This window comes from Odocoileus virginianus, chromosome 8 (assembly GCF_023699985.2).
Source record: "Odocoileus virginianus isolate 20LAN1187 ecotype Illinois chromosome 8, Ovbor_1.2, whole genome shotgun sequence".
NCBI lineage: Eukaryota > Metazoa > Chordata > Mammalia > Artiodactyla > Cervidae > Odocoileus > Odocoileus virginianus.
In genome coordinates, this window is record NC_069681.1 from 54,859,109 (window position 1) to 55,349,597 (window position 490,489).

The 490,489-nt window shown below is 38.1% G+C and overlaps 1 protein-coding gene, 4 long non-coding RNA genes and 1 pseudogene across 19 annotated transcripts; 3 read left to right on the forward strand and 3 right to left on the reverse strand.

Annotated features, from left to right (window-relative positions):
* Positions 1-15,735: 15,735 nt before the first annotated feature.
* Positions 15,736-162,528, reverse strand: LOC139036335 (uncharacterized). Of its 3 annotated transcripts, none has more exons than XR_011489067.1 (5): positions 162,314-162,528; positions 95,254-95,346; positions 61,825-62,010; positions 44,787-44,886; positions 15,736-16,632 (listed from the first exon to the last, which is right to left on the reverse strand). It is a non-coding gene; the product is annotated as an uncharacterized lncRNA (long non-coding RNA). The 3 variants fall into 3 exon arrangements; XR_011489069.1 differs by lacking the exon at positions 15,736-16,632 and adding an exon at positions 33,081-34,189; XR_011489068.1 differs by lacking the exon at positions 61,825-62,010.
* Positions 48,684-75,839, forward strand: LOC139036336 (uncharacterized). The gene is made up of 4 exons (XR_011489070.1): positions 48,684-48,827; positions 52,396-52,763; positions 53,497-53,583; positions 75,297-75,839. It is a non-coding gene; the product is annotated as an uncharacterized lncRNA (long non-coding RNA).
* On the forward strand, positions 63,935-70,390 carry LOC139036364 (uncharacterized; annotated as a pseudogene).
* Positions 154,155-155,720, reverse strand: LOC139036334 (uncharacterized). The gene is made up of 2 exons (XR_011489066.1): positions 155,458-155,720; positions 154,155-155,217 (listed from the first exon to the last, which is right to left on the reverse strand). It is a non-coding gene; the product is annotated as an uncharacterized lncRNA (long non-coding RNA).
* Positions 162,529-215,763: 53,235 nt separating the features above from the next.
* MYCBP2 (MYC binding protein 2) lies at positions 215,764-479,792 on the forward strand. Of its 13 annotated transcripts, none has more exons than XR_011489071.1 (85): positions 215,764-216,337; positions 249,634-249,709; positions 259,730-259,945; positions 266,346-266,499; positions 269,473-269,669; positions 276,046-276,288; positions 276,525-276,596; positions 278,021-278,117; positions 281,879-281,952; positions 282,092-282,230; positions 283,941-284,017; positions 285,208-285,412; positions 286,838-287,002; positions 290,035-290,193; positions 297,781-297,985; positions 302,916-303,061; positions 303,316-303,417; positions 310,941-311,048; positions 317,331-317,450; positions 318,522-318,603; positions 326,287-326,404; positions 331,631-331,835; positions 332,471-332,624; positions 337,087-337,259; positions 338,197-338,322; positions 338,411-338,538; positions 341,459-341,550; positions 346,035-346,169; positions 347,482-347,565; positions 348,730-348,826; positions 350,881-351,073; positions 351,564-351,838; positions 354,301-354,522; positions 357,746-357,937; positions 360,361-360,567; positions 361,427-361,558; positions 363,567-363,745; positions 366,078-366,220; positions 367,635-367,735; positions 368,453-368,671; positions 381,372-381,597; positions 383,081-383,199; positions 383,851-383,938; positions 385,178-385,227; positions 387,747-387,919; positions 389,579-389,723; positions 392,721-392,936; positions 396,538-396,593; positions 398,089-398,204; positions 400,470-400,567; positions 401,297-401,413; positions 402,132-402,272; positions 414,061-414,285; positions 415,105-415,237; positions 419,100-419,222; positions 422,029-422,208; positions 433,244-433,345; positions 436,398-438,041; positions 438,977-439,146; positions 440,216-440,460; positions 441,370-441,537; positions 442,687-442,844; positions 443,859-444,058; positions 445,076-445,225; positions 446,737-446,897; positions 447,913-448,069; positions 448,250-448,474; positions 450,536-450,601; positions 451,701-451,940; positions 452,261-452,359; positions 459,226-459,306; positions 460,325-460,591; positions 461,406-461,689; positions 463,293-463,389; positions 464,626-464,745; positions 467,326-467,427; positions 468,191-468,319; positions 468,696-468,828; positions 470,085-470,188; positions 471,093-471,281; positions 472,091-472,198; positions 473,313-473,522; positions 476,035-476,142; positions 476,419-476,648; positions 476,790-476,878. XR_011489071.1 is itself a non-coding variant. In XM_070471540.1 (85 exons), exons 1-85 carry the CDS (start codon positions 216,039-216,041, stop codon positions 479,069-479,071), a joined length of 14,316 nt encoding a protein of 4,771 aa, XP_070327641.1. In that variant the 5' UTR covers positions 215,765-216,038; the 3' UTR covers positions 479,072-479,792. The 13 variants fall into 13 exon arrangements, 12 of the variants coding, with proteins under 12 accessions (XP_070327641.1, XP_070327643.1, XP_070327642.1 ...); XM_070471540.1 differs by lacking the exon at positions 476,419-476,648 and adding an exon at positions 478,956-479,792 and having other exon boundaries at positions 215,765-216,337; positions 476,790-476,955; XM_070471542.1 differs by lacking the exon at positions 476,419-476,648 and adding an exon at positions 478,956-479,792 and having other exon boundaries at positions 215,765-216,337; positions 452,261-452,350; positions 476,790-476,955.
* On the reverse strand, positions 334,422-368,503 carry LOC110152936 (uncharacterized). Its single transcript, XR_002318523.2, has 2 exons — positions 368,422-368,503; positions 334,422-334,848 (listed from the first exon to the last, which is right to left on the reverse strand). It is a non-coding gene; the product is annotated as an uncharacterized lncRNA (long non-coding RNA).
* Positions 479,793-490,489: the final 10,697 nt, after the last annotated feature.

Below are 490,489 nucleotides of genomic sequence, written 5' to 3' on the forward strand. Positions count from 1 at the left end.
AAATCCCTTACAATTATACAGTGGAAGTGGGAGATAGATTTAAGGGTCTAGGTCTGATAGACAGAGTGCCTGATGAACTATGGATTGGATGTTTGTGACACTGTACAGGAGACAGGAATCAAGACCATCCCCAAGAAAAGAAATGCAAAAAAAGCAAAATGGCTGTCTGAGGAGGCCTTACAAATAGCTGTGAAAAGAAGAGAAGTGAAAAGCAAAGGAGAAAAGGAAAGATATACACATTTGAATGCAGAGTTCCAAAGAATAGCCAGGAGAGATCAGAAAGCCTTCCTCTGTGATCAATGCAAAGAAATAGAGGAAATAATAGAATAGGAAAGACTAGAGATCTCTTCAAGAAAATTAGAGATACCAAGGGACCATTTCATGCAAAGATGGGCACAGTAAAGGACAGAAATTGTATGGACCTAACAGAAGCAGAAGATATTAAGAAGTGGCAAGAATACACAGAAGATCTGTACAGAAAAGACCATCACAACCCAGATAATCATGATGGTGCGATCACTCACCTAGAGCCAGACATCCTGGAATACGAAGTCAAGTGGGCCTTAGGAAGCATCACTAGGAACAAAGCTAGTGGAGGTGATGGAATTCTAGTTGAGCTATTTCAAATCCTAAATGATGATGCTGTGAAAGTGCTGCACTCAATATGCCAGCAAATTTGGAAAACTCAGCAGTGGCCACAGGACTAGAAAAGGTCAGTTTTCATTCCAATCCCTAAGAAAGGCAATCTCAAAGAAGGCTCAAACTACCGCACAAATGCATTCATCTCACAGGCTAGTAAAGTAATGCTCAAAATTCTCCAAGCCAGGCTTCAGCAATACGTGAACCATGAACTTCCAGATGTTCAAGCTGGTTTTAGAAAAGGCAGAGGAACCAGAGATCAAATTGCCAACACCCGTTGGATCATTGAAAAAGCAAGAGAGTTCCAGAAAAACATCTATTTCTGCTTTATTGACTATGCCAAAGCCTTTGACTGTGTGGATCACAATAAACTGTGGAAAATTCTGAAAGAGATGGGCATACCAGACCACCTGACCTGCCTCTTGAGAGACCTGTATGCAGATCAGGAAGCAACACTTAGAACTGGACATGGAACAACAGACTGGTTCCAAATAGGAAAGGAATACATCAAGGCTGTATATTGTCACCCTGCTTATTTAACTTATATGCAGAGTACATCATGAGAAATGCTGGGCTGGATGAAGCACAAGCTGGAATCAAGACTGCTGGGAGAAATATCAATAACCTCAGATAGGCAGATGACATTACCCTTATGGCAGAAAGTGAAGAACTAAAGAGCCTCTTGATGAAAGTGAAAGAGGAGAGTGAAAAAGTTGGCTTAAAGCTCAATATTTGGAAAACTAAGATCATGGCATCTGGTCCCATTATTTCATGGCAAATAGATAACAGAAACAGTGGAAACAGTAGCTGACTTTATTTTTGGGGGCTCCAAAATCACTGCAGATGGTGATTGCAGCCATGAAATTAAAAGATGCTTGCTCCTTGAAAGAAAAGCTATGACCAACCTAGACAGCATATTAAAAAGCAGAGACATTACTTTGCCAACAAAGGTCCATCTAGTCAAGGCTATGGTTTTTCCAGTAGTCATGTATGGATGTGAGACTTGGAGTATAAATAAAGCTGAGTGCTGAAGAATTGATGCTTTTGAACTGTGGTGTTGAAGACTCTTGAGAGTCCCTTGGACTGCAAGGAGATCCAACCAGTCCATCCTAAAGGAGATCAGTCCTAGGTGTTCATTGGAAGGACTGATGTTGAAGCTGAAACTCCAATACTTCAGCCGCCTGATGGGAAGAGCTGACTCATTTGAAAAGACCCCAGTGCTGGGAAAGATTGAGGGCAGGAGGAGAAGGGGACGATGGAGGATGAGATGATTGGATGGCAACGCCATCTCATTGGACATGAGTTTGGGTATACTCTGGGAGTTGGTGATGGATAGGGAAGCTTGGCGTGCTGCAGGCCATGGGGTCACAAAGAGTTGGACACGACTGAGCAACTGAACTGAACTGAACTGAACTAGTGACTAAACTACTACCACCAATGGATTATAGCCTTTCTCTTCCCTCAGCCTATATTAGGACACTTGAGTTTTGCCCACTCAGCGGTACCCTACATGGCCCATGTTTTCTAGGTCAACCTTAAGGAGGAAAGTACTCATAGGACTGCAAGAGGAACAATATGGATGCCATACTTCCCATCAAAGCCTGTCCATCCAGGCTACTCCCCTCTTCCATTTAAAGCCAAGAGAAACTAAGAGCAGAGCCTAGCGGCAGCTAAACCATAAGGACACGCAGCCCTAGAGCACAGCTGTACTGAGTAAGTGGCACAAGAATTTTGCTGAGGACTTTAAAGAGCAAATGGGCTTTAACTGAATGTAGAGAATCAAGTTCACTGTCTGAAAGAAACAGAAAAAGATAATCCTTTGTCCTGATAGAAAACATGACCCAACTGTCAGAGCAACACAACCTTGCTCCCTGAGCCGTATTTCCTGTGTCTACAGACTGCAGTGTTCTTGCCTGGAGAATTCCAGGGACAGAGGAGCCTGGTGGGATACAGTTCTTGTGCAGCAAGCAGTCAGACATGACTGAGTGACTAATGCTCTCCTTCACTTTCGCAGAAGTCAGTAAGACTGTGTATATCTTCCAAAGACTCAGGCCCAGGAGCACGGTTGCTTTTCCAGTTAGAAAACCAGGAGGCTCAAGGAAGGAGCAGGCTCCATCATGACAGCACACTTTAGGAGTTGGCTGGGCAGAACTCAGATTCGGTGGGTTGGCTACTGAGAACAGTACAGAAAATCTTCTCAGCCGTGTAGCTGCCTGAAGGTGCCCAATGCAGAAGGAAACTAGGCAATTCCAATAGGGTCTGCTATAATACATCTATGAGAGTTTATTTTACAGATGACCCAATGATCATTCATTGAAAGTCAAAATAAAATATAATTTTCTACCTTTAAAAATCTCCAAATTTGTTATAATTCCTAAAAAACAAAAACAAATGATGAAAAACAACAACAACAAGAAACCTTTGGCAATATTTAGATCTTCTTGGATGATAAATTAATTGACTGGGCTGGGTGTGGTTTAAAGCTCACAATAGTCTAAGCTGTTTCTTTAGCTGAGTGTTTCTAGATTTGAAACTTGCAATTTTTTAAATGAACAGGATTTATTTTTTAGAGTGATTTTCATTTTACAGAAAAAATTAGGCAGAAAATACAAAGTTCTCATGTACCCCCTTTCCCACCCCTCAGCCCCGGTCCCTACTATCACTAATCTCTTGCATTAGTGTGGCACATTTGTTATGTGGATGAGCTGACATTGATTGTTATTAACTAAAGCCCACAGCTTACAGGACTACAGTCTGGGTTGGGCCACTTTATGGATGTAGACACATGCAGAATGTCTGTACCTACCATTACACATCAGAAAGAGCACTTTCACCGCCTTGAAAATCCCCTGGGCACTATCTACTTACTCTCCCTCTCCTGGCCAAACCCCTGGCAACCACTGATTTTTTTTTTTATTCCCTATAGTTTGCCTCTTTCAAAGTGGCATATAGTTGGAATCATAGTACATAGCCATTTTATTTATTTTATTTTTTTTATTTATTTTTTTATTAGTTGGAGGCTAATTACTTTACAATATTGCAGTGGTTTTTCTCATACATTGACATGAATCAGCCATGGATTTACATGTATTCCCCATCCCGATCCCCCCTCCCACCTCCCTCTCCGCCCGATCCCTCTGGGTCTTCCCAGTGCACGAGATCTGAGCACTTGTCTCATGCATCCAACCTGGGCTGGTGATCTGTTTCACCTTAGATAATATACATGTTTCAATGCTGTTCTCTTGCAACATCCCACCCTCACCTTCTCCCACAGAGTCCAAAAGTCTGTTCTATACATCTGTGTCTCTTTTTCTGTTTTGCATATAGAGTTATCGTTACCATTTTTCTAAATTCCATATATATATGTTAGTATACTGTAATGGTCTTTATCTTTCTGGCTTACTTCACTCTGTATAACGGGCTCCAGTTTCATCCATCTCATTAGAACTGATTCAAATGAATTCTTTTTAATGGCTGAGTAATATTCCATGGTGTATATGTACCACAGCTCCCTTATCCATTTGTGTGCTGATGGGCATCTGGGTTGCTTCCATGTCCTGGCTATGATAAACAGTGCTGCGATGAACATTGGGGTGCACGTGTCTCTTTCAGATCTGAGTACATAGTCATTTTAAACCAGCTTCTTTCACTTAGCAATAAGCATTTAAGGTACAACTGTGTATTTTTATTTACATGGTGGTGAAAAAATGAAAAGGATAAAGAGAGCACGGTCAGTTTTAAAAAGAAACACTCCTAGTGCTTTGGCAATAATTCTCTGTCTCTCCCCGCTCACTCTCTCACACACACACATACACACATTGGTCCTCAGTTTCAATGACTCTTCCTTTTATAGGCTCTGAATGCTGAGAGCTCCTTAATTTATTAAATGTTATAAAACAGTATTAGATATATCTCTGACTTCATTTAACCAATCAGTGACAAAGGAGGTTCAGAAGCAATTTCATTGGCACTCTTAATAATGACTATGCGAACAAGAAACAGGAAGCAAGGAATATTGAATTTCTGAGATTTCATCTTCTCGAGCATACAATGCACTATGGAACCCAACTGATCTTCAGAAAAGAGCAAAGAGCCACTAATTCAAAAAGAATTTTCATGCACAGAAAAAAAATTAAACCTTAACACTCATATAGTCACCAAATATATTTGAACTTTTACTATGTTTCAGGAAATTTGTTAGTCAAGAAAGGCAAAGTGGCATAAAAGGAAGAAAACTCTTAATTTCATAGAGTATTTAGCCTTAGAGAGTTCTCCTATCTAGTAAATGGTAGTGCTCAGTTTTAGCTTCAATCTGTTTACTCCCCAACCCCTGCACTTGACTGCTATATTTTTACATTAAGAATTAGTTCCTTGGGAGGGGCATTCAGGATGGAGAAGACACATATATGCCTATGGCCGATTCATGTTGATGTATGGCAATAAACATCACAATATTGTAAAGTAATTATCCTCCAATGACATAAATAAATTAAAAAAGAAAAAGAATTAGCTCCTCTTGAATACTTCCATCTTAGATTTTGGGTCTACAGTCCAAGTGATAGCTGAAGATTCTAAATTGTTGGCTTTCATACTTGTTCTTTCACATAAAAAGTGAAGCTGATGCTAATGGGTAAGAGAGTTGAAATATTTTTAAGTAAAATAAAATATCCATTGATATTTTATTTCTAAAGTTCACTTTGCTGAGTTCTGCACAAATGAGCTACCAAAATTTTTCACTGTTCAGACTGCCTTATGGTTGTCTCTACATAACAACCAGCATTTTGAACTGCAGAGCAATAATTTGGATATTGTTTTTCTAATTGATGCCAAAAATTCAAATGACCCAGTTTTCACCCTAAACTGAGTAGATAATTTGTCACTGTGAGCAGCCTCATCACAGCTATCAGAGATGATAGATTAAATATTACCCCAAATGAAAGGTGGGGCTCCAGGAGAAGTAGAACAAAAGCCATGCCAAAGCAGATAAACACACACCCTCCTGTAATTGCCAACTGTCTTTAAGATAAAGCCAGAGAAAATCTTCTCTTCCAGGTTTACTTCGTCTTAGTTTCCCCTGGCCTAATTCTAAATACCCTGGATGTTTTTACAGCACCACAGCTCCACCTTGACCTTTAAAAACCTACCAGCCGAGACAGGTGGCTGAAATCTGAAAGGTGCCATTTTATCGTTTCACCTGAGTGTATCATCTGCTGGAGGAGAGGCAAGGAGAATAAGTTGAGGTATCTGGTCATACATCATATATGTGAGACCTCAAAAGGTGAGTGTCAAGCTCGCAGAGCGTCTGCGTTTCCCTGCTGGCCTGTCCAGTATCTTCTTTCCTGAGAAAAGGACAAAACCAACTCAGGCTGGTCGCCACGCCTAGATTCTCTGATTAATGGACCTGTCATTGTGGGAAGTTGTCCAGTCTAAACTCTGAGATCACCAAACCCTAGAAAAACTACCAAAATATTCTCTGGCCTCCTGCCGAAAGGAATATTAAATAGCTCTGAATCACAGTTCTAGATTACAAGCCCAGAGTGATTAAAAAGCATATTCTTCCTCATTTAGAATACCAACAAGGTAGTAATTCTCATCCAAAGGACTAGCTCTTGCTATGGTAGCAAACTCTGATCATTTATTTTTCTCTTTTTTAAGACAGGGGAAAGTTAGACTTCTATTTCCTCAGATGCTCAAGAACGACTAGAAATATGACAAGGATAGTGTCTTTGGGTCAAAAATGGAGTGCCTGACCCCTGGAATCCAAATATTAATCCAATTCTCCTTTTGAAAAGCTGCAATAAAGGTAGGGCATTATAAAGTGAAAATTTTACTGTATTAAGCCTATAAAGTAGTTTATTTTTTTAACCTATAAGTAGATTTTTTTAACCTTTAAGATAAAAATTGTTCCAACTTGAGCCTAATGCCTGCACATCATTGTAATCTGTAGTGTCACTAAATTCAAACAAAACACCAAGACCAGGTCAATGATGTAAAAACAGACATACTTAAGTGTGATCCCTTGAAAGCTGAGTATGAGCAGGAATTGAGAAGTTCAGTAGCTAATAAGTTGGGGAGCTAAAGGAGATTCAGGACTATGGTGGACACATCATCTTAACAGGGACAATAGCACCCAGCTTCTAAAGAAAATGAGAGTCAATCTTCATTTTTTTTTAATTGGAGTATAGTTGCTTTACACTGCTGTGTCAGTTTCTTATGTACATAAAGTGAATCGGCTGTATATATATCCTCCTTTCTGGATTTCCTTCCCATGCAGGTCACACAGGGCTCTGAGTAAGTTCCCTGTGCTATACAGTACATTCTCATCGGTTATCTATTCTATACATAGTAGTGTATATATGCCAGTCCCAATTCACCCACCCCCCTTTGCCCCTTGGTATCCTACGTTTGTTCTCTATATCCGTGTCTCTCTTTCTGTTTTGCAAATAAGATCGTCTATACCATTTTTCCAGAGGAAGGGATGGCAACCCTCCTGCCTGGAGAATCCTAAGGACAGAGAAGCCTGGGATGCTACAGTCATGGGTTTGCGGAGCCGGACAGGACTGAAGCGACTGAGCATCGCCTACCATTTTTACAGATTCCACATGTACCCAATTCCTTTTTAATTGAACAATTTCATTAGGGCTGGATATCTCTCTAGGAAGTTCTCCATGCACTTTTCACTGTGAGCACTAGAGGGAGACAAAGTAAGAAAAACGATGATTAAAAGACCACGATTCTAATCGATTAAAAGAATACATTTGTTTCATTAAGGTGTTCTTTAGGAGAAGAATATTCTTTAGGAGAAGAATACCTTAATGAATTCTTCTTTAGGAGAGGAAAAAAAGTTTTCAAATAGTGGCCTGGTTTCAACATATGCTGTTTGGGGTTTTATTTCACAATATTTCAATCCTACTTCTCAGGAATAAATCTACAGCAGAACCTCAGAAGATCCATTAACTCCTGTGAAGACGGAAAAAAAAGTAAAACTGTAACTCAGGTTCAAGAAGAGTTTCGGTTACACCAGCTTATTATTAAAGCCCTATTTAATTTCTTTTCAGGAAACTGCTTTCCAAATTACATGTAGGAGCACATTTTCCACTGTTATTAAGAACTTACTAAGAACAGGGGACAACCATCCATTTCTGACTTTTGGGTTACTTTTTAAGTATATCAATAGGAAGGTCATGGCTGGAGAAAGAAGTATGACAATTTAGGGCATACATTTCAGCTTCAACTTCTCATAAGGGAAATGTGTCTGGGACTTCCATTGTTGATGATAACAAGTGTCATTATGCCCTTTTAGGAATTTCCAGGCCTGAACCCTTCCATCTGCTGTTCATCTCCACCTTCAATGGAGCAAAATTTCAGGTGAAGGAAGACTAATCTTCCAAGTGCTATCTCCGTGGTTTGTTATAATCATGTCTTATATATGGAACAATTTTAGATTTAGTTTGATATTGAGATATAATGATAATATTTGAATTTGTAACTGGCCTCATCCAATCAGGGATTGTTCATATTGAAGAGGAAAAAATAACATTGGGCCCCAGAAAATTTACTCAAAGTAATGGTGAAGCAGTACTTGGTAACAAGGGTCATTAAGCCCTTTTGGGAGTTCTGAGGCTTGAACCCTTTGTTCTGCTGTCCATCTCCATTACATGTAAAAATGCATACATGCAATATGTGTGTGTAATATCGTTAAGAGCTAGTTAGCCCTTGTTTGAATCAAAAAAAAAAAAGTGGTAAGTGCCAGTTTTAGGCATTTGAAATATTTTTTGTGGAAGCCAAACATAGGCATTCTAAGTGATGGTGCACATTTGGTTTATATTTTGCAAAGCTGAATGAGAATAAATGTAGTCAGTCTTTTCTAGGTCCTTAAAATCCAAGGGAGCATGATGTCAGTAGTATTGCATACCTCTAAATTGTTCCATATAGTAAGAGAATGACCTGGAAAAAGTAACATTACACTTGTGTTTTATTTTCTCCTGAGTTTCAAAACTTAACAGCTCTCAAAAACCCTATGGATGATGATGAGTGATAATAATGGATAATGGCACCATGTTTTGTTTTGTTTTGTTTTGTTTTTTGTCTTTTCATCTTCTAGTTCAGTATTTGTGATGCTCAAATAAAAGTTGTATAAATGCAGGGAGCTACACAATGTGGGAGACTTGGGTTTGACCCCTGAGTTGGGAAGATCCCCTGGAGGAGGGCATGGCAACCCACTCCAGTATTCTTGCCTGGAGAATCCCACGGACAGAGGAACCTGGTGGGCTACAGTCCACGGGGTCACATAGTCATACACAGCTGAGAGACTAAACACACACATGCCCTATAGGAGTTTACCTGAAACAAAAAGGGACAGTGAATGTTGCAACAAAGTCTTGCAAACACATTTACAATTTGCACAGCTGTTTCTAGACTATAAGGCCCATGAGAGTAGTGGCTGCCGTTGCCTTGCCCAGCGTGGCAGCCCCGTCACTAGGACAGAGCTGGGCACACGCAGGGCACTCAGTCCTGGCTGAACCAATATAACGGGCTTGAGCAATGAGAAATGAAATTTTGTTCTCATCTTAAAAATGGAAATCAACAGGGGAGTTTACATTGCATAAATTCTAAATATTCTGATGCAGGTATAGGCTAATCTGAGACAGTCTCTCAGGCTTCTTTAGGAAATGAAGCGATCCTACAGAGCCTTGCATCTGACCCCAAAGCTGTGACAGGCATTGATAGATAAAAAGGGGAAAGAACCATTTAGTATGCCCATACAGATAAGAACACTGATTTCCTCTGCTTTTCACAGAAGTAAGCAGCAGAGATGGAACTTGAACTCCATCTCTCTGAATGCAAAGTTTGTGGTGTGTGTGCTAAGTCGCTTCAGTCGTGTCCAACTCTTTGTGACACTATGGACTGTATCTCACTAAGCTCCTGTGTTCACAGGATTCTCCAGGTAAGAATACTGGAGTGGGTTGCCATGCCCTCCTCCAAGGGATTTTCCCGACCCAGGGATTGAACCCACATCTCTTGCATCTCCTGCATTGGCAGGCAGGTTCTTTACCAATAGCTCCCCCTGGGAAGCCCAAGGTTTGTAAGCGTTACCACTATACCAACTCAGGCAAAGAATGGGAGATAGTGATTTAAATAGTGATGTTACTTTCTCACTAAAGCTGAGACTAGAGGTCATGACTATTGAATAGGAGAGAAGGCGGAATTAGGGAAAATGAAATTTTTCACAAACTGATTGAAACAGATAGTGAGGTTCATCACTCTGTATAACTATTTCTAAAATGTAAATGAAGTACATGATATTAAATATTCTTCATCTTCGTGCTTCTGTGAGGATTTTGCAGTAACAAGAATGAACCTAGTGATTATCATACTAAGTGAAGTAAGAGAAAGACAAATATCATATGATATCATTTATGCATAGAATCTAAAAAATAATACAAATGAATCTATATACAAGACAGAAGCAGACTCACAAACATAGAAACAAAGTTATGATTACCAAAGGGGAAAGGGGCAGGAGAGATAGATTATGAGTAGGAGATTAATAGACACAAAATGATACACCTAAAGTAGGCAAGCAACCAATATTTACTGCATAGCACAGATATTATATTCAATATCTTGTAATAGCTTTTAATGGAAAATAATCCAAAATATGTGTGTGTGTGTGTGTGTGTGTGTGTGTATAAGGGAATGGCAACCCACTCTAGTATACTTGCCCAGAATATCCCCATGGACAGAGGAGCCTGGAGGGCTATAGGCCACGGGGTTGCAAAGTGTCAGACATGACTGATTAACTAACACACACACACACACACACACACACACACACATATATATATAACTGAATCATTTTGCTGTATACCAGAAATTAACAACATTATAAATCAACTATGCTTCAATCAAAACAAGAGAAAAAAGAGAAGATTCTAAGTCAGCTGGCTTGGAGTGGGGCCAAAGACTGCATTTCTAACACAGTCTTGGAGGATATAGATCTATGGAAACACAGACTGCTCTGTGCAAGGCGAAGCTTTACCTGATCACCTGTTTGAAATACCAGGTGAGAACTACATCTCTCTGCTTTGTCAAATGAAGCAAGACCTTTTCAGGTTTCACCTGCTTGAAACAGGTATGGTAATAGCCAGTCATCTCAGAAATCAAAGCAATCACAACAAGCTTAAAGCAAGATTTTAGAGATTAGAATTGGGGTTTAGGTGGAGTAATAATTATGCAAATATTCCAGAGCACCCCTCCCTGTTTACCTTTTTGAACCTTGAGTATTCCCTCAACTTCTCCCACTTATAAAACTACAATATAAACCCCACAGTATTCAGGATATTATAATGGCAGAACATGCTAAGAATCACATTTCCAAGAGACCAGACTTGTGGTTATCAGAGGCAGGGTTTCAGAAGAGAGGGAATTGAATGAAGGTAGTCACAATGTACAAACTTCTAGTTATAAGATAAATAAGTGCTAGGGGCGTCATGTATAATACGATGACTATAGTGGACATTGCTCAACATTTATACGTGAAAATAAAGAGAGTAGATCCTGAGTTCTCATCACACACAAAAATATCTTTTTCTTTCTTTTGTATCTATATGAGATGACGAATATTAACTAAATTTATTGTGGTGACCATTTCATGATATATGTAAGTCAAATTATTATGTGGTATACTTTAGACTTACACAGAGCTGTATGTCAAGTATATCTTGATAAAACTGAGGGAGGAGAGTTGTGATTTTCCAAGTCAACTTCGTTTGTGATGAAGAATCGCACTTTTTTTTTTTAATCTAATGCATGATTCCCCACCTGCTCATTTTAAAGACAGCAATGAAGTTGTAGTTACGGTAGTATCTTTCCTAGTTTTTAAGCTGATATTTATTAAGGGCATTCAAGCTTCCATGGTGGCTCAGATGGTAAAGAATCCACCCACAATGCAACAGACATAGGTTTGACCCCTAGGTCAGGAAGATCCCCTGGAGAAGGGCATGGCAACCCACTCCAATATTCTTGCCTGGAGAATCCCATGGACAGAGGAGCCTGGCAGGCTACAGTCCACAGGGTCACAAAGAGCCGGACACAACTGAAGCGACTTAGCAGGCATGCATTAAAAGCATACAATGCATAGATAGTATACTAAGTATTTAAGTGAATTATTTCCTTTCTATACCCAATAATTTTATAAGTACTACTAATATACCCATTTTAGAGATGAGAAAACTGAGGAGATAATGCAGGTTTCCCAAAGTAACATAGCTGATTAGTGAGAGAGTCAGGACTCACTGAGATCTGCCTGAATCCAAAGCCTGAACTCTTCTTCCCTATGCCCCAAGAGATGCTTTTCTGAAAGAAAGGAGTACATTTTCTTTTGAATATCTGTAAACAGCAAATTAGGGGATCCTTTTCATAAGCCATTGTCAGACTGAGAAGGCATTTCTGGCTTGCTGGGGAAGTGACTCTTCTCATCCTGATCTGGATCACTGATACTCTGAATTGTGTCTGGTTTTCGTTTCCAGAGTGGTGAATTCTGACAGCGCGCATGTTTGCTCCTGTGGGGAATCCTTTTACACTGTGTTATCTCTTGGCTCAAAATTTAATTTGTAGCTGCAGCCACCATAAGCAGTGTCCTCCCACTGTCAACTCGTCCATCTTGAGCGGTGTCTCTACAATGAATGGCGTGCGTGTGTGCTAAATTGCTTCAGTCGTGTCCAACTCTTTGCAACCCTGTGGACTGTAGCCTGCCAGGCTCCTCTGTCCATGGGATTCTCCAGGCAAGAATCCTGGAGTGGGTTGCCATGCCCTCCTCCAGGGGAGCTTCCTGACCCAGGGATCGAACCTGCATCTCTTATGTCTCCTGCACTGGCAGATGTCTTTATCACTGATGCCACCTGGGAAGCCCAAGACGTGAAAGTGGTAGCCGCTCAGTCGTGTCCAACTCTTTGCCGTCCCATAGACTGTAGCCTGCCAGGCTCCTCTGTCCAAGGGATTGTCCAGGCAAGAATACTGGAGTGGGTATCAGATTCCCTTCTCCAATCTTCCTAACCCAGGGGTCAAACCCAGGTCTCCTGCATTGCAGGCAGATTCTCGATCATCTGAATACCAGGGAAGCCTGGTGGCAAGCATATAAACATTGAGTTTTGTTTTGCTTTGACATCATGCAAGTAGGAACTCTGAGTGAGTCACGAAGCCTCTCATTTTTCATCTGAGTCGTTAGGCATACGAAGTCATCGGCTTCCTGGAAGAGGCTGGAAGAAGGAAGCAGAAAGCTATATGATTAAGACACACCAGTGGGACAAGCAGCCCAGAAAGCTCCATGCAGTGCCTAGAGGCCCAGAGTGGAACAATGGTTCAGCCCTGACTGTGTCAGCCCCAGGTACACGGTACTGGGAGGTCCAGTGAACACAGAGCTGGACGTGTGGGCGGCCACCAGGAACAGATGCTGACATGACCTCAGAGAGAGGTTTAGGGCAATTGCCCCCAGAGGAATGATGAGAACTTCGGCCCAGCAGGACCCATTGAGTGAAGTGCAAAGCAAGGGACTTGTGTGTTTTTGTTTCTGTTTTTTTCTAAGTCAAAGTTCAGAATCAAGTTATTACCCGCCTGCCAGTGCAGGAGATGCGGGTTCAATTCCCTGGATCAGGAAGATCCCTTGGAGAAGGGAATGGCAGCCCACTCCAGTGTTCTTTGCTGGACAATCCCATGGACAGAGGAGCCTGGAGGGCTACAGTCCATGCGGTCACAAGAGTCAGACACGACTTAGCCACAGAGAACACACACACAAAGTCAGTGAGGGGGACTAACAGCTTGTGACCTGACACCGAGTGTCCATGCCACAGAAATGGACTTCGTTTATTTCAGCTCAAAATGAAATTAACTCTCAGTCAGGCACTCACCTCATACCCTGTGCAGAATTTGCTATGGGAATTTAACAAATAGGGGTTTAGGAAGCCAAGCAGATCACTTAAATTACATCTTCTTGGCTTCAAATCCTAATTCATTGATTGAAATAAAAGAGCTTCTTTCACGATAATTAATTAAATACCATATTCTAAGAAACCGAGCAGTTGGCGATGTCCCTGAGATACTTAGATGAGCATTTAAGTGCGTGTTACATTGTTCTCTTTTTTTACAGGTTGACTCATAGTCAGCCTAGACCCAGGAGGCACAGGCTGCTATTTGTCCCGAAATAACTGGTCTCGCTTCTTCTGGGCACATCATTGTACAGAATAAAAAGTGTAGCTCTCAGTTTCCCTTGCAGATAAGCTTACCCTGTGACTAAGTCTGGCCAGTGGGAATGTGAGGCATCAAAAATGGTTTTTAAATGATGGGACCACACCCTTCTCTAATTCTTCATCACGACGTCTGGGCGGGCACACAGCGGCATGACCTGAGAAATGGGGACCCTGGATGGAGGAGCACTGAGATGGGAGTCTGGGTGCTTGAGCACTTTAAGAAGCAGAGAGCCGGCCATCTCCGCCAGGGGATGCCTATATACAGGCATTAGTGGGAGAGGAAAATGAACTTTCTTTACTAAAGCATTTTCGGTGGCATTTTATTGAAAGCAGAAACTATTAGTAAACTCAATTCTAAGTAATTCACTGTGCTGTCATCTTTGTAAAAGTCGTATCAAGAAAAAAAAGTATCAATTCTAAGTGGTTACGGGACTGTCAGTGTAGAATGTGGTAGAAATGAGGGTAAGTCTGTGGCAACTCAGTTCTCAGCTCATCCTTTTCAGCCATTTATGTTTTCTGTTTAATGCAACATACAAGCTGAGCAGTGAAATTAACATCTCCAGAATAAAGCATTTACTTCTGTCACTGTTTCTTTGAGAAACTTGTATGAGATTTTCCTACTTGGACATAAGAGAGACACTGAACAGCCTGCACACTCCTATAGCTTAATCCAAAAAGTTTCCTTAAATTAATGGAATTGGAAGAAGAGAAAATAACTAACTAGGGGGACAGAAAACTCCCCTACTGACAATCAAAAGGATTAGTGGACCATAAGATGAGAGAGAAGGTTTACCCTAATCCCTCTCTGGCAGCTAAAGTGGTAAAGGTACTTTAATCAGTGGCCGGATGACTCTGTGAAAATTTGTGAGAAGGAAGATTAATAAGCGACACCCATCGCTCTTCTGGGCTCTCTTCATATTATTTTCTAACACCTGCACTCTTTTCAGCCCCTATGTTCTCATGATGACTTTTGGCTGTCCCCTACACACCACACATGCACACACACACACACACCCTTACTAAGAAATGATTCCATTTCCAAACCTTTTCTCTCATTTAATTAACATGAGTTGATACTTATACAGTCTTCATATATATATGCTCATTCAAACCTATGAAGAACATGGTTACAAGGCATCCTGTTATCCCCATTTTAAAGATGAAAGTGTGAGTTGCTCCATGTGAATCTGTTCTCCAAATATAGTCTATTCTCTCAGGAATATTTATGAAATGAAAATTGTTGGCATTTCTCAGACAGTTACGTCTTCCACAAAACACAACTCCTAAGCCTACCTAGTGTGGGTCTTAAGGAAAATCAATAATACAAAACTGGTCGGTCTATTAGAAGAGTATTTCAGGAAAGGGGTTATCTGTATCACCCAAATGGTTAGGGTTAGGGCTAGGGTTTGGTCACTCAACCAGTTAGTACAAGCAGGGCTTCCATCAGAATCCTACGCGTGACTATACTTGAGCTACTAACACACAATGTGAACATGAGAAAGTAAGTTGATCCGGCAATTTTTAAAATGAGATTGGTAAGAGTGAGTGCTGCTCTACCTGAACCCAATAATATATTCAAAATTTTCAAAATTGTTTCCCTTTTTCTTTCATGAGGCCTAAGTTTTTGATCTAGGGAAACTGCTGGAATTTTATTATTTCTTGTTTAGTATTGACTGCTGTTCTTCCATATCATTTATGGTTCATTGTTATCTTCATTGTACCATTGATTTTTTTTTTTTTTTCTTCTGTGCTGCTGGCCTTTTGAATCTGCCAAATACAGACATTAAAAAAGACTTTTTATCTCTTGTGATCATGACATACTTTATATTTCTGAGGTCTGATGCTGAGTTTTTCAAGTAAAGATACCACCCACAGAAGCTACTCCTCATAGCGGTATATTTATAACAATAATTGATATTGAACATTCTGTGTGATGGATTTTTTGGTCCCTATTAGCAGATGAAGAAAGTGATGCTCAGGGAGATATCACGCATTGCCCAGGGCTAAGCAGTGGATGAGGCAGGAACCAGAATTCATCCCAATCTCCTGACTCCCAGCTTTGTGCTCCTTTTATAACACTGTGCAGTGTCATGTCTTTACCAGATTGAAAGGATCCATGTTTATTTTTTTCAGTTTTTTTATTAAATTCTTTTTTTTAACATCAAAAACATTTTGCATTGGGGTATAACCTATTAATGATGTTGTGATAGTTTTAGGTGAACAGGGAAGGGACTCAGCCATACATATACATGTGTCCAAACTCTCCCAAGAAAATGTTCATGTTAATAATGGTAAGAAGTCCATGAATTATATTTTTAAGATTATAAAGTCAATGAAAATCATGATTCAATTTATTAAAACTCACTAAAAAGCCAAGCAATATTTCCATAAACATATTTACTTACATCTTTAGCCAATGCTCATTTAAGGGTGTCCACTGCCCATCCTCTCTTCTGTCAGAAATTGGAAAATTGACTGACAACATTTGATGAGAGATAGCATGTGTGTTGTGTACATGGATTCCACCCCCACCTCCTAAACATGCCATTGGACTGTGGTCCAAGGCATTTCCTTAAAAGGCAGTCAGTCCACTGGCCTGCTAGGAACCAATGTTAATGTGACCCAGCTTAAAAAGATGAACTATGCCAAAGAGATTCCTTTGTTGAGGATGTGGGACTGAGTTAGCAACAGGGTCAGAGTTATCTTGTAGGAAGTATCAGGACACACATGCTGGTTCACCGGCAAGCTGAAACAATGAGGAAGTGAAAATCATATATAAGTCATAAGAATCACCATTGATATGGTACTTACGATTTGTTTCATGTAGTAGGTTTCTCAGTTTATTTATCCCCTGAAGTTTTTACTACAGTAAACAACTTCCCACAACCACCATTTTACTGATGAGAATACCAAGGCTCACAGGAATTAAGAAATTTGTCCAATGTCACACAGCTAGTGAGATCACTAGCTGGGAGAGCAAGACTGAAGCCCAGGCGATGTGGCTTTGCTGCAAAATTGGATTTCACAAGAATAGCAAGGAGAGATAAGAAAGCCTTCCTCAGCGATCAATGCAAAGAATAGAGGAAAACAATAGAATGGGAAAGACTAGAGATCTCTTCAAGAAAATTAGAGGGAAAAAAAAGAAAAAAAGAAAAAAAAATAAAATTAGAGACACCAAGGGAATATTTCATGCAAAGATGGGCACGGTAAAGGACAGAAATGGTATGGACCTAACAGAGCAGAAGATATTAAGAAGAGGTGGCAAGAATACACAGAAGAACTGTACAAAAAATATCTTTACCATCCAGATAATCACGATGATGTGATCACTCACCTAGAGCCAGACATCCTGGAATACGAAGTCAAGTGGACCTTAGGAAGCATATCTATGAACAAAGCTAGTGGAGGTGATGGAATTCCAATTGAGTTATTTCAAATCCTAAAAGATGATGCTGTGAAAGTGCTGCACTCAACATGCCAACAAATTTGTAAAATGCAGCAGTGGCCACGGGACTGGAAAAGGTCAGTTTTCATTCCATCCCAAGTGCCAAATAATGTTCAACCTACCACACAATTGCACTCATCTCACACGCTAGCAAAGTAATTGCTCAAAATTCTCCAAGCCAGGCTTCAAGAGTACATGAATAGTAAACTTCCAGATGTTCAAGCTGGATTGAGAAAAGGCAGAGGAACCAGAGATGAAATTACCAACATCCACTGGATCACTGAAAAAGCAAGAGAGTTCCAAAAAAACATCTATTTCTGCCTTATTGACATGCCAAAGCCTTTGACTGTGTGAATCACAACAAACTGTGGAAAATTCTCAAAGGGATTTTAAGAATTTAAAATTAAAGATGACCTGATCTGCCTCTTGAGAAATCTTCATGCAGATCAGGAAGCAACAGTTAGAACTGGACATGGAACAACAGACCAGTTCAAAATTGGGAAAGGAGTATGTCAAGGCTGTATATTGCCACTCTGCTTATTTAACTTATATGCAGAGTACATCATGAGAAACACTGGGCTGGATGAAGCACAATCTGGAATCAAGATTGCTGGGAGAAATATCAATAACCTCAGATATGCAGGTGACACCACCCTTACGGTAGAAAACAAAGAAGACCTAAAGAGCCTCTTGATGAAAATGAAAAAGGAGAGTGAAAAAGTTGGCTTAAAGCTCAACATTCAGAAAACAAAGATCAATCATGGCATCTGGTCCCATCATTTCATGGCAAATAGATGGGGAAACAGTGAAAACAGTGACAGATTTTATTTTGGGGAACTCCAAAATCACTGCAGATGGTGACTGCAGTCATGAAATTAAAAGATGTTTGCTCCTTGGAAGACAAGTTATGACCAAGTTAGACAGCATATTAAAAAGCAGAGACATTACTTTGCCAACAAAGGTCCATCTAGTCAAAGCTATGGTTTTTCCATTAGTCATGTATGGATGTGAGAGTTGGACTGTGAAGAAAGCTAAGTGCCAAAGAATTGATGCTTTTGAACTTTGGTGTTGGAGAAGACTCTTGAGAGTCCTTTGGACTGCAAGGAGATCCAACCAGTCCATCCTAAAGGAGATCAGTCCTCAATATTCTTTGGAATGACTGATGCTAAAGCTGAAGGTGGGAGGAGAAGTGGACAACAGAGGATGAGATGGTTGGATGGCATCACCGACTCGATGGACATGGGTTTGGGTGGACTCCGGGAGTTGGTGATGGACATGGAGGCCTGGCGTGCTGCAGTCCATGGGGTCACAAAGAGTCAGACACGACTGAGTGATTGAACTGAAGTGAACTGAAAGGCAGCTTAGTGTACAGACACAGAGAAGGTAATAAAAGGCGACACACACACGAAGAGAAGCAGAAAGTCACAAGAGAGAAGGACCTGGAAACGAGTAGGGAAGGGACTTCCCTTGTGGTCCAGTGGTTAAGAATCCACCTGCCAGTGCAGTGGACATGGGTTCGATCCCTGGCCTGGGAAGATCCCACATGCCACAGGGCAACTAATCCTGTGTACAAGACTACTAAGCCTGCACTCTAGAGGCTGGTGTTCTGCAATAAGAGAAGCCACCGCAATGAGAAGCCCACACACTGGAACTAGGGAGTAGCCCCAGCTCACCACAACTAGAGAAAACCCGAGAGCAGCAGTGAAGACCCAGAACAGCCAAAAAGAATAAATAAACAAATTAATGAATTAAATTTAAAAAGAAAGGCATAGGCAGGGGGAGAGAGCATATGATACACAAGAGGCACCCAGGTCCCAAGTATACTCTTCTTCTGAGAGTCCCATGAAATCCCTGATCACGTCCTTATGTAGCACAGCTTAATGCATCTGTGCCTTGTAAATGAGAGATCCCCTAAATAAAATAATACGACTCATTTTGGTGCTTTGTAAATATAGTACCAAAAGGTATAAAAGTTATATTGCTATGTATTTCATGTTAGAGGTAAAGAGTGGATCTCTTAAAGATTAATCAATCCAATACTAAAGAGAAGGTACAAAAATTCACACACAAAAGAAATACTTCTAATTTTAAGAGTATGAGAGTATGATGTAGATGGAGATAAAGGGAATAAACTCAAAATTTCTGATGATAAATCATGAAAAGTTTCTGAAGAAATAAAGGATAAGCAGGGACATAAAGATGGCTCATGTTTGTTTAATATACAGCTTGAATCAGGGTACACGGAATACCTTCTGCCTCAATACAGAGGAGGAAATAGCAGGAGGAAGGTTGGATCATAAAATGAGTATGTGTGTTATTGGAAAATAGAGGAAAGAGAAAGAATAAATAAATAAAAGAAAACAGATAAATAAATAGATAAAAGAAAACAGATAGAAAAATCAGAATGAAGTTAGGTGTTGTATGATGCACAAAAACCTAGGCTAAGGTAATGAATTTCTCTGGTTTTATAAAAGTTTTATATATTTTTGGCTGATGCTTAAAGCACTTAAACATAAATTTTTATTTTCATAAAACCATCACTAAATTCTCATTTTATGACATTTGACCGGATAATCAAGCATCCTGAAATCCATGCCTCCTTGCTCACTGTCTTCTAGCTGGAGTGCTTCCCTGCTGTCCTACACATTGCCACATACTAGGCCCTCCATTAGTACTTGTGGACTGAATAAATAAATGATCATGTTATATCCTCATTCAAACATGAGATCATATCGATAAAATGTAAAATCCCATACAAGTTTTTTAAAATGAATTTCCTATAGTCATGTCTTAGGAAACCAAAACGTTCTTTGCTGATGACCTGCTTTCTGCACTCCTTATTAAGTTTTCTGTGACTGCAAAAAGATCAGTTAAAACATGAATTTTTAGTTATTTAAGCAGATTATATTTTGCCCTAAAATAAAGTGTTGGCCATGCTTTGTTTGCAAACATAGTCCAAATGGCAGCCTGGTCCTCTCTAACCTAGAAAACACAAAGGGGGTGGATTCAAGGAACCATGGTGGTAAAAATACAAACTAAAGACACTACCAATATAAAGAGAAAAGGAAAGAATAATAATTCATAACAACCTACCCTGTAAGCAATTGCCATATAAAATACAATTGAGAATCTTCTTTGAGCTTCTCGGAGAACTGTACTAAAAAGCTGCAGAATAAAGCTCTTTTACTCTTTGTTAGAATGTATAATGTTTCCTAATCTATTCCAAATACAGAACAAAACATTCAGTTTGGACAGTTGTATGGACAAATGGAGATTTGTAAAATTATGGATTAACATCAGTACTTGCAACATTTTTATAGCATAAGTGAAATGGTAAGTAACTCTGGCAAGTTTTGATATTATCTCAAGATGAGGAAGCAGGTCAAAGAAAATTTTAAAAACAAAGATTTATGCTATAAGATGTTTCAATATTTAAAGCTATAATATTAGAAACAGTTACCTTGACTTAAAATATAATTATACATTTTTAATATTTATATATAAATAAATAGAATCTTGGTTTATTTAAAACAGTTTATAAAAATTTAAATATAAAAATTCTTGCAATATTTTGAGCTTTTTCATTATTATTATATTTGTATAGTGATCAGTGATCTTTGACATTACTATTGTAATTATTTGGGGGGGACTGCAAACTGCACCCATATAAGATGGTGTAGTTAATAAATACGTGTGTCTTCACTGCTCCATTGACCAGCCATTCCCCATCTCTCCCTCTCCTCAGGCCTCCCTCTTCCCCAAGACAAAACAACATTGAAATGAGACCAACTGACAACTCTACAGCGGCCTCCTGGAGGAGGAGGGCATGGCAACCCACTCCAGTATCCTTGCCTAGAGAATCCCCATGGACAGAGGAGCCTGGCAGGATATAGTCCATGGGGTCACAAAGAGTCGGACAGACTGAGCCGCTAACACACACACACACAGTGGCCTCTAACTGTTCAAGTGGAAAGAAGAGTTGCATGTCTCTCACTTTAAATAAAAAACTAGAAAGGATTAAGCTTAGTGAGGAAAGCATGTCAGAATCCAAACAGAATAAAAGTTACCTCATTTTGTGCCAGTTATCCAAATTGTGAATGCAAAGGAAAAGTTCTTGGAGGAAGTTGAAAGTGATACTCCAAAGAACACACAAATGATAAGAAACAGTCTTATTGCTGATACAGAGACTTTTAGTGGCCTGGATAGAATATCAAACCAGCCACAACATTCCCTTATACCAAAGCCTAATCCAGGGCAAGGCTCTGATCTGTGAAGACAGAGAGGTGAGGAAGCTGTAGGAGAAGAGTTTGAAGATAGAAGAGATAGGTTCATGAGGTTTAAGGAAAGATGCCATGCCCATAACATCAAATTGCAAGATGAAGTAGCAAGGACTGGTATAGAAGCTATAGCAAGTTATTCAGAAGAGCTGGCTAATGTAACTAATAAAGATAATTAAAGACAGATTTTCAATGTAGATGAAATAGCCTCCTTTCAGAAGATGAAGATGCCATCTAGGACTTTCATAGCTAGAGGGGAGAAGTCAATGCCTGGCTTCAAAACTTCAAAGGACAGGCGGACTCTTTTGTTTGGTGGCTGATGCAGCTGATGACTTGAAGTTGAAGCCAGTGCTCATTTCCCATTCCAAAAATCCTAGATCCTTTAGATTTATGCTAAATCTCCTCTGTTATTGCTCAATAAATGGAGCAATAAAGCCTGGATGACAGCACATCTGTTTGCAACATGATCTATTGAATATTTTAAGTCCATTGTTGAGGCCAGTTGCTCATTAAAAAAAAAAAAAAGATTCCATTCAAAACGTAACTGTTCATTGAAAAGGCACCTGGTTACCCAAGAGCTCTGATGGAGATGTACAATGAGATTAATGTCGTTTTCACATCTGCTAATACAACATCAATTCTGTAGTCCATTGATGAAGAAATAATTTTGATTTCCAAGTCTTATTATTTAAGATGTACATTTTATAAGGTTACAGCTGCCATATAATGACAAAATAAGTGGAAAGCCTCCTGGAAAGGATTCACCATGCTAGATGCCATTAAGAACATTTATGATTCATGGAAAGACATAAAAATGCCAACATTAACAGGAAAAAGTTATTCTAGTCCCCATGGATGACTTTGAGGGGTTCAAGACTTCAGTGGAGGAAGTAACTGCAGATGTGGTGGAAATATCAAGAGAACCAGAGGTAGAGACTGAAGACGTGGCTGAACTTCTGCCATCACTGATGAAACCTTAACAGATGAGGAAATGCTTCTTATGAATGAGCAAAGTAAGTGGTTTCTTGAAATGGAAACTACTCTTGATGAAGATACCATGTAGCTTGTTGAAATGGCAACAAATGATTTAGAATAATACATAAACTTAATTGATAAATCAGTGGCAGGGTTTGAGAGGACTGGTTCCAACTTGGAAAGAAGTTCTGTGGGTAGAAAACTATCAGACAGAGTTGTGTACAACAGAGAAATTGCTCATGAGAGTACATTGATGTGGCATACTTCATTTTAGCCTTATTTTTATAAATTGCTACAGCCACCCCAGGCTTGATCAGTCAGCAACCATTAATATGGAGTCAAGATCCTCTATTGTTAGCATTTTTAGCAACAAAATATTTTTTTTCCAGGGACTTCACTTATTTATTTTTTTTTTCATTTATTTTTATTAGTTGGAGGCTAATTACTTCACAACATTGCAGTGGGTTTTGTCATACATTGACATGAATCAGCCATGGAGAACAAAATATTTTTAAATTAAGATATGTATATGGATTTTTTCTCCAACATAATGCTATTATACACTTGAAAGACTTCAGTATAGCATAAACCAAACTTTTATATTTTCTGAGAAACCCCAAAATATATGTGATTTGGTTTATTGTGACACTCACTTTATTTTAAATAAATAAAACAATGATGGTTTGGAATCAAATCCACAATACTTCTGAGGTATGCTTCAGTTCAGTCGCTCAGTCATGTCCAACTCTTTGCGACCCCATGAACTGCAGTACACCAGGTTTCCCTGTCCATCACCAACTCCCAGAGTTTACCCAAACTCATGTCCATTGAATCGGTGATGCCATCCAACCATCTCATCCTCTGTTGTCCCCTTCTTCTCTGCCCTCAATCTTTCCCAGCATCAGGGTCTTTTCAAATGAGTCAGCCCTTCGCATCAGGTGGCCAAAGTATTGGAGATTAAGCTTCAGCATCTGGCCTTCCAATGAACACCCAGGACTGATCTCCTTTAGGATGGACTGGTTGGATCTCCTTGCAGTCCAAGGGACTCTCAAGAGTATTCTCCAACACTACAGTTCAAAAGCGTCAATTCTTCGGTGCTCAGCTTTCTTTATAGTCCAACTCTCACATCCATACATGACTACTAGAAAAACCATAGCTTTGACTAGATGGACCTTGGTTGGCAAAGTAACGTCTCTGCTTTTTAATATGCTATCTAGGTTGGTCATAACTTTCGTTCCAAAGAGTAAACGTCTTTTAATTTCATGGCTGCAGTCACCATCTGCAGTGATTTTGAAGCCCAAAAAATAAAGTCAGCCACTGTTTCCATTGTTTCCCCATCTATTTGCCATGAAGTGATGGGACCAGATGCCATGATCTTAGTTTTCTGAATGTTGAGCTTTAAGCCAACTTTTTCACTCTCCTCCTTCACTTTCATCAAGAGGCTCTTTAGCTCTTCTTCACTTTCTGCCATAAGGGTGGTGTCATCTACATATCTGACGTTATTGATATTTCTCCTGGCAATTTTGATTCCAGCTTGTGCTTCCTCCAGCCCAGCGTTTCTCATGATGTACTCTGCATAAAATTTAAATAAGCAGGGTGACAATATGCAGCCATGACGTACTCCTTTTCCTATTTGGAACCAATCTGTTGTTCCATGTCCAGTTCTAACTGTTGCTTCCTGACCTGCATACAGGTCTCTCAAGAGGGAGGTCAGGTGGTCTGGTATGCCCATCTCTTTCAGAATTTTCCACAGTTTATTGTGATCCACACAGTCAAAGGCTTTGGCATAGTCAATAAAGCAGAAATAGATGTTTTTCTGGAACTCTCTTTCTCTTTCGATGATCTGATGGGTGTTGGCAATTTGATCTCTAGTTCCCCTGCCTTTTCTCAATCTAGCTTGAACATCTGGAAGTTCACTGTTCACATATTGCTGAAGCCTGGCTTGGAGAATTTTGAGCATTACTTTACTAGCATGTGAGATGAGTGCAATTGTGCAGTAGTTTGAGCATTCTTTGGCATTTCCTTTCTTTGGGATGGAATGAAAACTGACCTTTTCCAGTCCTGTGGCCACTTCTGAGTTTTCCAAATTTGCTGGCATATTGAGTGCAGCACCTTCACAGCATCATATTTTAGGATTTGAAATAACTCAATTGGAGGAGGAGCCAAGATGGCGGAGGAATAGGACGGGGAGAACACTGTCTCCCCTACAAATTCATCGAAAGAACATTTGAACGCTGAGCAAATTTCACGAAACAACTTCTGATCGCTAGCAGAGGACATCAGGCGCCCAGAAAAGCAGCCCATTGTCGTCAAAGGGAGGTAGGAGAAAATATAAAAGATAAAAAGGGAGACAAAAGAGCTACGGACGGTGACCCGTCCCGGGAAGGGAGTCTTAATAGAGGAAGTTTCCAATCACCAGGAAACCCTCGCACTGGCGGGACTGGGGGAAGTTTTCGGCAATCTAACTAGGAGGAAAAATTAAATAAGGCCCACAGATTACGTGCCTAAAAGCAACTCCCAGCAGAAAAGTACCCCAGACGCCCGCACCCGCCAGCAACAAGCGGGGGCAGAACGGAGAGGAGCGGGCGGCATTGCTTAGGGTAAGGACCGGCCTGAAGACCCTGAGAGCAATCGGAGGGAGCTTTTTTTAAACAGTGGGACAAAATTAACCGGTCGGAACACACTGCCTGCAGTTCGCAAAACAAAGGGACTGAGAAAGTCCAGGAAAGAGCCGGCCTGTCCCCGCTGGAGGTAGGAGGCAGGGGGGAGGGGACAAGGGCAAACCCAGCCCCTGAGAAGCCACCCCCTCCCACACTGCAAACAGGCTCCTGGCTCCTATCTAAAGACTTCCCGAGACCCGACTGGCGGCGCGCGCTGAGGCCGCGGAGGGGAAAAGCGCGCCGAACCCGGAGAGAGGGCGCGCAAGCCCCTGGCTGCCTGGGCTGCTCGACACGGAGGGAAAAGGCGCGCTGCACCCTGGCTGCCCGAACCGCTCAGGCCGGGAAAGGCACAAAACGCAGGCGCAACCGAATCCGTGCTTCTGTGGAGTACCCGAAATCTGCAACCGCACTCAACGCAGGGCCCGCTCCATATAGAGCAGCCGGGAGCCTGAGCAGTGTAGACGGAGAAAGCACAGACACCCGTGAGTGGGGCAAACCCAGTGTGGCCGGAACACGGTGAGTGCTGTCCACACAGAGCTGTCTGCAGCGCCCCGCCCTCCCCGTAGCAGGACTGAACTGAACTAGAGAACCTAAATAAGAGATCACCTCTGCCCGCCTGTGTCAGGGCGGAAATTAGACACCTCAGAGAAGCCAAAATAAACAAAGGGAACCGCTTCAGAAAGGACCGGTGCAACAGATTAAAATCCCTGAAGGTAACATCGACTACACCGGAAGGAGCCTATAGATATCTAGAAGTGTAAGCTGGAAAGAGGAGCTATCTGAAATTGAACTGAACCTACACTGACCGCAACAACTCCAGAGGAATTCCTAGATATATATGTATTTTTTTTAATTTATTAAAAAAAAAAAAAGAAAAGAAAAAAATTTTTTTCTTTTTTTTTTTTTTTTTTTTTGTTTTATTTTTTCTCTTCTATTTTCTTTTAAAATTCCCTATTACCCCCCCATTACTCCTCAACTTTCATTTTCATGTGTTTATACGAGTTTTTTAATTAGGAAAGGAAAAAAAAAATTTTTTTTTTCTTTCCTTCTTCTTTTCTCTTTTATTTTTTCTCTTTTATTTTCTTCTAAAACACCCTATTACTCCCCCATTACTCCTCATCTTTCATTTTCATATATTTTTACGTTTTTTTTAAGTAGAAAAAAAAAAAAAAATTTTTTTTTATTTCCTTTTTTTTTTTTTTTTTAATTTTTATTTTTTATCTTTTATTTTGTTTTAAAATTACCTATTATCCCCCTTACCCCTATCTTTCTTTTTTCATATATTTTTAAATTTTTTTTTTAATTAGAAAAAAAATTTTTTTTTTTTCCCTTTTTTTTTTTTTTAAATTTTTTTTTTTTTTCTCTTTTATTTTCTTTTTAAAATTCCCTATTACCCCATTACTCCTCAACTTTCATTTTCATATATTTTTACGATTTTTTTAATTGGGGAAAAAAAAATTTTTTTTTTTCTTTTTCTTGTTTTTTTTTATTTTTTTTTTAAAGTCCTCAAAACACCCTTATTTTTCCCTTAAATTTTTATTTTCTTTTTCCCCTTAAAAAACCTTGCCAAAAAAAAGAGAGGAGAGAGAGGGGAAAAACCCCTTTTTTTAAAAAACCCAAAAATTATACACATTTTTAATTTTTTTTGGTTTTTTTTTTTTTTTTTTAGTTATTGTATTTAAATAAATTTAAATTTTACACTGATTTTTTAATTCTTTTTTTTTTAGTATGTGTTAACTTTTGGACTTTTAAAAGTAATTTTCCCTTTCCCCTTTTCTATTCAGGAGTGGGTGATTACCCCCATTTTTTAAACTTTTTTTTTCTACCTAAAAACCTTTTTTTCCCCTTTCCCCTTCTTTCCCCAAACCCAATTCTGGATCTTTGGGGGTTTGTTGGGCAACAGAGAAAAATTTGGGGGAAAAAGTAACTGTAGATCTGTCTTTTCTTTTTTGAGCCCCCTTTTTCTCCCCTGTTCTTTTTAAACTCTTCCCCCCTTTTCCTTTTTTAATGTAACTCTGGAATCTTTGGTTGTCTTCACAGTGGAGAATCTTTTCCCCTTTAATAAAAAGTTTTATTATAAAGTGCTGTAAAAGTTAAAGTCCTGGGGGATTATTGGAAGAAAAAAACTAAAAACCAGGGGCGGGTAGTTTAAAGCCCAAAATTTGGAAAAAAAAACAAGATAACCCCTGCCCTACAGGAACATTAAGGGTTTTAAGAGCCACCAAAAAGCCCCCATACCTACATAAAACAACAACCCCAAGAGCCAATAAGCTTAGTAAAGACTTTCCCACGAAATTTTTGAAAGCAGGAAACATAGACCTGGTTCAACACAAGGTGCCCAAAAGTCAACCAACCCAAAAGGGCCCAAGAAAAATCATTATGGACAATCATTTGACCCCAGAGAGAAAAACCCCTTTCCCAACCACCCAGAAGCTAAACCAAGTTTTTAACGGGAAACCCCCTTTGGCCAAAAAATTACCCAAACCCCACCCAGGGGGAAAAACCCTCCAAATAAAAAGGAACGAAGCCACAAAAATATAGAAAGCCCATCAGAACAGCATTAAAAAAAGTTTTAAAGGGGCCGGAAAAAATCCCCAAACGGTAAAGGAAAGGGAAAAAAGCCCCCCAAGTCAAAAAAAAGAGGAAGAAATAGGGAATCTACAGAAAAAAATTTTTAGAATAATGATAAAAAAAATGATCCAAAAATTTGGGAAAACAAAATGGAGTTACAAAAAATGGGCCTGGAGACAAAGATTGAGAAGATGCAAAAAAGGGGAAAAAAGGCCTAGAAGAAATAAAAAAAGGGTAAATTAAAAAAATTAAAATAAAATTTTAAATGAGATCAAAACTTGGGGGGGGAAACCAAAGTAGAATAAAGAGACGGGAAAAATTGGAAAAGTGATTTAGAAGATAAAATGGGGGAAATAAATAAAAGCAGGAGGAAAAAAGAAAAAAAAAAAAAAAAGGGAAAATAAAGGGACAACCTCAGGGCCCTTTGGGCCAATGGAAACGAAAAAATTTCGAATCATGGGGAGCCCCCGAAAGAAGCCAAAAAGAAAGGCATGAGGAACTTGGGATAATAGGGGAAAACCCCCTAAAAGGGGGGAAGGAAATACCCAAAAACCAAAGGTCCAAAAACCCCGGGGGTCCAAAAAGGATAAACCCAAGGCAAAAACCCCCCAAGCCAAATTTAATCAAATTAACCAAAGATAAAACAAAAAGGGAAAAATAAAAAAAGGGCAGCGGGGGGGAAAAACCAAAAAATTTAACACAAAAAAGGGTTTCCCCATAAGGATAAAGCTATCTTCAATAAAAACCTTCAGGCAAAAAGGGAAATTGGCAGGGACATACAAAAAGAAATTAAAAAGAGAATAACCTACAACTGATTACTCTACCCGCAAGGATTCATTCGTTATAAGGAAAACCCTAAAAAGGGTTTAAGAAAAACAAAAGCTGAGAAAATTCAGCACCCCAAACCAGTTTCTTAAAAATTAAAAGGGAAATTTTTTTAGACAGGAAACACAGAAAGGTGGTGTAAACGTGCCCCAAACAAAAAAAAAAAAGGAAAGGGGCCCCATACTTTTAATAATTTTTAAAATGAAAATTGGGTTGAATCCCCCAACCAAAAAGAAAAGGGGTTGGCTGAATGGATAAAAACAGAAAAGGCCCCCTTATTTTATGCTGTTCAAGAGACCCACCTAAAAGAAAGGGGAACATACATTTTTAAAAAGTAAAGGGGCGGGAAAAAAATTTTCCCAGCAAAGGGAAAACCCAAAAAGAAAGCAGGGTCGAATATCATTTTAGTTTAAAATAGACTTTAAATTAAGTCTGTAAAAAGGACAAGATGGAAAACATAATGATCAAAGGCTCAATCCAAAGAGAAGAATTAACAATTATAAATATATATGCCCCCAACATGGGAGAAATATGAAAGGGCAAAACACTAACGAGAATAAAAGGGGAAAAATTTAAATAGTAAAAAATTTTTAGTAGGAGATTTAATACCCACTCAACAATTGGGTAGTAAAAATAAAAAAATAAACAAGGAAAACAAAAATTTTAAAAGGGCCCCAAAAGGACCAGTTTGACCTTTTTGGGACATCTATAGGCGTTTCACCAAAACAATCAATTTTTCCCAACCTTTTTTTTTTCCAAGGGGGCCCCAGGGGAACCCTTCTCCTTTTTGATCCCCTTTTTTTAGGCCATAAATCTAGTTTGGGTTAAATTAAAAAAAGTTAAAACCCTTTTTCCAGTCATTTTTTTTGCCCAACAGTGCAGAAAGACGGAAATCTTTACGGGAAAAAAAAATTAAATTAAAAAAAATTCAAACATTGGAGGCTAAAAACAGGGTTCTGAAAAAAAAAACAAATAAAGAAGGAAATCAAAAAAGAAATCAAAAAAATCATAAAAATGAATGAAAAAATAAAACACAACCCCCCAAAAAACCTAGGGGGACATTTAAAAAAAGTGAAAGGGAAGATTCATAGCTTTAAACAGGCCTCCCTCAAAAAAACAAAAAAAAAGGGGTCAAATAAAAAACCCTAATTACCCCTAAAGAAAAAAAGGGGAAGGAAAAAATTGAAAAACCCCCAGGGAAATTTAAAAGGAAAAATCTTAAAAATTAGGGCAAAAATAATGCAAAAAAAAACCAAAGGCCCCATAGAAAAAATTCAAAAAAGAAAAAGGGGTTTTTTTGAAAAAAAAAACCCAAAATTGACAAACCAACCCAAGATCATTAAGAAAAACGGGAGAAAAACCCAAAAATTAACAAAAATTAAAAAACGAAAATGGGGTAAAAAGGGCCCACAGCAATACAAGGATCTTTAAGGGGAACTCCCTCCGAGCTCTTTGCAATAAATGGACAATTTTGGAAGAAAAAGGACAAGTTCTTAGAGATTTAAAAACTTTTCCCAAAAAAAACGGGAACCAGGAAAAAAATAAAAAAGCTTAAAAAACCCCATCAAAGGGCAAGGAAATCGAAACTGTAATCAAAAATCTTCCAGAAAAACAAAAGCCAGGACCAGAGGGCCCCCAGTGAATTTACCCAAAAATTTAGGGAAAAGGTAACATAAACTTACTAAAATTTCCAGAAAATTTTCCCGAAGAAGGTAAACTTCCCCCAAAACATTTATGAGGCCCACACCCTTTAAAATTTCCCAAAACCCCCACAAAAAAAGCCCCAAAAAAAAGAACTACAGGGCCCAATTTTCATGGGTGAATAGACGAAAAAAACCCTTTAAAAAAAATTTAGCAAAAAAGAAACCAAAACATATTTAAAAAAAAATACACCCCCGAAAAAAGTTTTGGGGTTTATCCCAAAGGGAAAGCAAAGGGTTCTTTAATATCCGAATCAATCATGTAATTTTCACACATTAACAAATTGAAAAATAAAAAACCAATTTTGATTTTTCTCAAAAGATGCAGAAAAAAACCCCCTTTAAAAAATTTAACATCCTTTTTGATTAAAACTTCCGAAAACAGGAATAGAAGGAAATACTCAAATAATTTAAAAACTTTTTATATGACAAACCCAAAAGCAAACATTTCCCCCCCCAAAGGTGAAAAATTGAAAACATTTTCCCGAAATTTAGGAAAAAAACAAGGGTGCCCCCCTTCCACTATATTCAAATAGTTTTTTGGAAAGTGTTGGCCACAGCAAAAGGGGAGAAAAAGAAGTAAAAGGAATCCCGATAGGAAAAAAGAAAGTGGGAAATCTCTTGTTTGCAGATGACTGATCCTCTACATAGAAAACCCCCAAAAACTTTACCAGAAATTTTCTAGGGGCTTTAAACAAAGAATACAGTAAAGTTGAAAGGGTTTAAAATTAAAAAACACAGAAATCTCTTGCATTCCCATACCCCTAACAATGAGAAAACCCGAAAGAGAAATTAAGGAAAAAGTACCTTTCCCCTTTTCAACAAAAAGAAAAATTACTTAGGGGTATTTTTCCCATAAAGAAAAAAAAGACTTAAAAAGAAAAAATATTAAAAAATGATGAAAGAAATCAAAGAGGGGCCCCAAAAAGGTGGGAAAATATACCGTGTTCATGGATTGGAAGAATCAATATTGTCAAAATGGCTATACTACCCAAAGCAATCTATAGATTCAATGCAATCCCTATCAAGCTACCAACGGTATTTTTCACAGAACTAGAACAAATAATCTCACAATTTGTATGGAAATACAAGAAACCTAGAATAGCCAAAGTAACCTTGAGAAAGAAGAATGGAACTGGAGGAATCAATCTGCCTGACTTCAGACTATACTACAAAGCCACAGTCATCAAGACAGTATGGTACTGGCACAAAGACAGAAGTATAGATCAATGGAACAGAATAGAAAGCCCAGAGATAAATCCACGAACCTATGGTCACCTTATCTTCGACAAAGGAGGCAAGGATATACAATGGAAAAAAGACAACCTCTTTAACAAGTGGTGCTGGGAAAACTGGTCAACCACCTGTAAAAGAATGAAACTAGAACACTTTCTAACACCATACACAAAAATAAACTCAAAATGGATTAAAGATCTAAATGTAAGACCAGAAACTATAAAACTCCTAGAGGAGAACATAGGCAAAACACTCTCCGACATAAATCACAGCAGGATCCTCTATGACCCACATCCCAGAATTTTAGAAACAAAAGCAAAAATAAACAAATGGGACCTAATGAAACTTAAAAGCTTTTGTACAACAAAGGAAACTATAAGCAAGGTGAAAAGACAGCCCTCAGATTGGGAGAAAATAATAGCAAATGAAGCAACAGACAAAGGATTAATTTCAAAAATATACAAGCAACTCCTCCAGCTCAATTCCAGAAAAATAAATGACCCAATCAAAAAATGGGCCAAAGAACTAAACAGACATTTCTCCAAGGAAGACATACGGATGGCTAAAAAACACATGAAAAGATGCTCAACATCACTCATTATCAGAGAAATGCAAATCAAAACCACAATGAGGTACCATTACACGCCAGTCAGGATGGCTGCTATCCAAAAGTCTACAAGCAATAAATGCTGGAGAGGGTGTGGAGAAAAGGGAACCCTCTTACACTGTTGGTGGGAATGCAAACTAGTACAGCCGCTATGGAAAACAGTGTGGAGATTTCTTAAAAAACTGGAAATAGAACTGCCATATGACCCAGCAATACCACTTCTAGGCATATACACCAAGGAAACCAGATCTGAAAGAGACACGTGCACCCCAATGTTTATCGCAGCACTGTTTATAATTGCCAGGACATGGAAGCAACCTAGATGCCCGTCAGCAGATGAATGGATGAGGAAGCTGTGGTACATATACACCATGGAATATTACTCAGCCATTAAAAAGAATTCATTTGAATCAGTTCTAATGAGATGGGTGAATCTGGAGCCCATTATACAGAGCGAAGTAAGCCAGAAAGATAAAGACCATTACAGTATACTAACACATATATATGGAATTTAGAAAGATGGTAACGATAACCCTATATGCAAAAAAAGAAAAAGAGACTCAGATGTATAGAACAGACTTGTGGACTCTATGGGAGAACCTGGGGGTGGGATGTTTCAAGAGAACAGCATCGAAACATGTATATCTAGGGTGAAACAGATCACCAGCCCAGGTTGGATGCATGAGACAGGTGCTCGGGCCTGGTGCACTGGGAGGACCCAGAGGGATGGGGTGGAGAGGGAGGTGGGAGGGGGGACCGGGATGGGGAATACATGTAAATCCATGGCTAATTCAATGTATGACAAAAACCACTGCAATGCTGTAAAGTAATTAGCCTCCAAGTAATAAAAATAAATGGAAAAAAAAATTAAAAAAAGGAAAAAAAAAGAAATAACTCAATTGGAATTCCATCACCTCCACTAGCTTTGTTCGTAGTGATGTTTCTTAAGGCCCACTTGACTTTACATTCCAGGATGTCTGGCTGTAGGTGAGTGATCCCATCATCGTATCTGGGTTGTGAAGATCTTTTTTGTACAGTTCTTCTGTGTGTTCTTGCCACCTCTTCTTAATATCTTCTGCTTCTGTTAGGTCCATACAATTTCTGTCCTTTACTGTGCCCATCTTGCATGAAATGGTCCCTTGGTATCTCTAATTTTCTTGAAGAGATCTCTAGTCTTTCCCATTCTATTATTTTCCTCTATTTCTTTGCATTGATCACTGAGGAAGGCTTTCTGATCTCTCCTTGCTATTCTTTAGAACTCTGCATTCAAATGTGTATATCTTTCATTTTCTCCTTTGCGTTTCACTTCTCTTCTTCTCACAGCTATTTGTAAGGCCTCCTCAGACAGCCATTTTGCTTTTTTGCATTTCTTTTTCTTGGGGATGGCCTTGCTCCCTGTCTCCTGTACAATGTTTTGAACCTCCATCCATAGTTCATCAGGCACTCTATCAGATCTAGTACCTTAAATCTATTTCTCACTTCTACTGTATAATCATAAGGGATTTGATTTAGGTCATACCTGAATGGTCTAGTGGTTATCCCTACTTTCTTCAATTTAAGTCTGAATTTGGCAGTAAGGAGTTCATGATCTGAGCCACAGTCAGCTCCCAGTCTTATTTTTGCTGACTGTATAGAGCTTCTCCATCTTTGGCTGCAAAGAATATAATCAATCTGATTTCGGTGTTGGCCATCTGGTGATGTCCATGTGTAGAGTCTTCTCTTGTGTTGTTGGAAGAGGGTGTTTGCTATGAGCAGTGCATTCTCTTGGCAAAAGTATTAGCCTTTGCCCTGCTTCATTGTGTACTCCAAGGCCAAAATTGCCTGTTACTCCAGGTGTTTCTTGACTTCCTGTTTTTGCATTCCAGTCCCCTATAATGAAAAGGACATCTTTTTGGGGTGTTAGTTCTAAAAGGTCTTGTACGTCTTCATAGAACCATTCAACTTCAGCTTCTTCAGCATTACTGGTTGGGTCAGAGACTTGCATTACCGTGATATTGAATGGCTTGCCTTGGAAACAAAGAGAGATCATTCTGTCATTTTTGAGAGTCCATCCAAGTACTGCATTTCAGACTCTTTTGTTGACTATGATGGCTACTCCATTTCTTCTAAGGGATTCCTGCCCACAGTATGCTTATACACACTTAAATTCACTAGGAAAAATCTTCTAAGAACCTAATAGTTTCATGGCAAAGAGATGACTAGTCCCTTCAAAAAACCTAACACTTGTTATCAACTATTTGGGAAAGTGATCAACCTCATAAGTTCAAACAATGCCAAAGGGAGTATGGTACCACTCCAGTTCATCCAAAAATTTACCTCCTAAACAGTGTTTAGGAAACTATATACAGCTATGGGGTTCAGTGCTATGAAACCAGTACTTTCCCACATCAGTCCCTTCCTGAGAGGACCACAACCTGTATAATTTTTTTAGAAGCAACTGGACAGCATGCCCTTCAGTGGATGTGCTAGACTGGTACTCACTCAACAGTCACTCCTATGTCCTTCTTCATTAAAATAGTTCCCTGACCTGCTAAACTGCCAAAGCCGGAAAACTGAAAATTCGTATTCCAGAATTTCTGGTAGCCGCGATTCTCGTATGATTTGAGTTGACATGGGCTTCCTAGGTGGCGCTAGTGTTAAGGAACCTGCTTGTCAGTGCAGGAGACATCAATTTCCCGCCTCTGGTGGGATTTGGAAAGCAGATGGGAAGCAGTGGCCATTCTTGGCCACGGTGGCTTATCTTCTGGCAAGAACAGATGTGGAGACATTTGGGTTTATAGTGACAGGGTAATAAGAATGGCCAATATTTCCCCACTTGCTTTATGGGTTTCAAATATGGGGCATTCATTTGCTAGCGTGGGCTTTAGCTGGCACAGGTGAGTTTGCACATGGCATCTGTGGTGGCCATGTTTTGACTCACCAGGTGGCTTTCTGACCATTCCTAGTAGAGGCATCAGTCCCCTTGCTGGCCCAGTTCTAAGTATGACATTGAGACTTATTCCTGGAAGCTCAACCTAGATTCTCTCTCCAAATTCTGTAAGCCTTTTAATGCCTTACTATAAATCTTTTCTACTATTTTCTATGGTTCTGTTCTCTAACTAAACCCTCATTGACACATGCATCAGAAGTGTTTAAAAGGGTCAAATTGTTGTCCCAGTCATTTCACTTCTAGACTCCAGTCTATTTAAATAATATCTAAGAAGTACAAGATTTATTAGTAAAAATATGCATAATTGTACAATAAAAATTTGAAACTAATCAACAGTGGGGACTATTTAAGGCAATTGTGGGACATTCATCCAGTATGGTGGAAACTGCTGCTAATAATAATAGTATGAGTCCTGCTCTCCTGTCTCTAGAACTTTGCTCACATGCTGTACTTTTCAGAAAACATGGGACTCCTACCCCTATGGTTTCCTCTCCTTTTGTCTAATTACTATGATTCTTACTTGTCCTTCAAATATTTATTGATTATATACTATATGCCAAATGACCATCTGGACATGGCATTAATAGCAGCAAAAAAATAAAAACAAAAATTCATGAACCATGAAACTCAGGCTCTAGATAAGGAAGTAGCTGACAAAAACATTTTAAGTAATATATATAGCATATCATATGCCATACATTTCTCCTTTAGGGAAACTCCTAGGAGTCCTCAAAACTGGGTTTGGTATCTCTTCCTCCTTTAGCAGTGTCAGTTCATATTATAAGTTGTATACATCATTGTTGTTGTTCAGTCAATTAGTCATGTTTGACTCTTTGCCATCCCCATGGACTGCAGCATGTCAGACTCCCCTATCCTTTACTACCTCCTGGAGTTTGCTCAAATTCATGAAATTGCATTTTTACTGGCAAGACACTTTTTGACAATAAGTTCTTTGAAGACAGGGCCTTATCTCTTTGCTTAGTCTATCCCGGTATATAGTCAACATTCAGTTAATACATTAATTCCATAAAGAGATGAATGAAGTTTTAATTATTTTTTAATAAATTGAGAAAATTGCTATAATGAGAATAATAATGAAAAAGAATTAAACTTCAAAATGTTATGCACTGCAAAATGATAATTGTTGAAGCTGAGTGAGGGGTTCATAGGAGTTTAGTTGTTTTTTACTTTTGCATAAAAGTTTAGGAAAATGTTACCCCAAATTTAATACCACTTATGTCAAGAACACACTATACAGAAAAAAAAGTGAAAGAAGTGCCTTAAAATATAGAGGCTGTCATTATAGACTGTTTGACTATTTTTGCTGTGGTTGGCAAAATTCGAGGTTGACCCATGTTTGTGTACAGTCCTCTCCCCTGAGTGTTAGCTGGACCTGTGAATATGATGAGATACCTTATCTATGGTTTAGTTACATTATATGGCAAAGATGAAGAGATTTTGCAGTGATAACCACAGCCCTTCATCAGCTGAGTTCATCAAAAGGGGGATGACCCTGGATGGGCCTGGTCTAATCAGGTGAGTCCTTTGAAAGCTGGCCCAGATCTTCCCTGAAAGGTGAAATGCCTGTGGCATGAAGAAGTTAGGCATCATAAGTTCCACAGCTGCAGGCAATGAGTTTTGCTAACAACCACTTAGACTTGGAGTCACCCCACAAACCTCAGATGAGACCAGTCCCGAGTGACACCATGAAGGCAGCCGCTGAGCAGAAGACCCGGCTGAGCTGTGCCCAGACTCCTGACTACAGAAACTGTGACATACTAAATGTATGTTGTTTCAAGCTACTGTGTATATGCTAAGTCACTTCAATCATGTCCAACTCTTTGCTACCCTATGGACTGTATGTAGCCCATCAGACTCCTCTGTCCGTGGGATTCTCTAGGCAAGAATACTGGCATGGAGAGCCACTCTCTTCTCTTCAGGGGATCTTCCCAGCCCAGGGATCAAACCTGCATCTCATTATGTCTCTTGCATTAGCAGGCAGGTTCTTCACCTCTAGCGCCACCTGGGAAGCCCCTTCAAGCTACTCAGCCTGTGGGAATTTGTCATGTGTTGATAGAAAGTGAATTCATTTCCTTCCCCCTTTTCTAAGTTTTCCAGATTTTCTTTAGTAAATATGCTTATTTTATAACAGAATAAAAAGCTTTTTACTAAAATAAAACTAGTGTAGATGATATGTCAGCCAAGTCATATCTTGCAGAAAAGTGAAATGACATTATTATTTTTTTAATGTTGTTAGCAAAGAACTACATTTAAACAGGAGGAAATCTTCTCTTTGTACTTTAATGTTTGGGATCAAATCCAAAGTTTCCTAGATCAAGGTCAAAAGCTTCACTCTATGTATCAAACTGCGCGGGCTCTGAAAATAAAAGTGCTGAAAGATAAACTTTTGCACAAATCATTCCTCTCTTATTGTACTAAGCTTCCTCAAAACCACCCTAACAAACAGATTTTAATCTCAATTTAACACCACCACCAAGCAGACTACCCCACTGATTAATGACAACAAAACAACGGAAAAGGAAGCCATTCATGAAACAAACAGTGTAACAATCAGTCAAGCTACGGAGAATAGCATTCAAACACTACCAAGTACTTGACTCTCATCATTCCATGGAGATAGCTGAACTGTTAAATCTTTTAATATCAAATGTATCAGTGCAAAAGATCAGTTTTAAATAGGTGGTGGTGGTTTAGTCCCTAAGTCCTGTTCAACTCTTGCAACCCCATGAACTGAAGCCTGCCAGGCTCCTCTTGTCCATGGGATTATCCAGGCAAGAATATTGGAGTGGGTTGCCATTTCCTTCTACAGGGGATCTTCCTGACCCAGGAATCAAACCCAGGTCTCCTGCATTGCACATAGATTCCTTATCAACTGAGCTATGAGGAAAGATGTATCAAGTAGGATGAGAACTCAAATATATAACGTGGTATTGACTGATCACCCACAATGAGATGGATTCGCAATGTGGCATGCTTAGCTTAAATCCTGATAGAGAAACACAAAAACTTTCTCTCCAACACCAATTTGCCACCTGCATCTGCCAGACAGACACATTTAACATGGAGATGGGATAGACAATTATCATCCTTGCATCTTTCAAGCCCCTTCTGGTGACTGTGATTCCTTCCACCATTTTGAAATTGGTTATTCATTTGCTTGTTTTGCATTTGGTATTATCTATTATTTCATTATTCCCTCAATCTGCCTTTACATTGGTCACATCAAGAGGTCTAGGACCCCCACAGCAGCCCCTAATTTCTCACTTCTCATCCCAGTTGTCTCTATGAGAAATGAAGCAATCCTTCCACTGCCACCCCAAACCTGACTTTTTTTTTCCACGGCAGGTCAAGAAGCAACAGCTAGAACTGGATATGGAACAACAGGTTGGTTCCAAATAGGAAAATGAGTGCGTCAAGGCTGTATATTGTCACCCTGCTTATTTAACTTCTATGCAGACTATATCATGAGAAATGCTGGGCTGGAAGAAGCACAAGCTGGAATCAAGATTGCCGGGAGAAATATCAATAACCTCAGATATGCAGATGACACCACCCTTATGGCAGAAAGTGAAGAAGAATTAAAGAGCCTCTTGATGAAAGTGAAAGAGGAGAGTGAAAAAGTTGGCTTAAAGCTCAACATTCAGAAAACTAAGATCATGGCATCCGGTCCCATCACTTCACGGCAAATAGATGGGGAAACAATGGAAACAGTGGCTGACTTTATTTTTGGGGGGCTCCAAAATCACTGCAGATGGTGACTGCAGCCATGAAATTAAAAGACACTTGCTCCTTAAAAGAAAAGCTATGACCAACCTAGACAGCATATTAAAAAGCAGAGACATTACTTTGCCAACAAAGGTCTGTCTAGTCAAGGCTATGGTTTTTCCAGTGGTCATGTATGGGTGTGAGAGTTGGACTATAAAGAAAGCTGAGCGCTGAAGAATTGATGCTTTTGAACTGTTGTGTTGGAGAAGACTCTTGAGTGTCCTTTGGACTGCAAAGAAATCCAACCAGTCCATCCTAAAGGAGATCAGTTCTGAATATTCATTGGAGGGCCTGATGCTGAAGCTGAAACTCCAATACTTTGGTCACCTGATGCGAAGAACTGACTCATTGGAAAAGACCCAGATGCTGAGAAAGACTGAAGGCAGGAGGAGAAGGGGACGACAGAGGATGAGATGGTCAGATGGCATCACTGGCGTGATGGACATGAGTTTGAGAAGGCTCTGGGTGTTGGTGATGGACAGGGAGGCCTGGCGTGCTGTAGTCCATGACGTTGCAAAGAGTCAGACACAACGGAGCGACTGAACTAAACTGAACCTGCCATACCATATATTTGACTTATTAATTTGTCTTGTTCCTCCAGGACTTTTGCTCCATCAAGGCAGATTTTCTTTGTTTTGTTCCCTCATAAATGACCACTGCCATAGTGTCTGACATAAAGCAGACGTTCAATAAAAATTGTTTAATGAGTGGATTAAGTATTTTTTGAAAACCATTAGGAAGAATTCCAGGGGCTTCCACTGGGCTCTTATCACAATAACCTTTGTTTCATGTGTCAGTGCCAATAAAGGGATTTTGCAGTTGCTGAGGGGTTTTAATTGTAAGCATAAAATCAGTAACAGAGGTGAGTCCAGGTTCAACTGATATAGATTCAACTCAAAACTCTACTTATCACCTAATCCCTGTAAGCCCTCATCCTGACTGACAGTCACAGTGGGGTTCTGGCCCCTCAGAAATTAGTGTTAACTCAGAGAACCTTGTGTACTATACCTGAAAAGTCTGGGCACTTCATTTTCCCAGTGTCCTGTCATCCCAATAGCTGAAGGTCCCTTTTCAGAAGAGGCTGGAAGAAATACACACTTAAAATAGTAGCATTGAATTCGTTTTCGAGGCAGTGTAACCTTCCTTTGGTTTACTGTTTAGTTGCTCAGTCATGTCCAACTCTTTGCAACCCCATGGACTGCAGCATGCCAGGCTTCCCTGTCCATCACCAACTCCCAGAGCTTGCTCAAACTCATGTCCATCAAGTCAGTGAAACCATCCATCCATCTCATCCTCTGTCGTCCCCTTCTCCTCCTGCCTTCAAGCTTTCCCAGCATCCGGGTCTTTCCCAATGAGTCAGTTCTTCGCATCACGTGGCTGAAGTGTTGGAGTTTCAGCTTCAGCATCAGGCCTTCCAATGAATATTCAGGACCGATCTCCTTTAGGATGGATTGGTTGGATCTCCTTGCAGTCCAAGGGACTCTCAAGAGTCTTCTCCAACACCACAGTTCAAAAGCATCAATTCTTCAGCACTCAGCTTCCTTTATAGTCCAACTCTTACATCCATACATGATTACCGGGAAAACCAGAGCTTTGACTAGATGGACTTTTGTTGGTAAAGTAATGTCTCTGCTTTTTAATATGCTGTCTAAATTTGTCATAGCTTTTCTTCCAAGGAGCAAAAATACTTTGAGTTTTTCATTTTCTGCTAGTAAACTGCCCATTGCTACACAACAATGTCCTTGAATTCTTCCCTTCAACTGTCTTCTTATAGTAATCATTGTCTCGCAAACCAGACTTCAGTGGAACTGTCACTCGAGGGGACAGCAGGTGATCTTTTGAATAACTGGGGTTTTGTTTGCCTGTTTGTTTGTTTTTCTCATAAATGTCAATGGCTGTTCAGGTCCAATTTCTTAACAGCAACTTGATTTCCATTTTCCCTTACCTACTCCCAGAACAGGTAATTAATTCCAGGCTTCCCTAGTGGCTCAGATGGTAAAGAATCTGCCCACAGTGCAGGAGAACCTGCAACGTGCAAGACCCAAGTCTGATCCCTGGGTCAGGAAGATCTCCTGGAGGAGGAAATGGCAATCCACTCCAGTATTCTTGCCTGGAGAATCCCATGGACAGAGGAGTCTGGCGGGTTACAGTCCATGGGTTCGCAAAAAGTCAGACACGACTGAGGGACTAATACTTCCCCTATTTTTCTGAAGGTCTATTCCCTACAACCTCTCCTGGCACAACTCTTAGTAACAGTCAGGCCTTTGGGATGCTAATGAAAGAAACCAACTCTGCCGAATTAAAGCAGGAGTGGAGATTGTTTAAAAGATGCTGGATAGTTCACATATTCTCTGAAAGGGCTAGAGCGGCACATTTAGGAATTTTACAGCCAGAAACAATTCTCAAAGGCAAACCACAGGACTTGTCAATTAAAGACATCCTGACACTTCTGCTGGGCATGGACTTCTCAGCACATTCAGGCAGCCTCAGTGCCCAGAATCTGGATTCTCTCCTGGGAGCCACTGTCCCTGTGGTCTTTGGCAATCAAATGTCGTTGTCGTTGCTGTCCCCAATCCCATGCATGCATGCTAAGTTGCTTCAGTCATGTCTGACTCTTTGGACACCATGGACCGTAGCCCATCAGGCTCCTCAATCCATGGAATTTCCCAGGCAAGAATACTGGAGTGGGTTGCCATTTCCTTCTCCAGGGGATCTTCCTGACCCAGGGATCAAACCTGCATCTCTTATGTCTCCTGGCATTAGCAGGTGGGCTCTTTACCACTAGCACCACCTGGGAAGGCCATATGTTGTCCAAATACATTCTGGGAGACCCCTACTTCTTGGTGTCACTGGTGACAGATTCACAGTCTGCAGATCAAGTGGATCTGATTGGCAGAGCCTAGGTCTGTGCCCTAACTGCAAGGAGCCTGGCAAGGCTCGAAGGAAGAACATTTCCCAGATGTAGAAAATCAGTCCTGATGCTGAGATGGACACCCTCAAATTGGTTAAATACCTACTATATTTAGCTTTATATTATTAAGCTTTATTTATATTAATAAGAACTGGCAGGGTCTATGGTTATAAACAGCCCAGGTTTGAATTTGTACACTTTCTGCACTTTCTATCTGATCTTAGACAAGTCAACCTCTCTGAAGTTTGTTTTCCTTCATGAGCAAAATGGATATGAAAACTTTCTTGCTGGAATAAGAAGTAAGGTGTGAGGTCAGATGTTTAAACAATGAAAGCTGTTACTTACAAACACTAATCAAAATAGACACTATTTTAAAAAGGTTTATTTTAGTATAAACATTTTATTTTTTATTGAATTTTTCATATATGTAGGCTTTTACTTCCCAATTATATTAGAGACCATGTGGGAATATTGCGGCCATTATTCCCACTGCTTTACGTACTTATACACTCAGTTAATAAATGAACTAAGGTCCCAGGCCTCATAAATCAAACAGCAATGTTTCATTCTAAAGCAGTGAGTCAAATAGTATGTAAGTATAGGGTACATCACACTCCAGCTTTGAAGTGGGTTCCTAGAGAGCCTCTGCTGATGACTGCAACTTGACAGATGTATTACTCCATATTACACAGGGTTCTAAATAAAACAGCACTGAGCATAATGACACCAAACGGGTCATCGCTATTTTAAGGAACTCAAACAAAAGTTTCAACCATTTGAACCAAGTCAATTCAAGGAGAAACATATGGCCAAATCTGGAAATAATATGATCATAGCAAAAAAGTAATATATTTCTTGTACACTCCCAAGACATGAATCATGCCAAAAGAATTGGCTTGTATTAATTTTTAAAAAGTGAAAAGTTTTTGATATAGTTTTCTAACACTTTCCTGTACTTAAAAATACTCCTGTCAGAATATCTTCCTAAAGTATAAATCTGATCATTTCATTGTCCTTCTCAAATTCCCCACTGATCCTCAAAATAGACCATACACCTCTTGGAATGGAGATTATTCATGAAGGACATGTAAATAAAATCTGATTTAAATTTAAAAAAATTTCTCCTCCACTTACCCAGTGCTAGAGAATAGATTTTTTTTTCAACTGTCTCTAAAAAATAGCAATGATTCTATAATGATTCAACTAGGAGAGGAAATACAACCACCTATTTCCGCTCCTATGGAATGGCTTGGCACATCATGTGACCTCTTTGAGTTCAGTTTGCACATTTACAAAATGAAGAAATTGAACAGTGCTTTCTGCATCCCTGGGGCTTCCCTGGTGGCTCAGATGGTGAAGAATCTGCAGCAATGCAGGAGAACCAGGTTTGATCCCTGGGTTGGGAAGATCCCCTGGAGAAGGGAATGGCTACCCACTCCAGTGTGTCTGCCTGGAGAATTCCACGGACAGAGGAGCCTGGAGGGCTACAGCCCATGGGGTCACAAAGAGCCACAACTGAGCAACTGACATTTTGGCTCTCACTTTGCAGCCCTAAAAGAGTGTCAGCTCTCCTTGAAAAAGTCTATTTGCCCATGCTCTGCTCCCACCTAAGTGGGCTCTATTTCCATTTGGCTTGATTGATCAAGGTAATTAGCCAAAGAAGACAAAACAAAATCGTAAAGTTACCAAGTCTAAGTCACATAAGGAAAAAACGGTCGTTCAGCACTTCTATAATGCTTTAAGATGTTTTCAAACAATGTTTGTCCATTAACACAGATTGTGGTTAAGAAGACCCAGAGATGAAATTGCCATTGACAAAATTGGTCCAGCAAGTCAAAAGCAGAGAAAATGACATTTCCAATAGGTGAATGATCCCATGAATGACTAGAGGAGCCAGACATATTTTGGGTATGAGTTTCACTTGGACAAGAACCACCACAATTGAGCCCTACTACATGGGTCCTCATCCCTTCTCGAGTCCACTCATCCTGGCTCACCTGGAGCTGGGATGATGACTCTCCCACCTGACACCAGGGACCACTATTTTGACACTTCCATACATCCCTCCTTGTTACAATTAGGTCATTCATCCAATCTTCCCCACACCTTTGTTAGACATGCCAGTGTTTCACACAACTCCCCAGATAAATTATCAAAATCCTTCTCCCTCACCCCCATTACCTTTCTGGATCCTGTTCTCTGCCTGGTTCTGCTCTGATCACACTGGGCTCTCTTCCTTCTCACACGTGGGGGATGCTTCTGAGAGTCTCCCCTTTCTCCCTGCTCCTCCCTGAATTTCTCCCACCCATCATGTGTCTGTCCAGCTCCATCTCTGGCTCTCCCTGCTCCCCTAGCCCTACTTCCCCTCCTCATGGCTCTCCAAACCTGGATCTTTATCTTCAAATGGGTGCTTTATTCTAAGTTTCAGCCTGGCGATCCCAGACACATCTCCCTCCCTCTTTTCAGATATCAACCAGATTAGAGGTGATGACATTGAACAGAGACTAAATCTTCACTTTGGGTCAGGAAATAACTTGTGAAATTTCAGAATAAAACTTTTAAATAGTAATAACCCATTGGAAATGGCATGTCTGAAAATTAATGAGGTTTTAGTTGAAAACATAATGGAATCATACTTTATTCAAAAAATATATTGAGCACCTAATATTCTAGAGATAAAAAGATATATTCTTGAACTTTAAAAGTGCACAGCCTACTGAGAGAGGTAGACATGCAAATAACTAGATCATAAGGGCAAAATTGCTGCAGTAGATATATGATTGGAAGGAAGAAAATGGAAAGTAAAATCTATCATGGTTTTTACTGGACTATATTAAACTTGTATGTTTATGCCTTTGCTTCTCTCTTTAGATTGTAGGCTGTTGAGTAATCAAACTGTGTCTCTGACATCTTTGATTTTTCTAGTATTTAGAAAAATACTACATCTTGCATACAGAAGTCACTCAATAAGTGCTGACCTGAATTATTAGTCCTACATAGGGCAAGAGGAAAATTCATGGATGGGTTTGCAGAGATGGTAGCATCTGAGCTGGATCTTGAAAGGTGAAGTGGAATTTCCTGTGAAGACAAAGGAATAGAATAGCATTTGAAAAAAATCATGGGAGACATAAAATAAAAATAGTAATAGTAACAGGTAACATATAATAGCCATGAACTCTGTTCAGCATATGCATTGTTATTATATACATTATCATTCTGTTTCACCTAAATGATGTTGGTACAATTTTTACCAATGAGGAAAGTGAGTACACAGTGATTAAAAACCATGTCCAAGGTCACCCAGTTAAGCTGAGGTTTGAATCTCAGGGACACCCATGATTCTCTGACTCCAAAGCCTGTGAGCTAGGAAACACCACTTGCTCTTCCAGAACTGAGCCAGCTCCAGAGTCCCAGCACCTATGGTCATCAGTTCTCTCCTGATACTTTCATGATACTTCTCTAAGCCCCACCGTCTCTTTGAGTCTTATCTCATCTTTATTTCTCTCTGCTATTGCTTCTCCCTTTCCACTGCTTTCTGTTTCTCTGTTATGTGTGTCCCCCATTCATGCTCTTCAGGAGAGCATCTCATTGTGCGGCAGAGAAGAACAAACCCGACTCCATATTGGTTTTATTCCTTTAGCTCCAACCTTTGTGCTCTGTCGCCTGTGCTTAGACACCTTTGTAAAACAATATTGCCTCTAGTCTGAAATAAACAGCATAGCCTATTCTCAGGGCTCTGACCCCTGAAGGTATAATACTTTCCCATTCATACAGAGAGAAAAAAAATTTGCAGAACAGACAATAACATTTGTCTTGTTAGAGGTTTATAGAAATACTATAAACATGTATGTGGACAGCTGCGAGAAGAAAGGATTCCATCATCAGGAAATTTGTAACAACCAGCCACACCTCTTCCCCTTTTCACATAAAAGAAACCTGAATTATAACGCACCTGAGATGATTCTTTGGGACACAAGGCTACCATCTTTTTAGTTGGCTGGATTCCCAAGTTAAGTCCTATTCCTTGCCCCAACAACTCATCTCTCAGTTTTTTGGCCCATCATGTGGCTAGCAGTACAAATTCAGACTCGGTACCAATTGTGTTAGAGAACCAACTAGAATCACCATCTGTTGGTTTGGGTTGTCCAGCACCCAACTCCTGGGAGCAATCCAATCCCCTTTCGGGGGAATCTCCTATTATGTGTAGCTGTAAGGACAGAACCCGCTTCCCACACAGTAGCCAGTGAGCCGATGCGCTCTCTTCCCCCCCAGCCCACTTACTGAGCAAGCCTGCCATTCAGCCTAAGCCAGTCAGACAAGTCAGCTGCAGACACAGCTGCAGACCACTGCCTCGGAGGAGGAGCAGAGGCAGCCAACAGAACATACGGCTCTTTCTGAGCTACGCTCACTGCGCTCTTCACAGCAGAGCTCTGCAGAGCTCCTTGGCTTTTGCCTCTTCTCTAAGTCAGGTCCTCCAGACCCCTATCGATGTGTGAACCACAGACATCCTTCCAGTGAATATCCTGCTGAGGTTAAATTAGGCAGGATCATTTTCTATTGCGTGCAAAGAGGAATTCAAACAGGACACAGACACCATGTAGTTTTGGCTCTCACATTTGAGCTGCCTTTGGTAACAGCCTTTTTTTTTTGAAAGTCGCTCAACAGTGTCCAACCCTCTGTGACCCCATGGACTGTAGCCCGCCAGACTCCTCTGTCCGTGGAATTCTCCAGGCAAGAATACTGGATTGGGGAGCTGCTCCCTTCTTCAGGGGATCTTCCCAACCCAGATATCAAACCCAGGTCTCGCACTTTGCAGGCGGATTCTTTACCATCTAAGCTGCCACGGAAGCCCACAGCCTTTACATCTGCCGCCTTGGACTACAGCGCCCATCATAATCCAGTTCCCTGAGGCCAGGGTGGTAGGGCCAGGGCACTGAAAACACGGCAGCTCCTGTCAGAGGAGTCACCTGTGGCCTCCGTGTTCAGGAGGAAGCTGGGAGCTGTGGCTTGGACTTTCATGGGCCCTAAGTCAATCCTCTGGGAGAGATGGTGTCAGGTGTATATGCTGAGGGAATGGAGTCGATGACGAGTAGGAGATTGTAGATGATCAAGAGAGAAGAGACAGGTTTGAGCAAGGGCGCCCTGAGGAAAGAGGATTGAGGGGGAGGGATGGGTCTTGGAAAATCAGCCTCCTTGCCCTCCTCCCCAACCCCACTCCAAGATGGCAGAGGATGGTGTGTCTGCTCACTGGAAGGAACTTGAAGGTAGCTCCTGTAAATAGAGTCTATTTGCTCTGTGAGGTAATGGCCAAGGTAATCTGCTGACAGTGAGTGTATGGAGTTCAGGGGAGGATTTGAAGACGGGAATGAAGACTTTGAAAAGCCACAGTAAGGAAGGGGTGGGGGCCTCCTGGGAACTGGAAAACCTGGGCTACACTGAGGCAACTGTTTCTATTTGCCTTTGCTAATAGCAATTACTCACGTCTTAGCTGTGTTTTCAGCAAGGACCCAGACAAAGGAAAACACAATTTTTCAACACAAAACCTGAAACTTGGCAAAATCCAGCACATTTCACAAAACAGACCTTTAACCTAGCTTCTCAGTTTTGCAATTTTGCAGCGTTGGGACTTTTCAGAGTGACCTCTTTTTCTGGCCCAGAAGACCAAAATTATTGGACTAAAAAAGAAAGTTTGAAACAAGAGAAATTTTTTTCTTAAGGAATCTAGATTCTGTCTGATTCAATTCTTTTTGAGATTAAGAAATGGGTCCATTTTATACATAAAAGTAGAAAAGAAAATTTAGACAAAAAGACTTTAAGGGTCTTTACAGAAACAGTAAGTAGTAGTGTTATTCACATGGACAAATTTATTCAAAATAATCTTTGTAATAACTAGTGAAAAATGTAACTAGCAAGATGATTCTCTCTGAAATTCAAACAGACAATGAAAAGCTAATCTTTAAAGTCTCTGAAGAATAACAGGGCTTGGGTGTGGTTATGTTTGATGATTCGGTACACTGAATTAAATCTTAAAATTCCCTGCGTGCTGGTTCTGGCAAGCAACTGAACTGATATATAAATTGTAGACTTTGAGGCAGATTGCTGGTTAGATTCATAACGTAAGTGCTTCCGACATGTCATAAGAAAATGAACAACTGCTCTGCATCAGTTGGCACATCCTAAAAGACGACAGCTTCTGGGTAAAATTCAACATGCAATTTTAGCTTTTGTCCCATTTTGAATAAAAATACTTGGCTGAAAAACTACCTATTTAAGTTATTGAAAGCCGGTGATTACAAATCAGCCTCCTGGCTGATAATTAGAGGGGCAGCAGAAATCGTGTAGAGTGTGAAGAGCTTGGATAGCATTCCAGAGGTGGTTTTCCCTTAAACTGAGCGGCGCAGACAAAAGCAGTTTGTTCCTCAAAGAATGAGTATTCTTAAACTATCGCCTTCGCTGACGGAGGCTGAACAGACACGGATTAATTTACTTAACACTTCAGTGGTTGAGTCTTTCAGACTGCAGCAAAGGTAATACAAAATAGAGATTAAAATCCATCCTTATTCTTTTTGTTCTTCTCAAAGAGGAACGCATAGCGTTCTTCGAGGACCACTCCCAGCACACCGGTTTTTCTGTGAGACACGGTAAAGAAACAAAAAGACAAATTCTCGTCTTGAAAGAGAATGTGATTCCTAACAGCCACTAGGGGGCAGTCAGAACACTGGCTAATGTAGCCGGGCAAGTCCCTGGATCAGAACCTTAAAATGAAAGCTGTTCTGCAGGATTTTAAAAGTGTTTGATTGTTTAGCTGCGGGCTGGGGCGGGGAGACAAAGTGTTTTCTTGATTCCATTAACATGCTATTAATGGGACACTAGGAGTCAGCAGTAAAAATATCACACAAGCCTGCAAGGATTTTCACTTGCACACATTTCCACGGCAGGGTGATGACAGTTCTCGGCCTGCCCCGTGCCTTCCGAAGGGGAGTTAGAGGACACTGAATCAGCACCTGTGATGTAATGAGGTCAGTCCCCCAATCCCCTCTGATTTCACACTGCTTCCCAAACAGCAAAGGATCAAGGATAACACACCAAAACACAAGTCACTGTCATTGGCTTTACAGAATATTCATAGGCAGCTGCGTTGGTGGATGGTTTGCTGTCTACGTGTGTGTTATTAATGTAAGCGATGTCGTTTTGGATTCCAAAATCAGAGTTATTACTCTAAAAAAAAAAAAAAATTCCCATAGTGCCATTTAACCCAGGCTATTTGTGGGAAGCGAGGAAAAAATGACTCACGAAATTGCTAAAATGTGTGTGAAAATGCAGATAAAATGGTGACAGACACTGAAGCACTCAGTTCTTAATTTTTTTTCTTTTTAAAAATTTATTTATTTTTAATTGAAGGATAATTACTTTACAGTGTCGTGTTGCTTTCTGCCACACATCACCATGAACCAGCCATAGGTATACGTATGTTCCCTCTTTCTTGAACTTCCCTCCCACCTCCCACCCCACCCTACCCCTCTAGGTTGTCACAGAGCACCAGGTTTGAGCTCCCTGCTATCTGTTTTACACTTGAGAATGAATATGTTTCAATGCTACTCTCTCCATTCATCCCACACCTCCCTTCCTGTGTCCACAAATCTGTTCTATGTCTGCTCCTCTATTGTTGCTCAGTCATGTCCAACTCTTTGCAACCCTGTAGACTGTAGCACCCCAGGCTTCCCTGTCCTTCACTATCTCCTGAAGTTTGCACAAATTCATGTCTATTGAGTTGGTGATGCTATCCAGCCATCTCATCCTCTGCCACCCTTTTCTCTTTTGCTTTCAATCTTTCCCAGCATCAGAGTCTTTTCCAGTGAGTCATCCCTTCTAATCAGGTGGCCAAAGCTTCAGCTTCAGTATCAGTCCTTCCAGTGAATATTCAGAGTTGAAATCCTTATCGCTACATTACAAATAGGTTCATCAGTACCATTCTAGAGTCCATATGTCTGCCTTAATATATGATATTTGTTTTTATCTTTCTGACTTACTTTACTCTGTATAACAAATGCTAGGTTCATCCACCTCACTCGATCAGTTCTTATTCCTTAAAAATCTTTCCAAAAGGAGAATAGGGCTAGGAGTGAGGAGGATGTGAACAGGAATTAATACTAAGCATAATTCTAAGCATAATGAACAGGAATTAATTCTAAGCATAATCCTAGACCTTACTGATAAGAAGTATTTCAAGGTTCTCAGCATAGGCTATTTCCCATTATTTTTAGTCTCTAATTTTTCTCTTAACCATTTTAAAGTGAAAACAAAAGTCTTTATACCGTGATATTACATCCAAAAGGCTTTTTCCATATCAGTGACTGTTCAACTGACAGTGAAACTGTGACGATACATGTAGTTTGCAAATGTTAAAAGTAACCAAAGAATCTCTAGGGATTCTAGGCATGAATGTAATGAATAAGGACAGAACACATTTGCTTTTCTGAAGCAGAAGTCAGCCAGCAGGTGTTGGGATTTCCCTGGACAGCACCCTGGCTCCTTGCAGGAAAAAGTTTTAGGCACTTAAAGTTGAGACAGTGGGAAATAACCACATCCTTGTTCCTTCAGAGAGAGATGACTAATCCTAACTTGCTGACAATAAAAAGGAATAAGTGTGATGCTTAGGTCCAAGACAATTTTTCTCACCATCTGTCCAAAACAGAGATGCAATATACTGAACATACTTACTTATATTTTTGTTAGGAAATATGTACTTTTCAGATGAATGGAAAACAATAGAAAAACAAATCATTTGGTCTAATGGAGACCATCTTACAATGGGTCTTCTGAGTATATTTTATTCTAAACTCCTCTCTAAATATCTAAGTGGAAAGAGATAACCTTTGTGACCTTGGGTTTGCCTTTCCTTTTCCTTCTACAGAGCAGGTTTGCAAGGCAGAAGTAGAATCAGGTGGGCTTTCCTGGTGGCTCAGTGGTAAAAGAATCCGCTTGCAATACAGGAGACGCAAGTTTGATCCCTGGGTCAGGAAGATCCCCAGAGGAGGGCATGGCAACCCACTGTAATATTCTTGCCTGGAGAATCACATGAACAGAGGAGCCTGGAAGGCTATAGTCCATGGGGTCACAAAGAGTCAGACACGACTGAAGCTACTTAGCACATACACAGCAGAATCAGGCAGGCCTTAAATATTTGGCCACTTGGAATTACTGGAGTTGTTCCACTTACTGTAAGAGGCAGGGGAATTTGGAGTAGTGATTCCTAAGATTCCTGAGGAGGTCTTCTTAAGCTACATAGGTTCTGAGCACCAAAGGGGTTCTGTATATCTGGTTACTACTGAAGGCAAAGAATCTAGCCTACACTGTGTAAATTTCAGGACAGATTGTAAACTCAATCTGTCACATGTAAGTTAAAAGTTCAGATGCTAAAGTACATGTACATTTGAGACTTGGGGCACCCAGTTAAAACATGCAATGAAATAGGTTCTAGAGATTCCTCTTTGAAGCTTCTCTAGTCTCACTAGGAGAGATATGCACCCCTGTAGCCTGTAACTGTATCTTCCAGATGGCCCTGTGCATCTTATATTATAGTTACTGTAAAGTCCTAAAACACTGGGTGGTGTCTCATGCACCATTCATTTCTTCTGGACCCCATGGACTATAACCTGCTAGGCTCCTCTATCCATGGCATTCTCCAGGCAAGAATACTGGAGTGGGTTGCTGTGCCCTCCTCCAGCCTGGACTGTCTTATACATTTGTAATTCAGTGAATGTTGACCCAGTAAACAAGATTGCAAAGACAGAAGGTAAGCCAGGGGTGGGACTCAGCCCACACACTTGCCTGAGCACTTGGAGGCGAGAAGACCCAGCACTTCCAAGGATGGTTTCCACCTTGTTCACAGGTGTTGGTGCTGCCTCTTTGTGCATTATTACTAGATGCACAAGCTAGTCAACTTCTGCAACAATGAAAGTAACCTCCAAGTTCTTGAGCTGTTGGACAATATTAATTTATTACTCCTCCATAGGCTGTATAGACTGGGTCATGTCTAGCACAGCCTCTCTCATATTGCAGGTATGTTCTATAAAAGGATGGAAGGAGAGAATGACTATATGGAAAGACATTAAGCTCTGGATTCTTGAATATAGACAGAATTTTCAAAACCAAATCTGCCCAATGGTTAGTGCAGGCCACTTGTTCTCTTTGGAAGCCCTTCCGGTCTCTTCTATCTTTACACTTAAAGATACCATTGGAATGGGCCATAGAGCTCCCACGATGAGGGTTTCATAAAGTTCTATGTTTTAGGAAAAAGTTGGCCTCTTTGATCTTTTATCTGGTTTAAGCTCTATTTGTAGCTGTGTTTCCACTTATTCTCTCCAGGCTCTGTTTGCTTCCCAAACCTCCTCCAGGTTATGGTATTTGTGAAACTGCTTACACTTTACTTTTCCTATGTACTCTGCCCAGAGGCTGATATATTCCTGTATTAGGAGTGAATGCTGATAGATGTAGGGATAATCTGATATAACTAGAAGAAAAGAAAGATCATTAAACCTGGTGCCAAAACAAACCCTGAAATAAAATTCTGCCTGTTTTTCACAGTTCAGAGGAAGATCTTAAAGTTTAATGGGATCCACTGTTCAACAAAACAGTGCAGAAAATGGTCATAAGTATGGAAGACTTCCCTCATGGTCCAGTGGTTAAGAATCTGCCTGCCAGTGAAGGGGACATGGGTTTGATCCCCTGTCCAGGAAGATTCCACATGCCTTGGGGCAACTGAATCCGTGTACCAGAACTACTGAAGCCCAAGAGCCCTACAGCCCATGCTCTGCAACAAGAGAAGCCCCCACCGCGATGAGAAGTCCCCACCGCGATGAGAAGCCCATGCGCTGCAACTAGGGAAGAGCCCGTGCACAGCAATGAAGCCCCAGTGCAGCCACAAATAAATAAATAAAACAAAGGACAAAAAGGTAAGTGTAGGGGTGTTTATATGCTACTTGGAATATAGGGAAAATTCTCCCTTCCTTCTTTCTCTCTCTCTCTCATTTGTTTATTTATTCTTTCATGATCGCACAAGTTAGCAAATAAATACAGGAGATTTTTTTCCTTTGAAAATATGAAAAATGGAGAAATGGGAAAGTGTCAAACATCCTGCAAAAATGACAAAACATGATCAAACTGTCTTCAATGTCCACTAAAACACTGATCATTATTTTGCCATGAGAAAAATGTACTATATTGGCAGAGTCACAATTCTGGTATATCAACCATGTATATTTTAACCTTCGTTAGACCTTAATATAGCATATTTCATTTTTATAACTTGATGTGTCAAACTGTAATGGTTTCCCACCTGAAGGGATCTTTGAGGACTTTGTATGTACCCTTTGAGACTGCAATATTTTTTCTTAGCTTTTAGTTAAAGCCATTTGTGATTAACAGAAACAAAGACTCATTCACTGCATCTATGCCAACAACTAGTCAGTTGTTCACCAAGTGAATTTTTCTTTCTCCCCAAGCACACTTCTGGGCAACATGTCACAGCTGGCTTTGCAGTTGAATAGAGCCCTGTGACTGGGTGTTGGTCAATAGAATATGACTGGAATGAACAGTATATGAATGGTAATAGTGTATGAATAGAAATGTATATGACTTTCAGGGCTCACATACACACTACTCTCTCTTTTCCCCCCTTGCACCTAGTGAAAGAGAAGTCTAAAAAGAAAGGAAAAGATCTAGTGCCTACATTGCGGCTTGGAGGAAACCTGCCCAGTAGACCCAGCCAACCAGGTAAAGGCTTTAATACATGTGACAGATAAACTTTATTTTGGATTTCTAATCCAAATTTTAAACTTTGAAACGTTAAAGTTCTGTATAATAGTAGTTTGCCTGTTCCAACTAATTCACCAGTCTGAGAAAATTAATGTTCTTCTATAGGTCTTCGCCAACCTATATGGGAATGGGAAACCAAGCTGCTGGGAACTGGTGTGAATATAGACACCTACTATTTTCTCCCATTTTCTGTCACTCATTCACAAAGGTCCAGACTAATATAATATAGCCCTGGCAAAGATACTATGAATATTCAATTCAAAAAAACATTTAGTAGGCAAAGCTGTGTGCCAGAAACCAGGAAGTCTTCCTTTGATTAATCACTAGATGGGATTGGTAAATACTTGTCAAGAAAAAGGGTGGGGACCCAGAAAATGCACAGCTTAATAAAATAATTAACTAAAAGCTTGGGTAGGCAGAAACAAACCTGGTATGAAGAAATTGGGGAGGAAGGAAGGAGGAATACCAGAAGAAGGAAGTTCAGAATAGGAATAGGAACTGGGTGGAGCTTGAACCGATTCCTGAAAGCACTTCAGAGAATTTTCAAAGGGACACTGAGGTCTTGCCCAGGGATAAGGAGAAAACAGGATCAAGCACCAATGTTGGATCTGATCCCTTCAGACTTATCATCATCATTCCCCTTCTTCTTCAATTTTCCTTCATAAATCTTATTTTCTAACCCTTTAATTGTCATTTTGTCCCCTTACAGTAGATACAGTGCTAAGTTGCTTCAGGCATGTCCAACTCTTTGCACCACTATGGACTGTAGGCCACCAGTCTCCTCTGTCCATGGGATTCTCCAGGCAAGAATACTGGAGAGGGTTGACATGCCCTGCTCCAGGGGATCTTCCTGACCCAGGGATCAATCCCAAGTCTCTTGAGTCTCCTGCATTGGCAGGTGGGTTCTTTACCACTAGCGCCACCAAGGAAGCCGTTAGCTCCCTTTTAAAGTAGATAGTCTATTTCCTGGTTTTGTATGGACGATTTTAATTGTAGTCCCTTAAACTAGATACAAGCTGGAAGACTAATGAGGAGAAGCACCTCCCCATGCTTTCCCAAGCCATGCTCCAGAGTCACCTGTCAAGGTACACCCCAGGTGTCTTGTCAGAGTCTTAAGGGAACTGTCACACGACAGCAATTTCTGGATCTTTTTCTACCACAGTGAAGCACAGACCATTGTGCAGAGCCTTGGATTTCTATGCAATCCTTTTGGTAAAATATGAAAGAAAAATCCTGTCCTAATTGTTGTGACTCTTTGGAATTGGCTGCCACCAAGCAAGGTTGAGCAATCTATTTCTCTGAAGGGAACGCCCATCTTTCTGGGAAAATTTAGGCACATTCCTTCCTAGAAAAGAAGGGAGGGGCTAGGTGAACTTTGGCAGATTTTTTAAACCCAACTATCTAAAAACGTTTTTCTTCAGGCTGTCTAATTAGCTGCATTGTACGTCAGCCATTGGAATAAGCCTGGATTGGATCTCAAATCCTGCATTAGCCCCACTTTACAACCTTTCAGATATTTTTCCACAAATGAGAGTGAAGTGTTTGTCACTCAGTCGTGTCCAACTCTTTTGAGACCCCGTGGACTGTAGCTGGCCAGGCTCCTCTGTCCATGGGATTTCCCAGGCAAGAGTACTGGAGTGGGTAGACATTCCCTTCTCTAGATCTTCCCAACCCGGGGATCAAACCTGAGTCCTGCACTGCAGGCAGATCCTTTGCCATCGGAGCCACCACAGAGGCCCGTTTTACAATTATGACATGGTATGGTTGTGAGAATCTTGATTTGATGTTGCCCATTGGTTTGATGTCTTCAAACCATTCACAGTGTCTTTATGAGTACATCTTTTAGCCCTGATACTTAGTTTGGTAGTAGCCTCACTTGCATAGCCAGATAGATCACTTTATCCAAGGCTTCCAAGACTTGGATACTCTGGGCCTAGAATTAGTGCTTTTGTTCAAAGAATAACTAGGCAGAGACTGGAATCTTGACCTTATCCCTTCTGAGTCAAACGTGTTTGAGCAGCCTAGGTAACTCTGCCCTCTGGATCTTTATTTCTGAAATGGGTACATTAACTAGACCAGGTTTCTTTCATCTTTACTCCTTTTGATAGAAATAGAGAAGGATAGTTACACAGGTAGTTTTAGAAGTCCCACTAGGGGATTGTAGATAGAGAAGGAAATTTAGGGAACTTTGGGAGACCACTGTAAGCTCAGAAAGCTATGTGAAGGAAGGAAGTAGACTTATTTAACTACAAAGTCATCAATAAAAGCATGAGACACATGCCAGGTTATTAAGTAAAAAAACAATGAGGCCTGCATCCTGCTGATGAAGTCTAGCAAGAAATTGATCCTTAGAACCAAGGACAAGAATATAAGGGAAAGGTGACTTTCCAAAGTAAGAGACCCTCATTATACTGAAACCTGAGAGTACTTAACATACTTTAGTCTGTGTTACCACCCTCCTACTGATTTGAATAAGCACAGAGACAGTCCTAGTTTGACTTCATAGGATCATATACTCCCCTGCCCAGTGCAAAAGAAGAGTTAGTGAGGTCAGCCTGATATCTACTGAAAGAATGAGGGAGAAGGTGGTCTTCCCCCTCCCCACTTCCTTTTCTTTAAGATTTCTTCATTTTTAAGTGAAGGATAATTGCTTTACAATATTGGGTTGGTTTCTGCCATACACCAACATGAGTCAGCCATAGGTTATTCATATGTCCCTTCCCCTTGAACCTCCCCCCAACCCTTTTGCATCCCTCGAGATTGTCACAGAGCCCTGACTTGAGTTCCCTGAGTCATATAGCAAATTCCCACTGGCTGTCTATTTTTACATATGGTAGTGTATGTTTCCATGCTACTCTCTCCATTCGTCCCACCCTCTCCTTCCATCTATCACCCTGTGTCCATAAGACTGTTCTCTATGTCTGCCTCTCCATTGCTGCTCTGCAAATAGCTTCATCACTACCACCTTTCTCGATTCCATGTATACACGTTAGTATACGATTATTTGTTTTCCTCTTTCTGACTTACTTCACTCTGGTATAACAGGCTCTAGGGTCATCTGCATCATTAGCACTGACTCCAATGTGTTCCTTTTGATGACTGAGTAACATTCCATTGTATATACATACCACATCCTTCTTTACCCTTTCATCTGTCGATGGACACCAAGGGAATAGTTATAATTAAGAGACTGTGGGTTCGAGTCCCACTCTGAGGTACAGCGTTTCACTCTGACCTCACCCCATCCAGTGGGGCAAGGTGGGCTCTCTTTGTGTGCATCCTCACCCTCAGGAGAGAGGGCATTTTTAAGCATAATATTGAGAACTTTCCGACCTTCCAATCTAAAGGAAACATTCAGTTCTCCATTACAATGCCCTGATTTATTTTCTTCATAGAATTTATCATCACCTGAAATTATCTTCTTTTAAAGAAAGTGTTGGTTCATTTGTCAGCCACTTGCACCCCCCTGTACATACACATATATTAAAACAATCTCCACATCTGCTTGTTCACCACTGTATAGTACAGTACCCAGGACACTGTGTGCATGCTTAGTCACTCAGTCATGTCTGACTCTTTGTGACCCCATGGACTGTAGCCGCCAGCCTCCTCTGTCCATGGGGATTCTCCAGGCAAGAATACTGGAGTTGCTTGCCATGCCCTCCTCCAGGGGATCTTTCCGACTGAGGGATCAAACCTGGGTCTCCTGCGCTGCAAGCAGATTCTTTACCATCTGAGCCACCAGGGAAGCCCACCTAGTACACAGTAGTCACTTCATAATTAAGTGAATAAATTCAAAATGCACCATGAGAAGTGATCAGTAGTAGATTTGTTGGTCTTATGGGTGCTTCTCAATAATGGGAAAACACAATATAAAGAGAATTTACTAAGATAGGTGAAGTAGTGTCGTGATATAAAGTCAGGACTGTGAGGCCAGGCAGAGGACCCAGTAGAAATGAGGATGAGACTCTGTGAGCCCATAAAGGACTGAGGCGCTGCCCCATCCCTGCCACTGTCTCTGCCTTTCATAGGAGGGGCCACAGAAGAGCTCACTTTCTCCACATGAAGAAGCACTTGACTTTCACTCAGGCTGACCCAAAATAGGGTCAAACCACTGACCAGGAAACACCTGACTCTCAGTGGACTCCAGTTACATAGACTTTTCACCATGAAATTTCACTCTTACTGAACCAACCACCTCCTGGGAGTACTTGAAACTCCTTTCTGCAATAGATTTGGGAGGGAAAAATAATTAAGGAATCTTTTCAAAGACACAGTCAGCACTGCCCAGGATGCATTTAACAATAAAAGTTCTACGTATACACATAACCACTCTTTTATTAGATTCTTTTCTCATATAGGCCATTATGGATTATTGAGTTGAGTTCCCTGAGCTGTACAGTAAGTCCATATTAGTTTTTTATTTTGTGTACAGTGGTGTATAAATGTCAATCCCATTCTTCCAATTTATCCCCCCTTACCTCCTGATAACCATAAGTTTATTTTCTACATCTGTAACTCTATTTTAATTTTATAGATAAGTTCATTTGTACCTTTAAGATTCCACATATAAATATTATATAATATTTATCTTTCTGTGTTTGACTTACTTCACTCAGTATGACAGTGTCTAGGTGTTGCTGCAAAGAGCATTATTCCAGTTTTTTTGTTTGTTTGTTTTTAATAGTTGCTGCTGCTGCTGCTGCTAAGTTGCTTCAGTCGTGTCTGACTCTGTGTGAACCCATAAATGGCAGCCCAGCAGGCTCCCCCATCCCTGGGGTTTTCCAGGCAAGAACACTGGAGTGGGTTGCCATTTCCTTCTCCAATGCATGAAAGTGAAAAGTGAAAGTGAAGTCGCTCAGTCATGTCTGACTCCTAGCGACCCCATGGACTGCAGCCCACCAGGCTCCTCCATCCATGGGATTTCCCAGGCAAGAGGACTGGAGTGGGGTGCCGTTGCCTTCTCTGTTTTAATGGCTGAGTAATGGCTCAAAAGTCCATGGGGTCACAAAGAGTCAGACACAACTGGGTGACTGAACAACAACAATGGCTATACACCAGAAACTAATGCAACATTGTAAACAACTATAGTCCAATAAAAATGTAAAATGACAAGTAAATAGAAATTTTAAAATAAATTTTAGAAAAGCAATAAAAGTTCTGTCTCACCCATCCTTGCCTTTGCCCTGTTTATGGCTTATTCCACTTTTGTGCTAATAGCTTTCCTGAAACTTCCAAGTGTGGTTGTGCTTGCATTATAACTGCTTTCACCTTTAAATTCAACACAATGCTACAAGTTATTGATTATTCTCTGTAATGATTGTTTTATTTTAAATTAGTTTATCTGTGAAAGAATTAATCATTTATGAAATTTTTCTGTCAAAACTTAACAAGAGACTCATAATAAAAGTGAACTAATTAAGAAGGAAAATTCTAGATGCTTTATATTCTGTCAAAATATGTCTAGGCTCTTGGAGTCATATTTTCTCACCTTTTACCACCATTCTGTGGGGAAAGACAACTCTTCTAAAATAAATCTCATGAAAGTTTTTGAATGGTAATTTGAATTTTGGAACACTGGATAAATTACTGTGACTCTACTTTAAAAAAATGGAAAAATCATTCTCACTAGAGTATTTCTGGCATAATCTTTGACACATAAAGATATTCACGATAGTTATTATCTTAGAAAGTAAACAGAAAAATAAACAACTTTTGAAGGCATTATTAACCTACTTTAAGTAAGTAGGCTACATTAGCCTACTAGCCTACTTTAAAAAGCCTTCTATTAGCCTACTTCAGAAAAATAAAAGAACAGTAAGATTCAAATATTCATAAGGGAACAAGAAATATATCATTGATTGGTGGGGTTCACCTTAGCAAAAGAAAATATTTCATAAATATCTTTAACTTGATGCCCAGTAGTACATTTTAAAATTCATTCCGTAATAAAAAAGACATGATAATATCACATCTTTAACATCATGTACACTATATCCAAAAAAGAAACTTCCTAAAATGATAACAGCATTTTTCTTATTTTTCCTTCCATATTTGTAATTGTAAAACAAATGCTAGATGCAACTTTATTTTATGAATTCGGAGCCACACAAATACGTCTGAGTTGATGGTCTACCAAGAGAAACATCTTAAAAGAAGCAAAAAAAAAAAAAAGCACTTTTGGTGACATTTTATTTGGCCTTAAAGCAGTAGGGGCACAGAATTTTAGAGAAGTGGAATATATCTCCTTCTTAAATTAGGAAAAGGGATGAAAATGAAGATGCAGCTAGAGTCTTTTTTAAAAAATAATGGTTTTGCCTGTGCTGGGTCTTCGTGGCTGCATGGGCTTTTCTCTTGGTGCAGAGCCTGGGCTCTAGGGTGCGAGGCTTCAGTAGTTGCAGCATGTGGGTTCAGTAATTGTGGCTCCCAGGCTCCAGAACACAGCCTATATAGTTGTGATGCATGGACTTAGATGCCCTGTGGCACGTGGAATCATCCTAGACCGGGGATTGAACCTGTGTCTCCTGCATTGGCAGGTGGATTCTTTACTACTAAGCCACCAAGGAGGCCTAGAGATTTTTACTTTTTCCCTTTTTAAATGTATTTTTTAAACTGTGATAAAATATATATATAACATAAATGTTGCCATTTTAACCATTTTTAAGTAATACTTCTGTGGCTTTAAAGTGAATGCACCATGTTGTTATGTAACCATTATATCTATCTATCTCTAGAACGTTTTAATCTTCCCAAACTTTAGCTCTGCCCCCTATTAAACACTAACTCTCCATCCCCTACTTCCCCAGCCCCCAGCAATCACTATCCTACTTTTCATCTCTGTGAATTGAACTATTCTAGGTACCTTACCAAAGTGGAACATACAATATTTGTCCTTTTGTGACTGGCTTATTTCGCATAGCATAATAGCCTCAACATGCATCTATGTTGTAGTATGCATCAGAATTTCATTCCTTTCTAAGTCTGAAAAATAGTCCACTGTCTGTAGTAGCCACCACATTTCCTTTGGTCATTTATCTGCCCATGGGTACCTGCTTTGCTTCCATCTCTTGGCTCTTGTGACTTATGCTGTTTCAGTTCAGTTCAATCGCTCAGTCATGTCCAACTCTTTGTGACCACATGGACCACAGCACACCAGCCCCCACATCCACCATCAACTCCCAGAGCGTGCTCAAACTCATGTCCATTGAGTTGGTGATGCCATCCAACCATCTCATCCTCTGTCGTCCCCTTCTCCTCCTGCTATTTAAATTCTTTTAAAAAAACATTTCTTGTAAAAGCAGAAGTTTCTTGTAAAATATTGGCTAAAAAAATTTCTCAGTAGGAGAAAACTGACACCTTTTGTTTCAGGTGGAAACCTATATGGTCAACGAAGAAACTGCATGTTATTCAGTAATCCTGTTAATACAATCACCTTCCTGCAAGTTAAGGGTCATTTCACTAGAGAAAAAATGTACTATCCTTTTAACCACCCTCCCTCCAGATCACCAAACAGTTTTAGAATTCATGTGATATAGAGATTGGATAACATCCTCCTTTGGTTACAAAATTTGAGCCACTGAAAGGTGACAACCATTTGCCAAATTCACCAAGAATAGTAACAAGAACAGAGAATGAATCCTTGTCTTCTAATTTTCCATGGAGTTGGGTTTACACCAATTCTGTGGATACATGTAAGCTTCAGAGTCATGATGGTCCAAATAGAGGGTAGATTTTAGGATGAATTCAGGCCTACCTTAAACTCCACACTGGGAGGTTGATTATTCAGATTTCATTTTATTATGATCCCTTGCAATCAAGTTTTAAATGATGGACTCCCAAAACGTTCACATGTGTTATGCAAGACACCATAAAGATTATCTTGGGTAATCTGTCAATTTACATCAGGCCAAGAAGGAGTATTTTCCCATCACATCATATAGCCAGTTGCCTTAAATCATTTTAGGAAGAACAATGGAGATGGGTTAATTAGTAACATCCTACATCTCATTTTATGTCTAAAAGGATGATTCTAGCATAATTTGATGGTTTTCAAGGCAGCACACTAGGAAGTTATCATTTCACATTTTCAGGCTGCAGAAGCTGAGTGCCATGAAGTTGAAAGAATCTGAACCTTTCATCTCAGGAACTGCTATTAAAATGGATGTGTTTATCAAAGGCCAGATCTTGTTGATAGCTCACCTGACTGAATGCTTCTTGGAGACGAGCTATCCATATGGGAGAACCATCACATTGCTCAGTAATACATTCAGTTCCCTTCTTGCAAGTCTAGGGCTGTTTCCTTAGATGAAAATTACGGTCCTACCTTCCTGTGAGCGCCTTTCCTTCCAATCACTGTCTTAATGTTGCCCCTCAGTGTGATTTCATCTGAAAGGCAAGGAGGAGTAACTTTCAGGTTTCATGCTATAAGGAAATCATAATGAAACCCTCCACCGTTGCTTCTAAATTTCTGCCACTCAAAGGTGACATCTTATCATCTGTTTAAAAATACTGTGCTCAGTCTCTCAAACAATGTCACATAAAAAGAGCAAGCAAAAGGAAAAGTCATTCACCTTTCTGTCTAATAAAGCATTCAACCTTTGCAGCAAATGCTGAGCAAAAAGGTATTTCTTGCTTTAAGTCATCGGGGTGTGTAGAAAGATTCCCTTCACAATTCCAAACTTGTAAAATCAATAAATTATGGAAATTATTATTTATATTGCACAGAAATTCTTATGTTTTTCATATAAGGGCTCACTAAGCCTTGATTCTGCCTTCAGAATCTTGGATGAGTTCATTTCATTGACATTACTTTCTTGTGTTTTGTTTTAATAATGTAGATTACAGCCACAATAACAAAAGCAAAGGAATCTGGAAAATAAGATTCTCAGGTTTCCAGCCCTCTGATGAAGGGAGAGTATGAAAGTACAGAAATAAATGCCAATTTTATATATACATATAAATTATATATATATTTACATATATAAATTATATATATATTTATATAGGCTTCCCTGGTGGCTCAGATGGTAAAGAAATTGCCTGTAATGCAGGAGACCCAGGTTCCATCCCTGGGGAAAGATCCCCTGGAGAAGAGAATGACTACACAATCCAGTATTCTTGCCTGGAGAATTCCATGGACAGAGGAGCCAGTCTACGGGACGGCAAAGAGTTGGTCATGACTGAGCGACTACCACTTTCACCTCTTGGGCTTCCCAGGTGGCACCAGTGATATATTGTTGTATATTTGGAGACAGTCATAATACAGAATATTTTCAATGTCATACACAGACATGCACATACATGCATCTGCCAAGTTGGGTAGAGGGTTTCCCTTTCTCACTTATCAGCTGTGCTAGCCTGAGGTCACATCATCCATACAGAAGGTTTCCTACATGGAACCATCTCTAGACTCTTTCACAGAGATGGTTGTAAACACCGCGTTGTGAACATCCACCCACTTATTTTATTCTTGTACCCTCTGGTTAATGTTATCACAGTTATGTAGCAATGAAGAGCTCACAAAAATTAAAAAAGAAAGCAAAACACACATAAAAAGCCAGTTAAGCTTGGCTATTCCATTTATGAATTAGATGAAGGAGGCTTTCTTCCTAAGACTGTCTAGAGCAGCCAGCTGGCTTGCATCTATAAGCCAGTTTCAGCATGTGCTCTTGTGTTTGCATCTGAGTAGTTTCTTATTTGGCAATATTTCTTGAACATCCACCCTAAAGCAAGACAAAGAGAAACCACAGACATTTCCCTGGATGAACATAGTTTTAGTTAGTTTCCTGAGCATATATTGAGCAGGAGGAACTTTACATACATTTATGTACATTGTTAAAATAAATCTTCAAGGCAAATATTATCCTCATTTTACAAAAAAAATTAAAAAATAGAAACTAAGTATCTTGCAAAACCCCGATTCCAGTCTAAGTACTGCTAACACAGAAACACATAAGAAAGTAGTATACCCACAAGCTCGTCCGAAGAGCAGAAAGAATGCAGAGCGAAGCAGAGCAGGAGATGGTTGAAGACGAGTACCCAGAAAACCACTGGTTACTGAAGCAAATCAATTACCCCAGATCCCTTTTAAAAAGCAGAAACATAACACTTATACAAAACTCTTGCACTAATGCCTTGTGACACTTAAAACAGTAATGTTTTAAATTTACCTAATTGCTAATTTAGCATTCACTTTTACTTTCTAACATGTCAATTTTCTCTTAACAATGGATCAGGCTGTGCTCGTGGTCTGGTCAGCCTTGGGAGTTGTTGGGGTCTGTGGGAACAGAACAGACTCTTGGCCAGTCTGATGGCTTCTCGGTGGCCTGCCGTGGGGGCTTCCCTGCGTCGGAGGTCTCTCCAGAACCAGGAGCGGTTGGAGGAGAGCGAGGCCCTGCAGCCTGTAGCCGGCCACCCAGACACCTCCAGCGGGGCCCTGGGCTCCCTGTGCAGACAGTTCTAGAGGCGGCTGCCCCTGAGAGCAGTCAGCCTCAACCTCGGGGTCAGGCCCTCCAGGAAACGCCTGGAAACCCCAGAGCCAGGGCAGCAGGGCCTCCAGGCTGCAGCTCGCTCAGCTAAGGGCACCTTGGGTGCCATGTCGCAGAGGATCCAGGAGTCCTGCCAAAGTGGCACCAGGTGGCTGGTGGAAACCCAGGTGAAAGCCAGGAGGAGGAAGAGAGGGACCCAGAAGGGCAGTAGCCCCCCAGCTCTCAGCCTGAGCTAGAGGAGCAGCCGGCTATCTGTGGCCGCCCCTGCCCACTCAACCCTGGAGCCCTGGGAGAAAGAGTACCACCGCTTGTCTGCCCAGATGGGCCCCCTTGGCAATGGTCCAGGAGGGAGGCTGCCTTCCGGAGCCCCTACTCCTCAGCAGAGTCTGACAGTGACCTGGAGTCCGTGGGGGCAGGAATCTGGCATCTCCAGAAAGTGTCCCAAGAGCTAGATGAGGCCATCGTAGCGGAGGACAGTGGCGACATGGCTGTTTCTCTCGTCCGAGACGGAGGACAGCACCCTTCAGCAGCCACACCTCCCGGGAGTTCCTGGAGGACCCAGGAGCTGGTGGTGCCTCTGAGCTGCCGCAAACAAGGACGTGACTCACAAGGCCCCAGGTGGGGGCTGCTTGGGGGCCTCTGCTCTCCTGTTTCAGCCACCTCCCGGCCCGCCAGGGGCCACCTGCCACAGCCTGCAAGCGACTCAGGGAGATCTCGGAGGGGTGGGGGGAACCATTCATTCGACTTCCGTTTGGGGCTTAGGAACTCAACGTATGAGCTTTACAGTTGCATTGTCTGTAACGTGAAGTGCAGATGGTAGGTAATATTTGAGAGCTTGAGCTATGTATCCAGGAGTGGGGTCTACAAAGAGTTAGACCATATTATCACCAGTGCAGGGGCTCTTGAGAACCCAGATTTAGCCCTACTTCCCACACAAGAACCCCGGAAGGAGGGACGGGAGAGGTTTCCAGGCCCCAAGATCCTGGGTCCACAGGGACCTATTCTCATTCTCAGCACAGGGCACTGTGAGCATAGAAGGCACACACTATTCAATAGTGATTTCTGCCCTTTGTAAATTATTTAAGAAATCTGCTTTGTCATTTTATTAAAAAGAAACCAGTGTATGACTTTACTGGATAACACTGCTTTTTCATAAAAAAGACTCTTTCTTTAAAAAACAACAACAACAACAACAATGGTTCATGTATTGGTGGATTTGTATTATGCACTAAATTTTGACACCATACACATAAAAGCATTAAGAATTAAGAATCTGTGACTGTTAGAGGGCTTCCACTGTGGCTCAGACGGTAAAGAATCTGCTTGCAATGCAGAACACCCAGGTTTGATCCCTAGGTCAAGCAGATTCCCTGGATAAGGGAATGACTACCCACTTCAGTATTCATGCCTGGAGAATTCCATGGACAGAGGAGCCCGAAGGGACACAGTCCATGGGTTTGCAAAGAGTCAGACATGACTGAGTGATTATTTCCAAGGAAAATTTGATGTTTAAGCTTGGACGTATTACGAAGGACAATGTGGTATGGCCAGAGTTCACAGGATTCAGCTACAGCAAAGATAAAGTTCACCTTGACTGGCATAGGTACTAACAGTCCCAAGCTCCTGCCATTCATTAAGTTTACAGACTGGCCTCTGTAAATCAGTTGTCAATTTTAGCCTCTCCAGTTCTGCCATCCTGGAGGCAGACCCAGTCAAAACATAGGGGACCATGAATAATAATCGAATAAATAAAACAGCTAATTTGGAAATCTTAGGTCAAAACCACTTTCTTGCAAGTAGGAGTTTTGTACTGCCTCAGGAAACTATTCTATGGTCTCTTCAGTTCATCACAAAAGTTATCATTTCCAAGATGAAAAGGTTGCCTTAAGTTTTCCTTAAAGTTCTTTTCAGCCCTTATTGTAGGTTAATTTTCAACATGGATTTGACTACAAAGACTTTATGTATCCAAAATAACAAATTCAGGCAATAGGTTTAGTTATTTTGGTGACATATAGATACAATTTTAAGAGCTAATTCACCATCTCCCAACAAGATTGGAATCACCATGACTGAATTTTATTGTCCACCTAAAATCACCAAGAAAACTTTCAAGTGGAGTAAAACATGACTTGGCTAAAAGCAGCAAGTGGATGCAGGTCTCATGACCCAAGGCAGTGGTTCTCAAACATCCTCATCCTAGCTCCAGTCATTATAATCTTATATAATGGGACCCCAACTCAACCTCAGTCACATACACACAAAGCAATTTTTATCCTTTGAGATGAAGAAATAGCAATTGTACATTGATCAAATGGTAAGATTTTTTTTCCCCATAGCTACATACAACCCACCTTGGGTTGGGTAGACAAAAATAAGAGATAATCACAAGGCCTCCTTGTCACAAATATAATCATGTCTTCTACTGAAGGACTATGCTAAAGCTACTTGAGTCAACTCTATCAAAAGGATTCATGATAACAATACATGTTTACAGGAGAATTTTTCTTAAAACAAATTTCTTCCAATCACTTAAGAAACACTATTAGTCTCTTACTCTTCCCTCTTACCCAATAACTAAATATGAATGTAATTAGCTCCATACAACTATAGGTAACTATGTTTCTCTGAAATGTAATCACTTACATTATTTTTGTACTATAATTGTTATGGATCTGCCTGTCATCTCTCTTCAACAAAAGATAGAAGTTTTTTCTTTTTCTTTCCCCACTGACCTATGTCCTCCACATTCTTTTAGGGTATAAATACTCAATGGTATCTCATAAACAAAAATCCCCCAAATCAAAAAAAGTATTTTAATTGCTTTCACTTCTTTTCCAATCTCTGAAATACCAGTTTTAATGTTCTATTCATTACTAACACCAATTTAATATGACATTAAGAAGAAATATGTAAGCAATTAAAATTTTTTCAAACTGGAAATTTTATTTTGACATGTGTTGTAATTGCCAACCTTCTTTGTTCCAATTATGAATTTAAGCAAGTGACATTTACCTCCAGCTCCTCAAGAAATATCTTTGCTTGCATGTTTAAAGTCTGAATGTCATCTACTAACAAAATTTGGATCACCATTATTTAATTTTCTGGTATGAGTCCTGACCCCATAGATTGCTAATTCTCTCTTCTGTATATGCTCTTTCTTATAAAGTAGGTTTCCTCAAGGACAGGAGTAACAGTTTGTTCCTATGAACACACAGGGACTGGCAGGCTCCATGATGTTCATTGATGACTTACTGTATCTTATAAACTATTCTGATCAAATATTCACATCAATGGGATAATGGTAGTTTACATCTTCTCAATGATTAAAGTCCCTATCTTCTATTCCAAAGAGAATACTATAAAAATTTCCTCTACTTTCCTTGGGAAAAAGAAAAAGAGGTACAAACACATAGGAGAAAAAGCTGGAAAATATTATAGCACACAGAATAGCATTCATAAACCATTACTAAAATCATGTAGTTGTATAAAACAAGTAGGAGAAGTGCCACAATATAAAGTGACATTTTGCAGAGTCAAGCTCATTTTTAGTAACCTAAAATATATGTTACACGTATTTGTTTTTTGCTCTTTAGTTGCTAAGTTGTGTCTGACTTTTTGCAACACCATGGATTGTAGCCCACCAGGCTCCTTTGTCTATGGGATTTTCCAAGCAAGAATACTGGAGTGAGTGGCCAGTTCCCTCTCTAGGGGATCTTCCCAACCCAAGGGTTTAAAGAGTATATTACATTATAGACCAGAATGAATTTGTTATGTGAGAACTACCTACATATATTCACACATAGGGAATTCATTCTGATCTATAATGTAACACTGTGTGTGTGCTCAGCCATGCCTGACTCTTTGCAACCCCATGGACTATGGCTCGTGAGGTTTCTTCTCTGTCCATGGAATTTTCCAGAAAAGAATACTGGAATAATGTAATATACTCTTCCATAAAAGTATTACATCAGGTGTTGTTCTACTGGACTCAAGGCAGAGAAGATATGCTAAGCACCTGGGTCAAGACTTAGAGAGAGAGAGAGAATCTGAATTAGAAGTAGCTACCCTTTCAATAAAAAAGGGATAAGGAATCTTATTTTTTAAGAGCCCATTAGATGTGTGATAAGCAGAAGAATGAGGATAAGATGGTTGGGTGGCATCACTGATACAATGGACATGAACTTGAGTGAACTCTGGGAGATGGTGGGGCACGTGGAGGCCTGGCGTGCTGCAGTCCATGGGGTCACGAAGAGTCAGACATGACTTAGCAACTGAACAACAAGAAGCAGAAGAATAACTCCTTAAAATATATTCATGTCTTTATCCTGGGGTCAGTGAATATATTGTCTCACGTGGCAAAAGAGATTTTAAAAATGTGATTAAATTAAGGATCTTGAGCTGGGGAGATAATTCTGTATTATCCAGGTGGGTCCTATGAAACCACAAATATGCTTACAAGTGAAAGATGGATGCAAGAATTTAAGAGTCAGAGAAGGAGATATGATGAGGGAAACTGAGTCAGAGTGATGAGCATGAGAAAGACCTGATTGGCTTTGAGGATGCAAACCACCGAAGGAATGCAGGCAGCCTCTAGAGTCAGGAAAAGGCCAAAGAAGAGTTCTTTCCTAGAGTTTCTAAAAGGAACACAGCCCCGATGACACTTTGATTTTAGCCCTGTGAGGCCCATTCCATACACTCACCTCCATACTGTTTCAAGTCACTAAATTTGTGGTCCTGTGTTAGAGCAGTAAGCGCCTACTACAAGAGAAGGAAAGTTACACAGCTCAAAATAGCCTGGAGTTAAAACTCCCCTCCAGGTCCTCCCCACCATTCTATGCAAAAGAAAGAGCTCTCTCACCGGAAATAAAAAATGGACATTAAGGTTGATTACACCCAGCTCCCAGCCAGTCCCAGCCTCTGGCTGATCTCTAGAATTCCTTGCCCCAGCCATTTAAAGAGGTAACTAATCCGAACCACCTTGGAGAAGAACAGGCCCCCTTAAGACAGTAGATTTCCACATATATGCTTATATATACTTACTCTTTTCTTGGGTTAGGGCAGCAGCTCACTAACCTGACTGCCGCCCCTTCTCACCTCATCAAAGGTGATCTGTTCCTGTAAAGTGCTGGCCTCGTTCTTTTTCCGAACCTCGCTTTCTCTAACTCCCTTTCCTTACATTTTTGGTGCCGAAACCTGGAAGGTTGGCGGTTCCTTCTCATTCTCCACCGCCAGCTCTTTGGAGCATGGAAACCTGCCAAGCTCACTTTTCCGCGCGGGCTTTCAAGACCTCCTCGAGAGGATGCCCTGTGCCTTCGTGAGCGGTACAAGTTCTGTGTAAGGGCTTTATTAGTCTTCCATGTACCCTGAGGAATACTGGTCTCTCTCTCTCTCTTTTCTCTACACTTTCTTTCCTGCGAGACCGACCAACTCCAGGAGAGAGGCCTTTTGCCATTCGACTCCCTCCATCCACCATGAATTCTCACCTGACCCAGCAGCCCAGGTAAGCTCGGACAGTACTCTAGGGCGCCATAGACTATCGTCCTTTCCGGGTTCCTAGGGAACCCTCCGGCTAAAAGGCCCTCTGGGGAGGTACTTGGGGGACAACCCTCCCTCCTTCAGAGTCTCTCTCTCTCTCTTTGCCCAGTCGAAAGATTAGGTGATGATCTTTTCTCTCAACCGGACAGTCGCTAGCCATTTGCTATGGGGTCAAGCCAATCCATCCCGCGGGGCTCTCCCTTGGCGTGCATAAAACAAAGCCTCAAACCTTTACTCTTGACTGATCTCAAGGTTCATAAACTCGAGTCACTTTGCACTCAAATTTGGCCTCGTTACAAGCTGGATAACCAAAACCGCTGGCCTGAGTTCGGGACTTTCAGTTTCAATGTTTTATCAGACCTCACTAACTTCCTCAAACGGAATGGCAAACGGTCGGAGGTCCCCTACATTCACGCCTTCTGGGGCCTTAGAAGCCGTCCTCCTCTCTGCAAGGACTGTTCTACCCATCCAATCCTCCTCTCCTCTCTCTCCCCCTCCATTACAAAAGAATCCAAATCTAAATCCCCTAAAAGGCCCCTAAACCCTCAACCCCCCATTTTAGCCTGGCGGATAAGCCTCCTCCCTACTGCCCTGGAGAGGAAACTTCCAGAGACGAGACCCCATCCTCTAGCCCTTCTTCCTCCAAAATAGGAAGCAATGACTCTGAAACCCCAAAAGAGATCTCCACCCCACCTCCATCGACCAGGACCCAAAGCAAACACATGTTTCCTCCAGAGAGGTAGCGGGACTGGAGGGTTCATGTGCCTTTCTCAATTTCTGATATGAGCCAAATTGAAGAAAAATTGGGATCTTTTTCAGAAAATCCTACTAGATACAGAAAAGAATTCCTCCGCCTTACACAAGCATATCATTTAACCTGGAATGATCTTTTTTACATCCTAACACTTTAACTCCTGATGAAAAGGAACAGATATGGCAGGCAGCCAGACTCATACTGATCAGCTCCATAACCAAGATAGGACTAATCCAGTCACTGATGATGCAGTCCCTTTAACTGAGCCACAGTGGACATATCAAGCAGGCAAGGCCGGCAGCTGGTACCTGCATCATATGATTACCTGTTTATTAGAAGGAATGCTAAAAAGCGCTCACATTCATGTTAACTACGATAAGATTAGGAAAGTGACTCAAGAAAAAGATGAAAATCCTGCCCTATTTCTTTCACGGCTTACTAAGGCAGTCCAGAAATACACTAATCTAGATATTTCCACCCCCACCAGATTTCTGTACCTACATGTCCAGTTCATAAGCCAGTCAGCCCCCGATACTCACCGAAAACTACATCAGTTAGAGAAGGGCCCTGAAACCCCTCAGCGAGATCTCCTAGAAATAGCCTTTAAAGTTTTCAACAATAGGGAGGAAGAAGCAAAAAAAGAAAAAGAAAAGGAAAGAAAGGCCAAATGTGCTTTATTCGCTGCAGCTATCCAAGAAAAAAATTCAACCCCTTTGGCCCATCGACCTCGGCCCACCTGTATGGGACCTAACCTCCAGGCCCCTGCTTCAGATGCAACCAAACGGGACACTGGGCTAAGTTCTGCCCAAACCCCCGGCCACCCACCAAACCCTGCCCCACCTGCAAACAATGGGGCCACTGGAAAATGGATTGTCCTCAGACACTATCCACCAAATCTCAGGGTCCACCCTAGACCCAACAACAATGGGCCAGGAACCAGACTGAGAGGGGCCCTGGCACCCCAGACCATGGTTCCTCAGATGAGATGAGAGATGATCCAATTGTGCCTGAATTATTCCAGTGATGGAGCCCAAGCTCCAGACCCCAAGTCCGCCCCATACAGATGGACCCAGAGTTTCAGGTAATTGGCACGGTGGCTGGACACAGAGTCTCGTTCCTAATAGACACTGGAGCGGCCTTTTCACTTTTAACCTCCTTTAAAGGCCCTCTCCAGCCTTCAGAAATGGCCATTGAAGGGGTCTCAGGTGTCCCTTTTTATCCCAAATAACCCCTCCTCTCCTTTGTTCCTTTGGTAAGGCAACACTAAAACATTCTTTTATAGTGGTTCCTCAATGTGCAATGGCATTGATGGGACATGATCTTCTGACTAAGCTACAAACTTCAATAAACCTCCCATTCTTAGATCCCATATCAATTCTTTGCATCCAAATGGCACCCGTTGGCCAGTCCTCACTCCTAAAACCTGCCCCCTGACCTTCCCCCAATAGATCCTCAGGTCTGGGACACTGAAGCCCCATCGGTAGCCTGACAGCACTCCCCTGTATAGGTTTGTCTTAAAAATCCCTCTCAGTTGATAATATACATGTTTCAGTGCTATTCTCTCAGATCATCCCACCCTTGCCTTCTCCCATAGAGTCCAAAAGTCTGTTCTATACATCTGTGTCTCTTTTTCTGTCCTGCATATAGCCTGCAAGAGTGCTAGAACCAATGCCCCACAGATACCAAAGACAACTGTGTACTTGAAATATTATTTCTTGGAGAAGAGTAACCAGGTTTTATTTAAAAATCTAATTTTCATACCAAAAAAAAAAAAAAAAACCCAAAAATCCCTCTCAGGTAATAACCCAAACTCAGTATACCCTGACCACAGAATCCCGACAAGGACTTAAACCAATACTCTCCCGACTGCTCAAAGCCAGCCTTTTGTGGCCTGTTTTCCTCATAATACTCCTATACCGGCAGTCAAAAAGGGACCCCACTCCTGGCGTCTAGTCCAAGATCTTCACAGGGTCAAAGAGGCCATAATACACCCTGTGGTCACTAACCCCTTTGCCCTTTTCTCGCATATCTCCCCTGATACACTCTACTTCACGGTATTGGACCTCAAAGATGCTTTCTTTACTATACCTCTACACCACTCTTGATAGCCTCTATTTGCCCTTCACCTGGACAGACCCAGACACGTATCAATCTCAACAATTAACTTGGACCATTTTACCACAAGGGTTTACAGATAGCCCTCATTTTTTCAGTCAAGCCCTTCAAAGGGACCTACCAACTTTAGACCTAGACTCTACTACCTCCAATATACAGATGATTTATTGTTATGTAATTCCTCTTGCCATAACTGCCTAGTCCACACTGCGACAGTATTAAATGCCCTTGGCAACGTAGGCTACAGAGTCTCGCTCTCCAAAGCACAAATTTCTTCCACCGTGGTCAATTACATGGGATTGCTTCTCACTCCCACATCCAAAATAATTCCAGCTCAGAGACTTCGAGCCTTGACACAGACCCCCAGGCCCCAAACCAAGAGGGAACTTCTTTCTCTATTAGGTCTATTAAACTTCTTCCGAATATGGGTCCCAAATTTTGCCCTCCACGCAAAACCTCTTTAGCAAGCTACTCGAGGAAACTTAGACGAACCCTTGTTGGCCTCCACCTCTCTCCACACCCCAATACAGACTCTTATCAAACATTTACTACAGGCCCCTTCTCTTTACTTACCTGATTATGCCAAGCCTTTTTTCCTTTTTGTACATTCTTGACAAGGACATGCCTTAGGGATCCTGTGCCCCAAAAGGGGCCTCTAGCTTGGTTATCTAAACAACTCGATCTCATCACGCTCAGATAGCCACCTTGTCTCCAGGCCTTAGCTGCGACTACCCTCTTAATACCTGAAGCCTCAAAACTAACCCAAAATGCTCCTCTAAATGTATGCTCACCTCGTTCCTTCAAAGATTTACTCTCTCATCGGGCTTTCCTTTCTCTGCCCCTTGCTTGACTACAGATCCTCCATGCACACCTCCTCAACTCATCCCTTTCTTTTATGCCTTGTAAACCTCTTAATCCTGCTAGATTACTCCCTACACCAGATCCAGAAGCAGGACACCTATCTCATGACTGTGTTCAGACTTAGATACGACACTTAATCCCTTTGAACATATAACCGATCAGTCCCTTACTGACCCCAAAGTCCCATCCTGGTTCATAGATGCCACTGCCCAGAAACAAGCCCCATTTGGGGCTGGATACGCTAGAGTCCAGGGACAGCCCGACAAAGCTATCCCCACTCACCTCATTAAGTCAGCCACACTCCCAGCTCACACATCCTCACAACAGGCTGAACTGATAGCTCTTACACAAGCTTTGACCCTAGCCAAAGGCCAAAAGATAAACATTTACACTGACTCCAAGTGTGTCTATATCATATTACATTCTAACATTATAATCTGGAGGGAGAGGGGATTCCTGACTCAGAAGGGCACACCTATTCTCAATGCTTCTTTTATTTCTGAACTCTTCCACGCAGCTCAGCCCCCAAACAAGCCACTGTAATACATTGCCAGGGACATCCGCAACGTGGTCCTATCTCCTTTTACAACAATATAGCAGATCACGAAGCAAAGTGGCCGGCTGCCTCTGTTAGTCCTGTCTTTACTGTAGCCCAAATTGATGAGCCTAACATCTGCACATTACTTTCACATTTACATTCCCTTTTCCACCCCTCTGCAAAAGTACTTAAGGCTTTCCTTCAGAACTTTATTGAGCTGACTAAGGCCGATGTGACTTATTTAAATAATCTGACCCAAACTTGTACCATTTGTCAGCAGACAAATCCCAATTCTAACATTCGCCCCCCTCCTTTCCCCACCCACCAGATGTGCAGACATCTTCCCTCACAAGACTGGCAGGTAGATTTCACCCACATGCCACCTGTAAAAAGGGTTAAATTTCTCCTAGTCTTCATAGATACATTTTCTGGATGGATGGAAGCTTTCCCAGCTACTAACACACGAGCCCCTACTGGGGCTCGACTTATTCTTACGGAAATCCTCCCCAGATTTGGAATGCCTTTCTCTCTGCAGTCTGACAACAGGCCCGAGTTCTCATCCCAAATGACACAAAATACTGCAAGAGCCCTTTCAGTTCCTTGGAGGTTTCACATTCCTTTCCTCATCATCCGCGGTCTTCCCGTAAGGTTGAGAGAGCCAACTCTGACCAAATTAACAACTGAACGTCATCAAGACTGGACTAAACTCCTCTGTTTAGCCCTCTTAAAGGTCCGGGCCTTACCAAAAAGGCCATGTATGGGAGATACCTTTAGGTCGTCCCCTCTCCCGGGACGGTCCCAAACTGTCACCCCACCTTCCTTGTCCTTTACTTGCCCAGATACAAGCTGCCCTTTGGCAACATATGCATGACTTACTCCCTCGACCACATTCCAATCTTCCATACCCATCCCTTTAAATAGGAGACAAAGTCTATATGACAATTCAGCCCCACTCAGATCTAACCCCAAAATGGCAAGGTCCCTACACGGTAACTCTGCTGACCCCTACAGCTGCAAAATTAAAAGAAATCACCACTTGGGTACACATCACTCGTCTAAAAAAGGCTATGCAGCCCAATGATGAAAATGTTTGCCAGACTAATACTTACCAAGTTTCTCACACAGGCCCTAGAACTCTAAAGTTCCACCAGCCCCAACTGGCGAAACAAGAGCCTGTCAGTTTCATGGCTGCAATTATTCCTGGAACAACTTCTGGCAGATATCTGGGTCTCGAGTCATCAAGGATCCACGTTTGAACACGTTGAAGATTACATCTCCACCCTGTGGCTACAGAGAACCTTTTATAACTTTTACCCCTTCTTGGACCATTCATTTTATCACCTACTCACCTTTGGGCCCTATTTGTTTAATTTTTTTCCAGGGATTCCTCCAAGACTGAATCCGAGCCCTTTCCCGAGACCAAGTCAAGACTGTTCTTCGGCTCAAGACACTGATGGCTAAAAGAGAAAATTAACACTACAGGCCTTAGACTTCCTTCCTCCCAGACCACACACCCCTGACCCTCATTTATCAGCATGAAGAAGCCCTGAACATTAACAACATCCACCTCTCTTTCTCTTTTTATATATATTCCTTAGGGTCTGGAATGAAGGAAAGTTACATGGCTCAAAATAGCCTGGAGTTAAAACTCCCCTCCAGGTCCTCCCCACCATTCTATGCAAAACAAAGAACTCTCTCACCTGAAGAAAAAAATGGACATTAAGGTTGATTACGCCCAGCTCCTAGCCAGTCCCAGCCTCTGGCCGATCTCCAGAATTCCTTGCCCCAGCCGTTTAAGAGATAGCTAATCCGAACCACCTTGGAGAAGAACAGGCCCCCTTAAGACAGTAGATTTCCACATATATGCCTATATATACTTACTCTTTTCTTGGGTTAGTGCAGCAGCTCACTAATCTGACTGCTGCCCCTTCTCGCCTCATTAAAGGTGACCTGTTCCTCTAAAGTGCCAGTCTCATTCTTTTTCCGAACCTTGCCTTCTCTAACTCCCTTACCCTACAACAAGGTCATTAAGCTTTCAAAACTCTGGTCCAAACTCTTGGGAATCACATTGTAATAAAAAATTTTGAAAGAATTAGTGCACGATTTATACGTAGAGAAAATCAATGTGGAAGGAAAGAAGGGAGGAAGAGAGGGAAGGAAGGAAAGACATAAATCTAATTTAGCAAGTTCACAAAAACACCAGGGTTGCTCAAAATTCAAAGCATTTTGAAGAAATGGGCTACTGAGAGGAGAAATGTCAGGAAGCCTTGTAAGTAATTAAAATTTTTTAACAGGAAAAAAAAAAGTTTAGAAAAATGTGTGGGATCCAAAAACTGAACTTATTTACAAAACAGAAATAGACCGACAGACTTCAAAAATAAATTTATGGTTACCAAAGAGAAAAGGTTGGGGGAGAGATAAAAGGAGTTTGGGATTAACATATACACACTATTATAAACAGAATAAAAAAATCAACAGGGACCTATTGTACAGCACAGGGAACTCTACTCAACGGTCTGTAATAAGCTACATGGGAAGAGAATCTGAAAAAGCATAACTGAATCACTTTGCCGTATACCTGAAACTAACACAATGTTGTAAATCAACTGCAATCCAGTATAAAATAAAACTTAATTAAAAATTTAATAGGAATGAGATGAAAAAGGGGTAAAGATAAACAGTATTGCTCAATAAGTCTAAGCATTAAAATAAATAAATAAATAAATCTAAGCATTGCAGTAGTGGGCTGAGGTCTCTTTGGGGGTGGGCCTCAAGTTTTATCCATTTTTTAATACTCTTAATCCACGATAATACCTAACATAAAGTTGGCAGTTAATAAATATTTGTTGCATAAATAAATATAGGCTCTAGAGAAGCAGGATCTAGAGAGAGCAACACAAATACAAAATAAAAATTCATTCATTCATTCAACAAAATTGTTCAGTGTTGATTTTATGCCAGGTGAGAAAGATTAGTAAGAAAAATACAGTCCCTGCTATCATGAAGCTTCAAAAATTCTTCCTCCTTCAAATAGCCTCCAGTCTTTAAGCATCTTTGCCATCAGTTTCCCAGGGAGATATAGCTTTAATTTCATAAATTACTATTTTGTTTTGTCAGGTTTTTATATACTCAAAAATCTGAATTGCTTGAGGCCACGATTTACTTACTTCCGATTCTGTGCCAATGTAGTCAAGTTATTTTAAAGAGCATTTTTCATATTCTGTTAAAAAGAAAAGCAAAAAAAAAGACCAAGCTCCACAGCCCATCAAGTCCTCAATGGAATCTCCTGCTTCTAGCTCTGGGACTTTCATCATCCCCTACTGACTGAAACAAGTTGAGAAAACCCAAGCAATACAGCGAGAGTGGATGGCAAACCACTCTAGTATTCTTGCCTGGAAAATCTCATGGACAGAAGAGCCTGGCAGGCTACAGACCATGGGGTCACAAAAGAGTCGGACACGACTCAGCAACTAAACAACAAAACATATATACTGGGAGCCTTAGAGAATTGTTGTTGTTGATTTGCTAAGTCTTGTCCGAATCTTCGTGACCCCATGGACTGCAGTACAACAGGCTGCCCTGTCCTTCACTATCTCCCAGAGTGTGTTCAAACTCAAGTCCATTGAGTCTATGATGCCATCCAACCATCTCATCCTCTGTCGCCCCCTTCTCCTCTGCCCTCAGTCTTTCTTAGCATCAGGATCTTTTCCAACATGTCAGCTCTTTGCATCAGGTGGCGAAAGTACTGGAGCTTCAGCTTCAGTATCAGTCCTTCTAATGAATATTCAGGGTTGATTTCCTTTAGGATTGACTGTCTTGGTCTCCTTGTTGTCCACGGGACTCTCAAGAGTCTTCTCCAACACCACAGTTCAAAAGCATCAATTCTTCGGTGCTCAGTCTTCACATCTGTATAGGACTCCTGGAAAAACCATAGCTTTGACTATACAGTCCTTTGTCAGCAAAGTGATATCGCTGCTTTTTAAAACACTGTTGAGGTTTGTCATAGTTTTTTTTCCAAGGATCAATCATCTTTTAGGAGGGTTCTAATCCATTTTCAGTTTGAATGCTGATGGAGAAGGCAAGCAGAGGTAAGCATTTAACAGTTTAATCATCCCTTCTTTAGTTTAATAACCTGCACCCTGGCAATCTTCACTCAGAGCCAACCCAGACTCAAAGCCTGGAAAGTCAGAGCTTCATGCCTGTGGCAAATTTAAGCAAGGAGACAGCAGAGTGTTGTAATGTTGTACAGATTTAGAAGAAAAGCAAATAGGAAACTGCTTCTTTAATTTTGTGAATTTGGCTAGGCAAGTACTTTTAAAAAAATTCATTAGAAACTGTTTTGAGTGCCAGCCCAATGAAGTTTTGTGCAGTAGACAAAACATTTTTGATCTTCTTAAGCCTCATCTTGGCTTCCTCCCCTGCCCTCTCACCTTGCTCAGCTCAGAGAGGCTCCCCCTGCACTGACTTCCAGTATCAAATCTGGCTGCTAAGGGCCTTCCCTCATTGGGAGTACTAGCTTCATTAATTCCCAGCTGACTACACAATACTTTGCTCCCAGACCCATCCCCAAAAGTGCTGTTAGCAGTCTACAGTATCCCTCCTAAGAAATCCTACCTTTTAACACAGAGGGTATGGAAACATTTTCTTGGCCTCAAGAAGTGCAAATTAGCACACATGCTATTCATCAAAAAAGCTCCTCAACCAGCTGAAGTCTTATTGTAAGTTTGATCATGGCCACCCCTCTGGAACTCCTGTCCAAGTGAATACAACATGTCAGGAGTCACACAAATAGCATCATAGCATGTAGAGATCAAACCCTGAGCTAGAAGGTTCTGCTGGCTTACAAATGAGGAAGATGACAGAGGAAGAGTGACCTTTACTACTAAGGTCACGTGCTGTTCTAGTGTGTTCCTGGAAATCAGGTTCAGTTTTGCAATAGCCAGCAAATGCATCCCAAAGGTGGGGCATGCTTCTGTAAAGTTCTTACTTTCCTGTTCCTATTTCAGTGTTCTTTTGTTTTTGGAAAGTAATCGCATAGAATTTCACTGTATTACGAATAGCTCTGCCAAGGATGTATTTTTAGTTTCCTTTAGTGATTTTAGTATATATCTATATCAATTCAGTTCAGTTCAGTCGTTCAGTCATGTCCGACTCTTTGCGACCGCATGAACCGCAGCACACCAGGCCTCCCTGTCCATCACCAACTGCCAGAGTCTACCCAAACCCATGTCCATTGAGTTGGTGATGCCATCCAACCATCTCATCCTCTGTCATCCCCTTCTCCTCCTGCCCCCAATCCCTCCCAGCATCAGGGTCTTTTCCAATGAGTCAGCTCTTCGCCTATCTATGTCAAAACCATCTAATTCTTAGATACACACAGTGTGTCTGCGTGCATTTAGGAAGTGATACTGTTTTCAAAAAGTTGTAAATGCTACTGCTATGCATAACATTATGCTGATCTAAGACATACTAGTTAAAATTTACTTTGGAATATAATTCAATAATATACACAATATCACCTTCCTTACAGCCATTTAGGGTAGCAACAGCACATGTGGCCTGAAGTTGGCTTCAAGCTCTGGGAAAAGGTTCATTAGTGCAATAGGGTTGTTTAGATGGGTGATTTGTCAATATGTCTAAAGTGGTGTATATAGTAATCGTTTTTATGACCACAAGCACTAGAGAGGCTATTTTAAAATTACAACTGGGGAAAGATAAAAACACAGACTCTAATCACTGTGGTTCTTGCCTGTCATTTTAGATCTATTTTTTTGTTGGTTGCCACTAGCAACAAGAAAATTAAGCTGAAGAAGTTTTAATCAAATAAACACTGCTCTTTATCTCCCTGATCATATACTATTAATATGTTGCACTGAAAAGTAAGCAAGTAAAAAACAGAAATCAATAATCTGAGATATGAATTCTTTGAATGGAACTTTAAAAAATCTTAAAAACAACAATCATCAATCAGAAAGATTACATTCCTGGAGTCATAAAAAATAACCTCCACTGAGTTCATGAGCATCTTTCTACTTGCAGTGTGTGGAACAATAAGATTTCTTCTCTAGCCCCCATAAACAGAGGCAGAGATCAAATTAAATATCCAGTATTTGAACCAGAAATTGCTCTGAGCTCTAGCATTGCTGATTGTAATCCTGAGGGCTTTGATCATTAAAATAGAATGTGTCTTTAAAAAAGAAATTAAAAAAGCGTAATAGCACAAAAATAATATATTCATAGCTGCAGCTACTCTTAAATGAGCATTTATTATGCCAGGCACTGTGCTAGATGTTTACATATCATAACTCACTTGATTTTCATGTGTCTGCAGACAGTCTTCTTTTTCTTTTATATATGTGGAAATAGAAACTCAAAGAAGTTGATTAATTTGCCTAAAGTCACCAGTGACCACGGAGTGACAAAGGAGAGTAAGGTTGGCTTTGTGCAACTTCAAAGGCTCCGTTCTTTTCACTTGGCCATGCTGGCTCTCCAAAAATGTAGAAATCTCTTAATTATTTGCATTATAGGTATATAGTGTTGTAGGTCAAGGAGGTAAGAAAACAGAGGATTCCCTGTGCTTCAGGACTTTTCACAGCATACTGCAACCCTGGAGGTAGGAAAACTGACATTCAACCCCATTAAGGGACAAGCTCCAGTACTTTGACCACCTGATGCGAAGAGCTGACTCATTGGAAAGGACGCTGATGCTGGGCAAGATTGAGGGCAGGAGGAGAAGTGGGCGACAGGATGAGCTGGTTGGATGGCATCACCGATGAACATGAGTTTGAGCAAACTCTGGGAGATAGCCTGGACAGGAAAGCCTGGTGTGCTGCAGTTCCTGGGTCACAAAGAGTCAGACACGACTTAGCAACTAAAAAACAACAACAAAGGGAAATAAGATTACAGAAATACTAGGTGCACAGCTAGTATTTGAAATCAGGTTTGTCTGACTCAGGTTCACATTCCTTCTGTTCTACCTTCCCCACCACCTACCAAGTAGAGTCTTTATAATGTTGATATGGATAGATTAAAAATCATCTTGATGAGAAATTTTTTTATTGAATAGAGTTATGTTTCAGAGGATAGTATTTGATCTATGGTGTGGCCCAATCTATATACATCACAAATTGATATATGACAAAGTTCTATATTTTCTATATTTTCATCAAATCTCGTTTAATATGTACACATATTTTTTCTTATTCCACTTGCACAGAGAGAAAAATGAAAGAAAAGTCACAATGGAGCTAAAGAATGTTATGGTCAAACAGCATAAGAATAAAATTCTATTGCTTATGTATGATGTATCTAAAGTTTTGCTGAGTTTTATAAATGTCACTTAAAGGCGGAAAAAAACAAAAAATTCCAACTCAAGTGGAAATTAAAAGCAAAAATTTATTGATCAGATGGTCATTTTCTACAGACTAAATTATAACTGACATTCTTACAAGTGTTCATGGCATTTGCAAATTTCAACATATTAAACTGAAGCGAGAATAGCGAGCCCTCTCTTCCAGAGATGGTTCTTCTGGAGACCTTGTATTAAGACCAAGCCCAGCCCTTCAGGTCCTGAATAAAATCTCCACAGGTTTGTACTATATATTGCTGCGAGCTAGCAAAGGCCACAGTGGCGAGAAATAGAGAAGAAGGTTTTAAGGGAGCTAAATAGCAGAAAGAGATAATGGAAGCATAGAAAAGTGACAGGCACAACATAAGATTATGCTAACATTTTAAAATTTCAAATGCTATTAAAATAATACCTACCTCCCAACACTGTTTCTATTGAGGCAAAATGACAGTGTCAACAGGACCCCCATGATGGATGTCTCTACACAGACCTGGGAACACTGACGGGCATTCAACCCCCTCAGACCTGTGGGCCTCACATTTGGCATCCCCAGACCACTCAGCCTCTTTCCCTCTGGACTTTGGCTTTGTTAAATTTCTATACTATTTTGTTTTTTTTCAATTTCACTGACTTCTGCTCTTATTTCTTTCCTTCTATGTAATTTCATTTTGCTTTGCTTTTCATTTCCAACCTTCTTAAGATGGAACTTCAGAACACTGATTTTAGACCTTTCTTCTTCCTTCAAATAAGCATTTTAAAACTTAAATTTCTCAAAAAGACCTAAACAGACATTTCTCCAAAGAAGACATACAGATGGCTAACACATGAAAAGTTGCTCAACACTGCTCATTATTAGAGAAATGCAAATCAAAACTACAATGAGATATCACCTTACACCAGTCAGAATGGCCATCATCAAAAAGTCTACAAACAATAAATGCTGGAGAGGGTGTGGAGAAAGGGGGACATTCCTGCACTGTTGGTGGGAATGTAAATTGATACAGCCACTTGGGAAGATGGTATGGAGATTCCTTAAAAAACTAGGAATAAAACCACCATATGAGCCAGCAATCCCACTCCTAGGCATATATGCAAAGGAAATAAAAATTGAGAGAGACACATGTATCCTATTGTTCATTGCAGCACTACTTACAATAGCTAGAACATGGAAGCAATCTAGATGTCCATCAACAAATGAATGGAGAAAAAGTTGTGGTACATACATTCAATGGAATATTATTCAGCCATAAAAAGGAACACATTTTGAGTCAGTTCTAAAGAGGTGGATGAACCTAGAACCTGTTATACAGGGTGAAGTAAGTCAGAAAGAGAAAGATAAATATCATATTCTAATCCATATATACGGAATCTAGAAAAATGGTCCTGAAGAGTTTATTTACAGGGCAGTAATGGAGAAACAGACATAGGGAAAAGATTTATGGACACGGGGAGAGGGGAGGAGAGGGTGAGATGTATGGAGAGAGTAACATGGAAACTTCCATCACCATATATAAAATAGATAGCCAACAGGAATTTGCTATATGGCTCAGGAAACTCAAACAGGGGCTCTGTATCAGCCTAGGGGTGGGATGGGGAGGGAGATGGGAGGGAGGTTCAAAAGGGAGGGGACATATGTATACCTATGGCTGATTCATGTTCAGGTGTGACAGAAAACAGCAAAATTCTGTAAAGCCATTATCCTTCAATAAAAAAATAGATTAATTTTAAAAAACTTACATTTCTCTAGAAGTGCTACTTTTGCTGCATTCTACACATTTTGATACATTGTCATTTTATCATTCAGTTTTAACTTTCCTAATTCTCTTATTACTTTTTAGATCTACAGTTCATTTATAAGTCCAAAATTCAAAAAAAAAATGAAATTTTCCTTGATATGTCATTGTTATTGATTCCTAATTTAATTGTAGTGGCTCAAAATCATATTTTATGATTTTGTGAAAATTAATAAGCATAATCTCAATTAAAATAGAGTCATGAGGCCAGAAGGGGGAGCCCTCACACCCTTCGATGACAATAAATGCCAACAGGAAGAAAGACAACTTCCTCTTCTTATCTACCAAGAACTCAGCCAATAAGAGATCGTCACAACTCACCAGTGAGAAGCCACTATACTTGAAGTCTCAGTTCCTCCAATGGACTCTTTATTTACTTTATAACTTCCTTTTCCCCTCATTAAAAGATGTCTCCTTCCCTTGCTGTTTGGCGAATTCCACAGTTGCTCACATGATTGCAGACCCTGAAATGCTTTTCTTTGCTGATCCCAAGCAAACCCATTTTTGCTGCAGAAATAACTGGCAGTCTACTTGGTTCAGGTCAATAATTTTAATTCTTTCAAATTTATGGAGGCTCGTTTTATTGCCCAGCATAGTGTAAGGATCCTGCCCATGTTTAAAGACTGTGTATTTTCCAGTTGTTTGGTGTAGCCTCCTATAAACATCACACAGATTATGATGGCTGATAGTGTTGCTCACTTCATCTATGTCCTTACTGATTTTTTTGTCTAGTCTATCAATGAGTGAGAGAGGAATGTTTAAATCTCCAAATATGACGGTGGAATTGCTTATTTCTCCCTTTAATTCTGTTAATTTTGCTTCATGTATTTGGAAGCACAGTTATTAGCCATTGTGATATAATGAAAAATAAGCACATGGTTTTCATCCCCGGTCCTGGTACAGGTACAGGGCTCCTAGAACCACTGGAATTTCTTGTCTTTTTATATACTAGTGAGATAACTCAGGGGAGGGCTCTACATAGCTTTAGGATGTGGGCTGGTCACCTTTCTGCATGCTAAGTCACTTCAGTCGTGTCCAGCTCTTTGCAACCGTATGGACTGTAGCCAACCAGGCTCCTCTGTCCATGGGATTCTCCAGGCAAGAATACTGGAGTGGATACCCATGCCTGTCTCCAGGGGATCTTCCTGACCTAGGGATCGAACCCACATCTCTTATGTTCCTGCATTAGCAGGCAGTTTTTTACCACTAGCACCACCTGGGAAGTCCAATAACAAGTAATTTAATGAATGGTATCTACATTATAAAACTTTCATTAAAAAAACCCTTAAAGACCAGGTTTGGGGAGCTCTTGGGCTGGTGGACACCCTAAGGTGCCAGGAAGGTGATGTGTCCAGAATGAACATGGATGCTGGCACCCCTTCCCCTTATACCTTGCATGATACATGTTTTCCATTTCTTGTTCTGAGTTGTATACTTTACAATAAACAGATAATTTTTTAAGCAAAGTACTTTCCTGAATTCTGTGATACATTTTGGGAAATTATTCTATCTGAGGTAGGGTTGAGAGAACCTCCAAACTTGTATTCTGTCTGGCAGAGGTGTAAGTCTCCTGGGGACCCCATTTCTGGTTGGTGTCTGAAGTGGGGGGCAGTCTTCTAGGATTCAGCCCTTAACTCTTGTGGTTATACCATGTCTGAATAGTTAGTATCAGAATTAAATCAATTGAATTGAATTGTAGAACCACAGCTGGTGTCAGAGAATTGGTTATGTCAAGAAAAAGAAAAAACACACAGGTATATAAACATTTATAATCGTTATGGTTTCCTGATGAATTGACTCTTTTATCATTATGAAATAAGCCCATTTACCTCTAATAATACTCTTTGTCTTGAAGAATGCTTTATCTGACATTTTTATGGTATATCTTTTTATATCTTTACATTTAGAGTGTATCTCTTGTAGACAATATGTAATTTTTTAAAGTTCATTTTGATCTTCTTGTTTCCAGCATCATCTAATAGAACTTTCTGGGATGATGGAAAGGCTCTACCCCTGGACTATATAATATGGTAGCCATTATCCACATGTAGTTATTGAGCACTTGAGATATGGCTAATACAGCTGAGAAACTGAATTTTTGATTGTATTTAATTTATTAATTTATAATTAAATAGCCACATATAGCAGTGTCAGCCATACTAAAAAGCACAGGTTTAGTTCATGAACATTTAAAGTAATTGCTGACATGGTTGGACATCGGTCTACATTTTGCTTCTTTTCTGTTTTGTCTCCCTCTTGGATAATTTCTATTGATCTGTTTCCAAGTTGTCTGACACTTTACTTCATCATATGAGGTTTAACTTCTCTGCACATTCTTTTCTTCTCCTCCATCATTTGGAAGCACACATTCACTGTTCAACACTCAGTTAAACGATTTTTAACTTTTTGAGGAATTTTCTGAATTCCCACAAGTCAGACCACCCCCCTCCTTTTTGCCCCTACTATATTGTACACGTTTCTCTCTGCTGGTACCTCTAATCTTCTTACTAGCTCTGTCTCTTCCTCCTAAGCTGTCCATGTCTTATTCGTCTTTGATGTGTCCTCCTAACACTGTGATCTGTTCTCCTAACAACATATTGATTCTTCTTTCTTTTACATCATTTTTTAAACCTTATGATAAGATCCACTAGAAGTAACACTATTTCCTACAATATAATTTTTATCTGCCATGGACTGGACAGATATGAATAACGTTGTTCTCAGATTCATCTGACTGAAAACGTTATGATGGAATTGCATCTCAGAAAAACCCCTAACAGCAGCACATCCTTTGTTAAGACGGGGTCTTGTTGCTATTAGACTGAATTGAAATCCACACCAATGGAAATAATTTAATCAGCTAAAGGGATTCTGGATTCTAGTAAAGAAGAGAATGTAGGATTCTGAATGTAAATTGTGAAATTGGCAGCAAAATATTTAGTATTCACTGAGGAGACAAAACCACCTGCTGATTATCGCTCCCTGTAAATGGAAGGACTCATTTCCTGGAACTTTTGGCATATTCTCTGAGCATAAAGCTGGTGCAGTAGAAAGACCAAAGACTAAAGAGCAAAACAAAGATGTGGTTTTGAATCCCAGGTCTTCTGTTTACTAGTGCAGCCTTTGACAGGTTCTGTAATCTCTCTGAGACTGATTTATCTACAAAATATAAAAAATGATACCTAATTTTGCCATTATTATAAGCACTTAAAATTGTGTATTTAAAGTCACTGGAAAATAAAGTTCACCTTGAACAAATAGAAATCTTTAATGTTATTATCTTTATAAGCTTTATCATTATTATTTTTATTTGTAGTATATATCTAACCAAGTTCATCAAAAACCATTTAATGCATATTAAGGCTAATTTGGTAGCTACTCTTGGCAATATACTTTGTACAAACTTAAAAGTCTCCAAAGTTTTGTTTCATTTTAGCTGTCCTGAGGACTTAACAATTCAACCCCAAGAAGGAAATTTCAGACCAAAAGAGATGCTCCAGGATCGTACATAAACGGCAGAGAAAAGCTGTCACTTACTGAGAACCAAGTGCCAGGTTATGTGCTAAATGCTTTACTTGCACTATCACTATCTAATTTAATCCTTTAAACAATCATTTAGAGTAGGGGCTGTTGTAAAAGATGAAAACAAAGCTTTTTAGAGATTAAACAATTTGCCCATACTCATGTGATAAGATACAAGCTGGCTTTCAAAGGCAAGTCTGTAAAACTCTTGCTCTTTAATTACCACTCAAAACTGTTTCCCAGCGGATCCAAACCCTCTGTTTGCCAGTCCTGCTGGTGCATGTAGAGACCAGTCCAGGGTGGGCACTTTCTTTACCATTTGAGCCACCAGGAAATCCTGTAGGGTGTGTGCTTTCTTGGTAAAGCCAATGGAAAAACCAACTTAAACCAGAAAAAGTGCTTTGACATCAGGAAACCACATCATTTTAAAGGTGCTACAAATTAATGTTTCTATTAAAGTGAGAAGGAAATGGCAACTGACTCCAGTATTCATGCCTGGAAAATCCCATGGATGGAGGAGTCTGGTGGGCTATAGTCTAAGGGGTCGCAAAGAGTCAGACACAACTGAATGACTTCACTTTATTTATTTAAGCAAGAAGCGACATAGCACTCATGGAACCAATATTGGAAGGCATTAGCAATCCTAACACCAGGATTAGCTTTTCTTCAAACGCTTAGGTAATGTTTTTCACTAATGCTCAAATGTTCTCCTGTCAGAGTTGTCTCTGCCCTGTTTACCAATGGGAAGAACAGAGCCCACTTCTATCTGGACACCACCCACACAACAGAGTGAATCACAGCTCAGAGCTAGTGAAGTTCTCTTCTTCATCACCATGATTTCCCCTACTTTGTTGCTTCAGCTTAATGAATGAGAAACTTAAAGGAGAAGATGAGGATTAAAGGGACGATACTAAAATGCATCCCCAGAGATTACTTTTCTAAATGGATTTGGAGACAGGAAATCAATAATCTAACTTGAGGACTGGAAAAGTGAATTGAAACATTGTCTTCCTCTAATAGTGTCTAAAATTAAAGAAAGATTCTGTAGTCCTTATTAAAAGTAAACACAAAATAAATGTTGGTTTTAATTCCTTAATATTTGAAATGTGTATATGTCTAAGTGAGATGAAATGGAGTTTTAAGATTTCAGCTTTAACAAATTCCTCTTGAAGAACTAACATTATGATGGTTACATGCAATTAATTGGAGCTGTTTAGACAGCCGCTAATTCCAACTGAATTTCTATGGTTGTCTTTTTTTTTTTCTACTGTGACTTAGGTTGCCCCTAAATTCTTACCTCACACAGAAAAGCTGTGTATGTGTCTGGAAGAGAAAAAAGGGACTTCAAGTCTTCTGACTGTGGCTTTGGCTAATTTTTTAAGCGCATTTTTCTTTTTTCTAGTGGCTATTCTAACACAAAATAAGAATGCACAAGAAAATAAGAAAATTCACTGAATGTTTCATTATTAAAATATCCAGGCTCAGAGCTCAATGTTTTTGGTTTTCAAAACCTCAAAAGGGCCTATTATTTATAGATTACAGTATTAGAAGGGAAGGAACTAATCTACCTAATGCATTTTCCTTGAAAAATAAAGCATGACATGGATGTTTAATAAGGTATAAATCATTAGAATGTAATCATTTTACATCTTTTCAAATTAGGCAGACTGGTACTTTCTTGATTGAGAAATACATAAGGATACTTGCCCTACCCTCCCCCCAAAATCAAGGAGAAAATGAAATAAACTAGACCATCCCATACAGTTATATATTGTGTGCACTGCTTAAATGCATATGATCAAGGTGGGTGCAAATGAGTTTGGAAATCTAAGCTTTATTTGCCTAGATGGACTCCATAGCTCTCCAGAGGAGGCTATCTTCTGGGGTGGGGAGAGGGTGATCAGAAAGTAAGTTAGAAAGAACACATCAAGTGGATGCCTTTTCCTAATTTATCCAACCAGAGGGATAACTCTTCTAATTTGTAAAAGGCCCTGTAGGGGTTGGTTGTGGCCTGGTGACCACATGACATATATTTTTTGTTTAATTCTTTGATAACATATTCTTCATGATTTGTATATTCTTTGTTTAACCTTAAATCCAAATTGCTTGTACTCAATTTCCTATATGGTTCATTCATTCGACAAGTATGTTTTGAGTTCCTTGGCTGAACCAGACAGTGATATACCAAGAACAAACCATACCACCTGACCACAAAGAGCTTTTAGTCTGGGTATTAATATGATTAATATTTTATTATTAATATTTATGATTAATTAATATGATCAATTTTATTTTATTAATATTAAGTGATATTTTATTGTAATTATTAAAATAATATTTTAAGTATTAATATTTTCATTAATATTAATATGATCAATATTTTAGTCTAGGTACTAAAATAGGTACCCAAAGATTACAATGCACAGTTACTTTTAGGCTTTCGTGGGATCATGTTCCTAAAATTACCATGATTGTCAAAATGGGAGCTGGCAAAATTAATATCTGGTAGAAAATAGGAGATATGGAAGGATCTCATTTCCACAGCAAACCAGATTGCCCATGATAAAAGCCTTGCTTCAACAGCAAACATTTCCCTTGACTAATTTCATCCAATTATTCAGAAAACATTGCTGCATCCTTGTGATCTGGGAAATTATAGAATTTTCTACCAGTTCCACAATTTGTGATCTCTCTAGATCTAATACAAACTCTACCCTTTATTAGTATATAAACTGGGCAGATTCTGTGCCTCAGTTTCTCACTTGTTAAATATGGATTAGAATGATACATTTACTTTATACAACTGTTAAGAAGACTAAATGAAATAAATTATATAAAGTGACAGGTACATAATACACAGTCTATATTTTATGTATTTATTTTAAATGTCGCTGGCAAGTTTGAATTTAATGGTGTTTTTGTTTTGATTTGGGGGCATTTTTTATATTTTCCTTTGGTTTTATATCTTCCTATTTTCACAATTTTCTATAAGAATTTTATTTTCTTCATGAGCATTTCCCAAGTATCTTGTAGTTGAGGACTGATGTTTTGAACTGGAAGAGCAGAGAATAACAGTAAAAATATTTGTTCTGAAGCCATACAGTCCTGAGTTCAAATTTGCCTCTGATGCTCCTCAATTCAAAACATCTAGCCTCCAACTAATAAAAATAAATGGAAAAAAATAAATAAATAAAATGAATAAATGTAAAAAAAAAAAAACCACACAAAAACATCTGACCTCAGGATCATCTCAGAACTGCTGTGTGTATATAAGGCCATTTTTCTTTCTCTCTCCCTGAAAAGCTATTGTTAAGCCAGTAGTGTTCTGGCTTTTATTTTGAAGCTTTGATGTTTGGTGCTTTCTTGGCCTTGCTTTGTCTTACAGTTTATAGTATGTTAACATTATGGCAAAAAACGAAGAGGAACTGGAGAGTCTCTTGATGTGAAAAAGGAGAGTGAAAAAACTGGCTTAAAATTCAACATTCAAAAAACAAAGATCATGCCATCCAGTCCCATCACTTCATGGTAAATAGATGGGGAAACAATGGAAACAGTGACAGACTTTCTTTTCTTGGGCTCCAAAATCACTGCAGATGGTGACTTCAGCCATGAAACTAAAACACACTTGCTCCTTGGAAGAAAAGCTACGACAAACCTAGAAAGCATATTAAAAAGCAGAGACATTACTTTGCTGACAAAGGTCCGTATAGTCAAAGCTATGGCTTTTCCAGTGGTCATGTATGGATGTGAGAGTTGGACCATAAAGAAAGCTGAGCAGTGAAAAATTGATACTTTTGAACTGTGGTGTTGGAAAAGACTCTTGAGAGTCCCTTGGACTGCAAGGAGATCAAACCAGTCAATCCTAAAGGAAATCAGTCCTGAATATTCATTGGAAGGACTGATGCTGAAGCTGAAGCTCCAATACTTTGGCCACCTGATGTGAAGAACTGACTCAGTGGAAAAGACCCTAATGCTGGGAAAGATTGAAGGCAGGAGGAGAAGGTGACAGAGGATGAGATGGTTGGATGGCATCACTGACTCAATAGACATGAGTTTGAGCAAGCTCCAGGAGTTGGTGATGGACAGGGAGGCCTGGCGTGCTGTAGTCCATGGGGTTGCAAAGAGTTGGACATGGCTGAGCAACTGAATTGAACTGAACTGAATTTGTCTAATGGTGAGCAGTTTATTTGAACTTCTGAAGTCACCGCTTCTCCATCTGTATGCCTGTTTTATTCATAAACCTGTTCCTTAAAGTGAATGTGAGGAGTAAACGAAATAATGCATATAGGGTGCCTGGCATAGTGCCTGGCATGTACTGAATGATTTATACATGTTAGCCATTAATAATTAGTATCCACCTTTTGCATTGAGAGGATAAAATATAAATAGATTCTCTTTCTCTAGAGTAAACAACAAGGTTGCTCCCAGAAGGATCTATCAGAAGAGTCATTGTCACTGACATTTTATCAAGGGAAACACCCCAGAAGGTTAGAGATCTCAAATGTTGCCATGTATGTGGGCGTTGCTGTACTGTTGTGGCTATTTTGATAGGGTGAGTAGAGTCCAGAGAAATTCACAGGTTAGCCCCCTGGAGATCACCTGTGGGAATAATCTGGGGGGAAGCGACCTCTAGCCAGAGGCCTGAAAGATGAGCAGGTGTTAGCCAGGTAAGCACAAGGGACAGAGATCTGCAGGTACAGGATGTGCCAAGTCCTGAAAAAAGAGGGTGTATTTGAGACGAATCAAGGCTATTAATAAAGCTTTACTGTATTTACAAAACACACTGCATATTTTGACCATAAGTAATGAATGCACTTTTTTCAGGATTGGGAGATCATTCTTAAATCATAAAGCCTTTCCATTCTGAGATAAAGAAAGCAAAGTTTAGAGATGAACGATAGAGAGCTGAGGAGACAGAAGGTAGGTAACATGATGGGTGTTTGTTGTGTATCAGACAAGTGACATTATGCATATATAATAGATGAGGAGACTGGGACACAAAGTTGTTAAGTAAGTCACTCGAGTAGGTGGCTCAGTCACTCAGTGAGTGTCCAACTCTTTGTGAAGTGTAGTGAAGTGAAAGTTGCTCAGTTGTGGCCAACTCTCTGCGACCCCATGGACTATAGAGTCAATGGAATTCTCCAGGCCAGAATCCTGGAGTTGGTAGCCTTTCCCTTCTCTAGAGGATCTTTACAACCCAGGGACTGAACCCAGGTCTCCCACATTGCAGGCGGATTCTTTATCAGATGAGCCACAAGGGAAGCCCAACTCTTTGTGACCCCTTGGACTGTAGCCTGCCAGGCACCTCTGTCCATGAGTATCTTGGCAAGAATGCTGGAGTGGGTGGCCATTTCCTCCACCAAAGGACTTTGCCAACCCAGGGATGGAACCCAAGTCTCCTGAGTTTTCTGCATTGCTGGCGGATTCTTTACCTGCAGAGCCATCATCAGGTAAGCCCAAGTCACCTGAAGCCATAGCTTTAACAAGAACAGAGCTGGAATTCAAATCCAGATCTACGTCCTCCAGATTATAGGATCATTTTCACTATACTCCCTAGAACTTGTGTGAGGTCATCCACATGTAAATTTACCTCCATAATTGCATTGTAATTGCATTGTAATTGTTTATTTGTGTGTTTATTTCTACACTAGTCTGTAAGCTCCTTGGGAGTCTTTTTGTGTTTGTAAGCACATTTACTGGAAGACTGATGAATCCAACAACCAAATAACTAGGTGGATGGATGGATGGTTGGTGGATGGATGGAGATGGATGGATGGATGGATGGACAGATAAAGGAGCATTTGACAGATAACTTGACTTGCATGGATTTTTCCAAAGGTCTATCCAATCACCTTTCAAGCAAATTGTAATACTCTCAAACATATTTTTGAATCTAATTAATCATATACATTTTTAAGTCAGTAAGAAATCTACCATAATTTTAAATTTAACAAATATAAAGTGAAAGTGAAAGTGTTAGTCACTCAGTCATGTCTGATTCTTTGTGACCCATGGACTGTACCCCACCAGGCTCCTCTGTCCATGGAATTTTCCAGGCAAGAATACTGGAGTGCCACACCCTTCACCAGGGGATCTTCCTGACCCAGGGGTTGAACTCAGGTCTCCTGAATTGCAGGCAGATTCTTTACTATTTGAGCTACCTGGGAATAAAGTACTGAATAAAGTAATAAATGGCAAATTCATGAATAGAAGCCCTACTCAGTGAGTTCCTTGCAGACAAAATTCATTGTGAATTTATCCTTTTGTCCCTAATACCTGGCATATTTGGCAAACATACACTAAAAGTCTAATCGGTCAACAGTTCTGATTAGAGTCATGCATGCCCGGCCTTTTAAGTAACAAAAACAGTCCAGTTTTTAAAATCACATTTTCTAGTGGACAAATACTTCTAGCTTATCCTTAAAGGAAGAGGAATGGTAACATTTCACCATACAAAATATCTACATTTACTATCTTCATAATGAGATTCCAATGATGTCATCAGATGTCAAATAAAATGCTGATTATGGGCAGGAATGACATGAACATATCTAACCACTGGTACATATATGAGCACAAACTAGTCAGAACAGATATCATGAGCCTGCCAAAGGAAGCCTCAATAGGTAAGAATATACCAGTATTAACTACCAGTCAAATGCATTGTTAGGGCGTGAGTAACAACGATGCTCATAGGTCCTCAGAGATGAAAAGCAGAGATGTGGTTGATGGGGAACAGAGAAAGATCAATAAGAGGACAGAGGACCACAGAACTAGGCTATGATGTGAGGACTTGTTTTGAGGAACAGGATTAAACACAGTTTGCTAACCACATAATTCATATCAGCCTTGAAGAAAGGCACACATGTTATTTAAAAAGCTGAGCACATATCAGATACTTGCATATTTGGTGCTGAGTAATCTAAGTATTGACCTAGAGATGCTCACAAAGGATGGGATTGGTCCAATGGTCTCTGGGGTTAAATAGAACCTGTGTAGGTGGAGATTACTTGGTTCAGTTGTGGGGAAAGGAGAAAACTACTCGAAGTTCAAAAAGATTATCATATGTGTTTGTAGGAACAGCATCCTTTCTTTCTTCCCCCTTTTGTTTCTTTTCTGTTTGAATTAGATAGCATCAGTTCCTATTGCTTGCAATGAAAGAAAAACTGCTACATAAAATACTTTGCTTATTCTTGATACAATATCCCTAGTAATTCCAAGTTCATTAGCTCTTTGAAGAACCAACTGCTTACTCATTAGGTATTGCCACAGATGTTCAAGTAATTTGGAGTTTATCTCTAAAATATTTTCATGAAAAATACTGGACAAGAACTACTTGAGTAAGATTTAGTCATAGAAGTAACAGAATTTTCTCTTATGATTTTATACCAAGGAAGGCATTATTGGTTATTGACCACTGCCAAGATCCAACACCCTCTCTCCATAGCCCTAATGCTTGGTTTATGCTGCTTTTTCTCCCAGAAATGCCCTTCCCACCATCTTCACCTATAGAAAACATATTTATCCTCAAATAACTGGTGTAAATATGAGCTCTGCAAAGCCTAACCAGCAACAACAATCTGCAAAGCCTTCCCTGTTTCCCAAGATAGAACTAATTGCTCCACATCTGTGATTCCTGACAATGTCACCTCTGTTGGAGAAATGCCTTCATGTGCCTTGAACTGCAGATAACTGGACTCCTCAAAGAATTCATCTTAGCTTACCCAGGACTATAACAAATGTTACAAGTTACATTTATGACTTACTGGTATAAAGATAAATATATAATATTGTACGTGTGTGTGCTCAGTAACTGAATCATGTCCTACTCTTTGCGACCCCCATGGATTGTAGACCACCAGGCTTCTCTGTTCCTGAGATTTCCCAGCCAAGAATACTAAAGTGGGTTGCCATGTCCTCTTCCAGGGGATCTTCCCAACCCAGGGACGGTACCCACGTTTCTTGAGTCTCCTGCATTGACAATCGGATTCTTTAATACTGCGCCACCTGGGAAACCCCATAATATTGTATACTACATTTTCTTTGACCTAAAGTTCATGTCTTTCTTCCAATTTCAAAAGAGAGTGAAACATTTTCATTGACCTCTAAGAGTAGAGTGGATCCTTGGCACTGTACCTACTCATGTAATGAATAAACTGCCCCTGTGTGTCTAGGCTTTCATTTAAACATTTTTCTCACTTACATAATCCACAGCCTAAAGGGACTTCTCTTAAGGAGAATAGGTTTGGTTTCAGAATAGAACCAACTTGGGAATAGACCCAAACTTGAGATAAGGGTAAAATGATTCAGCCTCAAGGAGGTTCTCTTAAAGGAGTCTTATATATTTTTTGTATTTGAAAGATTCAAGTACACAATAATTCTTTTAAGATTTTCAAACACATGGACAGTTGGCTAATTAAAAGTTTTCTCCAAAGGGGGAAAAAAATTAAGATAGAACTACAGGCATTAGCAGTCATTTGTTTTGTTTGGGGACATACCAATTTAGAGCAATATTTGAATTAATCTGAAATAAAATAATTAGCCTTTGCAATATGCTTTATGACTTACAAAGCAATCTCACAATTTAATTGGCACACCGATCTTGAAAGTTTGGTATCTTTCATTTTTCATTTGATAGGCAGGAAAACAAGCCTCAGATGGATTAAGTGACTTACCCAAGGTCACACAGCTGGTAGCACAGAGTCTGGGACTCATGCCCAGGTTTTCTAATTCCAGAATCTCATATTCTTTCCACTGCATCATGCTGCCTATAGAAAAAAGCATCTGTGTAAAAACAAGCTTAAAAATATGGATCTCACACTTCTAAGTAGATTGATGTTCCTTTAGAAAGCCTAATGTCATTTCTGGAGATGTAATTAGATGTAATTGTGTTGTGAGTTTGGTTCTAAAATATTTTAACAAGAAGATACTTGACAAAATTTATTTTAGATGAAAGTAAAAATTAACTGAACAATATTTTGAACTTGTGTGAAGTCTTATGGACAAAGAACTTTGGTCAAATTATTATTAAATATGTCAGAAATGTATAGATAGATTTATATTTTTATTTCAAATTCCACGTCTTTGTTCTTTAGGTTGTTAGATTTCATTTTGCTTCCTTTCTCTTCACAGTCATTTAAGCCTCCCCTTGGAAATAGACTCCTTTCATATCCTCTTTTGGTAAACAACCTAAAACAGACTTGACTGTGAGAGTTATCTTTTATCAACTCCTTTGCCCCTGAAATGGTAATTTCCTCACAAAGGAAACAAATGAAGGAAGGAAATGGCATTGAACAAGTCTGATCTTGAAAAAGGCAAAACTGCAAAGCATGAAGACTAACCTTATCTAGAAAAAAACAGGGGGAGCTGTTAAAATTAGTCAGCAATGCATTCTTCACAAGAAAACTGGGCAAAACAAAGAACGAGATTTCAGAAGGACATGTCGACCCAATGCCATACAATACACAAACTGACTCTTTCAAGTATAAATCCAGTGGTTTCACAGTTCTAGGAAGTAGTTTGGCTGAAAAGAAATTATATTAAGCCAAGTTTGCAAGGTCAAGCAGTGAATAATTGAATGATTGAATGTGAACATATCATTTTGATTACCCAGAAAAGAAGGGTCAGGAAATAGTGATTAAGATTTTTCTGGAATGCATTTCTGAAGTTTAAAAATATGTGCGTGCCAGTTTACTCAGCAATAAAAACCAAATTAATTTCACAAATGTCTTGATTTTACATGTGTTACTGTGTGCTAGTCTCTTCATTTGTGATATGAATACAATTAATTACACTGTAAACTTTCAAAATACACAAACTAATTTCATCTTACACTGTACACTTATCAACTTTTTGGTCTCTGGGACACAAAACAGAAGGTATACTTCAGATACAGCCTCACGAAACTAGTGCTACACTGATTGCTTTTTCTAGAGCAGACATCCTAACCAGAGAGTTAGCAACTCACCCATAATGCTTCATTCCAACCCAGCTCAACACAGCAATGAAGTCCCTGAAGCGATCTTTTGCAGTGTGCATTCCTTGTACCCAGGCAATTACTGCCATGGTTGTCAATGTCATTTGGAAATCAAAGAATAATATTTTCCCCCCAATATTTTACTGATTGGTACATGGAATGGTCCCCCAAATTTGAACAAACATTATTGGAACTAAGAGAAAATAATCAATATAGATGGAATACTTCACAGCACAGGTGGGTTTGGGGGAATACTTTCATGAACAATTTTATGGAAGGTCTGCTATGGGTCAGGCGTGTGTCCAACACTAGTGACACAGGATGAAAAAGACATAACCCCTGATCTTAAAGAGCTCAAAGGGACTACCTTTATCTTATCTCTAAAATGTAGCACAGTGATTGGCACATCCTAGGTGCTTAATAAATCTTGGGTAAATCCCTGGAAGGCCTGCTTAGTATTGCAAAAAACCTGCTACAAACCCAGATAAATACACACACGAGTTCCATGCCAGGTCAGAGGGAATAAGAGAAGGAATCATGCATGGAATGAAAGGTATAATAATAGATGCAGCTGTTATTAGACAATATAGAATAGAAATATGATGTGAAAAAAATCATTAATCATGAAGTGGAAGACATAAGTAAATTGTATCAGAGAGGACGAGGGAAGCTAATGACACTAGAAAAATAAAAATATGTACAATAAAAATTTATAGTAGAAAACCAAAATTTACTTTGAAACCAGAAAGAACTTCAATGATAAATATACAATTTTGTGTCACTTAAAGTATGAATTTAAAAACAAACTTTGGACTTTAATCATTTAAAAAATCACTGTTTTAAAGCTTCCTTTTTTTTTTCAACCATTTGATCTCCATTGTTAAACAATAATAGATTGTCAACCATTATTTTCCCATAGTTTTCCTTATGTTTTAATATCTGTTTTGAAATGTAGGGAAAGAATGTTGTACTATAGACACAGTAACAGAAATTGTCAAAGATAAAATTAGTAAAGAGCCACTTTAGGAAAAACTAGCACTCACATAACTTACTATTATCCCACAAAATTGATTTTTTTTCAACTTTACTTTCAATAAAATTATACAAAGCAATAACTGGTAATGATTTCCTAAGTCTAGTGAAGATAATTTTTTCATCATCACAGTAAAGTTTTCATCCATATAAATTAATGGGACTGGAATCAGAAATTTAAGGAATTAATCAACCTGATTTGTTGAAAGTTACCAAAGTTCAGGGAGCAATTGGCAAATCAGACAAAGCTGAGAGGGAAAGAATTTGATATTTCAGATTTCAGTGCCATTTTGGCTATAGAAGTTTTTTGAACTGGAAAACATGATAAATCTTGAAAGAACAACTTTTACCTAAGCTTTATGATGACAGGCATTGTTGACAAGTAAATGAATACATGATTCTCACAAAGATTTCTTCATTCTTATTGCTAAAATGCAGTGAACTCTCAGAGTTATCCGCTGCTAAGATAGCTCTTAATCTGTTAGTCCATGTTACTACTAACAGAGACTTTTCTATTCTCAAAGACCAACCATGTTCAAAACCTTTTCAAAGAACACCTGACTTCCCAAAAGATATATTTATGCTTTCTTCATGCAGTAAAATAACAGAGGCATGACATAACATTTTCCCAAAGACCTGCACAATACTAAATACATTTATTTAACTTTAAATTTTTTCACTAACCAAAAAATTCTGACTTACAAAAGACAAATTTGACCCACTCAGTGATATTCTTTAGTGATAAATGTTTAGATTTCATTTACTGTAATTTGGTCTTCCAACTGCTTAGCTACATAGATGATAGGTGAAATTTATACTGACTCAAGCATTTCACAGAAAAACCTACAAAGTTCTCAGATTATTGGAATAAAATATAGATCTGCTTTAAATCTATACCCTTTATTCTTGTAAAAGCTAGTGACAAAATACATATGTAAATAGTGTGGGGTTCCCTGGTGGCTCAGTTGGTAAAGGATCTGCCTGCAATGCGGGAGACCTGGATTTGATCCTTAGGTTGGGAAGATCCCCTGGGGAATGTATGGCAACCCACTCCAGTATTCTTGCTTGGAGAATTGCCATAGACAGAAGAGCCTGTGGGCTACAGTCCATAGGATCACAGACAATTGGGCACAACTGGAATATGACTAAGCATATTCCAATAGTGTGATATTGCAGCCAAACTGTTAAGAAAATCTGGCCAAGTTTGATTCTACTCAAGAACAAATTTTCATTTTCAAAAGATACAACAGTAACCATCAAAATTATTAAAATGTTCTATACATATAGGCCCTTTATAGCGAGTGGACGCCAGTGTACCTCAGGCCTTAATTAAGTTTTCATCTCAGTTCAGTTCAATCGCTCAGTCGTATCCGACTCTTTGCGACCCCATGAACCGCAGCACGCCAGGCCTCCCTGTCCATCACCAACTCCCAGAGTCCACCCAAACGCATGTCCATCGAGTCGGTGATGCCATCCAGCCATCTCATCCTCTGTCGTCCCCTTCTCCTCCTGCCCTCAATCTTTCTCAGCATCAGGTTCTTTTCCAATGAGTCAGCTCTTCGCATCAGGTGGCCAAAGTATTGGAGCCTCAGCTTCAACATCAGTCCTTCCAATGAACAACCAGGACTGATCTCCTTTAGGATGGACTGGTTGGATCTCCTTGCAGTCCAAGGGACTCTCAAGAGTCTTCTTTAACACCACAGCTCAAAAGCATCAATTCTTTGGCGCTCAGCTTTCTTTATTGTCCAACTCTCACATCCATATATGAGCACTGGAAAAACCATAGCCTTGACTAGATGGACCTTTGTTGGCAAAGTAATGTCTCTGCTTTCTGTCTAGGTTGGTCATAACTTTCCTTCCAAGGGGTAAGCGTCTTTTAATTTCATGGCTGCAATCACCATCTGCAGTGATTTTGGAGCCCAGAAAAATAAAGTCAGCCACTGTTTCCACTGTTTCCCCATCTATTTGCCATGAAGTGATGGGACCAGATGCCATGATCTTAGTTTTCTGAATGTTGAGCTTTAAGTCAACTTTTTGTCTCTCCTCTTTCACTTTCATCAAGAGGCTCTTTAGTTCTTTACTTTCTACCATAAGGGTGGTGTCATCTGCATATCTGAGGTTATTGATATTTCTCCCGGCAATCTTGATTCCAGCTTGTGCTCCATCCAGCCCAGCATTTCTCATGATGTACTCTGCAAATAAGTTAAATAAGCAGGGTGACAATATACAGCCTTGAGGTACTCCTTTTCCTATTTGGAACCAGTCTGTTGTTCCATGTCCAGTTCTAACTGTTGCTTCCTGACCTGCATACAGGTTTCTCAAGAGGCAGGTCAGGTGGTCTGGTATTCACTTTAACACAGTTCTCTTAGTTACTAATAGAATAACTGTGGAAAAACAGAGATAGAGAAGATTTCTATAACATCATTCACAAATTTGGGACTTCCCTGGTGGCTCAACAGTAAAGAATCTGTCTGCAATGCAGGAGACTTGGGAGACCCAGGTTCAATCCTTGGAGAAGGGAATGGCTACCCACTCCAGTATTCTTGCCTGGAGAATTCCATGGACAGATGAACCTGGTGAGCTACATACAGTTTATGGGGTCACAGAAAGTCGGACATGACTGAGCAACTAACACTTATATACACTGATGATTAATAAATTTGACATAATAGACATATTTAAAGCATTGTATAAATAAGAATATACATGCTTTCAAAGGGCATACGGAACATGCAAAATTGAAGCTATGCTGGGCCATGTAGTCAGCAATTGCTCTCTGACTACAGTGAAATTAAGCAAGAACTCAGTAAGAAAAAAATAAGTTTTAAACCCTAGTCTATTGTCTCCAAAACGTCTAAATAACTCATGAGTCAAAGAGAAAATCACAATAAATATCAGACAATTTTTAAACTAAGTGATAATTAAAATATATCAGAAATATGTGATGTGAGCTAAAGTAATTCTTAAGAGGAAATTTTATAGCCTTAAATACATATTTAGATAAAAAAGACTAAAGTCAATGATGTATATACCAATGTAATGAATTTAGAAAAATAGCAAAAATTAAACAAATAAAAAGGAAAAAATATTTTAAATAAAAACAGAGGCTAATAAAATTTTTTAAAAAGTCAAACAGTTCTTTGAAAAAAATAAAATGTGTGAATCTCTCGCACAGCCAATTAAGACATGAGAAAAAAGTCACAAATAATCACTACAGGGAGGAAAATGGGGACATCAGTACGAATGCTGGAGTCATTAATAAAATAAATAATCAGGAGATATTACTAACAACCTTTTGTCAATGAATTTGAAAATGTAGATGAAGTGCTCAAATCCTAGTAAAACACCATATGCCAAAACCAATTTAAGAATAAATACAATGAATAGTCTTATATGTATTAAAGAAATTCAATCCAAAATTTGGAACCCTCCCAAGAAAAACAAAAGACAAAATATACCTCCAGGTTCAAATTACCCAACAGGTGAAATTAAGAAAGAAACAGCACCAAGTTTATATAGACTCTTCCAGCGAATCAAAAACAGAGAGAACAAGTAGCAACTCAGTTATGAAGCCATCATAATTTTTAGACTAAAAGCTGACAACGAAGTTGTAAGAAAGAAAACTACAGGTGAGTCTCTGTCAAAAACACAGATGTAAAAGTTTAAACAAAGTATTGTCTTCTGCATCACAGGCAGGTTCTTTACCATCTGAGCCACCAGGGAAGCCCTATAAAATATTAATCAATATATAAAAAGTATTTGACCAAGATGGGGGTTTTGCTAGGAATTCAAAGGTGGTGTTGCATTTGAAAAATCAATAAATATAATTTATTATATTACAGAACAGAGTAGAAAAAGAATGTTATAGTAGATTCAAGAAAAATATTTGATCATTTTCAAAACCCATTTGGGATTTAAATAAATAGTCATTTAAAAAAAATTTAACAAGCCAAAACCAGAAGGCATTTCCTCACCTTGAATCTGGGCTGGTCTTTGTGACTTTCTTGACCAATAGAAGATGGTAGAAGTAACACTCTAGGACTTCTAGGCTTGAAACTTCCACCCAACGTTTCCTGAATGCTGCCATCTAATTTCAACTTTCCTGAGACCACTATGCTGGAGAGGACATATGTGTGTGCTGTGGTGAAGAGTCCCAAATGAGCCCAGCCTTCTAGCCATCCCCACCCAGAAGATACAGGTGAGAGAAACCATCTACCAGATGAATATCTCAAATTCAAATTGACCTTCATCAATATCATGTAAAACAAATGAATTTCTCAGGGTTATGGGCTTTCCTGGTGGCTCAGTCAGTAAACAATCCACCTGCAGTGTGGGAGACCTGGCTTGGATCCCTGGGTTGGGAAGATCCCCTGGAGGAGGACATGGCAACCCATTCCAGTATTCTGGCCTGGAGAATCCCCATGGACAGAGGAGCCTGGCAGGCTGCAGTCCATGGGGTTGCAAAGAGTCGGACATGAATGAGAGACTAAGCGTACACACACATGTTCACTAAAAGTATAGCAATGGAGGAAAAGTCAAGTGTATCTTGACAGGGTGATAAGCATTACCAATCATTCTCTGATTAGCTGTGGAAGATGAGATGTCGGAAATGGCTATAACTACACAGATCATCTATTTCCTTCACTAGAACAAAGTTAGAAAACATTTTGTACAAAATCTCAGATTGTAAATATTTTAGGCTTTGTGGGTCAAGAGGCCAAAGTGGATACTATATACAAATTATATATAAATGAGAAAACAAACTTATAAAAAATTTTTATTCAAAATATGGGAATTCCATGGTGGTCCAGTGGTTAGGACTCTGTGCTTCCATTGCCAAAGACCTGAGCTCAGTCCCTGGTCAGGGAACTAATATCCTATAAGCTGTGTGAAGCAGCAAAAAAATAAAAATATCATAATATTCAGTTCAGTTCAGTTCAGTCGCTCAGTCGTGTCTGACTTTGCGACCCCATAAATCGCAGCACGCCAGGCCTCCCTGTCCATCACCAGCTCCCAGAGTTTACTCAAACTCATGTCCATCGAGTCGGTAATGCCATCCAGCCATCTCATCCTCTGTCATCCCCTTCTCCTCCTGCCCCCAATCCTCCCAGCATCAGGGTCTTTCCCAATGAGTCAACTCTTCGAATGAGGTGGCCAATGAGTCAACCCTTCGCATGAGGAGTTTCAGATTCAACATCAGTCCTTCCAATGAACACCCAGGACTGATCTCCTTTAGGATGGACTGGTTGAATCTCCTTGCAGTCCAAGGGAGTATAATTTTTTGTAATACAGGTCTTCTAATGAGATTAATGGAATTCTCTTGCCAGTGATCGCTGAACTGGGGGTCAAAATTAGTGTGTCCTGTCATCAAATAAATTGCAAACATTCTTCTATAGAAAATACTCTTATTTCTCAGGCGATACAAAAACAGAGAGCAGGAAGATTTGGCTCACAGTCTGTAGTTTGCTGGGCTTCCCAGGTGGCACAATAGTAAAGAATCCACCTGCTAGTGTGGGAGATGCAGGAGACTATAGTTCAATCCCTGGGTTGGGAAGATCCCCTGAAGGAGGAAATGGCAACATGCTCCAGGATTCTTGCCTAGGAAATCCCATGAACAAAGGAGCCTGGTGGGCTACAGTCATGGTGTTGCAGAGTCGGACACGACTGAGCACGCACGTAGCTGCTGTAGTTTGCCAATGCCTGCACTTCAGTACAAAAGAGCTGAATACTTTCTTTGAAGCTTCTCTGCAATTAGGTGAAAGCACAGAGCCAGTTTGTTGCTGTTTTATATGCTCCTCTGTTGGTTTGGAGCAGAGCAGGGCAGATCTACAAAGATTGGTTGGGTAACTTTATGTGACTACTGAGATATATGGGTAAGGGAACAAGAAAATTTTCCTTTCAGGCTTTTCTTTACATTTTTCACATTTCTTGAAAGGTCTCTTTTAGAAATCCTCCCCATCTCTCAGGCACAGAATCTTAGAGTTGGCTCTATCCCCAATTTGGGGGATAATCTGTGCCTTAAGACTCAGGTGAGTCATAATCCAGCTATAAAAATCTCTCTGTAGCCAAGTTTAGGCATCTTTACTGTAAAAAATTTTTTTCTTCCAATCTCAATCATTTAAGTTGTGATTAAAATTGCTTTTAATTTAATTAAAATAGAGAACAGTTACTTCCGAGCAAGTATCCTCTCAATACCTTCAGGACAGGCCTAGATATCAATTTCCATCTCTTCCTCTACATGCGTGTCAATGCCTCCTTGACTACAGGAAGTGTATTGCTAAGAAGCACATTGTTGTACTGGATCTAAGACAAAACCAACACCATCAGTGAAAATAGTTATGTTGTATAGTTATTCCTACCTGCAATTAGCTAAGGGGTTTTTGTTAAAACCCAATAGATGCCATGTGGAGAACAATGTGATTTGAGATGAATCAACATCCTTAGAAAACTTCCAGTAACTCCTACTAAAAATTGTACACTATCATTAAACCAATTGGCATGGCCCCAGCAAACACTTCTTAGATAACCAAATCCAGTTACTTTACAACTGCAACAGAACCATGTTGGGGGGGGGGGGGGGGAAGCATTTTAACAGGCATTACTAAGCATCCTTCCATTCTCCCACTTTAGTTCTTTGCATTAAAAGATTCACTTTGCCCCACTAGTAGTGCTATTTGGGATTTGAGAACTAAATTATTTCAAAATTTTAGTAGCACAATTTTTCTAGAATGATACAGTGATGTATAAGATACAGAAATGTATAAGGTACAAAATTAGCAAATATTTATGCAATCAAATAAACTAAAAGTGGAATTTCTTCGTTTCTTTCTGTGCCTGGAAATTCAAAGTCGCTTATACCTATTTGTCCTTCAAACTCTTGATACAGTGTTTTGTCATGTATTAAGGCCTTCTAATGAGTAAGTTGGTGTTCCCAGGTGGTGCTATTGGTAAAGAACCTGCCTGCCAGTGCCGGAGATATAGGAGGCAAGGGTTTGATCATTGGGTTGGGAAGATACTGTGGAGGAGGACATGGCAACCCACTCCAGTACTCTTGCCTGGCCAATCCCATGGACAGAGGAGCCTCTAGGGCTACAGTCCACGGGGTCCCAAAGAGTTGGACATGACTGAAGCAATTAGCACTTATGAATGAGTGAGTTACCATGTGTATGTATCTTATCTCCCCTAGCAGGGACTGTCCAGGGCCCAGGTCCACATTTTTCCATCTGCAGCACTAGAATAATATGGGTCAAATTAGGTTGATTAAATCAGCAGCTCCAGTGAGTTCCCATCGTCCTGAGCATTCCCACTTTGCTGACAGAGCAATGAAAAGATTGTTCATACAGGATTACATCTTGGCTGCAGCTGACTTGGGGTGGGTCTTTTCTCTGGAACATATCAGTCAGGACTCTAAGGAACATAGCATGTTTTGCTTACCTTACATGTTAATAAGTCATCCTCTTCCTATTGAAACAGCTTCTCCTATGAGAACAATAAGTTTTTCAAAATGTTTTGCTGTGGGTTTTTTTTGTTTTTGCTTGTTTGTTGTCTTGTTTTTGCCTCCACAAAGATGCGTTCATATCTGTAAGCCTGACAGTTCCTAAGAGCACAAGAGAATCTGTTTACTTCTAAAGGGCCAATTCATCAGAAGGCTTGTTAGCTGCTGGCTTTATTTTTTACTTGGGAATGGAATTGAGAAACTGCACAATGATGACTGCTTTTCATAAAAGGACATAAGCATGCTCCATAATTTTATTTACCATTTCCACACTACTTCATCAGGATTGTTCCATTTGCCTCAGTGTGCTCTGGGAGGGATGGCCCAGCCTTAAAAGTAATCACATATGGCAAAAGAAGTTCTTTGTCAATCATTTTATTTTTAACTGAATTTTCTTTGCAATATCTGGAGTATCTCACTCTGCTCTGAATTTTCCCAAAGCAATTTATTTGCATCTTTTATGACCTTTACTGTGTGTTGTGGGCTGAGTTATGTTCTCTCAAAATTCATGTGTTGATACAGATGGCCAGCAGACACAGGGAAAATACTCAACATTGCTAATTATTAGAGAAATGCAAATCAAAAGTATAAGATATATCACCTCACACTGATCAGAATGGCTATCATCAAAAAGTCTACAAACAGGAAATGCTGCCGAGGGTATGGAAAAAAGGGAGCCTTCTTACACTGTTGGTGGGAATGCAAATCAGTGCAGCCATTATGGAGAAAAGTATGATGGTTTCTTAAAAACTAAAATCAGAGCTACCATATGTCCAGAAATTCCACTCCTGGGCATATATCTGGAGAAAACTTTAATTCAAAATGATATGTGCAAGTATATATCATATGTGCATATATAATTCATATATATATATGAATAATTGAATCACTTTGCTGTACACTTGAAACTAATACAACTTTGTAAACTATACTTCAATTAAAAAATTCATATGTTGAAGTCAAAGTCCAGTACCTCATTTATGGCTGTATTTGGAAATAGGGTCTTTAAAGAGGTAATTAAGGTAAAATGAAGTCATTAGGGTGGGCCTTAATTCAATGCACTCAGTCTCTCAGTTGCGTCCGACCCTTTGCAGCCCCATGGACTGTAGCCCTCCAGGCTTCTCTGTCCATGGAATTTTCCAAGCAAGAATACTGGAGTAGCGTCCTTATTAGAAGAGATTAGGATGCAGACATGCAGAAAAGGAAGGCCATGTGAAGGCACAGGTTGAAGACAGCCATTTGCAAGCCAAGGAGAGAAGTCTTAGGAAAAAAAAAACAGCTCTATCAACACCTTGATCTTGGACTTCCAGCCTCCAGAAATGTGAGAAAATGATGTCTGTTGTTTAAGCTCCCAGTCTGTGGTACATTCTTATGCAAGCTCTAGAAAACGAATATAGTATGCCACCTTGGGTAATAGTTATTTATGCATATAAAGTAGTTACTGGGCTTCCGAGGTGGCTCAGTGATAAAGAATCTGCCTGCCAATGCAGGAGACACAGGAGATGCTGGTTTGATCTTAGGTCAGGAAGATCCCCTGGAGGAGGAAATGGCAACCCATTCCAGTATTCTTGCCTGGAGAATCCCATGACAGAGGAGCCTGGTGGGCTACAGTCCATGGACTCACAAAAAGTCAGACACAACTGAGCAGGAACACATAAATGAACTCCTAGGGACTAACCTCAGAATCCTTTGGAAACAAGTCCATGTCATAAACATTTATGTCCTCTATGTTCCTTTGCAGACAGTACATATTTAATAAAAATAAGCTGAGTGAACATACTTGTTAATTACAAAATATAGAAATAGTACAAGATGTATCTAGAAAAATGTTTTGAAACAAGCTTAGAAATATACGTTTAAAAAGGACATTTACTATTTAAACACAGTACTAAGGGAAAGGGTTTAAATGTATTATTATCTTTTACAATGAATAATACCTTTTATCATGTTAAGACCTTGAGAGGGATTCAATATGTGCAATAATCATATTAGTTTCTAATAACAAATTAGTGGCTTAAAACAACATGAATTTATTCTCTTACAGTTCAGGCTTCCCTGGTGGCTCAGGCAGTAACGAATCTGCAGTGTAGGAGACTGGCATTCAATCCCTGGGTTGGGAAGGTCCCCAGGAGAAAGGAATGGCCACCCACTACAATAAATGCTCTTGCCTGGAGAACCCCATGGACAGAGGAGCCTGGCAGGCTACAGTCCACGGGGTCGCAAGAGTTGGACATGACTAAGCGACTTCCACTCAACTCCACAGTTCAAGAAGTCAGAAGTCTACAATCAAGATGTTGGAAGAACCAGTTCTTTACAGAGGCTTTAGGAGAGAGTCTGTTTACCTTCCTTTTCTAGCTACTAGAGGCTGCCTGCATTCTTAGGCTTCTGGCTCCTTACTCAATGTACAAAGGGTATCACTCTGACCTCTGGTTCTGTCGACACATCTTTTTTCTGATTTTGATCCTCCTGCCTCTCTCTTATAAAAATTCTTGTGATTGCTTTGGGCCCATCCAGATAATCCATTATTAACCTCTCCAGTTAAAAATCTTTAACTTACTCACACATCTGCTATGTTTCTTTAACCATGTAAGGTAACGACATACTCATAGGCCCTAGGAATTATACATGTACCTCTTTGGAGGTGGGTTCCCAGGTGACGCTAGAGGTAAAGAAACAGCCTGCCAGTGCAGGAGACGTAAGAGACAAGGGTTTGATCTCTGGGTCAGGAAGATCCCCTGGATGAGAGCATGGCAACCCATTCCAGTATTCTTGCCTGGAGAATCCCATGGACAGAGGAGCCAGGAGGACTACAGTCCATGGGGTCACAAAGAGTCGGACACGACTTGAAGCAGCTTAGCACGCACACGTCTTTGGAGGACGTGCCTGCTGCAAACTTGGGCAGGCTCTGGGTCTATAATGCTGTAATGGAGGCAAGTGAAGAAGCCAAGACAGTCTTGGGGGACTGCATAGAAAAGGAAAGGGAGAAGGGAACTGGCAATGAAGTGAATACCAAAAAAGGCAGCTGGACAGGCTGAGGGCTAGTGTGTTAAAAGACACAATACACTCTGGTGTGGTCTAACCATAGGGAAGCAAAGGTTACTCCCAGTTTCCACTAAGCTCTCGATCAACATAAGTTAACTTTCAGTTTGTTTAGTGGGATGGAGATGTGAAAAGTATGTACCTGCTAAATTTGAAAATCAATTCCATTCAGACCGCAACTTTGGGCTATCATTCCAGGTCAATGTCCTAGAAAGCATTTAACTGTACAGAGGTATCATTTTTAAAACACTATTTGATGTAGCTTAATTACTTTTAACAGAGCTGCTGAGAAAGTGACACCATTAAATTTCAGAGATCTGTATATAATAATTGTATCCAATGTAGGAAGCATGAATTTTAATAATTTTTTCAGAGACCACAATCAATTAGGTACCCTAGAGTGGATGTTATGCAAATACAAAACAAATAAAACTAGGTAAAAAACAGAGACATCACTTTGCTGACAAAGGTCCATATAGTGAAAGCTATGGTTTTTCCAGTAGTCATGTATGGATGTGAGAGTTGGACCATAAAGAAGGCTGAGCACCAAAGAATTAATGCTTTTGAACTGTGGTGTTGGAGAAGACTCTTGAGAGTCCCTTGGACTGCCAGGAGATCAAACCAGTCAATTCTAAAGGAAATCAACCCTGAATATTCATTGGAAGGACTGATGCTGAAGCTGAAGCTCCAATATTTTGGCCACACGATACCAAGAGCTGACTCATTGGAAAAGACCCTGATGTTGGGAAAGATTGAAGGCAGGAAGAGAAGGAGATGACAGAGGATGAGACAGTGGGATGGCATCACTGACTGGATGGAAATGAGTGTAAGCAAGTTCCAGGAGATGGTGAGGACAGGGAAGTCTGGAGTGCTGTATTCCATGGGGTTGCAAAGAGTCAGACACACCTGAGCCACTGAGCAACAACTAAGTAAAAACCAGAGCAGTATTGGTTTTGAAAATAGATGGTGAATTTGGCTTTTTGTTGCTGTTTTGTTTTGCCACAATTTCCCCAATTCATTCTCTTTCTAAATAAGTCCAACCTTATAGTCATAGGAGGTAAACATACTTTATGAATCTCTTAGATCTTTTTTCTCTAAAAAATGAAGGGATTGAATTAGGGATTGAATTGATTGCATCAATCACTCTGACTCTTGGGTTCTATGATTTTAAATCTGTGTGTCCTCATTACCCACATGGCAAAACCCCATTATGGTGAGTTTCATATAAGCTTTACAATTTTTAATCAAAATAAAATGTTGGATGGGAATTGAATACTAGAGTTCACATATTGTGCCTACAGAACTTCAAGGCAGAATAGCCAAAAGAGAAAGATTATTAAGGGAAAAGAAAATCTTGGAACTCTTTATTAAAAAGGAAGGAACATAAATTTCCTTCTACTCTAATCTATCTTCTTACAAGCACCTGGATGCTGCCTGTGTAGTGGGTGCTCGGGGAATTCAGGTGTATTTTTTCAGTAAGAGTTGAAATGTAAGTGAGGCAAGAAAGCAAAAATGGAAGAATGGTCGTTAGTTGATGTTTTTGACAAAAGAATTGGAGAACCACATACCTGAACTATTTGCACTAATTCTACATTACAAATAGCACACAAACAGGCTATTTTGACCATAGGTGACAAAGACCAAGAAAAGCATTTATAAAGCAGAGTACAGAGCCCACAGAAAAATGTGAGCCATTAGTGGAAGCAGAGAAATAACTTTGTTATGGCAAACTTTTTTGTAACTGTTTTCTTATAACCACACATTTAATTCTAAATGCTCTCTTATCTGGCTGAGACCTTGCCTGGCCACCTGCAGTGGGTACCCCTAGAACCCACTGGCTGGGTGTAGAAAAGACCAAAGCATGTTTTCAAAGAACAGATGGGTGCATGTGCCCGTAGGCAGTTCTGTCTTCCCAGAAGAACCAGCTTGTTCTGGCAGAAGGGTTTAGAAAATGAGCTGAAGGAATTACTTTGTTCAGACAAAGCAAAAACATCACCATTTCCTCTTTCATATGCATAAATGGAAGCTATAATCTTTTGTTCTCTGTATTACAAAAAGCCAGTAAACAAGTAGCATATCTACAGTTTTCTATTAATATAACTGAGAGTGACTTTCATTAGATTTCGTTGTAATGAACTGGGTGTCTTGGAATTAGATGGGGGCAGGCATCTTTATTTCACTCAAGAATGTCTAAAATAAAACAAATTTGGCCATGAATGCTACTAAAATCCCTTCAAAAACAAAATACCCCCTGACCATTAATCAAAGGTTGACCCATGATGAAGACAATGATTTTACAGACAAAACAAATGTAAAATTTAAATAATTACTTAATTATTTTTATCAAAGGCATCGTATTATGAGCCACTCAGATGACCAACGTTTGCTTTTCTCCTCTTTAAATCAGATACATAATGTGGAAAAAATCTAGGTAATTTCCCTTACCACATAGGCATTATCGACTCAAAGGACATGAGTTTGAGCAAACTCTGGGAGACAGTGAAGGACAGGGAAGCCTGGCATGCTGCCATTCACGGGGTCACAAAGAGTCAGACATGACTGAGCAACAAAGTAAGTCTGTAGTTTTTCAGGAAAAACTACATTCTCTAGTGAGATCCAAATTTTTTTAAAAAATTCATTCATTCATTCATTCATTCATTCATTCATTTTTCTGACTTGTTACTCATCACTTCATCACTGACCTCAGGGACAAGCTTGGCACCTTACTAACGGACCGGTATTCTTTCTCATACCAGGTATGCCAGTTACAAGGGAAGCTAGAGAAAACAAAACTAAAAGGACACAGGCAATCGATCCTGAACATAGCTGCTCAGAATCTGCTTAAGGCAGGCTGGGAGACACAGACATAGAAGGAAATACAAGTTGCTCAAACACTTTTGCAGCTTTGCAGTATCACAGCACTTTAGGTCTCAAAAAGGTAGACTGATATCCTAACACACAAGTGTGAACAAGGAGCAAGATCTAACTCTTTCATGGCCTGGCTTGACCTGGTGGAGAGATTTAAAGTGTCCAAGAAGAGAGATGAATGACATGTCCTGCAGGCAATTGCATACCTATGAATATCAGGTATTCATATATCTGTGGCTATGATTTCTTTAGAGAGTTTTAAATATTAGATATTCACATTATGAATTTTGTCCTTCTGAATGGAGTTTTTGAAAATGAATGAGAAGCAAGGTCTTCAAGTTTAAAAATTTAGAGTGGGAAACCTGAGTACAGCTAGGCTATATTTCTAACTAAAGGCAGATAAACAGGCTTTCAAATCAACTGAAACAAGTGATGATCTTCTATGAGTGCTGAAGAGCTGATCTAAAGCTCATGGCCATCAGAGATCTGCATGAAGGAACAATAAAGCACTGTCATTGTGGAGGTCACCCTTCAAGGTCGCCAGTTTAACTTCACTCTTGACATAGCACATTGCTGATACTTACACAGAAAAAGAGAGTTTTAATAATATTTTATAATTGCTTTTTATTTTTCTCTAAAATGGATTGAAATCTCCCTGTTATGTTATTTCAGTGTGTGTGTGTTTATTGGAAAAACTGAGCCCAGAAAGGTAACAGAGATTGAATAAGAAATAATTTCTTCATTCCCAAACTGTTCTCCATGATGCCTGAGCAACTTCCGTCAAAATCAGTGAGTGAGATCAGGAAGGGCAAACAACTGACCGAATTTTTCACTTTCATCCAGTCACATGCTTCTGCTTAAAAAAGCTACCAGTATATGTTATTTCGTGTGCAAAATGATACAAGCCTCAAGGTGTAATTTCAAAATTCCTTCTAAAGATAAGCCATTGGGCAACAAAATCTACAAATTATCTGCCGCTAAAACAAGGCAACAATTACATTTTCTTCCATGTGACATCAGACAGAAATCACTCAAATTCAAAGTAAGACATTAGCTCTGTGAAGTAACCTGATTATCTTAATTGTATAAGCCAAATGTTCATCTATTGCATTACAGAAGCAAAGCAGTAGGACTGTTGCTACAGGCTCATAGGTCAATGTGCCAGCTCCTTGGAGATGTTGATGTGGAAATGTAATAATTTCAAATCAGAAAGGCTGCCCAGCCTTTTACCGGAGAAGAAAAAAAGGGATAATGCTTTGTACATATTTTGTCTACCATATATGTTTAGCACTCAGATATACTTTAAATTTCATTCAAAATTTTCCATAAAATTTTATGTGTAGCACTCTATATATCCGTAGTTTAAAAAAAGTTTCAAGGTAATAATATACTAATGAGCTTTAAAGCTTCAAACAGCCAAAGGCATTTCCTATCACACACATGAATTTTTATCAACACTGTACTTGTTTTCATAGAAATGCTGGAAAAGCTGTTCTACTAAATTCTCCTTTTCAACATGCAATTTGCCTCTACTCATAACATGAGCTTCCCCCATTATGCTGCAAGAACCAAAGGTCCAATCTGGGAAAAGATTTCACAACATTTAAGCAGATGTTTAAACATCTGTTTCTGAGTAAACAAACAAAAAGTGAACAGGCTCATCAGGGAAATGCCCCATGTGAAAAATTAGTTTCCATCACATGACACTGCTTACTGTTTTGAGCAGTCTGTTATGCACATTGGAAGGTGTGCCCAGGAGCCTGAAATAACTCGAAGAAGATAAGACATGCCTTGGTCACAAACAGTGTTCATGATGACTGCAGGGCAGCTGAAAATGCTGGAAGTCAGAGCAGACTACAGGTGGCTTAACTGTTGTGTTTATGAGCATAACTTAGTAAAAAGGAACCAGAAGGTTTTAGTACAGGCTGATGGACAGGGAGGCCTGGCATGCTGCGGTCCATGGGGTCGCAAAGAGTTGGACACGACTGAGCGACTGAACTGAACTGACCTGAGCAGACTACATACAGCAAACGTCAGGATCAAGCAGAGTGAAGGAAGGCGAGCTGGCTTCCCTGGAGACAGCCTGAGAGCTGCTTGCCAGCCCCTGAGGAGGAGGCTGATGTAATGGTGCATAACCTTCAGGTCACCGAGCGGCAGAAAACAGCCCAAGGGGCCCTTGGCAAAGATGATGTTGCTTTCATCTGGTCTCAGGTGGAAACATGTAAGTGGGAAATCAGAACTGAGATGATTCCTCCTTAGGAACCAGACAACCTGGGTCTTGTTATCTGCTGTGAGTGTGCTCTGGGTGTGCCTGTGCCCAAACCCTGGTCCTTAGGGCCTCAGCATGTGGCCTGTATGATGGATCATGGGACCTTTCACGGCTCTGGGGAAGAGCTCTGGACTAGCAGTTAGGGATGTAACTCAGATTAGTGGTCACCCGTGAGCCAGATCCGACATCTCCACTCAAGTTCCATCTTTCAGAGTCTCACCTCAGCCCTTCATACTCAACCCCTTTGTCTCTGCATTGGGCCAGTGGCTCACGTCCTTCCCAAGGTCATTCAAGGTCTCCTAAATCATCTTCCTGCCTCCCATCTCTCATCTTTTCATTCCATCTTTCAAGAATTATCTTTTCAAGGTTACATTTGGCTTCTTAATACAAAAGTAACACAGGTAATACATGTTGATAACAGAAGAGATGCTAAATATAAAGAAAGAAAATCACTCATAATCCCACTTTTATTTTTTAATGAATATGAAGTAAGTGAAACGCCTTCTCTTCTCTCCTTTCTCTTTAGCATCCAGCTCTGTAGCCACCATCGAGAGATCATTTTACATTCTTCCAGATTTTATTCTATGCTTATAAGAATATATATTTTAAAAAAAGAATTATAAATGGCCAATAAACACATGAAAAAATTCACTCATAAAAAAAAAAGAATATATATTTTTGTTGGTTTCCCCCAAATTAAAATAAAATTGGGTTATTAATATGGTTTGGCAATATATTGTTTTTTACTGACAATGAACATTTTTCCAAGTCAGTACATATGAACCTTTTCAATACAACTTTCTTTTCAGTGTAACTTTCTTTTTAATTGCTATATGAATTTCCTGTAATGAATATTCTGTATTAATTTAACATTGTCTTATTAATTGAGAGTTCTCCACCAAGTTTTGACTAGTAAACAATGCAGTCAGCATCCATGGACATTTATTTTGTGTGTAATCAAGCTCGTATTTCTGTGGGATAGACCCCTAGAAGTGGAATTCCTAATGAAGTTTCTGGGTCAAAGGTCATGCATATTTTAATTTTGATAAATAACTTGTCTTACAAAAAGTTATACCCATATTCACTCCCATCAATACATTTATGAGAGTGCCCATTTTCCCTTACTAAAGGTGCATGTTATCAATCTGTTGAAATGTTGCCAATCAAGTGGGTGAATAAGGTATCTTGTTATTGTTTAATTTTCATTTGTTTAATAATTATTGAAATGGATCATTTTTCCCTAAGTTTATGGACATTTATACCCCTTCTTTCATTAACTTCCTGTTTTCAGTTCTTTGTCAATTTTCTATTTGACCGATTATCTTTTTTTAAATTTTTAGTATTGAATATTAGTAAGATATCTGGATAGTAATCTTTTGTCTTTACATATGTATGTTACATATATTTTTCTCTCAACCTCTCACTTATCTTTTACCCTTATTTTTCATCTTTTCAAATAAATCTTTAATATGTTGATTTTCTTTATGGTTTCTAGTTTTATTTCATACTGAGAAAGCCCTTCATCATCCCACAGTTATAAGCCTATGTTTCATTCATTTTCTTCTGGCATTCTTATAGTGTGGGTTTTTTGTTTTTTGTTTTTTTTGCTGCCTAGATCTTTAGTTATTTGGGATTATTTTTGTGAAAGGCATGGTGTAAAGATCTAACTACATTACCAAGTATCTTAGTATCATTTGGAAAAATTATTTTTCCTATTATTTCTTAAGTTCCACAGTTGCTACTACACTAAATTTCCAGATATGTTAGTGGCTAATAAAGACAAAGTACGTGTGTGTGTGTGAGTGTGTGTGTAGTTGCTACATATATACACATGTTTTAATATCTTGTAGGCAAGTTTCCTATATTATAGACTTCATCCTAAAGGCAGAAATAGTGTTTATGCCCTACAGGACATAATAAATGAATTTACAATTCACAATAAATGAAATTATGCTCAAGAAACTCTGGTGCACTTATCAAAAATGATGCTATTCAAAAGCACACACACAATACTTTTTAATTCATTCTTTTAAAAAGTTGCAAAATATGTCACTTAAATTAATGTATAAATAATATTGCAGAAAGCACTCCTTTATGAAACATTATCTCACAGTCTAGTTGGGGAAAGAAAGCTTTTAAAAAGAGCAGACAATTTTCTGTCATCTCTTTAAGCTGAGAGTAAATTATTGCTACCACGTTTTACAGTTCATGTCATGACATAGCTTCAATTAGGAAACCATTTATTCTGTCCAGTGAGACAGAAAAAATGGCTCGCAGTGGCAATCCATTTTGCTACTGCCAGGTCTCTAGTCCAACAGAAATAACATTTTTTCACAGATGGGTAGTTCGCAAGGGACCAAGACTCTGGAATCTTCCCTCAAAGTCGACGTTTTTGAAAGTCTTTGTTTCAACACAGAAAAAGACATTTTACACTTAAACCTTATTCTTACCAGCACCAAAGTATAGAAAAAACACTTAAAAAAAAGATTAATAACTTAGAGATCACATGCAGGGTATCATCAGTGAGGAGTTGCTGAAAGCATAAAGTACTAACAAACCCCACCACTTCCTAGCACCATTGGATTTTCAATGTTGCTGAAACCACGGACAATCTAAAAAGAGGGGTTGAGAGACACGCTCAGGGAGTGGGTGGCAAAAAGACACCACACGAACATGTCTCCAACCCAGGTGCTCAGTTGCTCAGTTGTGTCTGACTGTTTGCAACCCCATGGACTGTAGCTCGCCAGGCTCCTCTGTCCGTGGGATTTTCTGAGCAAGAATACTGGAGCGGGTTGCCATTTCCTACTCCAGAGGATCTTCCCAACTCAGAGATCAAACCCACATCTCTCACATCTCCTGTATGGGCAGGCAGATGATTTACCACTGCATCACCTATAATGGACATCAACTATATTCTTCCCAACTCCTCCATCCCTTCACCATTGCTTTGCAGTATAAACAGCTTGGCAAGGAGAATGAATGGAAATGTATACAAACCACTGAATTATTAATGTTCTTTGCACTGTGAAGCTGGGTGATAAAATGTTCCCTAAATTAGCTTAACACAAAGATGTGGATCTTGTCATCAGCTAGGCTGTCTTTGTGGCTGCTGAAGAACATTCAGGCAAAGGTCTTAGATACTGAAGTACAGTCCGAGAAAAGGTCTTCTGCCACCTTGTTCTTAGAGAATGTAACATCAGTTTAAATCAGTGAATATTCTCTCCAGCCCTCATAAAAAGACATAAATTAAGTGCTCCCAAGGAAGTATGGCATCTGGCTGCACACCTGAGTATCTGCTTCTTCAAACTGATAGAGATAATTAAGCCAGGAATAATTTGCCCCTTGAGTATATAATTATTCTTTACTTTAGCCAAGTATAAAAAAAACTGAGATCATACCATTTTCTTGTCCTTTAAAGATCATATTGGCTACCCTATTCTGTGCCCATGTCTATGTGCAGTTGTCTTTATCCTTTCACACTGGGGCAAGGACTATGCTTTACTAATTTTTATATTCCTTGCAGTGTTACCCAACTTTTTTGGCATGAGGGACAGTTTTCATGGAAGAAAATTTTTTCCACGAACTGGGGTGGGGGCGATGGTCTTGGCATGATTCAAGAGCATTACATTTATTGTGCACTTTATTTCTAGGGCTTCCACTAGTGGCTCAGATGGTTAAGAATCTGCCTACAATGCAGGAGACCCAGGTTAGATCCCTGGGTTGGGAAGATCCCCTAGATAAGGAAATGGCTACCCATTTCAGTATTCTTGCTGGGAGAATTCCATGGACAGAGGAGCCTGGCAGGCTATAAAACAATGGGGTGGCAAACAGTTGGACAAGACTGAGTGACTAATAATTACTTCTACTATTATTACATCAGCTCTGCCTCAGATGATCAGGCATTAGATACTAGAGTTTGGGAACAACTGCCTTATAGAATATTGCCTTGCACATGGTAGGTATTCAGTAAACTAAATAAGTGAATTACATGAAACATCTCAAATATTCTCTAGAATAGTATGATTTAGGTGGGCACCTGGTCCAATCCGACTTACATGAAAAGTCAGTACTTTTCTGAAAACATAATACTCACTGAAAAGTTTAAAGATATAGTTATCAGGTACTTAAAAACCACTTCACAGAAAGATATACAGTTTGCAGAAATAAATTGTGCATCAGTTAAGCCCCATATTCTTTCAGATTAATAACAGCTCTGGTGTCACAAACCGAAAGAAGGAAATGCACATCTAACTGCTTTAACTCCTTGCTTGCATATAAAAATGTAATAAATGTAAAAGATGTCATAAATCTACTACACTAGATGAGTTCTTATATGTATTTTTTCATATACCCCTCAGAATTAAACAGGAACTAACACTTTAAACGCCTCAAAGAAAGGAGACAGACTCCGGGTCAATCAATCTGATACGGATATTCAGGTGGCCCTCCTGAGAACCATAGCCATATGAGCTTTGATGTCCTGAACCAGTCTTTCACTCTTCTGAGGGCGCTAGCAAGAACTCCCAGGAAAGGGGTTGAGAAGGCTGAGGAAGAATATAGGGTTCCAGACAAAAGGTTGAGGTTAGAAGCATAATATCCATTCTGAAGGTGGTACAGATTACAGCAAAGGAGGTCATGGTAAAAATTTTGTCTTAGAACTGTGTCAGACACATTGTGGGGGAGACAGCTGATAGTTGAGGATGGTTCACAGATGGTTCATGGTACTCAATTTATCTTCACTCCAGAACCCATCTCCAGGCATCTGTGATTCAAGTGATATATTGTTGCGTTGGACAGGATGAGTTCAAAATCTGGGCAGGAGAGCAGTCTGGCATAGGGAAGATCCTCTGTATTGGTAGCTGAATGGGACTGGGACAGGTCAAAATGAACCAAAGCATTAGATTCACTAATGGACCAGTGTTCTCACCCCAGGGTCCCACTGATGGTCAAGTGACCATCTTCTCAGAACAATCTAGTGTTGTGTGAAGAAGTTCAAACACAGTTATGCTGCTTTTAAAATATTTATTTTGAATAATTAAAGTCAACAACATCATCATCTTTTGAAGATAGTAGAAGTTGATGAGGAGAATAGGTGGAAAGAGAAAAATGTTGAAAAACATTTGCAAAACTGGTTTTATGTTTTTTTGATTACTAGCATAATACAATGCGCACCAACTTTTTAAACACGAGTATGAATGGATATTAGTATTAACACTGCCCTTTGGGCCTATTTTATGAAATAAACTTTTTGTGAGATAATTTATTTAAACACATATATATCACTTCTTACATTTCATCCAGTAAAGTATCTGAGGATGAAGAGGATCCTTTTTTTTTAAACTAAATTTCCTTCCATTAATGATGGTAGCTGAACACCATGGATTGAGATCTGGAACGAAGACCTCAGAATTGGGAATCAAAAATTAGTATCATGGTATGGAAATATATATACTACATATATAAAATAGATATTCAGTGGGAATTTCCTGTATGACACAGGAAGTTGAAACAGGGGCTCTATGACAACCTAGAGGGGTGGGATGGGATGAGAGATGGGGAGGAGGTTCAAGAGGAAAGGGAAATATGTATCAGTTGAGTTCAGCTGCTCAGTCGTGTCTGATTCTTTGCGACCCCATGGACTGCAGCATGCCAGGCTTTCCTGTCCATCACAAACTCCCAGAGTTTACTCAAACTCATATCCATCAAGTCGGTGATATCACCCAACCATCTCATCCTTTGTCATCCCCTTCTCCTCCTGCCTTCAATCTTTCTCAGCATCAGGGTCTTTTCCAGTGAGTAAGTTCTTCACATCAGGTGGCCAAAGTTTTGGAGTTTCAGCTTCAACATCAGTCCTTCCAATGAATATTCAGGGTTGATTTCATTTAGGATGGACCAGTTGGATCACCTTGCAGTCCAAGGGACTCTCAAGAGTCTTCTCCAACACCACAGTTCAAAAGCATCATTTCTTCAGTGCTCAGCTTTCTTTGTAGTTCAGCTCTCACCTCCATAAATGACTACTGGAAAAACCATAGCTTTGACTAGACAGACCTTTGTTGGCAAAGTAATATCTCTGCTTTTTAATATGCTGTTTATCTTGGTCATAGTGTTTCTTCCAAGGAGCAGGGGTTTTTTTTTTTTTTTTTTTTTTAATTTCATGGCTGCAGTCACCAACTGCAGTGATTATGGAGCCCAAAAAATAAAGTCTCACTGTTTCCATTATTTCCCCATCTATTTGCCATGAAGCAATGAGACCAGATGCCATGATCTTAGTTTTCTGAAGGTTGAGTTTTAAGCCAGTTTTTTTACTCTCCTCTTTCAACTTTCACCAAGAGGTTCTTTAGTTCTTCTTCGCTTTCTTTCATAAGGGTGGTGTCATCTGCGTATCTGAGGTTATTGATATATACCCTGACAATCTTGATTCCAGCTTGTGCTTCATTCAGTTCAGCATTTTGCATGATGTACTCTGCAAATAAGTTAAATAATCAGGGTGACAATACACACCCTTAAGGTACTCCTTTCCCAATTTTGAACCAGTCTGTTGTTCCATGTCCAGTTCTAACTGCTGCTTCTTGAACTGCATACAGATTTCTCAGGAGGCAGGTCAAGTGGTCTGGTATTACCATCTCATGAAGAGTTTTCCACAGTTTGTTCTCATCCACACGGTCAAAGGCTTTGGCATAGGCAATAAAGCGGATGTAGATGTTTTTCTGGAACTCTCTTGCTTTTTCGATGATTCAATGGATGTTAGCAATTTGATCTCTGGTTCCTCTGCCTTTTCTAAATCCAGCTTGAACATCTGGAAGTTCATGGTTCATGTACTGCTGAAGCCTGGTTTGGAGAATTCTGAGCATTACTTTACTAGCATGTGAGATGAGTGCAATTGTGCGGTAGTTTGAGCATTCTTTGGGATTGTCTTTCTTAGGGATTGGAATGAAAACTGACCTTTTCCAGTCCTGTGGCCACTGCTAAGTTTTCCAAATTTGCTGGCATATTGAATGCAGCACTTTCACAGTATCATCATTTAGGATTTGAAGTAGTTCAACTGGAATTCCATCACCTCCACTACCTTTGTTCATAGTAATGTTTCCTAAGGCCCACTTGACTTTACATTCCAGGATGTCTGGCTCTAGGTGAGGGACCACACCATCGCAGTTATCTGGGTCATGAAGATCTTTTTTGTATAGTTCCTCTATGCATTCTTGCCACCTCTTCTTAATATCTTCTGCTTCTGTTAGGTCCATACCATTTCTGCATGAAATATTCCCTTGGTATCTCTAATTTTCTTGAAGAGATCTCTAGTCATTCCCATTCTATTGTTTTCCTCTATTTCTTTGCATTGATCACTGAGGAAGGCGTTCTTATCTCTCTTTGCTATTCTTTGGAACTCTGCATTCAAATAGGTATATCGTTCCTTTTTTCCTTTACCTTTTGCTTCTCTTCTTTTCTCAGCTATTTGTAAGGGCTCCTCAGACAACCATTTGCTTTTTCGAATTTCTTTTTCGTGGGGATGGTCTTGATCACCACATCCCATACAATGTCACAAACCTCCGTCCATAGTTCTTCAGGCACTCTGTCTATCAGATCGAATCCCTTGATCTATTTGTCATTTCCATTGTATAATCGTAAGGGATTTGATTTAGGTCATACCTGAATGGTCTAGTGGTTTTCCCTACTTTCTTCAATTTCAGTCTGAATTTGGCAATAAGGAGTTCGTGATCTGAGCCACAGTCAACTTCCAGTTTGTTTTTGCTGACTATATAGAGCTTTTCCATCTTTGGCTGCAAAGAATATAAGCAATCTGATTTCAGTATTGACCATCTGGTGATGTCCATGTGTAGAGTCTTCTCTTGTGTTGTTGGAAGAGGGTGTTTGCTATGACAAGTGAGTTCTCTTGGCAAAACTCTACTAGCCTTTGCCCTGATTCATTGTGTACTCCAAGGCCAAATTTGCCTGTTACTCCAGGTATCTCTTGACTTCCTACTTTTGCATTCCAGTCCCCTATAATGAAAAGGACATCTTTTTTGGGTGTTAGTTCTAGAAAGTCTTTTAGGTCTTCATAGAACTGTTCAACTTCAGCTTCTTCAGCATTACTGGTCGGGGCATAGACTCGGATTACTGTGATATTGAATGGTTTGCCTTGGAAATGAACAGAGATCATTCTGTCATTTTTGAGACTGCACCCAAGAAATCTCAAATACATAGGACACATGTATACTTATGGCTGATTCATGTTGATGTATGGCAGAAACCAACATAATATTGCAAAGCAATTATCCTCCAATTAAAACTAAACAAATTTCTAAGAAATTAGAATCACAGGAGAACACCCTAGGTTAAGGCCAATGACTTGAATCAGGATCTCCATCCAAGTGAAGTGAGTAATAGTGTGTGGAGAGCAAAACAGCTAGCAGTAAATAGCTAGGAGGTGCAAAAGTAGATTGAAAGAAAGTGAAAGTGAAGTCACTGAGTCGTGTTCGCGTGTTCGACTCTTTGCAATGCTCCTCTGTCCATGGGATTCTCCAGGCAAGAATACTGGAGTGAGTTGCCATTTCTTTCTCCAGGGGATCTTCCCAACCCCAGGATCAAACCCAGGTCTCCCACATTGCTGGCAGACTCCTTACCATCTGAGCCACCAGGGAAGCCCCTAAAAGCAGATTAAGAACCTCCAATGAAGTAAACATCCGAAGGATTCCATATCAGAGTGCCAGGACAAAAATGTCAGGGTTCAATTGAGATGGTCTTTGGGTTCTTATTCATTACAGAGGATTCTAAGGTTTTGGGTTAGTAAGCAAGACATGGCTGAGAAGCAGATGAAGGACAACGGATTACCATTCCCCTTACCAGACACAGGCTAGTTGGTCAGTCCCAAAGTAATCTAAATCACAAATAAACTAAAAAAAAAAAAAAAAAACTATATCCAAAGCATTTCATGAAATCATATTAGAAAAGCTTTCAATGAAACCTTATCTGTACTTAACAATCTTATCTGCCACCACTCTCCAGCATGAGCCCACAAAACGGATTACTCGTGTCTCCCAAACATGCCTTGTGCCTTCCTACCTATATATCTTTTGTAGCTATTCCCTCAATCAAACAAAAGCCTCTATCATACCCCCATTTACCCAAGCTGTCACCACCCAATAAGACCAATTCAAATCTCACATCTCTCATGCAGTCTTTTTCATGTATCCCACTATGAAATGATTTCCCACTACTCTGAACTCTTGGGTCATTCACTGGACCCTTCACATATATCATCCTGCATTATTCATTTTATTTTCCTGTCCCTATAATTAACTGCATTGCTAGTTCTTTGAGAAGGCAATGATTGTATCTTATCACCTCTGGATCCCTATTCTACATTAAAATATTAAATAAAGATTTATTGAGCTGAATTTGGAGTTAGAGGCCTTGACTTAAGAGTGTAGATCTTTCCAGTACCAGCAGCCCCAGCATATGCCATGCTATAAAGCTAAACAACTCAAAAATGTACCCAATACCAGCTCTGGTTGGTTAAAATAGAAATACATGCTTAATTTTCTGTTTCTCTCCCTTTCCCTTTCTCTTTTTGCCAGTACATTTCATCTTTCCTAAAGCAACATCATATTGCTAGAAACTGAAATCTCTCTACCAAATGGAATTAGACCAAAATTACAAAACTACAGAGGGCAAAATACAAATCACATTGCAGTGAATTATTTCCTTATTTCCCAAATCATATATAATTATTAAAGAAAAATTTGAAAATAGAGAAACACAAAAAGAAAAATAATTATTTTTCAAAACCTTTATAATTCTCCCACCCAGAGATAGGCACTATTAATTTTCTGGTGCCTAATCTTTCCTTAGTAAAATCACCTTATGCTGCATATCTGCCTAAATCAGTCTAAACAAAATTACCTTTCCCACATCCTCTGCCTTATGAAACTTACCACAGCAGCCCCTCACCCTAGCTGTTGGTAGATATCTCCCCAAAGGAACAGATTGTCCAGCGATAAATATAGACCAACAAAATAAGCCACACAACAGGCTCTATCTTGTGAATTTAAGTTGTGTACATGAGATATTAAATAGTCTTCTACAGTTTTAAAATTGCTATCCTTGGATAACAGTTAATCATTAAAAGTGTACCCACTGAAATGGTGGTTATGAAATGGACACAAAATAGATCCACTGAAATGATGATTTCTATACACTCACAAATTAAACAAATACTCACTAAGCTATGCCCAGACTCTTACAATTATATTATACAATTGCAGCATTTTTATTACTTGTGGAATGAGAGCAATTTATTTTCTCCTTCATAAGTAAATGACTGTAACACAACAAACCAAGTGATATGACTAACTGATTTTCTCATTAGGTTTAGATTTATCAAATAAAGTGGTCAGAGTATTATTTCTCTTGAGAAACTCTCTGTAGCTGTACTTAACCCAAAGTCTGTAACAGTTTGCTGCAGTCTTTTCCTCTTTATTGAAAGAGGAGATATTCCACTGAGATAAAATAATCACCTATGAAGACTTTGATATTTTTAGTATTCAGTTCAGTTCAGTTCAGTTGCTCAGTCGTGTCCGACTCTTTGCGACCCCATGAATCACAGCACGCCAGGCCTCCCTGTCCATCACCAACTCCTAGAGTTTACTCAAACTCATGTCCATCAAGTCAGTGATGCCATCCAGCCATCTCATCCTCTGTCATCCCCTTCTCCTCCTGTCCCCAACCCCTCCAAACATCAGGGTCTTTTCCAATGAGTCAACTCTTCACATGAGGTGACCAAAGTATTAGAGTTTCAGCTTCAGCACCAGTCCTTCCAATGAACACCCAGAACTGATCGCCTTTAGGATGGACTGGTTGGATCTCCTTGCAGTCCAAGGGACTCTCAAGAGTCTTCTCCAACATCACAGTTCAAAAGCATCAATTCTTCAGCGCTCAGCTTTCTTCACAGTCCAACTCTCACATCCATACATGACCACTGGAAAAACCATAGCCTTGACTAGACAGGCCTTTGTGGGCAAAGTAATGTCTCTGCTTTTTAATACGCTATCTAGTTTGGTCATAACTTTTCTTCCAAGGAGTAAGCGTCTTTTAATTTCATGGCTGCAATCACTATCTGCAGTGATTTTGGAGCCCCCCAAAATAAAGTCTGACACTGTTTCCATTGTTTCCCCATCTATTTTTAGTATAGTCTGAGTTTAAATCACCTTTAAAAAAAATGTTCATCAGTGCATTTATATATTAATAGCTCTGTGTATCATTTTTAACAATATTGACAATGACTTCTCTTGAAACTGAGTTACACTTCCTATTTAGTAAACAAACTATTTGATTACTTTCACTTTAAATGTTCTTGCATATTTTAATAAAGTGTGAGCCTCAGTTTCATTCTAGATTATCACAATAGCCAAAATGTATGTATTATCACTATATGTGATAATCTAATAGATACACTAATACATTGTAGATACACTAATCTATAATGTATATATTATCACTACAACCAAAAATGTATAACCAATTCACACAGAACATGGATATTTTTTCCTCTCTTGTAGCCCTTAGGGCAGTCTTGTTACAGTTTCCAGTTAAAAACACCATGGTGGACTTCCCTGGTGGTACAGTGGATAAGGCCACCTGCCAATGCAGGGGACATCGGTTCAATTCCTGGTCTGGGAGGATTTCACGTGCCAGTGGAGCAACTAAGTTGGTGAACCACAGCTACTGAACCCATGCACCCTAGAGCCTGTGCTCCGCAAAAAAGAGGAGCCCCGGCTGGCCACAACTAGAGAAAAGCCCATGGGCAGCAATGAAGGCCCCACATAGCAAAAAAAAAAAGTAGTTGAAATGTTTAATAATTAATGATTGTATACTGATCATAGGAAAGGAGGGGCCACATAACAATCACATTCTCTTTTCAAAATATAAAGAACCCAAGACCTCTTCCAAGATTTTCTAACAGACTTTGCAGAGATAGTTCTCTTTATATAATCCTGAGAAAAAAGGATGGTTTAAAAATATCAAGTTGCAAGAAAAGGTCAAATAGGTTTTCTATTCACACTGACCCCATAGTTCTAAAAGTGACAGAAAGAGAACTCCCAAAGTTATCTAATTTGAGTTACTTCTAACATAATTTAAGTTTGGATATAGTAGATCAGATTTATTTATGTTAACCACATGGAATGGAAAAAAAAACCAGGTTGCATAAATATCATTTTAGCTTTAAATAAACCAAGAAAAAGAATTTTAAAATAAACTAGCAGGAAAAAACACAGCAGAGGCTGGGTTTTGAAGAATCTCCAGTGGAACTCAATTAATTAGATAGGAGGAGTCCTGACAGTGGGGTGCTAGAGCTGGTTAAGGCTGGCTTGCAACAGCCAATTGTTCAATTTTCAGAAATTTTGCAAGCCAATTGCTAAAGATAGCTCTTATTAAAAATTACATAAACATAATTAAATATATTAAACTGAAAGGTAGTAGATATTCAAAACTCATCACTTCCTAATTATTTTACTAAATTTTAGTGTTATCCAGGCTCTGGAGATTATTTTTGCCTATTATACATGTGTGGAAGTACTATGCAAGTATGAACTACTGTACATCTCTTCCTAACTCCATGTTCAGCGATTATATTGGTAGTTTAAAATATCATGACAGGAATTTCTGCACTGTGAAAATCAGCAAGTGGTACAAATTAGGGCTTTTTTTACTTTGAAGACAACCAGTTGTTAGACATTTGTCAGCACCCTAGTGAGTACTGGTCTCAGTTTTGCTTTCAGAAAGACAAATTCTGACCAGTTTCTGGCTTTGCAAAAGAGCAGTGTTCTTTATAACCTTTTTGGAAGACAATTTTCCATAAGTCTCTCATGATTCTACAGCTCTTGTGAAGCAAGTCACTGTCATTTATTCTGAACTATCTTTTCAAGGATTTTGGCATGGAAAACAGCCTTGAAGGTTATAGGCATGCTTGTTGCCCATTATAAAAAATTAAAAAAGAAATTCAAGTTCCCTAAGCTTACGGTTCCTCTCCTATAACTCAAGCCACTTCCATGAAGGCATCCATCTGAGCCTGCCTGTACCACCTCTGTGGAGTTTGGAGGCAAGAGGAACCAAGACAAGTATTTGTGCCCATATATTTTTGTTACTCTCAGGCCCAGGACTGTCATGTCTTCCACCAGCCTCCATCAAACCATGGCCAGCTTATTTGTTAGCTGAAAGAAAGGGTGAAACCTTGGGCCCTTTGTAGTTCTTGAAAATTCTTTCTGAGAGAGTAATTTAATAGTTTAGGATTGCATATGATTAGGCTACAAAGGTCCAGAAAGGTTTTTTTTTTTCTTTTCTTCTTCTTCTTAATGTTTCAACACATTACTTTTCTTAGGTGCAGTTCCAAGGATTTTAGTTGCTAAATACTTTTCTAGACCCTCATATATTTGCCAGAATCTTCATATTATCTCAATTCCAGACTAGGTCCCTTCCATTTCTCTTCCATGACACAGCCAAAAAAAAAAAAAGCTTATGTTCTAGAGAATGCCAGAGAAAATAAGAGGAAAAATACCATTTACAGACCTGAGAGAGTTTCAGAATTAATTAGCACTTAGAAATCACAGCAAAGTTTTTATCATTTAAAAATAGTCAAGAATAGCAGGAAAATAATTATTGTGCCAAATCAGAGGCCTTTTTAATAACGAAATGTTGATTAGTAGTTGATTTTATCATCTTTTTTCTTTCACCTCATTAAACTGGACTGAAAATTAAAATAAAAGTATTTTAAATTAACTTAATCAAAATATGTTGCCCATATTTTATCAGAGAACACCTACCTACAGAACAGAATTAAGGTACACTAGAGGTGGAGGAGGGCATGGCAACCCACTCCAGTATTCTTGCCTAGAGAATACCATGGACAGAGTCTGGTGGGCTGCAGTCCATGGGGTCACAAAGAGTTGGACACGACCAAAGCAACTTAGCATACACACAGGCTACTAGTAACAACCCATATATCTTCTGATTTTATCCCCCAACCACAATTTTTGGACCTCCAAACTCATTCAAAATCCCTCTAGTTTTACCTGGTAATCCCTAGGAGCAGATCCATTCTGTGTCCACTAGCATGAAGACTTGGCATCGGCTAGAACAAGCAATCATGATGCTAAATCCTCATGTCACTAAATGTGGCAAGCTCTCTGGAAACTTACATGTGCCAAAGCCATGCTGTATTCCCTTCAGAAAAAGAAGAGTGAATCTTTCACTTTTTGACTTTGTGCCTAGAGACCAAAGTAGAGTGGTTAGTGTCCTCGTGTCTTAGAGAGAGGTGGTGGACACTTGTATCCTTAATTCTTATTTTCTATAAGACCTGTGTAGTGCTGGATCGGGGACATTGACTGAGAGTCTGACAAGGTGCTATATGTAAAAGCAAGGCTCCCTTTAATGCCTGGGGCATCTATTAAGCCAAGCCTTCTCAGCCTGACTTTTCCTTCTTAAGCTTGAGTTCTTTCCCAGGAAGCTTCATTTATTCATGCAAATAGATCTCTTGCAGGCCCACTCACCCAGCCAGCCAGACATGCTTGACTCCTAGCAGGAAATACAGCTTACACTCTAATGTTACCTCTAGTGTACTCAAAAACAACTGTAAAAGCTGGCAGTCATCCTTAATATAGCCAGTGTGAGATAAAAGGCTAACAATGGTCAGGTGTATCAAGAATGTAGAAGATAAAATGAGTTATTCACAACCATTTAGGAAAATCTCTTTGTTTCTATTATTTGGAACATAAGAGCAAAGGATATTTATCTATTTATAGATATGCTCTTAAAAGATAGACTCACAAGATGATTGTTATATAAAACACAAAACAAGCAAAAACCCTATAGCTAATATAATACTTAGTGATGAAAGACAGAATATCTTTTCCCAAAGATCATGATCAAGTCAAGGGTGTCCACTCTTCAGACTTCTATTCAACATTAAATAGGGGATTTTAGCCTGTGAAAAAGGGCAAGAGAAAGAAATGAACTCCTTCTTACTGGAAAAGAAAATCTGTCTTCATTCAGAGAAGACATAATTAATTATTTATGTAGAAAATCCTATGGAATCTACAGGAAAATGATACTAAAACAAATAGGCGAGTTTGGCAAAGTTGTGAGATAGCTTGACACAGGAATATCAATTTTATTTCTGTAAAGCAGCAATAATCAGAAATTAAAATTGGAACGAGCATACCATCCACAAGAACATAAATATATGAAAATACTTAGGGAGAATTCTGACAAAAATATGCATGATGTGTTGAAAACTACTGAATGTAGCTCAGAGAAATTAAGGAAAATCTAAATAAATGGAAAGATACACCAAGTTCATAGGCTGAAAACTTATGTTGTTAACATGTCTGTTTTCACAACAGAGTAAGAATACTGGAGCCTGAGAGAACAAGATGGCGGAGGAGTAGGTCAACTTGGAGTACATCTCTTTCCATGGATACATCGGAATACACCTTCAGACACAGAAGTGCATGCAGAACAGCAGCTGAGAGCAGAGGAAGTACCTGAAAAGAATATATAGAACCACACAAAACTCGGCAGGACGAAGGAACTAGGGGGAAAAACAGAGTGTTAATAGGACTGGACCTGCCCTCGGTGGGTAGGGGAACTGACGCGGGGGTCCAATCTCCACACCTGGGCAACTGTCTGGGTCAGAGGAGAAACATTCAAGGCGGAGAGTGAAACAGCTGATCTGTGGCAGCCTAAGTGGAATGAGAATCAGACATCCCTTGCCGCAGCCATACATACCTCAGACAGGAACACTGGTCCTCTGGAAGGCGCAGCGGCCGGGAGCTGGAGTTTAGGGATTATGGAGCAATTGCAGGACAAGGGCTGCTGTTGAGAGCAGAGAAGCGGATTGAGGGGATATGAGGGAGGAGATCGTGGTGGGAAATGCAGGTGAAGGAAAGCCGGGCAGTCATGCAAGCAAGGCGACACTGCTGAGTCACATGCATGGGGTGGAGCCATCACCATAGCCCTTTTCTCCCCACACGCCAGCATGGGCAGTTGAACAGCAGAGAGGCTGACCAAGCAAATGCCTGACGCGCTGCACTACAGAGTAGGACCCCCACCCAGAAGCTCCTTTAGGTGACTGATGCGCAGATCTACAGAGTAGGACCCCAGCCTGGGGGGCCCCTCTATATGCCTGACTCGGAGAACAACAGAGAAGGACCCCAGGCTAGGGAGCCCTCTAAGTGCCTGAACGGGCAGAGCTACGGAGAAAGACTGGCCAAACAGGCCTTCTGATTCCCAGTTACAGGAGGCTCTAAAAAGACTCTGATAGGGCCATAACTCCTGCGGCGGAGGTAGTCTGTGTCCCTGCACACTTGGCTCTGCCAGGGTCCCTGCAAGCCAAGCGGCGCGCCGCCTTCACACTCAGCTCTCACTGGGGCAGAGCTGTGCGGGCAGGGTCGCTTCGGTCATGTCCGACTCTTAGCAAACCTGTAGACTGTGGCCTGCCAGGCTTCTCTGTCAGGGAAAGGGGTTCTTTGGGCAAGAATACTGGAGTGTATTGTCCAATACCCTTCCAGAGCACTGTATTTCCTGCTGCTCTGGCCGCCAACCTCGCTGAGTACCTGGTGCTGCCAGAGCCCCTGCCACCCCAGCAGCTGCACCACCTCCACACCTGGCCCTCACAGGGGCAAACCCAAGGCCTCCAGGGCAGCCTCAGGAGCAAACCTCAGTGGACGACCCATGTGCAGAGGTGGAAATAAAACCACAATGGAAACCCAGGGGCAGTGTGACTAAGGAAGACCCAAAACCTTCCCACCACCTTTACAAGCTGCAGATTAAATCCACTTAATCAGCTAGGCAGACGCTGTGTCTACGGACTATATAAAAGGCCTGAGAGCTCCCACAGAAGAAAATGCACTAGTTCTGATAGCTGTGGACATTGGAGGCAAGAACACACAGGAGTAGGACCAGGTTAGAATCTGAGCTGCCCCCACAGCAGGTCCAGAGATCAGCACAGTGTTGGAGGACATCCCAGGGGGGTCAGGTGGACTGTGACTCCCAGCGAGGGAAAGGACTCTGAGAGCAGTGACTCAAGACAAACATTTATAATTCTTATGTTTGGACTTGATTCTTCTGGACTTCTTTTTCTTTTAGTTCCCCCTCTATTGTAGTTGTTGATTTTATTGGCACTAAGAAATCCAATTCCGCATTTGAGCTTTTTTTTATTTTTCCTCAGTCACATTTTACATTGTTGTTATAAACCTCTGCCTCTTTGCTGGGCTTTTGCAGTTCTGTTTTCCCTTTTTTTTTTTTTTTTCTCTCTCTCTCTTTTTAAATTTTATTTTTTATTTTTTTAAACCTATTATTATTTTTTCTACATTTATTCCTTTGTTTGCCTTTCCGACTGTTCTTTTCCCCTTGCAGTTAATCTTTAACGTATATAAATGTTATTTATCTACCTCTATTTAACTCTGCAAATCTATTCTTTTTTTCTTTTCTTTCTCTCCTTTCCTCTCAACATATTTGTTAGGTTTACTTTCATTGCTTTATTCCCCAATTGGCACCTTGCTTTAGTTTTGTTTTCCAATTTGTGCTTTAGTTAGTTTTGTCCTGGTAGATATAATTTTTAATCCCCCTTGTTCACCAGCCCAGTCTATTGTACTTTATTTTTGTTGGACTGTTTTGATTTTGCTTATGGGTGTATATGTATATGTGTATATTCAGCCACACTTTTTATTGTTGTTATAAACCTCTGCCTCTAATTGGGCTTTTGCAGTTCTGTGGAGTTTTCCTTTTTTTTTTTTTTTCTTTTTTCTTCCAATTTTTTTTCTTTTCTCTTTTTTATAATTTTAATTTTTAATTTTTTAAACCTATTATATTTTTTCTACATTTATTCCTTTGTTTGCCTTTCCTACTGTTCTTTCCCCCTTGCAGTTAATCTTTAATGTATATAAATCTTCTTCATCTACCTCTATTTAACTTTGCATATCTATTCTTTCTTTCTTTCCTTTCCTCTCAACATATTTGTTAGTTTTGTTTTCATTGCTTTATTCCCCACTTGGCACCTCGCTTTAGCTTTGTTTCCCAGTTTGTGCTTTAGTTAGTTTTGTTCCTAACTGGTAGGTATAATTTTTTATTTCCTTTGTTCACCAGGTCAATCTACTGTACTTAATTTCTGTTGGACTATTTTGACTTTGCTCATGGGTGTATATGTACATGTGTCTATTCCACTATTTTAATTACTATTTGCTTGATTTTGTAACTGCCATTTGTTTGGGGTTCATCTTTAGTTTCTCATTTATGGACATTTGTTATAATCTCACTTAATGCCATAACAAGCCACTTGTGTGGAATCTTTGTTCCTGACCAGAGATCAGGCCCTGAGCCTTTGGAGGGAGAGCACTGACTCCAAGACCCTAGACTACCAGAAAACTAACCCTAGGGAGTATCAAATAGTGAGAACTTACACAAAGGAAACCATATGAATACAAGACCCAGCATCACCCAACCACCAGTAGCACCCTGTGCAGGATGCCTCATCTAAACAGCAAACAAAACAAAAATACAAACCCAATCATCAGCAGACAGGAATACCACCTCACTCAGCCTTGCCTGTCAGAAGAAAAGCAAACGAACAAACAAAAACTCAGCATAAATCTCACCCTATAGGAAACTTACACAAACCTCTAGACCAACCTTAGGAGAGCAGAAACCAAAAGGAAGAAAGAATTCAACCTTCTTCAAGGAAAGAATTCAACTTTCCTTGAAACCTAGGAAAAGGAGACCTCAAACACAATAAGTTAAAAAGAAAATGATGAAAGCCAGAGAAATACTACACAAATGAAGGAACAAACTAGAAACACAGAAGTCCAAATAAATGAAGAGGAAATAGGCAAACTACCTGACAAAAAATAAGAATAAGGATAGTAAAAATGATCAAAAACCTTGAAAACAAAATGGAGAAAATGCAAGAATCAATTAACAAAGACCTAAAAGAATTAAAGAATAAACATACAGAGACAAACAACACAATTACTGAGACTAAAAATACTCTAGAAGGAATCAATAGCAGAATATCTGAAGCAGAAGAACAAATCAGTGAGCTGGAAGATAAAATGGTGGCAATAACCTCTGAAGAGCAGAATAAAGTACAAAGAATGAAAAGAACAGAGGACAGTCTCAGAGACCACAGGGACAGTACCAAACACAGCAACATTTGAATGATGGTAGTCCCAGAAGAAGAAGAGAAAAAGAAAGGGTATGAGAAAAATTTTGAAGAGATTATAGTTAAAAATTTCCTCAACATGGAGAAGGAAATAGTCAACCAAGTCCAAGAGGCACAAAGAGTCCCATACAGGATAAACCCAAGGATAAACAAGCCAAGACAGATACTAATCAAACTAACAAAGACTAAACACAAATAAAGAATATTAAAAGCAGCAAGGGAGACATAACAAATAACATACAAGGGAAACCCCACATGCTTAACAGCTGATCCTTCAGCAGAAACTCGGCAGGCCAGAAGGGAATGACAGGATATATTTAAAGTACTGAAAGGAAAAAATCTACAACCAAGATTACCGTATCTGGCAAGGATCTTATTCAGAATTGGTGGAGAAATAAAAAGCTTTTCAGACAAGCAAAAGTTAAGAGAATTCAGTACCACCAAACCAGCTTTACAACAAATGTTAAAGGGACTTATATAGTCAAGAAATACAAGAGAACAAAAAAAATCTACAAAATCAACTCCAAACAACTAAGAAAATGGCAATAGGAATATATATCAATAACTACTTTAAATGTAAATGGATTAAATGCTCCAACCAAAAGACACAGACTGGCTGAGTAGATACAAAAACAAGACCTATATATATATATATATATATATATATATGCTGTCTACAAGAAACCCACTTCAGACCTAAAGAAACATATAGACTGAAAGGATGGAAAAACATATTCCATGCTAATGGGAAGCAAAAGAAAGCTGGAGTAGCAGTCCTCATATCAGATAAAATAGACCTTAAAGAAGATGACAAGAGATAAGGAAGGACACTACATAATGATCAAGGGATCAATCCAAGAGGAAGACATAAAAATTGTAAATATCTATGCACCCAACATAGCAGCACCTCAATACATTAGACAAACACTAACAGACATAAAAGGAGAAATTGACAGTAACACAATAATAGTAAAAGACTTTAACACCCCACTCACACCAATGGACAGATCATCAAAACAGAAAATTAATAAGGAAACACAAATCTTAAATGATACATTGGATGAGATGGATCTCATTGATATCTTCTGGACATTCCATCCAAATGCAGAAGAATACACTGTCTTCTCAAGTGCACATGGAGCCTTCTCCAGGATAGACCACATCTTGGGTTACAAATCAAACCTCATAAATTTAAGAAAATTGAAATTGTATCAAGCATCTTCTCTGACCACAATGCTATGAGACTAGATATCAATTAAAAGAAAAAGCTGTAAGAAACACAAACACATTGAGATTAAACAACATGTTTCTAAATAACCAACATATTACTGTAGAAATCAAAAGGAAAATAAAAAAATTTCTAGAAACAAATGCCAATGAAAACATAAAAACTCAAAACCTGTGGGATGCAGCAAAAGCAGTCTTAAGAGGGAAGTTTATAGCAAAACAATCCTACCTCAAGAAACAAGAAAAACATCGAATAGACAACCTGACTTTACACCTAAAACAACTGGAAAAAGAACAAAAAAAAACCAAAATTAGTAGAAGGAAAGAAATCAGAAATATCGGAGCAGATAAATGAAAAGGAAATGAAAGAAACAATAGTAAAGATTAGTAAAACTAAAAGTTGATTTTTTGAAAAGATAAACAAAATTGACAAACCTTTAGCCAGACTCACCAGAAAAAAAGAAGAATCAAATCAACAAAATTAGAAATGAAAAAGGTTACAACAGACAATGCAGAAATACAAAGGATTATGAGACTATTATGAACAACTATATGGCAATAAAATAGATAACCTGGAAGAAATGGACAGATTCTTAGAAAAGTTCAATCTTCCAAGACTGAACCAGGGAGAAATGGAAATTATGAACAACCCAATTTCAAGCACTGAAACTAAAGCTGTGATCAAAAATCTCCCGAAAAACAAAAGCCTAGGTCCAGATGGTTTCACGGGAGAATTCTATCAAATATTTAGAGAAGAGCTAATGCCTATTCTTCTAAAACTCTTTCAAAAAACTGCAGAGGAAGGAACACTTCCAACCTCATTCTATGAGGCCACCATCACCCTGATACCAAAACCAGACAAAGACAACACACACACAAAAAAAAAACTACAGCACCATGAAATACTACTCAGCCATTAAAAAGAATTCATTTGAATCAGTTCTAATGAGATGGATGAAACTGGAGCCCATTATACAGAGCGAAGTAAGCCAGAAAGATAAAGACCATTACAGTATACTAACACATATATATGGACTTTAGAAAGATGGTAACGATAACCCTATATGCAAAACAGAAAAAGAGACTCAGATGTATGGAACAGACTTGTGGACTCTGGGAGAAGGAGAGGGTGGGATGTTTCAGGAGAACAGCATTGAAACATGTATATTATCTAGGGTGAAACGGACAACCAGCTCAGGTTGGGTACATGAGACAAGTGCTCGGGCCTGGTGCACTGGGAAGACCCAGAGGGATCGGGTGGAGAGGGAGGTGGGAGGGGGGACTGGGATGGGGAATACATGTAAATCCATGGCTAATTCATATCAATGTATAACAAAAACTACTGTAATGATGTAAAGTAATTAGCCTCCAACTAATAAAAATTTAAAAAAAAAAAAAGAAAGAAAAAAAAACTACAGGCCAATATTACTGATGAACATAGATGCAAAAATCCTCAACAAAATTTTAGCAAACAGAATTCAGCAACACATCAAAAACTCATACAACATGATCAAGTTGGGTTTATTCCAGGGATTCATGGATTCTTCAATATATACAAATCAATCAATGTGATACACCATATTAACAAATTGAAAGATAAAAACCATATGATAATCTCAATAGATGCAGAAAAAGCCTTTGATAAAATTCAGCACCCATTTATGATTAAAGCACTTCAAAAAATGGGCATAGAAGGAACCTACCTCAACACAGTAAAGGCCATATGTGATAAGCCTACAGCAAACATTATTCTCGATGGTGAAAAATTGAAAGCATTCCCCCTAAGATCAGGAACAAGACAAGGGTGTGTACTTTCACCACTATTATTCAACATAGTTCTGGAAGTCCTAGCTACAGCAATCAGAGAAGAAAAAGAAATAAAAGGAATCCATATCAGAAAAGAAGTAAAGCTCTCACTGTTTGCAGATGACACGATACTGTACATAGAAAACCCTAAAGATAGAATCAGAAAATTACTAGAGCTAATCAGTGAATTTAGCAAAGTTGCCGGATACCAAATCAATATACAGAAATCACTTACATTTCTATATACTAACAATGAAAAATCAGAAAGAGAAATTAAGGAATCATTCCCTTTCACCATTGCAACAAGAAGAATAAAATATCTAGGAATAAACTTACCTAAGGAGACAAAAGAACTGTACACAGAAAATTATAAGACACTGATGAAAGAAATTAAAGATGACATAAACAGATGGAGAGATATTCCACTGTTCCTGGGTAGGAAGAATCAATATTGTGAAAATGACTATATTACCAAATGTGATCTACAGATTAAATGTGATCCCTATTAAATTACCAATGGCATTGTTCACAGAACTGGAAAAAAATTCACAATTCCTATGGAAATGCTTTAAGACCCTGAATAGTCAAAGCAGTCTTGAGAAAGAAGACTGGAGTTGGAGGAATCAACCTTCCTGACTTCAGACTATACTACAAAGCTACAGTTATCAAGACAGTATGGTACTGGCACAAAAACAGAAATACAGACCAATGGAACAAGATAAAAATCCCAGAAATAAATGCATGCACCTATGGGTACCTTATTTTTGGCAAAGGAGGCAAGAATATACAGTGGGGCAAAGATAACATTTTCAATAAATGGTGCTGGGGAAACTGGACAGCTACATTGGAGCACTCCTTGATGCCATACACAAAGATAAACTCAAAATGGATTAAAGACCTAAATGTAAAACCAGAAACTGTAAAACTCTTAGAGGAAACATAGAACACTCAATGACATAAATCAAAACAAGATCCTCTATGACCCACCTCCTAGAGTAAAAGAAATAAAAGCAAAAGTAAACAAGTGGGACCTGATTAAACTTAAAAGCTTTTGTACTACAATGGAAAATATAAGCAAGGTGAAAAGACAACCCTCAGAATGGGAGCAAATAATAGCAAATGAAACAATTGACAAAGGATTAGTTTTCAAAATATACAAGCAGCTCATACAACTCAATAACAGAAAAACAAACAACCCAATCAAAAAGTGGGGAAAAGATCTAAACAGACATTTCTCCAAAGAAGACATACAGATGGCTAACACACATGAAAAGATGCTCAACATCACTCATTATTAGAGAAATGCAAATCAAAACTACAATGAGATATCACCTCATACCAGTCAGAATGGCCATCATCAAAAAGTCTGCAAACAATAAATGCTGGAGAGGGTGTGGAGAAAAGGGGACATTCCTGCACTGTTGGTGGGAATGTAAATTGATACAGCCACTATGGAAGATGGTATGGAGATTCCTTGAGAAACTAGGAATAAAACCACCATATGACCCAGCAATCCCACTCCTAGGCATATACCCTGAGGAAACCAAAATTGAAAGAGATACATGTATCCCAATGTTCATTGCAGCACTATTTACAATAGCTAGAACATGGAAGCAACCTAGATGTCCATCAACAGATGAATGGATAAAGAAGTTGTGGTACATATACATAATGGAATATTACTCAGCCATAAAAAGGCATGCACCTGAGTCAGTTCTAATGAGGTGGATGAACCTAAAACCTGTTATACAGAGTGAAGTAAGTCAGAAAGAGACAGATAAATATTGTATTCTAATGCATATATACAGAATCTAGAAAAATAGTACTGAAGAATTTATTTACAGGGCACCAATGAAAAAACAGACAAAGAGAACAGTCTTGTGGAAATGGGGAGAGGGGAGGAGAGGGTGAGATGTGTGGAAAGAGTAACATAGAAACTTACACTACCATATGTGAAATATATAGCCAATGGGAAATTGCTGTGTGGCTCAGGAAACTCAAACAGGGGTTCTGTATCATCCCAGAGGGGTGGGATGGGGAGGGAGATGGGAGGGAGGTTCAAAAGGGAGGGGATACATGTATACCTATGGCTGATTCATGTTCAGGTTTGACAGAAAACAGCAAAATTCTGTAAAGCAATTATCCTTCAATAAAAAATAAATTAACTTTTAAAAAATATGTCTGTTTTCCCAGTGGACCTATAGATGCACTACAATTCTAACCAAAAAAAAAAGGAGTTTTGTATAGAAATTGACAAGCTTCTAAAATTTATATGAACACAAAAGACAGAATGGTCAAAACAACTTTGAAAAACAAAAGCAAGTTTGAGGACTAATGCTACCTGATTTTTATAAATATAGCTACAATTCTTAAGAGTGATATTAATATAAGACAGACAGATTAATCAGGTAAAATAGAGGTTCTAAAAGTCCATGCTTAGGTGCAGTCGTGTAGCAATGACTGACTGTAGCCTGCCAAGCACCTCTACCCTTGAGATTTTCCAGGCAAGAATACTGGAGTGGGTTGTCATTTTCTTCTCCAGGAGATCTTCTGACGCAGAGACAGAAGCTGCAACTCTTGCATTAGCCGGAAGGTTGTTTTTTTTTACCACTGCACCACCTGGGAAGCCCTAACCACTAGAATAGCTAACACGGAAAGACTGATCACACCAATGTTGAGAGGACACCTATGACTCTCATTCAACTGTGAGCAGGAATGTAAAACAAATTGGAAAACAGCTTGGCAGTTTTTAAAAAGCTAAACAAGGACCTACCATGCCACTCCATATATTTACCTGGAGAAATGAAAGTATATGTCCATACAAAGATTTATATAAAAATGTTCATGGTGGCTTTGTTGTAATAGCCCAAACTAGAAATAACCCAAATGTCTATCAACAAGTTAATGGATAATGAAACTGTAGTGAATCAACATAATGGAATATTACTCAGTATAAAAATGAATGAACTATTGGTACACACAATATAGATGAGTCCAAAATAATTATGCTGAATGGAAGAAGACAAAGGAGTATATACTACACAAAATCTTTTGTATTAAATTCTAAAACATCCAAGCTAATCTAGAGTGAGAGAAAACAGATCAGTGCTTTCTTGAGGAAAAAGGAGAGAGAGGATGGGGATTATGAAGCAACACAAGGAAACTTCTGGGTGTGACACATGTCTTCACTATCAAGATTGTGGTGACATTTTCTGAGAAGAATAAATGAGCTAAAACATTACATTTTATTCTTTAAATATATGTATATTATTAGTGACAATTGTATCTCAATAATGCTCATAAAGAAAAACACATGAAAAATGCTTTCTACACATTACCCACTGGGAACTATCACTTGAAGCTTCAAACTTGGCACCAACATTAAAAATAATTAACATTCATGTCAACTTGTTGTTGTTCAGTTGTTAAGTCATGTCCAACTCTTTGTGACCTCATGGCCTGTAGCCTGCCAGACTCCCCTGTCCACAGGATTTCCCTGGCAAGAATACTGGAATGGGTTGCCATATGCTTCTGCTGGGGATCTTCCTGACCCAGGTATAATACCCACGTCCCCTGCTTGGAAGCCAGATTCTTTACCACCAAGCCACATGGAAAGCCCCTCATACCAACTTCCTACCTTCTAAACAGTCTGTAAATAAATGGATATTTAAAATTACAATACTTTGTCACTAATAGTCTTATTTTGCACCACAGTGAAACAGTAAAAAGTTAAAATACTACTTTTTTGAAACAGTGAAAATTTAAATTAATATCCTTTAAAGGGAAAGCCTTGAACTGATTTGAGAAGGATTATATGTAGGGATACTGCAGTAGGGGTTCACTCTCCCCAAAGTTTTAGCCTAAACACATAGAACGCAGTGCATTTCAGTGGGCTGTGCTAGTAACTCCAACCTCTGGAGGTATTAACTGGCATTAGGTACAGAGCATTTTAGCCATTCAGTGGGTAAAGACATCCATTGACTTAGTAAGATGATAGTACTTTTATCAAATCTATATTACATGTTGTTCACTGTATTATGTGCCAGGCCTGCAATGTATGCCGGGCATACGAGAGCAATTAAGGTCTTAAGGGACTCAGAGGTTAGTATTATCTTAGTATTGACAAGCATTATTACTGTGTCATGACTGTGATTTAGCAGCCATAGTATTGATAAAGAATAAAATGTAACTCTATAATTGCAAAAACAATAGCACTCAATTTATAGGGAATATGGCTTTATGCCCATGGAAGAATAAAGAGTACTGCATTATGGTTTTGATTTGTGAACACCCTGTGAATCAGACACTCTGACACAAAAGAGATCAAACACAGTGCTTGTCTGGGTACAAAGAAAGAAGGAAAATATAACACTGTGTAGCAAATTATCTGTTCACTAAGCCTAAATCATCTTTAGTTTGAATTTATCCTTGTCAAATATGAAGACTGCTGTTTCCTTATAGACTTTCTTTTGACATCCGTAGTATGTTTCCAGGTTGATTCATTACCTTGGTGATAGACTTCAAATTCTATTTTCAGACCTTTCTTTTGGCAAATTCTAGAACCAAGATTAACTGCTTGTGTGATCATTTCTCAAATAAGAAAGTGTTTTGCATCATTCACATAAATGTGTCCTAGATTGTGGTCAGCAAGTTTAAAAAAACAAAAGCAGCTAGTGGGTGTAGTAGAAGCATAATGACTGTAATTAGGTAGGCACTTCCTTATCATTAGTTTGTAACCTTTTACAATAACCCTCTCTCTTATTAATAAGTCATTATTTTGTAAGCACTTAACCCTGATTCTGAAAGTTGATTTAAATTCCAAATGCTCTGCCTATATCTACACAACACAGAGCAAAATGAAGATCTAAGGAAGTGAAGATGGATACAGTAGATCTGAATAACTCACATCTATATTGATAACCTATGAAAGCAAAATCACTACTTTTTAAAGGTATTTTATTTATTTGTATTTCTTTATTTTTGGTTGTGCTGGGTCTTCGTTGCTGCGCATTGGTTTTCTCTAGTTGCGGCAAGCAGGGGCTATTCTTCACTGTGCTTGGGCTTCTCACTGCAGGGGCCTTGTCTTGTCGCAGAGTGCAGGCTTCGGGGCACATGGGCTGCAGCAGTCGCCGCATGTGGCTCTAGAGTGCAGGCTCAGCTGTTGCGACCCATGGGCTCAGCTGCCCTACAGCATGCGAAATCTTCCCAGACCAGGGATTGAACCCATATTTCCTGCATTGGCAGGCAGATCCTTATCCACTGTACCACCAGGGAAGTCCCCAAATCACTATTTAGTTATGAAGTTGTCTCTTTCTCAAAGTAAACAATTTGATTCTGCTAATACAAACTAGAAAAAAAAATTATGTATTATTATATACTGTAGCTCTGGTTAACATGCCAAGCTTAATTAAAAGGGCTTTGGTAAAGTTCTTGAGGACTCTCAGCTCATTCTATAATTTTAAAATTTTTACAAAATAATATTAAAAGAAAGTACAATAGTAAAATCACATTCTGAGCTTAGCAATACAAAATAACCCATTATTTTGAGACTAATGTTGATTGGGCTAGCCTCAGTCCAGTTTAGTCACTCAGACATGTCCGACTCTTTGTGACCCCCATGGCTTGCAGCACACCAGGGTTCCCTATCCATCACCAAGTCCCAGAGGTTGCCCAAACTCAGGTCAAAATCAGGTCAGTGATGCCATCCAACCATCTCATCCTCTGTCATCCCCTTCTCCTCCTGCCTTCAATCTTTCCCAGCATCAGGGTCTTTCCTAATAAATCAGTTCTTTGCATCAGGTGGTCAAAGTATTGGAGATTCAGTTTTAGCATCAGTCCTTCCAATGTATATTCAGGACTAATTTCATTTAGGATTGACTGGTTTGATCTCCTTGCAGTCCAACGGACTCTCCTAGCCTAGGAAAGTCCTAGTCTGGGTTAGCCTAGATGATCATACTCTTTAAAAGTTCTTAAAGAATTCATTTCACTTCTCTCATCATCTGGAAACAAAGTTAATACAAGCTGCTTTAATTTTCTGGGGTATATTCTTAGTATAAACAGACATCAATTTAACTTCAGTTTTCCAGCTGTTTTCAACTTGTTAATGCATTGAATACATGGTATACTATTTTCAACTGGCTTATAAATTGAATGCATGGTGTTGTTCTATGAATTTTTATAATAGCATGGTTGTATTATAATTAAACCAATTTTATGATATTGAAGTAAGTGAATAACAGAGCATGAGCCTCCTCTGGTAAATTCTAGAAGGCATACTCTAACATCAACAAAAGACATGAAAATAGTTGTCATGATTCTGTTCTCTTTGTAGATATTCCTGGCTTCCCAGGTGGCGCTAGTGATAAAGAACCTTCTTGCCAATGCAGGAGATGTAAGAGATGCAGATTCCATCCTTGGGTGGGGAAGACCCCCTGGAGGAGGGCATGGCAACCCACTCCAGTGTTCTTGCCTGGAGAATCCCATGGACAGAGGAGCTTGGTGGGCTACAGTCTACAGAGTCGCAAAGAATCAGACACAACTAAAGCGACTTAGCATGCAAGGATACAGCTATATTACTTTTCCTATTTCCAAAATAAAGACTGAAATGTTCCAAACAGTACTGATCTGTGAAGGGTTGCATAGAGGGAACTACAAACAGTACATTTATGCCTCCTCCAGTGTTCTCTGCCCTCTTAATTACGTATTTCAATTGCATTAACATTGCTTCTCTTGGGAATTTTCCATTAAGTGATCAATCTGCCCATTAGGTTATTTTCCCTGATATAATATTGAGCTTCTGCTCTCATTTGCTATTTTCCCCCCATTAGTGCTAATTAGGTCCCCTTGGATCAGGGAGAATACAGTTCCATCTCAGCACACTCTCTCAAATGCTGTAGACAATGATGTACAGCTTTAGTTATTATGCACCAAATACTTGTAAATTGACCTGAATAATTCTGCCTGAGATTGTAATTACATTGACTTGCCTTCTTTGGAAATTCTTAAATTTTCTGGTCTTTTCCAAGGTAAATAAGTATTTAAAATTCACTAGAATATATTAAGGAAAATGTCAGCACCTACACCAATGATTTCTGACTATCTCCAGAGAAGAAAGAGACAAAGATGGGGGGGGGGGGGGCAGGTGGAGGAGAGACAGAAGAGAGGGAAGGATAGGGTGTGACTTAGCAAATAACACCAAAATGGAATTTAACACAAAATACATTTATGACCATTTTAACTATGAGATTGATTAACCCAATTTGTAATTTAAAACAAAACTGTCAGAACTTTAAAATTAGTCCAGTTTTTATGCTGAATGAACTTAAACATTTGATGACTTTGTCTTTTTTTTCCTTTTGTATTTCTCCTCTCTTCTACTGTTATTCTCTCGGAATAATACTGTTATTCTCTCTCTCTCTCTTTCGCTTGGACCATCTTAGACATTCAATAAATACTGTGAAGTACAGTATTGATGGATGATGGGAGAAAGAGATACAAATAGGATTAAAATGTCTTACTTCCATAGGATTTAATGTGTGACATGAACTACCACCTAATTTAGACAGCTGTAGGAATTACTGTTTGAATTCTTTGAGAAATACTATTAATAAATTACAAGTCAATGGTGTGAAAAAACTAAGTGAGGGGCAGTGTTCCAAGTCAAAAGAAAAAGTCAAAACAATGCAATAATTAAATATAATGTGAGAACTTAATTTGGATCCTGTTTGAAACAAACCAACTGTACAAGATATTTTTGAGACAATTGGAACAAATTGAATATGGCCTGGGTGTTACATGACACCAAGGAATTATTGTCAATTTATGAGGTATGATAATGGCACTGTGGTTGTGTAATAAAATTACTGTAATTCTTATTGACACATACTGAGTTAGTTAGGAATGAAATGGTATGCAGTCTGAGATTTGCTATAAGGCATGTTAGCAAAGAAAAAAGAGGTGGGGCATGTATACAGTAAGTCAAGTAAAACCCTGATAATTGTTGACTGTACTAAACGATACATTCATGGAGATTCATTGTCTTCTACTTTATGTGTATTTAAATCTTTTAAAATAAAAATATTTTAAATAAAACAAAAGTAACACATATTTAATATGGAAAAGTATGAACTTTAAAATATAAGACATGCATACATTAATGTCTTCCCTCACCACCACCCATAAATCCTATTTACAAAGGAAATCACTATGAACAATTTGGTGTATATATCAATATGGACATTTCTGTCTATGTGTACACCTATATGTACATATTTAATTTTTTTTTACCAAAGTGCTTTTAAACCTTTTCTTTATTAAAACTGTATCTTGGGGGCTTCCCTGATGGCTCAAGGGTAAAGAATCCACCTGCCAATGCAGGAGCCCCGGGTTTGATTCCTGATCCAGGAAGACACCACATGTTACAGAGCAACTAAGCCAGCGAACCACAACGATTGAGACTGTGCTCAAGACCCCGGGGACCGCAACTGCTGGGCCCACGCGGCGCAGCTACTGAAGCCTGTGCTCCTAGAGCCCATGCGCCACAGCAAGAGAAGCCCGCACACGGCAACTAGAGAAGAGCCCCAGCCCAGGCAGCAATGAAGACCCAGCACAGCCATAAATAAATAAATAAAGCTGCTTTAAAAAAACAAAAAAAAAAAAACCTGTATCTTGGACACTTTTCCATGCCAGTAACTTTAGATCTACCTTGTTCTTACTAACTGCTGCAGGGAATTCCATTGCTTGGATAGTTTGTGTGGATGCTTTCATTTTTATAATCCCATATGGTATTTCATTTGTTCCCAGTTTCTAACTATTACATGCAAAATTACAGGGAACCCTTTGTACATGTCTCTTTGTACATTAGTGTGACCATGTGAGTAGAATAAAGTTTTAGAAATAGGATTGAGAGGCAGTCTAAATTAGTGGGCAAGGAGGTACACACTGCAGTCACACTCCTTGGGAACTAATGTCAGTGCGGTTCACTGACAATCTGAGTGATCTTGGGCTCTCAGAATATCAGTTTTCTTCTGAAAATGGGATTAATAATAATCATACTCCCATGATAACATTGTTGTGAGAATAAACAATACATATAAAGTGTTTAGAAGAGCTGTGAAGTAAGAAGAGATATATATACATATAAAACTCTGTCCCTAGTTCCTGCCATTTATATACTTATATGTGGTGTTTGATCCCACTTCCTGACACAGCTCATGCAATCCTTGTAATTTCCTGAGTCATAGGAGCGTCTGACACAGAGCTCCTAAACCCTCTAGAATTTCCTGGGTAATAGAAGTAGTTTTCATTCTTGTGATTCTTGGTGGGCTCTTGGATTGGGGCCACGACTTGGATTAGAAGCTTGGAAGTTTCAGTCCTACTCTCCATTCCCTAGAGAGGAGAGAGAAGCTGGAAACTGAGTTTATTATCCATCATGCAGATATAATGTTGCTGTTGTTCAGTAGTTCAGTCCTGTCTGACTCTTTTTGACACCACAGATTGCAGCACGCCAGGCCTCCCTGTCCTTCACCATCTCCCAGAGCTTGCTCAAATTCATCTTCATTGAGTCGGTGATGCCATCCAAACATCTCATCCTCTGTCATCCCCTTCTCCTCCTGTCATCAATCTTTCCCAGCATCAGGGTCTTTTCTAACGAATCAACTCTTGGCATCAGGTGGTCAAAGTATTGGAGCTTCAACTTCAGCATCCGTCCTGCCAATGAATATACATGGAGGCGCAGCTATATCAGTCCTTCCAATGAACTGAATTGTAGGGCATTGAGTTTGTATCAGAGAATTCGTTGGTGTAAGAAAAACACACAGCTGGTCACAGAAGTGTTCTGTGAATGTAATGAGTAGGAAAAAATAGTTTTCCTTTAGCTGGTATAGAGAGTTTTTTTCTTCCTACAAAATAGCTCATGATACACATAGGAAGTTCTCAATAAATGTCAGTTATCATTACTGTTAATGTAGATAGGGTTGATTTACACTCCCACCAATAGCGAGAAAATTATTTTTAATTTGATAAAGCAAGGTCATCTCCTTATTTAAAAGTTTCCATTTTCCAAATATTTCTTGAGATCGTACATTTGTTTATAGGATTCCTAGCCACTTTTATATTATTCCTAAGGAATATTAACCAGTGTCCATTACCTATTTCCCCATTGATATAAAACTACTGATGGCACATTCCAGAGAAATGAACAACCACCTACAAATTCTGATCAGACCTGAATTTCCAACTAAGAGAAACTGCACACTCTAGCTTCAATCCGACTTAAAGGAAATCCACTCCTAACTATGTATCAGACCAACACTCTCACCAAGTACCTGGATCAAATCCTGTAGAAGAAATCAGTCATTTGAAGGCACACAAGAGCAAAAGTTAAAGGGGCAAGATCACAGAGAGAAGCACACAAATGTAAACTTAACATTCTCCTCCACTTTGCCTCTTGAGAAATTCGGCAAAACTTAAAAACAACTGGGCTTAGTGGCCAAGCAGAGCATGTAACTTTCAAGCTCAGAGCTTTCGGCACGCTCACAAGGATGAAAATAAAAATTGATGCTTAAGGACCATCAAGGTAAACACCTTTGCTTTGCATTAGATTCCACAATAGGCCCCACAGAGGCTATGTCTCAGGACTAAGGCAAATCAAAATATATCAGACTTTCAGTTCAGTTCAATCACTCAGTCGTGTCTGACTCTTTGCGACCCTATGGACTGTAGCCTACCAGGCTCCTCCATCCATGGGATTTTCCAAGCAATAGTACTGGAGTGGGTTTCCATTTCCTTCTCCAGGGGATCTTCCCGACCTAGGGATTGAACCTGGATCTCCCATATTGTAGACAGATGCTTTACCATCTGAGCCACCAGGGAAGTCCTGAATTTGAAATAGCTTAACTGGAATTCCATCACCTCCCTAGCTTTGTTCATAGTGATGCTTCCTAAGGCCCACTTGACTTTACATTCCAGGATGTCTGGCTCTAGGTGAGTGATCACACCATTGTGATTATCTGGGTCATGAAGATCTTTTTTGTATAGTTCTTCTGTGTATTCTTGCCACCTCTTCTTAATATCTTCTGCTTCTGTTAGGTCAATACTGTTTCTGTCCTTTATTGTGCCCATCTTTGCATGAAATGTTCCCTTGGTATCTCTAGTTTTCTTGAAGAGATCTCTAGTCTTTTCCATTCTATTATTTTCCTCTATTTCTTTGCATTGATCACTGAGGAAGGCTTTCTGATCTCTCCTTGCTATTCTTTGGAACTCAGCATTCCAATGAGTATATCTTTCCTTTTCTCCTTTGCTTTTCACTTCTCTTCTTTTCACAGCTATTTGTAAGGCCTCCTCAGACAGCCATTTTGCTTTTTGCATTTTTTTTCTTGGGGATGGTCTTGATCCCTGTCTCCTGTACAATGTCATGAACCTCCGTCCATAGTTCATCAGGCACTCTGTCTATCAGATCTAATCCCTTAAATCTCTCACTTCCACTGTATAATTGTAAGGGATTTGATTTAGGTCATACCTGAATAGTCTAGTGGTTTTCCCTACTTTCTTCAATTTCAGTCTGAATTTGGCAATAAGGAGTTCATGATCTGAGCCACAGTCAGTTCCCGGTCTTCTTTTCACTGTCTAGAGCTTCTCCACCTTTGGCTGCAAAGAATATAATCAATCTAATTTTGGTGTTGACCATCTGGTGATGTCCATGTGTAGAGTCTTCTCTTGTGTTGTTGGAAGAGGGTGTTTGCTATGACCAGTGTGTTCTCTTGACAAAACTCTATTAGCCTTTGCCCTGCTTCATTCTATACTCCAAGGCTGAATTTGCCTATTACTCCAGGTGTTTCTTGACTTTCTATTTTTGCATTTGAGTCCCCTATAATGAAAAGGACAACTTTTTTGGATGTTAGTTCTAGAAGGTCTTGTAGGTCTTCATAGAACCGTTCAATGTCAGCTTCTTCAGCATTACTGGTTGGGGCATAGACTTGGATTACCTTGATATTGAATGGTTTGCCTTGTAAACGAGCAGAGATCATTTTATCGTTTTTGAGATTGCATCCAAGTACTGAATTTCAGACTCTTTTGTTGACTATGATGGCTACTCCATTTCTTCTAAGGGATTTCTGCCCACAGTAGTAGATATAATGGTCATCTGAGTTAAATTCACCCATTCAAGTCCATTTTAGTTCACTGATTCCTGAAATGTCAATGTTCACACTTGCCATCTCCTGTTTGACCACTTCCAATTTGCCTTGATTCATGGACCTAACATTCCAGGTTCCTATGCAATATTGCTCTTTACAGCATCAGACCTTGCTTCTATCACCAGTCACATAATCAACTGGGTGTTGTTTTTGCCTTGGCTGCCTCTCTTCATTCTTTCTGGAATTATTTCTCCACTGATGTCCAGTAGCATATTGGGCACCTAGTGACCTGGGGAGTTCATCTTTCAGTGTCCTTTCTTTTTGCTTTTTCATACTATTCATGGGGTTCTCAAAGCAGGAATACTAAAGTGGTTTGCCATTGCCTTCTCCAGTGGACCACATTTTATCAGAACTCTCCACCATAACCTGTCCATCTTGGGTGGCCCCTATAGGGCATGGCTCATAGTTTCACTGGGTTCGACAAGACTGTGGTCCATGTGATTAGATTGGTTAGTTTTCTGTGATTGTGGTTTTCTCTCTGATGGAGAAGGATAAGAGGCTTATGCAAGCTTCCTGATGGGTAAGACTGACCAAGGGGGAAACTGGGTCTTGTTCTGATGGGTGGGGCAATGCTCAGTAAATCTTTAACCCAATTTTCTGTTGATGGGTGGAGCTGTGTCCCTCCCTGCTATTTACCTGGGGCCAGACTATGGTGGAGGTAATGAAGATAATGGCGACCTCCTTCAAAAGGTCCCATGCATGTACTGCTACACTCAGTGCCCCCAACCCTGCAGCAGGCCACCGCCGACCCACGCCTCTGCTGGAGACTCCTGGACACTCACAGGCAAGTCTGGGTCAGTCTCTTATGGGGTCACTGCTCCTTTCTCCTGTGTCCTGGTGCACACAAAGTTCTGCTTGTGCCCTCCAAGAATCTGTTTCCTAGTCCTGTGTAAGTTCTGGCAGCTCTATGGTGGGGTTAATGGTGACCTCCTCAAGAGGGCTTCTGCCATACCCAAGTCTGCTGCACTCAGAGCCCCTGTCCCTGCAGCAGTCCACTGCTGACCCGTTCCTCCACAGGAGATGCTCAAACACAGTTCTGTCTCAGTCTCTGTGGGGTCCCTGTGTCCTGCTGCACACAAGGCTTGTTTGAGCCCTCTGAGCATCTCTGGTGGGAATGGGGTTTGATTCTAAATGCAAATCCGCCCCTCTTACCATCTTGCTGGGGCTTCTCCTTTGCCCTTGGGCGTGCGGTATCTCCCCACAGTGGCTCCAGTGCCTACTGTCTTACTGGAGTTTCCCTGACCTTGGATGTGCGGTATCTTCTCACGGTCACTTGCTCCAGTGCCGCACAGCCACTGCTCACTCCAGCGCCATGCAAACTTTAGATGGATTGAAATTCTGTCGAAATCTTTTTTATTTTAATTTATTATTTAATTGAAGGATAATTGATTTACAGAATTTTGCTGTTTTCTGTCAAACCTGAACATGAATCAGCCATAGGTATACATATATCCCCACCCTTTTGAAACTCCCTGCCATCTGCCTCCCCATCCTGCTCCTCTAGGTTGATACAGAGCCCCTGTTTGGGTTTCCTGAACCATACAATAAATTCCCATTGGCTATCTATTTTACACATGGTAATGTAAGTTTCCGTGTTACTCTTTTCATGTCTCTTCCCATCTCCCCAAATCCACAGGTATGTTCTCTATGTCTGTTTCTCCATTGCTGCCCTGCAAACATTCTTCAGTATGTTTTTCTAGATACCATATATATGCGTTAGTATACAATATTTATCTTTCTCTTTCTGACTTACTTCACCCTGTATAATAGGCTCTGGGTTCATCCACCTCATTAGAACTGACTCAAATGTGTTCCGTTTTATGGCCGAGTAGAAGGAAATGGCAACCCACTCCAGTACCCTTGCCTGGAAAATCCCATGGATGAGGAGCCTGGTAGGCTACAGTCCATGGGGTTGCAAAGAGTCGGACACGATTGAGCAAATTTACTTACTTAATATTCTGTTGTGTATATTTACCACAACTTCTTTATCCATTCACCTGTTGATGGACATCTAGGTTGCTTCCATGTTCTAGCTATTATAAATAGTGCTGCAATGAACAATGGGATACATGTGTCTTTTTCAATTTTGATTTTCTCAGGGTATATGCCTAGGAGTGGGATTGCTGGGTCATGTAGTGGTTTTATTCCTGGGTTTTTTTTAAGGAATTGCCATACTATCTTCCATAGTGGCTGTATCAATTTACATTCCCACCAACAGTGCAAGAATGTCCCCTTTTCTCCACAGCCTTTCCAGCACTTATTGTTTGTAGACTTTTTGATGAGGGGCATTCTGACTGGTGTGAGGTGATATCTCAATGTAGTTTTGATTTGCATTTATCTAATAATGAGCGATGTTGAGCATCTTTTCATGAGTGTTAACCATCTGTATGTCTTCTTTGGAGAAATGTCTGTTTAGATCTTTTCCCCACTGTTTGACTGGGTTGTTTGTTTTTCTGTTATTGAGTTGTATGAGCTGCTTGTATATTTTGAAATTTAATCCTCTGTCAGTTTGCTATTTTTTCATTTGCTGTTATTTTCTCCCATCCTGAGGGTTGTCTTTTACCTTGCTTATAGTTCCCATTGATGTACAAAAGCTTTAAAGTTTAATCAGGTCCCACTTGTTTACTTTTGTTTTTATTTCCATTACTTTAGGAGATGGCTCATAGAGGATCTTGCTTTGATTTATGTTATCGAGTGTTCTACCTATGTTTTCCTTTAAGAGTTTTACACTTTCTGGTCTTACATTTAGGTCTTTAGTTCTTTGAGTTTATCTTTGTGTATGGTGTTAGGAAGTGTTCTAATTTCATTCTTTTACAGCTGTCCAGTTTCCCCAGCACCATTTATTGCAGAGGCTATCTTTGCCGCATTGTATATTCTTGTCTCCTTTGTCAAAAATAAGGTACCCAAAGGTGCATGGGTTTATTTCTGGGCTTTCTGTCTTGTTCCATTGGTCTATATTTTTGTTTTTACGCCAGTACCATATCATCTTGATGATTACAGCTTTGTAATATAATCTGAAGTCAGGAAGGTTGATTCCTCCAGCTCCATTCTTCTTTCTCAAGACTGCTTTGACTATTTGGGGTATTTTGTGTTTCCATAGGAATTGTGAAATTTTTTGTTCTAGTTCTGTGAAAAATGCCATTGGTAATTTGATAGGGATCACATTGAATCTGTAGATTGCATTTGGCAATATAGTCATTTTCACAATATTGATTCTTCCTACCCAGGAACATGTGATATCTCTCCATCTGTTCATGTTCTCTTTGATTTCTTTCATCAGTGTCTTATAATTTTCTGTGTAAAGTTCTTTTGTCTCCTTAGGTTAGTTTATTCCTAGATATTTTATTCCTGCTGTTGCACTGGTGAATGAGATTGATTCCTTAATATCTCTTTCTGATTTTTCATTGTTAAATAGCAAATCATCTTAATTTTGATTAAATCAAAGGCAACTGCCTAGCAACAGAAACAATATCTTCTCCAAAAGGAATATAAGATCATCTAAATGTCTATAACATTTATGCCTAATATCCAGCATTCAGTCAAAAATTAGTGTGCATGTCAGGAGACAAGGCCAAGTTATCAAAAACCAGAAGCCTAAACAACAACAGGAAAGTGGACAAGAGGAATGAATCTACAAATAATCAAATAATGTAATTATTATTTATGGCAAAGAAAACAAAAAATATTTCCTTCAAATAACCAACAATAATACTGACAGCTGTCTTACCATAAATGTTGAAAAAAAATAACTGTCAAGCTATAATTCCATAGCCCCAAAAACCAACCATCAAAACTGAAGTTTCAGTTTTACAAGATGAAAATTTCTAGAGAGTGATTGCATGACAATATGAATGTAAGTAACATTATTTAACTTATTCTTAAAATGGTTAACTATACACTTAATGGCTGATTTAATGATGAATTTTATGTTGTAATTTTACCACAATTTTTTAAAAACTAAAGGAAACAAGAAAAAATAAAGTGAAGAAGAAGGTGAATTTTGTGGTATGTAAAAAGCACATACCACAAAAATCAAGCTATTTCTAATTAAAAAATAGCTATTTTTAAAATGTGAAGAAATAAAAACAGTTAAAAACAAAAAAAGAGAATTCATCCTTAGCAGATCGGTAATAAAAGGAAAATTAAAACTCGTTCTACAGACAGAAGAAAAATAACCCCAAGTAGAAACACTTAAATGTAAGATAGAATGAAAAGCAATAGAAAGAAACTCTAAATAATTGCTATAGTAGAAAACAAAAATACTTCTCCTGAAAGGGGCTCACTACACTTCAACATGAAAATACAAGAAAAAAGGCAAGAATGTAGCATATGGAGTCAATGTTTGAATATCTTGGCACTTTTAGGAAGTGATAAAAGTACTAACGTGTAGATTCTATTGTCACAAATGCATGTTGTAATGTCTATGGTAACCACTGAAAAATATTATGAAACAACATATAATCAACAGTTCATGGAGGACAAAATAGATTTATAAAAATATTTTATCAATTTGAAGGAGGCAAGAAAGAGGAAGAAGAAAAAGTAACAAGTAGGAAACAACAAAAGGACAGATTTGAAAATAAAAATATCAGCAATTTGAATGAAATCAGACTGGATTAAAAATAAAACTCAATTACATATTCCTTAAAAGAGACACATCTTGAAACATAAGGACATGGAGGGGTTATAAGCAAAATATTGGAGAAATGTATACTATGCAATAACAAAAACTTTCTAGAGCTGTACTAATATTAGGGGGAAAAGGCTTTACTAGAGGTAGCAAATATATGGTCAATATAAAACGGTCAATTCACTAAGTTAACTTAATGATAATAAAAGTGTGTACTTTTAATAACATGGCCTCAAAAGAAGCAAAATTTGACAGAACCAAAGGAAAAATGGATGCATCAAGACTAGATTTAAAGATCTGGATGCATCACTCTCAGTAAAGAACAAGCAAAAAAGAAAATCTTAGGATATAGAAGATTTTTACAAATATGATTAATGAGCCTCATTTAATTGGTATGTGTAACATATGTATTTTTTTTCAAGTATATAAAAACCACTTACCAAAATTAACTGTGTTGGACCATAAATCAAGTCTCAACAAACTTCAAAGAATTTAAATCATTAATCTTATGAAATGAGATTGGAAATAAATTATTGAAAGTAACTATTAATAGAAGAGGCCCAAATGCTTGGGGAGGAAAGCTGTATATTTCTTTAAAAAAAAAAAAAAGAAACCCATTGGTCAAAGAATCACTCACAATAAAACTGAACCAAATTATTAACAAAACAGAAAATGTGAAATATCAAACGTGAAAGATGCAACTAAAACTGTGTTTAGGATGAAATTTAGAGCTTTAAATGCTCACATTAAGGAAACAGAGGGCTACAGTTCAATGATCTAAATATCCATCTCAAAAAATAAACATATACTTTTATAAAAATTATTTGGCTGTGCTGGGTCTTCATTCTGGAATGCAGGATCTTTAGTTGAGGCATGTGAACTCTTAGCTGTGGCATGTGGTTCCCTGACCAGGGATGGAACCCTGGCCCCCTGCACTAAGACTGCCAGGTTTTATCCACTAAACCACCAGGGAAGGCCCAAACAAAGAGGAACTTGATTTGAACAGTTTTCAAATGTTCTATGAATGTTCTACTTCAATTTCTTTTTTTTTTTTTTTTTATTTAATTTATACGTTCTGATTTATTAGATAAGTACTGATAAAATATTTAGAGAAATGTTCAGTAGATCAGTAAGATTAAGCATTAAAGTTTATAAAAAACAAAAATTGATGATAAACTGGCACCCCCATACCTCCCCTAGTTGAGAAACAGAGAATGACATGGGAAAAAGAGAACCCCTAGACCAGATATAAGGTCACAGAGACTTTCCTCATACAAACACTAGGTTCTTGCGCTCTCTTGGCTTAATGGTTAAACTAGGTTTATAAAATGAGAACTAACAATACATGGTAAATAACAGCCCCTTGGCTAAGACAAAACTTCAGAAAATAGTGGAAGCTTTCTAAATGTTCTACATTTTAGAACATTTATAATGTTCTAAATGTTTCTAAATTTCTAAATGTCAGTAGCAGTCTGAAATTATTTACTTTTATACCTTTAGTTTCTCTTAATAAGCATGGTTCCTGTACCACAAAAATATTTATCAGTCACATGAAAGCATTTCAGTACTCTTGCAACCTGAACAAGATGAAATATTTCTGCCTAATCAGTTTACTTTTTTGCTTTTAATTTTTGGCTGCGCTGTGTGGCATGTGGGTTCTTAGTTCCCTGACCAGTATTGAACCCATGCTTCCTGCAGTGGAAGCATGGAGTCTTTAACCATTGGACTCCCAGGAAAGTCCTATTAATTAGTTATTTTCAAAAGGATATTTACAGGTTAAAGTTCCCCTGTCTTCTCCCTTTAAAGGATTAACCTTTCTTCCAGCCATAGTTATTAAAAATATCTTTATTTAGTATATTCTCTTATTCAGAGAATAAATTTGATAAACATAAGTTGTAAAATATTGTAGCAGTAGTTTTTTTGATAGGTAATTTGATTATTAATAGTTATAAATACAAAAAGATTACCAGAAATAAGACATTGTTCCTAATAAAACTTCAGGAAAAACTTGATTATTAAAACCCTTGTATCTTACAAGTTTTGCATATAGAGTTTTAGCTCTTCTCAATAAGGCACCTGCAATAGTTAAAAAAAAAATTGCTACTGCAGCCTTGCGGAACACTTCTTAGTGTTGTGTTGTTTCTCTGGCAAAGTACAGTGTTAATCAAGAGTCATATATTTACATACATCCTAAATTCCAAGAATAAATACTTGGAGGGACTGGAATAAAATCATAAATCCTCAGATTAAAATAGTGGCCTCTCACGAATTACCTGAATTTCATAAAAACATGAAGTGTTAACACAGAGGTGGAATGGCAACTGATTTTATGAAAGCTCACACATTGAAACACATGAAATTTCAAGCTGTTGTGTAGAGCTATTCTGGTTCCAGGCAGCATCTCCTCACTGTATACATAGCAACTAGCTACTGTGTTTCTTAAAGCCAAAGTAGTGATGGTTTTGAAAATCAACATTGTCCTTTGCCCTATTCATGACTCAAAATGGAGGACACTTCCTGTCTCTTGGTTCCTTTTAGCTTATTTAAGATGAGCCCTGGAAAGGAAAACGATCACTGCATGAAATGTGACCTCCTGGAGTATCATCTTCTTACAGCAGATACCCTTGACAACAACAGGAGCCTTTCAGTCAGCCAGATTGCAACAGGTTCCAAGTCAGTATACTCTATAGTTCCCATGCTCCTGGAGGACATCATGCAAATTTCTTCTTGGTGGCTGTGAACCTCTCCATGTACTTATCATAGCCTTCCAGTTCTCGAAGTTTCTTAATTTCAAAAAGGTTGCCTTCCACAGCAAGCAGACAGATCTGTGAATCACTGAGGATGCTCTGTGGAAGCATACTGAGCTCAAGACAGTTCTCCTCCAGACGAAGAACTTTAAGACGAGGACAAGAAGATATCTTCACTGAGATCTGAGCTATACAACAATTGCATCCAGTGTCTCAACCAGCTTCATGGTATGTTGGGCTTTGAAATTAGTCCGGTCCATAGAATATATCTCTCTTTCAGCCTCTGATACCCCTCTCCATGAATATAGTGTAGAGTACAATTGGTTATTCAGAAGACTGCAAACCGACATAACACATTGTAGGAAAAAACCTGTTAGGCTCTAGACCTGGTTCTGGTTGAGGTTGAGTTCGATGACTTGCAGCTCCCCGACTATGTCAGGTATGCTCCGAATCTGGTTCTTGGAGAGATCCACTACATCCAGGTGCCGTAGGCTACACAGCTGCGGGGGCAGGGCTCTCAGCTGGTTCCCGGAGAGGCTCAGGGTCTTAAGGGCAGATAGTTGCCCAAAAGTAGACGGCAGCTCTCTCAACTGATTGTTGTTTAGGCTTAGTGTCTCCAGCTTCTTCAGATTGCATAACTCGTCAGGAAGAGCAGCAACATAGTCTTCAGAAGGTGAGGGTGCCATCAAAATGCAGGAAAACATTATGTGTATAATGGGCTCCTTTTGTGAAGAAGCCACTGCACAATCCCACAGCAGTTTTGTGGGACTCTCTACTTCAATTTCTAAAAGTTTAATTGAAATATTTTAAGAAAAAGAAACTTCATGCATGCTCAGTCGCTCAGTATTGTCCAACTCTTGAGACCCCATGGACCATAGCCTCCCAGGCTCCCCTGTCCATGGGATTTCTGAGGCAAAAATACTACAGTGGGTTGCCATTTCCTGCTCCAGGGGATCTTCTTGATCGAGGGAGCGAACCTATGTCTCCTGTACTGGCAGGCAGCCCATTTTCTGATTCTTGCTGTTCAGTCACTCAGTCATGTCCCATTCTTTGCAACCACATGGACAGCAGCATGCCAAGCTTCCCTATGCTTCACTATCTCCCGGAGCCTGCTCAAACTCATGTTCATTGAGTCGGTGATACCATTCAACCATCTCATCCTTTGTTGTCCCCTTCTCCTCCTGCCCTCAATCTTTCCCAGCATCAGGGTCTTTTCTAATGAGTCAGCTCTTTGCATCAGGTGGCCAAAGCATTGGCATTTCAGCTTCAGCATCAGTCCTTCCAATGAATATTCAGAGTTGATTTCCTCTAGGATTGACTAGTTTGATTTCCCTGCAGTCCAAGGGACTTGCAAGAGTCTTCTCCAGCACCACAGTTCAAAAACATCAGTTCTTCAGCACTCAGCCTTCTTTATGGTCCAACTCTCACATCTGTACATGACTACTGGAAAAACCACAGTTTTGACCATATGGACCTTTGCTGGCAAAGTGATGTCTCTGTTTTTTAATACACTGTCTAGTTTTTCTTCCAAGAAGCAAACGTCTTTTAATTTCCTGGCTGCAGGCACCGTCTGCATTGATTTTGGAGCCCGAGAAAATGAAATCTGACACTGTTTCCACTATTTGTCATGAAGTAATAGGACTATATGCCATGATCTTTGTTTTCTGAATGTTGAGTTTTAAGCCAGCTTTTTCACTCTCCTCTTTCACCTTCATCAAGAGGCTCTTTAGTTCCTCTTCACTTTCTGCCATTAAGGTGGTATCATCTGCATATCAGAGGATGTTGATATTTCTCCCAACAAGCTTGATTCCAGCTTGTGAGTCATCCAGCCCAGCATTTCATATGATGTACTCTGTATATAAGTTAAATAAGCAAGGTGACATACAGCCTTGATGTACTCTTTTCCCAAGTTGGAACCAGTCTGTTGTTCCATGTCCAGTTCCAACTGTTGCTTCTTGTCCTGCATACAGGTTTTTCAGGAGGCAGGTAACGTGGTCTGGTATTTCCATCTCTTTAAGAATATTCCAAATTTCGCTGTGATACACATAGTCAAAGGCTTTAGCACAGTCAATGAAGCAGAAGTAAATATTTTTTTGGAATTCCCTTGCTTTTTCTATGATCCAGCTTATGTTGGCAATTTGATCCCTGGTTCCTCTGCCTTTTCTAAATCCAGCTTGTACATCTGGAAGTTCTCAGTTCACATACTCTTGAAGCATAGCTTGAAGGATTTTGAGCACAATCTTGCTAGAATGTAAAGTGAGTGCTGCTGCTGCCGCCGCCAAGTCACTTCAGTCGTGTCCGACTCTGTGCGACCCCATAGACAGCAGCCCACCAGGCTCCCTCATCCCTGGGATTCTCCAGGCAAGAGCACTGGAGTGGGGTGCCATTGCCTTTTATACAGTAATTTGAACATTCTTCAGGATTGCCATTCTTTGGGACTGGAATGAAAACTAACCTTTTCCAGTCCTGAGGCCACTGCTGAGTTTTCCAAATTTGTTGGTATAATGAGTGCAACACTTTAACAGCATCATCTTTTAGGATTTGAAATAGCTCAGCTGGAATTCCATCACCTTCACTAGCTTTGTTCGTAGTAATACTTCCTAAGGCCCACTCCATCACCTTCACTAGCTTTGTTCGTAGTAATACTTCCTAAGGCCCACTTTACTTCACACTCCAGGATGTCTGGCTCTAGGTGAGTGACCACACCATCGTGGTTATCTGGGTCATTAAGAGCTTTTTTGTACTGATTCTACAGTTACTCAAATGATCTCAAAGTCTGTGAATGTGCTTCATAAACCAGTCAGCTCTAGCTCTTCCATACTTGGCATGTATTTAAAATCTTATGCATACTCTAATTTCTTGGCAGGTTTTTTGGTGAGGTTTTTTTTTTTTTTCTATTTGCATATACTCTTAAGCTCAGATTAGCCTCTTTAAAACCACTCTGCAGCAGAAAAGAATACCCAAACACTCTGTGGTTCAGACTCACCCTTCCAGAAACAGGCAGACACAAACCTCTGGGTGGACAGAAAAAGCCAGTCACTCTGCAAGATTTACCACACCCATTCAACAAGAAATATCTGTCCTGCGTGTGCGTTATTGCCCTAACCTCAAAACAGGATTTGCTAAGTACAAAATTACATAGGCAGCACTTTCAAAAAGTTTCTGACCTCTTTTCATAACATCAAAAAATCCAAAGTTAAAACTCATTCATTGTCCTCTCTATATGATTAAGCAGCAGATGTTTCATTACTATTGCTATTGACATGGTTCTTGTCCCTTATTCTTGAAAATATTGAGAAATTTTGAGAAAACAGTGAATTTAGTATTTTAGCTCTAGAACTTAATAACCAATGTACTGAAAAAGAATTTTCATAACCTACTTACGAATTTTCATTTGAAAGAGTATTTTGGGTGTGGGTATGTATTGTCAAGGGCTTCCCAGGTGGTGCTAGTGGTAAAGAACTCCCCCACCAATGCAGGAGACAGAAGAGACACAGGTTCGATCCCTGGGTCGAGAAGATCCCCTGGAGAAGGGCATTGGAACCCACTCCAGTATGCTTGCCTGGAGAACCCCACAGACAGAGAAGCCTGGTGGGCTACAGTCCATAGGGTCAAAAGAGACACGACTGAAGCGACTTAGCACACAATACCTGTTTTGTAAAGGTATTTAGATTTATTCCCCCATAAATAGAATTAGATGACTTGTGAGCACTAATTAGAAAGACTTCACTGAAAACGTCAGCTGAACATATCATCATATGACATAATTCCCAGCCACACTAAATACTCAAGGGCTTTAAAATTTCCTTGATTCCTTCTCAAGCACAAGTGGGACGGGACACTGGTCCATGTATATAGTTTTGATAAATAAAATGATTCATTTCATTTTGAGGTCTCCTACTGCATTGTGAGAAACGATACTCAATAAATCTGAGGTCAGTCCTCTTCACTGTGTGTAAGTAATGCATTTCTTTGAGCACAGAAGGAACCTCACCCAGCCCTGCACCTACTTCCTGTGGGAGCAGGTTGTCTCTGCGGCCGCCAAAAGGACTCCTTCTCTATCAGGGCAGGAAAATCAGAAAGAAAAAAAAAAGAATAAGTCTCTGCCACTTCTTCCTGGGAGGTTTCCAAGCCCCAAGTCAATGTCCACGGCCTTGCTAGTGGACTGTGAGAGGATACTGCTGCCCACAAAAACGCCCAGAGGATTTCCTCTGGAACTTCTGACAGGAGGGGTATGCCTCCTGGCAAGCAGGGAGCATGACTGGATAGGAGGAGCTTAGGGCAGATATTTCATCCTAGACAGTGATGGCTACAAAAGGGAAGATCTGGGCGCTTTTACCAATACTTATGTATACAGCACCACCCTTTATGGAAGGACAATGAGCCTCTTGCAGATCTTTCTCCACCTCCTTGCATTTCCTCATATCTCATTTCCCTGTGCACATTTAAACTATTAGAACACCATTCTGCTCACTCCGACTGATCTGGACTGCTTCCTCCCTGGACACACCCATCTTATGCACCCTTGGAAACCGCCAATACTTTTCTCTCAGTCAAAGCTAAACCTCTCTTTTAAAGCAATTGTCTTTCAAAAAACTGCCACCTATTTCATCGTTCCTACAGCAAAATATGCTGAATTATGGGATCAAATATCTGCCAGTTTGGAAGCAGAGCCCTAAATAAAGAATTAGAATAGAAAAAAGAACCCTAAATGTTCATCTCAATGCTTTGAGATGCTATTAAAAACCAGCTCTGTATAACTGATTCACTTTGCTCTATGGCAAAAAGTAACACAACACTGTAAATTGACTATACTCCAATAAAAATTAATTTTTAAAAAGTCCTAAATGACAACATTTTACCGGTTTTTAAAAATGTATTTGTCCATATATCATTAAAGTGTCTTTAATAATACCATGGTCATACATTTCTGGTTAAAAGATATTTCAAATCATATGGTTTTTATCTTTCAATTTTTTAATGTGGTGTATTACATTGATTGATTTGCAGATATTAAAGAATCCTTGCATTCCTGGCTGATTCATGTCAATGTATGACAAAAACCGCTACAATATTGTAAAGTAATTAGCCTCCAACTAATAAAAATAAATGAAAAAAAAAGACAATACTATAAATGAGAAATGAATGAAAGTAGCTTAATTTAACTACACTTTTCTCCTTTATAATTAAAAAAACAAAAAAAAAGATATTTCAAAAGAAAAAAAATAACCTTTGTTTAGAAAGTTAGAGAAGGAACAGTTCAATTAATAACATCTTATGCTTGTGTAGCATCCTAGTGATACTTTATTTTCACACACCTTCTGTAAATTAATCTTTCAAATAACCACATGGGGTGGGCAAGACTCATTACTTGCATTCTAGCATCGGAACCATTAGAATCTTGCAGCTCATACAGCATCCTAGTATTTTTCACTTTAACACACACACTCTTCCTCTTCAAGCATTCATAGCAACTCAAATATTCATAGCAACGATCTATCACCATAGATAATATCTAAACAAACATGATATTTTCATTTTCTGTCACATCTTTAAACCAGAAAGGAAAATGTTAAATATGAATTCATCGCAAGGACTGCAGGACCTAAGGGATATGACATGTCCTCCCAGGAAAAAAAGGCCCAAAGATTGTCATAAGCACATACCGCAGAGTCTGTTATTTATTTGGAATGGTGGGTATAAGTCCATACCCTTCTGCAAAAGGGAAGGCTTATGGGAAGCCCCAGTGGCATAGCAGTAAAGAATCTGCCTTCAGTGCAGAAGACCCAAGAGACATGGTTTGATCCCTGGGTCTGGAAGATCCCTTGGAGAAGAATATGGCAACCCACTCCAATATTCTTGCCTGGGAAGTCCCATGGACAGAGGAGCCTGGTGGGCTCCAGTCCATGGGGTCACAAAAGAGTCAGACACGAATTAGCAACTGAACAACAGCAAAGGAAAAAAGCACCGTGGTTTGGCCTGGATATGCTAGTTAATGACTCTGTTCCAAAGACTTGAGGGTGAAGAGTGCTAGAATCTCCTAAGAGCAACAAAGAGTTCATTTCTTCTCTCCCTGTCTACCCCCATCCCCAGCCTTTGAAGAGACAGTTTAGACTATTGTGTAAAGAGGGGGAATCCCAGCAAGGTTACATCTGCCTAGAGAAGGACCCAGAGATAATTAAGAGGACACTGTCATCTAAGATTGAAGCTGGTCTGAGAGATCTAAAAGTGAGTGTTAGAGTTCCTCCACTTCTGTAGAGAAATCATGACATTCAAGGTGCTGTTCATGTCTCTCCAACCTTAGCTACCCTGAAACCTTGAAGGTTCCAGAAGGCATTTTGTTCTGTCTCAATTTACAGGATTTGCACAAACCTCAGTTGAGACCAATCCTCACCATTACCTGCCTATAGTCTACTGACTCACCCTTTTTGGCACAGATCACTCATTGCCTCCTCCTGGAAGCCATCTTTCACAACCTGTACTTCTCACCAGGAGGGTATGGCCACCCACTCCAGAATTCTTGTCTGGAGAATCCCATGGACAGAGGAGCCTGGCGGGCTACAGTCCATGGGCTTGCAAAGAGTCAGACACAACTGAAGTGACTTAGTATGCACTCCTCACCACTGCCTTGTAAGTTCCTGCAGGGTCCTGTGCTTATCTTTATTTATGGCTATGACCGCACTTGATTGTAGTCAGTTTGTCTAGCTGACCTTTAAGACTCTAAATTATGTCTTATCATCTTTGTATTCCCCAAACCTAGCATAGCACCTGGTACATAATGTATACAAAATGAATGAAGGAAAGGAGGACTGCTTCTCCCTGACCCCATCCCAGAACTTCTGATACCTTCTGACCCATCAGACTGGTAATGTGGGCACATCTCCTCTCTGAGTGACTTTATTGACCTTAAGTTCTTCTCTTGCTCCTACCTACCCTGGATTTAATTGAGGCTCTTGATCTAAGCAAGCTTGGTAGCATTCTCCCAGTCACAGAAACTCTGTTCTTCAGTCTAAGGAGGAAGATACCAACAGACCCATTGCTATTCCAGTTGCTCTGAACCATTATCAGGTTAATAATGCTCCTAAGCCATTATCAGGCACAGTCCTACCTGAGCCCAGAACAACTGGATGATAGTTGTAGCAGGTTATTAGTAGCTCCCTTTCCACCTAGTTTGCTTGTTAAAATAGTCTGATCAGACATTCATTCTTTGGTGCTTTGTTTTACTGCAGTTATATGACCTACCTTGAGATGCTAATATGCTTGAATAATCTTTCTGCCCATAGTCATTTTTCCCAGTTTGCCTAGGAAAAGCTTCTTTTTCGCTCTCCTGCACTTCCAGTCAAGGGGTCTTCCCTCTTAAAAAGCTGTTCCTGAAATCCAGTGTGATCACCCAAAATTCTGGATACCATCACTTTCTACTAGCTTCTCTCAGATTGTCCTCCAACTCTGCCCTTCAATTTCCACACCTCCTTTTGAAAATGGTTCTGTTCTAGGACCTGTGTTTTGCTTGAGATTTTTTTCCACTTGTGTTTGCCTTTTTTATTCCAAATTCAACATCCAGACACATGTTCCCCACTGAAGATAAAAATAATCGAACTGAAGGGCAACACAGGACATTATGTTGTTTTTGTTCAGTCGCTTAGTCGTGTCCGACTCTTTGCAACCCCATGGACTGCAGTATGCCAGGCTTTCCTGTCCTTCACTATCTCCCAGAGTTTGCTCAAACTCATGTCCATTGAGTCAATGATAGACTTTGAAAATACTTAAATTTCTCCTGAATGTTTCCCTTAAAGATTAAAAAAATTTTTTTTTAGATCCTGCCGACATTGATAGAATAGCTGATCAACCATTAGAAGAGCGCTATACATTGGGGCAAAATGAATAAGAGTGTTAAAGTTTCATGTGATCACACCATGTCCTTTGCATTTTATGGCATAACCCTTTTTTGTAAGTCTTTTTCTGAGTACAAAGAGGCTTAGCCACCACTGCTCCAGCTTGCCAGCTTGGACTGACTGTTGCTATTTTAACCACATTCCCCTTTAGAAAGAATACGGCCAACAGTTCCAAATTCCTGAGGGAAACATAGCTGTTTATACTGAAAAAACAGAATGACGCATCACTTGGACATTTGTTACTATTTAAGCCACTATCAGCTTGGCTTTTGTTTGTTTTTGTTTGCCCAGAGTGATCTCTTATGGCCCCAAATGCCGCATTTCTACCCAGCAGGTTGGTCCCAGGAGTGGAAGACCATCCTGGAGAAGAACCTGGACAATGGACACCAGGAACCAACACATCTTTAGAAAGCAAAGTCTCAGGGCTCGGCTGATACCCTCCATCAAGCAAAGAGCATGGCTTTCTCTTAAACACGGACAGTGAAAATGATCAGGGCCTGCCCTGCCTGGGTCTAGAACTGTCCAAGGATTCAGCAACTTTAAGAAAACAAAACCTGACCGAAGGGCCCCTTTTGAAGGCGGGAAAACAAGCCAATCTGGATGAAAGGCATGTTCTAGAATGGAAAGGAATCAAAGGGTTTCTTTTTGCCAACCTGTTTCTGACTACCTTTGTCTGGGATATGTGCCTCCCTGAGGCACCCTGACCTCAGACAGCTCCCTGTTTCCTGGTCTGTCCGTTCATTCAGGTCCACTCTGAACTCAGCCTACGTTGCATGTCATAAATGATTACAGATCACCCCTGTTTGTGTGATGTTTGCCTCATCTTATAAAGCTTTTCCCTCCCAGTTCACTCTGCCACACTCTGACCATCCAGCAATGATCCACACTGGTGGTCCTGATTTAGGGCAAGCCTTGATAACACCCAGGTAGAAAACCTTCCAAACCCATGACCTGAAGAGGATACTTCTTCGCAAGTGTCAAGCACTGTTACATCTCTGAGATTTTACCAAGCTCTGCAGGCTGACAAGCTAGTCTGCCACAGTTCCTCGGATACTGGCTGAAGACGCAAGCCTCCAAGGTCAGAGACAAAGGATTTTATCACTCATGGCACAGGCAGCACCTTGAGCTTCTTGTTCACGTTGCTTCCCCTCGTCCCTCAAGCCCCGAGCGACCTGGGCAGATGCTGTTCACGCAGTGTGTTTGTAGTACAACTGAAGACCTCTGGGCTTAGGAAACTCCAATCTTTTATTATAAAAAATGGACAAGAAAACCTGTCTAGAGGTGCTTCAGAGGGAGATATTCTAGTTATTACACTGAACAGTAAAAGAACGAGCCCTCTGCTCCAGTGGGAGATATCATTTCTTTTCTTTTTTTTTAATATTTATTTATTTGGCTGCACTGGCTCTCAGTTGCTGCACCTTGGATCTTTTAGCTGTAGCACGTGGGATCTAGTTTCCTAACCAGGGATCGAACCTAGGCCCCTTGCATTAGGAGCATGGAGTCATAGCCTCTGGACCACCAGGGAGTTCCTGGGAAATATCATTTCTATCTTCTACTCCCTATCAAACACCGTTGCAAACAGGATCCAGAACAAAAGACTGTCTCAGTACCGTTGCTTACAAGATGTACAGGAACATGAGAAACACATAAAAAATCATCTCTTAAAAGTAATTATAAAAGTCAGTGAATAAATGAATAAATTTATGGACATCTTAGGGAAAGAGGCAAGGTAATGAGTACTAAGTACAAATCATTCATTCATTTTCTATTTCTATAAATAAACACACAAGCATATGTCAGCCCAAGTCATTTCTGCTCACCAAGGAAGACTCTCATTTTACTAATTTAAATGTATGTCACTCTTTCAAATAATTGGCACTCCTTTGAATAAATCCTACAAAACTTAATGAGTGATTCTTTTTAACTTACCAGATGTTATCATCTACTTTATTAAAAAAACAGCTTAAATATCACTCCATCACTTCACATGTAAGTTATTATACACATCTCTTGATTCTAAAGAATCTTTATCCTGAAGACAAAAGTGCAAATGACTAAATTTTGAGACTGAAATTAGTCAACATAAAGAAAACTATACATAAAGGCTGGCTTCTAACTTCATTATAGAGTTGATAAAAGGCCTTGAGGGGCAGAGCAACAAAGGTTTAAGTCACAGAAATAGTTCACCAGTCACCATTATCTTCTGTGGCTTCCTTCTTATTAGTGCTTTGGTATATCTTTTTGAGGATGGGGCTTTTTCTAAACAAACTGTTATTCAAGTCAGAAATGGCATGAGCAACATTCAAGGAATTCCGAGCAGTATGATGATTAAGCAGCATTTTGCAAACTGTATTCTGGGGAACACAAGTGTCTTTTATGATGTTAATAAATATTTTGCCACCAAAAAAAGTTACTTGGTCAAATAAGTTTGGTAAGCCATATACTGTAAAATTTTTCAGAGCCTCTAATTGGGCTAATGTAGATCTAATTGGACTAATGAGGTTCATTTATCATTGAATCTCCAGTATGTGGATGAGGAATATAGTAGAAAACATTTCCCACACTTTCTTCACCATGCAAAATGTTTAACATCAGATGTTTTGTATTAGAAATATTGGATGCTTAGAGAAAGTAGAGTTTCATAGAACGAAGTTAGAAAAACTCTGGGCCACAACCCAGGCTGGATGTGGGACAAGAACAATGAAGGTATTGAGATAGTTGGGAGTTAGTTTTGCAGAGGACCTTGAATTGTGTGCTGCTATTTGGACTTTATTATGTAAGCAGTGGAGAAATATCCTGTTGGCATTCTTTTTTATCTATTTGATATGTTTAGATACGGTCTTTTTTGTCAGAAACATATTAAAAAGAGCCCAGGGACTTTCCACTTTGTAATAAATTCCTCCAGAGAAGAAGAAAGCTACAGAAGAGAATAACCTCTGTAAATATCCAAGTTCAAAATTTAACAGCATTCACTCCTAAGAAATTCTTTTGTGTGTCTTAGAATTCTGTGTAGTACTTTAAGTTATTTTACTTTTCCCTCCATTTTTAAGGCCTTTATTAAATTTGTTACAAAATTGCTTCTGTTGTGTATGTTCTAGTTTGAGGGCAGTGAGGCATAGGGGATCTTAGCTCCTTCACCAGGCATAGAACCCACACCCCTGCACTGGAAGGAAAAGTCTTAAGCACTGGACTGCCAGGGGAGTCCCAGTTAATTTACTTTTTTTTTCTGTCTGTGTTCATTGTACTTCCTCTTCTCTTAAATTCTGGCAAGAGCTCAGCCTTGCAACAGAGAATGACAGATTCATTTACAGCTTGTCCCTATCTGAATACAATCATCCCTTAAGTTTCTATCATTGTGGCTTATTTTCCAACATTTCCATCATAGGACTATCTTGGATACTCTAACCAAGTTTTCTTTGTTCTGGCATTCAAGGAATATTTAATGAGCCCTGTTTGATGCAAGGCATTATAATAAGTGCTGAGAGATATAAAAGGAAGATGTAGATATATTTCCCTTCAGACTTGTGTACGCTTTTGAATATTTTGCTTTAAGATCAAATCAACAATTTCTTTCAAGCTTTGATTGATTTGTGCTGCTTGTAAAGGTCAAGTATATAAGGAACAACTCAGTCCATGAGTCAGTGAATATTTACTGAGCTTTTGTGTGCATGAATAGTTGCTCAGTAGTGTCCGACTCTTTGCAACCCCATGGATTATAGCACACCAGGCTCCTCTGTCCATGGGATTATCCAGGCAAAAATACTGGAATGGGTTGCCATTCCCTTCTCCAGGGGATCTTCCTGACCCAGGGATAGAACGAACGTCTCCTGCGCCTCCTGCATTGGAGACAAGGCAAGTGCATTCTTTACCCACTGAGCCATTCGGGAAGCCTTTATTGAGCTTTCACTATACGCCAAGCATCACTTTAGGTGCTGGGGATGTAGTATTGAGCAAGATAGGCCTAGTTCCTGCCCTCATAGAGCTTTTTTATATATCTAGTTGTAGCTAAAGACAATAGAATGAATGACTGTGAAATTTGTTATTACTTTTCAAAACTCTTTTCAAAATGTTATTAGTTACAAAGGTGGGGGATAAAACAGACATGGCAAAATGTCAACTAGTTAATCTAGGAGAAAATATATGTATACTCATTTAATTATTCTTTTGATATTTCTGTCAAGTTGAAATTTTTTGAAAGAAGGTCGAGGAAAGTTTAATAAGAACAAATCAGTAAAAATTTAAACACTTGAAATTATATTTGTTTCTTAATTTAATACTTTCTTTGCTCGCTTGTAAAATTTCAGTGCTCTATGACTTTTGATTCACTTATTTCCATATTAGAACTCCCAAGGCAGAAGCCAGAACATTACCCTAGGAATAAAAGCAAGACTTGGTTTGCATTTTCCCTACCACAGAATGTCCTGCCCACAGGGAATACTGTGGCTCTTGAATGTGACAAGCATTTCTGTTTAAACCCTCTATAAAATATGTCAGCATACTTAGTTTTTGGCTAAGCAAATAAGAATTACAATGTCTAGACTTGCTATTTATATCATTCATTTGGAATTTCTTAAGCAAAGCAGGAGACATGGGACATGCGAGTTCGATACCTAGGTAGGGAAGATTCCCTGGAGAAGAAAATGGCAATCCACTTCAATATTCTTGCCTGGAAAATCCCATGGGCATACGAGCCTGGCGGGCTACAGTCCATGGGTTCACAAAGAGTCAGACATGACTGAGCACATGGAACACATATGTCATTTTCTAAGGCATGTATATATATTTTAATTATTATAATATCTATGACAATTGATAAATTCCATGTATTTGCTGTATATATGCTAGGATACTCAAGAAAGAACCTCTTCATTCTAGTAGCAGTGGAACAGAACTGACATCGCCAAAAGTGGATCCAAGTAAACAATGGGTGTTAAGAGAAAGTAAGGGTGGACTTTTAACAATGTCTTCCTATGACTTTTCACTCCAGACTCACCAAATATTATCACTGTCTGCATTTTTATTTTCTCACCATTTCAAGTTGCCAGATACATCTTTGTCTCTGAGGCATGATGCATCTGTACTTTCAGCAAGGAATGCATATAGGAGCAAATCAGGGGCATAAAAGGTACAGCCAGTGATTAAAAGTGAAAAAGAGCATAAAAAATATTTATTTCAGAAATAATATGATATCCAAGACCTGCTACAGGTATTCCCAAAGAAAAGAAATATGGGTATCTCCCACTTTTCAGAAGTTCCCTTTATGTGTACTCAGCTTTTATGAAAGATTTAACATTGTAGCTGTTTTTTGATAACCAAAAGAGACCTGAAGAATATTTTTACTTTTATGGGAAAAGGCGAAAAGCAAAAATAGCATTCAGTGTTGCTGCTGCAGTGACCCAGTTATAGAGGCAGTGCGCACGGTGAGCAGGGAGAGTGGCACGGCCAACCTCCTTTCCCGGCAAGTCCACCCAGCATCTCAGCATCAAGACACCAGAGCTTTGAACTGTGTCTGTGAGGGTCTGCGTGTTATCTGGATTAACTTTGTGTATTTGTTAGCAAACTGTGTCCTAAAGTAATCGCTTCTTTGCTTTACCCCCATTTTGGCTTAGGAATTTTCAGACAGTGGGGAAAACCTGTACAGGTTAACTGGTAAGTGGCATTTCCCCTCCATTCATTCAAACAATGTGTTGCCTGCTATATTTAAAATGTATAAACCACAAGGGGGCTTCCCAGATGGCGCTAGTGGTAAAGAACTTGCCTGCCAATGTAGGAGATCTAAGAGATGCAGGTTTGAACCCTGGGTCAGGAAGATCCCCTAGAGGAGGGCAGGGAAACCCACGCCAGTATTCTTGTCTAGAGAAACTCACAGAGGATTCTGACAGGCTACAGTCCATGGGGCCACAGAGTCAGATATGACTGAAGCGACTTAGCACGCGGGCATGCGACCAACAAGGACCTGCCGAATAGCACAGGGGACTCTGCTCAATGTTATCTGGCAGCCTGGATGGGAGGGGAGTCTGGGGGAGAACAGATACATGGATATGTATGGCTGAGTCCCTTCACTGTCACCTGGAACTATCACAACATTGTTAATCGGTTATATTCCAATACAAAATAAAAAGTTAAGAGAAAATATGTTGCATGTCTGCTAGGTGCCAGATACTACACTAGTGGAGATAAAAGAATACAGCATAGTCTCTGCTTTCAAAAAACCAGACATGTATGGTGGAATGAGAGGTAATAGGTATAGTGGAAACAGCAATGTGGGCCTTGCATTCAAACTCATATTGTCTCTGTCATTTATTTATAAACTATAGGCATATCCCAGGGATATTGCAGGGTGGGTTCCAGCCACCACAATAAACTGAAAGTTGTAATAAAGTGAGCGAAACACATTTTTTGGCTTCTCAGTTCATATAAAAGTTATGTTATGTTATACTATAGTTTATTAAGTGTAGGATAGCATATCTACATCTATCTATCTATACTTCATTTAAAATATACCATATTGCTAAAAATGCTAACCATCACTGAGTCCTGAGTCTTCCTTCTGATACCAGTTCCTCCACCTGTACATTCATGCCTTTCACCTCTCTCTTAAACAACATCATTCAAACTTTTTCCTTTCTCTTCTGTATCTCAGTTTTTGCCTTTTCCTAGGCTTATGCCCATCAACATTAAACATGCAGTAATTTCTCCAGTCTTAAATATATACGTACTTAAGACTGTGTGTGTGTTAGTTGATCAGCTGTATTTGACTGCAACCCCATGAACTGCAGCCCACCAAGCTCCTCTGTCCATGGAATTCTCCAGGCAAGAACACTGGAGTGGGTTGCCATTCCCTTCTCCAGGGGATCTTCCCGACCCAGGGAACAAACCTGCGTCTCCTGCACTGCAGGCAGATTCTTTACCATCTGAGCCACCAGGGAAGCCCAAATCCATACATATTTACATCTAATCCTACAAGTCTTTCTGGCTCCTACATCCTTCTCCAGATACTACCTTGCTTCTCTTCTAGCTGTTATAGCAAAATTTCTCAAGAGCGCTGTTGACATTTACTGCTTTAATTGCTGTCTTTTCTTTCTCTCTGGAATCCTCTCCAATCAGATTTCTTCCCTATGGCTTCCCTATGGTTCTTCCCAAAGAACCCCTCCTGTCCAGGTTACTTGAACCACTCACCTCATATATGGCTAGCTGTTCAGGAAGTAGCTATTTCCTTCTATCAACTTCATTCCTCAACAAACAAACAAAAAAAAAAAACCACCCATATATCTTAGGATACCTGGACTTTTCTCTAGCTCGAGGGTTGGGAATCACAATCAGTCTCTAAGCCAGCCATCCTACCACCGTGGCCCTTACTGTTAGCCACCTTGGAAAGGACACACATGTGTCACAATTCAAGCCAATAAACCTGATGGAGCTTTTGCACCTGTAATAAAGTGAATGTACTAGCTTGTTTAACTACAGCCCTAATGGTGAACATTAAACTGATTGCAGTTTAGTCCTAACTATTAATCAGTTACAAACATCTTTTTGAATGAAGGGGTCCTGTTTCCTTCCACTATGTTGATTAGACAGAATTCTGGAGGTCATCGTTCCAGGAATGATTTTACACTCACATGTCTATTTCACTACTCTCTCATGTAATGATAAATTGCTTATCAATAAGCCCTCAACTCTGGATGGATATAGAGTCTGTCACACAGAGTGAGGTAAATCAGAAAGAGAAAAACAAATATTGTATACTAACGCATATATGTGGAATCTAGAAAATGGTGTAGATGATCTTATTGGCAAAGCAGAATCAGAGACACAGATATAGAGAACAAACGTGGACATCCAGGGGGGATATGGTGGGTGGGATGAATTTGGGAGATGGGGAATAACGTATATACACTGTGATGCGCGCGCGCACGTATGTGTGTGTGTGTGTGTGTGTGTGTGTGTGTGTTCAGTCACTAAATTGTGTCCGACTCTGCAACCCTATGAACTGTAGCCCAGCAGACCCCTCTGTCCACAGGATTTTAAGGGCAAGAATACTGGAGTGGGTTGCCATTTCCTCCTTCAAGGGGTCTTCCTGACCCAGGGATTGAACCCACATCTCCTGCATTGGCAGGCAGATTCTTTACTACTGCGTCTCCGGGGAAGCCCTGCACTATTGATTCTTTACTACTGTGCCTCCCGGGAAGGCCTACGCCATTGGTACTATGTATAAAACAGGTAACTAGTGAGAACCTACGGTGCAGCACAGAGAACTCCACTCAGTGCTCTGCAGGGATGGAGATGGGAAGGAAATCCAAAAGAGAGGGGATATGTGTCTACATGTGGCTGATTCACTTTGCTGTATAGTAGAAAATAACTGTAAAGCAACTATACTTCAATAAAAAGAAAAAAAAAAAAGCCCTCAACTTCATTCCCCACCTCCATCACCTACTCTAAATCAAGTTCTCTTGTTCTCTACTTCTTAGAAACACATTTCTGTCCTTTTGGATACTCATCTCTATAATAATACAACTGCCAGTATCGTTCCTGAAGATATCCTTTTCCCCATAAAATTGGAACTCCACAAGGGCAGAGACTGTTTTTCTTCTCGTTGAATAGTCCGCATTTGTCACAGTGTAGACAAATGGTAGGTATTTAATTATTATCAAGCATTTATAATTACTTAATTATTATTTGTTTACAGTGAGACAGGAGACAGAAAATCTTCTGCATACTACTATATGATAATGTTTCATGTGCAGAATTGCATTGCATTCAGACAGTTTATTCCTTGTAATGTGAATGAGCTCATCTCATTCAGATGGTACATGAGATAAATGGTTTTCATTCTAAGTAACAGAAACAAATTCAGGATAACTTAAACTTTAAAAATGGGGGAGGAGTGGTTTACTGGATGAAAACTAAGGCATTTCACAGGATCAGTGGGAGAGTGGTCAACCAAACCACTGAAAGGCAGGTGCAAAATTAACTAAGTGGGAAAGCTCAGGGAGAGAGTTCAGAGGCCTTATCTCTGGGCACAGCCATTACTAGAGCAGGCCTCCAATCAGACCAGTTTGTATTTCTCTCTTACGAGTTTCAAATTGTCATCAGAGAGGGTGTGATTGGCCCAGCCTCTGTCAGCTGTCCGCCTACACCTGGATCGACCAACTTTGACTGGAGTGTCAGTGTTCCATAGTACAGGCATGACCACTAGAGGCTTGTCCCAGTGTTTTGATCTATTCCCAGAGAAAAAGGAAACTACTGTGAGCCAAAGTGGCCACCCCAGATGACAACCCCTTTAGATCCACAGGGAGGACATTTATACTGTCCGAAAATCAAATTAGAGCAAGGCAAAGGGCAGTTTCAAGGTCAATTCTGTTAACAAAGAAATTTTTCATCTGGACTTTATATTTATTGTTTATTTGTATATTTCTTTATATTTATAGTTATATATAATCTATATTTACATTATCTATATTTATATAATTTAACTTTTATTATGTAAATTTTCAAACACATAAAAGTACAGATAATTACAATGACCCTTCAATGTACCCATCATCCAACTTTAATAATTACCAATTTTTTAATTATTCTTCTTGTACCTACTCTATATCATAAAACTTGTTTCCTATTTTTAAAATAATACCAAAAAAAAAATAAATAAATACCAGATATCCTATTTTGCCTCATAAATGTTTCATGGCATATCTGTATTAGGTGAGGAATTTTAAAACCATAATCATAATATCATTATCATACTGAAGAAAGTAACAATAATTCTAGATGCTATTGGTATATTTCCTGTTCTCTAGGACTTGCTCCCTGCTAGCAAAGAGTTTAAATCTAGAAGGAGTGTTAAGACCCTTACTTAAATAATCAAGAGAAACAAATGCTATAAGAAAAGTAGAGATGAAGTGCCATGTGATGATCAGAGAAAGGAGGTCATGGGCAGATGGAAGAAGTGGAATATATATTAGAATACAATCAGGAACCCAGAAGCAAGTGTGTGATGACCAAAATATCAAGGGGATAACTGGAAGCTGAGAAAGCGGAAGACTCAAAATTCAAATCGGCACCTGAGACTGAACGACCGACATACTTGAAAGAGCAGTGAAAAGTCTAAAGGCCTGGTACGGTCCATAACCACAGGACAGAGAACGCAGAGCAAGGAAGGGAGACCCAGCAGTCTTGATCTCAACTAAGAAGCAAGTGAAAACCCCCAGTGAATGGTCCAGAGGCCACAAACGATGAAACCAAGAAGAGTGAGGTCTTGGACTCACTCAGACAAGATGCATGGTGTAGAGAAATCTGTTGTTTACTGCTGATTGTATAAGACTGGGATGCATAAGTTGTTAAATAGCTGAACAGAACTCCTGACTACAAGGAATATTTCCGTGACATTGGCTTTTTACCTAGAGCATCCTGAGTGCCTAGTACAGTGCCTGAAACAGAGAAGGCACTCAAATATATTGCTAGAACAGATGAATGCATAAATTTTATATTGCTTCATTAAACTATTTTTAAAATGATACAGAAGAGTCTCCTTCCTTCATTTTACCTTACATTTTTATAGCTTGTGCTATGATAGCTTCCAGCCATGTTGAGAGATTTCTTCATTAACTCAGGTGTCAATTGGCTCCAAGACAAAAATGAGGAAAGAATATTCTATAGAAATTGCTTTTTGATACGCTTCAAAAAGTATACATTTCCTAGTACTAGTTACAGAGCAACCTTAAAAGAGAATTTAAGATTATTGCCAAAGTAACATTGCTATCAGCTAAATAGTTGTCTTATTTGCAGAAGCATGTGTGCAAAGTCATACATCATAATGTAAAATATCTGATGAATGAATGCCCTTAACTAAAAGAGAAACTTTGCCTTAAAAAGGAAAAACCTGGATAGTAGTAATATTTTAGAATTACCATATTATTCCATAAATCAAGAATTACCTAAATGTCAATATTTCTCATTTATAATATTATAGTACTGTGATCTTTCTTATTATTCTCTCATTTATCAGAGGGAAAAAGTAGTCAGTGTGACTATTTATTATTTATTATTCACACAATCATTTAATTCATCTACATAACTAGTCTAACAATCAAAGGGGTTCCTGAGCAAGTTTTATCTTGTATGGGAGAACTAAGTCAATTAAGCTCCTAAAACAATTTGTTAGAATGAACAAGGCTGGCTCATAACGGATCATTGAATCATTGTGCAGGAAACATCTTTATTACATAAACAAGTTTATGAAAGTACAGTGCTGAGTAAGAAATTTGGTTTGCTCCACAGTCACTGAAGGTCATAACTTGCAATTACATGCAGTCTCCTCAAACTTCCATCTCAGGAGGTTATATGTCTGGGTTTGGGGGCTTTTTTGTTTTTCTTTCTAAGAAATAAATATCCACATTGAATTAGAAAGCATTTCACTCTATAAAAACAAAAATAAAATGCAAATTGTGATTGTCACAGTGACTCAGAAAGCTATGCCACCATCTGTATCAGTTATAATCCCACCAGGATATAGATGACTAAGGAGAGAGTTTAATGGAGAGATCTTTAGAAGGGGCAAGCTCCAGGAGTTGGTGATGGACAGGGAAGCCTGGCATGCTACAGTACATGGGGTCGCAAAGAGTTGGACACAACAAAGCGACTGAACTGAACTGACTTAGAAGAGGGTGGTCAGGGTTAGGGAAATCAACAAGTGAAAGTGAAGCACCTCAAGGCTAAAATACCATGGAGTCTTGATGTCCCTAGATCTGAAGGAGCAGGCAACTACCGGAACCTGTGGAGGGTTGGAGCTGTGTGTGCAGGAGAAGGATGCTCAGAAGAAGCTGTAGAGTCAGGAGGAAAGCAGAGAGGATGCTGCTTTCATCCTGCAGAGGTCCTGCAGAGAGGGAGCTGTGTGAAGGAGCACCCTAACCTCACTCCTTCTGCCCTTCAGATTTCCTTCCAGTGACTCCCATTAGCTGAACCCAAGTGGAAACAAGAGGGCAAGGGAGCAAATTAACACAATCCATAAGGATCAGCCATAGTCGGTGGAGAGTAGGTCTAGAAGGGCATTGAGAAATGTCCAACACATATTCCCTTCCATCATTGTAATTCCAGTTTCACTAGCCTTCCATATTTTTCAGCAGTTTCTCTCACCCCCATGATTGGCAAATCAAGAGGCAATCTAATAGGTATTCAGTAAACTCAAATTATCTAGATAGCTCTATCTTGATTCTAGTAGTATAATAAAGTCATACAGAAAAATATAAAGAAGTTCAAGACATGGATTCTTTCCCTAAGATAAAAGACTGGAATAAATGGGAACAAGATAATACAGACAACAAGTTGCAGCTCATAGAAAAAAACTGAAGATTTGGCTTTAGGAAAGACCAGTTATCTCCTCTAAGGAAGTGTTCAGAAGGTTGTGTGTGAGAGTTGTTTTTTTTATAATTTTTACAGAAAATGCAGGAAAAGAGAGTAAAGATGTTTAGGGGAGTGACAGTAACCTAACATTCTTAGAAACACTAGTAGCAACCTGGAACTTTGCCCAGCCTATTTTGCTAGGTAGCCTGTTCCAGGAGAGAAAGGGAGGCTAAAAAAAAAGAAAATTGCCTATTCTTTTCATACTGTTAACATGTATATTTCTCTAAAGAGAAAAGACTGACGGTTCTCATAATAGGTGTTTTCAACATTTGTAGGGCTGTCACACAAAAGCCAAACCCAGCATCAACTGGCGAAGGCTGTTCCCTCTGCCTAGAATCCTTTCCCCACTTCTTCAATGTGCAAACTCGTACTAATTCCTCAAGACTCTACTCAAACATGAACTCTATTTCTTTTCTCAGTATTCCAGGCAAAGATCCTTCTCTGAGCTTTAACCTCTAAAATGATCAAAAAGAGTTTCTTGTCAATGGTATCCTGGTTCGTATAATTACTTTTCAAGAGGCTACCTAATATTTGTTTTTACTACTTCATTCCACTGTAAAAAAAAAAAAAAACTTCATAAAAAATACATATGACTAGCTTTGTTCAGGATCAAAAGCATTGCCCAGAGAGATCTTTTCATGGTTAATAAAATTTCTAGGAGAAAAGAACTTGCAATAACTATTGCACCTTCTGAGACAATAACTCAACCTGAATGTATGAAACTTTTAATATAGCATTGAAAGAAAAACCTTCTTTCCCCATTAAATATCTCATCCTCTGTTGAATAAAAAGCTGTTATACAACCAATCTCCATTTATATTTTAAGGATTTTTCATAGCAATAATTAAGACTTGTTTTGTTGTTGCTGTTGTTCTCTAGGCATACCTATAACCTAACAAGCCATCATTGAATCTGGTTAATTTTAAGAGAGAAAACAGAAGTACTTTTAGATGTTCAATAAATACCTTTTTATTTGAAAAATTGTTTGAAAACTAACTATGATGAAACCGAGGAAATTCATGGAACAAACTAATCTAAATGAAATGAGAAGCTAAAAAATGGGTATAAATATGAAGTCACAATATCTTTAACTTCAAATTTTTACTAAGAATTCTAAACCATATATCACTACTTGGAATCTAAAACAAGTTGGAGATGAAGGAGAAGGTGAAATGGCTGTAATCTCATCCAGCTTTCCATTTGAATTGGACATATATCTAATTCGAAAACAGAACTGTTCACTTAAAGCAGGCACAAAGCCACGACTCCCAAAAATTTGGAAAGAAATCAAAGCTATTCATTCATTCATCAAAGATTTATTGAATGCCTGCCTGATCTGGACCAGACACTGTGTTATGTCTGTCTGTCTGTCTCTCACTGCTAGTATAATATAATGGGCAATATAAACACATTAAAATTATACATGTTACATACTGAAAGGGGAAGTCAGGAGTTAACATTAATGGGCCAGGCACAATATATACAGAGTTTGATTTAATCTTCACAGTGATCTTATGAGCTTGGTAGTATTCATCCAGTTTTACAAATGGGAAACTTAAAGTCATTGAGACTCAGTGAGTCACCAAGTTTACCCTGCTAATGAGAGGTAGGGTTTAAAACTAAGATCTGTCTGACTCCAGGGTTTATTCTGTTTTCTCTCCACAATGAGAGTTGAATCTGGAGGCTCATGAGAATTTTGAGGCATTGCTGCCTGTACTTAGGCATACTTAGAGTGTGTGCAGTGCAGTGCAGAAGTTCCACTGTCAGACCCCACGCCTGGGGTTGGCAGTACAGTGTGGTGGGGACACAAGCTGGGAGTGATGAATTTTCCACAAAGAAAAACAGAAGTGGGAAGGTGAAGAAGAGGAAGAGAATTTTAGGGAAAGCAAGAAAAGTAGTACCCACTTTTTACAAATGTTACAAATGCTAAAGACCATAGCTAACTTGGGTATTGAGGAGAAGACCAATCTCTGGCCAGAGTATGGGGGGAAGTGGAAGCTGGTACAAATGGAAAGTGAAGTTGGGTCAAACTGTAAAAATTTAAGAGACATTTTCATAGCTAGGCTAGCAAAGAGCATGATGGTATATTATGTACTCAAATTCACATTTCAGAAAATAGTGGAAAGATTATAAAATATTAAGATAAAAATATTAATGTGTCCTACAAAGACCAAACTTTCCATTTAAAGAAAAACAAATACCAAGTTTCTCTAAGGCCAAGGAAGTTATTATTATGCAAATCACTGTTGTCTTTATGTTAATTGAGGTTTGCTGTCAGTGAAAGAGGAGAAAAGTTTCTATCATTAAAAATGGAAATTAAACCAATTTTAAACTATATAATGAAACTCAACAAAAGTGTAAAGTGTGTTTTTCTGTAATTAACACTTTTCAGTGACTCTATTTTCTATGTTGTAAGTATACAGTGTTCTCCAATTTGTATTGGAGTTTTTTTTGTCATTCAGTAATATTCAGTAATTTAGTTATTTTTGTCTTTCAGTAATAATAAATATCTCATCATTGGTTAAAATGTGTACAAAAAGAAAACAAAAGTCCACATGCAAGATGAATAAGCATTTAACAGTTTTGGAAATTCCTCCCAAGCTGAAATGTAAGGCTAGGATTAAAAAAAAAAATCCTAGCTGATTAGATCTAGAATTAGTTTGGGAAACTAAACCTGTATCAGGTTTAGGACAAACTTCGGGAATCTCTGACCCCTAAACTGAGATTTTAGGGATCAACTATACCACTCTAGTTTCTGTGGCTACTACTCAAAACAATTTTGCATTGGGAGTAACTTTATTCTTAGTTACTAACCACTAAAATTATGCCTTTTTCCCCCTGGCATATAATTTTTTAAATTAAAACACAATTCATATACCAACAAAATGAAGCATCTAAAAGTATTCAATTCATCGATTTTTAGTATATTTACAAGGTTTATAACCATCACCACTATTCCTGAGCAGTCACTCTCCAGTCCCTCTTCCTTTTAGCCTCTGGCACCTGCTAGTCTACTTTCTGTAGCTATGCATTTGCCCACTCTGGACATTTCACATAAATGGAATCATACAGTAGGAGACTTTGTGAGTCTAACTACTTTTACTTAGCTTAATGTTTTCAAGGTTCATCCATAATGTAGCATGAATCGGTACGTCATTCCTTTTTATGGCTAAATAATACTTCATTGTGTGGATGGACCACGTTGTTTTTATCCATTCATGAGCTAATAGACAGCTTGATTTTTGGAATTTCCACTTTTCAAAATTATGAACAATCTTGCTATGAACATCTGTGTATAAGCTTCCTTGTGAATATGTTTTCAATTCTCTTAGGTATATACCTAGGAATGGAACTGCTGGGTCATGTGGTAGCTCTATGCTTAACTTTCTGAGGTCTATTAAACTGTTTTCCAAATCATTTTACATTCCTACCAGCAACATAGGAGGGCCCAATTTCCTTACATTTTGACATTTATTACTTTTTCAAAATTATTATCAGTTATCCTAGTAGGTATAAAGTGGTTTCAATTTGTATTTTCTGATGACTAATGATGCCATTTAAAATAATAATAAAAACTAGGAAAGTAATATTTCTATGAAAAAATAGCAATAATAAATGTTTTATATAGTAACATATTTTCCAAAACTGAAACATAAGAAGAACAGTGTTATATTACATTTTGGCAAATCTGTCTGATATCTAGCTTAAAATAGAAAACAGTTGGATTCTCATGTTTGCATCCATGTATAATCTGTTGTGATATGTTGTGGCTGAAGTAAGTGAAGAAAATCCAGTCTCAGGTATGTGGTTGGGAAAAGGAGTATTTTTTAGTATTTTACATAGTATGTAATATTATATGTACATAATATAGTATATAATATGTAGTATTTTAATAGCCTTTCAGATGATAGATAGCCTTCAATCAATAACTAGGCAGTGGTCATTTCTAAGACATGAGATGCAATATGGAATTTAAAACCATACCAGTGAACTTTTCATTCTCTGTTACATTAAAATCTATTGGCTTATTTTGGAATAGATTTCTTGCCCAAGAATTTGTAACTGCCTATGTTGACCCTTTGGCACTTACCGGTTCACTGAGTTATACAGATCTTCCAAATGTTGACACAGTTCATTTCGAATAGTAAAAAAAAAAAAAAAAGAAAAGAAAAACAATCACATTCATTAACTTAACCAATAACCTCATTAGGAAAATCTTTTGGCATTAGGAAGCTGTCAAGGGGCAGATACAAGTTTTACAAAATACTAATTTTGTCATTGACAAAGTAAAAAAAAAAAAAAAAACTATTGTTTTCCTGAAATGACAGACTCATTTCATTCACTTTCAAGAAAATATTAGCCAAATAGCTAAGGCTCAAAAAATTAGTTTGTCAATTGTTCTTTCAAGTAAAAATGATGGCTTTAGGGTAGTGGGGATGGGGGGAGCTAGTCTAGCTTGTAATTAAAACAATCATATCAGTGTTTTCCCTGAAGAACTAGACATTTTGATATGTAGCAATGTCTAATAGGTACTTCCCATTTCATCACACTAATTGTTAAACAGTGTACTCACACTGCCAAATTTAAAGTGGATAACCAATGAAGACCTATTGTATAGCACACGGAACTCTGCTCAGTGTTTTGTGGCAGCCTGGATGGGAGGAGAATTTGAGGGAAAATGGATACATGTACACGTAGGCCGTGTCCTTTGCCATGAGGAAAGATATACCTGTTTGAATGCAGAGTTCCAAAGAAGAGCAAGGAGAGATCAGAAAGCCTTCCTCAGTGATCAGTGCAAAAAAAAAAATAGAGGAAAACAATGAATGGGAAAGACTAGAGATCTCTTCAAGAAAATTAGAGATACCAAGAGAACATTTCATGCAAGGATGGGCACAATAAAAGACAGAAATGGTATGGACCTAACAGAAGCAGAAGATATTAAGAAGAGGTGGAAAGAATACACAGAAGAACTATACAAAAAAAAGATCTTCACAAACCAGATAATCACAATAGTGCAATCACTCACCTAGAGCCAGACATCCTGAAATGTGAAGTCAAAGTGGGCAATAGGAAGCATCACTACAAACAAAGCTAGTGGAGGTGATGGAATTCTAGTTGAGCTATTTCCAGTCCTAAAAGATGATGCTGTGAAAGTGCTGCACTCAATATGCCAGCAAATTTGGAAAACTCAGCAGTGGCCACAGGACTGGAAAAGGTGAGTTTTCATTCCAATCCCAAAGAAAGGCAATGCCAAAGAACGCTCAAACTACTGCACAATTGCACTCATCTCACACACTAGTAAAGGAATGCTCAAAGTTCTCCAAGTCAGGTTTCAACAATACGTGAACCGTGAACTTCCAGATGTTCAAGCTGTATTTAGAAAAGGCAGAGGAACCAGAGATCAAATTGCCAACATCGATTGGATCATTGAAAAAGCAAGAGAGTTCCAGAAAGACATCTACTTCTGCTTTATTGACTATGCCAAAGCCTTTGACTGTGTGGATCACAACAAACTGTGGAAAATTCTTAGAGAGATGTGAATTTCAGACCATCTGACCTGCTTCTTGAGAAACCTGTATGCAGGTCAGGAAGCCACAGTTAGAACTGGACATGGAACAACAGACTGGTTCCAAATAGGAAAAGAATTACGTCAAGGCTGTATATTGTCACCCTGCTTATTTAACTTATATGCAGAGTACATCATGAGAAATGCTGGGCTGGATGAAGCACAAGCTGGAATCAAGATTGCCGGGAGGAATATCAAAGCCTCAGATATGCAGATGACACCACCTATATGGCAGAAAGCAAAGAACTAAAGAGCCTCTTGATGAAAGTGAAAAAGGGGAGTGAAAAATTTGGCTTAAAGCTCAACATTCAGAAAACAAAGATCATGGCATCTGGTCCCATTCTTTCACGACAAATAGATGGGGAAACAGTGGAAACTGTGACAGATTTTATTTTGGGGGGCTCCAAAATCACTGGCGATGGTGACTGCAGCCATGAAATTAAAAGACACTTGCTCCTTGGAAGAAAAGTTATGACCAAGCTAGACAGCATATTAAAAAGCAGAGATATTATTTTGCCAAGAAAGGTCCATCTAGTCAAAGCTATGTTTTTTCCCATAGTCATGTATGTGATGAGTTAGACTACATGTGATGTGAGAGTTAGACTACAAAGAAAGCTGAGTGCAAAAGAATTGATGCTTTTGAACTATGGTGTTGGAGAAGACTCTTAAGAGTCCTCTGGACTGCAAGGAGATCCAACCAGTCCATCCTAAAGGAGATCAGTCCTGGGTGTTCACTCGAAGGACTGATGCTGAAGCTGAAACTCCAATACTTTGGCCAACTGATGCGAAGAACTGACTCGTTTGAAAAGACCCTGATGCTAGAAAAGATTGAAGGCAGGAAACGAAGGGGGTAACAGAGGATGAGACAGTTGGATGGCATCACCAACTCGATGGACATTAGTGTGAGTAAATTCTGGGAGTTGGTGATGGACAGGGAGGCCTGGTGTACTGCAGTCTATGGGGTCGCAAAGAGTCAGACATGACTGAGGGACTGAATTGAACTGAGTCTTTTGTTGTTCACCTGAAACTATCCCAACATTGTCTGTTAATCGGCTATATCCCAATACAGTTTTTTTTTTTTTAATTTGTGTTCAGTTGTGTTCAGTCGCTCAGTTGTGTCCATTTTCTTGTGCCCCCATGGACTGCAGCACGCCAGGCTTCCCTGTCCATCACAAACTCTCAGAGCTTGCTCAAACTCATGTCCACCAAGTTGGTGATGCCATCCAACCATCTCATCCTCTGTCATCCCCTTCTCCTGCCTTCAATCTTTCCTGGCATCAGGGTCTTTCCCAAGGAGTCAGTTCCTCACGTCAGGTGGCCAATGTATTGGAGTTTCAGCTTCAGCATCAGTCCTTCCAATGAATATTCAGGACTGATTTCCTTTAGGATGAACTGGTTGGATCTCCTTGTAGTCCAAGGGACTCTCTAGAGTCTTCTCCAACACCATAGTTCAAAAGCATCAATTCTTCAGTGCTCAGATTTCTTTATGGTCCAATTCTTACATCCATATATGACTACCAGAACCATAGCTTTGATTAGATGGGCCTTTCTTGGCAAAGTAACGTCTCTGCTTTTTAATATGCTGTCTAGACTGGTCATAGTTTTTCTTCCGAGGAGCAAGCGTCTTTTAATTTCATGACTGCAGTCACCTCTGCAGTGATTTTTGGAGCCCAAAATAATAAAGTCTGTCACTGTTTCTATTTTCCCCCATCTATTTGCCATAAAGTGATGGGACCCGATGCCACAATCTTCGTTTTTTGAATGTTGAGTTTTAAGCCAGCTTTTTACTCTCCTCTTTCACTTTCATCAAGAGGCTCTTTAGCTCCTCTTCACTTTCTGCCATAAGGGTGGTGGCATCTGCCTACCTAAGGTTAATGATATTTCTCTCAGCAATCTTGATTCCAGCTTGTGCTTCATCTAGTCTGGCATTTTGCATGATGTATTCTGCATATAAGTTAAATAAGCAGGGTGACAATAAACAGCCTTAATGTACTCCTTTCCCAATTTGGAACCAGTCCATTGTTCCATGTTGGGTTCTAACTCTTGCTTCTTGACCTGCATACAGATTTCTCAGGAGGCAGGTAAGGTGGTCTGGTATTCCCATATCTTTAAGAATTTTCCAGTTTGTTGTGATCCATACAATCAAAGGCTTCAGCGTAGTCAATAAAGCAGAAGTAGATGTTTTTCTGGAACTCTCATGTTTAGGCACCAGAGCAAAAAAAAGTTGTGTACTTAAGTATAAAGATTTAATAAAATTAATACCTTTTACTGCATCATCAAAGATATTCTTAAGTAAGAATGAGTGTTTTTTTTTTCCCTGCTACAAATGTACAGGTGAAGAATACAATGTTGACTGCACACTACTGATACAGTTCAATGCAACTGCCTCGATTCCTGCTAAGGGGTTGTTTTAGCCTCTACTGCTTGTATACCATCAGTGCAAATGTTACCATAGTGAAAACGGCAAATAACATCTTAGTATTACTATGAAGAGCATTTTAAGTTTCCAGAACAAGGCTCACAGGAACCCCAGCTGTCCAGACTCCGAGGATTATTGTCCTAGGCAAATCACTTAGTTCACTTCAGAAAAGAATACTTCGGAATGAGAAGTTGTTACATATACTAGAAAGAACATTGGGAAGAAGAGGGTCTGTTAGGGAGCTCTAGAATTTGATCTCTACAATCCTCTCACCTATTCTTTTACCTCCATTGCTACAGACTATACCCAAGTTCAGGCATCTATCACTTTATATCACTTTATTGGGCTTCCTAGGTGGCGCTAGTGGTAAAGAATCTGCCTGCTAGGGGAGGAGATGCAAGAGACCTGGGTTTGATCCCTGGGTTGGGAAGATCCCCTGGAGAAGGAAATGGCAACCTACTCCAGTATTCTTGCCTGAGAAATCCCATGGACAGAGGATACGACTGAATGACTAAGAAGCAGCAACTCCCTGGACTGCTCATTTGTTTCTGTCTCCAAAATGTCCTCTCTCCAAATATTCCTCTATGCTAACTGCAGCAGATTAATATTCCTAAAGCCCACTTTGATACCTTTTTTCAGGTATTCCTAGTGACTTTTTCTGCCTAACGAAGTCTAAATACTTTCATTTGATTTCTGGAGTTTCCCTAATTCTGGGTCCAACTTCTGGTGTTTTTCTCCCACTTTTTCTCTGTGCTTTCCAGCTGAGAAGATATCTAGCATTTCTCAACTTGTAGTATATTTGTATGAACCCCATTTTCATGTTCAGGGCACTTCCCCACCTTTTGAATCTTCACAGATGGCAGAGTCTACCTCTCGTTGCTGTTTAGTCGCCAAGTCATGTCCAACACTTTGCAACCCCATGCACTGCAGCAGGCCAGGCTTCCCTGTCCTTCATTATCTCCAGGAACTTGTTCAAACTCATGTCCATTGAGTTGGTGATGCCATCGAACCATCTCATCTTCTGTTGCCCCCTTCTCCTCCTGCCCTCCATCTTTCCAACCTCTCATTAAAGAGGCGAAAAAGGATGGGTCCTTGTTTCCCAGGAAGTGTTGTAGTTAGAACCTGTCACATGAGCAAGACTCAGCTGATTTTCAGGATCAGACTCTTTAGGATTTTGAATCTGGAACTAGTGACTAAAGATCCAGGGAGGTGGTGGATCCATTTGGCAGTGGCAGGGGCAGCGCAGAGAGCTACACGGGGGAGCCAGGGTGGCAGCCGGTATCCAGGGCCACTGTGATGTCAATGGTGGCAGCACCTGGGAGTACCTGGTTGGTCCAGCAGCATTAGGTGCTGCAAGTTGTGGAGTCCAGCTCTTCACATACCCTGGATGAATCTGGCTACAGGTGGCTGGTCATGCCGAAGAGGAAACAAGTTTGCTGCTGCACAGAAAAGTCAAGTGACAAAGTCCACACACTCTAAATAAATTTTTATTACCTTTTGCCATGTTGGAGAAGATCTTGAGAGTCCCTTGGACTGCAAGGAGATCAAACCAGTCAATCCTAAAGCAAATCAGTCCTAAATAATCATTGGAAGGACTGATGCTGAAGTTGAAACTCCAATACTTTGGCCACCTGATGCGAAGAACTGACTCATAAGGAAAGACCCTGATGCTGGAAAGGATTGAAGGCAGGAGGAGAAGGGGACAACAGAGGATGAGATGGTTGATAGACATGATAGACATGAGTTTGAGTAAGCTCCGGGAGTTAGTGATGGACAGTGAAGCCTGGCATGCTGCCATCGGTGAGGTCGCAAAGAGTCGGGCATGACTGAGCGACTGAGCTGACTGATTGATTGACTTGCCATGTAAGAGAAACAATATAGGAAGATCATACAGCAGACGTTTCCCAGTCAGTTATTTTGAGGTAGGAGAGCTTGAACTAATAAAACCATGGTCACTCTTTCACAGGCCAGAAAAAGGTAAATCAGCTGTTCTGTGCTGTTTGGTCTCACACCACTGGTGAGAGGATGGAGGGGGAAAGTGATCACACTATGATCCCAGAAAATGAAAATATTTGTGTCAGTGTCAATATTAAGATCATACTCTAAATGTACAGTCTGGTGGATCAGTTTCAGTGTCTTCATACACATGAACTGGAGTCTACTGACTAATTTTGTCCCTCAAACCTGATCTGGAAGAAAATTCATTTCATGAAATTTGAACTGGCTTTTACCTAGCTACTTAATATCTGCACGCTAGGGAAGCGAAATGTTTCCCTCTATTAGGCTCACAGGATGAATAATAAAAAAAGAGACCTCCTTTAACAAAACTCCTGGTACTTTTCTTTTTTTTCCCCAGAGAGCTGATGGGGTGGTTAGCTGTTCCTTACTAAATTTCTTTCATATCTTAAGTTTAAGATATCTTTCATATCTTAAGTCAAGATTCCCTTGACCTCTGGATCCCACAAGCATACAAATGATTTAATTATGCAAACAACGATGTTCAACATAGGGCTTCCCTGATAGCTCAGTTGGTAAAGAATCCACCTATAATGCAGGAGACGCCGGTTCGATTCCTGGGTCAGGAAGGTCTGCTGGAGAAGGGACAGGCTACCCACTCCAATATTCTTGGGCTTCCCTTGTGGCTTAGCTGGTAAAGAATCTGCCCACAATGCGGGAGACCTGGGTTCAATCCCTGGGTTGGGAAGATCCCCCGAAGAAGGGAAAGGCTACCCACTCCAGTATTCTGGCCTGGAGAATTTCATGGACTGTATAGCCATGGGGTCGCAAAGAGTCAGACATGACTGAGTGACTTTCACTGTGTGCAACATAGTGCAAACAACTATGTATTAGTCAGAGTTTTGGTAAAGCTATTTATGGCAATTTCGAGAAAGTCAGCTACAAAGGACAGATAAAATTCTAAGTTGAGTAGTAAGGAGTTTGAGTAAAAAAGCTGAATTTATATAACCTGAAGTTTAGAAGGTTTAAGAGAGGCTGACACTAGTTTTTGAGTATGAAAAGAGTTCCTATATAAAAGAAAACAATTATTCTCAGTCCTGTGTGATAGATGGAAAATACAGTAGGAAGAATTTGAACTAGACATTAGAAGTACTCTGAGGATGACAGAGGACGAGATGGCTGGATGGCATCATAGACTCAATGGACATGAATTTGAGCAAACTCCAGGAGATAGTAAAGGACAGAGAAGCCTGGCCTGCTGGAGTCCATGGGGTCGCAAAGAGCAGGACACAACTTAGCAACTGAACAACAACAAAAAGGATTGCGAAATGTGGATATATATTGTCAGAGGATTATAGTTTTTTAAAAAATAGGGTAGAGTTGAATCTTTTGATACTTATTTCCAAATAATTTTTCACAGAAACTAAAAACAGGATTCCTCAATTTCTTAAAACCAAAATTCACATGAAGACTCATTGCAGGGATGGGGTGATGCAGGAAGACACATCTCTGCCATCTGAGAGTTACAATATTGAAAGGAGGGTGAGCAGATTTAGCCAAATATAAAAATAACCACAAAATAAAGCAAAGTATAACTGATAAATACAAGAACAAAATCCTATACTTCTGTGGAGTGTATCACTGTAAGGACAACTTATCAGATATATCACTGGTGACAAGAACTAAGATTCAGATGTCTCAGTCCATAAACCATGTTTGCTCCTCAAAGTGGAGCTAAGCCATTGGTTGAATAGCCATAAGATGCACTCATTCTAGAAAATAAAAAGAAGTTGCCATTTGGTTATGCTATTTAGCAATATCATTCAACAGAATTTGGTAAACTGGGTTGAACATTACTTGTTTTCTCATCCTTGATTAAGTGTATAAGGTTTAAGTTAGGAAAATTTGCAGGAGGAAGAAAATTTGTTTAAGGAAGAATCTTTACATTTCAAATATTTCAATTTCAAAACAAAAGGCCTAGAGTATTTATAATTTTAAAGTTTCTACAGCATGTCCATATATATACTCTGGTAGTTGAAAGCATGTCCATATAAAAAAATACCATAAGAAATTTTCTACAGGATTATCAAGTAGCAGTGAAAAAAGTTTTAAAAGTTGCTTCATGTTCAGTGCTATGCTGTGGTCACTTGGTAAGTACAGTCATATTTATTTCTGAAATACTTATTAAAGTCAAATATCACTTATAAATGGCATCGAGTTTTAAACCACTTAGCCTGCCTGATTCTCATATATATGTGCTAGAAATAAGCTTTCTGGAAATAAGATGCTGAGAAACACTGCTTTCACATTTCCCAGTGTCCCACTAATGCTAGTAGGACCATGATATCTCTAATAGAAGAGCCTTCTTTAAAGTTTAGTCAAGTTTAGTCAAGTTTAGTCACTCAGTCGTATTCGGCCCTTTGTGACCCTATGGACTTTAGCCCACCAGGCTCCTCTGTCCATGGGATTTCCCAGGCAAGAGTACTGGAGTGGGTTGCTATTTTCTTCTCCAGAGGATCTTCCTGACCCAGGGATCGAACCCAGGTCTCCCACATTGTAGGCAGATGCTTTACCATTTGTGTAAAAAATAATTTGCTGTAAAATATAACCTGATTTATGGTCACTCAATATTCATCAAGAAAATGCTGAAACTGGCATGATGAAAACAATTTATAAAAATGGGTTTAATTAAAATGAAAAAATATAATCAAAGAAATACAAATAAAATATTTTCCTATAATATTCAGCAATGAGTTTTAGTTATAACAATCAGCATTGAGGAGTGTGATATTTAAGTGAACACCCACAAACACAGCTTGTGTAAATTGAATTTGGTACAATCTTTAAGGAAAGCTAACCAGCAATTCAGATCATAAACCTTAAGAAGTTTTATAATTTTTACCAAGTTTTTCTACTTTAAAGAATTTATCCTAATGGTGTAGGTGCTACAGAAAACAGAATAGAGGTTCCTCAGAAAATTAAAAATGGGACTACCATACGATCCAGCATAGGATCCTACTTTGGGGTGTATCTTCAAAAGAAATGAAAACAGGATTTCAAAGAGACATCTGCACTCCATGTTCATTACAGTATTATTCATAATACCTAAGATACGGGAACAATCTAAGTATCCATCAATGGATAAAGGGACAAAGAAAAAGTAATATAAACATACAATGGAATGTTATTCAGTCATGGGAAAGACAGACATGTTGCTGTTTGTGATAACATGGATAGACCTTGAAGGCATTATGCTAAGTGAAATAAGGCAGACAGAGAAAGACAAATACTACATGATGTCACTTCTATGTGGAATCTAGAAAAGCCAAACTCATAGAAACTGAGTCTAGTTACCAGGGGCTGTGGGTGGGTAAAGGAGAGATATTGGTCAAAGAGTACAACATTCCAGTTAAAGATGACTAAGTTCTGGGAATCTAAGATACAACATAGTGATTGTGGTTACTAATACTGCATTACATACTTGAAAATTGCTAAGAGACTAGATTTTAAATGTTCTCACCATAAAAAAAAAGGTAATTATGCGATATGTTGAAAGTATTAACTAGTGCTATGGTTATAATTGCTTTGCAATGCATAAGTGTATTAAATAAACTAGCTGAATACCTTAAACTTACACAATGTTGTATGTCAGTTATATCCCAATAAAGGTTGGGGATGGGCAGGGGGTAGAGAATTTACCTGAAGGAGAAAGATCTAAATTGAGCAATATTCACTGTTTATAATAGTGAAAAGTTGGCCTCACTAGTCTGTGGGGAAGGCAACCATGAAAATCCTTTGCTAGGATCACCTCTGTCTGCACTGTAGTGAGTACACAGAAATAGCAATAAGTATGCTACTCAACGTTTTTCAGCTTATGTAATTTACAGCAGAAAGTCATACTTCTTAAGAAATGTCCAGCATTAAGTGAGAAGTTTGGTAGGAGTTAGGGTGGAAAAAAGGGTTCTACAATACTGAGAAAACTATGAATTAGTTTTCTAAGCTGCCATAGCAAAATGTCAGTGACTGGACTTGATGGCTTAAACAACAGAAATTTATTTTCTTACAATCTGGAAGCTGGACATCTGAGACTAGGGTACCAGTATGGTCAGCGTCTTGCGAAGGTCCTCTTCCTGGCTTTCAGATGACTATCTATCCCCTGAGCCCTCGACGTGATGGGGAAAGAGAGAGACAGCTCCCTGATTTCTCTTCTTAGAAGAGCATTAAACCCAAATTGAGGTCCCCACCTTTATGACCTCGTCTAAACCTAATTATCTCCAAATAGCATCACATTTGGGAGTTAAGGCTTCAATATAAGAATTTTGGGGTGACACAATTCAGTCCATAACATTATATTAAAGAATAGTCTATCAAAGTCAATTTAACTGTAGAATGGCTCTAGTAAATTATAATTATCTTATTTTTAGTCCATTTAAAGATCTGGCACTCTGATGAAATTCTTGAAAAAAAAAAAGCAGTACTGAAAAAGTTATTGTTAGTATGATAGTATTAGAAAATCAAACTCCTGAAATTCTAGAAAATGACTGCTAAACCACTGAGTAGAAGGCTGCGGGAGAATAGGATAACCCCACAGTGCCCAAGAATCATCTTTCAGATCACTTATTAATTCCAAAGGGTAAGATGGGCCTTTGTAACAGAGATTTGGCAGTTACAATCTGAATTTAATGTCCCACACTAGTGGTGGGACAACCTGACATTATATGTCTTCAGGTTAGATGTGAAGTCACAACATTATCTGTATTGTCAATGAAGCATTCTTTACAAATAGGCTTAATTTGACTTTAATGAAATCCAGATCTAAATCTTATTCTACATAAAATAAAGTGAATTTTGGAATAGGTTAAATAGCACCATGAGAAACAATCAGGATATAGAATAAACTATATAGGACAACTGGCCTGGACTCTTCAAAAAGTCAATGTCATGGGAAAAAAATGGGTCAAAATTGTTCTGATTTAAAAAAGACAAAGATCAAGTTCAATATGTCAAATTTAATATATTCAAATATACATATCTATAAAAGGCATTTGGAAACAATTGGAAGACTTTTAATATGGAGTGGATATCAAATAATGTGAAATTATTAAAAATTTTCTTGAATACAATAATGGCATTAGGTTTATGTAGAATATTCTAATACTTAGGAGTTGTATGATGAAATATAGTAAGGAGGGAAGTTTCATATATCTGCAAATGACTTGAATATTTCAGCAAGAAAACAAATTTATACATGTATATAGGCAAATATTTTAAAATTTGATAGCTTGTTAAAATTGTTGGATTTACTGAGGGTATATGAATGCTTTTTTGCATTATCCTTTCAACTTTTCTGTATATCTGACATTTTAAAATAACAACTTGTTAGGCAAATTAAAACTTTTTCATTGGAAAATAAGTAATACAAAATAATTCTGTAGTAAAGATGTAGGTTATAAAACATAACATAATAAATACCCATAAATATGCCATCCAAAATCTAAAACACTAGCAACATCAATAAATCTACATATATACTCTTCTTCAGCCTATCCTCCAAACTCCTCTCCAACTATCTTGATATTTTTTAAGATTCATTATGGAAATATTCAAGTATACACAAAAGCGCTAGTCCCAGATTTGCAGTTCTGCTTTTGTTTTTTAGTGGTGTATTCTTAGAGAATTCTCCTACCATTTGCAAAGCCAGTTATATCTCCAAGATGTATACTGTCCAGGAGTTTAAATTTCTGTCAAGGAAAATATTTTCAGGGATATTAAACCAGCACAGTATCAGAAAGAGAAAGTCTTAATGTAATTTTTAATATTTTTGAGGATATACTCTTATTTCAGTTGGGATCAGTCCTAAAAACCAGTACTTTTTTGGATATGATACTTCTTTCTATAGAAAATTGATTTTTTGAATTTATTTTTAATTGGGGGAAAATGGCTTTACAATGTGTTGGTTTCTGCTGCGGGGGTGTGCTAAGTCACTTCAGTCATGTCTGATTCTTCGCGACCCTAGGGACTGCAGCCCACCAGGCTCCTCTGTCCATGGGATTTTCTTTTTTAAATTTCTATTTAACTTTTATTTATTCATTTTTGGCTGTGCTGGGTCTTCGTTACTGTGCAGACTTTGTTCTAGTTGTGGCGAGCTGGGGCTGCTCCAATTTCGGTGCTCGGGCTTCCCATTGCAGTGGCTTCTCTTGTTGCGGAGCGTGGCTCTAGGGCACACAGGCTTTGGGAGTTGCGGCTCCCAGCTCTGAGCACAGGCTCAGTAATTGTGGCACACAGGCTTAGCTGCTCTAGGACATGTGGGATCTTCCCGGATCAGGGATTGAACCCATGTCTCCTGCATTAGCAGGGAGATTCTTTACCACTGATCCACCAGGGAAGACTGTCTATAGGATTCTCCAGGTAAAGACACTGGGGTGGATTGCTATGCCCTCCTCCAGGGGATCTTCCCAACCCAGGGATTATGGTGTCTCCTGCGACTCCTGCATTGTAGGCAGATTCTTTACCGCTGAGCCACTGGGGACCCCAGTTTCTGCCATAAAATGATGCAAATCAGCCACAATTATATATATATCACCTCCCTCTTGAGCCTTCCTCCCTTCCCCCCATCCCACTCCTCTAGGTCAAATAGATTTTTAATATGAAATGCAAAATATATTTTATAACAAGCATGACATTGAAGAATCTGCTCGTACTTCATTCAGTTTAATTCATTGCTATTGTGAAATGAGCTTGTAACACAGAAATGAAACTTACTTCTCTGTCCTGAGGACTAGTCGAATGGAAAGCAAGTACCAATCAGAAGACTGATGGTTCTTGAGTTTGATAAAGTAGCTAACACTACTCAAGGATGAAGGAAGAATTTCAGTTACTAAATAGAAGGAATCTAGCAGAACTTTGAGTGATTAAGATCAAGAAACACTTAACAAAACAAGAAACATAAGAAAAGAAACGTAAAGAAAGACTTGAGTCCAACTTTACAGTTCTGTTAAAGAGGAAATAAGAAAAGGAAGTGGTTTATAAGCAAGGGTTTTTATATATTAACTTGAAATTTTACCTCTAATGACAGGAAATATGAGCCACCATTAAAAAAAAAAAAACAGAAAAGCCAATATGTTATGGGGTGAAACTGTATAAAAACTGTGTAAAGTATAAAGTAATTACACTTTCCCATTAATCAGTTTTCCACTGTATATGTAGATGCTCTCTCATGGTTTGATTTTAGAGGATGATATCATGTTGTACACCTACTAAGTGCTGGGTTTTCTCCTGTATCTTTGAATTCTCATAATAACCTCAAAAGACTAGAATTATCCTTTCTATTTTATAACTGAGTTAACTGAGGCTCAGAGAAGGTAAGTATAGATCCTGATCACAGAACTAGTAAATAATAAAAATAAATTTGACTTGGGTTTCTCTGGCTCCAACACAATGCTTTTTATTTGCTAGTCTAAACTACTTTGATAGCCTAAAAAGGTGTTCCTAAATCTACCTTTATAAGACATGGGATTTCTGAACTGTTAAAAGGTGTTAAGATAAGACAATTTGATTACTATTTAATCAAATCTGAAAACTGGAATTTAATAGAATAAACTTTTATAAATTGCTAGTGGTGGTTAGAAAAAGAAAGAACAAAAAAATTATATATATACACATATGTACACATACATTTAAAATGTATATGGATATATATACACACACATTTTTAAAATCAGCACTCTAGTAAGCAAAAAAATAACAAATAAAAACAATCATACATGCATTTTGCCTATCACCTTGGTAACTGTTTTAATATTAGCAAGAGTACTATGACACAGGTCTAATGCAATTGTTATTAGAGTTAAAATTGACATCATCTTTCTTTTGAAAGTGATGTACAAAAAAAAAAAGAAAGTGGTGTACAGTATGTACAAGTTTTAAAAAGAAAATCTGTTCATCTGGCATGTCGTCTTCTAAGAACCTAGTCCAACAGAAAAAAATGGCGATAATTTCAAACTTTTATAAAGAATTATGTACAACTCAACATTATTTATAAGGGTGGAAGAACAGAAACAACTGAATAACAGAAGGGGTATTGTTGAATAATTCATGGTACTTTCATATGTTGCTTAGTATATATATAGTTATCAAAATGAATTTTTCAATTATTATACAAAAATTACTATAACATAATTTTGAGTAGAAAGGTATTATACAATGCTGGATATATATAGTATAATCTTAAGATAGCTTTAGAAGTATATGCTTACATAGAGAAGAAATACTAAATAAAACTATACCAAAATACTAACAGGTCCTATTTTCAGGTTGTATGATTATGGGTGAGTTTTTTCTTTTTCTTTTGACTGCACCGTGCAACTTGCAGGATCTCAGTTCCCCAACCATGGACTGAACCCCGGTGCTCTCGCTTCTTTCTTTGGTTAGTGTAGCTAAGTGTTTGTCAACTTTATCTTTTCAAAGAACCAACTTCTAATTTGCTTAATCTTCTTATCATTTTTCTGCTCTTTATTTCTGCTCTAACCTTTATTATTTTCTTCCTTCTGCTAACTTTGGGCTTAGTCTTTTCTTCTTTTTTCCAGTTCCTTAAGGTGTAGAGTTAGGTTGTTTATTTGGGATCTTGCCTCTTAATGTAGTGTTGGCTTCCCTGATAGCTCAGTTGGTAAAGAATCCGCCTGCAATGCAGAAGACCCTGGTTTGATTCCTGGGTCGGAAAGATCCGCTGGAGAAGGGAAAGGCTACCCACTCCAGTATTCTGGCCTGGAGAATTCCACGGACTGTATAGTTCTCGGGGTCGCTAAGAGTCGGACATGAATGAGTGATTTTCACTTTCACTTTCAGTGTAGTGTTTATTGCTATAAATTTCCCTGTTAGAACTACATTTGCTGTCTCTCCTAAGTTCTGATATGTTGTGCTCCCATTTTTATTTGTCTCATAAACCTTTAAAATTTCCCCTTTAATTATTCCTTTGATCCACTTGTTTCTAGGAGTTCCAGTTCTTTACTCTCCTTGCTTCCTTGCCCTTTAAGAATAATTAAAGATTACTCTGCAGATTCTTTCACTGAAGACAGAGAGTCTACTTTTTATTCCTTGGATCTTGACTTGCCTTGGGACTTCTTGTCTCAAAATTATTTTATTTAATAAACGTTGTTTCTGGGTTGTTCTTTGGTCAGTGGGTAGTTAGCAAACATAGTACAAGGAGGAACTTGAAAAGTATTGATACAGGTGAGTTTTCCATGTTCTTGCTTGTGGCCTTCACCATGTTTGTGTCAACCAACTAATCCCAGGATCAGAAATGCCAAAGCTATCTAGCTGATTCAAAACACTAACATTCAAAAGACTAAGATCATGACATCCAATCCCATTACTTCATGGCAAATAGATGGAGAAACAATGGCAACAGTGACAGACTTTATTTTGGGGGGCTCCAAAATCACTGCAGACGGTGACTGAAGCCTTGAAATTAAAAGACGCTTACTCCTTGAATGCAAAACTATGTGACCAACCTAGACAGCATATTAAAAAGCAGAGACTTTGCCAACAAAGGTTCATCTAGTTAAAGCTATGGTTTTTTCAGTAGTCATGTATGGATGTGAGAGTTGGACTATATAGAAAGCTGAGCGCCAAAGCATTGATGCTTTTGAACTGTAGTGTTGGAGAAGACTCTTGAGAGTCCCTTGGACTGTAAGGAGATCCAACCAGGAAATCAGTCCTGAATATTCATTGGAAAGACTGATGTTGAAGCTGAAACTCCAATACTTTGGCCATCTGATGCAAAGAACAGACTCATTGGAAAAGACCCTGATGCTGGGAAAGATTGAGAGCAAAAGGAGGGTACACCAGAGGATAACATGGTTGGATGGCATCACTGACTGGATGGACATGAGTTTGAGCAAGCTGGTGTTGGTGATGGACAGGGAAACCTGGTGTGCTGCTGTCCATGTGGGTGCAAAGAATCGGACACGACTGAATGACTGAACTGAAGTGATCCTAGCTGAAGCCATTTTAGTTTATTCAAGAACCATCAACCCCCAGAAAATGAGTGAACTCAGCCCAAATCAGCCAATCGTCTAGACTTTTGAGTGAAATAAATATTTGTTATTGTCACCAATGAAATTTCATTGGTTTTTTTTTTTTTGTATGACATTATTGTGGCAGTAGATAACTTGTGTACTCCATTCAATGATGATTATGCCAAAGCTGGTTTATTAGATTTCCTTCTTCTGTCTTGTTATCTTTCTCTGACTCCCTTTTCCTATGCTCAAATAAGCACAAGGGAAGAGCAACACACATCCACTGCCTAAGCAGATTGTTACAAACTGTGAGGAGTGTGAGACTTTACCTTACTTGCAAGCCAACATCTTAGCCTGCCAGTCTCATGGATTCTGGTAGAAAACACAAGACTCTTGCACCAAAGAAGAGTAGCTTATTATTCACAGCAAGAGCATCATAAATTTTGTGCTGTTTCCCCAGGCCCCAGTTCTCACAGGGAGTTTTGAAGAGGGCCAGATGACACCTGCATATGAAGTAGGTTGTATTTCAGGAGAGAAATCTCGAGTTTAAGGAACTAAACTCTTAAGACAGTTGTAGAGCCTCACATTTGCTCCAGAAAGAGATGTCTTCATTATATTAGACAGGAAGCATTCTTGCCCTTTGCTCTCAAGGGAAACACTATCCCTAACTTCTAAGACTATTTGCTAGGCAAATATTCGTGAAAATGTAGCCCAGAACAAAGTGTAGTTCATGCTTCACTTGTGAGACAAGCAGATGTGTGAGAGGCTCATGAGGTATGGGAAGAATTTCTTCTAACTGAGACAGATGTCTACCAGGAAACAATGGCAGTCTCTTCTTCTGGCCAGTTATTCCCCATTTGGGGAAGAGACTCTCTTGGTCCCTGTCTTCCCCTCCACCTCCACCAAGCTGACAATCCCCTGCTGTTTTTCAGTATCTTGACTCAGACTTAGGTAGATTGAGAAAGGGTGGTGGGCACTGGTTATTTCAGAGCCCCTCTGTGGTCCATGAGCAATTTTGAGCCTCATTCTCAGGCAACAGGAAAAGTCCCCATTCTGTTACAGATGGACCATATTGTTCAGTGTGTGGATGCTTGGTTGAGCTGTATGGTCAACCAGTATCTCCTAGGAAATAATGTAGGCTGGCAGCAGAGATCTGATAACATTTCATAGTCACACAAATTTCTGGGAGGACACTGAGGGATAGAGAGAGATTAAGTACTGTGCCCAAGCTGTTTAAAAAGAATTCACTAAAGTTCAGTTAAAAAGGCTGTATGCTTACAGGGTTTACAGACTCTATTCTAAATGCCATTTTAAAAATATGATGTACTCTGACACATTTTAATTGTGTGATCTTGGGCACAATTTTTAACCTTTCTAGACTCAGTTTACTCAGCTGAAGACAGCACTTTATTATGTATGGTACTTAGTACCATGATATTATGGTTCTTTATTATTTAAATTATATTTTGGAAATTATTTTTAATAAAATAGATACTAATATTCACTCATGTGCTACAAAAGTGGAATTAAAAAAATAGGATAGCTAGAACCACTTCAATATTGTAGAGTAATTAGCCTCCAATTAAAGTTAAAAAAATAGGATAGCCAAAAAGCACAATTTAGAAAATCTGGAGACAAGCAATAAATGAAGTCAATTACCAACTTAAGCTTTATTATTTTCATTCTTCCTATGCTATATATTTATGCATGCATGCATTCATGATGTATGTATACATGAAGATTTGTAAGTAAATACACATTTCACCAGAGCTGGTTATAAGAGTTTAAACGTCACAGACTTCCAAGTTCACTCTCTTGGGAAGGGAACAGTAACAATGAATCAGCTTATTGAGGTTATTTTTGACATATAATTTATCATACTCATAAAGGACAGGATGCCATAGCTATGATTCTTGTGTAGAATGGAGTAAGAAGAACAAGAATGGAATGTTCTCATTGACTCTGCAAAATTCTGCTAAACATCTAGTTACCTTTATGCCCCATCCTCTCACATTTTATCTTTCCAATCCCATTATTTTCCTTAAGGAACTAGTGCTGTTTTCCTTATGAATGTTAGCCACATTAAAGTAGTCAAATAATAAACAGTACAATGGCCCCAGAAGTATTCCGGCTTTTAAAATATATTAATAGGCTTACACTATGATCTCATGTGGTATATTCATTTCATATAAGACAAACCATTACTATGATATTCTACAACTGCTTTTGTCTTATCACTGAGTATATAAAGTATGGAATCATAGCAGTGGGATTTACAGAGTTTACAAGAGTTTATTCAACAGTTATCAGATTCATGCAACTCTGAATAAGCAGTAACTCTGATAAGTGAAAAACTCAGAAAATAAGCCTGTTTACTTTGAATACTGCAATTATAATATTCCTACTACTAACTAATGTGTTTATTATTTTTAATTGTGTCTTATTGTACACTTTTCATTAGGGTGTGCATTTTTCTTGGGCAGGATAGGAAGTTGGTCTTTCCTTCATACTATTTAATGTTTCGATGTCAGAGTAAAGAAAGAAATTTAGAGCCTGTGCTCAGTTCCATGCTGGTGGCTAGAAAATGAATTCATGGGCCAAGATACTTGGCACACACACACACACACACACACACACACACACAATGGAGGCAATGCTGAAGAACTCTGAGTCAACGCTTCTGTTTCTCAACAGAATTAACTTTCTCTTGAGTCCTGTAAAAGTCCTTAGAACAGGCCAATGTTCACTTTTAGAGCCTTGTATTGCTTTGAAATAAGAGTAAGTTATAAAACCACCATATGACCCTGCAATCCCACTCCTAGCATATACCCCAAGGAAACCAAAATTGAAAAAGACACATGTACCCCAATGTTCATTGCAGCAGTATTTACAATAGCTAGAACACGGAAGAACCTAAATGTCCATTGACAGATGAATGGATGAAGAAGTTGTGGTACATATATGCAATGGAATCTCACTCAGCCATAAAAAAGAATGCATTTGAGTCAGTTCTAATGAGGTGGACCAACCTAGAGCCTATTATACAGAATGTAGTAAGTCAGAAAGAAAAATATAAATATTGTATACTGACACATACATATGGAATCTAAAGAGATGGCACTGATGAATTTATTTTCAGGGCAGCAATGGAAAAAGAGACATAGAGAACAGACCTATGGACATGGTGGGAGGAAAGGAGGAGAGGGGGAGAGGTATGGAGAGAGTGACATGGAAATTGACAATACCATATGTAAAACAGATAGCCAATGGGAATTTGCTGTGTGACTCAGGGAATTCAAACATGGGCTCTGTGACAGGCTGAAGGGTGTGATGGGGAGGGAAATGGGAGGGAGGTTCCGGAGGGAGAGAACATGGGTGTACCTATGGCTGATTCTTGTTGATGTATGACAGAAAACTGCAAAATTCTGTAAAGCAATTATCCTTCAATCAAAAATTTTTAAAAAAGAGTAAGCAAAAGAATGTAAGTGAATGATATTAACTCTAATTGACCATGCACCTGTATTATAAGGGCTGACTTCTAAAATCTACTATTATGTAATATTCTTGCTATACTTTCCTTGGGGCAAAAATTAAGTAAAGTTTTTACCCACTGAAGAAACACTATGATTTGTGCTGGAAGAAAACAGGATGACATGAAAATAAATACATCAAAAAATTATCTGTAATACCTTTTAATACTGTATGTTGCCAGTTTTTCAAAAATCAACTGTTAAATCAGTCACAGTTTGCACTTACAAGTTAGATTCATTTTTCTCTTGCCATGTTAGAATGGAGGCTGACCTAGTTCCCCAAATTAAAACTGAAGTAGACACAGTGGTTGGCCTTGAGCGGGGATTTTCTCTCTGTGGTCTAATATTCATGGGGCTCCCACATGAGTCTTTAAATTTATAAATCATGTTGATAAAGCCTGATGTGAAATTAGATTTCTCTCACCCCTCTTTAAAACAGTTAGACAAGGAAAATATTAATGTTTACCTGAACCTATTGTAGCAACAGTGGTTAAGTAATTATGTCTCTTACATCCTTTCCGTGATATACTTCTCGAGGGCCATTCACCCTTTCTGCGGTAGTAGTGAACAGAGAATCACTATTTCCTGAGCAGAGGCTGAGTGATGATATATAGGACTGTTTTGAGACCTTGCTTCTCTACTATCTTTCTAGACCAGAAGCACAACATCTGTCAACTAGACCAGGAAAACAGCATCTGTCTATTTAACAAGAAATAGCACGTGTTGACCAGGCCAGGAGGGGATAATCTGCCGACTGGTCCAGGAGAGTAGCATCTACCAGACTGGAAGAGTTTGACCTGCCTTCTAGACCAGGACAGTGGTATCTGTTTACCAGAACTAGAGGTTTTGCCTATCCAACAGCCAGGAGGGTAGCCTTGGCCAACCAGATCAGGAGAGTGGCATTTTTCAGACCCCACAGCAAAAAATTAAAGTGAATTTATTTGGTCTTTATATTTGTCTACTTGCTTTAAAAATCATATTATTGGAAATGCTGATAATCAAAGACCCACTTATGTATTTTGGTATAAAAGTAAAAATATTAGAAAACAAACCCTGCAGAGTAAGGAATTACACTTGTAAGAGCAGGAAGAGGTCACAGGAACAAACGATCAGTACTCACAGCTCTACAGAATTTAGTTTCAGACGGTGAATACATCCTAAATACAGTATTTTAAGGAAAGCTAAGGGATAAATGAGGGCTTCCCTGGTGGCTCAGATGGCAAAGAATCCGCCTGCAATGGAGGAGCCCGGGTTCAGTCCCTGGGTTGGGAAGATCCCATGGAGACAGGAATGACTACCCACTCCAGTATTCTTGCCTGGAGAAGGGATAAATACATTTGTGCATAGACTGACTTCACTAAAAAGTCTAATAATTTTTTTTCTTGAGAGCATAATATGAGGTGAAGCACTCTGAAATGTCAAATTTAAAATAGGTAAAATTTCAGTTTTATCCCCCAAACAATATAGTAGATAAATTTTAAATTTTTTCATAGTAAGTTACATCAATAAAATACAAGAGTGTTACTAAAACACATATCTAGACATTCTTACTAACCTGGTTCAAACTAGAAAATAACAGAACTATTTCTGTTGGAGAAAAATCATTTTTAAAGATAAATGCTATATATTTTATAAGAATCATACACTTTAATAATTGGGAAAAAAACACAGAATTTGCTATTTAGTCATTCATTTATTTATATTTCCTGTTATTGCTCAGAGATTTGAGTTGGTATGAGTCTAGAATACATATTTTGAGCTAACAAAATTTAAATGAAAGTAGAAAAGGAGAAGATAAATTTGGAAACCAAAAGGAAATGCCAGAGTATCGGTTCAGTTTACAGAGACCTGTGATATTTTTCAACTCAATTACCACACCTCTTCCTCATATAATAGTAAATATTGTGTAACAACTGCTTTACTCTCCTGGTATTAAGTAATAAAAACCTTACCTTCATATGTACAAAAAAATGACCTTATATAAAAGAAAACTAAAATGAAAATTTATATTTATATATCCTATCAATATTTGGGTGTTTTATATATATTTAATAAAGTGCACACATAAATATGTTTATATGTCATTTTCTAAATACTTTATAATTATTTTAATATACTAGAATATATAAATATGCTTAAACTAAAATACATTTCCTTATGTTTACATATATGTAGTATGTGTATAACATATATATATCATACTACATATTTATAAACACTTTGGTAAGATTTCACTAGAAGATATAAAGAAGTAATCAGATATGTGAATCTAAATGTTGACTTACCGTGAATATGACAACTACAAAGACAGACTGATGTGGATGTATTTTATTGATAACTCAAATATAATGAATAAAATTTCAAAAGAAACAGTTCAAATGTCCCTTGATTTATTCTTTTGCAATATATCTGGAAAATTGTTAAACTAGACAAAGATCACTTAGTGCCTGAGGTAGCTACTCTCTGAAGATGGATGACCCTCAATGTTCTTCTCCCTGTATGGGCGAGCTGCTTTGTCCTCATTTTAAGTCTGGACTGGACCTTACCAATAGGAAGCAGCCCAAGCGCTGTTCTGGGACTTCTAAGCCCTAGTCTGAAGAGCTCTGGCAGCTTCCACTTGCTGCCTTTTGGAACCCAGCTACCATGAGAGACCGAGCCATGTGAAGGCGCCACATGAAGGAGGTCCGAGGTGCTCCACTTGACAGCGCCAGATCAACTCCTATTCAAGCGTTGGATTTGCCAAAAAGTTCATTTGGGCTTTTCCTTAAGATGGATGGAAAACCTGAGTGAAGTTTTGGACCAACCCAGTTCCAGCATTGGGAGTGAGCCATCTTGGATTTACAAGCCCAGTCAACAGTCAAGGTCACCCAGAATAGAATGGCCCAGTTCAGTCAGTCATCCCGTAGGATCTTAGGAAATAATACATTTCTATTGTCTTAAGCCTCTAAGTTCTGGGTTGTTTACAGTACAGCAGTAGATAATTAAAACAACATTTATAAGTAAAACTGAATTAGGTTCTAGGGGCAGGTTGCTATAAATAGACATTTCATTTATTTGAAAATCTACTGGGATGTTTGAAAGTGTTGAAGGAAAGAGAATAGTTCTTTATTATGAGGGACTGTCCTATATAATGCAGGATGTTTATTATCTTTAGCTGCTGCCCTAAATGTAAGTAGTGTTTTGTGGTTATTATCACAACCAAAAACATTTCTACAAATTTTTGAAATGCTCTCTAGGTACTGACTCTGCTAAGAACAACTAACTAAAATAATTATTTGCATAGTGACTACATGATAGATACTGGAAAAGGTAGAGATGAAATATAATCCATGCCTTTAAGAGACTCACAGTCTAATTGGCAAGAAATGAATGAAATAACACAAAATCATAAACATTATGATGGAGATTCTTTCCTGGCCCTGTAGTAGTACAGAGATCCGGTAGTTAAACCAGCCTTAGGAAGGGTCAGGGTAAGTTTCCTGGGGGAGTTAATTATTAAGCCACGTTTTGAAGTTATGCCAGGTAGAGAAGAGGGAGAATAGAAACTCAAGCAGAGGAGACAGCCTGAGCAAAGGCACAGCAGGGGCCCTAGCAGCCATAAGGAGAGTAAGGTGGGCTGGGGCCAGATGCTGCTGTATTTTTTATGCCCTGCTAAAGAGTCCACTTAAACCTGAAGGCAATTTTGTAATACTCGCTAGAGAAAATATCTTACATTCACCTTACCACTCTCCCAGCCTCTCTTGCACCTAGTTTGTGGCCCTGTGACTTGTCCTCAGCACTGAATGGGGGTGAGAGGGATGTAAACCACCTCCAGGCCTGGCCCTTGATGGCATCCCTTGTTGTTGTTGTTGTTCAGTTGCTAAGTCGTGTCTGACTCTTTGTGACCCTATGGACTGTAGCACACCAGGCTTCCCTGTCCATCACTATCTCCCAGAGTTTGCACAAACTCATGTCCATCGAGTCGGTGATCCCATCCAACCATCTCATCCTCTGGTGCCCTCCTCTCCTCCTGCCCTCAATCTTTCCCAGCATCAGGGTCTTTTCCAATGAGTCAGCTCTTCGAATCTAATGGCCAACATACTGTAGTTTCAGCTTCAGCATCAGTCCTTCCATTGAATATTCAGGGTTGATTTCCTTTAGAATTTACTGGTTTGATCTCCTTGATGTCCAAGGGACTCTTAAGAGTCTTCTCCAGCACAACAATTCGAGAGCATCAATTCTTCAGCGCTCAGCCTTCTTTATAGTCCAACTCTCACATCCATACATGACCACTGGAAAAACCATAGCTTTGACTATACAGACCCTTGCAATCTTCCAATTCACTATTTTTTCTGCTTTGTGTTGAAGGCCACATGGTCCAGATGGCAAAGCTCCAAGATGAAAGGGAGTTAATCTGCCTTGTGTCAAATATGTGAGGAGTAAGCTTTTATTGTCCTAATTCATCAAGGTTTCAGGAGTACCAATCAGAATTCTGTCAGAAAACACATCATCCCAGATGGTTCAAATGAAGAGGCTTCAATGAAGGAAATCTTTTCGGAGGAGTGGGTAGGGTAAGGGAAGAGACATGGGAGGCAGGAAGTTGTTTCATTCGTGGAACTGAGGGGCAAAGAGAGGAAAAGAGTTATCAGAGCCCCGGCCGCTGGTGCCGAGGAGGAGCTGCCCAGCAGGAACTCCACTCGTGAGTCGACACAGCCGCTGTCAGAAGAAGAGGGAGAGCTGGGAAAAAATATCCTGGACCACCTCTTCCGCTGTGCTGCAGTCTCCTGAGAAGGCATCCCCCATTGGCCAAACCCAATCAGAATGCAGCCTCCAGGGAGCCCAGCTGATGCGGTGCACAGGACCCAGACTCCAGGGGCACGAAGCAGCAGTCTCTCTCCACCCCTGACTTCTCCAACCACTGGCAACCACCAGTCCACTTTCTATTTCAATGGATTTGCATATTCTGGATGTTACATATAACTGGAACCACACAATATGTGGCCTTTTTTGTCTGGCTTCTTAGCATGATATTTTTAAGGTCATCCATGTGGTAGCATATATTCCTTTTAATTGCTGGAAAATATTTTATTGCCTATGATATAATTTTTAAAGATGATGGCTGTGTAGGGAAAAGGTTTTGTTGTTATTTAGTGGCTAGGTCATGTCTGACTCTTCGTGACCCTATGGATTGTAGCCCACCAGGCTCCTCTGTACATGGGATTTTCCAAGCAAGAATCCTGGAGTGGGTTTGCGAAGTGAAAGTTGCTCAGTCGTGTCTGACCCTTTGGGACCCCATGGACTATACAGTCTATGGAATTCTCCAGGCCAGAACACTGGAGTGGGTAGCCTTTCCTGTCTACAGGGGATCTTCCCAACCCAGGGATCTAACCCAGGTCTGCCGCAATGCAGGTGGATTCCTTACCAGATGAGCCACGAGGAAGCCCGGAGTGGGTCTGGAGTGAGCCATAAACTAATGGCAAAGGGATGTGTGTAAGGGGAGTGATTACATTCTCTAAAAACATACTCCCAAGTTACTTTTAGAGCAAGCAAGAGAGAAGATAAACAGCACTGTTCATCTTCCATCCTGAAACAGCCTTTGTTCCCTGGATTCAATAACACCACGGTCCACCCAGAGACTGGGAATGACATGAGGATCCTCCATTTCCCTCACCCTTCACGTGAGATCACTTTTTCCCGTGTGTCTTACCTCTTAAGTGGTTCTTGCCCCTCCATGACGACTACCTTAGTTGAGACACTCAGTGGGCATGCTAAACTACAACATTAACTGCCTAACTAATCTCCTTTGTTCCTGGTGCCCAGCTACATCCATCACTAGGCGGAGCAGCCATGACAGAAGATGGATGAGCGGGGGAGGGGCATTGCCTATCTCACTGCTGAGTCAGGAAGCAGAATTGCATAGGTGTTTATAGCCTCGCCCTGTCCTCGTCCTCCTTTCATCCAGCTGGGAGTTAGGTGCCTTCAGCGAGCGTGCCAACTCTTCCCCACAGTCTAATGAGGACTGCCCTGCCAGTTTTCAAGCAAGTGTTTGGCTAAAACTGCTAACATCTGGGGTTCAGAGAACACAGCTTCTTTGGCTTTACATTAAACTGTCCTCTCACTTAGCCATTATTATAATAAAGGGGAATTTAAGTCACTTGATGCAAACTGCACCTCAGGGAGGGGACATAACCACGGTCCACACAGCAACCTTCCACTGACTTCTGAGCCCAAGGCTCAGAGAGGGCTCAGCTGTGAGTTGTCAGCAGACAACACTTGTGACTGCTGGAAAATAAGATACTCAGTTCCGAAGGGGCATCAGTCTGGGCAAGAACCCTATAATATCCAAGACAGTCCACCTCGAGCATTGGCAAACTGCTCCAGTGTTCTTGCCTGGAGAATCCCATGGACAGAGGAGACTGGTGGGCTACAGTCCATCGGGTTGCAAAGAGTCAGACATGACTGAGCATCTGAGCCAATGGATATTTTATTGGCTTCCTTTCGTTGCTGTCACAAACTTACTGGATTAAAACAGACCAAATTTATCTTACATTTTCAGAGGGTCAGAAGCCATAAAAACCAAGGTGTCAGCAGGGCTATACTCCTCCTGGAGGCTCCAGGGAAGGATTAATTTCCTCTGCTTTTCCAGCCTCCAGAGGTCATATACATTTCCTGGCTCACAGCCCTCGTTCCACCACCAAAGCCAGCAGCAGAGCATCTTCAAATTTCTTTTTTTCTCTTTTCTGCTTCTGCCATCATCTCTCATCTGGCCCTGCTTCCATAGACATAGTACCTCCTCTCACTCTGAGCCTCTTGCCTCCCCCTTATAAGCACTCTTGTGATTCTATTGGTTCCACCTGGATAATCCAGAGTGCTCTTCTCATCTGAGGATCTTTAATTCAATTACATCTGCAACACCCCTTCTGCCTGGTGTGCATGTGTGCATACTAAGTCACTTCAGTTGAGTCTGACTCTTTGTGACTCCATGGACTTCAGCCCGCCAAACTCCTCTGTCCATGGGATTTTCCTCCAGAATACCGGAGTGGGTTGCCACACCCTCCACCAGGGGATCTTCCTGACCCAGGGATCAAACCCTCATCTCCTGTGTCTCCTGCATTGGCAGACGGGTTCTTTACCACTACCGTCAGGTGGGAAGCCTTTTGCCAGGTAAGGTAACAGGTAAGGTAGCATTCACAGACTTTGAGGATTATAATGTGGAAAATTTTTTGGGGGGGTCATTATTCAGTCTAACACAGACATATACTATAAACTGGACACTCTGGGCTGAGATAATGCTTTTCAGGATCTCATAGCTGTGAAATAGAACTCCCTAAGCCTTCAGATGAGGATGTTGGCCAATGTGGGTGGGGAATGCAATGTTTGTGTAGTTGCTCAGTCGTGTCTGACACTTTTGAGACCCATGGGTGGTAGTCCATCAGGCTCCTTTGTCCATGGGATTTTCCCAGTAAACGTACTGGAGTAGGTTGCCATTTCCTTCTCCAGGAGATCCTCCCTACCCAGGGATTAAACCCAAGTCTCCTGCATTGCAGGTGGATTCTTTACCACTGAGTCACCAGGGAAGCCCCAGGGAATGCAAGTTAGTATCAGAACATGCATCAGTCCCAGGTGAATCACTCACCCTTCCAGGGTGGAATGTGATCAGATATCCAGCAAGTGGCTGGTTCATTTCCTTGAGGAACCTTGCTTCGTTTTGCTGGCAGATTGCACATTCTGCAGTAGCAGTAGCTAGATCAGCATTGTTAAGGGAAAGCCCTCCCTGTAAGGTCCATGCATAACCTCCATCCTTGCTACCCACACATAGCCTCCATCTCTGCACCATGGCTATCCTCTCCATGTGCCCTCTGTGTGCCCCTACTGGGTGGACAAAAATAGAAGCTGATACCAACTGGAGGAGTCATTCTATCTCCAAGGTCATGGTGGGACATTCTCTGATGGGCATCACCATGTGATTCAAAGAAAGTCACACTTTGTGCTCACTCCCACAGATCCGTTCATATGCCTCTTCCATAGATCTTCTTCTGCCCAATATTCCAATCTTTCTTCTTCCAGGCCCTTATCAAATGGCCAAGCCACCTGCTACAACCCATGGATCTTACATATTCTTACTTCAGGCCACTTACATGCAAAATGGATGACTATGCTCAATGCATGAAGTTTGAATCACTGAGAGGATTTTGCCTCATCATTATCTATCAGATCATAGACAAGCAGCAGTTCCTGTCAACTTGCACCTACTTACCAAGTCATCTACGCTGGCACCAAGCTCAGCCTTTTTCCTCTTCTACATCAGTCATAAGGGGCCTTCGAAACCCATGCAGCCATATGTGAGCTTAGACGCAGGTACCAGTGCAAGAAGGATTGATGACATCTAGCCACACAATCATGCAGCTTACTTGCTCTCTGGCCCTGTTCACACCCAATTCTCAGTATGTTACCTCCATCTTACCAGAGGTCTGTGTTGGGCCCCCTGGATCTTGTAAGTTGGTGGATTCAGCAAAACCTAGCTCCTGCTGGGCACTTCTAGCCTTCTGACATCCATGATGAGGCGTTCTTCCCATTTTCCTGGCCCACACAGTGTGCAGGAGATATTTTCAATAGTTTATGATTTTTATTCTAAAGGTCATGTGGCCATGCTCTTCTTTGTTATTCTCCCATTGAAACTTTCCATTCATTGCATTGCATCTTTCCCCACCACTAATACATTAATACCATACAAGCTGTCATGCTGTATAGTCCAAGAAGCAGAAGTCCTTGCCCCACACTTCAAGAGATGGTGCAGAGCACTTTCCTGCTCTGGGCACCACTTAAATCTGGCAGCCATCTGTGTCATTCACGAAATGTGTCAGAGCAATATTCTCAATCAAATACACCTGCAGAACTCAGAGAAGCCTAGCAGATCTTGTCCCTCCTTTGTGGTAGCAAGTGTAAAATGTGAAAGCCCACCCTACATTTTGTAGCAGGCATCTGGCATGCCCCAGACCACTGGACCCCTAACTCAGCATTTCATTGTCCTTCTACAGTGCAATGTTATCACATACTTACTGGCTTAAAATGACACATATTATCATGTCTTGGCTCTGTCCTCTGAAATCAAGGTGTCCGCTGGGGCTATAGTCCCATCTGAGACTCAGCACTCTTACACTCATACATTTTTTTTTTGGCAGAATTAGGTTTCTTGCAGGCTGCCGGACTGAAGAACTGTCTTTGTTGGCTGTTGATCAGAACATGCCATCAGCTTCCTGTGATGTGGTCCTCTCCATACAGAGGTTCACAATATGGTAGCTAGCTGCTTCAAAGTCAGCAAAAAAAGAGAGGGTCCCAGCAAGATGGGAATTGTGATATGATGTAGCCTAGTCACACACATCTACACCCTGTCATTGTGCCGTATCCTATTGGTTAGAAAGAATTTGCAGGTCCAAACATAAGTGGAGAGGTTCATACAAGGGCAGGGGTATTAGGAGACAGAGATCATGGTGTCACTTTAGAAACCATCCACCACAGATGGGGTCCTCATTGTCATCTAACCAGTGGGTGATCCAGCTCCAAAATCCCATTTTAGAGTCTGCATCTTCAGCCCACTATCCATACTAACCGATAAGTCAGGCTCCCTAAGAAACAGACTCAGAGAAGGAGACTTGCATGTAGAAAGTTTATCATGAAGTCCTTTCAACAATACTGCTTGTGAATGAGTGAGAAAAGCAGGTGAGAAAGAGAAATTGATGCAGGGCAGTTGGAACAAAGGCCTTAGGTAATGGAGAGATGTGAGCTAGAGTGGCTCTTCAAAGTCATCCTGAAGTATGGACAGAGGGCCAGGGCTTTGCATACCTCGCTGAGCAGTGAACTGATGGGGGCTCCCCCTGCGGAGGAGCTGGAACTGTAGAATCCTGGACAACTCTCTAAGACCAAGGGCAACTTACAGAAGGGGCTTAGCTGTGAGCAGCTAGTGGGCAATACTCCCAGCAGCTGGGGGAATAAGTGCCTCAGATCTGGAGGATATCTGGGAGCCACAGCACTGCAGAAATCGTTAATAAACCTGAAGGCATGACATAAAACACTGCAGTGAACTTTTTGATATTTGACTTGCATAAAGCAAGAAAGGTTTTTTTTTTTAATCATAAAAATAAGTTTGAAACTTTGTTCAGTGGCTCCACATATCAAGGATGATGTCAGTGATGCCCTTGGCATTTATCTCATACGTCTTCGCTCACGGCTACAAACATCAACCATCCTGACTATCTTTGAGGTGGAAAGAGAGAGACCACAGAGCAGCACCAGCAGATTCTCCTTCATCCTGCCAGCCTGAATTGTGCCCCAAAGCCAACCTTAGATGTAGGAGAGTCTCCCAAGGAGAATACTTCTTTTTTTTTCCTGTCTCTAGAGGAGAGGCAGGAATGGAAGAAGGGGATTTGGAAAGGGTGCAGTGAGTCAATCAATTTTGTTCTCAAAGTAGGTTCCTGTTTTGCTAATTGAGGTCAGATCTACAAGCTTTAAAGACCAGATGAAAGAGGATGACATGCCCTCATTTGGCTGAGGAGCCAATTCAGGTCTTTTATGTAGATGGGAGACTATCTGCCTCACTTGGAGTCCAATCAGGAAAACAAACAAGTGCATGCCAGGTCTTTCAGAGAAGGGACTGAATATGGAGAACTAATTGCAACGGTCCTGAAGGAGCTGAAAAGCCAAAGGAGGGATAGAGACATCTCAAGGAGTAATACCAGCAGGAAACTACTATAATCCCTGGTGATGGAGATCCCACAGGAGGAGAAACTGTTACCAGATTCCAGGAGCCAGGGCTGCCCAATGAGAACTGGTTGTACAACAGAGGGTATCTGGCTGGAGCTGGATCATGGAAGGAGAAGCAGTCCAGGAGAAGCTGGAACCACAGGGGTGCTATTGCTCCAAAATTGAAAAAGCAGTGAGGTGGGGCGGGGGATGGGAAAGGCACAGTTTCTCCTCCTTCCCACTTTCCAATCACCCATCTCACCCCACAGGCTTAACCTAATTTGAAGCTAGCTGACAACAGAGCCTGGAAAATGAAGTTTGCAGGAATAAACTAGAGAGCAAACAAGAAAATTACTGGTAACCCATCCCACCTGAGCGGTGACATGGATGTTAGGACTACCTGCAAGGAAGCCACATCTTTTCTCGGGATCTTTGCTCCACCACATAAATAAATAATCTAGTTCTCAACATTTGACATTATACAGATACGATTATTTTGTCTGAACTAAGAAAACAGTGTTACTTACCACAAATTAATTTAGGAAAAGCAGAACTATTTTTCATGAAATATATGTTCTAAAACTTTTTAAACTTCGTCTTGCCCAGTTGGAAGACAAATCTGACATGATAAAGAAGAAGCAAAATATTTTTAAGAGAATTATTTATGAAGAGCTAGTAAATCAACTCCTTTTTACTTTCAAAATATAAAAGTCAAAACTATTGATCAAAACAGGAAGTTGAACTGGGTGGGGCTAAGATTTTGATGTTAATTACAGATAAATTAACAAGACAATGTGAGCCATGGATGATTTATAATTTTTGACTCTGGAAGTGCCACCAGCCACTTGAGAAGGAACTATAATCTTTTGATTATTAGATGTCAAAAATATAGCCATCAGTTAAAATTCCAAAAACTCAATTAATGAAAATAAGCAATATATTTTGTGAAGTAATAAATCATCCAAGAACAGAGGATTTTAGGGAAATGAATAGTCTTTAGATTCAATTCTTCTTGTCATGTCAAGATATAGTAAATCTGTATTTGTGGATAGGACTCTGTGAGGAAACAACTCAAACTGTGTAACTGCTTTATCATTTCCTCTAGCACAAGATCGGGATACACCTCAAATAGAGCACCACACATAATAATAATAGTTATTGCCTGCCAGATAATGTGCTTAGCAAGTCCTTCATACATGTTTTTTAAATTAATCCTCAAAGAATCTAATGAACTAGGTGTTATTATTACTCTCATTTTACTGATGAGAAAACTTAGCCTTAGGGAGGTTAAATGTCTTTAAAATAAGAGCGTAGTATAATCAGTTTAGAGTCATTTAGATATATCCTGATATCTGGATTAGGCAAGAACCCTATTAAAAATAATATAGTTCAAAGAAACTTTGACATTGTAAAATTGCTATTCTATAGAAAAAATTTCAATAGTCCTTTAGGGTTTGAGGAATATGATTTAATATTAAACTATTTAACCTTACTAATAAAGATCAACCTAATAATTTATAAACTATATTGAAGTTTTCAAGATTAAAATTCAATGGTTTTGACATTTCTCTCAGTTATACTTTATATGAATTTCTGTATCAGTTGTGAAAGCTTCCCCTGGGCTAAAACAAATCACAAGGAGATTTTTTTAAAACTGTGATATGCATTCAAATATGTATTAGTGAATTTACATACTTCAAAGAATATTCTCACTAATCAATATTTTAGAAACATTTTTCAGGGATGAAAATTTAACTCAGGGCCCCTAGAATCTACATTTTTTTATTTGCAGGGAAATTTGGACATAAAATTCATATCTTTTAAAACTAATATGAATCAAAAGGTAAAAGCATTAACTCTTCATGACTACAAATTACTGATCCTTCTTCCAAGACTCTAAAAATAGTTGTTTAAAGGAATAAGTCAGTGTATCTAGGGGATCTAATATGTGATTTTTGTTTAAAAGAATTCCAATCACCATGCTGACTTCTATTCAGTTTACAGTATTAAATGATATGAAATATATTTCATTTTAAAGTGCAATATGGTCATATATGTCAAGAATGCAGAAATCTGGGGTCTTTAGAAAGGGGCTACTGAACAGTGAAGAATTTCTGGCGTATTTTTTCCTTCCAAATTGTTCTCAGCTACCAAGCTTGTTTTAAGATGCTCTGAGCCACCAATCTTGGTTTTTACATGCATTATCACACAAATCCAGGAAACAAACTCAGACTCTTGACATTGACCACAACATTTCCAGCAGTCTTGATGTTTCTGATTATATACATGCTTCCTGTGTTTGAAATCTTGTGTAGCATTAATACAATATTAACCTTTTAAATGAAACTAACAGTATCAGTGTCCTCTCACATACATTTTATGGTTTATGCTTGTATTTTAGTACATCGGGGTTTATGGCTTCCTTTAAAAGATCTGCTTAAAGATAGAGTACAAAAGATGCAAATCCGGTAAGAGTTCAGAAAATTGTAGTCCCAGGTTTGGAATGTCAAGTGGAAAAGAGCGACAAACTCTGTCACAGGAATAAAAGATGAAGTCATGGTCTTCTACGATCATAGACAGGAGAGACGTTTTCGAGAAATGAGCATGATATATACCACAAAGACTATAAAAAAATACTATGCATGTATTTCACTAATAAAATGGGCCACATCAGGATTCGCCTTAGTGCAATGTTCTCTGAGGGTGGCTGTGCCCTGAACTCCTGCCTGGCCAATTCTGACACCCAGCCCGCCCAATGCTCCCTCCACGCCTCTACCCTTCCTCCTAGCACGATTGCACACACACGCCCAGCCCGGCCAGAAGATAAAGCTAAGATGGCAGACGGAAAGTACTAGAGCCCTGCTCAATGGGGCTGGAAAAGCAATAGCGAAGCCCTCTACATGTTTTTTCATTCTGCATATTTTCTTGAATAGTGAGAGCACCTCCCCCCCACCACGTCTCCCTTCCCAACACGGGGCTTTCGATAGTAGTGCGAACAGTAACTGGCGGGAGGGGACACTTGCTTTTGCACATTTCGAGAAATCCACTTCTGTCGTTTGCAGCGGTGCTTCAGGTGACCCTCGAGACTTGCCTTGGGTGGGGTGGGGGGCACCCTCCCCTACAGGTCCCCTGGACAGTGGGCTCAAGGGTGAGTCCAAATGCCCCTTCCCTCCCGGCTGGCGCCCTATTCCCCGCCAACCCCAGGGGAGCCTTCCAAGCTGCCCAGCTGCCAAGGCAAAGGAGTAGCAAGTTGCAGTGACCCCCGGGAGCGCACAGTGCGGAATCAGGAAGAAGAGAAAAAACGCTGCACTGGCTATCAATTCAGGGTAGAGCGGCCGCTACCGCTGCCGTGGAAGGAAACGCTGCCAACCGCAACAGAAACGCCACCCTCGGATACCTAAGTGAGCATGTGTGCGACTCTGCGCACGCCTAGTGGCGCCGCTCAGTGACAACGGGATTCTTTAAGAAGTATCCAGCTACCGGGTTTTGTGTGTACCCAGAAGGCTCGGGAAGGGGCCTGTCTGGGACCGAAGGGTTCTGTAAGGACCCAAGGGAAATTAAGGAACGGGTAAGGGGGAACTCGGAGACAGATGCTCCAGGTCAGTCTCCACTAGAAGCTCTAAATGGACAGCGAGTGCACAGGCCACCACCTGAGCCCCAGCTGCAAATATTTCTCTCTGCCAGCAACATTTTTTCATTCACATATTCATTCATTCAACTAATGTCTATTTCCCTGCTGCTTAGGGTTAGCGTCTGTGCTAGGAGGTGGGGATGCACGGGGCGGGGGCGGGGGCGGGGGTGGGGTGGGGGACAGACACAAGCATCATTCCAGTCCTTATGGAAAAGTCTAGTGTGTTCTGTTTTGTGTGTAATCATTTGTAAAAAGCCACCTGACAAGGTGAAGTCCTCCCACAATCTCCTGCAGTATTATTCTGACCCTGTTTCAAGGGATGCAAGTGAAAGTCACTCAGTCCTGTCTGACTCTTTGTGACCCCATGGACTATACAGTGGGTAGCCATTCCCTTTTCCAGAGGATCTTCCCAACCCAGGGATCCAACCCAGGTCTCCCACATTGCAGGGGGATTCTTTATAAGCTGAGCCACAAGGGAAGCCCAAGAATACTAGAGTGGGTAGCCTATCCCTTCTCCAGGGAATCTTCCCAACCCAGGGATCGAACCAGGGTCTCCTGCATTGCAAGCATATTTTTTAACAGCTGAGCTACCAGGGAGGCCGGGTCAGAGGATGAAACTTGCCCAAAGACATACAAATAGCAGAGTCAGAACCCAAACCCTCCCGTGCCAGAGCCTTTTGGCTCTCTCTGGCTCTTGCAACAGTATTAACCCTCAGAGGGGCTAGGAGTTTGGCCTTTAACTCCAGGAGCATTTAGCTGCCTCTATACCTCTGTCTCGGCTCTCATCCCAGGGTTGGTAGGGGGGTGGGGGAGTGGGAGTGGGGAGCGGGGAGAGCGGGTGGGGCCGTTTCTGTTCCACACAGGTGGGTAGCTGTGGTGGAGCATCAGCACAGGGAATTTCGCCCAGCAAATAACTGCTGGATATCTACCATAGGCAAGGTTCTAGACCAGGTGCTGAGGAAGACATCAAGATAGAGAAAAAGCTCTGAAGGAGCTTATAGCTGAGGCAACAAGACAAATATAAAATCTGTACAACAGAGCCACTCACATGACGAAAATACTATGATTTCTCATGCCTGTCCTTTGTTCCATGGCTTTATTATCCCACTTCTATGTATCTTTTTAAAATCAAAATGACATCTATTTATTATTCAAAGCCCCAGATAAAAAGGAATCTTTCAGCACTGTCTCCCCATAAAAACCAGAATTATTTTAATTTCTCCACTGCTTGTTTGTACTTCTCTAAACAGTAAACAGGGCTTGATTTCTCCCCCCCCACCCCCACCCCCCAAAGAAGAACATTCAGAGGCTCAAGTAAGTACATAAAGGATATGTGTGCTTATGTATTCAGTCATATCCGACTCTTTGGGACCAGGCTGCTCTGTCCATGGGATTTCTATGGAGTGGGTTGCCATTTCCTTCTCCAGGGGGTCTTCGGGTTCCAGGGATTGACCCTGTGTCTCCTGTTGAGCCACTGGGGAAGTCAAAAGCACTGGGATATAAGACTTAAAAATGATTTCGTCCGGACCATGCAGTTAAGCAAACTCTTCAAACTGAGAATCAAAAGGATAAAATTTAATAGGAATCAGGGTGCTTTGGCACATATATTTCTAGAGCATTTACTTTGAAGAAGTTAGTAGAATAACTGGGAAGAGGGGACTCAGCAAATATTACATTTATAGATAACACTGATAAGATCTTTGGTAGATATGACATTTGCTTATGTTACACAATCTGTCACAATTGTAGTTTCAGGTCATATTCAAGAATTATCTTTAGTAATGTAAGTATGGGCTGAGAAAGATAAGCCATGAAGTGACCACTGTCAAGAGATAAGAGTGCCCCCCTCTTAGGGTGAATGTGGCGTTAAAGAAAGAATATTTGAGAAAAGCACTACTGTATTAAGACTTAGCTCCGATATAAATGCTAAGAACAAGAACTTGGGAAATACTTCGGCTTGTGGATACTCTCCTACCTGGGAGTTATAATTTCACAGAATAAAAAAAAGAAAAAGAGGGTGCACCAAATTACTATCTGTCTTTGGTAAGTAAAAGCTATTTTTAACAGACTTACATCCTAATAACCAAAACCCCCAAACTAAGACCACCAAAGGTACTTCTAATTCGGCTGGCCTCCTTTGCCTTGAATTCTGAGTTCAACCAGCACCATTCATAGTATATCTTCCCATTGGCAGCGCACGCCTTGGGGAAACGTAACAGGTATACAGAACGATCATCCTCTGGCGGCGGGCACCGGGTCTCTCTTTCAGATCCCAGTTCTCCCACCTGGATGGAACCCAGTACCTGAAGCCGACTGCCTGGAGCTGACAACCTCCTCAGCACTTTCCCGACTCTTCCTCAAGCTGCTAGTAAAACCCGGAGAAGTGGACTTCTTCCCGATCCCGCACGCCTCCCCGGCCCCACACCCAAAGCCCGGAGGCGGAGGCAGTGGCGGCGGAGAGGGGGTGGGGCGGGAACGGGGGGCCGGAGGGACTGAGCGTGCGCGAGGAGTGGCGCATGCCCAGTGCGGCCGGCCGCTTCCCACTGCGGGTGGCTCCGGCGGTGGCAGCGGAGGCGGCGGCGGGTGCAGCGGCGGCACCGCCTCCTCCTCACACTCTCGGGGTGGCGGGGTTAGATGAGCGGCCCCAGTAGTGGCGAGGGCGGCGCGGGGGGGAGGAGGAGAAGAAGGAGGAGAAGGAGGAGGTCGCTGTCTTTGTAGTCTCAGCTGCTGCGGGAGCCAGAGGCCGCCGCCGGAGCCGTCGTCGTTGGAAAAGGGCTGTGTGTGCGCGCGCGTGTCTGCCTGCCCGGCCCGCGGGGACGAGGCGGCGGCAGCGAGGAGGATGATGTGCGCAGCTACCGCCTCTCCTGCCGCCGCCTCCTCGGGGCCCGGCGGAGAGGGATTCTTCCCGGCCGCTACCATCTCTTCCTCCCCGGCGCCGGGGGCGCTGTTCATGCCCCTTCCCGAGGGCTCCTTGGCGGCCGCGGGGCTGGGGCTGGGGCTGCCGGCCCCGGACTCCCGGGGTCACTACCAGCTGCTCCTGTCAGGCCGGGCCCTGGCCGACCGCTACCGGAGGATTTACACAGCTGCGCTCAGTGACAGGGACCAGGGGGGCAGCAGCGCTGGACACCCGGCCTCCAGGTGCGTCTCCGGGTGCCCTTCTTTGCGCCACATGCTGCATGTGCGTCCGTGTGTGTGTCAGTGTACGCCTGTGTGTCTGTCTGCATACGTGTTTATCGAGCTGTCTTTCAGCCAGCACTGGATGCTAGATGGTAGAAGCACTCACTGAGAAAGGAGGGTGCGGTGGCAGCAGTTTCTGCTCTTTTAAGTGTGTGTGACTGTCTTTGTGGGGGGCGAGGGAGGGTGGAAGCGGGGAGCGTGCGATGCTAGAAAAGGTGATGGTGCGGGTCGGTTAGGACACGTGTCTGTGTATTGTTGAAGCAGGAGGAGGGCTGAGCGGAGGGTCAAGCACGAAGAGAATTTGCAGGAGCGATGAGGGAACTGGCGTGTCCAGTGTCTTTGCCGCAATGGTATTTGCACGTATTTCTCACCCCTCCCCCTCCCCCCATTCCCTCAGGACCTTCCATCCTCACCTTTCCGCCTCCCTTAAAAAAAAAATCTGCCTTTCACTAAGGGAAGCAATGGTATCGGTTAAGGATAATGTCATATATATATGATGAGTTTAGGTTAAGACAGGAGATTTCAGTTTACGAGATATATGCGAAAGGGATACAGATGGAGGTTTTCCCTGGCTGTGAACGGTGTCTGATAAAGATTTCTAGAGCTGTACTTTGATAACTAGACCTTTGGGTCCTCGGGAGACGTGGTTACAGCAGCTCTCGTGTTCTGTTGTCCCATCGGCCATTTCCCTTCACCTTCTGTTCTATTTCCTCAGTTACTTTTTGGCCTTAGACTAGAGGGGGTTTTGTGGGGGAAAAGGGGAAACCTGAAAAACTTCAAAAGGTGACAGCTGGTGTAGTGATCAACTGCCACCAACTAGAACATTTGAGGAGCTCCTACAATCTCTTTCAAGACTTGGTGCACCTACAGCTCCCTTGGTGGAGGAGATGTGAAATCACTTTCATTTTCTTTTTCTTAAAATGTAGGTGTCTTTTTGCTTAAGGCTCTCCTATTGTCTTCCTGTCCATGCCTTTACATGCCACATACCTTGAAGCATGGTGACTGACTTGTTTCACCAGCTAGGATTTGGCAGTGGTAATTGCGAGTTGTCTTCATCTTTTTTCCCCCCTCACACCTTCTTGCAGTACATAGGGAAAGCATAGGAGGATTTTTGTCGAACAAGTTGCAGAGTTCACTGTAGTTTTTGAATGTGTAGTTTGTTCGGTAATAACCAGATGCCATTTTCTCTCATATGAGAGGGGCTAGGCTGTGAGTCAGGTATTTGTGGTTGACCAGTGTGTGCTGTGGCCCCTGTCCACTGCAGAGAGGTGTAAAGATAGAGCTTCACTTTTTCTGGCTGAACATTTCTTCTGGTCTGTTTGATTGTTTACAGGATTGGGACTTGAATAGTTTTATCATACCGATATAAATGTGTATAACTAACTACCCTTTGCTATCTAAATTGAAGGCCACAATGTCACAAGTCTGTTTCTTGCTAATGTTTTTGAAAATAGCTCAAAACCTCAGTGGACAGTTTGCTCTAATAATTAGGTGTAATTTTGAGCTGTGAGTCTTTTAATTACGGCACTGTAGGTGCATCTTTACAAACCCCTTTTAAAGAATTTGAGTTTATTTCATATGTTGTTTCCAGACTTACGCAATAAGTTGTGACCGGCATGTTCCCTGTTTTAGCTTTCTGCTACTGTATTTGTGCAGTAAAACCGTTTCTGTGTATTTAGAACTGTATAAACAGTTTTAGGCAAAATTAATATAGATTAACCACATATATAAAGTGTATGAATGATTTTTAGTCTTTGGTTTATTTTTATACAGGCTATCAATTAAAATTAGTGAAGAATTAGTTCACATACCATATTTCAAGAAGTACTTACGAAACAAGCCTTAAGTTGTATGATATTGCCTTCCAGTGCTTGTTCAGAACATTATTTTAGTTCACATTTTTTCTAAGTTGTGGCTGACAACTATTCTTTATTGAGGATTTGCTTAAGAATTCAGTCACATTTCATATTAAATATTAATGGGGAAAGTGGAGCTGGAATTTAGGTTCTGAGTGAATGATGTAATTATTGGTACAGGGGCACGAGTTGAGATAGAGGAAAAGATGAATGTTTCAGAGACAGAGAACAGAGCAAGAACAGAGGATGAAGTTCTAGTGAAAATCAAGTTTAAAGGTGTGAGAGAAAGGAGACAGTGAAGTGAGACAAAAAAAGATGTAAAAAAATTAAGAGAACTGTGGCATAGTAGCACCTCTGGTTGGATTGAAAGTCCTCAGCAGGGTTAAATGTTGAAGAAAGTAAGAACACTTTCCAGGTCACTGGTGACTTTTGAGGATGTGGTCAAGATGTGTTTGAAAGAGAGGTGTGGTTAAGGAGTCCATGGGATATTTTGGGGTAATAGGGAGATGTAGGGCTGACGGAAGGTTATTTGAGTGTGGGAGGGTGGGTGGGAAACATTCAGTAAGTGGAGAAGGAGAAATGAAAGAAGTGAGAGAGGGGATAATCCTTGGGGGAAAGTCTCAGGGAGATCTCGGGGACAGATTTAACATGACAGATGAAGAGGTTAGCCACTCAAAATGTTAGGAGCTAGTCATCCTTTAATATAAAATTGGAGGAGGTATGTATTTATAAATCTAAAGACCAGGAGTTTATTAAGAACTGTATCTTTTTTATTTTGGTAATCCTAATGTGTAGTAGAAGTTTTGGCGTCTGTTCTGTAAATATCCAGTGCCTGCTTTGTTCCAGGCATTGCTTGAGGTGCTGAAGATGTAGCAGTGAGCAAGATAGACAAGGTCTCTATCCTCTTTGGAATTTTCACTCTAGGAGGGAGAAATAAGCAGCTGATGATTTTAGGTAGTGATAAATAGCCGTGGAGGAAATAAAACCGATTTCGTGTGGCAGACAGTTTGTAGTTGAGGGTGATATATTAGGTAGGGTGATCAGGACGGGTCAGGGTTAGTTGACATTTAAGTTGAGTCATGATGATTGGAAGGCAGACCTAGAGGAATAATGTTTTAGGAAAGTACAAAGTGTCTGGTGCAGAAACAAGGTTGTATTCAAGGAACAAAACAAGGTAAGTGTGTTATCAGTCAGTGTTGAATAAATTAGTTACTGAGGATTATGTTTTAGGTGTCGATAGAGAAGTTGAGGGACGGAAGCCTAATGGCATCAGTGACTTCAATGGCATTCTAATGAATGCTTGGATTCTGAATCTAGACTGGTTTTAGATCCTGGCTTTGCAACTCTTTAGCTGTGTGACCTTGGGCATATTACATAACTTCTGCGCCTCTGTTTTTTTTACTTAGAAAATATTTTTGAGATATAATTGGCATATAACATTGTGTTGTAGGCGTACAACATAATCATTCCATATTTTGAGGAATGACTACGACATAGAGTCAACATAGCATCTATCACCGCACATAGTTGAAATTTTTTCTTCTTGAAGTGAAAACTTTTCTAAGATTTACTCCCTTAGCAACTTTGAAATATACATTCCAGTGTTAACTGTAGTTACCTCCCTGTACTTTTGTTGTGCCTTTCAACTTCCCTTGCCCATTGTGCCTATCTCCTTACGCGTGCCTCTGGCAACCATGAGTCGGTCCTCTGTATCTAAGAGTTTGGGTTTTGTTTCTGTGTTTTGTTTTGGTATATTTGTCTTTCTCTGTCTGACTTATTTCACTTAGCATAATGCCCTCAAGATCCATTCCTGGTGTCTCAAGATTTCCCTCCTTTTTGTGCCCGAATAATATCCCATTTTAAGTATATATCTTCTTTATTCATCCGTCAGTGGACATTCACATTGCTTCTCAGCTCTTGTAGATAATTCTGCAGTGAGTGTAGGGATGCAGCTATCTTTTCAAGTTAGTGTTTCCTTTTCCTTTGAGTACATTCTCAGCAGTGAAATTGCAGGATCTTATGGTAGTTTTTCTTTTGAATTTGTTGAGGAATCTCCATATTGTTTTCCATGGTGGCTGTGTCAATTTGCATTCCTACCAACAGTACACAAGGATTCCCTTTTTTCCATATCTTTGCCAGTACTTTTTATTTCTTGTCTTTTTGACTGTAGTCATTCTAACGGAGTGAAATGATATACTTCATTGTAGCTTTGATTTGCATTTTCCTGGTGATTGGTGATGCTGAGCATCTTTTATGTACCTGTTGGCTATTCGTATATCTTTTTTGGAAAAATGTTTATTCAGAGCCTCTTTCCATTTTTAAAGCTGGATTGTTTGTGGGTTTTTGTTTGTTCCTTTTAATTTTTTGATATTGAGGTCTATGAATTCTTTATAATATATATAATATTATATAGTAACCCTTTATCAGTATATGGTTTGCAAGTATTTTCTCCCATTTGGTAGATTGCCTTTCCATTTTTGTTGGTTTCCTTTGCTGTGCAGAAGCTTCTTAATTTGATGTAGTCACACTTGTTTATTTTTGCCTTTATTTTTTTCTGTGTAGAATGGGAATAATAATAATGAGGACTGTATCATAGGTTACATGATTCTGCACATGTAAAGTGCTTGGCACATTAAGTGCTAATAAATATTAGTTAATGATTTCTGCTGAGAGTGAAGGGGCAGATGGAGTTTGGGGACTTAAATAGAAGGCAAAGATCATGTCTTCCTCTTCTGTGTTGGTCTCAGTGACCAACATCACTATTTCATTTGTTCAGCGACTGAATAAATATATTTTTCTATGAATGAATCAGTGAAAGTTGGAACATTTGCTTGAAGAAAAAGATTGTAAGGAAATGAATAAAAGAATGTTTGATCAGTTCTGAATGTGAATGGCAGTACAACTTTGATTGCTTTTGGAAAGAACTATAGTGCAGTGACTAATCTGCCCTGCAGTCAAACTGCCATAGTTCAAATTTCAGTTCTGCTTTTTGGTCTCTTAAAATGGGCAAGTTAATTAGCATTTCCATGTCTGTTTCTTTACTTATAACCTTATAGGGTTATTGAAAGAGCATTGTGCCTGAAGATGGTAAATGCTCATTAAATGTTAGCTGCCATTGGTGGTGGTCATGGTGTTACTATTACTGTTATTATTAAAGTCACATATTTAAAATTCCAATCAGCATGATGTTTTAAGCTTTTCCACTCAAAAGAGAACTGAAAACAATAGCTGATTCAAGGTTGAAGTGTCTGTGGAGATGAAAGAATAAAGAAAGTGAAGGTTTTTGGTGACAAAGATTGACCATGTGGTAAAAAGAAAAGTGATGCCAGGAGGGAACTGATAGACTGAGAGATAAAGACGGTCAGGGTATCAGGGTTGAAGTGGTAGAAGAACAGTGTTAGTGGAAACAATAGAGAAGATTATATTTAAAGTGGGTAATTGTTTTTCTTCTCTAAGCTAAAACCCATATACTTCCTTCAACTTTATCTCTCTTTATTGTTAGAAATTTGAGCCCATCCTTCAAATGCATGGGATTTTGCTTATAAGAGGTTAATCCAACACAGATTCTGATATTAACATTTGGTGCTAACCATTGGCCCTATAAAAATTTGTAGGACAGTTTCTACCTGAGTTTATTTTCTGGATGGGGGTGAAAGGTACAAAGGCAGGTAGTTATAAAAGTGTTAAATGACTAAGAAAGCACAGCCTGTTATGACAAAGGGACGGTTTACTGAGCTGGTGCAGAAACATGAGCAAGAAGGTGAGAAAGCAGTTTGTGTGTAAGTAATGTTAAGAATTCTGTTAGAGCTACAAGGTGGATGTTTTTTATGAGGGAGAGGGTTGGGAATTCATTCTGGAAATGGAGGCTTTGGCCAGAGGGTAAGGCAGCTTGAAATACCAGGTAAGAGTTCAGTTTTATTCAGTAGACACTGATAGTTTTGAGCTGTGAAGAAACATTATTGTTACTATTAGTGTTCTTGGAAGTGATACAGGGTTGAGTCAGTGTATTTGTGGATATGTAGTAATTTGCTTCATGTAGCTGTTGTATCTGTGGAATCCTATACAAACACGTGTTAAGGCAAAAGTTGCTCTATTGGCATATAAGTAGGTAGAAGTATGAAATGAATTCATTTCTAAGCTCACTAGAAAATCTTGCCTTTGGGCTTAAAAAGAAAATAAAATGTTCATTTAAAACTAGTTTTGCATTTTAAGATACTTATATTTTAAAAATCAACAGAATAGTTAGAATAGTCTCACTTTTTTTTTTTTCTTTCAAGAATAGATTAAATGCTCAGGTTTTGGGAGGAGGGGTCAGATTAATGGAGATTTAATTTACATATAATAAAATTTACCCTTTTGTACATGTCCATATGAAGAGTCTTAGAACCATCACAGTCAAGTATAGAAAATGTGCATCACTCTAAAAAGTTTCTTTAGTTTAACTCCCTTTCCTCCCTCTAGCTACTGGCCACTACGGACGAGTTTTCCGTCACTAGTATTTCACCTTTTTTAACATGTCTTATAAATCTCACTCCTAAGGACAGGATTGCATATATAGTTCCTCTCTCTGTCATCTGTCCTTGTATTTCCTATAAGTGGAAATTAGGCTTTAAAGCTTCAGTAGGTTTTGGTGAGACATTTTGGGGGCAAGAATATTTTGAATATAGTTCTGAGTACTGCACATTGTGTCCCGTCCAGCGGTTTTTCGGGTCTCATTGTTTAGTGATGCTCAGTCTGGCTGCTTGAATTACTTGGGTTCCCACTGGATCTCTCTTTCTGTATATGCATGCTGCTTCCATTTGCAGTAAGCAGTAAATCGTGGGTAATAACGTTGACACACTGCGGATACCTTCCACCTGATGGTTTTAGCATCCTGTGATAACCCTTGACTGAGTCAGTTTTATTAGGGGCTTCAAAATGATGGTTTTTGTAATTCTTTTAAAGTAGAATTTGGTAGCTGATGTTCTTCTGCAAAGAATGTTCCCTTATCAACTAACTGGTGGTAAGCTTACTTCCTCCTAGGAAAGCAGGGTAGATGATTGATTTTCTCCCCTCATTAGCCAAATGGTGATAGTAGTCTAGCAGTGGAGAGGTGGGTGCTGCAGTTCATCACCCAGGTATCTCGGTTCAGGCACAGGCTCCCCCAGCCATTGAGAATAGTGGCTACTAAAATCTACTGCAACTGAGTCTCCAGATTGCTCTGAGCCAACAGAGCTGCTTCCCTCAAAGTCACTTTTCTTCTTCGGGGCCAGCCTGCATCCAATGCCTGTTCTCTGTTGGGCTGTAAATGCCTGGCCCTTCAGGTAGGACAACTTTCACGATCCATCCCAACTCCAGAGCTCCCCATGGATTGGTTCATGCTTTCCTATGACAGCATTTCAGTTCACCTCCTTCCTCTGTTTAGTCTCATTTCCTCTACTCTCCCACAGTTGTTGATGTGCAGGGCATTTTTCAATACTTCGGGTGTGTAAATCTCCATTTCAGAGTCTTTTTCTTTGGCATCCTTACCCAAGACAGCTTTGACAGCAGTGGTCTGAGGAAGTAGTTTCTTTTTTTTTTTTCCATTTATTTTTATTAGTTGGAGGCTAATTACTTTACAGTATTTTAGTGGTTTTTGCCATACATTGACATGAATCAGCCATGGATTTACATGTGTTCCCCTTCCCTATCTCCCCTCCTGCCTCCCTCCCCATCCCATCCCTCTGGGTCTTCCCAGTGCACCAGCCCTGAGCACTTGTCTCATGCATCCAGCCTGGGCTGGTGATCTGTTTCACCCTTGATAGTATACTTGTTTCAGTGCTATTCTCTCAGAACTTCTCACCCTTGCCTTCTCCCACAGAGTCCAAAAGTCTGTTCTGTACATCTGTGTCTCTTTTTCTGTTTTGCATATAGGGTTATCGTTACCATCTTTTTAAATTCCATATATATGTGTTAGTATACTGTAATGGTCTTTATCTTTCTGGCTTACTTCACTCTGTATAATGGGCTCCAGTTTCATCCATCTCATTAGAACTGATTCAAATGAATTCTTTTTAATGGCTGAGTAATATTCCATAGTGTATATGTACCATAGCTTCCTTATCCATTCGTCTGCTGATGGGCATCTAGGTTGCTTCCATGTCCTGGCTGTTATAAACAGTGCTGTGATGAACATTGGGGTGCACGTGTCTCTTTCAGATCTGGTTTTGAGAAAGTAGTTTCTAAAATGGGATTTTGGAGCTAGACTTATCTGCTGGCTAGCTGGCAGTGAAGACCCCACGGCTGGTTGCAGATGAAGCCTGGTACTGGTAACCCTTGGCTTGTGCTGTAACTGTGCCCCTGCTGAAACTCTCACTGGTGGTAAGACGGAGTGGGACTCCTGTAGAAGAGACTGTATTGGTGGGTACAGCATCTTAGGCTTGTGAGACGTTTAAGGAAGTTCTTAATTATAAGGATGGTGGTGTCACAGGACTGGTGAGTGACTCTGAGAAAGACCATGAAAGACTGAAGGTAACTAGGAGCAGAATGAGAAAGTTAGGTGATTACTTTCTTTGGCATCATGTAAAGAAACTCATCTTCTGCAGTAGGAGGAAAGAAAAAGCTAAAGATTAGACCCAAGATTTAATTGCAAAGGTAGCAGAACTCCAGGGTGGGTTGCTTTCTCAGAAAGTCTGCTAGGCCAACATCTGTGCTTTGGTTAGGAAGAAATGGGACCCTGGCTTTTAAGATGGGTCATCTGAGTTGATGCACTGGACAGCCAGTTGAAACCCCCAATTCCTCTGAACCCTCTAAGCCTAGAGAAGTGGTCTTCTTTTCTCAGGTGTAGGGTAGTTGTTTGGAGATTATGCTGCCCCCTACTACTCACCTCCTCTCCTCTCTCTTGCTGCTTATCACCAAACCAGTAACTAGAGTTAAGTCAGAGCAAAACCTCCTGGGAGATGCTGGGCCTGCTGAGGAGGAGAGGGACTAAGGTGCACATGTGTACACGCACACACACACAAGAGTTCTTCCCAGGTTGCGCAGAGGCGCCCCCAAACTCCACCAGATACACAAGAATACCACAGGCTATTTCAGAATTTTAAAGGAAACACAGAAATGTCTGTCACAAACTACTCCCTTGAGGTAGTTCATGGTTTTGACATTAGATCCTGTTGCTCTCATTTCCATGATGTCTTACCTTTTTTGAAGTTGACTTTTGGGTATTTGCTGTGATACAAAAAAGGTGCTTCCCAGGTGGCTCAGTGGTAAAGAATCTGCCTGCAGTGCTGGAGCCACAGGAAATGTGGGTTCAGTCCCTGGGTCAGGAAGATCCCTTGGAGGAGGAAATGGCAACCCACTCCTGTATACTTGCCAGGATAATCCCATGGATGGAGGATCCTGGCAGGCTATAGTCTGTGAGGTTACAGAAGTTGGATACAACTGAATATGCATGCACACATGTGATACATGTAAATTTCTATACAAAAATCGGTGTTGAACAGAAAAAGAGGGTGGCCTGTTTAATCTGCACAAGTTTGAGAAGTTGTACGGGACCCAGCCAGTGCATTGTGCAATTACTGAGTGATTGTGGCTATTTAAGATTGAAATATACTTATTTTTCTTTTAAGTTTGTGTGTATTATTTTTTCATATGGCTACTAAGTTGTTAGACTATAACTTCTTACTATTTGGTTTTCATTAATAATAATTAGGTATTCCTTTTGGTCTACAAAGTGTTGTGGAAAAATTACTGTTGATGACTGTGCAAGGGCCCAATAATGGACTTATACTTGTCACTGTTGATCTAACAGCTGAGCTGATGAATGTCCAGCCCAGCAGTAACAGAGAGTAACCTTCCTTCAAGGAATGCAGCCAGTCCTTGTGCCTTGGAAGGGTCTGTGATTCATTTTGACTGAATTTGATGCATATTCTGAGTATATTTCCCTTGCCAGCTTGCAGGGACTCAACTAGTGCTGCTGTTTGAGGGCCTGCAGAGTGACCCATCAGCACAAGGTGCCACATAACATTGTTTCAAAGTGAAGGACCTGCTTTTAGCACACGATCCCACAGATCCATTTGTCCCATTATGCCTGTAACTACTCAGAAGGTGCTGACCCATAGAGTAGTAAGACGGTCAGGGTGGCACAACTGAGGGTGACATGAGTCCTCCAGAGTTCCCAGTAGGAAGAGCACATGGAAAGTGGGATACCTCTGCTTAGTATCCGTGATCCCCTGGGGAATTTATGCTTCCCATCTCTGTAGCTCTGAACACTGGTCAGAAGGGAAATATTTTCAGCAGAGTCACTGTAAGGGTCCTTATACTAAGGCACAGCTGCTGGTGGGACTTGGTGCTCCTTCTCTGCAATAAGGAGTCACCATTTGGACAGGGTTAATGTGCGTGATTATCCGGAGGAGGCAGGGCTGTGGTTTTGCAGTGGAACGTGGAGTTTGGCACTCTGCTGTGTCACACTCTAAGTGTCCTACTGGCTGTCTGCTGGTGCTTCCTTTTCCAACTTTTGTGGAATGTGGACATGAGAAAGGGCCGATGGCCGCCTCACAGGATCAGTCAGAATTTCTGGTCCAGCAGAAATTCTACCCAAAGACGAAGGGAATCCAGGATGACTTACAAAGAAGAGGTCTTGACTATAAGTTTTGGCCTTGAAACCATCTGAAACCAGTGGTGGAGGCTCCAGTTTGTCCTACAATACTTTACTTCCGCTGGAAAGTTTCTCCAGGAAATGAAACTAAGCAGAATTCTGCAGCAGCGTTATCCAGAATTTATTTAAAGCAAGTGAATGGTAGTAGTATAGTAGGTGAGCTGTAGGGAATGCTGTGGATTAAATTTTATTTGTAGATTCTGTGGGATGTTCTGTATAATCATATCATCATTCTTTCTGATCTCTAGGTAACCTTTATTCCCAATGACAAGAACCTTTCTACTTCTGTTAAGTGCTGAATACAAATGATACTTGCATCCTTCCTTGTTCCTAATCTAAGGGAGAAACAGTGACAAATCAGTCTTTTGGTCTTTCACTGTTAAGTGTAATATTAGCTGTAGATGTTTTGATAGCCTTTGCCAATTTGAGGAAGTACTTTACTATTCCTATTTTGCTTATAGTTTTTATCGTAAATGTGTATTGGATTTTGTCAAATATTTTTATGTATTTATTGATATGATCCTATAGGAAAGGAATTTATGATCATATAATAAAAGGAAAAAGTAAATTAATACATTTTTGAATATTAAGTCAACCTTGCATTCCTGGGATGAAACTTTGTACGTGATGTATTGCTGAATTTGATTTGTTTCTTTGTTAAGAATTTTGGGGTTTGTATTCATGAAGGATATTGTTTTATAATCCTTTTCTTTGGTAATACCTTTGTCAGGTTTTTGTATTATAGTTATCCTTGTCTTGTAAAACGAATTGATTAGTAATCACGTCTGTATTTTTTAAAAGGTTGCATGGGATTGAATATTTGATATAATTCACTTGGAGTACCATCTGGTCTTGGAATTCTCTTTGGGGGAAGCTTTTACAGATTGATTTTTAAAAATAGACACAGGGATATTCAGTTTTGGGTTTTTTTTTGCTATTTCTCATAAATTTTGGTAATTATTTTTCTTGAGAGAGTTGTCCTTTCATCTGAATTCTTGAAATTTTTGGCATAAAGTTGTTAATAGCATTCTTATTGTCCTCTAAGGTCTGTGGGGTCTGTGGTAATAATCCCTTTATCATTCCTCATGTTTATCATTTCTCTTTTTCCCTTGATTAGCTAGAAGTTTGTTATTTCTAAGTTCAAAGAATCAACTTTTGACTTTGTTAATTTTCTCTACTACTGGTTGATTTTCTATTTCATTGACTTTCCTCTTACTGTAATTTACTTCCTTTTTACTTTTGTCTTTTTCTTTTTTTTTTTTAGTTTGTTAAGATGGAATCTTAGGTCATTGATTTTAGATTTTTCTCTTCTAATATGAGTATTTAAAGTGATGAATTTTTATCTAAGCACATCTAGCTGCATCCCACAAACTTTGATATTCAGTATATTCTTTGTCATTTAGTTTAAAAAAGCTTCTCATTTTCTTTGTAATTTCATCTTTGATTCATGCACTGTGTGTGTGCGCTAAGTTGCTTCATTCATGTCAGATTCTATGCGACACTATGGGCTGTAGCCCCCCCAGTCTCCTCTGTCCATGGGGATTCTCTAGGCAAGAATACTGGAGTGGGTTGCCATTTCCTCCTCCAGGGTATCTTCCCCTCCAGCATAGGCAGTTGGGTTCTTTACCACTAGTATCACCTGGGAAGCCTAATTCATGCATTACTTAGAATTATTTTATGTAACCCTCAGATGTTTGATATTTATATATATATATATGATTGTTACTACTTTCCAGTGGACCTTTTATATAATTTCAGTCTTTTAAAATTTATTAAGATGTGCATTATCTCCCAGATATGGTCTTCCTTTGTGATAAGACCATATGCACTTGAAAAGAGTATGTGTTCTGCCATTTTTGCATGTAGATTTCTATTAATGTCATATAGTAGCTGTTGGTTGATAGTGTTGTTTGGCTCTTTTATGTCTTTACTCATTTTTTGCCTAGTTCTATCAGTTGCTGAAAAGGAGCATTAAAGTATTAAAAATACTTGTCTCTGTTCCTCTAATTTCGTCAGTTTTAACTTCATATATTTAGTCCTCTGCTATTATGTACATGTATGTTTATAATTGTTAAAACCTCCTGATGAGTTATTCTTTTATTTCATTGTGATAACATGTTTCTTTATCTCCAGTAATGCTCCTTGTCTTGAATTTGCTTTTTCTGATATTAAAATAACTTGTTCAGACTTACTCAGGTCAGTTCAGTCACTCAGTCGTGTCCGACTCTTTGTGACCCCATGGACTGCAGCATGCCAGGCTTCCCTATCCATCACCAACTCCTGGAGCTTGCTCAAACTCATGTCCATTGAGTCAGTGATGCCATCCAACCATCTCCTCCTCTGTCGTCCCCTTCTCCTCCTGCCTTCAGTCTTTCCCAGCATCAGGGTCTTTTCCAGTGAGTCAGTTCTTTGTATCAGGTGGCTAGATTATTGGAGTTTAAGCTTCAACATCAGTCCTTTGATTGAATATTTGGGACTGATTTCCTTTAGGACTGACTGGTTTGATTTCCTTGTAGTCCAAGGGACTCTCAAGAGTCTTCTTTTCAGACTTATTAGGCTTACTATTTTCATGGTAAATTTTTTTTCTGTCGATTTTTTTTTAGAGTTTTATTTATTAATTTTTTTGGCTGGGGGGTCTTCATTGCTGCCCAGGCTTTTCTCTGGTTGCTGTGCAGGCTTTTTTCTAGCTGTGTTAGATGGGGGCTAGCTCTGTAGTTGCGATGTGTGGGCTTCTTGTTGTGGTGGCTTCTCTTGTTGCAGAGCACAGGCTCCAGGCATGCAGGCCTCACTAGTTGTGGCACAGGGGCTGAGCAGTTGGGGCTCCCAGACTCTAGATCACAGGTTCAGTAGCTATGGCACACGGACCTAACTGCTCTACCACATGTGGGATCTTCCAGATCAGGGATAGAACCTATGTCTTCTGCCTTGCCTGGCAGATTCTTTACCTCTGATCCCTCAGGGAAACTCTGTCCATTTACTTTTTGAGCTGTCTCTATTTTTATATTTAAAGTTTCTCTCCTTTGGGCAGTACATGTAGGATTTCGCTTTTTTTTTTAAAAAAAAATCTGTCAATCTTTGCCTTTTATTTGGAGAGTTTAAACCATTAATATTTAATGTAATTAATAATTGGTATGGTTGACTTTAGGTCTGCCATTTTATTGTCTTCTGTTCACCTCTGGTTTTCATTCCTTTATTGTCCCTTTTCTATCTTCTTTTGGATTATTCTTTAGTATCTATTTTAATGTATCCATTGGACTTTGAGGCTGTATCTTTTGGTATTAATTTTTAATGCCCTAGGGATTACAAGGTTAGATACCTAACCTTTCACAGCCTACTGAGAGTTACTGTTGTACTGCTTTACTTAAAATACAGACATCTTACAGCCATACAGAAGCTTTTTTTTAACACCCTCTGTTATACCCCACTCCCTCCTTTATATTAATGTTGTTATATGTATTGTGACTGCATACTTTGAAAACCTCACCATACAATATTATAATTTTTGTTGTTAATAGTCATATATATTTTAAAGAACTTAAAGGAAAAAAGGTACTTTATGTCTGCCTATATATTTATTATTCCTGTTATCCTTCCGTCATTCCTGAAGAAGCTGTGTTTCCTTTCAGCTTAAGGTACTTACTTTATTGTTTCTTGTAGAGTAGTCTCCTGGGGATAAATTCTCTTTGTTTTTCTCATCTGAGAATGTCTTTATTTTGCTTTGATTTCTAAAGTATATTTTCAGTGAACATAGAATTGAGTAAAAGCTTGTTTCCTTTTAGCATTTTCATGATGATGTTCCACCATCTTTTTACCATTATGATTTCTGAACTAGTAGCCTTTAGTAGTTCAAAATTTTTTTTCCGTTTTATGTAGTATGTCATTTTTCTTTATCTGCTTTCAAGAATTTCTCCTTTGTTTTTGGTTTTCAGCAGTTTGATTTGATGTATCTAGTGATTATTTTCTTTGAATTTCTCCTTTACAGCTTCTTGAATCTGTAAATTTGTTTTTTTTTTTTTTTAAATGAACAACAGACATTACTTCTTATAGTTCTGGAGGCTAGAAGTCCAAAATCAAGGCAGCAGCATGTCTACCTTCTGACCTGAACCTTCTTTCTGGTTTATAGCCAGTGCCTTCTGGCTTTGTCCTCACTTGTGAGAGTAGAGACCTCTCTGGTGCCGCTTTTATAAGGACACTAATCCTATTCTTTTTTTTTTTCCACCTGCAGAGTAGCAACACAACTATTGTAGCCATCAAACACAGGACCCGCAACCACAGTGCTCACACATATGCATGTTAATCACAGGTTTCAGTCCACAAAGGTAGACGTGCGAACAGTGTAACTTGCTCCCTCCCCTCCAGCCCTGCCAAATAACTAAGCTTAGAACTGCAGGAGTCCCAGCTGTGCTTAGAGGAATCCTGTTTTCAGTCCATTCAGATCATCTCAGTTACTCCAAGGTGTCTTTGTCTCATCTCTGGCTCCCCACCAGGAACCAGAAGCCTTGGAGCTGAGGGGAACTTTAGCCCACAGTCGTCATCCTGCTCATGCTCTGCAGAAACCTCCAGATTCCTCTTTGGTCTTCCAGCATTATCCATCTAGATCATGCTGCAGCCGCCTTGCCTGCCGACTTGGGCCCTGTCACAGTTGTGCTCTTTCCAACAGCAAAGGGAAGCACTCATCAGTGGGGCCGCAGCCTCTTCTCCACTGTGCTGTGAGGGAGGGCCTCTGAGCCTGCAGCCGTCGCCACCTGCGGCTGCCACACCTCATCAGGCACAGAGCAGTGCAGGGAATCTTGCTGCCCTCTGCCCTGCCTCCAGGCTCCCCGTGGGGCAGGAAGCTCAGGCTGTTTCCGCTCACTCTGGGATGCCCACATCTCCCCTTCCCTCTACCCTGTGATACAGGTCAGGGGTCTTAAGGTCATAGCCACGTCCTCCTGCTCTGCTTTCCTTACCCTCTCCTCCCTTCCCTTGGAGAAGGAAATGGCCATCCACTCCAGCGTTCTTGCCTGGAGAAGGCCTTGGACAGAGGAACCTGGCAGGCTACAGTCTATGGGGTCGCAAGAGTTGGACACGACTTGGTGACTAAACCACTTGATGTAAGGTCATGATTTTAATTTTTTTAGTTACTGTATGATGCTTCATTCAGTGGTGTCCCTAATTATATATCAGTGTGAATCACTTAACCTTGGGGAAATAGTTTTTAGTTTTAAAACTAAAATTTGTACTTTTTTTCTTTTAAAATATATATTTTTTTTCTTCTCCTTCTCTCATTCTTAGGCTACCAACTCTCCCTAAAGAGACCACCTGTTTCAGTCTGCCCCATCCTAATTGGCAGATTCTAGCCTGCTATGAAAATTAGAAAGCGAGCCATCATCTGTGTTACTGGAATCGTGTCTGAGACCAAGTGGGCCCCTCGTTAGGATCTGATTGTAGGGACTTGGTGGTGCCTCTTGTGGTCACTCACGGGCATTCATTTGGATTTACTTGTTTGTTTGGTCTTGTTTTTTTTTTAATCTAGGAGATGTTGTATTTCCCAGGTACTGGACCTCCCTCTCTCAACTTCCTTTGTCTTCTGCTAAAATGCTTCCACTTACCTCCTTGCCTCTCATTGGACACAGAGACCCAGGCTGCCCCACACGTCGTCTCCTCCTCTAGCTTCCTTCACCCCCAACAGCTCGCCCCGTCTTCAGCTGCTTGGGATGGCTGTTGTCACCCGGATTTCTCATTCTCACTGTGTACATCCTGATTAGAAGGGGTGCTGCCCGCCGCACGTGGTCAGGAGGATCAGGAGTCCAAGAACTTGGCGTCTTTCCCTCTGCCTCTGGATCAGGTGTCATCTGCAGATCTGAAAGGAATCTTGTTCTTGTATCTTTATTAAGTGTGTTCGGTATTTGAAACCCTTTAAAGAAACTTCTTAATATTTAGACACATTGAAGGTTTTTTTGTTTCTGCCATTACATGTTTCACTCCTCTGTTCTTTTTTTCTTATGTTTTTATTGAGATTACTTGATTGGATGCATGATTGTATCAGGTATATGGCATAATGATTTGGCTTATTACATACATCAAATGAAATAATTACCACAGTAAATTTAGTGAACATCCATCATCTTATAGGTACAAAAGTTAAAAAAAAAAATTCTCCTTTGATGAAAACTTGTAGGATTTACTCTTCTGTTGTTCTTCACAGAGGATCATGCTGATCAGTGTCCGTTCCTGCTCGTGTGCAGTCCTGTCTGACTCTTTGTGACCCCATGGACTGCAGCCCACCAGGCTGCTCTGTCCATGGGATTGTCCAGGCAAGAATATTGGAGCAGATTGCCATTTCCTCTTCCAGGGCCTATTCTTTTTTTTTTTTTTTAATTGATGTATAACAATGCTGTGTTTATTTCTGCTGTATTGCAAAGTGGTTCAGTTATACATGTATATAGATTATTTTTTAAATATTTTCCATTTGGTTTGTCACAGGATACTGAATATAGTTCTCTGTGCCATATCGTATGACCTTGTTGTTTATCCATTACATAATATAATAGCTTACATCTGCTGACCTCAAACTCCCACTGCTTCCCCCCCACCCCCTCCCCCTTGTCAGCCACAAATCTGTTCTCTATGTCCATGAATCTGTGTTGCAGATAGGTTCATTTGTGTCATATTTTAGATTCCACATGCAAGTGATATCACACAGTATTTGTCTTTCTCTTTCTGACTGGCTTCATTCAGAAGTCCAAGATAATATGTACTTGCATAGGGCACTGATCCTATTTTTTAAATTAATTTTTATTGGAATATAGTTGTTTACAATGTTGTGATAGTTTCTGCAAAGTGAATCAGCTATATATACACATATATCCTCTCTTTATTGGATTTGCTTCCCATTTAGGTCACCACGGAGCCTTGAGTAGAGTTCCCTGTGCTATGTAGCAGGTTCTCATTAGTTACTAGTTTTATGCTTAGTAGTTTATATATGTCAGTGTCAGTCTCCCAATCCCCCACAACCCATCTTCCCCTCTAGTATCCATAAGTCCTTTCTCTACTTCTGTGTATCTATTTCTGCTTTTCTGCTATTGTTTCTTAAAATATTCTACTCTAGTTTCTTTTTTTTTTTCTTCTAATATTCCAGTGACAATTATGATAAGACTTTTGAGATTTTCCCACAGATCTCTGACTATTTACTTTTTCTGTTGTCAACTTTCTTCCTCTTTGTTCTTCAGATTAGGTAATTTTTATTGATATTTCACATACTGCATTGTTCAGTTTTAAAATTTACATTTGGCTCATTTAAAAAAATAAAAAATTCTCTTTGTCTTCTGAGAACATTTTCCTGCTCAGTTCAAGTGTGTTTGCCTTTACTTGATGGAGCATATTTATAATAGTTGCTTTCAAGGTATTGTCGAATAATTATAACATGGGTCATCTCAGGGTTGGCACCCGTTAGTTATTTCTTCCCTTGAAATTTATAACATTTTCTTTTAAAACAAAAAAAATTATTTTGGTTGTGCCGGTTCCTCATTGCTGTGTTTGGGCTTTGCCTGGTTGCAGTGAATGGGCACTACCCTTTGTCGTGGTGCTTGGGCTTCTCATTGCAGTGGCTTCTCTTGTTGTGGAGCACAGACTAGGCAGGTGGGCTTCAGTAGTTGCAGCATGTTAGCTGAGTAGTTGCGGCCTGTGGGCTCCAGAGCTTGAGCGCAGTAGTTGTGGTGCATGGGGCTTTAGTTGCTCCGTGGCATGTGGAATCATTCCCAATCAGGATCGAACCCTCATCCCCCACTTTGGCAGGCAGACTCTTATCCACTGTACTACCAGGGAAGTCCCTATCGCATTTTATTTTTGCATTGTGAGAATTTTGGATTGTATCTTGGACGTTGTGAATGTTTGTTTTGAAAACTCCGGAGCTTACTATAATTCTCTGGAGAATGTTGATTTTTGTTGCTGTTTCTTTTAGCAGTCTGTCATTCCCTGGTGTCTCAGATGGTAAAGAATGCCTACAATGCAGGAGACCTGTGTTCAGTCCCTGGGTCAGAAAGATCCTCTGGAGTAGGAAATGGCAGTCCACTCCAGAATTCTTGCCTGGGAAATCCCATGGACAGAGAAGCCTGGCAGGCTACAGTCCACAGAATTGCAAAGAGTTGGACACAACTGAGCAACGAACACTTTCACTTTTAACCCATTTAGCTCGAGATGGCAGATTTGATCTTGCCTTTTGTGGGTGATGGTTTTCAGCTCTCAGAGCCTTTGCTGTGTTCGTTGGGGTCTATCTTAACACCGTGCGACTCCAGAGCAAGCCCAAGATTGTGTTGACTTTGTAGACAGGATTAGAGAATCCCTTTCTCCCTCCTTCGCCCTTCCAGGATTTTCTCCACATTCTCCAGCATGCAGCAGCTCCTTTCCCCAGTTCCTGTGGCCAGAAATGTAGGGTTTCTCTTGGAGGTTTAACTTCTGTGTTGTTGCTCTCTGTATGCAGTGGTTGCTTCCTGGTCTTAGAGCAAAGCTGTTAGAGAAAAGAGGAACAGGTAGCCAGGCTGTGAAGCTCACTGTCCTCTGGGTCACTTTTCCAAATTTGACTACCTCCCACAGTCTTTTGTTTCCTTTTCAGAGTCCTCAAGTAAGTTTTTTTTTCTTTTTCTGTCTTGTCTTTTGCCCAAAGTTTATAGTTGTAAGCAGCATGAAAGACAGGCTGTGTTTGGTTTATGCCACTGTACTGGCATCAGGATTCCTTCTCTGGGTGCTTTTAAGACTTTTCTCCTCTGTACATCTGTGTCTCTTTTTCTGTTTTGCATATCGGATTATCGTTAACATCTTTTTAAATTCCATATATATGCATTAGTGTCCTGTATTGGTGTTTATCTTTCTGGCTTACTTCACTCTGTATAATGGGCTCCAGTTTCATCCATCTCATTAGAACTGATTCAAATGAATTCTTTTTAATGGCTGAGTAATATTCCATTGTGTATATGTACCATAGCTTTCTTATCCATTCGTCTGCTGATTGGGAGGGGGGATCAGGATGGGGAACACATGTAAATCCATGGCTGATTCATGTCAATGTATGGCAAAAACCACTACAATATTGTAAAGTAATTAGCCTCCAACTAATAAAAATAAATGAAAAAAAAAAAAGACTTTTCTCCTTATTTTTTATTTTTAGCAATTTGACCATGCTCTTCCTAAATATGTTTTTTCTTAGTGTGTGTTTTTCATGTGTTTGGTGTTTATTGAACTTCTTAGATCTGTACAATATAATTTTTGTTTAATTTGACACATTGTGGCCTTTATTTCCTCTAGTATTATTATTTCAAACCTAGTCTCTCGCGCGCGCTCTCTCTCTCTCTCTCTCTCTCTCTCATTTCCTTCTGGGAATTCACTTAAACACACATGAGGCTGCTTGATATTGTCTTATGGGTGAAGGACCAGCAGACTTCTTCTGTAACAGGCCATTTACTAATACTTGAGGCTTTTCAGGCTGTCCAATCTCCCTTGCAATTGTTGCAACTGTGTTGTTACAGCTTGAAAGCAGCCATGGACAGTTTTTAAACAAGGAAGCATGACTGTGTTCCAGTATAATTGTATTTACAAAAATAGGTAGCAGGTTAGATTTGGGCTGCAGGCTGTAGTTTGCTGACTCCTGAGGTGTAGACAGTTATAGTTGCTGCAGTTACATTGTGAATATAGAGGTAAAATCAAAGAAGTGTAAAATACAGATATTGGCAATAACAGAAGTGTGGGGGAACTGGGTGAGTGAGAATAAGGGTAGAGTGTAAGGGAAGAGACTGAAAGATATGTTAGGACTGGGCTTCAGTGTATTGTGTATTCTCGGTACTGTGTATTCTGTCTTCTGTGTATTGCCTTATTTGGACAGTAGTGATAGAGTTAAACTTCCAATTGTTAAGAATATCTCTAGTAGCACTGTAAATGGAGAGAAAAGATAGGTCCCCAAAGCAGGGCTAGCTGCCTTTAAAAAAGTGACTGCAGTCATTCTGACGAGTGATGATGAAACCTGAGAGAAGGCAGTGGGAATAGATGGAATAGAACAGTTTTGAGAGACATTTTGGTGTTAGATGGATGGTGAAAGAATGATAGGTATAGCCTGTGACTAGACATCAAATACAGAAATAATGATGCCTTCTAGGTAGTAAGGGAGGAAGGAAGAGCTAGTTTCTTAAAAGGCCATTTTTGATACCCTTCGCTCTAAATTTTCTTTGTTGGTTGTTTCAGCCAGTCCTGTGATTTCAATAATTACCTAATCATTTTGGGCTTCCTGGTCTGTAGTTTGTAGCTGAAACCTTTCTCTTGGTTTCTAGACCTATACTTTGAAAAGTCTTCTGTTAGGAGTGTCTCAGTCCTGTCTCAAATACATTAAGTGCAATATATTCAAAGGTTCCTGATGAGCATGCGTGATGCCCGAGACATTATCCTGAAGTTGACATTAAGAGATCATAATTAAGATCATAATCATTAAGAGATCAAACCCATTCACCTCCTTTTTCCAGAAGGCTGAGAAAAGTAGGAAAGTGGTTGAGGTTAGGTGGAAAAGGAAGCACAGCATTTAGAAATGAGCGTTTAAAGGGAAAAAAAGAAGATGGTAACTTGAGGAAGAGGACAAAGAATTAATCTGTCTTTTGGATAACAGACACTGTAGCAGATGTTCTTAGTGTCCTAGTCGTATGTCTGGCTTTCATCTCTATCCTGTCTGCTGCATGTATGAATTTCTACCTGAGAACTTTCGTAATTACTGGCCATAGAGACATACTTGGACTGTGTGCAGGGCAAGTCAGAAATGCCAGGGAGTTAGCACCATCAGAAAGACTTTAGGTCAGTGATGGATAGGGATGTGGTGGGTAAATACCTCACTTTCACATCTCTCCATTGGGTTAACTGAGCCATGTTCTATGCCATCTAGTTGAGTTCTCCAGTAAGGTCACATTCTAGTGCTCATCAAGGTAACTGGCTTAATAATGCACTCTTTCTTGACTGCCTTCCCTTCCCTATCTCACTTCTGATTTCCCCTGTCAGTGTTTTCCCCCCGATCACCTCTCAAACAGCCACTTGTACTTGAATCCTTGAATCATGTCTGCTTTTGGAGAAACCCAAACCAAGGTAGATACTTCAGCATGGTGAACAAAAAGAAATAATATTTGTTTGGCACTTACTAATAGGAAAAGGAGTACATCAAGGCTGTATATTGTCACCCTGCTTATTTAACTTATATGCAGAGTACATCATGAGAAACGCTGGTCTGGAAGAAGCACAGGCTGGAATCAAGATTGCCGGGAGAAATATCAATAACCTCAGATATGCAGATGACACTACCCTTATGGCAGAAAGTGAAGAGGAACTAAAGAGCCTCTTTATGAAAGTGAAAGAGGAGAGTGAAAAAGTTGGCTTAAAGCTTAACATTCAGAAAACTAAGATCATGGCATCTGGTCCCATCACCTCATGGGAAATAGATGGGGAGACAGTGGAAACAGTGTCAGACTTTATTTTTGGGGGCTCCAAAATCACTGCAGATGGTGACGACTGCAGCCATGAAATTAAAAGATGCTTACTCCTTGGAAGGAAAGTTATGACCAAGCTAGATAGCATATTAAAAAGCAGAGACATTACTTTGCCAACAAAGGGCCATCTAGTCAAGGCTACAGTTTTTCCAGTGGTCATGTATGGATGTGAGAGTTGGACTGTGAAGAAAGCTGAGCGCTGAAGAATTGATGCTTTTGAACTATGGTGTTGGAGAAGACTCGTGAGAGTCCCTTGGACTGCAAGGAGATCCAACCAGTCCATCTTAAAGGAGATAAGTCCTGGGTGTTCATTGGAAGGACTGATGTTGAAGCTGAAACTCCAGTACTTTGGCCACCTCATGTGAAGAGTTGACTCATGGGAAAAGACCCTGATTCTGGGACGGATTGGGGGCAGGAGGAGAAGGGAATGACAGAGGATGAGATGGCTGGATGGCATCACTGACTCGATGGGCATGAGTTTGAGTAGACTCTGGGAGTTTGTGATGGACAGAGAGGCCTGGAATGCTGTGATTCATGGGGTCGCAAAGAGTCAGACACGACTGAGCAACTGAACTGAACTGAACTGAATATTAAGCATAACTTTAAGTGCTTTATAATCTAATGAGATAAGTACTATTTTCATCCTATTTTTCAGATGAGACAGGTGAGACCCAGAGAACTTAGTTAACTTTCCCAAGATCACAGAGCTAATAGATGACAGAGCTTGCATTGAACCTATGCCATATGTGTCTGAATTCTGTCCTCTTAACCTGGTAGACTAAGGGAGAATGGCAAGAATGATGAGCAAAAAAGAGAAAATGAAGGCATTAATGGAGTAAGGCCCTCATAGATGTTATTTTAAGGTGGAAAGTAAAGGGAGTAGTATCCATACATTCCAAATGGTGTGTCTTTTAGCAATTAACAAGTAAAGAGTTAGATTATGTGCTCCGAGCTAAATAGGTAGTGATGGGATTTTGAAGTGGCCCACCACATCAGGGTGAAAAGTGGTAGGTTTTCTGATGGATGTTTATTTTCAGAGAAAGTTACTGGCTCTAGACCGCCATTCTGATGATGTGTGTGACCTCTCAGTAGCTATTATTAATGTTGTTATAGCTTATTGAAAACAATGTGAGTTACCAGTACAGAAATACATATAGATTAGAATGGATAACTCATGAGAAGTAATATATATGCTAAAGATTTAAGGGACAGGAAAAGGAAGAAAAAGGAGCTAATACTGAAGGAGAAACAACTATCATCAAGGGAAGATAGAACACTAAAATAGAGGTTCTCCAAGAAGCTGAGGGTAGGGGAGTGTTTAAAGAAGTAGACTGTTTGACAGTACTCATACATAGAATATAAAGGATGAAGACTGAAGATAAGAAATGCAGTAGGCAACAAGAAAGTTTGTGATGTTGGTAAGTCTCATACAGGTGTAGGAGCTTGATCGCAAGAGACTGTGAGACAGTTGTTCTCAAGAAATGTGGTGATGGAGAGGGAAGCGGGTAGAGAACCATTTGAAACTTTTTTTATTTTTAAACTGGAGGAGGTGAATAGGTTAGAAGCCGTAGAAGTGAGAGATTAAAGAATGAACAAAGGAAAGGTGTAAGTGGTTGAGCAAAATCCCACAGAGTGTATGAGATGAGGTCCAGAGCATGGGAAGAAGGGTGTCCTTATGGCAAGTGCTGTCTCTCGGGATGAACGGGCTTGAAAAAGATTTCAGTTTTGGAAGAGGTCTCAGGGACATATTTTCACCCCTTTTTATCTTTCTGTCTGAATTGTAATTTTTTCTGATCTCTTCAAATTCTATCTTTATCATGTCTCATATGCTGTCACTCACTGCTTTCGCTGCAGTTTTTTTTCATGTCTGGGAGTTGAATTTGATTATTTTTCAAGTGTACTACGGTTTCCATACCCTGTAGATATTTTTAAGCTAGTTTTTTATTTAAGCTTGGTAAGCATAGTTGTGTCTCAGAATTTCTTCTGAAGTTTGTCTTTCTGTTGTCTTTTTTTGCTAATTCCCTCTAATGATACCGTGTATCTTTGTGTGCCTGACTGCGTGATTGCTGACTCTCGTGACCCTTCTGTGGCTCTCTTAGTCCTAGGATGAATGAATTGTCTTCAGAAAGTTTTGGAGTTGCTTCATGGCTGAAGCTGTGCTCGCCCACCTGGGCTCCATTTGCCTGGATTATAAGTTTTCATGAGGCCTGTTCTAGTAAAGTCTTAGTGTTTCAGTCTTTTCCTGCCTCACTCTACTCCCAGCCTCTCCTTTTCTTATGCTGCTCTGCTCACTGCCTAGCCTTACCCCTCCCCACCCTTCCCTCCCACTCCTGCATGCTAAGTCTCTTCCAATTTTCTGACCCTATGGGCTGTAGCCCACCAGGGTCTTCTGTCCGTGAGATTATCCAGGCAAGAATACTGGAGTGGGTTGCCATGCCCTCCTGCAGGGATCTTTCAGACCCAGGGCTTAAACCTGCGTCTTGTCTTTTACATCTTCTGCATTGGCAGGCGTGTTCTTTACCACTAATGCCACCTGGGAAGCCCTACCTCCAACCTAAAGACCTCCCAACCTAAAGACTCCTATCCCGATCTAAAGACTTGGAGATAAAAATCAAGAGACTGAAGCTGTGTAGGAAGTCTGTTTGCATTTCTCTCCTAGACCAACTTTAACTATTAAAATCTCTGTTCTTATTACTAATTATCAGCCTAAGTTAAGTAAATAAAAGTTTTCTACTTAGTAATCAGATTACTATCCTGCCCTAATTTATTCAGCGATGCATGAACACAATGAGAATGTCATTACATTAATTACACAGAAGAAATAAGTATGGCTTCTATAGAGAAGCTTCAATTTACATATGGTGTTTTATAAATTAGTTGATTTTTAAAAATTGGTCTTGTATTTACTGACCGTGATAGTTCATTTATTAAATCTTTATTTGTGGATTATTTTACATTTTCTATAAATATGGTTATGTTATTTACAAATAATAATGCTTTGCTCTTTCCTTTTCAACCATTATGACTTTTATTTCTTTTGCTTGACTTACTGACTTCCAATACAGTATTAAATAGAAGTGGTAATAGTGTAAATTCTTATTTTTTCCCCTGTACTTTGTGAAAGTATTTAAGTTTTCATTATTGAGTATAATGAAGTATAATGTTAGCGGTAGGTTTTTTGTTGATAATCTTAATCAGATTAGTAACATCTCTTCTTTTCTTAGTTTACTGAAGCATTTCATCACAAATAGTTATTGAGTTTCATAAAATAATGCTTCTGTTGAAATGATCATATTTCTCCCTTATTTCCCTTATTCAGCATAAGGAGAAACTTTAAAAAATAAATTTGGCATTTTATTTATTATCCTTTTTATATGTTGATGGACACTGAAATTATTTTTAGGTCAGTGGCGTTTTTTCCTCATATTTTTCTATTGAGATATGTAGTTTACATGCCATAAAATGGAACTTTTTAAGGTATTTAATTCAGTTATTTTTAGTATATTCACAACATTGTGCAACTGGAACATTTTTATTCACCCTGCAAGTAAATCCTGTATCCTTTAGTTGTCATTCCCTGTCACCTTTCCATCAGCCCCTAGCAACCTGAGTAAGCAACTTACTGTTTCTATGGATCTGGACATTCATCTGAATGGGATCATACTGTTTGTAATCTTTTGTGGCCCTTGCTTCTTTTCATTTAGCATAATGTTTTCAGGGTTTATCCAGATTGTAGCATGTGTCTACTGCATTCTTTTTTATGGCTGAATAATATTCTGTTATATGCATGTGCCACATTTTGTTTAATCTGTTTATCAGCTGATAAACATTTGGGTTGTTTCCACTTTTTTGCTATGTAGTATTTTTGCTTTTATGTTCATGGGAGACACTGGCCTGATATTTTCTTATTTCAAAGTGTCTTTTTCAGACTTTGGTATCAGAATTATGCTAGCCTCGTAAGATGAGCTGGGAAATGTTTTTTTTCTTTCTATAATCTCTGGAAGAATTAGTCTAAGACTGATATTTGAAAGATTGTACCAGCGAATTCTGTGTTTGGAGGAATTCACTGCTGAAGCCATTTGAGTGTAGTTTTCTTTGTGGGAAGGTTTTGACTAGGGATTTAGTTTCTTTAACAGACACAAGACCACTCAGACATTGTGTTTTTTCCTTGTGTAGTGTTGAGAAGTTATTTTGTCCTTTTACCTAAGTTGTGAAATTTAGGGGCAGTGTCTGTAGTAATGTCCCCTTCCTTATTTATTTCTCACATGGGTAATGTGTGGTTTTATTTTTTCCTGACCAATCTTGCTAGAAATTTATTAGATTTATTAATCTATTCAGAGAACCAGTTTTGACTCCTTGATTTCCTGTTTCACTGATCCTTGCTCTTATTTTAATTTCTCTCCTTCTACATTCTTTACAGTAAATTGGCTCTCTTCTTTCTAGTTTCTCAAGTTGTAAGCCTACATCATTTACTTTCAGTTTCTTTTTTCATCGAATGCATTTGTATGCAAAAAACTATGTGTTTTCTCAAAGTACTGCATTAGTGACATTCCCCAAGTTTTGATATATCATGTTTACTTTTTATTCCATTGAAGATATTTTCTAATTTCCATTGTAAGGTCTCCATTATAGCTCTTTGATCCGTAGGTTATTTAGAAATCTGTTTTTTAAGATTTCCAAATATTTGAGAATTTCATAGTTTTTTTTTTCTGTTGTTGGTTTATAGTTTAATTTTTTTGTGATTATTGTCCTTAAAAATTTGTTGAGGCTTGGTCTGTGGCCCAGCATATCATCTATTTTGGAAAATAGGCTATTGTCCTTAAAAAAGAATACACATTCTGCAGTTGTTGGATGTGATTTTCTATGTCTGTTAATTAGGTCAAGTTGATTAATCATGGTTTTACATCTTCCTATGTGCATACTGTTTTGTCCTCTATTTGTTCTATCAGTTAGATAGAGAGATGTTAAATTCTGATCTTGTGACTGTGGATTTGTATTTTCTTCTTTCTCTCAGTTTTTCTTTCATGTGTTGAAGCTGTGCTGTTGCTGTTATACGCATTCACATTTAGGATTTTTGTGTCTTCTACTGCATGGACTTTACAGAATTGTGAAATGTTCTGCTCATCTCTGACAGCACTTTTTCTTTTTTTTTCTGACAACACTTTTAGCCTTAAAAATTACTTCATCAAGTATATTGCCACACTAGGTTTTTTGGAGAGGCCAGTGAGTGTGTGCAGGATATATCTTCTGCAATCCTTTTACTTTTAGTCTGTGTCCTTTTATTTAAAATTTTGATGTTGCAGTTTTTAAAGGGAGTCTTTTCTTTCGTACTTCTTATAGTATTGGTGTATTGATGGGAAATTATGTCCGCTTCTGTGGATCTGAAATCATCTCTATTTTTTCTTCATTATAAAAAATATTTATTTATTGGCTGTGCCGGGTCTTCATTGCTGTCTTTTCTCTAAATGCAGCAAACAGGAGAGCTGTTCTCTAGTTGCTGTGCAAGAGCTTCTCATCGTGGTGACTTCTCTTGTCTGGCGCCCAGGCTCCAGGGCATACGGGCTTCAGTAGCTGCCACACGAGGGCTCAGGAAATGCGGTTCTTGGGGCTCGAGAGCCGTGGTTAGTATTTGTGGTGCTCAGATTCAGTTGCTTCACAGCATGTGGGATTTTCCAGGACCAGGGATCAAACCGGTGTGCCCTGCATTGCAAAGTGGATTCTTAACCCCTGGACCACTAGAGATAAGCCCTATTTTTGTGTTCATTTTTAAAGGATATGTTTGATAGATACATAATTCTAGGTTGCTAACCCTCCCATCTTTCCCCCACCCCCAGCACTTTTAAGTGCACCAAAATCAGAAGCTGTCAGTCTTCAAATGTTTTGTTTTCCCCCCCTCTGGCTACTTTTAAAACTTTCTCTATCTCCTTTATCTCAGCAGTTTGACTGTGTCAAACAGTATGTCTAGATGTGGTTTTCTTTTGTGTTTTCCTTCTTAGAATTCCCCAAATTTCTTGAATCTCTAGGTTGATTTCTTCCCTTACTTTTGTAAAAGTATCATCAGTTGTTTCCTCACATATTGGTTTTGTTCCATTCTTTATTTTCTCTCTTTTTCTGAGATTGCAGTTACATGAATATGAGACAGTTTGGCTATGTCTCACATGTTTCATACTCCTTTGTTCATCACATTCTTTTCTCTGTGCTTGAGTTTGGATGATATTTTTTCTTGGCTTGGCTGCGAGTCAGTGAATTCTGTCTTCCTCTGCTCTGTTCTGCTCTTAGAGTCTTCTGACAAGTTCTTAATTTCAGGTATTGATTTTTCTGTTCCAGGAAGTCCACTTGGCTTTTTCTTTAAATGTTGAAAATTGCATCATTTCATCCATTTTGTTCATCTCTGCATCTAGGTCAAGTCCTTGCCTCACAGTGTCTGGGTAATCTTGAGTCTACCTGACTGTCTTTCTCTTGACTGTCACATTATTTTGCTTCTTTGGATGTTTCTTCATATGTTTATTTTATATCTCACATTTTATGTAAAAGAACAGTGCATTTATTTCAGATGATAAGGATTGTTTTTTATTGTGTAAGACAGATAGGGTGAGGTATTGGCTGCCTCAGTTCAAATCAGAGATTGAATAGATTCCTCCAGCTGCTGAGAGCGGTGGGACATTGACCCTACCCTCAGCCCCTTCATTTCTTTCTGGAGTGCCCTGTCACTAAGCAGATGTACTCTCAGATGTCCTGGATATGTATTTGGAGCTTTTCTAGATGCCAGTCTGTCATCCCAGCCCCTGCAGACATCTAAGGCACCATAGTTTTGGTTTCCTTTAGTGAATTCAGTCCTCACTTATACCCACAGTCTGCAAATGCCCTCATGCAGGAAGATGCCAGTGATCTCAGCTCTTCTGGGAAGTGCTCGTCCGTATCTGGATTCATCGAGTCCCCCTGTTGCTTCCAGACCTTTCTTGTGTTAGTCCAGTTTTTGAAGGAAAAGCAATGACTTGCTCCTATCTGGTATCTTTCTTTAGTAAAATAGAAGTGAAAGTCAGGAGTTTATCTTTGCAAAAAGAAAAGGCAGATAATTTTCAAAGTGCTTATTTGTATAAGCATAGTGATGTTTTGAATAGTTTTATCTGTGTTGCATACTAATAGTTATATTTTTTCTTCTGATAAGAGTCTGTTTATCAAAATATACTCTAGGCCAGGGTCAACAAACTGTGGGCCACAGATCAAATGCAGCTCAGTTCCTTTTCTGTACGCCTTGTGAGCTAAGACTGGTTTTTACATTTTTAAAATGAACAGATACACATCAGTCAGTCAGTCAAAGGAGAAAAATGTCTTGTGGCCCATGAAAATTGTATGAGATCCAAATTTCAGTATTCAGAAATCTCAGTTAGATTGTTAGACACTCAGTCGCTAAGTCAGGTCACTCTTTGTGACCCCATGAACTGTAGCCCACCAGGCTCCTCTGTCCATGGGATTTCCCAGGAAAGAATACTGGAGTGGGTTGCCATTTTCTCCTCCAGGGGATCTTCCTGACCCAGGGATCGAACCCGTGTCTCTTGCGTCTCCTGCACTGACAGGCAGGTTCTTTACCACTAGCACCACGACCACCTAATCCATTACTGTGTTGTCTGTGACTGCTTTCATGTTAGCAGATGATGAGCAGTTGTAACAGAGATCTTACGGCCCACAAAACATAAAATATTTGCCATCTGGCCCTTTTTAAAAAAAAATTTTTTTTTGCTTATTCATGTCTCAGACCATATAGACTCAGGAATTTTTCACTTCTCATTTCTAAGGGAAATTGAACAAATGATTGAAACCCTCCTATTCCATATGTTCTTTGAATTTTGACTTATTTAAATAGTAGCATTTTAGAGTTAGAAGGAACTTCAGAGATAATCTCCTTCAACCTTTTATTTTGCAAACAGAGAAACAGATTTAGAGTTAGTGAAGTTATATAAAATTATGGCTGATTTTTGTTTTGTTAGAAAATAGACTTAGTATTAAATGGATATAGAAACTAATGATATGTAACGTGGAACAACTTGCAAAATTTCTTTGTTCTTGTTGCAGAAGTATTTGGTTTTATTGAACTGGTAGCTATTAAGAGAATTTTTTCTTTGGAATCTTTAAAGTAAATATTTTAAAATAAATATTTAAAGCATGTTAATAACCTTTGCCTTTCATTACCACCCATAATTCTTCCAAATCTCATGGGTATGAGGTTCTTTTTGTAAGAAGACTAAAAATCTTACAGTACCAATTCCAGACATTCTTCATTAAGCTCCTATTGATTTAAGATTTAAAGTCCTAAATCATCAAAAATTCCATGGTGAAATGTTAATGTGTAAGGCTTTTTTTCTAGAGTTTTTCTTTTGTCTATCCATCCTTAGATACCATGAAAAGTTTAAACTTAGTTCTGAAATGCAGTCATATAGTAGGATGTTGTATTACTAATAAATAGCATTTTTATTTTCTAAGTTGAACACAGATTTCCTATCTATAATTTTTGGCTTTTTAATAGGTTTTTTGGACAACCGTCTACTTCTAAAACAAGCCACATCAACAAAAAACACAATAAAATCAATTTGTGGGGATTTGGGGAAAGCATCAGATGATGTGTATATTCAGAATTGATGGGTCCAGATTTATTAAAATTGTTATAACTAATTAGATGCTAAGTGCATAAAAATATTTTAGGAATACATATAAAGTCATTTGAACTTTAAGGAAGTCCATTATACAAAACAGACAAAAGTGTTGGTGTATGCTTTGGAAAATTTAAGTCCGTGATAAATAGGCTTCAGGAAATCCATCTTAATTTGGAGATATATATATGTAGACACACACACACACATATATATGTATATATATATATTCTGTTTCTCTGATGATTGGTTTTTGAATGAGCCTTGATGCTTTTCTAAATTGTATATAAGGGGTTAATCTTTTAATATTTACTTATTTCTTTTGATCAAATAACTGATTCCACTTACATAAACTTGAATATAAAGGAAAGTTGATTTTCTAAACCACACATGAGAAATACTCACTACTTTTCATCACCTTGTTTATTCGTTTAGTATTTCTTGAACATCCGTGATGTGTCAGAGACTGATGTAGGTGCTAAGAGGGGAAATGTTGAAATAGATGGTTTTTGCCCACAGTCAAGTAGATTGTGTGAGCAGGTCTGTCTATCCACGGGTAGAGCTTGATACTGTTACTCTCTTTCTCTTGTTTTTTGTAGCATTCTGTGGTGGGGAAATCCCATGTGCGTACGTGATTTCCATTGCACGAAAATTGGAGGAAAATAATTGCATGGATAATTCCTTAAAGGGCATTTCTGGCTAGATATCCTTTAAATGTACTGGCATATCGATGAGTCCATCCTTGACACTCCCCTTATTTTATTCCAAGACTGGTTGATAGCTGTAGCTCTGAAATTCTTTTCTCCCTGGCCTCTCCTTCCTCCCATTTTCTCTTAAAGTAGTTTGAGTACTTTATCTCAGACACTTTTCCGAGCAAAGATGTCGAAGTAGTGAGCAAGAACGGTGTGGCCTCTGAACTCTTGAAGCTGACTTCTTGGTGCAAGTGCAGCACTAAATAGATAACTCTAACATAATTGCAGTTGTAGGTTACGTGATGAGACACAAGTGTAAGATGAAATGAAAGTCCATATTAGGGAAACTAGCCCCGTCTGGGACCTTTCTGAGTGAGTGACACTTACACTGGGGCCTCAGAGATGAGTAAGAGTTAGCTAGCAAGAGATGTGGGATAAAATTCCAGGAAGACTTCATGAGAGCCCTAAGGAGCCTAGCAGATTCAAACAGCTGAAAGAATAGTCCTTGTGGCTGGAATGTGATGAACAAGTTGGAAAAGGATGCAAAATGAGGCAAGTCAGATCTTGGTAGAGAATCTTTTAAACCGGGTCAGTGCTTTTGGTCTTTATGGAAAAGAACTGAGAACATATTGATAGAGTTTGTAGTGGGAGAATTATCTATTCATTTTTTTTTTTTAAGTTGACCGAGTTCTTATATGAGACATGGATTTGCATGAAGTTTTAGGCAAGTTTTTTTTGATTTTATGACGTTTTTACACTGGTCCAGGCAGGAAGTAGTGGTAACTTAGATTATTAGCTTATCATCAGTAGAGCTGATGTAGACAGATTTAAGAACTATTTATGATATCTAATAAGATTTTGTGGTTAGTTTAAAGTATGAAGCTGAAGCGTGAAGTCTTCATATGTTTGTTCATGTGTATTTTGTTGACATTTTAGTATCTTGAATTCAAACATTTCAAAATCAAACTTACTTTTTCCTTTTGCGAACTAATTCTTCCCTTTGATTTCTCTGTTTTGTGAATGACATTCCTGGCTCCAAGTGACCTAGCCTTACAGTCTTTGTTTTGGTCGCACTGCGTTAGTTACCAGATGTTAAGGACCTGACCTGTGCGGCACCTAGGGTCTCCTCCTCCTCCTTCCCATCGCCTCTTCCTCTTCGTCGTTTGTCTTTGTTATAGCAGTAGCATCCTGTTGGGTCTTTCAGCTGTGATTTCCATTCAGTCTCAGAGTTCCTTGAGGACAAGAACTGTCTTTTTCATCTTGTTTTTAGTACCTGGCAGTATGCACTTCAACAAGGTAGACATGAAAAATATTAAATGAGGTGAAAATAAAACATGCTCCTTGATTCTTATTTCTTCCACTATAATTCTTATTCTTTGCCACATTTTTTCCCTCAAAGTCACTAAGGGACTTTCTTTTGCTTAAAGGGTGATTTGATCTTAGGGCTGCGAGGTGATGAAATCCTGGGTGCCGTGTATGAGGGGTGTGTGAGTTGGGGTTTTCTTAGAGTGAGTTAGTAAAAATGGACTTCTGAGCTGTATTGCATGGTAGTCCCTACTACTACAAAGAGTTGGGGTTTTCTTAGAGTGAGTTAGTAAAAATGGACTCCTGAGCTGTATTGCATGGTAGTCCCCACTACTACTACTAAATTTTCTGGGAAGGAAACATAACATATTTATTAGCTGCCCTGCTGTGGAATAAAGTGTTAACAATTTCATTTAATGCCTTTTTACATTTTTTAATTTTAGAAAATATTTTCAAAGTATAACATATATTTCTTAGCTATCCAGTATTGTGCTGTCTTGTCAATAGCTCTGTTGTATGTTAGTATCTTGTATGTACACCTAGAGTATATGTCGTTTTATAATTCTGGGCGTACCTGTTTTTAATAGCTTTATATATTCTAAACATGAACTTCCATCATTCTTATATTCCATTTTTTTTAAAATTTTTAGGAATAAGAAAATTTTAAATAAGAAGAAGTTGAAAAGAAAACAGAAGAGCAAATCAAAAGTGAAGACTAGAAGCAAGGTAAAACTGTTAGTAATTTATAAGGAATAAGGACTTTTTCATACAATAATTTGAATAAAAATACAAAAGCTAGAAAGGTAAAAGGTACAAACTACTATGTATAAAATAGATAAGCTATAAGGATATATAATACAACACAGGGAATACAGCCAATATTTTATAACTGTAAATGGAATATAATGTTTAAAAATTGTGAATCACTATGTTGTTCACCTGAAACTTATATAATGTTGTACATCAACTACTTCAATAAAAGCAATAAGATATGAGTATAATCATTTCTGTGCACTAAAGTAATATTTAAAGCCCCTTATCATTTGATCACACTGTTTAATTGTATCTTTTTGGCGTTTTTGACCGGAGACCTGCAAGTTATTATTTGGAAACTGAAAATTGTTTACTATTTATTCCTGTTATCTTTGGTCAGTCCTTTGGGGGAGAATATCTGTTTCTCTTCTGTTTTTCATTCTGACTGCATGTACTAGAAACCGACTGAAATTGGCTTGTGAGTTGGGACTTGGTTTCAAGTTTGTCGTATACGTATGCATACATTATGAATTAGAGAGTATATTGGTGCGTGTGTATTGTTCTGAACTTCTTTTGACTGTTGGTGGCTGTACAAAAGCAAAGGTAATAGAGAATATTTGAACTTGGTGGTACCTTAAGAGATCAAGGATCCGTTTTCCTACTTAATGCAGATTTCTTCTTTATAAAATCCACCTAGTTTTTTCTTAAACATTTCACTTTCTATAAAAGAGTCTCTTTTCTAATGGACAGGAGGAAGAGAGAAATCCTAACTATGATTTCTGAGGAGCTCTACTTTTGGTTATAGAAACAGTTACTTAGCTTGGGTTGTATTGCATATTTAAGTTCTATAGACAGTTGTTTCCTGCCCTTTTTAATGAGTGTTCTTGCTCCTGTAGCTGAAAGAAATCTGCTTTGAAGTAGTAAACCAAAAATAAAAGAATAGGGGATGGAATTGATCCTTTGGACCCAGGGATTATAATAATATCATCGAATCTTCTTGCTTCTGTTTTGCTCTGAGTGTGGGTTTATTGCCTGTGGCTAAGGACTAAGGCTGCTGGCCGCTCCAACTTTATTTCCTTTAGGCAAAAGGCAATTTCTTCTATTAGTTGTGGCAGAAAATCTCGGATAGGGTTTTTAATTGACCTGCATTATTCACTTTGATCTTGAAAATGGGATACTTTGGTTAGATTCTGAGTTACTTTTGTAACCTTGTAATGGATGGTGGGTGAGCACCCTGATGAACAGCCTATGTAGAATGTGGTTGTCCTAAGGAAACTGTTACTGTGTGCGCAGATAAATAATATATGTTCAAGGTATCACATCTTACTACTTGTGTTTTGGGAACAGAAGAGGGAAGTGAAAGTGAAGTCGCTCAGTCGTGTCCAACTCTTTGCGACCTCATGGACTGTAGCCCACCAGGCTTCTCCATCCATGGGGTTTTCCAGCTGGAGTGCATTGCCATTTCCTCAAGTGGAGAGTATTCTTACTATCTTGATTTATGGAAACCTTTAACGAATATTTATACATAGTCATTCAGATTTACAATCTCTACCCCTTTTCCACTTTTTGGTGCTATGTGCAGAGTCTGAATATGGGAATATTGAAAATCTTTTAAAGTCCTTTTTAAGGTTTCATTTGTTGATTTTCCTAAAAGTGGTGGCATGTGATATCTAGGAAGAGATAAAAGTCAAAGTCTTTCTTCTCTTTCAATTCTGTCTCTAACTAGCTTTGTTTCCTTAATAATTTATCTTTTTTCTGTTGGCCTTTAGGTTTTCTATCTACTTTTTAGGAGCAGCTTGTGATAAGAATGATATTAAAAAAAACTTCATTCAGTTACTCCTTAACTTTAATTACTGACTCTCTGCAGACCTTGTGCTGGGTATTTGGGATGCAAAGATGAGTAGGAAGCATTTCCTGTTAATGATGAGTGTATAAAGTGGTGGTGGTAGTCTCTGTCCTTTGTTACTATTTCTCAACTATTTTTTCATCCACCTTCTTTCTGTAAAAATTACTTTTTAAGTGCTATTTAGCTATACTACTTCATCTTCTTTATTGCTCTCATTGGCCCCTCCATTTCTCCATTAGCTATCTCCTTCATTTACTTTCCTTCTTATCTGGTATAGATACCATAGTATTTTTAGAAAAACTCTTGCTTAATCTACTGTATTCTTTATAGGTGCTATAACAAACTTTATATTTTATATTTGGTTTAAAACAGCACAAATTATCTTACAGTTCTGGAAGTCTAAAGTCTCAAGTGGATGGTCTCACTAGGCTACCATCAAAGTGTCAGCAAGACTGTGCTCTTCCTGGAGGCTCTAGGAGAGAATTCCTTCCCTTGCCTTTTCCAGCTTCTAGAGCCTGCATTCCTTGGGTTCTGCTTCCTTCCATCTTCACAGCCAGTAGTTGTTGGTTGAGTCTCTCATGCTACACTACTCTTACCCTTTCTTGTGGTTATATTTCTTTCTCCAAATGTCTTGCCACCCTCTCCCATTTATATAAACTGTTGGGATTATATTGGCTTCCCTGTGGCTCAACTGGTAAAGAATATGCCTGCGATGTGGGAAACCTGGGTTTGATCCTTGGGTTGGGAAGATCCCCTGGAGAAGGGAAAGGTTACCCACTCCAGTATTCTGGCCTGGAGAATTCCATGGACTCTATGGTCCATGGGGTTGCAGAGAGTCGGACACAACTGAGCAACTTTCACTTGGGATTACATTGGGCCTACCTCAATAATCCATAATAACTCCCCCCATCTCAGAATTCTTAAACACATCTGCAGGCTCCCTTTTACCATCTAAGGTGATGTACTCACAGGATCTGGGGATTAGTGGGGAGATGTTTTTGGAGGCCATTATTCTGACTGCCACATCTTCCTTTTCCTCATTTGTACATTTGTTGGATTTGTCTGACAAAACTCAGTCCTGGAGCTTCCCTCGTGCTCAGTGGTAAAGCATCTGCCTGCCAGTGCAGGAGACACGGGTTTAATGCCTGGTCCAGGGAGACCTCTCCTGCTGGGGAGCGGCTAAAGCCGTGTGCCGTAACTACTGAGCCCGTGCTCTCCAGTCGGGGGGCTTCAGCTACGGAGCCCACGGGCCACACCGCTAAAGCCATGTGCCTCGAGCCCACGCTCTGCAGCCGGAGAAACCTCCGCAGTGAGAAGCCCGTGCGCCACGGCTGGAGTAGGCCCCGCTCACCACGGCAAAGACCCCGCGCACGGCCCCCGAGAAAGCTCGGGCCTGCGCATGTGCAGCCGTCTTTCCCTGCGGGTGAGCGCCTCCTGCTCGAGGGAGCTGAACGAGAGTTTATTGACAGCAGTACCCTCATGATTGCCAGCATCAAGTGAGCAGTCCACAGCCAGGTTATTTTCTTATATTTTCTGGTCAAATAGTTCTTCCATTTTTCCTGTATCTTTTTCAGTCCTTTGCCATTCGCCTCCAACTTGTGATAAATTCTGCTCTCCAGCAAATGACTTCACTTTCTTATAAAAGAAGTCAAATCCATGACACAGGAAACTTCCTCAAATTCCTGCTATCAAATATATTTATCTTAGATCAGGTTCCTTAATGGCAGAACCTGAAACTGTGAGTTTTGAAAAATACAATCACGGTTTAGAAACTTTCCATTATCCCTAAGGCTTTCCTTTTCCTCTGCTGCGTTCCATACCCCCCACTCGCCCCCGCAACCCCCAGTTACAGCCGTGAATCTATGCAACTGCAGATACACTTTCTGTCATTGTAGATTAGTTTTCATTTTTTAGAATTTCATGTAAATGTGGTCATACTGGGTACACTCTTGTATCTGGCTTCTTTCGTTGTGTTGATGTTTTTGTATATATTAATAGTCTTTCCTTTTTTCTTTTTTTTCTGATTAGTATCCCATTGTTTGTATATATCCCGATTTGTTAATTCACTCACTTGTTGATGGGCATTTTGGTGTTGTTTCCAGTTTCCAACCACTGCAAATAAAACCACTATGAGCATTTGTGTACTTTTGTGTGGGTACACGTTTTTGTTTTGGGGGGGAGGGTAAATACTTAGGTTTGAGATGATTAAGGTAATGATTACTTTGATTTCGAGAGGACTCATAAGACTCAGAAGCAGTTTACAAGATTTATTACAGCAAGGAGTACAGAGTAAGCAGGAGGAAAAATAAATGTATTGGTGGTTAGGGAGTAACGACGTAGGCCTCCTGATCTTTCCTTGTTGAGCACACAGGCCATGCTTTTTCTCTGGCAGTTAAACACAGCAGTATATGTGGAATGTTTCTGTCCAGGGAAGCTCACTTGAGTCTTAGGATCTGAGACTTTTGTGGGGGTCTGGTCACATAGGTATATCCTGATATGCAGCCAGCTGCAGCAGGTGAGACAGGTTCACATTGTCAGTCCTGATATTTCTGCAAAGCGGTTGGACCAGCTAGTGGGTAAGGTCTGTTGTTGTAGGAGTATGTAACAGAATCATCAATACCTAACATAAAGAAAGCTCTCTAAAGACTCCATTCCCAGGTGTTGGCCATGGGACAGTGATGATTCCCTTGGAGAAATATAGAGAATAAACAGTGTTAACTCAGTGTTAACACTTCCTCACAGGTGGCTTAATAGGTGGGTGTTTAGCTTTTTGAGAAACTGAAAACTGTTTTCCAAAGTGACTATTCCATTTTCTGTTCCACCAATAGTGTGTGAGAAGTTTAATGGCTTTATATATTGGCAAACACATGATCTTGTTAGTCTTTAAAATTTGTCATTGTTTTCTTTAATACATTGATTTTATTCTTTTTTGTAAAAGAAAGGGGCATTTGGAATCATAGCTGAAAAGAATGATTTTAAATCTGTTAAAATGATTTCCTATGAAATAATTATGGTCAAAGTTTATATGCTAGGGGAAAAAATGCTCCTGAAAAGATACCACTGTCTTTCACCCTTTAAGAGTTCCACAAAATTTTAGTCATTCTGATATAGGGGTATCTCACTGGTGTTTTACCTTGCTTTTCTCTCATGACTAATGATGTGTGAACATTATCATCATCATCATATGATAAGCCTTTCACCAGTTATGTCTTTTTATTGTGAAATGTCTATTCAACTCTTGCCTTCCCTTTTTATAATTGTCTTCTTCTTATTGAATTCTCAGGGTACTTTATATATTTTAGATCAGAGTCCTTTGTCAACTGTGTTGCAAATAATTTCTCCTGTTCTGTGGTTTGCCTTTTTTGTTTTTGTAGAGTACTTTATAAGAGCAAAAGTTTTATAAATTTAAAGAATTGATTTTTCTTTTATGATTCGTGTGTTTTGTGTTCTAGGTCTTTGTCTGTAGATTTTCTTCTAGAGATTGTATAGTTTTAACTATTGCATGTAGGTCTGTGATCCATTTCTAGTTAATTTTTGTATACAGTGTGAGATGAAAGCTGATGTTCATTTTTTCACATGTTGGTATTCAGTTGATCCAGCATCACTTCTTGAAAAGAATCCTTTTTCCTTTGAATTATCCTGGCATCTTTGTAAAAAATCAGATGACTATGTTTGTGTAAGCCTACTTCTGGAATTTATTTTGTTTAATTGATCTATATTTATACTAATACCATATGTCTTCAATACAGTAGTTTTGAAATAGATCAGATGTTTTAACTGTGGTCTTTTTTAAAAAATTGCTTTAGTTAATTTAGGTTCTTTATATTTCTATGTAAATTTTAGAATCAGCTTGTCAATTTCCATTCTTAAAAAGCCTCTGGAATTCTTGTTGGAATTGCATTGAATCTGTAGGTTTGAGGGCAAGAATTGCCATTTTAATGATAATGGAATCTTCTCATTGATAAATACAGTTTCTCTTACCACTTAAGTTTTTAATTTCTCTCAGTGATGTTATTTTGGTTTTCAGTGGCCAGGACTTTTGCATACTTTAATTATTTTGTATCTTTGATGTTATTGTAAATGCTGTTATTTACAAATGTGTTTTTTAAAAATTTGAGATGATTACGATATGAATGCAATTGTTAGGAAATAGTACAGAGATCCTATGTACCCTTTACCCATTTTATCCCATTGGTAAGGTGTTGCATAACTCTAGTATTATAAATATCACTACCAGGAAATTAATATTGATACAACCTATGGATCTTATTTAGATTTCACCAGTTTTATATGCACTCATTTGTTTGTGTGTATTTAGTTTTATCAGTTTTATCATATGTGGGTCTTTGTGACCATTACAGTGAAGATGTAGAACAGTTCAATTGTAAGGATCTATTGTGCTACTTTTATGTAAACAAATACATTTCCAAATTTCACCCTCTCCCTAGCCTCTGCAAACCACAAGTCTGTTCTCCATTTCTATAATTTGTCATTTCAAAAATGTTACATAAATCTATTCATGCAGTATGTAACCTTTGGAATTGGCTTTTTTTCCACTGAGCATAATTTTCTTGAGCTTCATCCAAGTTGTTGGTATATATCAGTAATAGTTTGCACCTTTTTATTGCTGAGTAAGTGTTCCATGGCATGAATATACTGCATTTTGTTTAACCCTTCACTCATTAAAGGACATCTGAGTTGTTTCCAGTTTTGTCTTGAATAAAGCTTCTATGAACGTTCATGTGCTGGTGTTTGTATGAACATAAGTTTTCATTTCTCTGGTATAAATGCCTAAGAGTGCAATTGCTGGATAATAATGTAAGTACATGTTTAATTTTCTAAAAAACTGTACTTTTTTCCTAGTCTCTGTGTCATTTTATACTATCAGCAATGCATGAGCAATCTAGATTTTCCACCTCTTCACCTGTTTGTGTTAATGTCACTATTTTTTATTCCAGCCTTTCTGATAGGTGTGTACTACTTCTCATTTTATTTTTTTAATTTGTATTTCCCTAATGGCTCATGATATTGAACTTCTTTTCTTGTGCTTCTTTGCCTCTGTATATCTTCTTCCATGACGTGTCTGTTCATGTATTTTGCCCATTTTCTAGTTGGGTTGCTTGCTTGCTTGTTTTTCACTTGTTGAATTTTGAGAATTCTTTATGTATGCTGGATGCTAGTCATTTGGGCTTCCCTGGTGGCTCAGATGGTAAAGAATCTGCCTGGAGACCTGACTTTGATCCCTGGGTTGGGAAGATCCCCTGGAGGGAGGGCGTGGCAACCCACTCCAGTATTCTTGCCTGGAGAATCCCCATGGACTGAGGAGCGTGGCGGGCTACAGTCTGTGGGGTCACAAAGAGTCAGACATGACTGAGTGACTAAGCACCGCACAGCACAGTCATTTGTCAGATATGTGGTTTGCAAAATATTTTCTCCCAGTCTTTAACTTTACTGATACTATTTTTTAAATGACATATTTTAACTGTTTACTCCTAGGATATAGATACATTACTCATTTTTATATATTTAGACTTTGCTAAATCCACACATTATTGCAAATGACTGTTTTTTTCTTTTCTGCACACTTAAGATTCTTTTTTATGTCTCTTACAAATAAAAGCATTTGATTTCTGGGAGATAATTTTCTTTGTAACTATACCTTTTATTTCTTTTTTTTTTTTTTTTTGACGGATTGCAGAGGATAGCAGATCTAGCACAATGTTGGGTATAATTGCTGAGAGTCGGTATCTTGGCCTTGCTTACAGCCTTAGGGTGAAGGCATTCAGTCTTTTACTATGTTAGCTGTGGGTATTTCATAGGTACCTTCAACTCGAGTTTTGGAATTCTCTTCTGTCCTTAATATACTTAGGCTTTTTGTCATGAATGGGTATTTGATTTTTGTCAAATGTGTTTTCCATGTTTATTTATAGGGTGTTATTTTTTTTCCTCTTATTTTTTTTGTCAGTGTGGATTTTGGATTGCTTTTCCAATGTTGTACATCCTTGTTTTTGAGTTGAATGTGATATATTATCTTTTTAAGAGTATATTGTTGGATTTGAATTGCTAATATTCATTTGTTTTTAATATCTGTGAAAGACATAGTTACATGTTATGTATCAGTTAACTTTAGTACACTTATTTAACAAGGAGTACTCAGTTTTTTCCAAATTATAATACTTATGGAAGAAAAGTAGTATTTTGAGACTCAGGTGTTCTTGGTACTAAAAATGTCTCATTTTATTTTCCTTGGATACTTCCTAGCCATACTCTAATTGTCCAAATTTTCCTTTGTATACTATCTTAAGCTAGTTCTGTATATTTATAATGTAAATATTGATCTCAAAAATGTGGTTGGAGTCTGATGAATAAAATGCGGGGCCAAAATAGACCTGGGATATTTAGTTTTAACAATTGAATTACCAAGGATGTGATTTGCAGTACTTGTTAAGACAGATATTAGATTGGTGCAAAAGTAATTTCAGTTTTGGACCCTGGATTTTAAATCATAACTAGGCTCAAACACATCTTTTTAATCTAAGTAGGAACACATTTTTGCCAATGAGAAACAAGTTTGTATATTCCTGTAGCATACAAATCTGTGTTTGGGATTCAGTGAACTCTTGTAAAGCATTTTCTGTGTACTGCTGGTTATGGAAGCATTTTCCCTGAGAAAAATTGTTGAGATGCTTGAAAAAGTGGTAGTCAGTTGGTGAAAGTTCAGATGAATATGACAACTGAGGCGAAACTTCATAGCCCAGTTCGTTCAACTTTTGAAGCATTGGTTGTGTGATATCCAGTCAAGTGTTGTCACGAAGAGTTAGCCCCTTTCTGTTCACCAGTGCTGGCTGCAGGCATTGCAGTTTTCGGTGCATCTCATCAGTTTGCTGGGCATATTTCTTAGATGTAGTGGCTTTGCTGGGATTCAGAGAGCTGTAGTGAATCAGGCGGGCAGCAGACCACCAGACAGTGACCATGAATTTTTTTGGTGCAGGTTTGGCTTTGGCAAGTGTTTTGGAGCTTCTTCGTGGTCCAGGCACTGAGCTGGTTGTCACATAAAATCTGCTGTTCAGTGCATTTTGATCAAGAAATGGTTCATGTTGTGTAGAATGAGAGAAGATGACACTTCAAAATGACGATTTTTTTTTTATTTGCGGTCAGCTCACGAGGCTCCCACTTATTGAGCTTTGTCACCTTTCCGGTTTGCTTCAAATGCAGAATGGACCATAGAATAGTCAACGTTGAGTTCTTGGGCAACTTTTTGTGTAGTTAGTTGTAAGAAGATCAGCTTCTGTAATCCTCTCAGTTGGTCATGGTCAGCTTTTGATGGCCAGTCACTGGGCTTCTCATCTTCAAGGCTCTAGTCTCCTTTGCAAAACTTCTTGACCCACCACTGTGCTGCAGTTCATTCATTAGCAGCTTCTGGGCCAGATATGTTGTTGATGTTGCAAATTGTCTCTGCTGCTTTATGACCCATTTGGAACTCAAATAAGAATATCACTTGAATTCGCTTTTTGTGTAACATCATCTCCATAGTCTAAAATACATAAAATAAGCAGCAAGTGTGACAAAGTTCAACAATGCAAAACCAAAATTACTTTTGCACCAACCTTGTAGCTAAGAGAGAGAGCTTTCAGGAAGCATGTGCCCATAATCCATAGTTTTCTCAGCATCACCATTATCTGAATGAGAATGAAATTGGAATCAACTAAAACTAAGGGTTTTTTTTTTAAGTTCTAATTTCTGTTTAAAGCCCTTTACCTACTTTTGAAAGAAATCAAAATGTAATTCAACATATGTAGTAGGTCATTGAGACTCTGCAGTATATATGGGGCCCCTTAGAAAAGCAACAAATGGAGTATCCTTTGAAACTTTGGCAGTTAAGCTTTGTGGGCTCAAAGGGTATTCCTGATAAGTTCTTTACTGGCTCCTTTCTGTCCCTTGCCAGATTGGTTATTGATTTGTTACTTAGAAAGTAGTGAAGTGTAGTAAAAAGTGCTATAAGCTTAGTGAGTAGATTTAGATTATCTTTGTCACCTGTGTGACTTTTGTACATCATCTAGCCTAATGTTTAATTTTTCATTTAAAAAATGAGTAGTGATGATGATGGAAAGGAATATGGAATTGAAATATTATGTCCTGTATTTCAGTCGGAGAACTTGGAGAATACGGTAATCATACCAGATATCAAACTACATAGCAATCCTTCTGCATTTAATATTTATTGCAATGTACGCCATTGCGTTCTGGAATGGCAGAAAAAGGAAACATCGTTGGCAGCGGCTTCTAAGAACTCTGTGCAGAGCGGAGAATCAGATAGTGATGAAGAGGAGGAATCCAAAGAGCCCCCTATCAAGCTTCCAAAGGTAAGGCACTTAGGCTCCACTTAGATGAATAAACCTACAGGAGTTGGGCTATAATACATATGTTTGCATTGCTAAAACACCTTGCTTTTAATAAAATTTCACACTGAAAATAACAGGGTAAAAATAGGTTTAGGCTGGATCAGGAAAACCTTAGGCAACCTTTTCATTGGAGAGCTAACCAAGTCAATCATTGATGCCTCAGTGGGGAGTCCTCAGAAAGCCAAGCGGGGAGCTGGGTGGCTTGGAGTTTGTTACGGGGGCTGTTAAACATGTACAGAGGCAAGAGGGGCAGTGGCGGCCTTCAGGCGCTGAGCCAGGGGCTGCTGTTAAGGTGGGCACAGGGGAAGTGCGGATCGCCACAAGCTAAGAGCCGTGGAGGGCTCGGGGCCCAGCCCTCCCTCTGGGCACAGGTATACACTTTAGTTATTCTTGACACAGAGCTGGAGGAGCTGAGCTGAGAGCTTTCGCGTTTTCTGTCTAAGGTTATAAGTGTAGTCTTGCTATCCTGGCTACCTTTGACTAGGGGAAAAATACATATGAATCGAGCTGCATTGTTCTGATATCACTCCCATATTTACCAGAGGCATATAATCCAGTTGGTGTCATAGCAACATGTATTGTAGTGGAACAAACTGTTCTTAAGGTATTCTGTTCTATTTAAGCATTGAGTTTGTTTTAAGATTGTAATGTTATTTTATGTATATATAAATTTTTTTCTGTATTGTATGTGTAGTGAATATTTCTAACAAAGAACGGATGAAAATATAGGCATATTTTAAAATGGTACCTTTATCATAAATTATTTATGCATATTGCTCTTTTCTAAGTATAGACATTTAAAAATGATTTCCTTTATCATAAATGATTCATGTATATTTTCTTTTTACTAAATGGATACCTTAAGACTGTGCCTTAAAGACTTGTTCATATGCCTAGAAAAGATACCATGTAAATACTTTTTTTTTATATTACTCAGACATAGAAGCCAGATAGAGGCCATGTTCCTGATCTATTTTCATTTTCCTTGGTGGCTCTTTGCAAGTTCACCCCCATCCTTAATCATTACCGCCAGGTTCTTCTCCCCTTATTGTCAGCAGTTGACTTGCCTCCTATTTCATAGGGTAGTAGAAATTTTGTGAAGTCCCTTAACATCTTAATCAGTCACCTTCAAGTGTCCTTGTTTGCTCTTGGGGTCCTTTTCCCCTTAGTCCTTTTCTCTCCAGTGTCCTTAACTGTACCTTCTCTACTGCCTGTCTTCAGCTTAAAACAGACTCATCTTTTCCGTGTAAGTTTCTCCAGGTAGACAGCATAGTCCATAATACTGGTTTCTTATGCTTAATTAGGGGAGGCTGAGGAAAGCTACATTGTTAAGTCAGGATATGGGCTTGTACTTTTGGTATAAGATTTCCACTCTGTGTGTGGGTGAGTCTCACTGTACTGTAACAGTCATTCAGCTTAGGTTCAACGTTCAGTTCAATTCAGTTCAGTTGCTCAGTCGTATCCGACTCTTTGTGACCTATGAACTGCAGCACGCCAGGCCTCCCTGTCCATCACCAACTCCCAGAGTCCACCCAAACCCATGTCCATTGAGTCGGTGATGCCATCCAACCATCTCATCCTCTGTCGTCCCTTTCTCCTCCCGCCTTCAATCTTTCCCAGCATCAGGGTCTTTTCAAAAGAGTCAGCTCTTCACATCAGGTGGCCAAAGTATTGGAGTTTCAGCTTCAGCATCAGTCCTTCCAGTGAACACCCAGGGCTGATCTCCTTTAGGATCTCCTTTGGACTGGTTGGATCTCCTTGCAGTCCAAGGGACTCTCAAGAGTCTTCTCCAACACCACAGTTCAAAAGCATCAATTCTTCGGCGCTCAGCTTTCTTTATAGACCAACTCTTATATCCATACATGGCCACTGGAAAAACATAGCCTTGACAGGTTCAACACTGAGGAGGAGAATAAAGACCCAGAGAAGCCTTTCACACAGGTGTGTAAACATCAGATAATAAACTGTATTTAACTTAAAAGATACTGCACAATCAAGAACTGCTGATTCTTAGGCTATTTTAAAATTTTATGATGAATCAGTATTAAGGAAATAAAATATCAGGCATTCTTAAGACAGTGTCTTTTTTTTTAGCATGATTAACAGAGTCAAAAAATGCAGAATCTAAAAGAGAGCTTCCAATGAAAAGAAGAAAAGCAAATAACCCAAGTGATTAGTCCTGAGTTTTCCATCAAGTTCTGGCCTGTCAGGAAATGAGGTATAATGATGAACATGGGCAGTAGAGTCAAACTTCTTGAGTTCAAACACTTGCCATTACAAATGCTGGCTGTGTGATGCAAGTTATTTAACCTCTCTGTGGCTCAGTTTTGTCATCTCTGAAATGGGGATAATGTCTTCCTCATAGGGTAGTAGTAAGAATTCAAAGAGTTAGTAAATGCACGCATGTTCAATAAATGCTAGCTGTTGTTATAAAGTGCAAACAGGAAAATGTGTAGGTCCAAATAAATTTCAGTTAGTTTTCAGGGAACTCTTCAGTTACTAAGAAATACTTTATGTCCATGGAAATGAGACAGTCAGATCAGAGAGGAAGGAGCAGTAGAATGCTTTTGTTGCAGAGTTAGTGTTGTGGGTGGGGGCAGGACTGGCAATGAAGCTTTTCAGGTCTTTGGCAGCAGTTTGCAGGACACAGAAGAGATGAGGCTTTGGGGTTTGAGATGATGGGAGCGTGAGGGCAGGTGTGAAATGTTGACTTTTTCTATTCCTTTTGACCATTTCTGTGCCTCTTTTCCAGACACTCTTTCATGTCACTTCTTTCCTTTCCTTTGTTGTTCCTCTCTTGCTTCTCCGAAATGTGTGGTTGTCATTTTCCTTTTTCTTGCTGGAGTTCTACTTCTCTCTTGCTCCTTTTTTCTCTTACATAATGAAGACAGTTTTTTATTTGTTGTTGAGGTTATCATTTTGATACAATTCTGTTTTCCCTCCTTGACTTTTAAAAGTTAGTTAAATTGATTTTGATTTCTTTTTGAGCTTTTTCAAATGTTTTCTGTAAGTCTTAGAATTGACTCTAGGACTTTTTAATAGAAGATAGAATTTCTAATGGCAAAGAATTTATTAGTATTAAATCTAAATGTGATATATCTAAACATTCATGTTATTGGTAGTGAAATAATAATGCCACCTTTGGAAATACATGATTTGAGGAGAGCAAAATTAAAACCTCAAAAGACTTTTTTTTGGCCAAATATATTTTTTGCCTCACTTTTCTCAACAGTGACATTGACTTGGCTATACTAGTTAATTATTTGGGTTTTGTGTTCCTTCAAGTATAGTAGAGAGCTTTCAGGATTTAATTGTTTGAAAGCAACAGTAATGATAACATTCAGTAAATTTACAAAAGACTATTTTCTGCAGAGGAGTTGGAAGACCGTGTGTTTGGTGGTTAGTTATGATTTGTCATAGAAAGTACTGAAAGCTTAGTGTGTTATCTTATTACAATGAACTGTTTAGCAGTCAAGCTTATTAATAATCTATTTTTCTGTTTATAAAGGCAGTGTGTAATCAGTGTAGATAATTTGAAAAAGATGGGGAACATATTTATAAAGAGGAAGAGAACGTTTTAAAGGCTGGAAGTTATTTCTAAAATCCTTATAACTAAAATATACCCATTATAAACATTTTTAGATATACACATTAAAATATATTTATTTCTGTACAAGTGAAATCATCTTGTATTTGCAGTACTATATTTTTTCTCCCTATACTCTTCTTCCTGTTACTGAGGGAGGAGGATATACAGTGTGTTATCAGTGACTGTAAGACAGACTTCAAAGTAACAGAGTGCAGTTTCAGAGTTCGTACGTGAAGTAAAATGCTCTCAGCCAAACCTCAGCAAAAAGTCTTAATTTACAACATATTTTGTTCCTCTGCTCAATGATTCAAAGTTAAATATGATTGGAAAACTTGAGTTTGATTTTTTATTTTGTTATATATTGAATGTATATCACAGTTCTGGAAATGAATTAGTTTTCTTCCTTGTTAAAAAAAATTATACATTGAACTAAGATATAGGTGATAAGTGAGAATTTACAGTGGTTCATCTGGACAGATGGATAATTCCTTGTTCTGATCATTGACTAAGGTTTGAGGAGTATTTTTCTCTAAACCCATCTCGTGCGCTGTTCCTAGGCCCCCCCCCAAGTTACTTGTTGTCATGCATTTGTTATTACACCTTAACCTTATCAGAGAGACAACTCGGGAAGCTGTTCAGTAAGGAGCCTTACTATTTTTGGCAAGGTTCAATACTTTCTCTGTTACTACAGGAATCTACTTATTCAAAGAAACCCTAGCCAAGAATGTCATCCGTGCAGAATTCTTTGAATTATGAAAATTTGTGATTGGTAGTAGTAAGCAGTCTTAAAGACCGACAGGATAGTCTCCTACTGGACTGAGAATAGAGCCCTAGTTTGTGTCCTTGGGCTTCCCTGGTAGCTCAGCTGGTAAAGAATCCGCCCGCAATTCAGGAGATCCTGGTTCCATTCCTTGATTGGGAGGATCCGCTGGAGAAGGGATCGCCACCTGCTCCAGTATTCTTGGGCTTCACTGGTGGCTCAGCTGGTAAAGCATCTGCCTGCAATGTGGGAGACTTGGGTTCGATCCCTGTGTTGGGAAGATCCCTTGGAGAAGGGAACAGCTACCTACTCCAGTATTCTTGCCTGGAGAATTCCATGAACTGTATATAGTCCATGGGGTTGCAAAGAGCTGGACAGACTGAGCAACTTTCACTTTTACTTTTGTATACTTAGGAGATCTTTGACTTCAGATTTGCTTCCTGTAAACAGAAATCTTGGATAGTTTGTTTTTATTTTCCAGACTATTTCCAGAAGGTAAACTATATGAAATGGAATGTTTTCATTTCCATTTAATCAGTTGAAACTCTGTACAGGCAGTTCCATAATCTCAACTATGATTAAGTATTCCAGGATTTTAGACAACTGCAGCTGACTTGCCTGCAACTGACTTAACCCTTGCCTGGACAATACATTTATGAGTTGCAGTGGTTTTTAGTGCACAACTGAGAGAGTAAATAGCTGAGATAAATATTTGTTGTCTGCTTATCTTGTGCAGGCACTGGGCTAATCATGGGAGAAGTTAGTTAAGATATACTCTGTGTCTACAAAGAGATTGAAGTTTTAGTTTGGAAAATGGAAAAAAAATAGTCAATTATAACATAATAAATGCTCTAATAGAGGTTGGGCTGGATAAACAATATATATAAAATGCATTTACCCTGTTAGACTATAAACTTTTATTAGAGAATAGGGTCTAATATATCTCATATCTCATGTCTCCTGTAATGAGTTGCATGAAATAAGTACTTAAAATTATTTATGTCATATATGAATTAATGTATAAATCTCAGCAGAGAGTATCTTTTATGTTTCATTCAGTGGAATTAATTCTTTGATGCATTTCTACTAATTAATCTAGTTTTAACTTTTTCTGTTACTTACTTATTTCTCCAAATAATTTAACACTTCCTGAGAAGATCTTACACATCTTCTTCTCAAAATGTTGGCATTGACTGAGAAATTGAATTCATTGTCTATTGTTCTGTCAGCCTTCTGAGGTTATCTCTTTATACCAGTTCATCATATTTGCTCTCTTTTGTTGCAAATTTATCTTATGCTAGATCCTGAGTTACAAATATATTTTTAATTTTTATTTATTTTAAAAATTTATTTACTTTTAATTGGAAGATGAGTTACATTTTTCTTGGTCCTCATGAGGAATGATAAGATAATTAAAAGTAAAAATAGCCATGATATTTTAGATAGGTAGTTTTTGATTCTTTTGTGGTAAATCCTATAAGAATAAGGGACACCATCTACAAATAAGAATTGGCTGATTTTACCATTATAGGAAATCCTAAGAAACTTTGGTTCCTTTTTTTTAATATTTTCACAGTATAGTGCTATATTGACTTTTTTTTTTTCTGGCCATAAGTAAAATTAACATAACATAAAATAGAATGCCAATTTTTACTTGAGTACAGCCAAATGAACTTTGCTTATTATTAGTTAATTTTTTCCTGAGTGAATGCAATCTAGTAAACTGGTTTACTGTTAAACCATTTTCATGATGTTTTATTATGGCTTCATTATACTAAAACTACTTTTTAAGTAGAGCCACTATTTTTTAACCTTCTGTGTAACCAGATAATTTTCTAAATCTTGAAATTAAACACAATGGGTTTTATTCTTTTTTTATGTGAATATTTTGTCTTGCCTTTAAAATATTATACCATTAATAATTTGAAAGTAAACTGTACTGATTATACTGCCTGAGAAGTGTTATTAGCTCACATGTTATAAAGTATAATTTTTTTTTTTATCTTAACTAGATCATTGAGGTTGGACTTTGTGAAGTTTTTGAGTTGATCAAGGAGACACGATTTTCTCATCCATCCTTGTGCCTCAGGAGTCTCCAAGCCCTGCTTAACGTGCTCCAGGGTCAGCAACCGGAAGGCCTTCAGTCGGAGCCACCGGAGGTCCTAGGTAAGAGCTTAGGCACGTTGAGTGAAGCCTTTAGGTGTAAAGAGCTTCTCTTAGGAAGCATATACCGACCACGACCTGTAATTCAGTCTCTGTTGATGGTGCTGAAACAGCAAGGGTATAAATTTTAAGTTACTTTGCTGTGTTCCACTGGAGTTATAGTTCATGCACGGACATTTCCTGATTATTATGGTGATGGGAAATAGAAATTCTTAGAACCCAGAAATAATCCTCAAACCTTATTGTCACCATGAACTTAAATCATTCTTACTAAATCTTTGGGCAAAATAGCTGACGTTGATTTCATCTAACTTTACGTGTTATTTTGGAGAGTCAAAGGAGTAGGAAAAGAGGAAACAAATAGCAACACAGCACAGTTAGTTTCTAAACAAAAATAGATTTGTATTTATTATGTTGAAGGTAAAGCTTTTAAATTAGTAGCAACATCCATTAAGTAAAAATATTTGCTTTTTGTAAAGTTCATTTAAGTTTTATGAATGCCTGCATTTCATTTGCCAGTGACCTAGACTCAAAAATACTCTTGTAAGCAAGGCGGGGACTTTTTAAGGAAGAGGAAGAGATGGAAGCTTAATTCTGAAGGCTAATTGCTTTCCTAACTCTGGGCCTTCAAAGAGTCTTAGGTCAGTTCTGCTCAGTTGCATCCAACTCTTTGCAACCCGATGGACTTAAGCATGCCAGGCTTCCTTGTCCATCACCAACTTCCAGAGCCTACTCAAACTCATGTCCATCCTTTCGGTGATGCCATCCAACCATCTCATTCTCTGTCATCCCCTTCTCCCACCTTCAGTCTTTCCCAGCATCAGGTCTGATTATGATTTGTTTTCATTTTCCTACTAACAGTTTTAAATGCTGCTGTATCGTCTTTGGTCTCTCTTCTATCCTTCCAATGCTTATTTCTGATCTCTTCACTGCTTTGACTTATTTTTCTATTCAGGCCTTTACCATCACTTCATGTTTTTTATTTTGTTTAATTAGCTCCAAAGTGTGAGTAGTAATTTGGTTCTTTAAAGTAAAATTTGTATAGAAATCTCTCTCTGTTTTTTCTTTTGATTTAATATTCTAATCACATTAGTTACACTTTTTCCATAGTGGTCTTTTTCATGTTGCTCATGAAAATATATGTATATATGCATCTCTCGTATTGTTAGGATAGCTTGATGATTATTATATGTCAGACTTCCCTTTGCAGATGGATTTGATTTACAAATTGTTCAGTTTTTAAAAAATCCTTCCCTTATATCAATCTTTCTGTTCAATTTAAGATTAGACTATATGTTCTCAATTATTCACTTAAATGTAATAGCCTCTTCTATGTTCTGTGCTAAGAGCATATAATATAGGGGCCATCAATATAAACATTGTTGCTGTTATTATGGAATTTAGCCTCAGACAGTTGGACACATGTAAGCAGGAATTCTGAGAATTGATAACAGACTTCGCAGAAGATGTGACATTTGAGCTTTGAAGGGTGAGTGAGAAAGAGTTAACTAAGTTTCTCGGCAGGTAGGGGACCGTGTGGTAAGGTTTTGAGGTAGGAAGGGGAATGGCTGGAAAAAGACTGTGAGCAGAGAGTGGAGAGTGAGAGGATAGGGAGGCGGGGAGTAGGCCATGTGGAGTTTGATAGGCTGTGTCCAAGGAGGACGGTTCTATTTCTAGGAGGAATTGAACATCCCTGTCAACTTACGTTTGAAAAATTCTTTATAGTCTTACATTTTTTTCTTCAACTTGATCTAACTGTTTTTTGTTGCCAGGGATGTTCTTTGTCTTTGTCAATGCCTAGAATAGTTCCTGATGTACAGGGAGAACGCAGGAAATATTGGCTGAATAATTGTTAAGATAAATGGGCAGAAGGATAATGAGGGAGGGATGCACAAAGGAAAAAGGTAGATGAAAGGATAGAGGAAAAGAAGGACAATTGGAGAGAGAGACAGAGTGAAGGGTAGATGAAAGAAGGGAAAAGACTGAAGGATATAGAAGAGAAGTAGGGAGTGAGAAAGGAAAGAAGAGGAGAAATTAACAAAGGAGAGAATAGATTTGAAAGAAAAAACAGATTTTTTTGGTTTAGAATTTCTCTTAGAATATCAGGGTTCAAAAGTAAATGATAGGAGCTAATTTATGAATACTTATAGTAGTCCAGTTAAGAAGAGATGGTGATAGATATCATGGGTTGGGGAGATGCTGATGAGATGCAAAAAGGTGGAGGAATTAATTAAGAAGTAAGATTGATAGGACTTAATTAATTAGGGATTAGATGCAGAAGATGGGGACTAGGAGAGGAAGCCTCAGTTTCTGTGAGCTAGGAAATAAAACTCAGATGGCCTTTCAGTTGGCAGAAAATTCCAGCATATCGGTTCTCTCTCTTGCTTTCTTCCTTCCCTCCCCTTTCCTCCTTTTTCCATCTTTCTCAAATTTTCTGTCTCTTTTTCTATCTCTCTTTTTTTGTTGTTCTTTCTCTGTGTCTCCGATTATGCACTGCTGTTGTATTAACAATTAAGCCAATTTTATATGAAAGCAAATTTGTGCATGTGTTCTGTGTATTCTCTTCTTGTTTTGCAAATAAATACATAGTTTTTGGGGCACATAACACTTTAAGAAACCTGTATTTTCTTAATCTAAAAGGTAAAAATAAATGCATTGAGTAGTCTGTTACTCCTTAATAGGCTACTTCTTGAATATTGTGAATGCCTGAAAGCAAGTTTCTTTTAAGTGATTGTGGGTAGATTTCCATTTCTTCATTTACAAAAATATGGAGTTGGACTAAGTATTCTGTAAGATCCTTTTTATGTAAATATTCTAACTTTGGGTGAAAGAGGGTAACTAGAAAGGAACAAACGTGAAGTGTTGTAGCTGCCTTAAGTGTTTTTTGAAAAATGAGGCACGGTTTAAATAAGCAGACAGATACCATTTAATGTCCTGTGTGTTGAATGACATAATTGAGTTGTGTTTTATCCGCAGAGTCTCTCTTCCAGCTCCTTTTGGAAATCACTGTTCGAAGTACTGGAATGAACGACAGCACGGGACAGTCTCTGACAGCGCTTTCCTGCGCTTGTCTCTTCAGCCTGGTGGCTTCCTGGGGAGAGACAGGAAGGACACTCCAGGCCATCTCTGCTATCCTCACCAACAATGGCAGCCACGCTTGCCAAGCTATTCAGGTATTTCATAGCTCGAGCTGCTTAGAAACGGACGAGAGACCACGTTGCCGTTCGCCTCAGTTTCTGTCAGTAGGAATTCACTGCTTTTTCTCACTCAGTACAGCGGTTTGATCTGTCCCAGGTTGATATATAAATAACCTAAAAGACTTGATCTAAGCTGCATGTGTGTTTAACTCTGCAACATGAAAGGTACTAAAGTGAAGTCTGGCGGAAACTCACATCTTGGGAGGTTTTTGTGTCCGCAGCACAGCCTCCTCTGCCTTTCGTTCGTCTCCCTCTCTGTCCTCCCCCACCGCCCACCTTGCCCTGGATCTTCAAATGTAGAATTCCTTCCTAGTTTCTAAATGTCTTTTCCCCATTGAAAGAAAAGCATTTATTATTTTTCCGATATTTCTAATTGGTTGATGATAGTTTTTCATGGATTGATGTGTTTCTGAGCTATCTCTGCTTCAGATAAAGCTTTTTTTTTTTTTTTTTTGAGCTTTTTTTCTGGGCAGTTGTGGAGTAAGCTCTTCATCCTTGTTAGTGATGAGAAATATAAACTCACTTATAGGCAGACTTGATTTAATTCTTTTGGACTGTTTTCTGGAAATTGAGGAAGAAGTTACAATTTTGAGTCTCTGTTATGTGCTCTTTCCTGGCCCCTTGGATGACCTGCAGAACACATAGACGGGATACCTGAATCCTGTCGTTAGCAGCCAAAGATAGTGAAAGGGGTAAAGGGGCAAGACTTGTTCCGCAATTTTGAACTTTCTTTGTCCAATACGAGCAGTCTTCTTTCTCTAGATTTCTGTTCTTGTTCTTTTCCCTCTTTTTGTCTTGCCTGAAGTCCTCTTTCCCCTCTTTATGATTCTTACTTATTTTGAAGTCCCTCTAATTTGTTGATTTCCAAACTGTTCTCTGCTGTGCTTTGAAATTGAAAGTGAGAGTGAAAGTCGCTCAGTTGTGTCTGACTCTTTGCGACCCCATGGACTATACAGTTCATGGACTTCTCCAGGCCAGAATACTGGAGTGGGTAGCCTTTCCCTTCTCCAGGGGATCTTCCCAACCCAGGGATCAAACCCAGGTCTCCCACATTGCAGGCAGATTCTTTACCAGCTTAGCCACCAGGGAAGCTTTGAGGATTCAGCAAAATTTTAGTTTAAATATATACAAATATTTCCAAAATTTTAATAGAATAACACAAACATTCAAACATCTATGCCAAATGTTAAAATATAGTGACCATATACACAGGTACTTATTAGAATCCAGTGATTTTTTGTGTGTAGGTTTATTCCAGAGGATGTGACATGAGATCTTAAACAGTGAATTGAAATTAAGCCAGTGCAGAGGGAGGAGGTGTGGTTTTGGTAGTGGAGAGAGAGAGAGAACAGTCTTGGTATCTGTGTGCTAAAGCATGGAAGTAGCAGCGAGAGTGGAGCACTGAAAGCTGGGAGAAGCTCATGTAGTTACAGTGTAGAGAGCCGTCAGATGGCAGAGACAGGACTTGAGCCCATGTCTGTCTGGCTGTAGTTATGGTCAGGCATTGGGCTGGACAAAACTACTCAATCCCCTGAACCAGCAGCCGAGGCTCTCTGAGGACCTGCCCCGTCACTGCATACCCAGCTCTAAGTCAAAGGCAATATTAAAACCTGTTATCTTAACATGACCTATAGTGTTTTTCATGCTTTGGCTCCGTTTCACCTACCTGTTCATTTCACAAAACTCCTGGCTGGGCAATGATTGGGAGCAGGTAAGAAAAGCCTTCTCTGAAAATGTAACTGTTGCATCTCAAATTATCTTGGGATCCAAATGCATATTACTTATCTCGTTCCAAAAAGCTTAAGCTGAGACTTTAAGGTAAGGATGGTCAAAATGTGAGGTCTCTTATTGGAAGAGACTAAAGTCCCTTCTGGAAAGATGAACTCCAGACTTCAGAGACCTCCCACTGACACAACACTACTGAATCTGGACTCACAAATAAAAAGGACATAGAAAAAAGTCACCGCCATTGAGAATTAGTCGAAGGAAATAAAGCAGAATCAATCTTGCCAAGTCTCTCTCTCTCTATATATATATAATTTGATATTAAGGATATATATTTAATATGGTTAAAATGATAAAGTGTCAAAAGTATTAATAAGGAATAAGGAGATAAAAGTTAATCAGATCAGAAAACAAACCAAATAGAACTCCTGGAAATGAAAAACCAGATAGTTACAATTCGAAACTTAAAGGATGGGTTAGCTAGTGGATAATGTAGTTGAAAACAGAACCAGTCAGCTAAAGATAAAGAGGAAGAAATTATTTAGAATGCAGCACAGAGCGATAAAAATGAAAAATAAGAACTATAGAGAATGAGAAACTTTGAAGCATCAGTACAATCTGAGTTCCACAAGGCAGTAATAGGTTTGTGCAGAGGCAGTATTTGAAATAATGGCCAAGATTTTCCAGAATTGGTGAATGACTTGAATCCTCAGATTAATGAAGTCTAGTTTATCCGAATAAAATTTCTAGGTCCTGCCACACTGTTGGTGAGAGATAAGTAGGAGAGAAAAGGGGGTACATCTGAGACTTCTAATTGTAGTTCTGGGTTTTCTTAAAACCCAGAAAGCAGGAGAGAAATAGGGCCACATTGGAGACACCTAGTTTCTGCTCTCCTCTCCACCCTTGCAGTCTCCACAAAGGTTACAATAAAGGATTCTTTTTAAGTATATACTTCTAAGAATGGGACACATTTTTAGAAGATAAATACTGGGAAAACTTAAACTTCTGAAGAAGCTAATACCCATAGAAAGTAAGTTGATTTTCACCTAAAAATACAGATAGAATTTAGAATTGGAAGTAATAGGTTCCTGGAAAATGGTGGTGAGGGGAAGAGCTGAAAATAGACTGGGAGTCTGTATAATGAAAGCTCCAGAGCCCCAGGGCCCTCCTCTATACTTGCCAGCCAGTCCCCTGTCCTCCTCTCATACCCCTAAGAGTTAGGTTTTCTGTGTAAAGAAATTGAGCCAGAGAGGCCAGGGGAAACCAGGCACAGTTGAGAGTGAAATTGAGGAGCCAGGCTGAAGATGGAGATTAAGTGAAAGTCTCCATATTGCTGATGACCTTCCTCCATCCTCAGAGTTCCCAGTACACTGAGAGTGAGGCTTATAGCTTCTAGGAAAAAGACTGGAAGATTCTCCTTTGGAGAAAAAAGTGAGGAAAGACTTACAGAGGCAGACAGTTGGCAGGGAGTGAGAGACCCTCCAGTGAAACTGCTGCACTTAGCGTGATCAGTTTGTGGTGAGCTCGCTGTCTGTCGGACCCTGCCCATTCACAGCAGCTTCCTGTCAGTTTTTTTAGTTGCTTACTCTTTACAAATAAGAGTGTAGCCAAGAATTTGGAGAAGGAAACGGCAACCCACTCCAGTTTTCTTTGCCTGGAGAATCCCATGAAAGAGGAGCCTGGTGGGCTACAGTCCATGGGGTCACACGAGTCAGACATGACTTAGAGACTAAAGAGAGAGAGCGAGCCAAATATTACTGGGTTAACATGAAAGACAGAGTCCCCCAAATCAGTAAAAATAGTAATGATAATAATACAATTTTGGTGAAAAGAGTACAGGGAACAGGAAAACTCTAAGAGTAATTTGTATTTTAAAGAGGGATGAAAAGATGATTATTTACATTAAACAGCAGTGTTTTTAAAAAATTGAGAACAAAGATTTTGCAAGTTAAAAATATAAGATCACAATAAAATCAGTAGAAGGGTTAGAAGTTCAGATTAAACAGGTCCCCAGACAATAGAAAACAGAGCAAAAGAAAGAAAATAGGTTATATAAAGTAAAATTAGAAGATGCTTCTAGAAAATCCAGTATTTAGTAGATATTCAAGCAGAGAGGACGGACTTCCCTGGTGGCTCAGTGGTAAAGAATCTGCCTGCCAATGCAGGAGATGTGGGATTGATCCCTGGGTAAGGAAGATCCCCTGAAGAAGGAAATGACAACCCATTGCAGTACTCTTGCCTGGGAAATCCCACGGACAGAGGAGCCTGGTGGGCTGCAGTCCATGGGGTCGCGAAGGATTGGACACATCTGAGTGACTAAACAACAACAAGCAGAGAGGAAGAAATTACCTGAGCTTCATAAGGAGTCTTCCCATCCCCCAAAGATGCACATTTCAGATTGACAGAACACATGCTGAGTGCCCAACACAATGCATGACAGAAAGACTTACACCGAGTGTACCTTTGCAAAATCATAACAAAATCATAAAGACAGAATAACGGTCGCAGAGTGCAAAGACAGGTTATGTACCAGAGATCGAGCAGAATGCAGTTGGACTTCTCAAAAGCAGCATTGGCATAAAAAATAACAAGCAGTGCCTTCAGAGTTTTGAGGGAAAGTGATGTTCACTGTTTGGCTGAGCTCTCAGTCATGTGTGAAGGAAGATAAAGATGCTTTTGAACATGCAAGGCATGGAACAGTTTCAACCTCTATGCCTGCCCTTGTCCTTATGGAGCAGGGCTTCTTGAGGGATATTGCCAACGGGACACATTAGAAATGTTTGAGAGGAGGATGAGGAACCCATAGGGTAGGTATAGAAGAAACTTAGCAAGTGCAAAAATAGGGCAATTGTTGACTCAGTGAAGAAAAAGAAAAATTATATAAGGAAAATATAGTATGTAATACAATTTTGTTCAGTTCTGCACCATGATCACACAGGCACAATAAAATGACTTCTGAATAATGCTTTAACTAGAGGTGATTCTATAGCTAAATTTGGAGGGTTTGAGAAAAGAGGAGGAGCGTGTCGTCTTTCATAGTAGACTCATTAGAAAGCATCTGAAACAACAACAAAAATTGAAAATGAAGCTGTGGCATATTATATAAGAATGTGGGTATCACTTCTAGATAAAACAATTTTAAGTTTAATTTGGTTACTTCTAGGGGGAGAATTTGTAGTATTCAACCGTATACATAAATAAAAATTTCATGAAAGTTCTGTATTTTGATTGGGTCAGAGGCCTCAGATCTCGAACGGGAAGAGGAAATATCAGTGAACAGTGGGTTAGTTATCCCTCTGAATCTCTGCCCTCTAGAACAGTGCTGTCCAATAGAAGTATACTGTAATCCACCTTGGAGAAGGCAATGGCACCCCACTCCAGTACTCTTGCCTGGAAAATCCCGTGGACGGAGGAGCCTGGTAGGCTGCAGTCCATGGGGTCGCGAAGAGTCAGACATGACGGAGCGACTTCACTTTCACTTTTCACTTTTATGCATTGGAGAAGGAAATGGCAACCCACTCCAGTGTTCTTGCCTAGAGAATCCCAGGGATGGGGTCGCACAGAGTCGGACACGACTGAAGTGACTTAGCAGCAGCCAGCGGTAATCCACCTATGTCATTTAAATGTTTCTATTAGCTGCGTTAAGAAGATAGAAACAGATGAAATTAATTTTAATAATGGATTTTCTCAATATATCCAAAAATAATTTCAACATGTAATCAATATGAAATTATTAATAAAATTTATACTTTTTTTTTTTTTACTAAGCCTTCAAAAGCCAGTGTGTATTTTATGTTTAAATCACATCTCAAGTCACAGTAACCCTATTTCAAGAGCTCAATACTCACATGTGGCTGGTGGCTGCCATTTTTACAGTGGAGCTGGAGAACTGGGGCTGACACATTGCCTTGGGTCCAGCCCTGCAGGCAGATATGTGACAGCTGTCTTTGAGTAGTGGAAGAGAGGCAAAAAGTGAGGAGCAGGGGGATTTCTCTGGGGTCCGACTATTGGTCCCATGCTGGTGACTTCTGAGGACTCATTTACAACAAATACCAGATATTTGATAAATATCGGTTAAATGAGGTGCTGGCTAAATACATAGTTCATAAAATTAAGTTTTCGTATCACGGAAGAATGTTGATGTTAATGGGTACTAGGCATAATAAAGAACGTAGAAGAGAAATACTAGAAATTTTGTTTCATCTGTAGAAGAGCAGTATTTCTCTTACGCTTAATTTTGCACTTCAATGTCATGTAGTATATTAATGGATATACATATCATACAAAGATACCATTTTAGTTTATGTGCATTCTAATAACAAAAAACATGTTTCAGTATTCATACTTTTTACTAATCTAGTATGTTAACCTGTGTTTTGGAGAAAAATGCATATATCAGTGTTTTTGGTTACAAAAGCAAATTAATGTTCTTTGTATTTGCATTTTTGTTTTGTCCTGCTTGAGATTTGTTTCTTATAGATTTTCAGTTGCTACTTTTTGCTGACATGCCAAATATGATCATTCTGAATAATTTTTTTCTTATAAATGATATATTAATAAAGTATCTTTATTTTGTCTGCTTTGTGTTTGAGACGTTTGAAAATGACTGTGTTTTTCTTCTGACTAGGTGCCAATGATACTAAATTCACTACAGAGAAGTGTACAGGCAGTGTTGGTGGGAAAAATTCAAATTCAAGACTGGTTTAGCAATGGCATTAAGAAAGCAGCTTTAATGCACAAGTGGCCATTAAAAGAAATATCTGTTGATGAAGATGATCAATGTCTACTTCAGAATGATGGATTTTTTCTTTATCTGTTATGCAAAGATGGATTGTACAAAATCGGCTCTGGATACAGTGGAACGGTTAGGGTAAGTGATTTTTTTTTTTCTTTCTTGGGTAAGTGATTCTCAATCAGAGTGGAAGTTCTATCTTATACTGAATTATTTTCTGTTTGTTTCTTGCTTTTAGCGTGCCATCTAAGTTTGATGTTATTTCTTTGAAAATCAAAATGGAACATACGTGTTAAATGTCATTCATCCATGTATGTTTTCACAGATTATTAATTAAGAAACTGTTGCTAGAACTAACTTTTGTTGTTTTGCAGGGCCATATATATAATTCTACATCTCGCATCAGAAACAGAAAAGAAAAAAAGTCTTGGTTAGGGTATGCTCAGGTAGGAGAATATCTCACAGTAAACCAAACTTTTCTTCCTATCTTTTAAAATATGTGGTTCATACTTGTGTCATCAGTAAATAATATCACTTCTGTTTAAACAGATATTGCATGTTTTTAATAATATGACTATACCAATGATATGGTGTAGTATAAAGAACATTGACTTAGAACATTGACATTTTCATAAGAGGTTTACTTTTAGGTCTGGCCTTGCTTCTTACCAGCTATGAGACTGTGGACAACTCAGCTAGTTTATTTGATCCTGTGTGATTTAGCTTAAAATGGGAATAAATATGTCTCCTGTTGGAGTTCTTATTTAAGTGAGCCTCTAGTTAAGCATCAAAGACCACCTTTATTATTTGCAAATCTGAATTGGGAATGTAACTGTGACCCAAAGCCAAATTAAAGCTTTTTACCATGAACTCTTCCATTCTAAGTCTAGATCAGTGCCTTCCAGGGAGTGGTGTGCGGCCTGCCCAGGAGGCAGCTGCCTGCATGGAGGTGCACGCAGAGAATAACCAGTGAGAGGAAAGATCTGGGCCTCTGTTGCTGTATTAATGCTGTGTTCTCATTACCTGACTGACACGACCACCTGGGTGTCAGCAATTGGATGCATGAAGGAAACGAACAATGGAGCAAATGAACGAAGGTCACAGGGCCAGAAATATTTATTTTATACTATCCTTTCCTGAGAAGTGAAGCCCAATTTTCCTTGTGGAAGAATATAGAATAAAGATGTCCCTGCATTCCTATCTTGCCTAGCTCTCAGATTGTTGTCAGCACCAGTTGAAAAAAGATATTTGAAAGTATTTTGAAAATTATAAAAATTATTGTTGTATGAAAAATAATCTTACTATATATCAACTTTTGGGGGAGATTTTGAAATTAAAATTTAAATATCAAATTAATTACTCAGTTATTGTCTCTCAAAACATAACCTCGTTTAAAATTTCAAATTTTTATTTGCCACTGCTATATTTTATCTAACAAATAATGTCCTGGGAAATACACTTACTGAAGTATGTTCAATGATATATCACTCTATCTAAACCACTACTTTATTGATTTTTAAATATTAACCTAGATATTTGTGAAAGTAAAAACAGTCATTTCTGTTATTTACTTGTCAAGTGATATAATTTTGACCAAAATATTTTTACTGTCCTGTGTGGTGTATCTGATATTTACATTGTAGAATTAGTAGGTTAAATTGATACGTAGTGGTGTATAATACCTCCTCTTATTAAAGTATATTCAGGTTCTTATATTTTAAATCTTTAATCCATTTTAGACATTAATATTGATGTATTATTGTACCTCAAAACACTGTAATACAGACCTGTATGATTACTTCTTCTAGTAAGTGGGTAATGAAAAAATATTTTAGTATATAACAACACAAAATTTTTTTGTTGTTGACAGGGTTATTTATTGTATAGAGATGTGAATAACCACAGCATGACAGCCATACGAATAAGCCCTGAAACACTGGAACAGGATGGCACTGTGCTGTTACCAGGTATGTTACTCAACTAGTCATCTGTTGTCTTCACAGGCTGATTTTAGGAGATGTGCATGTTAGGCTGCTGAGACATATAAAGAATGGTTAGCAAGGAGTAGTGCTTGCTTACAAACAGGTTGAAAAAATCTTGACGTGCGGAACATTTTATAGTCTATAGAAAATTAATGCATGTGAGAAAAACAGATACTGTAAATACAGTCTGAAGTGTTTTAATACTTATTTTCAAATTCTTGCCCAAATTCTGTAGTTTGTTTCCCCCCACACCCCACCCTCACCCCACCATGCCTTTTCAGCTCCTGAATCAGTGGGGGGATGCTAGCTTTGTTGTTCTTAATAAACCCATGACCCTGGCTCTCAGAGAACCTTAGTCTAAAGAACCTTCTCTTTATTTCCACTTTAACAACAGCGTGCTTTGTGTTTTCTAATTTATTTTTAAAGGGTTTTCAGAGACAGAGGTTTTTAGGGTGGGTCAGAAATTTTAAAAATTCTTTCATTTATACTTTTAAATAATACTCTGGTAAGGCATTTTGAACACAATTCATTTTGCTTTAATTTTGACGTTGTACATATGTATTTATCCTTCAGATCACTGTGCTATCTAAATTCTTGGGCAAATGCATAATATATTCTCCACTGTAAGGTATCTGAATTTGCTTATACCTTAATACATTCTCTGTACTAAAATCTTCAGCGTTTAATACATCCACCAACAATTTCATGGTAAGCAGCAAAACTACTTCAAGGCACTTGGCCATCTGAAAATGATTGAGAACTTCTGAAGAACACAGTGTGAAGGTTGATTGCTCCCTGGCTGCTTGTTAATTTTTAAGATTTTTTTATAACTTCATGAAACATTTATTTGAATATAGCTATATATAGCTATATTCAAATAAATGTTATTTATATAACAATATATATATATATTATATCCAAATTAGTGTACCTGATGCCATGGTAAGCTAAATGTCACATTTCATGTGTGTTTCACAAATAAAGCTACTTTGGAAAACAGATGACTTATTAAAGCCATTTGGTAAATAACTCTGTTTTCAGATGTGTCTACAGGAGGTTTGTTTGTTTTGTGTTTGTTTGTTTGTTTTCTGATCATCACAAGTCCAAGGCCATGTCTCTGATCCCTCTGATCCTGATGATGATGATGGTGATGATAACAACAATAATAGCAAAAATGTCCAGAAATAGCATGTTCCCCCGTATCTATATACATATATTAAAAGTAATCATATTTATTGTATAAATATCATGTAAGTAAAACAAAAAATTAATTGTAACCCCACTTGCCATCTGTAACCACTACTGACGTATTAGTGAATATCCTTCCTTTTTTCTATGCATATGGTGTACATACATGTACAAAAGTGATTGTATGCTATTTATTGCTTTTTTAACCTGTCCCTTCCACTCAGTATTCTGATTATATTTCCAGGTCATTAAATAGTCTTCTATGACATCATTTTAGTGTCACAAAATACACTGCATTGATTAGTGTATAGAAATGGGGATGCCTTCTGATTTCGTGCAGAGTGAATCTCACTCCAGTGAGCACCTCTGTCGCTTTGTGTAAGTCATTTTAGGATGTCTTAATGGAAGAAAAAGTTCTCAATCCCACGCCCTGCCCCCCAAGACAGATGGATACTAATAGAAAGGATTTGCTTTTGAAAAACTGTGATCATTTAACAGAGACTGTAACTGAGAAAGACCATTTGAAAATGGTCTACATGCAGCAGTTGTATTTATTCCATCATGGTAAAAAAAAAAAAAAGACTTGTTAATGTTCTTATTCAGTTGAAATCCTCTACTTCATTTAGCATATGAAATGCTACTTTTAACAATACAAATGAGGCTTTCTGTGTTTCACAAATAAGTACCATATTCATGGTGAGGAAAGAACCAAACTGGGTCAGAATGGTCCCATGTTGTGTGTCTTGATATTTTCCCGAAGATGCTGTCTTAGGACATCACATGACGGAGACAGAAAGCATGAAGAACGCAATCTTTTTGAAATCGTGCGGCAGGAAGATTTGCCTTCAAGCCTGAAGAAGCCTGTGGTCATTTTTCCCTTTCTTTGACCTGGACGGCAGTTTTCTTTAAGAGTCCCTTTTTTCTGCCTAGCTAGGGGTTTATAGATGGTAATGAATACCATGTTTAAAATTGACAGAAATCTAGTAATTCTTTGAGCTTCATGTTCCAACTTGTCTTATAGTCTGCTTTATAAATAAGTTATTTTCAACCCAGCACTGATGAGCTGAAAGCGTACATTTTCCCCGGTTAGTTGTAACTTTAGCCTTGTGTGTCGGCGTACCTTTTATATTGTACCCCTGTGTCATTACTCTGTGTCTGGTGACATGCCGCCTCCGATCACGAGGGCTTTTGCTACTCTTCTTGCGCCGTTTCACTCCTCACCCCTGCATTTATCTGAAATTATAATGAGTTTTTCTTCTTTGCTTTTTAGTTTAAAATCTTACTGCTTAGAGCTTGAGAAGCATCTTTCTTGCGCCTCTTTGTATTCTGTACAGTGGACTAGGAACTCTTTCTTTCGATTTCTCCTCTCTTTGATTACCAAGTCTCTTGGGCTACCAGTGGGCCTTGTCTCCCAGTTTCTATTTCCAGTTTGTGATCACTGAATTCTCTATTTGGTAAGGGTCTGCCTGTGTTTTGCATATTTATAATAAGGAAGTATGCTAGTATGAAGCTCCTGGGCAAAGATATAGAGTAATCCAGCTTACTTGGGTGGGCTCCATTACTGCATTCCAAAACCAGACTTTTATGTTCTGCTGATTCAGGTGCAAATAGAAATGAAATATTATTTCTTTGGCATTGTAATTAATGGAGAGATTCATCCTAGTTCTCTGCAGTTATTTTGGGAAGTGTGTGTGTGCTTTTAGACTTGCTTGCTGAACATTTGTTTTTTCAAAAGGATACAGTTTATACTTAGATACTGAGCTGCTTGTAGTTTCATGTTATTTTAGTAGCAGTCACTAACACATGTCCCAGTGGTCCTTCTGTAATACGGCTATCCCTTGTTACAGTTGTGCTTGTCTGCATATTTTGATCAAAGTGCCCTGTTCTACAGAGACTGTATAGTATTGATGAAATATGGCATTCCAACCAAACTGTTAGCACTTTCAGACCAAAAACGAGACAAATCAGCTTAGATGTGACTGTTTTATGAAGGATGAACATTTTAAAAGTGTATATAGCATGCTACATGCTAAAAATACTGGGACTAGGCATTAAATCTTGAAAACTGTACAGCCAGTTTTACTTTATAAAGCAAGGGATATCTGTAGATGGACAGCATAGACCTCAAATGCAGAAGCTTTAAGTCTGTCTATATTTTTCTGTGACACTAATGACTGTGATGTATGTCTGAAGGTAGAGTGTTGCCTACCTCGCATGTGATTGTATTGATATGATGATAACCAACACTATAGTTCATCGTGGTGCATGTTTATTATCAGACTGTATCTAATACTAATTCATTCTGAAATTAGGTGGACTCAGGTCCATGATTTTGGAAGATTAATAAATGTAAGCACAAAATGTAATGCATATAATTAGTTGAATTATTTAGTTTCTGCTAATCTGTAGCACTTTATTAAAAAAGCACAGTCTCCCATTGAGTTTAAATTATCTTTATTGTGTGGAGAACTCATTCTGACTTCAGCAGAGGAGTTAAGTCATTTTGTGAGGTGTTTGTTTATACTGTAATGTAATTGCTGTTTCTTCCTTTTGCACAGATTGTCACACTGAAGGTCAAAATATTTTATTCACTGATGGAGAATATATTAATCAGATAGCTGCTTCCAGAGATGTAAGTATTCTGAGTCATGAGAAGCTGGTATAAATGGAATCCTTTTTTCAGAAATTATTTGATTTTTATTAGGTGGAAAGTAGAGCCTTAAAAGAGCCATTCATGTAACAGAATACTCTGGTTGTTTTATTTCTTTTAGGATGGGTTTGTTGTCAGAATATTTGCTACAAGCACAGAACCTGTGCTACAGCAAGAATTACAACTTAAACTGGCCAGAAAATGCTTGCATGCCTGTGGTATCTCACTATTTGATCTGGAAAAGGACTTGCATATTATAAGTAAGATGGTCAAAAAAACCTTTCTTCCATATTTTATTTTCAGATTTTTTTTTCTTTTGAAAACTAACATTGTGCTTTCAGCATTGTATTACAGCTTGTATAGGTAGCTATTTTGCTGTCTGTTACTATGAAGCACACTTATGAGTAAACATGTGCAAGTAACTAGGAGTAACTTGAAGCCTTTGATTTTTATTTGAACAAGTTTATCAGGATAGCTATGGAATGATTCCATAGATTGTCAAAATGGTAATTGGCCTAGCATTTGATTTAATAATTTTCATTTGGGTATAGAAATACAGACATTCGCAGAGTATTTCTGGGATTTAGTATACCTACTCTTGTCATGTCATAGTAGTAAGTAGGATTAGTTTCCATGAAGGTCTCAGTTTTGGTTTGCCATACTGCTCCCCGATTTAGTAGTTACCTGTCTTAACTTTTGGGATTCTTTGCAAGACCCAGCTGTTTTGACTATTATCTTATTAAATTTATTAAATTTCATTTGTGATTTACCTTGCATCTTTGTATAGTATTTTCTTTTTCCATAGAAAAATACTGTAATGAACTTATCTTTTCCAAATTTCAAAATCCTGTAAATTTATTAATAGTTTATATAATTGGACAAACTCATAAAATATGCTATAAATATTTACTCATAGTTTCACAGTTTGAAAGTATGCATAAGGATCTGTGTATGTATATGCACACATATGTATTCAAATTCATGGAGTATCTACATGAAACCTTCTGTAGAAAAAAACTTGGAACAGGGCATCTAAAATACCTTAATTCAAATATCTGCATATATTGTTCAAACCCAAATACTCCTGTGTCTAGACCTACCTTACCACACTGTATATTTGCTCATTTGTAAGCCAAACAATATAATTATGAGGTGTGTGTGTATTAGTCACTGAGTCATATCCAACTCTTTGTGACCCCATGGACTGTGTGTAGCCCACCAGGCTCCTCTGTCCATGGAATTCTCCAGGCAAGAATACTGGAGTGAGTTGCCATTTCCTTCTCCAGGGATCTTCCTGTCCCAGGGATTGAACCCAGGTCTCCTGATTGCAGGCAGATTCTTTACCATCTGAGCCACCAGGGAAACCCTAATTATGAGGACCAAATAGGAAAGTCTCATGCATTTTGTACATGCCTGATAGCTAGTAGATGCCCCTTAAAAATTAGTTCACTCAATAATTAAAAGAATTCAGCTAACATTGATTTAAACAATTTTTTTAACACTAAGAAAATAATTTGGCACTAATCTGAAACACCTGGGCTTCCCTGGTGGCTCAGTTGGTAAAGAATTTGCCTGCAATGCAGGAGACCCAGGTTTGATCCCTGGGTGTGGAAGATCCTCTGGAGAAGGAAATGGCAACCCACTCCAGTACGCCTGCCTGGAGAATTCCATGGACAGAGGAGCCTGATGGGGTACAGTCCATGGGGTCACAAATTGTCGGACATGACTTAGCGGCTAAACCACAGTCTGAAACAAATGAAGAAGCTTATGGTAACTTTATTCTTGCTTGGAGTAGTGTAGCTACTGTTAATGTTTTTTCAAATTGAGTCATATGACATGCTGTGTCATCATTATTTTTGAGTGATATTAATTGGATTAATTTTTTTGTCACTCGAAGTCATATAAGCTGTGCTTGAAGTTACTCATATTAAAACTATCATAGTATTTATGAAGTCTTACTGTATTATCAGGCACCGGATTTGATGAGGAGTCAGCAGTTCTTGGTGCAGGACGAGAGTTTGCACTAATGAAAACAGCAAATGGAAAGGTAAATTACTCTTAGGATTAAAAATGAACATTATTTGCTTTAAGAGATAGTTGGTATAGTCAGTTGATTAGTTTACATAGTTTGCATGTGTAAACAGTCATGTTTTAAAGTTTGATTAAACATTTTATATATGGTAAAATTTCATGTTGAAATAGTATTAAAAATTGTGACATTTGAGTATAAAGCTTTCTAAACTTTATAAAATGTTCCCTTTTTACAGATACTTTAATTATGGAGCTCTTTGTCTAATTTTTTGAGTTGGGGTGAATTCACATTTGTGTTTATTTTGAATAGGATGTCTCTTGGAAATTTTTGTAGATGTGTAGACATTTAGACTACAAGTTGGGGAAGTAGAAAGATGTACAATTAAGTTGCAGATTGTAGAGGTCTATTTCTAGAGATGGAAGCTTTTTTTGTATCTGGTAATGTGAGAATAAAGTAAGGTAATTAAAGGAGCGTGAAAGTGAAAATTATGAGGCATATATAGTATATTTGTATGTGAGGCTTTTTTCATTGGGAAGAATGAATAGAGAATTTTATGAATTTCCTTCTATGTTTGGAGTATATTTATGGCATATATTTATTCATATTTATTCAGAATACTTACAAAAGATGTTAAGTATCCTGAGTAGATATGAAAAAACTGCTGTGAACTGTATTTTTGCAGACACATGCCTATTTCTCTGCTGCTCAGTTCTCACAAGTTGAATAGTATTAAAGAAAGATTTTGAGTTCTTGTTGTTTTTATTTTTAATAAAGTATGGAAGTTTTTTCTGTCATGTTAAACCTGGTGCACTACTCCAAGAGGCACTGTAATTCATGTTTTGTATTTTTATTTATACCCATTAAGATACATTATACTTTTGTGACCCCTAGGACTATAGCCCACCAGGCTCCTCTGTTCATGGTATTCTCTAGGCAAGAATACTGGAGTGGGTTGCCATTCCCTTCTGCAGGGCATCTTCCTGACCCAGGGATAGAACGTGAATCTCCTGTGTCTTCTGTGTTGCAAGTGGACTATTTACCACTGAGCTACCAGGGAAGCCCTAAAAAAATAAGAGTTTTTTGAGTTCTTGTTGTTTTTATTCTCAGTAAAATAGGGAAGTTTTTTTCCGTTATGTAAAACCTGGTGTACTACTCCAAGAGGCACTGTAATTCCTGTTTTGTATTTTTTTTCTGCACATGTTAAGATATATTACACTGGCAAATACCAGAGTCTCGGAATCAAACAAGGTGGCCCTTCAGCAGGAAAATGGGTTGAGCTACCGATTACGAAGTCCCCAAAGATCGTGCACTTTTCCGTTGGGCATGATGGCTCTCATGCCCTTTTAGTTGCCGAAGATGGGAGCATATTCTTCACGGGATCTGCCAGTAAAGGAGAGGATGGAGAGTCAAGTGAGTGGCCTGCTCAGTAGAAATGCTGGGGAATTTATTGAAAAGGGTGTATCAGTTTTAACAGCACTGGCCTTCTCAAGTGAATGGAGTCTGTACTGAGGAGCATTCAGTCAGCGGCGGTGGTGTACTGTTTATTAAGGAGCCGTGATTGCTGGTTTCATACTAGAGTTCCTGTTCATGAACTTTTGTAGGCCTCCTACATTGAATACTTGGCTGTCTACCTGTTTAGTCCATTGGTGTCATTTTTAAAAACTTAACTTATCCCAGTATATTCTTTTAGGTAACCCCAAGTTTTGTAAAGAGTATGTGTTTCACAATGAAGTAAACCTTAACGTGAATTGTGTGATAGTATTGGTTACGAAACACTGTTCTTGGCGTTATTTCATTATGATGAAATTCCTGAGCAATGAAAAATTAAACAGTTTTCACTTATCTTTCCTATGCTTCTGTTCAGTCTTCCTCAAAGTGTCCTTTGTCTCTTTTTGTAACTTGTACATTGTTGCAGTTGGGGTAGCATCTTATGAGGATTAGGTTTGAAGTCAACATCTAATGTAGATATCATGTGTAAATAAAAGTTATCCTGAAAAAACCTTTTAAAATAGCCATGAAGTATATTGCCATATCTCAGAAACTCAGCCCAGCCAGTTTTTCCTTCTAGGATGTGGAGGACATGATTCTTCCTTTGCTTGACCATCAGATAACTTAGTCGCTGTATATATGTATATAGTTCATGTTCCAAGAAAAAATACAGTGGTATTTAAATCCTAGAATTGTACCCAACATAGCAGTATGTTTTTATTCAGAAAGGCATGCAAGAACTGGGATTGACTGAGGGAACAGAAGATTGGTATTTCCCATCATTTGCTCATTTCAGGGATTTAGTTTTTGAGAGCAGAGGCTGCCTAAATTATCTACATTTAAAAATATTTGCTCTCCCTCCATATGCACATTTCTCTTCCTTTCAGTCTCTGACTAGGAGTAAATACTTAATATGTGTTGAATGAGTGAGAAGCTGGTTTTAAATACTTTCCAGGATCTCACAGAGGAATACATGTGAGATAGAGTTTGATAAAAAGGGATTTAAAATAGATACAGATGACAGTGGAATGGTATTGATAATGTAAGTAGTTAATCTAGAGACTGGGCTCCCTAGAAGTTTAGTAGAAAATTGCTGTTTCTCTTTTGAAATTTCATTGTACTACAAAGAAGAGGATCTGATAGCAGTAGCCTGATAAATATTTAACAAGATGAGGCTTTCAGATTGACTAATTGACATGTTGGGAAGCTCAGGCCTTTGTGAAAGTAAATAAATCAAGTGTATGATAAATGCAAATGATAGGTTTTTTCCCTTGGGCTTTATGTACAAATCATTATTTTTATTTGTAAATAGATGCCTTAAATTAAATATCTTTTTTTTTTTTTAAGCTAAGAGTAGGCGGCAATCAAAACCTTACAAGCCTAAGAAGATAATTAAGATGGAAGGAAAGATTGTGGTGTATACAGCCTGCAATAATGGAAGTAGTTCTGTTATTTCTAAAGATGGAGAGCTATACATGTTTGGAAAAGATGCCATTTACTCTGATAGTTCAAGTAAGTTAAACACTGTTTCATTTTTATGCACAGAAAGTCCTATACTACACATTATATATTGGAAAGATGTATCTCGAAAAGTAATGTTTGTAACATGTTTTCTCTATGTTTTTCACATTTCTTTCCAAATACAATGTTTTGTTCTTCCTTCCTGTCTTATTACTGGGAACACTGTCAATAGTTCCCTGCAGAGCTAATCATGGGGATTGCCTCCTGCAGCTCTACCTTACCTGTTACTTTCTCTGAAAAGGTTTTCCTAGACTCCGTGAGATGCCCATGTGACATGTTCCTGGTGGTACTCTGGGGACATGATTTTCATGTCTTAGCAGATTTATAATTGATGGATTATTTATCTCCCCCTGTTGTTAGGTAGTTTGAGAAAGCCTGAAGGTGAACATGTTAGTCACTCAGTTGTGTCCGACTCTTGTGATCCCATGGACTGTGCCCCGCCAGGCTCCTCTGTCCATGGGATTCTCCAGGCACAAATACTGGAGAGGGTTGCCATGCCCTCCTCCAGGGGATCTTCCTGACCCAGGGGTCATACCCATGTCTCCAGCATTGCAGGTGGATTCTTCCTCACTGAGCCACCAGGGAAGGCCTTAGAGAAGGGCTGTCTCTCTCTTAACTGCTGTTTACCCCTAGTGCAGTGTCTGGCACATTGTAGTCTCAAGAGTTACTTAAGTGGCTGACTGATAACTTCAGGTAATGAGTATGAGGGACAAAACTAGCCAAAGAGTTTTACATTTATAAACTGTTGTCTCAAAAACTTGCCATACTTGGCTGCTAGATTTTCTTTCTGGCATTTAGAAATGAGTGTAATGATTATAGCAACCCACCTGGAAAGGTTTTATATGAATTGAATATGTAAAGCCTGTATGTTTTTTTATAATAAGGAAATCAGGATTAATGAAGTTTCTGATTGTCTCATGCTGAGGAAATGACATGTATTGAGCATTTAAAACAGCCCATTATCAAGCTGAAAACTGTGCTCAGGTGATTCATGTGAGTTTAAAGTGGGACTATTTAGTCTCAATTGGCCGCAGCTGTCAGAGTGAATCAAAATATGGGGGTGGGCTCCTGTACATTTTAAAAATAATATTCAGTAAAACTCAGTTCAGTTCAGTCACTCAGTCGTGTCCGACTCTTTGTGACCCCATGGACTGCAGCACACCAGGCTTCCCTGTCCATCATCAACTCCCGGAACCTACTTGAACTCATGTCTGTTGAGTCATTGATGCCATCCAACCATCTCATCCTCTGTCATCCCTTCTTCTCCCGCCTTCAATCTTTCCCAGCATCAGGGTCTTTTCAAATGAGTCAGTTCTTCGCATTAGGTAGCCAAAGTATTAGAGTTTCAGCTTCAGCATCAGTCTTTCCAATGGATATTCAGTACTGATTTCCTTCAGGATGGACTGGTTGGATCTCCTTGCGGTCCAAAAGACTCTCAAGAGCCTTCTCCAACACCACACTTCAAAAGCATCAATTCTTCGGCCTTAGCTTTCTTTATAGTCCAACTCTCACATCCATACATGATTACTGGAAAAACCATAGCTTTGATTAGAAAGACCTTTGTTGGCAAAGTAGTGTCTCTGCTTTTTAATATGCTGTCTAGGTTGGTCATAACTTTTCTTCGAAGGAGCAAGCGTCTTTTAATTTCATGGCTGCTTGCTAAAATCCTCTTGGCTAAGGCTGATGGAAACTTCTGCATTTATTCAACAAATATTTATTGAGAACTAACAATACATCAGGCATTAGTGGACCAGACACACGTGTCCCTTTCTTTTTGAGGCTTGGAGAGACAGATGGATGTGGTAAAGAACTTAAATAGAGTAGAGATCTAATGGTTATGTATATAGACTCAGATCCTGGCATGACCACTTTTTATTTGGCTAACTAGCATAAATTATGTAACTTTTCAGAGCTTTCCTTTTCATTTTTCTTCTACCTGTAAAAGGCAGCCAATGATAATACCTGCGTCATATGGTTCTTACAAAGTAATAGGAGATAATTCTTATGAAATGCCTGCAGCAGAGCCTGGCACATGTAAGGGCTCAAGACATATCAGCTAGTACTATGAATAATAGTAATAAATACTATTTCTATTTATACACATGTCTTTTTCAAGTATGCTAAAAACTAAAAATGGGAGTTTTTGCAGTATGCTTCATTAAAAGACCCAAGTTAATGAAAGGGAAGGTCACCCTTAGGAAGTGGTATCTGAGCTTCATAGTATAGAGTAGCTTTTCCAAAGTGTGATATGAGAATTGTTTTATTTGTAATTTAAGTAAAACAAATATTTCAGCTTTACAATGTTTTTATTTTAGTATATATTAGAAATACTCCACAATCTTTGAATTTTTACTGTTAATGCTACTGGATAAGGTTAAAATGCTTTAGTCAAATTTAAAATTGATATGAAAATATTAAGATAATATGGGTGGCACTTGGATATGGCAAGTAGAATGATTGTAATATGTGAATAAGTGAAACTTAGGAGCTAGCTGTCTGTTGGGTTGTGGAAGAATGCACTGTAGATTATAAAGGATTGAAAAAATAAGTGCTTTGGAAAATCTCACAGGTTTCTGTAGAAACAATGTTATTTCAGAATACTCTGGTGCGTGTTTTACTCTGTTTTGCTGAGAAGGGTCAAAGCAAGTAAAGTATGTGGTTCAAAAACTCCTCTGTGCTCGGGTCAGGAAGGTTTGAAATCCAGTAACCCTCCTCAGCATTGTTGGGGGTGCTGCCACTGAGAGCCGGCATTCAGGAGAAGCAGGCCAGAGCCAATGCCAGAGTGAAGGTTTGTCCCGAGTCTGGATGAGAACATTTTAAGGTTTTGAAACTTCATTACAGAACTATAAAATTAACTTACAGATACCCTGCCCATCTTTTGGACACTATTTCCCATTTTGGGGTCATTTTATCCCAGAAATGAAAAGTTCGGCGTCACGGTGGTCATTTTATATTACTGATGATCTACTAGGCTCAGAAAGGCTTTTTAGTTGGTTCTTACCAAATTTGTTTCCTTCCTATAGGTTTGGTAACAGATTTGAAGGGCCATTTTGTAACTCAGGTAGCTATGGGCAAAGCTCATACGTGTGTCTTAATGAAGAATGGAGAAGTTTGGACATTCGGTGTGAATAATAAAGGACAGTGTGGACGAGACACTGGTGCCATGAGCCAAGGTGGTAAAGGTAGGTGTTTAGTGTGTGGGTATAAAATTTTGTGTTGTCTTTTCAGCAGTTTTCCAGAACACTATGGTAAAGAATCTTACTCTCTGCAACTAAAGTGGCTTTTGATTTTATACTTATAAATTATGAAAACTACTAAATTTCTTTATTTGACAGTCTGTCACTCACTGGAATAATCAGTATACTTTAGACCTCTGATTTCTGAGCAAATGAGCTTATTTTACTTGTATGGTTTCCTTATTTTTATAACAAATGTAATACTTCTTTGATTTAGCATTTTTAGTAACTGAATTATCCCAGAAAAGTGCATTTTTGAAACTCTGTTATTAAGTCCTTTTATACCCCATGTTTCAGTTATAACAATTTTTGGCAGCAGTCTATCTGCAAATATTATCTTCCTGTTTAACAGCAGGTACTGCCTGTGATTTAATCAGTTCTTGACAACTAAGAATTCTTCACAGCTAAGAATATCTATAGGAATACTTGACCCTTTACCAAGAGTGAAATTGTAGGTGCTCCTTATATAGTGTATCCTTTGCCCCAAGACTCAGGCTGTTGAAGGGGAATGAGAGGAGTTAGTCCTTTGCTGTGCTTCTTGTGAGTTTCTTGTTTGATTTTTGGGTGTTGGTTATCGTTGTGTCTACCTCATTCTTCCTCTCAGTTTTCACTTCTGGCTACTATCAGTGTTGCCCTATGGTCTTCACTACAATTTCTGGTTTTCTCTTCATAATCTTGTGTGGATGGAAAGTAGGGAATAGAGACATATTATTAGAATTAATCACTGAGCTGTGTTTAAAGCATGAATGGGTTTGAGGGTTAATATTTGTATAAATTAACAAAAACAAGTTTAATTCATTTGGGACCTTCTTGATGTCAGGCTCATCTGGATTTCAGGAGCCCTGTTAATTTTTTTCCTACCTTGGTTATGGGCTTCCCTGGTGACTCAGATGGTAAAGAATCTGCCTGCAATGCAGGAGACCCATGTTCAGGCCCTGAGTCGGGAAGATCTTAATTTAGATAACACCTATTAGGCGTAAAGGAGAGAAGCAACTTAGTTTTCTATATGTTGTATAAATGTCAATTCAAGTTTTATTTTATAAAGAGTTCTGAGCTAAACAAAACTGTTTCTTGATTTTTCTGAAACTCTTTCATGAAATTTGGGAATATGTTTTTACCTATGTTCTGAATTTAAATTTTGTAATAACCAAAATGAAATTGTTATGTTGTTCTTGTTTTTTACTTAATATAAATTAAATCCACTCTGTTAGTAAGTAATACATAAGAAAGCAAACTGGTAGGGTAAGACCAATAATGAATACAGGTTGCAAAGAAATAAAGGCTTAAAAAAAAAAGACAGGAAAAGTATAGAAAATAATATTGCAGTATAAAAATTGTATATCTACTGCATTTTATCATTTTTCAGTAAAAAATATATTTATAGATGAGATTATAGTTCAGACTCAGGTGTCCCACATTCCCCTTCCAAGACTTTATACTCCATCTCTGCCCAGTATTAATCATGATCATAACCTTGATTAATATCCTTTCAGTCATGTTCCTATATTTTTACTTGTTTTTATATATTTTATATATTACATACTCATATTTTATGCATAGAAAGATACTTTATAATGTGAATCTATTTATGTTTTTTTTTTTTAATCTCATGATTGTATTTGAAATATAGCCACACTGGTACATACAGATCTAGATGACTCATGTTAATGGCTGTGTAATAAACCATACCACTAACATATCACACTTAATCCATTCTCCTGCTGATAGATAGTTTATTTCTAATATTTCACTTTTATAAATAATTTTAAAGCCTCCTTTTATTCATGTTTCATGGCAAAAATGTGGAAGACTCTTCTCTGTGTAACTTCTGTGTTGTACATTTCAGCTTCAGTGCTAGACTTTTCTTGAGAGAGGTTGTACCTCTGTATATTCTTACAAATAAAGTCTTGTTTTCCATATCACTCATAGTATCAACAGGGTGGTTTTGTTCTTTTGCTGGCTATGACAAGGTTTTTTCATTGTAATTTTTTTATATTGAAGTATAACATATATGCAGAAAAATTTACATAGAATAAGTACACATCTTGAATTGTCACAGAATGAACACATTCATGTAATCAGCACCAAGATTAGGAAATATTACCAGTACCCCAGGAGGCCCGCCTTCATGTGCCTCTCCAGGTACTATCTACCTCTCTACCTAACAATGTCATTTACTTTTGTATATATTTTGTATACACTATATAAGTGGAATCATGTAGTATGAGCTCATTTGTGTGTATTTCTTTTCATTCAACTTCATGAGATTCTTCCATGTTGCTACCAGCTAGTTATAGATTGTTCATGCTCACTGTTGTATAGTGTAACATTGTGTGACTATACTAGTTTTAAAATTTTTTCTAGTATTATGGACATTGAGATAGTTTATAGTTTGAGTTAATGTTAGTGTTGCTGTGAACATTCTAGTAAATTTTGGTGAAAATGTGAGTCCCCCTTTTTTTGATATTTAATTAGGATTATAATTGCTGATTTTCTCTTGTAATTTACATTACCTTGATATTAATAACAAGTTAGATTCTCTTCAAGCTTTTCTTATTTGCCTGTCTTTTTCTTTATTGATTTGTAGGAATATTTTGTATATTTAGTGTATGCGTTGGAAATGTCTTTAACCAACCTGTGGCTTATCATCTACAATTTTTTATGGTTTCATTTGTTGTATTTAATTTTTAAATATTGATGACAAGTTCTTCATTCTTTTTCTTTATACACTTTTGCTTTATATAGTCAGATCGGGACCTTTGTCTACCATATGAATTAGAATCAGTTTTTTTACTTGTCACTGATTGAGATTGCTTTGAATTTAAGAGATTGATTTGAGCATGATAGTTCTAGTACTGCTGGGATGATTAAATAAGGAATATACATGTAGAGTCTGGTAAATGCTCAATGTATTTTAGTTATTGTTGTTAAAAGTATGGCACATGACTTCTTAAGGATTGGTTTATTCTAACTCTTGATGTAGTTATTCAGTCTTGGTCATCTAATTTCTCAACCTGTCCATACCTTAGAAGTGGCAAAAATTAAAACTAAAGATTACATATCCTGTGAGTTCATGTTTTGATTAGACAGACCTGTACCACGTCTAAGTGTAAGTGATCAGAGAATAAGGTGGACTGAGAATAAGAGATGAAGTGAATAAGATACAAACTTGTGTTTGAGGATCTAGGTCTGCTTGGAAGGACAAACATAAAAAATAGTTATTTGATTCCCACAGATTTGCTCTTTCATTTTATGGTCTTTCAGCACTTTATGTTCTTCACAATTCTGTCATAGTTGTATATTTATACTTTTTAATATGATTACTTGATTAATGTCTATTTTTCTTACCAGCTTTCAAGCTTTATAATTGTCGCTTATTATCATAGTCCTCCATGTCTAGAGTGGAGATTTGAAAACCATAATCTGATGCCTTCTCAGTGGCTTGTTTCTGTATGGCCCTTCAAACTAAGGATGTATATTATATTTATAAAAGGTTATTTTTTAAAACTATGAGCCATGCCATGTAGAGGCACCTCAGACAGACAGGTCATGGTGGAAAGTTCTGACAAAATGAGGTCCACTGGAGAAGGCAGTGGCAAACCGCTTCATTATTCTTGCCTTGAGAACCCCATGAACAGGAGGAAAAGGCAAAAAAGATAAGACACTGAAAGATGAACTCCCCAGGTCATAGGTGCCTAAGTGGAGACATAACTCCAGAAAGAATGACTAGATGTAACCAAAGCAAAAACAATGCCGAGTTGTGGATATGATTGGTGATGGAGGTAAAGTCTGATGCTGTAAAGAACCTGGAATGTTAGGTCCATGAATCAAGGTACAGTGGAAGTGGTCAGACAGGAGATGGTAAGAGTGAACGTTGACATTTTAGAAATCAGTGAACTAAAATGGACTAGAACAGGCGAATTTAATTAAGATGACTATTTTATCTACTACTGTGGGCAAGAATCCCTTAGAAGAAATGCAGTAGCCCTCGTAGTCAACAGAAGAGTCTGAAATGCAGTACTTGGGTGCAGTCTCAAACGCGACAGAATGATCTCTGCTCATTTCCAAGGCAAACCATTCAGTATCACAGTAATTCAAGTCTATGCCCTAAACAGCAATGCCGAAGAAGCTGAAGTTAAACAGTTCTATGAAGACTTATAAGACCTTCTAGAAATAACAGCAAAAAAATATGTCCTTTTCATCATAGGGGACTGGAATGCAGAAGTAGGAAGTCAAGAGATAACTGGAGTAACAGGCACGTTTGACCATGGAGTACAGAGTGAAGCAGGGCAAAGGCTAACAATTTTGCCAAGAGAAAGCACTGGTCATAGCAAATACCCTCTTCCAACAACACAAGAGAAGACTCTACACATGGACATGGTCATGTGGTCAATACAAAAATCAGATTGATTATATTCTTTGCAGCCAAAGATGGAGAAGCTCTGTACAGTCAGCAAAAACAAAATCGGGAGCTGTCTGTGACTCAGATCATGAACTCCTTGCAAAATCCAAACTTAAACTGAAGAAAGTAGGGAAAACCATTGGACCATTCAGGTATGACCTAAATCAAATCCCTTAAGATTATACAGTGAAAGTGACAAATAGATTCAAAAGATTAAATCTGACAGACAGAGTGCCTGATGAACTATGGACAGAGGTTCTTGACATTGTATAGGAGGTGGTGATCAAAACCATCCCTGAGAAAAAGAAATGCAAAAAGGCAAAATGGTTGTCTGAGGAGGCCTTACAAATAGCAGAGAAAAGAAGAGAAGGAAAAGGCAAAGGATAAAAAGAAAGATATACCCATCTGAATGCAGAGTTCCAAAGAATAGCACAGAGAGATAAGAAAGCCTTCCTCAATGATCCATGCAAAGAAATAGAGGAAAACAACAGAATGGAAAGACTAAAGATCTCTTCAAGAACATCAGAGATACCAAGGGAACATTTCATGCAAAGATGGGCTCAATAAAGGACAGAAATGGTGTGACCCTAAAAGAAGCAGAAGATATTAAGAAGAGGTGGCAAGAATGCACAGAGGAACTATACAAAAAAAGATCATCATGACCCAGACAGCCACGATGATGTGATCACCTGCCTAAAGCCATTTATCCTGGAATGCGAAGTCAAGTGGGCCTTAGAAAACATCACTATGAACAAAGCTAGTGGAGGTGATGGAATTCCAGCTGAGCTACTTCAAATCCCAAAAGGTGATGCTGTAAAAGTGCTGCACTCAATATGCCAGTAAATTTGGAAAACTCAGCAGTGACCACAGGACTAGAAAAGGTCAGTTTCATTCCAGTCCCAAAGAAAGGCAACGCCAAAGAATGCTCAAACTACCACACAATGGCACTCATCTCACACACTAGCAAAGTAATGCTCAAAATTCTCCAAGCCAGGCTTCAACTGTACGTGAACCAAAAACTTCCAGAGGTTCAAGCTGAATTTAGACAAGGCAGAGGAACCAGAGGTCAAATTGCCAACTTCATAGAAAAAGCAAGGAATTCCAGAAAAACATCTATTTCTGCTTTATTGACTATGCCAAAGCCTTTGACTTTGTGGATCACAACAAACTGTGGAAGATTCTGAAAGAGATGTGAGTATGAGACCACCTGACCTGCCTCCTGAGAAATCTGTATGCAGGTCAAGAAGCAACAGTTAGAACTGGACATGGAACAGCAGACTGTTTCCAAATTGGGAAAGGGGTACGTCACCCTGCTTATTTAACTTATATGCAGAGTGTGCTGGGAAGGATAACTCACAAGCTGGGATCAAGATTGCTGGGAGAAATATCAGTAACCTCAAATATGGCAGAAAATGTAGAGGAATTAAAGAGCATCTTGATGAAGGTGAATGAGGAGAGTGAAGAAGTTGGCTTAAAGCTCAATGTTCAAAAAACTAAGATCGTGACATCTGGTGCCATCACTTCAGGGCAAATAGATGGGGGGAACAATGGAAACAGTGACAGGCTTTATTTTCTTGGGCTCCAAAATCACTGCAGATGATGACTGCATTCATGAAATGAAAAGATGCTTGCTCCTTGGAAGAAAAGCTATGACGAACTTAGACAGCATACTAAAAAGCAGAGACATTACTTTGCTGACAAAGTCCATCTAGTCAAAGCTATGGTTTTTACAGCAGGCATGTGTGGATGTGAGAGTTGGACTATAAAGAAAGCTGAGTGCTGAAGAATTGATGCTTTTGAACTGTGGTGTTGGAGAAGACTCTTGAGAGTCCTTTGGACAGCAAGGAGATCAAACCAGTCAGTCCTAATGGAAATCAACCCTGAATACTCATTGGAAGGACTGATGCTGAAGCTCCAGTACGTAGGCCACCTGATGCAAAGAACTAACTCATTTGAAAAAACTATGATGCTGGGAAAGTCTGAAGGCAGGAAGAAAAGGGGACAACAGAGGATGAGATGGTTGGATGGCGTCACCAACTTAATGGACATGAGTTTGAGTAAGCTCCAAAAGTTGGTTTTGGACATGGAAGACTGGTGTGCTATAGTCCATGGGGTCGCAAAGAGTTGGAAAAGACTGAGTGACTTTACTGAACTGATTTTTTTAGAAGAGTGACATAGACTTATGTAGCCCCCAAAACTTAAATTATTTACAACCTAGCCCTTTACAAAAAGTTAGTTGATTCTGCCATAAAGGAATGTCTGGGGCATAGTTGGTGTTTAATTAAAAAAATAGTTGAATGAATTCTAACACAAATAAGTTTTAAATGAGATATTTACAGGCTTTGAAGAGATAATGACTTACCAGAAAAAATTGCAAGTGTTTTCCTAGGAAATGACCTTGGAGCTGAGTTGAAGGAGTTTCTCTCCAGATGAGATAGGAAGAGGCATCTGATAAATGAGATAAAGAGATACAGGTAGAGCAAAGAAGAGCGAAGGCCCTGAACCTGTGAAAGGGCACAGGATGTTCAGAAAGCAGAGGGAATTTGAATTTAGGTGGAATGTAATTTGCATAGAGGAAATGAGCTTGGAGGAAGTTGGGAGCTGTTTTGTGACTGACTGTATCTTGCTAAGCAGTTTTGTTCCTTTGAAGACCTTGGAAAGGCATTAGAAGTTTGTAGTTTGTGAAGTCATAGGGTCAAATATATATTCTAAGAAGCTAATTTCTAGCAATGAGAGGATATTGATTGACTCTAGCAACGAGTGAAGGAGATCTTGGCTTAGAATGTGGTTAGGACACTTTCTTTGGTCTATTGAATGAAAGTATTGGTGGTGAGGATGGACAGGAGGGACTAAAATCAGAAAAAAATTAGAATTAATGAGTGACAGATAATTACAACTAAGAAATACTCCTGCCATCACTGCCTCTTTTTGCAGAAAGGAAACGAAGAGAGCATTTATTGGTGGTTCCTAAATTAAATGTTATTTTTGTTGCTCTTACATTTTATCATACCTTTGTATTTTCACTTGGATTAGTTTGTGTTACATATTTTTTTAAATGGGGAAGTAAAATTACCAGTTTTTTGGACATGGGAATAATCTAGATGAAAATGATGGACTGATCTCTTGAATAGGCTTTGGAGTTGAAAATATGGCAACAGCAATGGACGAGGACCTGGAAGAGGAGCTGGACGAAAAGGACGAGAAGCCCGTGATGTGCCCCCCAGGCATGCACAAGTGGAAGCTGGAGCAGTGCATGGTGTGCACCGTGTGCGGAGACTGCACGGGCTACGGGGCCAGCTGCGTTAGCAGCGGGCGTCCCGACAGAGTCCCTGGGGGGTAAGAGCACGTGTGAGGCTTGAGAGAGAATGACAGGACCAAATATGCCAGACCCTTTTTCACAGTTACGCTAGAGTGTGTTCTGTTGTGTTGTTTCTTACAAAGTGTATTGGCATACACCTACAATTCTATTTATTTTCTATTGTAATAATTTCTAAGTCATTCTTATTTAAGGTGCTTCTCTTTCATTTAATTTGTTTAAACCTTTATGATTTTCCCCCCTAAAGCCCTCAGTTCATTTTATTACTTAAATTTTTATTTCACACAAAAAAATTTTTTTTTTCATTTATTTTTATTAGTTGGAGGCTAATTACTTCACAACATTGCAGTGGGTTTTGTCATACATTGACATGAATCAGCCATGGAGTTACATGTGTTCCCCATCCCGATCCTCCCTCCCACCTCCCTCTCCACCTGATTCCTCTGGGTCTTCCCAGTGTACCAGGCCCGAGCACTTGTCTCATGCATCCCACCTGGGCTGGTGATCTGTTTCACTATAGATAATATACATGCTGTTCTTTCGAAACATCCCACCCTCGCCTTCTCCCACAGAGTCCAAAAGTCTGTTCTGTACATCTGTGTCTCTTTTTCTGTTTTGCATATAGGGTTATCGTTACCATCTTTCTAAATTCCATATATATGTGTTAGTATACTGTAATGGTCTTTATCTTTCTGGCTTACTTCACTCTGTATAATAGGCTCCAGTTTCACCCATCTCATTAGAACTGATTCAAATGAATTCTTTTTAATGGCTGAGTAATATTCCATAGTGTATATGTACCATAGCTTCCTTATCCATTTGTCTGCTGATGGGCATCTAGGTTGCTTCCATGTCCTGGCTATGATAAACAGTGCTGCGATGAACATTGGGGTGCATGTGTCTCTTTCAGATCTGGTTTCCTCAGTGTGTATGCCTAGAAGTGGGATTGCTGGGTCATATGGCAGTCCTATTTCCAGTTTTTTAAGAAATCTCCACACTGTTTTCCATAGTAATTTCACAAAATTTATGTAGGTTTTTGTATATTGATGAATCTGTTTCTGTGGAGTATATCCCCAGGACTATTATTGCTTGTTTAAAAAGTATTGGTTTTTGTTTTGTTTTTGATGGTCATTTTTGTTTTGTTTTAAGTAATTTATTTTAATTGGAAGCTAATTACAATATTGTGATGGTTTTTGCCATACATTGACATGAATCAGCCATGGGTGTACATGTGACCCACCATCCTGAAGCCCCCTCCCACCTTCCTCCCCACCCCATCATTCTGGGTTATACCAGAGCACCAGCTTTGAGTGCCTGCTTCATTCATCAAACTTGCACTGGTTATGTTTTACATATGACAATATACACGTTTCAATGCTTTTCTCTCGTAGTATTCCGACCGTTGCCTTCTCCCACAGAGTCCAAAGTCTGTTCTTTACATCTGTGTCTCTTTTGCTGTCTCGCATACAGGGTCATCGTTACCATCTTTCTAAATTCCATATATATGCATTAATATACTGTATTGGTGTTTCTCTTTCTGACTTACTTCACTCTGTTTAATAGGCTCCAGTTTCATCCACCTCATTAGAACTGACTCAGATGCATTATTTTTCATAGCTGAGCAATATTCCATTGTGTATATGTACCACAACTTCCTTATCCATTCATCTGCCAGTGGACATCTAGGTGGCTTCCATGTCCTAGCTGTTGTAAACAGTGCTGCAATGAACACTGGGGTTCATGTGTCTCTTTCAGTTCTGATTACCTTGCTGGTTGTTTCTTTAAAAAGATGAATGGTTTCTGTTTTCACTAATAGCAGAAGAAGGCACACTTTTGAAGTACTGCCATAGTGTCAGATAATTCTTTAATGTTGTCAGCTCAGTGGGTGTGAAATGATACCACATCATTATTTTCATTTATATTTCCATGACTCATATCTTTCCTGGCTTTTTAAATATAATCTTCTGTGAGTTTTTTCTTTAAAATCTTTGCCTGTGTTAACAATTGGAAGGTGTTCTCTGAATAGTCTTAGTATTAACCATTTTCTGTTTTCTCTGCAAATAGTGTTTCCTAATTTACTGACGATCATTTAGCTAAATTAGTCTATATTATTCAGAAGCACTTAACATTTTTTATAAGCAAATATTTATGTCTTTGAAATTTTTGAATTTATCTAGACTAGAAAGATGTCTCAGTTTCTAGTTGATTATATGATACCTTAAATATTCTTCTAAAACCTGTTTTATTTCCTTAGATTTTAATGTCCATAGAAATGGTTTTGATGTGGGGTAGATATCCAACTTTATTTTCTTACAGGTTATATAGTCAGTTGTACAGTCATTACATTTGAATTGGCTACTAGATTTATCATTTATTATATTCCCTTATATATCGCAACCTATTTTCTCGGACTTCCAATGTTTATCGATCCAGTCTTATGCTAATATTATGTGGTTTATATTTTGTATAGTAAGGTTAGCTCCTCTCAGTGTCTTTTTTATCATTTGGGGGCTATTCTTAGGTGATTAATTAAAATATAACTTTAATTGACGTCATCACCGACTCAATGGACATGAGTTTGGCTAAACTCCGGGAGTTGGTGATGGACAGGGAGGCCTGGCGCTGCGGTCCGCGGGGTTGCAAAGAGTCGGACATGACTAAGCAACTGAACTGAACTGATTAGTTTTAGAATTGATTTTTATGGTATTAAATAATTCCATTCAGTAACATGATGTGTTTTTCTACTTATTCAGATTTTGTTTATTTTAGTTGGAGTATAGTTGATTTATAACGTTTTGTGAGTTTCGTTTGTACAGCAGAGTCAATCTGTTACACACATATCCACTCCTTTGGTTCTCTTTTCATATAGGCTTTTAGAGTATTGAGTAGAGTTCCCTATACAATAGGTCCTTATTTGGTGGTTATGTTTTATATGTAGTAGTATGTATGTGTCAATCCCAATCTTCTGATTTATCCCTCTTCTCCTTACCCCCCAATAAGTTTATTTTCTGTATCTGTAATTCTGTTTCTGTTTTGTAGATAAGTTCATTTGTAGCCTTTTTTTATATTCCACATAAAATTGATATCATACATGTATCTTTCTCTGACTTAAACTATTATTTTAAAACAGGTCATGAATTTCTTTAATGCATGGGTCCGTGCCTTCATTTGTAGTCTTTTTCTAAGACTTCTTTATGGTCAAATATCTATTAATTTGTGTTGAATATGAGTTTTTTCTATGTGGAAATATCAAAGATCATACTGAATACTCAATTAGTGGTATGTAGTTTTCTTTTTAATTAATAAACTATTCCAACTTTAGAAGTTCTAGGAACTGTCACTTCTAAAGTTGCATTATGCTTGTTATAGTTACCCTTTTTATTCTTGTTGGGTTCCCCCCGCCCCTGCCCTGGATTCTGTTGTATTATCATTTTAAAGTTATTATGTGGATTTGTCAGAATCAGAATGCAGTTTTCATCTAAAATGTTGGGTAGAATTTTGAGTTGTTGTTTATAGCTAATACAGTGGGATATCCTTTGGGAGATGAAATTAATTATCATACATCTTTGTATTATGATAGATCTTATCTTTCTAAGATCAGATTATTTATGATAATTAGCCTTCTTTGGGAAGTAGGGGGAATCTTTTGAAGAAAAACTCAGAGTGAGACTAGCCACTTCTTGGTCTCTGGCTTCCTTATTTGACGCCTTGTTAGTACTTAGGTGCTTCTTCCCAAATAATGTCTGGATTTCCTATATTTCTGGGTTTATAACTTGGCCTAACATGTATTCTTGCCTGGAGAATCCCATGGTTGGAGGAGCCTGTTAGGCTACAGTCCACGGGGTCGCAAAGAGTCGGACACGACTGAGCGACTTCACTTCTTCTTCTTAACATAGTTAATTAGATCATATGTGTATAATAGACTGTTTCTTTTAGGCTGTTGGAATATTACAATTTTTTAAGAATAAATTTTCTTTGCATTTTTAGCCTGTGTTAAAAAATATTTAATATTTCTTCTAAAAAATTGTATGTTTGGGTCTGTTTACTCTACTTAAACCCCTAACTTGTTTATTTTAAAATTTAATTTGGATAAAAGAAAGATTCTGTGTTGTTTTTTTTTTTTTAATTGGGATTGAAATTTAGTTTTCTGGATTTCTCCCGAGCTATATTTCCATTTAAAATTAAGTGTTCCCAATCTCTGAACTTAAGCAGTTGATGAATATCATAAATTAATTTCTGAATTCTTTGGCCCTTCTTGAAGTTAGTTCTTATTCTTTATATACTTTTTCCCAGAGATATACTGTCAGTTTCCAATAATTTTTTGTAGATTTAAATGGACAGTGTCTAACCACACACAGTAATTTCTTTATTAGTGAAGCGGAAATAAATACGTGAATAAAGTCAGCCTAGGAATAAACATGCAGAAAACTGCTATTACAAATGACTTCAAATACTACAAAATATGTGTAATGTTTGTGAAAGGAGGGAATGGGAGATGATGGCATGTAAAGGAAAGGAAGGGGTAAGGAGACAGAATGCATGAAGCTGGCAGGCTGAGATCACTCCCTGAATGCTGCCCACACCTCCTGTAACTTGTCTGGGAGATAGCAATATTGTTTATTTGCTCTCCATTTAGTACTAAAGCTGCTGGCGCCTCACTATGAAAACTTCCAAAAGACTGTTAATAGAAGCTTTGAAGACAGCAGAATCCGTTTGTATTTTCTGTAGAAACATATTCATTATGCCTATTAGATGTTTTTAGTATCGATTCATACCTTTTAATTACTCATCTATTCATACCTTTTCTTTAAAATTGACAAATTCTGGTCTTCTGAAGGGGTGATTGCATTGCAGACTCATTTAAGCTAATCTTAAAAATGCAGAAAAGATGTTATGGAGTTTTAAGGAAAGAGAAGGACTCCAGCTAATAATTAATTTATTTGTTTTTAGGATCTGTGGTTGTGGTTCTGGAGAATCTGGCTGTGCTGTATGTGGGTGTTGCAAGGCTTGTGCAAGAGAATTGGATGGTCAAGAGGCAAGACAAAGAGGAATTCTTGACGCAGTGAAAGAGATGATACCTTTAGATCTTCTGTTAGGTAGTAATTCTGATAGTTTAAACGATTCCTTGTAGACATGTTAAAAAACTAAGGTAATAGTTGATTATGTGATACTGCTTGTTTGGTAACTGACAATTTGTCATTGATTAAGGGATGAGTTGCTTTTTTGCTAAAATTCTTGCAGTAAAAATCATTTGTGTTTTAGACAATGTTTTTGTTAGCTTATTCTCTTGAATTTCATTTAATTCTGTCATATCTATTATAAAACTAATTGATTGATTGTCATCATCCAGCTGTCCCAGTGCCTGGGGTTAACATTGAAGAACACCTTCAGTTACGCCAAGAAGAAAAACGGCAACGTGTAATCAGGAGACACAGACTGGATGAAGGAAGAGGTAAGATGTAGCTGCAGAGAAAATATGTATGAAAATCTATTTTCTTACACTGAGACGACTTAGAAGTTTATAACATAGGCTGATTTGGTAAGAAATTAAAATTAGTAACATTCTAGTAACTTGTGAAAGTGATGTGAAAATATTTTGGTTTTTACAGGTGTGCTAATACATACATTTATTTCAGTAGTGTGTCTACGGCATAAGTCAGCCATGTTAAGAATTGCGCCATATGACAGGCATCAAAAACTATTATCAATGGCAACCTTCAGGAAAAAAAAAAATTCTAGGAACTCTCCTTCACTCACATTTAGATGCATCTACTTAACTATGAATGCCAAATTAGTATTTTAAGTTCTGCTTTCTTACTCATTTACAATCATTATCATTTGGACATGGTCTTACCACTCTTCCTTCCAGTTAGTGTATAACCATGCTTTTATGTATCTTTCTGGAAAAAAGGTTATTCTCGTTATGTACAAGAAGGGTAAGTTAGAGGGTCTGCAGGTTTTAATTGCAAAGATAGATATATTATTTATTTTTTCCCTGTTGTTCTTGACCATTTCTCAGCCTGAAAAATACGTTTAACAGTGATTATAAATATTTTAGTATATATCCAACAAGCAGAGATAGATATAAGTATTACTGAAGTTATTGTTGTCCAATAGATTCTTTTCTTTGCAGAATTAAGACATATTGTTATGAAGGTCTGTGATTTTGTTTCTCTGCTAGGTAAAATCTTAATTAGAAATATTTAGTGATATTGTATATTTTAATATTTATTAAAATGGCATGCTCTTTGATACAGGAGATAAAACCGTATTTTACTCATTGAACCATCATTACAGACCTTTTAGGCTTTCCATTTTTATAATATAAAAGGGGGTAAGTATAAAATGTGTAGCACACATAGTAAATTCTTTTTATTGAAAACTCAGGTCATAAAACATCTGCTTAGAACTTGAAAATTGTTCTTTATAGTGTCTAATAAGCAATGTTGAGGAATTGATACAGTGAATATTTGTTGTTAGTTTGGCTTTGTTTACATAAAGTCATTGCCTTTAAATGATATTTTAATGAGACAAATGTAAATATATACTGTTATTTACATTATATAAATGTATGGGAAAATTGCATATTAAATGTTTTGTAGAGAATGCAGTAAAATTTAAGTTCTGATGCATGAATTAAGTAATAATTCCTTTTATATTGATAGTGTGATTTACTCAAGGTTAAGTATCGTGATGGATTTACCACCTGTTTTTTCTTTTTTTGGAGATGTTAGGTTGAATCATACAAAATCACCTACAAAACCCCCGCTTGGCTATGTTTCAACCTAAGTATAGCAAATCCTTATGATGACATTTAATTACTTGCCTAATGTGTATCTTAGTAATTTTTTACCTTCCTCTGTCAAAATATATTCTCTTGGTACAGTATATTTCTGTATATCAGAAGCAATAAAAGAATATTGACTATGCACTGGTTATTCAACAAAACTTTGTGATTGCAGAATATTCTTTTGCATATATTTAAAAATGTATCATGGACCTTTAAAACATATACTCTAACCCTTTCAAGTTTAAAAAAACTCCTTTATTAAATATTTATGGAAATTAGATTATTCTGTCTGTTTCAACAAGCTTTCCAGGTGATTCTGAGGGTGCCGGAATATGAGAACCGCTACTCTAGGGTGGTAATGTTCAAAATTTGTTCCATGGACCTTCACCCTCAGAATCACCTGGGCCTCATGCTTTCTGCCTGCCTGAGGGTCTTCAATACAGATTTGAGTCACATATACAGCATTCTAGAATTTCTGTTTGGCACATTGCTAGTGAGGATTGTTAGTCTTGTTTTGTCCTCGTGAGGAACAGGAACGTCAAATAAATTTTTAGTGTTCCAACTGCCACACATATATAGTTGTCAGCAGCCCGCATCACTGCCCCCCGCCCCCCACAACCTCGGCTTCTACTTGATGCTTTTTAGATAACTAAAAGCAGTCTCTTGTGTAATTAGGCTTGTTAGTAGTTGGCTTTACCTGTGTTTAAATTTCAGGCTTTTGGGATTAGATTAAGTTAAATTATCTTACTTGATTTATCTGTCTCATCCTACTTACCAAGTTTTTGTTAGCTGTTTTGAAGTTGATCAAAATTTTTGGAGCTAGCTCTAGTATTAAAGCCTTACTCATTAACCTCAGGCCTGTTGATGTGGTTTAGCTGCTATTTATGACACAAACTCTTCTGTTGCTATTGAAACCCCCAAGAGCAGTGTGGTCACTACTTTTTGATAAAGTTGGAACTTTATCTTTGTTTTTATGCTGTTATTCTTCCAGGTAATACTTTTCTTGCATATATATTCTTAGGTACTGATAGTATTCATTTACAGATTTTATTCCAGTAGTGTTTGTGATAATTTTGAGTTTGTGTTTTAGATGAGACAGAACAGAGTTGATTGATATATGTCTCTGAGACTGGTTTAACAAGTAGAGTGCTTGTTCAGTTTGATTTTTAGCAGAACTCTTAAGTCATCAGGTCTCCTGGGTGATTATATCAGTGCTCTTATCATTATATTCCTTCTCAGCACTCTGTTGGAAGGAAAGCTATGCTCAAATAATGCTGTCTACCTTTCCTTCTCCCCACCCCACCAAATGTCAAATCAAAGTTTCATAACTGTGAACTGTTGATAAACATGTTACGTCCTTTGCCTGGGACAGTCCCATTTTATGCCTCCCGTTTGCCTGGGACAGTCCTGTTTTATGCGTACAGTCTGGACATATTACTTAAATGCCATCTTTTGCTCTCAGTCGAGAGTCTCATTTGAGTAATACGTTTTATAATTAGCCTAGCTGTATTGCATGGTGGTTGAGAGTATAGGTTCTGAAGTTAGACTTTGGTTCATATTCTGGCTTCTTAACTTTTACTTGGAGTATAACCACTCTGAATCTGTTTCCTTACCTTTAAAATGAGTATTCATGTCAATGTATGGCAAAAACCACTACAATATTGTAAAGTAATTAGCCTCCAACTAATAAAAATAAATGGAAAAAAAAAACAAAAAAAATAAAATGAGGATTGCAACTGTACTTACTTAAGTAAGGACAAGGATTAAGTGATATGCATGAAAATACCTGACATATTTACTCAGCCCTAGGTAAACATTTGCTGGTGGTGATGATGGTGATGATGAGGGTGCTAGTGATGGTGGTGGGCTATTTAATAAACTACTGTTCTCTTTGGATTTGATTCTTTTCCTGCTCTGGCTTCTACTTGGTTGCTTTCCTCGCAACTTGGGATGCTCATCACAAATTTTGATTATTATTAACAAAACCCACTACATCTGCTATAAAATAAAGTGATTCCATTTTGATAAGGAAAAAAATCAGTTTCCCATGCTTACAAATTAGAATGTCAAAATAAATGTGTTATAGTCTCTCCAGTTTCAAGGGGGTTGAGAAGTCATTGCTATTGACTTGTAAGCCTCAAAAGCCATTGTTTTCTTGATCTGACCTATTGAATCCAGTATCAGCTGATCTAATACTATGCACATTAGAGTCCCTTTTAAAATCAAAATATTATATGACACACCTAGAAAACATGAGTAAGGAAAAACATCAGTGTAAATTTTCATCCAAAGATAACTGCCTTAGAATCTTGGTATACTTCTTGAAGTTTTTCTCTCCCTATATTTTTGTTTAGATATTTTGCATCATTTCACACTGTGCTGTGTATTGGTATGCTGTTTTTTCCTTAATGATTGCAGCATAAATTTTTCTGTGCCTTATTGCAATTCTATATTAAAGTATTGTAGGAGTTTAGCTTAAAGGTTTTCTAAAAACATATCCTTTAATTGAATTATTACTTTATTTCTTGGTCATCTTCTAGTCAGGTTTTATACATTTCCAGTTATAATCACTGACTGAATTTTATTTTATATATTTGCTTAATCTTACGGTATACACATTTTTAAAATTTTCTAGCAGTTTTTTTCCTTGCCTTCCCATTCTCTTTTATGAAGCAAATGAGGTTTAGCCTACCAGGTATACCTCTGTATCCTATTCCATTGAAATAGAGTCATGTGCAGATATCAACACTTATGTAAAAGTTTAGGCAGTTTACTTACAGAAGTGATACTGGGTTAAATATACAGTTGTTTGCAGCATCTTTTCCCCACTTTACAATACAGCATGAACATGTACTATATCAGTGAGCATGGACCTGCCACATTCTGTTTAATAGCTGCATAACATTTCATAATCTGTCTATACCACAGATTATTCAACTATTATTTTATTGATGGTCATCAAGATTATTTTCAGCTTTTTGTGTATTTTGCTATAATAAATATTCTTTAATTTGTAGCCATATGTAGTGGAATTTTTATTTATATAGTAGAGCTTACCAGTGATAGAATATGCGGGCCAGAGAGTGTACCTGTTTTAAATTTTAACATGTATTTCAAATAACTTTTTAAGTATTATGGGAATTTATCTTCTCAAGACTAATATATGAGTGGTGTTTTCCTCTAGCACCACCTGCCTTATATTATTTTTAATTTTTGTAAAATGTTGATGAATGACATTTTGTCATTGCTAATTTAAATAGCACAGAAGCACTTTTTTTCTTCATAAATTTTGTTTTAATGGCTTACTATTTTTCCTCTGAGAGAAGATACCATAGTTTTTTATTAATTCTTCTTCTTTTTGGATTGTTTTAAGTATTTTGTTATAATTACATGTTATTAACATTTTTGAGCTGAAATCTTTAAGAAAAATTTCAGTTTTCCTTAGGACAGATTTCAGGATATGTAATTACTGGCCCAAAAGATAATAATACTCTTAGGTTCTTAAATGGATTACCTGTAACTTTCTGAAGGGAACTCCTTACTTCCCCACCTTCAAGATTTGCTACCTGCCCCTCCAGTATGCTCAATTTTCTCTCAGCATACTGGAATAATTTCTTCTTGAGTTTTGTGTAAGCTCTTTATCAGTCATTAGACTGTAAGCTTCCTGAGTCAGAGATGGTGTCATCATATTTGTCCAAGTGTTCTAGGACCTGTGCCTGAAGTTGGTTATTTAATGTGTCTTTGTCAACTAATTGACAATATTTCATGGACTTCTCATCACTCTCTGCAGTGAGGCTTAATAGTATCAAAAGGCATTAATTATCTCTTTTGTATATTCATCTCCAAACTCGTTTCCTGCCTGATAACCTTATACTCCATCCATTTCAGCTGTTTTTTTTAATGACCGTATAGTAACATTGTTTATGTCTTCCTGCTTTTATAAATCCTCTTCCTTTTACCTGGAATGCCCTCTTCTCTTCTTTCTCTCTTGGCAAACCTTTTCTCCTTCTTTGAAACTTCTTTAGTTCACCAAGTTGATTTGATTACTTTTCATCCTTCAAGATACAGTGTGTACAGATTTCCTTTATAACATTTATCAGAACATATTGCAATTATTTGTTTCCATTCTGTCTTTCCTGGTGGACTGAAATCTGTGTCTTTGTCATTATATCTGTGATACCCAGCATCTATGACACTGAAGATAATAAAAAATCTTTGATGAATAAATGAGTGACTTAATTATGTAAGAAAAATTATTTTAGTCCGTGGGATACAGAGTATTTTAGAACCTGGTAACCTGATAGTATAAATGGTAACTTAAGTTGGGTTTGCCTGATGTACTTTCTACGTGTGATTGCTTGTAGGCCTTCTGTGTTTATGTACAGAAAGGTCTCTAAAAAGTTGAATTTATGAGAAGCTAAAGAATGATGAATATTATGGGTATGTTTTTCTGAAAGAAATAATATCTCAGGCAGACCATAGGAATTAGAAAATGGTAATACAGCTTAATATTATTGTTATTTTAATATTTGCAATTCTTTTGTGTAGTTAGAAAGTGTCTCATATACTTTTTAGAGTGATTTATATTATCTGCTTTAGTAAATCAATTGGAAAGTAGGGCAAATAGATAAGAACATGTTCATATTTGAAATGTGTCTCATTTTGTTACATTTTAAAGGTGAAGCTTAGTTTATATAATCTTAGTTTGAAAATGATTGACACTGTGTTACTGGAAAATATTTAACTCTTCTGTTAATATTAAATTAGCATATTTCTATCTATAGTAATCATAAGATATATTATTCTTGGTGTTTCATAGAATTGATGCTGCTTATGTTTTTTTCTGTATCTAGAGACATATTTAAAAATATTTTTTCTACCCATTTTTAATGTTTAATGCAGGGTATTTTGGTATTTAACATGACATTTGTCAAAGTTTATTACAGAGCAATAGTTTAAGTTTGCCCCATTGTTAGAAAAATTAGTTATAGCTAAAGATCTATAGAGAATAACAAAGAAATTTAATTTAAAATGTTGAGTGTGTATATATGTCAATTTCCTTTTCAAATACTGGTAACTCCTTAACTGTCAAATTTATTATTTCAAAATTTGTGTTTTTGATATTGCTAAAACTCACGGAAGCTGTAGTTCTGTTCTATAAGAAAATAACTAAAACTTTAAGGTATAAAGCTTTATTTTCAAGCTAAGCAGTAATGGGGAAAACAGTTTTTGAATTTTATTGAAATTAATTTGGCTATAAATTTTTTCTTATATATTATATAAGTAGAAATGACTGTGATCTTTGTCAGTACATAGTTATGTATAGTGTTATGTACATAGAGGGGCTTCAGAAAGAAATTAATGGTTAATGTTTCAAAAATGTAACTGGGTTTAGATTCCCTTCTTTATCATCAGTGTGAAATTGAGCTATCCTTGTGTCTGATTTTGTGTATGTGGTTACAGAAATCATACATAAAGTTAGATTTATGTTTTTAGAAAATAAAATACACCTTACAAAATACTATCTTTATAAAGCAGTGATTTTGCATGTATATATACACACATGTATGTATGTGTGTATGTATGTATACGTATTATATATGTGATATAAATGTGTATGTATATAAATATGTGTATCTCAGATCATAAGAATTTTTTGTTTTGTTTTTGACAACCTGTTTTCTTTGACAAAATGTAGTTAAATTAATAATCTCTTGGTTTTATAGCAAGATTAACATGGGTATTAAATCTTGAAGACCTTGTTAAACTTTAATCATTAATTTAACAGTGAGTTGGTTTTTTGTATTTTAAAAGGAAATATATTTATTTTTAATGAATATATGGTTTACTAAGTGTGAATATGTTAAAAGATTTATAGGAGAATTTGATATATTCTGTTTGAACTCTATGATTATCTGTTTGAGACTATTAGTAACTACCTAGTAATATTATAAGTATAAAAGATTAGAATTTGTACTTCATTAACTATATTTAAGATACTAAAAGTTGTGTGTGGAATAGTGAATAGGTTATGGTTGGGAGCGGGAAGTTAACGGAGGGGACTTAGGAGAAAAGTATGATGTCCCAAACTTTAATTTCCATGCTTTTTGGGTTGAATTACTTTTATTCATGTAGTGTTTTATTTTGTGAGCTTTTCTATGCACATACAAAATGTTTCTCCTCAGGCCCCCTTGTATTTGCTGGTCCTATTTTTATGAACCACCGAGAACAGGCTCTAGCCAGACTCAGATCCCATCCAGCACAGCTAAAGCATAAGCGGGACAAGCACAAAGGTATTTGGTCTTCTTCTCAACTAGGCGGGATGCTTTCCCAACTTCTTCCACTTATTTGAATATTGTCTCTGGGAAAATGCACAAACCTAATTCTTCTACTTTGCCTCTATCATTGTTATATAGCCTGAGGAGAAAGAACATGCTGAAAGTATACTGTTTGTCAATGACTGTCAATCTTATTTTACTGTATTTTTTTGTTAACTTTAATAAAAAGAAGACATTTTACAATGTATCTTTTTCTTTTCCATTTCTTCTCAAATTTCCTAAGGTTAAGGAAAGGTGGAAAAAATAATTACGGCTCTCTATATTTTATTATCTGCTCTTAGATGACTGTCATCTGGCATTTTGCAATCCTTTTTTCTTTTTTTAATGCTGTTCATTTGCTTCAGAATTAACAGAATTGCTAAATTCAGTGTATAAAGTGATAGAGTTAACCTCTATGATGCTTCCTTTGTTTTAATATAAAAATTTATATATATAATACACATGATTTATTTGATATTTGAGGTTTAAAAGTGATAGATGTCAGTAAAGAGTAGACCTACTCTGGTCCTCAGAAACTGTTATTGGGCTCAACAAATCTTGAGTGACTGGAATATCTTGCTGTATAATTCTTTGAGTTCTAGATTAATTAAAAATATTCCTAAAGCAAGAATTTTTTAAACAAGAAATTATGGGTCAACTGAGATCAGGAAAGATATTTAACGCAGGGAACTTACAAATTTATGTATAAATTCTGCCTTGAATCCTGGCATGTGAGCCGGCCACTCTTGAAGTAGTACAACTTATACTTAATATTTTCTTAAATGCCTGAAATGAACCCTGTAAAGTAGAGCAGAAGATTTTAAAACACATATTCGGTGCAAGTTAACCTAACTAATATTTTCTGTTTTTGGGGGGTAGGGCTACAGAACTGTTACAGACTAATTTTATTTTTAAACTTTCACATGCAATATATTGTATTCAATTTTATTTTTATTTGCCTGTTTCAGTCTATCAGTTTGTCACTCAAGGCAAAAATGTAAAACAAAACAAACCCCTGTTTTTAGTTAAACCACAAATAGAGATCTATTCAAATTATATTCTACAGGAATAAAAATTGAGATTAGTTTAAATCTAATGTGATTAACCATAGTAAAATTTGTGATTGTTTTATTTACCGGATGCTCTTAACAGTGCCATTAATATTTAAATGTAAGGAATACCATTTGGGATATGCTATGCAAATTATTTTAGTTATTGCCAGAATTTCTGATCTCATATGTTCCACTATGCCAGTATTGGAGACTCTTTTATCAGGTCTTTTTCTCACCAATTATATCAAAGTAGAGTTCTCCAGTACTTTACCTGAGGTTCACTATTTATATTTCAATAAGCAGTTTAAAACTTTTTCAGCTCCATGTTAGTATGTTATAGTCAGTCATCTTTGTGTTTTTTCCCCCCAGAATTTAAAATAAATGCTAAAGAAGGCCAAGCTTACAAATTTAAAACAGACTTTTTATGATGTCACACTGATTAGCTATAGAACTATTCAACTTCCATCTTGTCTAACGGGGTTATTTAATGAGACTATAGCAACCCCTAGGGAAGGACTGATTTTGTAGTATATACAGTTAGGGCCATTTTTTTTTTTAATCATCAGATTGTATGGTTTTATAGAATGAACTAGTTTCATTTCCTTACCACCAAAATAACTTTAAAGTATAAGTAATATTTTATCAAATGGTGTCCCAATTTATGTGGAAGGTATTAACTTACCACTCACTGTAAACCCACAGGTTTGCTTTTTGTTGCTCCCTTTGCATTGTCTGTTCCTATCATTTAATCCCCTTGCCAGAGACTGCTTTTACTCTTGCTGCATATAGTCATAGTCTTTTAATAAATTTCTTTTCCTGTATAAATTTTCTTTTCTCTTGTGTCTTACTCTATTTATCTTCCACTGAGACAGTCACTGTTTTAATTGCTGTGTCTACCTTACATTTAATTATGTTGGTGGTACAAATTGTAGGATAATAATGATTTAAATCTTCTAGACTGTGACTTTTTTGTGGGAGTGTGTGGAGGGTAAGAACTATGGATTTATTGTAAACAAGTGAGTTCTAAGATGGAAAGTTGGAGAGCTTCTGGCTGATTGGAGAGAATTCAGAGAAGGTCACAGGATCTGTCAAATTTTCAGGCAAATTTTGACCAGAGGCCAGTAGTGCATAAGACTGAATCAATACATATAACATATAGTATTTAAAGAATGTAACTATAGATTACATTTTAAACAGTTATCTGAATTAACATTTGTTATAGCTATTCAGTGCCTTACATAGAAAAAAAAAGATTTTAGTGTACTACTCTTAGTTAGGAACATTTGAATTGTTCTGGAGGTAGTCTAGAGGTGACTGACGTGAAAATCTGAAGGCACTCTCAAAATCATCTCTGTGTTTTACACCTATTTTCTGTAGAGAAATGGTATGGTGTAATGGAAATACGGCCTTTGGAATTAGGCCTCAGTTTTAATCCTGTTTTTCATTTACTACAACTGTGTGACCATTCATAAATTTCTTAACCTCTTTGGTTTCAGTTTCCTTATTTCAGAAATAGGAATAATAATTCCAAACTGAATATGTTGATATGAAGATTAAATTGATATATATGTGTGTGTATATATATGTATATATATTCTTTGCAATTAAAAATTCTCCATGAATAGTAGCTTAAATTCTTCAAATTGAATTCTTTGCTTTCTCTTTTAGAATTATCTTAAAGGTACAAAATTTGAGATTTGTTAAATGTGTAATTAGTTTATTTTATCAAAAGATTTAAGATGTCAGCCATTTGATGGTGGTAAAATACGTGAGCCTTATTTTTGATCAATTTCTAAAGCTGCTCTACTATTTATTATTTTGGGCTGGCTACTTAACCACTCTAAAGCCTTGGCTTTCCCAACTGCAAAATGGAATAACAGTATCTATATCATCCGATTACGGAATTGATTAGGGAGAGCAACAGTAGTGAATATTGACTGAGCACTTTTCATACATTATAGCACTTATTTCTCATAAGAACCTTGTGATGTGATGTGCCATGTTAAAAAGATCCAATGTAAAAATTAAAAAAAGAAATTTTTTTTAAAAGAGGGAGAAGATCCAGCATCCCAGTTTTCATAAAACTGGCAAATGAATATATAGAGACAGGAATCCAATCCAAGTCTCTTAGGCTTCAGTGCCCAAAAACACTTATCTACTATGCTATTTAGATTTTCAGTGTTTAGCCAGAGATACTTAGCAAATTGTTGTTTACTACTGCTTTGCTGTTTTATTTTAGTGACTTTGTTCCAAGTACTCACTGTTTCTGTGATACATTCAGCAATATGCATGCTTATAAGATTAGCCAAAAAGTATAGATTTAAATTAAAATTAAAGGTAGAGTCTTTTAGATACTGAATCTTCTTTCCTCTGTGTGTGTACACAAATAAGCATAAATAATGTATATATACATATCATACTTTAGAGACAAAACTTTACAGCTCTCAGAGTTTTAATACCACATGATATATGTATGAGCATATTCACGTTAGGGAAAAGATAGATGTGCCTAAATGGCCAATTATAAGAATATTTAGGCCTAACTTTCCTAAAAATCTGAGGTTTATTTTATTTCTCCTCATTAATACTTTTCTGAATAATGAATTTGAGCAGGATTAATCTTGCTAAATTTCATTTGCTAATTTTTGAATTTGCACTATACTCTTGACTGTTTAGGTATCTTTTTGCTTTGATAAACTTTTGTAAATTTCTAAATTAATAGAATTGTGCTTGTTTTTTTAACTGACATAAAATTCCAGATACAGATATAAATATTAAAACCTCTGTCAAGAATTTCATCCCTATTTTTTTCTTATAATATTTCACCATCTATAAAAATTGACAAATTATTTTTATAGATAAAAGTTTTGTTTAGGTTAACAAAATGTTTCTAGTATTATTTTTTATTTCAAAATGATTGTCATTACTACTCATTTAATAGCTGTGATTTTAATCAGTAAATTACTAGGCTTTTTCTCCCTCTTTCCCTGATGCTGTGTTTCTTTTGTGGGCTTTGTATCTCTATTTAATCTCTATATTCAAGAGAGAGGGCAAAATGCCAAATTCAAAGGTGAAAGCTTTAACTAGGCATCAATACATTTATAGAAAGTGAAATTAAAGTGTAACATTGAATATAGTTAGGTCTGGCACAATTAAATGAACACAGTTTGTCTTCTGTAATAAATCAAAGTTGGTTTTAATAATGAGATATTTTAACCAGTTGAGATAAAGCTTTAAAGTTTTTATGTATCCGTCATCTTGTTTAAATAGTCTTTGGAAGAGGCTTACTACTTTATGGGTAGGCCCTTGTTTATACTTTACCATTCCACTGTCTTTCCATGATGAAGAGTCTTTGAACTAAAAGTATATTGCATTTTGGATAGAGTGAAACTAAATGTGATTTTTTTTTTAATCCCATACTCAAGTACACATTCTTGCAGATTTAATTGGCAAACCTATATTAGATAATTTAGCAAAAGAGGAATCATTATTCTTTATCCTTTTATAGTAAAACCTCTCACTAATTCAGAACTATGATACTTCAGATGCAGTATTTGTGATTTTTTTTTGAGTAAAAATTCAAAATAACTTCTTCCTCTGAATTTTCAGGGCCATACTTTTAAGGGGAAACCTGTCTAAAATCACTAGCTTTTCAAACCAAGGGCTCAAGAAATGAAGGATTCCTTCAGCGTGCCTTCAGCCTCTGGGTCCAGCAATTAATTCTTGTATGTTAAAGGACTTTCATGTTTATGGTACATTTTTATGTAATATAGGCCTATTTTGAAGTATAATGTAGGTAACCACATTTTATTTATTGTAGCATTTAGTTTATAATCTCTACTGCTTGAAGGTAATAAAACTGAATTTTTATTTAAACGTTCTATAATTAAAACCTTTCCAGTAAGTCATATAGGCCATGTGTTATTCCGAATTAGTGAGGTTTTACTGTCCTAGTGTTGTAAAGAGTTTAAAGCTTTTTAAAATGCTAAAGTCATTTAGTTATAGAAATGGAACTTGTAATTTAGGCCAGTTTTGTCTTACCTTGGATATTATTAAATATTAGAAATATTAGTAAGGAAAGTATACATGAACATAAAATGATATTATTCTGTTTAGTATTCTAAAATGGGTAGTGAAAATACAGAATTATCTTAAAATGTGTGTCTGTAGATCCACATGTGTATCTGCATGTTATACACATTTAACTTAGATTTACTGTATCACAAAGCAATTAACTTAGGCTAGTTGACCTGAAATTCTTTTCAGATTTATATTTATTCCATGTGTAAGGAATTTGAATCTGATGATATAGAAGTCATATTTTAGTTCATCTGTAGTATTAGACTTGGAAGGTTCAGCTAACCTTTCTTATTTACACATTCCAAAGAAAGTTGTTATGTTCTGGACTGTGTTTTTAAATTTTACAGTTAAAATGCTAAAATATTTAAAGTTAATGTAGAAACCTCGGGGGAGGGAGGGTCTTAAAGCAAGTTTATGGTAGGCAATTTAAGAAGGGAGGAAGAAGGAATAAAAGCAGAGGGTTTGCTTGAGAGTTGTGGTTGGGGGCCAGAAGAAAACCACAAAGCAGACTGGCTGAGGGTCAAGGTGGGACAGATGAAATGACTGACAGGAAACCACTGAACTGCAATAATTGGATAAAGCCGTTTGATCTTAATAAATTTTTAAAAGTTCAACTGAGTTTAGCAATACTGGTGGACAGAGTAGTCTTCCCAAGATGTGTTTGGGAAATCTAAGTGATTTGCAAGTCAGCTAGAATTTTTTTTTTTTAAATGACAGCACTAACAATATCACTAAATTTAAAACAGTTGTTAAATGACTCTGCATGCAGTTATTTCTTATACAAACTAAAATTTCCCATACAAACTTTTACGTGTAGAATTTTGTTATTTCTATAACTCAATGACCCCTTTACATCACATAACTGATTAGATTAAAAGGCTTATCTGTAACCAGGCCTTATCTGTGTTTTTACTGATTTAGTAGTATTTTGCCAACAGAAGTTATTAGGTTATATTTTCAAAATTGGCTTCTTTGCAGGTAGATTCTTGATCTATCACTTCTAACAGCTGCAGATCCTTCTTGCTTGTTCCTTTTAACATTTTCTCTTGTTTTTCCATAGTAAACTGATTTAAAATTTTATTTTGAAGATGAGTCATGGCTTAATTACAAATTATAACACTTGCAGATGGAAGTGGAGAACGAGGAGAAAAGGATGCAAGCAAAATCACAACATACCCTCCAGGTTCCGTGCGATTTGACTGTGAGCTCCGGGCAGTACAAGTCAGCTGTGGATTTCACCACTCAGGTAGCAGCTGGAACTTTAGGGTATAACCGCATTTTTACAATTGTGTTGAATAGCCTATTTGTTTAGTTTGGACAAATGTAGCCTGTTAACCGTGTGTCAAAAGCTATAGCATCTCTCAAATTTATGAAAGCATATTTATTAGGCAATCCTTTTTAATCTGTGTAATGATTGTCTAGAGATCTGACTTCTCATCTGTCTTCTGAAGGACTGATTCTATAATTCAAGTCATGAAATTCCTGAAGATAATTTTAAACTCTATAATTCTCTGATTTTTTTATAAGCTGGCCACAAGCTTTGTTACTGTTCAGTGGGAAATGTGCATCCACAAATTCCTTTATTGAGAGCTTTTTAAAACATAATTTTAAAATTATTTTGTACCAGTACGGTGAATTAATTTTATAAATAAAATTTTATCTGCTGTTAAAGCATTTGCAAAAATCATACATCTTACTTCAGCTTTATTGTGCAATATCTATAAGAAAATAGCACTTTTTAAATTAGAAAACTTTTTTTAAATGTAGAAAGTATTTCAGTTCCTACTAAATCATTGGCATTTGGGTTATATAGCTTAAGTTGTACTTTTCAACTTTTATAAAAATAAAAAATTCTTTCTTGGTTGTTCAATATATTTCCTTATTTGGTAAGACATTGACAGATATTAAAGTTCTGACAGACATACTGATGTTGTACATAATTGTGCAGAGCTCAGACCTCTACCTATATAATTATCCTAGATATGAGAGAACATTTTGTATGTAGTTACTCATTATATAAAGACTTACCAGTTGACTCAGGCCAATGTTTTATTAAATGTTAGTGTTATTAAATGGCATTTATAAGTTTAAAATGTATGTTTTAAAAACATTATGTGTTTTTGTAACTTAACAAAAATATTTTACAGAACTAAAATTATATTGTTTCTCATTAAATATAAATGTCTTTGCTTCTATTGCCTATTCTTAATGGCTCTACAGATTTTAAATAGTGAAACTTGAATTGCTTTCAGTAGAGTTGTGATAGAAATAGAAAATGCATGTAATGAAAAAATAAAGCTCTGAATTTTGATTTCAGTGGTTTTAATGGAAAATGGCGATGTCTACACATTTGGGTATGGGCAACATGGGCAGCTCGGACATGGAGATGTCAATTCCAGGTACTTTAATATCTTGTGTGAAAGTGCTTTTTTTTTCTTCCTTTCTTTCCTTTTTTCCTTTTTTCTTTCTAAATATACATTTCTACACTTGATATAGTATTTATACCACTGTTTTGGAAAGTATGGCCCATAAATTATTGGTGGTTCTTGATTTTGTGGTTGAATGCTTTTGTGGGGACAAATGATTTTGTAGTTTTAGGAGAAAAGTTGATTTACATTTTATACATTAAAAGTAAGCCATTATGATTACCAGGAAATCATACTATATTCTTCAGAATTAATATCTTCTTAAAAGCTGTTCATGGCAATAGAAAAGACAGTGACTATACCCAAATGGCATTTTAATAAATCAGCAAAGGATATATTAATATTCCTTGATGTTATCTATTTTAAAATTTTAGCCTAATATTAACATGATGTCATTGAAGTTTTTGAATAATTTTCAAATAAAATGGTCACTCAGAGAAACTGTTTTGACTTATCCAGAATAGTGAAGACCTAATTATGGTAGAGACTATTGGACATATTTTAATATTCATTCTTCCCTACCTCATTTGGTAATGAGGTTTTAGTTGATGACATGACCTTGAAACTAAAGGCTTCATTTTCCCGCCTCCACTGCAAGATACGGCCGTATGAACTGCAGTGCTGTGTGCCGTTCTGGGCCACTGTTGAAGGGAAGGGGGGATGCCTTCCATTTCTCTGACTCCCCTCCCTGCTTGCTGCCTGGAGTCCCTGCCGGCAGCGGGAGCTGGGGAAGTCATCACAGCAGTCAGCAGCTGGAAACTGTGTACTGAGGACGGCAGAGCCACGGCATAGAAGCAGTCTGGGTCCCTGACACCAGGGACCCCTGCAGCGTCTCCTGATACTCGGGTGCTTACCTGAGAGAGAAGTTCTGTTTAAGTCCTGGTTTATTGACTTTCACCCCAGCAGCTGAGTCCATATCTGCTTAATACAATGAGAGTGCTTTGGGTTAGAGATATAGAAAATTCATCTTTATTAGCTCAGGTCTTCCAAGAAGATCCTAAAGCAGGATTAGATGTACCAAGGGTTTATTGGTAGAACACTTCTGTGAAGGGAAGAGAGCAGGAATCGGGCTGAGGCAGGTCTGACCCCTGCGAAAGGAAGGAGGGCAGGAGAATGGGACAGCAGAGTCAGGTTACAGTGCAGTCCTGACTGAGGTTTAGCCAGGCCATTGGGGTGTCCTCAAGCCAAGGTGGCTTTTGGAAGAGTCCCACATGGGGTAGGAGGGCCAGCTTTCATCCTTCACAGTGCTCAGTCACAAGCTGGTAGGTTCCCAGGGGACGAATGGCCTCATGGACCCAAAGAAACATGGCCTGAGTCTGTCAGTCACTTGTGCTCCCTGCAGCAGGTGATCTCAGGACCTGAATGGTCCCCATGTATGGCTGCCCCATCACTGACACCAGGTTTATTTCTACGTCTGGGGAGATACAGGGCCGTTTCAGGCTAGACATGACTCACCAGTCCAGTCTGCCACAGAACCTCCTTTCTTTTTGTCTCTCTGCTCTTGCCCAATTCTTCCATGTATTCATAAGATACCTGCCAGAATCAATTGGAACTGTATGATTTCTCATTCACATATAGTGAGTCACTCCAGTCATTAAATAAAATCCAGAATTTTCACTTTATTCTGAAATGACTGCATTACTGTGGCAGGGATGATACCATTTACATAGTAAAGACCAGTAATCCTTAATCCTGGCTGCACAGTAGAGTTGCTTGGGGGGCTTCAAAAATACCATGCTTGGATTCTAAGTCTAGAATTTTTAAGACGCCTGTGTGGAGAGGTGGGCATTGGGAGTGAGAGATGGTGGCCACAAGGGTTGGATAGAATGCTAGTATCAGTTTTTCCCTAAAAGTTCTCCATGCTCTAGTGTGCCTCCAGGATTAAGGAAATACTGTCCATCCTAGAGGGCAGGGTCACATCCATGTGCAATGCAATGCACACAAAATGAGGATGAAAGGAATGTCCTTAGTTACTTCGATGAATGCTGTTACTAATGAGAAGAGATGATTGAGGTATCATTGAGTTCAACTTCTCACTAAAAACACAAGTGAAGCCTACATTTGATACTTGTTAAGACATTTATAAAACCAGCACAATCTTAATGACAAGTATTGTGCTTGGAAAGAGCAAAAAGTCTTAACAGAATTACTTCAGCAAATGTCACTGGATATGGCATTTATATATTGGGCGTTGGATATCACAGAGTATCAGTGGCTTTGCAGGGTTGAGCAGTTACTATTACAGGCTTTAGAAGGCAGCGATATTTTGTTTCACAGGTTAATAGCCATCACTCGTGCAGAGACTGAGACAGGGCTTGTAAAATGTGGGGAGAAGAATTTGGAAGCTTTTTGTTCTGTTTCTCACGGAAGACTCATGACCCAGAAGAGGATTTATTATTATTACCATCATCATCATCATTTTTGTGTTGTTACTCAGCTGGCAGTTATTTTGTGAGTCATGATATAACCTGGGAGAGGTGCTTTACAGTTAGACATGAGAGCAGTCAGTCCTGTGTGTAGCAAGGGGGCCACGTCTTCACAAATCAGACTTGATACTTGGATGTCATTCCACAGAGAAGAGTTAGCAGATAGCTGTGTTTTCTGGTCTTGACTGAGTGGGAGGGAAGTAGTGAAAATCATATCTATGATTAAATTGCAACCCTCCGGTGACTGTGCTGTGTGAAGAATGAACAGAATAAGTGCAAGACTCTGCCAGCCCACCTTGAGGTGTAATGACTTTTGAAAGGGAAGGCCCTCACCTTGGCTTTTCAAATGAAGAGGGTACCTAAAAACATTGCCTCCTGGTCCTGATTATCACCAAACAAGCACCATACCTTGCCTTGCAGTGACTTGCTCAGGCGACAGTATCATAGCAATATGCTAAGTATTTTTAATAGTTTGACTATATCTTCATGAACTAGGATAGCTTTTAATGTTGCAGTTTATGGCAACCCACTCCAGTACTCTTGCCTGGAAAATCCCGTGGACAGGGTAGCCTGGTGGGCTGCAGTCCATGGGATCGCAAAGAGTAGGACACGCCTGAGTGACTTCACTTCACTTCAGGGAGATTAAACTCTGGTGGGATTTGTCTTAACTGCCCAAAGTCGTTCTTTCCGAACATGTACATTTTCACTCCTGGTTCTGTTGGTTGAGTTGTCACTGGAAGGCTGACTCCTTGTGCTGTGGGGAGTGTCAAGCCAGGGCATGCAATGAAGTAATGCCTACACGGTGTAGCTGGTGGATTAAACGAAAACCAGTCAAAACCATCTGTGCTGTAAACATTCTAGCTACCCTGTTTGTCTGGATCTGTGTGGGGTTTGGAAGGCAGGAGTCAGGAACTGTTACAGATTCCAAAAGGAGTTGACCATGTGTATGGAGGAACAGTCCCAAGAGGAAGAAAGCCTCAATAGCATACCTATTAACTACCTTACCACAAAGCAAAACATTTATAAATATTTTGTTGAAATAGAGTTGGAAGGTTTTTTTTTTTTAAGTTTCTTGTAATCAAGTGTTTTTAATAGAAATTTATTGTATAGCACGCATTAGTAATGTGTGATGAATGTAAGGTAAATATTGCAGTCTGTATGTGCTGAAGGTAGAAACGCGTTCCTGGGTTTCTCTGCACTTCATCAGGCCGGGATGGCCGAGCCTGCCTCTGTCACTCGGTGCCTGTGTGGCCTGGGCCAGATTAGTGAACTGTTTCTATGGCTCAGGTTCTTCCCCTTAAATAGGAATAAATGTTTCTCTCAGAAGGTTGTTGTGAGAATTCAGGGAGATGTTACGTGTTGTTTTCTTAGCACAAGCGCCTAGCTCGTAGTAAATGCTCAATAAATGTTGGCTGTTACTGTTGCTGCTTTTAAAAGGGATTGTCGAAACGCTTCTGAGGACTTTTATGCACTCGTTCATGACTCAGCCCTCTTTTTTGTTTGTTTATATTCTTCTGTATGCTTCTGAATCTCTGAGTTACACATTCTTTTACAATTTTCAGTAAACTTAAACCTGGGTGTTGTGAAAGAGACTGTATAGTTTAGATGCCTTTATTCTCCTTTTTTTTTTTTTCAGTAGAATCTTGATACTTCTAAAGTTTTTGAGTTTCATCTTTTTCTTGCTTTAATATCCTCCTTCTGTGTTAGTATGCTACACATCATGGTGTCTGGAACCATTTAGACGAGGTTCAGATCTTTGTTTCATCTCTTACCAACTATGTAACTGTAATTTACTAAGCCTTAGTTTAAATAATCCCATAGGATTGTTAAAGAATTAGTATAGTGTCTACAGAATGCCTGGCATGCATACATATACACACATAATTTTTGTTTCCAGTTCTTCCTCTGTTTACCAAATAATTTAATAAATGGACTCTAGTATCATAAAAGAGTTTATTAGAAGAAATGCCACCAACTTTGGGAAAATCCTTTTTAAAGCACATCAGATCTATACATAGAATTATTTTGATAATCACTGATATATTTTATATGAAAATGCTGCATAAACTGCAAACAGATCAACAGCCTCCTCTATCCGTGAGATTTCCCAGGCAGGAATTCTGGAGTGGGTTGCCATTTCCTTCTCCAGGGGATCTTCCCAACCCGGGGATAGAACCTAAGTTTCCTGCACTGTAGGTGGTCTCCTGCATTAAAGGCAGATTCTTTACCGACAGCCACCAGGGAAACCCTATAGTTCACCACACAATCCTTTGGCATGGTAATTGGTTATTGCCAAAGCTCATGGTACCTCAGATTTGAGAACCACTCAGTCTAGCCACACTATTGTGTCCTCAGGTAGAAACGACTACTCCTTGGAGGCAGAGCCATTCTGCTTTCCTCCCCTTTTATTACTACACATCTTGCTGTTAGTCACGACCTTTCATTCTTTGAAAATGTAGTTTTCACAGTGTTTTCCCAGTCTGAGTCTTGCCATGCTCCTGAATGGTCCCATACAATATAGTCACCTTGATACCTTAGTTAGATCTAGTGAACCTTGCTTCCATATTCATGGTGGTCATTCCAGGACCCACAATGGATCTGGCATAGCTCTAACTCTGAATTTTTAATTTTAAACAACGCATAACCTGATGACAGATTTTTCTTCTGTTACTTAATATTGCTTTACTTGGTGTTTGACTGTATCAGTACTTCATTCTCTGCAGCCCTCTACTTTTTTTTACTCTCTAGTATCACTTAACAACCCAAGTTTGAGATTGTCATTTATTTTCGTCACTCTTACCCTTACCAATATACTCAGTTTTCTCACCCTCTTGATCTTGATGCTAAGGTGTGACAAAACTTCAAGCATGAATCAGTCTACTTATATTTTCTATGTCTAGCTTGGACTTCTGGAAGAAAAGGAAACCACTGTTCTTACACAGATTGTTATGATTTATAGATTAAATCAGCCCTTCTACAGTAGGCAGTGATCCCCTTGTTTTCTAGTTTTGAGCTATTTGATTTAAGCCCTTTTGAGAATGTGATGAAGGATATGGGCTGTCTCTTCAGAAAAACAGACATAAGGATATACACTTAAAAGTTGGCTTATAAAATTAAAAGGCTCACAAATTTCTTGAAGCTCAGTCTTAGAATTCCTGTAAGTCACTTGGATCTGGGTTAAAAACTTCTAGTCTAAGTTTCTTTTTCTTTCATTCACCACGATACCCTTTCCATAATCTTCAAATCTTCTCCTTACTCATTTCTTCTTGCTCTAAGCCCTTGACCTCTATTCCTATCACAGCAAAAATGAAAACATTAGATGGGAAATTCTTCAGCCCAGCGACCCTACAAAGCTGCCTGCATTCATACTTCCTCTTTGCTCCTTCATGTTACACTGAAAGAGGGCCTGCTCACGTCCCCACTCGGAGACCTCTCTGCCCTCTCCGTGGGGGTCTCATTCTGTTTCTCGTCTCCCCTCTGAACTATATCCCCTCATCTTTACTCTCTCTTTCAACTTACGCAAGTTCTTAGAAAGGCCAGAGCTTCCCCTTCAGCTCTTTTTCCCTCTAGCTGTTGGTTCTCCTTTCTTTTCCCCTTTGCTGCTGAGGTTTTTGAGGGTTTTGTGTAGTCTCTGACCCCACTGTAAGTGCCTTCTTTGCTGCATAGTGCCTCGCCTACCTGCACCAAAGACTTCCTTCTTGCAAAATTGAGTGGTCGCTTGTCTGTCTCTGAGGCATTTGGTGTGTACAGTATTTCTCTATTCTTGGAATGACTCTCTACATATCGCATTTTCCCAGAGTTCATTCTTTGTTATGTCCTAGATTTCTGTGAGCTCTCCTTCCTTTGTTCATACCTAAATTTTAGAAGAAACTTGCAATGAAAACTGTCTCTTTTCTCTCCTTGTCTTCCTAGATCTTATTCTCATATCTTAAGTGAATGTTGCCACCATCTACCTGTTACTTAAGCAGAAAATCTTTTTCGCACCCCCTATCAGTCATTTCCAGAGCCTAGTCAGATCAGTTCCTTACAGAGCTGTCAAAATGTTCCTTTCAGTTCACACTGTTCCTAGTTCAGGTCTTCACCATAACTCATCTAGATTATTGCAACATTTTCTTAATTAGGTTTCCAGCTGCTGACCTTGCCTCTTCCCAATTCATTTTTCATTGCAGCCTGAAGAACCATTTAAAAATATATTATATCTAATTTAAAAAAATTTAAAATGTTGCAATTACAGCACCGCAGAAACAGAGCTTCCCTATTATGTGCGGACTTTTTCCTACAGTGATGATTGTTCTTCTTCTTATACGTAATGATTACTGAAAATGGTTAATAAATGATAAATAAGGTGATAAAAGGGTGATTACAAGAACAGATATGACAGATCCAAGGATGCCATTTATCATAATAGTTACCATTTATTAATTACTGTGTATCAATCACTGAGCCAAGCACATGACATATATGAGCTTCTTTTTTGTACATAGGAACCCTATGGGGTAAACACTGTTTAGTTTTATTTCCATGTAAAAGAAGAGAAAACTGAAACACAAAAACGATGAGTAACTTGTTGAGAGTCACGGTACGTTGCTGCTGCGTGGTGGAGCCGGGACTGACACCGCGGCAGTCCGCTTTAGGGCCCGAGCCTGCAGCCAGTGCTGTGGTGCCTCTCATGATGTGCTGTTCTAACTCGTGAGCTCCTCTGTATGCCAAAATCTAAAATTAAAGTGCAGTGGGAAAAGGTAGAAAAGAAGATGAAAAGTTCATTGACAGTTCAGTGGGAAAAGGGTAGAAAGGAAGACAAAACTGTTTTGTGTGGTCCCTGGATTGTATTCCGGGTAAATCAGCGTATGATTTTTCTTTCATTTAACAAATATTTGTAGAGCTCTCTGACTTACCATTCATTTTATAAGTTAACATTTTTTTTCTTTTAAAACAAATGTAGGTATAATCTTTCAGAAAAAATTAAAAATTCTTTTTCCATAGTTAGAGTAGTAAATTCAAGAAACCCTTTAATGAATCTCCTTCATGTCAGTGATCATATCTTTCTCATCTTCGTTTACCTAATATGAAGACTGGAGACAGGCATAATATGATAACCTAAGTAAGTGCTTGCTGAATATTCTTATTAGTGCCTTTTATCTCTTCTGTTTTTTTATTGCATTGCTTATTGATCTTTATTTCAGTTGGGTCTTGTGAGAAATTGACTAAATTTTTTTTTTTTTTACCCTAGGGGATGTCCCACTCTTGTTCAAGCATTGCCAGGCCCTAGCACACAAGTTACTGCAGGCAGTAACCACACAGCAGCGCTTTTAATGGATGGACAGGTCTTCACATTCGGAAGCTTTTCTGTAAGGAACTTTTTAAGCATTGATAATATTACATTGTACCATTGCCTTGCCATTTGTCTACATTAGTTATTTTTTCTGGTTTCAGTGAAATTCTTGTGTTATTATTGCATATGCATATTTCCTGTCTCCACATCCAATGTACACAAAACCAGAAAGAGCTTTGCTTTGAAATTAGTTTCTTCTCCAGTGTAGCTTTAGAATTTATTAAATTTAACAGCTGTGTTAGATTTGGACTGTTTTATTCCAGGTCAGAGTCTGTTAAGCATTCAATAGAGCTATTTCTGTCATTGAAACCTTCTTTCCCAACTAGTTTGTAAAGAATCATTTTTTTCTTAACTTGTGGAATTATTTCTATTTTAGAACTTTTTAAAAGCCTGGTTTTCATGTTACATTTTTTAGAATTATAGTTTACTTTTTCCTCTTCCTCTCAACTTCTATCTGTTCAGCCTGTTTGTTTTGCTCTTTCTCTTTTTTCAAAACTAGAAAATAATCTGAGAATTTTGTATAGTTTGGGTATAGTAGAAATCAAGGAAAAGCTTAATAATACTGTCTGTGATATGGGTAACTATTCAGAACTCTATAACCTGAGTCTCTGGGATGCAGTTTGCAACTCTTGATTTTTTTTTTTAATGTAAATCTGAACTTTAAAGATCTGTTATTTGGAAATGATTTTAAGCTTACAGAAGGATTGTCAAAAATAAGAATAGTGCATAAAATGCCCGTGTGCTCTTGAGTCAGCTTCCCCTATTGGTAGTGTTTTGACCTGTTTGATTTACTGTCTGTATGCTCGTGTTCTCATTCTCTCTCGCACATTCTGTGTGTGTGTGTGTGTAAAACTTTTTTTTTCTTGAGTCCTTTAAGAATAACTTGTATGCATCATGCTCTTTTATTCCTAAATAGTTTTGTGTTCTGTCAGTTGATCTGGTGATTCCTTTTTGACACTTTTTTCCCCCTACAATCTAGGATCAGGATTTGTATTTATTTCTCATGACTCTTTAGTCTCCTTTCATCTGTTAACATTTTCATACCTTTTCTGGGTTTATTATCACAATGACATTTTTGAAGAATGTGGTACTTTTTCTTCTCCCCCCAAGATGATGTTCCTCATTTTTTGTTTGTCTGATATTTCCTCATGCTTAGCTGCAGCTTGTGCATTCCAGACCGAAGCACCATGTGAGCGATGCTGTGTCCTTCTCAGGGCCTCACAGCCATCCGGGGGCACAGAAGGCCCACCCGCCCCTCATTGGTGATGGAGATTTTGATCACCTACAGGATTTTGTTTGATGTCACTATTGCATAGTTAGAATTTTTTCCCTTGAAACTAATAAGCAGTCTTTGAATTGACACTGTTAAGTTTTAAGATACCTGCTTCCAAATTTCCCTCTAGATTTAGCATCTATTGATTGTTCTTGCCTGAACCAGTCTTTACTATAATGGTTGCAAAAATGATGATTTCTCCAACCACAGCACCCCCTCACATTCACCTGTCAGCCCTTTGGGTTTTAGTGTAAGCAGGAGTCCATTTAATATTTGTTTGTCATCTTATTTTTGGTATAGACACGCATATTTCTTTTTTATTCATTACTGTACTTAATTTATTATTTGAATGTTTAGATTGGCTCAGATTTCACCAGTGTTAGATCCTTCACGCTGGCTTCTGTGTTCTGATAACATGCCTCTTTGTTATTTTTTTTAGTACTCCCTTACTTCCTGGCATAACAAGTTGTTCCAGACTTAACTGTTTGAGTCCTAGAATCAGCTATTTCTCTAAAAACCTAGGTTGCTTTTAGCAGGGGACACTACTGGACAGCAGCTGAGCACTAGGTGTATTCATTGCATCCCCAGTACTCATGTAGGTGCATTTATACGTGCATACATATGTGTGTTTCAGAAATCACGAGTCCATACTGGTACCGCCAGCCCATTCCCCTAGGAGTCTTTCCCATCGCATATTTATGTCCCTTCTTCTTCACTTAGTCCTAAAATATGTCTAAAATCGTTCTGTGTTTGCTTTTCCCACACTGCTATAAAAACAAACTCACTAAAAAGTGTTCAGGATTTGTCACTCTTGTTCCTGCCCCACCTTGTCCTACCCCAGGACTGAAGGTGTGACAGTCAAATACTGTGTTCATGAGGCACCGTGTTCTTAAGTTACTGTGTTCATAAGTTACTTGGTTCTTTCTCCCCACCCTCTTTCAGTGGGGTTATGTTATTCCTTTGGAATAGAGTTGGGTTCGTTTGTTTTCCTTTTCTGTTTCTTTCCAATTTATTTAATGTGGATGAAAGTAAGTAGAGCTAGTAGATTCTTTGTGAAAAGTGACGACAGTCCAGGATCCCCTTCCTTTCCCTTGTTCCTGAAAACAGGACCTTTTACCTGGTCCATTTTGTCTCACCCTGTCCTGGGACAGGGGTTCATCTCCTTAGAGTGAGTAAGATCTGATCTCGGGGAGGGGGAGAAAAAGGGGTGACCTTTAGGCATGGAGATAACTTGGCCTTGAACAATGAGTGAGGCTCCCCAGGAATGCCCAAGGTATGGCAGAAAAGAGATGTGTGAAAGGGAGTGTCGCTGTGTCAGATTCCTCTTCCCTCTTGTAACTGTCTTCCCAGCCGTTGCTAGGAGGTCGTTGGTTTAACTGCTTACCTCTAGAGTGTCCTCCCAACTTGGAGCCCTTGGACTTCCGTGGGGAGTGGTCTGTGATCCAGTGCACCATTTCAGAGGATCCTTCAGAGAAGGATCCCTTCTCGCACATCCTTAGATGTAGTTTTATTTTTTGAATATGTAGAACTAACATGTTTCCACAAGTTAACTTATGGAAAAATGGTGTTCTCACCCTAATGTATTCCCTACCTCATCTCTAGCACCCTACTCACCACCCCTTCACACCATGCTTGTTGGTTATGAAGATCATTGTTTTCCAGTTTCTCCCTCCTGTGTTTATTATTTTAAAGATTAATAAGTAAGCACACACACTATCTGTATCTGCATTGATGTATATAGTATGTGTATATGTATATACACACATATATGTAATTATTTCTCCATTTTTATTTTTCAAACTGTAGCATTTTATATATGCTCTTAGTACATTGTCTTTTCACTTTACTGTATCTCCTAGAAGTCATTGCTTCTCAGTTCATAGAGATCTTCACAATTCATATTTTACATCTGCATAGCATATTGTGTGTGTGTTTGTGTGTGTGTGTGTATAGTAGTTTATTTAATCAATTTCTTATGCTTAGACAGTTAAGTACTTTCTAATATTTTGCAACAGCAGTGAATATTATATCTCTGAGATACATTTTTTGAAGATTGCTGGGTTGAAGGCTAACGCCTAGGTAGTTTTGTGAGATAGTTTTCCCTCTATTTTGTGTTCTCACCAGCAGTCCGTGAGAGTGCCTCTTTTTCCACAGCCTTGCCAGCAGAATGTGTTGTCTATCTTACCGTTTAATTTGTGTCAGCCTAATGGGTGAGAAATGACCCTGCATACTTTGAAGGCTTTTTCCTGTGACTACTAGTGCTCAGAACCCTCAAGTTCTTGCCATATTTAACATTTTCACATCAAGGTTTGGGTTTTCCCCTTGAGGGGATTATTTTGTCAGCTCTTCTGTTCTCCTTCTGAAGCCTTTTGTGCCCTGAACTCCCCGCTCCGCATGCCCCTCACCCCTGGCACCTCCTCCTCACCCCTGGCCCCGGGGCTTGTAGAGGCAGGTGGGTGAAGAAAACTTTGGTTTTTTCCTCTGGTTTCAGGTAATTTAAAAGTCATGAGATCCACTATTTCCTAATACTGCTGAAGGCTTGAATCACGTGTGATTTTCTTTGCTCCATGTTGGTTTTATGTTGTTTTGGAGGGAATGTAAATGGTAATACTTAGAATCAAACAGTCATTATTGTCCTCTAGCCCTGGAAGCCCTAGGTGTGAACCTCTGGGTGTTTAAGCATGGCTTATGTATAACCACGTTTTGGATCCCATGGGGCTCTCCAGGTACCTGTCATATTTTTAGACTGGTTGATAGTAGGGGAATAGATACTTGTTTCAGTCAGTAGTCAATGAAAAATATAATTTCTTTTCCTCCAAAAGTATAATAAATATCTCAACATAATGGACACATTTTTTATGCTGCTGTTGTTTTGTAAAAAAAATGATAGACATTGAAAGAAGCTGAGCATAAACAATGACATTTCTTGGCTTCTTCTCTGATTATGAGGCTCTGTTCATTCTGCCCAGAGAGTGAAGCTCTATTGCTTTTGCAGTTTGTGGCTCTGTTTTCTTGGTGTTTTCTTGAAGGAGTGGTAGGACTCATTGGAAACCTGGTAGTTGGGAGAGAATTCAGCCACAGCGTGTGCAGTGCTCCAGGCTCCCTGGTCTTTGGGGGGTTTTGCTTGGTTTCTCATTCCCATTACTTGTAGTGAACCCTGGCTGTGGTGCCGACTGCTTGCCATCCAGGGGGATTTGGAAAGGGTAATGCTAGCAGAGAGAGTGTGTGAGAGAGCTTCTGAGCTGGGGGTGGGTGAATATTTACCAATCCAACATTCACCTTCCTTTACAGCTACCAGCTTCATAGTGAAAACCTTCCTGTTACTTTTTAAGTTAAACTCTTCCCTAACCTATGGACAGCCCGTACTTTTAAAGTGAGTTAAAAGTTACTTAAGACAGCATAATGATTCTGTTCTTTATCTTGAAACATGAATGAAGTAACTTACTAACACATGATGATGTGTGAAAAGATGTAATTTCCTAATTGTATTCACAGTTGCAGTATTCATTATTTTTTGATATTTTATTCAAATATTTTTAGACTCTCTTGAGTTCAATACTGACATTTTTGTTGGACTGTCAGCTTAAAATATCAAAGTGGTTTTTTAAATGAACGATTTGTGTTACTCCTTTTTAAATACATTGTGTATTTATTATACATTTAGATGTTGAAGACAATACAGTATTTCAGGGAGATTCCTATTTCAACTTCATTATTATTTTTTAATATATTCTTTGTGGTTTGTTAATATTAAGGGGAGCATGCCTAAGAATAACAGAAATTGCTTCTTTATACAAGTTTGGTCCAAATTTCATGTGAATTTCATTTATTTAAAGAAAGAATCAGCCAACAATTGATGAAGAATACTGTCTCATAGAGCTATTTTTGTCTACTGTTTCTTTAACTTTATAGATTATTATAAATTATTTATTCAGTCATGTTGTTAATGTGATTTATTTAATCTTTTAGAAAGGACAGCTGGGTAGACCAATTCTGGATGTGCCATATTGGAATGCAAAACCAGCTCCCATGCCTAACATTGGATCAAAATACGGAAGAAAAGCTACCTGGATAGGCGCAAGTGGGGACCAGACTTTCTTACGAATTGATGAAGCACTTATTAATTCTCATGTGCTTGCTACATCAGAAATTTTTGCCAGTAAACACATTATAGGTAATACCACCCCCACCTCCCAAATAAATCTCCCTCTGAAAGATCCTTGAAAGCACATGGTTCATCTTTCCCTATTATGATATGTTGTCCTGTAGCTTTTTGTTTTCTTTCTGTTTGAAGAAGTTTAAAAGAAGCTTTCAAGTGGCTGTGTTTATATGTACGTATGCACTGAAAGAATGGGATTATTAGGAGACTAGTTTATAAACTAGAGAGTATTGGAAATATGAGCCTAATTGTATGGTATAAAACCTGTATTGGAAAGAGGAAGTTTTCTGTATTGGTTCTTGATAAATAAGTGATAGAATTTCTTTCTGACAGATTGTATAAATCAGACTTTAAAGTTTCATTGAGACCAAGGTGTCAATTTATAATTGTGTCTATGATATCATGGATAATTATAGGGTGGTCTAGTGTGGAAACTAAGAGTATGTGTTGTGGATGTAGACAGCCTGAGGTTTTAGTCCACATTCTGCTATTTAAAGGTTTTTTAGTTACCCAACCCCTAAGTCTTAGTTCAGTTTCTTCATCTATTAAATGGAGATAGTAATGATACTTACCTTACAGGAAATGCTTATAAGTTGGGGGAATGTAAAAAGGTAGTGCATCTTTAAAATACATAATTTTTTTTCCCCAAGGCTTGGTACCTGCTTCTATATCAGAGCCTCCTCCATTTAAGTGTCTTCTGATAAATAAAGTGGATGGGAGCTGTAAAACCTTTAATGACTCTGAGCAAGAGGACCTGCAAGGATTTGGTGTTTGTCTTGATCCTGTGTATGATGTCATTTGGAGGTAAGCTTCTCCTTTTTTTTTTTTTTTTTTTTTTCATTTATTTTTATTAGTTGGAGGCTAATTACTTTACAGTATTGTAGTGGTTTTTGTCATACATTGACATGAATCAGCCATGGATTTACATGTATTCCCCATCCCGATGGGGATGGCTTCTCCATTTTTAAAACAGAGTAATAAATATGTTTTGATCAAATTGTATTTTCGTGGAATATGAAAGCTATGTACAGGCAGACTTTTCATCGATGAGAACTCTCGTTCAACTGTTAACTACCTTGCTATCACAGTGCCTCTCCGGGACCTCTCCAGTATAGTGCAGCAGTTAAAAGCATGCATTCTGAGGCAGACTGCCTTAAGTTTATCCCACTTGCACACTGCTTTCTTTGTCACTGTGGAGAGGTTGCTTTGACTCTGTGTGCCTTACTTTTCTCATTTATAAAATAGGGATAATAATGGGACCTCGTAGGCTATCGTGAGAATTGAAGAACTTAGGGCAGAGGCAAGTAGTAAGGTGCGATGGAAGACTTTGTCACTGTTATTATCGTGAGCAGTTTCATGTTCAAGAGTTCTCTTGTTCATTATTTTTAGTCTGTCAGCAGTCTTATCTGTGTTGTACAGAATTCACTCTATTTCTTGGTTCTGTAAATATATAATTATTACCAACTGTGTAGATGAAATTATGCCAAAGACAGTACAGAATAAATAAAACCAATGAACTTTGCCCTTCAGGAATGTACATAACAAAATTCCCATGTTGGTAGAGAAATATACTGGTTTATCAAACTCTGGGAATTTTAAAAATGTACAGATGGATACAGGTATACAAGCAGTCCAAGAAATTATATTGCATTTGTTTAAAATTTACTGTGGTGCTTTATATACATGAGTCAAGGAAGGAGTTATCCCAGATTTCTAGCTTTGATGACTAATAAGGCAGTCATGCCTTTACCAGAGTGGCACATCACAGGACTTACTTTTTCTTCTCCCTTGAGTTGTTTATTTGGCCAGCCTTAGTTGGCAGTCATTCCTAGTTTCCTTTCTAACAGCCAGCCAGGTCTTAAAAGGCCATGTTTTCTATCAGTTGTGAGTCATGATTCCAAGTGAAGGAGTTACAGTGCTTCCAGGTTGCTGACAACCTGGTTGCTATTTATTTGGGCATTTTGTGAGGCAACTTGGAGGCGAGAATTTAATTGAGTAGTGCTTGGTGGTTCAGATGGTAAAGCGTCTGCCTGCAATGCAGGAGACCTGAGTTCGATCCCTGGGTTGGGAAGATCCCCTGGAGAAGGAAATGGCAACCCACTCCAGTGTTCTTGCCTGGAAAATCCCATGGTCAGAGGAGCCTGATAGGTTATAGTCCATGGGGTCACAAAGAGTTGGACACGACTAAGCGACTTCACTTTAGATTCCTTAGCAGCAATATACAGGATGGATTAGATAACAAGAGACTAGGGGTGAGTTAGTCTTAAAGTGATTCTTGTGATGACATAAGATCCTGAGAACCGAAATTAGAGTGATCACAGTGAAATAAATGGCAGGGATAGAGAAGCAAATGATGTAAAGATGGATTTTGTGTTCAATTATTTACTGATTAGAAGTCGGTACAAGAGACTTAGTTACCAAAGAGCGAGCTCTGCTTTGGACCTAGGTTTAAATTGATGTTTTGTTTTCTATGATCCTTATAATATGTTTTAGTTTTAAACAAAGTAAATTTGCATTAGTAGAATAAAATGAAAGCTGACAGTATGGAATTTGTTTCTGGATACATTTGATAGATTAGAAATGTATTCTCTAACTTAGAAATAATGGTAGGAGTAGATTTTAAGTATATAACTAGAGTCGTTTCCCTGGAGCCTTAACAGAACTGCGACGTGTGGTATGTGGTAAGGTGAACCTTGCCTTTTTCACATATGGTGGTAACAGGGGGACAGGTAATCTCAGATGCCTGGCCAGGTCTCTGATCATTTACCCCCTTATTCCAAAACAGAGATTAAAACATGAAGAGCAGTCTCCTCCTATGTTTCAGTAAAACAGCTGGAAGTTGGAGAGTTCCTTTCATTATGCTGACTTCTGGCAGCTTCGTGTCCGTTGTGTTTTTCAGTAGGGTTCCTGCGTTCTACTCCATCACAGACGCTGCAGATTCAGTATTAGTGTGCTTTGACTTTCCTTCCTGTCCGAGCCTGCGTCCTTTTGTATTCTTAACAGTAGCTTCTCCTGAATAACTTCATGCCTGTAAAGAGCAGATGAATGTTAGTAGCAGTTTTATTTTTCATTTCAAAATTTACAGAACTGACACATGAATCTGTGTTGCTAGTTTTTTTTTTAATTTCTTTTTTTTTTCATTTATTTTTATTAGTTGGAGTTGCTAGTTTTTTAAAAGATGAAGCAAATATACAAACAGTAAGAATGTTGTGGTCCCTCTCCATGTCTTTTTTTCTCCCCCATACCAAATGTCACTAACTTCCTCCATGGGTCACAATATTAAGTGTAGTTTATTTGTGTGATACCTTTCAAAATGCGTGTCTTTTGCTTTTTTTGTATATAAATAAAAACTGCAAGTAGCAGATTGATAGATTAAATTAAAAAGCAATAACCCAATAATATTAACTGCTGCTATAATTAGCAGCATAAAGACAAAAATGTACTATCGTAATCATTTTCAAGTGTACAGTTCAGTAGTGTTAAATATAGTCACACTGTTGAACAGTAGACCTCCGGAACATTTTCACTTTGTAAAACTGAAACGTATGCAGAAAACACCTATTTCTCCCTCCCTCCCACTCCTGACAGCCACCTTTTACTCTGTTTCTGTGCCTTTGCCTTGTTCAGATGAGTAAGTGAAGTCATGCACTGATTCATTTTGTGACGAGTTTACTTCACTCAGGATCATGTTATCAAGGTTCACTCACGTTGTGGCCTGTGACCGGGTGGCGTTCTTTATTTCTTTCTAAAGCTGGATGGTAGTTCTCTGTATGTTTCTACCACATTTACTTTATCCCTTCACCTAGCAAAGGATGTTTGGATTCCTCCCACCTCTTGGCTATTGTGGGTAAACCTGCTCTGAACATGAGCATACAGATACCTCGTCAGGATCCTGCTTTCAGTTCTTTCGGCTGTGTACCCAAAGTGGGACTGCTGGATTTAAGTGCTTATATATTTAGTAAGCTTGGATCATCAAGCGCCATTGATTGAGATCATCCTTTCTAAACTGATCTGAAACGTCAGCTCTGTCTAACATGAATGAGATCTTCTAGAGCATCAGTGCTTTCTGTGTAGACTTCCCAGCTGTAAAAAATGAGGATTTGTTCTTCCTTCCCATGTACTTTTGTACCTGTGCTTTAGAAACTGTGTAAAAGATTGTCCATAGCAGCATTTTTTTTATAGTAGAAGACTGAATGGTTTTCATATTCTGCTATCAGTAATAAAATGAAGAAACAGTTGTGAAATAGTCACATGAGCTAATTCCCTTACAACAGTGAGATTGAGTGATTTTGCAGCCACATTGCACTGTGTAAATACAAATTGTAAGAATATTCTTACGTTTGAAGGAAGCAAGCCACAAAAGAATACACAAAGTATGTATTGTGTTCATAGACAGTTCAAAACACAAAACTTAAATAATATGCTACTTTGATACAAACATGAAAAGCCGTTAAGAAAAGCAAGAAGATAATAAACTTTTGAAATTCAAGATACTTGTTCCTTTTGAAAGGGGAAGGAAAGGAATTGAGTAGGGAGGATGGCAACAGGAAACTTAATAGATAAATTATAATGTTCTTTTTACTAGTGTACATCATGTCATTATTCTTCATACTTTGTTTTAAAAATATTTGTTAATGTTCTTGTGCATTAACTCAGTAGTTGATAAAATATCTTTTCCCAAAAAAGTTTAAAAAATAAAAGAAGTGGAGACTGCTTTTTGAGAATTTTGTTATGGAAGAGATGAAAGGAATGAGATAGTGGCAGGATGTCATTGTGGGTTCTTCATAGTTTTTATGATGCGTTACTGTTGATTAGTAAGATTCAGCATCTACATTCCAAAGAACAGCATTCTGTGTCCCTTGCCCACTTTTGGTTTTGGATTATCTCTTGTTGGGTTGCAGGAGTTCCTCTCCATTATGGATATTGTTGTTTAGTCTTGTGTTTGTTTCATGTATTTTCTTTTGACTTTACACTTTTTTTTAATGGAGTTTTGCTGTGCAAAAGTTTTATATTTCTAAGTACACATTAGAGTTTAAAGACTCTTGCTCTATTATCATGCAATAATGTGATACTATTTGCTGTTTTGTTCAAAATTTTTATGATGACATAAATCATTTTATATTTTTAGCTCAGATATGGAAAGTAATGAGCTACATTTTGTCCTGTTTAAGCTGGCTATATTGTTCTCTTTGTGTCATCAATTTTGCTTAATAAGTTTTTTAAAATGAAACTGTATGTTGAGGTGCTGTGATCTTTTCCTTGAAAGGTTTCGGCCAAGCACTAGAGAACTGTGGTGTTACAACGCGGTGGTTGCCGATGCCCGACTTCCCTCTGCAGCAGACATGCAGTCCCGATGTAGCATTCTGAGTCCCGAGCTGGCCTTACCCACGGGCTCAAGGGCTCTCACCACCCGGTCTCACGCAGCTCTGCACATTTTAGGTAGGGCTGGTGTTTGATGATCAACTAATTTTCGTTAATGTGTCCTGAAGATTTTTTTTAAAAGAGTATTTAAATTTGTGTATCATTCTGTCATGTTTGTTAAATAATAATGTGCTAGGTGCAAAGTAAGTTAAATCTAACTTTAAAAGGTTTCTCCTACAGAAAAAAGTACATTAGGCTTAGACCAACACCATGAAAGATTTATATATTCCCAAATATAAAGCAGCCCTGAATATAATGTTCCTAACAGGTAAATCTTTTAAAATAATGTTTTTGCTTACTATTAATACATAAACTTTAGTGAAGCAGGTTAAATATTCAAATATATAATTACAGTGTTTAATTTTTATGCATTATTTTAAAATAAATTCTATAAAATATTTATGAATTTTATAATTACCACTTCTATTTCTTCTTATGTAACAGTTTTCCACAGCACATTAAATTTACTTCTAATTAATGAATTTGAGATACAGCACTTTTATACCATCTGGTAACCGTTGTAAACATGCCAAACTAGCATTGATTAAGTTTATCTCAGGCTACTTTGTCTTCCTCAAATAGTACCTTAAAAATCAATCTAAAGTCTTAATCATTGTTAAGCAGAAAAAAGAAAGAATCAATCTGAAGTGATTCATAGAGTTTGATAAATGACAGACCTTGTAAGGACTCAAATATTAAATAAGCTCTTGCAGCTTTTCAGAGTTTTGCATGAAACATTGTCATACAGCATATATTTAAATATGCTAATTACGCAAGCAGAGGGTAATTTGTATTGGTTTTAAGTATCTTCCATGAAATATTGAAGCATGGTATAAATTTGTTGAGCACATTTAGAGTTTGCTGTTTTAATTTATCGCCTCCAGCATCTCAGATATCACGAATACTAGGGGAAGTGTTCATTCAAGCAGTTGAATTTTCGTTTGTTTGATTTTAGGTTGTCTTGATACCTTGGCAACTATGCAGGATTTAAAAATGGGTGTTGCGAGCACAGAGGAGGAAACTCAAGCAGTGATGAAGGTTTATTCCAAAGAAGATTATAGTGTAGTAAACAGGTTTGAAAGTATGTACATTTATGTTGAGGAAATACTGTCTTACAAATGAATTATATGGATGTTTTAAAATGTAAATTATCATTTGCATATTTTTAGGTCATGGAGGGGGCTGGGGCTACTCTGCTCACTCCGTGGAAGCTATACGTTTTAGTGCCGACACCGATATTTTACTTGGTGGTCTTGGTCTGTTTGGAGGTAGAGGAGAATATACTGCTAAAATTAAGGTAAGCAGTCCATTCACACTGTTGTTCTCTGTGTTTGAAGATAGTGATTTTAACTTGATTTATTAATTTATAGAACACCTCCTCTAATAAAGGACCTGAGGAAGCATTGCTACAATCAAATAGAGTAATAATAAATCATTAACTCATGAAAAATTCGGAAGTCAAGTTAAAAAGGAGTAAAATAAATAGAAAATGACTTGTCAATAATTTTAGGTTGAAAAAGGCATTAACAGTCAATCTCAATCTTCTGTGTACCTTTCTCTGTGCCTGCTTTCTTGTAGCCGTTTTAGTAACAAGATACAGGGGCATCTTGATGTGTCTTTAAAATTTTTTAGCATTTATATCACCAGATGCTGTGTAAACATACATCATCACCACAGACATATGGGGACCAGGGATGAAGTGAGTAAGGGGATGGATTCCATCTGGTAGATAGTCAAAAACCAATCAGGAGTCATAAGTTTACTGTACTATGCATGTCAGAAAGGGCCAACTGTTATACTAAGTAAAGGATCTACTCAGTCTTTGAAAATTCACTGATAGCTTGAATGTTCTGTTGTCACATTATCTGATTTTGCTCTTAAAGTGAAAGAGAAAACTCGTTTATGCCTTAATTTCAATAGCAAGTTTCATAAAAAACTTCTCAGTTAGATGCTACTGTAGCCTCAGTCTTTATCTTCCTTGCCTCAGTCAACACAGTTTAATCCGGTTGAGCTTTTCTTTGATACAGTTTCTTCACATGGCTCCCAGAACACCAGGCTTCGCTTTGCTCTGGTCTCATTGGCTGCTCTTAGTCTCCTGCTGGTTCCTCATCATCTTCCTGATCTGTAAATGTTGGAGTGCCAGAACTCAAAGTCTTGAACATCTTTTTAAAGTCTACTCACCCCACAGTGATCCAGCCTGATGGTTTTAAGTGTTTTTCTTTTTATCACTCTTAAACTTAATAGACCTCCAAAGTCATTTATACAGCTACCTACTTTGCATCTCTATGTGGATAGCTAACAGGTATTTGGGGTGTAACATACTCAAAACCAGGCTTCTGACATCTTCTCTAAACCTCCTATTCTGTTGTCCTTCCCCATCCCATTTAACGGACTCACAATAGAATTAACTTTATTATTCCAGTTGCTCAGGCCAAAAATCTTGAAGTCCTTCTTGACTGCCCTCTTTCTTTGACATCCCACATTCACTCTAGCAGCAGATATTGTTGGTTGCACTTCGGAAATAAATCCCGGATCTAACTACTTCTGAAAACTGTCCCTGGTAGGAGGTTGGTCCAAACCCCGACCACCTGGATCAGCACAGAGTAGCCTCTGGTCTGCGCTTGCTCCCTTCGTTCTGCTCTCCGCAGAGCAGAGTGATTCTCTTAGAATGAGCACCAGAGTATGCCACTCCTCTGTCAGATTCCTGCAGTGTCGTCTTGTGTTAGAATAAAAACCAGGCCTTACGAGGGCCTGAAAAGCACCCCCGGAACTAACTTCCATCACCCCTCTGCCCCTGTGTTATACTAGTTAATTCACTGCAGCTAGCTCCACTGGCCGCCTCTCTTCCTCAGTCATGCTGGGCACAGTCAGACTTCAGGACCTTCACACCTGTTACTCCCCTGACTACAGCTCTCCATTCCCGTACCTGCACGGCTGACTGTTTCTTTACCTTAAGATCTCCACTGCCCCGTGAGCCTGTTTAAAACTGTACATCCAACAGCCCCCATTCTTTCGTTGTTTGTCTTGTGTACCCCTGTATGCCTGATTCTTACCACCCTGCCTGGCACACAGCATGTGCCCAAAATTATCTGCTGAACATAAATAGCAGAGCCATAGGGGCAAGTTATTAAGGACCTTTGTATCATGCTGTTTACAATGAAGAGGAGGGAAACCATTGAAGACTTTTAGGCTAAAGAAGTATTCTAATCAGATGGGCATTTTTAAAAGATAACTATGGGTTATTAAAGAAAAGCAAAAACCTTTAACTGTGGAATATGGGTTAGAACAAGGAGAGAAAGGAGAGAAGAATTAATTAGTTCATACTGAATTCTTTCAGCTAGTAACACTGGAAACACTGGTGGCATTGACAGTGTTTGGTACCAGCAGTAGAATAGATACAGAGCTGGTGGAGAGACATGGAAAAAAAGGATTACCCCAGGGTTTTTTGTGTTTTTTTTTTTTTAAATTTATGGCTGTTTCAGGTCTTTTGTGGCTCCTGGCATCTTCATTGTGGCATGTAGGATCTTTCATTGTGGTATGAGGGCTTCTTTTTAGTTCTGGAGCCCATGGCAGGTGGGATCTTAGTTCCCTGACCAGGGATTGAACCCACAACTCTTACACTGGCAGGCATTGGCGGATGGATTCTTTACCACTGAGTAACCTGAGTGCTTTACCTTCTGTTATTGCTATTCATCAGCTAATATTTTTCTAGTCTTTTTTTGGGGTGGGGAGGGGGCTGTGGTATATGAGTGTTCTATAAGTATCGTTTCTTTTAATTCACACGGTTACAGTGAAGTAGGCACTGCTAGTGTGTCCATCTCCCCTCTATGGATGAAGAAACCGGATCCAAGGATCTCATAGCTAGTTACATGTTAAGACAAAATTCTACTACATTTGGAAGCTCACTTAGAAATTAGAGTTCTCTTAACCTCCTTCAGATGTTTATATCTGGTAAAGAACAGTTTTGGAGCATTTGATATAAGTAGGTGAATATATAAAGCAAGAAAAACTGAGGTTAATATAGACCATAAGACATTGTATATGTTTCTTAATTTAGATATATAGATTTGTTTATTTCACTAAATAAGATTTTTTTCAAGCTGGTACTTGTTTACATTTTGTCATCTCCAGTGTATATTAAAGACACAAAATTATAAGCACATTATTCAGCAGATTTACATGATTGTGATCACAATATGCTTTTCTCCTTTCCCCAGCTGTTTGAGTTAGGTCCTGATGGAGGCGATCATGAAACTGATGGAGACCTTCTTGCAGAGACAGATGTCTTGGCTTATGACTGTGCTGCTAGGTAAAGATCTCTTCAGTATTCATTGTAATCATTCCATATTTGATATGGCAAGTTTATTATAAATGAATAATGTGATTTAAAAAGGAAGTTTTAAGTAATCTGTGATCAGATGCTTAAGAAGCTAAATTATGTACTAGGTGATAAGTGTTGCTTTTAATAATAGTACATTAAAACTAGAGTGTCCTTCATGTTTGTATTTCACAAGATAAATTGACTGTTTCTACACTGGAGATGGAAATATACATATATTTTGCACACATATTTTCATGTATCACTTAGAGAACATCTGATGTGCTACTCTAGTGATGCAGTACAATTCTTTACTATGAGTAGCGTTATGTGTACTATATCCAGTAGTCACAGTGGGCCATCCTTTAGATCACCTGCATACTCTGACACCTTGACACCGGGCCTGTAGTGTTTGCTTGGTTATAGCACCATTGGAGAGGTGGCCGGCTTTACTGAAACAGGAGTAGCCAGAATCAGGATGCTTGCTTTTAACGTTTTTGTTAAATAAAAGAGAGGCAGATTTTATCAGTCTTTCTGTGTAATCCTAAGAATTACCTCAGCACTGTGCTGTGATAAATCAGGGATGATGTGAAAAAGAAATGAATTGAATTTCATGATAATAGTAACACACGGTCCTTCACCAGTCACTATGTTAAGAAAACCTCCTGTGGCATTCATAAGCTTTTTGCTAATGAAAACATATCTTTTCTGAAACTGGTGATAAGGCATTGAGTTTGCTTTCAATAGATAATACTTTGTGAACAAAATAGTAAACCTAAAGAAAATTCCGACTGTTTCTTCACTTTAGGCATTAACCAATATCGGGAGATACTTTTCCAGTAACTTTCATGTTATCCATGAATGAAAATTAGGGAAATTTCAGGAAGGTTAATTATTAAGTAATTTTTAGTAAAACCTTAAGATACCACTGTCATCATATTTTGAACAGATGATTATAAGTCAAAAATGCAGTATATGGTTTTATATAGACAGAATCGTCTAGATTTTCTTCATTTGCCTACTAATGAAGCCCAGATTCCTATGGCTAGCATTAAAGAACTTATAATCTTTAACAGCCTCTTTTAACTTTCTGCCTATTACTCTTCTTTATCTGTCTTAGTGCTCTAATCCTACTGGACATGTTGCCAGTTTCATACCCTGTTTTGTACTTTCAGACCTCTGCAGAACTGTTCAGGACAGTCTTCCCCTTCCTCATTTTCCTTTGTTCTCTCTATCCCAGCTGCAATCAACGCACATTCCCTCCACTCCGTTACTAGGACTTTTCAACTTGAGTGTATATCAGATTTTCTTTATTTGTTTATGCATTTTTCTTTCTTTCCTCCTAATTTAGTAAACTTTTTGTGTAGTTACTGTGTGACAGGCTCAATCCAAACTCTTTGTCTCAACTCAGTTCTCAAAGCAGTCCTATGACCTGGATATTACTGTTATCCCTATTTTCAAATAAGGAAACTTGAGTCATTGAGTCACAGAGAGGATGTAGTAACTTGCACAAGCTAACCCAGCTAGTGAGTTACAGAGCCAGGCCTTGAACTCAGGCCATCTGATTCCAGAGCCCGCAGAACACTTTAGTTGAATAAATCTACTTTAAAATTCAGTCTTCCTGAAAAAACTATCAGTTTTTTTGATAACAGTTAAAGGTCATTGAAAAGGCAAAATGGTTGTCTGAGGAGGCCTTACAAATAACCGAGAAAAGAAGAGAAGCAAAAGGCAAAGGGAAAAAGGAAAGATATGCCTATTTGAATGCAGAGTTCCAAAGAATAGCAAGAAAAGATAAGATAACCTTCCTCAGTGATCAGTGCAAGGAAATAGAGGAAAACGATAGATTGGGAACAACTAGAGATCTCTTCAAGAAAATTAGAGATACCAAGGGAACATTTCATGCAAAGACAGGCACAATAAAGGACAGAAATGGTATGGACCTAACTAAGCAGAAGATATTAAGAAGAGGTGGCAAGAATACACAGAAGAACTGTACAATAAAGATCTTCATGACCCAGATAACCACGATGGTGTGATCACCCACCTAGAGCCAGACATCCTGGAATGAGAAGTCAAGTGGGCCTTAGGAAGCATCATGATGAACAAAGCTAGTGGATGTGATGGAATTCCAGTTGAGCTTTTCAAATCCTAAAAGATGATGTTGTGAAAGTGCTGTGCTCAATATGCCAGAAAATTTGGAAAATGCAGTAATGGCCACAGGACAGGAAAAGTTCAGTTTTCGTTCCAGTCCCAAAGAAAGGCAATGCCAAAGAATGTTCAAACTACCACACAATTGCACTTATCTCACACTGTAGCAAAGTAATGTTCAACATTCTCCAGGCCAGGCTTCAACAGTACATGAACCGAGAACTTCCACATGGTTAAGCTGGATTTAGAAAAAGCAGAGGAACGAGAGATCAAATTGCCACTTCCGTTGGATCATAGAAAAAGCAAGAGAATTTCAGAAAAACATCTACCACTGCTTTATTGACTATGCCAAAGCCTTTGACTATGTGAATCACAACAAACTGTGGAAAATTCTTCAAGAGATGGGAATACGAGACCACCTGACCTGCCTCCTGAGTAATCTGTATGCAGGTCAAGAAGCAACAGTTAGAACTGGACATGAAACAACCAACTGGTTCCAAAGTAGGAAAGGAGTACATCAAGGCTGTATATTGTCACCCTGCTTATTTAACTTATGTGCAGAATACATCATGAGAAACGCTGGGCTGGAGGAAGCACAAGCTGGAATCAAGATTGCCGGGAGAAGTATCAATAACCTCAGATACGTGGATGAAACCACCCTTATGGCAGAAAGTAAAGAAGAACTAAAGAGCCTCTTGATGAAAGCAAAAGAGAAGAGTGAAAAAGTTGGCTTAAAGCTCAACATTCAGAAAACTAAGATCATGGCATCCAGTCTCATCACTTCATGACAAATAGATGGAGAAACAGTGGAAACAGTGGCTGACTTTATTTTTTTGGGCTCCAAAATCACTGCAGATGGTTGCAGCCATGAAATTAAAAGACGCTTGCTCCTTGGAAGAAAAGCTCTGACCAACCTAGACAGCATATTATAAAGCAGAGACATTACTTTGCTGACAAAGGTCCATCTAGTTAAAGCTATGGATGTGAAAGTTGGACTATAAAGAAAGCTGAGCACTGAAGAGTTGATGCTTTTGAACTGTGGTGTTGGAGAAAACTCTTGAGAGTCCCTTGGACTGCAAGGAGATCCAACCAGTCCATCCTAAAGGAAATCAGTCCTGAATATTCATTGGAAGGACTGATGCTGAAGTTGAAAACTCCAATACTTAGGCCATCTGATGCAAAGAAGTGACTCGTTTGAAAAGACCGTGATGCTGGAAAAGATTGAAGGCAGGAGGAGAAGGGGACGACAGAGGATGAGATGGTTGGATGGCATCACAGACTTGATGGAGATGAGTTTGAGCAATCTCCAGAAGTTGGTAATGGACAGGGAGGCCTGGTGTGCTACAGTCCATGGGGTCACAAAGAGTTGGACATGACTGAGCAACTGATATGTAAAAGTCATCTTATTTTAGTATGAAAGTTTTATATTTTTAAAGCACATTTTAGAATTCACAATGTAGGGGACGAAAATGTCTTGACCATAACACAAGTAACTGTTATTTGTATATTTCAGTTGAAGGATAATTGCTTTATAATGTTGTTGGTTTCTGTCATACAACAATGCAAATCATCCATAATCATATATATATATATATATATATATATATATATATATCTTCTCTTGAGTTTCCCTCTTCCCTGCCACCCCTCCCTTCTAAGCTGTCACAGAGCACCAGGCTGGGCTCCTTGTGTTATGTAGCAACTTCCCACTAGCTGTCTGTTTTGCACATGATAGTGTGTGTGTGTATGTGTGTGTGTGTGTGTGTGTGTCTGGGCTCCCTATGTTATATAGCAGCTTCCCACTAGCTATCTGTTTTGCACATGATTGTGTGTGTGTGTGTGTGTGTGTGTGTGTGTGTCTGGGCTCCTTGTGTTATGTAGCAGCTTCCCACTAGCTGTCTGTTTTGCACATGATAGAGTGTGTGTACATGTGTGTGTGTGCGTGTATGCTACTTTCTCGATTTGTCCTACCCTCTCCTTCCCCCACTGTGTCCACAAGTCCGTTCTCTACATCTTCATCTCCATTCCTTCCCTGCAAATATGTTCATCAGTACTGTTTTTCTTGATCCCATATATATTTGTTTTTTCTCTTTCTGACTTCACTCTGTATAGCAGTCTCCTGTATAGTTCATCCACCTAATTCCAGCTGACTCAAATTTGTTCCACTGTCCAGACTTTTTAAAATAGAGGGTTTTTAATGTTGTTTGACAAGAATCTTATAATACAATGTATTTCATGTTTTGCTTATAAAAAGGATTTTAAACAGTAAATGTCTGTACCAACGAAGTGTGGAGGGCTTGTCTTTGACACTCTGATTTTCCTCTTAGGGAAAAATATGCAATGATGTTTGATGAACCAGTCCTTCTGCAGGCAGGCTGGTGGTATGTAGCCTGGGCGCGAGTGTCAGGACCCAGCAGTGACTGTGGATCTCACGGACAAGCCTCTATTACCACAGATGATGGGTAAGCAGAATGTTTTCAGCATTACTTAAGCAACTCTCATTTTTGTTAGTTGAATGTTGATTTGAAAGTTCAGGGGTCTTTTAGTAGGATAAAAAAAAATCTTTGTAGGTCTAGAACATAATATGACCAGCTAAAAATTAAATTCATGTAATCTCATGCTAAATAAAGTAAGACAAAATGAGAAGATATTCTGATATTCTTTGCTCTTGTCACTTGGCATTTGTATGTATTTCTGGATGTTACAGTGTTTAAAACCTTATACCAAAATTAGAAGTTACATAGCGGAAAATGACAAGAATAGTTAGGAGTCTGGAAACTAGAAAAAAGAAACATATACTTGCTATAAAATTTGATAGTGCTTATGAAAATACAGATTACAAAGCTTTCATGATATGAGATGATATAGTTTTAATAAAATGTAAGGGGAAATTTACTGTTTAAATTTCAAATGTAGAGTTCTTCCCAGTTTATAAACTGCCTTCATACATAATATCTCATTTGATGCTCTCAACAACTTTGTGAAGGGGTTATTAGCCCTGTTTTTACAGTCGGGAATAAAGACAAAAGGTGAAACAATTTTGCATCAAATTGTACGGCTGCTGTATGGCAGAGCCAGATCTCAACCTGGGGTCTCTTGACTCCAAGTCTAGCCTACTCTGTACTCTGATTCATATGACAGAGCTATCATTTATAAGAGAAGTTCAGTTTATTCTTTATCATTCTTGAGCATTAGCTGTTTGAACTGGGTATATTTCATATAGTTTCATTCAACTCAGAACTGACAAAAAAAAGAGCAGACTAATTTATGAGATAAAGTCTGTGTTCCTGAATGTACAAAGTAGAATGTTGTAGAGAAATGAAGTCTGTTGTCCTAATGTATCCTTTCCAGATTGTATGGTAAAACTGAAGAGATCTTTTTGGTCCTGTACTGTATTGTTCCTATATACAGTTGCTTCAACCTTGGAATATCGTAGCATTTTAAGCTAAAGTTTATATCGTATCTAGTTTACTAGATTTTAAACTGTATGTTGAAGCATCGATATTTTGGTTAAAATGTTGAAGTTGAAGTTGAAGCTGAGCTTTAACATAAAGGAGGGATCAGGCAGTAGCTCCAAATCAGGTTCAGTTCTTTCATTTAACGCATTAAGCTATGTGGAGCTAGAACTGTGTCTTTCTACTTTTACTTTTTCCCTTGAAGGATGAATTTCTCTTCAGTTACATAAAATTTGAAAACATGATTGTTATGTTTTTCATTTCCTTTCATGAATCTTGAATCATGTTGTTTTTGGTTACATTGTTATTTTTTTCTCAGGGTTGTTTTCCAGTTTAAAAGTTCAAAGAAATCAAATAATGGCACAGATGTTAATGCTGGTCAGATACCTCAATTATTATACAGGTATTTAGCATATTTACAGTTAATTAACATGGTTTATTCTTTTAATATAATGCACTAGGATTACTATAAAATATGTGACATAGTAAGAGGGAAATTACTTGAAGCATTCAGCACATTATAATATACCATTAGAAACAGAACAAAAACATCTAAGTTTTGTATATCTTTAAGGATTTTTTTACCTGAAGGTTAATTTTAGTAAAATGTCACTAGTGATTCACATTATCTATATTATGCCTATAATATTTTAATGACTTATTTTTTTAGTCTTGATTTTCTCACCAATTTCAGAATGTTTTAAACTAATGAAATTTATCTTAGAGAAATGAAATCTGAGTATTAGGGACTTTTCTATGTAGGCCTAGTTGACTTATTCTACAGTTTTATGTTTCTTGTTCATCTTGTGATAGAAGGAATTGGAAAATCCCTTACTGCTGAAAAGTTTCTGCCTTTAATTAAAATATCAAATGATAACTTGCTCATATAACATACTATTATATTTTAATATTATTTAAGAATTTTAATTACTTTATGGGAATTGAGTCATATATGGGAGCATTGCCTATGTGTGTATCCATCTATTTCTAGGAGATTACTGTAATAATTTTTGGATGAAAGAATTTAAATAGATATAAACTATTACTAAACAATAACATTCTTATTTTAAGTAGTAAATATCGAAATAGCTTTAGAACAGTGATTCTCTCTTCCATATCTTTTCTAGTAATCTCTTTAAGAACCTAGATAGTATAACCTCACTTTTTCCAAGAGGAGATTTTTATTTGCTGTTTTGCAATCTTTTATAGTCAGTATTTGCCATGGGTAGATTTTGAACATTACTAGTTGCTTGGTCTACTCTTGGGTACAGTTACTAGCATTTAATAGTAACATTACTAGAAAACAGTTATGTTTGATGTCTAGTAGGAGAAGGGAGTTTCTACTACCCAGCCTTACAAAGGTGGCATTTAGAAGATGAACTGCTTTGCTTATGTGGTAAAAATTTTGCTTAGCATGGAAAATGTTTATAAAAAACCCCATATTGGGATATTTGCCTAACAAAATACTTAAATGTTTAATTTACTTTGCTATTGCAAAAATGTATATTTGAGAAGAAAATGTCATTGGACTTTCCAACGTAAGTTTATGTGTGTCTGCTACCTTTAGACTTCCAACTAGTGATGGCAGTGCTTCAAAGGGCAAACAGCAAACCAGTGAACCTGTACATATTTTAAAGAGATCTTTTGCAAGAACTGTCTCAGTGGTAAGCCATTTTAAAAAATCTCAGCTTTTCTGTCCAGTGTTCAGTTTTGTTTTGATGGTTAGCACAGTTTTTCTCAGCATAGTTTTTTGTAACTGAGATTTGTTTGTGGTAGTTTTGACATCCCAGGCCAAAGAATATGCACTTAAAATAATGTGAAAATAGAGGTGTTCTCTGTGTGTGTGTGTGTATCTTATATACACACTGCATATTTAGTCCTTCATCTGTCACTGGACAGTTAGGCTGCTTCCGTGTCTTGGTGGTTGTAAATCGTGCTGCTGTGAACACTGGGATGCATGTATCGTTTCAAATTAATGGTTTTCTCTGGATACATGCAAAGGAGTGAAATTGATGGAAAATGTCATCAAATATACTACAGACGAGCTTCCCTGCTGGCTCAGATGGTAAAGAATCCGCCTGCAGTGCGGGAGACCCAGGTTGATCCCAGGGTCAGGAAGATCTCCTGCAGAAGGGTATGGCTACCCCCTCTAGTATTCTTGAGAATACTGGAGAATTCCAAGGATAGAGGAACCTGGCCAGCTGCAGTTTATGGGGTCACACAGAGTCGAACACGACAGAGTGACTAACATACTGCAGATACTCTATGTTGATACACTAGTTCTGTCTGAATTTTTTAATGTTTGCATAGTATTCCATAGAATGGTGTACTCTTTCTTTTTTTTTTCGATTGTGCCACACAGCTAGGGAATCTTAGTTCCCAAATAGGGATAGAACCTGGGCCTTCGGCAGTGAGAGTTCAGAGTCCTAACCACTGGACAGCCAAGGAATTCCCAGCAGATTGATGTACTCTAATTTATTTAATTCTGTTCCTATCAAAGGATTGTTTGTGTCTCGTTTTTTACTTTTACACAGTTGTCTCTTTGTACTTGAGGGGCGGTTGGTTCCAGGACCCCCCACATATACCAAAATTCCTAGATACTCAGTTCCTTATATAAAATGGCATAGCATTTGTGTATAACCTACACAAATCCTCCTGTGTTCTTTAAGTCAGCTCTAGGTTACTTATAATACCTAATGCAATGTAACTGTTGTGTAAATAATCCTTGGCATGCCACACATTCAAGGTTTGCTTTTTGGAACTTTCTGGAAATTTTCTTTCCTGAATATTTTTGATCCTTGGTTTGTTGAATCTTCGGGTGCGAAACCTTTGAATACAGAGGGTTGGTTTTATATTCATGTCTGTAAATACGTGTCTTTGATACTTACATACTTCTGTGAATATTTCTGCTGGAAGTGGGCGCATTTAAATTTGGATATATATCAAGTCAAATACACCTTCCAACAGGTGTGCTTTGAATAAGGGACTCATAAGAGCTTTGGCTCCTTGGTACCTTGACATCCTTTCAGTATTAAGATCTGTTTGGTATCTTTTGACCCAATAAGTATCTTTGCCTTTGTTATGTCTTTTTCAGTGATCTCTTTTTTTGTGTGCTGCCTGGTAATTCTTTCATATTAATGTCTAAGTGGTTTTGTGGTCATTAGGTAATTGTAATTGTAATCTTTGTAGAATAAATTTATTCATTCATTTCTTTAAAAACTTAAACTACAAACCTTTATTCTTGGTACTGTCACACCAGAGGACTGAGATTTGGTAGAGATGAGGTTTACTTTGAGATTCGTGTCGTATCCATCGTCATGTAAGCATCATAAAACCTGTAGGCCAACTGGAATGGCAAACTATGCTCACCACCCTAAACCCATATTCTAGAATTTTAAAGATCCAAATAAGTGTTTTTTGTATTTCATAGTGAATTTTAATCTCCTCTTAACTTGCTTATCAAGATTTGGCTATAGTTTATATTGTAAAATTTAATATGTAGATATAGAGTAAGTTAGTTTTTATTTTTGTTAAGCTTCAAAGATGTTCTTAATGGTCATTTAATGAATGAACTAATAGAATGTCTATTATTTGGGTTACTGAAACTCAGTAGAAACTTCAAGATTAACTTTTCAAGTTGAATGTTATCTTTCCGTTTAAGTCAGCCTATAGTATGATTTAAACTAATTGGTATCTGTTTTTTCATATTCTGGATTAGGAATGTTTTGAGTCATTGTTGAGTATTCTTCACTGGAGCTGGACCACCTTAGTCTTAGGAGTTGAAGAACTTAGAGGACTAAAAGGATTCCAGTTTACAGCTACGCTTCTAGATTTAGAGAGACTGCGCTTTGTAGGCACCTGTTGTCTGAGGTTATTGCGTGTCTATACCTGTGAAATTTACCCAGTGTCAGGTATGATGTATTTTTTTTTAATGACCTAAGTAGAGATAATGTTTTGAGACATTGAGGAGGTTTGCATAGGGATTACCATGAGTTTAAGACCCCAGCTGCCTTTATTTTAACCTGCTCTGAGTTGAGTGGAAAAGGTTGGCTTGTTGTGATGCTCATATTTACTTATAAAGAATATAATAGATTACATGTCATTCTGATAACAAAAAGTCACATTAGGCTAAAGTTAACTACTCTAATAAAGTGTTATTTTAAACAGATTCTGTCAAATCAGATTATTTTGAATGACTGATTTGGACTTAAATGCTGAAACCACTACGTTTTTTTTTCCCTATTTAGATTTTTAAAAGAAATACTTTTGGACCAACATGTGATCTCTCGTTTCATTTCTAGGTTATGAATAGCCATATAAGTAGTTGCTTGAAATATATTGAGTGTTTTCATACATACTTATTATCCTAACTAATTATTTATCTGCTTTCTCCTCTTAAAGCTACAGGAAAAGCTGTTGTAGAAGAAACCAGCAAATTAGCAGAATGTATTGGAAAAACCAGAACTTTGTTAAGAAAAATTTTGTCTGAAGGAGTTGACCACTGCATGGTGAAACTGGATAATGACCCCCAAGGATATCTCAGTCAACCCTTGAGTCTTCTAGAAGCTGTCCTTCAGGAATGTCATAATACCTTCACGGCCTGTTTCCATTCTTTCTATCCAACTCCTGCCTTACAGTGGGCTTGCCTTTGTGACCTGCTGAATTGTTTGGATCAGGTAATCTTAAGTTTGTAAAATGTTAGTTGAAAATATGATATATTACTTAATACTTTTCAAAGAAAATATATTTCAGTTGCCTTAGCCTTTCCCTTGTATAAAAGGTATATTAGGAAATCAGTTTGGTATATGTGACTTAAATAATCAAAGTTAAACAAAATTTTCTATTTGCTTTATCCTTTCTCAGTTACAGAATTGGCAAGCACGCCGTACAGATGCTGGGTTGCTTTTTGAATCTGTGAGTGAGCATGTGTGTGAGAGCAAGGGCAGCTTATGGTACCTCCACTCCTGTATCTGCGGAACAGTCAGGAGAGGGACTGTGAATGACTTTGCATGCTAACATCATTCATTCACTCATGAGGGAACTGCAGCTCTCATAAAAGTGTATGCCCCAAATTAGTTTCAGAATACTGAGCAGAATACTGGCAGAACTAAAGGGAAAAGTAGACAAATCACATTGATAGTTGGTGACTATGGGTAATTAATAGAACATAGAACTCTTTCAGTAATTAGTAGAACAACTGGACAACAAAATCAGTTCGAATACACAAGATTTGAACATTATCCATCACCTTGGCCTAACTGATATTTACAGAACAGAATGTGCAGGTTCAATGTACATATTCTTTTAGGTGTACATGTTATGTTAACAGAGGTAGATTATATGCTGGGCCACAAAATAAGTCTTAGTATATTTTACAAGATTAAGATCTTAAGGTGTTTTCAAACCACGGTAGAATTAAATTCAAAATTAAATGTAAATTATATCAAGGAAAACACCAAATATTTGGAAAGTAGGCAACACTTCTGAGTAACCAGCAAATCAAAGAAGAATTCCAAAGGAAATTAGACATTTTCACACTGAAGATAAAAATAAAGCACAGTTTGTGAGAAGTAGCCAGTGTGTTGCTTAGAGGAAAATTTATACTTTTTATTATTTTACTAGCAAAAAAGAAAAGTTTAAAATCAGTGATCTAAATTTCGACCTTAAGAAACTAGAAAGATCAAAACAAACCCAATGTAAGAAGAAAGTAATAAAGATAAAGGAAGGAAATAAAAAAGTTAAACAACAAAATCAATGAAATAGAAAATAGAGAAGACTAGAAAGTCAAAAGTTGGTTCTTTGAAAATAAATTTTTTAAACTCCTTGGAAGTCTGAGAGATGAGAGAGAAAGAAAAAACTCAAAATACCATTATCAGGAATGAAATTGGAAATATACCTATAGATCCACCAGACATTAAAATATTATAAGGGAACAGTTTTATACCAATAAATTATCACTTTAGATAAAGCATACAAATTTCTTGAAAGTTACAACTTAACCAGGACTGGCACAACAAGAAATAAAATAATCTGAATGTTTTTATGTCCATTAAAAAAATTGAATTATTTGAAACTTAACCACAAAGAAAACCCTAGACCCAGATATTATCATTGATGAAGTCTACTAAACATAAAGGAAAGAAATGACTTTACAAACTCTTTCAGAAAATATAGGAGGCAACACTTCCAAACTAGTTTTTCAAGTTACACCCATCCTGATACTAAAACCTGACAAGGATTGTGAAAGAAAAAATAATATAGACAAATATACTTAGAAAGATGGATATTAACAATATTATCAAATCAAATCCAGCAATATAAAATGTGTATTATACCAACTGAAGTTTATATTAGAAACGCAAGGTTAGTTTTGCCTTTAAAAATTAATGTAATTGATATTTGAGTTGCTATTACAAGCATATTAACTGAATGGAGAGACAAAACTGTATGATCCTCTGTATATCCTGCATATCCTGTTGATAAGTTTTTAATACTTTTTTTATAAAATCTTGCGAAGTGTGATAAATTTTCTGAATAAGCTGTGTAATAAGATGACATACTTTTGTGATCTTAGTGAAATGCTGCTGCAGCAGCATAATAACATTAAGCTACATTAACAAGAGGTAGATATCTTCTTTTTTTGTTTGTTTGTTTTTTTGTTTGTTAGACTTTTATTTCCTCTTCCCAGAAAATAACAACCTTATTAAAATCATATTTTCAGATATCTTCTTATAGTAGCACCGACTGACAAGTCATTTATTATTTGAGGGAAATGGTTTCAGAGCTTGTTACTGGAAATAACTTACACTGTATACTAATTGGGACCTTGATGAAATCATTTTTGAGAAATCGTACTAGAGAGGACTGTGATTCTGAGGGTCTACAAATGTATAAATAGTACAGGAAGCTGATTTATCAACTGTATTTAGTCATTTTCCAGCTTCATTGGGGAGTAATTTAAGCAATTGTGCTTAAAAGCATTGATAATAATAGTTTATTATTCTATAACCAGACAGAGTGACCGAGTGCTGGAAAATTTTGGTATGATTTAAGGTTGTTTGCCCTTTATATATCCAACACTTGGATTATATTGATGCAGTATTTCTTTGGTGGGGTGCATGTTTTTTTTTTTTTAAAGGATATCCAAGAGGCAAACTTCAAGACGTCAAGCAGCCGGCTCCTTGCAGCTGTGATGTCAGCTCTGTGTCACACGTCCGTCAAGCTGACGTCCATCTTCCCTATCGCATATGATGGAGAAGTACTGCTACGGTCAATTGTTAAACAAGTGAGCACAGAGAACGACTCCACACTGGTTCACCGATTTCCCCTTTTGGTAGCACATATGGAAAAACTCAGCCAGGTAGGTCTTTTTCTGAAATGTCATCCATACTGAAGTAATAAAACTGTAAACAGAGACATACTTAGTTTGGTGCTTATTCTTCTGCATAGGTAAGTATATTTACCAAATAATGAGTTTTGCAAGAAGAGTTAAAATTAAGAAAAAATTTTCTCATGTGTATCTGTAAATGAGCAGTTTTTTTCTCTTAATTTTTAATTTCAAATGATCTATATTAAGAAAAAATTTTCTCATGTGTATCTGTAAATGAGCAGTTTTTTTCTCTTAATTTTTAATTTCAAATGATCTGTAACCCATACAAAATTTGATAGACTTACGAGATAAATTCTTGTGTATTTGTTTGTTTTTTGCCAAAGCATTTAAAAATTGGAGATACTATAAGCAAACTTTTACATTCTAAAACAATATTTTAGATTGCCAAGATAGAATTTTAGGGAAATAGATAAGTTTTAAAACATCTTTTCTACAACAATTTGGTATATTAAAATAAGTATTCCAAAACAATAGTCATAGGAAACATTATTTAGTCATTGCCTCTGGTTTATTAGAAAGCATTGTGGAGAAGAATTTAGTATGCGTGGAAACCATGTATAATTACTACCAAGTTGATGAGAACTAATCTTTAAAGGGAAAAAAGGATATAAAATAAAACAGTTATACCAATTATTGTACAGTAGTAGTTTTCTAGTGACTGAAGCAACAGAAAAATTATGAGAAAAATTTCAGTGACATAGAGAAACAAAATAGGACAATAGTGGAGTGGGAAGCAAATTTGCAGTTAATGTCATACTTTGGCAGGATCCCAGTAGAAGTGATAGAAATAAATATGAAGGACTGTTAGAGAGTAAGCCAACATGGGAAATTTTTCAGTCTTAACTAGTAATTAAATGGGAATGAAAGTTTGATGATGGTATCAATATATTTCTAAAAAATCAGGAAAAATAATATTTTTGTCTTATAAAATCCTGTGCTGGTAAGACTGTAAGGAAACCACTAAACTTATAGATGGTTTATAGCATTATGTAGTGTAAGTAATTCTTTTCTTTCAATCTTTTAGCAAGTATTTATCATGTACCTACTATTTACTAGGCATTTGTTAGGTACTAATTGAGATGGGAATTAAGATAAATACAGCTCTTGAATTGAGGACCCATAAACTGGAAGGTATTTTTTAAAAATAAGTTGTTAATTAAGTAGTGTGTGTGATGAATATTTGCAAAGGAAATTACCTGAGGAAGTAATTGGAAGACTAAAGCTATATATATATGTATATTATTAAAAGGAAAAGTGAAAAACTTAGATGTCCATCATTAAGTGAAATAATTGAATTTGGATATGTCAACTTGATAAAATATGGTTCTATCAGTCATTAAAATAACCATTTACATTTAATATCAAGGCACATGGTTGTTAAGTTTTTAAAATAAAAAGTCAAAAATAAAGGTATATATATATATATATGTATATATATATATATATATATATACACTGTGGTGACAAACTATGTAAAATATGAATGCAAAAACACATATTTTGGAAGAGAATACTAGAAGTAAAGATAATGTTTGGGTGATAAAGTTATGGATAAGCTTTGTTTTTCTTTTGGGATTCCCTTTAGTGTTGCAGTGTTTTCCTTAAAAGTACAGTAAAACTTCAAGATATTAAAAGCTTTTTAGAACTGCTAATATTTGGTAATTATTGAAATTGCTTGCATATTCACATATCTATTAATCTGTGACAATATATGCTGATTAGTATATTTTGCTTTTTAATGGATAATATAGAATTCTACCATTTAGAAATAGCATAATATAATTAATCAGTACTTTGCCCTCTATATATTTAGATTTTTCCCATTATTTCAGTATTTTAAACAGTGCTGCTGAAAATATCATTGACTAAATTTTTATGCATATATACAGTGTTTTCCAGAATAAATCTTCAAGAGTGGACAAATTTTAAGTCAAGGAAAATATGTTAAGATTTTCCGACCAACTGCCAAAATACCTTTTAGAAAGCTAATGTCAGCTTGCATCCCCCACCATTAGTGAATAAGAGTTCCCTTTTTCTAAAATTTTAGTGGCTAGTAATGTGCTTATATATATATATATATATATATATATATATCCTTTAACTAAAATACATTGACACTCTTGACTCCATGTTAAGATTTTATGGGAAGTTTCTTGTATTAATCTTTTAATTACTAGTTAGAAACTAAGTGGATGTAACTAGGTATATGCACTCCATGCATCCTGCATGCCCCACCCCTCCAAAGAAAGCCCTTCTGGAGTACTGAATATGGAGTACAGTAGGGAATTGAGTTTTCTCCAAAGTTAAGTTTCTGAAATGTTCCAGAAAGTAAAGATTTTGGAGAATGAAAGCCACGAAAACTTAATTACTTAAGATACTGACTTAAATGTTATGGTAATTTTATTCAGAGATAGTAGAAATAACTTAAAGATTGAAGAATATCTCTAAATGACTATTTTTAGCCTAAGATTGGACATTAATAAAATATGAGAGAAAGATTGTGCATATTGTTGAGAGTGCTTCATCTTTTCCCCCTTTTCCTGGAAAAAAGTGTTTTCCCTTTGGTCTTTAATGGGACTAATTTCTTATCTTGAAACTTTTTCATTGGTAGGGGTGGAAATTTCTTGCCTTCACTTCTGAAATCAGATATAGTAGGAATTGTAAAACTGTACTATTTATTGTACAGTTTCATATTTTTGTCCCATATATGTACAGAAGTAATTTTATTAGAAAACAGATCATATAGACTATTGCTCAATTGCTTTGCCTTTAAATCAGTAGTCATTATTTCATACCTGGAGTTGTTTCATATCAGAAATAATTATCTCAGTTTGGAATCTTGTCCTGCAGAAATAGCTTTTTAAATAGGAAGAGTTTTTTTTTTTCTGTCACATGATTGTTAATGAAGAGTCAAATAAGAGGGTAAGGGAAAATGACTCAAGGTTAATAAAAACACAAACATTTTTGTAAATACGTGGTACTTTTATGATACCTAGAGACTAATAATTTGATAAAGGACTTCTACATGAAAAGTAGACATGGTGACTCCACATAGAGCTGGCTGGATACATAGATGTAGACTCAAGTCTGAATTTTAAAGGTGTCTACTAGAAAACAGTATTTTGCAATTGAGTACTCAGGTGAAGGAAAATAAAGCAGTTATCTGAGAACTTTTTCTTTTTATGGGTCACAGAATGAAGAGAATATCTCCGGTATGACAAGCTTCCGTGAAGTTTTGGAGAAAATGCTGGTAATTGTGGTGCTCCCCGTCAGAAACAGCCTGAGGAGAGAAAATGAGCTCTTCTCCTCCCACCTCGTCTCCAACACCTGCGGATTGCTGGCCAGCATTGTCAGTGAACTGACAGCGTCTGCCCTGGGATCTGAGGTGAGGTTCTATTCTGATACTGGATGAGGAGGACATGTTTCAACGCTCCACACTGTTTCTTTTTTTCATATATTTTGGCTTTATAGAAACTAATTTTCTTCAAGAAAATACTTTCAAGCTGGCTGGTCCTTTTTTTTTTTTTTAATATTCCCAACCCTCATTTCCTTACACCTCCTCTCTGCTCTTACTCGCTTCCTCACTCTCACCAGTTTACCCAGGAGGCTGCACTAATACAAAGTATACCTTTTCCCTTTAACTGCCTTGTTGCACAGTTCAGTTCAATTCAGTCGCTCAGTCATGTCCGACTCTTTGCAACCCCATGAACCGCAGCATACCAGGCCTCCCTGTCCATCACCAACTCCCGGAGTTCACCCAAACCCATGTCCATTGAGTCGGTGATGCCATCCAACCATCTCATCCTCTGTCATCCCCTTCTCCTCCTGCCTTCAGTCTTTCCCAGCATCACAGTCTTTTCCAGTGAGTCAGCTCTTCGCATCAGGTGGCCAAAGTATTGGAGTTTCAGCTTCAGCATCAGTCTCCCAATGAATATTTAGGACTGATCTCCTTTAGGATGGACTGGTTGGCTCTCATTGCGCAACCCACCACCATATCCTAATGAAAGCAGAAATAGTTCTCATTGCTGGGTAATGAGAAGTAGAAGTAGGACTACTAATGATGAATGTGTGGTGTGGAAAACATGAAGAGGTACAGACCTTAGCTGTGCTCACTTGGTTAACCATAGACAAGCACATGTGTAAAATGGGAATAATAATAACTTTTATATTGCCTGTATCACAAAGGTTTTTTTTTAATTGTAGTAAATTACATAACAAAAAATTTATCATTCTAGTCATGTTTATGTCTGCAGTTCATTGGTATTGTGGAACCACATTGTTGTACAGCCATTATTATCACAAAGTTTTTAAAGGATCAGATATTAATATGTTTGAGAATACTACATTGCAATATCTTTAAAGTGCCTTTACATTTTTTTAAGTAATTATTTTTCACCATTTCACTCTCCTACTCACTCTGTTTTATAATTCATCTAAATGTTTTGACTGAATTTGGTGAACGTTTCTATTTTTTCTCTGAAAAAGTAAACAGTAGACATTGGTTTTATGTCATAATGTGAAGTACGTTGTATCATTCAAATGAATGTTTAATAACCATTAGGTACTCAATAACCCCAAGTCTCTGGTTTCTTGCCAAGGAATGTCTTTTCTCTATTTTAATTTTATAATTCCTAGTCTTTACTTTTTCTTACTCTCAGATTTATTTAAGAGTCTATTTTCACTTGATCCATTCAGTCTACACTCATTACTGATTCAGAGTGAGAGGTAAGTCATTAGGATTTCTAAATGATTACACACATCTGAGCAGATTTCAGTATCTCACCCTGGTTGAGGAGGTGAAGCCCTTGTCAGAAAATTTTAATTTTCCTTTTCGTTTGTTCATTCAGCCTGTAGTATGCTTCCCTCCTATAATATTATAGATCCTGGATGAAAGTTTATAGTACGTTGATCCCCAGAATACGTTGGTTCCACAGAAGTTTACTATCTAGTAATCAATCTCCTGTGAGCTTACTGTTTTAACAGAAAGGAAGGCCCCAAATTTCAAGTGTCTAATTTACAACCTTGGGAGTTTCTAAAGGTCCTGACTTAGATATCCATACTTTTTTCTTTCTCAGAGGAGTTTGTAATGCTTGCCGGAATCTTAAACTTAAATATTTCCCTCTTGTAGCTCTTCCAAACTTCTGCAACCAACTTTGAGCAGAAGCAGGCTCTATAATTAAGAAGATAGTTTTGAACCAAAAATAAGTGCTTTGATCATCCCTAATCAAAGTCTGTAATTAATGATGTAGTATTTGTGTGTATGTTTCTTTTCCCATATGGACTACCAAGTTACCATGATATACATTAATGATATTCAGACTTAAGGCATAGAACATTTTCTGCAATGGAGTCGCAGATAAGAGGAAGGATGGTCTGACTGAAAAGAGGAACCTCAGTCCACCTTTTTCTTGAATAGTCATCTATCCTAGAGTTCTGTGCAGCATAGTTTGAAAACTGTTGGTCTGAAAAATATTGGTATCTCTTTGCAAAGTGAATGATATTCATTCACATGTTATGATTGTGATAACTTACAAGTTTATAGTTCTGACATTATAAATTAAGTGAAATGTATAATTTGACTAAAAGGACACTGTCAGATAATATTGATTTGTGAATTTAGAGTGATACAGTCTGATTTTATTCTTGGTTAATCTCTTAATGGAATATACCTTTAGAGAGGTTTAAACCCTCTTGTTAAAGGTAGGTTATTTTACTGAACTCCTTAGAAACTTTTGGATAGTTTTGTTAAAGGCATGTTAGTAACACTTAGGTACAGACTACTGATATTTTTACTTTTGTCATTTACAGGTTGATGGCCTTAATTCTCTTCACTCTGTTAAAGCCAGTGCTAACCGATTCACAAAGACAAGTCAGGGGAGAAGTTGGAACACCGGGAATGGGTCCCCAGATGCCATCTGTTTTTCGGTAGACAAGCCTGGAATAGTTGTGGTTGGTTTTTCTGTCTATGGAGGAGGTGGAATTCATGAATATGAATTAGAGGTTTTGGTTGATGATGTAAGTACCACTCTTAGTATGCAGTTTGGTGTGTGGGTTGTGTGTCAGGACATACATGATTATAATAGTGCAGTGGTCCAAATCCAAATAGTGCAGTTTAACAGATTAGATGGGCAACATTAGAGAAATTAAAAGGGAGCAATTCTTCTTGATTGCTTATGTACCATTTGGATCGCTCCCGTTTCATGTTTTCTGCATTTCCAGGGAAGATTTTAAATGAAGATGAGAAATTATGTAACTAGGCCTCAGATTATAAATCTTGAGTAATTTCTTTTTTTTTTTTTTTTACTATTATAATATTTCAGAAAACAAGAACAATATTCAGACTGGTATTATTACCCCTGTCGGTGATTAAGCAGTTTTGTCAAGAGTGCTAATGGATGATTAATAGTAAAGAGGGTTGTTGGTTGAATTAGCATTATCTTGCTGTATCCTCTGTAGATTTTTTAAAGCACCTAAGTTTCATAAAGCTTTATTAAAATGAGACAAGTAGCATGTAAATCATTTGCTAATAAATAAGTCTATCTGTATTTTGCTTCTCTTAAGCAATTAATTCAGTTAATTATTTCCTTCATTAAGCTCTATAACTAGATATAGCATTCTAATGCAGAAGGGGAAATCATTTTAAGACAGATGAGAAAAGCCTATGTATGATATAATTTGTAGATACTTCAGGAAATCAAATACAAATGAATAGAGGACCAAAAATGTTTTCTTTAATATGTATGGATGAATGCTAGTGGATAATAATTTTATATGTAAGGAAACAGACTGCTTAAAAACAGTAATTGATTGTAAGTCAAAATTGTTCAATTAATGATACCAAGAATATGTATGGGTTTTGTTTTGTTTTAATTAGAGTGAGCATGCAGGGGATTCAACTCATTCTCACAGATGGACATCTCTAGAATTAGTCAAAGGAACTTACACAACAGATGATTCACCCAGTGATATAGCTGAAATCAGACTTGACAAAGTTGTTCCTTTAAAGGTAATTTTAACAATGTGTTTAATTTGTAAATGGAATGTATTATTATGAGTTTACATAAAAACAGTGGTAAAAAGTTTTTGTGGTCCTTTAAATACAGTACTGACTGTATTCCTAATGTGTTACTGTATTGTATTCTACTTTTGCAAAAGGTTCTTAAAGTCTGATGTAGTGGAAAGTAGCCATAGGTTTTGGAGTCAAATAAACCTAGCTTTCAGATACCTGCTTTTCCCAGTATTAGCTCTAAGACATTGGACATGTCATTTGCCCACTCTGAGACTGATCTATAGGTTGGGAAGGCTAATACCCCCATTATAACATTGTTCAGATTAAATTAAGAAATGGAGGAGAGTACTTGCCTCAGTGTCTAGCACAATATAGAAGCTCAGTAAATATTAGTTCCTATTTTTTCTTCTCTTATTGTGCCAGAACTCATTTAAAGAACAAGTGGTCTTAACAAAATGTTAACTATTAAAGCTATTATTATTTTACATAACTTAATTGTCTTGCAGTAAATAACTATTAAGAAAACAAATTTTGCTTCTTATTAAAGTAATAATAGAGTAATTCTGAATCCAACCGTAAATTTTCATCACACAGCTGAGTTTTGGATGAGGTAACTTAATTAGTTACTTCTTCAGAAAGATATTTGATACTAAAGAAAACAAAAAATCATCATTATGAAGTTTATGTCACGGATTGTTAGGCACCAGTATCTGTATCATATTTTTTATGCAGATGAATCTTGTTTTGTGTTACAGATATTTCTTCCCATGCTTGTTTCTGTCCCTGAATGTCTCTCTTAAAATAAAAATATAATGAGCTCATTATTGTATTTTTCCTATATTTAAAACAAGCTTAAAAGTTAAACTTAGCAAAGGCAAATCTTAATTCACGTATTCAAAATCTTTTATTATGGCTAATATTCTTTACAGTGTGCTTAAGTGCAGAAACTGGAGTCACACTGCCTGTATTTAAATTCTACTTCCATCACTATTTACTAGCTGTGTGACTTTGGGCAAATTATTTAACTTCTCTGTGCCACAGATTCCTCATCTGTAAAATAGAGGTAATAATGGTACTTAACCTTATGAGGTTATTTTAAGGATTAATTTAAGTAAATCATAGAAGATATTCTGTTAAATAATAAACATCATTGCATGTTAATTATTACCCTGCTTGACTTACTAAAAACTCATTTAACCAAATTGTGTATAAATAGACATTCTTTATATAGTTGGCCCTTGAACAATGTGGGAATTAGAGGTGTTGACCCTTCTCACAGTGGAAAATCCAGATGTAACTTACAGTCAGCCCTTTTTATACCTACCTATGCTGGGTCTGCCAAAGCTATGGTTTTTCCAGTAGTCATGGACAGATGTGAGAGTTGGTCCATAAAGAAGGCTGAGCACCAAAGAATTGATGCTTTCAAACTGTGGTGCTGGAAAAGACTCTTGAAAGTCCCCTGGACAGCAGGGAGATCAAACCAGTCAATCCTAAAGGAAGTCAACCCTGAATATTCATTGGAAAGACTGATGTTGAAGCTGAATCTCCAATACTTTGACCACTTGATGCAAAGAGCCGACTCATTGGAAAAGACCCTGATGCTGGGCAAGGTTGAAGGCAGGAGGAGAAGGGGGCGACAGAGGATGAGATGGTTGGATGGCATCACCAACTTGATGGACATGAATCTGAGCAAACTCTGAGAGATAGGAAGGACAGAGGAGCCTGCTGCAGCCCATGGAGTTGCAAAGAGTCAGACACAGTTTAGCGACTGAGCAAAACTAAAATGCTAGTTCTACGTGTTTTGATTCGGCCAACCTCAGGTCATATAGTACTGTAGTATTTATTGTTGAAAAATATTCTGTGTAAGTAGACCCATGCAGTTCAAACCCATGATGCTCAAGGGTCAAGTGTATTTGCCCAGTTTACTACTACAGTTCATTTTATATTAATATATCCTTGTACATTATAAATAAGTATAAATATGCTTTACATCTTTATCATGAAGGAAAATGTTAAATATGCTGTGCGCTTGAGGAACTATGGAAGCCGCACAGCCAATGGAGATGGAGGAATGACCACGGTCCAGTGCCCTGATGGCGTGACGTTCACATTCAGTACATGCAGCTTGAGTAGTAATGGCACAAACCAAACCAGAGGGCAAATTCCCCAGATACTCTACTACAGGTAGGTGTGCATAGAGATCGGGGAGCTAGCTACTCAGCGGCAGCAGAACCTGTGCATTTTACTACCAAAGTCCAAGAAGCCAAATGGGGAGTGATAATTAAATTGCACAGTGTATCTTCCTTGCACATGCTAATTCGTACAAAAAGATCTCATTTTAATGTATAAATTCAGTGTTTATTTTAAAATGTTCTTTGTCATTATTTCCTTAATATCATTGAAATGCCTATGTTCAGGGTATATATGCTTTCTGTTGTCCCTTTTATAGTTTTGTGGTCTGCATTTGTGGCCAGAGTTTAATGGAATTTATTTATTTAAATGCCAAAAGTTAATGAGGAAATCCATTTTGCCAGAGTGCTGTTGTTACCTTGATCCAGCTATCCTTTCTGCAGAATATTTTGGTGTCTGTGAGTCTAGTCCTTGGAGCCCTAGAGTATATAATAACGTATTTCTAATAACATGTTTAACAAAAACCATTCCTTACGTAAACAGTGAAAAACAGAATTACAATAATTTTGAGTTTAAAAAAACTTTTAAATATACATTTCTCACTGAGTCCACATTTTTCTTTTAACAACTTAGCTGGAACCATAGGTAGTAGTGAGTAGCATTCACCACATTTGTCCTCAGTCTGACTTGACAGCAAATCACTGAAGTTGCCCGTGGGTTTCAGAGGCTTACTGCTTCCTTTTTCCTTCACAAACAATCTGGGGACACTGCCTCAGGACACTGTCCTGAGGATTTGCTTTCTTTCTGTGTAAAATAGAATAGAAATAGTAGGCACCAATAGCTCTATAGTGGCATGTTGCTGCTGAGACACAAAAGCTTTCTAGTCCTTTCACCCTAATGAAAACCCTTTTCTGTTACATAGCCTTACAACAAACAGTACATTTTTCTCTCTCTCAAAGTGTAGACTAGAAACCACATCATGTGTTAAAGGTAAAAAAGATGGAGAGTCCCTTAAAAGCATCTGCTATCCAGAGTTTATATCTTATACAAAATGCAGTGTTTATGTTTTGATATTTTCCACAAAGATTTAAGTATCCTTAGCTTTCATTTTTAATTAAGTTTTAAAAGATTAAAATCACTTAACTATGAAGGCCGTGTTATTCTGATGTCTGCGAAGTCTCCGTCTCTAGCTCCTAGCTCCTCTGAGCCCTGGAGTGAATATCCAGGCCCCTCTGAACTTCATCAGGGTGATGGTGAGGGAGATGGTGATTAGAGGCCCTGTGTCCTGAGCAGTCCCTTTCTGCCACGCGGTGCTCTTAAGTGCTCGCCCTGTGTCAGTTCAGCCAGTCCTTGCTGGAAATCCACGGGGTGTGCAATTTCGTATCCCTCTTTTACAGATGAGGGAACTGAGGCCCAGAGTGACTCAGCGGCTTGCTGCAGTCACACTTTCAGTAAGCTATGGTCCTGGGATTTGTAGCCAGGGGACTAGACTGCAGGTGACCTACCTTTAAGCACCGTACCACACACACACATCCTCTCTAAGGCTTGCTAATAGGCATCTTGGTGAAACTCCTCCCCATCCACAGGTCCCCATCCAGTGTTCCTCCCCACCCACAGGTATAGCAGACACCTGGGGGCATTCTTGATGTCCATCTTACCCTCACACTTCACATCAGTAAGTCTTGGCTTAAATCTGACCTTTTCTACCACTCCTATAATTAACATCGAGCCCAAGCCGTCTCCACCCTGACTTGAGTAACAACCTGAATAACTGGATTCAAGAGGAACTAGCCTCTAAACCAGCCTCTGTCTTTTCACTGAGCTCTCCTACATTCTGTCCTACACCATGCAGCCAGAGTGACCTCGGCGAAATACAAATCCTGTCAAGTTTTGCCCTTGCTCACCTTCCCCTCATAGCTTCCCTTTCTCATTCCAGGATAAAATGTAAAGTCTTTATTCACGTGGTCTGACTCTTGTTTCCCTTACCCACCTGTCACCCTCCATTCTTTCTCCTTTCATTCTAGTCACACTTGTGTTCATTCTGTTCGTTGACCTCACCCATCTTGTTCCTATCTGAACCTTTATCTTACTGTTCTTTTGGCCTGACTGCTTTTCTCCCAGCTCCTCCAGGTCATCTTTTAGAAAACACAGTTCAGGCCTTTGCTTAAGTAGTGGTTCTGTCATGATGTTATTTACTTAAAAAAATAAAATAACTTTAAGCTCTTATTATTTCTTTGAAGCCCTATTATGCCTTGAAACTACATAGTTATACATTTACTATTTTTTAACTTTAACTCTTTAAGCTTGTGATCCAGATGTGATTCCTAGAGTTAGATCCTGTTTTACCCACTGTGTAAAATGACATAATGTGTTACTCATGTTACAGGAGTGAATTTGATGGAGATTTACAATCCCAACTTCTAAGCAAAGCCAATGAAGAAGATAAAAACTGTAGCCGAGCTCTCTCTGTGGTAAGCACTGTTGTTCGAGCTGCGAAAGACCTCTTGCACAGAGCTCTTGCTGTGGATGGTAAGATTTTTCTTTTACTTCCTTAATAGTCCTATTTTAGATTCTTTATTCTCCAACTTATGTGCACAGTTACTAAAGAAGAACTACCTTGTAAAATCCCAGAGTGATCCCTTATAGGTCTGCACATATACATATACTCATTTTGGATCAGCCATGCTGTCCACACACTAATGCAAAATTTGTTAGAATGTTCCAAAGCAGTTACTTTACACTGTAGTTTTCTGAGTTAGCCCATTAAGAGGAAAACTCTTGATTGAGTCTTTGCTTCTTTTAGTAGTTAAAAAAAAATTTTTTGTTTTCCACTTTAGACCTGGTTTTCTTTCTGTAATAGCATCACCATGCATCTAAAGTTCTGGGCAACCCCAAATGTCTTTCCAGATTTACGTACCTAAATTGAGTTTTGCAAGTTCTTCCCCTGGAAACTCTTCAGTTTCTATTCTCTCTTATCTGTTCTCCCATAGTTCAGGCTGCCGTAGTTCAAGCACACATCCTCTTTTTCATGGGTGGATAACATCCTAATAATCTCCCTGCCACCTTTTTCCCACTGCCACACTGCAGCAGAGTTAAATTTACAAAAATCTTACTGTTCACTATAACACTTGTTCCTAAATGTAGTTGCATGTCAAAATCATATGAGAAACTTGCTGAAAATAAAGAGTATTTGGTCTATCCAAACCAGTAGCTTAGGCTGGGCACAGAAACTATATTTTTTACCTCAGTGCCAGCCTGTTCTGATGCACAGCAAATGTAGAAAAAAATATCTAGAAATAATTGACCCTTAATAGAGAGGTCTTCATAATGTGAACTCAACTTATCTTCCTAGCACCATGCTCATGGAAAAATAAAATGTCCATCAGCAAAGTGCTTTCCTTGGGAAACCTGGAAAGCAATATAGCTAACGACAGCAAACATTTTTGGAGTATTTACTATGTCTGCAGGCATTCTTTAAGCATTTTACAGGTGTTAACTCACTGAATCATCACAACATCTGATGAGGCAAGTATGTTATCCTCCATTACAGATGAGTAAACTGCACACAAAGATTATCTTGTTTGCCTGGTTTCAGACGTGTAGCTATGTATGGCACCAGGAGTACTGCTTTAACATCATGACTGTAACCCTGAGTTTTAATTCTGGTTCTGTCATTTTACAGATGTATGATTTTAGATAAGGTACTTAAACACTATGTGCCTTGGTTTCCACTTCTAAAAAAGGGGCGATGATAAAGTACCTTATTGTAAGGGTTAATAGAGATAATGTGTGTAGAGCCCTTAGAATAGTGCCAGGTCCTTGATAAGCACTTGGTCAATGTCAACTATAATTTTACTCAAGAAACTAGAATATGGGTTTAGTACAGTTGTGTATATGTTACAGTGGAGTTGCTTTCTAACTGTAGTTTTAATGCCTTTTTCAGCTGATGACATTCCAGAGCTGCTTAGCTCCTCCAGTCTGTTTTCCATGCTGCTTCCCCTTATTATAGCCTACATAGGACCAGTAGCTGCTGCTATTCCTAAGGTGTGTGATTCAGTTCTCTAACTTCAAATCTTTTTTTGTAAATATAATTTTATTTAGACTTTGTGTCTTTCCTTTAAAAATAATCTTTCAGGCATCTGGGTTACAGGTAACAAGTAGATAGACTTGTAAATGGTAGAAGTTATTAGTTAAATAACTAACCCTCTGATCTTAGTATCGCTTACTAGTTTACTTTGTAATAGTATTATTTTGTGATAGTATTACTTTGTAATAGTATTGTTTATTGGCTTTATATTTGAAGAACTTGGAAATAAATATATTTTAGAATATGATATGTAAGGAAAGCTTAAGTTAACTAAGACCTTTAAAATTTATAATATTGATGCCAAATCTCCATTTTGTATAAAAATAGCAATGTAAAAAGGTTGTTAAATTGTGAAATATTCAAGACATGAAAGAAATTATAAACTACTGATCCTTTGGCATAATAAATTTTGCATAAAACCTAATTTACTGCAGATCACAGAAAGGCAGAAGGGTTTAAAAATATAAACTTGGTTATATTCATGGAACACCTAAGACTTTTAAGCTAAATCTTTTTTCCCCATAGTACAAATTTATCTTTGAGTGAAAACATAACTAGAAGAAACTCTAAATGGAAATTCTTAATAATAAGGATAATCAACAATTACAGTAATTAATAACTTGAAAGCAACTTTAACACTTACTATTTCACTTAATCATTCTTTTTTATACTAGGTGGCTGTAGAAGTCTTTGGACTTGTCCAACAGTTACTTCCTTCAGTTGCCATTCTGAATCAGAAGTATGCACCCCCTGCCTTCAATCCTAATCAGTCAACAGACAGTACCACAGGAAACCAGCCTGAGCAAGGCCTGTCTGCCTGTACGACCTCCAATCACTATGCCGTCATAGAGAGCGAGCACCCCTATAAGCCTGCATGTGTCATGCACTACAAGGTGGGCCCTGGTTCCCAGGAGCAGTTTAAACCTGAAGCTTGATTTGATGTTCTATATTGATGTCTTAAAGGATACTTAGCCTCTGTTCAGACGTGTAACTTCTATGCATAAATATAGAGAATCAGCAGGTGGTTAGACACTGTCAAGCACACAACAGGGTTTAAGGCAGAATTTTCACTGTTGAATAGTATGCTTTCAAGGGGTTTATGAAAGTTACTTTCATATCTTTTTGTAAGTACAAGGCTGTGTGTAATGCTCAACTGTATCTTGTATATCATAATAGTGGATATAAGCGTTAACATTTAAAAATCACTATTTGGGGACATTCCTGGTGGTCCAGTCGTTGAGACCTCACCTTCCAGTGCCGGGTTGCTGGTTCAATACTTGGTCGGGGAGCTAGGATCCCACATGTGTCAGGGTCAAAAAAAAAAGGCATTAAAAAACAGAAAGAATACTGTAACAAATTCAATAAAAACTTTTTAAAAAAATTAATGAAAATCAATATTTTTGGACAGGTATTATTTGTACCACAGCCTGATCTCTGAAAATTTATATACCCGGTGCAGGATTTATAATACTACGTATAATGTTAAAATGTACATATAAAATATTTATAATGTTTTCATAGAGTATTCAAAATCTTATTCCTTGCTTTCTAAATTGTATCATTTAAATTAAGGGGGAGAAAGAGAATCTGTCCACTTAATTTTATTATAAGTTTACATTTTGGTACTCAGTCACTCAGTCATATCCAAGTCTTTGTGACCCCAAGGACTATAACCTGCCAGGCTCCTCTGCCCATGGAATTTTCCAGGCAAAAACAGTGGAGTGGGTTGCCATTTCCTACTCCAGGGGATCTTCCCAAACCAGGGATTGAACCCACGTCTCTTGCATCTCCTGCATTGACAGGTGTAGTCTTTACCATTTGTAAAATATTCAGCTCTTTGTTGTAGAATATGGTAAACATATGAAAAGATGCACCAGTATAGTTTAGCCCATTTGTGCATCATCCCAGTCACCAGTTATCAACTCTTGGTCAAAACTCTTTTATTTATTCCCCACCCTCTTTGTCCCTTCTCATATTGTATTAAGGGCTTCCCAGGTGGTTCATTGGTAAAATATCTGCCTGCCAATGCAGGAGATGTGGGTTTGATCCGTGGGTCAGGAAGATCCCCTGGAGGAGGAAATGGCAGCCCACTCCAGTATTCTTGCCTGGGAAATCCCGTGTACAGAGGGGCCTGATGGGCTCCAGTCCATTGGGTTAAAAAGAGTCGCACATGATTTAGTGACTAAACAACAACAATACAGTTTTAAAGCATATTCATGGATTTTTTTGTATCTCTAAACATGTAAGGACCTGTAAAAAATAATGTTATTGTCACACTTTAAAAAAACTAATAATTCCTTCATGATGTTTTATATCTACATTTTAAAATATTTGAATTAGAACCAAATGAGATTCATACATTATGATTGGTTGTGTCTCTTAAGTCTCTTTTAATCTATTGTTCCCCCTCCATCTCTCTGTTTTTTGTTTCCTTGAGTTTTATTTAAGAAATTGGACTGAGTGTGTTTTTGATAGACTCCTCCTGAGTCCTTTAGACACACCTCCTGTAGTGTCATTCATAGCATCCTCACTGTCTGGTGTAAGATGTTATAGGCTCTGGTATAAGATGTTATAAGAAGCTTACACATTTCCTGCCTCAAATCTGAAACCTGCCATTGTTTCAAAGTGCCATGGTTCGAACATTTGCCATTTTTCCCATCGGTGTTCATAGAAATTTTTTAAGCCCAGACGGGGCTTCCCTGGTGGCTCAGCATTAATCTTCCATCAGTGCAGGTGCCTCAGAAGACGTGGGTTCAGTCCCTGGGTCAGGAAGATCCCTTGCAGAGGGAAATGGCAACCCACTCCAGTGTTCTTGCTGGGAGAATTCCATGGACAGGGAAGCCTGGTGGGCTGCAGTTCATGGGGTCACAAAGAGTCGGATATAACTGAAGTGACTTATTAGCACACACACACAGGATCCTCTCAGGTTCAAACATGCATTTAGTTGTTAGGCCACTTCTGTCTTTTTTAATCTGAAGTAGTTCCTCAGCCTCTCTTCATCTTTTATGATATTGGCATTTTTGAAGAACACAATCAGTGGTTTTGTAAAAAATATTACTTTATTTGGATTTCATTGATTTTTTGTTTGTTTGTTTTGTCCTTTATTTATTTATTTTTTGATATATGTATATATATATTTTTTTCATTTATTTTTATTAGTTGGAGGCTAATTACTTTACAGTATTGTAGTGGGTTTTGTCATACATTGACATGAATCAGCCATGGATTTACATGTATTCCCCATCCCAGTCCCCCCTCCCATCTCCCTCTCTACCCAATCCCTCTGAGTCTTCCCAGTGCACCAGGCCCGAGCACTTGTCTCATGCATCCCACCTGGGCTGGTGATCTGTTTCACTATAGATAATATACATGTTTCGATGCTGTTCTCTCAAAACATCCCACTCTCACCTTCTCCCACAGAGTCCAAAAGTCTGTTCTGTACATCTGTGTCTCTTTTTCTGTTTTGCATATAGGGTTATCATTACCATCTTTCTAAATTCCATATATATGTGTTAGTATGCTGTAATGTTCTTTATCATTCTGGCTTACTTCATTCTGTATAAAGCTCCAGTTTCATCCATCTCATTAGAACTCATTCAAATGAATTCTTTTTAATGGCTGAGTAATATTCCATGGTGTATATGTACCACAGCTTCCTTATCCACTCATCTGCTGATGGGCATCTAGGTTGCTTCCATGTCCTGGCTATTATAAACAGTGCTGCGATGAACATTGGGGTGCATGTGTCTCTTTCAGATCTGGTTTCCTCAGTGTGTATGCCCAGAAGTGGTATTGCTGGGTCATATGGCAGTTCTGTTTCCAGTTTTTTAAGGAATCTCCACACTGTTCTCCATAGTGGCTGTACTAGTTTGCATTCCCACCAACAGTGTAAGAGGGTTCCCTTTTCTCCACACCCTCTCCAGCATTTATTGCTTGTAGACTTTTGGATAGCAGCCATCCTGACTGGCCTGTAATGGTATCTCATTGTGGTTTTGATTAGCATTTCTCTGATAATGAGTGATGTTGAGCATCTTTTCATGTGTTTGTTAGCCATCTGTATGTCTTCTTTGGAGAAATGTCTGTTTAGTTCTTTGGCCCATTTTTTGATTGGGTCATTTATTTTTCCGGAATTGAGCTGCAGGAGTTGCTTGTATATTTTTGAGATTAGTCCTTTGTCTGTTGCTTCGTTTGCTAGTATTTTCTCCCAATCTGAGGGCTGTCTTTTCACCTTGCTTATAGTCTCCTTCGTTGTGCAAAAGCTTTTAAGTTTTATTAGGTCCCATTTGTTTACTTTTGCTTTTATTTCCAATATTCTGGGATGTGGGTCATAGAGGATCCTGCTGTGATTTATGTCAGAGAGGGTTTTGCCTATGTTCTTTTCTAGGAGTTTTATAGTTTCTGTTCTTACATTTAGATCTTTAATCCATTTTGAGTTTATTTTTGTGTATGGTGTTAGAAAGTGTTCTAGTTTCATTCTTTTACAAGTGGTTGATCAGTTTTCCCAGCACCACTTGTTAAAGAGGTTGTCTTTTTCCATTGTATATCCTTGCCTCCTTTGTCGAAGATAAGGTATGCATAGGTTCATGGATTTATCTCTGGGCTTTCTGTTCTGTTCCATTGATCTATATTTCTGTCTTTGTGCCAGTACCATACTGTCTTGATGACTGTGGCTTTGTAGTAGAGCCTGAAGTCAGGCAGGTTGATTCCTCCAGTTCCGTTCTTCTTTCTCAAGATTACTTTGGCTATTCGAGGTTTTTTGTATTTCCATACAAATTGAGAAATTATTTGTTAAGCTACCGTTGGTAGCTTAATAGGGATTGCATTGAATCTATAGATTGCTTTGGGTAGAATAGCCATTTTGACAATATTGATTCTTCCAATCCATGAACACGGTATGTTTCTCCATCTGTTTGTGTCCTCTTTGATTTCTTTCATCAGTGTTTTATAGTTTTCTATGTATAGGTCTTTTGTTTCTTTAGGTAGATATACTCCTAAGTATTTTATTCTTTTTGTTGCAATGGTGAATGGTATTGTTTCCTTAATTTCTGTTTTCTCATTGTTAGTGTATAGGAATGCAAGGGATTTCTGTGTGTTAATTTTATATCCTGTGACTTTACTATATTCATTGATTAGCTCTAGTAATTTTCTGGTAGAGTCTTTAGTGTTTTCTATGTAGAGGATCATGTCATCTGCAAACAGCAAGAGTTTCACTTCTTCTTTTCCTATCTGGATTCCTTTTACTTCTTTTTCTGCTCTGATTGCTGGGGCCAACACTTCCAAAAGTATGTTGAATAGTAGTGGTGAGAGTGGGCACCCTTGTCTTGTTCCTGATTTTAGGGGAAATGCTTTCAATTTTTCACCATTGAGGGTAATGCTTGCTGTGGGTTTGTCATATATAGCTTTTATTATGTTGAGGTACGTTCCTTCTATTCCTGCTTTCTGGAGAGTTTTAATCATAAATGGATGTTGAATTTTGTCAAAGGCTTTCTCTGCATCTATTGAGATAATCATATGGTTTTTATCTTTCAATTTGTTAATGTGGTGTGTTACATTGATTGACTTGAGGATATTAAAGAATCCTTGCATTCCTGGGATGAAGCCCACTTGGTCATGGTGTATGATTTTTTTAATATGTTGTTGGATTCTGTTTGCTAGAATTTTGTTAAGGGTTTTTGCATCTGTGTTCATCAGTGATATTGGCCTGTAGTTTTCTTTTTTTGTGGCATCTTTGTCTGGTTTTGGAATTAGAGTGATGGTGGCCTTATAGAATGAGTTTGGAAGTTTATCTTCTGCAATTTTCTGGAAGAGTTTGAGTAAGATAGGTGTTAGCTCTTCTCTAAATTTTTGGTAGAATTCAGCTGTGAAGCCGTCTGGTCCTGGGCTTTTGTTTGCTGGAAGATTTCTGATTACAGTTTCGATTTCCTGTGCTTGTGATCATTTTGTTAAGATCTTCTATTTCTTCCTGGTTCAGTTTTGGAAAGTTATACTTTTCTAAGAATTTGTCCATTTCTTCCAAGTTGTCCATTTTATTGGCATAGAGCTGCTGGTAGTAGTCTCTTATGATCCTTTGTATTTCAGTGTTGTCTGTTGTGATCTCTCTATTTTCATTTCTAATTTTGTTAATTTGGCTCTTTTCCCTTTGTTTCTTAATGAGTCTTGCTAATGGTTTGTCAATTTTGTTTATTTTTTCAAAAAACCAGCTTTTAGCTTTGTTGATTTTTGCTATGGTCTCTTTAGCTTCGTTTGCATTTATTTCTGTCCTAATTTTTAAGGTTTCTTTCCTTCTACTAACCCTGGGATTCCTCATTTCTTCCTTCTCTAGTTGCTTTAGGTGTAGAGTTAGGTTATTTATTTGACTTTTTTCTTGTTTCTTGAGGTAAGCCTGTAATGCTATGAACCTTCCCCTTAGCACTGCTTTTACAGTGTCCCATAGGTTTTGGGTTGTTGTGTTTTCATTTTCATTTGTTTCTGTGCATTTTTTGATTTCTTCTATGATTTGTTGGTTATTCAGAAGTGTGTTATTTAGCCTCCATATGTTTGAATTTTTAACAATTTTTTTCATGTAATTGAGATCTAATCTTATTGCACTGTGGTCAGAAAAGATGACTGGAATGATTTCAATTTTTTTGAATTTACCAAGACTAGACTTATAGCCCAGGATGTGATCTATTCTGGAGAAGGTTCCGTGTGTACTTGAGAAAAAGGTGAAGTTGATTGTTTTGGGGTGAAATGTCCTACAGATATCAATTAGGTCTAGCTGGTCCATTGTGTCATTTAAAGTTTGTGTTTCCTTCTTAATTTTCTGTTTAGTTGATCTATCCATAGTTGTGAGTGGGGTATTAAAGTCTCCCACTATTATTGTGTTGCTATTAATTTCCCCTTTCATACTCATTAGCATTTGCCTTACAAATTGCGGTGCTTCTATGTTGGGTGCATATATATTTATAATTGTTATATCTTCTTCTTGCATTGATCCTTTGATCATTATGTTGTGTCCTTCTTTGTCGCTTTTCACAGCCTTTATTTGAAAGTCTATTTTATCTGATATGGGCATTGCGACTCCTTTTTTCTTTTGGTCTCCGTTTGCGTGAAATATTTTTTTCCAGCCCTTCACTTTTAGTCTGTATGTGTCTCTTGTTTTAAGATGGGTCTCTTGTTTTTGTATCCATTCAGCCAGTCTTTGTCTTTTGGTTGGGGCATTCAACCCATTTACATTTAAGGTAATTATTCATAAGTATGGTCCCATTGCCATTTACTTTGTTGTTTTGGGTTCACGTTTATACAACCTTTCTGTATTTCCTGTCTAGAGAAGATCCTTTAGCATTTGTTGAAGAGGTGGTTTGGTGGTGCTGAATTCTCTCAGCTTTTGCTTGTCTGTAAAGCTTTTGAATTCTCCTTCATATCTGAATGAGATCCTTGCTGGGTACAGTAATTTAGGTTGTAGGTTATTCTCTTTCATTACTTTAAGTATGTCCTGCCATTCCCTTCTGGCCTGGAGGGTTTCTATTGATAGATCAGCTGTTATCCTTATGGGAATCCCTTTGTGTGTTATTTGTTGTTTCTCCCTTGCTGCTTTTAATATTTGTTCTTTGTGTTTGATCTTTGTTAATGTGATTACTATGTGTCTTGGGGTGTTTCGCCTTGGGTTTATCCTGTTTGGGACTCTCTGGGTTTCTTGGACTTGGGTGGCTATTTCCTTCCCCATTTTAGGGAAGTTTTCAGCTATTATCTCCTCAAGTATCTTCTCATGGCCTTTCTTTTTGTCTTCTTCTTCTGGGACTCCTATGATTCGAATGTTGGGGCGTTTCACATTGTCCCAGAGGTCCCTGAGGTTGTCCTCATTTCTTTTGATTCTTTTTTCTTTTTTCCTCTCTGCTTCATTTATTTCCATCATTTTACCTTCTACCTCACTTATCCTATCTTCTGTCTCCGTTATTCTATTCTTGATTCCCTCCAGAGTGTTTTTGATCTCATTTATTGCATTATTCATTTTTAATTGACTTTTTAATTTCTTCTAGGTCTTTATTAAACATTTCTTGCATCTTCTCAATCTTTGTCTCCAGGCTATTTATCTGTAACTCCATTTTGTTTTCAAGATTTTGGATCCTTTTTATTATCATTATTCTAAATTATTTTTCAGGTAGATTCCCTATCTCCTCCTCTTTTGTTTGACTTGGTGGGCATTTTTCATGTTCCTTTACCTGTTGGGTATTTCTGTGCCTTTTCATCTTGTTTAGATTGCTGTGTCTGGAGTGGGCTTTCTGTATTCTGGAGGTCTGTGGTTCCTTTTTATTGTGGCGGTTTCACCCAGTGGGTGGGGTTGGACGATTGGCTTGTCAAGGTTTCCTGGTTAGGGAAGCTTGCGTCAGTGTTCTTGTGCGTGGAACTGCATTTCTTCTCTCTGGAGTGCAATGGAGTGCCCAGTAATGAGTTTTGAGATGGGTTTATGTGTCAGGTGTGACTATGGCAGCCTGTAAGTTGATGCTCAGGGCTATGTTCCTATGTTGCTGGAGAATTTGCATGGTATGTCTTGCTCTGAAACTTACTGGCTCTTGGGTGGTGGTTGGTTTCAGTGTAGGTATGGAGGCTTTTGAATGGTCTCTTATTACTTAATGTTCCATGTAGTCAGGAGTTTTCTGGTGTTCTCAGGTTTTGGGCTTAAGTCTCCTGCCTCTGGATTTCAGTTTTATTCTTCCAGTAGTCTCAAGACTTCTCCAACTGTACAGCACTGATAATAAAACTTAGAATCTAGGTTAATGGTGAAAAGATTCTCCCCCGTGAGGGACACCCAGAGAGGTTCACAGAGTTACATGAAGAAGAGGAGAGGGAGGAGGGAGATAGAGATGAGCAGGAGGAGACAAAGGGGGACTCAAGAGGAGAGAGACAGATCTACGCAGTTGTCTGTTCCCAGAGTGTTCTCTGTAGCCCAGACACCCACAGAGATTCACAGAATTGGATTGGGAAGAGAAGGGGTAAGGAGGAAACAGAGGTGTTCTGAGGTAGAAAACGGAGAGTCAAAAGTGGGAGAAAGTAATCAACACCCTCCTGAGTAAAAATGGGAACTGAATATTGGCTTCTTAAATGTCCAAAATTTATATCACATACTGAAAAATAAAAATTAAAAATCTAGAGTAGAGGTTAGACTCTTAAAAATACAATGTTAAAACAAACAAAAACACAAAAAATTTTAGAAATATATATGAAGTTTGGTTTAAAAACAGGGCTTCTCTCTCTTTTTTTTTTTGCAAGGTTATAGTGAAATGAAAGTGAAACTTGAGTAGTAGTAGAGGAGTAATAGAGGTCTTTAAAAGAAAATAAGAGAAAAAAAAAAAAAAAAATTTTTTTCCTAATTAAAAAAATCGTAAAAATATATGAAAATGAAAGTTAAGGAGTAATGGGGGAGTAATAGGGAATTTTAAAAGAAAATACAAGAGAAAAAATAAAAAAGAAAAAAAAAGGTAAAAATATATCCAGGAATTTCTCTGGAGCTGTTGCGGTCAGTGTGGGTTCGGTTCCGTTTCAGATAGCTCCTCATCCCAGTTTACACTTCTCGATATCTATAGGCCCCTTCCGGTGTAGTCGGTGTTACCTACAGGGATTTTAATCTGTTGCACCGGTCCCTTCTGAAGCGGTTCCCTTTGTTTATTTGGCTTCTGTTTGCCGGTCTCTTCAGTGCCTACTTTCCGCCCTGACACAGGCGGGCAGAGGTGGTCTCTTGTTCAGGTCGCTAGTTCCGTCGCGCTGCGGGGAGGGGCTGGTGCTGCTTTCCTCTCTACGCTGCTCAGGCTCCCAGCTGCTCTATATGGAACTGCCCTGCCTTGCCTGCGGTTCCAGTTTTTGGGTATTCCACAAAAGCACGGACTTGGTTGCGCCTGCTTTTTGCGCCTTCCCCGGCCCGAGCAGCTCAGGCAGCCAGGAGCTTGACGGGCGCACTCTCCCCGGGTGCGGCGCACCTTCTCCCCTCCGCGGCCTCAGCCTTAGTTTCCGCCCGCGCCGGTTGTGTGCGTGCGCCCTGTGTTTAGCCGCGACCCTCCCAGCGGATGTCGACCATGCAGAATCTCAGGAAGTCTTTGGTTAGAAACTGGAGGCCTGTTTGCAGTGTGGTAAGGGATGCCGTCTTTGGGGCCGAGTTTGTCCCTTTCCCCTCCCCCCTGCCTCCTGCCTCCGGTGGGGCTGGGCCAGTCCACAGCCTTCGAGCTCTTCTCTGGACTTGCTCGGTCCCTTTGTTCTGCGAACGGCCTGCAGTGTGTTCATGCTGGTTAATTTTCTCTCTCTCTTTTGCTATCTCACAGTTTAAGCTGGAATCTCACAAAAGCGCCCTCTGATTGCCCTCAGGGCACCCAGGCCTGGTCCTTATCCTAAGCAACGCCACTTGCTGCTGGCGGATGCGGGCATCTGGGGTACTTTTATGCTGGGAGTTGCTTTTAGGCACGTAATCTGTGGGGTTTATTTATTTATTTGTTTATTTTCCTCCCAGTTAGGTTGCCCTCCGAGATTCGAAAACTTCCCCCAGACCGGCTAGTGCTAGGGTTTCCTAGTGATTGGAAACTTCCTCTATTAAGACTCCCTTCCCGGGAAGGGTCTCCGTCCCTAGCTCTTTTGTCTCTCTTTTTATCTTTTTATGTTTCGTCCTACCTCCTTTGGAAGACAATGGGCTGCTTTTCTGGGCGCCTGATATCCTCAGCTAGCGATCATACGTTGTTTTGTGAAGTTTGCTCTGCGTTGAATTATTCTTTGGATGAATTTGTAGGGGAAAAGTGGTCTTGCAGTCCTGTTCCTCCGCCATCTTGGCTCCTCCCCCGTTGATTGTTTTTAGTGATTAGATTCAGGCTGTGCAGTTTGGGTGGCAGCCTGTCCTGTTCTCCTCAGTGTATTCCATCAGGAAGTACTTAGTCACTTGATTAAGGTGACAGTTCCACCAGAAAAAGAAACTTTTTTTTTCCTTTGAAAATGTCAATGGGTAAAAATATCCATGGGTTAGAGACTGTGTTGAAAATACTGTCTTTCAACAAATTTTAGCACCCTTTGGTTATTCTTACCCAAATCATTTATTGGTATGGTGGCTTTCTATTTCTGTTTTTCCTCCCAACTGGTGTTCTGTTGTAAAGGAGAGTTTCCCATCCCTTCTACTTTAAAAAGTGTATTCTTTTATATATTTATTTCATGTGTTTATACCAGTATGTACTCAAAGATTCTCTTTTTGCTCAGTGTTACAATCTTTTATTGTGATTCAGTTTGATGCTCAAATTTCAATTGATTTGATCAGGGGAATCTGTTCAGACTAGATTCGGTGTCCTTTTTCTGTATTTTCATCAGTTTTTGAGCATTTCTTACTAATTCCAGTCAAAACCGTTGAGGTATTTTCTTCATACCATTTTCGTTTCTGTATGCCACTATAAAAATTAAAAATACTACATAAAATAAACAGTTTCTTTGCAGTGTTTTTGATATTAACCCTACTAACATTAATATAATCAAAATACTTTATTCAAAATTTGTTTGGAGTAGTTCATATTTGTGTGTCGGTGGCTGTATGATGAGTTTAATATAAAGTTAGTCGTGTTTATTTGTACTTAACTTTTATGAGTTTTTCCCCTGCCCCACTTGATTTAATTTTAGTTTTAAACTATGTGAAATACTAATACAGTTAGAGAAATAACATTACATAAAGCAACATACTCATAAGTCCTTTTCCTTCTCTGCTTTTGCCTTACTGCAGTGAGTATCATGGTTTATCCTTGCTGCATTCTTTTTTGGGAAAAAAATCAGAAAGATTGATTTAGATGTAGTCTTATTTTCCTTCTTTGTTTAAAAGAATAGCACACTGTACTTTGCTTTTTAAAAGTAACAGTGTGTGTAAAAGCCTCTCCACATCCATGCACAGAGATCATCCTCATTCCTTTTTACAGCTTCATAGTGCCCCAGTGTTGTCAAGATGTGTCATAGTCTTTCAGTCAGTCTGATGTGTGAGCATCTGGGGTGTTTTCATTTTTTTTTTTTTTGCAATGAATAACTGTGCATACGATTGGGGTTTTTTGTTTTTGTTTCCATATTGTTAGAAGCATATCTTCAAACTAAACTTCTAGAAGTAGGATTGCTGAGTTAAGCAGAGAATGAGGAGCCTTGTGCTCAGTGTATCTGGAATTGCTGATTCAGAGGGTGAATGCATATGTAGTTTTGCTGGATGTTGACAGTTCCCTTCCATTGAAGTTATGGCTTTCTGTGTCCCACCAACAATATATATTGGAATGCTTATTTTCTCACGGCCTCCCCAGAGGAGTATGTGTTTAAATTTGGGAGCTTTTGCCAATATAATGGGAAGAATGTTGGGAAAATGGTGCCTCAGTTTAGTTTTAATTTACATTTATGTTACTGTGAACTAAGTTGAGCTTTTTATTTAAGGATTGTAAAAAATCTACTACTAAATATAGTCTAAAGTAAATTTTTTTATATTAATATCATACTTGGGAAATTTCTTAAGGTTTATGTCATGTCCTACAACCAATTCATAGTTTACTACTTGACATGGTCCAGCTTAACTGTAATTTGACTACAATTACAGAATTCTTTCTGCTATGATGATGACAGAAACTTTAAAATGGGATTTAAAATACATGTAATTATGTGCCATCATAAACTCCTGCATACAGTAAAATTTTAGGATAGAAAACTATAAAAATCTAGGCTTCTATCAAGTGTATAAGTGTGTGTGTTTATATTCTTTTAGTATTTGAAGTTGCAAAATTTTTTTGGTTAATGAGAAGAAGCCTTTGTACTAGGTACTGTGAATGGTAGATAATCTGCTGCTGCTGCTATTAAGTTGCTTCAGTCGTGTCCGACTCTGTGCAACCCCATAGACCGCAGCCCACCAAGCTCCCCCGTCCCTGGGATTCTCCAGGCAAGAACACTGGAGTGGGTTGCCATTTCCTTCTCCAATGCATGAAAGTGAAAAGTGAAAGTGAAGTCGCTCAGTCGTGTCTGACTCTTAGTGACCCCATGGACTGCAGCCTACCAGGCTCCTCCGTCCATGGGCTTTTCCAGGCAAGAGGACTGGAGTGGGGTGCCATTGCCTTCTCTGAGTAGATAACCTAAAAGTGACTAAAACCTGACATGTTAATGATTTATTCATTTCCATCAATGTATCTTTATATTTTACCTATCCAATTACATTGTCAGTTGCCTACCTATATTCCTTAAATGCATACTAACTGAAATGGAAAATTTATTATTTAAATAAGCTCTTCCACAGGAAAATCAGGTAGCTTATTTTTTTTTCAGAAATTAAGCAGTTTTGTAATTGTTCTTTTAATGATATCAGTATGTACTTAAACACAATGCAGTATCAACCACATATTAGATAGAAAACAATAGATATTACAGTGGGAGAGCAGAGACAATTGATACTGACCATTAATACCTTGGTTTCTGATCGCTTATTTCTTAAAACTTTACAGTATTAATTCCTTACTTAACATTTATGTTACAGTAAGTTGAAGGCATCATCCTTCCAGTGTGATGTCCTATTTCTAAACTAGACCAGAAGCTAAAATCTGATTCTTCTCATGCGAGTGACCTCTTGTCTGTCGACTTCAGGTGACATTCCCAGAGTGCGTGCGGTGGATGACGCTCGAGTTTGACCCTCAGTGTGGCACTGCGCAGTCGGAAGACGTCCTCCGTTTGTTGATCCCTGTTAGAACTGTTCAGAATTCAGGATATGGACCAAAGTTGACAGCTGTTCATGAAAATCTGAATTCCTGGATAGAACTAAAAAAATTTTCAGGGTCCTCTGGGTGGCCTATTATGGTTTTAGTGTTGCCAGGTAAGTTTGTTTTTTTTTTTTTTTTTTTGTCTTATTTTGTTTTATATGGTAAAATACATGCATTTATGAGAATTATGTTTAGTAAAGATACACCATTGAAAATGTTTATTTAATTTTTAGAAGAATGTCTTCAAGACCTGCTCTGTATCTAGATTGCATTTGATTAGTGAAGAAGACTTTTCTGGGCACTGGGCTTAACATGACCAAGGTTTAGGAAAGAGACTGTTCTGAGGATCTTGTGAGAAAAGATTAGCTTGTCCAAAGAGTGTGTCAGTCACTCAGTTGTGTCCGACTCTTTGCGACCCCATAGACTGTAGCCCTCCAGGCTCCTCTGTCCATGGGCTCCCAGGGAAGAGTTTTGGAGTGGGTTGCCATGCCCTCTCCAGGGGATCATCCCAACCCAGGGACCGAACCCAGGTCTCCTGCAATGCAGGCAGATTCTTTACTGTCTGAGCCGCCAGGGAAGCTTGACTAAAGCAGAGAGTTAATACTGAGGCCAAACAGTAGAAAAAGTTGGATTAGGTCTTTGTTTTCCCAGTAAGTGTTGAATTTTAAAAAGTTGCCGAGGACTTCTTTGTTTCAAGAGAGCTAGTGACCCATGGAGCCCACTGAGTTATGTAAAGCTTTGTTTTCAAGCTTGAAGGGTATTAGTGGCCAGGTGGGTGCCACACATTTGTTATTGTAGTCTGTTGTTTTTTTAACCACTTAACCATAAGTACTCTTGTGTTCCTGCAAACTGATAGCCAGTTTGAATTCAGAAACTTCTTTCTTCTGATCTGATCTGTCATGTTTGTTTGTGAAGAGATCAAAGCCAGATTCCAGCTTAGAAAAAAGACTAACCCAGGTCACCTCAGTTGGAGAAGGAAATAGCAACCCATTTCGGTATTCTTGCTAGGAAATTACCATGGACAGAGGTGCCTGGTGGACTACAGTCCGTGGGGTCGCAAAGAGTTGGACATGACTGAGCTACTTACACACACAGGTCACTTCAGTAATTGACAGATAATTGACAGTGATTGCTCATGTAACTTACTTAGGACATGTGATTAAGAGGAATTAAATCATAAAGAAAAATAACAACCTGCTATGGTTTTAATGTTTCTAGTGTTGTTTTTAGCACAGTTTTGTTCAAGTAAATGTCAGAGACCCCAACACCGACTACATTGTTTAGTGCGTGTGTGTTCAAGTCATGTCCGACTCTTTTGCAACCCCATGGACTGTAGTCCACTAGGCTTCTCTGTCCATGGGATTTTCTAGGCAAGAATACTGGAGTGGGTTGCCATTTCCTTCTCCAGGAGATCTTCACTACCCAGGAATCAAACTCACGTCTCCTACAGCTCCTGCATTGGCAGATGAATTCTTTACCACTGTGCCCCCCAGGAAGCCTGATTTGTATTGCTACCTATCTTGAGATGGATAAAAGTAAGGAGATTTTAATAAAGTTGTTTCAGATTTTGAACTCAGTGTTAGTTTTTTTCCTTAGGGAATGAGGCCCTTTTTTCATTGGAGACTGCATCAGATTATGTGAAAGATGACAAAGCTTCTTTCTATGGTTTCAAATGTTTTGCAATTGGATATGAGTTTAGCCCTGGACCTGATGAGGTGAGAATGAATTATCTTCTTATTCTGTTAAGGAAGATTGTATTTCTAAGAGCTACTGTTGACTTGGATTGTGCTTGCTGTTTATATTCAAGAAGCCTGAAATTTTATTTTAAACTAGGGTGTATAATCTATTTTGTAGTTTAATTTTGTACAAATTAATTGTGTCTGGTATTGCTGCTTTTAATATGTGGAGAGATCAGAGTCTGTGCAACATGACCCAGCCTTTAAAGACATGATATAATCGTGCCTGTTCCAAACCTGGTTGGTGACTGTACCTTTCTGAGTGATTTATGTAAGTTAATTTCACAATGGCACTAACTTAGTATCTGTCATAAACATTTCAAATAGTACTGTTTAAAAAAAAGTCAAGGTGAAACAGTGATCATATTCCTTCAAAGTAATAAATGAAAAATCCTTTGGACTATGAGCTGTTGGTCTGAAACTTGTTGGTCTGAAACAATATAACCAACGTGAGACATAATATTGAATCTCTTACACTCTTAATTAACCATTAGCTGCTAACACATGCTTCCTTTTCATTTCAAACATTATGCTGGAATGCAAGTCACATTTTTTTGATAATCCACATCTCTCAAAAATTTCTTCTTCCAAGCAGTTTTTATAGCATCTAATTTTTTTTCAACTCTCCAGGGAGTCATTCAGTTGGAAAAAGAACTAGCTAATCTCGGTGGGGTTTGTGCAGCAGCTTTGATGAAAAAGGATTTAGCACTTCCTATTGGTAAGTGTGATCTTGTACTAGGTATTTATGATTTTTTTAAAAATTGCAAAATTACGAATAGAATGTTTATTGAAAAGTATCTTGAAAATAGTTTAGTAAAATGAATTTAACAGTCACATATATTCATGGGCTGCTTACTATACTGTAGACAATGAGATATTTGTGTTCTGTTCATATGAGGGAAATGGATACAACCTCTGAAGGAAATTCGTCAATAGCTATATATAATTTTATATAAATATACCTTTTGATATAGCATTTTTATACATATTTACACAAATACTCAAAAACATACATTATAAGATAGATTAATATATCAGTACTTGTGGTTATAAAACCTAGGAGCAACCAAAATGTTTGTCAGTTGGGAACTGTTTAATCAGCGATGGTATATCTAAACAAAACAAATATAAGCAGCTGTTAAAATACAGTAACAAAAAAGTAAACCTATATGTCCAGGCCAAGAAAGATGTCCAGATTATATAATTATATGATGTTCATTTTTTTAACATCATATGTGTGTATATATATATGTGTGTAAATATATGTGTATGTTCCCGTGTGTGTAGGTTGACACATACATACATACAATTATTGTTTGCATACAAAGTTTTTAGAACAGTACATAGGAAACTGTTGAACCTCTTTATCTTTGAAAGGGGATGGTGGCAGAATTTTTCATTCTACACTTCTGTATAATTCAAATATTTCCCTTTGAACATGTATCACTTTGGTTATAATATTTTGTAAGTTCTTAAGCTATCAGAGAGAATTCAGTACATGTTCTGCATCAAGCAGTAAAGCAGAAAATGGCTAGAGAACACAGTCACTGTCTTGGTCTTTCCTGTCACTAACTGTGGTCTCCTAAAGGTGAAGTTCTTCTGTAATATAACTGAAAATGGAAAACTCAGGTTCTGAATAATCAGTTTCCTCTTTTTTTCTTAGACAAAAGGTAAATACACTAAAGTAAAAATATACATTTGTGTATATAAATGTAATATATATCTTTTGATACACTTGGTGGGTGCTTTTTTTTAGTATTGTCTTGAGAATTGCAGCTTATATTCACACTGAAAATAAGCATTTTATAATTTAAACCACTGAGATTTATCCAGAATGATAGCAGTTCTCTTCAATTTGGAATATCAACTTTTCGGAGAACGTGTAATGAATGGAGAAGACTAGAAAATTAAATGAAGCATTGATATATTTTGGTAAACCTTTTCATTTACATACCAGGTAATGAATTAGAGGAGGATCTTGAAATTCTTGAAGAGGCTGCTTTACAGGTATTGTCCTCAATAATTATAAGGATAAACTTTGTACATTAATTTTAAGCCAAATTTTCACTCAAGTCAACCTTGTTTTTCTTAAGCATAGCACTGATTCATTGAGTGTTTGATTCCACAGTTGGCAGTTATATAAAGATAAATAATTCGTAATTGCTCCCCTTGATGGAATCAACCCCTATATGAGCCCTTACTGAACTGCACAGTGGGTGTTGACGCTGGAGTGAGATGTAAGCCCTGCTAGAGGAAGAAGAGCTATCAAGTGCCAAGGGCCCAGAGGAGAGTTTTGTACAGTGGTGGACATTTAAACTAGATCTTGAAAGAAGTTTTATTTACCAGTTAGAAAAAAGACGTTGGTAATAGTAATGGAATAATATTTATAGAGCAGCTTTATAGTTTACCATATACTGTACTGATGTGCTCAGTCGTGCCTGACCCTTTGTGACCTCATGGACTGTAGCCCACCAGGCTCCTCTGTCTGAAATCTTCCAGGCAGGAATACTGGAGTGGGTTGCCATTTCCTTCTCCAGTAGTTTGCCATATTTTTGACATTATCTGTCTATTTCTGCAGTTAAACTTTTAAATCACTGTTTTCTCTTGTATCTGACAAGTATAACTTCAGTTCAGAGAAATTTTGATTTATCTAAAAATTCAGCCAACTGGGAGATCGAGACTGGTATCCAGGTCTTCTAATACTTATAGTTAGTGGTTTACATTTTATTTATTTTCTGAAATGATTACAGCAGTAATAATAAAAACAAACATTTATTTGATCTTTATCAATTACTATTCCAAACAATTTTATATTTTTAAATCATTTAGTCCTTACAACATCCCATGAAGTAGTAACTCCTAAATATAGATAAGGAAACTGAGATACAAAGAACTTAACAGGCCCGGAATCACCCAGCTGGTGAGCAACTGGTCTAGAATTTGACCTTTGGCAATTTGGTGACAAAGTCCTTGATCTTGATCACTGTGCTCTAATTGTAGGGAGCAATGGTGTCCTCAGTAATGTTAAGAAACTTAACTTTTTTTTAAAACCCCACCAGCTTTCGTTTTCCTTTTAGAAAAGTTAAATCTCTGTATCTTAAGATATAAAAATAAAGATTAATTCAAAAAATCTTTAATGAACATGCTATGTGTCATATGGCATTCTAGCTAAGGAAATCCATCAAGTAGCTCATCATCCCAGGTATTATGGCTTATAGAATGTCATTTAGGCCAGATGTGAGGAGGTCTTTATTGTACCCCTGTAAAGAAAAAAGTGATGTCCCAAATTACACACCTTTTTGGCATGTAAGGTAGTCATTGTGATGGTCTAACATATATTAAACACCCACTGCTTGTTAGGTAGTGAGCATTTAAATATGTTGTGTGTGTATACTTAGTTGCATAGTCATGTCAGTTCTTTGCAACCTCATGGACTGCAGCCCACCAGGCTCCTCTGTCCATGGAATTTTCCAGGCAAGAATACTGGAGTAGATTGCCATTTCTTCCTCCAGGGATCTTCTGGACACAGGGATCGAACCTACACCTCTTTGCATCTCCTCCATTAGCAGGCAGATTCTTTACCACTGCATCACTTGGGGATCCCCATTTAAATGAGCTATTTAAATTGTATAATAACTACAAGAGATCATTTGATCACCAATTTATACCTTTCACTGATTCAGGAATGGTCTATAACTTGTTAGCTCAAGAGGACATAGCAATAACTTGTCCAAAGTCTGGATTTGAACTCGTTTGTTTGATATTAAAAATTATGATTTTGTAATTTCATGGTTCTTAAAATGCAGAAGTTACTGTTGTAGAAATTGAACTGGAAATATAATCATTTTCTATGAAAAAGATTTTGTTTTGAAATTTAATATACAATCATTAAGATTTTTCTAGAGTTTTAGCACTTACAGCAAGTCTTCCTAAAATGTAAGGCGTGCTTCCCATCTAGCTGAGAGCTAAAATTTCTGTTTTATCTGCCCTTTTTCCTTAACTTTAATAAGGCTTACACAGACTAATGCAGTGTATGTGCAGCCACAGTCAGGCTTCCATCAACGCTTTGCCTGAGTCAAGACCTTGGTATCCACCTGCCCAAGAGCACAGACTACCCAAGAGAACTACCAATAACGGAGACACAGAAAGCAGGAAACCTCTATAGCTGTCTTTAGAGGGGAGCCCTGGCCCTGACAAATGGGGATGTGGCACATGGAGAGAAACATGTGGAGAGCTTGAGTGGGAGGGAATGCAGCATTAGCTCTAACCTGCAAAACTCAGATAAATCACTTACTTTTGTGAGAGGAATGAAACTGGAAGTATTATCCCAAGTTTTTTCCCTGCTGGAAATTTTCTTTCTTTTTTTTTTTGGAAGTTTTCTACTGTACAGAGTAAAGGAACCCTGGGATGTGGGGAGAAAATGATTTCCCCAAAAAAGGCCTATCTAAAATTGGGTGCAAATTCAAAATAATCATGTGATTAAAGTTTTACATTTTAAAATATAAATGTTCTCTTTTACCCAACAGGTGTGCAAAACCCATTCTGGTATTCTTGGAAAGGGTTTAGCTCTTTCTCATTCACCAACTATATTGGAGGCACTGGAAGGAAACTTACCACTTCAAATCCAGAGCAATGAACAATCCTTTCTGGACGATTTTATTGCTTGTGTTCCAGGATCAAGTGGTGGAAGGCTTGCAAGGTAATGCACTCTTAAGTCCTACAGTGATTTTCCTCCAGGGCTTACCTTAGTTTTCATTTCTGAAGAGAAAGGAGAGAAGTCATTGGAATGTTACAGTGCTACCTAAAATAATGTAGTTTATGTGTTTTGACTTTCTGAAATATAAAGTAGTAGTTAATATTTCAATGTATTTTTAAAATATTTAATAATTGTTAAAAATATATAGACTACATGGTAAAATAGAGAAGTCTGTGAATTTGATGGTAATATATAATATCTCTACTAAACTCCTAAATTTGTCGCTATATTTATCTTAATATGAGGATTTTTTCCAAATATACAGTTAATGCAGATATAAATTAAGAATTTAAATCAGATGATTTAAGATTGTAGAGTTCTCATTTGTTTTGTTGCTATTTGCTTTTTTTTGAAGATGAACAAATATGTTGGCTTGAGTAATTTCACTAGTAAATATGCCTCAGAGAGTAAAGAATACACCTGCAATGTGGGAGACCTGCGTTCAATCCCTGGGTTGAGAAGACCCTCAGAGGAGGGCTTGGCAGCCCACTCCAGGATTCTTGCCTGGACAGTCACATGGACAGAGGAGCCTGGCAGGCTAGTCCATGAGGTCGCAAAGAGCTGGGCACGACTGAGCGACTAAGTACATGGCACACACTATTAAATATAGAAATATGACACTCTTTCTGGCTTTAATTTTAAAAATACAGAGATTACTCTTTAGTTTTTAAAAACCAAAGTGGTGATTGGAAAAGAATAGAAAACATCTTTTAAGTCAGCCTCACTACCTTCTTCATGAACCTTTTCGTGTAGTAGACATCACAGAATTTACTCATCACTCATCTCACAGGACGACTTGAATGTAGATCATGCAGTGAATTCAGGCATGGGTATCACAAAAAATAGAATTTGCATGGAAGGAATGATAGTGGGGGAAAATCATTACTAAGCTGTGTAAAGAGAAGGTAGTGTATTTCGAACCTTCTGCTCTCCAGCAAGCAAACTGTCACTTCTGTTTCTGTTTTGACAGAAACGCTGCTCTTTCCCAGGTCTTCAGGTTGGCAATTAGGCAGACCTTCCTTAAGTAGTGTTATTTGGGACTTCAAAGTATTTGCAACCTAAACTCATTTTCTTGGTTATTTTAAAATTTCACACTTTCTGATTTTATAGTTGTTTCTATTTTATTTGTAATCATCAAAAATCTCATATGCTTTAGCATATTTGTTTAATGAATTTGTCATTAGTGATTTCCAAGGAAGTTATTAATACTTGTGGTCCTTACTGTGCATGCGTGCTGTCATTTCAGTCGTGTCTGACTCTTTGCGACCCTATGGACCGTAGCCCACAAGGCTTCTCTGTCCATGGGCATTCTCCAGGCAAGAATACTAGAGTGGGTTGCCATACCCTCCTCTGAGGGATCTTCCTGACCCAGGGATTGAACACTTATCTCTTAGGTCTTTAGGTCTCCTTCACTGGCCAACAGGTTCTTTACCACTGACACCATCTGGGAAGCTCGTGGTCCTTATTACTGAGTTGGAAATGATAATCCTTTTAGCACTTTGTTTAGTGTAGTTTTATTCATTTGGGCTGGTTTTATTTTAATTACAGAAGATATTGATGAATGTTTGGTTTTTTGTTTACTTGTTTTTTCATTCCTGTTAGGTGGCTTCAGCCAGATTCCTATGCTGATCCTCAGAAGACATCTTTGATTCTGAATAAGGATGATATTCGGTGTGGTTGGCCTACTACCATCACGGTGCAAACGAAAGACCAGTATGGGGATGTGGTACACGTTCCCAACATGAAGGTAATTGTATTGGGATTAAATTAGTAGGCATCTATGCACTGACTATTGTAACTCATAAAAGTTTAGAAATGACAAGAGCTTAGAGTCTATTTGCAGTGCACTCCTTACTTACATGCAGTGAAGGAAGCTGAAAAATATTTTAATGATTTGTTCACATTAATCAGTACTCAGTTATCCAAGTTATATACTTTTTGGGTTTTGCTTCACATACGCTGGATGCTATGGTGATTCAAAGGGAGGATAAGAAAGTGTCCGTAAAAAGAGTGCTAAGCACACAGAGGGAAGACCATCATATATTAGTCATTGAATAAATCAATGAAAGAATACATTTAAAAATTTTATGTATGTTTTTAAAAGACTTAAATATGTTTTGCATTTGGTACTACTGTAGCAGCCTTTAAAATATAATATTGATACTTATTAAATAAATGAGAAATACCTAAATTTGGTTTGTAAAAGAATGAGGAATGGAACTAGTTATGTGCTATACTGAAGAATATAGTTCTCTGAATACCTCTTCCCTGAGACATTAATTAATAATGGCATTTTAGAGCATATTATAATAAAGGCATAAAATTAAGTCCTCTATGTTATATATTAATTAAATGTCTTATTTAAAACTTTTATTAGATTTCTGGAAACAGTGAATATCGAACAAAAGTTTGTATAGGCAATCCCCAGCTACGCTGGTCCCTCAAAGTTGTGTTTACAAAGTGATTAGGTTATTTGGAGTTGATTAAGCCTCGAAATATTTTTTACTCACAGAGAAGCTGATTTTACCTCAATATACTAGCACTTTTTCAACTAGTTGGTACATAATTTTATTTGTACCATGGAGAAGCATAATACCACTGGCACCACTTACTTGATTCATAGTTTTTTTTAAAAAAAAAAAAAGAGGACAAGAGACATATAGTTTACATGTCTTAAGACCAGTAAGTAAAACTATATGGAAGAGCATTTGGCCTTGATACTAGAAAATTCAGGCTTTGCTAGTGGCTTTCAGTGTTTTGGCCATGACCCCCCCGCAAGAGTTTCATTGTGACCCAAACAAACATACATAGGATGGAAGAGTATGTACTCTTTTATTTACATACAGTATACATAATGCGTATCCATACAGTATGCTTCACTCTTACATTTTCTCTTCTAGCTTACCTTTTTAAGGAAGATCATACCCCATCAAAGTGATTTCATGCTAAGAATTACTCTTTAGAATGTAAAAGACATCACAAATTGTAAGAAAAAAATGGAATAGAGAATAAAGTAATTCTGATAGTGTTAACAAAAAATGGCTTATCAGAAACTCCTGAAGTGTCCTGATAGAGTAATAATCAATTATTTGGAACATAGAAGTTGGTTTACAGATAATATTTTTGAGATCCAAAATGCTTTTTTAAAACTGCAACTGTTACTAATTTTTTTTAACTTATAAAAATGATTACTCCAAGGAAATTGTGGTTAGTAAAAAGAGAAAATTGCATAGGAAATAAAAGAATAACAAATTTTACAAAGAAGCACAGTTTATAAAAGAAAGCAGAATAGTTATCATTTTTTATCTCAGTTCTCATCGAGTATGAAATTATTTATTGATTTCTTTCAAGGTTGGTGGTATATAGGCAAATGTACTTCTACTGTTAATTTACTTAGGGTAAATATAGTTGTTTAAGGAAATATTAAATCAAAATAATATATATGAAAATAGTAGCTATAATTTAAAATCAAATTCTTAAAATTTGGAAGCATTTACTTTTTCTTTCCTTTGTTAAACTTAAATTTAAAGCTTATAATGGTGGCAGTGTATATGAGCTGAACAATTTTACTATTTATCTTTAAACTTCTGTGTTTTAAAAAAGTCAGATGGGTTTTTAATATTTCCAGAGCATGATGTCAATCCAAATACTGATTTCTCATAACTCCAACTAAGGATTGTGGTTATTTAGTGAAACACGTTTGCTCCCTGCACTTTATGTAGACAGAATCTCAGAACTACTAACTCCTTAGAATGACATTGATAAAAACAATCCTTGTTCCTGGGATGTCTCTCAATTACTTAAGTAATATTTGTCACTTTCATTTATGCATTTCTTTCTATTTCTATGAAGATCCTCTTGTTGAATTACCTGTTCTTGCCAGCCACAGAAGTAGTATCTGAAAAGAACAGAAGAAACTTTGGGTGACCCTCAGAATGATGAAGAGCTAAAATGATCTTTAAATCCTTGGTAACTTTGTGGTTGCCTAGGGACGAAGTGTTTTTTGCCAGTGCATAGCAAATAACAATGTAATGTTCTGTTATAATTCTTGGAAGGTACTTCTGAGTGTTGTTTATGAGGCAGTTTGTGCTTTCAGTGTTTTAACATGAAAGTTAGGAAGTCTGTTCTTTGCATCGCTACAGTAAAGCAGATAAAAGATACCCCATTTTATTGTTGAAGAAACTGGGTTGCAAAGTTTAATTAGATTGTTTGGCCCTCATAGTTCATGTTGGTGACAGAACTACCTAATAGTACTCTTTCTGCAAAGTAAATAAACATCTTTAAGTTTTAAGTATAAAATTTGCTTTATTATCTGGTAATTTCTAAGACATCTGTCAGTGGAGTACTTTTTCTTTGCAGAACAGTATAGCTAAAGTTGAGTTTAGTGCTTTAAAATATGTGAAGATTACTGGAAATTAATGCCAGCAAGAATGTAGGTACATTTTACTATCCTTTACTAGATGTTATTAATGGTGGCACATATTTTTATTTTGTTTTGATATTTGTGATTATTTATTCCCCCCAAAAAAGCCTCTCTTTTGCACTGTGTTCAGGATCCCTGTTGAGATGCAGTCTTCATAATCATTTGGCACTGTTAAATAGTCTTTAAAAAGAATGCCCAAGAGGGACAAGTGGTAACATAAAACTTACAGAATTGCCAGTTTAAAGTTGTCAGTTGCTTCTTTTGATGTGTCACGGACAGTTATATAATAATGGCATTTGGTTTTTATAATATCTTGGTTAGGTGGAAGTGAAAGCCGTTCCTGTTTCTCAGAAAAAAACATCTTTACAACAAGAGCAAGTAAAGAAACCTCAGAGGATTCCTGGCAGTCCTGCAGTACCACCTGCACCTGCTAATAGTGACATGACCTTTGGTGGACTGGCATCCCCAAAGCTGGATGTTTCGTATGAACCCATGATAGTGAAGGAGGCTCGATATATTGCCATAACAATGATGAAGGTAATTTATTTTACTTCCCAGAGAAATTTTATTTTTTACCATTCATTTATGTCGCAAACATTTCAGCTCCTGTGAAAATGCTTGTGTATTTTCAAATGACCATTATTCCTCGGACATAGCCCTTCAGGACTCTGAGCTTATTGTTGAGGCCCCCTTCAGCTTTGGGTTCTTCCAGATGTTAGGCTTATCTCTTTGGGTTTCTTCCCTCTTTGGGCTTGAGGCTTTTAGACAGATTTTTTAAAAATTTTGTCTCATTTTTTTAGTTTATCTTTAGAGGCAGTGTTAATCTAAATTATCAAGATGGTCATTATTTGAAATCAGAGTTAGGAATTATTCTATTTTCAGAGAGCAGTGTGAGCCATTGTGGGCTCTCATTTGGAGGAATGACATAATTTTTTGTTTTATAAAGATTATGGTGGAATGTGGAGAATGTAATTGGGTGGGTAATCAAGAGACACGGTTTGGTTTAGATCCGTTTAGGAGACTGATGACTTAATCTGGTGAGATATGCTCATTCCTTGCACTAGTGAGTTGCAGTCAGTGTAGATTCAGGAGATTTTTAGGATAAGTAAGACTTGGTGGCTAATGGGGATGCTGAGAAGAGAAAGAGGAAGGAAATAAAACCTGAAGTTCACATTTTGAGCTTGAGTAGTAAGAGTGATAATATTGGAGAAGGGGCAGTTTTTGGTTGAGGAGGGTAATAGATTCAGCATTGGATATGGTTTTAGATACCTCTGAAGTGTCCATCTGAAGATAGATAAAAAGAAGCTGAAACTACAAACCTGACATGATCACAATCTTCCCTCATGAAAAGAATTGGAGAGTCATCAGCACTTGGATTACTCATAAATTATGGAAGTAGACGATGTCTATCTAACATGGTGAGAAGAGAGAAGTTCCAGGACAGGGTCCTGAGAAACATCAGTAATGATGATGTTCAAACTTCTGTCCACATCAGAATCACCAGGAGCACTTACTTAAAAAGCAGATTTTCCTATCATCCAAAGATTTAGATTCAGTAGGTCTAAAAAGAGGTTCCAGAATTTATATACATAAAACAAATATTCAGAATGACTTATATTCAAAGGCTATACTTTGAGAAACATTGATTTACTAGATTAAAAAAAAAAATAGTGAAGGGAAACAAAAACATTGGCAAGAATACCAGCCAGAGGGCTAGTACAAACTAGGATACTGATTCTTCCCTTTGGCCCTTTTACCACTGCAGTGCATATGGTGACTCATTGAATTCTCATAACAGCCCTGTACATCACTGGTTTTTATTCCCATTTTACATATGTGGAAACCGAAGCATAGAGGGGTTGAGTAAGTTGTCAAAGATCACCCAGATGCCAGGGAGTCGGTTCCAGATTTTATCTCCTAACTACTTCCCCAACTGCCTTACAAGCCATGGCTTGTAAGTCACAGAAAGCATATTAAGGAAGATTAATGATGTTTTGCTGCAGAAGTGAAGTTTGAAAAGGGTCTAGCAGTGATCTTGACAGGAGCAGCTTTAGAGACATAGTTGGTTAATTAAATTGCAGTGAAGAGAAGGTGAAAATAGTATCAGTCTAGAGGGGTGAGATGGGAAGGGAGATGGGAGGGAGTTTCAAGAGGGAGGGCACGTATGTATACCTATCGTTGATTCCTGTTGGGATTTGACAGAAAACAACAAAATTCTGTAAAGCAATTATTCAATTAGAAAATAAACAAATTTTTAAAAAAAATTTTAAAGAGATGAGAATAGCTAAAGACAAAATGAGTGTACATCAGTCTTTCAAGATGTTTGGTTATAAAAAGAGACAGAGGAAATAGAATTGAGATAAGGCTTTAGAGTCTTGAGATTGAATATAGAAAGACATCTTTTAGTGCTGTTGAGGAGACGTTTGAGAAGGGACAATGAAGATACTCCGAGAGATAAAAATAGTTATCTAGCTTAGATGGAGGGATTGGCTGTAAATAAGAGGACTGTTACCTCTTTCACTGTACCAGGAGAGGGAAAATAAAGTAATCAATTGCTAATAAATTTGTAGGTTGTGTGGCCAAAGAATTATTTATGATAGAAATTTACATGTCTTAGATTGGAGATGGGAGTGATGAATCTTAGGATCAAGATTTTGAAACAAAGGGAAAAAAATGAAATAGTCATTGTACAGAATGAGGAAAAAGTGATCAGAAAAGATTTATCAGCCCTTCTTGGAGAATCAGTTGAAACTGAAGATCCTGTGTTAGCAATGCAGTATGAGTCTTATGAACATGAAAAAAAATGATCATAATCATTTAGATTGATTCGGCATGGATGTTGTCCCAGATAATTCAACAAAGGAAGAGTGACTGAGAAGGAAGTTGAGCATCTGGTGGTTAAAGAAAGATCAGTGGAATCCAGCTGGTTTGGAAAGGAAAATAAAAGTGGATTCAGAGAGAGAATTCTGGGAAGGTGAGAAGGACGAGAAGTCTAAGAATAGAAACAGTTAGGAGTTACAGAGGCAGAAAACTGAGCAAGTAACGTCACAGGTCCGTGACTTTCAGTGCAAGTGGCTAAAACAAAGTAGAAGTTGAGATGATTGAGGTTGAAGAAATAAAGGGACTAAAAATCTGATAGTTTTGACTATTAAAGAATTTGAGGCTAAACATTCTCATTCAACTTTTCTTTAAAGAATTTAATTTCTTGCCTCCTTACCTCTCTAGGCATTCTTTTAGTTTCCTGGTAGCATACTTAAGTGTATAATTTCTTTTGAGAATCTAGTTACCAGGACTGAATTCAGTATTTAAGGAATGTTCTAAGAGGCCCAGGATAGGGAAGTTACAGAATACCATTGCCAAACTGTCTCTGAGATATTAGTTATTGTTTCAGGAAAGGAGGTTTTCTTATATCAAACATTCGCAGATACTCCCTTTTGTACATGAAGAAGAGTTTCTCTAAGATACATATCTAGAAGTGGAATTGCTGGGTTGTAGAACATACTTGTCTTCACCTGTATTAAATACTGCAAAAATTTATAGGCCCATGAGCTGTGTGTCAAAGTGTTAGGTGCCTCATGTTCTCACCAGCATTTGGTTCTCACCAACACAATTTAATGACTGTGTTATGTTTATCTTGTTTTCATTTTCATTTCCTTGATTCCTGGTTCAGTTGAACAACTTTTTAAGTGCTTATTGGCACCTCAGATTTCCTCCTCAGTGACTTGCCTTACTTACCTTTCTTTTGTGTTGTTTCTCTCTTTTGTATTAATTTGTTCTCTATGTATTATGGCTTTGTATCCCATTTTGGTTAAATGAATCACAAATCCCTTTCAGGTGAAGGCTGATCTTTGCCATTTCTTTATGGTGTCCTTGTTTTGGAGAAATTTAAAATTTTAATTGCTCAAAACATATTAACCTTTTTTTCTTCTGAATTTGTTGATGTTTTGTTTGTTACATGTAGGTCTTTGACACACCTGGAATTTATTTTTGTAGATGGTGTGATGTAAGGAATTGAGTTTTTTTTTTCTCCTGTATGGATAACCAGTCGTCTCAGCACCATTTATTGAGTGTTCTGTCACTGCATTAGTTAAGATTGTTTCTAATGATTTTGTGATTCTTGATGGTCTCTTTCTTAAAGGTTTATGAAAATTACTCATTTGAAGAACTGCGTTTTGCATCACCAACTCCTAAGAGGTGAGGATCATTTCCTCAAAGCTTAGCCAAAACATGTTGTCAGCTGCTTACAACTAAGATCACCATGCTTCAAGCTTTCTTTTCTATAAGGAAATATTTTATAGCATTTTAAAATTCCCAGTAGAGATTTATGACAGGTTTTATAATGTGTAGATTTGCAGGAAGCATGTATTTATATTGAACTGTAAATACTGCCAATATGTTATATAATACTAAGGTAGTACAGAAATAACTAGTATCTAAAAGTATATAAATTGGCTTGTTTGTTTTTTCTGTTTTTATTTCCTTCTCTCTGTCACTTAATGGAGTGGCAGAGTGATTTTAATATATATTGCACTTGTTATGAAACTTAGTTATGAGAACTCTGTTTTTAAGCTCTGAGTAATTCTTTTAACTCCAAATTGAAGCATGTTTTTTGGCCGACTGTTTTATTTGCTCATTAGGGGATATTCCCAGGGCAACGGGAAATACTAGTTTGAAATTCAGAAGAGAAATACATTTTTGATCATCTTTATAGGTATGGTATTTAAAATTAATGAATGATCAACTGCAGAGATGACACTCAAAGAAAATAGGAGACCTAGACCTAAATCCTGGGACATTCCAAGGTAGTCAGAAAAGAGAGAGCCAATAAAACACTTAGAAAGAGTGGCCAGTGAGGTGCAAAAAAAATCAGAAGAATGTCACAGAAGCAAAAAGGTTTTTCAAAAAAGTAGGAGTTGTCAGTTATCAAATGCCACTGAGAGATTTCTGAAGATAAAGAAACAGCCGTTGAATTTGGGGACATGGTGGACTTTGGTGACTGTGACATAATCAATTGCAAGGAAGTATTGGGAGCAAAAGCATAGTTAGGATAAGCATTGGAAGAGAATGGGAAATGAGGAAATGGAGAGTGGTTGTTGACAATTGTTGAGGTAAGTTTTGCTGTAAATAGGGAAAGAGGTATGAGACTGTCTTAGGGAAAGGTATAGTATCAAGGGGAGGTGTTTAAGATGGGACATCCTGAAGTTTTTATAGAAATGAAACAGAAATAGAAATGATCCAATAAAGTGGGAGAAATTGATGATGAATAAAAGAGAGCAAGATAATGGTATCACTGAAGTGTTGAGTGAATGAGATCCATAGCACAAATGGAGGGGTTGGCATTGGACAAGACCCGGGGCATTCCTTCCATTGTAACAGGAGGTCGAGGAAAGTAGATTTAATCTAATTGCAACCTTAAGGTTGCATCTGATTGCTTATGTTTTTCAATGAAAGAAACTGATGAGGTCGTGATCAGCTGAGAGTCAGAAAGAGGAGTGCTGGAGGTTTGTGGTGAGGAAGAAAGAGTAAATTTAATCATGGAGAGCAGGAAAACATACTATGACAGGGCAGTAAGATTGCTATTCATTGTGATAATATAATCAGAAATTTAATGTTTGCCAACACCTGTTCATGATGATGTCAGCTGTTTAACCGAAGTAAATATTCCAGTATCTATCTTGTTTCCTTTCAGACCCAGTGAGAATATGCTGATTCGTGTTAATAATGATGGCACTTACTGTGCCAACTGGACTCCAGGGGCTATTGGGCTCTACACTATTCATGTTACCATCGATGGCATTGAAATAGGTATTTTTCTAAAGTTGTGAGTTACTTAGTGTAAAGAACTAGAATCAAAATCCTCTTTCTGTTCTAGCTTGCCCTTGTCCATGTATCACAGACATGGACAGACTTCCTAACTTGTAGGGAGCATCATGTCCTCCTTTATAATGAGTACTTAATTTGTGCATTTATAAGGTCTTAACATTTTGTAAAAATTTATGGGTCATTGTAGCCCTCCTGACTCCTTTCCTGCCTTCCCTAATGTGCCTAGTGAGCTTCCATGTCCTCCATGCTGCCCTGTAACCACTTGCCTGCCTCGTCTCCGCTTTGTGGTACGTTGTCTTCTCCTGGCTGTGAGCAGGCCTCTTTCATCTTTGGATCTCCCAGTGCGGTTCAGTGCCTGGCGCACAATGGGTGCTCAGTAAATACTTGTTGAAAGAATGAGTTTTCTTTACTTTCCACTAACTTTGAAAAATACGTTACCTTTCCTTTGGGGATTTATCTTTCTCTACTCTTTATTTTTAAATTATCCATATACTTGGACAGCAGTTGGACAAGAAAGCTCTAAAAAGTTTTATCAGTATGGATTCCTTATAACACTTATCTTTTCTAATGCTCCTCAAGCAAATGGGTTCCTGTGATCAGGTAGATTTAGAATGCCCCATATACTGTAGTCTCATCTTAGATATTCATGCAATTCATATTATCATATTTGGAATTTTAAGACATTCTGAAATTAAAAATCCTCTCAATTCATTTAATACTTATCATGAAACCCTTTCATGTAGAGAAGAGAGAGAGAGAGAGGGTAGAGATAAAAGTAATATTGTTCCAACAGTCCACCAAAATACCCTTTGGGAAACTTTAGTTTGTTTTTACAGTGAAGATAAAGAGGTGCTTTACCTTGATGTAACTGTAGATATATAGAATATACATTAAACGCAGTGTGACTGTAGGATTGGGGCTTCCCAGGTGACAAAGTGGTAAAGAATCCAACTGCTGGTGCAGGAGACATGGATTTGATCCTTGGGTTGGGAAGATCCCCTGGAGAAGGAAGTGGCAACCCACTTCAGTATTGTTGCCTGAGAAATCCCATGGACAGAGACACCTGTCATTCTACAGTCCATGGGGTCGCAAAAGAGTCAGACCCAACTTAGCATCTAAAGAACAACTGTAGGATTAGATATATCAGATTCATCTGTCCCATCCTAGACACCTTTAGCGGCAGCCTTTTGCTGTACTCTCTTATTTCAGAGTATCCTTAAAGCCTTTAGTTCAGCAAACTTCTGTTGGTTCTAAGTGAAATATTGTTCTAGATAAGACAGTTCCTGTGAAGTGAACAGCTTACTGATAGTTGCAAGATAAAGGGGGCAAACAAAATCACAGGAAGTAAAATATAAGTAGTGACATGCAAGGGATACAAATTACAGAAGTTCAAAAGTAGAGACAGTCAAGAAAGATTTTATCTTTGCTAATAGTGGGTAAAGAAAACTAACATAAATAAGAAAAATCCATTTATATTCATACATATTTTCTGGAATGACATTGAAGAAAAAGATTCATAGTCACTTGGAACCATTCATTTTCTTCCCCAACTTCTTAATTCAACTTTCCCCAGAGGTGACTAAACTGATAGTAGGCTAGGACCTTGCTTGACTGTAGGCAAGGACAAGTTTCATTAGAATAATGATGATGATAATAGCTAACATTTATTATTTAATATATATAAAAATTTTTATACAATCTTATGTATTCTCTCTATATATGGTTAAATATATATATTCTATATATATGTATTTTAAAAATCATTTCCTTCTCACAACAGCTCAATGAAATAGGTGCTGTTCTTAAAGAGCCAAACAGTTAATGACTGAATTAGGAACAATCAAGTCTCACATGAGAGTCCCAACTTGTAAACACCAAGCTGTGCTGCCTGTTACTCATGAGATGATTAGTATAGATCACGAGTAGTGCTCTGATTGGATGTTATGAGATAATGTTAATCACACGAGGGTTTCTTTTTTGTTATTTTCAATTTTTCAGTATTATTTAATATGGTCTATAGCCCCTCCTCTTTTCCTGAATCCCTGAGACTCCCCTTTGGAATCTCACAGTCATTTTTCCAAATGCTCACCTATTTTTTAACTGTTAAATATTAATCACCTCGAAGGAGAGAATTCAGATATTTCTTTTAATTGTCTAAAACAGCCTGTGAATGTATATGAAGTTAGGTTTAAGGGTCTTCCCGCCCTTATGTTCTCAAATGTTACAGTTCCCTTCCTTTTCTTACAGATGCTGGCCTAGAAGTCAAAGTAAAAGACCCACCAAAAGGAATGATACCACCAGGAACTCAGCTGGTCAAACCAAAGACTGAACCTCAACCAAATAAGGTTAGGGGAGAATGAAATCAGAACATGAATCAGTCTGAAATTTATTAATTTTCTTCACTATGCTTCAAGGTGGCCATCCAACGTCTAATATTTTACTTATTTCAGTATTTGAATTCTAAGTATGCCTAGTAAACTTGAGGACTGGTATACTTGAAGTATAAAACTGTACTTTTTGGTTTCTTTGTATAATCCTATAGTAATTTATAGACTCTGTATACTTCCTGTTATTGAAAGTTTACAATTAACAAAACATCTGTTGACATTAAAGTGTGTAAAGTTGTCAAGATTAAAGTGTCCTGTGCTGTTAAATTCATTTCCTAACATCTAAAGAGTAAGTGCTATAGGAATTTTAGTAAACTACTTACTTATTTAAAAAAAAGAAACATGGGTAATAGAAGAGGCTCTTTTTTCCTTTTGATCATGTCTTCAAGGTTTAGAAAAGAACTTATTAATATATTTATAAATATATTTATATATAAATATAAATATATTAATATATTTATAAAATTATAAATAATTTTCTTTTTTTTTTCAATGATTTACAGTTTAATACTTAAAAATGTTCTCTTGTTACAAAGAAGCCATTGTTATTTGCACAGGAAAACCAGCTACAAATAATTTCGGAAGCTTTCTCAGAATTATACTTTCAAGTCTATTTATCTCTTACCACTTATAAGGTCTCTCTTCCAAGATTTCCCTGTTTCATCTGTCTGTCTTTGCCTTTCTCAGGTTCGAAAATTTGTGGCCAAGGACAGTGCAGGGCTCCGTATCCGCAGCCACCCTTCCCTTCAGAGTGAGCAGATAGGCATAGTGAAGGTCAATGGAACCATCACTTTCATTGACGAGGTAATTTGTAAAGAAACACTTGGTAATAAATTTTGGATGAAAAATTTTTGCACCGTTTGCATGATATAAGGTTACTAAATTTTTTGTTAGAATATGTTTTAAGCAGTTTGGATAGTGTTTGGAAAAATTGTTTCACAGAATTTCAAAATTCTGTTCATTGAGTTTCAAACATTGCATTTATTTTTCTTTATCAATAAATAAAGAACTAAAATTATATTTTTAGGATAAAAATTAGCATGCTAGTCAGAGCCAGGATGAGAATTCAGTGAAAAAGAGTAGTTTTTCTTGAACTTTTAAAATGTTGTTTGTTTTTGTATGGGTTTATTGTATCACTTAACTTGGGACAAGACATTTTTCTAATAATACAATTATGTAACTCCTGATTATTAAAATCTAAATTGAGGGGAAGAAAGGCTTGTGTTCTTTTGGGAAACATCTACTTTTATTATTGAAGTGCTTGTCTCAAAGTGTGACTTCTTTGTGCTTTTACTTCTAAGTGTTTTACAATGTGTTTTACAGTCTCACCATGTGAATTATCATACTGCTTGGCCTGCTGGTTTTTTCCCTTAAATGTTCTCTTATACTTAACTTATGCAAAAACTAGATTCTTAATCTCCATGTCCATCATTATTTGCCTGCTTTGAGCCTTTAAGAACTTTGCTACCTTCCTCAGAATGACAGGCGGGCATGGCTTGTTTCTGTTGCTTGTATCCCGTAGATCCACAATGATGATGGTGTGTGGCTGAGGCTGAATGATGAGACGATAAAGAAGTACGTTCCTAATATGAATGGTTACACCGAAGCCTGGTGCCTCTCTTTTAATCAGCATCTTGGGAAAAGTCTTCTGGTCCCTGTTGACGTAAGTAAAAGGTGGTTTTAAAGAGGATTATAGGTGTACCCTGTCCTCATTACAGGGCTTTCTTTAATTAAGGCTTCTCAGTTCTGAGGTAAACCACAACTAAATAACTTCAAGTACTTGAATTCTGAGAGCTTCTGTTTCATAAAGGTGAAGTTTGGCAAGGCTAAGGCCTTTAATACTTATAAAGTCCATCACAGGAGGCAGCAGTAAATTAAAACTAGGCCTACTGATTTCTTTCCAGGGAGACAGGGAATGAGAGTTGCTAATGAGAGTAGTTAACATTTTTTTCCCTTTCTTATTCACACTACTGTTTGGAATGAACTCCACACTAATATTTAAGAATTCAGTGTTACTATTCATTTCAGAAACATGTATAATATATTCTTTTATGGTGGCGTTTTGTAATTTTGTGTGTTGTCTAAATTTGAATCTTTTCTTTCTTGGTGTATGATACTACCTCATTAAAATAAGGTGGATATTTAGACTGGCGGTGCTCTAGTGCCCTAGTTGAAGCTCAATCTCAGAGTCTGTGAGAATTCTATTAGCCTCTTAGCAGATGCAGTGGAGTACATAGAGCCGGTGTTCAAAAGTTTGCTGTGTCACTAACTCTGATAGGAACCCACAGCTCTCTTCATAATTTGAGCAGAAATGTGTGATTTCTTTTTTTCCTTTTCATCTCAACCAAATATATGACTTTACTGGAGATAGAAAGCAAAAGGAAGTAGCTCTTAGTGTTTTCTAGTTTGACTTTATGTTGAAGAATGACATGAATGATATGACACTGCTAATAGTACAGATAAATTTTTATTTAAAAAAAAAAACCTTAGTATTTTAAACAGTCAAATTTCTTTAAAAAGAATCAGTGCACAAAGCTTGCTTTTTCTGTCAAATCAGTCACTATGTTGTTTGTTTTTCTCCTTGATAGTCCAGAGTAATGTTCTCCAAAAGGGTGGTTATACAAAATGATGCTTTTGAAAAGAAAATAGTAGAACTTCTGTTTGGATTTATTAATCACATTATTTTTTCTATTCTTTTGTATTTGTTTTGTAATAGTACAATGGGGAAAGAAGCTGTCTATATATTGTTAACTAATAGATGCATGATAAAGTCTAGAGAATTTTGGCCTACTGCTTTTTTGTGGTTTTTTTTTTTTTCATCTAGGGCTAGAAACTTGCCCTTAAATGGTTTTAATCCATCTCTTTGGTATAGTAACCAAATATTCCTCAGGATAATGAAGATGATATTTTAAAGCAGTAATTACAGTAGCCATTGTGTTTATTTTGCTGGCAGTTTATATTTTGAATTTTGACCAATATAAGGTTTTGTATATTTTAAGGCCCTAATAAGGCATTATGTGAGATTACATTATCTTTATGACGTCCTCTGCTTCAAAGTATTTTTTTCCTAATTCCTTTGTGGCTCATTTGAGGAGGTACTTTTGGAGGAGGAGGATATTCATACAGCTAAAACAAGAGAATAAATGAAGGTAGCAAGGATGAGCAGGAAGTATTCTGAATCCCGCAGCTTCATTTTGGAATCCTCATGTTCTGTTACTTGATGCTTTTAAAATCTATCCAAGAGATGGTTTTTAGGAGACAATCTTGAGGTCAGAGAGAGAGGAGGTAATAAAGGTAAGAGGGAACACTAAATGGAGTGAGCCATACAATTACTCACTGGCTTTTCACTGCTCTGTGAATGAAGAGGTTACCACTGACTTTACTGGAGACAGAAAGCAAAAGGAAGTAGCTTTCGGTATTTTCTAGTTTGTCTTTATGTTGAAACATGACATGAATTCTCTTTTGATGTAAGTAACTCACAGTATCTGGTATCACTAAGAAAGCTGAGATTTTTCTGGTTCCTTAATTTTAAGGATGATAGTGACTTGAGATCCTTACAAATTAAAAGATGTCAGTAGAAAATGTGGGCATCAAAGATACAGATGAGGAATCTGAAGGCTGAAAAAGGAGGAGAAAGTGGAATTGAGGGCACACTGGTGAATTGTTTTTGTGATGGTGTGTGTGTCAGCAGGTAAGTTTTTAGGAATGAGGGAGAGAGGGAAGAGGTGAAAGAAACCATGCTTTCCATAGGAAAGAGAGAAAAGCCATTAGCTGGGACTAAAGCAATTGAGTTACGTTGGAGAGTTTAGAAATGCCCTGAGAGTTTGTAGTAGTATTTCAGAGAAATTGCACGGCCTGACAAGGAAAACTGCTTGTTTGGGGATTGTTGCTCCACGAAGGATCCAGTGAGACCACTGGATAGATCCATTCTGGAGACACCCTTCTTCCCCCATGGCCCTGGGGCTCCAGAATTAAAAGAGCCAGGAAAGCAGACAATAGTGCTGGCCGGAACTTCCTGGGCTGCTGTGACAGGAACATAGGGACAAAAGGGAATTTCAGATGCTGATGAAAGAGCGATTGAGAGCACCAGCTGTGGGTTGCAGCTTAAGTTAGAAATGTGAAAGGATTAGTGGAGGGTCCAAGGGACTTGGAGGACTTAATAAAATGCAACAGTATAGTGAATGCGCTGTACTAAAAGAGCTGGAAGGAGACAGGCAATTTGTGCGATAATGTAGCATATTTGAAATTGATTTCATACTTAGAGCATTTTATTGGATGAAATGGATCGTTAATGTGGCCACATCCGCACATAGAGGTGCTGGCAGCACTGTGACCTGTGAGGTTTGAAAGCGAGTTTGTTTACCATCGGAGAAAGGGTCCCATTAGGCACAGTATTAAGTTATGGGACAAATGGGAATAATTAGCTGTTGGATCAGGAAGAAGCCTAGCATAGCTCTGGTATAAAAATAAGAGGACAGGTAGATGACCTAAGTGAGGATTTGCGTTGTATGTTTGTGACCAAGGAGGACAGAGGGGATGTTGTGACACCTGGCATGGGGCTTCAGACAGAGCTGGAATAAAGTTGCTTCAGTGTGGGCGTTAGGTATGAAAACTGGAGTCGGAGCCTGGCATAGACAGGGACAGGCTGATTTCCCAGGGTTTTGATTTTCGGGACCAGGACAGGCCTCTTCGGCAGTCTGTAAGCTTTTCATGAGTACCTTACTCTGTAGGACAGAGCATATGATTCCATCTCATCCCCTCAGGGAACTAATACAGCTCAAGAAATGCACTTTGCTGCTGCTTCCTTCACATCTCTTACCTCTTTTACTGCTGGAGAAATAACTTGCCACCTACTCTCCCTTTTTATACTTCATTGGTGAATGAATCAGCTGTCAGTTATGGCTAACCATTGTAAAACACTATTCAGTCAAACAAAAAGAAAGCTGGCAGATTTGAAATAAAATTAGAGATTATCAAGGACTGATGCCACTCACTTAAAAAGATGCAAAAGTACCAAAAAGTTGCCTTGAGCAATCTTTACATCATTGTGTTCAACTTTCTCTAGTTAAAACAATTTTGTGTTCACATGAATGCATGTACCATATCTGGAGCCTGACTCAAGCAAACTGATGGGGAGGATAGGGGTAGGGATTGGAAAATGAACACTGAATATTTGATGATCTGTTTTTTAAAATAAATAGCCATATTTAGAATAAACTTTAAAGTGATTTTTGTTACCCTGTCCTGTTTCTATACTCATATTGCAGAACCCTGGTTTTCATTATAGATACGTTCTTTAGCCACATTTTGGCCTGACTGGCAGTAGTTCTATTTAGATGTCATTTTAAAGTAAAAGTGTTAGACACTCAGTCCTGTCTGACTCTTTGTGGCCCCATGGACTGTAGTCCGCCAGGCTCCTCTGACCATGGGGTTCTCCAGGCAAGAATACTGGAGTGGGTTGCCTTTCCCTTCTCCAGGGGATCTTCCCAACCCAGGGATCGAACCCTGGTCTCCTGCATTGCAGACGGATTCTTTACTGCCTGAGCCACCAGGGAAACCCTTAAATGTCATTACTTTACTAAAAAATAGTGACATCCTAACTTGGTTCAAATATGACTTTAGTAATGCTCTTGTTTAGAGATTAAATAGCATTAGACATACATATTATGAGTGTTCTTTCTAAAACCATTTTTAAATCAGTGGAAAGAATCAGGATAACTATGAAGAACACAGATATTTTCTTGTGAGGTACTCATGGTCTGTTAGAACTTATTGCCCCTTTTAGAATACACTGTTTAACATCACATTTTAGTCTTTGTTATTTCATTTGTCTAAAATGCTTTTGCTTCCTTTCCCCCCGCCCCGGCTTTTCTAATACTTTGCTAATTGGCCAGGCTCAAAAATTCCTGTTGACATTGCTCATCCATGTAGTTAGTTATCACTTCACTAATTGTTCATTCAACATACAAGTCTCTACTGTGTACCAGACACTCAGCTGGGAAGAAGGTATTGGGTGGAGAGGTAGAGGGGAGGGGATACAAAATAGTTAAGAGTACAGTTCTTGTTCTCGGAATGCTTGCTGTGTGATGTGATAGATGTACTGTATTCACAAAGTCAACTTGCATTGTGATAAGTTACAGAGGGGCTTCACTTAGGAGGTGACATTTGAGGCAGTCTCAAAGAAAATTGCCAGAACAGAGTGAAGGAATTTCACATTAGAGAATCAAATGTCCAAAGTTATGAAGACACGCTGCGTTTGGTAACTAATAAATAGTTAATAAGGATGAAGCATGAATTGAGGACAGAAAGATTCTACATACTGGGGAAATTAACTTTCTCCCTTCCTGCTCAGGTAGCACTTTGTCTGTAAAAGCAGAAAAGGCTTACATCTTTCTCCAATGGCTCATAGTGCTTAGTTTGTTTTCCTTCTCTTTAGGCCATTTGTATTTATATACCTCTTATTTCTGTTTCTAAGCTCCTTACGGATTCAGTTCAGTTCAGTCGCTCAGTCGTGTCCGAATCTTTGTGACCCCATGAATCGCAGCACGCCAGGCCTCCCTGTCCATCACCAACTCCCAGAATTTACTCAAACTCACGTCCATCGAGTCGGTGATGCCATCCAGCCATCTCATCCTCTGTCGTCCCCTTCTCCTCCTGCCCCCAGTCCCTCCCAGCATCAGGGTCTTTTCCAATGAGTCAACTCTTTGCACAAGGTGGCCAAAGTTTTGGAGTTTCAGCTTCAGCATCAGTCCTTCCAGTGAACACCCAGGACTGATCGCCTTTAGGATGGATTGGTTGGATCTCCTTGCAGTCCAAGGGACTCTCAAGAGTCTTCTCCAACACCTGGGTTAGGACTCACTTAAGATCCCTTCTTACTCCTATTTGTTTCTTCCAAAGTGTTAAATATTTTATTTCGTTTGTGGCAGACTTTCAACATTTGTTGAATGCTAAATTTTAATTCTTAGCATTGGCATGATCATACTGTTTAAAATAATTTCTGACTGTCTTATGCTCCTTACCTTTATTCCCTCATTTAATTTTCAGTATATCCATTTGATGTTAAGTTTGTATCATTCTCATTTTTCCAATGAGAGAAGAGAACTATTCTTCGAAGATCATAAGTAGTAAGTGATGGGGCTAGTTCTAAAACTCCAGTCCATATAATTCCAAAGCCCATGCTTGTATGTTTAGTCTGCCTTCATCTAGTGAAGACATAAGGGTAAATGCAGTTATAAGAGAATAAAGTAAATATAGCTGTAAAAATCATTTTATTTTGGCTAGAATTCCACAATTACATAAATACAAATGCACATAACCCTAATGGTTAAATGAGGATGAATACTGCGATGTATGTTCAAGGATACCTGGGGAAAGCTGATTTTAAATTAAAATTCTTAAGATTTGGAAACCACATGTAAGCTAATAGAATGTTTCATACACCAGGGAAAATATAAGTTTAAAAAGAGAGAGAAAATAAATATGCACATGATGTGGGAAACATTTGAGTGCCTGTGATAGAGCCTAAATTTTTTGGAAAACAAGTTTACTTCTATTATAAAAATAGATACTAGTCATTTGAAATTTATAGGCATACTTCATTGTCTACTTTGTCAAAAATGAGGTCTTTTAACATTGTGAGGTTGAGTGATAAAGTTTATATCAAGGAAAGTAGATGATACCTCATTAGAAATATTCAAAGATATGTTTACAATGCTAATATTATTCAAATTCTTACAGAAGCATCTTGAGTGTCCATGTAATTATACAAACCACTTTCTACCTACTTAGGCTGATTGATGTTCACATATAGAAAATAGGTTAATTTTTCTAAATTTGGGGACTCTGAAGATTTGGAGGAGAGAAGGAAAAATATCATTTGATATTCTCTCATATAACATTACTGAGAGTACTTGGTGAAATTAGCATATATTTCATGTATTTTATGTCCAATTTAATTCTTTAATACATAATGATGCATGGGAGTCACAGCTTTAATATACCCCAGATTTCTTAGTTTTGTTTTCTTAACAAATTTGTGTGTGTGTGTGTATGCAGAGACCTGTTTTTTAGTCAGTAAACACTAAATACTTACTTAATACACCATTAATAAATATGTTGTCCTTAGGTGGGTGTCAGAAGCTTCATTTCATTCTTAAGCTTGACATTTTAAGTTTCCTAAACAGAATGGAATTGAGGCCTTAAAATAACACTGTCATGGTATATATGTTGTATTTAATTCTCCTGAGATACCTATCTTTTTCACTTTAAAAATGGCGGTTCCTAACTCTGTGCTCAGGCATTGGGCATGGCATGTGTGGTCATGTATTTCATCATAAAAATTATTCTTTTATTTTGTCTCTTTTGTGCCTTGAAGCTTCTTGTCTTAGAGCTGCAATTTGATGCTCATCAATTTAGTTAGGTTTTTAGCATACTTTAGTTTTCTGATGTTATTTGGCAGAACATTTTTGCCTTCAGAATAGTCTTTGAGGATAAGATGACTTAGATTATTGTAGATATGTGTGTGTTTGTATATGTATATATATGTATATACATACATACATATATAATGGTACTCATTAGTCTATAAAATTATGCAGTATGAAAATTTATGTTTTAATAGTGAGAAATTGAGACTTTGAGGAAATTAATATTTTCATGCATGTTCATATCTTTAGATTAAGTTTTCTTATATTTTCAAAAGAAACTATGAAGTATATTTTATTTTTAAACTTCAATTTTCTGTTTGGTGCTTTTTTGATACTTGATAAATGCAATATTTTTAGGATACCATGTTTTAAAAATAGCCTTACAAAAAAATTAATAAAATAGCCTTACAATAAACCAGTGTACACTAAGAATTTTCTACAAATGTAGAACAAAGCAAAAGAAGTGTCAAATTTGGATCCACATATAATTAACATGTACAAATTGTATTGGCAATTTGTTACCATGGTTAGTATTTACATCACTTTAAGGTATCCAAAGCTATTTCAGTTTAGCATGAGGACATACTAACTCATGCTCTCAGACTCACTGAGTTTAAACACTGAAATAAAGATAAAATTTTTAAAATTGTCAGTCACCACATTGCTTCTTTATTCCTAACTCAATCTATATTACTTCTTACAATGTTTTTCACATTGCTTTTAATATTAGAAAAAAATTATGCTAAAAAATAGAATATGTTAAAAAACATTGATAATGTTTTAGTCCAAAAGTCTGTACCACTGTTGTCTGAAAAGGAGAAAAACCTTTGAGCAAATACTCCACAAATTCTTATATACATGGATGAATAATAAGGAAGGACACCTTTTCACCCCCAATATGGCATTTCAGAATGCTTTGCAACATGTATCCACTTCACCTAAAGAGAAAGTACCCTGTCTGCTATCTATTTTTAAATGTGGAGGGAGCTTTGGTTTTTGTTTTTTGTTTTGCATTTATCTGTAGACACATCAATAGAAGCATTTTTCCCCTGGCTTTTTTATGTCTTATATTTCTGTGTTAGCATAGATTATGTATATGGATGTGTATCTACATCTGTCCATATATGTATGTACATGAGGAAGATACAGAACTGGAGAATATGAAATAAATTCTCATTATGTAAAATGACTTACAGTTGGTTTGGAATTTTGTTGCTCACAACTTTCATTAACATTTTTAATATTCCCCTTTTTTGTATTTATATAAGCAGTAAAATTGTGTAATTGCTAGTTTCTGGAAAGATTTTAAGTTCAGATCAAGTGAATATATTTAATAGAATGATATATATATCTATGTAGATGTATATCATTTTAATTGTCATGAAAACATTTTGTGAAAATGTTGATTTTTCTGGGACCGTGTTGCTGTGAATTGGTTGTTCCTTAAGAATATTTTTAGACTGTATTTAGAGATTCTAAATGCTCTGTGTATTTCCTAAGCTTTTGAAATGGAGAAAACTAGGTCTACCTTTTGATAAAAATTCAGATTTTTTTTCCTCTTATGTTTTTCTTACCAAATTTGCTAACAGCTTTCAATAACATTTCCAAGTGATTTTTTTCCCCCCACTTATAAAAGAGAACAAAAGTGAAAAAATGAATTGGACTTTTTTTACTTTCTGATTTTTTTTGTACTTTAAAAAGTAATAACAAGTTCACGTATACTAACTACATGTGCTTATTATTCATAGTCCTAGTTACACTATCTATACAATCTGTATTCTTCACATTGTCTTTATAAACAGCAGACTTTTTTTATCATAGAACAAATCTGGCTTTACTGGAACAGATACGTCAGTCATTTAAAGGAGTTTTAAGTTGACCTTCTTGCACTGTCTTAAGCTTGAAATCACTGTCTGGCTCTTAATTGTAGCAAATGGCATGACACACTATATCCATGGAGAGCTTTTGACAAAAACGTACATTATGAGAGTTTCTTTGGTGTGTGGTTTACTCAGCTGGCTTCAGTTTCCCTCTAGTGAAATAATACTCTGGTGCTGGCGTACAGAACGTTGTTACTCCTGTGAATGCGTCTTCTGCAGATCGTCTCCTGTTCCCTTTCTTTGTTGATATTTTTCTTTCTTAAACTTTGTCACTCAGAATATCTTTAATGCTAGCCCAGGAGTCAGGGATTTGGACGCATTTGCATGGACTTCCAAAGCTTTTTTCCCCCAGGTGAGTTAACTGGAAGGAACAGTCATACATTATGCAGGCATTTCAGCATGTATAACAAACTTTACATTTTATCTTTGAAGCCTGTGCTTAAGATTAATCATTTTTTTTTTTTTTGCCAAAAACAATCTACATACAAAGTACTGCAATTGAGTTTCCCCATAAACCCTTTCCCTCTATTTCTGCCAAAGACTGCATTATTCAACTTTTACTTGACTTCAGATTTGCTATTTTATATTTAATTTTATGAGTAGCTTCTCTAGCAGTTATATACAAGTCTAGCTTTTTCAGACCTTGCTTATTAAGTGGGAGAATTTCAACCCCATGGCTATTCTGTTTTTTCCCTAGCCTTGCTCAGTGCTGTTTTGAATATTCATCTGAGAATGGGATGGAATTGCAAGGAGCAAAAAATAACATTGCAGTTCGTCAGTTTCATATGATGGTGCCCAGGTCTTAAATCTCTGTATTGAATAAAACGTGAATTTTAGAATTGCTTGAGAATAACAGACATAGTTCTGTGATTTTAGGTCTATCAGTTCTTTTTATACTGTTCAGTATTTTAAAAAGAGGATAAACTTTGCTATACATTTATTAATTTATATATTTCTTTAATCAATAAAATATTGATTAAAATATTTTATTCCTATGTTGTCATTCAGTAAAGAACTTGCAGTTATTATTAGTTTTTGCCAAGACTTTCCTCTCACTGTTACCCTGAGTGGTCAAATGAGAAATATTGTCAAAACTTAATTAAATGCTCAAGGTGTATCATAAACCAGTGAAACTGTTTTTTCACTAAATCTATTACTATTTGCTTAGTTTTTACATCATACCATGGAATTTTTAAAACATCAGTTGTACATATGACTAATTTTACTCTTTAAACTAGAAATAGTTGTATTTGCTACAACTAAACGATGTATTTGCTAAAATTAATTATTCACCTCTAGACATTTTAAATGTTTACTGAAAACCTCATGAGTGCAATAGCCCAATTAAAGTTTAAACCTTACTCTCGATTTTGAGTACTGTCTTTGTATTCTTATAGGTGTGCACATGTATAAATTTTTACAAATATGCATACATAGGTATATAAATATATTTTATTATAGATTTAAAATTTTTCAAATAGTTAAAATTCTCATTTTCATGAAATTGTCAGGTAATAACTGAGTGTTGGATTAATATGATACAAAATTATACTAAAAGTAAGTAAATATTGTCCATACCTTGTATTTGTGTAAGTCAAAATTGATGATTGTTCATCACCACAATGAGATTTGCAAGATACTATGTGAAGGTTAATAATGGATTTAAAATTTTTCCTGACCAATCCTATATTGAAGTCACAGGTACATAGAATTTTTGAATCTACGTTTTTTAACCTTATGATTTTATTTTTAGTTTCTACAACATAATGGGCATCTGTACATATCTTTTAAAATGATGCTACTCTTAGGGATAGAGCTATTCAGTCATATTTCATCTTGCATAATATATTAGTAGATTTTAAAATTTTACCCTATTTATAACATAACTAAATATTAATTTAATTTTAACCTAGTGTTTGAATAAGTGTTCCATTATGATCATTTTTTACTGTATTTGAATACAGCAATTTGTAGAGCCTGTATCACTGTGTTTAAAAGTATAGTTTCAGGACTTCCCTGGTGGTCCAGTGGCTAAGACTCCTCGCTCCCAATACAGGGAGCCTGGGTTCGAACCCTGGCGGGGAACTAGATCCCACATGCCACACAGCTGAAAGATCCCACGTGCCCCAACTGAGACCTGGTGCAGCCACATAAATAAATACAAAAAAATGTTTTAAAGTGCAGTTCAGATGTGTTTTAGAGAAGTAATAATGATAGTGGAAGAACTTCCAGTGTGGAAATTTTGTTTACATCTAGTTAGAAAAAAGAGAAAATATGGGAAGGTTGTTCTTTCTCTTTATTGCATTTATATAGAAAGTAATTTCATCACGGCATTCAGATTCAACAAAAAGTTTAAGGCATGTTCTTTTCTTTCATTTTTGAAGTGATTCTGACATCCAAATACATTATATTTATACAAGCTTCATTTTTTAATATTAATATCTCCTCTCTACTAAAACATGATCATCTTTTTCTGTTAATAGCATTAATATATCACTGTCTAATAATAGCCTAGCAAATCAACGAGACTTTTATTTGTGCTATATTAAGAAAAGGTGAGTTATTAAACTCTTATAAGTACTCTTATTCATAACTAGTTAATATTGAGTAGTCTTATTTCTTGCACATTTTTCATCGTTGTTATCTCTGTTTATAGATAAGTCTCCAGAATTTTCATACCTGTTTTCCTATTTGTTAATAGTTATTACAAACAAAAATGGAAGAAAATGAAGATTTAGACTTTTTAACCCATACCAACAGGCAGTGATGCAATAAGAACAATTCAGAATTCTTCAGTTGTGGTTCACATAGTCAATTATTTTCATTTCTCCAATTGTTAACTATTTCACTGACAGAAGTAAAGTCAAGTACTACCATGTTCCTCAAATTAGAGGGGACAGGAGCTAAAGTTCAGCTGCTCTCCTGCTATAATTTTCTTCACCAGCTCTAATTTAAATATTATTCAGAATTGAAAAGCGGAAAGATTCTTTAACATAGTGTTAACAAAAACTTCAGTTATCTCTGGATATGTGCTCTTTTTCTTAGTTGGTGTATTACGGACTTGCTTTAAAAGCTATTAAGAGTATATCGAAAGTGATCATAGATTGTATTTTGTTTACTTTCTTTTTCCTATTCAAATTTTCAGGAACCTAAAACTAATACTGATGACTTTTTCAAAGACATAAACTCCTGCTGCCCACAGGAAGCCACAATGCAAGAACAAGATATGCCGTTCTTGCGAGGAGGGCCAGGCATGTACAAGGTAGTGAAGACGGGACCTTCCGGTCACAACATCAGAAGCTGCCCTAACCTTAGAGGTATCCCAATTGGAATGTTAGTTCTGGGAAACAGAGTCAAAGCAGTGGGAGAGGTATGGATTCTTGTAGCTTCGTGACTTCTAAGACATTCATTCTTAATATCGTGCAGCCAGAGCATCTCTCTCTTCCAGAGGCTGTCATGTCCATCCCAGGCTTTTAGATGTTAATGTTCTTTATCTTTACTTGTGTTGAAAATACTGATGCTATTTTTCTGTGCTTTTTAAAAATAATTTTGTTCTCATAATTATTCTTGTGAAAGCAATGTAGCAAAATGATTTGTACTGTTTATAAATGTTTGGTATTTGCACATACCTTTCTGTTATTACGAATGCGTACTACACTGTCATGGACGAACAGCACTTTAAAATATTTGCTGTGAATCAGCATGGAGATGTGTTTAAAGGGTTTCATTTCTTTGTTCCCATCCGTGAGTCTCACTGAAGTCCTGAGCAAATGACATCACTCTCTCGCCAACTCTGGCGTTTGCCTCAGCTGATGTAGTGTGTCATGCTATTTCTCAGCGTCAGGGGCCCTGTCAACCTCAGTAATAGGAAGTGTGCTATGTTAGGGCATTTTACGTGCCAAACAAAGAGCCGCGTGTGTGGGGGTACCGTTTAAATTTGTATATGAATTATCCTGGGCCTTAAAAATATACTGTTGTTACTGAAGGACTGAGGACTACTGAAGTCAAAAGTGAGCATTATTTTACAAGATTGTTTATTGATTTCTGTCTTACCTCAGGCTGTGGTCTTAATTTCAGAAACTAACTTGATGATAGTTACTGGAATAATTGCTCAAACTTTTTGCTGGTCTTCGGCCTGAGTGCTCTGAAAGAATCAAGCCAATCAATCATGCTTTTTGTTATGTACTAGGTAACCAATTCTGAAGGGACATGGGTGCAGCTGGATAAGAACAGCATGGTAGAGTTCTGTGAGAGTGATGAAGGAGAGGCATGGTCCTTAGCTAGAGACAGAGGCGGAAACCAGTACCTCCGACATGAAGATGGCAAGTTGGCTTAAATTTGTGATTTATTCCACTTTACCTTTGCAATCAGAAATTTTAAGTGTACTGTATTTCTTCTGTTGTAAAGAGCTTTTATGTGTGTTTATTTCTGAAGTAAAATCAAAGCTGAAGGTTTAAAAATCTTGCAAGTGTTGAACTTTCTGTGTGAAATAACCTAGGAGCTAAGTGAATACACATAAAAGAAGAGAATTAAAAGGAAATGTGAAACTTAGGAATTGGTCTTGTAAAACCTGCTTTTTTATTTCATTAATAAAATCATAATGTTATTAAATCATAATTTAAATGATAATTCTTCTGTTCCTGTTGAGGACTAGATGTTTTACTCTTTGTAACATTAAATGCGAGTTCAGTTTTCAAGCCACTGATCATTGTACTTCTCCGAGGCAATTTCATCCTATTGGATTCTCTGCTAGTTAAAGGAGCATTGAGGATATGCATAGCTTCTTTTGGGGTTTTCCTATTTTGTTGTTAGAATTTCAGCTTTAAACTTTATTTTGCTGTTTTTCAACAATGATCTTCTTTAATAAGAGATTTTCCATTTTGTCCTCTCTTCATTCTCCTGGTGGCCAAACCTTGTTCAGACCATGTCATCATGTGAAAGTGAAGTCGCTCAGTCGTGTCCAACTCTTTGCAGCCCCATGGACTGTAGCCTACCAGCCTCCTCCATCCATGGGATTTTCCAGGCAAGAGTACTGGAGTGGGTTGCCATTTCCTTCCCCAGAGGATCTTCCCGACCCGGGGACTGAACCTGGGTCTCCCAGATTGTAGGCAGACGTTTTACCATCTGAGCCACCAGGGAAGTCATGTCATCATTTAGGTGAAGCTTTAACTGATCCTGACGGAGTAAAGGGTTATCTCTGATCCTAAAGATCCCAATTCACTGCTAGAACAAAACTGATATTACATAGAAGGTAATTTTTATTTCTTCATATTCAGATTGTGCATCCCTCGTGGTCAGCCACAGATTCTTTATCTTTGTATTCCTAGTGCTAAAACAGTTTTGGCACACACTCGTTGTTCACTAAGTTTTCTAAATACAAATTGAGTCACAAAAGTATTATCAAAATAAGACTTTTCTACCAAATCTCAAAATTTATAGGTAGGGTCAGACAGTTAAAAGAACATGTGTTTTTTAATCCAGAAGAGTATAAAGTTATAATAACCATTATCCAAGAGGTAATATGGCCATAGTATAGATAGATTCAGGAAAGTTTGGAATTTATATGGATAACAGAGTATGTTTAGATTTATTAACATGGTACATTAAACATTCTCCCATTTTCCTCACAACATGCCTTTGAGATCGGTTATATAATCTTCATTTTACAGTTAAGGACACTAAAGCTCTTAGAATTTATAATGGCTTGTTATACTACTGGATACCAGGCAGATGAAAGGCTTGAGCCAGAATCTTCATTCATATTTCAAATGCTGTGCTCATTATACCACACTGCATCAGTTATCCCCTGAACACTACTTGAGAACCTGGTTCTTTTCCCTTGTCTTTTATGGATACATTTTTCTTACTCGAGGATGATATCATAAAATAATGTTCTGAGAGAGTAGAACTGTTCTTCATTATTATGTTTTGGAAAGTAGAAGACTTCATTTCACATAAATCAGACATTTACAAAATAACTTTAGCAGTTATAGTATACTTACTACATATATATTAGTAATATATTTATTACATATCCATCAGTCTTTAAACATTTCCATTTTACAGAGATATTGAGATACAAATGAAAATAACCTAAAGTGAGATCAGCTTTTAATAAACATAATTAAATAATCTGAGAATGGTTTAAGTGACTTTCAGAGCCTTTGTAGCTTAGAAATCATTTTAACTTTTAACACCAAGGCTTCCCTTGTGGCTCAGAGGTAAAGGATCCACCTGCGACACAGGAGACGTGGGTTTGATCCCTGCGTCGGGAAGATCCCCTGGAGAAGGAAATGGCAACCCACTCCAGTATTCTTGCCTGGGAAATAACAAAGGACAGAGGAGCCTGAGCTACAGCCCATCAGGTTGCAAAAGAGTCGGACATAATTTAGTGACTAAAGAACAAACAACAGCAATCATTTTAACTAGCAGTGAGCATAAATTGTAACAGTGGACTCTGGAACTACACTGCCAGGGTGCTAATGCCAGCCCTATAGTTTTTCGTTTGTATGACTTTGGCCAAATTACCTGGTATCTCTGTGCCTCTGTTTTCTCATTTACAAAATGAAGATAATTTATAAGTTCAATATGAAAGCTAAGTGAACAAATAACAAAGCTGGCAGATGGTAAGGTTAGCAGCTATTATTGTTAAAATGTAAAATGCTTTCCATACTAAGGAGTAAGATTTAATATGGGAAATTGTATTCCCATCTATTTAGAAAGTAGAAGGTTCTTTTTGTATAAAATGCTTCTTAAATTTGGAAGTTGTTTCTACTAAAGTATATACTCAACCCTAAAAGAGGTGTTAGGAAAAGTTGAAGTTTCTCTGTGATCGCTTAATGATTTTTTGCTCTGTGTGTGTGTGTGTGTGTGTGTGTGTGTGTGTGTGTGTGTGTGTGTGTGTAGTGTGAATCTTAATATTTTGACATAAAATCTGGGGTCATAGGAAAGAAATAAGCTAGTACCTTAAAGTCACTAAGATCAGTTTGATGTGTTACTCAAATAGTCTGCTCATTGTAACTGAATTTTGTATGGAAATAAGATTTGGCACTATAATAATTTATTCATATAGATTAGCATAAGTAAAGCAAAACCTTTCCTCTTTGTAAAAATCCTTTGTAGGTCTTTGATGTCTGTAGATAAAGCTAATAGGAAAAGATACTGCTGTGGTCAAAACAGACATACTTGGTACTTAGACCTTCTCAGTCTAGAGGTTGAGAGCAAAGCTGTCTTTTCCATTCAGATTGTTGTTCATGGGTAAATTTCAGAAGAAATATTTTGCTGCTGAAACACCTCATACTGAAGAGTTTTGCCTAAGAGAAGTGCTCAGATTGGTTTCTTGAAAAAAAAAAAAGCCCAGACATGCTGGTAAAGAGTTAGACCATACACTACCACTAGTAGAGCAGAATTCTGACTTATGGGCAGGAAGAAAACATTGCCACTTTCTTCCAATTCCATTTTCAGTTTAAAGGGATATAAATTTTAAAGTATATTTTAAACTATCAGCTATTCATTATGCTGCTTTAATGGAATAAATATTTTCTTTTTTCACCATTCATTTGATAGATTTTATTTTGCCTTTTATTAGTTACACTGTGTTAATAAAAGTGCTTATAAAACCAGGTTTATCATCCTTCCATTTAGGGAATATATCTTTTATATCATGAGTAAAAATAAGGACAAAGTTAAATTTTCCATAATTTTCACATTGAGAACTTAAAATATTTTATAAGTGAACATTTCTTTTGATATCATATACTTGGATATTTTGAAAATACTTTTCTATTTGAATACTGGGTATAGAAGATATTTTAATTTCTGATTTATGGGACATCCATTTTTATTTTATAAAATGTCCTTGTATAAGTTTGTTACAAATACGAGTTCCTGGTCCAGAAATATTAATATAATTCAGTGATGTATCCTGCCACAATAAAAGCAAATTGACTCCGTAAGAGCATATTCCGTTTCTAAATATAATAGTAGATTCGATAGATGAAAACAAAGCTTTGTCTTGCACTTCATCAGTGTCAGTGACTTAACTGGTAGACTTATTATCAGATCTAAATGTGAGGTTATTTTGAAATTTACTCATCATAAAAATCTTTCTTGCCATTTTCTCTCTTTATTCTATAGAGAATAGCATATAGGAAACTAATTTTATAGATGTTCCTTTTATTGTAGAACAAGTTCTTCTGGATCAAAATTCTCAAACTCCTCCTCCAAGCCCGTTCTCAGTACAAGCTTTTAATAAAGGGGCAAGTTGCAGTGCCCAAGGATTTGATTATGGACTTGGAAATAATAAAGGTAGGTGTTTAAAAGTGAGTTTTTTACTTACTTAACAACTGTAATATTTTCATTACCTTCTCTTATACCCATTATTATTACTGTTCACCCACAGAACTTTTTTAAAGTTTGTTACTAGAAAACTAACAAAATGCTTATGAAAGTATTCTTTTTTTAAATAAGTATTTTTAGCTGAAAGATAATTGCTTTACAGAATTTTGCTGTTTTCTGTCAAACGTCAACATGAATCAGCCATAGGTATACATATATATTCAATGTGAAGGTATTCTTTTAACAAGTTTTGGTTTTATCCATTTTAGCTTAAGTTTATAGTTCTTGTTTACTTGTTCCCATTTTATGAACACTCACTTTTAATTCACATCATTAAGATTCTTTGTCACTATATCTAGTACTTTTTTTGATCATCCACTTGCAATTAAATGTTAATGAGTAAAAAAAAAAGTTAATGAGTCAAAAAAGAGCTTTCCAAAATGATCTGTTTAAAATCAAAATATTTTGAGTAATATTTTTAAGTAATATTGTATATTAGCTTTATTAAATTTGTATGATTTTGAATGTAATCAGTTATCTTAGTTAATTTTGAATTACATGAAATTATATATTTGGGTTTGATTATATAATGAAACCAAAAAATTGTAAAAAGTTAAACAAAACCCCTAAGCCATATAAACATTAAAAGTATACAGTTTGTTTTGTTAACTTTAACAGAAGAGACTAGAATCATGGACAGTCCAAATAATAATTACTTTGGAATAATTTATGCTTGAATTTCATTTATAGTTCCATTTGTATGTAAATTTGGACACACTGTTTCTTATGAACCTAGTCCTAACTCATAGCTTCAAAATCAGCAATACTGTCAGTAGGTGGCATTCAACTTGACAATAGGAAGGAGAAGACCATATCCATGGAAATACTCTAACTTTAAAATGTTATTTAAACTAATTCATAGGATTTGATTTCCAGAAATAGTCAGCTGTCTTAATACCTGACTTGCAGAGAAAGTGAGATAATGAAATAGCCAACAAAATACAAAATACATCATTACGGAGGAAATACTCAATTTAAAATAAAATCGTTGTCTATTTGATAACTTTATTGCTTTCCACAATGTATTTTTATGAAGGAAGCCTTAGCTACAAGATTTCTATTTGGCTCTTCCTCCTGTATTGGGTTGCTCTAACCTACAGGCTGAGGTACTGCCTGCTTACTCATTTCTGGTAGCTCAGATTTCAGCTGACTTAAACTAGATCTTCATGCTTGAGTAGGGTAAGTGCTTTGTGGTGTTTGCTTCATGTTCCTTTCCTTCTGCCACTGCCAGTCCTTAAATTAAAAGCTCAGTGTTTACTTACCACATATATCTGTTTAAAGCCATGTTTAATTCAAATTGTATGCTTTAAGTCTCTGATATGTCCAAATTATACTGGTGGCTGTCACATTAAATCAGTCTTTAAAACAGTTTGATAAAACATCTTAAGGATAAAAATCAACTTTTAAGAGACACAGACATTTCTGAGAACATTTGGTCTTTTTTTTTTCTTGAGAACATGTTTATTAAATAAAAATAGTGTATTCCTTTTTAAAAATGACTTTGCTAATATTGTTCAGAAGTAGCATGGACTTGTTAATAGACTTTAAATATACTTAGGTGGAGCAAAGAAATATTAAAAAATTTTAATCTGATTATACATATCTAACCTCTATTTTTATCTTGCCTTTAGTAGTAGTTCTAGTTTTCTTTAACTCTTGAACTACCCAAGGTTAAGAAATTGTTTTTTGCAAAAATTCTTTTACCTTAAAACAATTTTATAAAATTCTTCATCTCTAAAATCTTTCCTGTAATCTGCAGCATTAAATATTTTTTTTAAAGTAAAGGCATGTAACTTGTGTTCACAGTTCTTTCCATATCTATTTCTTGTTGGTGTTTCATTTACAATTTTATTTATGAAACTATTATATTGAAGGAATATGGCTAGGAAAGTGCTGTTTTCCAGTTTCTGCCTCAGCTAGTCTGGATATGTTTTTTGTTCTTCCCTCTTCTTTAGTGTCAATTAAACCTTTGAATATATATATTCGCATAAATAAGGAGCTATCATCCATCTAATTATATCATTTCATATTTTTTTATTTTTGTACTAATGTCCTTTGTATTTAATTTGAAGAAAATTTCAGAATTCATGTTTGAGATACTGTTTAAATAAGGTAGATTGTATTCCTTTTATAGGTCTGACAGATTTTTATATTGTCTATCTGAGCAAAAGAGTTCATGCTTTTAAAAATGTATAATTTCTTTGGCAATAGAAAATTTAAAAAAGAAAATATAAATTTGGTAATTTATAACTCTAATATTACTAAGTTAATAACATACTTTGCCTCCCTTCAATCCTACATTAAATTATTCATATTACTTGCATATTTTCTGCATGAAGTATACTATTTATGAGACAGAGTGATGATAATCATTGTCAGATACTACATAGAAGTATAGGTTTTCATTTATACTTGTATGATACAAATCAACTTATTATAGTAGTTCATAGACTCTGTATTTTCTCATGCCACTGCTAGATGTTGTAAATAAATTTAAGTGGATTTGTTTTTATAGTTAGGCTATTATGTAAAATTTGTTGGAGTGCTTCTATTATTAAAACAACACACAGTATTCAGTCCCTAATTTGAGGATAATGATCACCAACTTCCTCACAAGTTCTGAATTGGCCTTGTTTTATCTAGTGTGTGACTATCTGAATGTCGTAAAGCACCATTTACTTTGCCATTTTGGATGTTAATTAATAACAAGTTGTAGTCTTGACTGTTTTGCCCACTGCAGGTGACCAACTGAGTGCCATATTGAATTCCATTCAGTCACGACCCAATCTCCCAGCTCCTTCCATCTTTGATCAAGCTGCAAAACCTCCCTCTTCCCTAGTCCACAGCCCATTTGTGTTCGGACAGCCCCTTTCCTTCCAGCAGCCTCAGCTTCAGAGTAAGTCTTGTCAGCCTTACCTGCCTCATCAAACCATTTCTGAAGCTTTGTTCTGAGTTGTTTATCAGTTGCTAATTATTTATCAACTCACCTAGCTGGTTTTATATAAAGAGGATGTTATCCTTTCCCACGTTTTTGAAGCACGTAAGCTATTCTGACCTAAGACATTCCTCAGCTAAGACATTTATTTCTAATCACATTTTTTATTAAGTGTGATTATTAAAACATTACTAATATTTTTTGTTCTAATTCCAAAATAAGCAAATCATACTATAAAATATATAAAGAAAACATTTGATTTAATATTTTTTATAAAATGCATGACTGTGGTAAGCACCAGTTCTAGGGATAACTTTTGTTGATTTACATTGGAGTTTTGTTACTTAGCAATGCCCCAAGAGAATGAACCTATTTGATTTTACCAGTGGGTGCAGGAGAGACTACTGGGCAGGTTTGTTTGTTTCTTTTAAGTGAATTTGATGTCTCTGAAATGACTAGCAACTTAGGTTTCCAGATTATCTCAAATCGTCTCTTTTCTTGCTTTTTATTGTTGTTGTTCTTAATATATTAAACTGATCATTTGATTCCAGTTCAGCCTTCTAGGCAGAAGGCCCTTCATCCATGATATCAATAGTAATTCATACTGATCTGGAAAATAGACCCAAATAAACTGCACTTATACTTAGCCAAGTCTTTTTTCTTAATAAGCTGCTGAGGCTTCCCCATAAATGTCTCAAAACTCCTAATATGACACCAATATGCTCTTCTTGGCCTTCAGTTCACATGTTGGCTATATAGTATGTAAACACAGTCACTGAATTGAGAGAGTTTATCTCAGCTTGTACAGTCATTTGTCTGAATTGAAGCGCATGACCTCTTTGCTTTACTTTAAGAAAGTACATTCACACTTAGATCTCTTAAGTTATTTTTCTACAAAAATACCTTCATAACTATTATTGGGATTACTTAGGAGAATGCCAACTGGTTTAGTTTTTGTTAGGAGCCAGATAGTATATCGTTAGCAAATCATATTATTCATGTGATATTATTATCTATCTTAGGAAAAAAATATACTGGAGTATAAGCTTTTCTAGATTTATGCTAAGCATTAGGCAAGTTCAGTTAATTAGTTTGTAAATGTAAGTTGTATCAGTTTCTAGCTAATTATCTCCATATATAATATTCACTTTAGTGTCTTTTAAAAGAATTTGAAGGAAACATAATAGTGTCATGTGTGTGAAATAGTGTTTTTCTTCCTTGATTAATATTATGGTGAAGACTTAGTTTACCCATTTAACAGAGCAGCAAACATTTTACATTCAGATGTATCCAGGTTGTAGGAAGTCTTAAAGGTAAGGACAAGGAAATAAAAGGAAAAAATTGTAACCAGGCAGAAAATTCATGTTAAATGTAAAATTTTGAGAGAGAAGTTACCCTGATGCTGTCGCCGTGGCAGCAGACAAGAGAGCTAAGGAATCAGGACCTCTTTGTTCCTCCTCGAGGATCTTTGCAGCTCTTTTCAAAAACTTGTCTAAAAAAAGTATAATTACTGTTTTTATTTTAACCAAATTACTGAATAAAATATTGTGAAACAAAATGTGAAGACCACAAGAAAATCAGATTTGTCTTTTTTAAAGGACAGTAGGTTCCTAACTGACACTGCGTCAGTGTAGTTTTGCCCACATTGTGTCTGAGTGTTATTAGTACCACTCTTTCCTTTACCACCATTTTGGAGCACATTTGAAATCATGACAGAAATGTCTCAGGATTACCTGTTTTCTGAATCATTTCTTGTGTGTGCTCCAGTGATATAAACTTCTTATTCTCAGCAAAATATCACTAAAGCTTGATTCCAGATTCCAGAAACCAGAGTTTTAATCTTTAGCACAACTAAAAACAAGTGTGGAATCTAAAAATAGTTTAATGTTTTATAAGTAAATTAAAATTGTAGTAATCACATCATATTGGGAAAATTGAATGTGGCAGAATTAAAATTCCGCAAGATACTCTCTCCTGAATTCCACTGCTGTCCATCCCACCAGTTTTTCATATTGCTTCAGAAAATGGCTTATTCATACTGAACTTCCCTTTACTGATTAGTAAAATAAGAATCATTTTTGCCTTTCTAAAATAAAATATTATGTATAGAAGACTGTATTTACTAATTTTTGCTTATGCTGAGAAGTCCACCACTATGTACTAAATACTGTCCTTGAGCATTGTAGTATATTCTCATTTGAGATGATATCTTTATCTTACAGGTAAAGAAATGGAGCCTTAAAGAGGATAAATGATATGCCCTAGAAACACACATAGTAAATGGTAGTCAGAAGATGAGGCCAGTTTTCCTGTCTACAAAGGCCATGTTTTTATATATCTAGTTTTGCCTATTACTAGATAATGAAAAAAATCTGTTTTTTAATATATAATATTTAAATTTCTGTTTCCATTTAGTTTTAACATCTAGGACATTAGCTTTGTTTGTATTTGTTATTTTCCCCTTCATAGTTTAAGAATGTGGCATGATTTGAAAGGAAAAGATTTTTCAAATACCGTAACTGGAGTTCCCAGTTAAGTAGATGGGCTCTAGGAGGACATACATAAACCACCTCACATGTCAGCTTTGTGAGCATTATTGTCAGTATTTCTTTAGGTTTTCTTCCCCTCAAGCATAGAGTTTTTAAAATTAATCTTTGGAATTGAAAATAGTCTGGCACATTAAACTAATTTGGTTATTTTTTAAATTAGCAAAATTATTTTGCACATGCATACATACATATGTACATACAAATTATTTCATCTGTTATTCTAATGAAATAGAATAATTATAGGAATAAAAGTCACAAATTTTCCTTGTCTTACCATATTTATATGTATGCAAAGGCATGAGAGAGGTGTGTATATAAACTTTTCCTTTTTTATTTTATTATTTACTTTTTTAATTCAAAATTATTTAAGTAGGCTTTAGAATTGGTAATTTGGCAGTAAGTTTCTAATGGACTGAGGTGGGGAATTGTCCCCTTTTCTTGAAAGGGAATTGAATTGAAAAGAAAAGGAATTGTCCATTTTTTCCTAAGAATATTGCATTCTTAATTTTCATTATCTTTCCTCATTTCTTTTGAAAATATCATTTTATTTATCCCATTGCCTCTGACAATATCTCACACATCACAAGCATTCAGAGGGTATTTATTGATTGTGAATGCCTAAGATGATCACTTCTGCAGTGTGAACCATGAGTTTGAGATGATATGTTTCTTGTTATCTTATGATCAACATTCCAGAATTTATTCATAACACATCTTTACTATAGAGAAGGGGTATTTTCTTAGTAATTAAATCCAGCTTTAACGTTGTGATGTCTAATAATTCTAAGTTTATACTGATGGAATTTTACATAAGATAATCCAATTGAAAAACTGTTTTTCCTAGGACTGTGTTTAACATAAGTATTTTCTAGATGCTGTCCAAGAAGCTAAATAATTTGCTTCTTTTTGTAGAAAAAAATATCAAATAGAGCATTAAGACAGTTCACCATTTTGCCAGAGATTTTAAATATATAACATATAATATGGATATCATACTTTCAAGCTCAGCTATGAGAGTTCTGTGTTACTTTGCAACAAGACTTTTTCTTTTGTACTCATTTATCACATTCTCAAGAAATTTTGCTAAATGTGGCAAGAATCTGCCTGAGTATCTGCATGCATACTGATTAGTGTTTGAATATACTACCATTTACTAAAGCACTGTTATTTACTTATCTAACCTCCGATGATGTAGTGATGGAAAGACTTTAAATTCAGATTTCCTCTCCAGCCACTCACTAGCTTTAGTTAGGATACTTGACATTTCTAAAACCCTTTTAAACTCATCCATAAAAGGCAGTGCCTGATGATTATTATCTGCTGATATATTGCCTTTTGATGCAAACATTCAGCATCTCTCACAGTCCAGGGCAGATTGGGGAAAAATCACCATCTCAGACAGGGCATTCTGTTCTCTGTCGAGAGAGTGTTAGGATGGGCTTTGGAAAGGCACAAAGGAGGTTTTTTAGCTACTGCTCCACACATTTTCATAGCTTAACTTCATTATTTGCTTTGAGATTAATTCTTCATATGGTAACACTGTAACCAGATATTAGTATTAAAGGCAGGTTTGTTTCTGAGTTTTAGACTTCATCTTTATCCTGGACTGCAGTCCCAGCCTAGAATCTATCCACTTGTTTCCTTGCCCGCTGTGAGCTGTGGCATGGATGGAGCACTTGACTTAGGAAGGAGACCTGTGTTTTAATCTCTCTCCTCCCTCCAGTTAGTTTCGTGACACTAAGCTGATTTCTAAGATCCTTTTCCTCTTTATAATTTTTGTCAAGAAAAATAAAAGGATGATGTCAACAGATTTTATAAAATCAAATAATCAAGCTCAATAGAAATTTTCATGCTTGAGCCTATAGCATCTATCACAGGGGCCAATATATATAGTTGTGCTCTAGACTCCCTACACATCCTTGTCATTTCAGTCCTGGGCCAGAATTTATTTTCATTCCATGTCACCATCTTTTCGGTGGTAGGGAACTCTGGACCAATGTTCCTCTTCCTTTTCTTCAGCCCTGAGGAAGTTCATTCTAGAAACTTAAACCCCAAGGACAGTGTGCCTTGGTGCATCTGTTTGCTTTTTCCTGACAAGATCTGACCTTCTGTCTCTCCCCTTGCTCCCATCTCTGTCTTGGCTACTAAGTTTATTCTACACTTCATTCCCATTTTTTCTTCAAATGGGTCATTTATTCTTCCATCTGTTAACCTGTGTTTGTTAAGTATCTACTCTTAGGCTAGGCTATAGGGAGCAATAAGGTAGAAAAAATATCATCACTAATCTATTGGAATACTGTCAAAGGCAGCCATGTTTATTAAAAATGATATTATTTTTTTAAGTCTGCAGGAACAAATATTCACAGGATGCATTGGAAACACAGGAAAAAAGCTGCCTACTCTGCCAGGAAAGGGTAGGGAGGTTAGAGCTACTGTTGCATAGCAAACCACCCCAGAACTTGCTGACTTAAAATGAGTGCTGTTTAGCTCACAGTTCTGTGGGTTGGCAGAGAAGGCTGGGCTCAGCTGGATAGGTGTTGGGATCCTTCCTGGGATTCTTCATGCATCTGTAGGTCAACCAGGTATTTTTGCCTCAGGGGTTAGCTGGCCATTGGCTGGCATGAAAAGGATGATTAGGCCATGTGTTTCTTGTTAGTCAGTGGGTTAACCTGGGTTTGTCTGCCTGGACGTTGCAGGATTCTGAGAAAGAAAAAGCGTTTACAATCTTTTGAGACTTACACTGACACAGCATCACATCTGCCCTCCTCTGGTGGTCAAAGCAACACACTTACATTCAAGAATGGAGAAATGGACTCCACTCCTTGATTAGAGTCGCTCGCTGCAAAGGGGCATGGATCAGGGGTGGGGATAATTGTCACCATATTCTTGAATGATTGATTAGATATGTTAAGTTTGAGATTCCTGTTAAATCTAGTGGAGATACCTAGTAGAGACTGACACATGACCCTGCGGTTCAGGGGAACTGTCTGGACTGGACATGTAAGTTAGGAGTTCATTTGGCTTATAGCAGAATAATTTGAGAATTGTGATATACACTTAAAGCCCTAAAAGGGTGGATTAAAGCACCTAGAAAGTGGGTGTATGGAGAAAAGAAAGGATGCCTAAAGACTGAACCCTGGGAGCATTTCGGTGTTCTGACATGGGAGAGAGCAGAAATCAGCGAGAGAGACTGAGAAGTGGCCACAGGGATAGGAAAACCAAGCCAAGTAAAGAAAAGTATTTCAAGGGAACAGTGATAATCTGTTTCAGATGTGGCTGATGTGTCAGGTAAAGTGAAGACTGAGCGTGACCATTGGATTTAGCCCTGTGGAGGTCACTGATGATCTTGATAAGAGCACCTCCATTAGGATAAGAGCAGCCTCAGGCCGAAGCTCGATGGAGTAGGTTCAAGGTAAAGAGGGGAATGAGAAATAGAAGATAGTTATTTATAGATAAATCTGTCATGTTTTACTGTAAAGGGAAGGAAAAAAAAGTGAAACCAGGACAGAGGACGTGAGATCTGGAGAGGTTTTTGTTTGGTTTGGTTTTTAAGGAGGGAAAAGGTAACATTAGGGTTGTTTTTTTAATGAGAATGATCCAGTAGAGAGAAATATTGCTGATGCAGGAAAGAGGGGAGAATTGCTGAAACAGTATTCTTCCGTGGAAGAGGGGATGGGATTTAGCACGAAGTGGAAATGTTGGCCAAGTAGGAGAAGAAACAGTTCATCCATCAGGTCAGGAGAAAAGAGACTGCGTAGGGTTAGCAGTATGAGAACCTTCTCCGTTTGCTTTTTGTCTTGTTTTCTCAGTAGAATGGAACCCATCATCAGCTCAGAGTTAGCGTGGGGAGAGTGTGTTGGTGGTCTGAGGAAAGAGGAGAAAGTACGAAATAGTTACAGCTAGCACATGCAGTCCTTTACTGTAGTAAAGCAACAGGCACCATTTTAAGCACTTTGAATGAATCAGCTCATTTGATTATATTCAATAACATGATTCACTTAAGAAACTTCATGCATTGGTGGCTTAGAGTGTTAGTGTCCTAATGGCACTGTCTTACACTAGAGAGGGTGCAGCCACATCACGAAGGTCTTATAAGCCATTCTCAGTAGTTTAGACTTTATACTGTGTGTAAAATGAGTAAAGTGTAGGCAACAGATGGAGGATTATATAGTTCTGCAGAATTTTAAATAGAATCAGTCTTACATTTGTGAAAGATAACTGAAAATATTATGAGAAGGGTTCTGGAGAAAGGGAGAGTGTTAGAAGCAGAAATTCCAGAGAAGAGCTGAGTAGGGCTCAAACTAAGGTAAAGTACAGTGGGAAAATAGAAGGAGCACGTTTAGAAACATGTAGGCAGTGAAATTGTACAGGACGTGCTAATCACAGTCGCAGGAGCCAATCTAGAATGACGTCCAGTTTTCCTTTGTTTTGGAAGATTATATGCTTACCTGATACCAATACACAGAATAAAGAGCAGATTTTAAGGAAAAGTGAGTTCAGTTGGGTATCTTAGCTTCCAGAAAGCTATAATATGAATAAATATTTAGCATTTCCATAACTGAAGATGGCATTGTTGACTAACAAGTTGATAATACATCATTACAGATTTTCATCCATCTTCCTTTCTGCATTTGTATCACGGATTAATGTTGTATTCTAGTGAAAGGCATATTTCTGTTTTATCCTAAGGTTGAAAATTTTGTTCTCATTTTATAATTCATTTAGTATACTGACATTTATGTAAATAAATTTTAGTTTCAATTCTGTGTCTTAAGCTCTTTTTCTTCTGACACATTTATTAAGATTCTGTATCGTGTTAGTGCTTATTCATCTCTATATTTACTTATGTATTTGTCTTTCAGATGTAGAAAGAAATCTAGTTGTATGAATCTTTCACAAACAGTGATGATAACATTGTGTCATGTTTGCAGTGGAATGACAAGGACAGTGTTCCTGACTTTCTTCTCTCAATTTGAACCTCAGTAATTGTACATTTGCATTTTTCTCTGAATAGAACTACAGACATTTTGACAGTATAGACTCTTATGACAGGCAGTAAGTGGTTAAGCTTAACTTACAATTCAGATATTCTGGAAATTACTTATTTTAAAGCTATTTATTTTTTTAAAATAAATATTAGTTATTGAGGAGACAATAAATAATAGCTTCAGCCTAGTCAAAAGATGTGAACAATCAAAATATACGCAGATAAGAAATAAGTATAGTTAAGTATAAATATTATTCCCACATCTGTCTATTGATGTCTTGGAAGGTTTAGAATAAGGTGATAGTGATGACAATTGCATACGCAAGCTAGCAGTTGTCTAGACTGACAGCTTTAGGTGCAAATCCGCTGGGTATAATCCAAAGAAAACAAAAACACTTATTCTAAAAGATACATTCACCCCAGTATTTGCTTCCCAGTATTTGCAGAAGCATTATTTATAATTGTCAATATATGGAATCACCCTGGGTGCTAATCGACAGATGGATAAAGAAACTCAATTGCTTCCTTGTTGACTCAACACTGAAGGAATATATGCGTGCATGCTCATTGGGTCCGACTCTTTGTGACCCCATGGACTGTAGCCCGCCAGGCTCCTTTGCCCATGGGATTTCCCAGGCAAGACTACTGGAGTGAGTTGCCATTTCCTTCTCCAGGGGATCTTGCTGACACAGGGATAGAATATATGCCCCTTTTTAAATCTAAATGGTGATAGGTGCCTTGGTTCTTCCAGTGTATTGTCCCACAATTTGTCTTTGGCCAACTGAAATGCGAATGCTTCCTTATTAAAAAAAAAAAAAACTTTTATTATCATTAGCCTAGGGAATAAGTTTTTAAATACAGGTTACAGTGAACTCAGAGTTTCTGTAACCAGAGAATGAATGAAATATTCCAGGGAACTTGATACTTGGGATTTAAAACAAAGAAAACGAAGAATAAATGCCATGTAAAGAACCATAATTGTTAATAAAGGGATATTTTATACCAAACAACATTGACTTCAAATAAGTACTGGAGAAAAAAATTCTGCTTTTTATTTTGTTTTAAGGATTATTCTCCTTAGTTAACCATATTATGCATAAAAAATAAAAAACCTACAAAGATTAATTTAATAATTGGTTGTTTTATCTTAAAGCAAGATAAAAAGGTGCATGATTAATCTTCATCAGATGTCTAAAAATTGATCAATTTTTTCTTCTGTGCATAGGTAGCAATGTTTCTTTTAAGATTACTTCTATTTTTAAATTGAAGGATAAATCTTTTAAGTATTTTAAACATGGGCAAATTTTGTAAAAATTAAATGTCTAGAAGAATGTATAAAATCACAGGTTACTTATTTAGGCATTTAATAGTAACTTTTTTAAATTTTCAAAAAATATTTGTTTCTTCTTGTTCACTCTGAATCATACCTATTCTCTTTAGGTTTTGTAACATACTGAAAAGACTTCAAGCATATTTTGGCTTCAAAACCTCCTCCAGGAATTTGTCCTTAAACCTCTAACATCTTATCCTACAAGTGTCCATGTATCAGTAGTTTTGTACATTTATGTTATCGGTACTTTTAATTAAGATAGTCTTCTAACTTCTTTCTCCTGTGTCCCCTTGCTAAACCCAGTCTTCACAAATTTTAGTGACCAGGCTATGAAACTGTGTCCTTAAATGGACAGTTTGAATTGCCCTTGAATTCCAGTCAAAAACTGGCACTCACCTAACTGACATTTTTGGTGAGAGCTGCAGACTGAGGATTAATAGCATAAGAACTCCTTTTGTAGAGTTCAAAACACCTTTGAGTTTTATAGACTTTAAAAAGAAGAATGCTCAAAGATGTTAAAATTTTAACAGCTTTTTAACTTAGATGAACATGATTTGATGACCTGTGGGTCCATCCCTCTGTCCACTCCTACCTTTCTCTCCTGAACCAGCTACAAGGGGTCTTTGCAGTTGTCCTTATCGACAGAAATCACTCTAGTCAGTCTTTGACTTTTGTTTTGCTAAGTTCAGTTGTCAATTCTAAGATTTCATTTTACTTGCTCTGTTGGCAGTGTTTAACAGGATTGCTCTTTCTCTCTTGAAACACCTTCTCCTTTTTCGTGTGGGGTATCTCCTGCCTCAGCTGTTCACCTCTGACCTCTTTACTCCATCCTCCTCTATTCTGCATTTCTAGGAATGTCCAGGTTTGTATTCCGAGGTCTCATGTAGACCTCGCTCCCCGAGTGGTCTTATCCAGACATGGAGACTTACCCAACATCTGTGTGCTTATGACTCCCAAGTTTATCACCACTCTGTCTAGGGTATATGTGTTCATTGTCTTTCTCCTTTTACTGGAAGATAAGTTCCATAAGAGCTGGGACTTCATTTCTATTCGTTACTTTTTGCTCAATTTCTAGGACATTGTCTGACACATAATACATACACCATACCATATATAGAAGGACATTTGGCTTGTGACTAGTTCATCTTTAATCTTGGCCATAATCATGAATCGGTCAACCATTACTTTTTCTCTTGAGATAAGTGTGTGTTCATTTTTTTTTTAATTTCCATAATATTAAGAAACTTATCTCCTTATTACCTGAATTTGTTTCAGCTCAGCTGGTTACATTTAACTGCCATGAATTAAAATTTTAAATAGTGGATTTATTTTCAGATTTAGAAATTTCTTTTTAAAGCATACTGCTTTTGAAAGACTGTTTTAAAGGTTCTGTTAATTCTTTGAAATATATATATATATTTTTTCATTTTAAGGGCTTCATTTTCTGCATGGTGAATCATTAATGTGTTTAACATTTCAGTGACTTGTAATTTTTTTTTTTGCTTTGTTTGTGTTGTGAGACATTTTATAAATAAAATTTAGTATCTCAATAATATGATCTACAAAACAAACGCTAAATATTGGGATTGGCACTAGTAGTTTTTACTGAAGATGGACTCAGAAAAGTAGTCGACCATAATTGTCAACTTGGGTCCATTCTGAGAGGCATACTGGAAAAATTATAGTCCTGTGTCCATACGGAAAGCCAGAGGACAGTAGGTTAAACTGTAAGTAACTTTTTTTTATCTCACACTGTTTACCAAAAAAATTACTTATAAACTTTCATTTATAAGTAAGTGAGCACCGAATTAAAGAAAACTGAGTTAAAGAAATATTAGTCTGAAAAGAAATGCTCAAATTTGATTTTATCAGTGCTATGACTGTTATTTAACTTTTAAGCTAACACATTTGGCGCTGTCATTATTAGTCTAAATTAATTAATTTGACCATTGTTTTCAGCTTTTAATTTTAGAGAAATATAAACTTATTGAAAATTTTAATATAAAATTTTTAATAGCAGTTAATAGTTGCGCATACCATTTGAAATGCTTTGTTTCTGCTTGTGTTCTCTGCTAAATTTTTTTTTCCATTGAATCTGTGCCGCTTCTTTGCCAATGTTTTCCACTATAGAATCTCCATCTCGCAACCTTGCTTCTCGTGAGCGCATTTACAAAAATTATGGTGTAGCTGGGCCTGCCTCTGCTCTCTCATCTCTGTCTCACAAACTGAAGGGTGGGTATGCGTGCCTCCATGGATGGGTCATTCGTAATGAAAGTAGGAGCTTTCAAGAAAGAAGTTTTAGTTCACCTCAGTCATTTTCATCTCATTCCATTTAAGATTAAAGTTTATCATTTTATTTAAACTTGATATTTTGGGGTAATTTGTGATGTATCTGTTCAATATTATATTGATTATCCTAATTGATATGCCTGTTTACTATATCTGTAGGTTAAATAGTACTCTTGTTTAATTTCAAACCTGTATGAGGTCTTAAATAAAATAAGTACATAGAAAGAAATGCCTTTGGGGAATTGTAAAGCCCTTATGATCAGAACAAAGAGGTATATGTGTAAGCCTCATGCACATGGTGATCTGTAAGAATATAATGTCTTATGTGACAGGTTAGTCTTAGACTCATTTTTCTGTTATTTAATGTAAAAATAATTTTCCTGTTTTAGTTTTTTATGAGAAACAGTTTGATAATTTAAGTTTTTTAGTTTACCTTTGTTTTCAGAGCCATCCTATATGGCTTGAGTCTTCCTTATATTTTCCTTAGTCACTTAATTTTAGAAATGTTTAAGCTATTAACAATTGATAAAATGTCAGACCATTTAAAAATTTGCTTTGGTCCTTTAAAGTACTATATATTCCTAATCACATATTTTTTTTTCCATTTATTTTTATTAGTTGGAGGCTAATTACTTTACATCATTACAGTAGTTTTTGTTATACATTGAAATGAATTAGCCATGGCTAATCACATATTTTTGTCTTTGAAGAATACAAGATTTTAAAAGTTAAATTGAATATTACTCTAATCACATATTTTTGTCGTAGAGTAATATTCAATTTAACTTTTAAAATCTTGTATTCTTAAAAATGAGTAAAACAGTTTTATATTTCTCCCTTTTACAGTTGACAGTAATATTATATAATATTATGGAATAATTGTAGAACCTGATCTCTGTAGTATATAGTCTTGTTTAACACATAAGTAGTATATATTATGGCATATCATATTACAGTAGAGTATTATGGGTACATTATATTATAAAATGGTATTATACAACCTTTTATTTATGATTTTGGCATAAATGCAGGTTATTAATGAATGAATACATAATATTTAACATTTTTACTAATTCATTAGAATGTACTAAATTTTTATCCTGTCCTGTATTATTTTTTCTTCAGAATTCTTTTGAGATTAAAGAAAGTGTCTATTATCACTTAAGTTTACACATGATAAACATAAGCATTAAACAAAATTAAGTAATGAATGTGAAAGTATTTATGATCTCAAGCTTTTTGACAAAATGTGTTTATATTTAGTGATACTTAAAACAGCCATATGACCATTTTTAGCAATACTTACTGCATTCCTGGAAACTTTTAAAGCCAAATGAAGAAGATACACATTAGTTAGTTAGCATATGGGTTTACCACATTTAGCTAACTTGACATTTTTTTTCAATATATGAAATATGTTTTGGAAAAGTAACTTTTTCAGCAGGATTCATTTATAATTTATATGAATATATGTCAGGAAGAAATAATTGTTCATTATTTATGCACCTAGACTCCAACAGGTATTCAGCTGTCACCACTTAACAGATCTTAAAAAAATACTCACCATTACTTGAAGCATAGGAATATGATATAGAGCAGCCCGCCCTCTGACCCTCTCTACAAAACAAGCAATGTTTGCTGGCATGTGATAAATGATGTTCCTAATATTTGAAAGTCTATTGTTTAGCCAATCACAGTGGAGATTTCCTTTGTGAGGAATCATGCATCATTAATTAGACAGCACACCCCTTTTGGAAAATTCAGAAATTGATCTTGTAGAGAGAGATGCCAAGTATAAAAGATTAACTGCTTATTTGCTTGGATTCACCATTATGTATGGTTTAGCTTATGAAATAAATGTGATGATGAGGGCATTTCCAGTGTCAGAGTGATAAAAACGAATTAGTCCCTCAGAATTAGTGGCAAGGACTAGGCTGATGTCTGATTCTACCAAATGCAATATTTTGTCTTATAAAAGCTGACCCTTACACAACAATGGCTGCTGTCACCTCTGCCCTGCTGCGGTGCTAGCCATCAAGGATTTTCAGAGAATCTGCATGTGACTAGCAGAAGGGGAAAGAACTAAGAAAATAGGAGTTTATTTACTCACTTAACAAATATTTATCGAACACTTATTTTACTGACCCATTCTTGACATGACATCAGTGAAAGGTAGTAACAAACAGAAATATCAGCCTTTGTGAGCCTTGCGTGAGGAGGCAGATTCTGTGGCAAAACTCTCTTGACAGATATTAACTAGAGCATGACTGTAAACACACAGACATGCAAGCAAGCCCCCAACACTTTACTACTTTTATCCAAATTTGTTCATTTCCCTTTAAAAAAGAAAAAGAACGAACTGCATTGTAACCAGTTAACAAATTCTTCTCAATTTACTAAGTATCCTTTTTCAAAAAATATGAATACTTCTAGCAAGATTTATGGATTTTCAGTTTTTTTGTGCCAGTTGAGTCACTTTAATCAGATTTCTTGCCTCCTAACAATAATATCCACTTGCAGTAAAGGCAGGAATTTTGATTTTATGGAGGAAAGATCATCTCAAAGGCTGTACCACTTACCAGCAGCAAACACATCCTTGCTGTCGTGCCTCTAACGAAAGCGTGAAACATTAGGAGGGAGAGACCCTGCATGAGGGCCAGGACGCCAAAAACACACGGTGTCCGTGTGGGAAAACCTAGTGCTTGCCTTGGGAAAGAGATTATTTTTCTTTTTGTCCTTGTTCTGTTAGCATTCATATGTTAGTAATAAATTATCCTAATCCAATTATAAGAATATTAGAATTATAAAATGTAGTTGAACTTTGTTGAGAAATCATTCCCCGTTCCCCTTTTTTCTCTAATCTTTAAATATTTTTGTCTATGCAAAGAAACACAAATTTTTTTAGTCTTGTTTTATTTCATGGTTTAGTAGATAAATCATCAGTAAGTTATAATTAATTATATTAACAAGTTTCACTATGAAATGGACCACACAGGTGACCGAGGAACTATCTCAACATCTGCTAGACCCGTCTGTACATCAGGAAAATCAGAACTGTCCTCCAAACACAGCAGAACACTTAAACCTGATGGACGTATGAGCCGGACTACTGCTGACCAGAAGAAGCCAAGGGGTACAGAAGGGCTATCGGCTAGTGAATCTCTCATGTTGAAATCTGATGCTGCAAAGTTGCGGTCAGATTCTCATAGTCGGTCATTGTCCCCCAACCACAACACCTTGCAGACACTAAAATCTGACGGGAGGATGTCTTCCGGCTTCAGAGCCGAGTCCCCAGGCCCAGGTTCTCGGTCATCCTCTCCCAAGCCAAAGACGCTCCCAGCCAGTAGGTCTAGCCCATCCGGTGCTAGTTCTCCACGATCCTCCTCACCGCATGATAAAAATCTACCTCAGAAAAGCACTGCTCCTGTTAAGACCAAACTCGATCCTCCCCGGGAACGTTCCAAATCGGACTCTTACACCCTCGATCCAGATACCCTCCGCAAGAAGAAAATGCCCCTCACAGAACCCTTGAGGGGGCGATCAACATCACCAAAACCAAAACCAGTACCAAAGGATTCTAAAGATTCCCCCGGATCCGAAAACAGAGCTCCCTCTCCGCACGTGGTACAAGAAAACCTCCACAGCGAGGTGGTTGAAGTCTGCACCTCAAGTACTTTAAAAACCAATAGCCTAACAGACAGCACCTGTGATGAGAGCAGTGAATTTAAGAGTGTGGATGAAGGTTCAAATAAAGTGCATTTCAGCATAGGAAAAGCACCACTGAAAGAGGAACAGGAAATGAGGGCGTCCCCCAAAATAAGTCGAAAATGTGCTAACAGGCACACCAGGCCCAAGAAGGAAAAATCCAGCTTTCTCTTCAAAGGAGAGGGATCCAAACCTTTGGAGCCAGCCAAACAAGCCATGTCCCCTTCCGTGGCTGAGTGTGCCCGGGCTGTCTTCGCCTCTTTCCTGTGGCACGAAGGCATAGTGCATGACGCCATGGCTTGTTCTTCTTTCTTAAAATTTAATCCGGACCTGTCCAAAGAACACGCTCCTATAAGAAGTAGCTTAAACAGCCAGCAGCCTACAGAAGAAAAAGAAACCAAATTAAAAAACAGACACTCGTTGGAAATATCATCAGCACTGAATATGTTTAACATTGCACCTCATGGGCCAGACATATCTAAAATGGGTAGCATCAACAAAAATAAGGTGTTGTCCATGCTGAAGGAGCCCCCTCTGCATGAAAAATGTGAAGATGGGAAAGCCGAGGCCACTTTTGAGATGTCCACGCACCACGCGACGAAGTCGAAGTCGCCGCTCCCCTTGACACTGCAGCACCTGGTAGCTTTCTGGGAAGACATCTCTTTGGCCACTATCAAAGCAGCGTCCCAGAATATGATTTTCCCAAGTCCTGGTTCTTGTGCCGTCCTCAAAAAGAAAGAGTGTGAGAAAGAGAATAAGAAGGCAAAAAAAGAAAAGAAGAAAAAAGAGAAGACCGAAGTCCGGCCCAGGGGTAATCTCTTTGGGGAGATGGCCCAGCTGGCGGTAGGAGGGCCAGAGAAAGACACCATCTGTGAGCTGTGTGGGGAGTCCCACCCGTACCCCGTGACGTACCACATGAGGCAGGCTCACCCAGGTAAGCAGTGTTACGGAACATACGCAAGATGCGGTAGCTTCTGACTTAAGCTGTTCCGTGAACTACCTTAACGTACAGGGAAACTTTTGCCCAGAATTTATAGTTTTCTTAGAATGTAATTTTTTAAGTGGTTTATCAATACAGTATAAGTTTTGTGGAAAATAGGTAAAGAAATTCTAATACTGCGATGGCAAGGTAGTTTAGTATTGTTTCGTTTTAGTGTATCATATTCTGAGATATTGTTAACTTCTAAAATATTTTACATGTTACCCAAAGGATTGCTGTCTCACACAGTAGAAATAACATGTCCAAACACACAGGAAAGGTCTCAACGTTAAGTCTCTTTTGACATTGTTTTCCTATTCAAAATTGCAAATTAAACTAAATTATATTGATTTCTATGGGCCTCTTCCTGTGTAAGAGATTATCAACTGTTTCATCAGAAGACAGTATTTTAGATAAATGTAACTATTTCTATAACAATTGATTAATATTCCAAAATTCACCTATTATGAATTTGGGTAGATGCTTTTCTCTTCCTGCGTATTATACTGAAACCTTTTGTAAAACATGTGATCCATAAAATTTACCGTTTGTACAGAATGTTTTATATCTATTTTGTCCAAATTTTTGGCACACTTAAATAAATATAAATGTTCCCATGTCTTATGTTTCTTTTCATCTGCCTGTATAGAATATCTTCAGTATTTTAGACATCAGTTTAGTTGATTACTCTCTGGTCATGAATGCAAGTTTGCTGATACAACTAACAGCCTGTGGGGGCGGAGAGTGGGGGAGAAAATGAAAAAGTTAGATATTTGCTTCAGTACTTTGCTTACTTTGAGAGGGGAAATCTGTCGTTTAGGCATAGGTAGCAGGGATCAGACTATTAAGGACACTTCGGTGTTGAGTGTCTGTTTATACTTACTTCAAAGGCTGTGGCCGGTATGCTGGTGGGCAAGGTTACAATAGCATCGGGCACTTCTGTGGCGGATGGGCTGGTAACTGTGGCGACGGTGGCATAGGAGGAAGCACGTGGTACCTGGTGTGCGATCGCTGCAGGGAGAAGTACCTCCGCGAGAAACAGGCCGCTGCCCGCGAGAAGGTATGCTTATTTTGTCCTGGCTGTGCTGCGAATGACAAGGATAAACCTTATAAAAATCTCTTTTCAGTAACATAAAAGTTTGCATTCTCATGTGTAAAACAGATAGCCAGTGGGGATTTGCTGTCCAGCTCAGGAAACCCGAACAGGGGCTCTGTAACAACATACAAAGGTGGGCCAGGGAGGGTGGTGGGCGGGAGGTTTAAAAGGGAGGGGGCATGTACATACCTGTGGCTGCTTCATGTTGATATTTGACAGAAAACAACAAAATTCTGTAAAGCAATTATCCTTCAATTAAAAAAAAAGCAACAGGGGCTCTGTAACAACCTGGAGGGTAGGGGAGGAGAGGGAGACCATAGAGTGAGGGGAAAGAATCTCTTTTTAGGATCGTGTTATCAGACAACTCCATATAGTTGATATTAAAGATGAGCTTTTATAATAGGAATAATGCACCAATTTGATCAGGTCAGCTGTTTTTAATGGCAAAAACAAATTATGTCTTGGGATAACACAAAACGACTATCGTGTAGCATACATACCCCGTTGAGAGATGTAATTTTTTATTGGGTGCTACTCAGTTACCTGCTTACATATACATATACATAGCTTTCCCTCTTCACCTTTTCTTTCTCTTTATTCACTTTTCCTTTTTCCTTCTCTTTTTCTGCTGTTTATCTCTTCTCTCTTTTTCTTAATCCCTAGTTATATTGAGGACTTATGGAAAGTGAGGCTTATTCACATTAGTGACACACCTAACTAAAATATTTGCCAGACACACACACACACACAGGTTATTTACTCTTTTATTTAAATAATTACATTTAGATTTTACTAGTTAGATTTTTAACTTCCCCCAAAAGAGGGAAAAAAATTACAGTTTGTATTTGATATAAATTAGTTTCAATCAGTTCAGAAACATGAGGTAAATGTCATTTTTGGTAATCACTATTATTATTTTAAAGCAGTTCTACAAGAGTTGAACAACTTTTGTTAGCAACTCAAAACTATGTAGGTTAAGAAATCTTACATTTGAATACAAGTAGGAAAAGATCCCTGAAAATTCTCCTTCCAGGTCAAGCAGTCCAGGAGGAAGCCGATGCAAGTGAAGACGCCGCGTGCCTTGCCCACCATGGAGGCCCACCAGGTGATTAAAGCCAACGCCCTCTTCCTGCTGTCCCTGAGCAGCGCGGCCGAGCCCAGCATCCTGTGCTACCACCCCGCAAAGCCCTTCCAGTCTCAGCTGCCCAGCGTGAGAGAGGGCATTTCCGAGGACCTTCCCGTCAAAATGCCTTGTCTCTACCTGCAGACATTAGCTAGGTAATGTCACTTGGCTGTTTTTTTCAAATCACTTTGGAAATTGCCTGCTGGCATGACTTACCAACCAGCAGTTTCATTTTGAGAAGCAGAGTTGTGTAGTTTGTTTTCTTTGTCGTTGTACTTCTAATTCAATAAAATGAACGGGAAACAAAAATGGAAATGTGAGACTAAGTACATTTGGGACAGTGGAAAAAATCACCAGGAATGCCAAATGCAACAAGCCTTCAGCTTTAGTCACCTGCTTATTGTACTTAGACTAGCACCTCTGTTCCAGTTTGAAAAGGATACAATCAAATGATAAAATGTGTAAAAATTGATGGCATACTCTAGTTATGAATTTTACAATTTTCAGCTCTTTGGGGAATAGATATATCCCCCCCTAACCCACAAAACATTTCATATATATCTAATCTGTTTCAAATTTCACTCTAACATGTGTTCCTACCATAAAGGTCACTGCCTATACTCCAGTAGTCCATGCAAGAAATGTCATCAGCCTGAAGCAAGACAGTGATAATGGGGAAACAAGGAGAGAGAATAGTGAAAGGGAACCTAGCATCCACAGGCCGGAAGGACTGGTCATGACGGAGGGCTAAGCCCTCTGTGACACCAACATATTTTAGCTCAAGGCCCCCAGATAGCTGGTGGGATCACTCACTGAAACACTGAAAGATGGAAAAGTTCTCAAAAGAAATTCAGTTTTGGATTTTAAATGTTTGGTACCTGGAATACCTATTTGTAAAATTATCAACCTTTTATTTCTTCCTCCTTAACATCTGCCGCTATTTTAATACTTTACACTCCTCAATTATGGATGTATGAGTTATTTTTGCTTTGACAAAGGAGGATAAAAATGGAAAGTGTCTGTTTTACATCATACTTTAAGTTACTGCGTTTGATTTAATGCAGGCATCATCATGAAAATTTCGTGGGCTATCAAGATGACAACCTATTCCAGGACGAAATGAGGTACCTGCGTTCTACATCTGTGCCAGCCCCGTACATATCAGTAACTCCTGATGCGAGTCCCAATGTATTTGAAGAGCCAGAGAGCAACATGAAGTCCATGCCACCGAGGTATTTGAGTTACTGTAGTTTTGTTGAGTCCAGTGTTTGGTGGAAGAGAGATTTTAAATAGAAGAGAATCTCTAGAAGTTCTTTCATATTGATGCATCCCTCCATCTCAGGAAGGAAGTCGTGTCAACTGTCCTGACTGTTAGAGCAGTAAGAAAAGGCATGCATTCATGAATCAGGTGAGGTCCTTGATAGCAGATCCAGTTGGAGATAAAAGATCACTTTTACTCCAATTAGTTATATACAACATTTATCATCTATTCAAACAAGAATGTACACTCACTTAGGCAGTGAGGACACAACGTGGCCAGAGTTAGCCAGTTACTAGAAAATATGTAAGCTTTACTGAGGGCCATAGGATTTGAAGCCAGGCTTGACCAATGGAAAAGAAACAAAAAGAATATTTTGTAAATTTGTCTTAGAAAGTAAAGAAATGTATTTATCTTCCTCTTTAAAATGCCTCAATAAAAGAAATTATATAACCACCTTAATACTTTTGTAACTGTTTTTTAATGTTGTATAGTTTAAAAATAAAAAATAAGTTGGTTTCGTATAGCCCTCCTGAAAACCACTGAATTCTCAAATAGCTTTAAGTATAGTGTAACTGAGGTGGAAACCAGTTTATCACCTCTCATACACTGTGGTATGGCTGTGTGCCAGATGGAGCTTTGGGCAGCGCCTCCAGAGAACGAGAAACCTCATAGAACACTCAGAACCAGACGAAAATTGCATCCTTTCACTTTCCCTGATATTAGGTTTCTTCGTGTATATATCTACGTTCTCCCTATTCAGTGCTATTATGAATATAATCTGCCTGTTTTTCCTGAATATCATGACACCTGTCTTCCACCACAGTGCTTTTGCTTCTGAGAGAAACTTAGAATATTTGATGCCTTTTCTTCTTTTTCATTTAAAATGCCAAGTAGATTTAAGAGAAGCAAAAGTTTTAAAATGCAGTTCTGAAATCAGTCAAAATGTGATTACATTTGGAAAGATCAAATTATGGCTTAAAGAGAGATTCTCAAGTTGACTTTGAATTTGTATTCTTCCACATGGTTCACACATTTGACCACGCTGTTATAAACCAAGTAAAACAGTGTCATGTCATTCCCTTTTTCTCCTGAGTTATCTGTCACCTTGTTCTATCTGCAGTTTGGAAACTAGTCCCATAACTGATACTGATCTTGCAAAGAGAACAGTCTTCCAAAGATCCTACTCCGTTGTTGCTTCTGAATATGATAAACAGCACTCCATCTTACCTGCACGAGTTAAAGCCATTCCTCGGAGAAGAGTTAACAGTGGAGACACTGGTAAGTATAAAGATAAAAAAGAAGATGGAGTGATCCTAATGATTTTATTTGTAGATTTTTTTAATCTAATTTTTGAAGGCAGAGGAATGGATTAATTTTAAATCGTGATAAACATTCTGTGTGACACAGCCATAAATGTGCCTTTCTGAATTTTACATCTTAGCTGGAAGAGACACCCAGAGATCATGAACTATTATTCAAGAATAAACTGATCTTTAAAATACATTTCTTGTTAGGTATCTAAGCTGAATATTGCTACCATTATCCCTCCCACTAAGCTTCAGTAAACCAGCAGTTCCAGTAACTTGACACTTTCACAATGATATTCTCAATAGAAACTTGTTAACTCTTGTAAGTACTGCCACTCAAACAGATAATAAAAGCTGGAGATACAGCTAGCTCTTAATCAGTAAAAAATTTTAGATAATCTGGACTAATTAGTATCAGCAGCCCCAAATTGAGGCTAATTGATTCTGTCTCAAGAGTGAAGAAAGAAATCCAAGAAGCAAAGGATAACATGTTAATGGTTTATCAGGCCAACTACTTACTAAATGAAGATCTGACCTAATATTTTTAAGTAGATGATTATGTATCTTATTGAAGATCTTCTAGGAATATATTGAGGATATATTCAACAAGTATCTTTGGGCTCTTATTGAAATACCATTTATTACAAAGCAGTCCTTTAGAAAATGCTGGGGATAAGATATAGATTCCATTTGGGGATAAAATAAATCACATTTTGTATAGTGTTGTAGAAAGTATGAACTTTAGATTCAGACCTGGATTTAAAACTTACCTTGCAACTTAATAGGTATGTAACTTTAAGTAAGATATTTAAATCTGAGCTTCAGTAAAAAATTGAAATCATTAAGATTTGTGTCAAATGCAAAAACAAAAAAAAACCCCAAAGACACTTAAGTGAATAAGCTGGATACTGTTTTTTGAAATCACCTTAAATATATTAATATGTGTTGCCTATGAAAATTGATACTTTTTTTTTCCTTCAAACAGAAGTGGGTTCCTCGCTCTTGAGGCATCCGTCTCCCGAGCTGTCCCGGCTCATCTCAGCCCACAGCTCCCTCTCCAAAGGAGAACGGAACTTCCAGTGGCCAGTCTTAGCCTTTGTCATACAGCATCATGATCTAGAAGGTCTGGAAATAGCAATGAAACAGGCGTTAAGGAAATCTGCTTGTCGAGTTTTTGCTATGGAGGTAAGAATACATGAATAGGATTATTGATTCATTCCTCATAAGCTTCATATGATGGTTCTGTTTAATGATGTCAGTTTTCTACTGAACAGAAATTGTGACAAATTAAGAGACCTCAGTGAATAGGAAATACTGTGTTTGCAACAAAATTAAACTCCTAGGTTTAAGAATATAAATGAATTTGAGTTTCATAGTTAAGCACTCTGAAAGACTTCATTTCTACATTGCTTTATTGTCTGAATCCTGATAGTATCTTCTTAAAAAAGCTTTTTATAATCATAGTGTCATTTCAGTTAGAGTAATCATGCAAAAGGGATCAGAAGTAGGGCTTTTGAATTATAAATTTAACAATAGTAATTTATCTGGGTCTCTGTTCTCTGAAAATGGATCACTGTATATCATAGACTTGTATATATAACAAATCTTTTTTCTTTACTATGAGTAGGAAGTAACCTGCCATTCATCAGTGGGAACCACTTGAATCTATATTTAAGTAAATAGCAGCTTGTGTAGAACTTAAGAAACATTGTAAATGCATGTTGATCCTAAATGCAAGTTGGAAAAAATATGCTTGGGTAAATTAATATTCAGACAAATTTTTGAAATGAAAGGTGGTTTGGAAAAGTATTTTGGAATTGCATTTCATAGGTATTATATTCCCTACTGTTAATTTTTTAATTAGGGCCAGAATTATTGACAGTGTAAGTTCAGTGTACTTTCAGTGAATCAGTCTTCCTAGAGTCTTCCCTTAAAATACTTGAGTCCCAGAAGGTTCTCTTTATCTTGGACTTACTTACCATTGTTTATGCAGGCTTTCAGGGCTTCCCTTGTGGCTCAGCTGGTAAAGAATCCACCTGTGATGCAGGAGACCTGGGTTCAATCCCTGGGTTGGGAAGATCCCATGGAGAAGGGAAAGGCTACCCATTCCAATATTCTGGCCTGGAGAATTCCATGGACTGTACAGTCCATGGGGTCGCAAAGAGTCGGATACAACTGAGCAAGTTTCACTTTTTCATGCAGGCTTTCAACTGGCTTCTATGCAATGTCATCCAGACCACTTCTCTCCATGATATTCTGTGGCATTTCGTGGCATCTCTGACTCCTGCTCCAGTGGAACCAGAGGAAGAAGAGGATGAGGAAAATAAAACAAACAAAGAAAATGCAGAACAAGTGAGCAAGAGTCTTGGTTTTTTATTTGTCCATACTTTTATAGAAGAGTCGAACTCTCTTCAGGTAATACCATAATTTACATGAGGTCATTCACAGATTATATAACCTAAAGGCAAGAATACCAATTCAGAGCTATGAGCAACATACTAACTATGCTAAGTGAAAGTTTTGTGTCTTCAGAAACACTGTCAGTCAATTCTGATTTCTCACTAGCTATCACTGTCACACACAAAGCAGTCAGTTGGAAGATACGTACTATACAGTGCAATATAAGATGAAGAAGGCAACATTATTAGAGAGAAGAGCCATCTACTTCACAGCATTACTGTAAGGCACAGAGAATGAAAATGAGATTGTACCTGGATATGAAATTCAAAAAGTTTGGCTAGAAGGGACTTCAATTTTATAGGAGGCAGCCTGTATCATGGAAAAGCATTGAAAGTGGACCCTGGAAGCCTGGGTTCCAGCTACATTTATACCTCTGGAGCTGTGATTTATGGATCTCATTTATATTTCTACAGTAAAAAAGTAGAAGACTAAATCCTCAATTTATTTATTTATTTTTTTTTTAATTTTCCATTTATTTTTATTAGTTGGAGGCTAATTACTTTACATCATTGCAGTGGTTTTTGTCATACATTGAAATGAATTAGCCATGGATTTACATGTATTCCCCATCCCGGTCCCCCCTCCCACCTCCCTCTCCACCCGATCCCTCTGGGTCTTCCCAGTGCATCAGGCGCGAGCACTTGTCTCATGCACCCAACGTGGGCTGGTGATCTGTAGCTCAGTACTGTTTATAAGCATCGCATCTTTTAAAACAGAAGGACAGAGGAAGATTAAAAGTAAAAGGTTAAAAGTAGAAAAAGATATACTGGATAAATACCAATCAAAATTAGGTTGCTACAGCTAGTTTAACATCAGATAAAATAGACTTCAAGACATAATTATCAGTAAGGATAAGGAGGCTCTCTGCAAAATGATTGAAGAGTAATTCTGTGTCTTCAGTGTATGCATGTAGTTAATAAAATAACCTTAAAGATGTCAAATGAAATCAATAGCGCTGCAAGAAAAATTGAAAACAATCCACAATTACAGTGTGAAGTTATCACACATCCATAAGAGCTATCTGTTCCTGTGTAACAGATACCCCAAAACCTACTCAATGGAAACAGTTCCTTGCTGGCTCCCAACTTCGTGGGCCAGCAGTTTGGGTGGTGCTCAGCTGAAGGGAAAGGCTCATTTCTGCTAGTAGATTAGTGAGTACACTGGACTTGATCCTCATATGTGGCATTTATTTGGTTCGGTGATTTTATTTATAGGTAACCTTATCACTTTTTCCTTTAAAAATGTAAACATAATTAGTTAATCTTACTGGATGTTTGAGGTATGGTTTGGTTTTATTGTTTACACTTCTACTATATCAGTATCGTTAAATACACATTTTCTTTTGTGGGAAAAATTCCTTCCAGCTCCCAAACTGATGAACTTGCTTGCCATTTCTGTCTTAGGAGAAAGATACAAGGGTATGTGAGCATCCACTCTCAGATATAGTGATTGCGGGGGAAGCCGCTCATCCTTTACCACACACGTTTCACCGCCTACTTCAGACGATCTCCGATCTTATGATGTCTCTCCCCAGTGGCAGTTCATTACAGCAGATGGCCCTGAGGTAATCTTATTTCCAAGTGTCCTAAGTACCTGGGAAAAGGAGTTTTCTGAAGCAGTCAAAGCATGAAATGCTTGAAAGAGCTCTTTAAATACTTAAGGTAGAAAGAATCCTGTGTTATATGAATGGTGCCTCCCTCATTATGGTTGTAATTTAGAATTGCCCTTCGCCTCAGCTCGTGCCTGGTGGCCCCTCTATAAATTGTGGATAGTATACTTCTGAGTCCTCTAAATTGTCACAGTCTGAAACCATCTTCTTCACTTTCCTTTCTCTTCTACCCGAAATCACATGTCTCAGTGCTCCCCAAGAGTAGAAACTTAAATGTTGCAAAAATGGAGAGGGCAATGAAATCTCAAAAACAGAATTCAATATAGGGTTTTGAATTGAAAAGAATATCAAGAGAAATGCAGCCAATCCTAAAACTGCATTGAAGAGTATCTCCTCCTTTTAAGTCCTCACCATTCCTTTTACATTGTGAACTTTATCACGAGAGCCTCCTACCGGACTACACATATGAGTAAATCCTCCATTGATATTTATAAGAAATAAGTTGACAGTGATTTTGGCTACCCACATTCCTAATGATGAGACCAGCAGAGAAGAGATTCTGTAGTACAAGATTTTTGAAGTACAAAGTATGTTATACTTTGATGAATTAGTGTAGAATTGTAGGACTAATAAATTTTAAGAGGCTGTTATAGTTGGGATAACACTTGTCTACAAAACTGATTTATTACCTTTTTTGCTTTTATAGCTTTGATCTTCATGTGTCAGTTTGGCTATATTTAAAATGGGTGAACTTTCCTAGCATTTACATTGTCCAAGAGAAATGGCATATATTTCTCCCCAAAAAAGCCAGTAGAAATCATTTTGTTTCTTGAATTTTTAAAATTTCTAATATTGTTATTTTTACCTACAGCATTAAGATTAGCTGCAGAGTGCTTTTTTTTTTTTTTCAAGGAATTCCTTAGAGGTTCCTGAAAAAGAATTATTTAATATATTACTTATGCTTTTTTAGGTGCTGGAGTCTGAAATTCAAGCAATCTGATCACCAGTTCCTCCATCAGAGCAATGTCTTTCATCACATTAACAATATTTTGTCAAAATCAGATGACGGAGACAGTGAAGAGAGTTTTAGCATCAGCATACAGTCTGGCTTTGAAGCTATGAGTCAGGTCAGTCATCTAACAGTTATCCTTTGTTATCCTATTAATACTCAACAATGTATTGAAGGAAAAACTGAAAATTACTCCTGAACAATTTGATACTTACTTTTATTTCTATCTCATGCCTATTTTATTATTGTGGAAGATTTCCTTTTGAGTGTTACAATTATGTGTATTTGTTTCTGGTAGGAATTGTGCATAGTAATGTGCTTAAAGGACTTAACCAGCATTGTTGACATAAAAACTTCAAGCCGACCTGCCATGATTGGCAGTTTGACAGATGGTTCCACAGAAACCTTTTGGGAGTCAGGAGATGAGGATAAAAACAAAACTAAGAACATCACCATCAACTGTGTAAAAGGCATCAATGCCCGCTATGTATCTGTTCATGTGGACAATTCCCGAGATCTTGGGGTAAGAAAGGAAACTTAACTGTGGTTTGTTAGTTCTTTTCAGACCTTTATTAATCAAACAGTCTCATTTCTGAGTTTTAGCAAAAAGGCTTTCATCTGGAACTTTACCAAACAAACAACCTATTTATATTCTCAAAATAACTCTTAAGTCTAAAAACAGATTAATAGGACTTGGGGCACTGTGGAATACCCATTTTAAGAAAGGATCTGATTATAAATACATGAAATCTATAGCTAAGCAAAATAAATATCTGCTTCATGATTTTTTTACTTCCATGCCCTTGTTCAAGCTATTTCCTTGGCCTGGAAGTTCTCCTAAACTCCGCCATTCAGATTCTTCCCAAGTCTAAGACCCAGCAGACAAATTCTCCTCCAGTACCTCTTCTATAAAAGTTACTCTTTCTCTCCTCTGGGTTCTTTTTTACCTTACTCTAGCGGCACTTAATGCAGTTTGTGCAGTGTGTAGGTGTAATTAGCCTTCAGTTTTTAATCCTCACCCCCACCGTCTCAGGGGAGTTGGGGAGAGTTCCTGGATTAACCTGTATGATCATGCTATATATTCTCCCTAGTAGCCTGTCTACGTTTCAACTGAATTGAGCACTCTTTAACAAAAAACACTGGAGAAGAAAAAGCATCCTATTTTCTGGAGTGTTAAGGGCCAAGAAGAATGTAACACCAACTGCCAGATTCCCATGCTTCTACCCCATTCTTGAGAAAGAATACTTCTTAGAATTTTTTCTCTCAGAAAGGAAGTGGCCTGCGGATACAGTATTAATAAGTCCCCTTGGGCCATTGCCAAGCTGCTCCTATCCCACTTGTATATTTCCTTTCCCAGGGAGAGCCAAAGTGGTGGGTTTGGGTCTCAGATGACCTGAGTGGAGAATGCCAACCACAGAAGTTCAGTCTACAGTCAGAGCACTCCTTGCTATCTTCAGTCACCCCAGCTGCTGTCCATCAGCACAGATTGAATAAGAAAAAAAAAGGCTTAGCTAATATATCACTGTATCTCTTGCTTACCACCTCTTGAGACCCAAGAGTTCAATCAGTACAACTACTTTGTCTTACTTGAAAGTCACGTGTAATAAAGCAGAACACTTCGGGCAGGAACTCACTGCTCAGTACAGTGTTATCTTTGATTCATGTTTTAAGCTAGAATATATTTTCCATCAAAACAGTGGTTGTAATCAATTTAACATTTTGTCTTTTAGGAGAGATTATCAGGGTAATGTTAATTTTTAACAGATATGCTCACATCAGCTTTTCTTTTAGGAAACCTCCCCTGATTTATATGCATCATTAAGACTTGCATAGTGTACTGTGTCCCCCAGCCTTCCCATCACACTGCCTTAAACACAGCATTTGTTCATTTGAATTGCATCAGCTTATAGCACTTAAAAGTATACAACTCTCCAAGGAATACATATGTCCATCTATTTCGTGATGTACTTGGCATAAAACTTACTCAATCTTAAGGTCTCTGACTCTAGTACCATTATGATTCTTTCCAGTACTTAAAGGTATTAAATTTCTTTTGATACTTTATATGTTTAATGGTCCTTCCCTAATTTGGCAAAGATCTCAAAGGGATAGAACTCATCACTCTTATGTATCCTCCCTCAAGTCCCTATGGCTGTCTGGGGGCATCATGATACTCGCAAGTATTTGTTGCTTAAGCTACCTACCTTCCTCCCTTTTACACCAGAAGCAATGAGAATCATGTAATAGAATGGGACATAAGTAGCAAGGCAAATTGTTGAAAGACTTCATGATAGAGATAGAATTTAAATGATTAGACTTTGGATGAAAAGAAGGAATGCTAGCCTCCTCTCTCAGAGCCCATAGAGAAGGACTGAAATGTGTGATTCAAGATGGAGTAGTTTGTGAGAATAAGAAAAAGACAGGAGTTGTAGGAACTGTGGTTGGACAGATGGAATGAAGTCAGTTAGGAAGGACTATAAAAGACAAGCAGAAGAGTTGATATGATATTGATAGGCTGTAAGAAATCACTGTCCGTTGAAGCCAGTAACATGACATAATAACTATTTTGAATTGTTTATTTTAGAATAAAGTCACCTCAATGACCTTCTTAACTGGCAAAGCAGTAGAAGATTTGTGCAGAATAAAGCAGGTAATTAAAACTGTCATTAAATGTTTTTACTGCCTTGGTAGAAATTTCTTCTCAGTCTCCACTGTTGAGTTCTAATTTTGGCATGCCACGGTATTATGGGAAACCATCTCTTTTCAACACACTAAATTGGCAAATAGTCCATGTATGGAAATAGTTATAACCACCTCTGTTCTAAACATCTTACCCATTATTTTCCTAAATGTTCTGTAGTCATGAGTAAGTATACTGTGCCCTCCACCCTGACTTCTGCTCCCCTGCAGAGAGTCAGGGTGACTTAGAATTCATCATAGATCCGATTCACAAATGCCACTGTAATTCAGCCACACTTCAGATTAAAATATAGATTATTGTTCTGTACTTTTAAAATCTTTCCGTTTACAGCACTGCAATATATCCAGATTAAAAGTCAATGTACAAACCTACTCTAGAAACAAGTCTTGTTTGGGCTTGTGACAGATGCTGTATAAACTCACTCCCTTGTGAGTGAATAGTGTCAAAAACCATTGTACAGTACATTGAAATTTAATCCTTGAGAAGAGTTAGATTTTCAATGAAATATACTGAAGTAAATTATCACAGATGTGAATTTACATATTATATAATATTTCTTTGAAAGTAAAACGTATTAAGTGCACAGCTAAAATCCTTGCTTTAAATGTGCTTTCATGTAAAGGTGCACAAAATAGGATTTCATTGCTGATCATGTGAGCATTTCTACTTACAGGCAGTATAGGTACAGTCATAAAAATTGTTTCCAGTGATTTCACTTATGTAACTTGTGCTCAGAAGCCGTATAGTACATATAATGTAAGCAGACCTGTATTTTAGTTCTCAAATCCACCACTTACCGGACTCCTGCCATCTGTGTTAACCTAACTCTCTTCATCTGTAGCTATTATATTATTGCTTATCTTTACAAGATTTAAATAAAATAATCAGTGTGAAATAATCTAATACACTTCTCTGTGTGTACAATTATTGTTATTTGAGCTTACTGTTATTAACACTAGGACATAACAACTACTGTCATTAAGTCTAGGACAGTGATAAAATAGTAATCCACTTGTATCAGGTTTCTATCCCTTTTCTGCTCCCCTAGGTGGATCTGGATTCCAGGCACATTGGTTGGGTAACAAGTGAACTTCCAGGAGGGGATAATCACATCATCAAAATTGAATTAAAGGGCCCAGAAAATACACTGAGAGTTCGACAGGTTAAGGTCCTGGGCTGGAAGGATGGCGAAAGCACAAAAATTGCTGGCCAGATCTCAGCCAGTGTGGCCCAGCAAAGGAACTGTGAAGCTGAGACTCTGCGAGTGTTCAGACTTATTACATCTCAAGTGAGTGTCCTTACTACACATAGTCTAGCACAGGATAAAATGAAATAATGTACTACTTAAATAATAATATCAAGAGCTTAACAAAGTAGTTTGTTCAGTTTGTTAGAGATTGTTAGCTATAAGTTTGGCCCATTTTTTCCTTCTCAGAGCCCAAATTCTTATATTTCATTTTGCATTCATATTTCTGAAAAGTAGAGGTATGCAGTAAAATAGCATAGGAATATTATAAAACCTGCAGAATCAGCTGTTGCGTCCTCCAGGCCTTCACAGTGGTGATTCCTGCCATTAGCTTACTCTCACCTCCCTGTCTTCCTCACCAGGTATTTGGAAAGCTCATCTCTGGAGATGCAGAACCCACACCAGAACAAGAGGAAAAAGCACTGTTGTCATCACCTGAAGGAGAGGAAAAAGTATACAATGTATTTATTTATATTCTAAAAATATTTATTTCCCTATTCCGTTTTCTTTTGCTCAGTGGAATAATCCATGTATTGCTATGTATTTTAATGTATATGTGATACTAGTTTCTGTGTAAATATTTTCTCCTTTAATTAGAAAGAAGATGAACTGTCAGAAGATACTCACTTTTTGCTCATGTATGATCTAGCTAGTATTTTAAGTAACAACAAAATTTGCTCTCAACCTTGGGCTGTTTTGTTTAAATGTTGGCATTTATAAAATCAGATTCATTGTTGACTATGCTGTGTACTTTCCTCCATCTTCTCTGTCCTTCACAGTTCAGCTCAAAAATACTGTCTTCTCCATGAGCCTTAAAGAAGGTTCATGGTGAAGACACAAAGAAGTATTTCCTCTGCTAAACTTCATAGTAATTTCTGTGTCTCTTCTTGATTTCTCTCTTGTTGGGTTTATTTGTATACATGGTTTATTGCTGTTCAGTTGCCCAGTCATGTCCGACTCTTTGCAACCCCATGGACTGCAGCCCTCCAGGCCTCTGTCCCACCCCATCTCCCAAAGTTTGCCCAAGTCCATGTCCAAGATACAGACATGGTTTATATCTTCTACTTAATCAAAGCTTCCTAAAGACCAGGTACATGTCTGATTTGTCTTTATATCTACCATGGCATAAGCCCACATGTGTGCAGGGGATTTTTATTGGAATAACCTGTCCTTTATATTGTTCTTGAAATTTCTTCTAAAGTGCATTTGCCTGACTTATTTGGTCTTAACTAAAGCGCTGTATCTAAGAAGAGAACTTCATCCATTTTCAAAAAGAGAAGTCAACCATGACTAGTCTTCATATTCTTCTGTATTTACTAATAGATGAGATACTATAAATACTCATCTTGACAGTTCTTTGAAAGATATTTTCAAGGACTCACCTAAGCTAACTCTGTGCCTTCCAATACAGAGGCAACCAAATCATCCACATTTTTCTATCAGGAATCTGTTTATTAAAAAAAAAAAAAGGATTTCACAAACTCTGGTAATTGTTTTCCAGCATCTTTTGGAGATAACATTTTGACAGTTATAAGACTGAGAACTCATTAAATCAGCTGAATTTTAGCAAATGGCAGTTGTTTGCTGAGCAACCTTGAGAACTGGTATCAAGCCGTCAAAAACTTGCCTTCTGTTCTTAAGCATGAACAGTCAGTCCCCTCCCTCCCAAAACAGATCATCAGGGATACTCTCTAGTATATAATCACTGTATAAAATATGTGGAAAATTGCACATGTCATAGAATTTCAGAGTACGTTGAGGTTATTGTCCCTGGAGTGAACAGAGAAGGCTTCTTGGAGGATATTAGGCTTTGAGTTAGACCTGAAAGAGAATGGATGAAAGCTAGATTAAAAGGATGAGAGGATGGGAGCATTGAAGAGGCTGGCCAAACAGTAGGAGAGTGTATGCTGAGGCATTGGGGATGAGTGGGAAAGGTTTGCTAGTGGTTGGATACCAGTGAGATGATGTAATTTTTTTTTTTTTTTTACAGGGAAATATCTTTTATTTATTTATTTATTTTTTCCATTTATTTTTATTAGTTGGAGGCTAATTGCTTTACATCATTACAGTAGTATCCATGAGATGATGTAATTTTTAAGGGAAGCATTTTTTAAGTCAGATTTTTGAAGTAAAACTTACATACAAAATCATCCTTTAAAAATTAGTTGTTTTGAGTTTTGACCAATGTGTACAGTGGTGAAACCATCACAAGCAATTTTTAAAACACATCCCTCCCAGAATTGCCCTGTCGTTCCTCTGCATTCAGCCCTCTCATCTCATTCCTCCCCTGTGGCAACCGCTGACCTATTTTCTGCCTATTTCCTTCCCTATAGGATGGCCATTCCCTGGTGGCTCAGATGGTAAAGAATCCACCTGCAATGCAGGAGACCCTGGTTCGATCCCTGAGTTGGGAAGATCCCCTGGAGAAGGAAATGGCAACCCACTCCAGTATTCTTGCCTGGAAATTCCCATGGATGGAGGAGCCTGGCAGGCTATATAGTCCATGGGGTCGCAAAGAACTGGACACGACCACGCGACTTCACTTTTTATAGTATTGCTTTTTCCCAGGTTTTATTTAATGGAACAGCATAGAAAGTAGCCTTTTTGTCTGATGTTTTATAGGTAGTGTAAGAACATGTATCAGTTGTTTGTTCTTTTGGTTGCTGAGGAGTATTCCATTGTATGAGTTTACCATAGTTTGTTTATCCTTTCACAAATTTCTGATAGACGTTTGGGTTGTTTCCTCTATTTAGCTATTATTAATAAAACTTCTATCAACGTTAGCATACAGATCTTTGTATGGACATGTTTTCATTTTTCTTAGGTAAATACCTGTGAATAGGATTGCTGTATAAGAAGTATATGTTTAACTACCTAGGAAACTGCAAACTCTTTCCAAAGTGATTAAGTCATTTTACATTTTTACCAACAAAGTATTTCCAGTTGCTCCACATCTCCTTGACAATACCTGATACTATCACTCTTTTTAATTTTATACACTCTTATAGGTATATACTTGTATCTTGTGGTTTTTTTAAATAATTTTTATTATTCATTTATTTTGCTTTTGGCTGTGCTGGATCTTTGTTGCTGCCTGGGCTTTTCTGTAGTTGTAGCGAACAGGGGGCTGCCCTAGAGATTAGGTGCGCATGCTTCTCATTGCAGTGGCTTCTCCTGCTGCGCTGCACGGATGTTCGAGCATGTGGGCTCAGCAGGTGTGGTGCATGGACTTAGTTGCTGTTTAGTGTGTGGGATCCTCCCAGACCAGGGATCTAACCCGTGTCTCCTATATTAGCAGGCAGATTTTTTACCATTGAGCCATCCGGGAAGCCCCTTGTTGTGGTTGTAACATGGATTTTACCAGTGACTAATAATATTGAGCACATTTTTATCTATTTATTTGCTGTCTCTGTGCTATATTTATCAAAATGTATGTTCAGATTTTTTGCCCATTTTTTTTATATTGAGCTGTTTGTGTTATTATTGGGTTGGAAGATTTCTTCATATATTCAGGAGATATATATATATATATATATGTCTTCTACCAAATACATGTTTGGTAACAATGCATTTTCAAATATTTTCTCCTAGTCTGTGACTTATCTTTCAGAGAGAAGTTTCTAATTTTGATAAAGTTCCATTTATCTGTTTTTTTTTAATGACTCATGATTTCTGTGTCTTACCTAACTAAGGTCACAAAGGTTTTCTCCTGTTTTCTTCTAGAAACATTAGAACTTTAGTTCTTTTATTTAGAACTATATACATTTCAAGTTTTTCTATATAGTGGAAATTAAGCATAGAGGTTCTTTTTCTTGATATGAAGATGTTTGATTCTTCTACTGCCATTTGTTGAAAAGACTATCCTTTATCAATAATCAGTCCACCAGAAATGTATAGGTCTGTTTCTGGACTCTATTCTGTTTCATTAATCTATATGTATATTCTTACACCAACATCAGACTGTCTTGATTACTGTAGCTTTATAGAGATTCCAACCAAGTTCTTTTTCAAAGTTGTTTTGGCTATCCCAGATTCTTTCCATTTCCATATAAAGCTTAAAAGTGGATTATCAATTTCTTCCTCCTCCACAAAAAACATAAAATTTTTTTTAAAAACCTACTGAAATATTGATTGGAATTGCACCAAAGTGCTAAGTCAGTTTGGGGAGAATTGCCATGTTAATATTGAGTCTGGAAATCCCATGGACAGAGAAGCCAGGCAGCTTACAGTCCATGGGGTCACACAGGAATGAGGACTTAGCAACTAAACAACAACAGTAAATCCATGAATATTATATTTCTTTAGTTCTGCCCATTTATTTAGATCTTCTTATAGTTCAGCTCTGTGTACATGTCTTATAAACACTTTATTAAATTGATCCCTAAGCATTTCATGGTTTTTTTGCTATTGTAAATATTTCACTTTCCAGTTATTCATTTCTAATACATAAAAATACAATTGACTTTTGTGCGTTAAACATATCCTATGGTCTTCTTATGGAGAAGGGAATGGCAACCCACTCCAGTATTCTTGCCTGGAAAATTCCATGGACAGAGCAGCCTAAAGGGCTACAGTCTGTGGAGTCCTAAAGAGCTGGACTGGAGAAGGAAGTGGCAACCCACTCCAGTGTTCTTGCCTGGAGAATCCCATGGACAGAGGAGCTTGGCGGGCTACAGTCTGTGGGGTCGCAAGAGTTGGACACAGCTGAGCAACTAAGCACAGCACAGCGTATGGTCTTCTTACGGGACACCTATAGCTCAGCTGGTTAAGAATCTGCCTGCAATGCAGGAAACCCTGGGTTGGGAAGATCCACTGGAGAAGGGACAGGCTACCCATTCCAGTATTCTTGGGCTTCCCTGGTGGCTCAGCTGGTTAAGAACCTGCCTGGAATGTGGGAGACCTGGGTTCAATCCCCAGAGAGGAAGATCCCCTAGAGAAGGGAACGGCTACCCACTCCAATATTCTGGCCTGGGGAATTACATGGACTATAGTCCCTGTAGTCTCAAAAGAGTCGGACACAACTCAGTGACTTTCACTTTTACTTTTTTCATGGTCTTCTTAAATTTACTTATTAGTTCGAGAAGCTCTTTTGTAGTAACCTTGGAATTTTCTTCATAGATAATCATGTGGTCTTCAAAGAAAGCCAGTTTTACTTCTTTCCAATCTTGTGTTATTCCACTGGCTAATTCCTTCAGTTACCATGTTGAATAAAAGTAGTGAGATCAGATATGTTTGCCTTTTCTAGATTGGGGAAGGAAAGTATTCAATCTTTCACTATAGATTTTTTGTAACTGCGCTTAGTCAGTTTGAGGATGTTCCTCGTTTGCTGAGAATTTTTATCAGAATGGATTTCTTATATAGTTCTCTCTTTTCATTTTCTTTTATTTGGTAAAATAGTCCACATATTGCTGTGTGTATTAATGGATATGCAGTAATTCCTTATATATACTTTATTTTTGTTTGAAGAAGATGCGCTTGAGGAGTGATAACTGGGTGGCACAGTGTTTCTTTTTGGGGTGGTAAAAATGCTCTAAAATTTGGCTGTGGTGATGGCTGCACTTATTAGCGCATATATATAAACCACTGAACTGTATACTTTAAATGAATGAATAATATGGTATGTGAACTATATGTCAGTACAGCTGCTTTTAAAAAGGAAAAAGCAAGGTAAATTATGAAAGAAGTTAAAAGATCTTCCTGTCTGAAAGGAACTCATTTGTTAATGTGTATTCTGGCTATAAGTAGCACACACACACAAATTTATTTTACAAACTTACTCTCCTTAGTAGATGCAAGGAAGCTGCAGTTATCCGTTCTTTTTGAGTGAGCTTTGGTAGTTCTCCCTTTCAGGTAGTTTGCCCATTTCGTCTGAGTTGCTGGATTTATTGGCATTAATTGTTCATAATATACTCTTATCCTTAGACTCTATTGTTATGTATCTTCTTTTATTATATCTTTCCAGCTGTTTGCTTTGGATTTAATGTGTTATTTTTCTGACTTCTTAAAGTCCTAATGATGAGTTGAGATCTTTCTTTTCTCATAAGCTTAGCACTGCTTGAGTGTCACAGATTTGAGTGTTGTTTTTTCCCATTTCATTCGATTCAAAATATTTTCTGACTTTTATTTTGATTTCTTCTTGACTTTTTGGGTAACTTGCAAGTTTTCTTCTTTAATTTCTGAATATTGGGAGTTTTCCTGATAGCCTTGTATTGTTAATTTCTACTTTAATTCCTTTGTGGTAAAATACATAAATATAGTATCACTTTTGAAACTATTAAGACCTGAATTCTGGCTCGTAGTAATGGTATAGTTTAGTGAATGTCCATGTGCACTTAAATGAATGTGAACTCTGCTGTTGTTGTTTGGAGAGTTGTATAAATGTGAGTAATTCAGTTGGTTGATAGTTTTGTTCAGATCTATAAGAACCTTGCTGATAGGTAAGGTTCACTGTTTGCTCATTTACTTGTATCAGGTACAGAAAGAATTTGAAGTGTCCAACAATATGGATTTGTCAATTTAGATTTTAGTTCACCTGGTTGCCCATGTCAGCTCTTTGGTGGGCACCCAAAAATTACAGTTCTGTAGATTACCAGCTTTTCTCATTGTTAAGGTGGGAGCAGCATTCTCTTGTGGCTGTCTCTATCCTAAGAAAAGTGAAATTTGAGTCATTTTTAATTTTAAATACAAGGATGATTTGCCTCAGTTTTCTTACCTATAAAGCAGGCAGAACATCAAACCCCTTATGGGGTTTTTCTGAAGATTAAATAAGGTCGTGTGTATGTGTATATGTATATATGTTTGTGTATTTATCTATCACTTAAAAGAGTGTCATACACATGATAGACACTATAAAACTTCAGCCTTCATATTTCTTCTTGTGATAGGTTTCTTTGTTTACTGTCAGTGTTGGAGTAACTTAAGGCCACCATTGTCAGAGAGTGTTGTTAGGACACTTCATTTTTAACCAAATGTCATTTTCCTGAGTTGCTCTTCTAATAACCAAATATGGAATATGAACTAATAGTCTTCACAGTTTAGAAATAGATTCAATCAAAATGGCACAAACTGACCAAGTTAAAGAAATCCATGAAGTATATTTCTCTGGATTTCTTAAAGTCAGAAATTTTGTCCTTCTTATGGTCACTTTAGCCACTAGTGACTTACTCAAACTTTTTATCCTTCATCTTAGTGTTATAGATCTCAATTTAAAATGAATTCACCTTGTAAAGATACCTGCATAATTACTTATCCAGACATTTCAAAATGACAAATATATGAATTTTATTAAAAGAGCCTGCCTCCTTTTTTCCCCTTTTTGTATCTAAAGGCAACATCAGATGCTGACCTGAAAGAACATATGGTTGGAATCATCTTCAGCAGAAGTAAACTGACTAACCTACAAAAACAGGTTGGTCAATAGTCATTTCATTGTCTTCATCAGTTTTGTTTGTTTTTAGGGTATAAAGCATTTTCCAAAATTTATGGAGCCTTTTTTATGCTGACTCTTTTATAGGTCCTGCAGAATGTGTCTACCTTTTTCTAGAGAGGAAGGAGTACGTTGGCATACCTGCATCACTTTAATGACTTTGTTATGAATGTTAACTTTCTTACCTTGCTGCTCTTTATTTTTCTCATTTTCAGGTAGATTGTTTCATTTTGGTGTCAAATACCCAGTTATATCAGGTTTCATTTGTGTTTCCTGTGTTCCTTTCCCCTTTGTTTTTTGTTTTAATTATTCTGCTGAGTAGTTATAATATTAACTAAACCAGTGTTAGATATTTCTAATTATCACGAGATGGTATAGTAGCACTAGATCATTCATGTAATGGGATTTCACTTTGGGAATACCTAAGTAACATAAAATTAGCCCTTTCGAAGTCAAATAAAATACTGACTTTTGAATTAGGTTGTAAATTGGCCCACTATTTTGACTTTCAACACCTTAAGTCTTTTTTAAATAAATCACATAAATTTATTTGTGCTTTATCTTTTTAACAGCATTTTATTGAATTGTAGAAGCTACCAGTTGTAAAATGCTGTTATTTTCTGTCACTAAAAAAAATGAAAATTGTTGCCAATTAAATTATGAGTTGTATCAATTACAAATCACATTATGAATAGAAATGTGGGGGAAAGATGCCTTAGAAGTGATTAAATATGGTGATTTGTTTTCATTTCATGTCTTAAACCACAGGCAGGGGAATTGGTAACCAGTAGAGCATTCATTTCTGTACTAATTGATTTAAATACTCAGGTTTTTAATCATCATTTTCCTTAATTGTTTTTAAGATGTGTTAAGAGAATGGTATGATGGAGAATTAACTGGGAGGAAGAGTATTAAATTGAGTATCAACTAATATTCTTTTTTTTTTTAATTAAACCTTACAAATACGCTTTTACATTTTCTTTATGTTGCCCTTGAACAGGTGTGTGCTCACATTGTCCAGGCCATCCGCATGGAAGCCACCAGGGTCCGTGAGGAATGGGAACATGCCATATCAAGCAAAGAAAATGCCAATTCCCAGCCCAGTGACGAAGATGCCTCCTCTGACGCCTACTGCTTTGAGCTGCTCTCCATGGTCCTGGCCTTGAGCGGCTCTAACGTGGGCCGGCAGTACTTGGCCCAGCAGCTGACCCTGCTCCAGGACCTCTTCTCACTGCTCCACACCGCCTCCCCACGCGTCCAGAGACAGGTGACTGGCCTAGCTCCTACCTGGAGGCATATTTTGTTACTTTTGATTTTTAATTAATTTGTTTATTTTAATTGGAGGATAGTTACTTTATAGTATTGTGATGGTTTTTTCCATACATCAACATGAATCGGCCACAGGTATACATGTTTGAAACATTGTTAAAAATTATTCTAACAAGGAGAATCAGAGTTTCTTGTTTTTGGGGGCTTTTTTTGTTTGTTTGTTATAATATATTTTGGTTTTCAGATTGTATTTTAATCCCATGTTTTTCTTTTTGACTCATTATGGTGAGAATATGGAAGAACAAAATATGTTCCATTTTAGTAATGTGCTATTGTGATAAATAGTATTCTGCTACTCAGCCTTATTACCGTGATATATATAATGACCGAGTAAGATGTGTTTTTTTCTTGCTGCCCTGGAGTGGTGGTCATTTGAGAAGTTAAATCAAGCTTAAGTCATTTCTTCTGTCCTCATAACTTTTGAAGTCATAGAATGCCAGCTGGACTCAAAAAAAAAAAGAAAGAAAGAAAAGAATACTTTAAATAAAACACCGATCTTTTTTCAAAAAATTGAAGTATAGCTGATTAACAATGTTGTGTTAGTTTCAGGTGGGCAGCAAAGTGATTCAGTCACATGTACATGTTATCTGTTCTTCTTCAAGTTATTTTCCCATTTAGGCTGTTACAGAATATTGAGCAGAGTTCCCTGTGCTATATAGTAGGTTCTTGTCGGTTATCTATTTTAAATATAGCTGTGTGTATATATGTCAATGCCAAGTCTTTAAATAGAATTCTTTTATTTTTCATACCAGGTGACCTCCTTACTAAGACGAGTTTTGCCTGAAGTGACCCCTAACCGTCTGGCCAGCATTATAGGAGTCAAGTCTCTCCCGCCAGCAGATATCAGTGACATTATTCACTCAACAGAGAAAGGAGATTGGAATAAGCTCGGTATCTTGGACATGTTTCTAGGATGCATTGCCAAAGCACTCACAGTACAGCTGAAAGCCAAGGGCACCACCATCACAGGGACAGCGGGCACCTCCGTGGGCAAGGGGGTGACCACAGTCACCCTCCCGGTGATTTTCAATTCCAGGTGGGTTATTGCATCTGTTCTGGTCCCAAAATAGACTGGAGTGAGCTACTGTCTGAAGACTTCAGACACTTCAGGTTCCATCCTGTTTGCTTATCCAGAAATAGAAGCCATGAATGACTGACCTGTGTATGAAAGAGTAATAAAAGTGTCTTTTCAAATTAGTGGGGAAGGAAAAGTTTGCTGAGTATACGATGTTAGAATACTTCCCAAGTCAAAACAAAAAACTATAGACCCTCTCACCGTGTACACAATAAACTTCAGATCAACTGAAACTTCACATATTTTTGCTTTTAAACTCTACTAGGACAAATTATAGAATATTTTTGTAATCATCAATTTGAAAAGACGTCCTTAAATAAAACACAGAACCTGAAGTAACAGGGGAAAGACTCAGGCTTGGCTACATAAAAGTGAAAGTTGTTTGTTTTTAAAATACAGACAACTGATTTGGAAAAAAGTATTTAACAGTTTAGTAGGCAATGAATTATTAGTCCTAATATTAGAAGAATGACTACAAATCAATGAAAAAACGACCAATACAGATTTCTGACAAGAATAGTCAATTCAGAGAAGAAAAATTACAAATGCCAGGACTTCCCTGGTGGTGCAGTAGTTAGGAATCCACCTTCCAATGCAGGGGACTTGGGTTCAATCCCTGGTCGGGGAGTTAAGATCCCACATGCCGCTGGGCAACTACTGAGCCTGCAAGTAGCAGCTGCAAACCCACATGCTCTGGAGCCCACGCGCCACAACAACAGAGAAGACTCTGCCACGTCTCAGAGTCCATGTGCCGCATCCAAGGCCCAACACAGCCAAAAATAATTTAGAATGTTAAAAAAGTTACAGACGCCAGTAAATCAGAGCAAAGGCGCTTCAGTGGTAGAGAAACGTAGATTAAAACAATAGTGAAATATCTTTGCATTGGCATAATTGACATCTAATTAAATTGCTAAAACCTTTTTGGATGTCAGTTTGATAATATCAGTCTATTTAAAATTTGCATATCCTTTGACCTACCAGTTTTACTTCTGTAGAACTGTTTTCTCTCAAAAAATGTTCATACATGTGCACAAAAATATTGTAGAGGGCTCTTTGTTACAGAATTGTGTATAACAGCAGAAGATTAAGGACATCTGGAATAATGCTAGTGAAAGAGCTAACTGATGACATTAAGCACCAGAGTGTTATAAGTGTATCCCTTCTTTCATCTGGATAGTCTTGCCAGGGGAAAAAAATGTGAGCTGAACTAAACGGTAGTAGATTACTCATATAGTTGACATATTCTGGTGCAAGCTCTTATCTTTATGTGGACTGGTAACAAATAGTTTGTGTTTGTGGATCTATTTTGAATGGTACTGTTCTAAAAGATGCATGCAAAAATAATATTTGATATTTATAATAATAAACAGTGAAATACTTGAAAGGGGACATATATCAATCAGAATAACTACTCTCTTAGAGTTGAACAGGTAGATTATGAGTAATGTTGTGATTAACTTTCTTTTAAAATGCCCTGACTGATTGAATCATTTTGAATAAGTTTTTGTTTTATTCATTTGTAACTACCACTGGTTGGTTTACAAATGCTGACTTTTCTTTGCAGTTACATCCGTCGAGGTGAGAGTCATTGGTGGATGAAAGGCTCCACTCCTACCCAGATCTCAGAGATCATCATTAAACTTGTTAAGGATATGGCTGCAGTAAGTTCCCAGTAGAAACCTGATTAACAAAACAAGTAGCGTAATCATTCTACTGAATTGTTAGGACAACATTCATGTTATTTTGCCTAATTCACAAGCTCTGTTTAGTAAGTTCACTATCGCACCCTTTATCTTTTCAGTTGGTGAAAATTTTTCCCTTTGTGTAAACTGTGTGCATTTCAAGCTTCCCAGTTAATTTGCTTGAGAAATATTTCCGTAAGTCTTCCAAGACTTAAAGCTTAAGAAACAAAGTATACTCTTTGAACCCCACAGCACAGCCTGAGTCCAAGACCCTAAAGGAAACAAGGCCTGTTGAGTACAAGGTTTCTCAGTCTTCTGTTGTCACAGTTTATTGACTGACCTGTACTGCTGTCCAGGTTTTGCTTTTGTGGGGAGACCCAGGAGTGTGGAGGAAAGGGAATTAATTACTTCTCAGAGTGCCTGGCTCTCGTACTTCCAGGAGTCCAGCCCAAGGAGGGCAGGACATTGTGGATGGTAGATCCTAAGAGGTGGAGTAAACGGCAAGCATTTTGGAGGAAGAGGAATTGGAGTTGGAGCTCTCCCTTTAAAGATTGATAGCACGTGAATATGAGATTAGTAAGCATGTTCTGGAAAAATATGAAGTTATATCACTTTTCCAGCAGCATGAATATTTCATCAGTGGGAGAAATGGAGAATTTTTTCATTTCTCAAATAGGCTTTCTGAGTATGTTCATTGGATGAATATATTTAGGAAAGATGTTCGGGAACACCAAAATTCTATAGTAGTGACATGTTTGTGTTCAGTAAAAATCAGGTTAGCAAATTAAAGTAGTTGTCATTTAAATCCATTTTTGCTCTTGGGTTCCAGTAATACTCCTCTAAAGCAAATCAGCTTAGATGTACGAGTTCCATGTTAAATAACAGGGTTTCATGATCAAAATGTCTCAGTCATAGACACCTTAGTATTTGTTATGTTTTTAATCTAAATGTAAGGTGAAATGCCCTTGAATTCTATGGGAAAAGAGTGTTAGGAACCTAAATTTTTACATACTTTTCTTTTGAATCATCAAAATAGTAGTTAGAAGTTGAGTTTATAATATGGTTGTGAAGGATTTTTATTTTAAAGTATGCCCTTTGATCTAAAATTCCACTAGCAAAGTTTCCTTTTTGGTGAGGGATGTTAAAAGAACAGAATTTTCTGCTTTGATTATACCTATCTGGTTGCTTATCACATTATTCTGTCCTTCTCATTAGGGTCATTTGTCAGAAGCGTGGTCAAGAGTGACAAAAAACGCCATTGCAGAAACCATTATTGCCCTGACCAAGATGGAGGAGGAATTCAGATCTCCAGTGAGATGTATTGCAACAACTAGGGTAGGTTTCCTTGATTTGGTCTGTATTGTTGTTGCGTGTTCTTTCTCCTTATAGGTTTAAACAAATTTAAATCAATAAGTCAGGTTAATTTACTTTTTAAAAAATATATTGGGTATAGTTGATTTATAGTATTGTGTTAATTTCTACTGTGATTCACATATAAATATATTCTTCTTCATATTCTTTTTCCATTATGGTTTATCCCAGGACATTGAATATAGTTCCCTGTGCTATACAGTAGGACTTTGCTATTTATCAGTTCTCTGTATAATGGTTTGGATCTGCTAATCTCAAATTCCCAATCCATCCCTTCCCCACCTGCTTCACTTTATTTTTCATATCAATACAATTATTGTATTGTATATACAATATACAAACTGTATACAAATTTTATTGTATACAATTGTATTGTATTAATACAATATTGTGTTTATTGAAAAAGTATGAAGGGTTTTTCTGTATTATAAGCTAAGCATAGTAATTTTTAATATTCACTGTTATGTGTTCTTTGTCATTTGTTTTTGTTATTTTTTTTCCATTTATTTTTATTAGTTGGAGGCTAATTACTTGGTTTTTGTCATACATTGACATGAATCAGCCATGGATTTACATGTATTCCCCATCTCGATCCCCTCTCCCACCTCCCTCTCTACCCGATCCCTCTGGGTCTTCCCAGTGCACCAGGCCCGAGCACTAGACTCATGCATCCAACCTGGGCTGGTGATCTGTTTCACCCTAGATAACATCGCAGCACTGTTTATAATAGCCAGGACATGGAAGCAACCTAGATGCCCATCAGCAGACGAATGGATAAGGAAGCTGTGGTACATACACACCATGGAATATTACTCAGCCATTAAAAAGAATTGATTTGAATCAGTTCTAATGAGATGGATGAAACTGGAGCCCATTATACAGAGTGAAGTAAGCCAGAAAGATAAAGACCAATACAGTATACTAACAAATATATATAGAGTTTTTGTTATTTTTAAGGGAGCTAAGGATATACTTCCCTCATAGTTCAGTTGGTAAAGAATCCTCCTGCAATGTAGGAGACCCTGGTTCGATTCCTGGGTGGGGAAGATCCACTGAAGCAGTGATAGGCTACCCACTCCAGTATTCTTGGTCTTCCCTTGTGGCTCAGCTGGTAAAGAATCCGCCTGCAATGTGGGAGACCTGGGTCCAATCCCTGGGTTGGGAAGATCCCCTGGAGAAGGGAAAGGCTACCCCCTCCAGTACTCTGGCCTGGAAAATTCCATAGACTGTATAGTTCATGGGTTCGCAAAGAGTCAGACACAACTGAGCGACTTTCATTCACTATTCATTTAAGAATATACTGATTTTGTAAAGGCTGTATTACCTATATGTTGGCGTACTATCTTTCTAATGATGCTTCCTGATAACTTTAGTATCAACGTGACACTGTGGTAGTCTGAAGATCCTTTAAAGATAAGGCCCTACCTGCTTCTTTCGTAATAACTCAGTTGTCCTAAAAGAGAGCCCTATAGCCTACTTACTGAATGTGTAGGCCTTACTTTTAAAAAGCAGAGAAGGTGTGTGCAGGGCACAGTGGGGCAGAGTCTCTTAGGAAGTGAGATTGCATCCTTCAAATGAGAGATCTACTATAGATTTTAACTACCTAGTATCATGTCCCATACACTTCCAAAAGAGATTTGACATCTCCTTGAAGCAGGGTGGTATGACAGCATTAAGAAGAAAAAGCTGGTAGAAACTGCCTAAATTAATCCTCAGAAGTCTGAAAAAGAAGATACATGGTATTTCCCTTGGGCAGAAAAAGCCCCCTGATTCCTCCTCGCCAGTGAGCATGACTCTGCAACCCTTTCCCAACACACACGCTGCACAGGCGCTGCAGTTGGCGCTCACCTTTCTCCTTGCACACTTTTCTTCTTGTTTTTCTTTCCCTGCCTTTTTTCTGCCTTTACTCCATGTCCAGTGACACTCACTTGCACTTCTCAGAGTAGAAACATTTGAGTCATTTTGTTTTTCAGTAGTGAAGAAATAGTCTTATGTAAAAATGAAACTTACGCTTTAAGTCTCAGAAAATTTTAAATTGCATTTGAGGACAATTTTCTAAAGCTTACAAGATGTTGACTTATTCCTGAAAAAGTATATCAAGCCTGGCGCTAGGCTGTTAGGGGCATACAGAGATTTCTGAGAAGCCCTTACTACCTCACTTCTCATGGGACTGAAAAATTCAACAGCCCTTTCTTCCCCCTTCCTTGAATTCAGTGCCACTAAATGGAGAAATTTATGGGAGACAGTGGTATATATTAAGTATGTAAATTTATTTATCGATACGCTGTTGACACATTAGAATAATAAAGGGTAATTTTATATGTCAGAAAGAGAATGGTTCATCAGAGCGACAGTCGTTTACGCAGTACATGTTTGCGTTCCTGCTATGTACCCAGCACACCCAGTAGTGGGCGTGTGTGCCTGCTACCACATCAGGAAGACCAGAGTACCTCTGGGGACCTTTTTCAGTCCAGCTAACATTTGCTTAGCCATGGCAGCCTGTGTTCTCTAAGTCGGTGGTGTAACCGCGTTTCCTTTCACCAGCTCTGGCTTGCTCTGGCCTCACTGTGCGTTCTCGACCAGGACCATGTCGACCGCCTCTCCTCAGGGAGATGGATGGGGAAGGATGGACAGCAGAAACAAATGGTAAGATCAGAATTACTTTGTACAAATCTAGCTTGTTTTTCTTTATACTAAGCTTTAGCCTAGCTTTACTCCACATGTCAAAATGCCCAGTTAGTGGAACTCTTGAAAAATTGTTTCGCATGGCCTAAGTTCATCTCACAAGTCTATGCAGTTAGGGTTTCCTCTTCATAGTATATGAGGGGATTTAATTATATTTTTTAAAACTTCTCCTTTCTTCTCTGAGTCATGTTTGCATCATATCAAAAGTTGGTTTTAGCCAGACTGTGATTCTGTATCTAGATTTTGTACTAAAATGTCTTATGATAAGAAGGAAATAAAGCAGTAAGAGAGCAACATGAGATGCCATTTATTCACAAATGTACTTAGAGTTTGCGAAGTATCCCTTGCTTCACCAGAAGGAAAAACTTTATATAGGCCCTTTAAACATTTCCTTAACATTCATGTGTCCAAAATGCATTATTTATTCATTTAGCATACATTATATTTGAATATAACAGGAGAAATTGTCTTAAGTCTCTAAAAAAAAAGTATAATGTTTATTTTGTTCATCATTGAACATACATAGCCCATTAATCATGGATTTGGGCATTTTTTTACACTTAAGTACATTTGCCATAATTCTGTTTAACGTTCAAATTCTAATTTCTTGTTAGAGTTCAGAGTAACAATCTGATCCTGTTGTAGATAAATCACGTTCAGGGTGTATGAGTATCTAAGCCTTTCGGGCTAACCTGCTGTAACGTCTGGAAATGTCCTTTTCTAGCCAATGTGTGATAACCACGATGACGGTGAAACTGCAGCAATCATTTTGTGCAATGTATGTGGAAACCTATGTACTGACTGCGACAGATTCCTTCATCTTCATCGGCGAACCAAAACTCATCAAAGACAGGTGAAGATTTCTGCATTTACATGCATAACAGTGTCTGGAACATAAAATATATTCAGTGAGAAATAAATGTGGGGAAGAGACTTGGTGTCATGGAGGAAAAAAAATGGACCTTGGAATCAAAGACCTTGGTGGAATTCCCAGCTGTCTCATTTACCAACTGTGTCAATCAAGAACATCGTTTAATCTCTGAGACTTGGTTTCCACATTTATAAAAAATGAGGTTCTTATGAAGGTTAAAGAGAAGACTAGAAATACCTAAAGTTTGTTAGAGTGCTTAATAAATTAAAGCTGTTTTCATTACTGCATAATTAAATTTTATACATCTTCTTTCAGAGTGATAAATTTATTTCCCTCTTTTTTTTTAATGATACTATAGGTCTTCAAGGAAGAAGAAGAAGCTATAAAGGTTGACCTTCATGAAGGCTGTGGCAGAACCAAACTGTTCTGGTTGATGGCACTAGCAGATTCTAAAACAATGAAGGCAATGGTGGAATTCCGAGAACACACAGGTAAACAGATTTAGGACTGAACCATGCCTAGCAAGTAGAGTGAACCATCCCTACTGATTATGGTTAAACTGGATGTTAGTTTAATTTAATTATTTAGTGTGAATAATTTTGAGAGTTTTCTGATAAGTGATTATGACAGCATTGATCACTGTCTATATTTTTATATCAGTGTTCTATATTATAAACTAGCTGCGTGACCTTGAGCAGGTCATTTTATCTGAAACATGAATTTTTCATTTTGATTTTTTTTTAATTTTTTTCATTTTTTGATTTTTTTCTGGAGTATTCTCAGCTTAAAGGTACACTGAATCTTAGAAATTTGATTTCCAGCACCTCTTTAGTCTGCTATTTATCTGACTGACACAAATTTCTAATTTTGGTGTTAGGTGTATATCTGACAAATTTAAATATGAATAACTATTCATGCTCCAAGAGCATAGTCTTTTTTTCTCTCACTGCTGATTTTTTTCCTCCTGTTATTCCTCCATAACATATATTACATTAGTAAATGTTCTAATGTTTGAACCATCCTTTCAAACATCTAGTGTTTGAACCAACCATATTGTAATTATGATATAAACTGTTCATTTTAAAAAACATTTTCTGTAAATATTGCTAAATTCAGTTATTTAGATTTTTATACAATATCTATGTTTTATAATGAGCTTGGTCTGTATTTTTCAAATCTTGTTTTCTTTCCTTTTGTTCTTTTATGGATTCCGTTCCTTCTTCAGCTATTTCAAATAAATTTAAATTCCTTTCAAATTGCTCTGTTATCTTCAGTTCTCTGGGAATTTTTCTGTTATTCACATTTCATATCCTCTGATAACAGTTTTTCTCTATACCTTGCAATATTGTTGCTGGGAAAGGTACTTGAATGATTTCTCTTTCTTCCATGTATTTTTATTTAATTTTTGTTGTTATATTTTGCCTGATATTGTGGTCTTGTAATGAGGGAGCTGACCACAGCTGCTTGACCTGCTGTCTTGACTAGTCTATTTCTGTGGTAAAGTATAAATAAATCAGTTAATAATTTATTTGGCTTCAGATAACTCTTTAGTTTCTTATCCTTTTGTGTGTGTGTGATTATTTGCTTTGTAATTAGGGCAGCTTACAACCATTCGGATACAAGACTGCCAGGCTGATAGCAAGTGATACATTCCTGGTTTGTTTTTTTTCCCTTTCATGTAGTTATAGTAAAATATGTAGAAAACATCTGCTCACAAGGAGGATTTCTCTTTTCTGTTTGCACCTAGGAAAACCCACCACAAGCAGCTCGGAGGCGTGCCGTTTCTGTGGCTCCAGGAGTGGAACAGAGCTGTCTGCCGTTGGCAGTGTTTGTCCCGACGCAGACTGCCAGGTGCGTGCATCGCTGGCCCCTCACAGTAAGGGGCAGCTCACCTGTGTGTCCCTCAGGACGCCGTTCCTCGGCATAAGTGAGGGTTTGAGCTCAGAATCGCTTTCCTTTTCTGAATTAGCACACTACCCGTGTCAAGAGTTGGCTGTGTCACCAGAGCTGGAGAATGGTGAAGTAAAGCCCTCGAGCCAGAGCCGTCTCGCGCGTGTTTCCCAGCCGTCACCACTGTGTGTGTTCAACACTTTCTTCTGTGCTGGAAGCAGATAAAGGCCTATGGGCTGCATTACACATTTTATTCACTTGTTTCCTTGAATTTGTTTAAGCCTAAACAGCTATGCATGTCCCATGCTATCCAGATACTTTTGATTATTCACTTTAGTTAACAAGAATTTGGATAAAGTCCAGATAATGAAAGATAACTGTATTTTTTGTAATCCCCATTTTGATGAAGCGTACTTGGTTGGCAACCCACTCCAATATTCTTGCTGGGAAATCCCATGGACAGAGGAGCCTGGCGGGCTACAGTCCACGGGGTCACAAAGAGTCAGACACGACTGAGTGACTAACACACGCACAGTTGGTGATTGGATGATTAATGTCAGGAAAGTTTTTTTACTTCCTGGCTGTGCATGATAACAAATAGATTAAAATTGCAGTTCAGTTTTTAATCAGCTTTCCCTTTATGTGGAGTAAAATTTTTTTTAATCACATTAAAAGAAAAATAAATTTTGTTAATAATCCTAAGTTATATTCAAACAGAGAATAAAAATAACTACTTTGTGATTATTTAGCCTTATATCTATTTCCTATGGGAAAGTATCTTAGGAAATTAACATACTGGATATAATTACCAGGCTGCCTTTTGTTTATATATTTTCTGTGCTGTATTGTAATTCACCGTTAACAGGAGTATGCTAAGATAGCCTGTAGCAAGACCCATCCTTGTGGCCATCCATGTGGAGGTGTTAAAAACGAAGAGCACTGTCTGCCTTGTCTACACGGCTGTGATAAAAATGCCACCACCCTGAAGCAGGACGCCGACGACATGTGCATGATCTGTTTCACGGAAGCACTCTCGGCTGCACCGGCCATTCAGGTTGTCTGTGCTTTTAAAGCATTGTCTAGATTTTTCAGTAGAAAATATAAATATACTCATCAAGTAAACAAGTGATTGACTCTTTCTTACAGTTGGGTGAAACTGTCCCACTAATGTCTACCAGTTTCTTAAAGAGTAAATGCCGTTTTTGTTCTGTGTCCATGTTGTACACTGAGCTTTCATCTGTGGTTTGTATGAGCCTGTATAGTCAAGTGAATCTCTAAAGTGTTCATAAGGGAGAAAAGAAATAATCATTCAATAGCTCCTCTCTTCTTAATTTCCAAAATTCAGCATGGCATTTTACAGCATTATGTAATTGATCCATGCATAATAATACATACCTCTATATATAACATATATACATACATCTGTAATATACTAGTAATATTATGGAAGTTACAATTTGCTCAAAAAGATTTTCTTTAACATTTACTGGTTGGTTGTTTATATGTTCAGTTCTTGTGATTCTAAGACAATGAGTATTCTCAAAAACAAATCTTAAATTTTTTAATCAATAGTTTCTTCTTCTTCTTCCTTAAGAGATACAAAACTGAATATTTCTCATTTCTCCCTAACCCAGCTTACTCTCTGTAAGGTGATATTAATACATAAATAGTAAAAATTGGGAGAAGCTGAAGATCTAGTTCTTATTGTCCCATGAATAACAGAAGTGCTGAAATTTCATTCTACTAACTTTCTAGATTTTTCTCTCACCTGCTCTAAGTAGCACCCTACATTGAACAATCTGTCAGTTACTCGTATTTATGGTTATTACATGTGGTTATATCCTTCTCCTTTTTTCCTTTAAGCTGGACTGCAGTCATGTATTCCACTTACAGTGCTGTCGACGAGTTTTGGAAAACAGATGGCTTGGTCCAAGGATAACGTTTGGATTTATATCTTGTCCCATTTGCAAGGTATGGAAAGCATCAGAAATTGTCTACTTTCTATTTATTTTCATCTCTGTCTTCATCTTTTGTCTGTAAAAATAAACACATGGCAGCATTTCTAGGTGACCTTCCCGGTCTGCTGTGTATCAACAGCCCCCTTCAGTTTCTCCTCTCTTCACGCAGGTGGTACCTGAGATTATAAGATCTGTATCTATTATAATACATTTCAAGACATTAATTGTCCCTTAAAAGCTAATTCACTTAAACTATCACATCAGAAAATTATTTTAGGTATCATTATGCATTGAAGGGCATGCATCACTGCTTTCAGACCCCTAAGGGTTCAGACCATCTGACATAACAGTGGATGACTACCCAGAGGCAGAGTGAGCCTTTGGTGCCCGTAGGTGCTCACAGCTGCCATACAAGAGTAAAACCTGAGCTTGAAGTGCCATGAGGACACATTCCTTAGAGCGCAGGGAAAATAAGGAGAAAATTCTCTACCTTCCGACACATCTCTGCAAAGGTAGTGACCAGGGTAGCAGTTATTTTGGAGGCTTACAATGCCTAACACAAAAACTTGCTCACAGATGTGCTTGTGCGTGGCGGGTAGCGTGTAACATGGACTTAGCACAGATGCTGCTGGGACTGAGCCACATTCAGAAAGACGATAGTATTTTCTCTCCTTTCTCATTTGGCGCCACAGAGAATAGTCACATTTGGGAATGGATACAGGAGAGAAATAGAAAAATACTATTTGTTCATTTCTCTTATGTAACCTATCCTACTCCCAAGGAACCAGAACACACACACACACACACACACACACACACACGTTTGTGGCAGCCGGGTGATCTTTCATTCCAGGAACAGCTAAGGCCGCAGGAGATATATTTCATACTCAGAAATACGAAGCTGGTACAGTGGAGTTTCTCTGTTTGTGCCCCACTTGCACTGCTCTTGGGAAGATACAGGCTTGTGAGGACTGGCCAGGATTATTTTTTGATGATATTTTATTGAGGAAATGTTTTCGTTATCTCCTAGCACAGTGCTTGGCACCTAGATGAATACTAAGTGTTTGTTGAATTAATAAATAAATGATTCTTTTGAGTAGAGAATGTTCATTTTTTTAAAATTTCAGAACAAGATAAATCATATAGTGTTAAAAGACCTGCTTGATCCAATAAAAGAGCTCTATGAGGATGTCAGAAGAAAAGCCCTGATGAGACTGGAATATGAGGGTCTGCATAAGAGCGAAGCTATCACAACTCCTGGTGTGAGATTTTACAACGACCCTGCTGGCTACGCCATGAATAGATACGCATATTATGTCTGCTACAAATGCAGAAAGGTATGCTGTTGATCATATGACGAGTTTTTAAGAACTGGAGATTACCTATGTGATTAAGAAGTTGAATTGTCAAATGATGTCTAATTATTCTCATGCCTTCAGTCTGAAGTTAAAAATGAGAACATTTGGTGCTCTGCTTCAAGTAGAATTTACTTTCTTAGTTTGTTTTGGGATTTTTTTTGTAACATATACAAACTGTTTCCAGAACATGAAATATTTCTCTGCATAATCTCTTTCCCATCAGTATTGTTTGTTGAATCCAATTAGTTCTTGAATAAACTTCTCTTGCTTAATTAACTTTTTTGACCTTTCCCTTCTAAAAATCCTTACCTCCTTGGTTTCCAGGACAGGACTTTTCCTGGGATGTTCCTGCCTTTCTGGTTACTCTGCTTTAACTCCCTCACAGAGTTTGTTTTTATTCACCTACTCGTACCTATTGTTTCCCCAGCTGTCCATTCTAGCCCAATAATACCTCTGTGCCTTTGGTGACCTGCAGACCCATGCCTTTGCCTCCCATGTCTATTATTCTGACCCTCCAAAATTTTTGAGATTTAGATACAAATATCCAACTGTCTACCAAGCATTTAGATTTCTCACAGATACTTCTGTCTTCGATCTCCAGTCTGTATTAACAAAGTAATGAAGTCGGTTCTGCCTCCCAATCTCTTCTGAGCTCTTTTTTCCTTTTTACTACATCTTCAGGGACCTGAATCATTTCCTTTGGTAATTACAGGAGGAACCTTTTCTCTGGGCTCATTGTGTGGAGCCCCTAACCCCTCCACTCCATGCTTCACACTTAACAATTCCACTAGTAGATCTTGAATCTGACTGTGTCACTGTTCTGCTTACAATCCTGTAGCCACCCCCTCGCCACCAACTCTCCAAGTCTCATCTCCCAATATGCTTCCATTTGTGTCCCATGCAGCACAATACGGAACAACTTGGCAGTTCCCCAAACTGGGCCGTGTTCGCTCACTCACTCACACCTCCATGCCATCCTGTAGGCTTTTCTCTCCCTGGGATGCTCTTCCCTGCCTCCCACTCTGCATCTTACTCTCACCTGTGGCCCACCTATCCCGACGCGCTCTGATGCGTGACCAAATCTGTCTGATCGTGCTTCTGGATCTGGCTCAGGTTGCTCCCCCTCTGTAGTGTGCCCCGCCCCCTTCAGTGCCGCCACGCCGTTCTGAGTCTTGTATACATCCGTCTTAACCCTTCTTATTCTGCATCACAGTGATGTTCACATGTCTCTCTGTCCCACTTGGTAAGTTCCATGAGGATGAAGACAGTTTTTTAATTTCTCTACCTCCAGTAGTTGGCTCTTATTAGACACTGTTAATTGGAGAATGAAGGAAGAAAGGAAGAAATCAATATATGAAAGATGCATAGTCTCTCAAGGAAAAGAAAATACAGATAATGAATGGCAGGCTAAATAGATGAAAGCCAGAAAGGCAGACAAATATCCACACTCGAGGAAAGACCAGTGTGTACCATTTATTTGTGAACCTTGAATTATTACAAAGAATAAAATATTATTTCTCTGTGTTTAATGTACTGGATCTCATAAATGAATATTGTGCTACCATACAGATGACAGTCAAATGCCTAGGAAGCCAAACCAGGAATCTCAAAAAGCAAAACAGCTGGAATAGGCCCCCAGGACAAATGAAATACTTCTGAGGCCTGATTTAGCCAGTGCACGACCATTTATAACCTCTCTATCAATGAAGCCTTGTCTTTTGACCTGTTTTCTAGTACAGATAATAACTTTCTATTGACTCATTTATACAGAATTATGGATACAGTTTCTTTGGCTATGAGACATGTCATATATGCAGAATGCCCCAATTATAATTGATTGAATTTATTTTGTGCCCAAAGCAAATACAAATAAATTACCTGTTGTGATAATTTCATATATTCAAGTATCTGTATTAGATACTACTGTGTTCCTGCATACGGTGTAGCTCTGTAAGAATGAGCAGTGTTCTGAACGGAATATCTAAATTTGCCTTTCCTTTTCAAAAACTTTTGTATGATCATGTTTGATTTTTTTCTTTCCCACTAACCTCAAGATTATAATTTTACACTAATATTTATTTGAGGCATATTTTTAGAGAAGAGAATATGGTATTTAATATTTCAAAAAAGAAAAACTATTCCAACTTTGCCCTGGAAAAGCATAGTTTCTTTTTACTACTTAATATCCTGTTCTTGATATTTATTTGGAGTACTATCCATTCTTCTGTTACTTTGCTCTCACAGTTCAGTCTTTGAACTTCCTACTGTAAGCATGAATCCATTCCAGAATTGCAGAAACCATATTTCTTGTCCTGATCTGTTTCTTACAGCAGCATCCTGTATAGGTGTCCGCTTGGCATTGCAAGGGAATGCCTAATGGACATTAGTATTTCCGGAGGCCTCTCGATTTCACTTCGACTGCAGCCACACTGAACCTGCCGTGGCGGAGTTCTCTGTTTCCTGCTGTAATCTAAGTGTCTCCCCTCCTTAGGCATATTTTGGCGGTGAAGCTCGCTGCGATGCTGAGGCTGGACAAGGGGATGATTATGATCCCAGAGAACTCATTTGTGGTGCCTGTTCTGATGTGTCCAGGGCTCAGGTGGGAGAATATTTTATTAGAAGGAACAGTTTAGAAATGTTAAGCATCTACTTTTTTAGGCTACTAATATAATATCATGGGGATGGTATAATAGGCTTCTTCCCCAGTGTTTTCTGAGATTTATAGGGCAGAGTATAATTTTCCAGATCATCTTGTATATATTATCTCTTTTGGATGGTATTGGCATTTGCATTTTATAATTTTGTTTCCCATAAAATAATCACCGTATATCAACAAGTAATACATTTTACTTATTTCGTTTTCTTAAACCTGCAGGCACACTTTTAGGATTTTCTCCATTTCAATGAAATCTTAACAGTACATCTCTGAGAATGAGAGATAAAAGAAATACTAATAAGTTTTCAATTTTGTTGACCAAGAAGCATTCACAGAAACATTGTATGGATAGCTTATTAAATAAGTTGGTTATTATGAAGCTGGGATTTAAACTTGGGACTTCGTCCAAACCTTTTGGGCCAAGCCACACATTTATTCAGTGTTTTAATGTATGTATCATCAAGTTTTCAATCAGTTTTGAGAGCTATGTATACTCTCAAAGCATGAATTACTGAGCTATGTATATGATTATATGAAGTATAGTTGAAATAGACTCACCATAATCTTATATTTATTTTCTTTCGCTGTAGATGTGTCCAAAACATGGCACAGACTTTTTGGAATATAAGTGTCGCTACTGTTGCTCAGTAGCTGTCTTTTTCTGTTTCGGAACAACGCATTTTTGTAATGCTTGTCATGATGATTTTCAGAGAATGACTAGCATTCCTAAGGAAGAACTTCCACACTGTCCTGCAGGTATGCTTTCAGTATTTATAAACATGGTTATGATGTACATAGTCTCTAGTTTTATTTCATGATCCCAAGAGAACACTTTGTTTCAAGGGGCAGAAATCCATTTCAAACTGTCCTAAAGAAACAGGGAATTCCTCCGCCCTTGTAAGCTTCCGACTTTCTGAGTGAAGTCGAAAGATGACCATCAGGAGTGAGGGGCTCAGGACATGGGGACTGAGAAGGAAGTCAGCTAAGGATTAGTAGAAGGATTGCTGCTCAGCACTGAAGTTCCGTGAGAGGTTTGAAATTATTAATTGATAAGAGAACCATTTAAAAGAATTTTGTGGGGGGGGGTTTGAGGGGGGGAGTCACACATCTGCCTTTATTGTGAGCAGCTATTTTTTTTTAAATGAAGTCTGGAATCAGCACTATAAAATGGACAAGGGATTTAATCTAGAATGGCTGGGAATCGGCAGCATAGTGAGTGAGCATCAGAGAGCCAAGGGAATTAAAGAAGCCACTCAGAATACAGGGGAAATGATAGTCTTCGGAGATCAAGCTGAGAGAAAGTGAATTTGAAACCAAAAGGAGACTGAAAAAGTCAGAAGAGGTCGGGAGGCTAGTGATCACAGTAAGGTGGAACACCAGGCTGAACAGAAGTGAGAGCAGTGGAAGGGGAGATAAAATGTGAGCATAGAGGAGACATCTGAATCTAGTGCAAGTACACCCAAACACACACACACCACATACACCAGTGTATAGTGTTGTTAGACCTGGGAAAGGAAACACGCACTGGCATCCATTGCTTATCAGCATGCAAGTGGCAGAACCCTGAGGTCCCTTTCAAAGTTGCAAATGCATCCACCCTTCAGTGATCCCACTTCTGGGGATACACCTGCATATGTAAGAAAAGTAATGAAGAGCAGATATACAGGGTTATTCCTTGCATCCTTGTTTATAATAATACAGATCTATAAACAATGCAAGTATCCAATAAGAGGTTAGTGAAACACTAGTTACTGTGCTCTATTAAAAAATGAAAGGGACTGAGGATGGAGTTCTATGAAATGTAAAGATCTATAGGAGATGCTATTAAATGAAAGAGAAGGGTGCTTAGTATGCTGCCTTTTGTAAGAATGGGGGAAATGAGAATATATACTCATATTTATTTCTATTTGCATTTAAAAAGCACTGGAGAAATTCATAAGAAACTAATAAAATTGATTAACTATTGGGGGAAATAGGAAAAACTGGCTAAAAATGGGGCAAAGGTGACTTCTTTTTGTGTATAATTTTTAAAGTATTTTTATTTTTAAGCCATGTGAAATATATTCTCTACTCCAAAACAAAGATAATAAGATGAGTAGGATTTGTTTGGGTTTTTTTAGTATGGCTACTCTGCTGTTTGCTTGTGTCAAATAAAAATTGTAACTGTTCTCCCTCTAAAAACTTCTTTTTTTTTTTTTTACAGTAGAAATACTTTATGACTTTGAAAGAAGCAGGATGAGAATAATGTGAGACTAGAGTGTTAAGGATAATGATCTTGATAAGCAGGAGGGGGAGTGTTGAGCTGAGGTGAGGTCAGCAGATGAAGGATGTGAAAAGGGGACAGTGTTGTATGGACAAGGACAAGGGTCCAGATTAAGAAGTTGAAGAAGAGAATCCCTCTGTCCATTCCTTCCTAGAAAATTTATTGACTGCCTTGTTGGTACCAGAGTACTTACTCTTCACAGCACTTGTGAGTTAGGTATTGATGAGGGCCTAGGAGTCAGAAAAATTATGTTAACTTTGCCTCAGTTTCCTTATCTGTAAAATGGGAAATTTTCTGCTTCTGTGTCTCTTAGAGAATTAAGTGGATTGCTATATTAGAACAGCACCTCAACAGTAAGCACACAAACCTCTGCAGGTGTTTTTACTTTTGTTTTGATTTTAATTTTACTATTCTTATTTTTTTACCGTCACATTAGATTTGTGTGTGTGTGCGTTTTAATTATATTCTTTTGCCGCCTTCAAAATGTATACAGGTCCCAAAGGCAAACAGTTAGAAGGAACCGAATGTCCTCTCCATGTTGTTCATCCCCCCACCGGAGAAGAGTTTGCTCTGGGTTGTGGAGTGTGCAGAAATGCTCACACTTTTTAGAACACTCAGATTCCTTTGTCTACAGAGAGAGAAGTTGCCTTCATCTCCCAAGTGGATGTGGTGAAGTTTAAACTCTGCTCAGGATAAGGACGGGACCATTTTTACATCCATAAAAATAAACCATTCACAGTGCAAGAAGGATGCCAAATACCATGTACATAATTCTTGCTATGGAAAGTTTCCCCATTGTTTCAGTTTATCTTCTTTTGAACCAAGACATCAAACTTGTGAGGTGTTTGCATGTGGCCATTTTTGTCATTGGCCTGTGAAGCATTGGACATTTATAGATAATTGATATCAAAGAATTGCCATGCCCATGGACTAAGAATGATGCTGGCTTTCAAGCAAAAAAAAAAAAAGAAAAATAATCATTGTTTATTGTATACTGCCTTTTTGTAATCCTGTACAATTGCATCACGGGTGGGGATAAAAAGAGGAATATTCTGTTTTATTTCCTAGACTGTTATTTAAAAAAAAAATTGTGTTAGGATGGCATATAAATGTAATAAGTATCACTGTACATAAAGATATCAATGTTTGTCCTGTATAAGAATTATTAAATTACAAATGCAGTTTCATTTAAACTTCTAGGTTAAGTTTGAGCCTGAAATTTTAATGAAGTGCAATACTGAGTGTGCCTCATTATCTCGCAGCTGTAAACATTGGAATGTACATGTCAATAAACCACTGTACATTTTTATACAGTGACAAAATCTGACAAGTGTGTACAGTCTTCACTTGGGAAGGACAGCCTAAATACCTGAGGTCTAAAAACTATTCCTTGGAAAGGAATTTACTAACATAGCACAAATCATAACTTTCACAATTTTTAGGGAAAATAAGAGTAATAATGAAGTACAGTGCCAGAATCCTAACTAAACACTGGAGGGAGAGGTGAATGGATGGATAGATAAATAGATATAAATGAACACATGCCAGAGATAGAAGAAAACATTTAGGAAATTGACCAACCTCCACTTTCTTAACCAGTACCTTTTTGAACTTTTATAAAAGGATCAACAAAATCACTAGTCTTTATTTATTACAGACTGTGTGTTTTGGCAGATCATTTTTTACAGTTAGATTATATTTATTTTATGAGACCAACAAAAGTTTTGATCAGTTTTGTTCTAAATTCCCATTGTTGAAAATATATAATTTATCAGTATCCATTATTTTAATGCCATTTGTTAAGCATTCATGAGAAATTTTTTAAAATCTTTACCTTGAGGGAACTTCAAATATGAAGAAAAGATCAAGTCTGAGCACAGATAACTAATTAGAGAATCTTGTAATAAATCACATAAGAATTTCCAAGACAAATGCTTCAGGGTTTAGGAAAGATTGTTGGTGGTGTTATTTTGTTTTTGTTATTTTTGTTGTTGGGAGTGGGGTTAGCTAAGAGGCCCTTTAAGCTGCCTCTTGAAAAATAAGTAGCATTTCAAAGGCGGAGATGTAGAGAAAGGCCTGAAGAAAAAAGGTAGGTGCACAGAAAATTCTAGAATGTGATAGAACAGTGTGAGTAGTCAGACTTTCCTGGTATTGAAAACCTTACTAAAAAAAAAAAAAAAAAGAAAATCTTACTGAAAGAAAAAAAAAAAAAATCTGAAGATCACAAAGACTGAAAGTCAAAGTCACTCAGTCGTGTCTGACTCTTTGTGACCCCATGGACTATACAGACCATGGAATTTTCCAGGCCAGAATACTGGAGGGTGGGTAGCCTTTCCCTTCTCCAGGGGATCTTCCCAACCCAGGGATCAAACCCAGGTGTCTCAAAAAGACTGATGTGATGCAATTTGTGGGTCCACTGTATGTATGTATGAGCACAGGGGGGTCCTTGCTGAGCCAGAAAGAACTTTGAAACAGTACAGAATTCCCCTTTCCTCTAAGTAAAGTACATCTGAACCATCACTGGAAAAGGAAGGACAGTACTTTCTTTCAAAGTCTCTCAGGAGAAGGACATTATGCAAACTTCCTTTGTATTAGTGATAGTGCCCCGTTTAATTGCCCAGTGTGTTCAAAAGTGAGAGGAGTGATTTGTTGTCGTTGAGGGCATTTCTGGTGGTCCCAAGTCAAACCAAAAGGGTTGCAGGCAGGACTAGTTCGATTTCAACTCTCAGAATACTTTGGATTAGTCATTCTGGAAGAAACCCTGATACCTGAAGCAGAAAAGGGTGCTGAATGCATTCACATGTTAATAAGCCCTCCCAGTTTGTCTTTGACAAAGGGCCAGATGGGACTCTCTCCCTAAATTCAAAAAGATTCCAGAACCTTCAGGGCAACACAGCCGTTTTCTTCAAGAGTCATTCTGCCCTGATGATGTTGGGTAACAGGTATCAGGAAGGGATGGTGACACTGCTCCCAGACAGCCCCTCAGCCCAGCTTCCCCCTCAGCACAGCTCTGCCTCTCCCTCCTTTTCCAGCCCTGCCTTCCACAGTCATTCTGTCCCGTGCCCAGGCCTGTGGGGAGACGCTGAGGGCACAGGCTCAGGACTGGCTTTCAGAGTTTCCAGAGAACACAAAGTAGGTCAGAGACAGAAGCAGTTCCTAGGTTCACCCCAGAAAACCAGATGTGATGAGGCTGCGGTGAACACGTCTGACTTAAACTCACCAGCCACAGGAATGAAGCTAAGAATGCCACAGGGATCGGAGGCATCACAGACACTTGAGAACTGTAAGCTCCATAAGTAGGAAGGAGGAAGGAAAACTATGGAACTGGCTTGACTGGCATGAGCCGTCTCAACTGAATAATGCTGTTAATAGCAGGGATAAAAACAGCAAAGCCCTGAAACATTCTCTCAGTGACTCCAGCTTCTCTCTGTTCTTGAGGAAACTATTTTTAGTCATATTCCAAATGTCTCAAAACCAGAAAAGCATTTTACAAATAAGTACGTTCTGACTAAGCACAGAAGGCCAGTGGCTCAGGCATCCACTTGGCTCAAGCATACTGTGCACCAAGGTTTCAGATGCTGTGCACGGCACACACCAGGCAGAAAACAGACAGCAAAATCATGAGAGCAAGTGCTGGAGAATCTGGGAATAAACTCTTTCTCTGTTATATTTTCAGACCTGGAAAAAGCCAGTTTTTTTAAGCAGCTTTCTGGCCAGTCTGTTTAGGTCTAAAAATTCCTTATTCTATCAGTAAGCACTTTTTAAAAATAGACACAGTTCTCTATTAACTTTTCACATACAATGATTACTTATTCTCCTTCTTTTTCAGCTTTTTTCAGCCCGACATCTCTCTCTGGCCACTCTGTCACTGAATTCCACCATTACCTAATCACGCGTGTTTCTGACGGTGGTGATATGATGGAAAAGTGCCACTCCTTTTTCTGTAAACTGCCAACAGTACAACTGAGGACTTGGGTTCAAGTCTTGAGTCAGCCTTGGTTTTGACTGTGTCACCTTAAGTCAGTCACTAATTCCTTTTGGTCACAGCTTCTTAAAAGTAATAATATCTAAGTCAGTTGAGAAAGCGTTCACAAAAGTGCTTTAACCCACACAAAGTATTACTTGAAAGTGAAGAGCAAAGAAGAACATTTATTCAACATCTCCTCAACAGCAGGCACTAAATTATAAGCATTTTATTTAATCCTTCCAGCAACTCCATTGCTCCCCCCAAAAGAGCTGCTAAGCAGGCAACTGAGTAGGTAAAACATTAATCTCATTTCAGCAGATGGTTTTAATCTCATTTCAGTGGCTTAAAGAAGTTAAAGAACTTGCATTTCAGCTAATCTAATAACAGATTTGACTGGAAGAAAACCTGAGAGGGGAATCCAGATCTTACTGTTTTGTTGTCATCGTTCAGTCATTAAGTCATGTCCAACTGTCTGCGACCCCATGGACTGCAGCAAGCCAGGCTCACCTGTCCTCCACTATCTCCCGAGTTTGCTCAAACTCCAAATCTTTCTACCCCATCACGCTATTACTATAACACTACCAAACTGGTAGTCCAATGAAAAGTAATATGAAGTGGTAACTGGACACCAATAAAATGGGCAAGAATGCAAAGGGAACAAGACAGGCTTTGCCTCCAGGATTGTGTAAGGTAGATCTGGAAGGACCCGGCTCCCATCTTCTGGGATGGGGGAGCGGGGGGCAGGGGCGTGGGGGTGTTATTGGAAAGGGGTCGGCCAACAGCCTGCACCTGCTCCTCCTATGAGACCCGCCGCAGCACAGTGTTTGGTCCGAAGCCACCCTCTTCTCCTGCAGCCCTGGCCAGTGAAAGACAGAACATGGCAGGGTACAGGGCCAGGCTGTTTCTGCCTAAAGAATCGCTCTTTTCTGAGCCATCTTTTAAAAAAAAAAAAAGTATTTGACTGTGCCAGGTCTTTGTTGCAGCACTTGGGCCCTTCGTTGCTGTGAGCAGGCCTTCTCTATTTGCAGCAAGCGGGGGCTACTCTTAGGGCAGGTAGGCTCAGCAGCTGTGGCGCAGGGCCTTAGTTGCCCCACAGCAGGTGGGTTCCTAGTTCCTGGATCAGGGATCAAACCTGTGTCCCCCACATTGGCAGGCAGATTCTTAACCACTAGACCACCAGAGAAGTCCCTTTCCTGGGCCATCTTTATACCAGCACTTGGGCTAGCGTAGTGGAAGGAGATTCCTGCAGCCCTGCTGCAGTCAGAGGCTTTTCCTGCCCCATACTCCTCCCTGTCCGTTCATAGATGCCAAACCTGCACAACAGTCTGAAAGCTCTCCCTGCCCCCTCGGGCTCCCCCGAGGCACCCCCACACAAACACACACAGATTTCTTGCCCTTCTAATGTTGTCTTGGCATCTGCCTCCTAGAGGACTTTGCTGACTGACACAGAAGGATAATATCTTTTAAATGATTTATGGCTGCTTCATTTCACAAGTGATACAAAGTAACTTAGAAAAAAATTCATAGACTATAAAAGAGATATTGGATGGAGTTACAGTGAAGAAAGATTATGAAAGAAAATCAAAGCTAAGGTTAGAGGAGAGTATGCAGTAAGTAACCATGCGGTCTTCCATCGTTGCTTGAGAGAAGGCCGTCAACTGCACAGTACATTTGTTAGCTAATGAAGCAGGACAAGAAACATGTCCAGTCACTACTTACAATGTCCATTTCCTCAAAAAGAACAAAGCAGGTATTTGAAGGATAGATAAGTTTTGACAAGCACAAGTGAAAAAGGCATTTCAGGGAGAGAGTGTGGTGACAACCAAGGCGTTGATGTGTTCCTCCGAAGAGGAAGTAAGCTGTTTTGCTTAATTCATTTAATAAATAGTTGAGCACCTGTTCTATATCCACACTTGGCAGGACATGCTCACGAGGCTGTGTTCCCACTTGCTTGGTAACCATGACTTACACGTAGAAAATGCCTGGTAAGTGAAATGTACAAGGTAGTTAATACGTGCAGCGCTGGGCCAGCTCCTACCAACGAGGCAGTTGCAGAACGCAAATAGAGACCGTATGAGTAACACAACAGTATTATGAACCGTAATCAAAGTTTGCTAGTAATAAGAGAGAACATCTGTTGAAGGCTACAGTGGCCAATCACTGTGCAGTGCTTGGGTGTGGTGGACAGAATCTGCTTCAGCTTTGTTGTTCAGTTGTGTCTGCCTCCGTCAAAGCTCAGGGCTGCTGGTATGATCTGGATCCTCTGGTTCATAATCAAACTCACCTATGAAAGCCCTCTTGTCACTCTCTGATTCACCTCTTAGAATTCTTCTTCCCCTGCAATGTATATCTTCCCATCTACTCCCCATGACAGGTTTATTATATATGCAACATGGCTCAAGTCCAGGATGCTACACTGAAGTCCTGTCCTGTCATGTTCTTTCATTCTTCAAAGAAATATATATTGAGCAAGGAACTCTTCCAGGAGCCCAGGATCTGCAACCCAGCCAAACTAAGACTCATGGTGCTTATTATATCCAAGTGGGACATTACACAACAGACATGCAATATATAACATGCTAGGAGGTGATATGTGCTGTGAAAAAGGAAAAGGAGGTCACGGGGGCTCCAGAGTGTTGTTTTCACTGTTTTGTCCTGGTTTTATTTATTTTTTGGTTTTGGTAGTTCATTGTTGAATTTGACTAACTAATATTCTTTCTGAATTATTGTACTTATAAGAGAAATGGTGCTTCAGTTTTCCTTTCTTTTCCACATTTGGTTCGGGCATCATGAATATACTAATTTCATAAAATGACCTGGGCAGCTTTTGCTCTTGATCCTTTTTCTCAAACAACTTGCAGGAGGATTAGCTCTTACTTGGAAGTCTGGTAGGGCTCGCATGTAATTCCAACTGTGTGTGTATGTATGCTCAGTTGTTCAGTTCTCTCTGATTCTTTGTGACCCCATGGACTGTAGCCTGCTAGGCTCCTCCGTCGGTGGGATTTCCCAGGCAAGAATACTGGAATCTAGTTATTTGGGAGGGAAGGGCTTTGCTAATTACATCCATGTTTACTGATCTATTCAAGTTCTCTACTTCCTGTCAATTATGGCATTTTATATTTTTCTAGACTTTGTTTCATCTAAGTTTTCTATTTTATTAGCTAATAATTATTTACAACATACTTTATAATTTTGAATACCTCTAGTGGTTACATTAATATTTGTTCCCCCTTTAAAAAAAATCCTGCATTTTGTTAATTTGCAACGTTTTCTTAATCAATCTGACTAGAGTTGTATCTACCTTATTAACTTTTATTTGAACTTGTTTTTGTTTTTGATAATCTCTGTTGTTGTTGTTCAGTTGCTCAGTCATATTTGAGTCTTTGTGACCCCAGGGATAGCAGCACACCAGGCTTCCTTGTCCTTCACCAGCTCCTGGAGTTTGCTCAAACTCATGTCTATCGAGTCAGTGGTGCCATCCAACTATCTCATCCTCTGTCACCCGTTTCTTCTCCTGCCCTCAATCTTTCTCAGCATCTGGGTCTTTTTCAATGAGTCGGTTCTTCACATCAGGTGGCCAAAGTATTGGAGCTACAGCTTTAGCATCAGTCCTTCCAGTGAATATTCAGGGTTGGTTTCCTTTAGGATTGACTAGCTTGATGTCTTTGCAGTCCAAGGGATTTTCAAGAGTCTTCTCCAGCACCACAGTTCAAAAGCATCAGTTCTTCAGCACTCAGCTTTCTTTATGGTCCAACTTTCACATCTGTACATGACTACTGGAAAAAGCTACAGCTTTGACTACAAGGATCTTTGTCAGCAAAATGATGATTCTCCTTTTTAATACGCCGTCTAGGTTTGTCACAGCTTTCTTCCTTATTTTTTCCCTATTTTGTTGATTCTTGTTTTTATTATTTATTTCTCTTCCAGTTATTTACTACTGCTGCTGCTGCTAAGTCTCTTCAGTCGTGTCCGACTCTGTGTGACCCCATAGATGGCAGCCCACCAGGCTCCCCGTCCCTGGGATTCTCCAGGCGAGAACACTGGAGTGGGTTGCCATTTATTTCCTTCTCCAATGCGTGAAAGTGAAAAGTGAAAGTGAAGTCTCTCAGTCGTGTCCAACTCTTAGCAACCCCATGGACTGCAGCCTACCAGGCTCCTCCGTCCATGGGATTTTCCAGGCAAGAGTACTGGAGTGGGGTGCCATTGCTTTCTCCAAGTTATGTACTACAGTATGACAAACCACTCATTACTTACTGACTGAAACAGGTGTTTATTACTGTCTCTTGGCAGTCGCTAAATGTTGCCCTGATCTTGGGTGGCCTTGGCCTGCAACAGCTTGGAGTGGGGCTTGGGTTCCCAGCCAGAGATTGAGGTTGGATCATGGTGGTGAAAGCAGCAGGTCCTCGACACTAGACCAGTGGTCAGTGACAAGAGCCCTAACCCTTTGGCTTTGCAGAAAAGAATTTCCACAAAGACAGAAAGTAGTGAAGCAAGTAAAGTATTCATTTGGAGGAAAAGAGTACAGTACGCGTGGATAGGCACATGGGCCGACTCAGAGGGAGAGTCTCTGAACTGCGCCCTCATGGTAGATTGAACCACTTTTATAGGGTATTCCTGGTTTCCTTTGGCCAGTCATTTTGATTTGCCAGGTTCACAGTCCATATTTAGTGTATCTCAGGATCCTCCCACATATGTGCACGCATCTCTTAGCTAAACTAGATTCTACCAAAGAGGCTGTGGTAGCCTGGTATTAGTTAGTACCACTCCCCTTTGACCTCCAAGGAGTCTTTCTGTGCACGTGCGGTTGGAGAGGTCTCCTGACTTTGGAAACAAGAAGTCTGTGGTCTGAGCAGGGCCCAGCCTCCTCTCTTAATGGCCCTGCTATTCTTGTCTTGGAGTTTCAGTCGATAGAGAATGAATCTCCAATTGCTTTACCCTGGGGAGGCCCATCTGCCTCCTACCTCAGCCCATGAAGCTTTGTTTTCTGCCAATTTGGTGACTAGTTCTTCTAGCACACTGACCGAAGAATAAGTATTGACTGGGAGGTATTGATTTTGAAGACAGATTTGAGGCGATTAGAACGGCTTCAGTACAGAAAAATAAAAATAAAATAGAGGGAAAGTTAGGGAATAAAGAGATATGAGAGGCAAACCTCCATGCAGAAAAATCCCAAATAATTTATGTAGATAGTCTCACCTCAGGAGATGGAGCATAACTTTCCAACCTTTTAGTGTGAAGTGAACTGAGAGACTTCCTCCCAGAAAGGACAGTCTGGAAAGGGAGAAAAAAAAAAAATTTACACTTCTTGACTTAAAAAAAAAAAAAGCACAACATGAAAGTTGCAAGTTAAGCTTCATTTGAGGCAAAATGAGGACTGCAGCCTAGGAGACAGCAGCTCAGATAGCTCTAAGAAGCTGCTCCAAAGAGGCACAGGAGAAGCTCAGTATATATGTGCTTTTGGTGAAGGGAGAGTACATGCAATCAAGCACATATTTTTTCCAGAAGGTTTCTGCTAGTCTGGTGAAGCTTTCTGCTAGACACAAGGAACAGCCATCACCATGAAGGATTTTAGTGCTTTTCTAGACATGAGGGGGCTTCCCAGGTGACACCAGTGGTAAAGAATCTGCCTGCCAATGCAGAAGATATAAGAACTGTAGGTTCGATCCCTAGGTCAGGAAGATCCCCTGGAGGAGGGCATGGCATCCCACTCCACTATCCTTGCCTGGAGAATCCCATGGACAGAGGAGCCTGGCAGGCTACTGTCCATAGGGTATCAAAGAGTCAAACAAGACTGAAGTGACTTCACACGCATGCACACTAGATGTAAGGAGGTATAAGAATTGGGTTCATAAAATCCATTCCAGAAAATATCTGAAGACCTGTTATGCCAGTTTTTCCCCAGAACACAGACTGCCTCATTTCTGCTCTCCACCCTGAACTCATTTCAGAGGGTCTTGAAAATCAGCAGCTGCAGCAGCACATGATTTAATCCTTATAGAGGCAGATGGCAAGTACCCATGGCAAGTGCCAGTTTGTAGTTGATACATTAGAGCATCTTTACCCCAAACTCTGACGCATGTTAGCATCAATAGAGAAAAATCCTTTGACAGTATGTACCCTTGATATGATATGATAACAGTGATACTTTATACATGTGTGTCCTTCCTCTGAAACACTAATAACCTCAGTCCAACCACGAATGAGAAAACAAGAGACAGACCCCAGTTGAGGAACATTCTACAAAATTCTGGAGCAGTGCTCCTAAAAACTGTGAAGGCCATCAAAACAAAGAATTATAAGATGGTATTGAAGGAGCTACTCAACATAACCTAACCCATCCTGATCATCCCAGCAGATGGGATACATTATCTGTGGAGAATTTAAAAACAATAAATCTGGCTCAACGTTGGTTTGTTTGTTTTTTTTTTAATCACGTGTACCAACAATCCTAAACTGGGTTGGTAACAAAATATTCTTCCTTGCTGGACCAGATTACTCAACAGCCACCCTCTCCCTTCCCCAGACAGTGTCACCGATCTTGAAAAATACAACTGAAAAATTTAAGCATTGACTGATCTTTTTATTTATTTATGGCTGTGCTGAGTCTTCATTGTGCACAGGATTTTCTCTAGTAGTGGCAAGTGGGGGCTACCCTCTAATTGTGGTGTGAGGGCCCCTTATTGTGGTGATTTCTCTGGTGGCAGAGCACAGGCCGGGTTTCAGAGACCAGAGCACAGGCTCAACAGCTGTGGCTCCAGGGCTTAGCTGCTCTGCAACACGTGGGATCTTCCCAGAACAGGGCTCATACCTGTGTCTCCTGCACCGGCGGGCAGATTCTTCACCACTGAGCCACCAGGGAAGCCCTCGACCGGTTTTAAAATAAGCACAAGTTGCTTTTATCAAAAAGGGAAAATAAAATCTTTAAATAACAGTAACAGGAAAGGCATTAGATATTGGTAAAGTGTGCCAAGATCCCAGCTTGTCTTTAGGGAGAGAAGAGGCTGTCATGAGCCGTTAAAAGGGGACTACAATTGGAGTGTGAAAGTTTTAATGAGATACAGTATTTACTAGTCATGTTGACTGACTTGGTTTAATGTGTTTTGCTGATCGTTTATTCTGTTAACATAAGTTTAAATAAATATGTCTGTATTTGATTTGTGTTTCTTCTTGTAATTATTATCATTGCCTGTCTTCCTCTTGTCCTTCCTCATACAGTCAAGGAGGAACCTAAAAAATGTTACAGTGCAGGTCCAGAGGTCCAGCCACATTATTTGTTGCTAGAGACTTTGTTCCCTTTGATATTTGATCTGATAGCCAGGCCTTAACAAAAAGCAGTGGCATTTTCCCACAATGACTTACTGTACTTTTACCCACGCCTTCCTAGCTCAATTTTGGGGGGAGTAGAAGAGTGCAGGGGTGCCTGGGTTTTGCCTGGGTTTCACTGCCTTCCAGTCTCACACACCGGGCAGATCTTTGACAAGACATCTATGATGAAAAAGTATTTTTGAGGCGGGTGGGGATGGTGCATGATTCAAGTTAGATTTTGCACCTAAGGATAGTTTAAGAAAACCCAGTATCCCCAAATCCAAACTTTGAAAACAAGCTAACCAGGTAGCAGTTACACACAAAGATGCCTCTACTTACAAAAGCCCTCACCGGAGTTTTCTTTTATCAGTCATCTGATAAATTTCAGAATCTGTCTACGTTATAAAGGCGATTTTTAAAAACATGTTTTTATTTATTTATTTGGCTCCACTGGGTCTTCATTGAGGCACATGGGATCTTCACTGAGGCATGTGGGATCTTCAATCTTTGTTGTGGCACACAGGCTCTTTCAGTTGCGGCATGCGAGATCTAGATCTCTGACCAAGAATTGAACCCTGGCCCCCTGCATTGGGAGCTCAGTCTTACCCACTGGCCCACCAGGGAAGCCCCAAAGGCGATTTTTAAAATATAACTTGTCATCCCAGCGTTAACAGTGGCACCATTCTGGTTTAATTCCCCGCCGTATAACACCTTATGCATACAGGATGCACATTATTATAGTATACCGATCAGTG

Bases quoted from the DNA above. Each gene is read 5' to 3' on its own strand.
- MYCBP2 (XM_070471540.1), top strand. From the start codon at position 216,039: ATGATGTGCGCAGCTACCGCCTCTCCTGCCGCCGCCTCCTCGGGGCCC. The intron at 433,346-436,397 runs GTGGGTATGCGT...TGGACCACACAG, and splicing joins TCTGTCTCACAAACTGAAGG to GTGACCGAGGAACTATCTCA. The intron at 448,070-448,249 runs GTCAGTCATCTA...TGTTTCTGGTAG, and splicing joins GCTTTGAAGCTATGAGTCAG to GAATTGTGCATAGTAATGTG.